This window comes from Cetorhinus maximus, chromosome 6, assembly GCF_964194155.1.
Source record: "Cetorhinus maximus chromosome 6, sCetMax3.hap1.1, whole genome shotgun sequence".
NCBI lineage: Eukaryota > Metazoa > Chordata > Chondrichthyes > Lamniformes > Cetorhinidae > Cetorhinus > Cetorhinus maximus.
In genome coordinates, this window is record NC_135884.1 from 40702929 (window position 1) to 41165769 (window position 462841).

A 462841-nucleotide genomic window follows, 5' to 3' on the forward strand; every position below is an offset into this window, starting at 1 on the left:
CGTCCCTTATTTTATGGCACTAGCTGCCGTAGTCCAGGTAAGTTTAAATGTCCAGCTGAGTTTAAAGGTCTTTGACAAGCCTGGGAGAAGGCAAGTGTATAAGTTAAGTGGGGGTTGGGCCTGAGGGATATGAGGAAGATGGGAGTCAGGAATTGGACCTGGGGGTGGAGGCTGTGAAATCGGGACTCTGGCCTATGGGGGAGTTATTGGGCGTGGTGAGGAGAGGAGTCGGGCATGGTGGGAGAGGTAGTCAGGCCTGGACGGAGTGGGGAATTGGGGAGGAGTCGAGAGTCATGCCTGGTGAGGAGGGAAGTCGGGCCTGGGTGTGGGAGAGGAGACCAGCCTAGTAGAGACTGGAGGGGAGTCAGGAGTTGGGCCTGGGGGTAATGTTGGGAGGAGTTGGGAGTCGGACCTGGGTGTTGGGGGGAGCTGGGAGTCAGGCCTTGCGAAGGATGGGGGGGAGTTGGCCTGGGAGGGGTTGGGGGCGGTGGGGGGAGGGAGGGAGGAGAGTCAGGAGTCGAGCCTGGGATGGGGGGAGGAGTCGGGAGTTGGGCCTGGGGGAGAGGAGTGAGGAATTGGGCCTGGGAGGGTTGGTGTGAGACCTATGGCAGGGCGGAGGGCGGGGGGGTGGGATGTTGGGTGTCGGGGAGGTCCTGTGCAGGGTAGTCAGGAGTCCCATGGAGGGGTCGGTGTGGGTCAGTACAATAATTACCCAGAAGCTAAAAGTGGTTTTAATTTTTCTAACTTTTTCTGGGTAACTATTTCTGTATGACAATCAGAACCATCCAAAGTTTGCAATTTAAATCGCATTTTTGGATGGTTCCCAGTGCAGGGAAATTGCCCAATAGAAGCTTGAACTTCCCAGGCAATTGCTGTACAACCCTTACCTGGGAACATTCAGGGGAGGGGGCGAATTCCCCAGCACATCTTTGGGATACCCCCACCCCCGCCAGATACACTGCTCGGAAGTTATGGCCCAAATTGTTTCACATAACAGTCATGTGTTTGGCTAGAAATTGATAATTAAACTGGTGTTGAAAGCAAGAAGCTTTACTGTCCATACTCTCATGATAAGGAATTGGATCACTCAAGTAAGACAAAACAGCTAAACACATAATTTATGCAAGTTAATCACATCCCTGACTGATGACTATCGATTATAATGATGTAGATCATGATGACTGACAGAATCTGCGTTAAAAATAATTCTATGTACAGAATGAGCACGTTAACAACTCCATCAAGGAAATGGAAAAGTTGTAGCTTTTTGTTCACACAAGCACAAACGTTCTATAAGGGGACTTCCCTTTTTGGATAATAATATTGAATAACCAGAAATTGGCAGAGAAAGTTAAGCTTCACAGATAAAAGAATTGTGAAGCATTCAAGCTAAGGGCTGGTGACAGGGAAATACATGAAAGCAAGACTCCCATTAAGATATTAAGGGAAATGGAACTGACAGAAAAATAGCAAAGATAAGTAACTGAAGTAAGTTACAACTATCAGGGATTGAAATAAATAAGCATGAAGCAATTAAGAAGTCAACTGACAGGGAGATTAAACTCAATGCTAATCAGAACTAAGAGGTCAGTTCTGGGTCATGATGAGAGTCTGTTGGGTGAGGTGACAGTCAGTGGGCTGTGAATCCTGAAATCTGACTGAGAGAGTAACAAGAGCAAAGACACTAAAGAGAAAAGAAGGAAAGACTGGAGATAGATGCTGGGAGTTTCATCAGAGTTTCTCCTATTTGCTCACTGTGAACTCAATATATAACTGGGGGTTAGGATTTTTCGGAGGCCATGGCTGAAAGCGACACCCTTCCGGATGGCCGAACCCAGGGCCACTCTTTACAGGTGGCAGTCAGTTCATTGGCTGTCAGCAGGGCTTGCCGTCCCTGTGAAGGATGACAACCTGTCCCTCAGCAGTGCTACTGGGAGCGGTGGCCGCTGCTGAGGCTGCACTTAGAGGAAGAGGACATTTCAATGGACGTGCCCTTCACAGCCAGGTAAGTAGAATCTGGGGTGTTAGGGCCCGTTAGGCAGACCCTGGCAGTGGGTGGGAGGGAGAGGGTGTCGCTGAGGGAAGGCGGCGCCGATGTCGCAGCCTGGCCATTTCCGCTAGCATTTCTGATTAGCATTTCCCCTTTTGTGGGCCAAAGAGTGCCAAAAAAGGAGGAGCACGCTGGAAGGCAGCCAGGGTTTACCTGGCACTTTCCCCACACGGTGGGGGACATCCTGTTGCTGGTAACATTCCAGCGAAGATAGGAAGAGGTCCTTAACTTGTCACTTAAGTAGCTTAACTGGACTCGGGTGGATGGACCATCTGCCACTTTTCCTGCCACTGCCAAAATCGCATGACATGAGAAGGCATTGGGTGGCTTTGGGCACACCACCCGAAGCCTTCCCATGCCATTTTGGCGATCCGCCCGCCTCCGACTCTATCCTCAAAGGGCCCAGAGGATCCCGGCTGAGGTTTCCGCTAATTTCCTGACGAAGTTATGGCAACTAATTGGGAGAATCCCCAAAGAAATGGCTAATTATGAAAAGGACAGACATTCCAATCACCAAAATTCTTACATGAATGTTGAACAAGATCATGCTTTATTCCTGTACTGCTATTTTTCAGGCAAATGCTGACCCATTTGTTCTAAGTAAATAAACATAAAATGACTGTTCATCAAAATGTCATACAAATTCAGACGCTGGGAATCCTGCGGCGAGTAATTCACCTCCTGACTCCCCAAAGCCTGTCCACTATCTACAAGGCACAAGTTAGGAGTGTGATGGAATACTTCCCACTTGCTGCCACCACTGAGGCACAGTTGCAGCAGTGTGTGTCATCTATAGGATGCACTGCAGCAACTCACCAAGGCTCCTTCAACAGCATCTCCCAAACCCACGACCTCTACCACCTCAAAGGCCAAGGGCAGTAGATGTATGGGGGAACACCACAATGTGCAAGTTCCCCTCCAAGCCACACACCATCCTGACTTGGAACTATATCACCGTTCTTTCACTGTCGCTGGGTCAAAATCCTGGAACTCCCTCTCTAACAGCACTGTGGATGTACCTACACCACATGGACTGCAGCAATTCAAGAAGGCAGCTCACCACCACCTTCTTAAGGGCAGCTGGAGATGGGCAACAAATGCTGGCCTAGCCAGCAACAGTCCACATCACGTGAAAGAAAAAATGTTAAAAATTAAGCATTCGCATATAAATTTTGGCATTTGAAATTTCTATTCTAGAGAATCCTACTGAGAGCACAGGAGCAATGGAATCCCCAGAAGCAAATCCACTCTTCACTATGCACAGCTCATTTTAAATCCTCAACAAGTTTTATCAAATACCTTTTAATGCACGGAAACTATAGCTTTAAAGTTAACAAAGTGATTCCCAGCCAAAACAATGTTAGAGATTTGCAGTCTTAGGTGACATTGTCCAGATCTCTTCCTGAAAAGGCTCAGCAGCACCACCTTGGTAGTGGCAGTAATCTGTAGGGACAATGGGGACAAATGCAAAGAAATCCTGGCGGCGGGGGTGGGAAGAGGGGTGGGCATGGCGACTGGCCATGCTCCAATTCTACTTATTTAAATATGGCAGGCATGCTTTCAGTGACCAGATCAAGGTCACACCAAGTACATGGCAAGGAAATAATAGCAGCCAAAAGAGTTTCTGTGGAGGACCTTTCCACAGTACTTTTCATGCCAGACTACTTAAAGACCACCCAAACACGCTTGCTTTTTTACCAAAAGAAAAAAAATCAGGGCTAAAGCTCTCCTTGCTGTTATCTCTTCGATGCAAAAGCTCAAGGAATTATTTTGTATTTTATTCATTGACTATGGAACTGCAAAGCAGATTCTGTCGCACAACAGCTTTGTTGAATAATACAATACATTTTGTGGCCCTGCTCACTGGGGATAATGCATTGTAATATCAAGCCCCACTGTTCCCCGAACCGCGGCAAATGTGAAAAAGTTTGATGAAACCACCAGATTGCCCCAGTTCTACCTCACCGCTCAATTTAGGTTAACATAATACGAACACCAGGTTTGTAAACTTAATACGTAAATAACTGTTTATTGAACAAACTGTTGTCAACCAGTGGCAAAAGAAAGAAATATGAACTGCTAACTTCTAACACTATAACTTAAACTCTATCCCCTTCTTAAATCCCTACACACACACACACACACACACAAGACACATAAGACACACAAATCATGGATTTTAAGGGTGGGATAAAATAGTTCAATAGCACCAATTCCGGAGTACAGGATTCGATGAGTTGATTTTGATCGATGTCTTCAATGGTCCAGGGAGAGGTAGGAGGAAGTGTCTGCGAGTTGACGCTCAGCCTCCGCGAGGTAGAGGTCAGTGCGCCAGACAGCGACAGCACCACCCTTGTCAGCGGGTTTGATGACAATGTTGGGGTTGGACCTGAGAGAACGGAGTGCAGTAAGTTCAGAGAGAGACAGATTAGAATGGGTGAGAGGAGCAGAGAAATTGAGACGGCTAATGTCATCTTCCGACTAGGCACTTTACAGCCTTCCGGGCTGAATATTGAATTCAACAACTTTAGATCTTAAACTCCCTCCCCCCATCCCCACCCCGTTTCTTCCCCCTCCCTTTTGTTTTTTTCAATAATTTATATAGATTTTTCTTTTCCCATCTATTTCCATTATTTTTTAATCTACAACTAATACCTTGTCAGTCTTTCCACCCCACCCCCACTAGAGCTGTACCTTGAGTGTCCTGCCATCCGTTCTTAATTAGCACATTTTCTTAGATAATATCACCATCTTCAACACCTCTTTGATCCTTTTGTCTGTGACATCTTTTGATTATCTGCTCCTATCACTGCTTGCTTGTCCCTACAACCACCCACCCCCCTCAACTTCTCTCTCTCTCTCTCTCTCTCTCTCTCTCTCTCTCTCCCCCCCCCCCCCCCCCCCCCCACTTTAAACCAGCTTATATTTCACCCCTCTCCTAACTATACTCAGTTCTGTTGAAGGGTCGTGAGGACTCGAAACGTCAACTCTTTTCTTCTCTGCCGATGCTGCCAGACCTGCTGAGTTTTTCCAGGTAATTTTGTTTTTGTTTCAGTAAATATTTAAAGTTGTCAAGGGACATTTTTGTATAGACGGAGGAAGTATTTCTTTCCACAGAGGGTGTCAGCAGTTTGAATGAGTTGCTAGGAATGATGGTTCAGGTGAGGACACAGAAATAACTAAATTATCATCATAGAAACATAGAAAATAGGAGCCATTCGGCCCTTTGAGCCTGTTCCGCCATTCATAATGATCATGGCTTATCATCCATCTCAATAGCCTGCTCCCGCTTTCTTCCCATATCCTTTGATCCCTTTCACCCCAAGAGCTATATCTAACTCCTTCTTGAAAACATACAATGTTTTGGCCTCAACTACTTTCTGTGGTAGCGAATCCCACCGGCTAACCACTCTCTGGGTGAAGAAATTGCTCCTCATCTCAGTCCTAAATGGTCTATCCCATATCCTCAGACTGTGATCCCTGGTTCTGGACTCCCCCACCATCGGGAACATCCTTCCTGCATCTATCCTGTTTAGTCCTGTTAGAATTTTATAGGTTTCTATGAGATCCCTTCTCATTCTTCTGAATTCTTCCAGCGAATATAATCCTAATCGACTCAATCTCTCCTCATATGTCAGTCCCGCCATCCCAGGAATCTGTCTGGTAAACCTTCGCTGCACTCCCTCTATAGCAAGAACATCCTTCCTCAGATAAGGAGACCAAAACTGCATACAGTATTCCAGGTGTGGTCTCACCAAGGCCCTGTATAATTGCAGCAAGACATTCCTGCTCCTGTAGTCGAATCTTCTCGCTATGAAGGCCGACATACCATTTGCCTTCTTTACCGCTTGCTGCACCTGCATGCTTACCTTCAGCGACTGGTGTACAAGGACACCCAGGTCTCTTTGCACATTCCCATCTCTCAATTTATAGCCATTCAGATAATAATCTGCCTTCCTGTTTTTGTTACCAAAGTGGATAACCTCACATTTATCCACATTATACTGCATCTGCCATGCATTTGCCCACTCACTCAGCTTGTCCAAATCACACTGAAGCATCTCTGCATCCTCCTCACAGCTCACCCTCCCGCCCAGCTTTGTGTCATCTGAAAATTTGGAGATATTACATTTACTTCCCTCATCTAAATCATTAATATATATTGTGAATAGCCGGGGAATCCCTGCGGTACCCCACTAGTCACTGCCTGCCATTCAGAAAAAGACCCATTTATTGCTACTTTTTGTTTCCTGTCTGCCAACCAGTTTTCTATCCATTTACCCCCAATCCCATGCGCTTTAATTTTACATGCTAATCTCTTATGTGGGTCTTTGTCAAAAGCCTTCTGAAAGTTCAAATACACCACATCCACTGGCCCCCCATCATCAACTCTACTAGTTACATTCTTGAAAAATTCCAGTAGATTTGTCAAGCATGATTTCCCTTTCATAAATCCATGCTGACCCTGTCCGATTCTGCCACTTTTTTCCAAGTGCTCAGCTATTAAATCTTTTGTAATGGACTCTAGAATTTTCCTCACTACCGACATCAGGCTGACTGGTCTATTATTCCCTGTTTTCTCTCTACCTCCCTTTTTAAATAGTTGGATCGCATTAGCGACCCTCCAATCTGTGGGAACTGTTCCAGAGTCTATAGAATCTCGGAAGATGACCACCAATGCATCCACTATTTCTACAGCCACTTCCTTAAGTACTCTGGGATGTAGATTATCAGGCCCTGGGGATTTATCGGCCTTCAATCCCATCAATTTCTCCAACACCATTTCCCTACTAATACTGATTTCTTTCAGTTCCTCCCTCTCACTAAACCCTGTGTTCCCCAACATTTCTGGTATGTTATTTGTGTCCTCCTTTGTGAAGACAGAACCAAGGTATGTATTTAGTTGGTCAGCCATTTCTTTGTTCCCCATTATAAATTCCCCTGTTTCTGACTGTAAGGGACCTACATTTGTCTTCAGCAATCTTTTTCTCTTCACATACCTATAGAAACTTTTACAGTCCGTTTTTATGTTCTCTGCAAGCTTACTCTCGTACTCTATTTTCCCCTTCTTAATCAATCCCTTGGTCCTCCTTTGCTGAATTCTAAACTGCTCCCAATCCTCAGTTCTGTTGTTTTTTCTGGCCAATTTGAATGCCTCTTCCTTGGATCTAATATTATCTCTAATTTCCCTTGTAAGCCATGACTTGGCCACGTTTCCTATTTTACTTTTGTGCCAGACAGGAATAAACAATTGTTGCAGTTCACCCATGCACTCTTTGAACGTTTGCCATTGCCTGTCCACCGTCATCCCTTTAAGTAACGTTTCCCAATCCATCATAGCCAACTCGCGCCTCATACTATCGATAGAAATCTGGTAGGTCTAGAAGAATAAAATCAATTGGTTCACTGTTTTCTTCACCTCAATCTATCTTGTGATGACCCGCTTGGCCATTTCAGTTACTGTGACATTCCGATGAAGTGATGTCACAGGACCCATATAAGAGTACTTTGAAATTTGATGCTGAAATATGTACAGTGCCTGTTGTAGGGTGGCTGAGATGTACTATTAATGATAGAGTTGATCTGCTGACACTTCTTGGGTGGAAACATTAAGTTTATTTACAATATACTCAGCAGCAACGACACGTGTACTTTCAACTCCAACTCTATCTCTACACTGACTGCTGAGGTAGCCTGAGCTACTCTCCTATTGGTTACTACAGATCATGTGATCTTGCCTAACAAGTATTATTCTAAAAGGTACATTACACAAAATAAAACCATAATTACTACATTCCTTCCCCTTTAACTCAGGTATACAGGTTATATTTACAAGTACATTTTTTCAAGACAACATAATATTTACATTGGGTAAAGAATTTACAAGTTCAGTCTTTCAGGTGGTTTCCTGGTACGTGTGGAACATTGCAGCTCCACAACTTCAGATTCTTTGTGAGGAACCTCCTTTTCTGGAGTTGTCTGAACATCAGATGTTTCAATGGGCACTTGCAGTTCTGTATCCTCAACTCTTACAGGAACATCAGACATGTCAGTCCTGGGTTGAGTATCCTCAACAGGAAACGCAGAGCCGGTCATGATCACTGGTGGAACTAAATCTTGGTGATTTGTCTCCCTCTTCCTTAAATGATCCACATGTTTACAGATGATCCAGTCTTCTACCTCCACATGGTAAGATAGAAGTCCAGCCACTGCAATTTTTTCATCCGGTAACCACTTTGGTCCTTCCCTAAAGTTTTTCACATATACCAGCTCTCCCACGGTAAATTTCCTCTCGCGACTATGCCAGTCATGTCTAGTTTTCTAGCTTCCCTGACTCCTTTCCACCTTCCCCTCTAAATTCGGCATTATTAAGCTCAATCTCATCCTGAGACGGCATTTCAACAATAACTTCACAGGTGTAACACCTGTTGTTGTGTGAGGGGTTGTCTTGTAATGAAAAAGAAAGCGTGCTAGTTTGGTTGCCAAGGAATCGCCAGTTAGCTTTTTCATGCCTGCCTTGAACATTTGAGGAAGGGTGGTACAGTACAGTTTTCACATGAGTGATACTGTTGAGGCTGATAAACCGTTGAATCTCAGCACTCGTAAATGTGTGCCATTATCGGAAATGACTACTTACGGTAGTCCGTGAATGGCAAAACTCTGACGTAGTTTCTCATTTGTGGTGGCCGACATTGGTAACTTCACCTCATATAGGTCCAACCATTTGAATGGGCATCAACAATAAGCAGAAGCATTGTTCCCAGGAAAGGTCCAATGTAGTCAATGTATAACTATGCCCAGCGTCTACCTGGCCACTCCCATGGGTGTAATGGAGCTGTTGCTGGCAATTATTGCAGTTGCTGACATTTCACACAGTGATTTACTAAACTTTCTATTTTGCCATCCATCCAAGGTCACCATGGATGCTTTGTTCTTCATTCGGGAAATACCTGGATGGGCACTGTGTAGTTCAATTAAAAGTGGCTCCCTTCTCTTTGGAGGAACTATCACTCGTATACCCCACAATGAGATGTCATCCTGGCTGGTTATTTCATGTCTTCTGTTGAAGTACAGTTTCATTTAATCAGATATGGGTTCCTGTGACCAACCATGTTGCACTTGTTCTTGTACTTGAGATAGGGCTGGGTCCTTATTTATCCAGTCTCTGATCTGTCGAGCACGTACAGGTGAAGAATCTAAGAAATTCAACAGTAAAACAAGTTCCTGTGGAACTGGGACGTGCTAATCATTTCTTGTAAAGGCAAATGACTAAGGGCATCGGCGTTGCCTTTTGATTGCCAAGCCTATGTACGAAAGTGTATTTGTATGCTGCCAAAACTAAGGCCCTATTAATATTTTGGTATCCTCTTTCTACATGCCTTCTCCTTTCTAGCACAGACTTTAATCTCGGCCGTCTTTTTGACTTCACTGTTGGCCAGACTTCGCTCAGACAGAAGCTCAACTTGTCTGAACTCAGTGGCTGAGTCTCCCAAAATTTCATTATCTGTCTACTTCTTGGAAAATTCTGTGACTTTTGCTTCCAAAGCCTCTTTGGCTTCATTTAGCTGATTCTTCAGCTCTTCTGTTTCTTTTTTGTATTTGTTTGCTGCCTCCTGGAAAATTGAGCCTTGTTGTGTCTTCTCTGCCAACTCATTCTTCAGTTTATTCAGAGAGGTGCTGAATTCTTTCTTTTTCTCTTCATACTTTTCCAGAGGTACAAACTTTGACCTGAGGAAATCTTGTAGTGCGTGAAGGTCTTTCAACAGGTTTTGTTTTTCCCTTCAAAGGTTGCTCACCTCGTCTCGAACTCTGTCATCAAGCAGGGTCTCTTCGAGTTTCTTCTGCTGTTCTTTCAGGTTTTGCCTTAAGACAGTCTGCATTTCTTCAGATTTTTGAGTCCTTATACACTCCTTATTTAAAACAGGAACACTTCCAGCTTCTTTGTAGAATCTCAGTAACCAATCAAGGTTGATTTCCCTTAGCCAATTTCACCCTAGACGGCTTGGTCCTCTGACTCTCAATACTAACACTGGTAGTTTTGCCAATTGGATTCTATAATGGACAGTTACTCTGCTTATGCCTTTTACTTGAATGTCTTCACCCATACATGTTTTTAGCATGGCAGCTGTTTCGTCTAAACTTAATTGATGTTCACCGTTATTCGAATATCTAACGGTATGATCCCCAATTTGTGTAGTGGAAGCTCCTGTGTTCACTTCCATTCTAAAAGGTTTGCCATTTGTTTTCACTGTGACAAATATTGCTTCTATCTTTCCAACTTTCAGATTAAACAACGAGTAAATGTCAGAATTTGTTGTTTCAGGCTCTTCTACATTGTAGATTTCATTGGGCTTCTTCTTTTGTTTACAAGCCTGCTTGAATCTTTCCTTGCACTGCCTCATTATATGTCAATTTCTGTGACAATAACAGCATTTGATTTTTTTAAACTACCAATTGCTAAAAGACCTGCTCACCTCGATTAAAATTATTCTTCGATTTCACTGCTAAGTTAATTTCTTTATTCTTTGGCTAGCAGGGACTGTTTCCCGCTTCTCGGCAAAGTCTTGCTTTTTCGCGCCTCTTTCGACTGAGGTTTCCCGCCCGATGTGGAAGATGGCGCCATTTTGAGCACCCTGTATTGCTTTTGAATCTCTTACTGCACTTTCCATCGCCAGTGCTATCTCTAGCACCTTCTTGAAATCCAGCCATCTTTTCTGAATAGAGTCATCTTTCACACCACACACTAAAGAATCTCTGAGCATGTTGTTCAGAGTCATACCAAACTCATAATGTTCCTGTTAGCTGCTTCAAATTTGCCACGTAGCATGCAATTGTCTCACCCGGGGCTCCATTTTGCGAATTATACTTAAACCTCTGCATCATGACTGAGGGCTTGCGTTGAAAGTGACCCTTCACAAGATCCACCAATTCATCACAGTTCTTCGAATCTGGGGCCCTGGGTGCCATCAAACTTTGAATCAGACTGTAGGTTTTGCTCCCACAAGCACTCAAGAGGATCATTCGCCTCTTCTCTTCCCCTGTAATCTCAATCGCTTGAAAAAAGAACGTGAGGCATTCTATGTATTGAGACCAATCGTCTGTGGCTGGTTCAAAAGGATCAATTCTCTCAAATTGTAGCATTTTGAGAGAGGACAACTTCTTCAATTCTAATGGAGCTTGCTACTTACAATCACTGGGCGAGGTACAGTGCCGTATTCTTTTTAACTTGATTTCTTCTGTTCAATCCTGTTTTATCCTTGTCGCCAGTTTGTTATAGGGTATTCGAGTTGTACTATTAATGATAGAGTTGATCTGCAGACACTTCTTGGGTGGAAACTTTAAATTTATTTACAAAATTCTCAGCAGCATCTACACGTGTGCTTTCAACTCCAACTCTATCTCTACGCTGACTGCTGAGGTAGCCGTGCTCCTCTCCTATTGGTTACTACAGATCACATGATCTTGCGTAACAAGTATTATTCTTAAAGGTACATTACACACTAAATAAAACCATAATTACTACAGTGCCCCTGACATACAGAAAATATTTGGAAATAGGTGATGGTTCATTACAAATTTGCAATAGGTTTCACTTTGAATCTTAAATTGCAGGAATAATTAAAATCTACTTGGAATAAAATACATTGACCATTCTATGCAGTAAAATGAAAGACTGACTCAGAAAAATTGAATCAAAACAAAGATTCTTTCGTGCCATGAAGTGAAGTGATACATTTTAGTAGGAAAAATGAGGACAGGCAATACAAAATAAAGGATACAATTTAAAAAGTGGTGCAAGAGTAGAGGGACCTGGGGGTATATGTGCACAAATTGTTGAAGGTGGCAGAGCAGCTTGAGAAAGTAATTAAAAAGGTGTTGGGATCCTGGGCTTAAGAAATAGAAGCTTAGAATTTAAAGGCAAGGAGCCTTTATAAAACACTGGTCTGGCCTCAATTAGATTGGCCAGAATTTTATGGGACACCGGTGCTTCCGCCTGCCGGACAGAAAGTCAGGGGGGCAAACGCACATTCTTCGGCCCTGGAAACCACAATTCAATTTTACGTTGAGCAGGTAATTAATTGCCTGCAGACATGGCTTCTAGCGCTCTACGGCAAGGTATCCATTCGCAAGAACTGCCAGCCTATCAGCGGGCCAACAGCTCTTCAGTCCCAGCAACACTACAGGAAGCAGTGGCTACTGCTGGGACTGCAACAGGTCCCAGAGCAGCAGCCATTGAGGAAGCCCGGAGTGAAGGTTAATGGAGTCGGAATCACTTGGACCAATCAGGTAAGCCCTGGTGAAGTGGGAAGGGAGATCACTGTTAGGGCAGGGGGAGGTCTTACAGCAGGGGTGGCACATGCTGCTGGGGTGTCCTCTGTGGGCCACAGGGTGCCCAATCAGGAGGTCACCCCTCCCACTTAAGCCTGTAAGGAGGCTGTCATATTTTACTGGGTGGTCTTCCCATGTGGTGAGGTGCTTATTCACCACTGGTACAACATTACTAATAAGAACCGTTTCAAGGACAAAAGACTTCAATTACATAGATAGATTGGAGAAACTGGGGCTATTTTCCTGTTTATGAATCTTTACAGTAAGGTTATCACAAATTAGCAGTCATTATTATTCTAACAGTCAGCTTTAAGTGCATACTGAAGAGATGATCTTAAGCCAGCTTGCCCAGCAGAAACATAGTGGGCAGGCATTTCCCATAGGATTTAACATCATGGTCCTGTGATCTTCCTGCTGGTTTTGATTTAAACCTGGTCTTCTATGTAGGCAAGTGAACCAGCAGGGTCTGATGACATAATCCAGGCCCAACCACTATGGTCTGCATGGGGAAGCTACCAGAACATCCTAATGGTGAAAGGAGCCAGAAGACGTCAAAAAAGTGGTTTTCTTTTTCTTCACTTACCTAATGGGGCCAAGAGGAGCAGGAAAGCTCCTTCAGGCATGACAAGATAAATTTAGGCCTCCCCTGCTTCACTCCTGTAACTGTGAGGACCTCCAGCCCTTACCAGCCAAAGGCTGTCCCTTCATTCCCAGTGGTTCCCTGCTACTGGCTAACATTCCACTAGACATCAGCTCGTCAGCTGCCACTTGCAGTTGGGTTCAAACAACAGACTGATGAGTCTTATGTAGATGAGGGACTTAGAGTGCTGTGGTAAGGATAGTTTGCCTTACATCTCATCCGCCATTCACATGGCTCCTACCTGAGTTAAAATTGGGCCTTCAAAGCCAGGTAGGGAAATTGCATAGATTCAGGTGTCCACTACAACTTCCAGACTTCATTTAAACCTCTCATTAGAATTGAGTTCATCAGATGAAAGATCATCGACCTGAATCTTTAACTGCTTTTCTCTCTCCACAGATGCTGCCAGACCTGCTGAGTATTTCCATCATTTTCTGTTTTTTAACTTCAGATTTCCAGCATCCACAGTATTTTGCTTTTCCATTTCAAACCTATTTGGCAGAATATAGCTACAGGCTATTTGTTTCTATATACAGGCTATTTGTTTCTAATGCACTCAGTGATAAAATATTTCCACCTTTTAATTCTTTAATGGTGACATTTGCAAAACCTTGCCATTAGTAAGTCTGAAATTGGTTAAAGTGTGATCATTCTATTTGAATCATGAAGGTAGAAGCTGTGATCACTAAATGTAACATACCTACTAGCATATTAAAGATTACTCATGAATAATTACCTTCATAGCTTCTGCGTCGCCAAGAGCTATAAAAGCTAAATGACAGAAATTTTAAAATACATTTAGAAATTGCTGGTACCAAGATAGATTTTATTCAGTTTATATAATGCCAAAAATACATTAGTGACTCAGTGAGGCATGTAAACACCTTTTGCTGTGACGTAAATGTTTGGGCCTATGCTCTTTATTTGTCACATCATTTCGAGATGTGTTGCAAAAGAGGGAGCAGATTTCTGATAAATGCTGTTTATGAAGCAAGGCCATTTTTCTTAAGGTGGCATAATGCCTGAAGAGAGGCAGTTTTGTTCTTTCAAAGTGGCACATATATTACACTCACAGCACTCTACAGCAGTATGATTTTGTCTTAAAAAAAGATAAAACGCATAGAAATGCACTGGCACACATCGGTTTTACAGATGTAAGATGGACGTCTAAACATACAATATGGCAGTTAATATGTGCATGCACACTACATGCCAGAAGTGAAGTCACCATATTAGCAAAAATCTGAAATATAGGCATCCAGAGCCCATGCCTCAAAACACGTTAGGCTCTTTATTCTAAATTGGTCAAGGAAACACTGGAGACTATCATTACAGAGGTAAATTATAAGAAAAAAACTTGATTTGGAACTGAAGACAATTAGCAACCCTCTTCTAATCATCTCCTTCCATCTCGCGATCACCACCCCATCTCCCAATCACCTTCCTTCCTCCAGATTGTCTCCCCCAATCCCAATCACCTCCCATGCACTCACCTCCTGATCCCCTCCCAGATCACCTTCATCTCATCCCAGACGTGTAACAGCAAGGGCACTGGCAGAGAGGCAGTGGTGGGAGCACAAATGTTGTTATCTTGAGAGAGGGCGTTTTACAACCTTATAAACTCAATATTGAGTTTAACAATTTCAGATCATAATCGCTGCTCCCGTTTTTTGTTTCTTTACGTTTCCCATTACCACAGAATCACACAGTGTCAAGAGGCCCTTCGGCCCATCGAGTTGCACCGACAGGTGAGAAAAACCTGACCTACCTACCTAATCCCATTTACCAGCACTTGGCCCAGAGCCTTGAATGTTATGACGTGCCAAGTGCTCATCCAGGTACTTTTTAAAGGATGTGAGGCAACCCGCCTCCACCACCCTCCCAGGCAGCGCATTCCAGAATGTCACCACCCTTTGGGTAAAAAAGTTTTTCCTTACATCTCCCCTAAACTTCCTACCCCTCAGCTTTAACCTGTGTCCCTTCGTGAATGACCCTTCAACTAAGAGGAACAGTTGCACCCTATCCACCCTGTCCATGCCCCTCATAATCTTGTACACCTCAATAAGGTTGCCCCTCAGTCTTCTCTGCTCCAACGAAAACAACCCAAGTCTATCTAACCTCTCTTCATAATTAAATGTTTCATCCCAGGCAACATCCTGGTGAATCTCCTCTGCACCCCCTCCAGTGCAATCACATCCTTCCTATAATGTAGCGACCAGAACCCCAGAACTGCACACAGTACTCCAGCTGTGCCCTCACCAAGGTTCTGTACAACTCATGACCTCCCTACTTTTGTAATCTATGCCTCGACTGATAAAGGCAAGTATCCCATATGCGTTTTTCACCACCCAACTAATATGCCCCTCCGCCTTCAGAGATCTATGGATACACATGCCAAAGTCCCTCTGTTCCTCAGAACTTCCTAGTGTCATGCCGTTCATTGAATACGTCCTTGTTAAATTACTCCTTCCAAAGTGTATCACCTCACACTTTTCAGGGTTAAACTCCATCTGCCACTTAGCTGCCCATTTGGCCATCTCGTCTATATCTTTCTGTAGCCCAAGACACTCAACCTCACTGTTAACCACCCGGCCAATCTTTGTGTCATCCGCAAACTTACTAATCCTTCCCCCCACATAGTCATCTATCTTGTTTATATAAATGACGAATAATAGGGGACCCAGCACAGATCCCTGTGCTCCACCACTGGACACTGGCTTCCAGTCACTAAAGCAGCCTTCTGTCATCACCCTCTGTTTCCTACAACTAAGCCAATTTTGAATCCATCTTATCAAATTACCCTGTATCCCATGTGCATTTGCCTTCTTTATAAGTCTCCCATGTGGGACCTTGTCAAAGGCTTTGCTGAAATCCATATAAACTACATCAACTGCAGTACCCTCATCTATACACCTGGGCACCTCCTCAAAAAATTCAATCAAATTTGTTAGGCATGACTCCCTCTGACAGCCATGCTAACTATCCCTGATCAAACCTTGCCTCTCCAAGTGGAGGTAGATTCTCTCCTTCAGAAATTTCTCCAATAGTTTCCCTACTACTGACGTGAGACTGGTCTGTAGTTCCCTGGCTTATCTCTACAACCCTTCTTAAATAGCGGAACCACATTAGCTGTTCTCCAGTCCTCTGGCACCTCCCCCGTGGCCAGAGAGGAATTAAAAATTTAGGTTAGAGCCCCTGCAATCTCCTCCCTTGCCTCCCTTAGCAGCCTGGGACACAAAACATTCAGACCTGGAGATTTGCCCACTTTTTATGCCTGCCAACACCTCCAATACCTTGTCACTCCCCATATCAATTTGCTCAAGAACCTCGCAGCCTCTCTCCCCGAGTTCCATACCTTCATCCTCATTCTCTTGGGTGAAGAAGGATGTTAAGTATTTGTTCAACACTCTACTGATGTCCTCTGGCTCCAGCCATAGATTTCCCCCTTGATCCCTAATGGGCTCTATTCTTTCCCTGGTTATCCTCTTCCCATTATTATACTTATAGAATATCTTGGGATTTTCCCTACTTTTACCAGCCAGAACTTTCTCATATCCCCTCTTTGCTCTCCGAATTGCTTTCTTAAGCTCCACCCTGCACTTTCTGTGCTCCACTAACGCCCCCGCTGATTTGTTCCCCTTGTACCTGCTAAAAGCCTCTCTTTTCCTTCTTATCGTATTCTGAATATCTCTGGTCATCCATGGCTCTCTGGGCTTGTTACTCCTTCCTATCACCCTAGAGGGAACATGTTGAGCCTGTACCCTCCCCATTTCCTTTTTGAACGCTCCCCACTGCTCTTCTGTAGATTTCCCCACAAGTAGCTGTCCCCAGTCTACCTTGGCCAGATCCTGCCTCATTTTAATAAAATCCGCTCTCCCCCAATCCAAAACATTTTTTTGCAACTTGTCTATTTCTTTGTCCATAACACGCTTAAATTGTACTATTTTGTGGTCCCTATCACTAAAATGCTCCCCCATCACCACCTCAGCCACCTGTCCGGCTTCATTCCCCAGAATTAGGTCCTTTTCTGGGATGTCCAATGGAACCATAAGACCATAAGACATAGGAGCAGAAATTAGGCCATTCGGCCTATCGAGTCTGCTCCGCCATTCAATCATGGCTGATAAGTTTCTCAACCCCATTCTCCCACCTTCTCCCCGTAACCTTTGATCCCCTTACCAATCAAGAACCTATCTATCTCGGTCTTAAATACACTCAATGACCTGGCCTCCACAACCTTCTGTGGCAATGAATTCCATAGACTCTCTAGCTAAAGAAGTTTCTCCTCAGCTCTGTTCTAAAAGGTCTTCCCTTTACTCTGAGGCTGTGCCCTCGGGTCCTGGTCTCTCCTACTAATGGAAACATCTTCCCCACATCCACTCTACCCAGGCCTTTCAGTATTCTATAAGTTTCAATCAGATCCCCCCCTCATCCTTCTAAACTCCATCGAGTATAGACCCAGAGTCCTCAAACGTTCCTCATATGTTAAGCCTTTCATTCCTGGGATCGTACTCGTGAACCTCCTCTGGACCCTCTCCAGGGCCAGAACATCCTTCCTGAGATACGGGGCCCAAAATTGCTCACAATATTCTAAGTGTGGTCTGACCAGAGCCTTATAAAGCCTCAGCAGCACATCCCTGCTTTTATATTCTAGTCCTCTCGAAATAAATGCCAACATTGTATTTGCCTTCCAACTACCGACTCAACCCAATGGTACAGATCCTTCCTGTTCCAATACTGATGCCAGTGCCCCACGAAATGGAACCTCTCTTTCCCGCACCACTCCTTTAGCCACGTGCTTACTTCCCTTATTCTCACGTCCCTATGCCAATTTGCACATGGCTCGGGTAGTAATCCGGAGATTATAACCCTTGAGGACCTGTTCTTTAATTTAGTTCCTCGTTCCTGATAATCCCCAAACATGTCCTCTTTCCTAGTCTTACCTACGTTATTTGTCCCGACGTGGACCACAACAACTGGATCCTCCCCCTCCCTCTCCAATATCCTTTCAAGCCGGTCAGAGATGTCCCTCACCCTGGCACTGGGCAGGCAACATACCATACGGGACTCTTGATCCTGCTTACAAAGGATGCTATCAATTCCCCTAATTATAGAATCCGCTACAACTACCACTTGTCTTTTTGCTCCCCCCTCTTGAATGGCCTCCTGTGCCACGGTGCCGTGGTCAGCTGGCTCATCCTCCCTACAGCCCTGTTCCTCATCCACACAGGGAGCAAGTACCTCGTACCTATTGGACAAGGCCAAGAGCTGAGGCTCCTCTGTTCCTGAACACAGGATCCCTCTAACTGCCTCACTTGCAGTCACACCCTGCTGACCCTGACCACTGACCAAACTTGAGGTACTTAATCTACCGGGTGTGACCTCCTCCTGAAACAAAGCATCCAGGTAACTCTCCGCTCCCGGATGTGCCGCAGCGTCCGGAGCTCGGACTCCAGCTCATCAATTCTGAGCCGGAGTACCTCTGGCAACCAACACTTGCTGCAGATGTGGTCACTGCAGCTCGCAATGGAATCTGCAAGCTCCCACATCATACAGCTACAGCACATCACCTGCCCAGCCATCTCGACTTAGATAATTAATTTATTAATTAGCTTTGCAGTGTTTTTTCAAATTTGGTGCAGATTTCCTACCAGCCAATCAGGTCACAGCTTTCCTGTGATGTCACTTTTTCAGTTTTGGCTTCAGTTACTCTGTGCCCCGAGGTCACCGCTCGGCACTCCTCCCTCCGAGTCTGCTCCCTGGAGACAAGGCCACGAATCCCTGAGGTAAGCTAGATTTATACTCATCGTATGTAATGTAATGTTTGGGGCTATTCCGTTCTTTGACAGTGGGTCCTCCTCAATTCCCTCCTGAGTCGCGGTGTTTGCGGTGACTTCTCCCAGAATTTATTTATTTTTTTTTTTGTAAAAATATACTTTATTCATAAAATATCTTCAATCACATTCCAAACCATTTCAAAAACAACATTACAAGGGTACAATCCAGGTTAAACTTTTACAAAATGTATCACCAGGTGCATCAGTACAAACAATATTACAATCATTTACAGCCTTTCATTTTGATCTGTACAGCCCGAGGGGCTCTAAACAGTTCCCAGTCTCTCGGTGCGCTGTGGTAGAAAGGTCTTAGACAGCGACCCTTCCCCATTGCGCCTTTGCGGCAGCTGCCCCAAGCTTTAGTGCGTCCCTCAGCACGTAGTCCTGGACTTTGGATTGTGCCAGTCCGCAACAATCGGTCGGGGACAACTCTTTGTGCTGGAAGACCAACAAGTTTCGGGCAGACCAAAGCGCGTCTTTCACCGAGTTGATGATCCTCCAGCTGCAGTCGATGTTTGTCTCGGTGTGTGTCCCTGGGAACAGCCCGTAGAGCACAGAGTCCTGTGTCACAGAACTGCTCGGGATGAACCTCGACAGCAACCACTGCATCTCTCTCCAGACTTTCTTTGCAAAGGCACAATCCACAAGGAGGTGAACAACGGTCTCTTCCCCACCACAGCCACCTCGAGGGCAACGTGCAGAGGGGGTGAGACTCCTGGCGTGTAGGAAGGATCTGACGGGGAGGGCCTTTCTCACCACCAGCCAAGCTACGTCTTGGTGCTTGTTGGAAAGTTCTGGCGATGAGGCATTCTGCCAAATGACTTTGACAGTCTGCTCGGGGAACCATCCCACAGGGTCCACCCTCTCCTTTTCCCTCAGGGCCTCTAGGACGTTACGTGCTGACCACTGCCTGATGGACTTGTGGTCAAAGGTGTTTTTCTGCATAAATTTTTCCACCAGGGACAGGTGGTACGGCACGGTCCAACTACTTGGAGCGTTCCGCGGCAGCGTGGCCAGACCCATCCTTCGCAACACCGGGGACAGGTAGAACCTCAGCACGTAGTGACACTTGGTGTTTGCGTACTGAGGGTCTACGCACCGCTTGATGCAGCCACACACAAAGGTGGCCATCAGTATGAGGGCGATGTTGGGCACGTTTTTTCCCCCTTTATCTAGAGGCTTGTACATCGCGTCCCTGCAGACACGATCCATTTTCGACCTCCAGATAAAGCGGAAGATGGCTCGAGTGATCGCCATCGCGCAGGAGTGTGGAATGGGCCAGACCTGCGCCACGTACAGCAACAGCGAGAGTACCTCACACCTGATGACCAGGTTCTTACCCGCAATGGAGAGGGAGCGTCGCTCCCACATGCCCAGTTTCCTTTTCACCATAGCCACTCGCTCCTTCCAGTTTCTAACGCATGCCCCGGTCCCTCCGAACCATATCCCCAGCACCTTCAGGCCGTCAGCCCTGACAGTGAAGGGGACAAAGGATCGGTCAGCCCAGTTCCCAAAGAACATGGCCTCGCTCTTCCCACGATTTACCTTGGCTCCCGAGGCCAGTTCGAACTGGTCGCAGACGTGCATCAGTCTGCGCACCGACAGCGGATCCGAGCAGAAAACGGCGACGTCGTCCATGTACAGGGAGGCTTTTACCTGAGTGCCTCCACTGCCTGGGATCGTCACTCCTCTTATGCCCGGATCCTTCCTGATGGACTCGGCAAAGGGTTCTATGCAGCACACGAAAAGGACAGGCGAGAGAGGACAGCCCTGCCTGACTCCAGATTTAATCGGAAAGCTATCTGTTTCCCACCCATTGATTGAGACTGCGCTACTGATGTTAGTGTAGAGCAGTTGGATCCAATTTCGAATTCCCTCCCCAAAGCCCATTTTGGAGAGCACATCCCCCATGTAGGTGTGCGATATTCTGTCAAAGGCCTTCTCCTGATCCAAGCTGATGAGGCAGGTATCCACACCCCTGTCCTGTACATAGGCAATCGTATCCCTGAGCAGCGCCAGGCTGTCAGAGATCTTCCTGCCTGGCACAGAGCAGGTCTGGTCAGGGTGAATCACCAATTCCAGAGCGGATTTGACCCGGTTGGCGATGACCTTGGACAGAATCTTATAGTCCACATTCAACAGTGAAATGGGTCGCCAATTTCTAATTTCCTCCCTTTCCCCCTTGTGCTTGTAGATGAGGGTGATGATGCCTTTCCTCATGGATTCTGACATGCTCTCGTACACTTCTAGCAGGTCTGGGCCGATCAAGTCCCACAGAGCCGAATACAACTCCGCCGGCAGGCCGTCGCTTCCGGGGGTTTTACTCTTCTCGAAGGACTCGAGGGCCTTAGTCAGTTCGTCAGGAGTTAGCGGTTTGTCTAGGCTCTCCCGCGTACTGTGGTCTAAGACCTCCGTGATAGAGGACAGGAAGGACTGGGAGGCCGTGCTGTCCGTGGGCTTCACGTCATACAGTCCGGCATAAAAGGATTTGCTGATCCTCAGAATGTCGGACCGTGATGACTTTACTGAGCCGTCTTCTTCCTTCAGGCTGCTGATCACAGAGCGCTCTCTGTGTACCTTTTGGAAGAAGAAACGTGAGCACGTCTCATCCTGCTCCACGGAGCGGACTCTGGAACGGAAGATGATCTTGGAGGCCTCCGAGGCAAAGTGCGAGGCTTGCTGGCCCTTCACCTCTTGGAGCTCCTCCTTGACATCGACCCCCATCGACTGCAGCCGTAGCAGATTCTGCATCTTTTCCTGGAGTCGGGACATTTCCCTCTGTTCCTTTCTAGCTTTCTGGGTGCCTTTGCGGATGAAAAACCTCTTGATGCTTCCCTTGATCACTTCCCACCAGTGTGTCAGGGACTCAAAGAGGGGTTTCACGGTTCTCCAACCTTTGTAATCCCTCTTGAGCTCCTCAATGTTCTCTGGGGTCAGCAGTTGCACATTTAGCTTCCATGCCCCCCTGCCCACCCTCAGGTCTTCCTCCAAGTGGCAGTCCGCCAGTAGGAGGCAGTGGTCAGAGAAGAACACCGGCTTGACCTCGGTGGATCTGACTGTGAATGCACGGGACACAAACAGGAAGTCTATCCTGGAACGAATGGACCCGTCTGGCCGCGACCAGGTGTATCTACGCTGCGCTCCGTCTGCAGGGTTGCTGAAGACGTCGTGCAGCTTGGCATCCTTAACTGTTTCCATCAGGGATCTGGACGTAGCGTCCAATCTGCTTCCGGCCCTGCCGGATCGTCCAGCCGCATCGATGATGCAGTTGAAGTCCCCGCCCAGAATGACCGGCCTGGAGGTCGCCAGCAGCAGTGGGAGCTGCTGAAAAACCTCCAGCCGCTCAGCCCCTTGTGCCGGGCCATACACGTTAATTAACCGGAGTGGAGCGTTCTTGTACATTACGTCTGCTACGAGGAGTCGCCCGCCCACCACCTCCTTGACCTCGGAGACGGTGAAGTTGCCTCCCCGCAGCAGAATACCCAGGCCGGAGGAACGAGAGTCGTTTCCGCCCGACCAGATCGATGGCCCGTGGGACCACCATCGTGACCATTGCCTGTAGGAGCTGAGGTGCGGTATCGCACACTCCTGCAGAAACAACAGGTCAGCTTTGACCTTGGCTAGGTAGTCCAAGGTCGCAACACATCGCGTAGTAGATTTAATGCTACGCACATTTATGGATACAATCTTTAAACCCATTTTAAAGCATTTATTCTCCTACCAAACCCACTGTCTCTGAGAGTCCCAGACCTTTAGTCTGCTCCTTCATACCCGTAGTGAGCTCAAATTCCTTCACTTTGGATGGGCTGAGGTAGATCTCCTTGGCCGTGTTCTGCTCCAGTGGCATCTGGAGGTTCACGTAGAGAGCGGGTTTTGAGATGACCTTTGCTGGAGAAGCTTCTCCAAAACTCACCCCCTCTGGGGTGTTGCTGTTCCCGGCTTCCTGGAGCTGGGGTGCGATGATTGCCTCACTGCTCCCAGATTCCAGGGGCTGTGGTGCACTGGCCTCCTCAGGTTGCAGGCAAAGTTGGGGTGCGCTGGTCTCCTTGTTGTCTCCAATTTTCTGGAGCTCGGGTGTCTCGTCCTCCAACGCCCTGGAGCTTTGCCGCCTCTTCTGTCGGTGCCGCTCTGGCACTTCATCATCCGAAGAGCTGCTGCCCTTGTCATCCGTGTCGGATGGGAGACGCCTCTTGCCGCTTCTCTGGGAAACGCCTTTGCTTCTTCTTCGCTCCCTCTTACTTTTCTTGTTCTTCACCGTCCGCCACTCCCCCTGCTGCTTTTCCACTGCTGCCTCCTCCTCCATTGATTCCTGAGGACTGGGAGGTTCAGGGGGTAGTGCTGTTGATTGGCTCTCTGTTGCCTCAATCTCTTTCTCCACCTTGTCTCTCTCTGTGTCCTCCTTTGTCCCGTTGAGCTCCCTGGGGGCCTTGGTGGTTGGAGTGACACGGAACCTTTCTTCTGCTTCCCCCTGGTCGGCTTTGGCTGCCTGTGCGTAAGTACGGCAGCGTTTGGGGCAGGTCCTGTAGAGGTGACTTGCCTCGCCACACAGGTTGCAGCACTTGGCCTGTTTGCAGTCTTTTGTCTGGTGCCCTTCCTGTTTGCAGATCTTGCAGAGGGAGGCGCTGCAGTTGGCCGCCACATGACCAGCCTTGCCGCATGAGCGACAATGCTTGGGTTGCCCAGCGTAGACCAGGTAGCCACGGTTTCCCCCGATAGCGAAACTGGAGGGAGGGTGGAAAATGGCTCCCTTACCATCGGTCTTTAGCGTGACCTTAAACAGGCGTTTGCCTGTCCAGATCCCCAAGTCGTCTCGAATCTCGGTGCCGCTCCCCACCTTATCGAAGTACCTGGTGAGGAAGGTGACCACGTCGGCGACAGGGACGAAGGGGTTGTACACATGCACCATCACCTCACGTTCCCGTTGCAACGGCAGTGAGAAGTGCGGCTCCGCCGTCAGGATCTTCATCTCCGGCAGGTCTCTCTTCTCCTCGAACACCCTCAGGAGCCGGACGCAGTCTGCCACTCGCTTGAACGTGACGTCAAAATAACCGCCTTTGCGGGAGTCGTGCAGGGTGAAGATCTCCGTAGCTTGGAAGCCGCACGCCTTCAACAGGATCCTCCTGGTGAAGAAGCCCCGATCCATAGGTGATCCTCCTTCGCTGTGGTTCACCGTGACTCGGACGGTGATAGGTAATCCACGGTATGGATTTGGATTGCGATTGGTTATCGCCCTTCCATCCCGACCTTGCCTTGGCAGGACCATGGTGTCGCCACTGCAACACTACACTTGATCTTAGCCAAAAGGCCGAGAAGCGATGGTGACTTCTCCCAGAATGTTTCAGTCACTTCTCACCAGCGTTCTCTGTTGGATGCTTTTCCTCCTGTTGAGTGCAAGAGTCCTTCTCCTCAATTCTCTCCTGAGTCGCAGTGGCTGCGGTGACTTCTCCCAGAATGCTTCAGTTACTTCTCACCAGTGCCCTCTGTTGGAACCTTGGACTCTGGATGGAGATAAGGAACCAGAAACAAGTAGGTCCACCCTTTTCTGCCTTGCACCATCATCCCTTTTGTAAATTAATCCCTCCTATCATCCACACAATCCTAGAGCTTCCCTTTGTTCTTTCATGTGCCCCCCCTCCCCAACCCACCATCTCTGCCTCTGTACTTGCTTAAAACCTCTAACTTTATCCAGTTCTGACAAAAGGATGTCGACCTGAAATGTTAACTCTGTTTTTCTCTCTCTACAAGTACTGTCAGGCCCGCTGAGTATTTCCAGCATTTTCTAGTTTTATTTCAGATTTTCAGCATCCACAGTATTTTGCTTCTGTATTCTGAATATAGTTTAAGAAGACACATGTGATATAAATTTAAAAGGGATGTTTGATCTGTTTCCTAATGTTTGATGTTATTTTCTTTCCTCCTTTAGTCTCCATCCTATTCCACACATTTCTAGCTGAGAGATTACTTGTGATCCTCTAATAATTAGTGATGAGAGGTGCACCAGAACACCTGAGGGTCAATTATCATCTGATTTTATTATTTTCTTGCTCCTGTGAGTGTTAACTGAAGGAAATTAAAGGGAAATATTCTTTTACATCAGCCAATTATAAACACATCAATTTAGCTGTGAGTAAAACCATTTCTAGAAACAAACTTCCTGAGTTGCCTAGTGTTCATTTTCTTTTAAAGGGACACTTTGTCATTGGGTAGTGAGAAACAATCTCTGGAGCCAGTCTTTATCCAATTAAAATTGCCTTCTAAAAGTTGCATCTATTTTCAAAACATATTGGGAGCCAGAAGGAATAAAAAATGGAAATGATAGATGGTCTTAGATTAGGTTAAAAATAAAATTACAGTTCTAAAACATAAAATAGTCAAGTGAATAGGAAAGAGGAGGACGTAGCAAAAAATAGACAATGGAGTAAGAGGAATTCAAACATTTAAAAGTTTTATTTTTAATTAATTTTAACCACATAGTTTAATAGCCTAGGGTAAACATAACAAGTATAAAGCTATTTTGATATTTAAATAGGCTTATTACTGGAATATTAGACTTTATTTTAGCATTACAAAGCATAAACTGTAAATGTACACAACCAGGTAGTCCATGGGCCCTAAACTTGTTTCGTCTTGGGTTCGGGTCCTAGGTGGGGGTTTCTCTCTGGTTTTCCTGTTACCCTAAGAATGTTACCATAGACTGTTATCCGTAAAAACCATTCTTGTTTATTTACAGATCAATGTACATCTCAGTACTCTACACGAGGTTGTACTTCTGCTTCCCACCAGATCTCAGTCTCTAAATCATGTGACATTGTATCATTGTTTAATCAGTAGTTACATCAGTATCAAGCACTTCTGATGTTAACCCTTTACTCTACATCTCCCCCCAAGTCTTTATCCCAACTATATACATCCTCCTACATCTTCCCCCAAAGGTCTCAGACTTCACAGGGTTAGTCTCTAAGGTGCCTTGACCAATCTCCTACTTGTTTCTGGTTCCTTATCTCCATCCAGAGTCCAAGGTTCCATTGGTTTCCTTCCCAATGATATCAAGGCTGTTTGGTTCCTTCTGTTATTTCCCTGGTCCATCTCAATTCTATAAGATCTCGGCAGTGGAGCTCTTTCTATTACAATGCCTTCTTTCTGTTGATCTTGTATCCACACTCTTCCCCTGGGTTGTAGCACTTTCAATTCTTGTGCTCTGTGCCTGAAGTTGAAATTAACGAGCTTGACTGTCTCCTTATTGCTCTTCATGTTTCCTAACTTTCTTGCAATCATCTGAGGTAATGTTAGGTTCTGGTGTTTGTTGTAGAGCTGGAATTGTGTTCACAGCTCTCTTCCCATCAACAGTTCTGATGGCGAGAATCTATTTTAGCGATGAGGTTCTGTAGTTAAGAAGGGCTAAGTTAATATCTTGGTTCTTTGCCATCAATTCCTTGATTGTTCAAACTCCTCTTTCTGCTTCTCCATTCAACTGAGGATGCCGGGATGAACCAGTCACATGCATGAAACCACGTTCCTGTGCAAGATTGTAGAACTACTCATTGGCAAACTGAGGCCCGTTGTCTGACACCACCATGTATGAGATGCCATGTGTCGCGAAGATCCTTCTTGGCAATGTAATGATTGCCTCCACCATGGTGCTATGCAGTCTACTCAATTTAAACTGTCTGGAGCAGTAGTCAATGATGATGATAAAAAAAATTGTCTTTAAACTCAAATAAACCCATTCCTGGGCACTGCCATAGCCTCAAAGGAACAGTGGAGGGTGCCGGTGGTTCACTCTGCTGTTGACTATTCACTGCACACATAAAGCAAATCATGATTAATTCTTCAATGGAGTGACTGATGCCTAGCCACCAGGCTGTCTGCTAGGGTCTTGCTCAGCATTTCACTTTTCTTAATTACCTTGGAAATATTTTATGGAGAATGTCAAGTTTTAAGGGTGACTAGTCTGTCATAAAAAACTGAGAAATCATTGATGATTGTGAGATGTCTTCTCTGTTTGAAGTATTGGCGAAGTGCTGGGCTGTTAGGAGTATAATCTGGTCATCTGTTCTGGTAATAGTCTTTTATTTGATACTTGTCATCCTGTTGTTGTGCTTGCTTAATTTCTGATAATCTCTTCTCAGTGGCTGGTAAGCATTTGGTAATGAGTGAAGTATATGCTTCCACTTACTCAAAAAAAAATTAATCCTTCAGTTTGACTCCTTCCACTAGTATTCTTAATAGCGCATCTGCTGTTGTCTGATGTTTCCCTTGAATGTGCTCAGTAACTGAATCGTATCTCATGTCTAAAATGTTGAATTCTCTGTGGCATTTTTGCAGTTTCCTTTGGTTAAGGAGAGTAACCAAAGGCATGTGGTTGGTTTCAATTTTGAATCTTAATCCCATGATGTAATCAGTGATCTTCTCGAAGGCCCACATGACTACTAATGCTTTTTTCTCAATGGTTGCTTAACTTCTCTCTGAATCCATGAGGGATCTTGGGGTGGAATCAACTGGTCTTCTTTGTCCATCTTTTTGAACTTGAAACAGCACTACACCCAAGCCTGTAGATGATGTGTCCGCTGCTACAATTATTGGCAATTCTGGATTGTAATGCGTTAGAATTTCTGGTGAAATTAGGAGATTTTTGATCTTGTCAAAGGAATTTTGCTGGCCCACATTCCAGCACCACTGTTGACCTTATCTCAACAGCTGTCCTAAGGGTTCATCGATTTCTGCCAAGTTTGGTAGGAATTTGCCTACTTGATTGACCATCCCAAGGAATCTTCCTAAATCCGTGATGTTTTTAGCTGTGGGAACTCTTTAATGACCTTGATTTTCTGCGGGCCAGCCGTCATTTCCAAAGATTGCACAATGTGGCCATCTACAAAGCACAAGTCAAGAGTGTGATGGAATACTCTCTGCTTGCCTGGATGAGTGCAGCTCCAACAACAGTCAAGAAGCTTGTCACCATCCAGGACAAAGCAGCCCGCTTGATTGACACCCCTTTCACAAACATTCACTCCCTCCACCACCTATGAACAGTGGTAGCAGTGTGTACCATCTACAAGATGCACTGCAGAAACTCACCAAGGCTCCTTCGGCAACACCTTCCAAATCCACGACCTCTACCATCTAGAAGGACAAGGGCAGCAGACACATAGGGACACCACCACCTGGAAGTTCCCCTCCAAGCCACTCATCATCCTGACTTGGAAATATATCACCGTTCCTTCACTGTCACCAGATCAAAATCCTGGAAGTCCCTCCTTAAACGCACTGTGAATGTACCTACACCACAGGGACTGCAGTGGTTCAAGAAGGCAGCTCACCACCAACTTCTCAAGGGCAATTAGGGATGAACAATAAATGCTGGTTTAGACAGCGACGCCCACATCCTGTAAAATTAATTTTAAAAAACAATTTTATCATTAGCTTTACAAATTCACATTTGTTGTTTAATGTCAAACCTGCTTCTTGTAGAACTTTGAGGACTGCTCTCACTTGACGGTTAAGTACTTCCCTCGATGAACGGTGTACAAGAATGTCATCCATATGGCATATTACTCCTTCCATGCCTTCCAGGGCCTGAGACGTCATTCTTTAGAATATCTCAGGTGCAGAACCAATTCCAAATTGTAACACGTTAAAATAATAATGACCAAATGGGGTGATAAATTAGTTAACAATCTGGATTCTTGGTCCAGAGGCAACTGCCAAAAGCCACTGTTAGCATCCAATTTTGTGAAAAGGGTGCTTTTTGCTAATTTGGCGAGACTTTCATCTCCTGCTGCCATCAGGTGGCTCGCGCTTAACTGGCTTGTTTAATTGAGCCAAGTCCGCACAGATTCTAACCGAACCATTTGAGTTTGGTACTGTGACCATTCCAGAACACCACTTCGTCGTTAAGTTTACTGGAGAGATGACCCCTTGTAGCATGTGTTCAACCTCACTCTTGACTTTGTCTAAGAGTCGCTGCGAAGAGACATATGGCTTAGCATCTGCCCTTAGGGTTATATGATATTCTGCCTTCAGCTTTCCTAAGATTGAAAAGAGGGATTGAAATACATTCCGGAATATCTCACTGGACTGCTCATCAGCAATTCCATCAATCTTGTAAATGAGCCTCCCCTGCAAACACGCTTTTCTGCTCAATAATGATGACTCCTGGTTCTGCATAACATACAGGAACTCAATAATTTCTTTATCCTTGTATCTTAATCTTGCCAAGCATTGACCTGTTACTTTTTAGTGTTGTCCCTCCTGGACTTTGTAACTGGATAGAGGATGGCTGTGATGTGATCTTTTTAAGCCATTTTACTTCATTATATAATAATGAAACGCCTTCCCCAGTTTCTAGCTTGAATTCTATGGGACGACCATCAACAAAATACTCCAATAATTATTTTCTGATTTGTTAACTTTTCCTGAAAAGCTTGTTTGTTTTCTCTATGGCTCTTCCACTTCTTGGCTTTTACTTGGTTTCATTGTTATTTCTTTCTTCCTATGAGTTATAGGAACTTTCGATCTGCAGACTATTTTAAAGTATCCTAACTTCTCACGGTTGTGGCACTCAGTTTCCCCTTCTGGGCATTCTTCCTGGTGCATCCCTCATTTGCAAAAGATCTGATAAGGTTTCATCTAAGACCCCAAATACTATACGATCGCATATTAATTCATCTCCCGGGATCCCGTAGTCACAATTCTCCGTGAGTCTGCACAGGTCATTTATAAATGAGCCCATGCATTCGCCATTGCCACCCAGTTTTTGCCTCCTCTTATTAAATTTTGCTTACTCAATGATCAAATTTTTTTGAACACTGAAGTACAATTTGAATGCCTGGAGGACTTCCTCATATGAGCACGAAATCTCATCGACGCTCTGTCTTGCAATAGCATCATGAGCAATGGCCTCTACTGCATAGAGTAAAGTACTGACTTGATCCTTCTGATCCTTCTTATGCAAACCTGAAGCTGTTCTATATGTGGAGAATCTCTTCCTCCAGTTGTCCCTACCAGATCTTTTGCAAACGAGGGAAGATTTAACTCTCACTAAGGCAGTACAAATAGTGCAACAGACTGAGCTTAGGAAACTAAACAGAACGGTTGTTTGTGGAGAAAGTGATGTCTCGTGGGAAAAAATAAGTGAAACCACTCAATATGTTGGACAAAAAAGAGAAAATGCAGTGAAGCAAAAGCCTGCGAAATCGGGAAAAATCGCGCCAACTACCATCTTCAGATGCTCTCCATGTGGCAGGAAAACCCTACACAATCAGGAAGAATGCCCACCAGGTGGAGCTGAGTGCCACAACTGTGGGAAGCTAGAACATTTTAAAATAGTCTGCAGATCCAAAGTTTCTTTGGCTCATAGGAAGCCTGTTAAGCGTGTTGTGAGCCATCAATGCTTCAGAACAGTTCTGGGAGTGGCTATGTAGACGCCCCGAAGCTCTGGACCTGTTGCTGCTTCAGAGATTTGGCTTGTAGATTGTGATATGTACTCACTGCTGTCTGGACTCCGGGTCTGTGTGTCTGCTTGCATCTGCAGCACCCACAATGCTCTGTTCTCAGGTGAGTCTTAAATCTTTTTTCTTCTTCTCCTTTTTCCAAGGACTTGTAGGTCTTTCAGGCCTGCAGTCTTTTATTGGAGTTTTAGTGGATCCTTATGCTCTGTCCATTGCCACCACCACTGCCACCATGTTTTGGATGGTGCACACAAACAATCGACAGAAACCACCAGCTTCCACTATGCTTCACTTTGGGTTTGAGATCTAGATGGTTTCCTTTAGGGTTTTCCTGTTACCCTAAGACTGCTACCATAGACTGTTACCCGTAAAAACCATTCTTGTTTATTTACAGATCTATGTACATCTCAGCACACTACACAAGATTGTACTTCTGCTTCCCACCAGATCTCAGTCCCTTAGTCATGTGACATTGCATCATTGTTACATCAGTCATTACATCATTATCAAGTGCTCCTGACGAAAACCCGTTAATTTACATCTCCCTCCACCTCCCATGACTTTATCCCAACTATATACATCCCCCTACAAAACTTGTCAGTCTATGGGTGTAGTGGCCTGGAGGGAGCAAGTATGTGACTGTTTCAAATTATAAAATTAACTTGCCTCTCACCATTAATTGTGTTTTAGGAATTTTGTTGCTACAATATTTTCCAGTCACATTTTGCAGCCAGAAGGTTTTACTTCCATATAATCTACAGGAAAACCATAGCAATATTTACCCACTGATGTTAACCATCAAATTCCATCTTTATTTTTGGTAATTTGGTTAGAATTCTCAGGAGAATGTTCTGAGTTCTGGTGGAAGCTAAGAGATGTGAAACTCAAAATATACCCTTTCCCCTAGCTGTTGTTTTCCACAGACATTACTTGTAGTTGTTGATTGATCTGAGTTATAAACCAGACAGTCTGATCTCCTTAAGTATAAGAAACCCTAAAATTGCTCAAAGTTAGCCTATGTATTTTCTATCAAGTCATCCATTTAATGCAATTTCTCTGAGACACCAAATATGTGCAGTTGCCTTTTTGAGGTTTGGAGGGTTAATGCATCTATATAAAAAAATACTTTGCATGAGTTTCATGGGATGTGGGTGTCACTGGCTAGGCCAGCATTTTTTGCCCATCCCTAATTGTCCTAGAAAAGGTGGTGGTGAGCTGCCTTCTTGAACTTTGCAGTCCATGTGGTATAGGTACAACCATATTTCTGTTAGGGAGGGAGTTCCAGGATTTTGACCCGACAGTGAAGGAACGGGTGATATATTTCCAAGTCAGGATGATGAGTGGCTTGGAGGGGAACTTCCAGTTGGTGGTGTTCCCATGTGTCTGCTGCCCTTGTTCTTTGTAGATGGTAGCTTGGAAGGTGCTGTCTAAGGAGGCTTGGTGAGTTTCTGCAGTACATCTTGTAGATGGTACACACTGCTGCCACTGTGAGTCAGTGGTGGAAATAGAGTCATCCAGTTGGCTGGCGACGATCTGGACTGGTCCTGTGCTGACAGTAAGGTTGGCGGTGCTCAACCAAGTGCAACATCCTATCAGACAACCATGCTATGAGTCAGTTCCCCTGTTCCGCAGTCCCCTTCCATGCACTAATTATCTTTCTTTGCTTTCGCAGGTACATCTGGGAAGCAGCCGAGGAGGTCCACGACCCAGGTCCTCAACTCAAGCACTGAAGACACCTCGAAAGAAGAATCTGATGACACCCTAACTGAAGACGCATCACAGTGCTCACCCACACCCTCCACCGGCACAGAGACACACACCTCGGTGGGACCTAATACTAGAGTAACGTTGAGGTCACAATCTGGTGAGTACATTGCACTGTCTGATCCGCAGCAGACGGCAGCAGGGACTTTCCAGGACCCTGGCACTCGGAGGACCCCCGGAGGCCAGAAATCTGCTCAGTCCAAGTCAGATGACGAGCCCCTGGACTCGGTCATACCTCAGTTGCTGGAATTGCGAAGGCAAGCTCAGGAACATCAGGAAGGGATGTCCGCTGCATTCCTCAGATTGCAAGGCACAATAGAGAAGTCTGTCCACCTTCAGTCTGAGGTGAAGCGCCGGCATGCCAAAACACCAAGGTCAATACTGGTAGGGTGGCAGCCGCCATGGAGACCTTGGTCCAGGACATCAGTCCTATACTGCTGCACAGGCTGAACTCCATTGCCAATGCCATAGTTGGCCTCCAGCAGTGTCAAACCGAAGTGGTGCAGAGCAGTGTGATCTCACTCCAGCTTCCCCTCCTCTTCAAGGAGTCAGCCGGGGTCCTCAAGCGCCCATAGGGAGGAGGATCAGCAGGTGCACACCACAGGGCCATCCACCCAGGTGACTCTGGGAGTGTCCGGCCCATCCGGATCCCCTCTTCCTGTGACCCCAGCAGCTTCAGCTCCACAGGCCAAGGATGGTGTCACTGCCTTACAGCAGAACTGCAAAATCAGGCCAGGGCTCTCCCGGTCTCGGCCTTCCAGAGGACGCCCATCAAAGTCATCACAGACAGGGCGTAGCAGTCAGCAGGCAGCCTGCGCCTCTGCTGTGGATGTCCAGGGAACACCTAGACATAGCAGCAGGGTTAGGAAGGTTAAGAATACGTAGTTGCACAGCCTGGGCATGGGTGTTAATCACTCGTACATAATGTTCACTATTGTAAATAAACTCTCAAGAATGCCTTCTTGTCTATGGCTCCTTGTTCAGATGAGCAGTGTTCGTGTCAGATATGAAACCTTGATTCCTACACAAGATAAAGGCAGGTGTCTCAGTCCAGAGCCTCTTCCCTGTGCAGTGTGTACCCTTCAGAGCAAAGTGATGGTCTGGCTTCACACTCACTGGACACATTACTGATACCTGCACCTCAATGGTGCTTGTCATTGCTGTCAGTATGTCATAGGCAGGCGTCACAGTTTCATCATTCTCTCTGTGTGCTCTCAGCACCTTTAAGGTGGGGCTGGCCCCCATCTCTTCAGCATCTGTGACCAGTGACACTGTGCTCCTGAAGGGGTCAGGTGCTGAAGGCTGACAAAGGATCGGGTGTTTTTAAAGTTTCATGGCTGCAAATCCATGATATGACCCTGATCACAAGATGCAAACAAGCTTCCTTCAGCCAGACAGGAGTCAGACATTCACAGAGGCTATGTGAAGATCTATGGAGTGTCCTCACTGCATGTCTTCATCATCCTCCCGGAATCTAGCAACTATTAAGGCCTCCGCCGTGTCTCCATGACATGAGCCTGAGCACTGAGGGTATGTGTGCTGCCATCAGACACAGAGGAGTCAAACATTCACAGATGCAAGGCGAGGATGTCAGGACTCTCCTCACTGCATCTCGTCTTCATCTCCATGAATCTTGCAGCTATGAGGGCCTCCTGAGTGCGCCTGCCTCGTCTGGACAGTGCGATGGCTTCATCGCCCCATCCTCACCTTCGAGGACCTCATCACTGTCGTCCCCTTCAATGTCCTCGTCATAGGAGGAGACATGTAGCTCTTCAATCTCCTCCTCAGTCAGGTCCTCCCCCTGTTGCAAAGCCAGGTTGTGGAGCATGCAGCAAGCAACGATGATGTGCGACATCCTCGGTGGACTGTATTGCAGTGCTCAACTGGACATATTAAGGCACCGGAACCTCATTTTCAATATACCTATCATTTGCTCACCAAAGTCCAAGTCACGGCATGAGCCTTGTTATACTGTCACTCTGCTGCAGGCTGAGGCCACTGCACAGGCGTTTTCAGCCACATCCTTGTCCCCGAGGAGCCAACCCTGCAGCCTCTTTGGACCCTGGGAGATGTCAGGGATCTGAGACCTGCTAAGGATGTAGGAGTCGTGGACTGGGAATCCTGCGCAGATCTGTAGGATGTGTTTGTGGTGGTTGCACACCAGCTGAACATTCGGTGAGTGGAAGCCCTTGCGGTTGACGTAGTTGACTGCTTGTTGCCATGGAGACCTAAGCGCTACGGTGAGTGCAGCCAATGGCACCCTGCACCTGTGGAAATTCTGAGATCTCCACAAATCCCAGTGCTCTTGCTCCCTGGCTTTCTTGATCCCGGGCAAAATACACAAAGTCTCTGCCTTCACAAAGATGGTGTCTGTGACCTCCTGGATACATTTGTGCATGGAGGCTTGCGAGATCCTGTACAGATCACCTGTGGAGCCCTGGAAGGAGCCACTGGCATAAAAATTGTGTGCTGCAGTCACATTTATGGCCACTGGCAGTGGATGGTCTCCATGCCCCTGTAGTGCCAAATCCTGCAGCAGGTGGCAGACATGACCAACCAGTTCCCTGGACATGTGCAATCTTCAGCGACACTGGTTCTGTCATCAGCAGGAATGACAAGTACCGTCTATAGACCCTTGGTCTAGCGAGATGCCTACGAGCAATGGCTCTCTGTGGATCTTTGGCCGCGTGTGTTGCAGACCCTGCCACACCTTCATCCTGTGGGAAGTGCTCCTCCCTTTGCTGAGCCAGGTGCCTGTGTCGCACTCTTTTTCTTCTTCTCTGCTCCCTGTAAGCCATGAGGCATACAACCAGTCTCCATGATCCTGAAGTTCTCCTCCCGCAGGATCAAAGGGGGAGATGTGTGAGTTAGCACAGATGTCCTAAGAACCTCTCTTGGTTAAGTTTGAAAGCCCCTTCACACATGCTGGAGAATGCTGGCCACCACTTGGATGGCTAGTGTGCTCATTGGTTGCTCAAAGCCCCACCCACCTCCACCCCACTCCACTTGACCGATTGGTGGCAGCTTTGGCCACTGGACTGCATGCTGTGCTCTCAGCTCAGGCACAGGCATTCTCCTAACCCGCACTGCAAGGCAGCACTGTTAGCTTGAACCATGAGGAATACTGGTCCAAGCCTTAATAAAGTCATTGCAAGCGGCTGTGAGCACCTCCACCACTGACTGTGCCATGGCTAACTTTCACAAGGGGATTCTATAACATGCCCAGTTGCTTTGCTGCCCCCTAAAACGCACATTAATTTGCAGTCTGTGAAAGGGGTGAAAAGTTCTGGAGCACTTAGTGGCACTTTCATGCTTTAGCATTGTTTGAATGGGCAGAAAAGCTTTAGAGGCCCGACTCCAAGCATGTCAATGAACGGTCTCAGCTGCGGACAAATGCTCACTTTTGACAAACTTTTCCAAATGCATGGCCACTTCCCTCACTGCCCCCCACCAACTCGAACCAGCATGTGCTTGTGTATTCCCTTCAGCCTGTGCTGCCTTCCCCCATGCCACCGGCCTGACCCGCACTGGAGCCCTTGCCCCAGCACTGCACTGAAAGCCAGCCTAGAAAAAGCGACTTGCCTGTGCCGCCCGTGAATGTGTGGTGCCTCTTCCTTGATGTCCTACAGGCGATGCTCGCGAGCGCTGCGCAAGGTTGTGTGCACTCACCTCTGAGTTCCCCTTGAAGTTCACATCTCCAGATGCACACCTTTTAAAGGCAGTCGTGAAACATGCCATTCTGAAGTCACGTCAACATGGGCAGTAAATTTGACATGGGGGAATGATTTGTGGAGTAGAGCTTCTAATGAGATGCTAAAGTATTGAAATTAGATTGCCAATGTTCGGCAGTGGCAAACGCAGCCCGCCATTGACGGGAGGAGCAGAGTGGACGATCGCAAACTGATTTCACGACAGCATAAAACTGATTTGTACCCCCTCCACCACCTGCCACCCACCATTACGCCTGATGCCAACGAGACTGGAAAGTTCCGGCCACTGATTTCAAATTCCAGGTTATTCAGAAAATCAAACCTGCATCCAATAATAATTTCTATGGATTAGAGGACATTAAGAGAAAATCTTCCTTCATCTAAGGCAGAAGTAAATTTGCTGATTGAGTGGTAGGTAAAAACATTTCCAGAAGTAAACTGACTTAGTTTGCATCCATATCTTTGTGCCAGGGGCATTCTGCTAGTCAGCTAGATGATCAAAGTTTTTAGGAGACTCCACATTAACCTACATGTATCATATGTTTAGCTTTTTTATCCTGTTCGAGAGACCTAGACTATGATTATGAATAATTGGACAAGAGCGTCAGAATCAGTAAAAATCTAAAGAAAGGTGTTTTGTAATTGGTTACTGAGGAATATTTGAATAGTAGAAAATATTACTCACTGATTACAAGCAACCAAATACCATCAATTCAATTATTATGTTCAGTACTTTATTGCAAACAGTTAAATATCACTGTGACTGAACAGATATAGAAAAGCTGAAGGAGTGTATATTTTCTGGCAGGTCTCCAAAAATAATAATTGCATTGCCTACATCAACAGCATGTTGTCAGTGTACCATCAATACTAAACCCCAGTCGTACAAAATTCATATTTTTTTGCACTTATTTGAGGTAGTGAATGCTGGATGGAAAAACTGGCAATATTTTCTGGATTCTGAATTAAGTTTCAAAAAATGTCTGCTTCATAAGCAACAGAATTCAAGATGAGGAAACATACAGAAGGCTGAACATCAGGATGGCTGCAATGGAAAAGATCCACATTAAATGTTTATGGTATTAGTGGACTATTTTATGCATGAACAGTAAACAACTCCCCAATTTGGCTCACTCATGTTATGTTAAAGGGGAAATTCTAAAGACAGAACAATAGAATCACTATAACAACATCATTAAAGAAGACATGGAGCAAACAAATTAGCATGGCAATCAAAAACGGGTTAGGTCAATTAAGAGAGTTGTGGAAGCTAGATCACTGAAGGTGTTTAAAAAGATTTTTTGCAATATCAGGGTGTTGAGGTCTATGAGGAGCTGGCACAAAAGAATAGTTGAGACCTGGGGCAGATCAGCCATGATCTTATTAAATGGCTGGGCAGGCTTGAGGGGCTGAATGGCCTACTCCTGTTCCTATTTCTTATATCAATAAGATCAGAGAGAGAAGAAGAACTGAACATTTTACTGTTTGCTTATTTGACCAGTCAGTCCATTCTGTGTTGACTGCAAGTGGCCACTTAGGTTATCAGTTTTTATTCCTGCAGAAAAATGATCTCTAATTGATGCAATCTAGGACCAAAGACTAGGTTCAATCCTATTGACTGTGAATTGGGGCTAAACTAGACAATAGTTACAGTTTAAAATTCATCACTTGATGCAAGTTTGATCAATTATTTTGAGAAATCCAACTTTACTGAAATCACGGCTGTACAAGCTAGATACAGGTGGGCCAAGAAGGGTTGCATTCAAATGATTCCCCAAACAGTTTTAAGCAAATGTGGAGAGAGTGTTTCCTGCTGCGGAGGCTGCCGGGAATTCGCACAGTATCGCACGACCCCGGCCTCATTAATGATGACGTATTGCATGGCGGGGCAAGCTGGATGGTGCACAACCCACTATCATAACCGGGTGCCATATTTAAAAGGTGCCCAGACAGCAACCCACACAACGCTGATTGAGGAGATGGCCCAAAGAGGACAGGGAGCTCCAGTGCCCAAATTCAGCAGTGCCTCCCTGGGCATCCTGTTCAACAAAGAGGAGGCCAGGAGGGATGGCCTTTATCCACAGGATGGGAGGAGGTGGCTGAGTAGGGAGACGAACCTGGCATGGGAGCAACTCTCCAGGGTGCCCAGAAGACGGCTGCCAAGGTCGTCCAAGACAACAGGGCCAACAGGTCAGTAGGCTGCCTCCACCCCTGCTGTGGATGTCGGGGGAGCACTTAGAAGAAGTGGTAGAGAAAGGGGAATTAAGAAGTTCTGATTCCCCAAGTGGTTGCACGTTGCACTACAATTGATACACTTCTCACACTTTTGTAAATATAGTTCACTTGCACTTTAATCATGTTTGATGTGGTTTATTTGCAATAGTCCTTAAGCCTTATGCTTCCAGCAGCTCCCCCATCCCCGGCCATCTTCCGCAGGATACACCACATCCCCCGAAATCAGACATGTGCAGGGATGCAAAGGTCTTTGCCAGCACCTTGCAAGCCACGTGCAAGAATTCTCCCACGCACGCTGAGCCTTTGCCCTTCAAACTCTCATCTGTTCCAAGACCCTAACATTGTAAATACTACACGCTGGGGTCCCCTTCAGTTGTCCAGTTGAGCTGACCTGCATCTTCGTCCACCCTCGATGACCCAATTCCCATGCAACATCTCATGATCTCCGCCATGAGGCTCTGCAGAGTAGCTTGCAGCCATGGTCATTGTCACCTTCAAAGTAAAGCCTAACGCCTATTCCCCTCCCCTGTCACTCACACCCTCCCCTCACCCTCATAATCATTGACCTCCACAGGAATCACTTTTGACCTCTCCACGGTTACCCTACAGCCCTCTCCATCACCTTCTGTCCCAAGAAGGTCAATGTAGAAGTCCCTTACCTTCCCGACCAGCCCACCCTAGTTACAATAGACATGCACCCTCTTATCCTGCTGACCCCCAGAATCCGCATCACTTTCTGCGTCCCCTCAAACAACCCTCAACGCCACTTCATTCAACATCGGCGCATGCTAACCCACCCATCCTACTGGCCACTGCCCCCTTTATCCATCACCATCCCGTCCTATCACCGGTACTCTCAGTATGCCCCCTCAGAAGTTTTCCACTGACTCCCCTGACCCCTCCCTCTGAACCTCTTTCCCCTCTTCTCCCCCATGCCTGTCCACACCTCAACACCACCCGCCCCTTGCCCCTTCAAACCTGCACAGGCCCCCGCCCGCACTCCAGCATGGCCTTTCCCACGCTTGCGCTCCATACCAGCTCACCCATTCCACCAACCCCGCAGAATCTCTCTTTCCCCTACCACCCTAACCTCCCCGGTGCCCCCTAGGCCTCCACACCTGCCCCACCTCTTCATTCCTCTTCTCCCTGATTATACCCCCCCCTCCACAGGACAGACCATCACCATCCACCAGTACCTCCTGCAGACTTCCACCTTCTGCTTGAAGATACAAACCTTGGAAGAAATTGCTGGTTGAAGATCCGAAACCTGGGAGAAGTTTTTTTTTCATTCATTCAGGGATGTCAGTTTCGCTGGCTAGGCCAGCATTTAATGCCCATCCCTAATTGCCCTTGAGAAGGTGGTGGCGAGCTGCCTTCTTGAACCGCTGCAGTTCATGTGGTGTAGGTACACCCACAGTGCTGTTAGGGTGGGAGTTCCAGGATTTTGACCCAGCGACAGTGAAGGAACAGAGATATATTTCCAAGTCAGGAAGCTGCAGGTTGAAGATCTGAACCCTGGGAGAAGCTACTGCGCTGAGAACACCCACCTCCTGGAAGCTGCAGCGAGAGGATCCATGTGGTTGATGTTTCACCCCTTCACTGTTGCATATGGTGTTCCAGGGTCCAGTCACTGAGGCCTCCATCTTATCTTCGGATCTCTGCGTGCTGCTCCAGGCCTTCTTAAGGTAAGTGCCAATATGTGCACTCCACACTGGTCTAGATGTATTCTGGATCAACATGATTTCCTGCTGGCAGTGCAGACGATCAGGCGTTGGGGTGGTGGATGATTCTGGTCAGGCCTTCACCTGCATCGCATTAACGGGCTGCAAATCGGGTTCACACGGGCCTCTGGCAGGAACAGCAACCCACCATGGAGGCCAGGAGCACAAGATCCCACTATCATTGTATGCTGGCAGGAAACTAATTTTTCAGCTCCCGCCCCATTGTCCCTAGTCCAGTAGCATTCTCACCATGCTTCCATTCCCCATTCTCACATGATGTCCATTCCAACTGATCTGACTCCAGCACTAGGATCAAATCTGGCACCTTGGTTATCGATGTACCATAGCTTCTGATTGAATAAACTTGCTGAGCTAACAAGGAAGGAAGCAAGTTCTTTGCATGGTCCAGCTGGGATCATAAAAGCAGAGAATCTAAGGTGACAAACCATGTCTTATTAGTCTGTCATATTGTACCATAAGGTTGCAAAGCCCTGTAGGCTATTGAGTCCAGAAAATATGTAATTTTTATTTGAATTACATTAATTGATTTTTAATGCATTTTTAACCATCTTTGATTTCATAAACCTGTGATCTCCAGTTTGACTTAATCTTAAAATTTATCATATACATGAATTTATTAGGGTTGTTATTGATATACATATTTCAGAAAGGCTGAATAATCAGTATCTCCGAGGAAAATAATTTTACTATCAAATTTAAATTAAAGATCAACAAGCAGCACAGCCTCAAGACTAAAGTGATTTTTGAATATTTGGATCAGGTGCATTTGAATAAAGAAATTATTTCAGCTTGATTTAGAATAAGATGAGTGCAGATTCACCATACTATAAAAAATATACTTGTATTTTATTGAATGTGTTAACAACAAGAGTGAAACAGAAAATAACAAGATAATATTGATTTTGGACTGAATTTTACAGCACCCCGCTGGCGTATTTGAAGGTGTGATGTTTATGAAGTAAAGTGCGTGGCCTGCCCCCTGCTTTCCCGCCCACCCCTGTATTGTCTCCCATATTATGGTGGGTGGGGAGAGCATCAGGCAGTTCACCCACCCTTGGACCTATTGAGGCCCTTAAGATTAAGGGCCTCATTTTGCCTCCGCCACTATACTACATGCGGCAAGGAAAGGCGGAGGTAAGGCAGGCAGCCCGGCAGCTTTCACTACATGGGCTGCTATCAGGCAAGAAGGGACTTTGGAAAGTCCCATGTGCCCATCGGAGGCATTCCCCTAAGATATACCCCCCTTTTAAGCCTCCAACTCAGCCTCTAAAACACAGCATCGGTGGCCACTACTCACTTCTGGTGCTGCAGGGACTACAGATCTGCCAGCCAGTCAGATTGGTCAGCAGCTCTTTAGGGCAGGACTTCCTCCCAGATGGGTGAAAGTCTCACTCTGACTCAATTCACGCTGCCCCCAGCGTAATGTCAGTCCAGAGCATCTGGGTTTTGGGTGGGTGGGCTGACCTTGGACTTTTCGGTAAGGGGCGAGGAATATGCACCAACCACACACCCCCACTGACCACCCCCATAAAATCTATCCCCTTGTTTTTTTTTTGTTCCAAGCCATTTAATTGTACAACTTATTGGATACTTTATGATGAATTTATTAATTAAAGCTCATGGGAATTTGAATTCTTAGGCAATGTTTGAAACTAAAGACTTAAACTTTCCATGTCTATTGACGCATGAGGCAGACAAAGCACATGCTTATGCCTGTTTCCATGGCTAGATTTTCCTGGAACAGGTCACCAGCCTATCACCAGAGGCTATAGTCTGAGAGGCACCACTCTGCATCAAGCATGGCTGGCCTCTTACCACCTGCCATAGGCGTGTCGGAAAGATTTACAGGTTTATAATCAACTTGTTTGGCCGTGTTGTGAACACAGCTTCTGTGACCGTCAAGTCATGGAGATGGACTCAAATCCGGAGCTTCTGGCTCAGGAGCAGGGACACCACCCACTGCACCACAAGACCTCCATGTGACTGCAGACCCACTTCAACATAGCTGTTTCTTAACTGCCCTCTGAAATGACCTGGCAAGCCATTCAGTTGTACCAAACTTCTACAGAAAAGTCAAAATGGAATAAAACCAGACAGACCACCAGGCATCTGTGATGGTACCTATACCACATGGACAACAGCGATTCAAGAAGGTGTTTCACCACCACCTTTAGTTAGGAATGGGCAACGCTCACCAGCGACGCTCACATCCCATGAAAGAATTTTTTTAAAAGTTCCCTTCTGCAAAAAATATTATAAAATTACAAACTTGCATGAATGTATTGCATTATGCATTATGTTTTTGGTTAACGGCAACGCTGAATAAGATAAGTGGGATACCATGTTGAGCCAGCACTATTTATAGCTACAAATGCTCATGTAAGCTTAGCTCAGCCTCAAGTGACCTTCACAAACTCTGATCTAAGCAACTGTTATTTCTGGTTCCCAGCACACATTTTCCTAACAAACCAGTTAAAAGCTTGTTAGGACAACCTCGGAACTTGATGAACAATACAGACAAGCCCTGTTAGTGGCAATAAAAAACAAATATCTCATATCTTTAGGTAGCAAAAGCGAGTGTAACATCAAACTTCTGCCAGAGGAACTTTATTGCAGAAAGTAAGCCACAAAATTGACTGCAAAAACTAATTTCCCACTTTTAAAAGCTTGTTGATGTGCACTGAGAAATCTGTTCATTGCTGAAGTTTTGCCCTTGGCCCCTCTTTACTGCCCTGGTTCTAATAACTCTGTGAATAAGAGTCTGTCATGCACAGATACAACCTACTTTCAATCCTTTATTGCTCTTTCATACTTTATTTCACTTGTTGAGGCCAATTTTCTTCACACAAATGACCCTGTGAATTAGTAACCAGAGTGTTAGGTAGAGGAAGAAGGGATGGAGATTAATAACTATGCTTAATGTGCATTTTCTGGGGAACCACTGACGCGGTGGGGAAACTCCTGTATGTTTCAGATGGAAGCACTTAAACTGAGTGTAAATGGCATGAGAATGTTATCATAGTGCCTCCCACATCATTATGTGGTGATTCTGCTTGATGATCTCCAGCAAAGAAGACTGCTGAAGGAACCTAGATGTTGAAGCATCTGTAAAGGGCTTGTGAACAACATCATGGTTCCTCTAGAAAGATCAGCTTTCCAGTTTCCAGGGACAACAATGCTGTACTATAGGGCTGGAGGCTATTTGGCAGCCTTTGTATGGCAACATCTGGTAGGCCTCAGTTTAATGCCAGATGATGCTGCCACAGGCCTTTAAATCTTTTCAGGTCCAATATTGAGAGAATGCCAATTCCAAGGCAGCAGATTCCCCCAATGCAATTTTCTGTTTTCCACTGGGTACAGTAGGTACAGACATGATGGGTGTAGACTTAATCCGCAAGTGTTTACATATGCAGAAGACCCACTTAAGGAAACAGCACTCTGTGAATACTTAGTCCATCTCAATAAGAACATCATAAGTGCATACTCTGACAAAATGACAGCCAGTCAACAGCTAATGAGCACCCTTGCAGTGCTCAATTGAACCAGGACATTCAAACAGCATTAATGCAAGCTGAAACTTCATATTTTATATATATTAAAAACAATCCATTAAAATATTATTTCTAATGGAATATTCAAAAACAATTTTTAATCCACATTCAAATGTTAGGCACTGGAATGCAAAGGCTATGGCCCCTGACAACATCCCAGCAATAGTATTGAAGACTAGCCAGAACTAGCCGCACCCTTAGCCAAGCTGTTTCACTACAGCGACAATACTGGCATCTACCCGACAATGTGAAAAGTTACCCAGGTATGTCCTGTTCGCAAAAAGCAGGACAAGTCCAATTATCAAGATCATTACAAATCTAATCCGGCCAATGAGTGACGCATCAGACTCCTCACGATCATCAGTAAAGTGATGGACAGTGTCATTGACAGTAATATCAAGTGGCACTTAGGCAGCAATACCTGCTCACTCATGCTCAGTTTGTGTTTCGCCAAGGCCACTCAGCTCTTGACCTCATTACAGCCTTGGTACAAACATGGACAAAAGAGCTGAATTCAAGAGGGGAGGTGAGAGTGACTGCCCTTAACATCAAAGCAGCATTTGACTGAGTGTGGCATCAAGGAGCTCTGGCAAAATTTAAGTCAATGGGAATCAGAGGAGAAAACTCTCCACTGGTTGGAGTCATATCTAGCACAAAGGAAGATGGTTGTGGTTCTTGAAGAGCAATCATCTCAGTCGCAGGACATCCCTGCAGGAGTTCCTCAGGGTGGTGTCCTAGGCCCAACCATCTTCAGCTGCTTCATCAATGACCATCCTTCCATCATGATGTCAGAAGTGGGGATTTTTGCTGATGATTGCACAATGTTCAGCACCACTTGCTACTCATCAGATACTGAAGCAGTCCCTGCCAATATACAGCAAGACTCGGACAACATTCAGGCTTGGGTTGATAAGTGGCAAGTAACAGGTATACTACACCAGTGCCAGTAAATAACCATTTCCAACAAGAGAGAATCCAACCTTTGACATTCAATTGCATTACCATCACCGAATCCTCCATTCCATTGACCAGAAACTGAACTGGACCATCCACATAAATACTGTGGTTACAAGAGCAGGTCAGAGACTGGGAATTCTGAGGTGAATAATTCAGTGCCTGACTCTCCAAAGCCTGTTCAACATCTACAAGGCACAAGTCAGGGTTATGATAGAATTTTTAAAAAATTTGTTCATGGGATATGGGCATCACAGCCTAGGCCAGTATTTATTGCCCATCCTTATTTGTCTATAAGAAGGTGGTGGTGAGGTGCTTTCTTGATCCACTGCAGTCCATGTGGTGTGGGTACACCCACAGTGCTGTTAGGAAGGGAGTTCCAGGACCCAGCGACAGTGAAATAACAGTGATATAGTTCCAAGTCAGGATGGTGTGTGACCTGGAGGGGAACTTGCAGATGGTGTTGTTCCCCTTGACATTCAATGGCCAAATCTACTGCCCTTGTCTTTCTGAGCAGTAGAAGTCATGGGTTTGAAAGGTGCTGTCGAAGGAGCCTTGTTGAGTTGCTGCAGTGCATCTTGTAGATGGTACACACTGCTGCCACTGTACATTGGTGGTCGAGGGAGTGAATGTTTGAGGTGGTGGATGGGATGCCAATCAAGCAAGCTGCCTTATCCTGTACAGTGTCTTGAGTATTGTTGGAGCTGCACTTATTCAGGCAAGTGGAGAGTATTCCATCACACTCCTGATGCCTTGTAGATGGTGGACAGGCTTTGGGGAATCAGGAGGTGAGTTACTCGCCACAGAATCCCCAACCTCTGACCTGCTCTTGTAGCCACCGTATTTATATGGCTGATCCAGTTCAGTTTCTGGGCAGTGGTGACCCCGATGATGCTGACAGTGGGGGATTTGGCCATTGAATGTCAAGGGGAGATAGTTGGATTCTCTGTTTGAGATGCTCATTGCCTGGAACCTGTGTGGCGTGAATGTGACTTGCTACTTATCAGCCCAAGCCTGAATGTTGCTGCATATGGACACGGACTACATGGAAGCTAAGGTTTTTAAAAAACTTTACTGTTTTCCCGTTCAGAATAAATAACTGTTTGATAATTTCAAGCTAGTTTGCTGCATTTACACCCAAAAATATATGTGTAACACATCCTCAGCTCACCTAATAATAATTAAGATTTCTGGAGCTTGATAGTGATTTTAGGATGTTTTACGACAACTTTTACATTCTGGCAGGGGCACGTGAAGTCCAAATGAAACGTTTGTGTAATCTCAGTGCAACTTCTGTGTAAATCCAACCCAGGATATTCCAGGCCATTGTCTCATACAAAATGATATGCAATCTGTCACAGCTGAGAACACGAAGGAATTGTCTGTTTAGACAAAATTCACATGGGGACCTCAGATAAGGAAAGTTTAATTATTTTAATTGTGAATAACTAATTAAAATTCTCCTGGAGTTACGTTCCTGGAAAACCTCGCAAATGGCGAATTCGCAAACAGTGAACATATTTCATAATGGGAGTCAGTTAGACAAGTTCCAACCGTTTGATACTAGAGAAGACAATAAAAACAATGTTTTTAATAAATATGCCCTAATGTTTAACAAAATAAGAAAAAGCATTTACCCTTATTCTAAGGCTTTCCAGCAGAATACTGGAGGCTTGGAGGTGAAGTTGTGAAATTGTAGATTCATTAACACTGTATTCCCTGGCTAACACGGTAGCACTAGCACCATTTTACAGCCTATCTAATACTGTCACATTTTCATCACTTTTCTAGGACATTTACTGCTTGGTTCAGATTCACTCATTCTTCAATAATGGTGACTTTAAGACTTCCCAGATATTGTACTGTAGACACAAATAAAATCGTAACAAAAATGAGCACCCACATGCCTACACTCCAGTAGGCAACATGGCAGATAACACACACGCAGTGCGCATCTTCTTGTCCAGGAAATACATCATGGACACCTTCTGTATCGTATTTTTTTAATATTCATTTAGGTGCTTTTTCTATTTTAAGATATTTTCTCCACCATTTTTTCTATTTTTTTCCCTCTGAAAACTGCATATAAGCGAACATTGGACCCACAATCGACAAAATGGTGTACATGTTTTGCATGGAAAGGTGAATTCACAAATGGCAAAGATGCCAATGGTGGGATTTTTCTGTACAGTAAAATTTATACTGATACAATGGAATAGTAAATTTGCACATCATGTCCAAACAATACTAGATATCATGGTATAGTTGATAGTACTCAGCATTACAATAGATTAAATTTTATATTCACGATAATCAAAGCAAGGATGTTGGAGCATGTGGTTGTGCTAAATTTTACTCTGGTATACAATGATTGAAATCATACCTAGGCAATATTCTCCAATGGTTCAACAAGTTTATCCTATGAGTAGCTGAGCCTAAGTTTGATCCCAGGCCTACATTAAGCTAGTAGATGTCAGGGAGAACTGCTTTCCCAGTCATGGTCCTTTTACATAAATAACGGACTGAATTTTACCAGCTGAATGGGCACAGGTTGGGATGAGGGAAGTTGTAATGTAGGAAGGCAAGCCTACACCTTCATGTCATGACTGGATATTACAAAAGGTGCCTGGGCTGATGGATGGAGGCTGCACTAGAGTGAAGCAGGAAGGTAATTAAGCCCGTTAAACAGGAAATCAACAGCGATTTTACCAGGTTCCCTAATTTTTCAATGCGTGCCAGGGAACAGAGGCGCTTCAGAACATCTCCAGCTGTGAACAAGCGGAGGCTTAGTCGGATGTCAATGTTAGCTGCAGTTGGCAGCCATTGCAAGTGGTAGCATGGCTTGCCAGGCAGGGTGAAATTGAAAGGGCAGCAGAAGTAGCAATCAGGAGCAATGTGGGGGCATTCTGCTTGAATTCTACGGAACAAGGGGAGGGGAAGCCCTGAAATCTGAGTGTGGCCTTTTGCCGTGGGTCTCATTCACTCAACATCCTCCAAATCCAGTGGAAAGAAAGGCTGCCCAACAGCAATGTCCTCTTCCAAGCTAATTTGTCCAGCATTGAGGCGCCAATCTCTCAAAACCAGCTCTACTGGGTAGGACATGTTGTTCATATGCCTGACATCAGACTCCCAAAGCAATTGCTCTACCTGTAACTTGGTTTTGGTAGGAGTCTCTCAGGAGGACAGTGGAAATGCTTCAGGGATGTCCTCAAAGCATCCCGGAAGAGGTCAAACATCCCCACTGACTCTTGAGAGACCCTGGTTTGTGACCAACCAAAATGGTGAAGGCTCATTTGGGAAGGCATGTAATACATGAAGAGACTTCATTGGGAATGTGCAGAGGCGGAGTCAAGGCATCAGAGCAGGTGCACAAACTTCCAATCAACCCACCTACCCAACCCTTCAAGCACCACTTACCCTGCATGTGGCAGAGTCTACAGATAACGCATTGGACTTATCAGCCATCACAGAACCCATCTCACTGAAGTGGAAGCAAGTCATCCTTGATCCTGCGAGATTGCCAAAGAAGAGGAGAAGGCATCCGCTCAAGCTTCAAGACCTGCAATGAGGAGAAGCATCAGAGAGGGAGAGAGCTGAAGCCACAGGCAGAGGGGCAGCAGCAACCAGAGGGTCACTGGGATCAGGAGCCTGGAAAGGGGCAGAGAGGAGGAGGAGGACCCAGAGGGTCGCAACCAGCCACTCGCACACAGAAGACAATACCGCACCCCCGGCTCGGGGAGGGTGTACCATCCAAGGCTCAACTTCTTTCAAATCTCAGTACACTGCTACCAAGGCTCTCTCGCTGCCTCCTTCAGGGCTGCTGCATTATCCTGTGTGGCTGCCTGGCTTTTAAAAATGGCGCCAGCGCTTGACGTTCTGGAACTTCCCTTCCCACCTGCCATGTCTCAATGGACTTCTCTTCCATATTCCAGCTCTTAATTGGCCATCCCTGTTTATATCATGTGAGAAACCCATCACCCCTTGCAAGCAGCTCACCACTCACCTCCGACCCCAACAGTGGGAATTGCTGCCTCCATTAAAATTGCATAATCTTGCTATGGATTACACAAATGGTTGCAGTATGGCTTACATTCCTGGTGGTGGTGCTGATAAGCTTATTCAAATTGCTGCTCTGAGTGGTACCAATAATAGGGACTTCGTACTTGAGTAGGCCTGGTTTCTCTGAATTCTGATCCCATTTGTCATGTACCTTTAACGTTCACTATAATTAAAGTTCTGCAAACATATCAAGACAACATTGTTATAGAGCTATTGATTATAGGCTTTTTTCTAGGATGAAATTGGCAAGAATATTTGAACTGTGATTAACAATTTTTTTTCACAAGTTGAACTGTTTCTGTTGGCAGTCTGGAACCTGCAGTATTGTTCTGATTTTCGCTGCTAAGTGGTAATCCAAATTTCAAATTTCAAAATATTTATTTCTTGACGTGTTGAAGGATTGAAGTTCCAACTTGACCTTGTTTTGAAGCGTTTTTGAAACACTTCTGGTTGCTTTCATTGCTCTTAAACCACTGGCCCAATATTAATGGGGAGAGCTCAGTCACAGGGGGTAAGCATAGAAATTCCAGGGACACTGAGGTCCCCTGGGGACTCTCATCTGTAGTAATTTGCATTGATATGCAGAAGTGGAGGAGGGGAGGATGCTAAAAACAGCAAACCAAGGAATTCTCTGTCAATGTCTAATTTTGCTGTCAACCTAAACCCTCCCCCCCTCTGCTCGTCAATACGGTTCTGTTAATTAGACTCACAAGAGAAACAGCCTTGAATGCATGCAGAGTGTTTCCTCCTAGGCTGCTCATCCATATTAAGTTGCTGCTTTTGGAGCTAATGTTTACTGTTCTGTTGGGCTTCCTTTGAATTGATACCAAGACATCTGGAAGTCAAATGAACACAAGTTTAAGGCTTCCCAAGGATTACCAGGTCACCTAGAAATTGTTATTTGAAGCATTTGAAATGCAGAAAATGAGATTCCATGGGAATTTTAATTATTTTCCTATTTCTAGCAATACATTCTCTGCCTAATGGAGGAATCAAAATGGCAGATTTTCAAAGCTTTTTTACAACAATTTAACTTGCTCCTCTTTTTTCTTTTATTTGTTTCCCTGGGAGGTATCATTCTCAGTAATTTTACAAATGACTGATCCCAGCATATTCTGTGAATGACCCAGTCAGTTGTAAAAATTTTCACCTGGATAGTCTTCCAATAGAAAACAGACATGTTAAGCTTGGAAAATGTTATTACTTTTAGAAATTAGAAATATGCTTAGAATAAACATGTCATCAGCCTTAAATAGGTAAAGGAGTAGGTTAGTGCTGTATTTCTGTTTTACTGGAAACTGCTGAGGTTTCATTTCCCTAGAAACAAAGCTAGCGGAATGCTTATTTTTAGGTGATGACAGGGGTACCTAGCCCAGGAAGGGGGTATGATCAGACAAGGCCTGTGTAATCATGGGAGAGCAACTGGCAGATACTTAAAACAATAAACAACCATACTACAAAACTATGTTAGATTCTTCATTTAACCTTGCCTAATTAAGATGCTTGCTGAAATACATAATTAATAGATGGAAGTAGAGTAGAAGCTATTTTGCTAAACAGCACTATAGTTCTGGAATAGAACTATAAGGAATTAGACCACTTAGGCTGGATAGCCGTTAACAGGCCTTAGTGAACAGCCTTAGACATAAGTAACTGAAAGTGGAACAGATACAAATAATATAATGTCTGCAAGTTAGCTTTGAAAGCCTGAGGTGGAATGTTCCTGAGGAGGATGCAACTGATCAGAGAGAACAGCTTGAGATGAGATAAGGAAAGGATGTTGTGAGGCCTAATGGATCAAGGACAGAAGATATGTGTGAAACCACAAGGAGTTAATGGCAGAAGGATAACATTAAAGGCTGTTTTTTTCACGCCATGGCTTAGACAAAGAACTCGACATTTTATAAGGGTATTTTCAAATGAAATAAATCTTTATAGGGTCATCAGCGCTGTCAATAATCCATCCAGGCCCACCCCTGAGAAAGTGTATAAATAAGAGAGCCTGGGAGGCCTCAGTGCAGTAGACAGCGGAGAGAAACTCCTAAAGGTGGGGTAGTTTGAGAAACCATGAAGATGTGAAGCACCAAGAAGAAAGACAAAAAGAAGAAAGAAAGAGCTGATAGCACACGACAGCCATCCTTCCCGATCTGGACTGGTACTTGCCACTTGTAACTGTTCTAAGTTTTTTCTGTATAACTAGCATGTTATATACCATCTTAAAACCTGATTAAATTCAACAAAGCCACCATGTTGGTGGTCGTCGATCATGATTGATTAAAATTATTGCATTATGTAGCCAAATTTAATTATTTTCTTAAAAGGTTTTAAAATATTTTATGTCATCATTATGTTACACTTTCTTCCCAATAATAAGTGCAGAAACAAAGTTGGCCTTGAAACCAATTTTCAACGAAATTTCAGTGATCTGATTGTTTTCTTCTTTTTACAACATAAGGTAGATTTTGCTCCCTGCTTATGTTTGATTAATTATTTTCAATCAAAAATTGACGGAAGAATATATTGATAGGGTGAGATGAAGGGTGACAGGAGGCTTGTGTGGAGCATAAACATTGACATAGACCAGTTGGACCGAATGAACTGTTCCTGCACTGTAATTTCTATGTAATTCTATATGTTCTCAGTAGTTCTTTATTAAAAGTTTATCTGCTTTATTAATATTTGATTTGCATATTTTCTACTTTTCAATTGTGATTAGTTGTCCTGGAACACGATTGTGAAGCTTGAATGTTGTGTGTTCAATTAATGCTATTGGTCAAGTATTCTGTGAGTGCTTGCTAGAATGGGAGATCTAAGAACACTCAGTGAGGATCGAGTCTGGGAGAAATCACGCAGCCATTACGAACATAGGGAGTTTACAAAGGATGACCTGGGATTTAACTGCCCTTTTCACATCCTTCTTCCACAGCATCATCTAGAATTTATAATGGGTTTCACTAACAAGAGTGTGGATTCCACTGACACTGGTTCAGCTAACCATTGTCCCTTCCCAAGATCAGTCACTTACTGAAGGTCCACATGCAGTGTTGCAATGGACTGGTGGGAGTCCTTTGTGGAATCCTTTATCAGCAGTGCCAGTGATGGATTAGCCCATATCTTGTGTAGGTAGCTCTACAGAGTCTTACCATTGTTTGGATTCAGAACTGATGAAATGTCATTGACCTGAAATGTTAACCCTGTTCCTCTCCACAGATGCTGCCAGACCTGCTGAGTATTTCCAGCATTTTTAAATTTTTATTTCAGATTTCCAGCATCTGCAGTATTTTGCTTTTGTTCACTAGACTGAATTGCTTTTGTGGAATGTCTCAGTTATTGAGACTATCATTGTTTTGCAGTAAAATCTTCAGTAGCTCACCCTTGATGTTCTGAATACATTTAATTGTCACGTGTAATAAGTTTATCCCTTTCACAGGAGACACTAGCAACATGTCAAACCCATGCCCTATTAGGTAGATGTGAAAGAGCTATAGAACTATTTAAAGGAGAGTAGGGAGTTATCTAGTGTCCTGACCAACAGTTATCCCTCAATGAACATCACTGATACAGGTTACTTGGTCATTTATCTCATTGCTGCCCTTAGGAGCTGTGTGCAAATTAGCTCCACGTTTCCTTACATTACAATTATGATCAGATTTCAATAGCACATCCTTGGCTGTGTTGTGCTTCAAGGTGTCCTGCAATTATGAAAGGTGCTATGTAAATGGAAGTTTTTTCATGGTATGATTTTTCTTCCCATAAGCTTTTTGTCTGTTTGTATCAACGTTCTCTGCCCCTACTTCATGAAATCATTAACTCATTGCGGGGTATGAGGTTGAATTTTATATAGGAGACAGGGTTCCACTGTCAGGGTCAAAAGCAGGGTGAGAACACACTGCAGCAGTAAGCGGGACCGGGGGCTGCTTTCTGTCAGCGGCAGCTAATGACATGGCCACCACTCAGCCTGCCGTCCCTATTAAGGACAGCGGTCTCCTCTCACACTCCTCTCTCCCCAAAAGCTGCTGGCCCAATCAGAGGCTAGTAGCTCAGCAGCCTCATCGGTGCCACCGCTAGCGGTGACCACTGCTGGGGCTGCACCGGCAGGATGTGGGCTCACCAATAAACAGGTGCCCTCAAAGTTGGGTAGTGGAGTAAGGGAATTGGGGAGTTGAGGGCCAGCCAGACAGGTGCCAGTGAAAAGGGCCACTGAGGGAGGTGATGCCGCAACCATGAGGGCAGCCGCCTCCTCAGGGGCCCTCCCTTTGTGGGCCAAAGAGAACGTAAACTGGAGAACCCCTCCCCCCTACCTCCTGGAGCCAGCCGGGAAGCTGCCAGGGTTTACCTAATGGCTTCCCCACATGCTGAGGGCCCTCGAACCAAGCACTGGTAAGAGGCCAGTGGAGGTAGAAAGAGCCTTTATGTGGCTCAGTTGGGCTCCGGATAATCCGGCCGTCTACCATCTTTTCTGTCACTGGCAAGATGGCAAGGTGGTGGGAAGATGACATGCATGCCACCCCCTGCCTTCCCATGCCATTTTGCCAGCCTTCCCATCTATCAGCCCTCCCGAAGGTGCTGGTAAAGTTCAGCTCATTGTTCTATAATTGCCAGATACCCTTTCATACCTTACCTAAGTGCCCTTCTTTATATTCAAGCTTAGATGGGGAGTGTCCACTGGCCATTTGTCCAGAAGAGGCACCATAGCCCTCACCTGACTCCCACATACACACACTGAATAGCAACAGGAAATGATAACGCAGCACAATTTTTCCATCCCTAATCCAGTGTTGCTGAGGTTGATTGCTCACTGCCTGTCTGACTCAGATCTGTTAACTCAGCAGAGAAAGATTCAAGCTCAGTCTTCCTTGGCCTGAATAGTCACTTTATTAACCGGCTGAAACATTTGGGAACAGCTCTATGATCTTTTTAATGCTAAAACAATACACACCCAGTATCCGCCTATGCAGCTATTCCAAGTTAAAGATGTCTTAAAACCTTAAGTCAACAATATCCAGCTGCTAATATAAAATGTATCCAATATTACTGTCTGCGAATCCTGTTATTTCTCTGGGCCCATTTCCATTTTGGTCTTTGATATTAACCAATTCTGGATTGCATGCTTATTGTTTTGTAGATTTATATCCTTTCTGGTGTTGCTAGTGTGGGCTGTGTTTCTGGCTGTAAGCATTAATTGTATTTGTTAAGCCTTCCTTTTGTCAGAGACTTATTAGGGTGAAAATTATCTTGGTTGGTTGCACATAACAGACGCTACCTCATCATTCTGTGTTATACACTCTGTCTGATGTTCGGCTCAACTGAAGTCAATAGAACTGAATATCCGGTATAGTGCAGTATAACCAGTATAATGTAATTCTACACTACCGTTTGAGATGAGATTCTATGCCACTGGGCCTGAAATTTAAAACGTGAAAGGTATGAAATTTGAACCCGTAGCATCGCTAGAGATGGCATTAAGGAAGCTAAATAACATGCTACACTGCACCCACTGTTGTTCCAGTGTGAGCTGGTGACATGTGAAATGGTGCAATCATGACACCACTCAGCACTACTGGCTGATGTAACACCCAAATCCCAAATTTGGACCACGCAGGTCCATTGGAAACATTCGTTTGTCACTCATCAAAGAACAAGTATTCAGCTGCAAGAGGGGCTGAGCACGAGCATTGCTTAAAGGGCTAGGAGCCCAACTTGCGTTAAGGTAATTTTGAACAACTTCTGTGATTGCAAATTCTCTGGAAGTACTCTGGAATGTTTTTGGGGGTGTTTTGGTGAGTTCCTGGATTTGGCATTGAGTGTTGCTGTATCCTCCCAGGGAGGGCAGGAGATTTGCTGATCTATCCACACAAAGGTTACAACAGGTATAGAGCCTGCAGTTGTATTGCCTCTGGGTCAGTAACAAGGCACAATGTAGTGCAGTAACAATGGAGCAAGGAATGTGAAGAGGGCAATATCTCTGCCAAGTAGAAGCTAGACTCCTCAATGCTCCTTATCAGGGACAGGAGGCTGTCTGGCAGTGCAGCCAATACACCTAGCATCTCAATGTGCATGCCCATCAGTGCTCTCCTGTACATCACTCCATCAAGGTACTCATCTGAGTCCTCTGCAGCAGAATTCACCCTTCAGTGAGCTGACAAATGAACCATTCTTCAATTCAATTTCAATTTCAATTTCACTTTATTGTCCATATGGAAATTCATTTTGGGTAACATTGCTTGTACATTTAAAAATTACGTATAAATGAATAATGACCATAAAAGAAAGAAAATTATCTAATCACAGAGATCTAACTTTAATTAAAATATGTAGTAAGAACTGTTCCAATGCATAAATAACCAGTCAGTGAGTCCTACCCTGAGTGCATATTCTCCATAAAAGTTCTTACTGAGAATGGCACAAACGAGTTCAGGAACCAATTTGTCCTGCATCTAAGAGGTTGTATCTCTTTCCCTGAACGCATCCAAAAGTAATACTGAGACTAGGGATGATTCTCATTGTTCATGACACTCTTTACTTGCATCAACATTCTTTGAGAGCAAATTTTGTAATCAAGTACTCTTCTTGCCTCGTTCAATTATCTCTGTATCATTAAAATGTCTGCTTTCCTAAGACAACACTACCAGGCCAGACACCCAAAAAGGGTAGCACTCTCAACTACAGTCATATAGAAGAATGTCATGATCGTAGGATCTACTCAAAAGGACTTTAATGGTATATGTTCTTTGCCCACCACATCTGTACACTGTTCCCTCCAATTCAACTTATCATCTACTTTGACACCTAGATACTTGTAGTTAGTAACTATTTCAATGTTCACATTGTGAATCTTCACAGGAATAATATAATTAACTTGCCTTTTTGCTAATGTCTATAACTAGATCTTTCTTCCTGGCATATCTGGAGCTACTCGTTCTTGGTGACTCACCAGATGCAGATCTTGACTCTGTACTAGCCTTTAAGGTACACACAGTGCCCATATCTGAGGTGGTGCCGTGACTGTCAGATCAAGTGACGGGGCCTCTTCATTAGTGCTAAATTGTTGCTTTCTTTCCCCCTCCTGGTGTTACTGTGGCTGGGCAGGCAGCTGTTCTTGGGTGTCTGAAAGCAGGAAATCAGAAGGGAAAGTTTAGAGTGCGCGAGAGGGGTGGAAAGCAAGAGGTCCATGGCCACACCATCTGTAGCTTGTTCATTACTCCACATATCAGGATGAGAGTGTGCTGAGAGTTGAGAAGAGGGATGGAACAGGAACATACCACCATCCTTAATATCCTTAGTAATGCCAAATGCTCTGTCACAGCCACCCCTATGATGTAGAGAAACACATCCACCATGGGCTCAGGAGGTGCAGGCTCCCTGGTTCTGCTCTCCAACTTTCTATTGTGCACAACCATGCCTGCAAGAGAGAGGGCAGAAAATTAGTGATTGTGTGCATTGTGTTTGGGTGATGTGTCTGCCCTAGATGAATAGCTGGAAGTATGTAGAGGCTGTGAGAAGTAGGTGTGAGGCTGGTATCAGTGGAATTTTTTGAGGTGTGAAACGGAGTATTTGAATGTTATGTGCATGTCCCAAATTCCACGTAGTATTAGTGGATGAATGATGGGGTTGTGGTGCATTCAGCAGTGAGAGAGGCTAGTGGAGCAGTGGTTAGGAGAGGTCATGCAACGCTGCATTCACTGACCTTGACCACCCCCACAGGGTCTGTAGAATTTTTGTGGCAATGCTGCCAGGTTCTCAAATCCAGATGCTGGAAGTTGACATTCCTGGCCAACTGCTCCCAATCCATTCTGAGGGTCATCCTTGAGGGAGTCCTGGGCCTCAGCACAAGCATGTCATCTGCCCTCCTGTCCACCGCCACCACTAAGTTCTCCAGTGCAGGTCTGTGGACTTGGAGCCTTCTTTCTGCCATAATGCTGCATTTCATAACCACTCACTTTGTAAAAACATTGGCCCAGAACTTTCGACCTCTGGATGGTCGTACCTCAGAAGTACCCCCCAAGGTACACTGGGGGACTCCTTGGAAGTCCTGACACACTGATTATGCAGGAATTGCCCCGGGAAGTTTGGACTTCTGGCAGGCAATTCCTCTGCGTATGGAACCCTCCGAGACTTTGGATGGTTCCAACTTACCAGGAAAAGTTCGAAGGATTAAAACCAGTTCTAACTCCTGGCTAACTATGCTAGACACCTCAACTCCCCACTAGACCCCCGACTACTCCCCCCAACCATTTGACTACCCCCCTGACCCCCAAGCATCTCCCTGATGTAACTATCCCCCGACCCCTACTACCCCACCTTGACCCAACTACCTCCGACCAACTGATTAGCCCTGACCCACCCTACCTCATCAGTCACTTACTTGCCACAATACCCCCTTGCCCAGCCAAATGCCAACCTATCCCTCGCCCACTTATCTGCTGCTCTACCCCTTCACCCACCCACCTGCCACCCTACCCCAACACTTACCTGCCACCCTACCCCCTCACCCACTCACCTGCCATCCTACCCCCTCACCCACTCACCTGCCATCCTACCCCCTCACCCACCCGCCCGCCACTCTACCCCCTCACCCACCCACCTGCCACTCTACCCCCTCGCCCACCCACCTGTCACCCACCCATCTGCCACGCTACCCCCTCACCCACTCACCTGCCACCCTACCCCCTCACCCATTCTCCTGCCACCCTACCCCATCACCCATCCACCTGCCACCCTAACCCATCATCCACCTGCCACCCTACCCCCTCACCTACCAACCACCCTACCCCCTCGCCCACCCACCTGCCACCCTATCCCCTCACCCACTTACCTTACACACTCACCTTCTGTCCGTAGCTTCTCAAAGTGGCTTTGGGACCTTAAAAATGACCAGAATACGGCAGATAGTGCCGCAAAAAGGCAGGGTGTAGTTTGGCTTCCCCTGACGATCCTGCACTATGATGAAGGACCCTGAGAAAAGATACGCTCCGCGTTTTGGAGAAGGCACAGTTCGGATGTTAGGGTGAGAAATGTGGAACTCCACTGCAAGGCATGCAAATAGGAGTGAAGTGGCAATCTGACAGTGACTGCCACTTCCCAGAGCCCATTTTTCTCATGTTGTCTTGGCTCTTTTGCCAATCACTTTAAATCTGCACGCTCTGTTCTCAACCCTCCTGCCAATGGGAACAGTTTCTCCCTATCTACTCTATCTAGACCCCTCATGATTGTGAATATCTCTATCAAGTCTTGTGACCTTCTTGATCATGCATGTGAACTTCAAACATCTACTGGCATCTCCAGGCAGCTCGTTATTTCTCTTAATTCATTCATGGGATGTGGGTGTTACTGGCTAGGCCAACATTTATTGCCCATCCCTAATTGCCCTTGAGAAGGTAGTGGTGAGCTGCCTTCTTGAACCGCTGCAGTCCATGTGATGTAGGTACACCCACAGTGCTGTTAGGAAGGGAGTTCCAGGATTTTGACCTAGCGACATACCTAAAAATGAGGTATTAACCTGGTGAACCTACAATACAGGACTATTTGCATCCCAAACAGCGGAAGCAGTAAGCAATAGACTGAGCTAAGCGTTTCCACAACCAACGGATCAGATCTAAATTCTGCAGTCCTGTCACATCCAGTTGTGAATGGCGGTGGACAATTAAACAACTCACTGGAGGAGGAGGCTTCACAAATATCCCCATCCTCAACCATATTGCTGTGGGTCTGGAGTCACATGCTTCATGCTCATGGATTTTAAATTCCAGGTACTTCATCGAATTCAGATTCCACCATCTGCCATGGTGGGATTTGAACTCAGGTCCCAGAGCATTACCCTGGGTCTCTGGATCACTAGTCCAGTGACAATACCACTACATCACTGCTTTGCCCATTGCCATCACTATTGTAGAGTCCCTGAGGTTTATCCCAGGAAGCAAACTGAAATAAGGAGGGTGAGAGGGAGAGGGAGAGGGGGAGCAGTGATTGGGAGAGGGAAAGAAGCCTGTGATTGAGAAAAGGAAAGGCCCATGATTGGGAGAGGGAGGGAAGCAGCAATTGGGAGAGGGATGGGGTTGTGGCTGAGTGAGGGAGGAGGTCACTGACTAGGAGCGGGGGGGGGGTGGCACCAACAAGTTGTTGGCACTGCAGTCCTCCTTCAGAAACTTACTCAGTTCCATGCACCAACTCAGGCATTTGACACACATGTAAGACTCCAAAGTGCAATGGTTGAAAACCCAGGAGAAGCAGGTTTTGCCTCAGAATCTGCCCACAATTGCAGCTATGTTGAGTCAATACCGGAAGACTGCTAAAATGGAGAGTAAGCTCGGGGTCACATTTTTTAATACTTGTAACTTGGTAATTTTGTTGAATAAAAGCCGAGAGAAAAGAGACGGAGTATGCCTGTACATGCTTTGTATAACAATTTATTAACCATATAATGTGTAGTTCTGAATAACTAACTAAATATACATCTTGTCAGAATGACAAACCTTAACCAACAAACTTCCTTGGGCACCTGTTGTGACTAAAAGGCATTATTTATAATCTTGCATTAAACAGTGACTAAAATGCCAGTCATTGTTCTGCATCAGGTACCACAGGGAGCTTTTGTGTTAATAACTTGTAATAATATTCTGTACTACTAGGCTGCCACAAACATTAAGATGGGAGGTTTAAAAGCTGCAGACTAAGATTTAGGGTATTTTGTTACCTTTCTTTCTGTATCTGGAAAAGAATCTCAACTATTCTGTACTGCCTTAGACTCCTAGATGACATGGGAAAGACAAGACGGCAACAGCTGCTGCACCTTGACAGAATCCAACCAAATGGAGTACAAAATTCTCACTGTGCTTTCCAGTTTCTCTCTGATAACATTAAGAAGGTTTTGTGGAAGGATGTAGCTTTTAATTTTTAAAAATCTAAGTCATCCACTGACCTGACTGAGAAGTGCTCCTTTCTCTGGGACTGACATTCTTGCCTTGATGAGCACAATAAACACATTTAGCACGAATAAAAATTCATTAAATTCTATGAAAAATCTGAAAATGTTCTGTTTTATTTTGCAGTGCAAGATAAATAACAAATAGATCGAGTTCCCTTTAGTGAAACGATTTTTGCTTATTGTTTAGTAGCTAGGATACAAGGAGTATTGGCCTGTCAATTGTATCAACATATAAAAACTCACAGATTTTGTCATTTTCAAAATGCACAATTCTAAAATGTGATCCAAAAAGATGCACAAATATATGTGCACTCCATTTAAATCTCTCTGTGCAATTAATATATTGTTATGTGGCCTTTAAGATAAAACTGGTTGCTGCTTGGAAGCTGAGTTGTAGGGTTTAGTCATTGATCAGACCTACCTATTCTGGGATGATGTCAGTGCAGTAGTTAAGGCAATATGCTAAACCTGCCATCAAATTATGAATCATTGGTTAAACTAACCAACGCTGCTACAAATTAGCTGAGTAATCTCTAAGATAGACTTGAGAGCCATTTGCAGGAAAAACAATTATTTGATCAATGTTGCTTCAAAGGTCACCCATAAGACAGCTTCAGAAAATATTATTCATACCTTCAATAAATAGTAATTTTAGATTTAGTAATACCAAGATACACAGCTCAGGAAAGGTGTTTCAGCCTAAGTAGACTTTGAAGAGTTATTGGATTGATGAAAAAACCATAATATTTGACAGGCAGTGACTGAAGAGAACCATGCCTCATTATTAAAGTTGCGTTACATTGACATCTCACACTCCTGTCAATTTAACTTTGGCCTGGGGCTCATGGGTTTTGTGCGGCTGTTATGTCTAAGTTGTTATATCATGTTTTAGAGCATTATCAAAATTGATCTTTTTTCCCCCAAAAATTGTTTCAATTTTTAGTCTATTTTTAACAAATTGTTTTATGTCAAACTTTGCTTAAGTAAAACACTTTTGGCGGAATTTTCCATTAATGAGACTAAGTGCGGTGGCGGCCTGTTTTGGCTGTCCGGAATGGCGGGAACTCGTGCGCGATTTCGCGCTTGGAAGGTCATTAATTATGGAAAGGTGCATGTCGGTCCAAATCACCTGGCGGGTCGGGAGCTGATTTGTCCGCCTGCCATCAGCTGGAGGTTTCGAAGATCCGGGGGCCATATTTAAAGGCCAGTCCAACACGCAATCTCACTCTCTCCAGCTCACCAGAGATGTCTGGCAGCCAGAAGAGGAAGGCTGAGAGCCTGAAAAAGAAGGCAGCATCCCGCCTCACACACCAGGCCCTCCAGGCGTTGATCAGAGGGGTGCAGGCGCAAAGGCACGCGCTCTATCCCAGGCATGGATGCAGGAAGCACAGCAGCCTCATCTCCCCAGCTTCAGAGGCCGTTGCAGAGCGGGTCAGTGCGGCTGGCTCCCGCGCCTGAAATGCCACCCACGCAGGAAGAGGATGAATGGTCTCACCTGCTCCACCAGGGTAAGTCATCCTTCAACTCCCTCCAATATCAAACTCTCATCATCGCATCATTCACTCAAGTGGTACTCTCTTCAGGGATCTCACGCAACTATTAGCGGGGGACACATAACACTCATTCTCTCACCGAGACATTTATATCACCACCATCTCATCTATCATGTTGCTCACACTCCATCCTCTGGCCCATCTGGGCAGGGCTCACCACACACAGGGGACATGCATCTCACCCAACCTCTGCCCCATCCCATCTCATCACATGCCTATCTTTCTTCTTCATACAGGCCAAGTTGAGGCACAACAGTCGTGAGAGATCACAGACCGGGGGGAGGGATGGCTGACATCATCGCCCTCACTGAGTTTGAGGAGGCTGCAGTCAAGTTGGCTAGGGAGAACAGGGATCGCTCCTGTAGGGAAGGGGATATAGGCCTCTCCCAGCAACTTAGTAGAGATCACAGCTCCGTCACTTCATCAAATCCTGACAATCACAGTGAGTCACATGCAGTCTTATCTAGCTCATGCTCATGAACTAAAATTCTATTTTCTATTTTCTAGGCACCAGCAGATTAAGGCCCCCAAGCCAGTCCAGCACCAGTGCGAGCCCCCAGACTACATCCAAAGAGGAAGCTCCAGAAAAACCATCGCGGCGCTCACATGCACCCTCTACCAGCTCAGAGACACACACATCAGTGGGGCACAGCTGTGGATTAGCCTCGGGCACACGTTCTGGGGAACACCTCACTGACACATCCCCACAGCAGTCGGAGGCAGGGACAGTCCATGTGTCCGGCACTTGGAGGGCTGCTGGAGACCAGCCACCCACTCAGTCCAAGTCAGATGATGAGCCTCTGGAAGTGGCCACAAAATCAATGCTGGAGATGCAACGACAGGCTGCAGAACATCAGGCAGAGATTCAACAGTCACTCAGCAGACTAGAGCGAACGATGGAGGAGTCTGCCCATGTTCTGTCTGATGCTGTGGCACCAACATGCGAGCGTCTCGAGGTCACCACGGGAAAGCTGGCGACCACCATGGAGACCTTAGTCCAGCAGGTCTTGCCGGATTTGCGCTCAGCCCTGCATTCCATGGCCACACATCCCGTTAGGCACCATCAAGATGGAGGCAACATGGGGATGAGGCACCTTGACTTCCCTCCAGGTGCACCATGTCCTGCAGGAGTCAGAGCGGGGTCCTCAGGCACACATAGGGAGGATAAGTATCAGACGGACACCCCAGGGGCTTCCTCTCAGGACACTCCAAGGGTATGCAGCTGCTGACAGCCTTCTGTGCCTGTGACCCCCATCTACTCCAGCTTCTCAGGCCGCTGAAGGCGCTTCTGCCTCTGAACACTTAACTTTGACTCTTATCAGGCTGGGGCCCTCCAGGCCTCGGGCCACCAGAGGCCGTCGGTCAAGGTCATCGCAGACATCAGAACATAGCAGTCAGCAGCTGCCTTCACCTCTGCTGTGGATGTCAGGGCTGCACCCAGGCGTAGCACTAGAGTTAGGAAAGTTAAGAAAAATTGATGTCACTTTTGGGTCACGGGTGTGCTAGACATGTAAATAAATTGCACTTTTCTTAATAACTTTGATGGTTATGTGAATGTTCCAGTCAACTGAAGGCATTGTGATTTTGTACTTTGGAATCCTCTTATTTCGAGGTCTAGCCTTGCTCCCACTCAGTGATAGTGCCGCACTGAGAGATTAACATTCCTGTGATGTCAACCTCACTTGAACTCGTCTCCACACCCTTGTGTGAGGTCAGGGAGATGTGTTTAAATCTTTATTTGAAGGCCAGGATTTTCCCCTCGGTGATTTGGGGGCAGGGCCTGCTTGCCGAGAGGAAAATGATGCGGGATGAATCCCCGACATCATCCTGGTCCATTTAAATTTTTAGGAAGGCGGGCAGACAGCGAAATCAGCTGTCCATCCGCCGACCTGTCAATGGCCAATTGAGGCCATTGACAGGCTATTTAAAGTAATTAAAGACCTGCCCATCCAACCTTAAGGCTGGCGGGCAGGCCAGGAGCCCCAGCAGGCTCCAGATTATTGATGAAACTTCAACCACTGGCGGGATGAAGTTTCATGTCCGTATTGTAAAAAACTAATAAAGTGTATGTGTTCTTTATTAACATGTCCCATCTCGTGTGACATTGTCACATGAGGGGGACATGTTAATAATTTTTTAATGTTCCTATTTTTAATGTTTTTGACACTGTCAGTATTCTCCCTGAGACAGGACTTTGCCGCAGGGAGCAGTGTGCTCTTTCATGTGCATGCACGAAAGAGCGCACTTTGACAGATGGGGAATCCCTCCCCCCACCCCCCGCACAGGAAGCGCATAGCGCTTCCCATCGGGGATGCCGCTGGGCAGGCCTTAATTGGCCCGCCCACTTAAAATGGCGGCGGGCTCCGTTTCAGTGGCGGGGGTCGGCTGCCCGCCCGCCTCCAAGCCGGTGGGACCTGCCCGCCATCCGAGGGCAAGATTTTGCCCGAAGTGTGTGATGTAAGCGTTTCTAACCCTTCTTCCTCAAGGAACACCATTGAGTGAGGGCAGCTCATCAGCATTGATATTCTAGCAGCATTTGTGTCCCCTCAGTGGTAATGGCAGAAGAAAAGACATGCATGGGAGGAGCAGATCCCTAGGCATGTCCTTATCTCAGTCACAGCCGTGTTTGCATCATTAAATGGGGGCGAAAGATTCAAGTTGTCTCTCGCATCGCTCTTGTTCCTAAGTGGATTCTCAGTTCCCAGAGTGAGCTCACTCACAGGCCCCACGGACCAAAGCAAAGATCATGGCCTGGCGATTCATGAGGTCAGAATGTGCAAGTGTGAATGTGCGACTCATTCTTGCTGCAAGTGGGTGGCATTGAGGGCTAGGAGAGATGTGGCCATATTCCCTGACTTAACGTTACTCTTCCTGGAACCTGTTAGCGATTAACGTATCATGGGCACATCTCCCCTGTCTCCCTTTCTCCATGGCGTGATTGCGCTCATGTTGACCCTCTCTAGCTTCATGAGGCTCCTGGGCCTCCAGATCTTCATACTCCAACAAGCTCCCATCCTCCTCCAATTCATCCTCTGACAGAGGTTCACCTCTTTGCATTGCCAGATTGCGAAGGGCGCAACACACTGCAATGATGCGGGGAACCCTGTCAGGAATGTATTGTATTGAGCCACCTGAGCGATCCAAGCATCTGAAGTGCATCCTCAGAAGCCCTATGGCCTACTTTATAAGGGAGCGTGTGGAGCTGTTAGCAGCATTGTACCTCTCTTTGGAATTACTCTAAGGGCAATGCACCGGTGTCATCAGCCAGCGTTTCAGTGGGTACCCCTTATTCCCAAGCGGCCGTCTCTGCAGATGTAATGGCCCCTTGAAAACCTCAGGCACCTGGGAGTAACTCAGAATGCAGGAGTTATGGCAACTCCCAGGGTACTGTGCACAAACGTGCAGTACGTGCTTCTGGTGATCACATACCAGTTGTACACTGATTGAATGATAGCCCTTGCTGTTTATAAACAATAGGGCCTGCTGCCTTGGAGTCCATATAGCCATATGGGTGCATCTATTGCACCCTGCACTCTCGGGAAGCCTGAGATGGTGGCGAAGATGATGAATCTCACAGCCTGGCTATCTTCAGGGCAAACCTGACATAATGATGGGCCTTCCTGTGAAGGGCATCTGTGACCTCCTTTATGCATCGATGTGCTGTGGGCTGAGAGATGCCACACAGGTCCCCTGTTGATTCTTGGAAAGAACCAGAAGCCAAGAGATTGAGTGCTGCGGTCGCCTTCAAAGCCACTGGCCGGGGTACCCTCCAGCTCCACGTGGCGTCAGGTCTGCATGAAGAATGTGGCATCTGTGATGTACCAGAGCTTGGGTCAAGCGCAGACATGCACTGCATTGTCTGTCACTCATTTGTAAGTAGGAGACTCTTGGACGATAAACCCTAGGTCTGGTGAGTCGCCCTGGTTGTTTGGGTCTCTCCTCCTGACCCTCCTGTTCATGCTCTGGCTCCGCTTGACCATGTCCCTCCTGCTGGAGCAGCACGACGAGTCCCCTTCCTTTGCCTCCTCCATTGCATTAGGACCCTGACAAATGCAGCATTGAGTCCTGGATCCATGTCTGCTTTTGCTTTCTCTCTGAAAGGAAACATTGAAGACATTAATGATTCAAGAAAGTGAAGCTCAGGAGATGACATGTTTGGAGACTGTAAGGGTCCATAGCTTTTCCTGACCTACTTGCATGGTGGCTGATGCTGCCTTGTCTCTGAGACACTAGCACACACATTGAGGTGACGAAGATGGCATCGCACATACGTAACAACTTGAGCCCTGCGTGGGATGTTAAAGTTTCAATGAGATGAGTGACCCAGCCTAGCTCTGTGCTTCAATCTCTGATCTGGCATATTAATGACCACCCATTTGCTCATGGTCAATGAGTGGATGCCCTTTGGACCGTTAGGAGTGTCAGATCTGGTGAACACGTGACAGGCCTTCATTAATGAAATACCATATAATATACAGCTGTGCCTCCTTGACTATTGCCTGCATTCCCAAATTCTACATTCCTATGTGTTAGTCTTGAGATGCAGGGACTATGATGTGAAGTCACTGAGTTCTGAGTAGCCCTTTAACAGTGCCAATGAAGCCATTGGCTTTCAGTGGCTTTCATCTCAGGAGGTCTTCCTCCTTTCTTTCTAAGCAGACTCCTGTTCACTCCTGCGGCAACCACAGGTTAAAGGGTGACCCCAGAAAGGCCTCCTTCCCCCACACTACCACTCCACAGCCTTCCCTCCCCATTGAACCCCTTGTATTCATCAACCCCACCCTCGCCTCACAGCCCACCCCCAGTTGAAATGCTAGTTTCTGAAAGTGGAGGCCTGCATGAGTACCACAGCACAATGATGTTCCTCGGGACAGTGTAGGCAAAATGCAGGAGCAGACCAACCCTACAGCCCCAGTAGTATGTGGCGTTCATCACAAGAAGACTGGAGCAGCACCATGGCAGGTGGACTATGTATGTTGCACTCATCTCGAAGTTACCAGCGAACTGAGGTCCAACTTGTGCATGCCAACCCTTTTCAAACAGATTTGAGGCCGACGTAATTTCCCGCAAGATCGGAAGGCCTGACAAGATTCCGGTGAGCAGCTGTTTTAATGAGCATTCATGACGTGTTAACGAATGCAAAGGCATTCATGTCACATGTCGGCGGGATAACCGACCCGTTATGAACACACCATCGGGAGAAGTGCAACCTGTTTTTACAACAGCAGATTTGTGACTTTTTGCCGGCCGCTGGATTCTCCGCTCTCCCCCGCCACGAAATTCGCCACGGGCGGGATGGGAAAATTCTGCCCTTTGTCTCTTGCCAATGCAAGTTCACTGACAATAGCCATCTGTACATGCACACAGGTCCAATGGTGTCACTGCACTGTGCCCAGCCTGCTAGTACCCCTCTGTGTATGCGTCAATATCAGTACATCCTCGTACACAATCCGTCCGAGCTTCCCCCTCCCCTTCACCCCCATCCCCCTCCTTTTTACACCCCAGTCCTCCTCCTCACACCCCTGCCCCCCCTCACCCCTTCCCCCTCCCCTTCACCCCCAGTCCTCCCTTTTCCTCATGTCCCTCTCTCAATGCCCTTTCTCTGTAAGCACCCCATCTGACTCCCGCTCAGACCAAACTCATTGCTCAAAGCCCAACACTGACTGGGGCCCCGACCCTGAAAACCAACGCCCTCTCTGTGAGTGGCACTCTGGCCAATCTGCTTCAATTAGGAATTAAAGGACGCTGCCTAAAACACATCCATGATATGAGCAGCACCCTCTTTGGTCCTGGCCGCTGCCTACTCTGTCACTGGCAATGGTGTAAATCGAGTACAAACGCAGCCTCACTGATTCCTTACTCACCTTACCTCATTTACTTGTGATACCTTCTTAAAGCTAAACTTGACAAACCAATGGACAGAAATATACCAGTACTGAAAAAAATATATAGATTACACATCTGTATCTCTATTCTTTTAATTGCTAAGTAATCTTGTATCTTGAGGACATGATATACAACTTTTACATGGTGCTGAGTAGGACTTTTTTCTTTGAAATTCCTATGGGGTATGCGCATCAGAAAAATCAGTGAACTGGGGACTGCCCTTAAATATAACTTTTCCCACGTAAGTTTAAAAAAAACCTCTTTCTGCACATTAAAGTTTTTAGATCTACATCAGCTAATGTTATCCAGTGCTTCTCTTTGGTCCTTTGAGTACTTAATGCCCCTTACAGCTTACAAATTTCTTATATAGGAAAAATATGGGTTTGTATTTATTTTTAATGATTATAAAATGCATTAACAGTAAGTACAGAACCACAAAGTATTTTTTAATTTAAAGTTTTCTAGAATAAACTTGAAAGCATGTGCTTTCATTTATAGCAGTCTTACAATCCTCCTTTAGCACCCCAAGTCATCATCTTGGCATAGCAGTATAGCCCTAATTATTTATTATTAATCTTTATATATGAATTTTAAGAATTTAAGTTGAAGATGTAAACAACTTATTTTATTTAATAAAAACTAATTGAATTAGATGTTGATTGCTTAAAGTGGTACTGTATGATCACAAAATTAGATGGTTTTCAGTGTCACTGTTAAGTGATAAATGCAGTTCATAAAGAACTCTACCTGTCTCATATTCACATTTCAACTTTTTGTTGATACATGCTAAGAAATGGTGCACACTTTTGTAAATCTCATGCTTTCTCAGAATAGACTAGGTTAATATGAAAAGATAAGTATGTACAAGTTATTTTTTATTCTTTTCTTTTCAATACGTATGTGCCGTTGGCTGTGCCAACATGTTTTGATCACCCCAGTTGCCCTGAGAAAGACTTCTTGAACTGCTTATGATGATAACATTTCCACAATATTGTTAGGGAAATCCAGCATATTGGCCCATCGATGATGAAGGAATAGCAATATACGTCCATGTCAGAACATCAGGATGGTGTGTAACTTGGAGAGTAACTTGGAGACGATGGTGTTCGTATGACATTGCTGTTCGTTTTATTCTAATGGTAGGGGATGGCAGTGCTGTTAAAGTAACCTTGGTGTGTTGGTGCACTGCATCCTGTAGATTATTATAATCTGAAGTCACAGTGCACCAGTGGTGGATGGGTTGGATATTAAATCTGTAGCCAATCAAACAAATTGAATGGTATTGAGCTTCTTGAGTGTGGCTGTAATGGTACTCAAACAGCTGAGTAATGAATATTCCATTATATCAATTACTTGACCCTTTTCGATGATAGAGAGGCTTTGAAAGGTCAGGAGGAAGACATGCATTGCAGAATACCCAGGCTCTGCCCCTGTTCTTGCACTCATTGTGGTGACTCAAGTGGTCCTGTTCAGCTTCTGACCAGTTGTGAGTCCCAGGATGTTGATGGTGGATGACTTGCCATTGGTGATACCACTGAAGATCATGGGGAGATGTTTGGGATTTTTCTTGTTGTCGTCACCTGGCCCTTATAAATGTTACCTGCCACTTGTCAGCCCCAGTCTGTATGTTATCCAACTTGTGCTGTAGGTCACCAAGGGCTGCTTATTGGAGAAGTTGTTAATGGATCTTTCTGAAACATATAAGATCCTGAGGAGAGTTGACAGGGTGGATACTAGGAGGATGTTTCCTCTTGTCTGTGAGACCAGAACTAGGGACACAGTTTAAGAATAAGAGGTCTCCTTTTTAAAACAGAGATGAGGAGAATTTTTTTCTTTCAGAGGGGCATTAGCCTCTTCACCAGAAAGCAGTGAAGGCTGGGTCATTGAATTTATTCAAAGCTGAGTTAGATTTTTTAAAGACAAGGGTGTCGAGGATTATGGGGGCAGACAGGAAAGTGGAGCTGACAACAACCAGATCAGACATTATCTGGTTGAATGGCAGGGCAGACTCAAGGAGTCAAATGGCCTACTCCATCCCCTAAGTCCTATGTTCCTATGCTCTTTGTTCCGATGGAGCTGAACCCTGTGAAATTTTGATTAAACAGCTACAGTGCTTTTTTTACGATGGAAGGAAGTTCTTTGGTGAAGCAGCTGAAGATGTCTGGGCCGAGGAGTTCTCCTCCTGCAACAATGTCCAGCAATAATTGGCCCCTGACAGCCACAATCTTCCTTTGTGCCCCAGATAAGAGTCTAGCCACTAGAGGGTTCTCTCTTTGATCTGCATTAACCTCAGTTTTGCTAGGACTGCTTGGCACCATACTTGGTCAACATATCACCTTGATGTTGAAAGCAGCTACTCCCACCTTACCCCTGACATCCAGGCCTTGTGCACAAATCTGGATCAATGCTGTGATGATAGTGCTGAGTTTTTCTGGTAAAGTGTCAGTGAGCAGGTGTTGGTGAGTAGGTGTTTTTTGATGGCAACAATGATGATTGCTTTCATTGTTGGTGATTGGATGGAGATGCTGGTACAATAATTGAATAGGTTTCATTTATTTTCTTCTTTAGTGGATGGTAGATACCTAGACAATCTTCTACACCCTTGGGTAGAAGCATTCCACTATGTTGAAATAGCTTACCTATGGGACCTGCTAGCTCTGGTGTTTAGTATTAATAGAATGTTGTCTGAATTCTGAATACAGCTTTCACTGTATCCAATGTACTTAGCCTCTTTTTAATTGCTTATGGAGTGAATCGAGTTGGGTTGAACACTGGCATCTATGATGCTGGGGATCCCAGGAGGAAGTCAAGTAGGATTGTTCATTTGGTACTTTGGTCTGAGGACACTCGTAAACACTTCAGCTTTGTCTCTTGCACTCATGTGCTGAGCTGAGTTGTGGATGGGGATGTCCATATTCCCCTTCTCTTACTATTGGCTTGTTGACCGTCACCATTCTAGACTGGACATGGTAAGGATAGAGTGTGTTCAAACACATTTTTAAAGGAAAATTTCATACAGCAACCACTATATCACAATTGCTTTTGTGAACAGGATTTTACTATAGAATGCAAACTGAAATAAAAGTACATGTTTTTAAAAACTTTTTCTGTGTACACATTTTAACTATTGTTATTCAGGCCTTAATTTCTAAATCATTTTGGCCTTCATTTATCTTAAAGCAATACAGAATAGACGGAAATACTAGGGAATAGTTTGCAAAATAATAGGGTAAATAAATTGCTGGGGCCTATAAGAGAAACATAAAGTACAACACCAGAGAAGGAAATGGTATCACTATATTATTTATAAGTTAAGCTATGTTTAGAATACTAATTCCTATTTGTTGTCTTGCTTTTAGAAAAATGTTGATACTTTAATAACAAGTGCAGGTAAAAGCACCTAAGTTTATTCCCCAAACTCACCATATGAAGATATATTGAGGAGATTTTGTTTAAAATGGACTTGAAGAAGACTTGATAAAAGTATCTAAAGGAAGAAACAAAACTGAAGCCAGCAAATTATTTATAATAGATTGGAGCATTATGATATAAATATTTGAAATGTACAAGTTGGGAAAGTGTTCTATAAATGTGACTTTCAGAAAAGATAGCCAATACATAGAATAAACTGTTAGCTGGTGCAGGAGCAGATCTTTAACATTGTTTAGAAAAATTGTTCACCATGGAAGTATGATGTAATTAACACATGGAAGTATGATGTCATTACTGTCACAGAGACATGAGTGAGAGAGGGGCAGGATGGGCAGCTCAAAATTCCAGGGTATAAGGTCTTCAGGCAAGGCAGGGAAGGAGGTAAAAGAGGAGGGGGTATAGCAACATTGATCAAGGAATCAATTACAGCAGCAAGGAGGGATGACATCTTAGAAGGCTCCTCAAATGAAGCAATATGGGTAGAACTTAAAAACAAAAAAGGAGCAATCATATTGCTGGGAGCGTACAACAGGCCCCCATACAGTCAGACAGAAATAGAAGAGCAGATATGTAGGCAAATTTTAGAGAAGTGTAAAAATAATAGGGTAGTAATAGTGGGGGGTTTCAACTTCCCCAACATTAACTGGGTTAGTCATATTGTGATAGGTTTAGAGGGAGTGGAATTCTTAAAATGCATCCGGGAGAGCTTTTTAAGCCATTACATAGAAGGTCCTATGAGAGAGGGGGCGGTCCTGAACTTAATTTTAGGGAATGAAGCTGGGCAAGTGGTAGAGGTATCAGTGGGGGAACATTTTGCAGATAGTGATCATAACTCAGTTAGATTCAAGTTTGCTATGGAAAAAGACAAGGATGGGCCAAAATTCAGAGTTCTAAATTGGGGGAAGGTCGATATTTATAAGATCAGATATGATTTGGCCAGAGTGGACTGGGAGCAGCTACTTTTAGGTAAATCTGCGTCAGAGCAGTGGGACTCATTCAAGAAGGAAATATGGAGAGTACAGGGCCAACATATTCCAGTAAAGACAAAGGGTGGGACAGACAAACCCAGGGAACCCTGGATGTCGAGGGATATACCAGATTGGATAAAGAGAAAAAGGGAGGCTTATGGCAGATACCGAGGGCTCAAAACAGCGGAAGCCCTAGAGGAATATAGAATGTGTAGGGGGGACCTTAAAATAGGAAATTAGGAGAGCAAAAAGGAAGCATGAGAAAACATTGGCAGGTAAAATAAAGGAAAATCCAAAGTTATTTTACAAGTACATTAAGGGTAAGAGGATAGCTAGGGAAAGAGTAGAGCCCATTAAGGACCATAGTGGTAATTTGTGTGTGGAGCCGCAAGACGTAGGTAGGGTTCTAAATGAATGCTTTGTGTCGGTGTTCACAAGTGAGAGGGACGATGTGGGTATGGAAATCAGGCAGAAGGACTGTGATATAATTAAAGAAATTAGCATAGAAAGGGAGGAGGTTCTAAGTAGTCTGGCAGGCTTAAAAGTAGATAAATCTCCAGGCCCAAATGAAATTGTATCCCATGCTGTTGAGTGAGGCAAGGGAGGAGATAGCAGTAATTTTCAATACCTCTCTGGCCGCAGGAGAGGTGCCAGAGGACTGGAAGACAGCCAATGTGGTACCGTTATTCAAGAAGGGATAAACCAGGGAACTACAGGTCAGTCAGTCTAACCTCAGTGGTGGGGAAACTGTTGGAAGCAATTCTGAGGGACAGAATTAATCTGCACTTGGAGAGGCAGGGATTAATCAAGGACAGTCAACATGGTTTTGTTAAGGGGAGGTCATGTCTGACCAATTTGATTGAATTTTTCAAAGAGGTGACCAGGTGTGTAGATGAGGGCAATGTATTTGATGTGGTCTACTTGGACTTCAGCGAGGCTTTTGATAAGGTCCCACATGGGAGACTGATAACGAAGGTAAGAGCCCATGGGATCCAAGGCAATTTGGCAAATTGGATCCAGAATTGGCTGAGTGGCAGGAAGCAGAGGGTGATGGTCGAGGGGTGTTTTTGTGTCCAGTGGGTTTCCACATGGATTGGTGTTGGGTCCTTTGCTGTTTGTGGTATATATAAATGATTTAGACTTGAATGTAGGAGGGTTGATCAGTAAGTTCGCGGATGACACGAAAATTGGTGGGGTGGTAAATAGTGAGGAGGCTAGCCTTAGATTATGGGAGGATAGAGACGGGCTGATCAGATGGGCTGATCAGTGGCAAATGGAATTTAATCTGGATAACTGTGAAGCGATGCACTTGGGCAGGACAAACAAGGCATGGGAATACACGATGAATGGTAGGACCCTGGGAAGTACCAAGGATCAGAGGGACCTTGGTATGATGTCCACCGGTCCCTTAAGATAGTGGGACAGGTAGATAAGGTGGTTAAGAAGGCATATGGGATACTTGCCTTTATTAGCTGAGGCGTAGAATATAAGAGCAGGGAGGTTATGCTGGAACTGTATAAAACGCTGGTTAGACCACAGCTAGATTATTGCGTGCAGTTCTGGAATCCACATTATAGGAAGGATGTGATTGCACTAGAGAGAGTGCAGAGGAGATTTACCTGGGATGGTTACCTAAGATGCTGCCTGGGCTGGAGAGTTTTAGCTATGAGAAGAGATTGGATAGACTGGGGTTTTTTTCCCTGGAGCAGAGGAGATTGAGGGGGGGACATGATTGAGGTGTATAAACTTATGAGGAGCATAGATAGGGGTAGACAGGAAGGAACTTTTCCCCTTGGTGGAGGGATCAATAACCAAGGGACATAGATTTAAGGTAAGGGGCAGGAGGTTTAGAGGGGATGTGAGGAAGAATTTTTTCACCCAGAGGGTGTGTGGGAATCTGGAACTCACTGCCTGAAAGGGTGGTAGAGGCAGAAACCCTCATAACATTTAAGAAGTATTTGGATGTGCACTTGCGATGCCATGGCATACAAGGCTATGGGCCTAGTGCTGGAAAATGGGATTAGACTAGTTAGGTACTTGTTTGACTGGCGCAGACTCGATGGGCCGAAGGGCCTTTTTCTGTTCTATAGACCTCTATTGACTCCAAGACTCTATATTTTAGCACTGGATTGAAAAGAAGGATCCAAGCCTAGGGTCGTTTAAAATTAGATACGACAAAACTTTAGTTGAGCTTGATAAGATCAAATACTGTTGTAACAGGCCTATTTGCAAACAGTGCAGACCTGCATTTATATGGAACTTTTCACATCCTCAGATCATCCCAAAGTTCTTCACATGCACTTTCAGAAGGGCAGTCACCATTGTTTTATAGCAAACGTAGTAGTCACCTTGCAAAAAACAAGGCTCAACAAGCAGCAACAAGATGAACACCACACCAAGTCTTTGGTTTCCTTTGAAATGATGCCACGAGGTCTTTTATGTTTACCAGAACTAGTAGACAGGGCCTCAGTTTAACATCTCAGTCGAAATATAGCATCTCTGGCAATGCAGCACTTTCACAGTGCTACACTTAAGTGTCATCCTGGAATATGCCTAGGTCCTGGACTTACAACCTTTCGACTCTACAGAAAGAGTGCGATGACTGGCCCAAACAGATACCATGATAGGAGAAGTGGATTACATGAAATCTAGTACATTGAAATGTAAAGTATTATACCGGAAAGCAAAAAGAGATGATATCCGCACTCCATGAATGGTGTTGACATAGCTATGAATGAAGTTGAAAGAGGTGTAGGAAGCTGGTAACCTCAACACTCGACATGCCCAATCAATGTTGGTCATCAATAAACAATACAAATAGAGTGCTCAAGTATAGAAGTGAAACAATAGAGAACAAGTCAGAGGATATCATTGTAAAACATTCAAACTCTGGAGATAGTGCAGGAAGGCCTGTGAGGCTGAGCCCAAGCATCCAAGGACTGCATTATGAGGAAAGACTAAAAATCTTAGCCTATTCACATTAAAGGAGGTGGCTGATGTGGAAGTGAGGGACCCTCATAGAATTATTACAAATGGGCTATTTCATCCACCACACTACATTATGCTGAAACTAAGCATAAAAGGGACCCAGGTTCAAATTGACAAACAGCAAATTTAAGACCAATATCAGAAAGCCTTTTACACTCAGGGTGACCAACATGTGGAATAAACTTAAGTTAGGATGGTGGAGGCAAAAACCATGAAATTCTTTAATAAATAATTAGATATTGTGACAGGCATTCTGCTGGTTTTACTGAATGTTTGAGTTCAGCTAGACTGGATGGTCTTACTTATCTGTAAGTATTTTGTGACCATCAATCCAGAAATTTGGATTACATGAAATAAATAGAATATTCTTTTCCTACGTATATTGTTTGTTTCCAATACCAAAATATCTCTCACCCAGAATGATAGTATAAACTCATTTGCATACATACATATACATGAACTGCAGAGTTACAACCAAGAAGAATGTGCAACAAATTATACACTGTGGCGATATGCCTATGCAATATGATTTTGTTCTTAACTGCCTCCCTTGTACATTCTACTTCTGAAATATTAATACTAATAGAAATACAACATGGCCTTATCTTTTCTCTAGACAAAGTAACTTTGTCATTCAGGTCTAACTCAATATTTTGGGTTTTGGAACATCTAACCAAGACCCAGTGTAAGTTTAGTAATTCCACACAGCAGTCACTTTTAGGTAAGGTGAGCTGCCCTGGTGTGGATTACTATCCTTACAAAGATTCAACTTTTCACCAAAATAAATGCTCTATCTGTTCACATACTTCTTGCATTTCCAGTTTTTAACAGAGAGCGGACACAGAATTAGCATTGTGAAATTACAAACGACTTAGAATTTGTAAAATGAGACAGAATTTTTAGAGTAGCATATCATATGTAAATATAATAAGGCTGGTATATTATGTTTTTGGTTCTTATTGATTATGCATAACCAGTTTCGTAAGTTAAAGAGGTAAGGCTGACCACCAACATTTACAATCATACATAGTGCAGAACTAAATTGAAATTGATAAAATCTTAAATCAGTTCAGATTAGAAAATAGTATACAGTTAGTGGGGCTGGTTTTGCACATTCACCCAAGCTACACATCTGCAGTGAGAGGCCTGGCCAATTTTCATAATTAAATCTAATTTTCATAGCTTCAGTGGACTGCTTCAAATGTGTGAACAGCTCACTGACTGAAGGAGAACGAAAATCCAGCGGCCCCAATATGGAGCCCAGTCAGTGCAGATAGGTGAATTAGTGGGTGTGAGGTGGGAGGGTATGGGTGGGGGGTACAGGGCAGTGGCAGATGTCATTAGCCACAGAGAGCCACACAATACAGTTCCTGATCCCTCAAAAATTACTCTTAAATTTGAAACATACCCAATTTGAAGGGCCTGTAACATTATCCTTCCACGCAGCTAGTTAGACCACTTCACACTTGGTACCATTGGGCTGAGTGTGCGAAGTGCACCCTCCATTCATTGATACAGAAAATTGCAAAAGGAGTCCTACAATGAGTGGTGAACCTTGATTTGCATAGGCAATTAGGCTTCTGCCTGTTTCAGGCAGGATCAAATGCCCCCCATTTCAAAGTTCACCTGGAAGTTACATTGGGTGTCCTTATGGGTGACCAAAGAGTTCTTGATACAATTTTCAACTACCAACTGCCTGTTCCTGCTGGAAAATGGGACAGGCAGCAAGGTTTAAACCGTGATCTTCCAAAGCACTTTTCTGGGACACAAGAGCTTTAAAACATTGTCTATGTATATTTATTCAAAAGGAAATTAGAACCATAGGACCATGGAAGTTATGTACACAAGGAGGCCATGTCATCTTTGTCCATTCTGCTAGAACAAGCCGAAAATAATACTAATGTCCTGCTTTTTCCTCTTTATCCAATTTCCTTTATAAGATATAATGGTCTTATTCTCAACCACTTCTTGTGGCAAAGCATTCCAGACTCTAACAATGCTCTGATTTATTCCATCATAATTCTTCATAATCTAAAAAGTCTTTATTACATGTCCTCTTAGGTTTCCCTGCTCTAGTGGAATTAGTTCCAGTATCTCAAATTTCTCCTCATAACTATAGTTTCCCATCCATGGCATCACCCTGGTCCATCTATGATGCGCACTCTCTATGGGGTTACTGCCACATAGGATATACAGCACAGAAACAGGCCATTTGGCCCAACCTGGTGTTTATGCTGCACTAAAGCCACCTCCCATCTTTTCCAATCTAAACCTACCATTGTAACCATCTATTCCCTTCTCCCTCATATGTTTGTCCAGCATCTCCTTAACTGCATCTATAATATTCACTTCAACCATTCTCTGCGGTAGCAAGTTCCAAATTCCTACCAGCCTTTGGGTGAAGAAGTTTCTTCTGAATTCTCTATTGGATTTCTTGGTGACTATGTATCTTTTCTATTGTGGTGTACTCAAAATTGCACATGGTATTTTACTCTAAGCAACGGCGGCTGGGTAGTGGGGGGGTGGTTATAAAATCGCAAGGGATGGCATCAGGTCAGGCCCCTGGCATCATCACACCAGGACTCAAATATTTGTGTGACATATGACATGCCACGTGGGGGCTCTGCTCCCGATTTGAAAACAAACAATTTGCAGGCAATTCCGGTCCTTAAGGAGCCAATTGAACCTGATATTACAAGCCCCTCTGAATTTTTTGATTAAAATACAAGTGACGGGGTGAGGGGGGGAGGGGGAGGAGGGGGCGATGGATCTGCACTTTGGCAGCTTTTAAAGGGCAACAACAGCTATTGGTCCTGCTGCACTTGGCAACTGTGCAGTAAGGCTTTTCACTTTCATTCCAAGGAAGGAGTAGGGCAGCCATTTATTTGGGGTCAAGCACCCTTTGAGGAGATTGTGTTCCAGGTGGGGAATCACTGCAGAGGAGCCTGAGAGGGGTGTCAGTGGGCAGTGTTGCAGCACCTACAGGAAGCATTTCTCCATTGGACCTGCAGTGCCCAGGTGGCATGGGCATCATTCATCCTGGAGGAGGTTCCTCCAGCAGGGAGGAAAACCTGAAGGGGGGAATGGTGGTGTTGTGGTAATGTGACTGGACTAGTAATCCATTGGCTAATGCTCTGGGGACACAGGTTCAAATCCCACCGTGGCAGCTGGTGGAATTTAAATTCAATTAATTAATAATTAATTAAAGGTTGTCTCAAGTAATGGTGTCCATCAGACTATTGGTTTATTGTAAAAACCTTTTGGGAAGGAAATCTGTCATTCTTACTGAGTCTGGCTCACATGTGATAGGATGTGGTTGACTCTTAAATGTCTTCTGAAATGGCCTACCAAGTAGGCCAAGTATCAGATGTACCAAACTACCACAAAAAAGTCAAAAAGGAATAAAACTGGATGGATCACCTGGCATTGATCAAGGCACCAAAAATTATAACAGAACACCATGCCCAAATGACTCTGCAAAGTCCTCCTTAGGGCCTTGTGCCAAAATCAGGAGACCTGTCCCAAAGACTAGTCAAGCAACAGCCTGATATAGTCATGCTCATCAAATCATTCCTTACAGCCAATGTCACACACACACCTCCATCACCGTCCCTAGGTATGTCCTGTCCCACTGGCAGGACAGAGCCAGCAGAACCAGTGGCACAGAAGTATACAGTTGGGGGGGAGAAGTCATGGGAATCCTCAACATTGACTTTAGACCCCATGATGTCCCATAGCATTAGGTCAAACATAGCCAAGAGACCTCCTTCTGATTACCACCTACCGCTCTCCCTCAGCTGATGAAACAGTACTCTTCCATGCTGAATATCACTTGGAAGAAGCACTGAGGGTAGCAAGGGCACCGCCAGCCCCAATTTGGCAGCATCGCTGATGATTGTGCCTATGCTGAGATGCCATGTCCAATCTGTGCATTATGATGGCGAAAGGAGTGAGCTCTGGTTTCTTTTGTGGCACCTTTCAAGGACACTGTGGCCCTCAATTCCTATGCCTCAGGTTCTTTCCAGGGGCCAACTGGAGACACGTGAGGCATCTCCCAGTCAGTCACATACCACTGCATCAAGATAGTGATACATGTCCTCTTCAGGAGGGCCAACCAGTGCATAAAGCTGTGAACCGATGCGGACAGTAAGGCTGAGAGAGCCAGTGGCTTCGGTGCGACAGCTGGATTCCCTCAGCTGTGAGGTCTCATACACTGCAGGCATGTGACCATCAAGGCTCCCACAAGCCATCAACCGGAAGGATTTCACTCCCTCAATGTCCAATTCATCTGTTAACACCGCCAGCGGATCTTGCAGGAGAGTGCTCATTATCCTGGGAGCAGGCAGGATGCATACATTTTCTGGTACTCCCAGGTGCCACATACTTTCACCCCTCTGTGCAACTGCGAGGATTGATAATCACTGACAAGGGATACCCACTGAAGAGATGGCTGCTGGCACCAGTGAGGAACCCAAGAACTGAGGCAGAGGAATGCTATAGCTCGAGCCACACGGCGACCAGGGTGATGATCAAGCAGCCCCTCAGTCTCTTCAACATGGATTGAGGTGCCTGGATTACTCTGCGAACAGAGGTCGGAGCAGGAGGCCCTTCACCACCCGCTTCTGGTTCTGCCTCTGCATCCCCGTCAGGTTACAAAAGGTTCTGGCTGTGGAATTACAGAATGGTTATAGCACAGAAGGAGGCCATTCAGCTGGTTGTATCCATGCCGGCTCTCTGCAAGAATAACTCGGCTCGTCCCACTTTCCCACCCTTGCCACTTAATAATACATGGATAATTATCCAGTTCCCTTTCAAAAGACACAATTGTATCTACTTCCGCCACACTCTCAGGCAGTACATTCCAGATCCTAACCATTTGCTGTGTAAAATGTTTTTTTTTCCTCATGTCACCTTTGGTTCTTTTTATATGATATTCCTTTGTATTAATTTAGCATTACTTCTTTATTCTTGTACCTGTACTCTATGCCCCATTTATACATCCCAAAGCTTTATTGACCTTCTTAATGACTTTATTTACCTGCGCTAGTGTCTCTAGGGAGTTATGTATTTGAAACTTTAGGTCTCTCTGTTGCTTTTAGTGACTTCCCATTAAGAGTATACTCCCATTCCTCGGGGGTAATTTTAAGCTAACCCACCTGGCAGGATCAGATCAGTTGTTTTACACCTCTTTGGATTTTAGTGCCTTCTAAAATGTATCACCTCACCCTTCTCCACATCTGCATCTTCCACCTCTGCTCATTCTATTGACCCATGTTGACCTGAAGAGCTAACAGTCCTCCACATTGTTTCCCCAATCTCCTACTTTGGTGCAATCAGCAAATCCTTGAGATAGTGTTCCCTATATCTAAATACAAATCATTTATATATACTGAATACACAGCACTAGATCCTGCACTGGCCCTTGGGATACAATCCAACCATCCTTCTCCAAATGAAGCAACATTCAGTTACCCCAACTCTATGCTTATGTCCGTCAGCCAGCTTTCTATCCGCGCTGCTACATTTCCTCTAATAACATGTGCCCAAATTTTTCTTATGATCGTATTATGAGAGTTCTTGTTAAACAGTTTTGTTGTATTTTTTCTGTTTGAATATAGCTATCCCAGTGTGTAGCTTCACACAGAGCTATGAAAGCTTGCAATAGATTAAAAAAAAGAAACAAATCAGCTTCTCAAGCAATGTACCATACATCATGGGCACAACTAGGAAATTTCAAATTTCTGTTGCTGAGATTTTGTGCTGAGCAGCAAAGGAATATTAAATATATATTAAATATTAAATTACTTTTTCTTTTTTATCTCTTGCTCTTTTAATCCCATCTTTCTTTCCCTCTATTTAATTTGCTTTCGGTACTTGTTACAATTAATTAAATGTTCTACCTTGTACTTCCTGGTTTAGACTTTGCGTTTAGCAGTAATTAAGATTTTTCATGCCATTACGAATTTACTTACACTGGAATGGATGAGCTGTAACTTTCCTGGTGTACTAAATGAGCATCTATTACTTAAGTACAGGAACTTCTCCCATCCCATGTATTTCAATGTTGAATCTCTTGGTGAGATATGTGTGTAGCACAGCTTCTGGAAGAGCAGGGCACATGGGACTTCGTGATTTCCATGTTTAACTGCACATGTGCAGTCCCCCAAAGTTGTCCTATTTACATTTTGGTGAGCACTGTTAGCTTTGTTGTGATATTGTATGCATGCCAATGCAGCCAATGACATGTAACTTTAAGAAGCTGCATAATGACATCACTGTGTGTGAGGCTGGAGTATAAAAGTACAGCCTCCATGTTAGATGTTCACTATTCCTGTGCTCTCTATCCTTGATGCTCACTACTCCCTGTGACCCTGCATCAGCAAGGCACTATGTACATCTTATGAATCAGGCATATAGTCAAGTAATCAGCCTATGTAACTGTTAGGACCAAGGCCATATCAAAGCCTGTGCAGAGCTGTATATAGTTGTTGTTAATAATAAACTTCAGATACTTGCATTCGACCAGAACCCTCGTCAGTCTCAATATTTTACTTAGTGTAAACAGCATAAAGGCGGATCCCTTGAGGTCTACATGGAAATTCTCAACACATATGATGGCAACAGACTATGACATACCACATCAAGCTTTGCCATTATTTCTACAGCAAAATTTGGCCCATTCCCCATCTTGCACAACATTCCACAGGCAAGTGACCTGCTTGAATATCTCTGGGAATGTGTTGCTCTATAATCAGCCATTAGTCGGAGTTGTATGTGTTGATTAAACCTCCAATTTCTCTATGTGGGAAGAACCTTATGTCTGTTTGATGTCTCCCACAGAGGGCTCTGATGAGATTGGAAAATCACTGTGTGCAGTCCCACAAGTGTTCAATCCTCCTTCTGTGCTTCATTTTTATACTTTCTTTGGTAGATAAATAAAAAATTATAATAGTGGAAGCTATTTTTGTAGTATCCACATTCACAGAAATGGTGCTAGGCTAATAGAACATCGCGTCAGAATAAATATTCTAAATTCTTTTGACTAACTTTGATTTATTATAAATGAGCTAACTCCCACCCAGTGGAATACTGACAGGCTTGGCTCAGTCGTCCATTTTACTTCCATTGGCTTCAAGTGTAAAACGGACTTCTGATCTGAGCCTGTCAGTTTTCCAGGTTAAGCTAAGATGACCTCTTTTTGTCTTGAAATTATGTTACTTAGTAGAATTTTAAACCATTATAACATGCAGCTTCTTTGAACTGCTTTCCTTGATCAGCCCTTTGACCTCAAAACAGAAAGTGGTGGCATTTCCACTGAAAAATTGTTATATTTAAGAATGCAATTAATCATCCATCCAAGAATTAATTGGTAGTGGATGACAAGGTAAAAATCGGATCTCGTAAAATATATAATTGGGCTAAAGGGACATCAGAAGAAAAATTATGGAGTATGGGTCATAAACCATATGATCAAAAATCCCCTTAAACGGAAGTCAAGCTGCACCTGTTTGGGGCTTCCACTGCTATCACACCGAAAGTTCATGTGACCAAGGGAAGGTCCCCTGCTTTTCACACTAAGGGCTCCTCTAGGCCGCCCACCATGCCGGAAAGTCCAGTGGAATTAAATAATTTTGGGCGAGCCTGAGTTTTCCATCTCAGGAACTACTCTTAGGTTCCCATGCAGGTGGCCCTTTGATATGAAATTGTATTTAAATATTTTTTGAAACAATTTTCAGACATTTTGAATGGGGATTCAGGCAACAATCACAGCTGGGACCTCCAGGGGAACACTGCTTTTGCTGGTGGTAAGCATGGTGTGCCTTGTCTCAGGGCCTACTTCTGATGACCTTACATTAAGACCTTCCTTAGGTGCAGAGGTACAGGAACTCCAGCCATAGGATGTCCCAGTCCCGGTACCACCGCCCCCCCGCCGCACCCACCCCAATGCCCTGCCCCCTGCTGCTTACATGGATGGTCTTGTTGGAGGAGGCAGTGGGGATAAGCCATTCCTAACTTCCAGTCCTTCGGGCAAAGTTACAGTGGGATTATAATGAGGAAGACTGCAGATCTTCATCTCTGTATGAGGATTTTACACTATTTAAAAAATAGTTCCTGTTTTCTCATGCTTAATCTGGTTAAAGAGTGATTAGTTTTGTGAAGACCAGGAGGGTCTCAGGTCCCAGACCTCAATCTATGTTGAGTAAACTGTCTTCAGTCAATCAGAGGCACTGGAATTGGCCTCAGAATCCCCAAAAGAAAGAGCTTGCAGTTGTGTACTGTATATACTTGTGCAAAACCTGATCTCAACCTTAGTTTTTCAGGGATCACAAATTTCAGAACCATAGTAAACTCTCAAAATCACATCAAACCCCTCAATTCATTATTTAATAAAAAGGTCGCACTTACCATACTTCCTCCACTTTCTACTTGTCAATGAAGACAGGAAGAATGTAAATTGATGTTGAATTTTGGGGGAGAAGTGGACAGATTGGAGAAGAGAAATAAACAGCGCACATGGAAACAGGATGCATGGGCCAACTTCCAGAGTGAACATTAAATAAATGAACACCCAGGTCTTGTGTCCTCAATCAGCCTTCCTGGGAAGGGGAGGGGAGGGGAGGTGCCTTGCCAATTGGCCCCTTGCAAGTGTCGACTCAGTGCTATCCTCTTACACCAAGGCTTTGGTTAAGGCCTGGGAATCATCAGCGTGACATTTTCTAATGGTGCAGTCCTTCCCTTTCCTTCCATTCCCCCAGCAACATTGAAACCATAGGCCTAACCAGAGCCACCACTTCCTCTCCTAGGGTAGAGGGAGGCTTCTTTATAAAAACAGAGAGAGAGAAAGAGAATAAATGGATTCCCCCCCATTACCTTGTGGATTCTTTTGAGAACCATTTTAGATGAGTCATCGAAAGTAAGCTACTTGACATTACCCATGTAAAAGTTGAAATTTTGAGACCAGTTTTCTAGGCAAGTTAAGGGGTCGACTTTTACTTGGGTATGTATGGTTACATCATTCATAACCTCATGACATCTCAAAATGCTTCAATGAGGTCATTTTAAAGCGTAGTCACAATTGTAATATAGGGAAATGTGGTGGATAATTTGTGCACATCAAAGTATCACAAAGAGCAAAGAGATAGATGATCAGGTGGCGATGTTTGTTGAGGACACTTGTGTGTGTGTGTGTGTGTGTGTGTGTGCACGCGCGCGTGCGTGTGTGTCACTCTGTCGTCCCCATTGGATTTCAGACACCCAGGAACTGTCACCTATACAGCCACAACATCCCAGGGCAGAAGAGAGAGAGAGAGATGTGACAACATTTGATTACTAAATTAGAGGTGCGAATTTCATCTTTGAGGCATAGTGCTATTTTACTGGGGCGCACTGTGCCACCAGCTGCTTCAAGAGCCACTCACATGGCCTCTCCCTCTTGAGAATGATGCCTGTGCCCATGTGAAATTTGTGTGTCATTTTGCAAACAACAAATACTAAGCTGCAAGATGGGCTTGGCACAAACATTACTTAAAGGGCCAGGGACCAAATAAGAACTTCTGCTATTGCAAAGTCTCTGTAAGTACTGTGGTGTGTTTTTGAAGGTGTATCCCTGGATTTAGCAGCATGTGCTGCTGCATCCGCATAGAGAGGACAGAGGATTCTGTGACCCAAAGACTGCAACAAGCAGGGGGGCTGCAGATGCAGAACCTCTGAGTCTGCAGCATGACAGGAAGGCAAAGCAGAGGCTGCAGAGAAGCTTTACATGGTGACCTCTGCCAAGTTGGAGCTGGACTCCTTCATGTTCCTTGACAGTAACACAAGGTTGTCTGATGCATCCAGGGTCTTGGTGTGCATGCCCATCTCTGTTGTCCTGCATGCCGCCCCATTGAGGTCTTCACATCTCAGTCCCCTGTAGCAAATTTCATCTGAAACCTGGCTGTCTGGTGAGCTGAGAAATGAAACATTCTCTCCCCCTGGCCTGGCTGCAGCCCACTCATAATCAAATTACTCACACGTGTTGATTCCAACTTTAAACTTGCCTCCAAGTTACATGCAGTATCTAAGCTGGTAGCTGTGACCATTAGATCGAGTGACATGGCTTCTTCATCAGCGCTATACTGTTGCTTTCTCTCAATCTCTGGGCTGCTGTGGCTAGGCAGGCACAGTTTTTGGGTGTCTGAAAGCAGGAAATCAGAAGGGAAGGGTTGGGCTGAGAGAAGGGGGAGCGTGGGGTGGAAAGCAAGAGGTTATTGGTTACACTATCTGCAGCTTATTGATCATATCAGTTAGCAGCATGAGGTTGAGCTGAGGCCTGAGAAAGGGCATAAAGCAGGAACACCGTCATCCTCAGTGTTGTCTGTGACAATCGATAGCACAGGCTCTGTCATTGTCAGCCCAATGATGCTGAGATCCATCTCCTTGGTAGTGTTCAGGACATAAGGTGTTCTTGCCCGTGCCGACACTGCTCTGCTCCCTTCTATTGTGTACCACCCTGTCCTGCAAGAGAAGGGACGGAATATCAGTGACTGTGTAGCACTACGTTTGGGCGATGTTCCTGTCATAGCGATGGCTGGAGGTAGTGAGAGGTGGGTGTGAGGCTGGCAGCATTGGTAGATGCTTGAGGGTGAGGTCTAGTATCTGGATGTTAGACGTAAGTCCTGGGTGCTAGGGATTGATGCTGGGTGAGTGATGGGGGTATAAAGTATTGAGCAGTGTGAGAGGTTGCTTGGCAGGAGATGTCATGTGAAGATGCGTACATTGATCTTCACCACCCGTCTGAGGTCCTTATACTTCTTGTGGCACTGCTGCCAAGTCTTGGGTCCAGACTCTGGGAATTGGCCTCCCTGAGCACCTGCTCCCACTCCCTTCTTAGGGCTGTCCTTGAGGGCCGCCTGGTCCCCCAGAACCATGGCCCTCTCCTCCTGGCCACCTCCACCATTAATACCTCCAGCACTACAAACAACACCCTGTAACCTTCTTTCTGACCTATTCCACTTTCCATGTTTTTAATTGCAACACAATTCTTCAGGACAACTTCCCTTGAAGAGGGACAGACTGCCTTTAAGAAGAGCAGGGTGGCAGCACCATGTACTGTCAGTACAACGCTAATCGGCCCCTTGCTTAGCATGGAAATAACCAGTGGAACAAAGAGGAGGCCAGAAGCAGGGGAGCTTGCATGCCCTCACACTACAATCTTAGCAACGAATGGGGAACACCAAATTTTCATGCTGCCTACTTCCAACAGAACAAGGGCGGGGAGGTTGCAAATCATAATTGTCATGCCCAAAAAAAGGGCAGTTGAAATTTTAGCTCTATATTTGCCAATTATATCTTTCAAAAAATATACTAAGTCTAGGTAGAACTGTCTTTTGCCAGAAGACATGCTCACCCCCATAGTAATAAATGTTTGCAAAAGACAGGATAATAAAGACATAAACTTTGTCCCAGAAATTTCATCATTTACACTGGTCATGTACCTGAGTTAAGCCTGTAGGAAAGAGGCATAAATTACCTGCATAAGAGAGTGGTTGAGTGCACAAACTTTGGGGGGAGTTTTAACTGCACCACCCACCCCACCCACCCACCCACCCTACCCAAGGATGGGTGGAGGAGTGTGGTTAAAGTGGGAAAAATGGGACAACTAATCCCAATCCCTATGGACTGCAGCAGTTCAAGAAGGCAGCTCACCACCACCTTCTCCTGAGCAACTAGGGATGGGCAATAAATGCTGGCCCAGCCAGCGACTCCTACATCCCATGAATGAATAAAAAAAAACTGCTATGAATCCACATTTAAGAGAGAGAAGAGGAGGAATTTCTTCTTTCAGAGGGGTGTTAATCTTTGGAATTCTCTTCCCCAGGAAGCAGTGGAGGCTGGGTAATTGAATTTATTCAAGACTGAGTTAGACAGATTTTTGATAGACAAGGGAGTCAGGAGTTATGGGGGGGCGGAGGCAAGAAAGTGGAGTTGAGACCACAATCAGATCAGCCATGATCTTATTGAATGGCGGAGCAGGCTCGAGGGGCAAATGGCCAAATCCTACTCCTTTTTTCTTATGTTACTTCTCATTTATCTGGGCAGACCGGGGTCGGGCAAGTAACCTGCTCTTGAGAGGGAAATCCTGAATTATATGACTTAAGGGAGGCTGCATGCCTCAGATTTTAAAAGCTGTATGGATTTAACAGCTTTGTGATGTGTTTTCCAGGTCTCAGGAAACCTGACACCTCAAAGTTGATGGGAACAGCCAGATCAGGAGGCAGGTAATTTGCTAGCACTGCTGGTGCATCAGGAGGAGCGTTGCAGGCTGCGTCTCTTCCTGTAGGTGACTGACCTCAGCCCAGCTCCACAATCCAATTTTTAGACCCTTTTGGTCTGATGCCAGTCTGTGATCTCCCCCCGACAATTTCACACTCTCGGTAAATTCAGCAGCACCTTCAGGTTCCCTGTACTTTCTGGTTAAAAGTCACTATCGGTCCCTGGCCACCTCTCCATAAATATCAAGGCTATTGTTTGAAACATTGACTTGGACTGTTGAGTTGTTAAGAAAATTTCTGCAAACTGCCTTGCAGAAATTGCAAGCAGGGAAAATTTTCAAGGCCTCTGCCACAGCCCTTACTAGGGGATTGACTAAATGCATTCTCACACATTATAATGTAGGCAGAGCTGAAGCAGGAGGTGGTGGAAATGACAGAAACAAGCAGGACAAGACTACACTAAAGGAGAAGGTATTTGTTGTAGGTTGTTGGATACTGTTCGGTAGGTCTTAATGAAGTCTTTATAGTCTTAAGTAGGTTAACTGTATGTATTTATTAACTATAAGGACTATGTACATATGTACAGTAAAGAGTTCAAGCTAGGAGCTGACTCCATGCTTGCTTGTGCACACAGCTCTGTCCAACACTAGACTGTTCAACCCCGAGGATGCAGGTCATGTGTTCCCTTATATCACTGTGTGGGTGGTACTGGACTCAGTCCCATGTTAACCCTATATATGCCAGACCCTTATACTACACCTCCTCCCAAGTCTTTATCCAATGTATTTCAAGTTATTCTAGTTTACCCCATGTATTTACAATGTTATTACTAGTCCATCTCCCCCCTTCAAGCCTTGAAGTTCATAAGTTCAGGTGATCTGGGCCTTATGACCCTTACATATCTTGTTCGCACTACTGTCGGAGGAGTGCTAGCTCTGACACTGCAGGTAAACTCTGTAGATTTGCAGGCTGTTCTGGCATCTGGATATCTTTTTCTCCTCTTTTTCCATTCCTTGGTATTAAACTGTTCTTGGTTGATTCAACAGTTGTGGTGATCGGCGGTTGTTGTTCAATCCCATTTCTCGCAGGGTGGATGAACGTTGGGTTCGTCGCCTTTTGTTTTTTCCTCTTCTTTCATTGTTTGGGTCATCACCATGTCCTCTGTGACGAAAGATGATCTTTCCTGTTATGAGGATGTGGTTTTTTTAGTAAGCTCAACTTTGCGTTTGAATGTGTGGTGTGCTGTTGGCAATGGATGGCTGCTACTTGGTTCCATCATCGTCTATGCCACTGCCAAGGTGGCCAGGAGTTGCAGCATTTGCTCTGTTGTCGACAGTCATTGGAACCAGAGACTGAGGTTCTTTTGGTTGTTGGTTGCTCTCTTGTCTGTTCTCCACTGGAGGCGTCATGATACCTGTCTGAGTGGTTGGCTGGTTTGGCCAATGAGGGCTCTCCACCACCTGTAACAAAAATGGACAAACCTGCCCTGCAAAGAGAGAAGACAGTTCAGTGCTGAATTCCCAGTCAGGATACTCTTTCCTCTTTGAGCTCTCAGGAACTTGCAGTTCTGTATAATTTATGACCTTGGTTGTCTTGACATCCTCTGCCGTTTTGAGGAGATTCAGAGCTACACAGGCATTTCTGCTCAAGAGAGAATAAGACTGGTTATGGATGACATACATGACCTTAAAGATTTGTTAGCCACCATACCTTAGTGGTTCCAGAATCATGCCTATGACCGGAACTCAGATTCCTCCAGGCCCATGGAGTGGTGTGCTGCTGTTTGGAGCCAGAAGTCTCTCAGCCACGGTTCTTTATCTGACAGGACCGTAATATTGGCTTCCATGTCCAATTTAAAGTTTATGAGATGGCCATTAACTGAAATGTCCGCGTTTCAATATGAAAACCCAGGTTCTGTGACCTCAACCAAGAAGCATGGCTGTGTGTCCTCTTGGTATGCTGTCTCAATCGCATGAATCATTTTTGTGTCTTCTCTGCGCTTAGAAATTTTGGCCTTGCACAGTTTGCTGAAGTGTCCTATCTGGTTACAAAAGCATCGGGCTGAAATTGCCAGACATTGATCTCACCTGTGGGGGTGCTTTGCTCAACAGTGCTGGCATGGTCGCTCTACTGGTCAGTTAGGGTTTTGCTTCCTTCGCTTGCAGCATGTCTGAGAGTGTGTTGTCCGCTACTGCTACAACTACTGTACCCCTGATAAGTTCAGATTTTAGGTCTCCATATTCGCAGCCTTCAGCCATCCTGTACAGATCATTAATGAAGGAGTCGATAGCTTCTCCTGGCTGCTGGACATGTTTATTAAATTTGGCTCCTTCAAGGATTTTGTTACTTCTTCGGTTAAAATAACATAGAACGATTTTAGTACTTCTTCAAATTTAGCAGATGATTATTTGATTCCTGAGCTAGCAATAATTTCATCTGCTATCGGGCCTACTGAGAAGCAGTGCATTAACTTGTTGAGCTTCAGTCTTTTTATCCAGACCTGAAGCGATCATATATCTAAGGAATATTTTTCTCCAAAGTCCCCAATTATGTAATCAATCTGGGCCTTGGATAAGTCCAAATTGATCTAGAAGAGTGGATTTTTGATTCATGGTTAAAAGGTTTTAAAGTGTAGATTCAGCTTTAAGAAGTTGCTGAAATTCAAGATGGCGCTGCCGTTCAAAGAGTTTACATAGGGTTTACCCACACATTCCAGTTTTGTGGGCTCCTGCTGCAATGGCACTCGCACTCAGCCTTGAAAAAATTTTAAGCAATGGCTGCTTGGATTGACTAGCTGCAGACTTCCCTGTTTCAATGCTATGCTTTAGGGTCGCGAAAGTGTCAAATTCTGGCCTTTGCTGTTCTTTAAAGTTGATTATTCAGTCGCGATTCTTCTGAATTAATTAATTAATTTCTTTTTTCGGACGGCGACTTGAGAATGTTTTTTCTGATGGAGTTTTTAAACGGCAATTCCTGACCACTGAACCATTTAAGAATTACTCAGGACTTGCTGTATCCAAAATTTAAAAGTTTTAGCTCACCCCTGCTGGGTCTGCTGACTCTGCACTCTGGGAATTGAAGCTGGACATTGAAGAGCCTTTAGGGTCTTTTGCTGCAGTGAAGGATTTTAAATTTCTGCCTTCAGCTTCCAAGCCTTTCTTTTGAGCTTCTCCCTGGTGATTTCCCTCTGTGCATCTGCTTCTCAAGCTTCTCTTCAGGTCAGAATACTTCTTCCACTTTTCCTTTAGTCTTGCTGGATTTTAGTTCTCTGTGCATTCTTTGCGAGGTTTTGGGTTTTTCCATTCGTTGCCGCCATATTGTTGGATACCGTTCAGCTGGTCTTAATACAGTCTTCAAAGTCTTAAGTAGGTTAACTGCATGTATTTATTAACTACAATAACTATATACATATATACAGTAAAATGTTCAAGCTAAGAGCTGTCTCCATGCTTGCTTGTGTACATGTTCCTGTCCAACACTAGACTGACCCTGGATGCAAGTCATGTGTTCTCTTACATCACTGCATGGGCAGTACTGGATGCAGTCCCATGTTAACCCTATGTGTGCCAAACCCTTATACCACAGTATTCTTTCACTGGGGTCTACAGATGATGCTGCTCGCTCATCAATGCCCAATTTGTGCCTGCTTTCTCCAGTGTTGGCATTGCCTCTTTAAGCAGCAGTTGATCCTAAATCCTGCTGTTATATCTGTTTCTATCAGTCCACCAAATAATTTCAATTTACACTTGCAGGTATTTTCCATCCCTCCTTCCAGGCATTTTCTGCCCCTTCCTCCAGGTATTTTCTACTCTCCTTCCAGGTATTCTTTGACTCCACCTCCTTTCACATACCGTCCCTTCCCCCAACCCCTACTCAGAACTCACTTGAGGTTCAACTCTCAACTCTCAAATCTGCAAGAATTTTCTCTCCATCTTCTCCTGGCTTTTCTAAGGCATTGCAGACTGTCTTTAAACATCCTGTACCTCTTTGTATATTGGCTGATTTCACAATTCACAAACAGGGTCAGCACCATGACCTCAAAGCGATGGAGCTCCTGTCCCAGCTCTCTTCAGTTCCAATGGTGCAACAACACTATTTGAATTCTGGGGCCATTTAGGTTCATACAAGAATAACATTGGCGGTGAGGCAAGGAAGGGTGCCTGATACCCACAAAACTGGTATTATAGCAGGAAGTCAAGAATTTCAGAAGAGGAAAGCATATTTTTTGGAAAAGGAAGATATATATGAACCTCTGTGATAAAACTGTTTTCCTCTTAATACACAAGGATCTTATTACATCTACTGCTTCAAAGTATTTCACTTCCAGTCAGTTTTCTTTGCCAGGTCTCAGTTTAAGGAGTCCAATACATCTCTCATTCTCACCGCATACTAACTTTATTCCTTTCACCTCTTTCACACACGTTCTTTATTTTGCAACTCGTGTCAAAAGTTGGCAAGTACAACATCCAGCTGAGTTGCCTAGCTGGCTCCAGCAAAGATTTTTGTTGGCACCAAGAGCCAAATGAAGCTCAGTTGAACTGTTCAGTCAGCAAAAAACATAATCCCTGAAGCCATGTTTTTCTTAATTCAGTACACAACTGAAACCACCCGGGTTGGATTCCTATTAATCTCTCTCCGAACTGCTCTCTCCTTTTTGTCAAATTTACACTTATGGGAATGATATGACTGAAATTTTGGGTGGCCAAGTACATGCAGTGTTGTTTGCACATATATGGACTGTAAATTTACAATGTACAAACATTAGTGGCCTGGAGGCTAATCTGTCATCTTTTGTGGGTGCTGCAGTTTTTGTAAATCCTGATGTACTAGTGTTTTGTGACTAATTCTTTATATACTAACCATTAAATGAGACTGTATCTATCCCTGGCTATGATCTCTTTCAGTGATATTGTACCACAGATGGTGGCTTATATTCCAAACATGAGTTGGCACCTCCTACTGCCAAGATTTAAATCAAGTGATTTTGGAGCCTTTTGGATAGAGGTTCTCCTCGAGGAGTGAAAGGCCCAATTGGTAACAGCTTAACATCTGCCATATGCTGACAATTCAATTTTATCTACCTGTCAGATCCAATCAACATGATTCAATTATCCATCTCGAGTACATCATTGCCCTAATTGGCAAATCCAATTGTAACCACAAGGATTGGCAGACACAGAAAACTGACTGCTGTCACTATCCTGCTTTTTGCATAATTGCTAATTATATCAGCTTGCTTGTTGGTTCTCAAAACAATGGCAACTTAGACCTGGCATTGACCAAGTTCATAGGTCACATAAAATAACTCAGAAAAAGCTGGCACATCTCACCAATGCTCGATCTGAGTGTAAACAGATCTTTTTTCTGGAACTTGAAAGAAATATGGAGTTTCAATTTGACTGTATGCAGTTGCAAGTTGAATGATCTTATACAGCTAGTTGCTGCTTCAGCTTTAGCATTCTTTCTACCACTCAGGCAAACTGTGCTCAAATCAAATGCTGATGTCATATTCCATTGGAGAAGCTAAATGTTGGCATTGGCTCAGAGCTCTGGTTTAATGAAAAACATGCTGCATTAGCTGGAAAAGAGAAATGATTTGTTAAATAGGAACAACTAGACAACCTGAATATTATCTGGGCAACACTGTGTGCAACTTATACTATTTCTTGTGCACACTTTAAAAGGATTAATTGTTAATGCTGTGGGCTGTTATCCCAATCACTTCATGGATAAGAAAATGTTTTAGTTGATAGGAAGTGTGAATTTCCTTATTAAAGCTTATTTAATAGGCTTTAATAAAAAAGCAAAAAACACCATACTGCCTGATAATGGGAATCAGGCTGAAACTACTAATCCATGTTTATTAATAAAATTTCAGAAGTAGCAACAATTTATTTACGTGTACTTCAATCAACTTTTACATATTCACCATTCAATCTTTTGAGTCCAACATATTGAACATTTTCAAGATGTTTAGAGCTGGCAATCTACTGCTGGTTCCTGATATTTCAAAGCACATCAAGTGCCGAAAAGGAAGGCCCCCCCCACAGGAGTGCGCCAGTTCACCTGGCAGTCTCCCCACGTGGCAGAGAGCCCCTGCCGCTGGCTAAATGCCAGCGGAGCAGGAAGAGACCTTTAATTGGCCACTTTAGTGACACAATTGGGCTCTGGGTGGGCTGGCTGTCTGCTACCTTTCCCACCACTGGCAAAATGGCTTAGCAGCAGGGAGTCAACGGGCATGTCAGCCACTGCCTTCCTGTGTCCCAAAGGGCTGGTAAAATTCAGCTCTTAAGGTCTATAAGATACCCAAAGTGCCCAACATGGCACAATGCAGAATGTGGCCTATAGACACAGATGGAACTGAGACCAATCAAACAGGATGTGTGTTAGGTACATAAGGCCTCTGATTTTCATGTAAATTAGGTGGTTATTCTATAACAGAATCACACAACTGGAATGCTGTTAAGAGAAGCAAAAAATATCCTTACGCAATTGTTGAGTGTTCTCTTGTCCATTGCATCTCCCCTCAATATTGGAAAATCATCTGGTCCAGAGCAGGCAGTTAAAGTCTGTTTGGTGACTGCTGGTGCCTCACACTGACCATAGTGCTCATGCTGCATCATGAGTGATACACTTAGCCAAAATTGTGCAAAATTCATTCACCTACTATTATCTATTAAGGTCTGTTCATTTATGTGCAGGCACAAGACACATATCATACTGCACAGTGTCAGTGCCAGAAGCACCAAAATAAGCTGTTTCATGAGTCCCTTAAGAGAATTTTGATCAGATTACTTTGAGATTATAAACAATATGAGGGTTCTAAGAGCGATGGGGTTTCAGCTGACCAATGCACTGTGATGTCGTATGGTTGGATCATATGAACGACCTAAATATCCAGAAGCTGCAGCATATGTCTCAGTGTCCCTGAGTATACAGCTGTCATTCAAAATCAAATTTCAAAGACTCAATGGACATGAGAGATAATGGCTGCCTGTCCGTGTCAGAGACCCCCCTCCACACACCCATGAGACAGCAATCGCAAACAATAAGCTCACATCTGCTCTTTTGACACTCGTTGACACCTGTCTGATAAGAATTTTCAAAATGAAATATTTATTGTTCAACAAAGTATGAATAACTTGCTTAGCAGAATTCCCCAGGCTATGGAACAATAGCCTCCCCAAGGAAATTGCTAACTGAAATCTGCTTTAAAAATGCCAGGGCACTGACCTACATGAAATTTATGTGAAAAGTATATATAATAGAAATTCTTACAGTCTGAAACTAGGACAGTCCTCAGGTCTGTCACAGTAGCAATGTTTGAAGTTAGTTTCTAACATTCTGTGGATCTGGGGTCCTACACTGCTTGCAGTTCCAGCCACCAGTCTGCTGTGTCCGCCCAAAAATCTATGGTAAGGGGCATTGTATATGGGTATGGAGGGGGGAGGCAGGAGTGTGCACCAATTGTGACATCACTGGAAGCAGAAATTTCATTGCAACAGTTTGCTGTAGATTCGCACAGCAGGCATGCTGTTAAGAGAACAAAATAAATCCTGACACTATTGGCAAGTGCCTTCTTGTCCATTGCACCCCCACTCTTCACACTGGAAAACCACCTGGCCCAGGGCAGGCAGTTAACATCTGCTCAGTGACTCACTGGGGTCAGTTCATTTGATTCATTGGGAAACAGACATTTGAAGTAGCTGTGGGCCCAACTCCCATGGGACTAGAATCTGGCATGCTATTCTATTTGTATCATGCAGGTTTACTTTGTGAGTAATGGACACACATCTTCCTCCCAGTTCTGACTGTTCTGGTGACATCTATATTTGGACAAAGAGGGTGATTTATACTTAGAGGTGCAGGGCAAGGCTAGAACACTTAATGAGTACTTTTTATTAGTGATTACTAAGGAAAAGGATGCTGACAAAATATCATTAGAAGCGGTGTTGTAGAGGTAATGGATGGGGTAAAAATTGATGGGAATTGGAAAGGCTGGCTATGCTTAGAATGAATAAGTCACCTGGTCCGGATGGCCTACATCCCAGCTTGCTAAAAGAGGTGGGAGTGGAGATAGCGGGAGGGTGTGCCATAATCTTCCAATCTTCCCTACTTTTGCAGAGGTGCCAGAGGATTGGAGAGTGACAAGTGTGACACCCTTATACAGGAAAAGTTGCAAGGGCACTCTTTCTAAGTACAGGCTGGTCAATGTGGCATCAGTGGTGGGTAAGAGTTTTAGAAACAATAATCAGGGAAAAAAGCAACAGGCATTTGGAGACGTTTGACCTAATTCAGGAAAGTAAGCATGAATTTGTAAAAGGTTGACTAATCTAATTGAATTTATTGATGAAGTAACAGAGAAGTTATGGTAAATGGTTATTTTTCAAACTGGGAGATGATAGACACTGGTGTTCCTCAAGATTTAGTACCAGGATCACTATATTTTTTGATGTATATAAATGACTTTGATATTGGAATATAGAGTAAAATTTTAAAATTTGCCGATGGTGCTGAACTTGGAGGAGTGGCAAACATTGAGGATGATACAAATCAACTGAAATTGGACATAGACAAGCTAGTAGAATGGGCAGACAAGTAGCAGATAGAATTTAATACAGAGAAACATGAGGTGATGCATTTTAGCAGAAGGGATAGGGAGAGATAATATGGACTAAATGGCATAATTCTAAAGAGTGTACAGAGGGGCCTGGGGGTGCATGTGCATAGATCTTTGCAGGTAGCAGGCCATATTGAGAGAGTAGTTAGCAAAGAATATGGATCTTGGGCCTCATAAATAGAGGTACTGAGTACAAAAGTGGGCAAGTTATGCTGAACCTGTATAAAGTTCTGGCTATGCCTCAATACAGCATTGCATCCAGTTCTGCTCACCACACTTTAGGAAGGATGTGAGCATCCTTGAAAGGGTGCAGAGGAGATTTACCAGAATGGTTCCAGGGATGAAGGACTTCAGCTGCAAGGTTAGGTTGGAGAAGCTGGGATTGTTCGCCCTGGAGCAAAGGAGATTGAGGGGAGAATTTGATAGAGGTGTACAAGGTTATGACAGATTTAAATTGACAAAGAAAAACTGTTCCCATTAGGTGATGGTACACAGATTGAAGATTTGAGGAAGAGATGCAGGGGGGATGTGAGGAAGAACTCATTTGCACAGTGAGTGACAATGATTTGGAACTTGCTGCCTATGGGGGTGGTTGAAGTGGAGACAATGAATAATTTTAAAAGAATATTGCTTAGGCAGTTAAGCGAAATAAATTGGCAGGGCTGTGGGGATAGAGCGGGTGAATGGGACTGATTGAATTGCTCTACAGAGAGCATGCACGAACTCTATGGGCCAAATGGCCTCCTTTTGTGCTGCAATGACTCTATGTCTTTATGAGATGCAAGAAGATGCAACCTCCACTTCATGTGGAATTTGGGGGAACAGTTGTGGCTGTATGTTAGTCATTGTTTGAGCGTTAGGTGAGCACATTATCATGACAACATTCAAAGAAGAACAGGGGAAATTTTACCATAAAAACAGGTTAATTAGTTACTTCATTTCATTTGCCGTTTGTTTGTGAGAGCTTGTTGCGTGGAAATTGATTGCTGTGTTTCCCTGTGAAACAGTGACTATACTTCAAAAATAATTTATTGGCTATTAAGCACTTTGGAATATCCAATGACCTATATAATGGCAAGTTTTATCTTTAACATGTGTAGGCAGATGTGGATGGATACCTGTTAGGCATTAATTGTTAGTTGTTAGGATGAATACAACATTGAAACAAACAATTACCTTGTTGGGCTGGCACAAAGCCACCAAGTTTCCCATTGTCCACTCACTTGGTGATCTCTATCACAATTATTAAGAGGGCCTGGACCTTGCTATGGCTGAGATATTGAGGGTTGGCTGGGCCTACAACCAGTGCAAGTTCTCCCCTGATGCTATACACTCCTTTGAAAAGAGAGAAAATAAACTATTTAAGTATTAGGAAGTGAAACAATTGCATGCCAATATGAAGCCTACTTTGCACTTGGTCTGAAAGAATGAGCAGAATGCATGCAAATAGTAATAGGATAGTGAGTTGGTAAGAAAATAAGCAAGGGTTGTTTCAATTAATTCTAAATTTTGAGAACAGCTTACATTGACAAGCCTCAAATTCCTATTAACATAGTTTAAGGGTGATCTATTTGAGGTGTTTAAGATCATTAAAGGATTCAATAAGTGGATAGAGAAACTATTACCTCTGGTGGAGGAGTCTAAAACAATAAGGTATAATCTTAAAGAAACAAATAAATTGCTGGAAATACTCAGCAGGGCTTCCAGCATCTGTGGGGAGAAACAGAGTTAATGTTTCAGGTCTGTGACCTTTCACCAGAACTGGGAAAAGTTAGGTATAATCTTAAAATTAGAGGAAGGCTGTTCGCGAGTGATGTCAGGAAGAATTTCAAGTGGAAATCTGGTACGCTTTCCTTTAGAAATCTGTTAGGGCAAAGTCAATTGACAATTTCAAACTGAGATTGATAAAGTTTTTGTTAGGTAAGTGAATTAATGGACATGGAACTAAAGCAGGTAAATGGAGTTGAGATACAGATCAATCACAATCTAATTGAATGGTGGAACAAGCTCAAGGGGCTGAATGGCCTCGTTCTCTTCACTTTGACAGTTATAAAGTTGAAGGTGCACCTCTAGATATTTAGGGGTTTATGAACTGAGATGTGAATTCAGTGCTTTGTTGATTGCATTGCTGTTGTGGCAGGAAACTTGGCAATGATTGTTTGATACATGCATATTGCAGCCATCCATTTGTTTTGAGTGGACACCTATTAATTTTATACATTACTGACCACTAGAATCTGAAGCTTTTGCTGCCATCAGGTAGGTTATTTTGGATCTTGATGGGGGCATTGGTCCTTTAATATGGTCTTTGCTATGAGCAGATATTTTATTCTACTGCTCCTCTAAATGCCCATATTTTTATTTGCATCTTGTCCTTTATACATTGTTTGGACCTTTGGTTCATTATAAAAAGGGGGATCTTTGGGTTTTCTGTCACTCTGTCTCTGGGGTCTTTTATTGTCCTTTTTCTGTTGGCATATTCAAGGTTGCCAGTCCAAGCTGTAGACTTGCTTCAGCTGAAATGAGTGGCCGTTGTGTCCCATCTATGATCTGGAACTTTAGATCTTCCTTCTTGCTATTGCATTGGGCTCTCGGACTAATTTGTCCTCTCAGTATGAGTATTGTGCCTTCATATAGCCTCAACCTTACTTTTAAGGACTTCATATTTGGATCACCATGTTGAGCTACTTCACACAGGTCTGTGAAGGTCATGATGTTGCATGGCGCACCCATGCCTATCTGACACTTCTTGTTCACTTGATACTCCCCTGTGGTCATCATTGTAACAGTCAAAAACCATTTATCATCTATAGACTTGATGGAACCAACTTGTTGTATGATGTATAGTGCTTCATCAGACTCTTCTGCTTATATCTCTCCAGTGGCTATCTGTATAGGCTTGTTTGGCTTCCCTCTGACCAAACACTTGTGTGCAAAATAATTCAGCTTCTTGCAGATAAAACACTATTTTCCCACACTGGGCAATCATTCTTTTCCCTTGTATGATCTCGTCCTGCCCTTTGTCTACGATTGCTCTGCTCTTTTAGCCTGTTATGTGTCTCAGCATAATGTAACTCCTGGTCAGCTCTGCCATACATGTGCTCTTACTGACATTTTACAAGCTCTGCATTTCTACACATGTCCATTGCTTTCCTTAGCGTAAGCTTCTCCTCTTTCAGTAGACTTGTTCTCACTGGGGGGGGGTCTCATAGGCCTAAGACTATTCAATCTTTAATCAAATCACCTTTTAGCTGTTCGAATTCACTTGATTCTGCAAGCTGTGTTCTGCAGGCACATATTGTTCTTTGGGTTCGTTTGCACCTTGAGCTCTAGTGTTGAATACATAGTGTTCATAAGTAACCTTCAGCCATGATTCAAAATGAGCGTTCAAGGCATTCAAAATCTCTGCCATCTGTTTCCTTTGTTCATCAGATAGATTTAGAGCAGAATACAATTTGTAGCAGTCCCTCCCCAGCAGTGTTAGAAATATGGCTACTCTTATCGGCTCCAGATTATTAAATTCAATCTGTTGCTAGCTCGTAGTTTTGCCATAGCAAGTGGAAAAATTTCCATCAGCCCACTGGCCATACTTCCTCAAAAGCTTCCCCCTGCCCTAGCCCTGAACCCACGTCTTTTTCCAGTTTCTCTCCTATTTCTCTTTTTACCCTCCCGAAGCTCATCTTGTCCATGAGATCTACCACCTGCTCCCTCGACCCTATTCCCACTAAACTACTGACCACCCCACTAACCCTCCTGTCCTCCATGTTAGCCAATATTGTTAATGGTTCTCAACAGAATCAACCCTTGACCCCAAGATCCCTGCAAACTACGTCCCATCTCCAGCCTCCCTTTCCTTTTGAAAGTCCTTAAATGTGTTGTCATTTCCCAAATCCATGCCATCTTTCCTGGAATCCCATGTTTGAATCCCTCCATTAGGTTTTCACCCATGTCACAGTACCGAAGCAGCTCTTATTGAAGTCACAAATGACATCGCAAGTGATCCTGATGAAGGTAAACTATCCCCCCACATTCATCTCGACCACTCTACAGCCTTTGACATAGTTGATCACACCATTCTCCGCCAATGCCTCCCCACAGTCATCCAGGTGGGGGTCTGCTCTCACCTGGTTCCATTCTTATCAATCTAATCATATTCAGAGTATCATTGGCAATGGTTTCTCTTCCTGCTCACATACCATTAGCTCTGGTGCATGCAAGGATCTATCCTTGCACCAATCCGCCACCCTCCCCCGATTCTTAAATACATGCCACTCCTTGGCAACATAATCCGAAAGCATTAGTTTTCACACGTACACTGACAACATCCAGCTTGACCTCACCGCCACCTCTCTCAGCTCCTCCACAGAGCTGGATGAGCAGAAATTTCCTCCAATTAAATATTTAAGAAGACTGAAGCCATGGCTTTAAGTCCCTGCTCCAACTCCATTCTCTAGCTACTGACTCCATCCACCTCCCTGGCACCTGTCAAAAACAGACTGTTCATAACCTTAGTGTCACATTTGATCATGAGATGAGCTTTCCTACCAATATTTGTGCCATCACTAAGTCCACCAATTCCCACCTCCATAACATCATCCTATTTCGTATTGACTCTGTTCATCTGCTGCTGAAACTCTCATTCATGCCTTTGTCATCTTTAGACTTGACTATTCCAATGGCTGGTCTCCCACATTCTAACCTTGGTAAACTCAGGCCTTCCAAAACTCTGCTGCCTGTGTCTAAACTCGCACCAAGTCCCATTTACGTATCATCCCTTTGCTCGCTGAACTACACTGGCTCCTTTTCAAGCAATGTCTTAATTTTAAAATTCTCATCCCTGTTTTCAAATCCCTCCATGGCCTTGTTCCTCCCTATCTCTGTAATCGCCCCCAACCCATAACCCTCTGAGATATTTGTGCTCCTCTAATTCTGGCCTCTTGTGCATGCCCAATGATAATTGGTGGCTATGCTTTCAGATGCCTTGTCCCAAGCTCTGGAATTTCTTCCCCATACCTCTCTGCCTCTCTACGTCACTTTCCTCCTTTAAGACACTTCTTAAAACTTAACACTTTGTCCAAGCTTTTGGTCATCTGACCTAATATGTGACTCGGTGATACTCCTGTGAAGCCTCTTAGGATGTTTCATTATGTTAAAGGTGCTATATAAATATAAGTTACTGTTTTCCTTGTAATCTCCTCCAGCCCCATAACCCTCCTGGATAGTTGTACTTATCTAATTCTGGTCTCTTTAATGACCCTGATTTTAATCACTCCACCACTGGTAGTTGTGTTTTCAGATGCCCAGGCCTAAGCTCTTGAATACCCTCCCTACACCACTCCTCTACCTCACTTTCCTTCTTTAAGAGACTCCTCAAAATTGACCAAGCTTTTGCTCATCTGACCTAATAACCCCTTATGTGATTCGGTTTCATACTTTGTTTTTGATACTCCTGTGAAGAGCCTTGGGTTTTATTAGATGAAAGGTGGTATATGAATATAAGTTGTTGTTTTAGATCAGCATCAGATGTAGGTCAGCCAGGGATGGTACTTAATGTGTGTTTCATATCTAAAGGCAGCAGAGCTTCTTATTCCTTTCTTATTATAGGTCTTTATTGAACCCATGTGAAATGGCAACTTACAGAGAGATTGCCTCATGATAGAGGTCACATGACTATGGCAAGCCAGGTAGGCCATGTAGTACTGTTGCAAACATCTTCCTTTTCATAATGAAGAGATCTAAACATACCACTTTTCCTAACAAAAAAGACACATTTGCATTCACAATCATGGGTAACAATGAGTTACGCAAGTTACCCACTATACACTCACTGTTCTCCTGTATTAACAACTGTTTATTCTACTATTCAGTCTCTGAACTTGCATTGCATACATAGTCCTTGAATTGTGCAGGTCTCTTAATGGAACGCATGCACATTGTCATTGGCTGTTCGTCTGGGTGATGTTCCTTGTCCAGACGGTGTCATTCCCGTGGCACTTGTTGCCGTGGTACTTGTTGTTGTTCCATGTCCGTTGTTGGGGACAATTAGAACTCTGAAAGCAATGGTTGTTCTGTATCCTGGTACAGCTGGTGAGATCCCATCTTCCTGACCAGCCGAGTGCTGTGGAGGAACAGCTTCACTCGTTGTGCACATATGCCTGCGGTTGAACTGGCAAATGTGGTCGTTCACTTTCACCACATACGATCGAGGTGACAATTTCTCTACACATGTCCCGAGTTGCCACCTGGGCTGACGCCTGTTGAGAGAGTTGAAGGTTTGTACCCTGACCTGGCTCTCCAATGCTCAGCTCTGGCAATGGTTTGGCAGTCTCGTCAAAATGAAATTTGGCTTTCTACCATTTCACTTTGATGCTTTTCCCTCACGCCTGTTACTACTTCTGGTTTTAGTAGCTTTTTTGCTACTGGAAGAGTAGTTTGTGTGCAACGTGACATTAGTCTTTGGACTGGACTACTTTCCATGCTTTCAGTCGGTGTGTTTCTCCATTTGAGGATTTCCTTGTGTATATCTGTGCTAGATTTGCTTGATTTCTTGACGAATTCTTCGGTGATTTTCACTGCCGCCTCAGCCTTTCCATTCGACTGGGGATAGTGCAGCCACGATGTGTAGTGCTGAATTTCCCAATCCTCTGTGAATCGGCTGAATTCTTCACTTGTGAACTGAAGGCCATTGTCACTCATCACAATGTCTGGAATGCCGTACCCACTGAAGTGGACTTTCAACTGGTCTAACTCCCAGTAGTCAGAACAGTCGCCTACAGTGACAAGATAATCAGTTCCTGCTATAATGAAGAGGCCTACTCCCAGCTTCATCCAAGGTCTGTCTGGGATGTCATGTGTCATCAACGGCTTTCTAACTTGTTTAGCTTGGTACTTTTTACACACACGCACTGGCCAATGTGGCCTTTAATTTAATTGCTCATGTTTGACCAGTAAAGCACATCTCTTGCCTTTCTCAGAGTCGATTCAATTCCTTGATGGCTTGCATGAATATACTTCGACATCTCTCCTCTCATCTCCTGAGGGATGATGACTCTATTTCCTTTGTATAAAATGCCATCTTGGACTGCCAATTCATCTCGGGATGCCCAGTAGGCTCTTGTGACCGCAGGTGTGTCCGTGATGCTCTCAGGCTATCCTTTCATCACTGTTCTTGTAACACTTGGAGAGTTGCCTCGTGTTGGGTAGTTGGCCTAATTTGAGCAAGGCGTCTGTCTGTCAGATTCAATGTCTCTGCTGGGCTGATGACTTCCAGATCATGTCCAGCTGATGCTTCATGTTGAAGCTGGAAGATTTCACATTTTGTTGTAGCATCCTCAACTTTCTTCATGGGGAGTGCTGCTCTCGACAGCTTGTCTACAATGTACATCTGTTTTCCTTGCTTATATTTCACATCCAGATGATATCTCTGTAAATGAAGTAACATTCTTTGCAGACACTTTGGAGCAGATAGTAGCTGTTTGAGAAAAATGCTTTGAAGTGGCTTGTGGTCAGATTCTACTGTTACTTTGTCTCTTCCAAGCAGGTATTAATGAAATGCTCACAAGCAAAAACAATATCCAGGCACTCTTTTTTGATCTGTGTGCAGCCTCGTTCGGTTTGCGTTAGTGCCCTGGATGCAAATGCGACTGGTTGCCCTTGCTGCATTAGGGTTGCCCTAAGACCTGTCTCCCTGGTGGCACACTGCAAGGTGACTTCCTCAATGACGTCATAATAACTTAGCACTGGTGTTGTAGTTACTAGTTGTTTGATTTTAGTTAGCACTGCTTCTTGTTCTGTTCCCTAATACCAGTGCACCTCCTTGGCAGTAAGCCTGAATAATGGTTCACAGTCTGACGACTAATTGGGCAAAAACTTTTGCTAAATGGTTCAGGAATCCAACAAATTGTTGCACTGCTTTCACATCTGTTGGTGGCTGCATCACTGCTACAGCTCTCATCTTCAATAACAACTCTCACTGAGAAAGCACTGTAATCTTTGAACTCGAAACATGGCGTCAGGAAGTGGAGATAAAACAGAGTTTTAGAACCCTGTAAATGCTACGGAGAAGCCACAGCTCAGAAAAGTTCAAATCAGCAAAAAGCTGCTGAAAAAGGGCAAGGAAAAGCGAACACAAACTGAAGGCTGCGAATAAAATATTGAGTGAGTTAACATGGCTGCTATAACCTTACCCCTCCCAGCTCCCGTCAAAATGAAAGGCGACATGTGGCAGAGCTGCTTCGTGACATGAGTGAAATGAAGGATTCAAACATGGGATTCTGGGAACAATAGCATGGATTCGGGAGATGACAGTATATTTAAGGACTTTCAAAAGGAAAGAGAGGTTGGAGATTGGATGTACTTTTCAGGGACCTTAGGGTCAAGGGTTGGTTCTTTGAAAGGGGTGATGACAGCAGAATTTCAAGGATAGTGGGACAACACCTGTTGAGAACCATTGACAATATTTGCTAACATGGAGGCCAGGAGGATTAGTTGGGTGGTCAGGGTTTAGTGGGAATAGGGTTGAGGGAGCAGGTGGTAGCTCTCATGGGCAAGATGAGCTTGGAGAAAGTGAGAGTGTTAAGGGCTTGGATGGAATGGATTTCTTGAAATGTGTACAGGAGAACTTTTGAGGTCAATATGTAGAGGGTCCAACAAGGGATGGTGCATTGCTGGACCTAATTCTAGGGAATGAAGCTGGACAGGTGGCTGAGGTGGTGGTGGGCGAGCATTTTAGTGATAGCGACCACAACATGGTACAGTTTAAGTTTGTTATGGACAAAGAAATCGACAAGTTGCAAAAAAATGTTTTGGATTGGGGGAGAGTGGATTTTAGTAAAATAAGGCAGGATCTGGCCAAGGTAGACTGGGAACAGTTACTTGTAGGGAAATCTACAGAGGAACAGTGAGGGGTTTTCAAAAAGGAAATGGGGAGGGTACAGGCTCAACATGTTCCCTCTAGGGTGATAGGAAGGAGTAACAAGCCCAGAGAACCATGGATGACCAGAGATATTCAGGTTACGATGAGAAGGAAAAGAGATGCTTTTAGCAGGTACAAAGGAAGGCATTAGTGGAGTACAGACAGTGCAGGGAGGAGCTTAAGAAAGCAATTAGGAGAGCAAAGAGGGGATATGAGAAAGTTCTGGCTGGTAAAAGTAGGGAAAATCCTAAGATATTCTGTAAGTATATCAATGGGAAAAGGATAACCAAGGAAAGAGTAGGGCTCATAAGGGACCAAGGGGGCAATCTATGGGTGGAGCCAGAGGACATCGCTAGAGTGTTGAATGAATACTTCATGTCCGTCTTCACCCAAGAGAATGAGGATGAAGGTGTTGAACTCGGGGAGAAAGACTGCGAGGTTCTTAAGCAAATTGATATAGGGAGTGACAAGGTATTGAAGGTGTTGGCAGGCTTAAAAGTGGACAAATCTCCAGGTCCGGGTGATTTGTGTCCCAGACTGCTGAGGGAGGCAAGGGAGAAGATCGCAGGGGCTCTGACCCAAATTTTTAATTCCTCTCTGGCCACGGGGGAGGTGCCAGAGGACTGGAAAACAGCTAATGTGGTTCCGCTATTTAAGAAGGGTTGTAGAGATAAGCCAGGGAACTACAGACCAGAGTCTCATGTCAGTGATAGGGAAACTATTGGAGAAAATTCTGAAGAAGAGTATCTATCTCCACTTGGAGAGGCAAGGTTTGATCAGGGATAGTCAGCATAGCTTTGTCAGAGGGAGGTCATGCCTAACAAATTTGATTGAATTTTTTGAGGAGGTGCCCAGGTGTATAGATGAGGGTAGTGCAGTTGATGTAGTTTTTAATGGATTCCAGCAAAGCCTTTGACAAGGTCCCACATGGGAGACTTTTAAAGAAGGCAAAGGCACATGGGATACATGGTAATTTGATAAGGTGGATTCAAAATTGGCTTAGTTGTAGGAGGCAGAGGGTGATGACAGAAGGATGCTTTAGTGACTGGAAGCCAGTGTCCAGTGGTGTACCACAGGGATCTGTGCTCGGTCCCCTATCATTTGTCATTTATATAAACGACATAGATGACTATGTGGGGGGTAGGATTAGTAAGTTTGCAGATGACACAAAGATTGGCCAGGTGGTTAACAATGAGGTTGAGTGTCTTGGGCTACAGGAAGACATAGACAGGATGGTCAAATGGGCAGATAAGTGGCAGATGGAATTTAACCCTGAAAAGTGTGAGGTGATACACTTTGGAAGGAATAATTTGACAAGGAAGTATTCAATGAACAGCTTGGCACTAGGAAGTTCTGAAGAACAAAGGGACCTTGGCGTGTGTGTCCATAGATCTCTGAAGGCGGAGGGGCATGTTAGTGGGGTGGTGAAAAAGGCATATGGGACACATGCCTTTATCAATCGAGGCATAGATTACAAAAGTAGGGAGGTCGTGTTGGAGTTGTATAGAACCTTGGTGAGGTCACAGCTGGAGTAGTGTGTGCAGTTCTGGTCGCCACATTATAGGAAGGATGTGATTGCACTGGAGGGGGTGCAGAGGAGATTCACCAGGATGTTGCCTGGGATGAAACATTTAAGTTATGAAGAGAGGTTGGATAGACTTGGGTTGTTTTCATTGGAGCAGTGAAGACTGAGGGGCGACCTGATCGAGGTGTACAAGATTATGAGGGGCATGGACAGGGTGGATAGGAAGCAGCTGTTCCCCTTAGTTGAAGGGTCAGTCACAAGGGGGCATAAGTTCAAGGTGAGGGGCAGGAGGTTTAGGGGGGATGTGAGGAAAAACTTTTTTACCCAGAGGGTGGTGACGGTCTGGAATGCACTGTCTGGGAGGGTGGTGGAGGCGGGTTGCCTTACATCCTTTAAAAAGTACCTGGATGAGCACTTGGCACGTCATAACATTCAAGGCTATGGGCCAAGTGCTGGTAAATGGGATTAGGTAGGTAGGTCAGGTGTTTCTCACATGTCGGTGCAGACTCGATGGACCGAAGGGCTTCTTCTGCACTGTGATTCTGTGAAAAAGAGAAATAGGAGCGAAACTAGAAGAAGGGCAGGGCAGGGGGAAACTTTGGAGGAGGTATGGCCCAGTGGGCTAGTGGAAGTGGCAGAGGCAGCTCATCATATGGTCTTGATCTTAGTGAGAAAGAAGTCCATATACTCCTTGGAGATGAGGGTGAAGGGGACAAGAGAGAGGGGTTTAAGAAGCTAGTTTGTGGTAGAGAAAAGAAACTGGGGTTATCTTTGCATTCCAGGATGATCCTGGCAAAACTGGCCACTGGGAGGTGTAAAAAAAGCTGTCTGGAGAATTTATGCCTTCTTTTTCCTTTTTTCTCTTTGGAAAAGTGCTTGGCCTTCAAACAGCATCTTCTTTACAAGTAAGGCAGCTGACACCAGGAGCTCAGCAGATGCAGAATTGCAGACACTAATCCATCTCAAAATACCAGCACGGACCCCAGAATTCAAATCAGAGTTGGTTGGCAGCATCCAGGACAAAGAAAGACATAAATTCCCTCTCAGCTTAATGGGAACAAGACCGACTTAGAGTTAACAGACATTTCATCCAATATTGCGTGGAATTTTACGGCCCTTCCCGCCTGGGGAATCTTCCGCTCCCACCGAAGTCAATGGAGTTTTGAATGGCTCGCCACATTTTCCAGCCCCGCCCTTGTCATGACGGGGCTGTTAAATTCCGCCCATTGTCTCTTATAAAAAGACTCAGCATAAAGGAGCTCCACAAAGTTGCGTTTTGACTGACAAAACAGAACATCTCCGCTCACAGAGGAGAAATTGTTAATTTCAGTATTTCTGGGAATACCTTAAAGCCAAGAGTAAGAAAGTAAAAATGAAAAGGAGAACAAAATGCTGTTAGACCAACTATGAAAATTTAGGGAAAGTTGAAAGTTAAGAGTAAACTCGAGAGAAAAACAAGAATGTAAACATAGAAAATGTTATCTGCTTAAAGGAGGCCAGTGACAGGCCGTAACTATTACCAACATATAACGCACATACATTAAAAAGATCAACTGACTTATTTCTGGTTATTGCGTTGCTAAATTTGCTTTATGTTTCATTAGCTGACTCAATGCACCCATACAGGTAGTAGCTAGGTTTTGTTCGTGCATATTAACTATATAAGGAGCCTTTGCACCTACACAAGGGACATTTTTGAGCTGTTTCAAGGATACAATCTTTATGCATTGAAATTACAGAAAATTATTACAAAAGTGACAGTGGACTTCATGGTTACAAATTGTTTGATATTTGTAAGCATTTTCTGTGTTGCAAGAGTTTTTTTGGCATGTTGCCCTCTTTTCAAAGCAGCAGTTACACATAGGCGCACTGGATAACACACGTCACACTCTGAAGAAGGTTTGCATTCTACAAGATGCTTCAGTTCGAGTTTCCTTTGTATTTACGACAGTGTGAAATTTATCCATAAGTCATTGTGGAATAGTTATATGTAAAAACAAAAAAAGATTTTTACTGCATTGAAACAAAAATCTGACTTTGAGTCCTACAAAGAATGTTCAGCTTCAACTCCCACATCTGATAAGCATAACTACTGACTTAGTGCCAATCATAACATCTTCGGAGTGTTTATCATGCATACAGCTGTCCACTGAAATCCATAGGGAGAGTTAAGAATGCAGCTGTTGTCTGCTTTATCTGGTATTTCCGATAAAGCACCTTCCATTTGCGAGAGCACTTGGTAGGTATGCATTCGGGTCAGAAACATCAACTCACCAGGACAGGGCTGATTAGGCTCAGCTAAAAGCACATTTTTAGGCAATTTCTTCTATAATTATACTTATATAGAAAACATAGCATTTTCAAAATGTTAGTGTATGCAGTTTTTTTGTACAAATTTATAAATAACATACATAACTTTTGGCTATTGACCTAGAATGAGTATAATCTCAGCATTGTAATTTACTTCCTTTATTTGGACATCGTGCATTCAGATAAGTAATATTAACTTTGGACTCTGGAATATTTTACAATAGCGAAATAGCTATAACACCATTATCAAGTCTGAGCTGAGCCTTATTTTCTTGTCCATTCCCTTTACTGGTCTGGGCTCTTGCATGTTGTGTACACACCCCAGTAAAGGCCAGTCTTTCAAATGTAGACGCTTCAGAGAGACAGAAGTTGAAACTTATTCTTCATGCATCAAAACTGATGTTTATGAGGTCATCCATAGAGGAAGTTTGTCTTTTACCTTTCCATTGAAGTTGCTGCTGCTGTGTGCTGGTGATGAATAGAGTAAAGTCACTTATGAACCTTTGTTGGTCTGACTAGTTTGTTGCTGTTGGAGCAGCTGCTACATTGGCCCAACTTTCTTCTGTGTTGTAATAATATATGTATATATATATATATATATATATATATATAATATGCCTTTAGGATGCTATTAACGTGCAGGGACCTTGGTTTGCATGAATGGAGGAAGTTCTTGCCTGACTCAGGTAGATAAAACTCTTGGCCAAGTCCAAATGTCACACTGCTTAGGGTTAGTTGTCAGCTCTGGTTGAAGACGGTCTTGAAGATTTGATCATATAACACCTGATCACTTGAAAAAATACTTACATTTACATAATGCTTTTCATGACTCCAGGATGTTCCAAAGTGTTTTACAGCTATGAAGTATAATTACTGTTGCAGCGTAGGAATAAATGTAATAGTTCATTGTTTCATCCCCGCAGATGTTGTGTGAGAAGTTCTAAAAACTGGGAGGCAATCCATGAACAGGCGAAGATGTGGGAGGGACTTTGATTTCACCAGTAACTAATAACAAGTTACTGAAATTGCACTGATAACATAGTAATACTGGTAACACTCATATTTTCCTCATCATCAACTGTAAGCATTAGTAAGTTAACTGCTAATACATAAGTAATTTGAAAAATACGTAATACAACACATTATTAATATTTGCCTGGAAATTACAATCAACACCCTCTTGCATTGCACAAGACATGGTCAGGCTCCCTAGTTAATGCCACTTTTTATGGGATTGATTTCACTCTCTTTCTTAGACTTCGGTTTGGATACCCCATTCCTCCCCCTCTCCCACCCCTGCTTAAGCCCCAAAGACCCCCATCCCTAGTCTCTCCCTCTATTCAATTCCCTGGATCACATTCCCATTCTCTGTTTCTCCTCCATCCCTTGCCTCCACCCCTCCCCCAACTTTTCCGTGAGCCCCCCTGACTCTCCCTCCCTTACTCCCATCTGCCTCTTCCTCCCTATTCTCACAAGTGTCCCCCTGAATATCAATAAATCATTGTCAGGAGGTTGAACTTTATAGAGAGAAACTATGGCTTCAATACTAAGTAAATTTAAAGCTGTATTTATATTAGTGCAATGGGCCTTCAGCCATTTAAGCTCCCAAGAGCCATTGTCATGTGCATCTCCAATTCTACCTCCCACAGGTTTGACCTAAGTCATGTTTTCATGGGCTTTGAGAGTGAAGGAAGGCAATTGTACATGCCAGAGTTTAGTTTGCCTAGTACTATACTGTATTAGAATCATTTAAACAGGGTTAATGGAAATAGAATTTTGATTCCCTTGTTGGTGAAACAAAAAAGTACTGAAAGAAAAAACCAAAATAAGACAGACCAGTAAGAGGTAGAAATGCAGTTCCTAGCAGGTCTGGACATTTACACAGTATAAAATTGTCCTTAAATTGGCAATCATACTCAGAGAGGCCACAGGATGGCTAACATGGAAATGGACAATGGTTCACATATACAAATTTCTTATGTGCATTTTATGGGCTCTCCTTTACATTGTAATACCTAAGCCAGTGGAGGAGCTTCAAGCATTTAACACAGCGGATAGTACATAGGATTTAGACCACAGAAATAGGCCATTTGACCGTACCAGTTTATGCAGGTATTTATGCTCCACTTGTATCGCCTCCTGTCCTTAATCTAAAACTATCAGCATAATTCTCTCTTCCCTTCTCCCTCACATGCTTATCTAGCGTCCCCTTAAATGCATTTATAATCTTTGCTTTTTCCACACCCTGGTAAAAATAAGGTTTCTTCTGTATTCCCTATTTGAATTTTCTTCTCCCCAAGTGGAAACGTTCTCTCTGTAGCCACTCTATCAAAACCTTTCATAATTTTAACACCTCTATTAGGTCATCCCTCAGCCTCCCCTTTTCAAGAGAAAAGAAACCCAGTCTGTTCATTCTCTCCTGAGAGGTATGCTCCCCCATTTTTGATATCATAATTGTAAAACCTTTTTGCACCTTCTCCAGTGCCTCTATATCTTGTTTTTATAATATGGTAACAGAATTGGATACAGTACTCCAGGTGTGGTCTGATAAGTGTTCAATATGAGTGTGGCATAACTTTACTTTTCAATTCTATCCCTCTATAAATAAACCCTAGTGGTTTTATGGCCTTTCTTTAATGACCTTACTAACCTGTGTCGCTACCTTTATTGAGTTGTGCATTTGTACTCTGTTCCCTTTGTTTCTCTACCCAATTTAGATTCTTATTTTCTAAGTAATATGTGACCCTCTTACTTTTTGTGCCAAAAATGTAATACCTAACATTTCTCTATGTGAAATTCATTTGTCAATTATATACCCATTCTGTAAGTGTGTTAATAACTTCTTGTAATTTTTTTCAGTCCTCAGTATTGACTATTCCCCACAACTGCCTCTCCCCTGCCGCCCATTGGTGTCATCGGCAAATTTAGAAATAGTGCTTTTGATTCCAAAGTCTAAATCATTAATATTCTGAAAACTACCCTTTACTCTTACTCTCTGCTTTCTGATAACAGTAGCCTGACTGCATTGTGGGGTCAGTGCAGTGTAAGAGAGCACTGTCAGCCATTGATGAGGCTGGTTCCCTCACCAATGAAGAATGAATATGAGAACCATTAATTCAGATCGCTTCACCGAATGTTTAAATTTGTTGAACACCATTTTAATATGAGACTTGTTTCTGGTTACAATTATTATCTACATTTGCAGGACTGTATGTCTGTAATATTACAAGTTACCCAGTCTCTCTGCAAGGGTACTATAACATGAGGCTACAGTGATTGATTAAAGAGTAAAGGTGAATGAGGAGGGAAGAACTCATCCAGTTCACTCACCTTTAAAGATAGTTATGGGTTCCTTCACATCACAAATTCTCATGAGAAAGACAAATTATTTTCAGCAAGCTGTATTAGCATGAAATGTATATACCTGCACTAAGTGTAAGAGTTACTTAAATTAGCATTCATGAGTAGTCTGGACTTTTTGATAGTAAACAGTGGAAAACATTCAAATGTTTTAAGTCAAAGAGAATTCAAAAAAATGTGTTAAAGGATGCAACATTTTAATAAATTTCCATTGAAAACAATACAAATAAAGTGAACATGCATGGACTACTACTTCAAAACACTTTTTACAATACAAAATATAAAAATACTTTCTTAGAAATCCTCCATTTGCATGATATGTACAGTAGATATAATTAACTTAGTGAATTTTCAATTTTAATTACAACACATTTGCATTTAAAAACACAACAGGTTAAGCAGTTCTGTAACATTGTTTGGTATAACATATTGATTGTTAAGCTTGTTATAACTTTTTGTGACAGTGGAAGGAAAAATACAGTACACAATATAAGAACACAAACAATATCTTAAGTTGTAAACATGCTCACAGCTATGTAGATGAAATTCTAGTAAAATGTATACTATTCATTCAATGACTATAACTGCAGAATGTATATTAGATGATATATTACACAAAAAAAAACGATTTAACCAAAAAAGCAAGCAAAGAAGCCTTCATTTAACTCAGGAATATTGTAACAGCTTTTAAATACTGATTAAGTTATATTGCCTTTGCCAATGTTAATTTCTTAATAATTAATTTGAGTGCAACTTTTTGTAGTTTACATTCTTGCTAGAAATAAATTGTGCAAAATGTTATGAGATAATGCAGTTCTTGCTTTTTTGTCTCTTCCTATAATGTGATTGATACCTGCCACTCAGGCTGGATGATATAGGAACAGGTGGGCTATAACCATACATGAATTCATCACTAGTAATGGGGCGAAGCTGAACAGGGCGTGGAATGGGTTGCCCTAGGAAGTATCCTTCTTCCTCAGACTCTGATGAGGAGGAACAGGTAGAACACCAATCATCATGGTCATTAAAATAAGGTCTGAGCAACTTGTCACCTACTTGGTTCTGCAATGTAAGGTCAGAAGCAGTTCGAGGATACCGACTATATGGATCTCTCAACTGACCATTTCCAAATGCATCCCTGCTTCTTCTTCGCATCATCAATTGTTCATAGTCTTCACTTGAAAACATGTGAGACCTGTCCCTCATTTGATAGCGTTTGTCTGAAGCTAGATGAAGAGCATTATCAGAACGAGATCGTCTGGATCTCCTTGGTCTGTGACGATGATGGCGAGAGTTACTCTCTCGATTATGCAAACGTCTCTGGGTTCGTTCACTCATGGGTGCAATTCTAGCATTCATACTAGTTTGCATTCTGTTACTTATGGCACCATCTGGACAGTCAAACCCTGGTGGCAGTCTTCCTTGAGTAGATAATTCTCTATACTGCAAAGGATGCCTGAGTCTATCTAAGGGTGGCTGCAGATCCTGGTATTGCTGGGCAGAGTTTAGACTTCGAATGGACTCTGTGCTTCTAAATCTAGCAGAAGAGTTAAGTGTACCCATGTTGCTAAGTTTTTCTGATCCATTCATGCCAGAGTCTTTGCTCAAGTCAGGCATTGAAAACCTGGACAAATGCTCTTGGCGTCTGGCACCACCTTCCACAGAAGCCCCTGAAAATATAATTATTTGTTGGCAAGATTAAAAAACAATGATGAACAGCTGGCCTTAAAATACAGCAAGTCTCAAATGTGTTTGAGAAAACAATAAATTCCTTTTGAAAATTAAGACAAAAATCAAATTAAGACAAATTAATTTTAAGCAAATTTTAAAATGTGAACTTCCAAGATGATTTGCCTTATTGGCTTTATATTCTTTGCTGGAATTTGTTGGGATCTTTGGGGATGACTCAGAAGTAGCGAGGCTGATAAAATGGCATGGCAAGGTATCAGGTGGCATGCCCACCCACCTTCCTGCCAGCATGCCATTTTGTCAGCATTGAGGTAGGTGGTAGATGGCACGCCAACCGGAGCTAAATAAAACGTGGCCTCCCAGAGGGCTCTGGGGAGGGGTTGCCTACTAATCCCCTTTTTGGGCATTCTTTGGCCAACAGAGGTGCCCCCAGCTACAACGGCCGTCACTGCACCATACCCTCTGCCTGCCCTCATCAATTCCCCAACCCACTTGCTGGGGCCTGCCTGACTGCCCTGGCAGCTTCAGATCCCACTTACCGGGTTGTGAGGAAGCATGTCCATCAATCCGTCCTCTTCCTCCAGGTACAACTGCAGCAGTGGCCACCACTCCTGTTGGTTGCTGAGGCTGCTGAGCTGCAACCCTCTGATTGGGTTAGCACCACCTGGAGGCAGCCCACCGTCCTTAATAGGATAGCAGCCCCAGTGGCAGCCACTTAATTGGTTGCCACCATAAAATGCGGTCCCAGGTCCCAACCGAGGTGGGGTCGTGCCTGCTTTTGGCCCCAGCAGTGGAAGCCCCGCCACCTCTGAAAAGTTCCAGCCCTAAGTAAAATAATTGGTAACTATTGGGATTTTAGGATGGAAGTAAGGATTGGTTGATCTACTTGAGAAGGGGACAGAGTAATCCTTTAAGCTTTCTGTCAGCTTGTTAAACTCTTTTGCTGGGCTATTTCAACATGAAATTAAAATATTAGTCACAGCCTTAATAAATATATGACAATCCTCAATCAAGTATTGTCTAATTGTGCAGTAGCTACCAGTCATATCCTTAGAATCATTGTAATAAATAGAGCAATGGAAAAACTGAAGGGGTAAATTCCAAAAATATGGAAAATATGCTCATTTTTTGTTAAGTTTGATGCAGTGAATGAAGTCATGGGAACTCATGTCTTGAAATGTGCAATCCCAAAAAAATGTATTTCCATTAGCAGCAATGATAAACATAGTAGCCAATCAATGCAGGGAAATTATAGCTAAAGACAACAGGGCACTGGATTGTATTAATAGAACCATTCAGTACAAATCAATGAACTTTTCAGTCATCCTAAAGCTAGTGGATTGGACTGTATTTGGAGTATTGTGCCCAGTTTTGCTCCCCTTACATGATGGGTTATTTAGTGGCCTTGGTAAAGATTCAGAGGATTGAAACAAGAATAATTCCTAGTTCAAAGAACCACTGTTATTCCGACGGGCTTAAGAAGCTTTGTTTCTTTACTCAGGAGCAAAGCAGACTTAGAGTCAACCTGATAGAAGTTTATAAAATAATGAAAGGGCTGAACAGCGTGTCTATTGATGGATTATTCTAGTTTGTTAGACTGGGGAAGATCAGTGGCCACATATTTTTAAAAATTAATTCATTCATGAGATGTGGGCATCGCTGGCTAGGCCAGCATTTATTGCCCAACCCTAACTGCCCTTGAAAAGGTGGTGGTGAGCTGCCTTCTTGAACTGCTGCAGTTCATGTGGTGTAGGTACACCCACAGTGCTGTTAGGGAGGGGTTCCAGGACTTTGACCCAGCGACAGTGAAGGAACAGTGATATATTTCCAAGGCAACTAGGGATGGGCAATAAAGGCTGGCCCAGCCAACGAAGCACACATCCCATGAATGAATAAAAAAAAGTCATGATGTGTGTGGTTTGTAGGTGGGGGTGTTCCAATGCATTTGCTGCCCATGTCCTTCTGGGTGGTAGAGGTCCAGGTTTGTAGATGCTGTTGAAGCAGCCTCGTTTAGTTGCTGCAGTGCATCTTGTAGATGATACACACTGCTGCCACTGTGCATTGGTGGCAGAGAAAGTAAATGATTAAGGTGGTGGATCAGGTGCCAATCAAGTGGACTGCATTGTCCTAGATAGTATTGAGCACCATGAGGTGCTGTGGGCCACCATTAGCAGAATTGTACTCGACTACAATCTGTGATCTCATGGCCTGGCATATCCCCCATTACCGTCAAGCCAGGGGATCAACCCTGGTTCAATGAAGAGTGCAGGAGGGCAGGCCAGTAGCAGCACCAGGCATACCAAAAACAAGGTGTCAACGTGGTGAAGCTACAGCACAGGGCTACTTGCATGCCAAACAGCATAAGCAGCAAGTGATAGACAGAGCTAAATGATTCCAAAACCAATGGATCAGATCCAAGCTCTGCAGAACTGCCACATCCAATCGTGAATGGTGGTGGGCAATTAAACAACTCACTGGAGGAGGCAGTTCCACAAATGTCCCCATCCTCAATGATGGGGGAGCCCAGCACATCAGTGCAAAAGATAAGGCTGAAGCATTTGCTACAATCTTCAGCCATAAGTGCCGAGTGGATGATCTATCTCGGCCTCCTCTGGAGGTTCCCAACATCACAGATGCCAGTCGTCAGCCAATTTGATTCACTCGATGTGATATCAAGGAACAGCTGACAGCACTGGATACCGCAAAGACTATGGGGCTTGACAATATTCCGGCAATAGTACTGAAGACCTGTGCTCTAGAACTTGCCGTACCCCTAGCCAAGCTGTTCCAGTACAGCTACAACACTGGCATCTACTCGACAATGTGGAAAATTGCCCAGGTATGTCCTGTACACAAAAAGCAGGACAAATCCAACCTGACAAATTACCACCCCATCAGTCTACTTTCCATCATCAGTAAAGTGATGGAAGGGGTCGTCAACAGTGCTATCAAACTGCACTTGCTTAGCAATAACCTGCTCACTCATGCTCAGTTTGCGTTCAGTCAGGGCCACTCAGCTCCTGACCTCATTACAGCTTTGGTTCAAACATAGACAAAAAAACTGAACTCCTGAGGTGAGGTGAGAGTAACTGCTTTTGACATCAAGGCAGCATTTGACCGAGTGTGGCATCAAGGAGCCCTGGCAAAACTGGAGTCAATGGGAATTAGGGGGAAAATTCTCTGTTTGGAATCATATCTCGTACAAAGGAAGATGGTTGTGCTTGTTGGAGGTCAATCATCTCAGTTCCAGGACATTACTGGAGGAGTTCCTCAGGCTAGTGTCCTAGGCCCAACCATCTTCAGCTGCTTCAATGATCTTCCTTTCATCATAAGGTCAGAAGTGGGGATATTCACTGATGACTGCACAATGTTCAGCACCATCCGCGACTCCTCAGATACTGAAGCAGTCCATGTCCAAATGCTGCAAGACCTGGACAATATCCAGGCTTGGGCTGACAAGTGGCAAGTAACATTTGCACCACACAATGTCAGGCAATGACCATCTCCAACAAGAGAGATTCTAACCATTGTCCCTTGACATTCAGTGACATTACCAAAGCTGACTTCCCCACAATCAACATCCGGGGGTTACCATTGACCACAGACTGAACTGGAATAGCCATATAAATACTGTGGCTACAAGAACAGGTCAGAGGCTAGGAATCCTGCAGCGAGTGACTCACTTCCTGCCTGGATGAATGCAACTCCAACAACACTCAAGAAGCTTGACAGCATCCAGGACAAAGCAGTCCGCTGGATTGTCACCCCATCCACAAACATTTACTCCCTCCAACACTGACACACAGTGGCCGCAGTGTGTACCATCTACAAGATGCACCGCAGGAACTCACCAAGCCTCCTTAGACAGCACCTTCCAAACCCACGACCACTACCATCTAGAAGGACAAGGGCAGCAGACACATGGGAACATTACCACCTGGAAGTTCCCCTCCAAACCACTCACCATTTTGACTTGGAAATATATCGCTGTTCCTTCACTATCGCCCATGACCTCCAGAGCTAGTTTTGTTTGCCCTAGTAGGTCTGTGAGCAATTTTTCCAGTTTTTATTGTTCCCTTATGGGCCTTGGGTTTTTCTCCATTTTATTTGCTTGTTCCAGAAGCTATGACTGTGGGGGTTAGGAAATTTTTAGTCATGATGCTGCAGCTATTATGAGAACAGACCAAGTGGTCTTTTCCTGCCATCTTAGTTGAGATCAGCAAACTTAGCACAGATTGGAAATCGTATTTGGAATTTCTGGTCTCTGTGGCTTCGATATGAGCTGGCCTTTTTAACCAATGCTATCTTTGGTTAACCTAGTAGGTTTATTTTCAATAATAATTAATCATAACTATACTATACCTGTTGCATTCGAAAGTGCAAGAGATTCTATTGATTCCCTTGGGGTTTGTTCAAGAAAGGTGAGTTGATCAGTAAAACTAAGTGCACTGATTGGATGTCTGGTTCGACACTGATGAGAAATCAATTCTCTTTCCATCTCATATCCTTGTACAGTTGGATTTGATCGAGATTCAGCAATACTATGGCTCGATGCACTGCTAAAACTTTCTTGAGTTCTGATTGCTGAAGGATAATAATCTTCTTTGTCTTCTTGGATAAAACTATCACTATGATCTTTCAAGGCAGCAGTTGAACTTCTCTTTGCATTAAATTCTTTCCCCCATATATCAGTCTGATTGCTTATGCACTGTGTTGGATTAAATTCATTCCTTACACTATACTGATTGAGAGGTTGAGAAGGTCTTTCTGTAAATTTAGCCCTCTCAGTAGAATCATCTTCAAACTGGTAGACATCTCTGGTTTTCCATAGTGTTTCTTTGTTCAAACTGGCTGCTTGACCAGCAAGACTTAACATGTCCATTTGCTGAGAAAGAGGATCAATATCTGTAGAATGCCTGTTCATTGCCGCTTGTGAAATAGTTGGTCTTAGGCTTTTATCTTCTACCTTACTGCTGTTTTTGCCTATTCTAGCACTGCGTCGGGATTCTCTTGATCGTGCACTTTGAAAGGCAGAGTCTGAAGAGTCAGAGCCATTGGGATCTTCCCCAACGCTACAGGATCTGGAACAAAATATCTGTCCTTGTTTTGGTAGGAAAGGTCGTCCAAGTAATGACTTCTTGCAACGTGCACAGCAGAAACACAACTCTGTAGCATGCCAGTGCTGCCCATCATATGTCATCTGCCCTTGATCAATACCTTAATAAAATAAAGTTTTGTTAAAGAATATATTCATTAGATCACCATTTGAACCATTTACAGAGCCAACACATCATTTTTGAATTTCTAACCTGCTTACAATATTTGCTTGATCATATAATTGGACTGTATAAATAATGCAAAAGTGACGACATGCACAACTAATGGTGTGTCTAGAAAAAAGTTTTCAAGTGTGAGAATGAAGAACTGTGAATAGAATACTGATTTTCTGTGATCCACTTTATAAGCTACACTACTTTAATATTCCTTTTGTGATAAAATGTAGTTTCTAGTGCATTATTCAGGTTTCAGTACACACATAATTGTATACCCAGAATCAAAAGGCAAAAGAAATCTTAGTATGCAAAATTTGCATACATCCATTCTTCAGTTTTATTTCATGTAGTAATTTCTATCTATCATTGTTCTACTTTACTGAAAGCTTCGACTCCTTCTTAGGATATGGTTCCACATGCGTTACTGCCTTTCGGTACCCTGTCCAAGTCATCAATATTCATGTGTAAGAGATAACAGTTGGCATTATGTTATCACTGTTTTTGTGAAAGTGAAACCTCGGCCAGTCCTCACTCATCAGTCACATTCACATTTCACAATTCCTGAAGGAATCACTGGATAATATTCAAGAGAGGCAGCCCCGGATAAATTTTCCCTTCCCTAACCTAAGGGCAATGTTGTCAATTGTATCATCCTTGCTGTAACCCAGCAAAAGCCAGAGATTGAGCCCGAGATCTTCTTGGCTGATATGGCTCAGTTGCGGACCATTCAAATTTCTAGGGGATTTTAAATTATATTTGCCTGTTCAAATTTCTCAGGCTGTAAATCTATACAGGCTTGTATAGAAGTCACATAGAATTGGTAGGCATCTGTACAGATCTGCAGATTTCCTATAGCACTGGCCTAAAATCTGTTCAGTAAGTCTACCGGAACTACGAAAAGCATTTGACCGATACAGATTCATGCAATATCGTTAAAGTGCTCTCAATACTATGAGCATTTTGATTTGAAGTATAATTATGTGATACGGTAAACCATTGTATGCATCATTACTGAATCAAAAGAAATGCCATGACCTTCCAATTTCTAATTTAAAGAGCACCTTGTTATAATTTTGTACAGAGATGATGCGCTAAGCAGGTATTAACCACTTCCGTTATAGCAAAAGTGACTACAATGTTCATTGCTTGGAAAGCAATTTAAGATGTAATAAGGCCATATAGAAATGCAAACTTTTTTGTTTTTGCCAGCAGAATAGTCATCTTGTATACTTAATGGGTCTTCTAGTACATCATTACATATTGCCTGGTTTCAGCTAGTTTGAAGAAAGAAGCATATTAAAAAGGAAAGAAAAACAAATATCTCACTGTCATTGTACTTTAAAGGTTTATTATCTATCAATGTTATCAACCATTAAGCTTACTTGCCTTCTTCACTAGCTCACTTTTGGACCTGCAGCAAGACAATTCAAATTGATGCACACTGAGCTAGTTGAAAGATGGGTTTCAATATCAACTTGACATTAGGATAAAGTAACAACTGAATAGTGTGGACTTTTGATAAATATAAACAGATTATGCATTTTAAGTGATGTACCAGTATTTCACTTATTCTATTGATGGCCATTTTATATATGACAGCAGTTATTTTAAACATACAATTCTACTGAATGCGAAATTCAAATGCTAAGTCTAACTTCTTTGCTTTTTCAGTTATAGCTCATGGGAAAGCTTTGCTGTCATTTGATCACAATCAGAAATGGATATTGACAATGCAATGCTTGAAACACTTAGTTCTCAAATACATACAAATCTGTCTCTGGTCTTATGAGGCAGTCTAGCTATGGAAACATGCACTATTTCAGCTTCTGTGAGCAATATTTGAAAGCTGGAAAAGATGGCGTAATACTTTTAAGTTATTAAATCATACAGAAAATAAAGAAAACTAAATAAATAAAAATCTAGTTTAAAAATGAACAACATTTTCCCAGAATCTAAAACATTTCAACACTGATAAAAACCATTTGCTCCAATGTACTGGTGCTAGCTCTATGTTGGGGCTATTTACTCTAATCCCATTTGCCTGTTTTTATCGCCGTTACTGCAAACATTTTTTTCTTCTCGGCTTTTCCGTATCTTCTATCGGCAGATAAACAAAATTACTGCAATTTTTAGAATTCAAACTTGTTTTATGCTCAGGATAAAATGTCAACTTTTCTTTTTCAAATATTGCGGTTAATAACATATTTTATTTTGTAATGGTGTTCATTCGAAACAATGAGATATCCCGTTTGGCATGTGCAGCCAGTTCGTCCACTATACGCAAAACCTTCTCACGTTAAGCACAGTAACGTGAGGAGATTCATCCAGTTGTTTGTAAACAAAAAACATTGCTATATCATTAATAATTGGGAGGTATTGGTTTTTAAGGAAGAAGAAGAATGATGAAAAACAACACAAAAAAATAGGGCCTGAGGGCTCTACTGTTATTGCAACTCAGAGTCAGAGAAAGCCCGACCCTGCGGGGCCAGGCAATAAGTCGGCGGGCAGCGTAAAGTGCAAGCCCCAAGCTGGGCCGGCGCCTGCTGGTTCAGGAAAGCTGAAGGATAAGACTGCAGCTCCAAGTCAAAACTGTCGGACCCATGAAGTCTGTGAGACAGAAAGGGACAATTGACTCTCACATGGAATGTTTGGAGGCCACGTTCTTGGAGTCAAGAGAGGAAAACAAGCAGCTGAAAGCTATGTTTTAAGCTCTATGTGCCAATAACAGTGGTAGTGCCAGTGGGAGAGCAAGTGGTTTTAATCGGCCACATCAGACAAGGAAAATTCACCACACTCAAGCAGGTCTGCACGAATACTTGGCTGATTACGAGCAATACTGGGACTCAATCTTCTATGATGAGCACACTGAACAGGAATATGAGAGCACTGGATATGAATATGATGAGTATGATTATTTCATGTCCTCAAGTGCAGCAGTGACTGGAGTAGTAGTTCCAGATCTGGATTCTGATAATTCTCCTCTGGTCAAAGATTGACCACCCGTGGAAAAGCAATCAGCTGTTGGTGACAAAACTACAAAACATTGTGAAAAACAATCGATTGGTTTCGCATCAGGATTTGCGTCCACCTCTAAGGAGGAAGACTCGCTGAGTGATGAAGGTGTGGTGAGTGAGCTTTTTATAACAAGTCCCCTTGAAGAGAAGTACAGTGGGAAACATTCCAAACGTACCTCAGGCCAGGTAACTGCAATCTGGTAGGCCCAAAGGTGAATGAATCCCTTGATTTGGGAAAACCTGAATCACTCGGTCCATAGTTTGGACATTAAACTTCAGAGGTACCAAAGGCCCCTTGTGAAGGGGGTCACAGCATTCTTGAAATCCACAAATGATGGTACTCTTGGTGAAACTCAACAGGATGCTATTGCTCTGCTAGCCAGTGCCAGCTTTAAGCTGAATTAGCTCAAGAATGACCTAACAAAGCCAGATCTCAACTGAAGATACACACATCTGTGCAAACCGAGTGCAAATACAACACATGGGAACATACAAATTAGGAGCAGCCGGCCATTTGGCTCCTCATGCCTGCTCTGCCATTCAATAAGATCGTGGCTGATCTCAATACGACTGTGAAAGAAAGGGACGAGGAACAAAAGACAACAGGTCTGATGAGAAGCCACACTCAGTTCAGAGCATATCACAACACATATCACAGTCCTTTGGCAGGCAGGCATTTCCCTTGTCAGAAATAACAGGATGCTGGATGGATGGCATCCAAGGGGATAGCACCTCAGCCTTTTTTAGGGGACAAGGATGACTTCAATCACCAAAATGTATCTGCAGAACAGGCATGGACAGGGACAAAGACTCCTATGGCACAAGTGTAGGAAACCACCTACCACCCATCAGCTGTCAGAGGCCAGCTAAGTCAAAATTAGGAAGCCTTTCAACCTCAACAGCCTGTACTGATACATCTCAAGTAGGTGAAAAAGTATTTTCATGTCGCAACTGAAATTGAGCATATCAGAGGTTGATTGAAGCGGTAACATCAGATCAAACCATTTTGAACATTAATTCATATCCAAAAATAAAATTTGAATTTAATGACCCAGTCAAACAAGTTTTCATGCCTCTACCATACAAATTGAACAGCAAAGAAATTAAAGCTGTTTATGAGGAAATTTTGAGACTTCAATACAAAGATGTGATTGAAAAGTCTGCCTGAGCATGGAGACTGTTTCAAATATTTTTACTTGACAGAAAAAAGATGGTGGCTATTGCATGATACTAGATCTATCAGATCTGAACAAACATATAAAATACCACCATTTTAAAATGGATGCTTTAGACGTTACTGTGCAATTCCTCACCAAGCGTTGTTTTATGGTCTCAATAGACCTCAAAGATGCATATTACACTGTACCAATTGCAAGACAATATGGAAAATTACATAGGACAAAGAAAAGTTATGACACAGAAAGAAGTCATTCAGCCCATTGTATCTGCACCTGCTGAAAAAACTAGCCGCCATTCTAATCCCACCATTGAGCACTCGGTCCATAGCCTTGCTTGTTATACCACTTCAGGTGTAGATCCAGGTACCTTTTAAAGGAGTTAAAGGTTTCTGCCTCAACCATCAATCTGGGCAGCAAATTCTAGATGCCTACCACCCTCCAGGTGAAAAAGTTTTTCCTAACATCCCCTCTATCCCTTTTACCAATCACCTTAAATCTGTGCACCCTGGTGATTTAACCTCTCTGCTAAGGGAAACAAGTCTTCCCTATCTCCTCTATCTAGGCCCCTCATAATTTTGTACACCTCAAGTCACCCCTCAGCCTCCTCTGTTCTAAAGAAAACAACCCTAGCCTACCTAGTCTTTCCTCATAGCTGCAATTTTTCAGCCTTGGCAACATTCTTGTAAATCTCTTCGGTACTCTCTCCAGATCAATTATGTCCTTCCTGTAATGTGGTGATCAGAACTATATGCAAAACTCCAGCTGTGGCCTAACCAGCATATTATTAGTTCCAGCATTACATTCCTGCTTTTGTATTCTATACATTGTACAATAAAGGAAAGCATTCCATATGCCTTCTTTACCACTTTATCTACCTGTCCTGCCACCTTCAGGGACCTGTGGACATGCAATCCAAGGTCTCTTACTTCCTCTACCCCTTTCAATATCCTCCCGTTTATTAAGTATTTCCTTGCCTTGTTTACCCTCCCAAAATGTATAACCTCACACTTCTCCAGATTGAATTCTATTTGCCACTTTTCTGCCCACTCAACCAAACCATTGATAACATTCTGGAGTTCAGAACTATCCTCTTCACCATCGACTACATGGCTAATTTTTGTGTCATCTGCAAATTTCCCAATCATGCCTCCCTCAAAAAAGTCCAAATCATTAATATAGACCACAAAAAGCAGGGGACCCAACACAGCCCTGTGGAACGCTACTGGAAACCACTTTCCATTCACTAAAACATCCATCGATTATTACCCTTTGTTTCCTGTCACTGACCTAATTTTGGATCCAACCTGCCCACATTCCCTTGTATCCCATGGGCTTTTACTTTTCTGGCCAGACTGCCATTTGGGACTTTGTCAAGTGCCTTACTAAAATCAATGTAGACAACATCCACTGCACTATACCCTCATCAATCCTCTTCGTTACTTCCTTAAAAAATTCAATTAATTTAGTAAGACACAATTTTTCCTTAACAAACCATGCTGACTATCTTTTATTAATCCTTGCCTAAGTGACAGTTTATCCTGGCTCTCAGAATTGATTCCAATAATGTGCCACCACCAAAGTCAGACTGACTGGTCTATAATTATTTGGCCTATTTCTCACACCCTTTTTAAATATTAGTACAATGTTCACAGGCATCCAATTCTCTGGTACCTCACCTGTATCTAGTGATGATGAAAAATGATCCTCAGGGCATCCGCTATTTCCTCTCTGGCTTCCTTTAACAACCCGGGTTTTCCTTGATTTTACCTGCTAATATGCTTTCATATCCTCTCTTTGCTTTCCTGATTTCATTTTTTACTTCACCCCTGTATTTTCTATACTCCTCTAGGCTTTCTAACGTATTACTTTTTTTTGTGACTGTCATAAGCTTTCTTTTTCTGCTTTATTTTATGCTGATGCTTCTAGATAACCAAGGGCTCTAGATTTGGCAGTACCAACCTTTTTCTTTATGGGGACATGCATACACTGTGCCTGTAGAATCTCACTTTTGAATGCCTCCCACTGGTCTGTCACTGATTTCCCTTCAAGTAGTTGCAACCAGTCCACTTTCGTCAGATCATCTCTCAGCTTTGTAAAATTTGTCTTTCCCCAATTTAGAACTTCTACTCCTGTTCTATCTTTGGACTTTTCCATAATTATGCTAAATCTAACCATATTATGGTCACCATTTCCAAAATGATCACCCAATGTTACTTCATCCACTTGTCCAACCTCACTTCCTAACACTAAATCTAGAATTGCACTCCCTCTTGTTGGGCTTGTGATGTGCTGCCTAAAAAAGTTCTCTTGAATGCAGTTAAAGAATTTTGTGCCCTCTGTGTCCTTCACACAGTTCATATCCCAGTTGCTATTAGGGTAGTTGAAGTCCCCAACTATTACTACCCTATTGTTCTTGCACTAAGTAGTATGCCTACATATTTGCTCGTCTATCTCCCTCTCACTATTTGGGGTCTATAGTAGTGTCGTTGCCCCTTTTTATTTCTGAGTCCAACCCATATGAACTCATTCGATGATTAATTTAGTATATCATCCCTCCGCACAGCTCTAATCGATTCTGTAACCAATATATCTACATCCCACTCTTTTTAGCCCCCTCTCTATCCTGTCTGAACACCATATATTCAGGGATGTTGAGCTGCCATTTTTGCCTCCCTTTAAGCCAACTTTCCATTATAGCAATATCATCATGTTGCCATGTGTCTATCTGTCTCTTCAGCTTTGTTTGCTACACTCCTTACATTTAAACATATACCTTTTAACACTGCCAAATTCCTGTGCTGTACACTTTTTAAACTTTTGCTTCTTCTGTCTTGCAGAGTCACTCACTAATTTTCTGTCTCTCACTCCCTGCTTCTGAATTTGTCCTCAGGTTCCCATCCCCCTGCCAATCTGGTTTAAATCCTCCACAACAACGCTAGCAAATCTTCCTGCAAGGATAATTTTGGTCCGGTTCAGGTGTAGACTGTCCGCTTGTACAGATCCCACCTTCCCCAGAGCGGCCCCAATGCCCCAGGAATCTGAAGCCCTCCCTCTTGCATCATCTCTCCAGCATGCATTCATCTGGTGTATTCTCCCATTTCTGTACTTACTAGCATGTGGCCTTAGGAGTAATCCGGAGATGACTAATTTTGAGCTCCTGCTCACTAGACTCTTTTTAACTCCCTAAACCTTTTTCTGCCTATATCATTGGTAACAATGTAGGCCATGACCCCTGGAGGTGTACCCTCACCCTCCAGAATGGTCAGATTTGCTATTCGGTGATATCCAAGACACTGCCACCGAGGAAGCAACATACTATCCTGGAATCACGTCTGCGACCTTAGAAGCGCCTGTCTGTTCCTCTAACTAGTCTGAAAACAGTGTGAGTGGAGAGGCAGTCGGGAGATTGAAAACAGCGCGAGTGGAGAGGCAGTCGAAAGTCTGTAAACAGTGCGAGTGGAGAGGCAGTCGGGAGATTGAAAACAGTGCATGTGGAGGCAGTCGGGAGATTGAAAACTGTGCGAGAGGAGATGCAGTTGGGAGATTGATAACAGCGGGAGTGGAGAGGCAGTCGGGAGATTGAAAACTGTGAGAGGAGATACAGTCGGGAGATAGAAAACAGCGCGAGTGGAGATGCAATCGGGAGATAGAAAACAGTGCAAGAGGAGATGCAGTCGGGAGATAGAAAACAGTGCGAGTAGAGAGGCAGTCAGGAGATAGAAAACAGCGTGAGCGGAGAGACAGTCAGGAGGTAGAAAACAGCATGAGCTGAGAGGCAGTCAGAAGTCTGAAAACAGTGTGAGCAAAGAAAAAAATCTAAATGTGATGTCAAAGGAGTCCCATAAGTTGATTGGTTGTTAAGTATAGGCTTCTCTGGACTCGGTACAGCGGAGACGATTGGTGAATAACAAGGGAGTTATTATATTATACCACACTGTAGTAAGCACATTATATAACGTTTAAGGTATGTCATTGCAGCTCGGCAATGTGGGATGTGCATCCTGTGGCATGTGGCAAGTCGTGCAGGCATAAAGTGCCCTCACAGGAAATGTCACCAGCTGCAGAAACCTGAGCTCTGGGTTGTGTACTCGAGTGGTGGCTGGGGTCACTGTGTTGCATCTGCAAGGATGAGGTTTACGTGGATAGAACATTTAGAGAGGTGATCACACCGCAGCTAAGATGTACACAGGCAGAGAGGGAATGGTTGACTCTCCCGAATATCTAAGAAAAACAGGCAGGAAATGCAGGAATCCCCTGAAGCAATCTCGCTCTAACAGCTACCCAATTTTCGATCCTGGTTAGCGAGATGGTTTCTCAGAGGACTGTAACAAGAACCAAGTTCTTGACATCAGAGATGGCTCAGCTGCACAAGAGGGGAGAAGGAAGACTGGAAGAGGTACATTGGTAGGGGATTAGATAGTTAAGGGAGCAGGCAGGCGTTTCTGCGGCCGTAGGAGTGACTCCAGGATGGTCTGTTGCCTCCTTGGTGCCAGAGTCAAGGATGTCACAGAATGGCTGCAGGACATTCTTTTGGGGGGAGGTGAACAGACAGAGGTAGTGGTCCACAGTGGGACCAATGACATAGGTAGGAAAAAGGATGAGGTCCTGAAAGCAGGTTTTAGGGAATTAAGAACAGAAAAAGCAGGACCTCGAGCAGTAATTTCAGGTTTATTCCCAGTACCATGTGCTAGTAAGCATAAGATTAGGAAGATTGATCAGTTCAACACGTAGCTGGAGAAATGGAGTAGGAGGGTCGTGGTTACACCTTAACAGGACTGGGACTAATATCCTTATGGGGAGGTTTGCTAGTGCTGTTGGGGAGGGTTTAAACTAGATTGGCAGGAGGATGGGAACCTGAGGGGAAAATCAGAGTGGACAGGAGAAAAACTGGCAGTGGAAAATGGAGAAGTATTAACTAATGAGGATATATCAGAAAGTAGGATCAAGGTAGAGTAAACTTGAACAGTTTGATGGAATTAGAGTAGGTAATAGTAAGGCATTAAATGGGGACAGAGTAAGGGGGAAAAGTAAAAAAGCCTAACTTGGGGTTAAATGTGCATGTATGTGAATGAATGGAGTGTGGTTAATAAGATTGATGAACTACAGGCATAGGTTGACAAATGGAATTATGATATTATTGCTAAAACAGAGACCTGGCTCAAAGAAGGGCAGGACTGGGCGTTAAATATTCCTGGGTACAAAGTGTTTAGGAGAGACAGGAAAGAAGAAAAGTGGTGGGAATGGCAGTATTGATTAAAGATGGCATTATTGTATTGGGGAGAGAGGATGTTCCAGAGGGGTCAAGAACAGAATCTTTCTGGCTAGAGGTAAGGAATGAAAAAGGTGCAATAACATTGATCAGTGTGGTATATAGACCACAAACTAGTGGAAGGGATGTAGAGAAACAAATTTGTAAAGAAATTACAGAGAGGTGCAAGAATTATAGAGTAATTATAATGGGAGATTTCAATTATCCAAATATAGACTGAGATAGGAATAGTGCAAAGGGACAAGAGGGGCGCAAGTTCCTGGAATGTGTTCAAGATAATTTTCTGCAGCAGTATGTGTCCGGTCCAATGAGAGGGAAGGCGCTGTTGGACCTGGTTCTGGGGAATGAATTGGCCTAAAGGAGAAATAGTGGAGGTATTAAATGAGTACTTTGCACCTGTCTTTACAAAGGAGGAAGATGCTACCCAGGCTGAGATGAGAGAGGAGGTAACTGGCACACTAGAAGAATTTATAATTAAGGAGGAGGAGGTTTTAGAAAGGCTATCTTTACTTAAAATTGATAAGGTACTAGGACTAGAAGTGATGCATCCAAGGGTACTGGGGGAAGCGAGAGTAGAAATTGCAGAGGCACTAGTGATAATCTTCCAGTCTTCCTTATATACGGGGTTGGTGCCAGAGGACTGGAGAATTGCGAATGTTACAACCTTGTTCAAAAAGAAGTGTAAGGATAAAGGCGGCAACTACAGATCAGTCAGTTTGACTTCAGGTAGGGAAACTTCTGGGAACTATAGTCTGGGACAAAATCAGAAGTCACTTACACAAGTGCAAGATAATTAAGGAGAGCCAGCATGGATTCATAAGAGAAAATCATGTTTAACTAACTTGTTGGAGTTTTTTGAGGAGGAGCAAAGAAGGTTGCTAAGGGCAACACTGTTGATGTGGTGTATATGGATTTTCAAAAGGCATTTGATACCATGCCACACAACAGACCTGTGAGCAAAATTCTACTCATGGAATAAAAGGAAAAATAGACACTTGGGTAAGAAATTGGCTGAGTGACAGAAAACATAGAGTAATGGTGAATGGATGTTTTTCAGATTGAAGGAAGGTTTGTAGTGGAGTACCCCACGGGTCAGTGTTGGGATCCTTGCTATTCCTGATACATTTCAATGACCTAAACTGTGATGTTCAGGTCGTGATTTCAAAATTTGCAGATGATACGAAGAGTGGAAACATTTTCAACTGTAATGAGGATAGTCTTGAACTTCAAAAGGACATAGACATGTTGGTGGATTGAGCAGACAGGTGGCAGATTAAGTTCAATGCAAAGAAATGCGGCTTGATTCATTTTGGCAGGATGAATATGGAAAGACAATATAAAATAAAGGGAGAGCCCCTGAAGGAGGTGCAGGAACAGAGGGACCTTGGTGTATATGTACATAAGTCACTGAAGATGGCAGGGCATGTTGAAAGAGCAGTTAATAAAGCATATAATATCTTAGGTTTTATTAATAGGGGCACTGAGTACAAGAGGAAGGAGGTCATGTTGAGCTTGTATAAGACATTAGTTTAGGCCAGAGTTTAGGCCTCTGGAGTACTATGTTCAGTTCTGGGTTCCATACTTGAGGAAGGATGTGAAATCATTGGAGAGAGTAGAGAGGAGATTCACAAGAATGATTTCAGGGATGAAGAACTGTAGCTATGAGGATAGATTGGTGAGGTTGGAACTGTTTTCCTTGAGAAAAGAAGGCTGAGTAAAGACTTGATAAAGGTATTCAAGTTCCTGAGGGGTATGGACAGGGTAAATAGTGAGAAATTGTACTCATTCAAGACAGCATCAAGGATTAAAGGGCACAGATCTAAAATAATTGGCAAAAGGAATAAAAATGATGTGAGGAAAAATCTTTTCACCCAGAGGGTGGTTGGAGCTGGAACAAACTTCCTAAGAGGGTGGTGGAGGCAGGCTCAATCGAGATATTCAAAAGGGAATTGGATTGTTATCTGAAAAGAAAGAATGTACAAGGTTATGGGGACAAGGCAGGGGAGTGGGACTAGGTAGAATGTTCTTTTAGAGAGCCAGTGCAGATTCGATGGGCTGAATTGCCTCCTTCTGCACTGCAAAGCTTCTGTGATCCTTTGAATTCCCTCTCACTACTGCTCTTCCCCTCTTCTTCCTCCCCTCCTGTATAGCTGAGCCATCCATGGTGCCATGAACTTGGCTTTGACTGCACTCCTCCGAGGAAGCAATGCCCTCACCAGCATCCAAAACGGAAAACCGATTAGCGAGTGGGACCTCATGGGACTCCTGCGCTACCACCCTGGTTCTCTTGGACTGCCTGGTGGTCACCCATTCCCTTTCTGACTCCATGCTCCTAGCCTGCGGTGTGAACATCTCTCTGAACGTGCTATCCACATAGCTCTCAGCCTGCAGATGCACCACAGTGACTCCAGCCACCGCTTGAGCTCCAAAGCCTGGAGCTCAAGTTTTTGCAGCTGGTGACATTTCCCGCACATGTGGTCGTATAGGTCCTAAAACTCAGATGAAAAGGGACACTATGACAATTTACAGCATTACCAAATGGGCTGAGCTCAGGGCCATGTGTTTTCACAAAGTTATTAAAACCACTATTTGCAACTATGAGGAGCAATGATCATACATAGAAATATAGAAAATAGGAGCAGGAGTAGGTCACTTGGCCCTTTGAGCCTGCTCCACCATTCAATATGATCATTGCCGATCCTTTATCCCCATACCCCTTGACAGCTTTATAGTCTAGGAATCTCTCTATTTCCTTCTTAAATATATTCAGTTACTTGGCTTCCACAGCCAACTGTGGTAGAGAATTCCACAGGTTCACCACCATCTGAGTGAAGAAGTTTCTCCTCATCTCGTTCTTAAATAGCCTGCCCCATATCCTGAGACTATGACCCCTTGTTTTAGACACCTAGCTTCTTAACACCCTCCTCATCGCTCACATTCCCAAGTTTCATATCATCAGCAAACTTGGAAATATTACATTTCGTTCCTCCATCCAAATCATTGATATATATTGTGAATAACTGGGGCCCTAGCACTGACGCCTGCAGTACCCCACTAGTCACTGTCTCTCACTCCGAAAAAGACCCATTTACTCACTGTTTCCTGTCTGCTAATCAGTTCTCAATCCAAGCCAAAATATTACCCCGAATCCCATGTGCTTTAATTTTACACTATAACCTCATATGTAAGACTTTATCAAAAGCTTTCTGAAAATCCAAATACACCATATCCACTGATTCTCCCTTATTTATTCTGCTAGACACATCCTTAAAAAACTCCAGTAGTATTTGTCAAACATGATTTCCCTTTCATAAATCCATGTTGAGTTTGGCTAATCCCATTGATATTATTTAAATGTCCTGTTATCACATCCTTTATAAATACTCTAGCATTTTCCCATGACTGATGTTAGGCTAACCGGTCTATAATTCCCTGTTTCCCTCCTTTTTTAAATAGTGGGGTTACCTTTGCCCCCCTCCAACCTGCTGGGACTGTTCCAGAATCTGCGGAATTTTGGAAGATAACAACTAACGCATCCATTATTTCCATGGCTACCTCCTTTAGTACCCTGGGATGTAGATTATCAGGCTCTGAGGATTTATTGGCTCTCAGTCCCATTAATTTCTTCAGCACTTTTAAAAAAAGTTATACTTCCTTTTTCAGTAATGCCTCCTTCTCACTAGACTGTTGATTTCCTAGCATTTCTGGTAAATTATTTGTGTCTTCCTCTGTGAAGGCAGAACTAAAGTAGTTGTTTAATTGCTCTGTCATTTCCTTGTTCTCTAATATAAATTCTCCTGTTTTGCACTGTAAGGGACCTACATTTAACTTCACTAATCTTTTTCTTTTTATGTACTTATAGAAGATTTTACAGTCAGCTTTTATGTTCCTTGCAACTTTACTCTCATACTCTATTTTTCTCCTCTCAATCAATCTCTTGATCTTCCTTTGCTGAATTCTAAACTGCTCCCAATCCTTATGCTTGCTACTTTTTCTAGCCGCTTTATATGACTCCTCTTTGGATCTAATATTATCCTTAATTTCTTTTGTTAGCCATGGTTGGGCTACTTTTCCTGTTGCGTTTTTGCGCCAGAAAGGAATGTATAACTGGTGCAATGCATACATTCATTCCTTAAATCTTAGCCATTGTCTATCCACCATCATGCCTTTTAATGAAGTTCCCCAATCTATCTTAGACAACTCATGCCTCATACTTTCGTAGTTTCCTTTGTTTAGATTTAGGACACTATTTTCAGGTCGAACTACTTCACTTTCCACCCTAATGAAGAATTCTATGATGTTATGGTCACTGTTCCCTAAAGGACCCCGCACAACAAGATAATTAATTAACCGCTTCTCATTGCACAATACCAAATCCAGGATAGCCTATTCCCTAGTCGGTTCCTCAACATACTGGTCTAATAAACCATCTCATACGCATCCCAGGAATTCATTTGCCATAGTATTATTGCTAATTTAGTTTGCCCAGTCTTTAAATAAATTAAAGTCACCCATGATCACTGTAGCAGCCTTGTTACATGCATCTCTAATTTCCTGTTTAATGCCATCCCCTACCTTATCACTACTGTTTGGATCCCACTAATGTTTTCCACCCCTTGTTGCTTCTTAGCTCCACCCAGACTGACTCTACATCTAGATTTTCTGAGCCAATATCCTGTCTCACTATCACACTGATTTCATCTTTAACTAACAAAGCCACACCACCTCCTTTTCCTTTTTGCCTGTTCATCCTAAATATCGAGTACCCTTGAATATTCAGTTCCCAGCCTTGGTCACCCTGCAGCCATGTCTCCATAATTGCAATCATATCGTACACCTTTACATCCATTTGCGCTGTTAAATCATCTACCTTATTGTGAATGCTCCGTGGATTCAGATACAGTGTCTTTTAGGCTTGTCTTTTTAACATTTTTACACATTTTCTTTGTACTCTGGCCCTATTTGCTGCTAGCCCTCGTTTCCTCTGCCTTCCACTTTTGCTTTCTACTTTTCTGTCTTTTATTCCTATCTTTGTTTCCCTCTCGTGTCTCCCCACTCAGGTTCCCATCCCCCTGCCAATCTAGTTTATACCATCCCCCACAGTACTAGCGAATACCTCTGCGAGTATATTGGTGCTGGTCCTGCTGGGGAGCAACCCATCCAGCTTGTACAGGTCCCATCTTCCCCAGAATCGGCCCCAATGCCCCAGGAATCTGAAGCCCTCCCTCTTGCATCATCTCTCCAGCCACGCATTCATCTGGTCTATTCTCCTATCCCTGATCTTGCGAGCACATGGCACTAGGAGTTATCCTGAGATAACTATCTTTGAGGTTCTGCTTTTTAATTTATTTCCTAGCTCCCTATATTCTGCTTGTCGGACCTCATCCCTCTTTTTACTTATGTCATTGGTACCGATATGGACCGTGGGCTCTGGGTGTTCATCCTTCAGAATGTCCTGCAGCCACTCAGTGGCATCCTTGAACCTGGTACCAGGGAGGCAACATATCGTCCTGGTGTCACACCTGCGGCCGCAGAAATGTCTGTCTATTTCCCTTACAATAGAATCCCCTATCATTATTGCTCTCCCACTTTTTTTCCCCCCACTCTGTGCAGCTGAGCCACTTGTGGTGCCATGGACTTGGCTCTTGCTGAGAGACCATCTCCCCCAGCAGTATCCAAGACTGTATCTGTTGGAGAGGGAGATGGACCAGGGGACTCCTGCACTACCTGCCTAGTGCTTTTACTCTGTCTGGTGGTCACCTATTCCCTTTCTGCCTGTACACTATCTACCTGTGTGTGACTACCTCACTGTATGTACTATCCACAAATAACTCATCCTCGTGGATGCTCCACAGTGACTCCAAGTGCAGCTCCAGCTCCGAAACACAGATTTTGAATAGCTGCAGCTGGAGACACTTCCTGCATACATGGTTGCCCTGGACACTGGAAGTGACCCTGACTTCCCACATCGCACAGGAGGAGCATACCACTTGGCCGAGCTGCCTGCCATGACTTACCCTTAAATTACTCCCTTTACATTTACTTCTTCTAGTTTAGAAAATATTAAGGATGGAAGAAATACTTACCAGGTCCTACTTGCCAGAGCCACAGTTCTTCTTACTGAGCAAAGGTTGAAAATGAAAGGCTCACCTCCATGCCTCTCTCACCAAACTCCAACTGAAGCACTCTAATGCAGCCCAAAGCAGTACTTCAGTGCAGACAAAAGCAGCACTGTAAATGGCTGTCTGAATCTAGCTTCTGAAAACCTGTTTACGCCAGTTACCTAATTTACTAGCTGCTGCTGCAAGCAGAGCCTCTATAAACCCTGTTTTAAAGTTGGACTAAGACTCAACTTCTCCCAATCCAAAGAACAACTTTTAGTTAACTGCTAAGTTAAAGACAGACTAGATTTTAGATATAAATTGAACGTTAAATTAAACTTAAAAGTCCCTCACTCACTAAACTCCAACTTAAGCACTCTAATGCAGTCCAAAGCAGCACTCCAGTGCAGACCACTGTGTTGGGATATATAAATGTACCTTACTTTTTGCCAAAACAAAGCAGGGAGCAATGGATGCAGTCAGGCAAACAGCCCAAATACTATCTGACCTTGGTTTCGTCATATCCACACAAATCAGTACTTGACCCAGTACACATTATTACCTTTCTATAATTTATACTGAACTCCTCCACGATGCAAGTCAGTCTCACTGAAGCAAAATCAGAGGAAATATGTTGTCTGTGCAAATGCCTGTTGGCCTCAAATTCACCATCAATAAGAATAGTTTCCTCTGTGACTGGAAAATTTGTGACTGCTTTCCCTTGTGTACAATGTAGGCCATTGCACTACAGGAAAAGGAAAAAAATGGGTTTTGAAAGAAAACAAAGGGCATTTTGACAAAAAAATGATTATTTCCCCTGCAGCTCGTGATGAGCTAACTTGGTGGGTTGACAATGTGTCAACTGCAGTCAGGAACATTAATAAGGGGATACCAACAATACACATCACAAGCGATGCCTCAGGCTTATGGTGAGGTGTATCTAATGGTACCACACATATTAGAGGAAGATGGAATACTGAAGAGAAAGCATGAGCAGAATGAAATTAATTACTTAGAAATGAAGGCTGATTTCTTTGCCTTACAAGCTTTTATATACATAACAGCCACGTACATGTTTTTATGCAACTAGACAACACAACTGCAGTGGCATACATAAACAATATAAAAGGAACAAAATCACAGGCACGTAATGAGTTAGTCAAGATTTTCTGGAAATGTTGCATATCTAGAGACATTTGGGTCACTGCAAAACATTTGTCTGTTGTCTTGATAGCTGCTGATAAATCAAAAAAATTCAATGGTCATCTTGAATATAAGCTAGATGGGACTACTTTCCTACAGCTGTGTAATTTGTATGGGAAGCCAGATGTTGATCTTTTTGTATCATGGCTAAATGCATAGATAGAAAACCGTGTGTCTTGGTTACCAGACCCTGGTACCATGGAAACAGATGCTTTTTTCAATCACCTGGCAAAGCTATTTCTTCTATGCATTTCCCTAGTTTTGCCTAATAAGCAGATGCTTACAGAAAATCAGAAGGGAAGAAGCTGATGGTTTTATGATAGTTCTGAGATGGCCAATACAATCATGGTTTGCAAGATTGTTGAAGTTACTAGCACAAGAACCAGTGATACTCCCAACAATGAATTTAATTTCCCAACCTATTTCATTATTTCACAGACTGGGCTACAGTGTCATGAACACAGCAAAGTCAGTTTTGTCTTTTTTTGTTGTATTGCCAGATGAGCACATTTTGGGCTCACATCCATTGATCACTCGTTTTATGAAAGGAGTGTAGAACCTCAAACCACCAGTGCCAAGATATTATACCATGTGGGATGTGAAGCCTGTACTAGACTACCTCCGAGAGCCTTCACTTGTTTCATTACTTAATCTTCAAGAATTGTCAATGAAAACATGTATATTAATTGCTTTGATGTTAGCACAACATCAACAGACCATATATCTGCTAGACACAAGCAATATGCAAAAAACTCCTCCGTCCTTAATTTTTCAAGTGAATAATCTTTTGAAGCAAAGCAAACTGGGGAAAACTGGTTGTCAACTTGTGCTGACAGCATACCCATCAGAACCATGCTTATGTGTCTATGAACAATTGTGAGAATATTTGCTTCATAATGAACACCTTCAAAGCAGTGAGAAATATCTTTTTACAGAAGAGTCACCACAGATACTATATAGCTAGATGGATACATCATGGCATGATCAAAGCTGGAATTGACGTTAATGTGTTCAAACCTCATTCTACAAAATGCAGCCACATCTGAAGCTAATTTAACCATGATCCCAGGAGTGGACATTATGCAACACTTAGGACAGAGCAGCGAAAATACTTATCAAACAATCTACAAGAAGCCCATAAAAGACAATGCAAATACATTTGCAATGGCACTTTTGCAGGGCTAGGAAATATGCTAGTGCCCGCTTTAATTAGAAACATGTTTTTAAGAATAGTGTTATTTCAGGATTAAAGACTTGAACTGTTCTTTGGGTTTTGAATTGGAAGCAACTTGATTCTCAGGACAGGGGAAAATGCCTGAGAGAGTATGTTTTTATTTTCTACATGTACGTGGATTAACAACACATAAACGGGTGAAACGCAGTTGGGCATTATTGTGTCAGTCAATGGATTTCTTTGCAAGTGTTACAAAACTGCAAATTTGACTAGATTTGTTATTCATTGAGCTGACATTGCGAGGCCATAATTTTGCTTTGAAAATCTCATTATTTCAAACGAACAACATTACAAAATAAAATCAAAAGATGAAACAGGAACTTAACCGTTTGATCCTGATTTTATGAAGTAGGCGGAGTGAGAAATAATGTGCCCTCCACCTCCACCCATGATTTTTCATATAGCTTTAAGTTGATGTGGAATTGTACTGAACTACATAACAGGTCTATATGTTTTCACATATATTTTGTTACTGATTACATGTGCCACTCCTCACTGATATGCACAAAGTGAAATTCAAAAGTTGGCACTGATAGAGTTCATAAACTCTGCCCTCACTTTTAGGACGGCACGTGAAAATTGGATCTCACGTTATTTCTCACTCCACACACTTCATAAAATCAGGATCAAACATCGAACGAGTAAATTCTCGCCTAATCTTTCGATCTTGGAACAAAAAACAATAAGCAGTCAATTGCAGATTTGGTCCTTCCAGATTTTGTTAATTCAGCACAACTGAATAACATTAGGTGATTACAAGGGTGCTGCAAGGGTGGTAGCAGTGAAAAAAAAAATTGAGGGGAAGCATTCAGACAACGCACACGGGGTAAATCTTCATTTTCGGCCTTCTAGCACTTGACTTAACACACCAAGGAGCATACAATTCATGGGTGCATGCCAATTTTTTAGGCGAACTTCTTCCCTGATGCATGTTCCTGGTGTACAAAGTTCTACATAGAGGGCTAAAAATGTGTTTGCCCAATTTCTTGAGCCTGGGCTGGGTCGCAATTTGTGACCGTCTTGCACCGTTTCTGATGGAGGTGCATATTTGGTGCTCCCATGTCATTAGCATGATTGTAGCATGAGCTAAGTGTCTTCCTCACTACTGGCTGCCTCATAGCATTGCCAGCTGCCAATGTGCTCAGTAGTGGGGGGTGGGGGGCAATCAGTATTCTGATGAAAGCACATGGTGTATCCAGCCTGCTCTTCTTGAAGGCAGTCTCTCCTTCATAAAGGGAAGCTGCAGTGAATAATATTGCTGGAATTTAAAGCACGGAAAATAGACCACTAGGTCAGTAGAGGATTACAGAATGCAATGCTGGATGCATTAGTGGTGGGGGTGGGCAGGAGGAGGGATGCCATGGTTCTGTGGGGGACCAGTAGGCCCTCAAAGACCCTCCTCAGAAGAGAGTGGGAGCAGGTGGCCAGGGATGTGAACTCCTGGACTCTGGATATGAGCACCTGACATCAGTGCCAGAAGTCTGATGACTTCACTCGGGTGGCCAATGACAGTGATCACATCTTTGTATGATATCTCCTATGCATAACACCAATCTCTCACTCTGCTGAATAAACCACATGTCCAACACACACCCATCAGCTCTCTCTGGCATTGAAGTCATGCCTAACTTCCAGATACTCCACCTCACCCTCACAGTCTCGCACCCAGCCTCCACATACCTCCAGCTCTTCAGGTACAGCGGACACATCACCCAAAAACACTGCAACACAATCACTGGTATCTCTGTCCTCTCTCTTGCAGGTCAAGGTGGTACAAAATAGAAGGCAGCATAGCAGAATCATTAGGGGACAAGGATGATTACATCTCCTAAGCCCTGCAGATCGCTCCCAGCATCGCGAGGCTGGCTGCAACAAAGCTTGTACCATCCAATGTCGCCGAGAACAATGAGGATGAAAGTATGTCCTTTCTCAAATCCCAGCGTTCTGTCTTCCTGCTATGCAGAATCAAGAACAAGCTGCTGCTGGTTGTGACTGTGGACCTCTTGCTTCCCACCACTACCATTCCCTGGCACCAACCTTCACCTTCTGATTTCCTGCCTTCAGATACCCAAGAGCTGCCACTTGCCCAACCACAGTGGCGAGAGAAGGAAGAGAGAGAGAGCAACAGCATTGAAGAAGAGACCCCATCACTTTATCCTGACAATCACAACCACCAGCTTAGATACTGGAGGCTAGTATAGATTTGGGATCAGCATGTAGTGAGTCATCTAGGCATGAGTGGACTGCAGCCAGGCAAGGGGGAAAGGGTGCTTCATTTTCCAATTCACTGGAGGGTGAGGGCGCAGACGAGTTTCGCTGCAGAGGTCTCAGATGAGACCTTCGATGGGGCAACATGTAGGAGAGTGCTGATGGACATGAATGTCAGGTGCATTGATTGACCAGAAGGGAACGAATCTCGTGAAATTCCATGGATGATTTGTCCAACCATATTATAAGACAGATTCCTGTCACCATCAAGGAGCATGGAGCAATCTGGCTCCAAGTTTGAAGATCACATTGTGCAGAAGACCTTACTCTCTCTACAGCCTCTACACCATCTCCTCACCATGCTGTAGGCTCAGAGGCACTGTCACTGCTGCCATCATACCTGTTGTGGTCTTTGTGTGGACAAGGCACCGAATCCTTTGCCATCCCTGTCAGGATGCAGCAACACTCTGTGGTAAATCCAGGAACTCACCACAACACCTCCAAAAACACACGAGTGTACTTCCAGAGAATTTACAATTGCAATTGTTATTCAAAATTACTTTACCTGCAATTTGGGTGTCTGGCTCTTTAAGGAATGCTAGTGCAGGGCCCGCCTTGCAGCTTAGTGCTTGCTGTTTGCACAGCGACGCACAAATTCATTGCCCAAGACCTGCAAGGTCCAAATGAGATATCCAGGCATCACATCAGCTGGTTGCACTGTGTGACGTCAGGATAACGCTCCTTCACAGGTTTCCAGTGCATACTGGGCTTCCCATACAGGTGCCCTTCTCAAGAGGGCGATCTGCACCAAAACAGCTGGTGGCATAGCTTGTCCCAGCAAAATGGCACTAGGCCTCTGTAATGCTGCCTCCACCCAGACAGTGCTAAAAATAAAAAAATATTTTCCAGAAGCATATGGCATTAAAATACATTGAATTAATCATGTTCAATTTTTCTTACAGTGCATTAGAACCAATATGAGAAATGAAGTGATGCAAATAACAAAACTAGGAGTTGGAGAAAAATAGAAAATAGTGGCTGAAATCATCTGCTCCTGTTGGCAGCAGGCATCATGGTTGGCATGAGCGGACAATATGGTGAGAAGGCCAAAAATCAGTTTTACGCCCACGTGAATTCACAGTGGGATCATCCGATGGTGGGATCGCGAATCTCGCTGGAGGACGTGCTGTTTTGCATCCCGCTAATTGGATGCAACGTAAGGCCCAACTGGAATCATCCATTCCCCCACGCCCGATTTACCATTACGCTGGTGGGAAAACACACCGGCCCAGAACACGTCACAACAATCATGACGTGCAGAAGTTGGGACTTACCTTTAGGGTCTTCCTCAGATCATGGATATCCGAGGAAATGATGATACTGCAACCCTACAGCCACGGACCCTGGAGGAACATGTGCATCGCATGCTGGGTGGATCCTCATTGACATGGCTCTGCTGCGAAGCAGCTCTCGAAAGGTGGAGGCCTCCATGCAGCAGCTTCAGCTTCGCTGAGGCTTTGGACCTTCACGGATTTCGCCATGGGCTCGCACCATCTTCCATGGTTCATGCTTCTGTTCACGCTTCGGGCCTGCTTTGGAAGTTCACGGGCTGGTACGGGTGATCAGCGAAGTTGGGGGTGGGGTAGGGGAGGACGGATACAGGAAGGTCTAGGTGTGAAGGTGTGAGTGGGAGAGGAAGGTGTACCGAGGTGGGGGGGGGGGAACGAATGTGTTGAGGGGGATGAAGGTGTAGTGGGTGGGTGAGGTTGGGAGGGAGAATGAGAGTGTCTGGGGGGAGGGAGTAACGGGGCAGAATGCTGCAAGTGGGGATGTAGGTGTACGGTGGGGAGGAAGGTGTAAGGCAGGGAGTTCAGAGTGGGGAATGTGTCCGGGGGGTGGGGGGACGGAGGGAGTTTAGAGGGGGCGGGGGGGGGGGGGGTGTCCGCAGGGAGGAGGGAGTAAGGGTGGAGGAAGGAGTAAGAGTGGAGGAAGGAGTAAGGGCTGTGTGGAATGTCCAGGTGAATATGCAAGGGAGGGTATTTGGAGTCAATGACTGCTTCCTGGGGAGTGAATTGAGTGTGAGAGGAGGCAGAGTGAGCCAGAAGGGTGAGGGTACGTCAGTACCGGTAGAAGGGGTGGTAAGGTGGTTGTTGGGGATACTGAAGCAAACAAAGACCCTGGGGGTGGGAAGGGGGAAGTTGAGGACGTCAATATGGATGGGGTGGGATTTTCAGAAAGGTAGGGAACGGGCACATTCGCCTGGACTTCCTGTGATGACAAGGGTTTGGGCCGCAGGGTAACAGTGGGGAGGTGGAAGGTGATGCCAGGGGAATGGACTCTGATGGAAGAAAGGACATGGGTGACTTGGGAGAGGGGAAAGGACAGGGGAGCTGATCAGAAACGTAACTACCATATTTTTCAAATCAAAAGTGAGTGGAGCCTTGTGTTGGACGGGCACAGGTGCTGCATGGGAGTGTGATCAGTGGGTGGGCGGAGATGCAGGTCGGCTCAGATGGACAACTGAACGAGAACCTCAGCAGGCAGCATTGAAAATACTTGGGACAGTGAGATGGATGTGATTGATGAAAGCTCCGCATGCGAAGGACAGTGCTTGCATGAGGCTCCGAAAGATCCTGCCACATACACACTTCTCCCTCCAGAATCACCTGTGGGCCGGCTGCATGCAGCTGAACCGCTAGTGGGGTGGGCGGTGGGGGGGAGGACGCGCAAAGCCAGTAAATGAAATTCAAAGACAACACTGCACATTATTCAGTGAGAGTGAAAATATTTTCAGCATATAAAGTGACAAAATGTGTTCATCCGTGCAACCACTTGTGATCAGTATTTCTTAACTTTTCTAGGCCTACCACTTCTAGGTGCTGCCCTGACATTTGCAGCAGGGGCGGAGACAGCCTGTGCAATGGTTGGCCTTGTTGCCTCCGATGACTTCGGTGTGTGTCTTCCGGAGGGTCGAGTCCTTGAGGGCCCTGGCTTGCTTTGGCTGTCCTCCTATGGGCCAGCTGCTCCCGCTGCGGTGACAGAGGACGAGGTGGAGGAGGTCACAGGCAAAGGAGACCCGGAGGGAGCAGTCAGCTTCTGAGATTCCTGAGTGGATGATTGAGGGATGTTCAACTGTTGCTCCTCCTCCCTTCGGGTGCTTAAGGGCCCCGGCATGACTCCTTGAGGGGAAGGAACACCTGGAGGGATGTCAAGGTGCCCAGTTTCTCTCTCGCATTGCCACTGCAGGAACTCACTCATGGCTGCCACGATGGAGTGCAGGTCTGCACGCATCTCTGTGTTCTGCTGGACCAGGGTCTCCATGGAATCCACCATCCTTCCCAGTGAGACCTCCATACATGCACCTGTGGGCACCACTTCATCAGAGGGCAGGCAGATGAACTCCTTCGACTCGCGTGCCACTCTGTTGAGGGCTTCCAACAGCTCTGTGTGATGTTCCCCCACCTTCTGCTGACTCTCCATGATGAGTTGGAAGACTGAAGCCAGAGGCTCATCATCTGACTCGGACCTCATAGATGCCTCTTCTGAGTGCAAGGGAGCTCAGCTGAACTGCTACTGCGGACACGTGTCCGAGCGGTGACCATCAGATTGTGAACCCGAGCTTGCTCGGTTTCTAGGTGCCACCGAAGTGTGTGTGTCTGTGTTGGTGGAGGGTGTGGGTAAGTGGTGTGGCGGGTCTTCCAGGCTGCTGATTTTCAGCTCTTCAATGGAGGAGGTGTCCTCTTGGCTGGAGGTGAGGACCTGGATGGAGCTGAAGGACTGGCTGGCTGAGGGTGTTGGTCACTTGTCAGACCTCCCTGTGAACCAAAGTAGAGATGATTAGTAGTGCATGGAGGCAGAATCAAAAACAGGAGAGGGAGCATTCACAGTTGCATTGAGCTGCACAGATGATCTGGTGCAGGGTCCTCATGTGGGCGCTCGTCGCCGACCTCATCATCTCTGCAGGCACGGTCTACATCCTCACCAGTCAGTGCGATGGCATGCTCCTCAAAGTGAGTGAGGGGCCTAATGTTGGCCACTCCACCCCCGGTCTGGGACCTCTCCCTCCTGCTGTGAGCCAGCTTCTCCTGAGTGAAAACAGATGGAGAGAATGTGAGCAGGACGTATGGCACTGCATGTAATGTTTGTGTGGTGAGCAGAGCCATGGACAGGATGAGGATGCGAGCTCCGGAGGATATGAGTCTCAGGGAGATGTGAGGGAATGTGAGAGTTAGTGGTGTTGTCCGTGCGGTGTGAGATCCCTGTGGAGGTGTGACGGGTTTGGGAGTGTGTGTGTTGAGAGTGATGAGGTGGTTGACTTATCCTGATGAAAGGATGAGAGCATTCATCCTCTTCCTGCACTGTATGGCTGACTGCCTCTGTGCTCTGTTGCTACTGACTGCCACTACCAATTTTATTTCCTATTCATTCATGGGACATGGGCTTCGCTGGCTGGGTCAGCATTTATTACCCAACCCTAGCCCTTGAGAAGGTGGTGGTGAGCTTCTTAAACTGCTGCAGTCCATGTGGTGTAGGTACATCCACAGTGCTGTTACGAAGGGAGTTCCAGGATTTTGACCCAGCGACAGTGAAGGAATGATGATATATTTCTATGTCAGGGTGGTAAGTGATTTGGAGTGGAACTTCCAGGTGGTGATGTTCCCTTGTGTCTGCTGCCCTTGTCCTTCTGGATGGTAGTGGTCGGCCAATGCCTCCCAGGCTGAATTGGTGACTCTGGTGGATGTCCAGCAGTCAGAGCGAGGCTAGAGGACATCACAGTGGCCTTCTGCTGCGTCTAGCAGGCGCCCCAGAGAGCTATCACTAAATTTGGGGGCTGCCATCGCCTTTGCTTTAGGGGCTATCTGTTGCCTGGAGCAGTGCTGGTCAGTAGACTTGAAGTAGACTGCACTCTGGTGTGGTGAGCTTTAAATATGACGCCTGGAGCGAGGAAGCATTGAGGTCATGGTGTGGTGGTCAAATCTGAGCCCGCCCGCCAGCAATGTGGCGCTTTTCCTGTGAATGCATTATTAATGAGGCAGAACGCGCGGGAAGGGAAAGATACGGCATGAAAATCCACCATTGAGGGCAGCAGGTGAAATGTCTTTTTTCATATCCGCTACCGTGCTTAGTGCAAATCTGGGATGATTCAGTCCCATAAATAAAATATAAATAGGTTCATCATAAGAATAGTAAAGGGCAATGAAGAGTCAAAGTTAAGGATTTGGGTGAAATGGGAACAGTTAAGTGCAAGTGCAAGTAGATGGAGCTATAAAAATAACATATTTATTGAACACCTTTAATGGAATCAAACAAAGGGGCTTCACAGCAGTAGTATGAAACAAAGTATGACACTGAGCAACATAAGGAGATATTAGGTCAGATGATCAAAATTTTGGTCAAAGAGGTAGGTTTTAAGCAGTGCCTTAAAGGAGGAATGTGAGGTAGAGAGGTGGAGAGGTTTAGGGTGGGAATTCCAGAGCTTGGGGCAGCTGAAGGAATGTCCCACTAATGATGGAGAAATTAAAAATGGGGACGCAAAAAGGACCGGAATTAGAGGTGTGCAGATATCTCTGGGGGTTGTGTGACTGGAGGAGATTACAAAGATAGGGAGGGATGAGACCTTGGAGGGATTTGAAAACATGGATAAGAATTTTAAAATCAAGATGTTGCTTGACCGGGAGCCAATATAGGTCAATGAGCATGGGGTGATAGGGGGGCTAGGGAAATGTGGCTTCCTGCAAGTTAAGACATGGCAGCAGAGTTTTGGGTGACCTCAATTTTATAGGGAATAGCATGTGGAAGACCAGCCAGGAGGTCAATAGAGGTTTGGATTTTATAAATTGGGGCATAAATGACAAAAGCTATAAGTTTGTACAAAACACTGGTTATGTGCAGATAGAATACTGTATGTGGTTTTGTAGATATTATAAAAATGACTTGGAAACCATGGGAAACAATCAGCAAAGATTCACCAAAATGATAGAGGGATTGGTCACTATAGTTATCAGACTGGGATTATTTCCACCGGGGGAGAGAAGGCCAAAAGGAGATTTAATTTAAAAAAAATATGGAGAGTTTGATGGAGTGAATAGGGAAGAACTATTTTCTCTGGTTAGAGAATTGGTGAAGAGGAACAATCAATTAAAATCATTACTAGGAGATTGACAAGAGAAGTAGGGGAAAGTTAATTACAAAGAATTGTTGGAGCATGGAATGTTTTCCCATGAAGAAGCAGAGACCAATGCTTCTTGTAAGGGAAAATTTTAAACAAAAAAAAGGAGAAAGGCTATGGGTGGGGTGGGGCTTGCAGTGGGATTTGTTTTGAATTGCTCAACCAAAAAAGTCAGCAACAACATGATGGCCAAAATTGTCGTCTTCTGTCCATAAAGTTATATGGTTTAATATACAAAACAAGTCTGTTGAAAACACAAAACATACCAGCATTTATTCTTTTGTCAAGCATATTAGACTTACCTATATGCTCACCACATGTATCACAATATTCAGCATAAAGAGACTCAAAGCAGTTACAACAATAGGGTCGACCTTCTTTCATGATGTATCTCTGGCCTCCTAGGACAGTTTCACACTCAAAGCAGCAGAAATGCTTCATATGCCAGTGCCTACTTTCAGCCTCTGTGCACTCATCTGCAAAGATGATCTATGAAAAGAAAGATATATTTTTATTTCTTTAGAGAGCGTGATGAGTGCCAGCTCCAAATCCTCCATTGGATTAACAGTTTGGGGGTCAATACAAGATTTATTAAGCTTTAACTTTTATGGAATTCTGGACTGGAAATTGGAATACACAAAAGATTAAAATAGGGTAGTTTTCTTCCCAGTAATCATTTTTCTGAACATACATATAGAATTCTCTTTTCCCAATCTAATACAAATTGCATAATGATTGAATCTTTAAATATTAATTTGCTCATATCCAAATCAGTTTCTACAGCAGCTGAGCCACTATATATGATTACATCAGCACCAACCATTCATAATTCAATTTCCTACATTTTTAAAAATGTTTTTTTTTTTGAACCTTGCATACAGATATAAATTTCATGAACATTGTGCATTTTAATTGCATGGCACTTTCATTGGGAGCTATAGGTGTTTGAACGTTGAGGAAATTCATTCCATCTCAGTCTTTAGGATGCAACTAGATATGGGAGACAGTGGATCTGGTCACTGGTCTTGCTGGTTAGGGACACACCAGGGCCTGAATTTTACACCCCGTCCCCCCTCACCCTTTGCAGGTGAGTTGGCAGGGGGGAGGGTGTAAAATTGGACGCAATGCCATAGAGCATTCCCAGTGTCTGCCTGCGCCCAAATTTTATCTGCACTGGGGAGGCTGTTGGGAGGCCACTTGAGGGCTTCCTCCTGCCGCTGCTGGGATTTAACCCATGGTAGGCTGAGGCCGGCGCCAAGTGTGAAGCCTGGCAGTTTTCACTGCTTGGACTGGTGTCGAAAGGCTACCTACTTTACGGGCCTCCCGGGCCCATAAGAAGCCTGTTTCCATGGTCTGCCCACCCCATATTTCCCCTGCCTATTTTCGATCACATTTAATCTAATTTTTCACCTCTGTTGCCATTGTCTTGATGTAAATTTCCATACATCATTATTCAGTTATGCTTTAAAATTAAACAGCTAAGAAGGAACAGTTTTTATGCCATCAGTAGTGACAATGAATTGGTACCAGCACCAGCTGATGGGATAACCCTGTTTATGTACATTTTTCTTTAAAACTAATTGAGCTAAATTTTAACCAAAACTTGGTACTCTATTTATTGGACTGTCAAATTTAATTAGAAAATATTAGCATAGATTTCTCAGTTAAGTGCAAGCCTGATCAGACGTTAGTAATAATGGGTGCATTGCATCCACTTGACCAATAGTGCACTGATTAAATGCAAATTTCCAAAGAACACTAACTTAAATATAATGGTTAGGTGCCAATTATGGATAAGATCCGTCATTGGGAGATTGATTACTGTGGGATAGAAAATTGTACATTGCTGCCAGTTTTATAGGCAAACATTTAGGTTTTTGAAAATTTAAGCGACAAGCTTGTGAGACAAAAGCAATGTGCACAAGAAGTGAACTATGTTACAGAGTGGCATGGTTTCTGATGCAGCTGCAGCGTTTTTTTCCCGAAGGTAGGCAAACAGATGAAGAAGGCATTCTTTGTCTCACAGCCTTCTTGACTTCCAAAGAAGTATGGACTGGGTTAATGGAAGCAGCTAGCTGCTGGTGTTAATATCTCCTCCATAACCTTGCACGTATAGAAGCAATTTAGGAAAAATTTCAAAGATCTTTCCAGGTCTGTTAAGGTAAGGGAACTCACAATGATTTGCCATTATAGGAGCGTAACGAAGCATGTAAATCATTTACCATTAGTTCCTTCTCACACCGTTTTATAGTACATTCACACCTTACCACAAACTTCCATGTTGCAGCAAGGTGCCCTATATATTCCCACCTTCACTCACATTGTTACATGCATTCAACTGAAAACCAGCCTCCCATCAACTGTGGCTTGAATATTCATGTACGTATAAGCATATCCACTATGTCTACATGTTGACACTTGTGTATTGCTGCAGTTCTTTTAATAATTGAAATTCTGACTTCTTTAATTCCATTTACAGGTAAAGATAACCCATAATACCTGGGAGAGGACACTTAACAGAACTAGATTCCCTGGGAGTGAAATTCAATTTTGGTGAGAACACAGAACAATAGGAGTGAATCAGCCGCCCATTTCTTTTCTGTTGACTTTTCCGCCCACCTTGCGCACATATCAAAACTAAATTTCATCTCCAACTTTAAAACTCTTATTCAGTAAATGGAAGAAACCCTATTAATGCTTGTAAAGGAGACTATTAAGGATGCAGGAAATGGGGAAATAGGTTTGATGCCCACTTTGAGTTTGAACTCCCTGTTCCTCTAACTGTGGTCTCTTGTACAACTTCTTCCTTTTGCCCCACCACTTCAGGCTCCAGACCAATGTCCTTTCTGATTTTTATTTATGTACAGTTTGTTACACTGCACAGCATGTTTCAGATTGTCCCATGGCTGTGCACCCATACAGTCAAGAGGGATCATTGCCCTAAACTCTAGAATTTCCTTCCTAACGCTCTGCCTTGCCATTTAGCACTCCTTTAATACCTATCTTAAAAGTAATCTTTTTGACCATTCTTTTGAACATCCTTCCTAATATCTCCTCCTTGACTCAGAGTCCAATTTTTGATTGCACCTCTGTGAATCACTTTGGGATATTTTTCTATATTAAAGGCAATAGATAAATGCAAGCTGTTGTTGAATGCGTCCATAACCTTGAGATGTCCATAAGACCAAATTTTAATGAATGCAGCACTGAAGTTATGAAAAACTACTTGAAACAATTTTACTTCTGGAAAACATGTGTGTAGATATAGCAAATGTCCAAAGAAGAAACCAAATATAGTCCAGTCAATCAAGCGCTAAAAATTTAATTCTATATAACTTGCAAAAATTTACAAGTTAAGGAGCAAAATCTTTTTGACATAGTGATCATTGAGTTGCCACAACTTTTGAAAAGTGGAATTCTGAGGTTGTAAGAATGGGAAAAGTCATTACATTCTCTCTTATAATTGGTAATTACAATATACGTTAAACGCATCAATTTCATAGTACTCATGCAATCATATTTAAGTTTGAAGTGGTGTTTTTTAATCTAGCATTCTCTATTTTCGCAAACTAAAACCTGGATCATTTTTTTGTAAACTCACCTCGTCACATGCTGCACATCTGGGTTTCAGGCGTTCAGCATGGTGTCTCCCACAGTATATCTTCCCATTTTGGTAAAAATAAATCAGATCTACCAATAGTTCATTGCATGTAGCACAGACAAAGCATCGAGGATGCCAGCAAACTCCATGGCCTGCTCGTGAGGCAAATACTGCGATGTCTCCTCCATTGATTTGTCCTCCACACTGATTTAAAATTAAAAATAAAATTATGGTACTTCGACATTTACGGAAGTATGTAATAAATCTCAGCAAATAAACAAAAGAAAACAAATACCGGTAACGCAGTGGCCAACGGTCAGTCTTGTGAAGTGCCACTCATTTAAGTTTAAAATATAATCTGGTTAGATGCTGTTTTAATTTAAAAAGTAACACAATTTCAATTGTTTATATGGATTTGTAATTTGAAATATTATTTATGATAATAAACCATACGTGTGTTTTTGTTTCTGACAGTCTTGGTTATGGCCATTGTCATAGACAGTGCGAGCTAAAATTAATTGTGCATCATTTTTATGCCAGTGAAATAGAGCAGACAGTACGCAGAGCTCATTATCTCCTGAATATTTTTAGACTCTCAGACAAATCCCTTTGATTTGTTTGGAACTATCTGTACTGAGCCCATCTCCAAGCATATTTTCAAGGCTCTATTCTACCCTTTTCCTTGCTACTCACTCTGCACTTGCTCTTTAAAATTTCAAGCTAAACTTGAAATAAATAAAACTTCAACTTCCAGACATATGAACAATGACTTGTAGCTGAGTCACTCCTAGCCCAGAGACATCTATGGGGAGATGAACAAATGTATTATAATTTGGTCACAGGCTTTCTGTATTGTTGGAATCAATGCCACAATGCCACTTACGTGGCTAATAGATCTCAAAGGGATCAAAAATCACAAAAAGGCAGAAATACTTTTGTTCTTTTCCTGTATATGGCAATTAAATGATATGGTACCGTCCATAGGTATGGCCTTCCCAATCATTGGCAAAAATTGAATCTCCACATATAAACTGAATTATCTATCTTCCCACAATGGTGGGAGACTAGAATGTAGGAAATTTGATCAGGCAAAGACCTAATTCTTTGCCATCATTTTAACCGATTGGAGACAGCAAAATTAAGATTACAAAAATAAAGCAAAAGCCATGAAATATTCACAGGAATTAAACCATTTTTAAGAAGAAAGGGACATCAGAAGGAGGCTGGATGGGAGCTTTGTATGGAGGGATTGATCTTCTTTCCGATGATTGAGGTGGATTGGAGAAATCTACATCTCCAGGTCAGTCTGGAACATTGCAATTTTCCTACACTTATTGTGAATTGTTTGGCTACGGTAATAATGCTTGGCCATTGGATAGTTTCATGAGGAACCCTCCAAATACTGGTCCATTCAATAAGAATTAAATATACAAAGAATACAAAAACGATTGAGAAAAAACAATTTAGCCCACCAAGCTACATGACCCTTGCACAGACAGTGTACAAGATGGTCTATCATGGATTCCAGTCAACCTATAAATTCTACAAGTTTCTTTCATAATTTAGAAGCTAGTGTTCAACATTGATTTGACTGTGGATGGTAAGATTAGGTCCGAACTTTTGAGGTCAGTTTTATTGGTAATTTAAAACCTTAAAGTTTTTTGCTGTTTTTCAGTTTTAGCATAAAAAACCTCAAGAAAACCAGGGAGAAAAACCTGGGTGAATTCCAAGAAAATCAATCTTTTATTTTTGAGCACCACTTAATATCAAAAAACAAGAAAAAGCCAAGAAAACACTCACATGCCCTAGATTGTAATACTTACAAACATTTTCTTTAAGGTACTAGCCTCTACTTAGATCCCCTCAAGTATGCATTCATTTTCCCTTGGTTACACTTCTCACAGTGACGTCAAGGCACATTTTGCTTAAGGTTTCAGCTGCTTTATTCCAGCAAAATAGGTACTATGTTAAAGCCAACATAATGTACTTTTCCAAATATATTTATTCTTTTAAAAAATGGGGTGCAGTGGTAATGTCACTGGACTAGTAATCAAGAGTCTCCGGATAGTCCTCTGGGCATAGGTTCAAATCCCACCATGGAAGCTAGTGGAATTTGAATTCAATTAATAAAAATCTGGAATTAAAAGGTAGTCTCAGTAATGGTGTGCATGAATTGATTATTGTAAAAACCCACATGGTTCACTGATGCTCTTTAGGGAAGGAAATCTGCCATCCTTAACTGGTCTGGCCTACATGTGATTCCAGACCCACAGCAATGTGGTTGACTCTTAACTGCCCTCTGAAATGGCCTAACAGGCCACTCAGTACAAGGGTAATTAGGGATGGGCAACAGATGTTGGTCTTACCACGTCCCATGAAAGAATAAATATACCATTTTCATGTATCTCATGTGATACCACATATAATATTAAAATTACAAAATTTGGTGCAGTACCGTACACTAAATTCCCAATGTTTAGTGGGATACAGCCTCGGTTCATCATGCTGCTGAGTTTCTCATCTTAGATGCTTTGCTGCAACATAGTATTGAACAGAGACAGGAGGGATGGAAATGGTTTCCAGATTGATTCTCAGGGCTAGTGGAGCTGTACCCTGGTCAACAGTCAATACTTTTGGGGTGGAGGGGAAGAAAAGGACCAAAGAGTTACAATGCTGCCAAAGTTATGGTTATAAAAGTTAAAAGTGTAATTTTTTAATGACATTTACATAAATTACACAGCACAGAAACAGGCCCTTTGGTCCAAAATGTGTATTCATCACATGTGTCTTCTCCCATCATACTATTTAAAAAATAGAAAAATGAAACTGTATCAACTACTACTTCAATTTTAAAGTTTTCTAAGCATTTAAAATATAAACGTTTACCTGCTCACAAATTGCACCAGTCATGGTTATAGGGAAAGGTCTAATACTGCCTCTTCCCAAATTTTCTCTTTTTCTTTGAGTACTGAAAAGACGCAGTTCTTTCTTTTCTTCTTCATCAAGTGAATTGCAGTACCGAACCTGGCAACGGACCATACGATAATCATAGCAAAGTTAAAAAGAAACATTGTGCCCAATCGTAAAACCCTTCTTAATTCATTCTAGCATTGCTTCTGAACAGTACCAGAAACAGTGTACTCAAATGACACATGGCAATGGAGGAAGAAAAACAGGGCTACTTTAAGTCAGTTCACTGTCTATCTTTCTCTGTGAATATACCACAAATAGACTTGATCAATGGCAACAAAGAAATTCACAGCCCAGGCCATTTAGCTGTTCTGATCGGATGGAAGGTAGTTTTTCTTATTTTTTTTCTAAATTATGTGTTGAAATGAAAACAAGATGACCAATATTCATTGCTTTTTAGGAAACCCCTCAAAACATCCCGCCAGACTTGCCTGCACTGACAAATGAATCCATTCACCACATCCTTGGACAGTAGGGATTATTAATGTATGTATACCTGTATACAGCATGTGAATTATGCTAGGCTGAAATTATAAAAAATGAGGACTGTGGAGTTACAGAGCTCTATTAACTTGGAAGTATATATGATATTCAGTGAAGAAAGTTGTATCTAAGTAAGTTGCGACTTGACCTATAAATTTAACTTGGCACAGGACTATCTAGTTTGTTCTTCAATATTACTTCTTGATTCTTAATCAGTAGAAATTTAGCAATATATTATTCCATAACCAAAGAGATTTTTACCAACTCTATATAAAGTGAGTTTCCTGACAACTCTAATGGGTCTAAACTTCCTCGGAGTGGCAATCAGCATCGGATTGCCCCTCCGTTCCCAATTTCTTACCTTAATTTTATTTTCGATCCTACCTCGCCCGACCTTCTGACTCAGGCCAGGTGAGATCCAGGCAGCGCATTCCTGGGGCCTAGCATTGAAGTTGCAGCTGAGTCGAAGGGAAGGAGGCCACACCCCCTTTTTTATGGCACTAGCTGCTGTAAACTAGTAAGTTAAAGGTCCATTGAAATTTAAAGTTCCTTGACAGGCCAGGAGAAGGTAACTGTCTAAGGTAAATGAGTAGGATTTGTGGGGTAGGGGAATTAGAGGCGGGGAGGGTTGGAGATCGGGGAGCGTTGGAGATCGGGGAGCTCGGAGATCAGTGGCGGGGGTCAGAGATCGGCGAGGAGGCTCAGAGGTCGGGGGGACTGGTCAGAGGTCAGGGGGAACTGTTCGGAAGTCGGGGGGGAGTCGGAGGTAGGTGGGGGTGGTTGAAGATTAGGGAGGGTTCGATATGGGGCAGGGGGTGCTGGTCGAAGATAGGTGGGGTGGTCAGAGATTAGGTGGGATCGGATATGGGGCAGATGTTTGGAGATCAGGAGGAGTTGGAGGTTGTGGGGGGGGTCATGTCAGGTCAGTGGAGGTGGTCAAAGGTTGGGGTGTTGGAGGTTGGGACGCCAGGGTGGCTGGAGGTAAGTGGGGTGGTTGGAGAGTTTTTTTTTATTCATTCACGGGATGTGGGCTTCGCTGGCTGGGCCAGCATTTGTTGCCCATCCCTAGTTGCCCTTGAGAAGGTGGCGGTGAGCTGCCTTCTTGAACTGCTGCAGTCCATATGGTGTAGGTATACCCACAGTGTTGTTAGGAAGGGAGTTCCAGGATTTTGACCCAACGACAGTGAAGGGACAGCGATATATTTCCAAGTCAGGATGGTGAGTGAGGAGGAGAACTTCCAGGTGGTGGTGTTCCCACTTATCTGCTGCCCTTGTCCTTCTAGATGGTAATGGTCGTGGGTTTGGAAGGTGCTGTCGAAGGAGCCTTCATGAATTCCTGCAGTGCATTTTGTAGATGGTACACACTGCTGCTATTGTGCGTCAATGGTGGAGGCAGTGAATATTTGTGGATGTGGTGCCTATCAAGCGGACTGCTTTGTCCTGGATGGTGTCCAGCTTCTTCAGTGTTGTAGGAGCTGCACTCATCCAGGCAAGTGGGGAGTATTCCATCATATTCCTGACTTGTGCCTTGTAGATTTTTCACCCAGAGGGTGGTGGGAATCTGGAACTCACTGCCTGAAAGGGTGGTAGAGGCAAAAACCCTCATTAACATTTAAGAAGTATTTGGATGTGCACGTGCGATGCCATGGCATACAAGGCTATGGGCCTAGTGCTGGAAAATGGGATTAGAATAGTTAGGTACTTGTTTGACTGGTGCGGACTTGATGGGCCGAAGGGCCTTTTTCTGCACCGTATACCTCTATGGCTCTATATGGTGGACAGGCTTTGAGGAGTCAGGAGGTGAGTTACTCATCGCACGATTCCTAGCCTCTGACCTGCTCTTGTAGCCACAGTATTTATATGGCTACTCCAGTTCCGTTTCTGGTCAATGGTGACCCCCAGGACGTTGATAGTCGGGTATTCAGTGATGGTAATGCCATTAAACATCAAGGGGCGATGGCTGGATTCTCTCTTGTTGGAGATGGTCATTGTCTGACACTTGTGTGGCGCAAATGTTACTGACCACTTGTCAGCCCAAGCCTGGACATTGTCCAGGTCTTGCTGCATTTGGACATGGACTGCTTCAGTATCTGAGGAGTCGTGAATGGTGCTGAACATTGTGCAATCATCAGCACAAATTCCCACTTCTGACCTTATGATGGAAGGAAGGTCATTGATGAAGCAGCTGAAGATGGTTGGGCCGAGGACACTACCCTGAGGGACTCCTGCAGTGATGTCCTGGAGCTGAGATGACTGACCTCCAACAACCACAAACATCTTCCTGTACGAGTTATGACTCCAACCAGCGGAGAGTTTTCCCACTGATTCCCATTGGCTCCAGTTTTGCTAGGGTTCCTTGATGCCACATTCGGTCAAATGCTGCCTTGATGTCAATGGCATTCACTCTCACCTCACCTTGGGAGTTCATCTCTTTTGTCTGAGTTTGAACCAAGGTTTTAATGAGGTCAGGAGCTGAGTGGCCCTGGCGGAGCCCAAACTGAGTGTCAGTGAGCAGGTTATTGCTAAGCAAGTGCCGCTTGATAGCACTGTTGATGACCCCTTCCATTACTTTATTGATGATCGAGTGTAGACTTATGGGGCGGTAATTGGCCGGGTTGGATTTGTCCTGTTTTTTGTGTACAGGACATACCTGGGCAATTTTCCACATAGCTGGGTAGATGCCAGTGTTGTAGCTGTACTGGAACAGCTTGGCTAGGGGCGAGGCAAGTTCCAGAGCACAAGTCTTCAGCACTATTGGCGGAATATAGTCAGGGCCCATAGCCTTTGCAATATCCAGTGCCTTCAGCTGTTTCTTGATATCACGTGGAGTGAATTGAATTGGTTGATGACTGGCATCTGTGATGCTGGGGACCTCCGGAGGAGGATGAGATGGATCATCCACTGGCTGAAGATTGTAGCAAATGCTTCAGCCTTATCTTTTGCACTGGTGTGCTGGGCTCCTCCATCGAGGATGGGGATATTTGTGGAGCATCCTCCTCTGGTGAGTTGTTTAATTGTCCACCACCATTCATGACTGGATGTGGTAGGACTGCAGAGCTTAGATCTGATCCGTGGGATTGCTTAGCTCTGCCTATCATCTGCTGCTTATGCTGTTTGGCACGCAAGCAGTCCTGTTTTATAGCTTCACCAGGTTGACACCTCATTATTAGGTATGCCTGGTGCTGCTACTGGCATGCCCTCCTGCACTCTTCATTGAACAAGGGTTGATCCCCTTGCTTGATGGTAATGGTAGAGTGGGGGATATGCAAGGCCATGAGGTTACAGATTGTGTTTGAGTACAATTCTGCTGCTGCTGATGGCCCACAGCGCCTCATGGATGCCCAGTCTTGAGTTGCTAGATCTGTTCGAAATCTATCCTATTTAGCATGGCGGTAGTGCCACACAACACGATAGAGGGTATCCTCAATGTGAAAGCGGGACTTCATCTCCACAATGACTGTGCGGTGGTCACTCCTACCGATACTGTCATGGACAGATGCATCTGCGGCAGGCAGGTTTGTGAGGGTTAGGTCAAGTATGTTTTTCCCTCTTGTTGGTTCCCTCATCCCCTGCCGCAGACCCAATCTAGCAGCTATGTCACTTAGGATTCGGCCAGTTCAGTTGGTAGTGGTGCTACCGAGTCACTCTTGGTGATGGACATTGAAATCCCCCACCTAGCATACATTCTGTGCCCTTGTCACCCTCAGTGCTTCCTCCAAGTGATGTTCAACATGGAGGAGCACTGATTCATCAGCTGAGGGAGGGCGGTAGGTGGTAATCAGCAGGAGGTTTCCTTGCCCATGTTTGACCTGATGCCATGAGACTTAATGGGTTCCGGAGTCGATGTTGGGGATTCCCAGGGCAACTCCCTCCCGACTGTACACCACTATGCTGCCACCTCTGCCGGTGGGACAGGACATACCCAGGGATTGGGGTGGTGGTGTCTAGGACATTATCTGTAAGGATAACAAACCTGCCTTCTGCAAGGATGACTATGCCAGGCTGTTGCATGACTAGTCTGTGAGACAGCTCTCCCAATTTTGGCACTAGCCCCCAGATGTTAGTCAGGAGGACTTTGCAGGGTCGAAAGGGCTGCGATTGCCTTTGTCGTTTCTGGTGCCTGGGTCGATGCCGGGTGGTCCGTCTGTATTTATTCCTTTTTTGAGGCATTTAAGAGTCAATCACATTGCTGTGGGTCTGGTGTCACATGTAGGCCAGACCAGGTAAGGGTAACAGATTTCCTTCCCTAAAAGACATTAGTGAACCAGATGGGTTTTACAACAATTGACAATGGTTTCATGGTCATCATTGGACTTTTAATTTCAGGTTTTTTATTGAATTCAAATTCCACCATCTGCTGTGGTGGGATTTGAACCCGGATCCCCAGAGCATTACCCTGGATCTCTGGATTACTAGTCCAGCGACAATACCACTACGGCATCGCCTCCCCTAAATCGGGACCGGGGGGTGGGGGGGAACATGGTTGTGGAGTTAAAGATCAGGGGAGTGGGCTGGGGGGGTTGCCTAGAAGTCGTGGGGTGTGGAAGGGGGTGGAGATTGGGGGGGGGGGTGAGGTCGGAGGTGGGGTGTGGTTGAGGGGTGGGGGGAAGGTCGGAGGAGGGATGGTTGGTGGTCAGTGGGGTGGTCAGAGATCAGTGGGGGTCAGAGACCGGAAGGGGTCAGAAATCGGTGGGGGTGGTTAGAGGTTAGAGCGAGGGGTCAGGGGGAGGTCTGGGGGCGGGGGGGTTCAGAGATTGGGGTAGGGGCATTGGAAATCTGTTGGGGTCTCGGTAGGGGGGGTTTCGGTGAATGTTGGGACTGGCAGTGGGGCGGGGGTGGTAAAAGAGTTCCCATGGGGGTGGGGGAATCCCGTGGGTTAGGGAGTTCCTATCAGGGGTTGCAATCCCTTGGGGGTCGGGGGGGGGAGTTCTCTGGCGGGGTAGTTAGGGAGGGTGGGGAGACACCCCTGCAAGGCAGGGGGGTTGGTTAGGGGAGTCCGTGCAGGGGGAGTAGTTGGGGGTGTGGGTGGAGTGCTCTGGGTCTGTACAATAGTTATCCAGTGGTTAGAAGTGGTTTTAATCCTTCTAATTTATTTGGGTAACTATTGATGTAATCCAGTCAGAACCATCTGAAGATTGTGATGTTCGGGTGGTTCCCAGTGCAGGGCAATTGCCCAGGGGAAGTTTGCATTTCTGACAATTGCCGTGCAAACCTTACCTGGGAACTTCTGAAGGGGATTCCCCAGGGCATCTTTGGGGTACCCCTCCATACGACGCTGGGGAGCTTGGAATTTACGGCCCAATACGATTTGACAGAAAAAGGAATGATATTTGCAACTATAGAAATATGCAACTATTTTATCTTTGACACTGTTTTCAAAACCAGAAGTATAGTTTCATGTACCCAAATTTCCTGCATTGATGTGTAATTTGGCTTTGTGGGGCTAGGGATTTGAGTCACGCATGATGTTTACCAAGGTTCCGCTCCAGAATTGACACATTATTGCTGAATTTCAGGGCACAATGAAGAAATGGGCACCTTTCCCTGTAATTCGCATTCACGTGCAAGTTACAGTGTTAGGGTGAGATGACGTCAAGTTCTGTAACTTCCACCTTTCCAACTACCCACAACAAAGTGTACCATTATTTCAAAGGTGCAATTTGCCAAGACTTGCTCATCAAGACGGGAGTACTTGATTGAAATAAACTGTTGAACTGAGATTGCTTGTGCAGATTTTTGACCATATCTTGGGATTCATTGCAAGCACTAGGGGGAGAAAAGAAAATTATTGTACTGTTCAGGGAGCCTCCCCCTACATTCTGTATTACCCTGGAAAACAACTGTTTTAAAGAGAATTACTGTACAAGCATTTGAAGGCTGCATAATGGGCTTCCTAATGGGAATTCCACTGTACATGATAAACATATTGGAGGGATAGGGAAAGGAGGAAACAATAAAAAAATGTTATATTAATCAGACAATTCCAGAAAAAAGCCATGACATGTTAGCACTACCCATCCAGCATGGATCCAAAGGCCAAGGCACATTTTGAAACATTTTACATGAGCTCTGTCTCAGAAGGTTAGGCTTTAGTCATGAAGCTTTGGAGGAGCTCCAATCTTACTGTTTTCTATACATTCCCTCATAAGAAAAGTCATCAATTCTCCCTTCCCCAAGGCAGCTCAGTTTATATAACGATAGTTTTTTCATCAAGATGACTGGGTGATAGGATGATGTCCCTTTTTTTTATAATTGCCAAATTCTCCAGGGTTGTGGGGAGCAATGTAACCCTGGCAGGATAATTCAATGTAAACCCTCAATTATATGAAATACAAAGGCTACCAATCCCTAAATATGCAAATCATTTGTGACTATGGGCACTGCTTCCTGCACACAAATTCACAATATGCTGGGAACTCCCCCGATTCTTTTATACTTTGTCTAGCCAGTTTTGTGGTTCTATTTTAACAGCAGGATGGCTACTGGCTGACAGCAGGATGGCTACTGGCTGACAGCAGATACTCGTTATTGATACAACTCAAGATGCCACTTTGTATGCCCATTGGTTCTGCATAAAAGTCTCATTACGAAATGCACATGAAGACAAGTATAAGTATGGAAGCCATTGAGATGCTTAAAGGAGGATTGTGGTGACTGAATAGGTTGGGGGATGGGGCTTGCAGTAGCACCCAGCAGTCTTGCAAATAGTGGTAGCATGATGTGCACTTCATAATTGACAGTAACTGTCCCTAGGAATTTGATACAATCAAACTCCTAGGATTTCAATTGACTAAGTGCAAGAAATGGAGCCCAGGATTTTTGAAATGCAGTATTTTAAAGACACATTGAATGTATTTTATTTAAAATTTTTAAATGTTATTTCCCAATGTATTGGATAGCATGCATATGCCAGATTATATATATCACTATTACCTCATTGTCATGCGGTGGTAGTTGATGTAACAGCTGCTTAATTCTATACTTCTCTCCGGGGCTGTTAACATACGGAACCTTATCTTCTGGGAGACAGTTGTAGTATTGGTGAACCTACACATGACAATGTGGTTAGTTAGGAATGAAGCTTAGCATTTCTCCTATCATACTCACAAAATAGAAATAAAGTTATATTTATATTTTCAATAATCATAAGAAGAGCTGCAAATAAATCAGATGACGATGGAAAGTCACAGCAGGTCCATTGGTGTCTCAAAAGAGATGAGGGGTTTTAAACAAAATAATAAACTTGCCTTTTCTTATTTCAGAAGCTTTAAATGCCTAAAGTGTATTCCACCATTTTCTGTTGTTATTCCCAGTTTCTAGCATTTGCAATTTTTCTCTTTATCTAAGATAATAGTTTTGCTCTACAATATATCTTTGCAAATCCTCTTTCCCTCTGTCAGTCTAGGTCTCCTGATTGTTACACTGCTATGACTAATCTTACAGTCACCCAGCTCAAAGGATAAGGTGCACACTTATACTTTAAATAAAATCTTTGTCACAATTGTCTTTTTGGAAGAGTACTGTCATTTAGAGGAGCTAATTTCTTTAGTACATGATATATTTCACTTGCCACGACAATACTTCGTTACAGTTTTCAAAATATTGAATCATTAGAACATTATCATCTTCTGCTTTATTACCCTATAACAACTTGATCTCTGTTAGAACATTTCCAGGACCTGATCATTACAGGCATCTATTTCTTGACAGGTATGCGCCATAGCATAAATTACCTCCCCAGATACTGAGATAGAAATGTACTTCCACTTAAATACTGAATGCCTAGCTGAGATTGGAAAAGGATAAGGCAAATCAAGTTACACCATGTGAGGCATTTTTAGTTCCTGGTAATAAAAGCGATAAAGAAACACTCACTTTTCCCTGTGGATATGGTTGACTGGGATTCAAGACAGAATTGGTCTTTGTTTGCAAAATAAGGTTAACCGTCCAGTAAGTAGCCTCCCCAGTTTAATTGCTGCTTTACAAATATTTCTTAACCATCTGATTATTGTATGGTTATCATAAATCCCATCCACAATTCTTTGTAGTTCTCTGGTTTGAATTTAAAAGATGCAGCTAAATAGAAATGTAAATGTGAATATAAGGCATACCCTCAACAACGTCCTCTGACTGGAAAAAAGAAAGGCAGTTTAATTTATTCTAGTCCACAGAGAGTTTAACTGAAAACTGCAGGCAAGGTTGTAATATGTAATTGTTCTTCTACTGACACTGGCTATAATTAAATCAAGCTGTGCTATTCAAGGTAGCAATGTTTCTTCAACTGACATTTGTATGATTAAAGATGACGCATATTACAAGTCTTCCATTTACCACTCTCTGCAAGTGTTTACATAACCGATGCTAAATCTGAAGTTAAACCTTACATGATTTATTGAGATTTTCACCAACAGGTGACATAATGGAATTATTATAAAAACTTATAATAATTACCATGAAAATTATCCATACTCCTGATTGTCTTAGATCCACGTAAGTCCACAGTTCACTTTCTGTATCCCTAGGGTTTTTAACGTGACATTATTGGATTATGCAACAACCATGAGCAATATCATGGCACTGTGAAGATAATGGGTTGTTAAGTGCAGAAGCAAGTTCAGTAATGCAGTAGCAATAAAAAATCCCATAGTTAGGAGAATGGGAACATGATTTTATAGCAACACTCAAAAGAATGGTATGTTGCCTCTCAATGTGATAATTGGAATCTTATACAGTAAGTGCAAGAGATTCTGGAGCGAGCACAAGAACATTGTATAATTCAGGTTGGAACCAATGACAAATGGGAAAAAACAGAATTGGGGAGTCCTGTAAAAAGGACTGATGAACTTTTTTATGGATGCTGTAGCTGGCTAAGCCAACATTTGTTGCCCATCCTTAATTGCCCTTGCAATGGCAGTGGTGAACAACCGCCTTGAACTGCTGCAGTCCATATGGTGTAGGTATACTCACAGCACTATCAGGGAGGGAGTTCCAGGATTTTGACCCAACAACAGTTAAAGGCAACATAGTCCCAATTAAGGATGGTGTGGGGCTTGGGGGGAACTTGCAGGTAGTGGTGTTCTCATTCACCTGGTGCCTTTGTCCTTCTAGGTAGCAGACGTCATGGGTTTGAAATGTGCTGTTGAAGGAGCCTTAGTGACTTATGTTTCTATGAGTTACTGCAGTGCATCTTGTATACGGTACACACTGCTGCCACTGTACGTTGGTGATGGAGAGACTGAATGTTTAAGGTGGTGAATAGGGTGCCAATCAAGTGGACTGTTTTGTCCTGGATGGTATTGAGCTTCTTGGGTGTTGTTGGAGCTGCATTAATCCAGGCAAGTGGGGAGTATTCCATCACACTCCTGACTGATGCCTTGTAGATGGTGGTCAGGCTTTGGGGAAATCAGGAGGTGAGTTACTCGCTGCAGAAACTCGAGTCTCAGAACTGCTCTTGTAGCCACAGTATTTATATAACTGCTTAAGTTCAGTTTCTGGTCAATGGTAACCCCCAGGATGTTGATAGTGGCGATTCAATGATGGTAATACCATTAAATGCCAAGGGGAGATGGTTAGATTCTCTCTTGTTGGAGATAGTCATTGCCAAGCACTTGTACGGCACAAATGTTACTTACCACTTATCAGTCCAAGTCTTGCTGCATAGGGACACAGACTGCTTCAGTATCTGAGGAGTCGCAAATAGTATTCAACATTGTGCAATCATCAGTGAACGTCATCAGTGAACATCCCCACTTCTGACCTCATGATGGAAGGAAGGTCATTGATGAAGCAGCTGAAGATGGTTGGGCCTAGGATACTACTCTGAGGAACTCCTGCAGCAATGTCACGGGACTGAGATAATTGACCTCCAATGACCACAACCATTTTCCTTTGTGCTAGGTATGACTCTAACCAGTGGTGAGTTTTGCCCTTGATTCCCATTGGCTTCAGTTTTGTTAGGGCTCCTTCATGCCACACTCAAGTCAAATGTTGTCTTGATGTTAAGGGCAGGCACTCAAACCTCACTGCTTGAGTTTAGCCCTTTTGGTTCATGTTTGGATCAGGGCTGTAATGTGGCCCGGAGCTGAATGGCCCTGGTGGAACCCAAACTGAGCATCAGGGAGCAGGCTATTGCTGTGTAAGCCACTTGATAACACTGTTGACAACACCTTCCTCACTTTGCTGATGATCAAGAGTAGACTGATGGGGTGGTAATCGGCTGGTTTGGATTTGTCTTGCTTTTTGTGTACAATACGTACTTGGGCAATTTTCCACAAAGCAGGGTAGACACCTGTTGTAGTTGTACTGGAACAGCTTGGCTAGGAGTGTAGCAATTTCTGGGAGACAAGCCTTCAGTACAGCTGCCAGAATGTTGTCAGGTCAATCCAGTGCCTTCAGCCATTTCTTGATATTATGTGGAGCGAATCAAATGGTTGAAGTCTGGCATCTGTGATGCTGGGGCCCTCAGGAGGAGACAGAGATGTATCATCAACTTGGCACTTCTGACTGAAGATGTACTGTACTTGGAAATCCAAGTACAGTACATCTACAGGCTCCCTTTTACCCACAGTGCATGTTACTCCTTCAAAGAACTTCAATAAATTGGTTAAACATGATAACCCTTTCACAAAACCATGCTGACTCTTCCCGATTATCTTGAGCTTCTCTAAGTGCCCAGCAATAACCTCCTTAATGATTGATTCTAACACACTCCCCATGACAGATGTCAAGTTAACTGGTCTATAGTTTCCTGTTTTCTGCCTCCCTCCCTTCTTGAATAGAGGGGTTATATTTGCTACTTTCCAGTCTGATGGAACCTTTCCAGAATCTAGGGAAATTTGGAAAATTAACACCAACACATCTACTACCTCATTAGCCTCCTCTTTTAAGACCCTAGGATGAAGTTCATCAGGACCCGGAGACTTGCCAGCCCGCAGCTCCATCAGTTTGTTCAGTACCACTTCCCTAGTGACTGTAATTTCACCAAGTTCCCCTCTCCCTTCCACCTCCTGATTTACAGCTATTACTGGAATGGTTTTTATATCCTCTATGGTGAAGACAGAAGCAAAGTATTTGTTCATTTCTTTCACCATTTCCTTATTATCTACTATTAACTCCCCATTGTCACTCTTTAGAGGAACAACACTCACTTTACTTACTCTTTTCCTTTTTAAATACCTGTAGAGACTCTTGCTATGTGTTTTTACATTTCGAGCTAGCTTCCTCTCATACTCTAATTTCTTTTTCCTGATTAACTTTTAGTCATTCTTTGCCATTCTTTAAATTCTGACCAATCATCTGACCTGCCACTCAGCTTTGTGCAGTTTAGCCTTTTCCTTAACTTTGATGCTTTCCTTAACTTCTTTAGTTAACCACGAATGGTTGGTTTTCCCTTTAGAATTTTTCTTTATAGTAGGAATATACTTATTATGAGTATTCTGAAATATCCTCTTAAATGTCTGCCACTGCTTTTCTATTGACCTATCCCCTAGCCTAGCATCCCAGTTCACTTCAGCTAGCTCAGCTTTCATCCCCACATAGTTGCCCTTATTTAAGTTTATATTCTAGTCTTAGACCCACTCTTCTCCCTTTCAAACTGGATGTAAAATTCAACCATAATGTGGTCGCTGCTACCCAGGGGTGCCTTTACTCTGAGGTCATTAATTAATCCTGTCATGTTACACAATACCAAGATTAATATAACCTGCTCTCTGGTTGGTTCCAGAATGTGCTGCTCTAAAAAAACTCTCTTGAAAGCATTCTATGAACTCCTCATCCAGGCTACTACTGCCAATCTGATTTTTCCAGTTTATATGTAGATTAAAATCTCCCATGATTATTACCATCCTTTTATCACAAGCACCAAATATTTCTTTTTGCATACTTTATCCTACATTGTGGTTACTGTTAGGGGGCCTGTAGACCACTCCCACTAGTGACTTCTTTCCCCTACTATTCCTCATCTCCACCCAAACCGATTCTACATCCTGATCTCCTGAACCAAGGTCATTTCTAACTATTGCACCAATGCCATCCTTGATCAACAGTGCTATCCCTCCACCTTTGCCTAGCTTCCTATTCTTCTTGAATGTTATATACCCCTCAATATTCAGGACCCAGTCCTTGTTATCCTGCAGCCATGTCTCTGTAATGGCTATCAGATCATAGTTATTTACTTCAATGTGCAGTATCAATTAATTTACTTTATGAAGAATGCTACGCATATTCATATACAGAGCCTTTAGTTTAGTCTTTGTTATCTTTGTAACATCTAGCCTTGACTATTGGCATATTCTTAGGTTTTATCTCTATGCCCCTTCCTGCTATTCTGGGACCCTAATTTTCCACATTACCATTATGGTCTCCTGCCTTGAATTACTCAATTGCCACATCCACCCAAGCTTGATCCCTCACCCACCCCCTGTTCAGTTTAAAGCCCTCTCTACTTCCCTATTCAATTCACAAGAATACTCGTCTCAGCATGGTTCAGGTGTAGACTGTCCCGATGGTACAGCCCCCACTTTCCCCAGTATTGCTGCCAGCGTCACAAAAACTGGAGCCGACTTCTCCCACACCAGTCTTTGAGCCATGCATTCATCTCTCAAATCTTATTTGTCCTATGCCAATTTGCACATGGCTCAGGTTATAATCCAGAGATTATTATCTTTGAGGTTCTGCTTAATTTGGTACATAGTTTCTCATATTGACTATGCAGAACCTCCTTCCTTGTCCTGTCTATGTCGTTGGTACCTATGTGGGCTACGATGACTGGATCCTGTCCCACCGCTGCAAGTTGCTCTCCAGCCTTGAGCAGATGTCCCAAACCCTGGCACTGGGCAGGCAACACAGCCTTCTGGACTCCTGCTCTTTGCTGCAGAGGGCAGTTTCAGTCCCCCTCACTATACTGTCCCCTACTACCACTATATTCCTGTTTGCTCCCCCTACTTGAATGGCTTCCTGTACCATAGCGCCATGGCCAGCCTGCTCATCCACATTGCAAATCTCGCTTTCATCCACACAGGTTGTGAGCACCTCAAACCTGTTTGACAATTGCAATGCCTGAGGCTCCTCTACCACTGCCTGCTCGGTTCCATTACCTGCCTCACTCACGGTCATATCCACCTGTCCCTCACTGCTGACCAAAATAGACGACCCTATTCCAAGAAACATGGCCATCTTCTGGAATAAAGTGTCCAGGTATTTCTCCCCCTTCCTTATGTTGCACAGTGTTTGCAGTTCAGCTTCTAGATCAATAATCCTGATCCAGAATTACTCTAATTGCTTACACTTTCTGCAGATGTGTTTGTCCTGGATCATCTTGGCGTCCAAAAGCTCCCACATTCCGCAGCTGCAACAAAACACCTGTTGCACCATTGTTACTTATGTTATTTAGTTAATTTAATCACTCACTTAATTAACTTCAAACAATTCCTATGTATACCACACCACTTTCTCCCGTGCACCAAATTCTCACATGAACCTATTCGCTACTCATTCAGTCTCCGTCTCTCTTCAGCGTAGTTGCATGTGTACTCACGCGCTCCTTGCTGATCTATTGGTGTGCAACATGGAGGAATACTGATTAATCAGCTGAGGGTGGGGGAGGTGGAGCGGGGTGGCGGTAGTTAGTAATCAGCAGGAGATAGAATAAAAAACTGGACAATAAGAACACTAATTTTGGGGTTGCTTATGGAAATGCACTTGTCATGCGCTTATCAGAAGAGAAATAGAGAAATAAATGGGTGGCTGGAGAGATGGTGCATGAGGAATGTGGGGCAATATGGCAGTAGAAAGAACAATTTCAAAAAATAAAAGAAAACAAGGAAAATAATAAAAGAATAAACCAGTAGAAAGAGGGATTAAAAATTAAGATTGACAAACAGACAGAGTCAGGTCTGAGCTGTATGTGAATGTATAAAGCATTCAGGATAAAATTGGTGAGCTGGAGGCACTGACATGTTCAAGATTTTCCACACAAAAGATGGGATAAGAAATTACTTCTAATGTTGGATTTTTAAAAAGCATGTGGCATCCAGACAAGTAAACTAAAAGGCTAATATGACAAAGTGCCAAGGAGCTAGCTGTGATGTTGGTGACTAAATATGCAGGTTATTAACTTGCCTTAGAAATAAAAAACCTCACATCCATTGTACTACAAAGCCCTTGATCTTTCCTTGGCTGTGAACAATAGGGTGGAAGCTGGGGCACAAGCTGGCAGGAAACTTGTTCATAGAGGAAGGCTTCAAGAGCAGTCAGAATTTTTAAGGGAAAGACTGCAGAGGCAATGAGGTTAGAAATTCTGGAGGATAGTTAAATATCATTTTATTTAGGGCTATTAAGATGGTCTGCTAATGTGGACTAGCCTGGAGTTTTATTTTGTATTATTATGCAAAGAAAAGTTGTATGGAGTGAATTATGGGAATCTGGTCATAATGGTTGTTCTTCATGTTTACTGTGAAACAAATAGCTTAATGACTTGTATCTGGCCATGTCTCAATGAGCAGTTGATTGGACCCTCTTGGGAGTTTGTTTTTATTCATGGGATGTAGGCTTCACTGGCTGGGCCAGCATTTATTGCCCATCCCTAATTGTCCTTGAAGAGGTGGTGGTGAACTGCCTTCTTGAACCACTGCAGTCCATATGGTGCAGATACACCCACAGTGCTATTAGGAAGGGAGTTCCAGGATTTTGACCCAGTGACAGTGAAGGAACGGTGATATATTTCCAAGTCAGCATGGTGAGCGACGTGGTGGGGAACTTCCAGGTGGTGGTATTCCCATCTATCTGCTGCCCTTGTCCTTCTCAATTGTACTGGTCGTGGGTTTGGAAGCTGCTGTTGAAGGAGCCTTGGTGAATTCCTGTAGCGCATCTTGTAGATGGTACTCACTTGCTGCTACTGTGCGTTGGTGGTGGAGGAAGTGAATGTTTGTGGATGTGGTGCCAATCAAGTGGGCTGCTTTGTCCTGGACGGTGTCGAGTTTCTTGAGTGTTGTGGGAGCTGCACTCATCCAGGCAAGTGGAGCATATTCCATCACACTCCTGACTTGTGCCTTGTAGATGGTGGACAGGCTTTGGGGAGTCAGGAGGTGAGTTACTCATTGCAGTATTCCTAGCCTCTGACCTGCTTTGTAGCCACAGTATTTATATGGCTAGTCCAGTTCAGTTTCTGGTCAATGGTAATCCCCAGGATGTTGATGATGGGGGGATTCAGTGACGGTAATGCCATGATTGAAAAAAATAAAGCTACAAAAGCCACAAATTTATTTCAGGTCACAAAAGGGAACTATTATTAAATTGTAGGTCCTATTATTGTACAATAACGTATATAGGAGTGTGGGTCAATTCCAACAAAGGCAAGATGTTCAGAAAGCTAAAGGGAGTGAATAATGCTATTGAGCTGAGAGGTATCAATGACAAATATAAATTTGTAATACGTACACTGCTAAGGCAGGTACAATGTCCTGCATCAACAGAGAAGGGATTTACTTGAATTAGACTAGGAGTGTAATCCAGAGGCTTGGATTAATAATCCAGTGAATAAAAGATCAAATCAAACTAAGGCAACTTGAGAATTTGAATTTCGTTAAAAAAAATCTGCACATTAAAAGCTAACAGTAGAAGTGACCATGAAGCTGCTGGATTATCAATAAAACCCAACTGGGTTCACCAGCATCCTTTAGGGAAGGGAACCCTCTGCCCTTACTGAGTCTGACCTATATGTGACTCCAGTTGCACACCAACATAGTTGATTTTAACTGCCCTTTGAAGCGACCTAACAAGGCACACAGTTGTATTAAATCAAAGCAACTGAGGGGGAACAATTAATGCCAACCTTGCTAGTGACATTTATAACGAGAGAACAAATAAAAGAGCATTCTTGGTTCCTAAAGAAGGGAGAATAGGGAAAAGGGAGGAGGGGTGGTGATATTAATCAAAATATATTAAATAGAATGTAAGGATGATTTAAGGGGTGATTGCAAAAGTTGAGTTTATTTTGTGAGAATTAAAGAATAACTGTAATTCAACTGTATTTTCCATAATAGCAGAAAGGTAATTATTGGTAATGATACAATAAACGAGATGACAAATCCAAACTAATTAATCATAAGTACAATGAAATCCACAAGTTAAATACAAAAGAATCTTTACTCAACCAGAATCAAAACTGATTATACATGATCTGATAAATACACAGTTGAATAATATGTGATTTCATATCCATATTTGTACCTTTGGTAGTTAGTGAAAAAAATAAATTGGAATATTAACATAATTCTATAATACATACATTGAGATGATGCTCAATTATTTCAAACCTTAGTTAGGGATGCATAACTAAAATCAAATGTTAGTGCTCGGTTTGCGGTTGTAACATCTTAGTCAACATTTGCCCTTCCTTGCCAGATTATTCATGGGTTTAAGGTGTCTTGGTCTGCAGCCAACGTATAACAATTCCTTAAGACTTTTTTTAGCAGCTTAGTTAGTTGGAATTGCCAAAATTTCACATCCTTGATTTATATGACACTCATCTGCCACAGGGTACTTACTTTGCAATTCTCTCCTTGTCTCACTGAAGAAAGAGCTTCTGACCATTCTGTCCTCTTTTTACTTTAAGACAAAATTTGATTCCATAATCTTATAAAATTTAATAGTCATTCCTTAGGCCCTTTGCTTTTACGTTTAAACATAGAAAATAGGAGTAGGAGTAGGTCATTTGAACCTTCGAGCCTGCTCTACCATTCAGTATGATCATGGCTGATTCTCCATCTCATTGTCATACTCCCGCACTCTCCCCATACCCCTTGATGCCTTCAGAGTCTAGAAATCTACTTTCTTCTTAAATATATTCAGTGACTTGGCCTCCACAGCTTTCTGTGGTCAAGAATTCGATAGGTTCACCACCCTCTGAGTAAAGAAGTTTTTCTTCATCTCAGTCCTAGATGGTCTTCCTGTATCCTGAGACTATGACCCCTTGTTCTAGATCCCCCAGCCAGAGGAAATATCGTCCCTTCATTCAGTCTGTCCACCTCTGTCAGAATTTTATATGTTTCAATAAAATCTCCTCTCTTTCTCCAAACTCCAGTGAATACAGGCCTAGTCGGCCCAATCTCACAGAATCTCAGAATCAGAATCACACAGTGCAGAAGAGGCCCTTCAGCCCATCGAGTCTGAACTGACACGTGAGAAACATCTGACCTACCTATCTAATTCCATTTACCAGCACTTGGCCCATAGCCTTGAATGTTATGACGTGCCAACTGCCCATCCAGGTGCTTTTTAAAAGGATGTGAGGCAACCTGCCTCCACCACCCTCGCAGGCAGTGCATTCCAGACCATCACCACCCTCTGGGTAAAAAAGCTTTTTCTCACATCCCCCCTAAACCTCCTGCCCCTCACCTTGAACTTATGTCCCCTCGTGACTGACCCTTTAACTAAGGGGAACAGCTGCTCCCTATCCACACTCTCCATGCCCCTCATAATCTTGTACACCTCGATCAGGTCGCCCCTCAGTCTTCTCTACTCCAACAAAAACAACCCAAGTCTATCCAACCTCTCTTCATAACTTAAATGTTTCATCCCAGGCAACATCCTGGTGAATCTCCTCTGCACCCCCTCCAGTGCAATCACATCCTTCCTATAATGTGGCGACCAGAACTGCACACACTACTCCAGCTGTGACCTCACCAAGGTTCTATACAACTCCAACACGACCTCCCTACTTTTGTAATCTATGCCTCGATTGATAAAGGCATGTGTCCCATATGCCTTTTTCACCACCCCACTAACATGCCCCTCTGCCGTCAGAGATCTATGGACACACACGCCAAGGTCCCTTTGTTCCTCAGAACTTCCTAGTGTCATGCCGTTCATTGAATACTTCCTTGTCAAATTATTCCTTCCAAAGTGTATCACCTCACACTTTTCAGGGTTAAATTCTATCTGCCACTTATCTGCCCATTTGACCATCCCATCTATGTCTTCTTGTAGCCCAAGACACTCAACCTCACTGTTAACCACTTGGCCAATCTTTGTGTCATTAACAAACTTAATAATCCTACCCCCCACATAGTCATCTATGTCGTTTATATAAATGACAAATAATAGGGGACCCAGCACAGATCCCTGTGGTACACCACTGGACACTGGCTTCCAGTCACTAAAGCATCCTTCTGTCATCACCCTTTGTCTCTTACAACAAAGCCAATTTTGAATCCACCTTATCAAATTACCCTGTATCTCTCATCTTATGACAATCCTGCCATCCCAGGAATCAGTCTGGTGAACCTTCGCTGCACTCTCTCAATGCAATATATCCTTTCTTAGGCATACTCATATTGTTTTGTGTGTGGGTAAAATTAAATAAATTAATTACAGTCTGGAGTTGATAGTCCTTTTATTGCTCGGAATGATATTGAACTAAAACCAAGTTAGTACTTTTTTTTATGCTTTCATGGAATGTGGGCATCACTGGCAAGGCCAACATTTGTTCCCCATTCCTAATTGCCCTTGAGAAAGTGGTGGTGAGCTGACTTCTTGAACCGCTACAGTCCATCTGGTACAGGTATACCTGTGCTGTTGGAAAAGGAGTTCCAGCATTTTGATTTTGAAGGAATGGTGATATTAATTCTCAATGTATGTACTTTTAGTCATCAAGATCAGTTGACTAGCTAGCACATGGTTGGGATTAAAGTTCATATATCCCTCATGTCTGATGTAAAAGGCTTTCTATACGCTATTGAAGTGAGTTGTACCAATGTTAATGATGACAATAGAGGCTGGTCACATTATACAAAATGGCAAGTTCACTCATTTTAATTTCATCCTAGTTACTTGGTGAAAAACAGAGCATGAATGAAAAGAGGTGGGTGGGCAGGGAAAATTAAGACATTGACTCCACATTTGTCATTAACATGAACCTTTATTTTAACAATGGCATAAACTGAATCCTGAGGATGTTTAATCTTGCAACTCTATTAAAAGATGAACCATGTACAATATGAGATGGGGCATGGAAATTAGGGAGGCATAACAGTGAAGATGGATATTGGGATTATCCAAAGCTTTACATTATTTTGCCTTTTATAGATTTATAGTAAGGAAGCATGGGGCCAGATTTTCCTGCCCTTATGTGGAGCAAACCAATGTCAGGCGCCAGGTACCACATACAGAAGTCCCATTCTCATTCCAGCCGCCGGCGTGAAGCTGAGTGGATTGCAAGTTCACATGCAGCAGTCCTGACATTGCTGGTTCCATCGTGGGAATAGGCTTTGTAGAGCACCTGCAATTTTGATGGAGTCGTGCAAGTTTCTGAAGGCAATGTGGTTCATGCCAGCTCAGAGGTGTTTTGAACCATGGAAGAATCCTAGGCTGGAGTCGTAAAACTTTTGACAGGTAAGTTTAGAAGGTATTGGCAACTTCACGTCATCGTAATGCCATATAAGTTAAACATGTTTTTAATGCAATGATTGATGATAAGGACTTGTTCATAAAAGGTAAGGGACCATTAAATTGACTAGGATTGTGAAAGTGGAAAAATCTTAAGATGCATTAGAGTACATTATCCAATGGATAAAATGCTCTTCTGCATTGAACAAGTGATTTTCAGATTTGACTGTGTCAATTGGCCCCTGTGGCTTAATCTTTTCATTGAATGATAGCCCAGATATCTGTTCCACTGCATAAAGCTTGAACAGATAGCTGAGCTCAATCAATGACTTCAAAAACATTAATATATTCAGCTCTAGAGGTTTTGTTCATACAACTGTACATTGGCTGTGTTCCAAACCTCACTAATGGATTCAGCTCAGCAAGGATTGTTGATAAAGCTGTTGCAGGGATTGTGGGTTTGTTTATTTTGACAGTTCTAGGATCACTTAAGAGGATAATGTTCTTAGAGGTGGTTTTTGAATGGCTGTTTATCTTGACAGTTTTATGAGCATCTCAAAGATGTCCCAATGTTATCATAGGGCTCAAGAGTTGGGAGGCCTCATACTCATCGCCCGAACTGGGCGAACGGAGATGGGCTTTCTAACATAGGCAGATGGATGCCAAGGTGCTTGAGTTCTGGTACGGGAGGTGGCAGCCCCAACTCTAGCCATCCCCGACCCTGCAGGGTGAAAATGTGGTGAGCAGGCATGGTCACTTAGGAGGCGAGATTGCAATGTCAGGAATTGACCTGACTTCTGATTCCCACCTCAAAGAGCAAATTCTGGCCCACGGTGTCCATATTTAAGAAGGAGTAGATTTTACCCTTATAATTAAAATTAACTACACATTCATACCAGATAATATTACAAAAACCAAACTAAGTAACAGGGTGAAGGAGCAACTAGCAATGAATAGCAATAGATTTGGGCACATTATCAAAATATCAGATGATGTATATCACTGTGATATAGTTTATTTGGAATTCCTGAATGTCTTTGAAAAAGTCCAACATATAAGACAATAGTAAAGTAAAATTCATGAAAATCCAGATAGAACATGGGGATAAGTCATTAGGTTTAAGAATATTAAACAGAGCGATTATGAGGGGTGCCAAACAGAATGCAGAATGGCTCATAGACCCCTGTTATTTCATATAAACAGGTATATGCAGAAATATCCTGGGTAGGGAAACCACCAGCTTCAAGCCTGTTAAACTTGGAGGTGACTTTAAAATAAGTAGTACAGTAGGGGCAGAGTTAAGGCTTTGTAGAGAATCTGGGTATATTATAATACTAGGTTACTACACAATATATTTTCTCAGTTTCAATACCACTGGCCACTCCTGTAAATTGACGGTGCCTTTTCATGTCCAGTATCAAGGCAAATATTAAGATCCAGGAGTCCTATCAGACAACTTCTACTCTGTATATCAGCTGCTGAATGTATAATGTACCGCTATATTGCAGACTGAATATTCACTCTTACCAGACTGGGACACAGACTTTGAACTAACAAATGGTTGTATTTACATAAAACAGATGAATGAACAGTAAACATTGTTACAGAGTGAAATGTAAACAATAAAGATGCTACTTTCTTCCTAATGGAATAGATCTATTTTATATTGAGTGATGCAAATCCATTTGCTCCCGTCACATGGTGGATGACACAATGACCTTGGGAAAGGTTTAGGGGAGAGTTATGTGAATGATTCTTTGATTACAACAAGTCCTTACTCAGATAGGCTCAAGAAGCCTTCAGAATAACATAGATAGACATAACCTGATACAAGTTTACTAAATGAAAGGCTGGATTACATGCCTATTGATAGATTATCCCAGTTTGAAAGATTGGGAAGGAATGAGAAGACAAGAGTTTAAAGTAAAAGTAAATATTAAAAGAAAAAACTGGACATTAGGTAGTTTCTTTCCCCAGAGAGTGATGAGCTTCTAGCTGGTGCAGTGGGTGCTGACACTTTGCATCTCTTCTCAAGGGAAATAGACCAGTTCTTGACTGGGCCTGAGATTGTATCATATGGAGGGAAAGTGGACTAACTGATAACAGTTAATGGTCTATTTGATCTCTTGGACTGGTTTTGATCATCTTAGAGATGATCATCTGGAAAGAAATTTTCCAAAGTATTTTTTCCCTCATTAGCCCTGGATTTTACTCTGCCTTTTGCCTCTCCAAGGAAATTGCATGGCTTGGGGCACGAGGGTGGGGAAGGCTATGAAGTGGCCACTCATGATACTTCAGCCATCATGAGTGTTGGGCAGACTCAGTGGACGAGCTTGTCTTCTCCTGCCTGTCATTTCTGTATGTTGTCACAGTCAGTGCTCTCCACATTCTAATGGAGTTGTATGTGCAGGTGGAACTGAGGAAAACATTATACCACCTAACATCAATCAACTGAACTGAAGCCCTTTCTATCAATTGTAATTTAGCCACGTTCGCCAGGGTGGTGCTGTAGTGGTGCATTTGTGGAGAACTGTGGACATCATGGTAAAAGCAAGTCTATTATATTCACTAAGGATCCACAGAAGTCCCTCCCTTGTTTTTGAAGAGTAGTGAGAGTTCCATTCCTGTGTCCTGTTCTACTTACCATCCCTTTTGGTTTAATGGCAATATTGGCACTGATACTATACTTCTGCTCCCCAGCAGTTGTTAAATAATTTTTTTGGTTGCTGCACTGGCTGGCTGCTTCACTGCCCTCACATGATTGCTCACTATGAATCAACCCCATTGGCTTTGAGCACTTGCAGCCCTTTTGCTTGCCTTCTTTGCTCCTGACAGCCATGTGGTAACCAGATGGAGTGCATCTTGTCAACTTTGCATTTAATTCTCCCTGCAGAAGCCTTGATCTTTAATTTGTTTTGTCGAATGAAACCCAGTTCTTTACTTAATTAATATTGGGGCTATCCAAGGGCATATTCAATTTATTAACCCCACAATTTTAATACATTTTGTCAACATTCTCCACAATTTGTTCAAATTATAACCCGCCCCCAACTAATTTTCAATAACTCCTCATTTTAAGTCCCCCCCCCAGCTTTAAGTTGCTTTGTTTTAACGTTGTTTTTGTTTCAGGTCTGTCTCCCCTTAGTTAATTTGCAATCTCTCCTTCAGCATCATTTTGCAATATTGCCTTCTGTGTCATCATCATGTGTGTTGCATGTCATTGCCATCCTCATGTCATCCCCATCTGTTTTCATTGTGCCTGTGTCATTGCTGCCCGTCTTCATTGGCGTGCTCGTAATTGCCGTCTGTCATCATTGCACAGCGCACATAATCACACATCAGCTCCCTTCATGTAACTTAGGGTCCCAATCGGCACCATTGTTAAGGAGACTGTTTGTACTGTATTCGAGGCAACATCAACTTTTAAAAGAAAAACCCAAAGACATCCAAAGCCAGAGTTTGTTTTTTCACGTAAAAAGCTGGATTTAAATTTGATCTAAATTTTGGAATTTCAGGAGTGCCTACTGTGGGTGAGATTTTTAAACCACTTTTAAACATGAGCTAGAAATGCCCAGAAAGTCGGGATAATGTGCATACTGCTGCAAAGAAAGCAAGAAAAGCCATCAGCCTTGCCGTGAAATTGGATGTTTTAAAAGGTCTTGAGGTTGCAGAAAGAGCAGTAAATATTGCTAGAGTGCTTGGGCTATCCCCTATGTCAGTGAGAACAATCCGTAGTAACAATTACAAAATCAAAGTGCGCAAAATGTCACACCTTTAAGTGCCAGCAGAGTGAGTCAGATTAGAATCAGCATAATAGAGAACGTGGAAAGACTCTTGGCAATCTGGATCGAAGACCAAAATCAGCGCCAGGTGTCTCTTAGTTTGATGGTCATACAAGAAAAAGCTAAAAGCCTAAAGACTTACAGAATGAGCAGGGTGAGAGTCCTCAGTCAGAAAGTTTCAATGCTAGTTATGGACGGTTCGAGCATTTCAAGTGGCGTTCCTATCTACACAACATTAAAATGTCTGGCAAAGCAGTTAGTGCTGATACAGAAGCAGCTAATGAATACCCTGCCCATTTGAAGAAAGTCATTGAAGAAGGTGGCTACTCACCAAAACAAGTCTTTAATGTTGATGAGCCAGGGCTTTTTTGGAAATGTATGCCACAGGTAACGTACATTTCAAAAGGGGAGAAGACAATGCCAGGATTGCCAAAGATTGCCTGACTGTTCTGTTTGGTAGAAATGCTGCAGGAGATTTTAAGTTTAAGCCCTTAGTGGTGTACCAGTCTGAGACATCACGGGCATTGAGGGGCTATTCCAAGAAACAACTGCGCATTATTTGATGCTTAAATAAGAAAGCCTGTTTGATGGGGCACTGAATGGTTCCCTTTGTATGCCATCCCTGCCTGGAGGGAATATTGCACCAGAGAAAATCTGGCCTTCAAGATATTGATCCTCTTAGATAATTGCTCCAAGTCATCCTGTCAGCCTTGAATTGCCTGAAAATGTGAAGATGATTTTCCTGCCACCCAACACAACTTCATTGCTACAGCCCATGTATCAGGGAGCAATTGCAGCATTCAAGGCTTACCATCTACATAGTACCATCTCCCAGCTCATCAAGGCAGCAGATGGTGAGAATACACCCTCAGTCAAGGAATTTTAGCGTGGCTACAACACCCTCAAGGCAGCGACAATATCGCTAATTCATAGGATGAAGTCAAGCCGTCGTGTCTGAATGGTGTGGGGCAGAAATTGTGGCCTGGGTGTGTCACTAACTAAGGAGAATGTCATGACGCTGTCCTTGATGTTCAGCATGAAATCATCACCTTGGTAAGGGAGGCTGGCTTTGATGAAGTGGATGGTGCTGACGTGGTGGAATTGCTTGCATCCCATGGAGCAGAATTGTCCAATGAAGACTTAATGCAGCTACAGTGTGGGGAAGACCGCATTGAAATACCAACCCCTCGAGTTTTGTGAACAAAATGACTGTCAAAAGCTTTGCCGCTCGTAGAAGAGGCAATGAAAATCATCATGGAGGATGACCCAAACAGAAAGTGCAGTTCCAAAGTGAACAGGGGCGATCAATAATTTAATTAACTGCTACAGAGAACTACTGACAGAAGCAAAAGAAAACTCCAATAATCCTTGGGTAATTTTTTCCAGTTTGTTGACAATCCTGGCCCTTCATCCCATTAACTCCACCAGGACCTGGCTGTTGCACACCGCCTTCAATTCAAAACCAAAATCACCCCAACTTCAGTCATTGAGCTTCTCAGAAGAGGACCAGGATCTCAAAGCCTTAGGTCATGGCACCATGCAGGCAGCTCAAAGCACCACAGCAGTTTCTTCAAAAGATCTTCCAAATCCAAATGGTAAGAAAAGCGGTGCAACTTGGTCTTCCCACAAGCCAACAGGCCCAGCATTGAGGCTCTAAATCACTCAAAGCCACCTCCACTGAAATGCTTTAGGAATGTCCTCAAAGCATCCCCAGCCATTGAGCCAGAGTGGAAGCAAATCATCCCTGAACCCAAGGGACTGCCTAAGAAGAGAGAGACACTGGTGAGCATTATCTAATTTGAATTTATACAGGATTTCTTTTATATTTAGTGATTTATTTTATTTTACAAGTTATTTCAGCTAGGGATGCAAAGTGCTGCACATATATGTTACAGTATTTCAACTTGTACATTGTTTTTTTTGTGCGAGAAATGTCCTCTGGAACCTAACTCCAGTTTTAACATTGATTTCTATGGGAACCCACGTTTCGCATATTTCACCATAACCCATGTTTCATTTAAGTCGTGATTTCCAGGAACACAACCACAGCTTAAAATGAGGACTTACTGTATTTAGTTTTGTTTCTCTCATTCCACATAAGGCTGTTAAATTCCTAAACAACCCATCTTCATTGCATTCATTTTTCTCACCTTAATTTGAGTTACCCATTTATTTCTCTCCCTGTCCTTGATCCTCCTTTCCTTTGACCTCACCACCTATACCCTTTTCACTCTTATTTGAACTCTTCAGATCTCCTAATTTCTCCTCTTCTCCATCCTCTTCCCATCTCTCCCATCCCCTTCTTCTTTTCCCTTGCCTATCCTTTTCCCTTATCTGCTTCCCCCTCCTAATCATCAACCCTTCTCTGCAACTTACCCCATCCTCCTCCTCCCCTTTCCCAACTTCTGAGTGTATTCGGCCCTCTCCGCATTTTGATTCATCTCCGAACATTCTCTTCCCTCCTTAAAGTACTTGTGTCACAGTATAGCTACTATTCATAAATCCAACTCTTGATGACATCCTTTGGCGACCGTCAATTCTTTTTCCCAATCTGCACCCACAGCATATCTTTAGTGCTCTTTCCCTGGCCTTGAACTATATTCTACTCCAAACTTTTCACTTTCCTTACTGTCAGCCTCTACCCTGCCCTAACTCGCTCTATATTTTCCCTCCTGCCCCTGTAGCTTCCCCCTTTGCACCATGCTTTCCTCCTATCTTTGCAGCCCAACCTCAGCCCTGGTACAACCTTTTAACCCTCCTTAACTTGAAAACTGTATGTAATCTCCATTGCAAGAGTGATTTTGACTTTTGGGTGGACTGTCAGCAGAGTACACCAATCACCCACTTGTCCTGGTGGTGAAGAGATAGTTGTGATTTAGAGGCACCAGTCTCATATACATTGAATTAGCTGATTGCTGAATGGGAGACTGATGAAGCTTATCAAATTAAGCCTGGTCATCATCATGCTGCCCTTGAATGCAACAAGTTAGGTGCAGGGTGTGGGTGAACTGGTCATCAGCAGTTCAGTTTATATTTCTGGATTCCTGCTCCTCATAGCCCCATAAGAGTAATTCTGATCTTACCTTGGCTGAGCTTCTTCACTTTTTTATGCTTTCACAGGATGTGGGCATCGCTGGCTAAGCCAGCATTTTTATTGCCCATCTCTGGTTGCTTGTGAGAAGGTGTTTTGTCTGTGGAACTGATTGGTGAATGGGCTGTGCATGTTCTTTTCTAAAAAGTCAACTGGGGTTCTATGTAGGTCATAGGACTCTGATAGGTCATAGGATTCTGATACGCATAGTAGAAAGGGGCCACTGCGTGATACAGTCAGGTGTTTCAACTGGTGAGCATTAGGCCCCTTATAAAATGGTGGCGGCTGTAACAAAGGTGCAATCAGGATGGTAAGTACCGCACTACCATTTTAAATGTATGATCACCCCATTTGCATCAGTTAGGACAAGTTAAGATCAGCCTCACAACATGCAATACCATGGGAGATCAACTAACACTTCACTTCACACAGAGTAGAGTAAACCACCAGTTGGAAAGCTTTTTTCTGATGGTTCACCTTATACTTCAGAAATGCAGGGGTTAATCAAGGATAGCCAACTTCTAATTCTTTAAGGAAAGTTGTGTTTGACAAATTTGAGAAAAGATGACAAATTGGTTAGATAAGGAAAATACACTAAATTTAGTGCATATGGATTTTCAGGAATCATTCGTTATGGGATCTCCCATGATAGAAATATTTAGCCGTATGGCTGGTATGAGGAAAAAATAGTACTATGGATAAAAAAGTTGATTGATGGGCAGGAAAGAAATGCTATAAAAGAGCTGAACTTTGAAACATGTTTAGTAAAGGTCATTTGTGAAAATCACATTGCTCAGCTTAAACTGGGGCAGGAGAGAAAGAGAAATTGTGACCCATACCTATAGGCATAGATAGGTTAGCAGACTAGGCAGTTATGTGCAAGATATCAATAATCAACTGCAAGGTGTTGAACAATATGAGTAAACTTCAGAGGTTCAAGAACTTAATTCTATGCAAGTATGTGTGCCAATAAATAAAGCCATAAAAATAGGGCAACAGTTTTGTGGATTTTACAAATAAGGATTATGTCACAGGTAAAAGTATGGTGTTTCAATTTCATTGGTCAGACCATGCTAGTATACAATTCTGATTGCCACATTTCAGAAGGGAGATATTTGCATTTGAGAGCGTGCAAAAAGAGTAACAGGTTTCAAACATAACAGAGTTCAACAGTCTGCTCTCTGGACTAGTGAAGTGAAGATCTCAAGGTGCAAAAAGTATTAAATGTCATAGTATCAGTTCAATTATTACTGAATTCCAATGGTTTCCATTGAACAAATGGATCCATTTTCAAATGATGACTTTTATGTCCAAATCTTTCCGTGACCTCTAACCTATTTCTGAAATCTACTTCAGCAGTGTGTTTATGTACCCATCATCAACCTTTCTATTACTGGACTACTTCATATTTCTACTATCTCTGCTCTATCATTAGCAGCCAATGGTCATTACGCTCCATCCTCTTTCTCAAATCCTGCCACCTCAACAGTAGCCTTAAAACCTCCCTTTGATACCATGCTCCCCTCTCCTTGGCCATGATTCATTTTGTCTCTGGCTTGGTATTTCCTTTTCCTGGAAAATATGACAAGGAATTATATATTTCGTAGGGCTGGGTAGCAGTTATAGTTTGATGTCGAGGTCAACAATCCATTCATCAGCTTCAGCTGATGCAGTGTGAATGGTTGAGATGCCATCAGGATTGAATTTCTCAGGACAGGAGTTCAGTATGTGTGCGATGGTCAGACTTGAATGGCCACAATCACAATTGTTCCTCATGTTTCACTTGTGGAGTGAAAGGCTACATCTTCCCTGACCTGTCCTCAAACAGTTGAGGGTTATCCAGATTTTCCATGAACGGATGAAACCTGGAACCTAACCACTCAGATCACTTACCAGGTTGCAGTTAGTGATGTTTGCAGTCAACCAGGAGGCACACCATTGAGAGATAGTGCTGTCAGCTATCAGTTTGTGGGATCTGGAGTATTCTTTTTTAATTATTATTCATTCACGGGATATGGGCTTCACTGGCTGGGCCAGCATTTATTGTCCATCCCTAGGTGCCCTTAAAAAGGTGGTGGTGAGCTGCCTTCTTGAACAGCTGCAGTCCATGTGGTGTAGTTGAACATACAATGCTGTTAGGAAGGGAGTTCCAGGATTTTGACCCAGTGACAGTGAAGGAACGGCGAGATATTTCCAGGTCAGGAAGGTGAGTGACTTGGAGGGGAACTTCCAGGTGGTGGTGTACCCATTTATCTGCTGCCCTTGTCCTTCTAGATGGTGGTGGTCGTGGGTTTAGAAGGTGCTGTCGAAGGTGCTGCAGTGCATCTTGTAGATGGTACACACTGCTGCTACTGTGCGTCGGTGGTGGAGGGCGTGAATGTTTGCGGATGTGGTGCCAATCAAGCAGACTGCTTTGTCCTGGATGGTGTCAAGCTTCTTGAGTGTTGTGGGAGTTGCAGGAGGAGCAGGAACTATGGAATTTCAGATGGGTGCTGAAAGGGGTTCTTAAGGTTATTAATAGGAACTTTATAACATTATGTTTTGGACTGTCTCTGTAATTTAAGGTGAAATGGAGTATTGAAAGGGATCATGTGACCTGCTTGGTATTCTGCCCGACCACAAGCCTGGGTGGCTTAATTGTTATCGGGCCTAACGGGGACGCAGGTCGACTTACTGGGAAGAAGGCACAGGACATTCACACCTGTAGATAATGGCAAGAGCAGTTGTGCGACTGTGCAAAGACTAGTTGTCTCCACATCTCACAGGGAAGCGTTAGGAATGTCAGGCTTTATAAACAGTTATACTTTAAAATTTTAGATCAAAGACAAATGGAGTTGGGGGTCCAGAAGATAGCTAATCAGCATTTCTATCTAGATACAAGGCCCATGTGATTCATGTTGTCATGGAGATGGACTTTGGGAAGGGGAAAGTCCATAGAGAGTCACTGTAATATTGGGTTATAGGATTTCTAAGATAGCACAGAGCTTCATAGACACAAGTCAGTCTGCAAGAATCTGAGAGGCAGAGAGCAAGGGATAGAGGCAGCAAATCCTGTACCTGAAACAGTGAAAATGTTGACTCTATTGTTCACCATGCAGAATTTGGGTGGGAACTTATGCTCATACTGAAGCATTTGAGTTTGTGAGGATTTAAAGGTGGTTGGAAGATTTGCCTAACTTGGGCTAGAGGAAAGGAAACTCCAGGGCAACCCTCAGAATGAGAGTCAGTTTGGGATTAGAAGTTTCCTGACTGGGAAAGGAAAAGAAATTAAGCAAGCCACCAAGAGCTAAGAATAACTTCAGACTGGTTCTGGGAGAATCAAGTGTCCACTTAAGGGATCGAAAAGTATAACTGTGGCATGGGATTTTCAGTTGCATTAAAAGTTAAATGGGGAATTCTCATCTGCAATTTAGAGTATAAGTTGCCTACTTAATAATTGCCTGCTGAACACAATGTGACTTTTAGATTGTTAGTTACAGTAAAAGTCTTAAAACTTGAAATCTTGTTGTGTGATCCTTTCAGTTGGTCATTGGAAACTCAAATCTTTTTAGAAGTTATCGGTCTCTACAGGGATCATAACAATAATGTATGTTGTTGTGAATAAAGTGAACTCAGTTATGCCAGTAAAATAAGACAACAGTAATTGAAATTAGTGAAAAGAAGATTTAAAGCAAATCTTAGAAAAAAGTGCCATACTTAAAGAATAAATGTTTGAATGATCCACCAGGTAGAATCAAAGATATTAGAGAAAGTCATGATGCAGATTGATTGAGAGGCTGATCAGTTAAAATACTAGAGAACATAAAATTTGCATATAAGGCAAAAACATCCTCTCTATACTAACTGCACTATACCCCTAGAGGTTTTAAAGCCCACTTGCTATTCTGTTGGTTGAATGAGCCAAAAGCTTTTCTTGCCCTTGATGCTTTCTCATGTTATAATTCATACTCCCAATCCTTTGCTTTCAGTGATCCATTATAGGATAATCTGGTAAGTTTTAACCCATTACTGTAAAACACCATACTTAACAGAATGGCAAATTAATTTTATAACCTCTGTGAAATAGAAGATGATGAGCATGAAATTTTGAGGGGTTGTGCCATTTTCCTGCTCTAATTTTGGTGGAAGAGCTGTGGAAATCCTGCAGTGTAAATGCTGGTAATTTACTGTTGGTCATATTCATTGCTATAAAGATTGGAGTTTTGTTAGTCATTAAAATATGGGTATTCAATGGGAATCAAAAAGCTGATATAAGGCTCTTCCTTTCTTGTCAAAATGATCTCTCATTCCTACAAAGTAGTCTTCTTCTTTCATATCTCCACTGCTAAGTGTAGACTAGCTAATTAATGCCAAAGTGAAATAACCATAATAAAATAAAAAGCAATAACTAGTATGCACAAGTGCAGTAGCTGTACTCTTTTTTTAATGAAACTACATTTCTTAGACAATTACTTAGTTGATTCCCAGATAGTGGTTGGAAGAAATGGTGACTACTGTTTCCGAAGTGTACAGAATTTGGATGTTGTGCCCCTGTTTTCCACATGCTTTCTGGTATGGAATTCAAAGCTATAATGAATCTATTCTAAATAGGGAGACTGGCACTTTATTTCTGGAAAGTGATTTTCCATTAGTATGAATTTACAAACAAATCAGACTGCCTTGTATAAACTAACCAAAGCAGTAACACTGCACACTGTACCTGGTTAAAAGAAATAGGTTACAGCCCTATAGCAATGAAGTACTGTAAAAAAGATTTAAATGGTAAATTTAGCAGCAAAATAGCAATACCTGTTCAGGCTTCAAACCAGGAGGAACCCAGGCATATTCCTCTAAAGCACAGCCAGAATCATCATCGGATGTGGAATTCCTCTGAAAATCATACATAAGTTTGTTCACAGTCTTCTCCATTTCTAAAGGCATCACTGTCACTATGTGTTCTTCACGTGGGCACTTGCAGTGAAGACAGATCTTTCTGTGAAAAGTAAAATAGCCATTTGTAAGCTCACCGCAGTAGGGAAACTACTGAAATGGTCACTGTCAAGCTGCAAGCTTGGATACTTAACTATAAACACATACTTGGCAACCAGCCTCTGGCAGTAGCTGACAGCATTCAAGCCAGTTTTATATTCTTGCATGTGTGCCTTTTGTGGTTTATAGCCCTATACATGTTGCACAACCTAGGAAGGTCAGGGACTCTAAGGCTAGTCAGGTTGTTAAAGCTGTCAGAGCTAAGTTGGTTCTGCTGTCAGGGAAACAGGCTGCCAGGAACAATCAATTCAATTAGCAAAACACTGAATAGCTAGTCTAACTACAAATGCAAAGTGACTTGCTATTGCAATGCATGAATCAAGTGAGAAAAATCACAAAGGTCTAAGATTTCTAAACTGACACCCTGCTGGAATAGACATGTTCAATGCTGTTCAATTTCAAAACTGTACTCTTCATAACTGTTTAAACTATGTAAAAAGTTAGCTAGTCCTATGGTTTACTAATGAATATTTGATCGACCAATTTTGAATAAATACAGGTACTTATGGTAGATTTGTCAAAGTTTAGGAAAGCAAATTGCGAGAAAAAGATGTTTTCCTGCTTTAATGCTGCTTTTATTCGATATCTTCATAGAAGGGAATAGTTTATCTTAGACCATGGACTTATGCCAGATTTTCCCAATTTCCTGCTATTCATTAGATCAAGAATGCATATAGACCTAAACAGACAATGGCATCTGGTTTGCATCCACTCAGCATGGGGACTCATTTTAGCACGCAGTTCCTGCCTTTTGAAAAACAGAACCCAGTTAAAAAGTTTAATTATCAAAACTAATTAAAACCCTTAAAGTACTAGTCACATCATCTGTTATTGCTAACAGTACAGGGTTCTTTTTTGGCAGGATAAGGGTTAAGATGACAGTTGCTAAAGGAAAGTTTTACAGCTGTGCAGGCATGAACACTTCAGATTGATTTCAAACTGTAGCAAGAATGTAAAAACAATTGTATGTGCTTTTTAAAACTAAGTCTTTGCAACAATCTCTTTGAAAGTATTGGAATAAGATAAATTGCTTTCAATATGTAAAGAATGTTATTTAAACTTATTTTACATAGTTATAGAAATATTTGGAAACAATGTTTAAAACCTGCATTTGAAAGCTAAAGAAAAATCAACAATGCATGCTAAAAAAACTATTTTAAAGCTCGAAAAGGCATCAAGTGCTCTGAGTTAAATTATTGACTAATTGTGGCTAGTTAAACAATTCAGAATTTAATGTATTCTATTATATACAATACCTTACCTTAAAGTATGCTATTAAATTTTATAGTAATTGGTATTGAGGTATAAGAATATAATTTTAAATATATCATAACATCAAAGTCAAATCAACCCAGTTATAAAACAGAAATTTTGGCCAACAGCTACATGCTTCTAATGTAGTAGAGGGATATTAAACAGTAGATTTTTTGCAAGCTGGGGCACCCTATTTTGCTACAAAAAGAGAAAAACCTTTCCCTCCCCTGAAAATGATTATATTATATAGCACACAGCTATCAAATACACTGTTTATAGGAATGTACAGTCAGTCCCAATGTAAATACTCAAGCACTAAGCCAGTTAATCATTATAGTTGCCATAATCTAGCTGAAGAATGTTCAATTGCTGTTGAAAATGTCAGAATGTAACAACAGGGAAGAATTCAACTGCACTATCAAGCCTCTCAAATGTGAATGTACACAGTAATTGAGCTGGCAAACACATATTGATCGGGAAGGACAGCCCCTGTGTAAGCAAAGGTGGCAGGAAGCTTGGCAATGTCTCATGCACAACAGGGTAATAATTAGCCATCATTACAACCATTTCCCAGGCGGAAAATGGAGGTCTGGATTTTATGGGGTGCCGTGGTCCCTGCCACCCCCAGCTAAAAATTCAGCAAGGCAGCCACCCACGGGAAGAACGGCTGCCCTGCTATTATTCAATGGCCAAGCTATTAATAGGCTGGAGGCGGGATTTCTGCCCCTCAGGGACAGGAAGTCCAACCTCAAGAGACCAATCGAATTGCCAGCAGCTCTGTAGTCCCAGCATTGCCAGGTAAGGGCAATGGCCACTTTTGGGACTACTGGCAGCCCCCAGTGGAGATCATTATTGAAGCTGGAGAGTAAGGTAAGTGGGTGTGGGGGGTTTGCTGGGGTCAGGCTGGCAGACCCAGGTGAGGGAGGGTAAAGGGCTGGGTTTGAGAGGCCAAGGGGTTTGACTAGGCAGGGTGGGGAGGTTGCAGGGAGTGTGATCTTGTGGTGGGGGGGGTGGGGGGCCCTCTGATAGACACAGGAAGCTCGCAAAGGAGGTCTCTCCCCCCAACTTGCTCAACACCAGCTCATGGAGCTAAAGCTGCTGAGGTGCCCACTTGGTGTGGGCCTCCCCCTGCTGTAAGTAAAATAGTGGCAGGAGTGGGATAAGGCCCTTAAGTGGCCACGTAAGGGCTGAAATAGGCCCAAAGGTGGGTGGGCTGCCAGATGACTCCACCACCTCCATAAAATTTCATACAGGTTGTGGTGGCCGAGTAGGTGGCGGGAATACCATCTGCTGGATTTTATGAGCTCCCTTGTCTTCAAACCAGCCTGAGGAGAGAAATTATGAATTGTACGGGAAAATGCTCTGCACCCTGAGAATACCTAAAAATATCCACAGCTTTATTGGCTTGAACAACATTCAGGCATTCAAGGCAGCTATCTAAAATAGTCATCTTGCACAAGCTGATTAACGACCTAATGGCTGTTTTATGATCTTTAGGAATTGGCTTGTCCTGACCAGACCAAGAGTTAGGTCTGTTTCACTCAGGATTTCCTGGTGTGGATACAGCCTAGGAACTGGCCACTACCAAAAAGGTAAGTTTTCTTTTGCTTTTTAAAATCATGTGGAGTCAGGACATGTGTGGGCTCCACTTCCACTGTCCTCTCTCACCGCCCCCCACCCCCCAAAGAATCTGTGAGCCACTATCAGTGAAGCAAGTGGCCTGAAATCCTCCTTCTAAAGGGGTGAAGTACTGTGAAAGTATGGCGGGTGCCACCAGCTTGACAGATTGATTATTGGAATGAGGCCCGAGGTCCAATTCTGTCTGGCCTAGGGTCTCCTGGTTACATTCCATGCTTTTTGCGAGCCCAACTGAATTCCTGCTTTAGTTTCTATCATTTCAAAAACTAGATGAAAGGTCTGAGAGAAAGTGCACAACTTCAAGCATCTGTTGATTAGACCAATTTCTCACAACCACCTTCTTGTATCTCCCAGGGCCAGCTGCAGAGGGGGAGGAGTTCACACACTGCCAACATTCTTCAGGAGTCAGAGGAGGCAGGCAGATGGGAGTCTGCACTGTCACATCTTTCCTGTGAACAATCCACCAGTGCAGACACATGCACCTCATTGGGCCCTTGTGTGGGTATTAGAAATTGTGGAACAGAGTAAAATGCTCATCACTTCAGAGTAGGATGAGACAGGGGAGGCAGAGTCTGTGGCCAGTCTCCTCAGAGGATGGAGGATAGGAGGACAGAGACACAGAGCCTCGGGAATCACGAAACAGGCTGCTCTACCTGGAAATCAGCATGAGAGATGTGTGCTCACATGTCAGGAGTTACCTGTGGTACTGCAGAGTCATGGGATGAGAATGGAGGAGTCCATTCATCTCATGTGCTCCATAATGACACAGTAGTTTTGAGTGTACAAACTCCTCCTTTGAGTGTGTGGCCAACCCCATGAGTCTCAGCGTTCTGAGTAGATGCAGGAATAGTGAACAAGAAGCATGGAATGGATGCCAGCTGCTCCCCAGGCGGTGTTTCCCTCCAGCGATCAGGGATGCCATGAAAGGTATGAGGCAGTGGCAGATGATGATGAGGGGGCTATACCTCACAGGGCTCCGAGATCACCACCATCCATCTCCAAGGCCCCTGTGATGGAGGAAATACCTGTACCATTACAGGTCCTGTTACAGAGGCAGCCCCTGCAGTGATGCCAGTGCAGCAGCTTTTGGAGATGACCCAGCCACATCCCCAACCTCAGCACCTCTACATCAAGGCCAACTGCCATGGGCATCTCCATCTCACACAGGCACTGGTGAGCAGTCTGCCTCTGCCTCAAACTCAGCCACAGAGGGGGGCAACTCGTAGAAGTGGCTGTGAGTAGAGGTCAGTCCATCAGTGATGTCAATTTGTGGGTCACAAATTCTGTTGTAAACAGTAACAAACTGTTCTGTGATAAAGCACTGGGCATGTTGTTGAAAGGTAGGAGAATGGAAAATAAGGGCTAGCCAAGCAAAGGAGTGTGTTAGGGAAGAGTGTGTGACATGAAGACTTGGAGTCTTGTAGTATGTGGCATTGGAAGGTTGCTGACTTTTATTCTTAATGGACAGTCAGATGAAGGAGTCTCACATCTTCAAATGTCCTGCTGATTAGGTAACTCTCAGGTGAAACGTATCTGGATCAGAGTGGCCCCAGCATCCCTGTCATCTTGATAAGTACTCTGCCTCCTGTGCCTAATACCTACAAAGAATAGAAACCATTCTCCAGTTCTTCTTCAGTTGCTTCCTCCTAGATTTCCTTCTCTGAGGACCTGTGCCATTCCAACAACTCTCTTTCTTCAAGGTCCACACTTTTCAGGAGGGCCATGTTACGGAGAACCAGCAGATCACGCCAATGAGCGAGACTCTGGAGGGAGTGTACTGGAGCGTGCCACCTGAGCCTAATTTTTGTGTGGCTGATGACCTGCTCAATGATGACTCTTGTGCTCAAGTGGCATCAGTTGTACCGTCTTTCGGCCTCCGGGGCGGGGTTACATACCAGTGTCATCAGCCATCTCTTCAAGGTATAAGCCTTACATGCTAACAGCCTTCCAATGATTTCCAAAGGCTCCTAAAGAGCTGTGGCATCTGTCATTGCCTGAGGATGAAGGTAACATGGCAGCTTCCAGGATAGTGTGCACACATCTACATAAAGTGCTTGCTATGGTCACATACGAGCTTAGTGTTTAGGGAATGGAATCCCTTCCTAGTGAGGGATCTCCCTGGCTGATCACTTGGTGTCTTCATGATCCCCTTCACCTGAGGGAATCCAGCGGAGGCAAATCCCACTGCTCTGTGAACTTGAGTACTACTATCCACCTGGAATTCAATGTAATTTTTTTCTAAAAGGTGACAAGTTCACTTTGGTCTTTGAGCAAGCTGTTTTTCCATGTGACTGACAAGAAACCTGGGGAAGATAAGTTATTTTGTTTACTTGAGTTAAAATAAAAAACCCTGCTGTTGCCAGGCTGTGGGCTCCTGCTGAGCAAACTGTGAAGGAGGATTGCTCCTCTCTCTTCCTGTATTGCCTGCAGTCTAGAGTGGGTGTTTACCATCAGCCAGAATATCCTCATCTCAGTGTAACTCATCTATATTTGAAAGCCTGCGAGGCTGCGACAAGCGAGAGTTAACAAAGACAATATTTCACCAAAGATCCTTTGCAAAGGACCTCCAGACAACAACTATGACCAGCACTATATCTTCACACACAGGAACACCAAATCGACAGCGCCAAGACCTTTTCAAACTCTATGCTTTTTCATAAAGTGTTCCCTTGCACCAACATTTGCAGAGATCATATTTGTCTTGACCTTGTTGAGTGTGTGTGTGTGTATATGTGCATGCACGCAGGTGTGACTTTACACTTCCGGATTACAAATTATGTGTTAACCAGTTTTGCAACTAGTTTTAAAAATTAAATGTTGTTTCGTAATAAATCAATTATTGAGTTTATTGAAAGAAACCTGGTTAAAGTCTCTTTTATTTTGGCTCTAGCAGTAACGAAGATAAACAATTGACCGTTTTGGTGAGTGATTTTAACATTTAGACTTGTGGTGTGACCTGTGGAGTAGTGAGGCTAGAGAAATTGTGTACTCCTCCCATCCCAGTCATAACACCATGGGAAGACCATGGTGATGGTTTCCTGAGACCCCTCGGATTACCCTCAATGATGGTACATAAGTCAGCAACCATGTGCCTGGACAGGTGCAGCCTTCTGCGGCATTGACACTCTGATGTGTCCAGGTAGCTTTTCCTTCAGCAGTAATCCCCATGCTGATGGTATCATCTCTGTTGCCTTAGTGGTATTGTCACTGGACTAGTATTCCAGAGACCCAGGTTAATGCTCTAGGGACCCAGGTTCGAATCCCACCATGGCAGATGGTGAAATTTGAATTCAATAAAAATCTGCTGTTTTTACCTGGTCTGGCCTACGTGACTCTAGACCCACAACAATGTGGTCGACTCTTAAATGCCCTCTGAACAAGGGCAATTAGGGACGGGCAATAAACGCAGGCCTAGCCAGCGATGCCCATATCCCATTAATGAATTGAAAAAACCCTGCACCCCTGTTGCCCAGCGGTCTGCCTCTGCTCCTGCAGTTGCTGCTCCTCATTGCTAATTGATCCTGTCTTGGGAGTAGCTTAATCCATTTCCAGTTAGGTCCTTCCTTCATTTCAATCGGAATGTGGTGACTTCCTGAATCCCGTCTCATGAATCTGTGAAGTTTGTATCAGCTGCCTCCCCTAAAATGCCCTTGTCCAGATGATATTGAAGAGATATTACAGATATTTCTCCTGATGCTGTACAAATGGTTGCCTGTGAATGTGGGCCTGCTTTGAGTCTTCCTTCTTTAATGGTGCCTTTCATTGTTCTCCCGCCTTTCTGATTCACATACTGCTGTGTTACCGTCTCTTCCTCCCCATCGCGGTTGAAATGCTTTGTGGGTGCTGTGTCTTAATATGAAAATTCCAAACTAGCCCTTAATGAGCTACTGGAACTAGCCATTTACACATTTTGGGCGGGTTTTCTTCCCACTCTCCTAGGAGCCATTTAAACATTCAGTGTTTAGTTTCATGTCAGGAACCTGGCACACTGACTTGAGGGGTGGATTTAAGCATCTGTCCGCCTCCGTTCCAGCACTCGCATTGAAATAAAAATCTCAGCCCGTGTATTGTCTTAACCAATCAGATTAAAGGAGTGTGAAATTAACAGTGTAAGAACCAAGAAATTAGTTAGTTAGAATGGTAAATTCAATGTCAAGGTACAAATAGAGAGGAACAAAAGATTAGATTGTGAGAGAGTAAAAACAGAGACAATGGGAAAAGTTAAAAAGAATTCTACATTTACAAAAATCTCTAACAGTTGAAATCTAAAAAAAGACTACACATTTGTAATACTTTATTTTCTTTACCGGGGGGCAGTAATTAAAATTTATGACTTTGTTAAAAGGGTGCTTAGTCTTGAAATGTGGCAAGATTACTTCATTTCTACAGTGGAAGTACAGGAACTTCAAGCCACTCAATGCATTTGAATAGGAGGCCAAACAGTGAGACACCCTTTCTCATGAAGTGAACAGCAGAGGGGCGCATCTTCAACAGTAACCTTATGATTTTCAGGTTCAATTGTGCATCTACCCTTGCCTGAAGTTGCAGTGGCATTTGCACTCAAATAATGGAGAGTGCTATTAGCTTCACCATTATTTTGAAAACAAATTTTAGCTCTTATTTTTATTACAGGTTTCCAGTATTAGCATTTTTCATCTTTCTTTGGACTGTTATTTACCTGTTGGACATCCTGGGTCAGGTAGAAAATACAACTGAGAACCAAGTGGAATACAGAAGGTTCAGAGGGGAGGTGAAGAAGCAAATCAGTGAAGCAAAGAAGGAACATGAGAAAAGACTGGCAGCCACCATGAAGGGGAATCACAAAGTCTTCTATTGGCACATAAATAGTAAGAGGGTGGTAAAAGGAGGTGTAGGGCCGATTAGGGGCCAAAAAGAAGGATTTACACATGGAGGCAGGGGGCACGGCTGAGGTGTTAAATGAATACTTTGCGTCTATCTTTACCAAGGAAGCAGATGCTACCGAAGTCACTGTGACTGATGGAAAACTCAGTCACTAGAAGTGTTCAACAAACTATCAGTACTTAAGGTTGATAAGGCACCGGGACCGGGTGAGTTGCATCTAAAGATATTGAAGGAAGGAAGAGTGGAAATTGCAGGGGCACTGGCCATAATCTTTTGGTCTTCCCTAGACTCAGGGGAGGTGCCAGAGGGCTGGAGAATTGCAAGCATTAAGGCCTTGCTCAAAAAAGATTGTAAGGATATGCCAAGCAATAACAGACCTGTCAGTTTAACTTCAGTATGCGGAAGCTTCTAGAAACAATTATTCAGGATAGAATTAGTCATAACATGGAAAAATGTGGGTTGTTTAGGAAGAGCCAGCATGGATTTCTAATGAGGAAATCATGTTTAACTAACTTGCTGGAGTTTTTTTGAAGAGGTAACAGAAAGGGTAGACAAAGTTAATGCTGTTGATGTGGTGTACATGGACTTTCAAAATGCATTCGATACAGTGCCACACAACAGACTTGTGAGAAAAGATATAGCTCATGGAATAAAAGGGACAGTCGCAACATGGCTATAAAATTGGCTGAGTAATAGGAAACAGAGGATAATGGTCAATGGATATTTTTCAGGCTGGAGGAAGGTTTGTAGTGGAGTTCCCTAGGGGCCGGTATTAGGACCTATGCTCTTCCTGATATATATTAATGATCTAGATCTCTGTGCACAGGGGAGAATTTCAAACTTTTCCGATGCTACAAAACTTGGAAGCATTGTAAACTGTGAGAAGGACAGTATAGAACTTCAAAAGGACATAGACAAGTCGGTAGAGCGGGCAGATAGGTGGCAGATGAAGTTCAATGTGGAGAAATGTGAGGTGATGCATTTTGGTAGGAAGAACATGGAGTGAAAATATAAAATAAGTGGTACAATTCTTAAGGGGGTGCAGGAACAGAATGACCTGGGTGTATATGTGTATAGATCATTGAAAGTGGCAGGGCAGGTGGAGAGAACAGTTAATAAAGCATATAGTATCCTGGGCTTTATCAATAGGGGCATAAAGTACAAGAGCAAAGAGGTTATGCTGAGCTTATATAAGACACTAGTTAGGCCTCAGCTGAGTTTAAGTTTGGTTCTGGGCATCACACTATAGGAAGGATGTGAACGCATCGGAGAGAGTGCAGAAGAGATTTATAAGAATGGTTCCAGGGATGAAAAACTTCAGTTATGAAGATAGATATAGAAGATAGAGAGTTTGTGGCTGTTCTCCTTGGAGACGAGGAAGCTAAGAGTAGATTTGATAGAGGTGTTCAAAATCATGAGGGGGCTGGGTAGAGTAGATAGGGAGAAACTGTTCCCATTCTTCAAGGGATTGAGAATGAGAGGGCACAGATTTAAAGTGGTTTGCAAAGAAGCAAGTGTGATGTGAGAAAAAACTTTTTCACTCAGCGAATGGTTTGAGTCTGGAATGTACTACCTAGAAGTGTAGTGGAGGCAGGTTCAGTTGAGGTATTCAAAAGGGCACTGAATGATTATTTGAATAGAAACAATGTGCAAGGGTACGGGGAAAACGCAGGGGAATGGCACTAAGTCATAATGCTCATTTGGAGAGTCGATGCAGACACGATGGGCCAAACAGCTTCCTTCTGTGCCATAACAATTCTGTGAAATGCTGCACCAATAGAGAAATATTAGCAAAAATGTGGCAGGTACTCAAGTAAAAAGAACTGTGTGCAAATGTTATTAATAAAGGGAGAAGAATGCAAGAGGTAGAGGGCAAAGCCAGTGATCTGTCGACTCTAAAACATGAGGGGCAAATTCTTTTTTGCTACCACACCAGGCCCCTTCCCCAATACCAAATAATGCTCATGCAGCTACAACTATTAGTTCCTGATCCCATCCACAAACCATGATGGGAGACAACCTTTCCAGCCCAAAAGCGACGACTGTATGTTAAATTGTTGACTGTAGAGTATCAATACCATCCACCAAAACCTCAAATGAACAGTCCTGTCCACATTCTCTTTCATGCATCTGAAGATCTTGGCAGGCAGTTAGGCTTTTATGACAAAACAACAGCCTCATGGTCACTTTTACTGATATTCTTTTTTTTTTAATTCCCAGGCTTTAAAAATTGAATTCAGATTCTCAAAATGTCGTGGTGGGATTTGGACTGGTTCTCTGAATTATTCATCCGGGTTTTTGCATTACTAGTCCAGTAACATAATCACTATGCTAGAATACACTTCATTACTCCTTCTCATCTTCCAAAACAGAAGGGTAACCTCAATGGGAAACCCACTGTTATTGGTCTGCAAAAAGAGGCAGAATAAATAGCAGCCCCTCAGCAAATAGCACAAAGGTAGGTGGCAAAGAAGGTAATGACAGCAAAAGGCAATAAGAAAGATAGTTTAACAATAAGGCTATAACAGCGCCAATAACTGGAATAAGGCTGTCTGCGACAACTTACTTCCACCTTCAGAGTAGTGTCTAGAAACCTTTTAAATTCGGATGATTAACATGCAGTGTAAATGTGGCAGAAATGTTGGAAAATGGAGTGCATGGTGGGGTCACCCATGAGAAATGAATACAGTATTAATCTACAACACAATGATCGCAGTTACCATTTCTTCTGGCAATCCAATTTTGTAGCAAATTCTTGCAAACTTTAGATATTGCGGAATTTTATAATGAAGAGCCAAAAACATGATTTGATGCACATTTTGTTATGTCCCTTTATAACAATTTTGTTGAAGTATCCATAATTTGCACCATATTATAATTTCTGACAGCTATTTGAATTTAATCTGAGGTACAGTTCTCATGCAAATGATTTAGCGTGCAATATTTTAGAGTACACGTGCTGCTTTATATGCCAATTTAAAAGTGCTAATTAACAACCATCTGTAGCATGATTTAAGATCATGTTCTTTAAGATGGCAAACTGCTGAGCAGCAAAACAAAATTACACTGTTTGTTGCTGCCCAAAATTTTAAGGAGTTAGCCAGTAATGCAAATCCATACTGTCAAATTATTGTTTCATTACACACCTGGAGTATTGTGCGCCGTTTTGGACTCCTTACCTAAGAAAGGATATACCTGCCATAGAAGGAGTGCAGCGAAGGTTCATTAGACCGATTCCTGGGATGGCAGGATTGTTGCATGAGGAGAGATTGGGTCGACTAGGCATGTATTCACTGGAGTTTAGAAGAATGAGAGGGGATCTCATTGAAACATATAAAATTCTGACAGGGATGGACAGACTGGATGCAGGGATGATGTTTCCCCTGGCTGGGGTATCTAAAACAAGGGGTCACGGTCTCAGGATATGTGGTAGGCCATTAGGACTGAGATGAGGAGAAACTTCTTCACTCAGAGGGTAGTGAACCTGTGGAATTTTCCACAGAGGGCCAAGTCACTGAATATATTTAAGAAGGAAGTAGATAGATTTCTAGACTCAAAAGGCATCAAGGGGTATGGGGGCAGAACGGGAGTATGGTGTTGAGATAGAGGATCGGCCATGATCATATAGAATGGCAGAGCAGGCTCGAAGGGCCGAATGACCTACTCTTACTCCTATTTTCTATGTTTCTGTGTTTACCCAAACCACTTCTATATCCTGGTTTCCTGAACTTTGGTCATCCCTCTCTATTGTGCTTATATCATCGTTAATCAACAGAGCCACACCTCCACCTTTTCCTAGCTTTGTGTCCTTCCTAAATGTCATGTACCCTTCAATACTCAGGTCCCAATCTATGTCATCCTGCAGCCATGTCTCTGTAAGGGCTATCAGGTCGTACTTATTTATTTCTATTTGCGCTATATCAGTTCATCGGTTTCGTTTTGAATGCTACGTGCAGTGAGGTACAGAGTTGTTAATTTTGTTCTTTTGTTATTTTATAACATCTAGCCCTGACTGCTGACTTACTCTTAGGTTTGTACTCTCTAAACCTTCCTGTCATGTTCTGTTTATCATTTCCCATATTAATACCTTTATCTCTTGCCTTGTTTCTGCACTTCGATATTCCTAAATTTGATCCCTTGCCACCACTAATTAGTTTAAAAACTTTTCTGCTTCCCTATTTATGGGGCTCGCTAGAACACCCACCCCAGCATGGTTCAGGTGAAGACCATCCCAATAGTATAGCCCCCATTTACCCCAGTACTGGTGCCAGTGCCCCACAAACCAGAATCTACTTCTCCCACACCAGCCTTTGAGCCATGCACTCGTTTCTCTAAACTTATTTGCCCTCTGCCAATTTGCACATGGCTCAGGTAATAAACCAGAGATGATTATCGTCGAGGTTCTGCTTCTTAATTTGGTGCTTAGCTCTTCGTACTCATTATGCAGAACCTCCCTCCTTGCCCTGCCTATATCGTTATTATGTCATGGACTATGATGACTGGATCCTGCCTCTCCAACTGAAAGTTCCTCACCAGCCTTCAGCAGATGCCCGAACCCTGGCACCGAGCAGGCAACACAGCCATTGGGTCACTCACTCTTGGCTGCAAAGAATTGTGTCAATCCCCCCTCACTATACTGTCCCCCACTGCTACTACATGCCTTTTTGCTCCGCCCGCTTGAATGGCTTCCTGTACCACAGTGCCAAGGTCAGTTAGGTCATTCACCTTGCAGCTCCCATTCTCATCCAAACAAGCTGAAAGAACCTCAAACCTATGATAAAAGCAAAATACTGTGGATGCTGGAAATCTGAAACAAGAACAGAAAATGCTGGAAAAACTCTACAGGTCCAACAACATCTATGAAGAAAAAGAGAGTTAACGTTTCAAGTCCATATGACTCTTCTTCAGAGCTAAAGAGAAGTAAAAATGTAACGAAATTTATACTGTTTAAGGGGGGGTGGAGCAGGTGAAGCTGGCTAGAAGGTGGAGGCAAAGAAGAGATTGACAAAGATGTCATGAACAAAAGGACAAAGGAATGTTAATGATAGTGCTACTGCCTAAAGGAAGTGCTGATGGTGACATTAAGGTCGGAAAGCAGAATGTGGTAATAGCAGGACAAGGATAAGTACTCTGAAAAGAACATGAACAAGTGACAGATGGACCTAGTAGGGGTGGGGTGAGGTGAGGGGAGGGGAGGGTGGTGGGAAAAAGATTGAAAATATGGTAAAAGGTGGGGATAAAACAATGAGTAACAATGAAAATAAGTGGATAAAAATAAAAATAAAAATGAATATTGAAAGAAGGGGATTATAAAAGGGGTGAGGATGGAGGAGAGAGTTCATGGTCTAAGTTGTTGAACTCAATGTTAAGTCTGGAAGGCTGTAAAGTGCCTAATCGGAAGATGAGGTGTTGTTCTTTCAGTTTGCGTTGGGCTTCACTGGAACATTTCAGCAGGCCAGGACAGACATGTGGGCATGAGAACATGATGGTGTGTTGAAACGGCTGGCGACAGGAAGGTCTGGGTCATGCTTGTGGACAGACTGAAGGTGTTACGCAAAGCAGTCACCTAGTCTGCGTTTGGTCTCTCCAATGTAGAGGAGACTGCATGTAGAGGAACCTCAAACCTATTAGACAATTGCAGAGACTGAGGCTGCTGCACTCCTGCCCTCTGGGTCCCCTTACCTGCCTCACTCTCAGACACACCACTGACCAAGTCAGAAGACCCTATCCTAAGGGGTGTGACTGCCTCCTGGTACAAAGTGTCCAGGTAACATTCCCCCTCCCTGATGTATTACAGTGTCTGCAGCTCGGCCTTCAGCTCAATGACTCCGAGCTGAAGCTCCTAGAGCAGCAAACACCTACTGCAGACTTATTTGCCCCGGATCACAGTGGAAGCCAGGAGCTCCCACATGCTGCAGTCTTGACACATCACCCATCCTTAATTGCTTTCAATTGTCTACTTAATTATCTTATTCAATTGTTTAATTTCCTTTTTACGTACTTTATTAACCTTACCACCAGCTCCTGTACTATTTTAAACCTTAGGAATAGTATAGACCTTAATCATTTACCAGGTACTCACCAAAGAGCCAGCTTCTTCCCCAACCAATCAAATTGCTTCTTTGTTGTGATGTCACTATGTTTTTTCACTCTTCTTTCAAACTCAGCATGGGCCAGTTCTGAGCAGCTGACTGGTGTGCCTCTCTGACTCACAGGTAAGTGTGGTCCCAATTTACATTCTCCTGCTCTGGGTGGTTTCTTGCAGGTCTGCTGCCTCTCTGACTCCCTGGTAAGTCCCAACTCCCAGGTAATATACTGCCCCTCAATCTTTGACCCCTCTGTTTGTCAAGGTCTGATTAATTGAGGGCAGGAACTAACCTATTTATACATGGTTTTTGATACCTCAACAAAACCCACACTTGCTGCTGGAAGGTGATACATAACCTGAGGCACTAAAACTATCATTGAACAGAGATTCAATTAATGCTCTCTGTGCCTGGACAAAAGTGGGGCTTTTGTGGGACAGTCAACAAATAGTCTCCCAGATTGTGGCCATCTGCTGCATTCTGCACAGCTTTGCTGTGCAATGGAGACAGCTGATGGGGCTTGGATAACAAGTATACTTCGTACTACCTGATGAAGAATGTCCCAATGAGAGGGAGGATGGGGCAGAAGGAGGATGGCAGCACTAGCCTGCAGACAGAGTACTTTGGAAACAACAATTCAGCTGAACCGCTCCATTGCTCCCACATTAACATTCCTTTTCTTCAGCTCTGTCAGTCCTCCACTCTACAGCAAAGTATTTCCAAACATTGACCATCCTTGGTATAGATTATATTTGCTAGTGCAGACTCAGTGACAATGATAGAATCATAATGCAGATAAAGCCATAATGCATAACTGATTGCAATTTTAATAGCTGATATATTTGCCATCAAACAATATTTTCACCCATGTTTAACTCATAATGCTTTTCCCAAGTAACATTTTGAATATTCCTGCACTTAGTCATTTGAGTATTGCTGAAAAAGGAGACATGCTGTTTTTCATCTTGCACTCATCAGGATAACTCAAGAATTTTCCAACAGTAACTGGGGAATAATAATTTATACTGCATGAGAAGTGCTGATTGGTTGGCAAGTGTACTCTGATTGATGGAGGCGTTGCCATGGAGACTGCAGCATGGAACAGTTAACTGACCAGCTTTGTTGAATTCAAACCAGGCAAGGTTGACTCTGATTGGTCAAGGCATTGCCCTGGGGAATGAACCAGGGAATGACTGTTTCCTAAGCTTCAGTTTAGTTGAAAATGCAATGTGTGGACATGTTCCTTTTATCTGCAAAGGACAGGGCCCTGTGTTTGAATATATATGGCTTCTAGTATGTGTAAGTGAGCCACACACTGCAAGCCTGACTGATTATCTTAAATTGGTTTTCTGTGTAATTCTTACACAATCAGGGTTGTTTAACAGGCGTTGTCCAATTCTTGCACTTCCACGATATGCTCACCTAGTGGCTTCAGCTTAGGTGCCAGATGGCTGATGTTCAGCCCTTTGTTGCCAATCTCAGAGCCTGGCTGCAGAATGCTGCCAAGGTAGTATGGCCCAGCTGGATTCCTGGCATCATATTAGGCACTGTTTGATGGTATAGTGAGAGAGCAGATGTGAGTCAACTATTAGGAGGTGTAAGAGAATGCATGGTGTATGGGATGATGTTGTCACATTTTACAGTTTTCCTCTCTGAGTAAGCATCTGGCTGCTCAATCCTCCAACACCTCCAACAGAAAATCTGGAACTTGTGTGAAAACCTTGTTTTTCTTTTGCAAACCTGCATTCTAATACTATTTTACCCAACCCCAAAAACCAATGTTGAAAATGAATTAATAAAGTGTACAAGGGTGGTGAACAGGTTCATCACTTGGAGTTTTCTCAGCATATTTTTTGTAAATGTTGGAGCGCAGCCAGTCTTAAGAGCATTAAATAATGCATTGAAGAAATACTTTTGAGAGAAATGTTTTTTTATTTCCTACACTGAACAGGAGCATTTAAACTTGTTCATCACAGTAAAGATAGCATTAATCTTTCTACACTCATCCATATCTACAACATGTAAAACGTCAATTGTATCTTCAAAATGATGATAACAAGGCACATTGTTTAAATCCATTTCCTCTCTGTTTCTTTTAATTCTCTTATGGGATGTAAGCATCGCTAACAAGGCTTGCATTTATTGTCCGTCCCTAATTGCCTTTGAGAAGGTGGTGGTTATCCGCCTTCTTGAACTGCTGCAGTCCAAATGTGTAGGTACAGCCACAGTGCTGCTAGGAAGGGAGTTCCAGGTTTTTGACCCAGTGACAGTGAAGGCATAGTGATGTAAATCCAAGTCTAGGAGGTGTGTGGCTTAGAGGGGAATCCTGCGTGTTTCCATGTGTCTGCTCTCCTTGTCCCGCCAAGTGGTAAAGGTCGCAAGTTTGGAACGTGCTGGTGATGGAGGCTTGGTGAATTGCTTTTCCCCAATGACTGCTGCCACTAATTAACTATGTATCTTGATTCAAATTCAAAATTTCTTAATTACTGAAAAGTGTTATGCCACTTTCTGAACAAAGTTTTGCTCACTGAACTACCAGATAAATACTATATCAAGTAACACTGTCATGATTTTCAAAAGCTCTTCAGATGAGAGTCAAAAGTGTAAACCAAAGATAAGTTACAGAAAATGCTTGCTAATTTTCAAGCATAATCAATTTAGCATAAAGATGTGCTTTTTAATATACTTTCATATTTTATTGGACACAATGTTTTGAAAAATGAAATTCATATTGATGTTATATTACAAAGCTATGTATGAAGATGGGTAGAAACTTATTCCTGGTTTGCAACAAATACAAGGCGTATATTAAGTACAGCAAAGAGAACTAAAGGTTTATGGCACTGGTACAAGATAATTCAAGAAAGGGAAACATAAAAATAAGCAAACTTTTATTTTAGATTTTCAATATTCAGTTGCTGGTATAAAGCTCTCTTTGACTCACTAAGCTTGGTCTAATACATCAATTTTAGAATGATTACAGAACAGCTGTTTTATTTTGCAGTACTGTTCTTTCCCATTCATGAAAAAGGCAGTGGATAGATGAGAAATTAATAATGATATGGAGAATTACAACATTTTTGTTATTTAAGCTGATCCAACACAATATTGAACAACATGGCGTTTTTCATCAAGGTTTAAAGCACAGGAGGCAGCCTAACTCTTCAACTGGAGCTGTCTACTCTGATTGATCTTCATTTTCCCACACATCCTTTAATGCTTTTCCTTTTCCAAATACTTATTCAGTTCGCTGTTAAATAGTAACATAGTCTCTGCCTCCATAGCATCGATACAAGGTCCACATTTGTTGTTGGTTCATAATTGCCTTTGAGAAGGTGGTGGTGATCCATCTTTTGAGCCGCTGCACACCAAGTGGTGTAAGTACAATTTTAGAAAGATAGTTTCAGATTTTTGACCCAGCAATAATGAAGGAATGATGATGGTGTATGGCTTGGAGGGAGCTTGCGTGTTTTCATGGCCTGAATTTCACACTTGATGTGCGCACAAAGTTAGTGGGTCAGGAAGTAGATGTAGAATCCACTCCTGGGCAAGATTGCACATTCTCAATGCAATTTCACACTGGGTGGCCAATTAAGGCCCACCCAGCGTGAAATGTGTCTTCTGGTTGGCCTGACAGTGCGGGCGGGGTGGAAATAAGTCGGGCATTGGGTCCAATGGTATCCCCCACAATTCTGGTAACTTCAATTAAACTTCCAGTGGAAAAACAAATAGGTCCTACAGCATGGAAATGAATTTGGTGTTAATAGTGAGGCTTTTCGGCAATGAACTGACCCTGACTAAAACCTTCACTGACTCAACATATTTGTACATAGTAGCTCTGAAATATGCCTTGAAAATCTACAGGTCATGTCCAGCACCTGCCATGGATCCAACTAAACTTTGTGGCAGCAGTGAGGCAACTGTGGGTGTGAGGAGGGGGGAAAGAGTTGGGGAGGGGGTTCCCTTTATCTACTTACATCAGTGAAGAAAGAAAAAATAATGAATAAGCATTTCTCCAGCACCTTTCATGACTTCAGGATGTCCCAGAATGCCTCACCGCTTTTTGAACTGCGGTCACTGCTATAATGTGGAGAATGTGCCAGCCAGCCAATTTGCGTAGTGCAAGCTCCCATTGACAGCAATGTTGGATCTTTTACATCCATCTGAGTGGTAAACATGGTCTCAGATTAACATCTCATCAGAACACTGGCGCCGAAGTCTCAGGACTGTGCTGGGACAGTAAGCCCATGTGCTCAACTCTCTGGAGTGGGACTTGAACCCATAACCTACTGAACTCCAAAGAGCAGAATGCTCCAACGTGGTAGACACCCATGGCCATCAAGGGTGCATTTGGGCTACCTACCATTGCAGCAGCTCTGGACTGCCAGGCTGAGGCGGTGCAGCTAGGGCTAGTGGCCGTGGTGAAGTGAGGGAGGGGTTGCTGGGGGCTGCAAAGGAAGTATGGTTGTTCCCATTTGTAGGGGAATCTTTCATTAAAAAAAACTTTTTAGTTATGTAGGGATCTAGTCATATTGTACATCTACAGCTGGGTCAGTTGGGACACCTCCGATGACAAACTTGCAGTGTCTGTACGCTGGGTCATAATGAAAGCCTGAGTCATGGGGAGCTTGACGTTCAGAGAACCCCTACCCTCAGCTCAAACCAACCCACCCACTGCCCCCCCTCACTCCCCCATATAATTACAGTGGCAAATGGCCATGGATTTTCAAGGGCAACATCTTTTGTAATCGTCAATGTTTCCCATGGTTTGTACAGACTGATCTATTTCGTCAGAACTTTGGCACAGGTTTATAGATGCACCAGCTTAAAAAGCTAGGGCAATCAAAATGAAATCCAGCAAAACTCAGGAATATGACAGCAGCAAAATCACAAATAAAACAAAAGGACTTGTTGCGCTCCGGGAGCTTTTTATCCCATCCTTGGATGATAATTGAAAAAATTGTGCTGCTTGCCTGCTCGTTCAATAGGCTTTTTAGTGGCCTTAATTGGCCCTTTAAGTGTCGGTGGGCATGGCTCTGACTCCCACACGTTCCCACCAACCTCAATATTGCATGCATGCGTGATGACATCGGGACACATGCCTGACGTCATTTTGCACAATTTTACGTGCATTCGGGTTGGGTGCATACCTGACCTCGGAATGTAAAATTCAGGTCCATGTGTCTGCTGTCCGTGATAGAAGTCGCAGGTTTGGAAACTGCTGTCTGTTATGGAAGTCAAACTTACCTTAACGTTGAGAGCAGAGGTTAGGAACTTCAACTGCCAAGGACCTTGGAGCTTTTGCACATGTGCAGACTGGCATTTTTATGTTCTTTGGGCCAAGTGCACCTGCAGATCATGGAAAAAAACGGCACAAAAACCCAGGTTAGGTGACCAAGAGTGGAGCGCCATTGAGAAGAAGGGTTCCAGGCAGGGGACAGGGAGAGATCCGAAAAGAAAAACCCCAGAGAGGGGACTGGAGCAGAGAAAAAAGGCTCCAAATAGGAAAAAGGCTGTCGGTAGCAGACTTTAAGTGAAGAGGGCGTAAAGGAAACCCAGGTAATCGAAGTGGACACAGAAGAAGCCCCAAAGATCCAAGAAGGCAGCCAATGGTTGGTGACAGTGTGCTACGGGCCACTGGGGCAAAAGTACCCCTTTGGAACAGTAGTGCTCTGCTTGATGCGGCCGAAGATCTGAAATTGTGTTTGAGAGTTGGTGCTTCAGGGCAGTCTCGGGAATCCAGAGGAACTGAATCTTGGGAGATGAGATTGAAACCCTGTGAGATGGGCCATTGTTGATGCCATCCGAGTTGGAGCGACATTTGGAGCGAATTCCCAAGTTAGATCTTAGAAGGCAAAGACTGGAATCCCTCGTGAGAGAGACAGCGTTTCAGTGGGATTGGTTGGCTCACAGTGTTACTGACGTCTGGATGGATTGTTGAGAAATCCATGGACTCTGTCTTGGTAACATCTGCCATTTATTGTGTAGTGTGGTGTGTTCGACCATAGTTGGCTTGTTAATTCACATGGACCTCATACTTACCCTGAATGTTAGAGTATAAGATAGATATTATAAATTGTTTTATCTTTCTGACCTGTATAGTAGAGAGTTTATTTTTGTTTGTTCAAAATCTGTGGAATCATGTGGTTTTATCGACTGAGCAAGTGTCTCGAATCTCAAACTTTGTCTACTTTTCAACAAACGTCATTGGTCCCTAACCGGATATTACCAACAATTTGGGGGTCTGGCCAAGATCATAACATGTTGAAGGAGGCTTGACAAATAGCCGTCCTGGGAAGACATTCCATATTCTAATAAACTTTGTGAGAAATTGCTTTTGTCGCTTTATCCTTCTGGTGATTTTCCTAACTAAGGCTTTCATTGCAAATTTGCCAAGCAGTTGAAGCAATCTTTCACTATTCACTGTTTTAAAATCTTTAATTTTGAAAGCCACCATTAGACCCTTCATTAATTTACCCTATTGAAAAAACTCAAATGTTTGAGTCTTTCCTCATATCTATAAACTCTAATTTATTATATAATTTTACTGAATCTTCATTGTAGTTTTAATATAGTTTTAATATTCTCCTGATATGGTGTCCTGAATTGCACACAGTACTCCAACTTTGGCCTAACAAACATATTACACAAATTCAAAAAAATGATCTTGCCTTTATGCACAATGCCTCATGCATTATGTGGCATTTTCTACCAGTACTTCCATTTGAAAAGATCTATGTATCTGCACTACTAGATCTTCAGTACCTTAACTCTTTCTCCTCCTTTAAATAAAGAACCAACTTTTCAGTTGATTATCCATCAAGAACATCACAAATAAACCAACCCATGTTGCTGCAGCATGATTAGCCAATAATTATTACCTGATTAAATAAATCAGCACCAAATGGCTGTAGACTCTAATTTCCACACTGATGACACAACTTCCCATCCTAATCCGCATGCTAACTAATATTGTAAATGGTTCCCATTCTTCAGTAACTGCCCCCTTTTCCTTTCAAAATACTGTTGTTACCCTTCTCCTCAAAAATTACCTTGACCCTTCTGTCATTGCAAAGCTTCTACTTCCTCTCTAAAGCCATTGAACATCTTGTTCTATTATTCTTGTTCTTTATTTTCTATTATTATATAAAGGGCTTTAACTTAATTTTGTTACACTATCTTCAATCCCGAATGCTTTTAATACATATGAGGGCATCTGTATTTTTCATTTATTCAATATTTAATTACAAGAGGGTAAAATAGCTTCAATTCTTACCAATCTAAATTCAAATTGTAAGTTATCTTAAAACCTAATGTTATTTGAGATCAATATGCTAATAACCATATTGGATACCATCGGTAATGCCATTTTTTTCATAAATTAGGAGACAAACTCTTAAAATCAAGAGATATGGTATAAAAATCCTACATTGATAATTTTTCAAACATAAGCCAATATAGATTGATAGCTAGTTATAAACCGCAATAGTAGCTATAACAGATCTTTACAAAAGCTATTGTAATGTGTCTGAAAATACTTCACAAAATCCTTTTTAAAAAAATCCTTTTATTCATTTATAATCATGCTTCCACCTTCAATACCATATTCTCTTTTGAGAGGCCAATGGGCCTTCAGCAAAAGGTATTGGATACAGAACTTTGGTCTCACAGCTGCTGGGTGCCAGGCAGGGAGATGAGAGGGTTCATCATCATATTAATGCATTCATATGTATCAGCCTGCTAGTTAAATCAATGCATTTTTTATGCTTAAATGAATTGGGCTGTAACTATTGGTTTTTAATGCTTTTGTGAACCCAAGTTAGTTATCAATGTACCTATATCTGTGTTATTTTTGATTTTTTTGTGTATCTCTGCCTTGTTTTAGAATGTATTTGCTTGTTTCGCTCTCATTTCAAATCACAACTCCACTCTCACTAGCTGAGAGTCAACAACAACTTGTACTTCTAATACTTCCATCAAGATACAGCATTTACTGGTGGCATCTTGTTCACTGGCTGCCAGCAGACTATAACACCGGAAAGGTGCCAGAAGCAGCCAAGTTGGAGTCATAATCAGAAAACAAGCATGGAGCTGAGCTGCTGTTCCCACCGGGGGACCCCACACTGACAGAACCGCTTGAACGTTCCCCACACACACCCATCTGCAGTTCAGGGAGCTGGCATGGAGAGAGGGTTGGGAGTCAGGCACAACTTGGGCCCAGGACCCTGGCAGCTCCAGGCATGCACAGAAAGACTGATATGACGTGTAAATTAAAAATCCAGAAATTCCAGAGCCCTCTTGCGAGATTGAGAGTCATCTCAATTTTACTTTGAAATCATGACTTTCATGATAAACTTATGAGAGTCGTCATGTCTGCACGTCATTTGACCCAACACACAACATTGGTAATAAAAAGCTAAAATACTGCAAATCTGGAAATCTGAAACAAAAACAGAAAATACGAGAGATACTCAACAGCATCCATTAAGAAAACATGAGACGGTTGATATTTCAACTATAAAGCCTTTCCTCAGAACTGGTATTACAGATGAACAGCATTTGAGAAGGAACAAAACGCTGTAAAGGGAAACAGAGAAATATAAAAACGAACAGTGGTTATAAAAGGAGTGCAAAAATTGGGAATTTGTGAAAGTGGGAATTCAGTGCAGTAGGGGGAAGGAGGTACTATGTTTGCCTCCAATACTTATAGTGGTTCAGGTAAGCTTGAGGCAATTTAGTAGTTAACGTTTTTGTCTGGTGACTTAGTGCTTCAAGAAATTTAGTGTGTGAAGAGAATAAAACGTATCAACTGAAAGGCAGACATAAATAATCCAGGCTGAGACATGGCAGGGGAGGTTGTGCGCCTGGACTGCAATACATAGGAGCTTGTGAACATTGAGACTGTCCGGAGTCAACACATCTGCAGTCAATGTCTCCACCTCGAATCTCTTTTGCTCAAAATAATTGAGCTGGGGTGCAAGATAGAGGTGATCACACATCAACGAGGGGAAGATGTATCTGGGCAGTTGGCTTCAGATTTTGGTCACACCTCAGAGAGCGGCAGGTTCAAAATGGGGTTGGTGTGGCCAGTAGTGTGAGACTAAGGGGAACCTAGGCAAGATGCAGAATAAGGATCTGCAGAATCTTGCTTCTTGTGAAGATAAAGACTGTCGGAAGGATAGCCAGAATGCTGACTGTGGTGCCCTGGAGTAGAAGGCTGGCCAAAGGAGGGAGGAGGAGGGGAAGTGTAATGTGGTAGCTGCAGGCAATACAATAATAAGAGGATAGATGGCAACCTTTGTAAGCACAATTGAACCCCACATTGTGTGTTGAATTTTTGATGTCATGGTGGAGAAGAGGGCTTCTTGAAACAGCTCGAAAGGATATTGGAGAGGGAGTATCCAGTTGTTGTGATCCTTGTCAAAGCCAATATGGAAGGATAGGTAAAAGGTCGTTTCTGGAGAGCACCAGAAACTAAAAAAGATAAATTAAAGAATAGAACCTCAAGGGGTATAATTGCTGGATTATGACCCAACCAATGCGTAGATTGGTGTAGGGATAAGCAGATTAGGGATGTGAAAAGCTGGCTGAAGGAATGGTGTGGAAAAGGGGTTTCATATCATGATACACTGGCACCAGTACTGGAACAGGAAGGAACTGTACTGTTGGGATGGGCTCCATCTGAACTGGGCTAGGATGTAAAGTAATTAAGGATGTAAAGTAATTAAACCAGGTCAAAGAAATATAGACAGATGAGGAAAACAGTGGGGTCGAAGGGCAAGTGTGTGGCCCAAAGAGACATCCCTTGTCCAAATGCACAGAGTATAAGGAACAAACTAAATGAATTGCAGGCACAAATTAAATCTGGAGTAAATGACATGACAGTCATTACTGAGACATAGTTGCAAGACAATCAAGACTAGGAACTAAACATGCTAGATTATAAGTCTACAGGAAAGATAGTGAAATGGTTGATGGGGAAGATTAGCTTGGTGGCTAAAAATGAAATCACTTCAATGATAGAAGAGGATATCAACGAGAGGGGACTTTTTGGGTATAATTAAGAAATAGAAAAAGATTTAAGATTGTAATGGGTGATATATTGCACTGCTCATTCACTGTGTAAATGAGGAATATAGAGCCAGTCTTTCCTTATCTGTTTATTCACAAAACCCAGAGGACACAAGCACAGGCTCCCTTTTCCTTCCCCCCAACACAGGTCTTATATATACTTAAGAATAATGCCCTCATGTTCCCAATTAGCAGCTGCTCTCACAACTAGCGCGTGCACTTCAGCTACATTAAAATTCCCTGCTTTCTTAAAGAAAAGAAATTAACAAGTACATATTGACAGACAAAATTTTTTTTAAAACTGAAGAAAGAGAAATAAACCGTACACTTTCAAGACTCACATCATGAGTCGCCCTTCATCTAAGACTGCCAATAGCTTCTCACTGGAAACGTTGCTTTTGGTAATTGATGGTTTGTATTTACCCAGTTGAGTTTGGAGATTTCCTTTTTCTGCAACATTTGTTTCAGACTTGCGATATCAATTCTTAATCTCATCTCATTCACACACTTTGTAGAATACATGTTATCGCAAAGGGCATGATTGTCTATACAACATTCTATTGGTACAGTTTCTTTGGCATCTCCCTGATATAGAATTTCCCCAATGTCTTTGATAAAAAGAATGCCATGTCAACTAGCTCGACAAGTGCAAGAGTTTACGCAGCGAGGGTACTTTTTACTATTCTCCTTATTTTCTTGGCTTCCCAAGTCAAGGGGCAACATTTCCCACAAGAAATATTATAAAACTGCTCCGCACAAAAACCCATCACAAATGTTTGTAAAAACAATCAATTTTATATTCTTGGCATCACCCAAAGATGGAAAGTTCAGCACACATTTCTCCATCTTTAAAATGTCCTTGGCCTTTGGTTGTTTCATTACAGTACTCAGTTCTAAGACATCGAAACTTGTCTGCGTGCTTAGTCAATTCAATTGTCCAATTAGACATCACAGCTGCTCCGATTCAGATTTGGAAACACCTGCATCTTTTTGTGAAAACTTGGCACGATCGATTGTGATAGGGTTAACACTTTCTAAGTGAGATTGTTGAAGTAAAATAACATCAGCCCAATTTTGCCTTATTTCCAAACCAATATATTTAAAGGCCCCAGAAGGCTGATTCCCAACCTTAAATGCTGTTCTAATTCTGTCAAAATATTGTCTTGGAACTCGCTAGTATAACCCAATAGGAAGTCATCAACATGCATTATAAAGATGCCCAAGAGTTTCCCACCATGGTACAAATAAAACATGGCAGGATCTGTCTTAAGTTGGAGACTGAACTTTAACAGAACTGAACTAAGTGAAAAGTACCATACTCTGGAAGCATTGTTCAAATCATAGACACATTTATTGAACTTCCCTCTGAAGGTGATCGTCCTGCAGAAATGCAGATTTTATATCTATTGACTTACACTGCTACAGGGGCCAAAAATTTTTTTAAAAATGAACTTTCCCATTGTGGGCAAGTCCACTCTGACCACTTTATCTCCTGAGCATTCTTCAAAACCCTGGGCCACTAACCTAGCCTTGGCCTTACAAGTTCCATCCAGTAGGACATTTTCTGTGCAGGTCCATCTTTGCAATAATGCTGACTGACGCCTAGCTGGAACCTCTGAATACATGCCAAACTCTCTAACTGTCTAACTTTTTCTGTTTAGCCTCCTGTATGGCTTTATCCCCTAATTTGTTGGCAGCTACAAAAACATCTGAGTCATGGGGACTTCTCCTTACGGAAAGGCAGTGGTGTAGCAGTATTTTCACTGGACTAGTAATCCAGAGACCCAAGGTAATGCTCTGGGGACCTGGGTTCAAATCCCACCATGGCAAATGGTAGAATTTGAATTCAATAAAAATCTGGAATTTATAAAAAAGTCTAATGATGACCACGAAACCATTGTCACTTTTCGTTAAAACTAATGCCTTTTAGGGAAGGGAATCTGCCATCCTTACCTGGTCTGGCCTACAAGGGCAATTAGGGACGAGCAATAGCCAGCGATGCCCACATCCCATGAACAAAAATATAAAAAAACTATTTTTTCTGCATTCTCCATTCTACTGTGTCATCTAGTCAGACTGTGACCTCTGTTGAAGTTTTTCCGGGGTTCAACTGTTAGATCCCCTGTATACCCCATCTGAGGCCCTTTCCACGATATGTGAATGCTTACTTAACTGGATTCATCACCTGACTCATTACTGTAACTCAAGCTACGCTTCCTTATTTTCAATTCTCATGCTCCATTCTCCCAATCCATGGCCTTCACTGCTTGTCCATCATCCTGAACATTCAACCAATTCTTATATTTTCCAGTCGATTTCCCTGCCCGTCCCACTATTGTTGCATCCCTCCAGTTATTTGATCCTTCTAGACGGAAAGACACCCGGGAACCCACTTTGGGAAGTTGGATTCTAGACAAAATAGCACTTTCCTGTTCATGATGATCAGTTTCTCTACTGGCATCTAAACCCTGATCTATCATATCTTGTCCCTCTGGCTCTACCTCGCAAAATATATGAGCATACGATGCACAAGGTGCTTCATTGTACTCTATCGCATGGTCAGTATTTGAAAATTTATAATTTATTCCAATGACTCGTGACGAATAGGCTTATTCCCATGTTGGGTAATCACTGTTTTCCCCCTCATGTCTGATAACAGACCCTGGGCCTTTCCATTCTCTATGCTTCCTCTCTTGTAATAGATCAGATCACCGGATATAAAGCCTACCTCAGATGGCCATTTGGAATGTTGCAACATTTCTGCATTCCTGCCTAAACTTCAGACTTCTGCGTGTAATGCATTCAAGCGGGCAGAGAAAAATGGAAGTAATGGTAGTTCCTTCTAGGGCAGGAGGAGCATCAGACAGTACTGAAGGCAATTTCAGATTCCTTCCGAATACCAATTGGTTTGGCCAAACCTCCAACCATTTGCAAATAACCTTTAGCACGTACTGCCCATTCTAGCGCCCTTTGCAACTTACGAGCCGATTGGTTGGCCAGTAACTTGCACAACATCCCATCAATTACTGCAGTGATTCCTCTCACATAAACCATTGCTGAATGGGCTCTCAGCCACCATATTCATGACTATAATATTCAAATTCTCACACATGTCCTGAAATTTTTCATTTGCAAATTCTTGATTATCCATCAAAAATTTTGTTGCCGTTCCTAGTCCAATATCAACTCATTTTTCCAAGACCTTATCTGCAAAGCTTTGTTTGTCCTTGCTATTTATCATTGTAGATTGGCTAAATTTAGTCGCTATATCCACAAAGTGTAACAAAAAAAAACCTCAATCCTTGTTCCATACCTTTAGGTCCATAGCCACTATGTCATTAAATTCCCTGATCAATGGAAGACTTACAAGAGGACGTGTTGGTGTCCTCCAGTATTTGACATAAATGTGACATTGAGATGTAACTTGTTCAATAAGAGTTTCATATTCCTGATCGACTACCCCAGCATCCCGCAGTAGAGCTTTTATTTTCGGTGACGAAGGATGTGTGAATTGCCTATGTAATTTCCAAATAATTCTTTTCCCATCAGCCACATCCTTAACCTCCGAAGTCAACAATACTGCCTGAACTTCTCGACAAGAAACATCTGGTTTCCTCAATGATATGCAATAATGCCCCAATCGAGTGAAATGTAAATCCATGGCTTTCCCGAATACAAGTGTCTTGTCATTTTCCATATCTAGTTTCATCTGCACTTTTTTCACTGAGGACTTGCTCAACAATAAAGGTATCTCAATGGAGACCACATCAGAACTAATGAAAAGACTTACTCAGCTTTCTTGCATGGGATGACCACTATTTTGAAAGACTTTAGTGTATTGACATCCCCAAAACCTAAAGCAGATGGAGCTTTCACACCTTTAACTTTATGCTGATCTTCCTTGTCAAGAGATTCCAAGTAGCAATTTAGCTAGTCCACCCCACAAACTGTAGAAGTGCAACCAGTATGCAACACTGCACAGTTGAACAAATCAGCGACCAAACCACTCATCGCCAGACTCAAACTTCCAGTAACCAATGCAATTCCTTCAGGCCAGTCATCCTCATCATTCTCAGCATCGGAATTGTCTGTTTCATATGTTACCTTCAAAGTCTCGACTTTTGCGTTTCACACAATTCATTGCATAATGATATTTGGAATCACAATTAAAACACCTGCTTTAATAATGCCCCATGTATTTCTAGGGTTTTAGGGCCATCCCAGACCTGCTTTTTGTCTTGAATCTCAAATTGGGTGAAAGGGCAACCCTCTTCAGGCTACCTATCAGCAGCTTCATCTTTGTACTGACACCTGCGTCTAGTATTCAGATGATTTTGAAATTCTGCAACCACGGAGTCCTCCATTCTTTGAATCACAGCACAGTTGCTTGTGTTTGATCTGAAAGTAGCTGGAAGCAACTGCGTTCCCAAATTTATTTTTTTGGGCAGCAGCCATTTGGTCCAAAAGAGAGTTTTCTCCATGAAATCAAAACCCCACCAGTACCAGTCTATCTATATGCAAAATAAGGGAGGCAATGGCGGAATGCTATTGCCACTGGACTAGTAATCCAGAGACCCAGGATAATGCTCTGGGGACCCGGGTTGGAATCCCACCTTGGCAGATGGCAGAATTTGAATTCAATAAAAATCTGGAATTAAAAGTCTAATGATAACCATGAAACCATTGTTGATTGTTGTAGAAACCCATCTGGTTCACAAAGGAAATCTGTCATCCTTACCTAGTCTGGCCTACATGTGGCTCCAGACCCACAGCAATGCCCTCTGAAATGGCCTAGCAAGCCACTCAGTTGTACAAACCGCTACAAAGTCACAAAAAAGAAATGAAACCGGACGGACCACCCGGCATCGACCGAGGCACCGGAAACGACAACATTAATCGCAGTCCTGTCGACCCTGCAAAGTTCTCCTGATGAACATCTGGGGGTTAGTGCCAAAATTGGGAGAGCTGTCTCACAGGCTAGTCAAGCGACAGCCTGACATGGTCATCCTCATAGAATCATACCTTATGGATAATGTCCCAGACTCCACCATCACCATCCCTGGGTATGTCCTGTTCCATTGGCAGGACAGACCCAGCAGAGGTGACGGCACAGTGGTATACAGTCGGGAGGGATTTGCCCTGGGAGTCCTAAATGACATAGCTGCTAGATGGGGCCTGCGGCAAGTGGTAAGGGAATCAACAAGAGGGAAAAACATACTTGACCTTATCCTCACCAACCTGCCTGCTGCAGATGCATCTGTCCATGACAGTATCGGTAGGAGTGACTACTGCACAATCGTTGTGGAGATGATGTCTAGCCTTCACATTGAGGATACCCTCCATCGTGTTGTGTGGCACTACCGCCATGCTAAATGGGATAGATTTCGAACAGATCTAGCAACTCAAGACTGGGCATCCATTAGGCGCTGTGGGCCATCAGCAGCAGCAGAGTTGTACTCGGACACAATCTGTAACCTCATGGCCCAGCATATCCCCCACTCTACCATTACCATCAAGCCAGGGGATCAACCCAGGTTCAATGAAGAGTGCAGGAGGGCATGCCAGGAGCAGCACCAAGTATACCTAAAAATGAGGTGTCAACCTGGTGGAGCTATAACACAGGACTACTTGCATGCCAGACAGCATAAGCAGTAAGTGATAGACAGAGCTAAGTGATCCCACAACCAATGGATCAGATCTAAGCTCTGCAGTTCTGCCACATCCAGTCGTGAATGGTGGTGGACAATTAAACAACTCACTGGAGGAGGTAGCTCCACAAATGTCCCCATCCTCAATGATGGAGGAGCCCAGCACAGCAGTGCAAAAGATAAGGCTGAAGAAATCGCAACAATCTTCAGCCAGCAGTACCGAATGATCCAGCTCATCCTCCTCCGGAGATCCTCAGCATCACAGATAGTCTTCAGCCAATTCAATTCACTCCACGTGATATCAAGAAATGGCTGAATGCACTGGATACTGCAAAGGCTATGGGCCCTGACTATATTCTGCAATAGTACTGAAAACTTGTGCTCCAGAACTTGCTGCGCCCCTAGCCAAACTGTTCCAGTACAGCTACAACACTGGCATCTACCCAGCTATGTGGAAAATTGTCCAGGTATGTCCTGTACACAAAAAGCAGGACAAATCCAACCCAGCCAATTTCCACCCCATCAGTCTACTCTCAATCATCAGTAAAGTAGTGCTATCAAGCGGCACTTGCTTAGCAATAACCTGCTCACTGACGCCCAGTTTGGGTTCCACCAGGGACACTCAGCTCCTGACCTCATTACAGCCTTGAGTCAAACATGGACAAAAGAGCTGAACTCCCGAGGTGAGGTGAGAGTGACTGCCCTTGACATCAAGGCAGCATTTGACCGAGTGTGGCATCAAGGAGCCCTAGCAAAACTGGAGTCAATGGGAATCAGGGGGAAAGCTCTCAGCAGCTTGGAGTCATACCTCGCACAAAGGAAGATGGTTGTGGTTGTTGGAGGTCAGCCATCTCAGCTCCAGGACATCATTATAAGAGTCCCTCAGGGTAGTGTCCTAGGCCCGACCATCTTCAGCTGCTTCATCAATGACCTTCCTTCCATCATAAGGACAGAAGTGGGGTGTTCGCTGATGATTGGACAATGTTTAGCACTATTTGCGACTTCTCAGATACTGAAGCAGTCCATGTCCAAATGCAGCAAGCTTGGGCTGACAAGTGGCAAGTGACATTCGCGCCACACAAATGCCAGGCAATGACCATCTCCAACAAGAGCAAATCTAACCATCGCCCCATGATCTTCAATGGCATTACCATCACCGAATCTCCCACTATCAACATCCTGCGGGTTACCATTGACCAGAAACTGAACTGGACTAGCCATATAAATACAGTGGCTACAAGAGCAGGTCAGAGGCTAGGAATCGTGTGACGAGTAACTCTCCTCCTGACTCCCCAAAGCCTGTCCACCATCTACAAGGCACAAGTCAGGAGTATGGTGGAATATTCCCCAATTGCCTGGATGAGTGCAGCTCCCACAACACTGAAGAAGTTGGACACTGTCCAGGACAAAGTAGCCCACTTGATTGGCACCACATCCACAATCATTCACTCCCTCCACCACCGACACACAGTAGCAGCAGTGTGTATCTACAAGATGCACTGCAGGAATTCACCAAGGCTCCTCAGACAGCACCTTCCGAACCCACAACCAGTACCACCTAGAAGGACAAAAGCAGCAGATAGATGGCAATACCACCACCTGGAAGTTCCCCTCCAAGTAACTTAGCGGAAATACATTGCCGTTCCATCACTGTTGTTGGGTCAAAATCCTGGAACTCCTTTGCTAACAGCACTGTGGGTATACCCTACACCACATGGACTTCAGCGGTTCAAGGCAGCAGCTCATCACCACCTTCTCAAGGGCAACTAAGGATGGGCAATAAATACTGGCCCAGCCAACAAAGCCCACATCCCATGAATGAATAAAAAAATCTGTGCATAATCCAGTAACTTGAATGCAAGCACAGATTCAGGGATCTCTAGGTCAAACTTGATTAATTTCTTTAACAATCTATCAAAGTCTATAATATATTCTTCCTTGGACTGATTTACTCTCACCTTAAATTTTCCATAAGTTGACCACACTTCTTAGGCTCCCAACAGATCATCTATCACATAAATCCTATGCATACATTGTAATTGAAGAGTTAATCCCTCCTCAGTATCCAAGTCACCCACATCTAGCTCTGAAAATACTTTACTTCTAATCTTATGTTTTTCTGAAAAGTCAAAGCCATACCTTGCTTCTTCTTGGAAAGCAAGGTAACCCGAGTCCACATTTTCATATTTTTCCACTGTTCATATGGTTCAGACTCCAAAAAAAAAATGGTGGGTAATCAAAGCTTATGAATTTGCATCAGGCCCCAGCCATTTTGCACCAGAGGTTGCTGGGAGCAGTACTTTTGTCAGATGATAGAGACAAAGATTCTTTAATCAGCTTCCAACCACTACAGCTCGATGTTCATTCTCTGCTACCATGTTATAACGCACTGCTCATTCACTGAGTAGAGGAGGAGCCTGGAGCCAGTCTTTTGTTACATAGATTAATTCACAAAACCCAGAGAACATGGACACAGGCTTCATTTTCCTGCTCCCTTCCACCCCACCCCCAAACAAATGGAAACTAGTTCTTATATATACTTAAGAATGATGCCCTAACCTTTCCCTAATTAGCAACAGCTGCTGTCACAGCTGGAGCATGCACTTCATTGTGATAGGATTGCAACATTAACAGTGGAAATGTATGTATAGGCCCCCTAATAGCAGTTGCGAGGTGGTAGATTATAAATACAGAGATTAGGTAAGTATGTAGCAAAGGCAAAGTGGTTTTAATGGGAATTTTAACTTTCATACAGATTAGGATAAGCAGACTAGCATGTCAAAATGGCAGTGAATTTCTTTGGCATGTCCAAGATAGTTCCAGCAGCAATCTGTCCCAGGACCAACAAGGGGACAGGCCATATTAAACTCAGTAATATACCAGATTTAGTTAGCAGTGTAATGGTGCATGAATATTCATCTAACAACTATCATAATATGATTGAGTTCAGAATTTTACGTTCTACGTGGGTGGGCCCCCGACACGTCCGGCCGCAAAATAGTGCGAGATGACGTCAGACGAACAGCTGGACGTCATCATGCGATATCTTGCTCAGCGGGCGCGTGTGGCAGCTGGAAGCGCGCCAGCCAACAATTAGCCCATTAAAGAGGCAATTGAAAGCGATTTTTCGTGGCTCTTCCACTTTTACAGTTAGCAGTCTTGTCCACCCAACAAGCGAAAAATTCAGGCCCTAGATTTAGGTAAGGTTGACTTCAACGTGATGAAACAGAGACTGTCCACATTTTCATATTTTTCCACTGCTCATATGGTTCAGACTCCAAATAAAAAGGTGGGTAATCAAAGCTTATGAATTTGCATCAGGCCCCACCCATTTTACACCAGAGGTTGCTGGGAGCAGTACTTTGGTCGGATGATAGAGACAAAGATTCTTTAATCAGCTTCCAACCACTACAGCTTGATGTTCATTCTATGCTACCATGTTATAACGCACTGCTCATTCACTGAGTAGAGGAGGAGTCTGGAGCCGGTCTTTTGTTACATAGGTTAATTCACAAAACCCAGAGAATACGAACACAGGCTTCCTTTTCCTGTTCCCTTCCACCCCATCCCCAAACAAGTGGAAACCAGCTCTTTGGGTGAATTGGGTGAATCTATGAGTAACATGACATTTTTAAAATATTCTTTCACAAGATATGGGCATCGCTGGCAAGGCCAGCCTTTGTTGCCCAACCCTAATTGTCCCTGAACTGAGTGGCTTGTTAGGCCATTTCAGAGGGCAGTTAAGAGTCAGCCACTTTGCTGTGCGTCCTGAGTCACATATAGGACAGACCAGGCAAGGAGACAGATTTCCTTCCTGAAAGAGCATAGTGAACCAAATGGGGTTTTTTTTTTTACGACAACCGATGACAGTTTCATGGTCAGCTTTTCAGTTCAAGATTTATTAATTGAAATTAAATTCCATCAGCTGCCGTTGTGGGTTTTGAATCCATGTCACCAGAGCATTAGGCTGGCCCTCTGAATTACTGGTTCAATGACTACGCCACCGTCTCTCTGAGAACAGTGGGATGTTGAAAAATGAATTTAATTACAACATAGAACCAGTTTATACCCCTATGGGGCAAGAGCACTACATGCCAAGAGATAAAATATGAATGGTTAAAAAGATAAGAGACAACGTAACATTAAAAGTGTATAAAATGCAAAAAAAAAACCCACTGCGCCTTTCACAATCACTGTGATCAAAGAACAGCAAAGGGTGACAAAACAGAAAGTAAGAGCTATAAAAAGAGAGTATGAGAAGAAATTTGCAAGGAATATCAAAACCGAAACAATTTTTCTCACAATTATCTTAGGAAAAAGGTGGTCAAGAGCAATGTGAACTCCTTGAATATTGATCACTGTGATACTGTAATTAAAAATAAGGAAATGGTAGATATGTTGAATAATTACTTTGCAACAATATTTATAGTAGCAGAAGAGGTCAAAATGCCAGATATTCCAAGGAAACTAATATTAAATTAAGGACAGGGACTCACCAAAATGAACCGAACAATACAACGGTAATGGAGAAAATAATGGTATTAAAGAGTAACAGATCCCCAGGACCAGATGATTTCCTACCGAGGGTTTTGAAGGAAGTGAATGAGAACATTGCATATTTCCTAACTATAACCTTCCAAAGCTCTCTTAATTTTGGAACCATTCCTTAACATTGAAAAATTACATGTCACTTCACCATTTGAGAATGGTAGCAGAGGGAAACCAGGGAATTATTAGACCAGTTAGCCTAACAGCTGTTGTCACGAAATTACTAGGAGCTACAATTAAGGACAGACTGATTGAATACCTTGAAAATTTTAAGCCGATCAGAGAGAACAAGCATGAATTTCCAAAGAGTAGTTATGCCTAATGAACCTAATTGAATTTTTTGAAGAGGTGGCTAAAGTGATGGTTGGGGGAATGTCTATGGATGATACTTAGATGGACTTCCAGAAGGCATTTGATAAAATACCTTATAAGAGACTGTTAGCTAAAGTTGAAGCTCACAGAACCTAAGGCAAGGAAGAAACAGGGGTAATGGTCAGGTAGTCCATTGGAGTGAGGTGTGGTGTCCTCAAGGATCTGTGTTGGGGCCTCAACTATTCACCGTTTTTATTAACAACTTAGATGATGGAATAGAATGCCACGTATCCAAATTTACAGATGATACAAAGATAGGCGGTATTGTTAGTGTAGATGGAAGCATAAAACTACAAAAAGATAAATATAGATTAAGAGCATAAGAAAAAGGAGCAGGAGTAGGCCATTCAGCTCTTCGAGCCTGCTCCGCCATTCAATCAGATCATGGGTCCAATTCAACACCATTTTCCTGCACTTTCCCCGTATCCCTTGATGTTTTTAATATGTAGAAATCTATCACTCTGTCTTGAACATATGTGACGACTGGACCTCTCCATCCCTCTGGGGCAGAGAATTCCAAAGATTCACCAACCTAAATGAAGAAATTCCTCATTTCATTCCTAAACGACCTGCTCCTTATTCCAAGACTGTATCCCCTGGTTCTAGACTCCCCAGCCAGGGGAAATGTCCTTCCTGCATCTACTCTGTTGAGTCCTGTAAGAATTTTGTACGTATGAACAAGATCATCTCTCATTCTTCTAAACTCGAGAATAAAGACCCAGTCTATTTAATCATTCCCCATAGGACAATCCCTCCATCCCAGAAATTTGTTTGGTGAACCTTTCTTGCAGTCCCTCTATGGCAAGAATATCTTTCCTTCGGTAAGGAGAACAAAACTGCACTCAATACCCTGGGTGCAGTCTCACCAAGACTCTATACAATTGCAGTAAGACATCTTTACTCCTATACTCAAATATTCTTGTAATAAAGGCCAACATACCATTTACCTTCTTAGTAACTTGCTGTATCTGCATTTTAGCTTTAAATGACTCATGAACAAGGACACCCAAGTCTTCCTTTGAAGTTCAACACTTCCCAGCCTCTCACCATTTAAGAAATACTCTGTATTTCTGTTTTTCTTACCAAAGTGCCAAATTTTTGCCCACTCGCTTAGCCTCTCCGAATCTCCTTGAAGCATCTTTGCATCCTCCTTACAACCCACATTTCCACCTAGTTTTGTGTCATCTGCAAACTTGGAAATATTAGATCTAATCCCCACATCCAAATCATTGGTATAAATAGTAAATAGTTGGGGCCCAAGAATGATCCTTGCTGTACCCCGCTCGTCACAGCCTGCCAACCTAAAAATGACCCATTTATTCCTACTCTGTTTTGTGTCCATTAACCAGTTCTCAATCCATGCCAGCATATTCCCCCCAATTCCATGTGCTGTAATTTTGATTACCAACCTCTCGTGTGAGACCTTATCAAAAGTTTTCTGAAAATTTAAATATACCACATCCACTGATTCTGTTATCTATTCTGCTAGTTACATCCTCAAAAAACTCCAACAGCTTTGTTAAACATGATTTCCCTTTCATAAATCCATCTTGACTCTGCCCAATCCTACTATTATTTTCTAAGTGCCCTGTTATCACATCCTTTATTATAGATTCTAATACTTTCCCTACTAGTGATGCAGGCTAACAGGTCTGTAGTTCCCTTGTTTCCCATCTCCCTCCTTTCTTAAATAGTGGGGTTACATTTGCCACCTTCCAATCTGCAGGAACCGTTCGAGAACCTATAAAATTTTGAAAGATGGTCACCTAACACATCCACTATCTCTACAGCCATCTCTTTCGACACTCTGGGATATAGATCATCAGGTCCAGGGGATTTCCTCCATGAAGACGGACATGAAGTATTTGTTTCATTTCTCTGCCATTTCCATATTCCCCATTATAAATTCTACCGACTCCACTTGTCATGGACTCATTTGATTTTACTAATTTTTCCCTTTTTACATACCTTTTACAGTCCATTTTTATATTTCTTGATAGTTTACTTATGTTCTATTTTCCCTTTCTTAATCCTCCTTTGCAGAATTGCAAAATTGACCCAATTCTCAGGCTTACCATTTTTTTGGCAACTTCATACGCCTCTTCCTTTGATCTAATACAATCCTTGATTTCTTTAGTTAGCCACGCTTGGAACACTTTCCTTGCTGTGTTTTTGTGCATAAGGGAATGTATTTTTATTGTAAACCATGTATTAATTCTTTAAATTTTGACATTGTCTATATATCATCATGCCTTTTAATGTAGATTCCCAATCCACCATAGCCAGCTTGCCGCTCATACCTTCATAGTTTCCTTTACTTAGATTTAAGGCTCTGGTTTCTGATAACATACGAACAAGGAGTAGTAGGCCATTCAGCGGTTGAGCCTGCTCCGCCATTCAATAAGATCATGGCAGGTCTGATAGTAACCTTAAATTTGCATCCCGCCTACTGCTGATAACCTATCACCCCCTTACTTATCAAGAATCTATCCACCTCTCCCTTAGAAATATTCAAGGACTCTGCTTCCACCGCCTTTTCATAAAAAGAGTTTCAAAGACTCATAACCCTCAGAGAAAAAACTTCGCCTCATCTCCATTTTAAATGGGCAACCCCTTATTTTTAAATAGTGACCGCTAGTTCTAGATTCTCCGAAAAGAGGAAACATCCTCTCCACATTCACCCTGTCGAGAGCCCTCAGGATCTTATATATTTCAATCAAGTTGTCTTTTACTCTTCTAAACCCCAGCAGATACAAGCCTAGCCTGTCCAACCTTTCCAATCAAGGATTGTATTAGATCAAAGGAAGAGGTGTATGAAGTTGCCAAAAAAATGGTAAGCCTGAGAATTGGGACAATTTTGCAATTCTGCAAAGGAGGATTAAGAAAGGGAAAATAGAATATGACTAAACTATCAAGGAACATAAAAACGGACTGTAAAAGGTATGTAAAAAGGGAAAAATTAGCAAAATCAAATGAGTCCATGACAAGTGGAGTCAGTAGAATTTATAATGGGGAATATGGAAATGGCAGAGGAATGAAACAAATACTTCATGTCCGTCTTCATGGAGAAAATCCCCTGGACCTGATGATCTATATCCCAGAGTGTCGAAAGAGATGGTTGTAGAGATAGTGGATGTGTTAGGTAATCATCTTTCAAAATTCTATAGACTCTCGAATGGTTCCTGCAGATTGGAAGGTGGCAAATGTAACCCCACTATTTAAGAAAGAGGGGAGAGAGGAAACAAGGGAACTACAGACCTGTTAGCCTGGCATGAGTAGTAAGGAAAGTAGGTATTAGTCTGAACTGTTTCCAATACAACGATGGAACTATATCACTTTCAAACTTAATGTAAAATTCTATCATATTATGATCACTCCTTCCTAAAGGCTCTTTTAGAATGTGATTATTAATTAGCCCTTTTTCATTGCACAATACTAGATCTAAAATAGGTCACTCCTTAGTTAATTCCTCAATGTACTGCTCTAGAAAACCATCTCGCATACATTCCAAGAATTCATCCTCCACAACAGTAATACTAATTAGGTTTACCCAGTCTATATGTAGATTGAAATCCCCCATGATTACTGTATTACCCTTGTTACATGCACCTCTAATTTCCTGACTTATACTATGATTTACATTACCACTGCTGTTTGGTGACCAGTAAACAACTCCCACCAATGTTTTATGCCCCTTGCTGTTTCTTAGGTCCACCCAGACTGATTCCATCTCTTAATCTTTAGAACTAAGGTCATCTCTCACTACAGTACTAATGCCCTCTTTAATGAAGTGAATAGACAAATGGATTTCAAAGTAGGCAAATGTGAGGTCATCCACTTTTGGACCTATAAAAGGATAGAACAGGGTACTTTCTAAATTGTGAAAAGCTAGGAACAATGGGGATCCAAAAAGACATGGAGGTCCAGGTGAATAGATCATTAAAACCAGGTATATCAAATAATCAAAAAGGCTAATAAAATGCTGGCTATTATATCTTAAGGACAAGAACACAGGGAGGTAGAAGTCATGCTTCAGCTGTATAAAGCCCTGGGTAGATCACACCTGATGTACTGTGAGCAGTTCTGGGCATACCTTTGGAAAGATATACTGGCCTTGGAGTATAACAGTTGCACTTGGAGTGCAACATACGTTTACCAGGATGATAAGAAGACTTCAATTACGAGGAGAGAATGCACTAACTAGGGCTGTATTCCCTGGAATTTAGAAGTTTAAGGGGTGATTTGATCAAAATTTTCAAGACATTAAGGGGAACTGATAGGTAGAAGAGGAGAAATTATTTCAGCTAATTGAGAAGTCTAAGATTAGGGGCATGGTCAAAAAATTAGAACTAGATCTTTCATGAGTGAAATTTGGAAATACTTCCACATACAAGGGGTGGTTTAAATTTAGAAGCTCTTCTGCAAACAGTAACTGATGCTAGATCAATCGTTAATTTTAAATCGCAGATTGATAGATTTTTGTGAACCAAAAGTGTTAAGGGATATTGAGCAAAGGTGGGTAAATGGAGTTAGGTCACAGATCAACCACAATCTCACTGAATGGCAGAACAGGCTATGTAGACTCTTCCTGTTCCTATGTCTCCCAACACACAGAATGACCTGTAAAGGTAGGGATTAGGAAATCGTTAAAGGGCAAAAGTGATTTGTGCAGGTGACAAATGGAAACATAATGAGAAAGATATAAAATTACATAGCTAAGAGCTAAAGAGAGCTAGGTTAAATAGAATGGAAAGTATGAAAAATTGGCAAAGTGAAGTAAGGTCCAGTAGTCGGAAAAAGATCAGCCACTCCACCAGTGTAGAATTGTGATGGGAGTGGGGGAGGGGGAAAATGGGGGATGCAGGGAGTGTAGGCTGTGATGGGGAGGAAGGGAGATTTGCAGTTCCTCATCCCAAGCATCAACTTGCTCCCCTCTCCCCTCCATTGAAACTAATTTCTCTCATTGTGTACCTCTTTGTGGAGCCAGTTTAAATCAGTTGTCATCTAATTTCAGTAGGAATACATCTTATAGCTCATTTAATAAAATATATCAATTATTCTCCCATAAATACTGCACAAACTTTAAATTAATTTGTACTAAATAAGGCCTTATTGTCACATTAATTGTACTATTAAATTGAAACTATAGAAGATACTAATTTCACTTTTGTAGCCAGAACAGCAATCAAATTGGCACATTTTCTATAGTTTGTTAGTTTTCACAGTTCACTCCCCCTCACCAGGTATTTTAAACAGCAAGCTGCTTTGTGATAACCATTCTGTTCACACCCATCTGTAAGACTATGAGATACATAGTGGTCGTAATTTACATAGATTAAAGAGCAATCTTTTTTTGACACGCTTTGAGACAAATAAGCTTGCACAAATTGTTTCCTGAAAGAAAATCTACCCAGCGAATAATCAGCCGGACATATATGCTTGTGTTCTGTTTAAACAGAAGAGAACATGCCAAATTGTGACAAGGTATAAAGAGTTTGTGCTTTGATTCCTACCTTGTACTCTTCTGATATCAAGTGAGACCAGGGGGTTAAACCCCTTTGCATCAATTGCATAACCCCTATTGGACATCAAATGACATTTATTTTACTTTTCATGAACTCGTAAGCATAACATTTTAAGGCAGAAATATGCCATCCTTGAGGGCTGTGAGCTGAGCAACTGAGACAAAGTGCTTAGCCTTGTACTGTATGCATATCCTGAATGCTAAAGCATAATGGTGGTGGGTTGGGGAAATATCCTTGTCACAGGAAGTGTAAGCAATATAAACTCTTCATTTTATGACTTCCATCAAATTGTTTAAACTTTTTTTCTGATCTTTAGATATTTATGTGATCATATTATTTGCAGCTTTTTCTTATTAGCCCATAATCTCACCAGAGAACTTGAATTCTGCAGTGTTTGTGGGAATAGAATTTGGGAGCACAGAAGAATTGGTATCACCCACTAAAGATAGCGTTGTCAGCAAGTCAGTGTCATTACATCATTATAATGAGCAGCGTTTCTGTTTCCTCTATCTTGGGGAGGCAATGGCGTAGTAGTACTGTCACTGGACTAGTAATCCAGAGACCCAGAGTAATGCTCTGGGGACCTGGGTTCGAATACCGCCACGGCAGACGATGCAATTTGAGTTCAATAAAAAAAATCTGTCTAATGATGACCATGAAACCATTGTCGATTGTTGTAAAACCCCATCTGGTTCACTATTGTCCTTAACTGGTCTGGCCTACATGTGACTCCGGACCAATGTGGTTGACTCATAAATGTCCTCTGAACAAGGGCAAATTGCGATGAGCAATAAATGCTGGCCTAGCCAGCGACTCCCACATCCCATGAATGAATAAAGAAAAACAAAACTACTCAAATAAATAAATGCCACTGTAGTGGCCCGAATGTTCTGAATGTAGCTTTCAAAGCAAACTGTGAACAGAACATATTGAGAGCCAAGTCAACCGCCATGCCATGTTCCTGAAAGTATTTTATATCCTATCCAAGCCAGGATTATCAGTATGATCAGTGATAACCAAATTGAAGTACAATCAATCAGTTGAAGTACAATTACTTTGAAATTCCTGTTCAATTTTTCACAAATGAGAACTATGTTGCTTATTTGGTTTCCATAATTGTAATGACTTGGCTTGACTTTAGGCTAATAAGAAAGAAACTGCAAATAATATGATCACATAAATATCTAAAGATCAGAAAAAAGGTTTAAACAATTTAGCGGAAGTAGTATAATGAAGAGTTTGTATTTACTTACACTTTCCGTGACAAAGATGTCCCCCATACCCAAAAAATCATTATAATAAGTCAACAAGACAAAAATGCAACAAGTCTTAAGAGCATGACATAAGAAATAGAAGTTGGAATAGGTCAATTGGTCCATTGAAACTGTTCTGCCATTCAATAAGATCTTGGCTGATCTTGAACCTCATTTTCCTGCACTATCCCCATATCCCTTAATACCCAAGGTCCATATACCTGCTTTGAATATACTCAACCATAGAGCATCCTCAGCATTCTCGGGTAAAGAATTCAAAAGATTACAAACTTTTGAGTAAAGAAATTTCTCCTCATCTCAGTCCTAAATGATCCGAGATATTTCTGACCCTGTGTTCTAGATCCTTCAGCCAGGGAAACATTTTCTCAGCAGTGACTCCGTCAAGCCATAGAACCATAGAAAAGTTACAGCACAGAAGGACGCCATTTGGCTCATCTTGTCCTTGCCAGCCCGAGGACACCCAGGTGCCCTTTCTAATTCCACCTTCCTGCACCCGGCCCATAGCCCTTCAGCTTACAGCACTTTAGGTGCAGATCCAGGTACTTTTTAAAAGAGTTTAAAGTTTCTGTCTCTATCACCAACTTGGGCAGCGGATTCCGGACACCCACTACCCTCTGCGTTAAAAAGTTCTTCCTCATGTCCCCCCTACACCTTCTGCCACTTATCTTAAATCTATGTCCCCTGGTTCCAGAATTCTCCATCAAGGGAAACAATTTTATCCTGTCCACTCTACCTATTACCCTCGTAATTTTGTACACCTCAATTGAGTCACCTCTCAGCCTTCTTTGTTCCAGGGAAAATAACCGCAACCTATCCAATCTCTCCTCATAGCCACACTTTTCTAACCCTGGCAGCATTCTTGTAAACCTCCTCTGCACTCTCTCCAGAGCTATTACATCCTTCCTGTAATGTGGTGACCAGAACTGCACACAATACTCCAGTTGTGGCCTCACCAGTGTTTTATACAATTCCAACATTATATCCTTACCTTTATATTCTATACCTCTGCCAATGAAGGAGAGCATTCCATATGCCTTCTTTACAACCTTGCCTACTTGAACTGCTGCCTTCATGGACCTGTGTACTTGTACGCCAAGATCTCTCACTTCATCTACCCTTCTTAATATATTCCCATTTATTTTGTAATCCCTGTAACTGTTTGACCTCCCTAAATGTATGACCTCACACTTCTCTATGAAAAATCCATCTGCCACTTTACCGCCCACTCCACCAACACAACTACATTGTTTTGGAGTTATGGCTATCCTCTACACTATCCGCTACTCGGCCAATCTTTGTGTCATCTGCAAATTTCCCAATCGTGTCCCCACGTTCACGTCCAAATCGTTAATATCTAACACAAACAGCAAGGGTCCCAACACTGAGCCCTGTGGAGCACCACTTGAGACAACTTTCCATTCGCAAGGGCATCCATCGACTATTACCCTTTGTTTCCTGTTACAAAGCCAACCTTTCATCCAGTTTGCCACATTATCCTGAATCCCATGGACTTTTACTTTCCTGACCAAGCTTCCATGTGGGACCTTGTCAAATGCCTTGTTAAAATCCATGAACACAACATCCCCTTAAAAATGTTGTGTGTTTCAATCAGATCATCGCTCATTCTTCTAAATTTCAGGGAATTATAATGGCTTGACATACCAGATGGGTTTCTATTTGAAATGGATAACTTTATTACAGAGCGCTTTTAGAAGCTACCTGCTTGAACCAGATCCATGACTAGAAAGCTCCAACCTCCCCCACCGGATTACCCGCGCTTAGGGCTCATTCGTCAAGAACAATCACGTGACCCCCTAATAGGCAGTGGGAAAGATTATATCTTCAATCACATTTCCTCCTCCTTTAGTTTTTTTACATGTCCTATTTACAAAGAACATTTTAATCCACAACATATACATATATACAGATTAGGTGATTAAAGATCAAGTCTCTGAGATGGTTTTCTAATTCAGTTAGAGCGGCGTAGCTCTACCACTTGAGGTTCTCCCACTAGATTGACATGATCAGAAACTGCAGCGTCAGGTACATCATTAGAAAGTGGCAGTTCAGGGTTAGGCAATTTTAGAGACATCAGGTATGTCTATTCTAGGTTGATCTGTCACCTCAGGGATTAAAGATTTGACATCAATTACAGGCGGAATGGCTGGTTGTTGGAATGTCTCTCTACTCCTTGATGATCCACATGTTTTTGAACGATTCGGTCTTCCAATTCCACTTGGAATGACAAGGAACCAGTTTCTCAGACAATTATGCCAGGAACCCAACAAAGTCCATTTCCAAAATTCCACATGAAAACTGTATCTCCTACAGTAAATCTTCTAACTTTGCTATGAATATTTGATTACTCTGATTCTTCTCTACCTTCCCCATTAAGTTTGGAAACACCAGACTTAACTTTATATATAGAAAGCATTTCATCAATAATTCAGGCGGCGAACCTGTAGTTGCAAGAGGAGTCGTACGATAATGGAGGAGAAAACAGGAAAGTCGAGTTTCTAGAGTACCTTCGGATAACCTCTTCATTTTTGATTTGAAAGTTTGCAATGCTTTTTCAGCTAACCTATTTGATGAGGGATGATATGGTGCTGCTTCAATATGTTTGATTCCATTTAAACTCACGAATCTTTGAAATTCTGTACTAGTGAAGACTGTACCATTATCTGAAACAATGACTTCCGGTAGGCCATGCATATTAAAACATTGGCACAGCTTTTCAATAGTTGCACACGATGTCAGTGATCTAACCTCATACACATCCATCCACTTAGAATGCGCATCGACGATCAATAAAAACATGGTACCTAAAAATGGATCTACATAATCAATATGTAGTCTATCCTAGGGTTGACCAGGCCAATCCCACGGATGCAGTGGAGCTGAAATGAGTAACTTCTGTTGTTGCAGACACTGGAGACAGTGCTTGACCATGCTTTCAATGTCACTGTCTATGGCTGGCCACCAAGCATAGCTTCGCGCAAGCATCTTCATCTTCAATATGCCTGGATGCGCACTGTGAAGCTCTGTTAAGAGTGATTCTCTTCCTTGCAATGGGAGGTTGACTCTTGATTCCATCTTGACAACTTAACTCTGTTACGCGGGCATGGAATGGTCTCATCTCTTCATTGTTGAATTCAACCACCCTTGTAATACAAGGTCTTGGACTTTTGACAAAATTGGATCTCTGTTTGTCCAATTCCTTATTTGCTTCGCATACACAGGTGAAGAGTCCAAGAAATTCAGCACAAGCACAACTTCTTGTGGAATAGGAGCATGTACAATGCTATCTGGTAATGGGAGATGACTGAGTGTCTCCGCATTTGCAATATGCATGCCAGGACAGTGCATACAAGTATACTCATACGCAGATAATATCAAAGCCCAATGTTGAATTCTTGCTGAGGCTAACGGCAGAATGGGCTTTATTTTCACTAAATAAACCCATCAATGGTTTATGGTCCGACACAATAGTGAAATGTTGTCCATGCAGATACTGGTGGAATTTCTTCACTTCAAATATCATTGATAAATCTTCCTTTTCTAGTTGCGAATAACCCTTCTCGGCTGCAGAGGGGGTTCTGGAGGCATAGCCGATTGGTCTTTCGGAACCATCTTCCATCCCTGTGTGATAATACAGCTCCCACACCATAAGGCGATGCATCACAGATTAATACTAATTCTTTTGACAGGTCATAATGTACCAGTAGATATGATGAATGTCTACTTAACTTTTACAAAGGCTTCTTCTTGTTGTGAATTCCACGACCAATGATGATTCTTTTTCAATAACAAGTGCAATGGTGCTAACACTGTTGACAAGTTTGGCAAGAAATGGCTATAATATTTTATCATGCCCAAAACAACTTGAATTCAGTGACACTGAAAGAAGGTGGCCCTAACTTTCTCCTCTACTGGACACAGCCCAATGGGATCCACTCGGTGACCCAGATAAGTGACTTCTGGTGCTTGGAATGTACATTTCTCTTTCTTTAATTGAACACCAGCTTCCAAAAATCTTCTTAAAACCTCTTCTAGCTTGGCCAAATGTTCGGCTTCAGTTCTTCAGTTGACCTTGTGATCAGGACATCGTTTAGGTACACTACTACTCAGGGAAGTCCCTGCAGTAGACTTTCCATGGTCCTTTGGAAGATTGTACATGCAAACGATACTCCAAAGGGTAAGTGTGTATATTGGTGCAGGCCCTTGTGTGTGTTGATGGTTACACAGCCTCTAGATGTGCTATCCAGCTCTAACTGTTGGTATGCATGGCTCATGTTCAGCTTGGTACAGGATTTGCCTCCAGCTAGCTTTGCGTACAAGTAGTCTACCCTCAAGATAGGATATTTATCTAGTTTAGCTACCTTGTTCATGGTCAATTTGTAGTCCCCACAAATGCAAATAGTTCGATCAGATTTCATCACAGGGACTATGGGCGCTGCCCATTTCAAAAATTGGACCGGCTGGATGATGCCTAGTTTTTCTAAGGGGCACAAATTTGCATCCACCTTCTCCTTTAGGGTATAAGGCACAGACCTGGTCTTAAAGCAAGTTGCCTCCAAATCTTCATATATTTTTGCTTGCAAGCCTTTTAGCTTTTCCGATTCAGCATGAAATACACTGTCGTATTTCCTTAACAGTTCAGAAACCTCTCCTAGTTCTCACTTGAAATATTTCTGACTAGTTGAGATTAATTTTTTGTAACAAGTCGCGGCCCAGAAGACTAAGCCCTTCACCTGTCACTATGATTACTGGAAGCTGGGCTGACTGTTGCCTATAGGACACAAGTACTGTGGCGATACCCTTTACCTGTATGGACTCTCCAGTGTATGTCTTTAATTGAGCCATGGTTTGCTCCAGATTCAGTGACTGGGTACCTTCATTTAGGTATTTCAATGTGTGCTCTCCCACCATTGTGGTTGAGGCTCCTGTATCTACCTCCATGACTATTGGCTTCCCATTCACTTGATGGTTATTGATTCAGTTTTTACTGCTTAGACATTGTACAGGGAATAGATATCGGTATTGGCAGCTTCAGGTTCTGATATGTTATGCACTTCAATCATCTTGGTCTGCTGTCTTATGGGCTGTCTCGATTTAGCCCTGCATTGTTTTATTACATGCCCTTTCTTGTGGCAGTAATGGCATTCTACCTCCTTGAATCTGCAGGTTTCTAGTATGTGGTTACCTCCACATTTGTAACAGGTCAACTTCAGAGTTGCTGCTGAAATGCTTACCCTGGGCCTTTTCGTCTTTTGAGCAGCAGATACTGTCCCTCGCTTCGCTGCTGTCTCTCTGGTTTTCGCACCACACCCGGCAGTATGTTCCTGCCCCAACTGAAGTACGGTGCCACGTTGCACACTCTGTCAAACCTGCGTGTCCCTCTCAACACTCTCCATGGCTAGCGCTACTTCCATGGCGCGCTTCAAATCAATGTTAACTCCTGCAAGTAAACGACGCTGAATGGTGTCGTCATGAACGCCACAAACTAACTGGTCCCACAACATGTCATTGAGTGCATCTCTGAAGTTGCAGTGCTCAGTCAACTGCTTCAACTTCACTATATAAGTTGCGATGGACTCACCTGGCACCCTTACTCTGGACTTAAGCTTAAACCTCTGCATTATTACCGTTGGCTTTGTCTGAAAATATGTCTTCACGAGGTCTACCAATTTGTTAAAAGATTTAGAATTGGGTGCGCTCAGGGTTGTCAGACTGTGGATGAGGTTATATGTCTTGTTATCACAGACACTCAAATGAATTGCTTTCTGCTTCTCCTCCACTGTTATTTCGTTTGCCACGAAATAAAAACCAAGGCGCTCTACATCCAGTCGATTCTGATGAAGAGTGGCTTGACTGGTGAGTATCTTTTCTTTTTTTCCTAAGAACTGATGTACTCACATCCACAAGGCGAGGTGCAGCGTTGGAGCTATTTTACCCTCATCGCCAAATGTAATGACTTGACGTACCAGACAGGTTTCTGCTTGAAACAGATAACTTTTTAAATAGAACTCTTTTAGAAGCTACATACTTGAACCAGATCCACGACTAGAAAGCTCTGCCCTCCGCCAGATTACCCGTGCTTAGGGCTCATTCGTCAAGAACATTCATGTGACCCCTAATAGGCAGTGGGAAAGGTTATACCTTCAATCACTACAGGAATATAGGCATAGCCTATTCAATCTCTCCTCATACAACAATCCCCTCTAAGACTAATGAAATAAAGGCAATATACCGTTGATGCTGGAAATATGAAATAAAAATAAAGTGCTAGAAATACTCAGCAGGTCTAGCAGCAACTGTGGAGAGAGAAACAGTTAATGTTCTGAGTTGAATATACCTCTTCTTCAGAACTAAGGAGGGTAGAAATGTGATGAGTTCTATGCCGTTGAGAGGGGGGATGGTATGAAGAACAAAAGGGAAGGTCTGTGATAAGGTAGAGGGTGGGAGAGACCATGGAACAAGAGGTAAAGGGAGTGGTATGGTTGTAGTAAAGGGACAAAGCATTTGTCTAGAGTGAGTGTAAATGCCAGAATCAACAGTGAAGTCTGAAAGCAAAAATATGAAAAACAAGATTTAAACTGGCACATGCTGAAAGAAAAGCAGAATCAAAGTGGGAGATAGAGTTCATGGTCTGAAATTGTTGAATCAATGTTGAGTCCAGAAGGCTGCAAACTGCCTTACTGGAAGATGAGGTGCTGTTCCTCGAACTTGCGTTGAGCTTCACTAGAACAGGGCAACAGGCTGAGGACAGAAATGTGAGCAGTGGAGGCAGGCTCATTGAATATTTTTAAGGAAGAGGTAGATAGATTATTGACTAACAAGGGAGTCAATGGGTATCGGGGTTAGGCAGGATAGTAGTGTTGAGGCCACAATCAGATCAGCCATGATTTTATTGAATAGCAGAGCAGGCTCGAGGAGCCGAATGGCCTACTCCTGCTCCTAATTCATATGTTCACGAGAGCAAGGTGGTGAATTAAAATGGCAAGAAACTGGAAGCTCATGGTCATCCTTGCAGGTTCAGCGGAGATGTTCTGCAAATGGTCACCTGATTTGGTTTGGTCTCCCCAATGTTGGGGAGGTCATTTTGTGATCAGCAAATACAGTACACTAAATTAAAAAAGTGCAAGGAAATTTCTGCTTCACCTGGAAGGTGTGTTTGGGACCTTGGATGATGAGGAGAGAGGAGGAAAAAGGGCAGGTGTTATACCTCCTGTGATTGCATGGGAAGGCGCAGTGGGAAAGGGACAAGATGTTGGAGCTGATCGAGGAGTGGACCAGGGTGTCAAAGTGGTAACTGGGATGCTAACAGGTGAGGGGAGGGGAAGATGTGTTTAGTTGTGGCATCATGCTGGGAATGGCAGAAGTAGCAAGGATGATCCTTTGAATGTGGAGGCTGATGGGGTAGAAAGTGAAGGCAAGGGGAACCCCATCACGGTTCTGGGAGAGGGGGAAGGGGTGACAGCAGAAGTACGGGAGAAGGGTAGGACATGGTTGAGGGCCCTGTCACAGAGAGGGAATCCTCAGCCGAGGAAAAGAAAGACATATCAGAAGCTACCATCCAGACTAATGAACCTTCACTGCACTCCCTCTAGGGCAATTATGTCCTTTCTTGGGTAAGGAGACCAAAACTGTACACAGTACTCTGGGCGTGGCCTCACCAAAGTCCTGTATAATTGTACTAAAATTTCTTTATTCTTATACTCTAATCTCTTTGTAATAAAGGTTAACATACCATTTGCCTTTCTAATTGCTTGCTACCTGTATGTTAGCTCTCTGTGATTCATGTACTAGGATACCCAGATCCCTTTGAAATGCAAATTCCTAATGGGCAAATGACTACAGCAATAAACTAAGTAATCAGTCCCCAACCTTCACCAATCAGAAATGCAACATGATGGTTTGTGTGTAAAAAGCAATGGCACAGGGGTACATTACGTGTTCTTTTGAAGTTGGAATTGAGGCAGTGTTCGGACCAAGCAGAGGGAGCTTTATTCAGTACATGGCTTTGCTATTCTTGACTGCTGAGCAATTGATGTTGACAATGGGTATCTGACTCTCACTATGAGGGGCACAAAAATAAGAGATATCTTGATACACAGTGTCACAAAACTACATTTCAAAATTCAGCAGCAGCACTAAAAATGTTAAAACATGTCATTCTGAAGCAATGTTTGTTTGTTTTGCATATCTCCACACTCTTTTCTCCTTTGGAGAGTTGTGTGGGTGCTGGAAGGATTTTGCAGGCTGATTTGACTGACATGAACGTTATTTCTCTGGCAGCAAGTCCTGGAGTGGAACTTGAACTCGTGCACTTCCAGCTCAGAGGCAGGAGTCTAACCAGCTGAGCCACTCAGGCTACATTCTGCAGTAACGTCAAAATAGTTTGGGTTCTAGCCATCTTGTTTTTTTAAATTCATTCAGAGGATGTGGGATTTACTGGCAAGGCCAGCATTTATTGCCCATCCCTAATTCCCTTGATCTTGAACTGCTGCATTCCATGTGGCATACGTACATACATAATGCTTTGAGGGAGTTCCAGGACCTTGATCAGAGAATGTGGGATTTACTGGCAAGGCCAGTATTTATTGCCCATCCCCAATTCCCTTGATCTTGAACTGCTGCATTCCATGTGGCATAGGTACATGTGTAATGCTTTGAGGGAGTTCCAGGATCTTGACCAAGTGACAATGAAGGAATGGCGATGTATTTCCAAGCCAGGATGATGTTGTGATTTAGAGGGGAATTTGTAGGCTGTGGTGCTCCAATGTACCTGATGCCCTTGTTCTCCTGGGTGGTTGAGGTCATATATTTGGGAGGTGCTGTTGAAGGGGATTTGGCGAGTTGCTGCAATGCATCTTGTAGATGGCACACCACTGCAGCTTCATTATGTCTATGGTGGAGGAAGTGAATTTTTAAGATATGGATGGGAAGTCAATCAAGTAGACCACTTTGATCTGGATTGTGTCTCATCACACCTTTGGGAATTCATCCCTTTGGTTCATGCAGAAGCTAAGCTGAGCATTGGTGAGGTTATTGGTAAATAACTGCTAGTTGATAGCACTGTTGATGACACCTTCCATTACTTTGCGAATGATTAAGAATCAGATGATGGAGAATCGGATGATGGAACAGTAATTGGCTGGATTGGATTTGTCCTTTGGATAGGACATACCTGGGCATTTTTTTTTACAATGTTGGCGAGATGCCCATGTTGTTGCTGTACTGGAATAGTTGGCTAGAGGTGCAGCTAGCTCTGGAGCACAAGTCTTCAGCACTACAGCTATGATGTTGTTGTTGGGGCCCATTGCTTTTGCTGTAACCAGTGTGCTCAGTGGTTTCTTGATATCATGTGGAGTGAATTGAATTGGCTTAAGACTTGCATCTGTGATGATGGGAACCTCAGGAGGAGGCCAAGATGAATCATCCATCATTTAATTAATCCAATTAAAAACTATCAAACCCTTCAAACAAAGCTAAAATTAACTTTATTTCAAAATTCAATTCACATCTCCATGATGTCCTTTTCTGTAACCCTTGCTCAACACCCAAGAATCTACAAATGCTAACAGACCCCAGCAAGTTCTTTCCCACCAAATGCAACATCAAGGTTTTCTCAATGTTCAAATACAAATAAAAAATTAAGACAGATATAAATGAAAGAGGAAAAGGTGAGTTGGTCCATCAGTTTACTCTTTTTTCAAACAAATTATCTATAATTTGTACTGGGATTGTAATAACATTCCAGTTTATTACATAAACTGGAAATTTACATTCCTAAATTACATAATCTGAATTTGACATTTCTAGGGTATCTAACTGGAGCATGACAAAATTTATACTTTGCTTTTACATTTAAGTCTAACATTACCAATGTTATCCATCTATTGTCATGATTTCCTTCCACTAATGGCTCCTTGGGAAATGATTTTAGCCGGTTTCCTCAAATGCAATATTCCAGTTTAACTGACAAATGCTCGTGTCTGTCAGGTATTCCTCTTACCTGGATGGATGCTATGGGTTTGGCCAATACCAACTAATTTTCCTTCAAGAGATAATCCAGGTCTGAGATGTCAATTACTTTGTATTGGATCCATGTTCCTGGAAACACCAATTGCTTTGGTTACTGGGTGCTCCTGGGTCTGAATAGTGTTTGCAATTTTTCTTGAAGGATGTTACAGGTCCTGGGTGATGTACATTAATATCCCTAACAGAAAGAAATGGCTAGTACTATACGGAATTCTCTTCCCCTTCCACTATTCCCTCAACAAAAGGGACAAAGGAACAATACTTGTGCCTAAATAATTTTTCCATCAAAATCTAACATATTTGATGGAAACCTTCAAAATATAAAGTGAGGAGTGCATAGGCTTCAGTGCTACATTGTAAAGGCACACTTATACTGTTTTTAGTGTGACCTATTTTCTTCTTTTCATTTTTAGATTATGAATGGACTTTATACAGCTCACAGCAGATTTAACAGTAAGGATATTCAATCTCTTTCATAGTGTTTGAGATGTGTGGATCTGGAGGAGGCAATACATCATCTTCTGTAGGATTGGTCTAATGCCCAGAATTTTTGGAAGAAATGATAAAGTTCCTTTCAAAATCTTAGAAAATGTATTCTCCTTTTAATCCCATTATTATTCCAAACAGGGAAACCAAATTTGTTCCACTGGGTCTTTTAATGGCATATAAATTTTTTTTATATTGCTGAAAATATGTATTTCTTGCTGCTATGAGAAGGTTATCACATTAAGTGTTTCTTACAGTAAATTCTGAGCAGATAATTCTTATTTAGGAGAGTCAATACTGTCGTGAAAATCAACACTCCAAATACATGTCATCATGGCATTGTAAAGGTTTGACACTTTAAATGACAGTTTGACTCAGTGGTAGGACTCGCTCAAATCACGTTATGGGCTCAAGCTCAACCCAAGGTTTCAGCATATAATCTGATTGGCAATTCAATACAGCATTGTCAGGAGCACAATCTTTTAGATGAGGCATTATGCCCTGGCACTGGCCACCTATTTAGGTGAATGTAAAGCAGCTCATGGCACATTTTGAAGAAGAGCAGGGGAGTTCTCCCAGAGTCCTGGGCAACCTTCATCCGTCAATCAACACGACCAAATTAGAGTATTTGTGGGACTTTTCAGTATGCAAATTTCCTATTATGTTTGCCAGCAAAACAATACGACAACAAAGTGCAAAAGCAAAATATTGTGGATAATAGAAAAATGAAATAAAAACAGAAAACGCTGGAAATATTGTACTCAGCAGGTCAGACAGCATTTGTGGAGAGCAAAACACATTTAATGTTTCAGGTCAATGACCTTTCGTTAGAACTTGGAAAAGTTAGAAATGCAATAGGTTTTAAACAAGTTAAAGTGGGGAGTTTGGGGAAAAAGAGCAAAAGGGAATGTCCGTAAAAGGGTGGAAGACAGGAGAGATTAAGTGACAAAATTGTTGGTGGCGTAAGGCCAAGGGGGATGGTAATGGGACAAGTAAAAAAACAAAAGAAGTGTCTAGAGGCGGTGTGAATGGCAGGATGTTGAACAGCTGCCATCTGAAAGCAATAACCAGAGAAAAATGAGTTAAAACTAAAACCTTCAAAGAAAAATGAAACAAAAAGGGAGAGGTTACAGTCTGAAATTGTTGAACTTAATGTTAAGTCCATAAGGCTGACAAGTGCCTAATCACAGAAATGTTATGGCACAGAAGGCAGCCATTCGGCCCATCATGTCTGCATTGGCTCCCCAAATGAGCATTATGACTTAGTGCCACTCTCCTGCCTTTTCTCTGTAACCCTGCACAATGTTTCTATTTAAATAATCATCTGTGCCCTCTTGAATGCCTCGATTGAACATGCCTCCTCCACACTTCCAGGCAGTGCATTTCAGACCCGAACCACTTGCTATGTGAAAAAGTTTTTTTCTCACATCACATTTGCTTCTTTTGTAAATCAATTTAAATTTGTGATCTGTCGTTCTCGATCCTTTTATGAGTGGGAACATTTTCTCCCTATCTACTCTTTCCAGCCCCTTTGTGATTTTGAACACCTCTATCAAATCTCCTCTTGGACTTCTCCTCTCCAAGGAGAATAGTCCCAACCTCTCCAATCTATCTTCGTAACTAGAGTTTCTCATCGCTGGAACCATTCTTGTAAACCTCTTCTGCACACTCTCCAATGCGATCACATCCTTCCTATAGTGTGGTGCCCAGAACTGTACACAATCGAAAGTTGAGCTGCTGTTCCTCGAGCTTACATTAAGCTTCACTGGAACACTGCAGGGGGCTGAGGATAGGGGGGTCAGAGTAAGAGCAAGATGAAGAATTAAAAATGGTAGTTGGTAGGGAGCTTGGGGGTCACACTTACAGACCGAAAAGGAGTGCTTTGCAAAGCCCTCATCCAATCTGCGTTTGGTCTCCCCAATGTAGAGACTGCACTGTGAGCAGCAAATACAGTATACTAAATTGAAAGAAATACACAAATTGCTGTTTCACCTGGAAAGAGTGTTTGGAATCTTGAATGGTTTCCAGTTTCCTGGCTACCGTCGCCACTTCACCATGGACGTTCAATCTCTCTACACCTCCAACCCTCACCAGGACAGTCTAAGGGCTTTCCACTTCTTCCTTGAACAGAGGCCCAACCAGTCTCCATCAACCACCATTCTCCACTGCCTGACTGAACTTGTTCTCACAATGTTTCTATTAACTCCACTCACTTCCTCCAAATAAAAAGGTGTTGCTATAGATACTTACATTGGTCCTAATTATGAATGCCTTTTTGTACGATCTGTGGAACATTCGTTGATCCAGTCCTACTCAGGCCCCCCCTCCCTCTCCTCTTTTACTGGTACATTGATGACTGTATTCTTGCAGTTTCCTGCTCTTGCTCCGAATAGAAAATTTCATGAACTTTGCTTCCAATTTTCACTCTTCTCTCAACCTCACATGATCGATCTTTAACTCTTCTCTTCCTCAACTTCTGTGTCTTCATTTCTGGGGACAGACTATCAACAAATATTCACTTTAAGCCGACTGACTCCCAAAGCTACCTCGACGATACTTCCTCATACACTGCTTCCTGTAAGGACTCCATCCCATTCTCCCAGTTTCTCTGTATCCGTCACTTCTGTTCTGATGATGCAACATTCGTACCTGTACATCACATTCAGAGTCACATAGGATGTCATTTGTGACTTTGATTAGGGCTGTTTCACTGCTGTGGAAGAGGTTCAAACTTGGAGCTACAGGAAAAATGGGCATGGATTTGGGAGGTGACAACATGTTCAAGAACTTTGGAAAGGAAAGGTTGATTGAGATGGGATGGTACTTTGCAATAACAGAGGGATAAAGGGTAGGCTTCTTGAGTTGATGTGGGGGTGGGTTGATGACAGCATATTTTAATGGGAGGTGGACAGTGCTGAGGGGAGGGAACCATTTACAATATCAGCTTCCATGGGGGCCAGGAAGACAATTAGATAGTCAGCAGTTTAGTGGCAATAGGGTCAAGGTGGGTCTTGTGGACAAGATGAGCTCGGAAAGGAATCAGAGGAGATAAGAGAGAAACTGGAGAAGGATGCAGGCTCAGAACTAAGGCAGGATGCAGCTCAAAGGCAAGTCTCAATCTTAGTGCCAAAGAAGCCCATGGCATAGATTTCCAAGTTCACCAATTCTTCTATGCCCATTAAGGTAGAGGCTAGGAAACTCTATGGTGATTAAAACGTAATATATAAATCATGATAGGGATGCAGGTTCATCCATGGTGTTGTTCAGACAGCAAGTAAATTTTTACTTAAATCACAAGTTCGCAAGAAGAGGCAGATTTTTGAAGGACTGGGAGATCCAAATAATATTTATTTGTAAAGGTGTGTTGATTGAGTCTATTGCTCAGGTGTCTAATAGTCATTCTACTTCATGTTCTTTATGGCCTGGGTCTTCAGGATTTACAGCACCAGGATCTCTGACATCATCTGCAGACATTATCTGCCATCAGTTCTATCCTGATTGCAAAGTTGGAAAGCACACAACATGCTACCATAATTCATGAGATGGTACAGGATGCATATTACAAGCACTCCTCCCTCACCCCCCTCTTACCCCCACCATTCAAATACCTTCCTTTCAGCATCCCAAAAGTTTGCTAAATTTTGATCCTCATTACATCATTACAATGATGCTCTTCAACATTGGTACTGTTAGAAAGAGGCCTCATAAGCATAGTAGATAATGGATATTCCCGGTCACCTAGCAGCCATCCTGTTATTGAAACAGAATTGAAATACTCGACTGATGAGCTACAAAAGCAGTATGACAGCTCACAGCACATTGCGAATTTGGGCACAAGGTGATACATCTTCCATAATTGAGTTGCAGATTAAAGAATAGCACCTATTTCAGTTCATATAAATATGAGGGTGTACATTTAGGCATGAAATGCCATGTGAATGCAACCAATAGTCCAAAACCCTGGGACTCCAGCAATTCTAGAAGATCTCATGGCACTTGCAGACACTTATCTGGTGTACTGTCAAATTTCATAAGCTGAAGTGCTCCGAGAAAGATAATATTGGTAACTCACCGTACAGAGGAATGCACAGCAAAATTGCAGATCTGGCAAAAATCCATGGTAGCTCACTCAACTGAGATTTGGGCACTTTCTTTGCCAAAATTTGAGTTGCTTGTGCCATAGATCTTAGCTGCAGGTCTAGCTGCAGCAATGAAAAGGGCTTCATGACTGCAGAAAGGCCTCCTGAGACAAAGTTCCTAGGAAAGGTCTCAGAATCTGTGCTCCACTCTTTATGCAGGATTCATAATATTGGGATGGTCTGGCTCCCCTCTGGTGCTGCCTAATTAACCTCTCTTCCCTTATAACCTCCAACTGGCCCTCTTCTTGCAATATATAGATGATTAGAAGTGAATTCCCTTTGGGAAGCGCATTGCCCAAGCTCCAGATCCTAACTCAATAACTCTTTTGAAATGTAATCATTTCCAAAGCTATTGCAGAATGTGAAGAAAAGCTTCCAATGTTCAACAGTGAAAGGTATTTTCTAATATTTGAAGTGAGTCCAATGTTATGGCCAATGTCTCTACAAGCAATTTCAGTTGAGCAGGAAGACAATAGCAAATAATGCCCATGCTGGAAATATGAAACAAAAACAGAAATGCTGAAAATAGTGAGCAGGGCAGGTAACATCTGTGGAGAAAGAAATGGCCTGCATTTCAGCTTCGATACTGGGGGTTGGAGGGGTTCCCTTTTGAAGTTGGAAAATCTGGAAGTTTGGGTTTCCTGAACATCCTGCAGTCTATTATTAAATAATTTTCTATACGTTTTTTGTGGTCGCTCACAACCAGCCAGATTCACAAGCTAGAGGTCTGTCATGCGGGAATTCCTACAGCACCATGCCACAGTCAAGTTTGGCTGAAAGCAGGTGGGTCTAATGAGGGTAAAAACAAAATGCTGGAAAATCTCAGCAGGTCTCACAGCATCTGTGCAGAGAGAAACAGAGTTAATGTTTCGAGTCCGTATGACCTTTCTTCAGAGCTAAAGAGAAGTAGGAATGTGATGAATTTTATAATGTTTATGAGGGAGTGGAGCAGCTGAAGCAAGATAGAAGGTCAGGGATAGGTGGGAGCTAAGGAGAGATTGACAAAGACTAAAACCATCCTATGCTTAATATATGCAAAGAAAGAAAGAAGGGATAAAGGGAGGCAGGGAGATGAGACGGTGGCATAGTGGTAGTGTCACCGGACTAGTAATCCAGAGGCCCAGGCTAATGTTCTGGGCACTAGGGTTCAAATTCTACCACAGCAGCTGATGTAATTTAAAATCAATTAATAAACTGGAATTGAAAAGCTAGTCTCAGTAATAGTGACCATGAATTGATTGTCATACAAACCCATCTGTTTCACTAATGTCCTTTAGGGAAAGAAATCTGCTGACCTTACCTGATCTGACCTAAATGTGACTCCAGACCCACAGCTATGTGGTTGACTCTTAACTTCCCTCTGAAATGGTGTGACAAGCCACTCAGTTCAAGGGCAATTAGGGACAGGCAACAAATTCTGGCCTTGCCAGTGACGCCCACATCCCATAAAAGAATAAATAAGAAGGAAGAAGGCTGCATTCACTTCCTCAGGGTATTCCAAAGCACTTCATAGCCAATTCATTACTTTTGTAATGTTAATCATTGGTATTTTGTAGTCAAATACGGCAGCCAATTTGAATATAGCAATTTCCCGCACATAGTAAATGAATGAATTGATGAATGATTAGATCATCTATTTTGACTGTGTTGGTTTGGGGATGGATGTTAACCAGGATACCAGCAAACCTTCAAGATGCATCAGTTTAATATCTCATCCAAAAGATGGCATCTCTCACTACTGCATTGAAGTGTTGGCCTGGTTTATCTACTCATGTTGTGAAGTGAGGCTTCTGAATTAAAGGCAAGCTGATAGATTTGAAATTCTGTAGCTAGGCAGCACTGTATTTGTGACTTAAAAAAATCAGTAAATCAGGCAATGTGGTTACATCAGCCAACAAGTCAAATGTGACTAAAAGTTTTGTATGTGGAGCCATTATAGGCTAAAGTCATATTCAAGGTAGCAGCATGGTTCACATCACTTGGTAAAGGATTAGGTTTTAAAAATGGTACATTTCAGTAGCAGGTAAGTTAAAGTTCGTCATTAACAGTTTTGCATTTTAACAATCAAAAGTCACTGTAACCTCTTTTCGTTCCCTGGTAACAATCATTGACAATTATATAAAGACTCATTACTGGTGTAGATAGTGTTTATGGTTATACAGTGTATTAAGGGAACTTAATTCTAATTAAAAACATAGATGAGCTTAAACACATTGGGCAGTATCTAATGAAGGCAGCAGAGGTCTCACCTAGTGGCTGGAGAGCTGATGAGAGACCCGTGTCACCTCTTTTAGGAAAGGTCTACCAAATTAAATGCCCCCGGACAGCAACAGGCCTTCCTCAGGATCAGAGGCGGGCAGCTCTATTGAATGACAGCGCATTGGGAGGCAGTGTCTGCTGCCAGTACAACACCCCACCCAAGGCTTAGTACTGTATCATCATTGGATTCCAGGACATAGGTGACTGATGGGGGAGGGTCACAGGGTGAGAGGAGCGGTGTGAGGGGGATCAGCAAGGGCAAGGGGTGGGGTGTGTGTGTGTGTGTGTGTGTGTTTGGCTCTCAGCAGGACCCCCTTCTTCCCGATGCCGAGTCCTCGATCAGACAGAGTGCTTTTTCTGCAAGCAACCCAGACAGGGTTTTCTTGTTGTGTTCCCCACATAGTGAGCCCCTCCCCACACGCCGCTGGGTTAATACCACCAGCGGCAGGATGAGGCCCTTAAGGGGCATTAATTGCCCACTTAAGGGCTTCAATTGGTGGCAGAGTGGGAAGGCTGTCCATGGGCCTTCCCACCACAGACTTAATTGAGGTGGAAGTGGGGAGGTGGCAGGGTCCCCACCCTCCCGGATCCCCACCCTCCCCCCCTGATTAAATGGCCTCCCTGCCACCAAACTCATCATAGGGGAGGGAATTAAATACTGCCCACGGTGTTAAAGTCAAACTGCGTGATGTCCAGCCAAACAGTTTTAGGGATATGACAAATGTTCGGTAGACATAAACATTTTTTGAAAGGGATCAGGGGTTGCATTCTGAATAGCACACAGCTGCTTTAAGTTGTCAAGTTACAATGAAACAGAAAAAAAATTGCAATTTAAGACATGTAAATGTTGATTACAGATTTAAAATTGGGGCTTGATTCTAAATATAATTGCACATTTTATTTGAATATACCTAGTCTCATTAACAAAATAAAGAAACCCAATACTGGCAGCAATACAAAGACAGACCATGAAAAATTCATAAAGATTGTTCTTTTACTTGATATTGAATTTTAGCCTGTGTTCCCAGTGGAAGAATAAAGTAATGTAAATTAATGGAACATCTTCCTGGAAAATTCTAAGAAGCCCAACCCTTTTTGATAGCCAACTGCCTACCACTCCATCTACCATTCCTTACATGGAATCTTTCTCAATGGTTTCCCAAAACATCTAGCATATTTCACTTCTTCATGACATCTGAGTATCTTTGAAATAATTATGTATTTAGATGACTATTGTTTTCCTGACTCAATGTTGGCAGATTACACAAAGTGTTCATTAACCACATCTCAAAATGATTTAAAGGATTTCCCAACAATTGATGTTAAACTTACTGGTCTACAGTTTCCAAGAATGTTTGTTAACCCTTTATTAAACCATATCGTTGTGCTAGCCATTTCCTATGATCAAGAATTTCTTCCAAATTTAGCAAACATCCAAAGAAAATCAAAATGACACCAATATCAGTCCCGATCTAAAAGCCTCGTAAGCCTTGATTTTCCAATCTAGGAACAGTTTACACTTAATAGTTAGAAATTATATTTTGAAGTGATTAATTTTCCATGGTCAGCTCAGGAGGACAAAAGAATTTGCAACGGCTTTTAGTTATGCATTGGTCCAGCTATAGATATGGATGAACTCAGGGTGACTGCGAGTAATGAGGATAGATAATTGCATCAAGTGAAATTTGAAAGAATCAGGATATTTAAAAAGAGACAAAATTTCTGGAAGCTTCTGGAAAATCTCAAAATAATCTTAACCCATTAGCAGCCTTTCCCAAGGCTGATGGGGGAGGGGAATCTCAGAACAGAGACAAAATTGGAGGAAATGTAAGGTTTCAACCTTTTAGTGCCTGCTGAAATGGGAGTTATGCTGCATTAGGTTGTTGTTTCAATGCCATTCATGACCCCATCTCCATAGTACTGCAGCAAAGCTGGCACAGCTCTGTAACTAATTCACTGATGCCTCACTGCAAAGGCAGCTCACCATGATCATTGCCAAGCAAGTTTCCAAAACATGAAGCTACAGTTGGTGAGACCTTGATGGGTGTAATAGATTTGGGTACACTATAATTGATCATCCTAGCATGTCTTTTTTTATGGAATCCTATTGAAAGTATACAACACTGTAACAGACATACTAAAGAAACAGAGTTATATTTTTAGCCCATGGCTTCGTCCCCTCCCTATCTCTGAAATCTCCTCCAGCCCCACAACCCTCTGTGACATCTGTACTCACCTAATTCTGGTTTCTTAAACATCCCCAATTTTAACTGCTCCACAATTGGTGGCTGTTTTTCAGCTGCTTAGGTCCAAGCTCTGGAATTTCCTTCCTAAACTCTCCATCTCTACCTTTCTTTTCTCCTTTAAGATGCTCATTAAAACCTATCTTTTTGACCAAGCTTTTTGGCCAAGCTTTTTGGCCATCTGCTCTAATATTGCCTCAAACTGCCTTATAATGCGCCTGTGAAGCACCTTACATTATTACATTAAGGGCACTATATAAATACAATTGTTCTTGGGAGGCATTGATATGTCTTGGTGCTGTGATCAGTTCTGGTGTCTCCCCCTCCCCCAACTTGTACTAATAACTGCCAAAGTGAGGAATGTTCACTCTGTCTGCAGATGTGAGTCTGCCTAGTGGACACAGAGCACTGCACATGTAGTTTAATTTGCCAAGTATCCATTCACTGGTCCAACTTCTTCCAAGCAGCTCAGTTCACAGGATTCCTACTGGTAATGATGTTGGAGGTTGAGAGAAAGTTAAAAGAAAAGGGCATTAAGGCTCATGAGAAACTAATGGCTGAATTTTTAATTACTTATACTAGGAGTTAGGAGGAGGAAGGGACCTGAAAGTCACAGTGAACATGGATGTCAGGAGACTCGCAACCTCATTATAAGTCATATGCCAACCTGCCTCCTTGGAGTGGGCTGACAGCCTGCCTACTTTCCAGTCTCAGTTGAAGTCAGATGTGGGCAGATTGGAGGTGAGTTTGGATGAGTAAACTCATTGTTTTAGGCTTTAACATCCCCTACCCAACCCAAATCTGCCAATTTGTTTAGGTTAAAATACACCCCCACTCCACCCAAGTGTCAGCAAAATACTGAAGAAAAACAGGCAAAAAATGGTTGAAATGCTTAGTTTCACATCACCGCATCCTTGAAGTAGATCTTGTATATTACAAAAAAGCACAGACACACATGGATCAAATGGATGCAACTATGATTGGATATCTTGGATAATAGGTGGCCAGGACATAGCATGCAGGATATCCACATTATTAATGCTTCAGTTTTAATATGATTATTGTTTTCCTATCTTTCATCTTTTACCATCCGATGGGTATTTAACATGCAATGATTACAATTTTTCACTGACCTCAATTCATTTATTGTATCTGGCTGCTGTATTGTCATGGAATTTATCTTCTTGCCCTCTCCAATTTTGTTGCTCTGTGTCCTCAGTGGGGTTGGTACTTTGGCCTCCAGCTCATGCCTGATTTGACCAGGTTTCTGTTATTCTAATTATTTCTTCTATGCATTGCCACAAACTTCCTGTATGTTCCAAGTTTTTACCTCTTTTTTATCTTCTGTTTTCCCCTACATTTGCTTAAAAGAGCTTTCCCTTATAGTCAATACACTGTTGTCATCAAGTTGCCTTCATGCCAAATAATGAGAGCCAATAAAGTGAAAAACTAACAAACCCTTGCAATGTCACTTAATTTTAATTTTGAAATTTAAACTTGTAACTCTTCAAAGATAAATTTGTCTAGGAGCACTGACTCATAAGATTATTACAGATAAGAAAGGCCTTTCAGCCAGTCATAGGTCACCCATCTAAAGAAATCCTAATCCTTCTCCCTCCCATGTAGCATCCATCAATTTCTGAAATTAGTCCATTGTTTTATCAGGAAACTTATTCCACACATTTATCAATCTTTTTTGAAGAATTTTCTAATTTTAGTCCTAAAATTACCTTTTACTGTCTGACTCAGTGCACCTTAGTTGCATGTCAGTAGTTTCATTTGAAGATAATTAAGGTTAACTTTTTTGATGCCTGTAACAAGCTAAATGAACAATTTCAGATACTTCAGGGGGACTTTTCCATGCCCTTGGGGGAGGGGGTGGGGTTTGCAGGTACATTCCTGCCTCTGGCTGCTTTTCCAAAGGCGGATTGGTGGAGAAGTTGGGAATTTCCACAGCTGAGGTGGGAAGCAACTGAAATAATTAAGGAGGCAGTTAAGAAGGATTTTCCCAGGGTAATCCCTCTTTCCCAATAGGGGAGAGGTCTCTGGCCATTGGAAGCTGACAGGATACCAGGCGGAACTGAATCTGTGAAACTAAAGCTGTGAAGGTATTGATCAATTGCACTGAAGAGCTGCAGATATGGCCAGGCTGCTTTGCAAAGCATTCCTTCTATCATTGCTTACAAGGTGAGTGCCAACTGCCTGGAAAGCATTTCACCTAAGCACCACTTCACCCAACCTCATTCTGCACTTTCTGCCGCCAGCCTTCAGAGTGGCACAGAAGCAGATGATGAAGCTATACGGTCCTCCTCTGCTGAGGGTCTAGGGCCGAGAGTTTTTCATTGCAACGTGCTCCAGCTGCACACCAGCATTAGCTGCCTTCTCCGTAGCCCCTCCACAGGATGGAGAGGATGGTCACAGAAACTTAGGTGCAAGGAGTTGAGGCCCCCAATAGAGGACCAGCTATCCCAACGTGTGAGCACCAAAGCCTCATGAGGCTCAGCTTGTCATGGCAGATCGTTGATGACATCTTTAACCACATGGTGCAAGACCATCTTTCCAGTGGACTAGGCATTGCCAACAAGGTGCCTGTCACTGGAGGCCCACTCCCTGCATCCCACCACCCTACATCTTCAACTCTTGCAAGTCCTGTGATTTCTTCTCCTGCAATGAGAGAAAGCAGGGCAGTGGGAATTTTAGGAATAGCTTGTGTTCAAAGGAGTGAAGAACAGCACCTGTGTTTGGTGACTGTGAGGCATGGATGTGAGAGGGCAGTAGGCTGAGGGTCACTGCGAGTATTGGAATCTCAGACAGCCATAGGAGGTTCCTGAAGAGGGAGGAATGAGTGGAGCTGCGAGGTATCTTGAACTGAATTGTGTTGTGCAGGAGAATGCTGTGCAAGAGAGTGTGTGGCTTGACATCTGATAGTGTCATGCCTTCCTGAGATCCTGAATCCTCCTGGTCCATTGACTCTGTTGACAGGCCACACAGCTCCTGCTCACTTTCTCAGCCCCTTCCATTCATGCCTGCTTATGAAGAAGGTGCCCTCTGCCTCCATTCCCTAGCTACCAACTTCATCCCTCTCCCTGGCAACAGTCTGAGATTAAGACAATCTGTCCGCAACCTTGGTGTCGTATTTGATTCCGAGCAGAGCTTCAGACCTCATATTTGTGCCATCACTATAACTGCCTAGTTCAACCTCAGTAACATTGTCCAAACCTGTCTCAGCTCATCTGCTGTTGAAAAGCTTATTTATGCTTTTGTTACCTCTGGACTCTCAATTATTCCAACACATTCCTGGCTGCTCTCCCACATTCCACCCTCCATAAACTTGAGGTCGTCCAAAACTCTGCTGCCATTGTCTTAACTCACAGCAAGTCCTGTTCCTCTAGCACTGTTGTGCTTGTTGAGATACATTGGCATCTGGTCAAGCAATGTCTTGACTTCAAAATTCTCACCCTTGTTTTCAAATCCCTCCATAGCCTTGCCCTTTCCTAGCTCTGGAGTCTCCTCCAGCCCCACAATCCTCAGTGGTATCAATGCTCCTATAATTCTGACCTCTTGTGCCTTCCCAATCTTAATTGCTCCACCATTGGTGGGCATGTCTTCAGGTGCATAGGTCCCAAAGCTCTGGAATTGCCTCCTGATACCTCACTTTCCTCCTTTAAGACACTCCTTAAAAACTTCCTCTTTGGTCAAGCATTTGGTCATCTGACCTAAAATCTCCTTATGTGTCTTGCATATGACATGTTAGCAGAACAATGGATGATCTCAACATTCCTGCCTTAATGAGACAAATATAGGCAGAGCATCAGATACAAATACATGACCCTTCCAAGTGTGCAATTCATCTCATCACAGGGCAGCCTACAGAGCTTGGGGCCTGCAGAAACATCTGCAAATATTCCTTCCCTTCACGAGAGAGCCTCTCTCCCCATCCTTCCACGAACTTTCCAGACACTGCAACCTTCCTTTGACCCTTCTGCTGCTCCTTTTCCGCTAGCACAAAGATCACGTAGAATGGAAGTTCCGTTAGAAAATTCATTATGCATCCCTCCAATCCTAGTTTAATAATTCTCTTGAAATAGAATACTTCCAAAGGCTAATGCAGGGAAAGGATTATTTTTCTGACGCTGGTGCTATCTTCTTATAATTATGAAGTAATTATAGCACAGAAACAGGCTATTCGGTCCAACATGTTTATGCCGGTTTTTATGCTCCTTACAAGCCTCCTCTTCCCGCCCTTCTTCATCTAACCCCATCAATATATCCTTCTAATCCTTTCTCCCTTGTATGTTTATGTAGCTTTCCCTAAATGCAGCGACACTGTACACTTCATGTTCTAGTAGTAGCGAGTTCTACATTCTAGCTTTTCTCTAGGTAAGCAGGGTTCTCCTGAATTCTCTATTGGAACTACTATCTTATATTTATGGCCCCTAATTCTGATCTCACCCACAAACTGAAGCATCTCCTCTAAGTCAACCTTATCAAACTCTTCCATAATCTTGAAGACCTCCATCAGGTCACACCGCAGTTCTTTCAAGAGAAAAGAGCTCCAGGTTATTCAATCTTTATTGGTAAGTATAATCTCTCAGTCCTGGAATAATTTTAGTAAATCTATTTTGCACCTTCTCCAGTGCCTCAATATCTTTTTTATGATATGGAGACCAGAACTATTCACAGTACTTCAAGGGTGGGCTACTCAAGGTTCTATACAAGTTTAACATAAGTTCTCTGCTTTTCAATTTCAATCTTCTAGAAATAAACTCCAGTGCTTTGTTTGCTTTTTTTAAAAAAAAGCTTTATTAACCTCTGTTGCTAATTCTAGTGATTTGTGTATCTGTACCGCAGATTCACCTGTTCCACTGCCCAATTTAGTCACATATTTTCCAAAAGGTATGTGGCCACCTTATTCTTCCTTCCAAAATGTACCACGTTGCACTTATCTATATTGAAGTTCATTTGCAAGTTCATTAAATGTCTTTTTTGTATGTTGTCACAGTCCTCCTCTGAAGTAACTACACAACTTTATCAATTTTTGCTAACAAGAAACTACAACGATCCTTCCAAAATGCCCCCCATTTATCAATTAATCAGACTTTCTACTAATTACAATGTATTGTCACAGATGATGATAATGACTGATTCAAAAATTCAGCTTAGCGTATCGTACAATGTGAACTTCAGTATCAACGCTAGGGAGAACTGAAAACAACACCTGGCACCTTAAAGTGAAGGTAAATGATGGTTCTAAGTAGCCACTGCTCCCAAGTGGGTTTAAAAATAAACAGCCCTTAGACAGCACTTATTGAAATGCAATTTTAAACTTTTCTTTAGAATGATATATGGAGAAACAGGATAGACAAAAATAGGACAAACTTAAATTTTCAATTTCTACCGTGACCGTACAAAGAGGTTTTTTATAGGAAGAAAAAGCACGTGCTACGAAACTTCTAAGTTTGCTTAAAATGTTACCATTCTTCAAAATCAGATGAACAGCAATACATTATAAATTAATTTGCCTTGAGTATACAATTCTTCCTTACTCATTCCCTTTGTAGTAAAAATTCATCAGTCACATCAGTAAAAAAGTAGCTTACTTTTATTGAATAAAATATAATGATGTGATATTGTCATTTACACTAAAGTAATTTAAAACTCGACTACCATATCATATCTTGGCTCTACTTTAATAACTCCAAATAGATTTTATTAGTGATGCATTTATGGCCACTTCCAGTGTTCAATTTAAATCAAACTTTTTATCTAGTGGTTTCACTACACATTTAATCACAACATGTTTAGCATTATTTAATATTGTTTTTGTTGTAATATTATATTTTTCTCCTCATAACAGCCGTATTAATTTGAAATAATTTTGAAATGTATTTGAAGTATCCTGGATAATACATAAAATTTTATGGCCAGAACTTTCCCCTCATCGGGCATGCTCAGCAGGAACAAGCAGTCGAGAAGCCGACTGCGATTGGCTCCGCTCCGTGATTTCATGTGGGTGGGCCAATTAAGGTCCACCCTGCATGGATCGCGAGCGGCAGTGCTCAGTGCTACCTGTGCGGCTGGGGGGAGGAGGGAAAGCAGGCCTGGCACGCAGTTCACGCATGCGGCGAAAGAGCGCTTCAATCTCCCTGAGGCATGGTGCTGCCTCAGGGAGATTGAAGCGCTTTTTAAAAAATAAAAGACTGTGTCACATGAGATGGGACATGTTTTTAATTTCAAAATAAAGTTTTTATTTAATTTGTATTAACTTTAGGAAACCTCATCCTGCCGTGGATGGGGTTTCCTAAAAATTGTAAAGGCCGCTTGGCCTTTTCGCTTGCCTGCAAACCGTTAGGTTGGACAGGCAGTGTAAATTTCAAGTTAATTACCTTGTTAATAGCCTTAATAGGCCTTTCAATTATTGGCGGGTGCGCAGCTGACATGGTGCACAGGACGCACGCCCAACGTCATCGCATGTCATATTATGCTCGGGCGTGTCAGGCACACACCCACACGCAGAACGTAAAATCCTGGCCTATAAAGAGCAAGAAGTTTTTAAAAAAATTTAGTCAGAATAGCATCCATTTTGCATGCAATTATATTGAGCTCTTTTAAATGGTACATTACCAAGTAATGCTCTCCCCATCTTTTCTACAAGGTTCTAAAATGCATTTGAATTATAATACCCCTCCTATATTATATTAAAGCTTCTCAATAGGGTAACCAAATTAATCCCAAATTTAGCACAGCTTTATTTTATATCAACATCTAATGAAATACGGAAGATTTCAATTTATGAGCTATACTTAAGAACTATCAACTGGAACTTTAGCAAATCTACGACAATTTCCCAAAATGAACAAGAATTCTCATTGAATGATCTCCAAACAGCCAAATAGGAAGTGAAAAGCACCACCCCGATCGGTCAAATATTGGACAGTCTCCCCACTGCCGAAAAACATGGGGGTAATGTTAAGTAATCCACCAGTTAGAAAATGGACAGGATTGGGAGCAATGCTGGTTTTACATCATGTCTGATTTTAATAATGGCCGTGGTGTAAAGTCAGTGTTCTGCCTGATCCCCCGGGTTTTCACTTGGAAATTCAGATAAAAATTACCCCTGTTGTTTCTTGGGACAGGCAACAAAAAAAAAATGGGGGAAACAAATGTTGGCTGATCTGGAAATCTCTGGGAAACTCCTTTATCTCTCTAATGCAATCATCAGGCTCTAGGAAACTGCTATTACACAAAAACAACCTCAATCTAAATTAACTAACCATCTACTTGACAATGCCCTCTTCCCTCAGGAATTTGTGAAGTTACAGTAAGTCTTCACTTAAAATTGTAGTTGCGTTCTGTAAAAGTGCAACCTTAAGTGAAACAAACTTTTAGTGAAACAACTTTTAGTGAATCAGATTTTCTCATTACAACCAATGTAAAAGCTGTAGTTAGGTTCTGTAGGACCTATCTCATCAGAAAAAAACATTAAAACATTATACCCTGTAGGTTAAAATGCTTTACATTGTTAAATTCCTATAAACAGGTAAATGAAACAGCAGCCTCCTGATCATAGATGTTCCTGCTTACTGACACTCCAGCTCTGTACTTCCCTCTTGCTACCTCTCCTGTTCCCCGAACCTCCTGGTTCCCGCCGATCCTGCTTGATGAACCTCCTGCTTGTCATGCATCTTGCTCCCTGACCCTTCCTCTCATTGAACCTCCTGCTCCCCACCTCTCGCGCTTGCTGCTTCTCTCCCCCAAATCCTCGCTGTGAGCGAGGGCTCTGGAGATGATTGGCAAAAGGCAGGAAGATCAGCTGTGACTTGCAGGAAGTAAGCTGCAAGCTGGAGGGGCAGCGAGAGGATCAGGGAGCTGGAGAGGCCACAAGGCCTCTCTGGTCGGCAGTGACCAGGAGGGTCAGGGAGCGGGAGAGGCCACAAGCCAGAGGGTCGACGAGAGGGAATGTCAGGGTTCCGGAGAGGTGGCTCTAAAATGCTGTCGATGGGTCACGCGACCCTATATTAGACCCAGCATGATATGGCTTTAAAATGAAACTCTCAAAGCTAAACACAAATACGGACCCCATTAACTGACTGACATTAAAGCAGAACGACATCAATTGGGGCAACTTAAAACATGGACTTACTTAAAGGACACCCATATGCCAAGAATGAATTTTTAAAAATATTTAGCATGCTACCAAACTTTGAATTTAGAGGGCATTTCAAACTCTTTGCCAATGGTTCTTATAAGCATGACAGCTAGACTTACATTCCTGATCCATTTCAAATAGCTTATTTAAGTGAACTCTATCCAAGCCTTTCATAATTTTAATAACTTGAATCATATCCAGTTAATAGTATGTTAATTATATTGTTAAGGTATCCTGGTGAAGGGCACTGTTTAAATACATCATTAGAGCACTTATAAAGAAAGACTGCTGGGAAACTGGGTTAGTAGGTAGGAGGCAGACATATGTAATGCTGCATTCTGTAAATAAAGGGACTGTCAAGAAAAGGACTTGCATCTAGTTTTATACTTCACCATCCGGCCACAGATCTATTTAACATAACCCTGCACTTCTCTAAAGTAAATAACCCTAACTCTTAGAGCCTCTCTTCATAAACAAGTGACCTAAGATTTGGTATCATCTCGGTTGTCCTTCTTTTCACACACTTTAGAGCCTTAACAATCAGTTAAGTGCTGGGACCAAAACTGGACACAAACCCTAATATCAAAGTTTTATGCTGCCAAGTGCAGAAACACTCTTTTGCAATCAATAGTTCTAGCAAAACAATCCAGCACACTATTCGTCTTCCCAAAACTCAAGTTTTGTGCACTAAAAAAAAATTAACAAGTAATCAACTACTGCTCCTCAAGTTCCTTTGATGAACTTCTATTAATGGGCATAACTGCATATTATAAACATTCTTGTAGTTTCTTAGTCCCATACAAACAACTGCATTTGTTGTCATTAAATTACATCTACAAAAGACTGATTCATTGATCCAAGTTAGCCAAATCCAATTCACAACATAGCGATATGCTATCTATTACAAAGTCCCACATACGTCAGCTAAGTAAAAAATCAGCCCAAAGTATTGATTTTTACTTTTTGGTGAGGATGCAGCCTAGCAAGTGGCCAGTTACATCTGGGAGTGGTAGCAGAGTGATTTGGCCAATCTTCATAAATGGACCTCATTAACAGGCTACTTACCGACCAAAATGGAAAGTGGACAGCAACTGCCTGGTCATTAAAATTGGATGGTTCGGAGAATATCACCAGGCCAGGCACTTGCAGGAACCATCTCCAGCAGAAGTGAATTAGAGGAGTTCAGCTGAAAAATCACAGTAAGTGGGGGGTGTGAGTTGGAGAGTGAGGGGTGCAGAGGAGAAGTCCAAGGGCTACTTTTGGGGCCTGGAGGGCACTCCTGCTTGCTGGCCCATAAGGAAACCCCAAATACATTATTTTAAAAATCTACCCCATAGGGTCCTCTTGCTTCCTATGCATGTTGTGTCTGTTAACTACCATTATTACATATTTATTAATTTTATCTCCCCAATCTCTCCTGTGTCCTCTTGGGCACCAAGTCCCATGCATCTTTCACCTCCATCCTTGCCAAACACCACTGGATGGTCATTTCCCAGGATATTGACTTCAATGATTTGGCTTATACTGTCCAGTCATCTGACTTGAGATCTGCTTCCCATATTCAGTATAGCCATCAGAGACCCATCCTTCAGCACCACCTCCCAAAATCATCCCGCCTTCCCATTTTTCTCCCTTGCTTTAGAAGCCTCCTCAAGACTTCTCCTTACAATGTTCCGTGAACAATGGATGACAGGTAAAGATCCTTAATCAGGCTGGTTTCTGTGCAGGGATCCTGCTGGGAAAAAGATGCATGTTATGGAGAAAAAAATGCACACCATGTGTATCCAACCATACTCCTTCCCATCACTTGGAAAGTTTGCCCCGGTCATGACTGGGACCACTGCACACATACTTGAGATGCCAAAGCCTTTCAGAGGGTGCAGAAGAGGGATTTACTAAAATGGTGCCAGGGATGAGGGACTTCAGTTATGTGGAAGGTTAGAGCAGACAATGTTAAAAGGAGATTTGATACAGGTATTCAAAATTCTGGTGCTCAAACTCATGAATGGTTTCAATAGAGCAAATACGGAGAAAGCATTTCCAACAGTAGAAGGGCTGGTAAGCAGAGGACATAGATTTAAGGTGCTTGTCAAAAGAACCAGAGGCGATATCGAGAAACACTCTTTAATGTAGCAAGTTGTTGTGATGTGGAATGCATTGCCTGAAAGGAAATTGGGTAAATACTTGAAGGGAAAAAAAATTACATGGCTATGGGAAAAGAGCAGGGAATGGGATTAATTGTATAGATGGACCAAAAAGCTGGCACAGGCACAATAGGCCTCCTTTTGTGCTGTATCACTCTTCTATCACTACCCAAGCCTTAGTTAAAAATAGCTGGCACGTGCCAATGACAGATCTTGTGGATCTCTTTGCCTCTGGCAATTAAAAACTGCTGTTGCCCAGAACAGATATAAACGAAGTGGGTATATGTCCTCTGCTCCATGTTAACTGCCCCTTGCCCAGTTTCCAACAGAGAGAGGAGAGGGCATTAAAATCTACCACAGAATATCTATTTAGTTCAGCAGCCTTTTCCTTATCTTGATATACAACCTACCCTGACAAGCTACTCAAAGGATCAATGCTTCTTTGATAGTTCGCTGCCACCTAACATGGAAGAAAAAAAAATTAAGATTTCTGTAGTGTCTTATTATTATCATGGTTTTAGGACAACCAATTCAAGAACAAAGAAGAAAAGTACAGCACAGGAACAGGCCCTTCGGCCCTCCAAGCCTGCGCCGATCATATTGTCTGTCAAACTAAAACATTTTGCACTTCTGGGGTCCGTATCCCTCTATTCCTATCCTAATCATGTATTTGTCAAGCTGCTTCTTAAACACCACTATCGTACCTGCTTCCACCACCTCCTCTGGCAGCGAATTCCAGACACTCACTACCCTCTGCGTAAAAACTTGCCCCGCACATCTCCTCTAAAGTTTTCTCCTCTCACCTTAAATCTATGTCCCCATGTAATTAACTCTTCCACCCTGGGAAAAAGCTTCTATCTACTCTGTCCATGCCACTCATAATTTTGTAAACTTCTATCAAGTTTCCCCTCAATCTCCGTCGCTCTAGTGAGAACAATCCGAGTTTCTCCAACCTCTCCTCATAGCTAATAACCTCCAGACCAGGCAGCATCCTGGTAAACCTTCTCTGCACCCTCTCCAACACCTCCATAACCTTCTGGTAATGTGGCGACCAGAATTGCACGCAATATTCCAAGTGTGGCCTAACCAAAGTTCTATACAGCTGCAGCATGACTTCCCAGCTTTTATACTCAATACCCCTGCCGATGAAGGCAAGCATGCCATATGCCTTCCTGACTACCTTATCCACCTGCGTTGCCACTTTGTGGCCTGTGGACCTGTACACCCAGCTCCCTCTGCCCATTCTGCCTTTTGTTATTGCTTTTGAAGTGTAGTCACTTGTTAGTAGGCACAGAGATTAAATATCATCTCCAGCTCTTTATTAATCACTAAATCTAATAAATTCTCATTTTTGGCATTGTTGATAAATACCGACTTATGCAGCAAATAATTACTTCTTACCTCCATCTTCATTTAGTGGTAATGTATTGGACCATATAACAGAAGTTAAAATCCCTCTGGATAATGCTAAACAATTCTGCTGCTCTAAATTTGTTCACAATGTTCCTTGTCCTGCTCTACCTACAGCTATGGTAGGAAGGGGACAAATAACTGCAGAGTTTACTTGAGCAAAACATTGTAAAATTCTTCAGGTCTCAAGGTGCTATATAAATGCAAGGTCTTTATTTCTAATGTTCAGATGAAAATAGCCACTTGCCAATTAAATGCAGATAACCCACAAACATAAATTAGCCTGTCAGAAGATAAATCTTCATGGAAAGTGATGTAGCAAGACATTAGGGGCAATCAAAAATGCTAACAGTTTTAAATGTGGTGACTCAATTCTGAGGACACACTAGCAAATTACAATGCATCAATTGCCTTTGTCTCGGGATATTAGCATTTTAGCAATGGGCCATAATTTGTTGTAGCAGGGCATGAAATGACATCTGCCAGAGTCATATTCGAGTTGTCCTTGCATTTAGGTTTTAAAATCATGGCAAGTTGCTGAAATGCTAGCAGATAACATCATGGTGAGGGCAACAGGGGACCTTGGTGAAAAGGGCAAGCAACTGTGTATCTTCTTAACCAATCAGGTTGAAAGACTGCGAAATTAACAGCACAAGGACTGAGGAGGAAGTGTAAATTAGAATGAGTGAATTCGATGCAAATACAGCAACTTCATGAGATTTGAATATAATTCAATGGTGAGGCCAACACGATGCTGTTTTTTTTTAAAGGTTACAGTGGATCGACTCAACATTTGACAGCAACTTTTGGATATTTCAATTTAACTGCAAATCTGTCCCTTGAGTTGCTGTATCATTTGCATGAGTGACATCAGCCTCATACTCTGACAGCAAATTATGGCACTAATAATAAAAGATTTCAAAAATAGTTATACACACTGAATATATTGAATACGCTGATTAATAGCAGCCATCAGCGATACTATTAGTCAATTATCCTATTAGTAGATGTCATCTATTAGCTTTGAGCATCTTAGGTGATGTCATTGTGGTTAGTCAAAGCAGGTCAGAGATATAAACTTAATGGAGATAAAAAGCTTAACTGGGATGTTATTTCCCCAGCATATAATTTACACCAATTGTAAAAGTTTTCCATTCTGCACAAATTTTCATTTGGTTATTCTGCAGAGAAGCCATTTGAGCTGTAGGGACTATGAATAAACATATAAAGTCTTTCAGTTACAGTTGGTATGAAAAACGTAACTTCAAATTGCTTGTGACAGTTAAGATTTGTTTTAATTTATTTTTCTTGCCCATTTTCTTCCTTTCTCTCCTGAAGGAACAGCCCTGCATTACAACTGAGCCTAATCCTGTCTTCATCTGATCCCCAATTCAACAGGGGTTACTGGATAGTAATCATGAGCATGAGCTTTGGCTAATTTTTACCTCATAACGCAGAGATGTCGATTGTGTAATCACTACTGCATGATGGCTAGCTTGAAGCACATCAAGGATCAAACCAGACGAGATTTCAACCTTAGATGACCTTGGTATGTATGACTCAGGAATGGTAAAAGAGATGGAAACAAAGATATGATTGCTTTTATATTTCCAGTTCCTGCAAATTGCATTTTGCAATCAGCATATTGGCCCAGAATTTCCTGAAAATTTCCACCACAGTAATGCTACATTGATGGCATGCACCATTATTATAGCACAGAAGTTGAGGAAATTTTAGCATAAGTGACAAATGCCATTACTTATGTCGCTTCATAGTTTTCTTGGACTTCTGCACTGCTCCTCCATGATAAGACCATAAGACATAGGAGCAGAAATTAGGCCATTAGGCCCATCGATTCTGCTCCACCATTCAATCATGGCTGATAAGTTTCTCAACCCCATTCTCCCGCCTTCTCCCTGTAACCTTTGATCTCCACTGAAGACTGCAAAATGAAATCACTTTGTCCACAGTAAAATCAGTGGCAACTGTCATTTGAAGTAATGCCATGTTGATCAGTTTGATCACTGCTGTCATTTAGATTTTGAAATAATGAAGTTTGTGGTTCCTGGTGACCTGGTAGTGATGTTTTCACCAGTTCCATCACTATCTGCTGTAAAGAGTCTGTTTTATATAACCCCAGGCTGCGCCTGTAAAGAACGTTCATGCAATTTCAACTTTCAGAAAGTAAATCAAGTTTCTGCTTCCCCTTTAAATATCAATTTGAGCACAATATCTATTAGAATTATTACAATTATAAAGGGATACTTCCACAATATATTGGAGCATCAATGCAGTCTGTAGTTTCCAGGCATATTCACTTTCACAGTTTTAAATTAGTTTAATCAATTAAACTAAAGCTCTGAATCTATCAGTAACTTTATGAACAAGTATCCTTTAATGGAAACAAAATGCTGTGACCAAGCAAGTTTTAAAAAGTTTTCATTGTGTAAATGTTAATAACTGCATGACCCTTAGGTCCTTTGTATCTGATTTTACTCCACATAATTACATTTTCAATACCAATGGTATCACTGGAATTAATTGTTGGCGGGAAGTTCATTATATTTTGTATTGATTTATGAAGGAGTCTTGATAAAAGGTCGGAAAAGGTGTTTTCCTAATATCCTCGTGGAAATTGTAGTGCCAAAGCAATAGTGGGCCAATAATCTGACTCCGCAAAGTGTTGATGCTCTTGCAATGAAATGATCAAATATTGTCAGTTTATTGGAGCAATCTTTGCTAAATGTGATAAATGTATTTATAATTTCAAATGAGGTATCCATTTGAGTTTAGAAAAATAAGACATGATTGCATTGAAACATATAAGATCCTGAGGGGACTTGATAGGGGGGATGCTGTGAGGATGTTTCCCTTTATGAGAGAGACTAGAACTAGGGGACACAGTTTAAAAATAAGGGGTCTCCTATTTTAAGACAAAGATGAGATTTTTTTCTCTGAGGGTCGTTAGTCTGTGGAATTCTCTTCCCTAGAGATCAATGGAGGCAGAGTCATTGAACATTTTTAAGGCTGTGTTAGATTCAAGACTCCCTTGACAAGGGAGACAAAGGGCATAGGGAGTAGACAGGAAAGTAGAGTTGAGGCCACAATCAGATCAGCCAAGTTCTTATCAAATGACGGGACAGGCACGAGGGTCCAAATGACCTTAATTTGTATGTTCGCACATACTTATCTCTTTCAGGTTTAATGTCTTCTACGACTTCAATAACTTTTTCTTCAATGACTCATTAAGAATAAAGGTTAAAAATCAATTCCTTCTCTAAAATTAGTGCCTTCTTATAGCAGGATGAGGCCAATTTTATTGCAATGAACAAAAAATAAAACAAATAGTACAGCAATGAAATCAACAAAAATCAATCTTTCACCAAAATGGCCCTAACCACCTATGAACATTATCATTCCAATTGCCAATGGCTGCACCATTCTTGATTCATCATTATTCTTGCAATGGCGTACTCTAATTAGATTTGCAGCAAATTGTGGCATGAATTTGCCACAGAAGAGACAACGATTTAACTCATGGCATTGGGCACTCATTTTGCTGTTCCAGGAAGTTGTGGGTTGTCCATCACTTACTATTCTGAAATAATTTGTATATATGCCTTCTAATTGCATTCACATTTTGATTATATGCAGTAAGTCTAACAAACTTCCATAGAAATAAATCAATTATTAGATGGGCCACTGTTTACAGATGCCGAATAAGTTAAATTCTGTTTTTATTACATGGTCTTCTAAAACTTTTGCTGTTGCTTTGGGCGTTCTATTCTGTGATCTCTTGTATTCATAATTAAGGCTACTGAATAAGTCAAAAAACGTTTTCATTATCTGGATTACAGGAAGCTTCTGGGAATTTTAGCAGTGTACTGGGGTTTGCATTCTGCACTTTCAAACATTTTTCTGCGAACACTGCAAATTAGTGGTCTTGGCCAATACTAGTGTTAGTCATTATTTATAGAAGGTCAAGTCAGTAAAAAACATCTATATGATTATCCAAAATATTGGATGCATTTTAGAAGATGAAGGGATGACATTTCCACACTCAACAAAGTCCAATGCAATTTTAGTGACTGCACCCCAATACCTTTTCCTTCAAGTTGTGTGTTTAAAATCATGGCTGAGCTGGACAGAGTAGATTGGCAGAAGGGTCAAGGACCAGGGGACACTGATTTAAGATGAATGGCAAAAGAACCAAAGATGGCACGGGGAAAATCTTTATTACCCAGTGAATGATTAGGATCTGGCATGAAGTGTCAGAGAGAGTGTTTATTTTTATCTAATCATAGGATCCGAGCATCGCTGGAAAGGCCAGTTTTTCTTTCCCATCCCTAACTGTCTTTGAGAAAGTGGTGGTGAACCACCTTTTTGAACTTCTGTTGTTCATGTGATGTAGGTACATCCAGAGTGCTGTTAGGAAGTTGGTTCCAGGTTTTTGACCCAATGACAGTGAAAGAATGGCAATATATTCCAAATCAAGATGGCATGTGGCTTTGAGGGGAACTTGCAGGTGCTGGGGTTTCCATGAGTCTGTTACCATTGTCTATCTGGGTGGTACAGGTCAAAGATGTGGAAGGTGCTGTCGAAGGAGGCTTGGTGAGTTGCTGCAGTGCATCATGGAGATGGTGGAGGGAATAAATGCTTAAGGTGAGCTGCCAATCAAGTGGGCTGCTTTGGCCTGAATGGTGTCAAGTTTATGGAATGTTGTTGGAACTGCATTCATCCAAGCAATTGGAGAGTATTCCATCACACTCCTGACTTGTGCCTTGTAGATGGCGGATGGGCTTTGGAGAAGCAGGAAATGAGTGATCTGCCACAGAATTGCCAGTCTCTAACCTGCTCTTGAAGCCACAGTAACTATATGGTTGGTCCAGTTAAGTTTCTAGTCAATGGAAATTGCCAGGATGTTGATGGTGGGAGATTCAGCAATGGCAAAGTCGCTGAAAATCAACGGGGATGATTAGATTCTCTCTTGTTACAGATGGTCATTGCCTGGCACTTGTATGGTGTGGATGTTACTTGCTACTTAACAGCTCAAGCTTGAATGTTGTCCAGATCTTGCTACATGTGGGCACAGACTACTTCAGTGTCTGAAGGAGTCGCAAATGCAGATCATTCAGTGCTAATCATCATTGAATATCCCCACTTCTGACCTAATGATTAAGGCAAGGTCATCAATGTGGTGGAGGCAGATTCAACTGTTGCTTTCAAACAGAAATGGATAATTATCTGAATAGAAAAAAAAAACGTAGGGCTACGGAGAAAGGGCGGAGAATGGGGCTAGCCGAGTTGGTCTTACAGAGACCTGGCAGGGACACAAAGGGCCCCCTTCTGTTCTGTAACCACCCAATGACTTTAAGTGTGTTCCCTTTGCGGGCTGTGTTAATCTGACAATATATTGTAGGTTTAATCATCGGTTCAGTTAAAACATGCTGAAAATATCCACATGGCCAACTTTCTGCAGCTGGCGTCATAGCTATTGCACATTAACACCCTGAAAAGTGACATTCTCCAACAACATTGCAGCAATTTTGTCCAGTTCATTAAACAGCCATGTTTCCTCCTTTAAATTATCAATATCTGGATGCTTGGAGATATTGCTTGCAGTTTATCTGTCAACATTTCAGGTCAATGATCTTTTGCCAAAACTGAACAAGGTTAGAGATGTGAACAGGTTTGTGAGTAATTATACAAACCATGGAGATTTGGGGGTTGGGGGTTGGTGGGGAAGTGAAAGAACTAAAGAGCAGGCCCTCTACAATTATCTTCAGTTTCTTGTTCCATTACTATGTTCTTCTGTCTTGCACCATCATCCCATTTGTCATTTAATCTCTCATGCCTTCCACCCAGTCTTAAAACCTACCCTTTTGCTCAACCCCACCTTTGTACTTGCTTAAAATCATTTACATCTCTAATATTTTCCAGTTCTGACGAAAGGCCATCGACCTGAAATCTTATGTTTCTCTCAACAGATGCCACATGACATGCTGAGAATTTTCTGAGTTTTTAGTTTTTATTTCAGATTTCCAGCATCTGCAGTATTTAGTTTTTGAAAACAATATTTATAGGAACATATATAGAAACAGAGAACTTAGAAGCAGGAGTGGGCCATTCAGCCCTTCAAGCCTGCTCTGCCATTCGATAAAATCATTGGCTGATCTGATTGTGGTCTCACTCTACTTTTATTTCAGCTCCTAATTATTTGCTGTACCTGCATACTAGCCATTTGTGATTTATGTACCAGGTCACCCAGATCCCTCTGTATCACCAGGTTCTGCAATCCCTCTCCATTTAAATAACATACTGCTTTTCTGTTCTTCCTGCCAAGGTGGACAAGTTCACATTTTCCCACATGACACTCTTGCTAAAATTTTGCCCACTCACTTAACCTATCTATATTCTTTTGTAGACTATTTACCTCCTCTTGACAACTTACTTTCCTACCTATGTTAATGCCATCAGCAAATTTAGCTACCGTACATTCGGTCCCTTTATCCAAAATTTGTTCTTTAATGAAGCCATTAAAAATACTGCTGCAAAAGTGGATTATACCAAATTTATAGCTGTCCTGAATTATACATCAATATAGAACCATCAGATTGCTTTCTTCGGGACCATGAAGCAACTATAAAAGTAGAAAATGAGTGGACTGCTTTAAAACATAATTCTATTACTGTTTATAACAATTCATAATTACTAATATGTTCACATTTAATTATGGCACTAACTTAATTTATACTTAACATGTTACAAAAGGTTTCTCCATAATGATTTTAATTTCTTTTTGCACTCTGTGTTAATTTGTTAAATGAAATGGAACCATTTAAGACTGTATTACTGTTCCACAGCAAATCAGAGTTTTAAGTGCTAAGGAATGGGATTAAATTTAAATTGATGCCACTACGCTTGATCACCTTAATAGTCAGATTTATCCATTGTCTAAACAACTTTATTTTGCAGGTTATAAAATTGAGTCAGAGACATGCGAGGCATTGTATATTGGCAGTTAATAAACAGTAATAGTTTGCATCATATTCACTAACAGTGAAAACAAGAATCACCATAAAGAAGTACACTTAAGTATTCCAGAAACGTAAGCCTTTTTAAATGATACCATAAACATCCTGGCACTACTCCAAGCAAAGTCCTGTCAAGGTCATTCCCTTACTTTAACACTTCCTGAATACTTGTATATTAATAAAATCCCTTTCTACATTGTGCTGTTGAAGTGATTATCTGCCACTGTAACAAGAAACTATATACTGAAAGGTGAAGTGGCACATAAAATAATATATTATACTATAAATCAAAGGGTATACAAAACTTTAAAGATGTAGCTGTTGGCGCAACTTGTCAAAATTCAGGGTTCCACATAGCTACCTTAAGAATTGATACAAAACATAAGAAACAATGCTCGTGGAAATTGTTTATGCAACTAAACTGTGCTGTGAACAACATGGCTGTCGTTGCCACAACATGGTGATGATTTCACCATACACTAATTCGAATATTTCAATGCTCTTGCATGGAATTTTCAGAGCTGTCATTTTATGGTAAATTCTGTCTTATGCTTAATTAAAATAAAACCCTCTATAATTTGCACACACTAGGGACCTACAATGGCAGAATAAGAACACGTATTATTTAGTTCTACAGCACAAATGCAAAAAATTGATAATTCCTCTGGATCCACCAAATATCTAGAGAAACTGCGTTGACAAACTAAATACTGATTTAATTGAAATATTAAAACAGCTAAAAGAAAACAAGATAACCTACAATCTGAAGTGTACTAAATGAGAAAACGTTACATCTAACATTAGTAGATAGACACCATTGCTTCATTATAAAAAGCAAAAACAATTAAACATTTGTAGCCATTATTAATCAGAATGCTAAATTGTACAATAAAAACATAGCATCAAAAAAGGGACAAACTCTAACTAAGAAAGACAGGAACAAATGCAGAACTACCAGACAGAAAACTGTGCCGGAATGATTACTGAATCACTTACAGTACTCAAAAGGTCTTTCTATTTATCTCCATTTCTGTGGGCTGAGATACAGTCATTTGGGAATGGTAATCTAGCTACATCCGTAACTGTGTAGATTCTTGCAAATTCAGCTTTATCAAAGCTTAAACATAATATGAATGCAAAAGAATAAATGCATTCCATCACATTAACAATACTCTAATTTTTCTTCTAGCTGTGCTAGCTTTAAATATTTTGGATTTGCATAACGTTTGTTTGGATCTCAGAATGTCTGCATCATCGGTGATGCAGTCCTTTGCACCAAATATATTTAAGAATGATTTGGAACATTCTGCTTTGCATCTGTGCCTTTATTTTCCTTTCAGCAGGCTCCCCACAAGGCCATTAACATACCATCATACTTGCCTTATGTGTGAAAGGCAGGCTTGCTAATTACTGTGCTGTGATTCTTACAAAACCAGAAAGCAACATTTTGTTCTTCCTGCTGTAACCACTTCAGCATGTAAAACGATGGCCTGACAAATTTAGATATTTGAAGGGAATGTGGAAGAAAAAAACTATTGCTACAGAAATTTGTATGCATTATCATAATGAATACTTATTCTGATTAAAATAATTCAAAATTTGGTACAATTAACAGTTTTATGTGCGATTTTGAAATGTATAATATAATTGAACCTTTGTTTAACACTTTGTTGAAGTGTTGCTGGGCATTTCTGTCTCCTCCAACCATGCAAACAATTTTCTCCCCTCCTTTCCATGTGATTCCATGGACAGTGCTCTCACCCTCCAATACCTCAGCCAAATGACCATCATGCATCTGCAAGGTTTGACAGTAACCACAGGCTATTTGATTACAGGGAATTGCACAACTAAACCCAATGCTGTACTAACACCCACACACACACTTCCAGCAGGGTTGTTGGATAGTAATCAAGAGCAGAAACTGTGGCTAATTTTCCCTTCCCTAATCCAACAGTGTTGTGGCCAATTTTAGCAACCCCTGCTGCCCTAGTGAGATCACCAACTCAATAATGACCAGAGATGAAGCATAGAACTGCTTGGTCTGTATGGCTCGGTTGTTTATTGGTTAAACTTGCCAAGGAAAGTCAAATTGATATTTTTTCATTATAAAAAGAACGTGAAAATTTACTTCACACAAATACTGATAATGTTACCATATAATGTAATATGGTAAATATGATCGAACAAACTACAGTTCTTTGTCACTCATCTTTCAGAATTCATAAGTACAAGCACTATGCACTATAAACAGGATCAAACATAAATAGATCTGTATATTTAACTGCACTATTTTGCATTGGGATAGAGAGCTGCTATTGTTTATAAGATTCACTTTTAAAGGGAGTTCCATCATAACTGCTAAAATGAATGAGCAATAATATTTTTAAATGAGTAGTTTTAAATGACATTTACATGGCTACGATTGCTATTTAAACAACATCTAATGAGTTCAAATTTTGCCTGAATTTGACAGACTTGAAAATTATACTGCTGGAAATATAATTTTTTTGGTTGCAGATTCCTAATGAAGCCAGCCAGCTCCATGCAATTTCCCCGACCTCCAAAACAAAATGGCCACTTTTTATTTAACCTCAGCAATTATGCAAACGTGATCAAAACAATCCTATTTCTTCAAGGTTGTCCATTTTTAAACTGATCTAAATAAAAAGTTAACAGTCAATACATACAGACATGATTTTTTATAACAATTTTATAAGTTGTTGCAAATATTTGGTTAATAGCGATTAAGATGTATTTTTAGTTATTTCTTTAAAATATAGCAAAGATTATGACATTCAAACCACCAAGCAAGAAGCTGGTTCTGCTTCATAATCCCTACAAGCATTTTTGGCAGAAATGTAGAATATAGATTGCAACAAAATGCCTCCAAGCTTGGTAAAGACTGTATTTACTTTTTTCTCACTATTTCTCCCTTTCATGCGATCTTTTCAGAGCTGTGTGGCATACTATAAATTAGGGACGCATAAAATCAATGAATTCAGTAGTTTAAATAAAAATATCTTTAAAATATTTCAACACAAAAATTACAAAAGCTTATTTCAACCAGAGATTTGACATCAGCCAAAACTGAATGCTGCAATTTCCTGAAAACAAAATCTATTCACTAAGGAGTCAACTAAAACCTTAGAAGTAACAAGCACATTAACTCATTATAAAATACAATATAACCATTTTTTAAAAACTGTAATTGACAGATATCTCCCAGAAAGTTCTAATGGCTACATTTCAAAATGGGTGGTGAAAGGTGTGTAACTCTGTGTGGTCCACTAACTGTGGAAATTAAAATCAGATTTCCACAGTTGCCACGTCATCAGCCAGCATACCAGCAATTATTTCCCCATGAGATGCACATAAGTACTCTTCTGCCATATTCCGGCACTTTCATAGCACTAGCACTATAATTATGGTTTGCTGTACAGAGTTGAAGTGGCAAGAATGGCTTCTCTTTTTGTATGACAGCTAAGCTAAATTTGAAAAGATATTAAAGCTTGTTGCTAACGTCATGAAGTTAAAAATTATTACCAGCTCCACAAACCACTCGTGAAACAAGAGGTATTAGACTTTGAGATGGCTGCTGTTATTTTATGAGTTTTTGAAAATGGTGGTCAGATGCCTGGGGGAATCAGGGAAGAGGTTGCTTAGAATTCATAATAGGGAGTATCAAAGCAGCCACCATTGTTTGTAATATGAATTAATTTCTGTTATTCTACACCTGGCACAGATCAGTAGTGTTCAAAAATCACATTCATAACTTTAATTTTATTGTGAGGACCCTTCCCAAATGCCTAGGAAAGGATGTCGAGCAGCCAAAAACAAACATCCAATTATGGTCATTTCTATTGGATAGTGATGGTGTGCTTGAAAAACCATCTTCCAAAGTGGTTCATGGCTTCACTCCTTATACCATTTCATTTGTGTGCAGTTCTACCGTGAAAGCTGGGGCTTGCATTACTGATCCATCGATGGCAGCGGTATAATAAAGGGGGAGCATCAGAAATGTGAATAAGAGCAAATGCATGTCTATCAAGAACAATTCGTGCTTTTTGTCATAGGAATATTCTATGTACTTGTGGTTTAGTGATGTGTACATACTTAATTCCCTGTGGTATCACACATACCTGCCATCTAAACCAAAGAAACCTTTACTCCGCAAGAGTGCAGCCAACTGCAGTTCTCTCTCCAGCAACTATACTCCATCGTGTAAAGAACTCACCGTTCTGGGACCCAAATCATAAAGCACAAAAGGTAGGCCTACAAGTCTGGGTCACAGTATTACAGAGTGGATTCCAGAACAGATATGATTACATCCTGGTGCCAATTATGAAAAAGAGGTGCATAGAAGGTGCACTTCATAACTAGAACAAAAGATGTCAGCAGCGTAAAATCCAGGTACACAGTTAGGTGATAGTCTTTGGATGACATGACCTCGGGCATGTTGAGAAATGGGTGGTTCATGAAAACAACAGAGAATGCATCGTCATCATCATATCACAGATACACGGGCCCAGATATTAGTCCCTTCAAAATAGGCAGGGGAGTGAGGAATTCAAAATTAAAATTCCAAGAATATGTCCCCAAACTGGGTATGTACAAACCTGCTGCCATTTTTACAGCGACATCCTGGATCTGTGTGTCCTGTCTTAGAGAAGTGGGACACCTTTCATTGTTTTTTTAATCAGGCCTCAACAGTGTAATTGGAAGCCCAATTTAATTAGGCTTCAGGAAGCCCAATATGAATATTTATAGATCTCTTCGCTGGCCATAGGAACACCCAACCCCTCAAAGAAGTCTTGGGCCTCCCTTCTGCCAAATGTAGCCTCTATTGAGTTTTTCTAGGTATTTTTGTTTTTGTTTTGAATTTCCAGCATCTGCAGTTTTTTGCTTTTATCGTAGCCTCTATTGATCCTAGCCACTCCTCAGTAACATGATCACGCCCTACCTCTCCCCACCACCCAAGCATTAATTTCTCCCTTGTGATTGCCAGGCTTAATCCACCGATTCCAACCCACCCAACCCTGATCTCTCCCTCACGAGATTCTGACTGGCTGCCGGGTGGAAACAGAAGAAGAAAATTATGAGGTTCTGCTGTTATATTTGGCAGGAGCTCTGCATCACCATAATCTCTGCGTTTCTCCCCACTATCGTGCTCCCTTGCATCCTCACTGCAAATATCACGGCCCTGATTTCAAATGAGTAAATTTAAAGTATTTTGTCAGCCAATCATCTTGTAGATAAACCAATCAGACTGGCCTTATACTGTAGTTAGTTTACCAATATTCAAATATGTATGAAATATAAAAGCAATAATTTGGTAATAGACATGGTTTGACTATATAATTTAGAAAAAACAAACTTTGAGGAATTGTCTTCTGTTTTTGGTATTTGTGCTTTTGCTGTAATCATGGGATTTAACTGAAACTTAGAAATAAGAGTAACAAATACTATTTTTACTATTACAACTAGTTGAAAAGAAGCATAAACAGAACAAAGTGTGCTTTTTGAAACAACTGCTGTATTAACAGCTAAATGGAAAACAAAACAAAAATCACAAAATTATCCAACGTATATCACCAATCAACCATTCAGCACAATTGGACAAAGGCAGCGGCTTGCAAGACATTGCTTGGTGCACTATAACAATGCTTAGCGACAATTGCTTTTCAGACACTATCACTTACACTTAGTGTGAGCATTGATAAAGACTTTAGAAATAGTGAAATCATGAATTATTCACCAACTAGGAATATACTATGCCAAATACGTATTCAATTTTTTTACAAATTGAAATACAGCTCTTTATCCACAGTGCTTCATAGAACAGAGGAAAAAGAGCTCATTTCATACAGCAAAAATTATCTTTTTAGCAGTTATGATGTTCCTTTAATTTTAATATCTATATTTGTGTGAGCCATTCCATATCAAATTATACATCAAAATAGGTGTTTTACATTGCAGATTCATTGATATTTTGCAGCTAAAAGACTACAGGAATTTACCAAAATTCTCTACCATTATGCTGTCTTTAAATGATAAAAAATGGATTTAGAGGGGTAAAATTTCATTAAATACACACAGACACACACTGTTAGGAATATAATTATAGTCATCTAAATTGAAGTCGATTCTCTCAGGGGTCCTAAAACTTACAGCAGTGCATCTTGCACATTCTGTTCTACCTTGTATGCTTCAAGGACATGTGCTTTCTGAGCCCATAATCAAAAAAACAGAACACTGGCCTTAGGCGTGTAAGCTAATTAACTGAACATTATAAAAAATGTTTTGCATTGTTGAAAGGAATACAGCGCAAATCAAAATATTTTACCACTCACTAGATGCAAAAACATCTCTGACTACTAGCCGATTATTTTTGTCATACTACCCCTTTTCAACCATGGAGAAGTATCAAACTGTTCAGATCTACAAGAGTTAAATTACAGTTGAGACCAGCAGTATTATCATATTTCTGAAGTCAAAGCACTCGGTTGAACTCAGATATTATAGCAGACAATGGCTGAAGGCAAAACAAGTCACGCTGCAGCAATATTCTGATTAATCAAACCCAGTACAAGTATGATTATTAATTTCCACTAATTAAACTACTTAATGTTGTTTTTGTTGGTTTCCTTGTAAGTTGGGTGACATAATTAAGTCTGAATGACGCTGGTTTCTTGAACAACTAAAAATGCATGACAATGCAATACTGAATGCTAGCCTTGAATAAATAAGATACGAACTATACTGAAAAGTTGTTAATTAGCATTACCTTTAGAAATGTAACATTAATAAAGATTATTAACCAAACAATAAAAACAAAATAATTCAGAAGCAACATTTCTTATAGCTCATATGAGAAATTCTCAAGCACATATTGACCAACAATCTGTTCTGTGAATGTAAACCACTGCCATTTCATAATTCCTGCTCAGGGTTTTAGAGATGTAAAGCATTTCCATGAGTAGTACATAGTAAATCTACTGCAGAAAGAACACTGGCTATATATATATGGAATACAACAGGCCAATAATATATTTCCAAACTCTACTAGACATTCGGACAGAACATCTGTTCACATCTTTTTGCAAACAAGCTATGCTGATAAATACTAACAAAAGATAAAATTAAACCCAATTAAGATAGGCCAACGTTAACATTAAAGCACTTTAATTAGTTCAGCTTACAGAGCAAATAAAAATGCTGATAATACAGTGCTAATGTTCCTGCCCTCTTGAATGTTAGCTCTCTAAAGTTTGACCCTGCTGACACCACTCCTGCAACATTTATTACAAAACAGAAAATTGCAGAGATTAAACAGTTAAAAAGATCATTAGCAACAGAATATACAGGATATTTTGTGAAACTGGCTTAAGAAAACTTTAACCTACTGCAATACCAGGTGTCAGAAGGTTCACCATTTGCATTCTGTCATTCCTCTTAAATCCTAACAACAGCTGAATTGACACACACAGCTCTGCTCAGAAGCTTAAATAAACCTAGTCTCCCACAGATTCAGCTTCCCGTTGGAGATCCGTGTTGACCCAAAAAATAAAAGGTTAGTTGTGTCTAGAATGCCACACATATGCTTATCAAATGTGCTCATTTTTTGTAACAACTTAGAGATGAATATAAAAACTAGATGCACGTACCTACTTCTAATTAGCATATAATATGTGGAGTAACTCTGAAAATTAATAAAAAGCCAATCAGCTTCCATGGTATGATCCAATTAGTTACACAGGCCCACTGCAAGTAATGTTAAAATTGCCATTATGCAACTCTGTAGCTGCAGTAATTTAATAAACCAAAAGACAAGCAGAAGCTGTAAAATTAAAAAGCAAGATAAATTACATCGTAATGGAAAGGATTTAAAAAACAACTTCCACTTTACATTCTGCAGCATCACATTGCTTAGGATCAAGTAGCTTCAGAAAAAACTCCCAAGTATCAAAGCCGCGAAATTCAACATTTGAGGCGACAATGTAAATTATTCCCTACACATGAGACCTAAAATTTTTTTAAAATGAAACACTTACCTTTAACTAGAATTATTTCTGTGTCTATCTAATAACCACTGTAGCAGAAACAGGGAAGTGTTTTCAATGTCCTTTTAATAAGAAAAGTCTGGCTTCTACATTAAATAGAAACTGCTTGTCGAGGCCCTGTGGGGTACTCAGCAAGAGGTGGAGAAGCATTCTCACACAAACTGTGGAACTGCCATTTGCAGTGGCTTTGCTATTCAAGGACTGTGTAATAAAGAATGCCAGTCAGGTCACTTGGTAGGGAGCTTTTGCAGGCTCCCTCCGGTTTGTCGAGACACCCAGCTAACCTCCAGCCTATTGGCAAAAGTCATCAGTTTAAGCCAAACCCACTGCTCCAACCAGAACTGGTTTATTAGAGAACTCGATTCCTTCAGCTTTAGAGGGGTTTATTGCTGGAAAAGGTCCTGCTCTGCATAAATCAACCAGGAATGACACAAATATCATTTATATTCTTTGTTATGTAAGTTCTCAAAATAAGGATTATTACTATTATGGTATTTCTTTCGCACGTTTCAATCCCACTAGTAATATTTTAAAATTGAAAAATAAAAGTGTATAAAATCTATACAGTGAGCACCATTAATCCTGACAGCTGCACATAGTTTACTAGCCCTAAATTCAAAGTGATCAGCTCTCCACATATGGTTTTAATTGTTGTAATACATCCTGCATGCAATATTGCTAACAGGCATATTTTTATTTCCACAGCAGATGAATGCAGTTCCTGCATTTTTGCTGATCTACTACAATACTAAATACAATACCAAGAGGAGGAGAGGAACGATCAGTAACTCTCCATATGGTTCAGTTTTAGAGGATTTTTTGTTGTTGCTCAACATAAAAAAGGTAATTCATTCTCCCTGCAAAGGGCAGAGGCATACTGTACCAAAGCTACTGTAGAAGTATATAATTATTAGATCACTGTGCAAAGAATAATTGACTATTTCCAAACGCAATGTCCCTATGCTGCTTTAAAAAAAATAGGTAATACAATCTTCATGATTTTGAAGCCATGCGAGTTATGTGAGCTTCAACATAATGTTCTAAAGAAAGAGAATAAAATAAGTCAAAAAAGTTAAGAAACATAATGCTGTTTCATTATATTTATACCCATTTCTTCAAAGGAAGGTCTTCTGTAAAGACGCTTGGGAGTAATTCTAACCTAACCTGCCAGGTTATTAGAACATCAAATCGGGCAGGGTGTAAAACAAGCTTCGAGCTGAAATCCCTCCCGTTGCGCTAGGCAGGTTGTTAAAATTTGAGCTCGACCCTCTTGCATGGAGGTTGAAACTTCCAACACTGGCTTGGCAAGAATATGTAGAGTAAGTGGGAGAGTATTTCACTTGCATGGGCTCAATGGGCACAATGGCACTTCACATCTCACGTATCCACCAAGCCACATAATTTGTAAGTTCTTATACAGTAGGTGCCCTGCTTATCCATAACATGAAGAATAATGCTGCCCCTATAGAAATCAAATCTGGTACGAGCTCACACTGCTCACATGGTTAGGTGGCTAAGTCACCTGTACAAAGCTGGAATGAATCCTTTGTTTTTAAAATTAGGATCCAGTGGAGTCCTTTTGTAATCTTAAGATAGGCCTGAGCGGCTAAGCAAATGTGGATTTCCCACCAGGCAAAAAAAAACACATTGAAGCTTTTCGTCTTGCACTCATGAGGACTCTTTGCAAGAATACTAACACAAGGGAAAACAACAATTTATACTGTATGTGAAGAGAGTGCTGATTGGTTGGCAAGTGGACTCTGATTGGTGGAGGTGTTGCTATGGAAAGTGCACCAGTGATGCTGACTGACAGTTAACTGCCAAGCATCGTTTGAAAATTAAACTAGGTAGCTTGACCCTGATTGGTCTAGGCATTGCCCTGAGGAATGAGTCAGTGAATGGCTGTCACTTATTTTGTTTAGCTGAAACAGGCGCAATGTGTGTACATGTTCCTTGTCTGCAAAGAACAGGGCCCTGTGTATTAATATATGTAGCTTCCAGTACATTCAAATGCACTGCACTGCGAGCCCGACTGCCAATCTTAAATTGGTTGTCAGTGTAATTCTTAGCACACTTACCTTACCCATTGCAGTCTGTACCATTCATGATGTTTGACACAATCCGCCAGTCTTTGGATGTACAGCCTATATACCTAGCATCACACTGGCACTGAATTGTGATTCTGTGATTGGACAACATTTGCTAAATAATCCTCAGTGCGCTGACTCATTCCTCAGGGCAATGCCTTAACCAACCAGGGTCAAACAGCCTAGTTTAAATTTCAAACAATGCTTGACAGTTAACTGTCAGTCGCCATCACTGCTGCATTCTCCATTGCAATGCCTCTGCCACTCAGAGTCTGCTTGCCAACCAATCAGCACTCTCTTCACATGCAGTATAAATTGTTGTTTTCTCCTTATATTGGTGTCCTGATGAGTGCAATTCAAAAAGCTTTGCCATGTCTCTTTTTTCAGCAATACTCAAGTTCTGTACTACCAAACGACTAATGGTAAGTTTGCTACTTTACTTTGTGCTGTCAAGATGATTAGAAATACTTCTCTGGGCTTCACACTGCCTTTCCTCCTGCAAGATCCACCTTGGACCCGTTTCACCAAGCTTATGAGCAGCCACAGCCCCCCTGATTTACCAGATGCTGGCAGTAATTTCCAACTCAGATGCGTCAATGAGCAGCATGTTAATGAGGTCCAAGAGTTAAAATAGCCTGGGCCTGCTCTCTGCAGCAGCAGAAAAGCCACTCACCTCGCCACTAACCCAATTAAAATAGAGGCCTTTCACAATTGTTTTTAACGTTCATAACTGGAGCTTGACGATTCTTCCTAAAGCTGTAACCCCTCACCCATCTGTAGGTATTTACCAATGGAAGTGCAATTGTACACAATCTACATAACACCTCTGGCTAAACCACAGGGCATCTCTCTATGTTTGGAGGTGGGCGAGCAGGATCAGTGCAGGCATGAAAGCCAAGTACCTTTCCATCTTAGGCACTCAAGGGCCCTGCCATAAATTGGCAACTATATATATATATAATTGAGGCATCCGAATTGTACACAACTGAGGAGATCTGCACACAGAGACCATAGCCTTGATTTGAAGGCGGCTTCCCTGAGGGGCAGTAGAATTGTGTGGTTGAAACCCAGAAGTCAACTGAGTGGGTCAGAATCTCTTATCTCAACTCATGCACCAGATTTTGCATCTCCAAGCTCTGATACACACTCGCATGATCCCTTTTAAGTATAGCTGAAATTGTGTGTCCATGAATGGAAATTGAAGATGTTCATGACAAACAGTGGACACAGAACAAGGAAAGGACTCAGATTTAATGATGCTTTACTGTAACTACTGCTGTGTGTAGCCAGGGAGGACCATACTATTCCCCATGACGTGAGGAAGAAACCTACTGTGCTTACCAAGAAAGCAAGGTTCGGAGGTAGCTGAGGAGGAGAGCAGCAGGAGTGATGTGCACAGGTCATGGATAAATGTAGAAAGCAGTTTAATGAGCTAACCAGGTCAGGAAAAGTAAGCAAATTTGGCAATTCAAGTACATCCTATGCTTTAAGCACCTCATGCCTTTCACTCTGTCCTGCTAGGCGTTCTGTATCGCATCACTCTCCACTCAACTCAGCCCTCAGTTTCTATGCAGTTGGAGGGGAACTTGCAGGTGGTAGTGTTCCCAAGCGCCTGTTGTACTTGTACTTCCAGGTGATAAAGGTCATGAGCTTGGAAAATGCTATTACAGGAGCCGTGGTGAGTTCCTGCAGTGCATCTTGTACACACTGCTACCACTGTGCACCAGCGGTGGAAGAGTGAATGTCTACAGATGGGCTGCTGATCAAGCGGGATGTTTTGCCCTGGATGCTGTTGAGCTTCAAGGGTTGCTGCAGCTGCACTCATTTGGGAAAATGAGGAATATTCCATCACACTCCTGACTCGTGCCTTGTTGATGGTAGACAGTAGACAGGCTTTGGGAGTTAGGAGGTGAATTACTCACTGCAGAATTTCCAGTCTCTGGCTTGTTCTTACAACCAGAGTATTTATGTGGTCGGTCCAGTTAAGTTTCTGGTCAATGGCAACCCTCAGGGTATTGATGGTGGGGGATTCAGTGGTGGCAATACCATTAAATGCCAAGGGAAGACGGTTAAACTCTCTTGGAGATGGTCATTGCCTGGCACTTCTGGGGCACAAATATTACTTGTGACTTATCAGCCCAAGCCCAAATGTTGTCCAGGTCTTGTTGCAAGTGGGCATGGACTACTCGATTATGAGGATATTACAAATGGGACTGAACATTGCAATCATAAGCAAACATCCCCATTTACTACCCTCTGATGGAAGCAAGGGTCATTGATGGGCCTACGACACTCCTCTGAGGAACTCGTGTAGTAATCTTCTGAGACTGAGATGACTGGCCTCCAACAACCCCAATCATCTTCCTTTGTACTAGGAATGACTCCAGCCAATGCAGAGCTTTCCCACTTATTCCCGTGACTTCAATTTTATTTGGGGTCCTTAATGGCACACACAGTCAAATGCTGCCTTAATGTCATGGGCAGTTAGCCTCCCCTCACCTTTGAAAATTCAGCTCTTTTGTCCATATTTGGACCAAAATTGTAACGAGGTCCGGAACTGAGTGGTACTAGCAGAACCCAAACTGAGCATTGCTGAGCAGGTTTTTGGAGACTAAATAACACTTGATAGCACTATGTCCCCACAACTTCCATCACTTTGCTGATGGTTGAGAGTAACTCTTTGGAATGACAATGTTCCAGATTGGATTTGTCTTGTTTTTTTGGGACCAGGCATACCTGGACAATCTTCCATATTGTTGGATAGACACCAATGTTACAGCTGTATTGAAATAGCTCATCTAGGGGTACAGCTAGTTCTGAAGCAAAAATCTTCAGTACCACAGCTGCTCAGGCGTTTCTTGATATCGCTGGGAGCGAATTGAATTGGCTGAAGACTGGCAGCTGTGATGCTGGGGACCTCAAGAGGCGGCTGAAAATGGTTGCAAGAGCAATCTTGCCTTTTGCACTTATGTGCTGGCTCTGCCATCATTCAGGATGAGGATATTCATTGAGCCTCCTCCTTCCATTAGTTGTTTAATTGCCCAACACCATTCATGACTAGATGTTACAGGTGTGCAGAGCATGATCTCACTCGTTGATGTGGGGTGGCTTAGCTCTATCTATAGCATGCTGATTTTGCTGACTACAGCATGCAAGCAGTCCTGCGTTGTAGTTTTTTTAAAAAAAAGTATACTACACTCCTTATTGAACTAGGGTTGGTCCCTAAGCTTGATGGTAATGGTGGAATGAAGGGTATGCCAGGCCTGGAGGTTACCACTTGTGGAAGAGCACAATCCTGCTATTGGTGTCCACAGATCTCATGGATGCCCAGTTTTGAGCTGCTAGATCTGATCTGAATCATTTCGCACATTGTTAGTGCCAAACAACACGATGGAGAGTGCCTTCAATGGGAAGGTGGAACTTCGTCTCTACAAAGATTGTGTGGTAATTATTCCTAACAATACTTTCATGGACAGGTGAATCTGACAGGCAGTTTTGTGAGGACAAAGTCAGGTAGGTTTTTCCCTCTTCTTGGCTCTCTTGCCACCTGCTGCAGTTCCAGTCTGGCAAACATGTCCTTCAGGATTCGGCTAACTTATTCAGTAGTGCTGCTACCAAGCCATTCTTGGTGAGAACACTGAAGTCCCCCCATCCAGAGTACATTTTGTGCCCTTGCTACCCTTTGTGCTTCTTCCAAGTAGTGTTCAGCAGGAATATCGATTCATCTGTCGACAGAGGGTGGTAAGTGGTCATTAGCAGGAGGTTTTCTTCCCCTTGTTTGACCTGATGCCATGAGCCTTCATGGGATGCAAGTCAATGTTGAGAACTTGCAAGGCTACTCCCTACTGACTGTATACCACTGTGCTGCCAACTCTGGTTAGTCTGTCTGCTAGTGGGACATGACATAGCCAGGGATAGGGAACTCTTCAACACAGGCTGTAGGTGTATCTCTATAACTATGCCAGACTGTCGCTCGACTAGTCTGTGGGGCAGGTCTCCCAAATTTGATACAAGTTCTCAGATGTTATTTAGGAGGTTGACTGAGCAGGGTGTGCCTTTGTCATATCTGGTACCTAGTTCAATAATGGTTGGTTCATCTGGTTTTATTCTTATTTACTTTTTTATAATGAGTTGCCATGTTTTGCCCATTATTGCAACCCTATAGCCAACTCACTCTCAACTTCAAGATATCATTTCCAAAACTGTCTCTGACTTAATCACCTCTGGTGATCTACCCTCCACAACCTCCAATCTTCTCCTCACCCAACCTCAAAAAACCCACTTCTACTTCCATCACAAGGTCCACAAAATAGGATGGTCCTGGTAGACCCATCGTTTCAGCATAGTCCTGCACCACAGAACTGATTTCTTCTATTCGTGACTCTATTTTTTCTTCCCTTGTCCAGTTTCTTCCTATCTACATCCGTGATATCCTCCTCCACTTCAGCAGTTTCCTGGATCTAACCTTCTCCATTTCACCATGGATGTCCAATCTCTGCACCTCCAAACCCCACCGAGATGGCCTGAGAGCTCTCAATTCTTCCTTCAATGGAGATCCATCACCCTCCTCCACCTGGCTGAGCTACTTCTCATTGAACTCCATTAATTTCCACCAAACAAAAGGTATTGCTAATGGAATGGGAATAAGGTATGGGTCCCAGCTATGCTTTTTCGTGGGTTATGTGGAACTTTCTTTGTTCCGATCCCACTCAGGACTCCCTCCTTCACCTTTTTTTTTCCAGTACATTGATAACTGTATCATGTATTGGTGCTGTTTCCTGCTTTCACCCCGAATTATAACATTTCATTAAGTTTGTTCACTTCTCTGTCTCCATTTCTAAGACAGGCTATCAACCAATATTCACTACAAGTCCACTGACTCCCACAACTACGCTGACAACACCTTTCGCACATCCTGCTTCCTAGAAGGACTCTATTCCAGTTTCCCAGTTTCTCCATCTGTCATTTTTGTAATGATGATGTTGCTTTCCATACTAGCATTTCTGACGTGTTCCTTTCCCCTCAACCAAGGATTCTTCCCCCCCATATGGTGACTGACAGTGCCTCAACATGACTGTTCCATTTCCTAAACTAAATCCTTCTCCACCCCCCACCAGAACGACGACAGGGCTCCCCTTGACTGCCCTTCAGCCCAATCACCTTCCACACTCAATGGACCATCCTCTGCCATTTCCACCACCTCAGGTCACCACCAAATATATCATTCCCCTCCCTTCCTATTTCAGCCTTCTGAAGGGACCATTCTCTTCATGGCACCCTTATCCATCTTCAATCTCCCTCCCCTTCTCAAGACTCCTTTCCATGCCAGTGCAGAAGATGCAACATCTGCCCTTTCACACCCTCTCTGCTCACCATCAAAGGCCCCAAATCTTCCTTCCAGGTGATCATAGGACTTAGGGACAGGGATAGACCATTTGGCCCTTCAGGGCTGCTCTGCCATTCAATAAGATCATGGCTGATCTGGTTGACTTTCCTGTCTGCCCTATAGCCCTTGAATCTTTGTCTATCAAAAATCTATCTAACTCAGCCTCAAATGAATTCATTGACCCAACCTGCACTGCTTTCTGGGGTACAGAGTTCCACGTATGAACGACCCTCAGAGAAAAAAAAATTCCTCACCTGCATCTCAAAAGACCTCTTTTTCTTAAATTGTCTCTTTAGTTCTAGTCTCTCCTATAAGGGGAAATGTCCTCTCAGCATCCACCCTGTCAAGCCCCCTCAGAATCTTATATTTCAATAAGGTCATCTCTTATTCTTCCGAACTCCAATGGATATAGGCCCAACCTTTCTTCTTAAGATAAGCCCTGCATCCAGGAATGCATTGAGTGAACCTTCCCTGAACTGCTTCTCATGCAATTATATCATTTTTCAAATAAGGAGACCAAAACTGTACACAGTACTCCAGATGTGGTCTCATCAATGCCCTGTACAGCTTTTTAAAAATTTATTTGTTCATGGTATGCAGGCGACATTGACTACGCCAGCATTCACTGCCCATCTCTTATTGCCCTTGAGAAGATGCTGGTGAGCCGCCTTCTTGAACCGCTGCAGTCCATGCATTGTAAGAACATGCACAGTGCTGTTAGGAAGGGAATTTCAGGATTTTGACCCAGCCAGAGTGAAGGAACAGTAATATAGTTCCATGTCAGGATGGTGTGTAGCTTGGAGGGAATCTTGCAGGTGGTGGTGTTCCCATGCATCTGCTGCCCTTATCCTTCTAGGTGGTAGATATCGCAATTTGGCAAGGTACTGTCGAAGGAGCCTTGATGAGTTGCTGCAGATTGCAGATGGTACACACTGCTGCCGCTGTGCATTGGTGGTGGAGGGAGTGAATGTTTAAGGTGGTAGATGGGATGCCAATCAAGCGAGCTGCTTTCTCCTGGATGGTGTTGAGTTACAGCTGCAGTAAAACTTCCCCACTTTTATATTGTATTCCCCTTGCAATAAACGTCAACATTTAATTTGCGTTCCTAATCGCTTGCTGTACCTACATATTAACTTTTTGTGATTCATTACCAGGACATCCAGATTCCTCAGTAGCACAGAGTTCTGCAATCTCTCTTCATTTAAATAGTATAATGCTTTCCTATCCTAGTTTTCCTGCCAAAGTGGACAATTTCACACTTTCTCAAGTTATACTCCACCTGCCAAATTTTTGCCCATTTACTTAACATGTCTGTGTGTCCCTTTGTAGACTCTTTATCTCCTCTTGACAACTTACTTTCTTACCTATCTTGGCATCATCAGCAAATTTATCTACCATATATTCGGTCCCTTCATCCAAGTCATTGATATAGATTATAAATAGATGAGGCACCAGCACCAATCCCTGTAGCACTCCAATTGTTACAACCCACCAACCTGAACAAGACCCATTTATCCTGACTCTTTGCTTCCTGTTAGCTAACCAATCCTTTATCCATGTAATATGTTACCCCCACACCATGTGCTCTTATTTTGTGTAACCTTTGACGTGGCACCTTATTAAATGCTTTTTGGAAATCCAAGTACACCACATCTACATGTTTCCCTTTATGCACCTTGCTTGTTACTTCCTCAAAGAACTCTAATAAATCAGTTAAACATGATTTCTCTTTCACAAAACCATGTTGACTCTGCCTGATCCCATTATGATTTTCTAAGTATCCTGCTATAACCTCCTCAATAATGGATTCTAGCAATTTCCCTACGACAGATGTTAGACTAACTAGCCAAAGGTTTTTTGCTTTCTGTCTCCCCTCCCTTCATGAATAAAGGTGTTACATTTGCTGTTTTCCAATCCACTGGGAGCCTTCCAGAATCTAAGGAATTTTGGAAGATTATAATCAATGCCTTACTATCTCTGCAGCCACTTCTTCTTAGATCCTAGGATGCAAGCCATCTGGTCCTGGGAACTTTTGTCATGTCTCTAAGATATGAAAGAGATCATAAACTGTTTAAATAAAACCTTACATTTTTGCTCATTTAAAAGGCGGACTTTACTGAACCAAAGGATGGCTCCTACAGGTCACATGATTCACAAGTTGGCTACAGTTTCTGGAAATTTCCAACAGCAGTTACAGGACAAAAGCCCAACCCCCATCCTTGTGGAATTTCACAGCTTTCATTGTGAGGACATGTTACAATCAACAAAACCAGGAACCAGCAGACAATCGGTCTCCCCAGCCTGGTCCTGTAACAACGGGAGAACCATCAAAACTCATTATATACCTGCAGAGGTGCTAATAGCCACCATTTATCTCCTAAGGTGAACAACAGATTTTGACTAGAGGCATAGAAATTGCTTGTGAGCCTGCAACTAACATATTAATGGGCAACATCAAATGAAGTAAGTTTCTGGCCGTTGGAAAGTTTTAATATTACATTTCTAGACTTGTAACTCAGGGCTGAATGTTCCCAGAATTGCACGAAGTGCGGTAGCGGGCGGGTAAAATGGAGTCCTACCTGCCGATGAAAATGGCGGGTTTTCACACGGTATCTTCTTAAGCCCATCTCATTATATATTCACTCCTGCGAAACACGCTGTTTCCATGGTAGGCGGGCTCTCATTCGCCCCCTGGGCCATCACCCCATTGTTGCATCACGCTGGCCGACATCTTTAAAAGGCAGCCACTAACAAAGTGCTCATTGCCACCAGCTCACCACCGCTGCCTGGGAGACATGGCTTGCAAAGGCAAAAAGACTGCAGTACCCCGCTTCAATGACAGGTCCCTTGAGCGATTGCTGGATGCCGTGGAAGCCCACCGGGATGCTCTACTGCTCTGGCCGCAGGATGGATAACAATGTCACCAACCCAGCTTGGAAGGCAGTAGCAGCGATGGTCAGCGCCAATGCCCTTCAGAAGAGGACAGCCACCCAGTGCCGCAAAAGGATGAATGATCTCCTCCATTCTGCTAGGGTAAGAGACTCTTTTCATCACTCCCAACTCTCTCACCCATCACACACCCATGGTGTTGGCCCTCACTCACTGCCAGTGCAAAGGACATCACCATTCACTCTCACACACACCATCATTGTCCTCATTCCATCCAAGGGACCACTCACCAGACACACAGGCCAGGCATACTTACCATCTGGCCCGGCAGCCATCCTGATAAACTCTCCCCATCTCCATCCATGCAGGACAAGCTGGCTCACAACAGGAGGGAAAGGTCACAGACAGGTGGAGGGATGCTGGAATTCAGAGTTCTAACAGAATTTGAAAACAGAGCCATCCAGCTGGCCGGCAATGGCTGGGACCAGTCCTGTGCTGACGGTGAGGTCGGCGCTGCTCTAACAAGTGAGGATCCAGCAGTGCAACATCCTTCAGACAACCATGCCGTGAATTATGTGTCCTGTTTCACAGGCCACTGCCATGCACTAATAATTATCTCCCCTTACTTTCGCAGGCACATCTGGTGATCAACAGATGGAGTCCATGACTCAGAGCCTCCAAGCAAGCTCCAAAGAAACCTCTGAAGAGGAATCTGAAGGCGCCCTCCCTGAAGTCCCATCACAGTGTGCACCCACACCCTCCACCAGAGCGAGACACATATCTCAGTAGGACATAGCTTTAGAGTAGCCTCGGGACCACAATCAGGTGAGCACATCGTACTTTCTGATCCACAGCAGGCGGAGGCAGGGACTTCCCAGGTCCCCAGCACTTGGAGGACTGCTGGAGGCCAGAATGGTGCTGAATCCAAATCAGATGATGAGCCTCTGGACTCGGTCATGGCACAGTTGCTGGAGCTGCAAAGGCAAGTTCGGGAACAACAGGAAGGGATGGCCGCTGCACTCCCCAGATTGCAACGCATGATGGAGGAGTCCATCCGTTTTCAGGCTGAGGTGATACCACCAGCATTGCTGTGCACCGAGGTCAATACTGGCAGGATGGCGGCCGCCATGGAGACCTCGGTCCAGGATGTCACTCCTGCACTGCTGCGTGGGCTTAACTCCATCGCTGATGGCATAGTTGGCCTCCAACAGTGTGTACTCGAGAGGGGTGCTGGGCAGCTTGATCTCACTCCAGCTACCCCTTCCGCTCATGGTGTCAGCCAGGGACCCTCAGGCATCCATAGGGAGAAGGATCAGCAGGTGCACACTCCGGGGCCATCCACCCAGGAGACTCTGGGAGTGATCGGCCCATCTGACACCCCTCTTCCTGTGATCTCCGCAGCTTCACAGGCCAAGGGGGGTGCCGCTGCCACAGAGCAGGACCCCGAAAGCAGGCTGGGGCCCTCCAGGTCTTGGCCCTCCAGAGGACGCCCAACAAAGTCATCACAGACAGGGCTTCACAGTGAGCAGGCTGCCTCCATCTTTGCTGTGGATGTCCGGGGAGCACCAAGACGTAGTGGCAGGGTTAGGACTGTTAAGGAGAATTAACTCTTTTGGAGATAATTTAAGCCTTGTTTCCTGGTATCTTGTGGGAAAGCTGAACTGCAGTCTCCACATAAATCTTCTATGCCCAACCAACTTCAACAATAACTTTCCCTCGATTTTAGGGTCAGAGTTGAGGCTGTTCGCTGATGATTGCGCCATTCGCAACACATCAGATACTGAAGCACTCTGTGCCCATATTGTTTAAATTCATTTTTCGTTCATGGATGTGAGCGTCACTGGCTAAGCCAGCATTTATTGCCCATCTCTAATTGCATTTAGGAGTCAACCACATTGTTGTGGGTCTAGAGTCATATGTAAGGATGGCAGATTTCCTTAGTGAATCATATAGGGTTTCACAGCAATTGACAAACCAGATTCCAAACTCCACCATCTGCTGTGGTGGGATTCGAACCTGTGTCCCCAAAGCATTCCCCTGGGTCTACTGAAATAGTAGTTTAGTGACAATGCCAGTACATCACTGCCTCCCCAGTTAAGGAGAATTAGTTGCACAGCCTGGGCACAGGTGTTAAATCACTTGTACATAATGTTCACTATTGTCCATAAACTCCCAAGAATGTCTCCCTGCATGTGGCTCCTTGTTCTGATGAGCAGTGTTCTTGTCACTCAGATGGGAAACCTTTCTGCACAAGATAAAAGGCAGGTGTCTCAGTCTAGGGCCTCTTCCCTATGCGGCCTTCAGACCACAATGATGGTCTAGCCTCACACTCCCTGGAAACATTACTGATGCCTGCACCTCGGCAGTGCTTGTCATTGCTGCCAGAATGTGGTGGGCAGGCGCCACAGAGTTTTTGCATCCTCTCGGTGTGCTCTCAGGACCTTAAGGTGGAGCTGGCCCCCATCACACCAGCATCTGTGACCAGTAATGCTGTGCACCAGCTCCTGAAGGGCTGAGGTGCTGAAGGCAGGCACAGCATCAGATGCATCTAAAGTTTCATGGCTGCGTCTCGGAGATGGCCCTGATCATTGAGCGCAAGTGAGCTGCCCTCGGCCAGATAGGAGTCAGACATTCTCAGAGGCCATGCGAAGATCTATGGAGTGTCCTCACTGCATGTTGTCATCATCCTCCTACCATCAAATGACCATTAGGGCCTCCACTGCATCTCCATGACAGGATCATTCTCAAAGGGTATGGTGCTGAGATAAGCCAGACCGGAGTAAAACATTCACAACTGCAATGTGAGGATCTACGGGGACACCGCACTGCATGTCGTCATCATCCTCCACAAATCTGGCAGCTATGAGGACCTCCCGAGTGCGCCTGTCTCATCTAGCCAGTGCGAGAGCCTCATCCCTGTCGTCATCACCACCGAGGACCCCCTCACTCTCATCCCCTTCAGCATCTTCCTCGTCGGGCGAGATATACAGCTCCTCCATCTCCTCCTCAGCCAGCTCCTCACCCCATTGCAGCATCAGGTTGTACAGGGCGCAGCAAACGACGACGATGCATGACACCTTCTGCGGACTGTATTGCAGGGCTCCCCAGAACTGCATCTTTAGCATTCCGATGGTCTGCTCCATCAAGTAGCGAGCTGCTCCATGAGCCTCATTATAGCGTTGCTCTGCTGCAGTCTGAGGCCACCGCATGGGTATCATCAGCCACGGCCTCTGCGGGTAGCCCTTGTCCCCAAGGAGCCAACCCTGTAGCCTCTGTGGACCCTGGAAGACTGCAGGGATCTGTGAGTGACTCAGGATGTAGGCATCATGCACACTCCCTGGAAACCGTCCACATAGCTGCAGGATGCGTTTCTGGTGGTCACATGTTCAGTGAGTGGAAGCCCTTGCGGTTGATGAAGTCCACTGAGTGTAGCGACGGAGATCTGAGCGCCACATGAGTGCAGTCAATCGCACTCTGCACCTGTGGGACTCCTGAGATCAGGGCGAGTCCAATGGCCCTTGCATCCTGGCTGTCCCAGTCCCGGGCGAAATGCACAAAGTTGTGTGCCATGGAGAAGATGGCATCGGTGACCTCATGGATGCGTTTTTGGGTGGTGGATTTTGAAATCCCACAGGGGTCACCTGTGGAGCCCTGAAAGGAGCCACTGGCATTGAAATTGAGCACCACGGTCACTTTCACAGCCACTGGCAGTGGATACCCTTCATGTCCCCTTGGCGCCAAGTCCTGCAGTAAGTCGCAGATGTGAGCCACCAGGTCCCTAGACATGTGCAGTCATTGGCAACACTGGTTCTCAGTCATCTGCAGGAATGGCAGGCAGAGTCTATAGACCCTGAGTATCACTAGGTGCCAACCAGCCACGGCTCACTGTCGCTCCTGGGCAGTGTGTGCGGGAGCCCCTGCTGCCCCTTCTTCATGAGGTTGCTGCTCCTGCCTTTGCACAGCCAGGAGCCCAGTCGCTCTCTCCTCTGTCTGCTATGGTCTCTGTAGGCCATCAAGCATACAGCTAGGTCACCAGAATCAATGATGTTCATGAGGTCCTCCTGCAACATGAAAGAGAGAGGGACGTGGTTGTCATGGTTGTACTTAGCACCCTTCCTGGCCCCATGTAACCACCACTTAATGCTTCCCGGGAGAGTGCTGATCACACCTCGGATGACCAGAGATGAGTGCACTGCATGGTTGCCTTGTCAGCCTACGACATGGGGGAGACTGGTCCAAACCAGGATGCTGAGATTGCAAGAGGCTGTGAGTGCCTCCAGCAGTGATTGCTACATGGCCAGCGTTGGCGAGGAGATTGTACAATGTGTGCAGTCCAACTGTTCTGCGGTCTAATAAAGTGGTGGCAGACTCAAAGTCTAAGCTGGGGGTTGATTGAGGGGGGCGGAGGTAAGGTATGGAGCGCTTGGTGGCCCTTTGGTGCCTCTGCGATGCTTGCATGGGCAGGCAGGCTAAGAGCCTGACCCCAATCATATAACTGTGGCTGTGCTTGATCTGTCTTAGTTGCAGAAGCATGATCAGTTGATACAGGTGTCCCTAATGCGTGGCCATTTCCCCTACTTACCCTGCCCCCCACCTAGATTGCCTGTGCGTGGGATGCAGCGCCAGGGCAGCAACTTGAACCCCCCCCCCCCACCCACCCACAAACAGTCGCTTCTGTGGCTGGCCAGCACTTGCCCCCAGACACTCCCCACCCCTCAGCAGTCACCTGCGGGGCCATGCATCAGTTTCCCCCACCCCCGGCGCCCCTGAGGCCTGTAAACAACAGGTGAGCTGTGGAGAACGCTGCTGCTCATTCATCTCAATTCCCTCAAAGTTAATGCCCCCAAGTGTACGTCGCCTGCGTGCTGTTGTGAAACACGTCGGCGTGCTTTCCCACCAATATGGATGGATGATACAATGGGATTCCAAGAGCCTGGCGGTATGGCCTTTTAATTATATGCTAATGTATTACAATTAGCTCCCCATTGACCGGTGGCAGGAAACGTAGCCCGCCATTGGCGGGCTGAGCGGAAGATTGCAACCTGCCTTCACGCGGTCATGAAGTGGGTTCCGCCATATTTTCTGCGCACATCACCTATCACACCCACCACCAACGGGCTCAGAAAATTCTGCCCCCAGTCTGCTGTTTAGCCTCCAGCCTGCAAACACCACAGCAGGACTCTAGGTTGAACAATAGCCTGCATCATGTCTAAGCCTTGAATCCTGTTTCTCTGGAAGGTTTCTAACCATTGCCTACTGAACAGGCCAAGTCTCTATATCAACCACATCTCGGTGTATCACCGTCAACCTTAAAGGAATTCTGCAACTCCTGCTTTAGCTAGCTGAGGCTGCCTGGACTGTAACTCCTCCGTGAATGAACATTCATTGGATTCTGACTTCCTGGACTCTGGTAAATATCTATACTGATATCCATACCTGTGGTTCTTTTTCTTTTAAGTAATTCATAGTTGTAAAAACTCTTCTTTCCTATCTTCTTATTGCGTGCTTGTCTGTGTATGAAGTTGCGACCATACCCCGGGTTTGAATGTGTGAATAAACCATACTTCTGATTTAACCCTAAAGAGAGTTTTCTGCAAGTCACTTTAAAAATTGACCCCACAGAGGGTTTGGGGAAACACGTCAAAGCCTATTTCAAAAACTAAAACAGCTCTGTTTATGGACAGGTGGCAAGAAAATAAATGAGTTCCAGTTTGCCTTTCTACCTTGTCTATAACACTTTAGGTCGAATAGTTCTCCCAGCACCTTTTCCCTGGTGATGGCGATTGCTTTAAGTTCCTCCCTCCCTTTCACCTCTTGATTTTCCACTCTTTGGGAAGTTTTCTAAGTCTTCTACAGTGAAGACAGATACAAATATACCTATTCAATGCCTTTGCCATTTCCTTGTTTTCCATGATCAGTTCCCCAGACTCTTTCTCTAGAAAACCAAGACTAGCTTTTGTTATTCTTTTTCTATTTAAATACTTGTAGAAACTCTTACTGTCTTTTTTTAAATTACTAGCTAACTTTCTCTCAAACTCTACATTCTCAATCTATTTTTTAATCATTCTTTGCTGTTTCTTAAAATATGTCCAATCTTCTGACCTGCCACTGATCTTTGCAGATCTGTACAGTATTTATTTTAATTTGATATTATCCTTAACTCCCTTACTTAGCCACAGAAAATGCATCCTTCTCAAAGAGTGTCTCTTTCTCACTGGGATAAATGTTTGCTGAAAGTCATTAAATATCTCCTTAAAAATCTGCCAGTGCATCTCTACTGCCCTACCTTTTAACCTAGTTTTCCAGTTCATTTTAGTTAGCTCTGCATTCACACCCTTATAGTTACCTTTATTTGGCTTTAAAACACTAGTCTCAGACCACACTTCTCCTCTTGAAACCAAAGATAAAATTCTATTACGCTATGATTGCTGTCGCCTAGAGGCTCCTTTACCATGAGGTTTTTGATTAATTGTGTCTCACTGCACATTACCAGGTCTAGAATAGCATGCTCCCTGGTTGGCTCCAGAACATATTGCTCTAAGAAATTGTCCTGAATACACTCAATGAACTCATTTTCCAGACTATCTTTGTTCAATCTACATGTAGATTAAAGTCACCCAGGATTATTGCGGTACCTTTCTTCCATGTCCCATTTATTTCTTCCTGTATACGCTCTCCTACAGTCTGACTATTTTAGGGAGCTTACAAACTACTCCCACAGGTGACCCCTTATGTTTCTTATTTATCGCCATCCAAGCTGACTCTATATTTTGCTCTTTTGAGCTAAGGTCATCTCTCACTACTGTATCAATGACATTCTTAATTAACAGAGTTACCCCACCAACTTTGCCTAGCTTCCTGTCTTTTTGAAATGTCACATACCCTTTAATATTCAGGCCCCATCCTTGGTCACCTTGCAACTATGTCTCTGTAATGGCTATCAGGTCATTAACATTTATTTCTATCTGTGCCAACAATTCATCCATTTGGTTATGAATGCTGCACACATTCAGATACAGAGCCGTTAAATTTTTTTTTAAGCTATCTTTGCAATCTCTGACCTTATCTGCTGATTCACTCTTAAGTTTGTATGCTCTGTCCCTTCCTGCTACACTCTGATTTTCATTACCCAGATTGCTACCCTGCTCTATTAACTTATTGCTTCCTTTTGATTTACCACATCTACTCTTGTATGATCTCTTCACCCCATTATTTGGTTTACAGCCCTCTCTACAGCCCTAGTTATACCACTCGCCAGAGCACGGGTCCCAGTATGGTTCAGGTGAAGACCACCCCAAAAGTACAGATCCCACTTTCCCCAGTACTGGTGCCAGTGCCCCAAGAATCAAAACCCATTTCTTCCACACCAGTCTTTGAGCCATGCATTCTTCCCTCTAGTTTTATTTACCCTACACAATTTGATCATGGCTCAGGTAATAATCTAGAGATAATTACCTGAGGTTCTGCTTTTTAATTTAGCCCCTAGTTACTCATACTCTCTCAGCAGAACCTTGTTCCTAGTCCTGAGACTGCAATTTACTTATACTGCTTTCAATTTTGTATGTTGTATTTGCTACTCACAATGTGGTTTCTTCCACATTAGGAAGACCAAAAGCAGATTGGGCAATTTCTTTATAAAATACGTTCCAAAAAACGGTTGAGGGCCCTGTCAACCACCGTGGGTGGAAAACCTCAACCGTGTCCGGCCCATTTCCCGCGCATCCGTCCTCACACCTTCCCCTCCCTCCCAGAACCATGATAGGGTCCCCCTTGTCCTCACTTATCACCCCACCAGCCTCCGCATTCAAAGGATCATCCTCCGCCATTTCCGCCAACTCCAGCATGATGCCACCACCAAACACATCTTCCCTTCACCCACTTGGCAGCATTCCGCAGGGATCGTTCCCTCCGGGATACCCTGGTCCACTCCTCCACTACCCCCTACACCTCAACCCCCTCCCACGGCACCTTCCCATGCAACCGCAGAAGGTGCAACACCTGCCTCTTTACTTCCCCTCTCCTCACCGTCCAAGGGCCCAAACACTCCTTTCAAGTGAAGCAGCATTTCACTTGCACTTCCTTCAATTTAGTCTACTGCATTCGCTACTCCCAATGCGGTTTCCTCTACATTGGAGAGTCCAAACGCAGACTGGGTGACCGCTTTGCGGAACACCTTTGGTTTGTCCGCAAGCATGGCCCAGACCTCCCTGTCGCTTGCCATTTCCACACTCCACCCTGCTCTCATGCCCACATGTCCGTCCTTGGCCTGCTGCAATGTTCCAGTGAAGCTCAACGCAAACTGGAGGAACAGCACCTCATCTTCCGATTAGGCACTTTACAGCCTTCCGGACTGAATATTGAGTTCAACAATTTTAGATCATGAGTTCTCTCCTCCATCCCCACCCCCTTTCCGATCCCCCTTTTTTCCAATAATTTATTTAGATTTTTCTTTTCCCACCTATTTCCATTATTTTTAAATGTATTTCCATCCATTGTTTTTTCTCTACCTTTTAGCCTATTTCGATCCCTTCCCCCCACCCAACCCTACTAGGGCTATCTGTACCTTGCTCGTCCTGCTTTCTACCTTTAATGTCACCTATTAGCACATTCCTTAGATAATATCACCACCTTCAACACCTCTTTGTCCTTTTGTCTATGACATCTTTTGGCTATCTTCACTTATCACTGGCCCTCTATCCAGCTCTACTTGTCCTACTCCCCCCCTTAAACCAGTTTATATTTCACCTCTTTTCTATTTTTCCTTAGTTCTGTTGAAGAGTCATACGGACTTGAAACGTTAACTGTGTTCCTCTCCGCAGATGCTGTTAGACCTGCTGAGTTTTTCCTGGTATTTTTATTTTTGTTTTGGATTTCCAGCATCTGCAGTTTTTTGCTTTTATCTCATCTTTAGGCACTTTTTCTTGGCACATCTTTGGATTCTTTACATCCCATTAGCATCTCTTTTTGCCCTGCATTATAATCCATTTTGTTATTTAATCTCTCCTGCCTTCCACCCTATCACAGATCTTCCCTTTTGTTCTTTCTTCCCCATCCTCTTTCCCCTGCCTTCCTCAAAAACTGTTATATCTCTTGGCTATAACTGAGAGTACTAAGGTTCATCGAACTGAAACGTTAATTCTGTTTTTCTCTTCAGAGACGGTGCTAGACTTGCTGAGTATTTCCAACATTTTGTTTTTATTTCACCCTTTCTTTTGTTTTCTGATGCATAATGGGATCCACTGGATGCATGTAAAGTTGGTGGACAGGTGGTTAAAGGATTGCTTAGTGCATAGGGCTGAGGTAGGGGATGTACTGGTGGTGGGAGGCTTTCACTTGTTATGTTTCACTATAGGTAAATCTGCAATATTAGGGCATCCCTGGCAGCAATCTAAATGGTTGGTCTAGCAAGGGATCTCTATTCTCCAAATCTGAAGATGAATGATGGTCCCCTTTGTCCTCCTCCTCCTCCTGGAAGGCTCTCTTCCGTGCACATGCTGATTCCATCACAGCACATCGTTGTTGCCGTGGATAGTGATGATCTTCTATGTGCTGTTGAACACATCCAATGCATCTCTTATCTGGGTCTTGTCAATTTGAAATCCTCAAAAGGTTGAAAAAAAAGCTGTATCCACCTAAACACAGTCTGCCAGCTATTTGCTTGAGATAACTGTGACGATAACTAACAAATGAGGTTTTATTCAGATGGGGCAATGACAAGTTTAAATACTCACCTGAAGACTGCTCAAACTTGCCTCCATTTCCCTTGTCAGTTTCTTGAGCCCCAGGAAACCAGTGTTGCTCAACTAAAACTTGCAGCCAAGTTTAAAAAAGTTTAAAAGTATCTCATTAACATCTTCTAAGGACATTAATTGCTACAATGAGTACCTGCCAGCATTCAATCAGGAAATTCCTAGTGTCAGTGAGTAAGTTTCTTTTTGGCATCCAAACACATCCCCATTAATATGAAGTAGGCACACTGGAGCTGGTTTGTGCTCCTGCTCTACAATCATCAATAATTTTCACCCTTTGCCCAGTCCCAACCCCACATTCTTGGGGGTTAAAACTTTCTCTTATGATTCCCTGGACAGGCCACAACAGGACTCTGCAGTTTTCTGCAATCAGCCTTAGAAACTGCAGTGAAGTTAGGGATGGCCTTGTTATTGGTTGCCAAGGTACTAAAGATTTGAATTTTTATGCCAACATGTGATTCCAAGACAAGACAACACATCTCTAAAGCTGCACTGGACAATTGGAGCATTCAACACTATGAAATTCCTTATTTCCAATGTGGTTGGATGTTTAGGATCTTTGACACACCCAGAGACGACCAGCATAGAGACAGAATTAGGCACATGTGACGAACCGTCATGGTCTTGGCATAGCAGAACATGAGATTGCTGAAACGCTGGTTCAAATGCAAAGGCCAATGGCATGTGTCACACAGAAAGAGAGAACCAAACTCAACAATGACTGAGGAGCACTCCAAGCAGGAGCCAAAAGAGATGTAACGTGAACCAACTAAATAAATAATGTCTCCAATGTAATGCCAGTGCAATTTTATTCAGTACCAATGCACAACTATAAAAAAATTATCATTCTATTTTATATTTCAGTGTACACAAAATCTCGTAACTGTGCTCTGCTTAAAGATTTACAAAGTTCTCCCTATCAAAGGCCGGTAAGACCTAGCACCACAAAGGATCCTCCACAGAATAACACTTCTATGAGAAGCTACATCAGTCATGAGAAAATACTGTATGGATCTAGATTACCAATTTCATAGCAGTGTGGTCTGGAGATTGGCAAAAGGCCACTGACTGTACTAGCTCTACAGTGTAATGCATTACATGACCTGCCTGTATACATCTGGCTGTTGCTAGGCTGCACGCTGGCAAAGACGTTTTTACTGGCCTAATTTTGGAGGTGTATACACTCCTCCAGCAGATTCTGTAATAGCAGTTGGGGTGTTAAAGTATGAGCGTCATCAGGATTTGTGTAGTTAAAATGAAATAAAAAACATTTACAAAAAATTTTGATCATGCACAATTCTTTGGCAATTTTGCCAAGCTTTTACTAGTAGCGTCTAAATCAAAAACATTTTATAAATTTAAAGCTATGATTGAATTTGAGTAAAGAATCACATGATCCAGGAAATATGCTGGTTTTAATAATCAATTTCATGCTTTCATTTATTTTAGTAATATGAACCACGATTGTCATGTTACGACCAGGATGGGAAGAGTGCACGAATGATCAAACCCCACAAGTGGTACTATTCATTTAAATGTTTAATTTTCTCACTGAAATGGTCAATTGTGTACCTATACCTCTAGTACCCAGAAGAAAAGAAACTCTGACCGGGCTTCTTTCAAAAACTCAATGATTAATTTATTTTCAAACAAAACTTCTTTTAACAAGTTGCAAATAATGGTTAACACACAATTGTAATCGGCAAGTATAACTATCTATCTCTTCCTAAAGAATTCCCCAGCACACACAGACAAACAAAGGACAACAGATAGACTCTCTCTGCAGAGATGGGCTTTGGAGTATGGGCGTTATAAAGGATAAACACCGCAGGGTTTCGATCTGTCAACCTGGAGTTCCCTTGTCTGGTCCCGGTGGATGTCTGGGAGTTCTCACCACTGGTCTCAGATTTGCAGGTCCAAATGCAGACAAGTTAAACTCAGATGAGGGTTCTCTGGCTACAGGTTGAGAGCCACACACAAGGGAGAGAGAGGGGGCAAATTAGGGTAGCCTTCCTTCCCCAGCTTGTTCCCCAACAAAAAACTGTCTTCAAAACAAGAAGGTTCACAACTTGAGTTTTTTTCCCTCTAACCCATGTGACTTTCAGCATGTTACCAACCCTCCTTTTCAGTTTTTTTTTCATCGATTAAAGTGATCGTCGTTCAAAACAAACAGATCTTCCTCAAGTACCATAAAGGTCAGGTGATTTCTTGGAAGAGGCCTGTTTGCTGACAATTCCAAGGTGAACTTATGACCTTTTAAACAAAACTCCCAGATTCACATCCAAATGTCTAGATCATGTCATGTCCTTCAATTTGAATCTTGATACGATTCTAACAGATGATACATAATTAAGCAAGCACAGACTAAATGAAACGTTTCCTTTTATCCTCCTCAAAGTGAGATTCGAGGGATGAACTTAGGGTTGTGAAATTCAGTGTCTGATCTCCCAGAGAGGGGCCAGCTATCAAATTAGAAGCTGGCAGATTCCAAGTGTGGTCAGTGCTTGTCTGAAACAGGCATTAAGCAAACTGCATATGCAAATGAGAGTCTAATGTTGGTTGCAGGACCTCGATTGAAATTGGTTACCAACTGGACACAACTTGTGCCACATATGCTCTGCCCAGTTATTCTGAGACTTCAGTGACCTAACCAGCTATCCTTAAGGAGGCCATCCAAGGCAAGATCTTTTTACAGTTTCATTTCTGTTGAGCCAGGAGGTTAATAAGTGCTGCCAGTGTGGGCTTACCTGCACTGCAGTTCAACCTGCTCCTCTTTATCCTGTTTCTCAATCGGCTGATAAGACAGATAAGAGAAGACAGATAAGAGAAGTCAGCGTATGTTAGAAATACTATGCAGGTGCCTGATGGGCAGAAAATGCATAGTTACTCTTTTTAGTTCTTGCCGCCGTACAAGGTGGTTATCCTGGCAGAGCAATGAGAGAGACACTCTACTAGAAACTCCATCTTATACAGCAGATTATTGGTTGTAAAATGTTTGTCTGTAATCCTGCCTTTATTGTATTGGCTAACCTGTGGCACTTAAAGTAATTCCAAGATCTGACTTCTGATTCTTTCTCCCCCTCCGAACCTGAATAATGTCTTTCTCTATCTAACATAAAGCATGGCCTAGCTGAGCCAACTCTCTCAAATAACTTCTGTACTTTCTCCATAATTTTATTTACCCTGGAATTGGAAGGCAACATATCACACTCAGATTTATGCTCACGGAAGCGACTGTCACCATCACATCTCTCATTACCATTGTACATCCACGCTCAACTCTTTCACATTCGGCCAGTTCCTGAAATACAGTGACCTTACACAAGGTTGTTCACTTTCAAGTTTGCCATTACTTCAATTCTGTTTGTTCAGCCCTCTTACAAGGCTGGAATCTACTTTTGCACGGCCAGCCTCAACAATGTAATCAACTGACATTTTTTAAACAAATGATAATACTTTAACATGAAGCATAATTTTGTTAAAACAATACTGGTATAGATACCCATACCTAAAGCTTTTTGCATAATGAAAGTGGCAACAATACTATCATAAAGGCATTGCTATGGTTTTAGCTAGTCTTCTTTTTTGTTTCCAAAGCAACAGTGTTCAGTGTTGTGTAGTTGTATTGATGAAAAGATGGGCCTGCTATACATACTGCAACCTGCTACAGTTCTGACTTATTGCACACTATTTAAAAACAATTTGAATGACTTACTTAAGAGAGTAACCAAAATCTATGAAAAGCTAAATTTGAACTGCCCTTTTCCCTGACTAAACAGGGTATCTTTAGTAATCAAAAATTCAGTATTGCTCTGGGGGCCTAATGACTTTGTTTTGGGTGGAGGGGTGAGTATTGCGAAACATGGGGAAATGGGGCTATCAAACACAAAGCCAACACAGTCTGTAGATACAACAGGAGTTACAGTCACAATTTAATCAATTGTCTGAACATCATGTCCAGGCAATACAACTGTGCTTCTGTTATTCAAGGAGTGGTGAAATATTTTTTGAAATTAAATTGAGCATGTGAAGCTTACTATATTCCACTGATTAAATATGTTGTTCCCTGCTATTTTCTTCCAATGCCCTATTGCAGAAGTATATGACAGAAACCATAAATCAGGCTGAAGCCCTGCAAGATTTATCTTTTTGAAAAACCATTCCTATAGACATTTTATATTAGTGATACCTTGAATTCGTCATAATCTCTGTACATCTAGTCCATGTCCATAGTCTCTAGTCCATCTCCAGTAAATAATGTGGCACTAACTGCATGTGTTTTTAAAAAAACCTAACGACATTACCTAACTTAATTTTGATGTGTTCTTTCTGAATAAATTCTTTAGCATGTTAAATATAAACTACTGTCTCTTTCACCAAATGCATTTCCACTGATTAACAAGCAGCAGGATGTTTGATAAATTCAGACGCCTATAAATTAGCAGAACAGATCTTACTTGAAAAACTGGGACAGTTTACACTCTTATTTTCCCCATACAGCAATACTAAAATGTTGCATTACCATAAAATTTTAAACATTATTTCTAATAACTAAGTAGCTGCTTTATAGTACAGAACTTTCGAGTATTGCTGAGAAAGAGACACGATGTTGATCAAAGCTTTTCGTCTTGCGCTCATCAGGACAGAGGCAAGAACACCAAATTTCAAAGGGAGCAGCAATTTACATTGCATGAGAAAAGGGTGCTGATTGGTTGGCAAGTGTACTCTGATTGGTTGAGGTGTTGCTTTGGAGAATGTATTAGGGAGCCGTTATGCCCCTAGCTTTTGTTTAAATTCAAAAATAGCATGTTGACTCTGATTGGTTGAGGCACTGCCATGGGGGAACTCTCAGTAGAGCTACATCATCAAATACTGTGTGCAGTTTTAGTCTCCTTATTTACGGAAGGACGTAAACGTGTTGGAGGCAGTTCAGAAGAGGTTCACTATCTAGGCTGACACCTGGAATGAGCAGGCAGTCATACGAGGATAGGTTGGACAGGCTGGGCTCGTTCCCTTTGGAGTTTAGAAGAGTGAGGGGTGACTTGATTGAAATATATAAGTTCCTGAATGGTCTTGACAAGGTGGATGTGGAAAGGATGTTTCCCCTTGTGGGTGAATCCAAAACTAAGGGGCACTGTTTTAAAATTAGGGGTTGCCCTTATAGGACAGAGATGAGGAGAATTTTTTTCTCTGAGGCTTGTGAGACTTTGGAACTCAGCCTCAGAAGGCAGTGGAGGTGGGGTCACTGAATATTTTTAAGGCACAGGTAGATAGATTGTTAGGCAAGGGAATCAAAGGTTATCAGGTGTAGATGAGAACGTGGAACATGAAACACAAAACAGATCAGCCATGATCTTATTGAATGGTGGAGCAGGCTCAGGGGGCTGAATGGTCTACTTCTGCTCCTATTTCATATGTTCATAACACTGACACCTACTCAGCGATGTGGATAATTGTCCAGGTATACCCTGCCCCCAAAAAGCAGGACGAATCCAACCCAACCAATTACCACATCAGTCTACTCTCTGTCATCAGCAGAGTGATCGAAGAGGCCACAAACAGTGCTATCAAGCAGCACTTGCTCAACAGCAACCTGTTCAACGACACTGTTTGCGGTCTGCCAGGGTCACTCAGTTCCTGATCTCATTATAGCCTGGTCCAAAAATGGACAAAAGAGCTGAACTCCAGAGGTGAGGTGAAAGTGACTGCCCTTGACATCAAGGCAGCATTTGACTGGGTGTGGCATAAAAAGGAGCCTGAGCAAAACTGGTGTCAATGGGAATCAGGGGGAAAACTCTCCACTCGTTGGAGTCATACCTAGCACAAAGGAAGATGGTTGTAGTTGTTGGAGGTCATACATCTCAGTCCCAGGACATTGCTGCTGAAGTTCCTCAGGGTGGTGCCCTAGACCCAACCATCTTCAGCTGCTTCATCAATTACCTTTGCCTCCATCATAAGGACAGAAGCGGGGATGTTCGCTGATGATTGCACAATGTTCAGCACCTTTTGTGGCTCCTCAGGTACTGAAGCAGTTCGTGTCCATATGTAGGAAGACCTAGGTTACATTCAGGCTTGGGTTGATATGTGGCATGTAGCTTTCGCGCCACACAAATGCCAGGCAATGACCATCTCCAACAAGAGAGAATCTAACCATCTCCCCATCACATTCAATAGCATTACCATTGTGGAATCCCCCACTATCAACATCCTGGTTACCACTGACCAGAAACTGAACTGGACCAGCCACATAAATTCTGTGGGTACAAAAGTAGGTCAGAGGCTAGGGACTCTGCAGCAAGTAACTCACCTCCTGACTCCCCAAAGCTTTTTGATCATCTACAAGGCACAAATCAGGAGTGTGATGGGATACTCTCCACTTGCCTGGATGAGTGCAGCTCCAAAAAACACTCCAGAAGTTTGACACCATCCAGGGCAAAGCAGCCCGCTGATTGACACCCCATCCATCACCTTAAACATTCATTACCTCCATCACCAATGCAGATTGGCAGCAGTGTGTTCCATCTACAAGATGCACTGCAGTAACTCACCAAGGCTCCTTCAACAGCACCTTGCAAATCCATGTCTACCACCTAGAAGGGCAAGGGCAGCAGATGCATGGGAACACCACCACCTGTAATATCCCCTCCAAGCCACACACCATCCTGACTTGGAACTATATTACTATCCCTTCACTGTTGCTGGATCAAAATCTTGGAACTCCCTTCCTAACAGCACTGTGGGTGTACCTACACCACATGGACTGCAGCAGTTCAAGGCAGTGGCTCACCACCACTTTCTCAAGGGCAATTAGGGATGGGAAATAAATGCTGGCCTGGCCAGTGATGCCTACATCCTGTGAATGGATAAATTAAAAAAAGCTATGTTCTGAAGTTTTGCATCCAGCCCATACAAAACTGAGAACATAGTGTCCAATATTAGGTGTGATTCTGTGATTGTTCGTTGAGTGCTGTCCAATCTCGAGTGTGCTAAGAATTACACTAACAACCAATTTAAGATTCAGTCGAGCTGGCAATGTGGCTCACTTGTTCAGTCATTGCATCTTTTTCAATTAAGCAAATGCATAGGGACAACTGTTACTTGGTACATTCCCCATGGCAATGCCTCAACCAATCAAGAGTTTACTTGCCTTTTTGGATTTAAACAAAAGTTTGGGGGAATAATTGTTCCCTGGTGCATTCTCCATAACAGTACCCCAACCAGAGCCCACTTGCCAACCAATCAGCACCTTTTTTCATGCAGTATAAATTGTTAAAAGCAAAATTCTACGGATGCTGGAAATCTGAAATAAAAACAGAAAGTGCTGGAAAAACTCAGCAGTTCTGACAACAGCTGTGAAGAGAGAAACAGAGTTAACGTTAACTCTGTTTCTCTCTCCACAGTGTAAATTGTTGTTCCCTTTGAAATTTGGTATGCCCTGATGAGTGGAAGGTGAAATGCTTTGATCAACATTGTGTCTCTTTATACAGTGATACTTATTAGGAATGCTCAATGAAATGATACACACCAATATTAACTGTCAAAGTGGTATATTCTACTTTGTATAACACTTTTAATATGCTATATTGCAAGTTATAGATATGAAATGAGGTATTTAAAACATTTCATATGTATTGCTTTTACAATGAGTTATATGTTGTATACTGTAGACAAAATAGGAATCAACACATATCGTTAAACTATGATACTTGTGCATTATAATAAGGGACACTGAAATAAACAGAAGATGGAAGGTTTCCATTGAATGACCCTATGAAATCACTCATTGAAGGCTACTGACAACATTCAAAAATGTTATATCCATTATGAAATTGGTACAGCAAGGTAAAATGGTCTTTCCTAGCTCATTATATAATATATTGCATGCTGTGGATTTCAAATATCAAAGCTCTGGAGGGGACATTTTCTGTGAACCATGCACATCCAATTGTAAGCCAGTTCTTTATTATGAGGTTCATGGTTTTATCTAACATAACATATAGAGGACACCTTGGCAAATGTGTCTAAACATCTAAACAAAACTATATAGGAGTGGATTTTGTCCTTCTGGTTCTAGAACTGCGTACAGCAGGAGAGCCTGTTAAAAAGTCAGGTGAGGAAGTTAGTGCATCCAAATTACAGCCCACATGTTTTCCAATAAAATTAATAGACTGAAAATTGTGGAGTCCATGAATTGGGCATGAAACTCAAAAACAATCGGTTAAAGCTTTTCTCACATCTCTAAAACTTGTTCCACTACTGCTTGACTTCCATTTTCATTTATGAAGCACCGTGGAATGTTTACTACACATATATGCAGCCATTCATTTCTTCCATTAACTGCTTTGGCACTTTTTTTTTTACATTATAGACTCATGTAAGTGTTGCGACTGTCAATTTTGTAATTTGTGTCTTCTGTAATTTGAATCAATCACCATATTCTACCCAAAACAACTCCCTCAACAATCTTGAAAATTGCAATGAAGTATCTCAAAACTCTTCTTTTCCCATCTTCCAATATTTCTTGATAATTCAAACTCCTGATACCTGGAATTATCTAGGTTGCTTGGTAGTCCTTGGGTTTTTTTTTATTGGGCTGTGTGTGTTGCTGGCCATTTATTACCCATACCTATTTGGCTTTGAATAGATGGTGGTGAACCTGCTTCATGAAAATCCACAGTCCATGTGGTGTAGGTACACCCACAGGGCAGAATTTTACGGCCCCGTTTCGGCAGGGACAGGGCCGTAAAATGCGGCGGGCCATTATAAACCACATTGACTTCAGCGGGAACATAAAATCCCGCTGCTGTAAAATTCTGCCCACAGTGTTGTTAGGGAAGGTGTTCCAGGATTTTGACCCAGTGACAATGAAGGGGCTAGTTTCAAGTCAGGACAGTGTACAATTTGGTGGTGGTCTTCCATGCATTCGCTGTCTTTGTTCTTCTAAGCGCTAGAAGTTACAGGTTTGGAAGAAGCTGTCTCAAGAGCCTTAGTGGTTGCTGCAGCACACCTTGCAGATGGTACATATTGCTGCCACTGTGCACTGGTGGTGGAGGGAGTCTATGTTTAAGGTGGTGGATGAGATGACAATCAAGTGGGCTGCTGTGTCTTAGATGGTGTTGAGCTTCCTAAGTGTTGTTAGAGCTGCATTCATCCAGGCAACTGGAGAGTATTCTATTATGTTTCTGTTGTGTGCTTTATAGATGATTGTCAGGCTATGGGGAGTCAGGAGGTGAGTTACTCACTGCAGAATTCCCAGCCTCTGACTTGTTCTTCTGGCCAGAGTATTTAACCTACTACAATATTTTACAAGAGTAAAGAAATGGAATTTGTTAAGTATGTCCAAACTCCTGAGTCTGATACTGTGAGCCAAAGGAATACGGGGTAGTAGAATAAAATGTAGATATGCATCGAAAGCAGAAATAGCAGGAAATGGCAGGTTAACGCAAAGCTAGAGACCTAGTGCAGGAGGGCTTCAGATTCCTGGAACCTTCAGGCCAGTTCTGAGGCAGAAAGGGCCCATTCAACATAAAGAGGTTTCACCTAAACACAGTTGGGCCAAATCATTTCGCAAATTAATTAGTGCTGTGGGAGGAGGGTTTAAACTCATTCAGCAGGGTGTCAGGCACCAAAATGTAGTATTCAAAATTAGAAAAAAAATGCACAGAGGACTGGGAGAGACAGTTAAGAATTAGAAATAGCATAGAAAGGAGAGATCATAGAAAATACTAAAAGGTTTCTATCAAGTTTGAAGCCAACTTCAAAGGCCAGTGCACAGCAGATGCAAATAGCCACATGGAAATATAATTTAGTGGCGATAACCAAGATTTTGCTCAAGAAAAGGGAAGGATTGGATGCCAAATATTCCTGGTACAAGGTATCAAGAAAGATAAGAAAGTGGGGAAAAAGAGGGGTAGCAGTTTTGATTAAGAATAATACTACAGTGCTAGAGAGAATGGCCTTCAAGGATCAAAGACAGAATCTGTTTGGTTGGAGTTAAGAATTAACAAAAGAACTGCTACACCACTTGGTATATTTTATAGGCCATCAAATAGTGGGAAGTAGTGAATTGGAAGGTAGAAAATGTAATCTCACTGTTCAGGAAAGGAGGGAGAGAGAAATCAGGGAATTATAGACCAGTGAGCCTAACATCAGTAGTGGTGACAATGCTAAAATCAATTATTAACAATGTGGTTACAAGGCACTTGGAAAATCACTATGTGATTAGGCAGAGACAACATGCTTAGCTGAAATGGAAATAGTGTTTGATAATTCTATCAGAGTTTATTGAGGTATAACCAAAAGGATAAAGGGGAACCACCAGATGTGCAGTAGTATATTTGGATTTTCAAAAGACGTCCCACGAGAGTAAGTCTCCTTGGATTGGGGTAATAGAATGGATAGAGAATTGGCTAACAAAGACACAGAAGAGAGGGGAGGGGAAAAGGTTTCTTTTCCAGGATGGCAGGGTATAAACTGCTGAAAAGATCAGTGCTAGGACCTCAGCTATCTCAATCTATAGAAATGAATTAGATGAGGGGATCTGGCATAATATATCAAATTTGCTGATGATACAAAGCGAGGTGGGAAAGTAACGTGAAGAGGCTGCAAAAGAAAACAGGCCAGTTTAGTGATTTGGCAAGAGGTGACAGATGGAGTATAATTTGGGAAGAGGGAAATTATCCACTTTCATAGAAGAAGTAGAAAAGCAGAATATTTTTTTAAAAGATCAGGCACGAGTAAATGTTGATATTCAGAAAGATTTGAGGGCCTCTATTCATGAATCACAGAAAGTCAACATGCAGGTACAGCAAGCATTTAGGAAGGCAAATGTAACATTAAACTTTATTGCTAGTGTAAGAGCAAGAAAGTCTTGCTGCAATTATATAGGCCTTTGGTGAGCCAACATCTAGAGTCGAGTACAAAATTTTGGTCTTCTTAGCTAGGGCAGGATATACTTGCTTTGGAGGGGGTGAAACAAAAGTTCACTAGATTGATTCCAGGAATGAGAGGGCTTTTCTGAGAGAAAAAATAGAGTAGAATGGGGTCTACATTCTCTCAAGTTTTTGAACTAGAAGAGGTGATTTCATTGAAATGTTTAAAATTCTGACAGGGCTTGACATGGTAGATATCAAGAGGCTGTTTCCCCTCGCTGGAAGGTCTAGAGCTAAAGGTCATTGTTTCAGGATAAGGAGCTGGCTGCTAAGAAATGAGTTTCAAAATTTCTTCACTAAGAGGGTTGTGAAGCTTTGGAATTCTCTACCAAAGAGAGCTGCGGATACTCAGTTGATGAATATATTCAAGACCGTGATTGGTAGATTTTTGGGCACTAAGGGAATCAAGGAATATGGAATATGGTGGGAAAGTGCAGTGGACGTAGAGCTCCAGATTCTTACTGAATGGCAGAACAGGTTCCATGGGCTGTCCTTAGGAGCAGATTTGCAAAGAAATTACCGAGAGGTGCAAAAACTATATAGTGATAATGGGAGACTTTAACTGGCCCAATGCTGAATGAGCCAGTGATTGTGTCAAAGGCAGAGAAGGGGATGAATTTCTGAAGTGTATTCAGAACAATTTCTTGATCTGTACAATTCCTGCCCAACGAGGAAGGAGGCAATACTAGATTCAGTCCTGGGGAATGAATTGGGCCAAATGGAGAATGTCACAGTTGGGCAGCATCTTGGGAATAGTGATTGTAGTACACTAAGGTTTAGATTCGTTATGGAGAACATCATGGAGAAACCTAGAATAAAAATATTTAACTGGAGGGCTAATTTCAGCAAATTGAGGACAGATCTAGCCCAACTAAATTGGAGGCAAAAATGTAATGGAGCAATTGGCAACCTCTAAAGAGATGGTTTTGAAGACAACCTAGGTCATTCCCACAAGGGTGAAAAGAGAAGGCAACCAAAACCAGAGCTTTCTGGATGATGCAGGAGTTGGAGAGAAGGATGAAGCAGCAAAAGGAGCTGTTTGACAGATTTATGCTTAATAATACCACGGAAAATCAGGCCGAATATACAAAGTACAGAGGAAAAATGAATAAGGAAAAAAGAGCAAAGAGATAATATGAAAATAGATTGATGATTAACATTAAAAAATTAATCCAAATGCTTTCTGTAGGCATGTTGGTGGAGCCAGAAGGCATAGCTCTTTTTAACGTGTACTTTGCAATGGTGTTTACCTAGGAAGAGGATTTGACAAAACTATGGTAAACAAAGAGGTTGCTGGGATACTGGATGAGATAAAAATAGATAAAGGAGGTACTAGAAAGGCTGACTGTACTTAAATTAGATAAATCATTTGTTCCAAATGGGATGCATCCTAGATTGCGAGAGAAGGAAGGGTAGAAATTGTGGACGTGCTGGACTTATCCTTACAATTCTTCATCAATGTAGGGTTGTGACAGGGGACTGGGGAATTGCAAATATTACACTCAATCAAAAACAGGGCAGGAGGATAAACCTGGCAATTACAGTCAGTCAGTTTAAAGTCAGTCTTGGGAAAGCTTTTAGAAACAATAATCTGGCAGAAAGTTAACAGTTACTTGACAAACATGGATTAATAAAGGAGAGTCAGCAGAGATTTGTTAAGGGGAAATTATGTTTGACTGACTTGATCGAGTTTTTTAGTGGTAGTTGATGTTCTGTATGTGGACTTTCAAAAGATATTTGATAAAGTACCACATAATAGGCTGCTGGCAAAATTGAAGCCCATGGGATACAAGATGCAGTCACAACATGGATACAAAATTGGCTAGGGGATTGAAAACAGTTTTTGTGAATGGCTGCTTTACTTAGGCTTTGGGAGGGGGGGGGGGTGGGGGAGAGACGGGGAAATATACAACAGAGATCCCTAGGGTTCAGTACTAAGGCCAGTTCTGTTTTTGATATACGGTAAAAGCTTAGACGTGGGAGTACAGAGCACAATTTCAAAATGTGAAAATGATGAGGAATTGGAACCGTTAATGATCCATTTAAAGACCAGTAAATTTTTGTTTAAAAATGGATAACGTTTGAAATTCCTATTAGCCACTAGGAGAATAAGGCCAGAAGACTTCATTGTTTTAAACAAACAAAATAAACTTTAATACACAAAGTCAGAAAAGTAAAACAATTTGTTGTAAGGTTGTATTTTGTCTCGTGGAGAGGTCCAGAGCAGGCTTGTCCAATTGGCAGCTCACAGGCCAGATTGTAGCTCCCAAAGCCATTCCATGTGGCCCCCAGGGCCAGTTTTCAAAATACCAGTCAGAAAGGTTAAGTAGAGGGGAAGATTCTACAAGAAGCTGCTCCTCCAATCACAGGCCAATCCTCTCCCGCATTTGCTGCTGATAGGCTCACTAGTGAACACCAGCGACAGTGAGTTTGCTGGGGGGAAAAGAGATTTTCTTTTGAGGGGGAAGGGAGAACAGAGTGCCAGGGGCCCAGGGCCAGGGGGTGAAAACCAGACTGCCGGGGCCTGGGGGGTAGGGGGACCAAAGTGCCAGGACTCGGGGGCGGATGAGGCTGCCGAGGGCCCTGGGAAGGAGAGGCTGGCTGTGTGGCCTGGGAGTGCGATGCAGGGGAGCGTAGGGTCAGAGGAGGGGTGTGGGGAAGAGGCGCGTGCGCCTGTGTATGTGCGTCGCATGCATGAGAGAGAGAGAGAGAGAGAGTGTGTGTGTAAGGGGGGGAGGGAGCGAGCGAGGGGGATAGTGAGAGAGGAAGTGTGTGTGTGTACGCGCGAGAGAGTGTGAGGGAGCAAGGGGAGAGCGAGCGAGTGTGCGTGTATGTACAAACGTGTGTGTATGCATACGTACGTATGTGTATACGTACGTGTGCATGCGCGTTCGTGTGTGTACGTACGTGTGTGCGCGTGAGAGTGCCAGTGCGTGTGTGTTACTTCCAGTCTCAGGTTTCTCCCTTGCTCTCACCGCCACACACACACATTCACAGCGGGTGAGGGTGCGAGTGAATGAGCACCCTGAGACTGGGAGTGAGTCTGGTGCACCCGGTCTGACCCTCTCACCCTCATTTTTATTAATTACTCTTTTTTCAAACTTAACAATTTATTGCTATGACATTGTTTTATGTTTGCTCAGCAATTATTTATTTACTTAATACCTCAACTTGTTTTTTGAAATTTAATGTTGTGCCAAGCCTTATCTTTCCGAAATTTGCTCATCGGCCCCTTGAGTGAGAAGAAAATGGAAACGTGGCCTCCCAAACAAAAACATTGGATAAGCCTGGTCTAGAGGTTTGTATGGTTGAACAATAACTGTTTATTACTAACATATAACTATATACATATATATAGGATACAGACCTGACTAGGTGCTATCTTCATGCTAACTTCTACCAGGCTCACACCTGGACTCTACTACTCCCATGCTCCCATGTAACTCTACATCATAATGTGAGTGGTACTGCCCCCCAGTACCCACATTATAACATTCAGAATTAATGAGGTAAATATGAATTAACAGGAAAACTGTGGTCAAGCACACCATACTGCACATTAAATGGCAATGTGACCAACAGAGATCCAACAGATTCTTCAGGAACCCACTCATCGTGACCACTGAGAGTCACAAAATCTCATTAAAGCTTCGTCTACAGCACAAGGGATTTCATCTCCTCACTTTTGAAGATCTAGCCTCCGAATTCTCTCAAAAGCCATTCTGATTCGGACTGCCTCAATGACTGCTCAGCTCCTGATGGTTTAATCTCTCCTCCTGAGACTGCGGTCCACAGGATTCACAAAACTGCACTCCCGCCTATAATTATCTGCACATTTCCAACTCTTTCGCAAAGGTAGGGATGGGAAGTGTTGGAGATAGACCACGCAAAGGTCAGAGAGGAGAGGAAATTGGGAGCAAAATTGATGACCTTTTCCCAGATGAGAGCATGAAGTGGCAGCAGAGTCATCGCTGTGCCAGAAAAAGAATTGTGGGAGAGAGTCCAAGTAGGACTCCAGTAAGGAATGTTCCACATACCGCACAAATTTTGACAATTCTCTTCCCTCCCTTGACTCCTTTATCTCCATTTCTGGGGATAGCTGTCTGCTAATACTCATTACAAGCTCACCGACTCCCACAGCTACCTCAACTGCACCTCCTCACACCCTGCTTCCTATAAGGACTCCATTCCATTCTCCCGGTTTCTTCATCTCCATCGCATCTGTTCTGATGATGCTAACTTCCACAATGGCGCTTCAGGCACGTCTTCCTCTTTTCTCAACCGAGGATTCCCCACATCACTGTAGTTGATAAGGTCCTCAACCATGTCTGACCTATTTCCCAAACTTCTGCCTTCACCCCTTCCCCTCCTTCCCAGAACCATGCTCAAGATCCCTTTGTCCTCACTTTCCACCTCACCAACCTCCGCATTCAAAGGGTTATCCTCTGCCATTTCCGCCAACTCCAGCAGGATGCCACCACCAAACACATCTTCCCCTCCCCTCTTGTATCAGCATTCTGAAGGGACCATTCCCTCGACGACACCCTGGTCCACTTCTCTATCACCCCCAATACCTCATTCTCTTCCCATGGCACCTTCCCATGCAATCGCAGGAGGTACCTCTTTAACTTCACCTCCCCCACCATCCAAGGCCATAAACGCTCCTTCTAGGTGAAGCAGCAATTTACTTGTACTTCTTTCAATTTGATCCACTGTATTTGCTGCTCACAACGCGGTCTCATCTACACTGGGGACATCAAACGCGGACTGGGTGACCCTTTGTGGAACACCTCCATTCAGTCCGCAAGCATGACACTGACTTCCGGTTGCTTGCCATTTCAATTCACCACCTTGCTCTCAAGCTCACATTTCTATCCTTGGCCTACCGCAACATTCCAGTGAAGCCCAACACAAGCTTGAGGAACAGCACCTCATCTTCCAATTAGGCAACTTACAGCCTTGAACTCAACATTGAGTTCAACAACTTCAGACCATGAACTCCAACCTCCATTTTATATTTTTCCCCCTATTGCCAGTCTGTATTGTGTTCTCACGTTTGGCTTTCAGACCTTTATTCTGCTATTACATATGAACATACGTACAAACGTATGGATTAGGAGCAGGAGTAAGCCACTTGGCCCTTCAAGCCTGCTCCACCATTCAGTGAGATCATGGCGATTAGATTTCAACCTCATATTTCTGCCTACTCCTGACAGCTTTCACCAATAACTTGCACCCCCTTGCTTATCAAGAATCTATCTACCTCTGCCTGAAAGATATTAAAGGACTCTGCTTCAAACACCATTTAAGGAAGAGAATTCTAAAGCCTCACAACCCTTTGAGAAATTTTTTCCCCTTATCTCTGTCCTAAATGGGCGACCCCTTGTTTTGAAACAGTGACCCCGAGTTCTAGATTCTCCCATAAGAGGAAATATCCTTTCCACATTCACCCTGTCAAGTCTCCTCTGGATCTTATATGTTTCAATTAAGTTGCCTCTTACTCATCTAATCTCCAGCAGATACAAGCCTTACCTGTCCAGCCTTTCCTCATAAAATAACCCACCCATTCCAGGTAATAATCTAGTAAACCTCTGAACTGTGTCTAATGGATTTAGATCTTTCCTTAAATAAGGAGACCAATGCTGTACACAGTACTCCAGGAGGCAGCTCCCACCACCTTCTCAAGGGCAATTGGGGATGGGCAATAAATGCTGGCCTAGCCAGCAACGTCCACATCCCATGAATGAATAAAAAGAAAAAATGTGTTCTCACCAATGCCCTGTATAACTGAAGCATAATCTCCCTACTCTTGTATTCAATTCCCCTTGCAATAAACAATAAAATTCTATTAGCTTTGCTAATTGCATGCTGTACCTGCATACTAACCTTTTGCAATTCATGCACTAAAACACCCAGATCCCTCCACACCTCAGAGCTCCGTAACATCTCACCGTTTAGATAATGTCTTTTTTTTATTTGTCCTGCCAAAATGGACAACCTCACATTTTCCTACATTATATTCCATTTGTCAGATCTTTGCCCACTCACTTAACTTATCTATATCCTTTTTTAGCCTCCTTACTTCCTCTTCACAACTTACTTTCCTACCTACCTTTGTGACAGCAGCAAATTTAGCAACTATTCCATCGGTCCCTTCATCAAAATCATTTATATAAATTGCAAAGAGTTGAGGCCCCAGCACTGATCCCAATGGCAGATCCCAATGGCACACCACTCTTCACACCCTGCCAACCAGAAAATGATCCATTATTGCCTACTCTGTTTCCTGTTAGCTAACCAATCTTCTATCCATGCCAATATGTTACCTCCTACACCATGAACTTTTATTTTCCGCAATCACCTTTGATGAGTCACCTTATCAAATGTCTTCTGAAAATCTAAGTACAGCACATCCACTTTATCTCCTTTATCCACAGCACACGTGACTCCTTCAAAGAACTCCAATAAATTGGGTAAACATGATTTCCCTTTCACAAAGCCATGTTGACTCTGCCTGATTACCCTGAATTTATCCAAGTGCCCTGTTATAATGTCTTTAATAATGGCTTCTAACCTCGTCCCTATGACAGATGTCAAGTTAACTGGCCTATAGTTTCCTGCTTTCTATCTCCCTCCCTTTTTGAATAAAGGAGTTCCATTAGCTATTTTCCAATCTAATGGGACCATCCCCGAATCTAATGAAGTTTGGAAAATTAAAACCAACACATTAATTATCTCATTAGCCACTTCTTTTAAGACCCTAGGGTGAAATCCATCAGGTCCCAGGGACTTGTCAACCCGCAGTTTCAACAATTTGTGTTAAGTGCCACTTCCTTGGTGATTGTAATTTTCTTGAGTTCCTCCCTCCCTTCCAATTCGTGATTTACAGCTATTTCCAGCAGGTTACTTGTATCCTCTATAGTGAAGGCCAATGCAAAATACCTATTCATCTGCCATCCACTTAGTTTCCATTATTAATTCCCAGACTTACTTTGTATAGGACCAACATGCACATTGTTAACTCTTTTCTGAGTATCTATAGAAACTCTTACTGTCTATCTTTACATTTCTAGCTAGTTTTCTTTCGTACTCTAATTTTTTCCTCCTTTTTAATCTTTTAGTCATTCTTATATTCTGTCCAGTCTCTTGACCTGCCACCCATCTTTACACAATTACATGCTTTTTCTTTAAGTTTGACACTATCTTTAACTCCTTTAGTTAATCACAGATGGTGGATACCCCCCTTGGGAATTTTTCTTTCTTGCTGGAATGTATCTATTCTGTGCATTCTGAAATATTTCATTAAATGTCTGCCACTGGATCTCTATTGATCTATCCCCTAGCCTAAATTGCCAGTTCACTTTCGCTAGCTCTACTAACATGATCTCGTAATTGGCTTTAAGTTTAAAATACTAGCAGTCTTCTCTCACTCAAATCAAATGTAAAATTAAATCATATTATGATCACTGCTACCTAGGGGCGCCTTCACTCTAAGGTCATTAGCTAATCCTAACTCATTGTACAATACCAGGTCCAGTGTAGCCTGCTTCCTGGTAGGCTTCAGAACCTGATCTAAGAAATCATCCCGAAAACATTCTATGAATTCATCATCTATGCTTTCTTTTCCCATTTGGTTGTTCCAGTCTATATGTAGATTAAAATTCCCCATGATAATCACCGTACCTTTCTGACAAGTTCCCACTATTTATTCTCTACCTACCGTGTGATTACTGTTAGGGGGCCTATACACCACAAGCGATTTCTTGTCTTTATCATTCCTCATCTCTACCTAAACCATTATATGCTGGTTTCCTGCACTTAGGCCATCCCTCTCTATTGTGTTAATGTCGTTTTTAATTAACAGAGCCACCCCTCCACCTTTTCCTAACCTCCTAAAAGTCACATACCCTTTATGTTCAGGTCCCAATCTATCACACCCTGTAGCCATGTCACTGTAATGGCTATTAGATCGTACTTATTTATCTCTATTTGCACTATTAGTTCATCTATTTTGTTTTGAATGCTACATGCATTCAGATACAGACCCTTAAGTTTTGTCCTTTCATTATTTTTGTAACCTCTAGCCTTATCTATTGGTTTACTCTTAGACTTGTACTCTGTCCCTCCTTGTCATAGGTTGTTTATCATTTCCCAAATTAATACCTTCCTCTCCTACCTTGTCTCTACTCTTTAATTTACCATGATTTAGCTTAAGATCCTTTCTACTTCCCTAGTTATGCGATTCGCAAGAACACTCGTCTCAGCATGATTCAGGTAAAGACCATCCCAACAGTACAGCCCCAACTTTCCGCAGTCCTGTTGCCAGTGCCCCACGAACCAGAACCCACTTCTCCCACGCCAGTCTTTGAGCTACACATTCATCTTTCTAATCTCATTTGCCCTATGCCAATTTGCACATGGCTCAGGAAATAATCCAGAGAGTATTATCTTTGAGGTTCTGTTTCTTAATTTAGTACATAGCTCCTCATACTGACTCTGCAGAACCTCTTTCCTTTTTCTACCTATGTTTTGGTACCAACATGGACCACGACAACTGGATCCTTCCCCTCCCACTGCAATTTCCTCTGCAGCCCTAAGCAGATGTCCTGAACCCTGGCCACCGGGCAGGCAACACAGCCTTCTGGACTCTTGCTCTTTATTGCAGTTAACAGTGTCAATCCCCCTCAGTATACTGTCCGCTACTACCAATACATTCCTGTTTTCTCCCCCCACTTGAACGGTTTCCTGACACTTCCTGCAGACGTGTTTGTCCTGGATTGCCTTGGCGTCCAAACAATCCTACATTGCACAGCTGCAACATAACATCTGTCCTGCCATTGTTACTTATTTCATTTAGCTAACTTTAGTAACTCATTTTAATTACTTTCTTATTAACTTAGATTAATTCCTATGTACGCTACAATTTACTGTGCTTATTAAATGCTAGTACCACTGACAACTAAAAGCGACATGTTTCATAACTATACAGGTATATGTTTTAGGTGTTTACTTTAATTATTTCAATTTTAAAGTTTTAGTTCTGTTTTATTTCTTTTATTTTTGTTCATTTACCAGATGTGGGCATCGCTGGCTAGGCCAGCATTTAGTGCCCTCCTTAACTGCCCTTGACAAGGTTTGGTGAGCTGCCATCTTGAACCGCTGCAGCCCCTGTGGTGCAGGTGCACCTACAGTGCTGATAGGGAGGGAGTTCCAGGATTTTGATCCAGCAACTGTAAAGGAATGGCGATATAGTTCCAAGTCAGGATGGTGAATGGCTTGGAGAGAACTTCCAGGTGGTGATGCTCCCATATGTCTGCTGCGCTTGCCCTTTTAAGATGGTAGTGGTCGTGGGTTTGGAAGGTGTTGCCGAAGGAGCCTTGGTGAGTTCCTGCAGTGCATCTTGTAGATGGTAGACATTGCTGCCACTGTTTGGCAATGGGGGGAGTGAACATTTTTTTGTGGAGGGGGTGCCAATTAAGGGGACTGCTTTGCCCTAGAATGGCAGGGGGATGGGAACCTGAGCAGGGAGACAGAGGAGGTAAACAAGGATAGAAACGAAAGACAGAAAAGTAAAAAGCAAAAATGGAAGGCAGAAAAAAACAAGGGCGAGAAACAAATAGTATCGTGCAAAATAAAGCTAAGATGACTAACAAGGCTAAAATGACAAGGTTAAAGGCATTGTATCTTGATGTGCGGAGCATTCGCAATAAGGTAGATGAATTAACAGCGCAAGTAGATATAAACGGTTATGATATAGTTGCAATTACTGAGACATGGCTGCAGTGTGACCAAGGATGGGAACTGAACATTCAGGCGCATTCAATATTTAGGAAAGACAGACAAAAAGGGAAAGGAGGTGGGGTAGCATTGTTAGTAAAGGAGGAAATTGATGCAATATTGAGGAAGGATGTTGGCTCGGAAAATCATGATGTGGAATTTGTTTGGGTGGAGATAAGAAACACCAAGGGGCAGAAAACATTGGTGGGGGTTGTTTATAGGCCCCCAAACAGTAATGGAGATGTAAGGGAAGGCATTAAGCAGGAAATTGGAGACGCATGCAATAAGGTTACAACTGTAATCATGGGTGACCTTAATCTACATATAGATTGGACAAACCAAACTAGCAATAATACTGTGGAGGAGGATTTCCTGGAGTGTGTACTTTTTTTAGACCAATACGTTGAGGAACCAACCAGAGAGCAGGCTATCCTAGACTGGGTAATGTGCAATGAGAAAGGATTAATTAACAATCTTGGGCTAATCTTGGGGAAGAGCGACCATAAAGTGATAGATTTGATCATTAGGATGGAGTGTGAAGAAGTTGAATCCGAAACCAGGGTCCTGAATCTAAATAAAGGGAACTACGAAGATATGAGGCGTGAGTTGGCAATGATGGATTGGGCAACCTTATTAAAAGGATTGACATTGGATAGTCAATGGCTAATATTTAAGGAACGTATGCATGAATTACAACAATTATTCATTCCTGTCTGGCGCAAAAATAAAATAGGAAAGGTGACTCAACCATGGTTTACAAAAGAAATTAGGGATAGTATTAGATCCAAAGAAGAGGCATATAAAATTGCCAGAAAAAGCAGCAAGCCTGAGGATTGGGAGCAGTTTAGAATTCAGCAAAAGTGGACAAAAAGATTGACCAAGAAGGGGAAAATGGAGTATGAGAGTAAAATTGCAAGGAACATAAAAACTGACTGTAAAAGCTTCTATAAATATGTGAAGAGAAAAAGATTAGCAAAGACAAACGTAGGTCCCTTACAGTCAGAAATGGGGGAAATTATAATGGGGAACAAAGAAATGGCAGAGAATTGAACACATATTTTGGTTCTGCCTTCACAAACGAGGACACAAATAATTTCCAAGAAATGTTAGGGGACCAAGGGTCTAGTGAGAGGGAGGAATTGAAGAAAATCAATATTAGTAAAAACAATGCTGCTAGAGAAATTAATGGGGTTAAAGGCTGAAAAATCCCCAGGGCCTGACAATCTACATACCAGTGTACTACAAGAAATGGCCCTGGAAATATTGGATGCATTGGTGGTCATCTTCCAAAATTCTATAGACTCTGGAGCAGTTCCTACAGATGTGAGGGTGGCAAATGTAACCCCACTATTTAAAAAGGAGGGAGAGAAAAAACAAGAGAATTACAGGCCAGTTAACCTAACGTCAGTAGTGGGGAAAATACTAGAGTCTATTATAAAAGACGTGGTAACAGAACACTTGGAAAGCATTGATGGGATTAGACAAAGTCAGCATGGGTTTATGAAAGGGAAATCATGCTAAACTAATCTACTGGAGTTTTTGAGGATGTAACTAGTAGAATAGATAAGGGAGTACCAATGGATGTGGTATATTTGGATTTCAAGGCGGCTTTTGATAAGGTCCCACATAAAAGGCTAGTGGGCAAAATTAAAGCACGTGGGATCGGGGATAATATACTGGCATGGACTGAGAATTGGTTGACAGACCGGAAACAGAGTATGGGAATAAATGGGTCTTTTTCCAGGTGGCAGGCGGTGACCAGTGGTGTACCACAGGGATCAGTGCTTGGGCCCCAACTATTCACGATATGACTTGGATGAGGGAACCAAATGCAATATTTCCAAATTCGCTGATGACACATAACTGGGTGGGGTTGTGCGTTGTGAGGATACAAGGAGGCTTCAGGGTAATTTAGACAAGTTGTGTGTGTGGGCAAACACATGGCAGATGCAGTATAACATGGATAAATGTGAAGTTAAATGCTTCAATGTGAAAAACAGAAAGGCAGAGTATTATTTAAATGGTGATATATTGGGAAATGTGGATGTACAAAGGGATCTGGGTGTCCTTGTACACCAGTAAATGAAAGTAAATAGGCTCGTGCAGCAAGCAATTAGGAAGGCAAATTGTATGTTGGCCTTCATTGCAAGAGGATTTGAGTTCAGAAATAGGGATGTCTTATTGCAGCTATACAGGTCCTTGGTGAGTCCACACCTGTAGTATTGCATGTAGTTTTGGTCTCCCTACCAAAGAAAGGGTATATTTGCCATAGAGGGAGTGCAGCGAAGGTTCACTAGGCTGATACCGGGGATGGCAGGACTGTCGTATGAGGAGAGATTGGTTCGAACGGACCTGTATTCACTCTAGTTTAGAAGTTAGAAGAATGGGAGGGGATCTGATTGAAACGTATAAAATTCTAGCAGAGCTAGACAGACTGGATGCAGGGAGGACGTTTACCCTGGTTGGGGAGTCGAGGACCAGGGGCCACAATCTCAGGATACGGGGCAGGTCATCTAGGACTGAGATGGGGGAAAATTTCTTCACTCAAAGGGTGGTCAACCTGTGGAATTCTCTACCACAGAAGGCTGTGGAGGCCAGGTTACTGGGTATATTCAAGAAAGAAATTGATAAATTTTTGGATATTAGGGGCATTAGGAGTATGGAGAGAAAGCAGGAATATGGCTTTGAGATAGAGGATCAGCCATGGTCATATTGAATGGTGAAGCAGGCTCAAAGGGCCGAATTGCCTACTCCTGCTCCTAGTTTCTGTGTGTCTATGTGTCAATCTTCTTGAGTGCTGTTGCAGCTACACTCATCCAGACAAGTGGAGAGTATTCCATCATACTCCTGACTTGTGCCTTGTAGATGGTGGACAGGCTTTGGCGAGTCAGGTCAGTTATTCGCCAAATGATTCCTAGTCTCTGACCTGCTCTTGTAGCTATAGTATTTATATGGCTTATCCAGTTCAGTTTCTGGTCAGTGGTAACCTTTAGGATGTTGATAGTGGGGGATTCAGCGATGGTAATGCCATTGAATGTCATGGGGCGATGGTTAGATTCTCTCTTGTTGGAGATGGTCATTGCCTGGCACCTGTGTGGTGCGAATGTTACTTGCCACTTGTCAGCCCAAGCCTGGATATTATCCAGGTCTTGCTTCATTTGGACATGGACTGCATCATATACATTTTATAGATACTTATAAATCTACCTTAACTCCTGTGCCCTAAGCTGGCTATTAAAACACTGTCCCTAACAACAAGTACTTACTGGCCAATAAACTCACTTACAAAAATACAGTGCCTATATTATTTCAAACCCTTAACAGAATAAACTGTAACCTCTTGCTAGATACTCACCAAACAGCTAGCTTCTTCTCCAAGCAATCAAATTGCTTGTTGCTGTGATTTGTTTTTTGCACTGTTCTTGATTCCCGACTGCCTCTCCATTCACGCTGTTTTCAGACTCCCAACAGCCTCTCCACTCATGCTGTTTTCAGATTCCTGACTGCCTCTCTACTCATGCTGTTTTCAGACTCCTACTCTGGACCAATGTTTTGTTCCTTTACTACTACCATTACCACTCTTTGCCTTTTGTTCCATGACATCTTTGACATTTAATCTCCCCTACCCTCTAACTTGCTCCTGACCTTCTATCTTGCTCAACATACACCTCCCCGCTTTTTCGACATCATAAAACCCATCACATTTCTACCTCTCTTTAATTTCAAAGAAGAGTCATATTGAAGGAGACATTAATTCTGTTTCTCTCTCCACAGATGCTGCCAGACCTGATGAGTTTTTCCAGCACTTTTTGTTTTTATAACTGGATATTGGTCACAGAATTCCCAGCCTGGCAAGAGTTGAGGATACACACATAATCGTAGTCTTCAAAGGGGAATTGGATAAATGCTTGAATGAGAAAGAAATTCCAAGGTTGGGGAAAAGAGCAGGGGAAACATGCAAGTATGGGATACAATGAGCAAAAAGTAAAAGACTTCAAGAGGGCATAACAGGAACGGGCAGACAGGTGGCAGACAATTTTAAAATTATTTGTTCATGGGATGTGGGCGTCACTGGCTAGGCCAGCATTCATTATCCATCCCTCATTGCCCTTGAGAAGGTAGTGGTGAGCTGCCTTCTTGAACCGCTACAGTCCATGTGGTGCAGGTACACCCACAGTGCTGTTAGGGAGGGAGTTCCAGGATTTTGATCCAGTGAGTGGAGGATGGTGAGTGGCTTGGAGGGGATCTTGCAGGTGATGGTGTTCCCATGTGTCTGTTGCCCTTATCCTTCTAGATGGTAGCAGTCGCGGGTTTGGAAGGTACTGTCTAAGGAGGCTTGGTGAGTTCCTGCAGTGCATCTTGAAGATGGTGCAAACTGCTGCCACAGTGTTGGTGGAGGAGGGTGTGAATGTTTGCTTGTGGATAGGGTGCCAATCAAGTGCATTGCTTTGCCCTGGATGGGGTCAAGCTTCTTGAATATTGTTGGAGCTGCACTCATCCAGGCAAGTGGAGTGCATTCCATCACAATCCTGACCTGTGCCTTGTAGATGACGGACAGGCTTTGGGGAGTCAGGTGGTGAGTTACTTGCTGCAAGATTCCTAGCCTCTGACCTGCTCTTGTAGCCGCAGTATTTATTTGGCTAGTCCAGTTCAGTTTCTGGTTAATGGTAACACCAGGATGTTGATGGTGGGGGATTCAGTGATGGTAATGCCATTGAATGTGAAAGGACAATGATCCGATTGTCTCTTGTTGGAGATGGTCATTGCATTGCAATTGTGTAGAGCAAATGTTACTTGCCATTTGTCAGCTCAAGCCTGGATATTGTCCAGATCTTGCTGCATTTGGACATGGACTGCTTCAGTATCTAAGGAGTCACGAATGGTGAACATTGTGCAATCATCATGAACATCCCTACTTCTGAGATAGTGATGGAAGGAAGGTTATTGATGACGTAGCTGAAGATGGTTGGGCCGAGGCACTACCCTGAGGAACTCTTGCAGTGATGTCCTGGAACTAAGACGATTGACCTCCAACAACCACAACCATCTTTGTGCTAGGTATGACTCCAACAAACGGAGCGTTTCCCCTCCTGATTCCCAATTACTCCAGTTTTGCTCGGGCTCCTTGATGCCATACTTGGTCAAATACTGCCTTGATGTCAAGGGCAGTCACTCTCACCTCAGCTCTGGAGTTCAACTCTTTTGTCCATATTAGGAGCTGAATGACCCTGGCGGAACCCGAACTGAGTGTCAGTGAGCAGGTTATTGCAAGGCAAGTGCTGCTTGATAGCACTGTTTATGACCCCTTCCATCACTTTACTGATGTGGCACTGGTATTGTCACTGGACTAGTATTCCAGAGACCCAGGATAATGCTCTGGGGACCCAGGTTCGAATCCCACCATGGCAGATGGTGAAATATGAATTCAATAAAATTTGGAATTAAAAGCCTGGTGATGACCATGAAACCATTGCCGATTGTCGTAAAAACCCATCTGGTTCACTAATGTTCTTCAGGGAAGGAAATCTGCCATCCTTGCCTCGTCTGGCCTACATCAGACTCCAGACCCACAGCAATGTGGTGGACTTTTAAATGCCCTCTGAATGAGGGCAATTAGGGATGGCCAATAATTGCTGGCCTGGCCAGCAACGCCCACATCCAACAAACAAACTTTTTAAAAACTAGACCAATGTGGCAGTAATTGGCTGGGTTGAATTTGTCCTGCTTTGTGTACAGGACATACCTGGGCAATTTTCCACATTGCCAAGTAGGTGCCAGTGGCTAGGGACGTGGCAAGCTCTGGAGCACATCTTCAGTGCTATTGCCAGAACATTGTCAGGGCCTTTGCAGTATCCAATGCCTTCAGCTGTTTCTTGATATCATGTGGAGTGAATCAAATTGGCTGAAGACTGGCATCTGTGATGCTGGGGACCTCCGGAGGAGGCAGAGATGGATCATCCACTCGGCACTTCTGGTTGAAGATTGTTATAAGTGCTGCAGCCTTATCTTTTGCACTGATGGGCTGGTCTCCCTCATCATTGAGGATGGGCATGTGTGTGGAGCCTCCTCCTCCAGTGAGTTGTTTAATTTTCCACCACCATTCACGACTGGATGTGGCAAGGTTGCAGAGCTTAGATCTGATCCGTTGGTTGTGGAATCACTTAGCTCTGTCTATCACTTGTTGATTATGCTGTTTGGCACACAAGTAGTCCTGTGTTGTAGCTTCACCAGGTTGACACCTCATTTTTTGCTATGCCTGGTGCTGTTCCTGGCATGCCCTCCTGCACTCTTCATTCAACACTGAACTGTTTTGGTCAAAAGAATAAGGAAGCATAATAAACCCTAAAGGGGATGCAAGAAGAGACACCTGCGGGCATTTTATCTGTGAAGATAGCCGAACAAGTTAACAAGCAGTTAATAAAGCATATTGGATCCTGGATTTTATAGGGAACTAAAGCCAGGAAGTTATGCCAAATCTTCATAAAACATTAGTTTGGCCCCAAATGGAGTGTTGCATCCAATGTTGGGTACCACATTAGGAAGGACGTGAAGGCTTTGAAGATACTTATTAGAATGGTCCCAGGGATGAACTATTACATTAACATGGATAGACTGGAGAAGCTGGAGTTAGCCTTCTCTGCTTTAAGGAGTACAAGTGGAGAGTCACTAGAGGTGTTTAAAATCATGATGGGCTTAGATAGAGTAAATAATCAATTCTAATGGGTGAAAGGTAGGCAACAAGAGGGCACAAACTTAAGGTGATTGGCAAAAGTGACATAAGGAAAGATTTTCACATCACAAGTGTTAGGCTTTGGAATATACTCCCTGACAGGGTTGCAGATACAGATTAAATAGCAGTCTTCAATATGGAAAAAAATGCAGGGAGTGGGACTACTTGGGTTGCTCTTTCACAAAGATATGGTGCAGAATTAATGAACTAAATGGTCTCTTTCGGTGCTGTACCGTTCTATGGTTTTTCCCAGCTAAGCAAAAATTATCCATATTCATTGATGCAAATTGAAACCTTTTAAGGCTTCTTGTTCCACCAACTGTCCCCGTATTCTGTTCCACATACTTATCACCTTTAGTAAAATCATTTCCTTCTGCATTTCCTACCTTTGCCTTAATTTGTAAATGTAGCCCCCTGTGGTTAAATTCTGTACATGGTGGAAAAGTTTACTTGGATCCTATTTGTTTAAACCTTTCATAATTTCAAATATGTATGCTTGTATGAGTGTGTGTGAGATCAACAAACACAAAAAAGGAAACATGAACACAGAGCAGGGATAGAAACTAACAAATGTGACCCAAGCTTAAAAGTACTTTCCAACCCCCACTTCTTTGCCACAAAATGTTCTTTTCTAAAGCACAATAGAATCAAATGAGTTAGCAACAGTAGCCCATGAAAATCAAAACAAAAGCACGCTGCTCTCATCAGATGCTCATTTGATTTAGCATTCACCAAGTAACAAAAGACAAACGCACAGATGATAGAAGAAGATCTCCTATTTTTCCCTCTTTTGTATGTTATGCAGGCCCAGCTGGTAATGTGTCAGCTAAATACATACAGCCCTCACATTAAGGCAATGCATTTATGGAATCTGGTGTCTTAAACTGTTCATTCATAGTGAGATTTGTACCCCTAGAGCTTATGGCCAAACAGTGCCCTGCTGGATAGGCCATCTTTTGCAATCAATCACTTTATATCATCACTACTGACAGATTACATACTAGTCTGCAACTCTTCACCTAGGTTATTCAAAGCTGATCAATAAATGCAAAAAGGATGTATTGCAACAAAGGCAAGGTCAAAGAACTAACAAGTATTTCAGATTATTACAGGAACAGACATTAAAAAGGGTTGAAATGTAAATTCCCAAAAGGAACAGCAATGATTTCAGCTGCTATTGGTCTGAATAGTAATAATGTAAACTATGCTAATAAATGTTCACGGAGTTCGGCATGAATCTTGTCAGCCCTCTGTCAGTCTTTCAAACTGTACTAGATCACAGAGGATGAACCATCAGTGAGATCCATTCCCTGAAAAAAACAGTAATGGAGCTCACTGCTCCAATGCTTGGCAATGCACAGAGTAAAACTGGGTGGCTAAATTATTTAATGCCACTAGAGCTGTAAAACACAAAGCAAATTTAATTTAGCATGAGCAGATGTCAAACAGCAAAAGCTTCACCACTGCCATTATCAAGTCAATCATTCTGGCACCAGTCTTCATTTTAAAAACACATTAATTACACAAAGAAACTATGAACAAACTACAATTGAGATGCACAACTAGTGCAAAAATTTAACTGTAAACCAATATTTTTAGGCTCTGAAACTACGCATCATTAATGTAGATTCAGATTTAATTCCAATTATTTAGAATAGCTATTTTGAATTAGGACATCAGACATGACAAATTCAACATATGCCTCAGTTATTCTTTTTTTCCTCTTTAACCCTCTTAACTCTCTCTTCTATAGTCATGCCATCTTTCACTTCTCCGCTCACAGGTACTGTGACCTCCCAGTTTCCTATCCCAACTCCTCGAACTTTCTGCTGTTTTGCTGCTGGTTCAGGCTTGGCTGCCTCTTAGAAAAGCCTACATCTTCCCTCTGTGCCTCTCTTGGCATCCTCAGAAAGCCATATTAAGGTTCTCAGCACTGGCTCATAACAAGATACCTTTGCTGCTTTCCTCCCTCAGCCTTTGGACCAAAAATAAAATTCTCACCCTTGATTTCAACCTTGATTCATCACGTTCTCTTTCTTAGAGATCACTCCCCTCTTATCCTCCCTAAATCTCCCTCCTCCACGTAAAATCCCAACCCATAGTCACAGCCCATTCCCCTCTCCCGACCCTTGACCTTGCCATCTCACATGGTCTTGATGGCTCCATCATATCAACCACAGATAAGGGCCTTTTCTGTCTTTTCCTTGTATCACCCACCACCATAGCCCCCTTACAGGCCCCAACCCAAGTCTCCTGCAATTCACTTGCAACCACACTTTCAAGATCCGAACTATCTAGCCTTTAGTCCTCTGTTCACCATAACATTTCTGCAGCTACCAATTTACTCAACCTCACCTCCACCTTTGTTGCTCTAGTCCACAATAAGACCGTTACTTTGTCTCAGCTTGGCAATTCCCTCTGATATGGCCCTCATCTCTGCTCCCTTTTGTCCAAGGGATATAGACTTGGAAGAATGTGACATAAAACTAATTGGTTTAGCTATCCACCATCAGATTTGGGTGGACACAAAGCACTATTGGGTCCTGCTTTCTTCTACTCACTACTCCAGGATCATCCTTGAATGCAAAATTTAACCCCCAACTTCTTTTCTCTACTGCAAACCATCTTAAGCCCCTCTTCCCTGTCTCCTCCATCCTCACCTCCAATAAGTGTGAGAAGCTCATGGATTTCTCCGTCACTAAGATTGAGACCATCCGATTAGCTGCCTCTGAAATGTCCCTGCCTCCCACTAGCCCACTGGGCCAAGCTTCCGCTAAAGCTTCCCTGCCCTAGCCCTGAACTTGCATCTTTTTTTTTTCTCCTATCTCTCCTCATTCCCTCTCCAAATTCATCTTGTTCATCAAACCCACATCTTGCTCCTTCGATCCTATTCCCACTATACTAGTGACCACCTAACTTCCCCTCTTGGCGCTCATGTTAGTTGATATTGTTAATCGTTCCCTCTACAGGTGTTGTCCCTCTCTGCTTTAATTCTGTCCTCACAAAATACAAACCCTTGACCCCCATTGTCCTTACAAGCTACAAAGACATCTCCAACCTCCCTTTCCTCGCCAAAATCCTTGACTGTGTTGCTACCTTCCAAATCTATGCTCATCTTTCATCGAACTCCATGTTTGAATTCTTCCAATTAGGTTTCCGCTTTGTACCAAAACAGCCTTTGTCAAAGTCAATTCCCTAGTCACCGATTCTATCACCCTCCCTGGCAACTGTCTGAGACTAAACCAGGGCTGAGAGTGGCTGAAGACAGAAAGGTCTGAAAATTAGTGATCAAACACAAAAAAGGTCTGAAATTTTTTTGTCTCAAGGAGTCATGTAATTATAACACTTTTTATGAACTGTTCTGAAATGTAAATATTTATAGGCCACTTCAAATAGGTAGAATTATTAGACTTCAAGTGAGTAGAAACATTAGTTTTCCCTTTGTTTACCTTCTATTAACATCAAGATTGTGAACCAATGTACGGTTATAATAAACTCATCAAGTGACCTTAGCCTTTCAACATTCAATGTAGTTAGTGCATGTAATTCAAGATGAGTAACATACTAACAACAGAACATGACCTTGCTGGATTACGTACATGCAAGGCGAAGCAAAGGGCTATGGCAGCATCCCTCGCAAGCTATTTTCCAATGTGACCCCATTATAACTCTCAATCTTCAGAAAAACAATTAGGGATGGGCAACAAAGGTTGGCTTTGCTAGCGATACCCACATTCCAAGAAAGAATATATATATAAAAACTCTTGAAAATTAACATGACTCCAGATGCCAACAAAAACTAAGCAGTAATAAAGCTGCATAAAGGCACTTGGTATGCTATTATTGAAGATTGGGTATTGTAGATCAACACATAACATATGTAAATATGAAAATCCGCATGTTTAGTACTTTATAAAAATGTTGTTCTCTTACATACTCATGTAGGTTTCATGCAAGGTCTCCAAATTCCATTGCAATAGAAGCCTCAGTGAAGCCCCTCTAACTCCAACTATACACACCTTATAATCAGCTCCTCCCCCTCCCCACCACAAAGACCTCTCTTTCTAACCCACCTCCCCACGCACAATCCTTCGGCCACACAGCACTCCACTTCCCAAACTCCCTCCCCCTTCACTCATACTCCCTGCTCCCCACTCAGATCCTATCGTGCCCTCCTATTCCACTCAGCCCCCCCTCATGCTCTCCCTCCTCCCCACCCAGCCCCTACTCATTCAACTCTTCCCTCCCTCCACACTGACCCACCCCTCCCTCTCAGCCCACCCCCAATCACCTCTTCCCTCCCACCCCAACAACTCCCCAGGCTCTCAACCCTTCCCTCCCTCACCACCCACCCCATCCTTCCCTTCCAATCCTCCACTCAACCCTTCTCTCCCCACCCACCCCACTCACAACCTTTCCTTCCCTCCCCCCGCTCACTCAACCCTTCCCTTCCTCCCCACCCACCCCATCCTTCCCTCACACCCACCACTCACTCAGCCATTCCCTTCCTCTCCACCCAGATCCACTCAATCATCCCCTCTTCCTTCTTCACTCTCGCCTCACCTGGGTTTCTCCATCTTGCCAGGAGCTGGCTCCTTGTTGCTGTTGCTGCCTGTCAGTAAACAGCTGCAGCTTCCCCTTGGTCATGCTAGTTGGATCCGCATTGCCGGCAAGGGGGGTGGGGGGGGGGGGGGAGGTGGGTGCCTTCCCATGGGATAGGAGCTAAGGCACCAGGGCTCAGACCCTGGTCAGCTGGTGAGTGCAGCCTCTTCCATCACTGGGTGCTTGGGTAGCGCCAGGGTCCTTGGGTAGCGCCAGGGTCCTGAGTAGGCTTAGCCTTAGCAAAGTGGCAACTCCTGCTGAGGGCGGGATGTGACTTACACCACACCCAGTTGGAATCTCCCTCCTGGGGCCAGAACCTGAAGCCTAATGGCAAGCAGTGGTTGGGTCGTGGCCAAATTGTTCCCTTAGGAACAGGGCCTCAGACTGGGCGAGAAAATCCAACCTTCCTCCGCCAACAACAGGGAGTCCCGCAACTGAGGTAGCATCAGGAAGACTGCACAGTGCAGGAAGGTGGCCCGGTGCACAAAGGCGTTCTGCAGACTGCACATGGAGCAGCAGCTACTGGGGGCATGGCCTCTACATCTCCCAATCACAGAAAGCGAGTCAAAGCCAGGTCAGAATAGGCAGTGGATTAAAGAGAGAGGGACTGAATGACAGCTCACCGGACCAGGTGGAAGTCAGAAAAAGAATTAAAAGGGCAGAATTCCGTGATCCAAAAGTTGGAATTCTGCCAAATGGCAGACAACTCTCATCCCTGCTAAACCAAACTGTTTAAACCTTGGTATCATATTTGACTGCAAAATGAGTTTCTGACCATATATTCACATCATCACTGAGGCCACCTACTTCCACTCTATAACATGACCTAACTTCGCTTCTGCCTCAGCTTACCTACTGCTGAAACCTACATCCATGCCTTGGATTTCTCTAGACTTGACTATTCCAACCTGGCTGGTGTGCTACATTCTATTTTCCGTAAACTTGAGGTCATCCAAAACTGTGCTGCCTATGTCCTCACTCGCAACAAGTTCTGTTCACCTATCACCCGTGTTCGCTGACCTTCATTGGCTCCTGGTCAAGCAATGCACTAATTTCAAAATACTCATCCTTGTACTCAAATCCCTCCATGGCCCCAGTCCTCTGTAAACTCCTTCAGCCCCATAACCCTCCAAGATATCAATGCTCATCCAGTTCTAACCATTGGAGCATCCCCAATTTAAATCGCTCCACCATTGCCTAGGCCCTAAGCTTTGGGATACCCCCACCACCTTCCCATTCCTCCTTTAAGACACTCCTTAAAATCTACTTCCTTAACCAGGCTTTTGGTTGTCTGATCTCATACCTCCTTTAAATGGCTCAATGTCATATTTAGTTTTATAATGCACCTGTGAAGCATCTTGGGATGATTTATTACCTTAATAATACCTATATAAAGTTGTTATTAGGAAGTGGAACTTAAATGTGTAATTTAGTTTTTCCAGCAACCAGAGTAGTACAATATTCCATGCTTTGTAGCTTTATTTATCCTGGGTATGGGGGCTGTTTAATCCTTTATCCTTGTGACCAACAGATAAGATACATAATCCAAGGAACAGAAAAATAGAACACACTGGAAAAACAGTCTGTGAAAACCTGCAAGGATATCATTTGGACCCTTCACCAGAGCTGAACATTTTATCCCCAAGCATCTGTGGAACGAGCCAGAGAGAGAACAGTTCCGGAGGTCCAGTTAAAAACAGTGACAGGGAGTCAGCGGGGAAAATGAACGATCCTGAGAACAGTGCTGGAGATGCACAGTTAAAAGTGGTGGCAGGAAGTTAGTGGGAGGAAGAGAGAGCAAGCCTGAGAGAGAACAGTATCAGATACAGTTAAAAGCAGTGGTGGGGAATCAGAGCGATTGCATTTCGAAAAAGAGAAAAAAATCCAAGTATGACAGAGGAAAGTGGGTAAGCGATTGGTTGGTGAATATTTCTCTTTTCTCACTCTAAACTAGAGCATTCATTTAAACTAGGAGCTGGGATATTAAAAATTTCAATCAAGGTAAATAGAGCATTGTGAATTAATAAGAGCACAGAACAGGTCTAGAAGCATTAATTAACATTTACATAAATTAAAAGTCTAAAATTTAATAGTCTAACAAAGTGCTAACTAGATTCTAAAACAGGGAATAGAGATTAGTTAGATTATGGATGGGCAACCGAGTCCCGTTGCTTGCAATTCCTGTGTCATATGGGAACTTCAGGACACTTCATGTGTCTTTGGGGGAGCTGCTCGAATTTGAGCTCAGGATTTCCAAGCTTAAGGGGCAGCCAGAGTCACTGTGGAGCATCAGGGAAGATGAGAGTTTCCTGGATCCTATGTTCCAAGAGGTGATCACCCCACAGGCAATGAGAGTTCAGGACATGTAGATGGGTGATCACCTGGAAGAACAGGAAAATGCAGGAAGGGGAGAAATCTTCAGGGTGTGTGTCAGTCTCAAACTGGTCTCAGCACTGGAGACTGTTGGGAGTGACAATACCTTGAAGTGAAGTGAAGTCTAACCCAAGGCACCAATGAGCAAGGGAATACATAAGGGAGAACAGCAAAGGTTAGAAATTGAGACATTATAGGAGATTTCATTACAAATCTTCTCAGCTTACAAAAGTAGGGAGATCATGTTGGAGTTGTATAGAACTTTGGTGAGGCCACAGCTGGAGTACTGTGTGCGGTTTTGATCGCCACATTATAGGAAGTATGTGATTGCACTGGAGGGGGTGCAGAGGAGATTCACCAGGATGTTGCCTGGGATGAAACATTTAAGTTATGAAGAGAGGTTGGATAGACTTGGGTTGTTTTCATTGGAGCAGAGAAGACTGAGGGGCGACCTGATCGAGGTGTACAAGATTATGAGGGGCATGGACAGGGTGGATAGGGAGCAGCTGTTCCCCTTAGTTGAAGGGTCAGTCACGAGGGGACATAAGTTCAAGGTGAGGGGCAGGAGGTTTAGGGGGGATGTGAGGAGAAACTTTTTTACCCAGAGGGTGGTGACGGTCTGGAATGCACTGCCTGGGAGGGTGGTGGAGGCGGGTTGCCTCACATCCTTTAAAAAAAGTACCTGGATGAGCAGTTGGCACGTCATAACATTCAAGGCTACGGGCCAAGTGCTGGCAAATGGGATTAGGTAGGTAGGTCAGATGTTTCTCACGTGTCGGTGCAGACTCGATGGGCCGAAGAGCCTCTTCTGCACTCTGTGGTTCATAGTTAAGGAGGCAGACAGGCGTTTCTGTAACTGTAATCATGAATCCCATATGGTGCACGGCCTCTCTCTTTTTTGCAAGGTTAAAGGATATCATGGACAGGATACAGAATATTCTGTATGGGGAAGGGGGACGAGCCAGATGTTGCAGTATACATTGATATCAACAACATAGAGGCAGTAGGCATTGAAGTCCTACAGTCAAATTTTCTGGAGCTAGGGAGGAAGTTAAAAAGCAGAACCTTGAAAGTAGAATTCTCTGGGTTACTCCTAGTGCCAAACACGAGTGAGAATAAAAATAGGAGGATCAATGCATGGCATGAGGCATGGTACAGGAGGGAGGACTTCAGATTCTTGGGATATTGGGATCAGTTCTGGGGCAGGAAGCACTGATTTAAAAGGAACTGGTTGCACCTCAACAGGACTAGGATCAATGTACTCACACCAAGGTTCACTAGTGTGTCTGGGGAGGGTGACTAATATTCAAGGATACGAAGGAGTTGGGGTAGCAGAACTGATTGGGGAAGACATTATAGAGTTGGAAAGAGGAGGGTGTCCTGGAGGGGACGAAGGCAGAATCCAAAAGGGGATGACCGTTTTACAGGGGGTATTCTATAGGCAGTCAGATAGTAAGAGAGAGAAAAAGTGGAACAAATCTGCAGGGAAATCGGACATGTGCATGAACTTGAGTGCTGATATTGAGGGATTTTAATGACCCTAATATTGATCGAGATAATGTTAGAGCAAAGGTTAAGGAGGGGGAGGGATTTCTGAAATATGTCAGGAGAAGTTCCTTGACTAGTATGTTCCTGATCAAACTAGGAAAGAGGCATTACTTGATCTGGTGCTGGGAAATAAGGTGGGCCATGTTTACGAAATATCTGTTGGGGAACACTTGAGTAGGAGCGAGCATTACATCATAAGGTTTAGATTATCAAGGGAGATGAGCAAGGAACAATTTAAAGTAGAACTTCTAAATTGAAAGAGGGTCAACTTCACTGGCATGAGGGGGGATTTAGCCAGAGTAAAATGGAACCAAAGATTGACAGGAAAAACTGTAATGGAACAATGGATGATCTTAAAGTAGTGATGCTTCAGGTACAGGCTAGGGGCAGCACATTCTAACAAGGGTGAAGGTAACGGAATCAAAGCCAGGGCTCCTTGGATGATGAGAGAGATAGAGAATATGATTAAACAAAAACTATGGTGGATAATGCATGTTGGGTGAATTCTTCAAGTGTGAACCAGGCCAAATAGAATAAGTTTTATTAGGGATGGGCAATAAATGCTGACCGAGCTAGCAACACCCGTGTCCCATGAAAGAATTAAAAAAAATTGAGAGAAGAAGTGAAGAGGAAAATACAAGTAGCAAAGAGAGAAAATGAGAATAGAATGGCAGATAACATTCGGGAACCCAAAAATAGAAAGTGGGTAGTAAGTGGGGCCTATTAGGGGCAAAGAGGGTGACATATGCTCAGAGGTGCAGGGCAAGGCTAGAATACTTAATGAGTACTTTTTAAACACCGTTTACTAAGAAGAGGATGCTAACAAAATATTGGTAGAAGCCAAAATAGTACAGATAATGGGTGGGATAAAAATTGACAGAATGTACTAAAAAGGTTGCTAAGAGGTATTAAGTGGCCTGGTCTAGATGACTTGCACCCCAGGTTGCTAAAAGATATAGGAATGGAGATAGCAGAAGGGCTTGCCATAATCTTCCAATCTTGCCTAGATATAGGGGAGGTGCCAGTGGATTGGAGATTGGCAAATGTGACACCCTTATTCAAGGAAGAGTGCAAGAACCTTCCAAGTATCTACAGGCAAGTCAAACTAACATTGGTGGTGTGCAAGTTTTTAGAAACAGTAATCAGAGGGAAAAAAAATCAACAGACATTTGGAGAGATTTGAATTCATTAAGGAGATTACAGATTTGTAAAAGGCAAACTGTGCTCGACTAATCTAACTGAATTTTTAAAAAATTCATTCGTGGGATGTGAGCATCGCTGGCTGGCCAGCATTTATTGCCCATCCCTAACAGCCCTTGAGAAAGAGGTGGTGAGAGCGTAAGAACATAAGAAATAGGAGCAGGAGTAGGCCATTCAGCCCCTCAAGCCTGTCCCACCATTCAATAAAATCATGGCTGATCTGCCAGCTCCTCATATCCCTCAACTCTCCGATATTTCAAAAATCTATCTACCTCCTCTTTAAATACTTTCAGTGATCTAGCCTCTACAACTCTCTGGAGTAGAGAATTCCAGGCATTCATTATGCTCAGAGAAGAAATTCCTTCGCATCTTAGTTTTAAATGAGTGTCCCCTAGTTCGAGACTCCCCCACTAGTGGAAATATCTTCTCAACATTTCCCCTGTCAAGCCCTCTCAGAATCTTGTACACTTCAACAAGATCACCCTTCATTCTTCTAAACTCTAATGACCTAACCTGTTTAGCCATTTTTGATAAGTTAACCCCTTCATCCCAGGAATCAGCCAAGTGAATCTCTTTTGAACTGCCTCCAATGCCAGTATATCCTTTCTTAAATACAGGGCCAAAGTGTACACAATACTCCACGTGTGGCCTCACCAACACCCTGTACAGTAATAACAAGACCTCCCTATTTTTAAACTCCAACCCCCTAGCAATACAGGTCAAAATTCCATTTGCCTTCTTAATTACTTACTGCACCTGCATGTTAACTTTTTGTGTTTCATGCACAAGAACACCCAGATCACTCTGTGCTGCACTTTTAGGAAACAGGGTTTTCAGGTTTAAGGTTTATGTGGCACCATTTAAATAATAATCTGCCTTTTGATTCTTCCTACCAAAGTGCATGACCTCACACTTTCATACATTAAACCTCATCTGCCAAATTTTTGCCCATTCACTCAACCTATCTATATCCTCTTGCAGATTCCTATGTCCTCATCACAAAATGCCCTCCCACCTATTTTTGTATCATCAGCAAATCTGGATACATTACACTCTCCCACCTCCTCCAAGTCATTAATATAGATAGTAAATAATTGAGGCTGTAGGACTGATCCTTTTGGGACACCACTAGTTACGTCTATCCAACCTGAAAAAGACTCATTAATCCTGACTCGCTGTCTTGTATGTGTTAACCAATCCTCAATCCATGCTAATACATCACCCCCAATACCGAGAGCTCCTATCTTGTGCAATATCCTTTTATGTGGCACCTTATCGAATGCCTTTTGGAAATCCAAATGCACTACATCTACTGGTTCTTCTTTATCAACTCTGCTTGTCATACCCTCAAAGAACACCAGCAAATTTGTCAAACATGATTTCCCTTTCGCAAAACCATGTTGACTCTGTTTGATTGCGTTAAGCTTTTCTAAATGTCCTGCTATTTCTTCCTTAATAATGGACTCTAGCATTTTCCTAATAACGGATGTTAGGCTGACTGGCCTATAGTTTCTTGTTTTTTGTCTCCCTCTCTTCTTGAACAGGGTTTTCAGGTTTAAGGATTTATGCAAGAGATGCAGGGGGATATGAGGAAGAGCTTTGGCCTGGAACTCGCTGCCTACAAGGATGGTGGAAGCAGAGATGATGAATGATTTCAAAAGAAAATTGGATGGGCATCTGAACGAAATAAAACTTCCAGGGCTACAGAGATCGAGCAGGGGAATGGACCTGATTGGATTACACTACAGTTAATTAGGATGGATTCTATGGGCCGAATAACCACACTCCGTGCCATAATGACTCTCTGCTTCCAATGGTCTCCTCACATAACTTCAACTGAACCTGCCAGAAAATAGGAGGGACCAGATCCGCCTGGTCTCCTCCAATTCGAGGATTTTGCAATATTCATTGCAAGGGGCAGGACCTCTTCCTATGCCAGACAAGTCAAGTTGCCAGGGGATCAGAACCAAAGGCAGGAACTCCCTACCCTGGAATTGCCCTTCCTCTGGCTCATTTCGGAGCTGACAAAGCCAGTACATTGTTTGAGATGAGTCAGTGAACGGGACCCATTGGGGAACTGAGGTCAGATAAGCAATAAGGGGAGATAATGGTGTAGTGGTATTGTTGCTAGATTCAGAGACCCAGGGTTCGAATCCCACCATGGCAGATGGTGGAATTTGAATTCAATATAATTCTGGAATTAAAAGTCTAATGATGACCATGCAACCATTGTTGATTGTTGTAAAAACATATCTGGTTCACTAATGTCCTCTAGGGAAGGAAATCTGCCATTCTTACCTGGTCTGGCCTACATGTGACTCCAGACCCACAACAATGTGGCTGACTCTTCAATGCCCTCTGAAATGGCCTAGCAAGCCACTCAGTTGTATCAAACTGCTAGAAAATCTCAAAAAAGGAATGAAATCGAACGGACCACCTGGCATCAAGCTAGGAACTGGAAGCAACAATGGCAAACTCAGCCCTGTCGACCCTGCGAAGTCCTCCTTAGTAACATCTGTAGGCTAGTGCCAAAATTGGGACAGCTGTCTCACAGACTTGTGCAAGCAACAGCCTGACATAGTCATCCTCACGGAATCATATCTTACAGATAATGTCCCTAACACCACCATCTGTCCTGTCCCACCAGCAGGACAGACCCAGAAGAGGCGGCGGCACAGTGGTGTATAGTTGGGAGGGAGTTGCCCTGGGAGTCCTCAACATCGACTCTGGACCCCATGAAGTCTCATCAGGTCAAAAATGGGCAAGGAAACCTCCTGCTGATTATCACGTACTGCCCTCCCTCAGCTGGTGAATCAGTGCTCCTCTATGTTGAGCACCACTAGGAGGCAACACTGAGGGTGGCAAGGGTGCAGAATGTACTCTGGGTGGGGGGGGGGGGGGGGGGGCTTCAATGTCCATCATCAAGAATGGCTCGGTAGCACCACTACTGACCGAGTTGGCTGGAGTCCTAAAGGACATAGCTGCTAAACTGGGTCGGTGGCAGGTGGCGAGAGAACCAGCAAGAAGAAAAAACATATTTGACCTCATCCTCAGATGCCACAGATGCATCTGTCCGTGACAGTATCGGTAGGAGTGACCATCACACGGTCGTTGTGGAGACGAAGTCCCACCTTCACATTGAGGATACCATCCATCGTGCTGTGTGGCACTATCACCATGCTATACGGGATAGATTTCGACCACATCTAGCAACTCACGACTGGACATCCATGAGGCGCTGTGGGCCATCGGCAGCAGCAGAATTGTACTCGAACGCAATCTGTAACCTCATGGTCTGGCATAACCCCCCACTCTACCATCACTATCAAGCCTGGTTCAAAGAAGAGTGCAGGAGGGAATGCCAGGAGCAGCACCAGGCACACGTAAAAATGAGGCGTCAACCTGGTGAAGTTATAACACAGGACTACTTGAGTGCCAAACAAAGCTAAGCGATCCCACAACCAACGGATCAGATCTAAGCTCTGCAGTCCTGCCATATCCAGTCGTGAATGGTGGTGGACAATTAAACAACTCACTGGAGGAGGGGACAGCTCCACAAATATCCCCATCCTCAATGATGAGGGAGCCCAGCACATCAGTGCAAAAGATAAGGCTGAAGCATTTGCTAAAATAGTCAGCCAGAAGTGCCGAGTGGATGATCCACCTCGGCCTCCTCTGGAGGTCCCCAGCATCACAGATGCCAGTCTTCAGCCAATTCAATTCACTCCACGTAATATCAAGAAACAGCTGAAGGCACTGGATACTGCAAAGGCTATGGGCGCTGACAATATTCTGGCAATAGTATTTGCGCTCCAGAACTTGTGTCCCTAGCCAAGCTGTTCTAGTATAGCTACAACACTGGCACCTGCCCAGCTATGTGGAAAATTGCCTAGGTATATCCTGTACACAAAAAGGACAAATCCAACCTAGCCAATTACCGCCCATCAGTCTACTCTCAGTCATCAGTAAAATAATGGAAGGGGTCATCGACAGTGCTCTCAAGTGGCACTTGCTCACCAATAACCTGCTCACTGATGCCCAATTTGGGTTCCGCCAGGGCCACTCAGCTCCTGACCTCATTACAGCCTTGGTTCAAACAAAGATAAAAGAACTGAACTCCCGAGGTGAGGTGAGAGTGACTGCCCTTGATATCAAGGCCACATTTGACTGAGTGGGCATCAAGGAGCCCCAGCAAAACTGGAGTCAATGGGAATCAGGGGGAAAATTCTCCACTGGTTGGAGTCATACCTAGCACAAAGTAAGATGATTGTGGTTGTTGGAGGTCAGTCATCTCAGCTCCAGGACATCACTGCAGGGATTCCTCAGGGTAGTGTCCTAGGTCCAACCATTTTCAGCTGCTTCATCAATGACCTTCCTTCCATCATAAGGTCAGAAGTGGGGATGTTTGCTGATGATTGCACTATATTCAGCACCATTCATGACTCGTCAAATACTGAAGCAGTCCACGCCCATATGCAGCAAGAGCTGGACAATATTTAGGCTTCAGCTGACATTTGCACCACACAAATGGCACGCAACGACCATCTCCAACAAAAGAGAATCTAACCATCGCCCTTGAGGTTCAATGGTTTTACCATCACTGAATCCCCCACTATCAACATCCTGGGGGTTATCATTGACCAAAAACTGAACAGGACTAGCCATATAAATAGCGTGGCTACAAGAGCAGGTCAGAGGCTGGGAATCCTGTGACGGCTAACTCACCAAGTCTGTCCACCATCTACAAAGCACAAGTCATGAGTGTGATGGAATACTCCCCAATTGCCTGGACGAGTGCGGCTCCCACTACATTCAAGAAGCTTGACACCGTTCAGGACAAAGCAGCCCACTCGATTGGCACCACATCCATAAATATTCACTCCCTCCACCACCGACGCACAGTAGCAACAGTGTGTACCATCTACAAGATGCAATGCAAAAATTCACCAAGGCTCCTTAGACAGCATCTTCCACACTCACGACCACTACCATCTAGAAGGACAAGGGCAGGAGATAGCTGGGAACACCACCATCTAGAATTTCCCCTCAAAGTTACTCACCATCCTGACTTGGAAAGATATCGCCATTCCTTCACTGTCACTGGGTCAAAATCCTAGAACTCCTTTCCTAACAGCACTGTGGATGTACCTACACCACATGGACAGCAGCGGTTCAAGGAGGCAGCTCACCACCACCTTCTCAAGGGCAACTAGGAATGAGCAATAAATGCTGGCCCAGCCAGCAAAGCCCACATCCTGTGAATGAATTAAAAAAAACAACTGGAACTCCTGGGATTGCCTCTATTTAAAAATAAATAAACCAGCTCCCTTAAACAGAGGGCAGGTGGAATTCTGCATGTGATCAGGGGAAATGGAGTTTGGTCAAACCCCCAGAAAGATGGCCAGATGCTGAACTCTGAATCTGCTTGGGGCAGGTAGAACTAGAGCCACACCCTGCAGATTTTTGGGGCCATTTTGTTTATTTTTATCTAATCATCATTCTGAATGTCGATAAAATAAAAATTAAATTATAGAACATCTGCACAAACTCACTCATTTTATTAATATACAGAGCCAATACCAAATGATTAGCATAACTGCAAAGCACTTTTAAACTGTTAATAGTCCTGCTGCACAATGATGCTATTCACAAGCCATATTAATTCCACAAGTTGGAAGAGCAGGGTTCTGAGCTGAAGTCAGTGTGGCACATTACATCTGTTTTAGTTTTTTCACCTGCAGTGCAGTTTAGCAAGTAGGCCCGATCTGTCATTATTGTCACAGAATAGATTTGAAAGAACAAACCAAGGATCTATTGGTCTGAAGCACTCTCTCCCATACTTCAATAGAGAACTGATAAAATGTAACTGAATTGAGTTGGAGTTGGAGTAGGGGTTTGGGGGCATATGCCTATGAAATGAAGTTGCTGTTACTTATTACTAAGATAAAAGCAAAACACTGCAGATGCTGGAAAAAAGAAACAGAAACAAAAATTGCTGGAAAAACTCAGCAGGTCTGACAGCATCTGTGGAAAGGAAGACAGAGTTAATGTTTCGAGTCTGTATGACTCTTCATCAGAACTAAAGAGGAATAAGAAGTGTGGTGAAATATAAGCTGTTTAAGGGGGGTGGGACAGGTGGAGCTGGATAGAGGGCCAGTGATAGGTGGAGGCAAAGGAGAGATTGCCAAAGATGTCATAAACAAAAGGACAAAGGGGTGTAAGCTCAACGCAAGCCAGAAGAACAGCACCTCATCTTCCGATTAGGCACTTTACAGCCTTCCGGACTCAACATTGAGTTCAACAAATTCAGATCATGAACTCTCTCCTCCAACCTCACCCCCTTTATGATCCCCTTTTTTTCTAATAATTATTATATATTTTTACATAAATATTTTTTTCTTTTCCCACCTATTTCTATTATTATTTTTAAAATTTATTTCCATCCATTGTTTTAACTCCACCTTTTAGCCTATTTCGATCCCTTCCCCCCACCCCAACTAGGGCCATCTGTCACTTGCTCATCCTGCTTTCCACCCTTAATGTCACCATTAGCACATCCTTTAGCTAATATCACTACCGTCAACACCCCTTTGTCCTTTTGTTTATGACATCTTTGGCAATTTCTCCTTTGCCTCCACCTATCATTGGCCCTCTATCCAGCTCCACCTGTCCCACCCTCCTTAAACAGCTTATATTTCACCACATTGCTTATTCCTCTTTAGTTCTGATGAAGAGTCATAAGGACTCGAAACGTTAACTCTGTCTTCCTTTCCACAGATGCTGTCAGACCTGCTGAGTTTTTCCAGCAATTTTTGTTTTTGCTGTTATTTATTCCAGTTATTCCACACCATTTGCTAGGAGCACAGTAGACTGCTTTGGGTTTCTGCCCATTGGCTCAAAGGATGCACAGTTAATGTGCATCCTATCGATCTGTTTAAAAACAATCAGAACAAGAAAGCTGGTCTATAGCTACAAAACAGTGTTTGATAAATTTATCAAGAGTATTTTGAGGATGTAATTACTATGGCGGATAAAGGGGAACCAGTAGATGCAGCATACTTGGATTTCCAAAAGACAGTCAATAAGGTACCATCTAAAAGATTAACACACAAGAGCCCATGAGTTAGGGGTAAAACATTAGCATGCAAGGAGGGATGGTTAATGGACAAGGAATAGGAATAAACGGGAAATTTTCAAGTTGGTGGCACTCCATTAATTGCAGCCTGCAAGGATCAAGCTATTTAAAATCTATATTAGTAACTTAGATGAAGAGACAGATAATAAGGTATCAAAGTTCTGATGATACAAAGCTAGGTGGGAATGTAAGCTGTGAGGAGGACAAACAGCCAGTCAGGTTAAGCGAGTGGGCAACAAGGCGATGAATTGGTATTAATAGAAAAGCAGAATATTTTTTTAAAAGCTTAAACACAAGGAACACAAAGTTAGAAAGCAGGTACAGCAAGTAATTAGGGAGGCAAATGGCACATATGGCCTTTAATGTGCTATAGGGTGAGAACAAGGAAGTCCTGCTCCAATTGATTGGGGCTTTAGTGAGACCACATCTGGAGTCTGTGCACAGTTTTAGTTTTCTTATCCAAGGAAGAATATACTTGTCTTGGAGGCAGTACAGAGAATGTTCACTAAATTGGTTCCTGGGATGAGAGCTTTGTCTTATGAAGAGACTAAATTGGGCTGATACTCTTGAGTAAAGAAGAATGGGATGTGATCTCATTGAAACATACAAGGTTTTGAAGGGAAACAAAAACAGAATTACCTGGAAAAACTCAGCAGGTCTGGCAGCATCGGCGGAGAAGAAAAGAGTTGACATTTCGAGTCCTCATGATCCTTCAGCAGAACTGAGTAAAGTTAGGAGAGGGGTGAAATATAAGCTGGTTTAAGGTGGTGGGTAGGGTGCGGGGAGAGAAGTTGGGGGGTTGGTGGTAGTAGGGACAAGCAAGCAGTGATAGGAGCAGATAATCAAAAGATGTCACAGACAAAGGAACAAAGACATGTTAAAGGTGGTGATATTATCTAAGAGAATGTGCTAATTAAGAATGGATGGCAGGACACTCAAGGTACAGCTCTAGTGGGGGTGGGGTGGAAAGACTGACAGGGCATTACAGGTATAGATTTAAAAATAATGGAAATAGGTGGGAAAAGAAAAATCTATATCAATTATTGGAAAAAACAAAAGGGAGGGGGAAGAAACGGAAAGGGGGTGGGGATGGGGGAGGGAGCTCAAGATCTAAAGTTGTTGAATTCAATATTCAGTCTGGAAGGCTGTAAAGTGCCTAGTCGGAAGATGAGGTACTGTTCCTCCAGTTTGCGTTGGGCTTCACTGGAACAATGCAGCAAGCCAAGGACAGACATGTGGGCAAGAGAGCAGGGTGGAGTGTTAAAATGGCAAGCGACACGGAGGTTTGGGTTTTTCTTGTGGACAGACCGCAGGTGTTCTGGCAAAGCAGTCGCCCAGTTTACGTTTGGTCTCTCCAATGTAGAGGAGACTGCATTGGGAGCAACGAATGCAGTAGACTAAGTTTGGGGAAATGCAAGTGAAATGCTGCTTCACTTGAAAGGAGTGTTTGGGCCCTTGGACGGTGAGGAGAGAGGAAGTGAAGGGGCAGGTGTTGCATCTTCTGCGTGGGCATGGGGAGGTGCCATAGGTGGGGGTTGAGGAGTAGGGGGTGATGGAGGAGTGGACCAGGGTGTCCCGGAGGGAACAATCCCTACGGAATGCCGCCGGGGGGGTAAAGGGAAGATGTGTTTGGTGGTGGCATCATGCTGGATTTGGCGGAAATGGCGGAGGATGATCCTTTGAATGCGGAGGCTGGTGGGGTGATAAGTGAGGACAAGGGGGACCCTATCATGTTTCTGGGAGGGAGAAGAAGGCGTGAGGGCGGATGCGCGGGAGATGGGCCGGACACAGTTGAGGGCCCTGTCAACAACCGTGAGTGGAAAACCTCGGTTAAGGAAGAAGGAGGACATGTCAGAGGAACTGTTTTTGAAGGTAGCATCATCAGAACAGATGCAATGGAGGTGAAGGAACTGAGAGAATGGGATGGAGAATGGAACGAAGAAATGAATGGAGAAATGAACGTAGGGATTGTTCCCTCCGGGATACCCTGGTCCACTCCTCCATCACCCCCTACTCCTCAACCCCCACCTATGGCACCTCCCCATGCCCACGCAGAAGATGCAACACCTGCCCCTTCACTTCCTCTCTCCTCACCGTCCAAGGTCCCAAACACTCCTTTCAAGTGAAGCAGCATTTCACTTGCATTTCCCCAAACTTAGTCTACTGCATTCGTTGCTCCCAATGCGGTCTCCTCTACATTGGAGAGACCAAACTTAAACTGGGCGACTGCTTTGCAGAACACGTGCGGTCTGTCCACAAGAAAAACCCAAACCTCCGTGTCGCTTGCCATTTTAACACTCCACCCTGCTCTCTTGCCTACATGTCTGTCCTTGGCTTGCTGCATTGTTCCAGTGAAGCCCAACGCAAACTGGAGGAACAGCACCTCATCTTCCGACTAGGCACTTTACAGCCTTCCGGACTGAATATTGAATTCAACAACTTTAGATCTTGAACTCCCTCCTCCATCCCCACCCCCTTTCCGTTTCTTCCCCCTCCCTTTTGTTTTTTCCAATAATTGATATAGATTTTTCTTTTCCCACCTATTTCCATTATTTTTAAATCTATACCTGTAATGCCCTGTCAGTCTTTCCACCCCACCCCCACTAGAGCTGTACCTTGAGTGTCCTGCCATCCATTCTTAATTAGCACATTCTCTTAGATAATATCACCTTTAACACGTCTTTGTTCCTTTGTCTGTGACATCTTATGATTATCTGCTCTTATCACTGCTTGCTTGTCTCTACTACCACCCCACCCCCTCCCCCCCAACTTCTCTCCCCCCACCCCACCCCCCACCTTAAACCAGCTTATATTTCACCCCTCTCCTAACTTTACTCAGTTCTGCTGAAGGATCATGAGGACTCGAAACGTCAACTCTTTTCTTCTCCGCCGATGCTGCCAGACCTGCTGAGTTTTTCCAGGTAATTCTGTTTTTGTTTTGGATTTCCAGCATCCGCAGTAGTTTTTTGTTTTTATCTAAGGTTTTGAAGGGGTTTGGCAGGATAGACAGAGCTTGTTTTCCCTGGCTGGGGAATCTAAAACATGGTGGGGGCACAGCCTCAGGATAAGGGGTCGATCCTTTAGGATTGATCTGAGGAGAAACCCGTTCACTCAAAGGGTTATGAATCTTTGGAATTCTCTCCCTAGAGGATTGTGAATGCTCCACCATTGAGTATATTCAAGGCCAAGATAGAGAGATTTTCGATCTCTCAGGGAATCGAGGAATATGGGAAGCAGGCAAGGAAGTGGAGTTGAAGCAGAAAATCAGCTGGGATGGCAATGAATGGCAGAGCAGACTCAAGGAGTCATATGGTCTAACCAGCTCCAATGTTTTATGTTCTTAATGCAATGACTTATCACAAACATAACACAAGCATAAAATATCAATAGATAGGCCACTCAATATGCTACACTGCTTTTTCAGATATGGGAATCTGTTTCAATGAATGCTATGGGTTTGTGTTACTGATTGTGATTACCATGACAAATCCAAAAATGATACCATAACCCATGAATTTCTGATTACAGAAACAAACATGAAAATAATTGGGGTAAAAAAAAAGGTACTTATGTTGATCCAGATTAATTTATTTAAGTGGCTGCCATTTAACCTTAATTACTATAACTAGAAATAAAATGTAGTTAAGTGACATAAACATACACTTCACTTTTCAGTTTTCCAGAATGTTTACTGCTTGGCCATTTTGGCAGTGAAATATATTCAGACCCTCAACCTTCATATGCATACCACTGAAATGCAACACAAATTTCATGTAATGTACCAACAATTTAATATGGAAATAGAATCAGTGCCCATAAAAGTATCCTTAAAAGGTAACGTTACACTTAATGCTATTGTTCCATAAACACAAATGGTGTTATTATCCATGCACAGAGTAATGCACAGCTTCAAGGAAGCAAAGCATTGCACTTTTAAGGAAAAAGACGGACAAACGACTGGTGCTTGGTGGATATGGTCTACGCGCTGTATCAATAGCAGTGATCCTTCAATGTAAGTCTATATCCCAGCTGTAAACGGTTACAAATGAATCATGTAGGTAAAGTAAGCCTTTGATAACCAAATATTTAGAGTGCTAAAATAATACTTTAGATGGTTGGGGTGGCTAGGAGTGTTACAAAATATTCTAGAAAAGGTTTGGAAAATTGCTATATAGTGCATACGACACAATATAGTTATAATCAGTTACCTCAACACTTATCTAAATTATGACTACCTGCCATGTTAGCGTGCAGCAGTTACTAGAAGTAGACCAGCTAGGGCAGAAAGACAAATGAATGCCCAGAACCCTCCTGTCTGGTTCTTCATGACTTCTGTAACTAGGCACTCAGGGTTACAAATTTGGCTTGGCTTCACAGAAATTGAGATAGTGAATCAACAGCCTGTTTTATAATCTGTCCCATTTACTTTCCATTGACATCAGGTGAAAATTGGATGAGTGCAAAATAGGCTGCCGATTGCTATATTATATTCTGTGCTACCATTCAAGCCAAATTTCTATCCCGAATAGTTTCTATTGAACCAAATCACAATTTTTGTCTTAGAGTTATATATAGTTTATTAGATTTGGACAACCTACATTGTATTTTCTGCACAATTAAAGAATGACAGGATATAAGCTATATTAAGAGTGATTAAATTTTGAGTTCCAGTGCACATTGAAAATATTTAATATATGCTGGTCCATTTTAAATATCTCCTTTTTTGACACCCCACCCCCACTGCTGACTTCTCCCCCAGCCCGGGACTCCCCCCATGGGGAATTCTCTCTCACAACTAGCCCCCCCCCCCCCCCCCCACCGCCAGGCCTGACTCTCACCACCTCTGCTTCCCTCCCACACCACCACCGCTGAGGCCCAACTCTTACCCCCAACCCCCTAGGTCTAACCCGTCCCAACATCCTCACCCCTCCCCCACCTGAGGCCCCACCTAACCCGACACAGCCCCCCACACTCGACCCAGAAATAAGCCCTCCACCCGAGGCCCCACCCGACCCGACCAACCCCCCCCCTCGGAGGCCTGAGCCGATGACACCCGAACTGATGCCCCCTCCCAAAATCCCCCATCCCAACAAATCCTACCCACTTACCTTTTCCCTGGCCTGTCAAAGACCTTTAAACTTATCTGGTCTTTGGAGCTAGTGATGTAAAAAAAAAGGGGCCTGGCCTCCTTGCATCCAACAGAGCTGCACTCAAAGCTAGGCCCCAGGGAGGCGCTGCACTGCCCAGATCTCACCCGGCCAGAATCCGAAGGTTGAGTAAGATAGGATTGAAAAGAATTTAAGGTAAAAAACTAGGAGTGGAGTGGTAATCCGACACTGACTCTGAGGAAGTTCATGCCCATTATGTTAGGTTAAGCAAATCAACTGCACCAAATAGTACAATACTGAATGAGTGATTTTTTAAAAATTCATTCACGGAATGTGGGCTTTGCTGGCTCAGCCAGCATTTATTGCCCATCCCTAATTGCCCTTGCCCTTGTCCAGAGGGCATTTGTCAACCACATTGCTGTGGATCTAGAGTCACATGTAGGCAAGATTTCTTTCCCTAAAAGACATTAGGGCATTTACAACAAATGACAATAGTTTCATGGTCATCATTAGACTTTTAATTCCTTTCAATTTTGAATTCAAATTCCACCACCTGCCATGGCGGGATTCAAACCCGGGCCCCCAGAGCATTACCTGGAGTCTCTGGATTAAGAGTCCAGTGACAATAGCACTACGCCATTGCCTCTCGGCCTTGCGCCTTGTAGATGGTAGACAGGCTTTGGGGAGTCAGGAGGTAAGTTATTTATCGCAGGATTCCTAGCCTCTGACCTGCTCTTGTAGCCACAGTATTTACATGGCTAGTCCAGTTCAATTTCTGGTCAACGATAACCCTCCGGATGTTGATAGTAGGGGATTCAGTGATGGTAATGCCATTGAACATCAGGGGGCAATGATTGGGTTCTCTCTCGTTGGTCATTGCCCGACACTTGTGTGGCGCGAATGTTACATGCCACTTGTCAGCCCAAGCCTAGATATTGTCCAGGTCTTGCTGCATTTGGACATGGACTGCTTCAGTATCTGAGGACTTGCGAATAGTGCTGAACATTGTGCAATCATCAACGAACAGCCCCACTTCTGACCTTCTGATGGAAGGAAGGTCATTGATGAAGCAGCTGAAGATGGGGGCCTAGAACACTACCCTGAGGAACTGCTACTCTTCTTCCTGAATCATCAGACAAAAGTCAGACAAAATAATGAACCGACATTTCTTTAGTAACACATTGAGATTAATTATCACTTGAATTAAAGAATGAGAGTTTAATTATCACCTGAATTAAAGAATATGAAAGCCACATACATAGATATCATTGACAATGAAACTCTTTCCACATTCAGAACATGTAGAGTGTCAATTTTGCAGCTGTTGCTGACAGGTGTATTGAGGCCTAAAGTTAACAATAGTTTGTAAAGAATGTATGGCCGTTTAGCTGCGGAAAGCGGATCATTCTCAGGATCATAACCTTTCTTGCAAAAGAAACGGAACCAGTTTCAGTCACTCAGACACACAAACTAACATAAGCTGAAGTCACTCATGCACCTCCACTCCCTCATCCATGCCTCTAAGACCTCCAATTTTGGCCAGAATGTTCTCGAACCTCCAAGATAGCTTTGTCCTTCATGAAATATTCTTGAATCTCCCAGTAGCTTGGTTGGATCATCTAGTCATTCCCAAGCACCTCTGTGCTCAAGAACTGATTCCAAACCCTGTGTAAGGCTGGTTAGAACTCCATCTAACAGATAAACTGTAATAATTAGCAATTATTTTCTAACCTTGATTTTTTTTTAGGTTAAGCATCACTGTACTTAGCAAGCAGATCAGGAGAAAAATGCAATAGTGTGTCACTTCCAATATAAAGTCATATCAGATGCACACAATGTATTTACATTCAGGTCACAGTAAATCTGAGATAGCTGAGCTAATTGCAAGATCAGCAAAAAAAAAATCATTTATCTGTTTCTTCTCCATTGGTGTTAGTACCTTCTTTGATATTCCGTTTGTCACTTCTGGAATTCTTTTATTATTGCAGGCTGCTGGAGGAATACCTAAGATGTGGTGTTACATTTATGCACTGCTTCTTGCAGAATTAAAATTTAAAGAAAGTTAACTTCATTATCTGACTTCCTTTCATACTGCCACAGGTAGGGTTACTTTTTTTTCCCCATGTGGGTTTTGTTAGCACTATACTGACAGTATTACACCTTCTCACATTCTTATATGTATTGTTTCTTGAAGAAGTCAATGAAAATTAAAATTGGGAGGTTGGTGTATAATGGGCGACTGCATTGATACTGCCAGTTCTTAACATCAAAGTCGAAATTATCCCCAATGTCTAAATAGTCAACAGATGAAAGTGAAGTTGATTGCATTAGGGCATACATACATAATTAACTCCTCATTTTAAATTCATAAATTCTCTCTATACTTTTGTAATGTAAGTATAAACTACCATGCTCACATTTACAATAGAAACTGCTACAAAAGCTTGGAATGAACACACAAGATCACGAGAGATAGAAGCAGGAGTAGAACAAATGGCTCGTCGAGCTTGTTCCACCATTTATGGCTGGTCTTGTGCTCCAACTTCATTTTCCCACCAGGTCTCCGTATCCTGCAATTCCCTGAGACACCAAAAATCTGTCTATACCAGTCTTAAAATATAGTCAACAATGGAGCATCCACACCCTTCTGGGGTAGAGAATTCAAAAGATTCACACCCTTTTGAATGAAGAAATTTCTCTTCATCTCCATCCTAAATGATCGTTCCCCTTATCCTGGGACTGCGCCCTGATGTTTTAGATTTCCCAGCCAACAGAAACAACTCTCAGTGTCTAACCTGTCAAGGCCCTTAAGAATCTTGTATGTTTCAGTGAGATCACCTCTCGTTCTTCTAAACGTCAGAGAATATAGGCCGAACTTACTCAGTCTCTCATCATTGGACACTCCTCTCATCCCAGGGACTAATTTAGTGAACCTCAACTGTGCTGCCTCCAATTCAAGTATATTATTTCTTAAACATGGAGAGCAAAACTGCATCTCAGGTGTGGTCTCACCAAAGCCTTGTACAATTGTAGAAAGGCTTCTTTATTCCTGCACTCCAATTCCTTGCAATAAAGGCCAACACGCCATTTACCTTCCTAATTACTTGATGTACCTGCATGCTCACACTGTGTTCCTTGGATCAGCACACCCAAGTCTCTTTGAACATCAACATTTACAAGTTCTACGCCTTCTAAAAAGTATTACACATGTCTATTCTTACGACCAAAGTGAATAACCTCACACTTCCCCACATCATACTCCATCTGCCATCTTGTTGCCCACTCACTTAAATTATCTATATCTCTTTGCAGCCTCTGTGTTCTCCTCACAGCTTGCATTTTCACCAAGTTTTGTATAATCAGCAAACTTCAGTACATTATTCACAGTCTCTTCATCCAAGTCATTAATAGAGATTGTAAATAGCTGAGGCTCCTATTGCTGCCAGTGGAGTGAGAATGTTAATTATAGCATGACAAGTTTACGAAACAGTTTATGTTATAAATCTAATCATAAGAATTTAACTGGAAAAGCTGACAGGGAGTATGTGCCAATGTAAGATTTTTAATACATTATTAGTCAATCTTTAATGGTTTCACATTAGGTCAGAGAATATATTCACTCATTGGTTGCATGTTGCTGTCTAACTACTTCTATTCCATATCTTACTTAATTCTTTGTTCATTTCGCTCAGACCTCTTCTGCTTCTTTGTATTTTTCTTTGTTCTTGTTACATGGGAGGTGGTGTGTGTAATGGGAGGGTGAGCTGGGGGCAGGAACCACCATCTGCCGCAGCTTGCATTGCCGCTTCGGTTTTGGGTAAAATATGGCCTTAACAATTCCTGCCACATTTTCCCCGTCAATTTCTTGAGCTCCCCTCTCATCCCATCACTCCCATTATCAGTTATGCTTTCCAAATGTTCCGTCACTCTCAAGCAGACACCCTGCTTTACTTCTCCTCCCACCTGACATTCTTGTTACTTTCCCTCCGCTTTATTGGTTTCATAGAAACATTTAAAAAAATTATGGCACAGAAGGCCATCTGGCCCATCGTCTTTGACGTGGCTGAGAAAGAGCTATCCAACCTAATCCTACTTTCCAGCTCTTAGTTGTAGGTTATGGAACTTCAAGTTCAAATGCAAGAACTTATTAAATGAAATGAGAATGTTTGCTGCCCTTTAAGATAGCAAGTTTTACATCCCTACCATGACTGGGTGAAAGGAATTCTCAATTCCCCATTAATCCTTCTGCCAATTACTTTAAATTTATGACCCCTAGTTATTGACCTCTGTGCTAAGGGAAATACATCCTTCCTATTGACTCTATCTAGGCCCCTCATAATTTCATACACTTCAATTGAGTTTCCCCTCTTTTGTTCCAGAGAAAATAACCCCAGCCTATCACAAACTTTCCTCAAAGCTAATATTCTCCATTCCTGGCAACATCCCTGTAAATCTATTATGTAGATTCTCTAGTGTGATCACATCTTTCCTATAATATGATGATCAGAACAGTATGCAATTTTCTAGCTGTGGTCTAATTAGTGTTTTACACAGTCCGCCATAAACTCCCTTTCTCAGCTAATAAGGGAAGTATTCTGTATGTCCTGTTAACCACCTTTCAAAATGCAATTTAAAAAAAAAATTAAATTACAATGAAAAAATTAACCATTGATCTGCAATAAAACACAAAAAGTTAATAAAATAGATACATAATAATATTGTGAAACATGTCCTTATTTTTTAACAGAAATTTCAGTTACTCTGAGAAAAATAGCAAAGGAATTAATTTTAGAAATCAATCTGATGTAATTGTGGGAACCCAGTAGTCAAGATTCTGCAATCAAATGATCTGATTACACAACTCGATGGCAACATTGACAGGAAATGGATATTTTTGAGGTGAAGCAGGGTTGGAGAGACAGACCGAGAATGCGAGATAGATTAGGTCCTTGACCTGAAATGTCAACTCTGTTTCTCTCTCCATAGATGCTGCCAGATCTGCTGAGTATTTCCAGCATTTTCAGATTTTATATAAGAGAGGGGGAGGTTGGTTTGTCTTCCAAATTTTGCCTCAACACTTGGTGGTTTTGCTTTATATGTTTCTGTGTGTTTCAATCAAGACTGCACTCTTCCTTGCAATTCAGTCTCTGGGCATCAGCCTTGACTCTGGTAGTGCTTCTGCCTCAGAGTTAGAAGTTTTTGGGTTAGGCAAGTGAAGGAAGAAGTGTTGTTATGGTCTTATACGAAACAAGGAGTAGTCCAAAATAGGGTCTGAAGTCCAGAGGCATTAATTGATAAGCAGGTAATTGGTTGGTAAGCTTTAAGGTTTTTTTTTTCTCCTCCAATCTAGGGCATATTTTAAACTAGGGCCAGGAAAATATAAGTATTGTGTTAAATTTATAGCTTAACTAATTAAGCTACCTGATTTGACTATCAATAAATAAAGGCTTAAATTAATTAAATAAATAAAATAAAGTTAGTTTTAAGATATAGCAGAACAGGTTGTGTATCTGGACTGCAGGAAGCTGGAGTTTGTGGATGGTGAAACTGTCCTGAGCAAACACGTCTGCAGAAAATGTCTCCATCTCAAATTTCTCTGGCTTAGTCATTAAGCTAGAGTGAGCTGGAGAGATTCTGCCACAAGGGAGGGGGAGGAATTTCTGGACAGTTTTATCCAGAATAGTGTCACACCTCAGAGGAAAACAAAGGGGGTGCTTTGAGTGATTGGGAGCTAGTCCCACAGACTGGTCCTGTCCAACAGGTACAATGTACTTGATCCCTGTGAGGACAAAGTGAAAAACCGCAGGGTGAAAAACCACAATGTAGACCAAGGCACGATGGCACAGGCAGGGGGTGGGGGGATGAACAGCAGAATAGAAAATAAGGTTCTAATATGGGACTCTATAATTAGGGGGATAGAGGCATCCGCTGCAGCCAAGAACAATAATCCCCAAGGATGTGTTGCCTACTTGGTGCCAGGATAAGGGATATCTCACAATGGAATTAATTTAGAAACAATGGGGTAAATCCAGTTGTCATGGCCCATGTTAGAACAAATAATAGGTGAGAACAGCGGGGAAGTCCTGCTGAAGGAGCATTAGAAATTAGGCTTTCAATTAAAAAGATGAATCAAGGGTAATAATCCCTGGATTATTGCCTGAGCAATGTGCAAATTAGCATAGGACCAGAAACATCAGGAGAATTAACATGTGGTTAAAGGGTTGGCATGAGAAGGAAGGGTTCCCTTTCAGGGGAGACTGGCACCAGTTCTGGGACAGGAAGGAGCTGTACCGATGAGATAAGCTTCACTTGAAACAGGATGGAACCTGTATCCTAGTGGAAAGGGTAAATAGGGAGGTGACAAAGGCTTTAAACTAGTAAGATGGGAGGAGGGATAATACACAGCCTAAATGTAAACAAAACAGAACAGGAGAGCAGGGGGAGGAACAAAGTAAGGGAGGGCATTGATAGCAAAGGAATAGTTATAGAACAGGAGTCTAAAAAGATAGTTAAAGTGAGAGGAAATCCCATTAAAATGGATTGAAATGTCTGCACAACAATACACCGTGCCTGTAGTGAAACAGAGGAGCTGGAGACAATGTGTTGTGAGGAACCAGACATAATAGTGATTATCGAGTCATAGTTAAAGAAAAATCAGGGCTGGGAAATGAACATTGCAGGGTATAACATATTTAGAAAAGATAGAGGGGGAAAGGGGAGGTGGAACAACTCTACTTATTCAAGATAACAATGGTAGTATATTAAAGAGACAGCTATCAGCAAGAAAAAAATAGGATTCATACAGATAGATATAAATGACAATAAAGGATCAATTATGCTAACTGGTGTAGTCTATAGACCCCTAATAGCGGAAGGGAGGTGGAAGAAGAAATATGCTGACAAATTAGGGAATTTAATAAAAAAAACATGGAATAGTATTCCTGGGGGCAGAGGGGTTTCCAACTACCCGGATATTAATTATCCAGAAGTCAGTAAAGGAGATATGGGAATGAAGTTCCTAAAATGTATAGAGGATGCTTTTCTAACCCTTTATGTAAAAAAACCCAGCAAGGAAAGATTCATTATCGGATATCATAATTGGGAATTAACCAGAGTAGACTAGAGAAGTAAAAGTAGGGGAACATCTAAGCAATAGTGACTATAATATAATACACTTTAAGATAATGACAGAGAAAGAAATAAGTATGATGAAAATTAGGTTAATAGATTGAGAAAAGTTGCTTTTGAGGGACTCAGAACAGAACTTGGTAAAATAAAATGGGCAACAATATTGGTAAACAATGATGTAGAACAACAATGGGAAACATTTAAACTGGAGAGTGCAGAAAAACTATGTTCCTCTAAAGCCAAAGAACAAACTAAACCTAATGAGAGTCCATGAACAAATGAAGGCATAAGAGAACAACTGTGTTAGGAAAGAGGCATACATTAAGTACATAGATACCAGAGGAGTGCATGGTAAGGAAGAATATGAAGAGATTAGGAATGAAGTAAAAAAAAATCAATTAAGAAGGCAAAGAGGAACCATCAAATTAAATTACCAAGGAACATTAAACAAGATAGTAAAATATTTTATGGGCACAGAAGCAGTACAGTAAGGAAAATTTGTAATTTCTTGAAGAACAATGTTTGAAAAGGACTTTTGTTTCATCAATTGTAAAGGGATCAATTGTAATTTTCTTGGATAAGAAGACACTGGTCCATGTGACCTGCTGATCCTTGACCAGGAAGCAATTGGAATAGGAATAAGTTGAGAAAGAGGCCATGTGGCCAGACACAAAGGAGAGCTACAAGCAGGGGAGTTGGAGGGTGAAGGTGATCAGCGCACGACACAGACACAAAGCAAAAGCAGGCAGAAACAGAAAGAGGGCACAAAGAATTCTTGTGAGGAGAAGAAGCAATCACTCTCAGGAAGAGATCAGTTTTTCTGTTCATCAGAAACAGAGGCAGGAGCTCTTGGCGATACTGTGCGAGCTGGCCAAAAAGGTTTAAAGTCTGGAAGGCTGTATGAATAGTTCAGAGATGCTAAAGAGCTGGGTGCTTTCCCAATAGTGGTCAACCATAAATCAGGATGTTAGTGGATGGTTGGTTGAAAAGTAACTCTAGAAAGTTACACTATCAGGATTGTAGTGCCTTGAAGGGGTGAGGGTTCATAAAAGTGGGCCTTGCTGATGATAATCGTATCCGTGAAACTTGAAGGTGAAAGCTGTTTTTGGACAGGACTCCTGACCCTGCCCCGCATGAACAAAGAGCATCATACTGTTTGAAGTGACGACAGCATGCTGTTCAAGTGGTGTGCCACAGGGATCAGTGCTGCTTTGATGAAGGGAACGAAAGAGTGGTGGCTAAATTTGCTGACAACACAAAGATAGAAAGGAAATTGTGAAGAGGATGTAAGGAGGCTACAAAGTGACAGATAGGTTAAGTGAGTGGGAAAAGATCTGGCAAATGGAGTACAATGTGGGCAAATGTGAAATTGTTCATTTTAGCAGGAAGAATAAAAAGGAAGCTTATTGTCTAAATGGTGAGAGGTTGCAGAGCTCTGAAATTCAGAGGGATCTGGGTGTCCTAGTACATGAATCACAAAATGTTAGTATGCAGGTAATTAGGAAAGCTACTAGAATGTTGTCATTTATTGTGAGGGGAATTGATTACAAAAGTAGGGAGGTTATGCTTCAGTTATACAGAGCACAGGTGAGACTGCATCTGGAGTACTGTGTACAGTACTGGCCTCCTTATTTAAAGGAAGATGTAAATGCATTAGAAGCAGTTTAGAGAAGGTTTACCAGACTAATACCAGGATTAGCCGGGTTGCCTTATGAGGAAAGGCTAGACAGGTTAGGCTTGTATCCACTGGAATTTAGAAGAGTAAGAGGTGACTTAAATGAAACCTTTAAGATCCTGAGGGGGCTTTGACAGGGTGGATGTGGAGAGGGTGTTTCCTCCCGTGGGAGAATCTAGAACTGGGGGGTCACTGTTTGAAAATAAGGGATGGCTCATTTAAGACGGAGATAAGGAGAATTTTTTTCTCTCAGAGTGTTGAGTGTCTTTGGAACACTCTTCCCCAAAAGGCGGTGGAAGTCTTTGAATTTATAAGGCAGAGCTAGATAAATTCTTGATTAACAAGGGGGTGAATGGCTACCAGGGGTGGGCAGGATTGTGGGGTTGAGGTTGCATTCAGATCAGCCATGATGTTATTGAATGGAGGGGCAGGCTCAAGGGACTGAGTGGTCTATTCCTGCTCCTAATTCGTATGTTCGTATGTATGTTTACTGTGGAACTGTGTAGCCACAAAGTGCCACATTTGTGGGAGGAGTAATGTGAATGCTTGTGGTTGTGTAAGACTTTTGTTTGTTGTATTGACTGTTTAAAGTGAAATTTATCTTTTCATTAGAAACATCAGTTGCTTGTTAATTCATGTTTAATTTGCATTAGTTTTAATTCATGTTAAAGTAAAAACTACAAAAAGTGGAATTGTGTTGGTAATTTCTTCAATGCGGGGTCATTTAGTAAATTTGGTTATTTTGGTTTACAGTTTCCCCACAGGGATTGTAATATTATCAATAAAAAAAAACACTATGTTGGGAATAGGACCATTAAGGGATAGACAGGTAACAATAGAGAAATGGCAGAAATATTAAATAGAACAAGGAAACAAGACATTACGATGAGTAATGAGACAAGTGCGTTTAAAATAAAAAGGGGATGTATTGAATAAACTAAAGCTCAGAGGCTAGTCCAGATGGATTGCAGCCATGTATTTGAAATGAATCTAGGGAAGAGATAGCAGGGGCTTATCACAATATTGATATTTTGGCCCCCATTACCCCCATTGTCAGTCAGAAATTTAGCCAGTGCTCCCAGACATTTTGCCATGATTTTATCTACAAACACCCTTTTGTTCTTACCATGCATTTAAATAGAAAAATGGAATCTGGTTGCCATGTCTATAAAATGTAAACTGAAAATGTTTCTGCCCTTGTCCTACACTTTTAATTCCATGGCTATCGTTTCATTAAAGTCTCGTGCCAATGGGAGTCTAATTGTATATGTTTTACGCATATTACAATTTTCACTAATCTGTTCGATGAGCCTTGTGTACTCATCTTCAACCACCCCCATGTCTTTTACTAGGATTTTTAATCTGTGACAATAAGAATGAAATGAGCATAATTTAAAGGCAATCTGCTTTTTCCTCTCTCAAATTCTTACCGCCTGATGCCATTAACACTCCTTTTACATTCTGATTAGTAATGTCAGGTTTTGTTAAAGGGATGCAGTAATGCCCCAGTTGGGTAAACTGCAGATGTACTGATTTTCCAAAACAATTATTTATCATGTTTTATGTCCAGTTTCATTTGTGCCTTTTTATCGAAAACTTGCACAGCAGCAAGGGTATCTCACTAAAGACAAGTCTGAAATTTTGAAAAAGTGGCTTACTCCAGCTGTTGTGCATGGAATCACCACTCACTTTAGTGACCTCAATGTGTTGTCGTCCCCAAACTTGAAAGTAGAGCTTTCATACTCCTTGACCTTACTTCGATCATTACTACTCAGTGAACCTAAATATCATTTGAAACGATCTGTGCCACAAGCAAGGTGCAACCATTATCTAACATGGTACAATTAAATGAATTTGCAACTAGTATACATTACAGACTGAAGCTTCTTGTGACTAGTACAATTCCCTCAGACTGATCCTTATCACCATCTTCAACTTCTGCATTCTCTGTTGTCATGCATCGTTTGAAAACCCTGCTGTTCCGCTTTGGGTAGTTCATCACAATGATGTTTTGAACCATATCTGAAGCACCTGTTAACTGTTCTCTGGGCATTCTGTGATTCATTCATTTATCCTTACTACTTCAATCCTTTTGTCTGTCAGATTTGCTAAAAATGCCTTCATTCTTCTTCCTTTGGTAATTCTGCTGTTGTATTGAAGACAGGTGAGAGTGATTGCCATTGACATCAAGACAGCATTTGATCAAGTGTGGCATCAAGGAGCCCCAGCAAAACTGGAGTCAGTCAATGGGAATCAGGGGGGAAACTCTTCTGGTTGGAGTCAGACCTAGCACAATGGGAGATGTTTGTGGTTGTTGGAGATCAATCATTTCAGTTCCAGGACATCATGACAAGAGTTCTCCAGGGTACTGTCCTAGGCCCGACCATCTTCAGCTGCTTCATCAATGACCTTCCTTTCATCATAAGGTCAGGAGTGGGGATGTTTGCTGATCCTTGCGCAATGTTCGGCACTATTCGCAACTCCTCAGATACTGAAGCAGTCCATGTCCAAATGCAGCAAGACCTGGACAATATCCAGGCTTGGGCTCACAACTTGCATGTAACATTCGTGCCACACAAGTGCCAGACAATGACCGCCTCCAGCAAGAGAGAATCTAACCACTGCCCCTCGACATTCAATGACATTACCATTGCAGAATTCCCCACTATCAAGTCCTGGGGGTTACCATGGACCAGACACTTAAATGGACTAGCCACATAAATACTGTGGCTACAAGAGGGGGATCAGAGGCTAGGAATCCAGAGGAGAATAACTCACCTCCTGGATGGTGTCAAGCTTCTTGAATGTTGTTGGAACTGCACTCATCCAGCCTGGATGAGTGAGTGCAGTTCCAACAACATTCAAGAAGCTTGACACCATCCAGGACAAAGCAGCCCACTTGATTGACACCCCATCCACAAACATTCACTCCCTCCACCACTGATGCAGTGTGTGCCATCTACAAGGTACACTGAAGGAACTCACCAAGGCTCCTTCGACAGTACCTTTCTTGACTGCTACCATCTAGAAGGATGAGGGCAGCTGACACATGGGAACATCACCACCTGGAAATTCCCCTCCAAGCCACACACCATCCTGACCTGGAAATATATCACTGTTCCTTCACTGTCGCTGGGTCAAAATCCTGGAGCTCCCTTTCTTACAGTACTGTGGGTGTACCTACAGCACACGGACTGCAGTGGTTCAAGGCAGCAGCTCACCACCACCTTCTCAAGGGCAATTAGTGATGAGCAATAAATGCTGGCCTAGCCAGCGACATCCACATCCCATGATTGAATTAAGAGAAAATATTGACATCTACGCCCAGTATCTTGAAAGGCTGCAATCATTGAGTCTTCCATCCTTTGAGAGACCATGAAATGTCCCAGTTGCGCCATCATGGCTGTTGGAAAGGGTGCTTCCGCAAGAATTTTTTTAAACGATCAGACATTTTATTCAAAGAGTCTCACTTTCTGAGAATCTAACTCCAGCTAAGACCAGGAGTCTATCCATATGTGACACCTTAGTACAATCCAGCAATTTGAATGCGAGCACTGAACCATGAATTTGCAAACTGAATTTCTACAGCCTTTTATTTCGCCTGTTAAAGTCCATGTTAAATTTGTCTGAAATAACCATGCATCATTTGAGATCTATCGCTCTGACCATGCCTCATAGGCATTTAATAGATCATCTTTCTGATCAATTCCATCCACGAACATTGATAGAATATACAATATCAGTATCTAATTGATGGGCATCCAGCTCACAAAATGCTTTGCTGCTGATTTTAATTTTGTCAGGAAACGACAATACCAAAGCCACACCTTGTTCTCTGTTTGCTAATGCTGTGAACTGTGTCCACATTTTCCATTGGTCGTAAGGTTCGGATTCAGAAAATCTCAATGGATAATCATACCTTGACAATTTATACTTGCTTTCAGTCATTCTTCACAAAAGTAATGTAAATTACAATTTTGTCTGAATTTTTTTTTCAGTTTCCAATCTTCACCTTTAGGTACCATCCTCTGTTACCATGTTAATTCATTCTGAAACCAGATTGTGAAGTAGGAAACCAGATGCCAATCTTTTTACTTCATCCTAGATTTATTTACAGAATGTAACACTACATATATCTGCCTCCTCTCTAACCAACACCCGTGTCTCAGAGGTCTCTTTATACATGCTCAAAATATTTAATCAATCAATGCTCTCCACCTGTATATACTTAACAATGACAATACAATTAACATACAATTAATTGTGTAGCCACATTGCACCAGTGGAGGAGGGAGTGAATGTTTAAGGTGGTGGATCAGGTGCCGATCTCGCAGGTTGCTTTGTCTTGGTTGGTGTCAAATTTGTGTTTTTTTAAATATTCATTCATGGGATGTGGGCGTCGCTGGCTAGGCCAGCATTTATTGCCCATCACGAATTGCCCTTGAGAAGGTGGTGACAAACTTCCTTCTTGAACAGCTGCAGCCCATGTGGTATGGGCACACCCACAGTGCTGTTAGGGAGGGAGTTCCAGGATTTTGACCCAGCAACAGTGAAGGAACGGCAATATATTTCCAAGTTAGGGTGGCATGGAGGAGAACTTGCAGGCCGTGGTGTTCCCATGTATCAGCTGCCCTTTTCCTTCTAGGTGGTAGTGGTTATGGGTTTGGAAGGTGCTGCCTAAGGAGTCTTGGTGAGTGTCTGCAGGGCATGTTGTAGACGGTACGCACAGTGGCAGCAGTGTGTTCGTGATGGGAGGAGTGAATATTGCTGGGGTGCTAATCAAGTGTGCTGCTTTGTCCTGGACGGTGTAAAGCTTCTTGAATATTGTTGGAGTTGCACTCATCCAGGCAAGTGGTGAGTATTCCATCACACTCCTGACTTGTAGATGGTGGTGGTGGTTGATTTCAGCATCAGGAGACAACTTAATCGCTGCAGGAGTCCTAGCCTCTACCTGCTCTTGTAGCCACAATATTTATATGGCTGGTCCAGTTCAGTTTCTGGACAATGGTGTCCCCCCAGGACATTGATAGTGGGGGATTCAGCGATGGTAATGCCAGTGATTGTCAAGGGACAGTGGTTAGATTCTCTCTTGTTGAAGATGGTCATTGCCGGGCACTTGTGTGGCACGAATGTTACTTGCCACTGGTCAGCTCAAGCCTGGATATTTTCCAGGTCTTGCTGCATTTGGACATGGACTGCTTCAGTGTCTGTGCAGTGCAAATGGCGCTGAACATAGTGTAATCAGCAAGCATCCCCACTTCTGACCTTATGATGGAAGGAAGGTCATTGATGAAGCAGCTGAAGATGGTTGGGCCAAGGACACCACCCTGAGGAACTCCTGCAGTGATATCCTAGAAGTGAGATGATTGACCCGAGATGATTGGAGCTGCAGCCACCCAGGCAAGTGGAGAACATTCCATCACACTCCTGACTTGTACCTTTTACATGGTGGAGGGGCTTTCAGGAATCACAGAATATCCAGCCTCTGACCTACTCTTATAGCCACAGTATTAATGTTGTTGGCCCAGTTTGGTTTTGAGTCAACTGTGCTACCCAAGACTTTGATAGTGGGACATTCAATGATGGTAATGCCTTTGAATGTCAGGAGAGGTACTTTGACACCTTGATGGAGATGGTCATTGTCTGACAGCTGTGATGTCAATGTTACTTGCCATTATCAGCTCAAGCCTGAAGGTTAAGGCAGATTTCTGTAGAACTCTTCAAAGCATTTGGGTGTCACTGATTGCACCATGGGCTTTGAGAAAGCCTGGAACCCTGTCAAATTCCTAAAACGCATGGGCTGCAGCGTTTCAAGAAGGCAGCTCACCACCACCTTCCCAAGGGCAATTAGGGATGGGCAATAAATGCTGGCCTAGCCAGTGATGCCCACATCCCATGAACAAATAAAAAGCTGACAACACTATTTCACTGCTGCTTTTCTGTGGTGCCAAAAGTGATGAGCTTCCCAGCTCTGCTGTAAATTGTACCAATCACCTGCAGAATGCATTCCTGTCCTGCACCTGGCTGATATTACAGGGATTTAGAAGCTAGATAAATACTTGAAGGGCTCAGGGGAAAAATAAAGGGACTAGAAATAATTGGATAGCTCTTTCAAAGAGCCAGTGCAGTACAATGGGTCAAATGACTTAATGAATTTATATCATTTTATATGAGCTATATTATTCTATAAACCTTTGCTACCCAAAATGAGCCTTTGTTATAAAACTTGGTCATTTGTCACATTCATAGTCAGGGAGAGAGAGCAGTGCAGGGAGATATCCTTGGCTACAGGTCCACATTAACGCAACACGTGGCAGATCTACCTTTTTGCTTTTATGGTGAAGTGTACTCTTTTACAGATCTCTTCACTAAGGTCCTTGTTATGATCTCTGTTGCTTATATATTCAATTAAAAGAGGCAATACATGGCGGGGGTGCATGAGGGCGGTGCGGTGTGATGTTAAGGTGTCCATCCTCTTTAAATGCTGCATGACTCTCCTTTGCTGTACCATTTTCTTTTTGAGAATGACAAACAAGGGCACATCAATAGGAAAAGCCATACTTCCCGAGAAGGCCATGTGCTATAAGAGACCTGCCTTGTCTGCAGACCTCAGGTGAAGCGGTCTTTTCATTCGAGAGAGACCTGTCTACAATGAGTTACCTCTTATTATAAACCAATGCTGATCAGGATCAGAATTTTCCTTATGCAGCACAGCTCCCTCTAGCCAGTTATCAGTCAATGAATGTTATTGAAGATAGTTGTTGGTAAAAAACTGATACTTTGATCATTCTGACAATACGCCAATAACTGTAGGTATCAAAGGAATTGGAAGCTTTGTGCTTGACCAAGCTTGATGATATTGAAAGAGGCTGTACTGAGCCCCAGATAATCAATGCCTTTTCCCAAGCCACAGGCACGCTGCACCTTTCCTGGAACTACCTTAACAGCAATACTCCTCTATACTAGAGTTGAAATCAGCATCTTGAAAGAATTGGAGATTGAATTCTATAATATGTATCGTTAGCTTGGCTTCATGATAATACTCTGGCCTCTAAGTCAGCAGGTCTTAGTGTCAAGCACAACTGCAGAATTCAAGCCCATAATTCAAACTGACAGTTAAGTACTGCGCAAGTGCTTTATTGTCAGGAGGTACCAGATTTTAATTTAGCATGATGTTAAACTGAGGCCCTGTATGCTGATTCATGTAGATATAAACAATTCCACAGTACTATGCAGAGATGTTCCCCCAATATCCTGTCCAAAGTTTATTCTTCAACCAACATCATTCAAAACAGATTAACTGATAATTTATTTATTGTGCTCTTTTTTGGGAACCTTACTGTGTGCAAATTGACTGGCATTATCCTACAAAAAAAAATAACTGCACTTCAAATGTATGTTGCTGACTGACTGTGCTCTGGACCACTTTGGGATGTCCTGTGGGTGTAAAAGGCATTGTATGAATCCAAATCTTTCTTTTTTGTTCTTCATATTTGCAAGTTCAAACTATGGTATCTTCAGTCTATTGAACCCACCAGTCAGTGTGATTTATGGACAAGTTGGAGGCTTGACATTTATGAATGTCATGTAGTATTAACAAACAGAACACAATTGGAGGAATGAAGCATCTGGTGGGAGGGGTGAGAAGAGAGTAAGGCTTCGCCTGCAGGTGTAGCAAGCAATTAGGAAGACAAATAGCATGTTGGCCTTTATTGCAAGTGGATTGGAGTACAGGAATAAAGGCGGCTTGCTACAATTGTACAAGGTTTTGGCTCAATCATGCCTCGAATATTGTGTGCAGCTTTGGTCTCCACATTGGAGGCAGTAGTGAAGGTTTACTAAATTGGTCCCTGGAATGAGAGGGTTGTCCCATGATGAGGTGCCGAGTAAATTGGGCCTATATTCTGGAGAGTTTAGAAGAATGAGGCGCAATCTCATTGAAACATACAAAATTCTGAAGGGGCTTGGAGATGGTTTCCACTGGTCGGGGAATCTAAAACATGGCGGCACATCTCAGGATAAGGAGCTGATCATTTAGGATTGGGATGAGGAGAAATTACTTCCCTCAAAGGGTGGTAAATATTGGGAATTCTCTACCCAAGAGGGCTGTGGATGCTCCATCTTTGAAAATATTTAAGACTGGGATAAACAGATTTTTGGTCTCTCAAGGAATCAAGGGATATGGGGAGCGGGCAGGAAATTGAAGTTGAAGACCAAGATTAGCCATGATCGTATTGAATGGCACAGCAGGCTTAATAGGCCATATGGTCTATTCCTGCTCCTATTTCTTGTGTTCTTGAAGCAGACTAGAGAAGGCATGGGGCTCAGAGAGGAGAGCAAGGATTTTGAAATTAAATGCGGATCAATGACTATATGAGCAACAGACAAGTGGCATTTTACATGTGCAGGATAGAATAAATGTGGCAGAATTCTGGACAAATTGGAGCTTTTGCAGGACAGAAGAACAGGCAGCCAGGAAGGAGAACATTAAGAGCAGTTGAGATTGGAGGTGAAAAAGGAATGCATAATTGTTTTAGCAGGAAAGGGATTGAAATAGGGCAGAGCAGGCGCTGTTGTGGAGGTGGGAAGCAAGAAACCCTGATGTTGGATCAGATATGGATGGTCAGAGTTGACCAAGGGATGATAAGGCTGCTAAAGGTTTAGTTCAACCTGAATGCGAGGCTGGCAATGGAAGGGGATGGATTCAATGGCAAGGGAAAAGAGTTTGTGATGAGGGTCTAAAGGTGATGGCACTGTCAATATTGGGAGAGCTTACAGATAAGTTAAGCTTTTCCTAATCAAGTCTGAAAACGTTTTATAACTCAACTTCAAACTATGCCCAGTCAGGAGTTTTCCCCTCTCTGTGGTATCAACTTCTTCAGTTTGCTAGAAATCCAATCATATACACTAAGATCTTCAAAAAGCACAAATGCAAATGGAATTACAATGTTAAGGACTGGATACTGGATGCTCCACAAGGCCACTAAGTATGATGGAACAGGCAAAAGAAAACACAGGTGCCTTTGATGCTGCTAGTCACACAGATGATCCCTCAGCATTACAAGGGTATCTGAAATGGTGTTACATATGCATTTTATGTCATCTTCAATTGTTTAAGACACTGGCAGACTTGAACTTGGGTAACTGGGCAAAATTATTTTATTCTTGATTTGTTTCACTACATAACAGAGGTTAAGTGATCCTTTAAGAATTAATGCTCCTCATGACTACAGTACAAATTGAAGAATCCTTTCCAACATCTGATATTGAATGGAATTTAATAAGACATATTACGAAACCATATTAAAATAATTAGATTAGATCTACACAATTGTTTCCTCATTTATTCACCATTTGATCATGGTTTTCTGTATTTAGTTGCATTGCTGACCATAAAATTCCTGATTTTTCTAAATATTTGAATGGATGTCAGTAGTGTATTCTAGCTTGATGGGAATGGAATTTCTCATTACCAGTTACGGGGGCTTAGCATCAAGCATGCTTGAGAGAAATTCAGATATCAGTTTTAGCTAAAATAATTCAGAAATGATTCCCACATTCGTACCACTGACCTCTTGGCAGCTTATTGATGCAAACAGTAGCATCATTGTGACAAATTAATGACCTTTAACCCAAGGTCAGTGTCCAACATTGCGTAAAACCTTTGTTCAATATACCAAAAAATGGTCAAAAACAATAGAGGCCAGCTTATCAAAATACACAGTATTGCTTTTTAAAGCAATTCAGGCCCTATGTTAGCTATAGAAATAATTAGATTAATTCCATTTTGCAATTGTCTTAACCTGGAAGGCACCTTAACGTCTTTTCAGTCTAATCTTAAATTCTGTTTTTTAAAAAAAATAAAACTTAGGAGAATGTGGACGTTTTCCTATCATTATCAGACTACTCACTGCACTTCTCTAACTGCTCATATTCTACCTCAATAACCCTGTTCCTCTACAAAATCCTTAATTCTTTCTACAGCCTACTATTCATTATTCTCCCCAAACTGTTTGCTGCACTGTATTATGCCTAACTTCTCCTATCAACTGAAATACTTAGACAGTACCTTCCACAGTGTCACAGTCACAAAGAACACCCACTTCCAAATACCAGAATCCCTCAATTACTATGGCCAATGTCATGCCATGTCCACTTCCTTAAAGTGTGAAGGGGAATCTGTTGATGCATATAAAAACTACACTTCATTTCCTGTCACACTTCAGTTTTCACACATTTTCTGATTCAAATTTCTATTGCTGCACTGTAATGAACCGTAATGAAAAGCCTCAGAAACAAAAAACTGCCAGAATCCACTGGAAGCCTCAAATGATAATCTATAATGTAGTTACTATATTTATAAATTACAGTTTTATCTGCATCATTCATTTCCTATAATCGCAGGAAGGTCACATAACTCAATTGCCATCTTGCTTGGGTATTAGGTTTAATACAGAATGGTTAAAATTTATGATATACATATGATGCTTAGGTTTGAGCTCCCATCTTTCCAAGTTAGATAACAGTTTGACACTTTGCTGCACAACGCAATCCCCTTCAAGCTGCTTTAATTCTCACTCTTGCAATGCTCTTGTGTCCCACATCCCAAATCTTTACCATATTGTATGCTTGCAATATGTTTAGATGTGTTTGTTAAATCTACAGGCCTATTAGCAAGCCATCTCAAAATTCATGAAAGCCTGCAGGGTGACAATAACCTTCTGGCCTGTGTTACAATGCAGCACATGAGTAGCGACATGGAGTTCTCCGGACATTGCTTTCCAACTATGATTTCCGTTGGAATATTAGCTTTCCTGCCAGGGTAAAAACACTGGTTTAAACAAGTTGGAGAATTTTCACCATGTTCTAACTTCTCCTTGGTAAACTGCAAACCGTAGTGAGGCTCCATGTAATGAGATAACTGAGTAGTTAAATCTGTTTTGCTAATGTTGGCTGAGGCATAAATGTTGGTCAGGACACCAGAAGTAGCTTCCACGCTTTCCTTCGTATAGTGCCATGGGCTCTTTTCCACAAGTCTGAACATGCTGACAGGTTATCGGCTTTTAGTCTCATTCAAAGCTGGTGGGCAGAATTTTGCCCTTGATGGGCAGGCGGGCCCCACCGGCTCGGCGGCAGGCGGGCAGCCGATCGCCGCTGCCAAAACGGGCCCTGCTGCCATTTTGAGTGTGCAGGCCACCCGACAGGAAGCACAATGTGTTTCCTGTGCGGGGGGGAGGGAGGGATTCCCCAACTGTCAAAGTGTGCTCTTTCACACGTGCACTCTTTCACGCATGCGTGCGAAAGAGCGCACAGCTCCCTGAGACTAAGCGCTGTCTCAGGGAGAACGCTGAAAGTTTTATAAACTTAAGAAATAGAAGAATTTTAAAAATTAACATGTGCCCTCATGTGACAATGTCACACGAGATGGGACATGTTAATAAATATCACAAAGTCATCCACCAGTGGATGAGGTTTCATGTTTTTTTCAGAAGCCCACTGGGGCTCCTGGCCTGCCCGCCAGCCTTAAGGTTGGACGGGCAGGGCCTTTAATTGGCTTAATTATCCTGTCAATGGCCTCAATTGACCATTGACAGGTCAGCGGGCTGACAGCTGATTTCGCTGTCCACCCGCCTTCCTGAATATTTAAATGGGGCGGGATGATGTTGGGGGCTCCCCCCGACGGCGAGCAGGCCCCGCCCCCAACTCGCCGACGGAAAAATTCTGGCCGGTATTTCTGAAGGGTGCTGCACTTCCTCAGTAATGCACTGTAGTATGACTCTAGATTGTGTGTTCTCTCTGGAGTGGGGCTACAATATTATTTCTGTGGCAGGCTCTACAATCTAATGATTCTCTACACATTAGGGAAACTGAACATCTATTTGTTTTAAAGTGCTTCAGGGAGAATAATTAATGCAAGGAATCTTAAGACAGTAATGTGATTGGCTTTTCAGATGACATAAAATCAAGAGAAAAAAAAAATCTGAACCTGCGCCCCCAAGGTTATAGGACAAATTTTTAAAAAGGATTCAGAAAAGATGCCCTTTATTCCTTAAATCATGCCTGGTTTGCTTTATTTTGGCAAAATATGCCATGCACTTCACGGAGACTTTATTCAATTCCAGAATTTGAACATCCTTTCCTGATAGTAATCCCCACTGCACCCCAATCCTACAGTCATAATGACACTGATAATGCTCAACAAATGCAGAAATTTTAAAATTGAGAAAGAGTAGTCAGGATACAAGCATTCACTCCAAAACAGACTGCAATACCTTCATCAACCCATAGCTGACCACTCAAACCCAGCCAGAATTTTCCTAAGCATGAAAGTAAACTGAAAGATTTAGACCATAAGACGTAGAAGCAGAAGTAGGCCATTCAGCCCATCGAGTCTGTGCCACCATTCAATGAGATCATGGCTGATCTGATAATCCTCAACTCCACTTTCCTGCCTTTTCCCCATAACCTTCAATTTCCTTACTGATTAAAAATCTATCTCCGCCTTGAATATACTTAACGACCCAGCTTCCACAGCCCTCCGCGGTAAAGAATTCCACAGATTAACTACCCTCTGAAAGAAGAAATTCTTCCTCATCTCTGTTTTAAATGGGCGACCCCTTACTCTGAGATTATGCCCTCTGGTCCTAGACTCTTCCACAAGGGGAAACCACCTCTCAGCATCTACCCTGTCAAGCCCCCTAAAAATCTTATGTTTCAATAAGATCGCCTCCCATTCTTCTAAATGAGTATCTGTACCAACAATGCAAGTAAATAATACCCCTTTATGAAAATAACGATAATATTGCAGTGAAAGGGAATGGATATCTTCACTCAGCTTTTCTTTTATTCAAAACATAATTCAGGCTAATTCATGAAAAGTAAGTAGCACCCTCTGCTGTACTTCTAGAAAACAGCTTCATCCTTGCAACATACAGTGGTTAATAGTAACATATTTTATTTACTTCAACTCAGCATTGGAAGAGTTTTGTTTTTCAATACAGATGTGGGAAGAAATATTTCTAACCCATTCTCCATGGAATGGAAAATCAACCAGCTTTGGCTTCAGGACAGAATAATTTGTAGTAATAAGTATCTTCCCAGAAGGCAACAAGCACTCTTTAAAAAAACATAAAGGAAAAGTTTATAAAAATAATTATGCATCACTAATATCTGTCTGAAAAATGTACCCTGAAATTCTATGAAGGCATTTTTTTGCTCCAAGTATTAGACAACACACCACTTTAAATTTTTATTGAAAAACTGGGGAATCACTGTGTCCTTGCTCAGTGATCAGAGGCTATCATGAAGCCACTAAAACTGCTTCCAGCAGAACTAGATATTCTTCCCTCCTCCCAGTCATGCACAATTCTCTTCCTTCCTCCCCATCTTAAGAGTATCTACCTCATGCCCCACTCCACTCCACCTCCCTCACCCCGTCACTGGGTCTTTCCCTCCTCCCAATAGAGTGTCACTCTTGGTCTCTTTCCACTACCGCAAATCAATCAAACAAAAATTGAAGTGGTGTGTTGCCTAACTGTTAAAAAAAAATGCCATCATAGAATTTCAGGGTACATTTTTCAGACAGATAATTGTTGGTGATGTATAATTTTTTAAAATAAACTTTTACTTTTGTGTTTTTAAGAAGTAATACTGGTTGTGGAGATGGAGGAGGTTGCAGAGATAGCGAAGTACAAAGGAAGGAATTTCCACATGTGGATGAGTTTTTAAATTGGAGGTAACAAAGAGTCAGAGCTCACTGTATGTAATGAATGACAGATGAGAGAATTTACAGAAAGAATTTTGGATGTGCTGCATTATGCTGAGGGTGAACAAAGGAAGGTTGGTCAGGAGAACATTGGATTATGCAATTCTGGAAATGACAAAGGCTGTTCAGGACTTGACTAGTAGATGGGCTAAGGTGAGGTAGAGGCAGACAGTTACAAGAGTGGTGGCCAGTGAGGGAGGACATGGGATTTAAAGCGCAGCTAAAGTTTGACTGTGACGTGGTAGGTGCAAACAGCCTGAGACAGTGGCTGGGAGGGATACACAGCATGCGAGATGGACTGAAGATAACAATTTTGGTCTTCCTAATGTATAGCTGGATGAAATTGCTGCTCAAAGACCGGATGCTAGACAAGCAGTCTGACAGTAAAGAAACATTACAAGTTGAGAGGTGATGGTGAAAAAATACTGGATGTTACAATTTACACGTGGATACTGATCCCATTCCTGTGGATTGTGTTGCCTTGGATCAGCATGTAGACGAGGAAGAGGAGTTAGCGAAGCATAGATCCACAAGGGATTCCAGAGGCAATGCTGTGCAGGTGAAGAAACTATTGCTTTGACGTTAAGAGTTGCAAATAATGTTTTCTTTTTTAAAAAGAATTCACACAGAGATATTCAATTCATAGTTATTATAAAACACCTAGTACTCAAAATCAGATAGAAACTAGCAAATACCAGCTTGTCTAATCAGGAGAATTTATATATAAGTTCACAAAATAGGTAGAATAATAAAGGCTATTCTCCCATCTGCCATCATGTATTGTGTTCCATTCTATTCTTGTCCTATCTAGAATCAATCTTCCTACAATTCCAGTTGGAAAAGGAATTGATTTCTTTTTGCAAGTCAATACATACAGTAAAGGATGCATATCACAGTGTGATATTTTTAAAAAACACTATTAAAGTCACCATACTTCAACAGTTGCTATTAAACTTTACTCACATGGGCAAAAATTAAAATGGATCAATCTAGTTAAAATTTGTTCATCGGTCATATGCAGTTTGGATGGTCAACCCAGTGATTTTGACTACTTTTTTTATGGTATACACTGTAATGAATGTTACAGATCAATCGCAAATGTACTAAATAAAACTGATTAAAAAGTAGCCAATATGTGTTATTTTCGGACATGCTTAGATTAGGTTTGCTTTGGAATATTTGTGAAGTACAAACTAAGTTCTGATAAAGAATAAGTGTGAATTACCCCAGAGCCTAAGTGAAGATATATTGAAGATATATTTGTTAAAAGTACCAAGTAAAACTTGTATGCATTGAATAATGTGAGATTCAGTCATTTTGTACAGACTATATTTCAGGATTCCAAGGCCTTGAAATTAAACTGAATATTATATTAACTATTCTGATGCAAATATGAAATTCCTTTGGCCACTATTTCAATGATCCTCAAGAGAGAGTGACAACGGAGAGTTAATTATATAAGGAAATGATGGATGAAATGAACTATTATTTTGCTTCTGTATTCACTATGGAGGATACAAAAAACATTCCAGTAATAGCTGTAAATCAGGTGGTGGAAGGGAGAGGGGAACTTGGTGAAATTACAATCACTAGGGAAGCAGTACTGAGCAAACTGATGGAACTGCGGGCTGACAAGTCTCCGGGTCCTGATGGACTTCATCCTAGGGTCTTAAAAGAGGTGGCTAATGAAGTAGTAGATGCATAGGTGTTAATTTTCCAGAATTTCCTTGATTCTGGAAAGGTTCCACCAGGCTGGAAAGTAGCAATATAGCGCCTCTATTCAAGAAGGGAAGGAGGCACAAAACAGGAAACTATAGGCCAGTTAGCTTGACGTCTGTTGTGGGAAAGGTGTTAGAATTGATCATTAAGGAGGTTATAGCTGGGCACATAGAGAAACTCAAGGTAGAAGAGTCAGCATGGTTTTGTGAAAGGGAAATCATGTTTAACCAATTTACTGGAGTTCTTTGAAGGAATAGCATGCGCAATGGATAAAGGGGAGCCTGTAGACGTGCTGTACTTGGATTTCCAGGAGGCATTTGATAAGGTGCCACATCAAAAGTCACTGTGGAAAATAAATGCTTTGTGTAAGGGATAACGTCTTGGCATGGATAGAAGATTGGCTGGGTGACAGAGAACAGTATGCCTAAATGTGTCTTTTTCTGATTGGCAGGATGTGATGAGTGGAGTCCTGCAGGAGTCTGTGCTGGGGCCTCAATTTTTTACAATTCATATCAATGACTTAGATGAGGGGAGTGAAGGCATGAAAGCTAAATTTGCAGATGACTCAAAGATAGATAGGAAAGTATGTTATGAAGTGGTCATAAGGAAGTTACAGACGGATATAGATAGGCTGAGTGAGTGGGCAAAAATAACAAGATGGACTATAATGTGGGAAAATGTGAAGTTGTTCACTTTGGCAGGAAGAATTAAAAAAACAGTATTTCTTAATAGGAGAATGGCTGCTGAAGGATTTATGAGTGGCTATGGTGAAAAGGAAACTGGGCATGTGGGAGCGACGCTCCCTCTCCATTGCGGGTAAGAACCTGGTCATCAGGTGTGAGGTACTCGCGCTGTTGCTGTACGTGGCGCAGGTCTGGCCCATTCCACACTCCTGCGCGATGGCGATCACTCGAGCCATCTTCCGCTTTATCTGGAGGTCGAAAATGGATCGTGTCTGCAGGGACGCGATGTACAAGCCTCTAGATAAAGGGGGAAAAAACGTGCCCAACATCGCCCTCATACTGATGGCCACCTTTGTGTGTGGCTGCATCAAGCGGTGCGTAGACCCTCAGTACGCAAACACCAAGTGTCACTACGTGCTGAGGTTCTACCTGTCCCCGGTGTTGCGAAGGATGGGTCTGGCCACGCTGCCGCGGAACGCTCCAAGTAGTTGGACCGTGCCGTACCACCTGTCCCTGGTGGAAAAATTTATGCAGAAAAACACCTTTGACCACAAGTCCATCAGGCAGTGGTCAGCACGTAACGTCCTAGAGGCCCTGAGGGATAAGGAGAGGGTGGACCCTGTGGGATGGTTCCCCGAGCAGACTGTCAAAGTCATTTGGCAGAATGCCTCATCGCCAGAACTTTCCAACAAGCACCAAGACGTAGCTTGGCTGGTGGTGAGAAAGGCCCTCCCCGTCAGATCCTTCCTACACGCCAGGAGTCTCACCCCCTCTGCACGATGCCCTCGAGGTGGCTGTGGTGGGGAAGAGACCGTTGTTCACCTCCTTGTGGATTGTGCCTTTGCAAAGAAAGTCTGGAGAGAGATGCAGTGGTTGCTGTCGAGGTTCATCCCGAGCAGTTCTGTGACACAGGACTCTGTGCTCTTCGGGCTGTTCCCAGGGACACACACCGAGACAAACATCAACTGCAGCTGGAGGATCATCAACTCGGTGAAAGACGCGCTTTGGTCTGCCCGAAACTTGTTGGTCTTCCAGCACAAAGAGTTGTCCCCGACCGATTGTTGCGGACTGGCACAATCCAAAGTCCAGGACTACGTGCTGAGGGACGCACTAAAGCTTGGGGCAGCTGCCGCAAAGGCGCAATGGGGAAGGGTCGCTGTCTAAGACCTTTCTACCACAGCGCACCGAGAGACTGGGAACTGTTTAGAGCCCCTCGGGCTGTACAGATCAAAATGAAAGGCTGTAAATGACTGTAATATTGTTTGTACTGATGCACCTGGTGATACATTTTGTAAAAGTTTAACCTGGATTGTACCCTTGTAATGTTGTTTTTGAAATGGTTTTGAATGTGATTGAAGATTTTTATGAATAAAGTATATTTTTACAAAAAAAAAAAAAAAAAAATTTATGTGTTCTCGTGCATGAGTCACAAAAAGTTAACATGCAGGTACAGCAAGTAATTACAAAGGCTAATGGAATGCAATCCTTTATTATGGGAGGAATTGATCATAAAAGTAAGAATGTTATGCTTTAGTTAGACAAGGCATTGGTGAGGCCGCATCTTAAATATTGTGCGCAGTTTTGGTCTCCTTATTAAAGGAAAGATGTAAATGCACTGGAGGCAGTTCAGAGGAGTTTACTAGATTGATACCTGGAACGAGCGGGCTGTCTTATGAGCAAGGGTTAGACAGACTGGGCTTGCTTCCACCGGAAGTTTAGAAAGGTGAAGGGTGACTTGGTTGAAGTATACAAGATCCTGAACGGTATCGACAAGGTGATCGTGGAAAGGATGCTTCCTTCTGTGGGAGAGTCAAAAATAGGGGGCACTGTTTTAAAATTAGGGGTTGCCCTTTTAGGACAGAGATAAGGAGAATTTTTTTTTCTCCGGAGGGTTGTGAGACTATGGAACACTGCCTCAGAAGGCAGTAGAATCAAGGTCATTGAATATTTTTAAGGCACAGGTAAATAGATTCTTGTTAGGCAAGGAAATCAAAGATTATCGGGGGTAGATGGGAATGTGGAATTCGCAACACAAACAGATCAGCCATGATCTTAATGAATGGCAGGATAGGCTCAAGGGGCCGAATAGCCTACTTCTGCTCACATGTTCATATGTCTCCATTATGGAAATTCAAATGAAGATTAAGCATGCTTATGTCAATAGTGATGCAGCATAGTGAGGAAACTATTTAGTATTTATTGCATTTCAATGTTATTGAAACTAAAGCTAAAAGCTGCATTAGCATCTTACATACATTTTATTTGGGATTTTAAAATGATCAAAAAAAAACGTATTTTGAACTTTAAAGGCAACCAAAAAATGAGGAAAATTGAGTGCGATTTCTACAGCATCTGATTACAAATAATTAGTTCCTGCAAAATTATTAAAGTGATCTTATTTTCTTTAATTAAAGAAATTATACATGGAAAAAAACTCAAGCAATGTACTTTCAGCCTGTTTAATTCCCTAGCCATATGGCTCCATATTCCCAACGAACATCAATATTTCAAGAAAATACCCTGGGCTTGGTTGAACGTCGGCATTTAACACAATGGTAAATAATGGAAATCATAAAGAAAAACTAAAAAGAAAGTGTCAGATTGTGAATACCGCATGCTCATTTACACTTTTTGATTAATTATGAACATACAATACCAAGTTTCATTACTTTTCTATTTCCTCTCCCCATTATCCAGTCAAATATCTTGATTTCTGAAACTTACAATGCAATGTCAAAAATCTAAATCTCGTCAGTCTATCAATCTGACTAATTATGTAGATTTCAAGACTGCCAAGTACTATAATGTATGAATTACGAGAAGGCCACACGGCCTCTCACGCCTGCTCCACCATTCAATACGATCAAGGCTGATCTGACTGTAACCTCAGCTCCACATTCATACCTAACACCGATAACCTTTGACCCCCTTGCTTATTGTTGTGGGATAGCTGAGTTGTATTATTAGTAATAGAGTTCATCTGCAGACACTTCTTGAGTGGAAATATTTAAGTTTATTTACAATATACTCAGCAGCAACTATACGTGTGCTTTCAACTCCAACTCTATCTACGCTGTCTGAAGTAGCCTGTGATACTCTCCTATTGGTTACTACAGATCATGTGATCTTCCCAAGTATTATTCTTAAAAAGGTACATTACACACTAAATAAAACCATAATTACTACACTTATCAAGAATCTATCTCTGCCTTAAAAATATTCAAAGACTGCTTCCACCCGCCTTTTGAGGAAGAGTTCTAAAGACTCGCGACCCTCTGAGAAAAATGTTCTCATCTGTCTTAAATGGGCGACCCCTTATTTTAAACAGGGGCCCCTAGTTCTAGATTCTCCCACAAGTGGAAACATCCCTTCCACATCCACCCTGTCAAGACCCCTCAGGATCTTATATGTTTCAATCAAGTTGCCTCTTACTCTTCCAAACTCCAGCAGATACAAGCTTAGTTTGTCCAACCTTTCCTCATAAGACAACCGCCCATTCCAGGTTATTAGTCTAGTAACCTCTGAATTGCTTCCAACACATTTACATCCTTCCTTAAATAAGGAGACCAATATTATACACTGTACTCCAGATGTGATCTCACCAATGCCCTGTATAACTGAAGCATAACCTCCCCTTGTAATAACCAATAACATTTGATTAGCTTTCCTAATTACTTGCTGTACCTGCATACCAACCTTTTGCAATTCATGCACTAGGATACCCAGATCCCCCTGCATCTCGGAGCTCTGTAGTCTCTCACCATTTAGATAATATGTTTCTTTTTTTTTTATTCTTCCTGCCAGAATGGACAATTTCACATTTTCCCCACATTATACTCCATTTGCCAGGTCTTTTCCCACTCACTTAACCTATCAATATCCCTTTGTAGCCTCTTTATGTCCTCTTCACAACTTACTTTCCTACCTATCTTTGTCATTAGCAAATTTAGCAACCATACCTTCATTCCCTTCGTCTAAGTCATTTACATATATTGTAAAAAGTTGAGACTCCAGCACAGATCCTGTGGCAACCATTCGTTATATCTAGCCAACTAGAAAATGATCCATTTATGTCTACTGTTTCCTGTTAGCTAGCCAATCTTCTATCCATGCTAGTAAGTTATCCCCTACATCAGGAGCCTTTATTTTCTGCAATAGCCTATGATGTGACACTTTATCAAATGACTTCTGAAAATCTAAGTACAGTACATCCACCGATTCCTCTTTATCCACAGCACGTTACTTCAAAGAGCTCCAATAAATTGATTAAACTTGATTTCCCTTTCACAAAACCATGTTGACTCTGCCTGATTACTTTGAATTTTTCCGAAGTGCCCTGCTATAACATCTTTAATAATAGCTTCATTTTCCCTATGACAGATGTTAAGCTAACTGTAGTTTCCTGCTTTCTGTCTCTCTCCCTTTTTGATTAAATTTACATATACCATTTTCCAATCTAATGGAACCATCCGCAAATCTAGGGAATTTTGGAAAATTAAAACCAACGCATCAACTATCTCACCAGCCACTTCTTTTAACATCCATCAGGGCCTAGGGACATGTGAGCCCACAGCTCCAACAATTTGCTCAGCACCACTTCCCTGGTGACTGTAATTTTCTTGAGTTCTTCCCTCCCATTTCTTGATCTACAGTTATTTCTGGGACGTTACTTATATGCTCTATATATTTCTTGTTGGAATGTTTCTATTCTGTGCATTCTGAAATGTCCAATTAAATATCTGCCACTGCATATCTATTAACCCATTCCTTAACTTTAGACAGCTCTGCTCTCACGCCCTCATAATTGCCCTTATTTAAGATTAAAATACTAGTCTTAGACCATTCTGCTCTCCCTCAAACTGAATGTAAAATTTAATCATATGATCGATGCTACCGAGGGGCACCTTTAGCGAGGCCATTAATTAATCCTGTCCTATCTTGTTGCACAATACCAGATCTAGTATAGCCCGCTGTCTGGTTTGCACCAGAATGTGCTGTTCTAAGAAACTATCCCGAAAACATTGTGCCTTTGCCCATCTGAGTTTTCTAGTCTATGTAGATTAAAATCTCCCATGATTATCACCGTACCTTTCTGACAAGCTTCCATTATTTCTTCCTTTATATCCCGTCCTACCATGTGGTTCCTGTTAGAGGCCTGTGCACCATTCCCGCAAGGGACTTCTTACCTTTATCATCTCTATTAAAACCGCTTCTACATCCTGATTTCCTGAACTTAGGTCATCCCGCTCTATTGTGCTAATACCAACATTAATTAACAGAGCCACCCATCCACCTTTTCTTAGCTTCCTGTCCTTCCTAAGTGTCATGTACCCTACAATATTCAGATTCCAATCTATGTCATCCTGCAGCCATGTCCTTGTAATGGCCATCAGATATTTATTTATATTTGGCCATCAGGTATTTATTTCTATTCGTGCTATAGGTTCATCTGCTTTGTTTCAAATGCTATGTGCATTCAGATACAGAAACTTTAGTTTTGTCATTTTATTTTTCCAAAACCTCTAGCCTTATCTGCTGATTTACTCTTAGATTTGTACTGTCTGTCCCTTCCTGTCACAGTCTGTTTATCCTTTCCCATATTAATATCTTTCTCTCTTGTCTTGTCTCCACTCTGATTTACCACATCTTCCCAAATATGATTTCTTGTTTAGTTTAAACCCCATTCTACTTCCCTATCTATACGGCTTGCTCGAACACTGGTCCCAGCGTAGTTCAGGTGTAGACCGCCCCAGCCTTACAACGCCCACTTTCCTCAGTACTGGTCACAGTGACCCATGAACCAGAACCCACTTCTTGCACAGCAGTCTTTGAGGCATGCATTAATCTCTCTAATTTTATTTACCTTATGCCAATTTGCATATGGCTCAGGTAATAACCCAGAGATTATTACCTTTGAGGTTCTGCTTTTTAATTTAGTGCCTAACTCATTTTCTGTGTGCAGAACCTCTTTCTTACTCTTACCTATGTCATTGGTACCTACATGGACCACAACCACTGGATCCTCCCCCTCCCACTGCAAGTTCCTCTCCAGTCCTGAGTAGATATCTTGAACCCTGGCACCAGGCAGGCAATACAGCCATCTGGACTCATGCTCTCGACTACAGAGAACAGTATCTATCCCCCCTGACTATGCAGTCTCCTTTCACTACCGCATTCCTCTTCGTTCCCTCTAATTGAATGGCATCCTTCACCATGGTCAGTCCTTCTCCCCATCAACACTCGTACCTGTTGGACAAAGTCAGAGGCTGAAGCTCCTCCATCACTATATGCTGGTTCCCCTTATCTGTCTGACTTGCCGTCACATCCTCCTGTTCCTGACTATTGATCAACTCTAAAGTTCTGCCTAACCTAGGGGGAGTAATTGCCTCCTAGAACAAAGGGTCCAGGTGACTCTACCTGCTAACCCGCCATGTCCACAACTCAGACTCTAGCTCAGCAACTCAGAGCCGAAGTTGCCTAAGCTGCAGATACTTTGTGCAGATATGGTTGTCCAGGATTGCAGTGCATTCAGCAGATTCCCACATGCTGTAGTTACGGCACACTACAAGCCCTGCCATTTCTGTCCAACCTTATTTATTTAATTAGTCAATTAGCTAATAATTTACACAGATAAGGTAGTGGCACTCTAGCTTGGAGGCAAGGGAGGAAGCTCACCAATCACTTGAAGCTGAAAAAAAGTAGAAAAAAGAGTACCTCTTTGCCCCTCGGCCCCAAATTCCCACCTGAGCCAAATTCTCAACTCCTTACTCAATCTAAGTTTCACTCAGGTGTAGTCTCATGTCCGCATGTGGATTTAAAATCTTTCTGCTTTTATAAGGCCTCTGGTGCCTCAATAGCTAGCTCAGCTTTCTGCTGCAGAAATTAACACCTATTGAGAACTACCTTCAGCTGATTGACAGATAACTGCCCCTTCAGGCAGCTCCCTGTTTAACTAGGCTATTCAACTAACAATGTTTGAAATTAAGAACCTAACTCTTAATCTAAATTTAAAGTTAAGTAAAGCTTACCAGAAATTCCCACCTGAACCAAATTCCCAATTCCTCACTCAATCGATATCTCACTCAGGCATAGTCTCACGTCCACGTGCCCCTTTCTACACACAGGAAAGGAAACAGAACAACCAGTAATGTGCTTAAGTGGAAAACAGAAGATGGTTGAATGCAGAATTGATAATAGTATGACATAATAGGAGGCATGAGAAAATTCAAAGGGGGAAAAAAAGACATATACAAGATTGAGTGAGTATCTGAATAGTTGGAGATAGTTGAAGGTCAAAAGGAAAACAAAAGGCGGCTCAAGCAGCAAGGTTGCTTTAAAAAAAAGCAAGTCGATGCCAAGCAAACAGACCCATAGAACCATAAAACAGTTATGGTGCAGAGAGAGGCCATTCAGCCCATTGTATCTGCATCGGCCAAAAAAAGGTGAAAAGGAAACTAGCCACTCATTTTATTCCCACTTTCCAGCAACTGGTCTGTAGCCTTGTAGGTTACAACACTTCAGGTGCACATCTAGGTACCTTTTAAATTACTTGACCGTTTCAGCCTCAGCCACCAATTTAGGCAGTGAATTCCAGACGCCCACCAACTTCTGGGTGAAAAAGTTTTTCCTCATGTCTCCTCTAATCCTTTTACCAATCACCTTAAATCTATGTTCCCTGGTAATGGACCCTTCAGCTAGGGGAAACAGATCTTTCCTGTCTACCCTATATAGGCACCCTAATTTTGTAGACTTCAATTTGATCACCCCTCAGCCTCCTCTGTTCTAAGGAAAACAACCCCAGCTATCCAATCTTTCTTCATAGCTCCAATTGTCAAGCCCTGGTGAGATTCTTGTAAATCTCCTCTGTACGCTCTCCAGAACAATTATATCCTTCCTGTAATGTGGTGACCAGACTGTACACAAAATTCCAGCTGTGGCCTAACCAGCATTTTATACAGTTTTATCATTACATCCCTGCTTTTGCATTCAATACCTCATCCAATAAAGGAAAGCATTGCATATCCTTTCTTTACCATCTTATCCACCTGTCCTGCCACCTTCAGGGATCTATGGGCATGCACTCTAAGATCTCTCACTTTCTCAACCCCTCTCAAAATTCTCCCATTTATTGCGTATTCCCTAGCTTTGTTTGCCCTCCCTAAATGCATCACCTCACACTTTTCTGGACTGAATTCTATTTGCCACTTTTCCACTCACTTAACCAAACCATTGATATCATTCTGGAGACAACAACTATCAACTGCATGGCTAATTTTTGTGTCATCTGCATATTTCCCAATCACGCCTCTCATATTCAAGTCCAAATCATTATGATATACATCAAACAGCAAGCACCCCAACACAGCCCTGTGGAGCGCCACCGGAAACTGCTTTCCATTCGCAAAAACATCCATCAACCATTACCCCTTTGTTTCCTGTCACTGAGTCAATTTAGGACCCAACTTTCTACCTTCCCCTGTATCCCATGGGATCTCACTTTTCTGAGCAGTCTGCCATGTGGGATCTCATCAAATTCCTTACTAAAATCTATGTAGACAACATCCACTGTGCTACTCTCATCAATCCTCGTTATTTCCTCAAAAAATTTGATTTAGTAAGATACGATCTTCCTGGATCAAAACCATGCTGACTATCCCTGATCAATCCATGCCTTTTTAACTGACAGTTTATCCTGTCTCTCAGAATTGATTCCAATAATTTGCCCACCACCTAAGTCAGACTGACCAGCCTATAATTTTCTAGCCAATCCCTCATGCACTTTTTAAATAATGGTACAACCTCCAATCCTCTGGAACCTCACCTGTATCTAGTGAGGATCGCAAAGTGATTGTCAGAGCATCCACTATATCTTCCCTGGCTTCCGTTAACAGCCTGGGATACTATCCATCTAGCACTGGTGATTTATCCACCTTCAAGGATATCAGTCCTTCCAGTACTTCCCCTCTCATTATGCTTATTGTATCTAACATTTCACACTCCTCCTCTTTAACTAGAATGTCTGCATCATCCGTCTCCTTAGTGAAGACAGAGACAAAGTACTGATCGAGAGCCCTGCCCACATCTTCAGCATCACACAAGTTACCATGTACATCTCTCATAGGCCCTACCCTTTCCTTAGTTATTCTCTTGCTCTTAATGTACTGGTAAAACATCTTTGGGTTTTCTTTGATTTTACCTGCCAATAGTTTTTCATATCCTCTCTTTGCTTTCCAAATTTCCTTTTTTACTTCACAGCTGTACTTTCTATACTCTTCTAGGCTTTCTACAGTATTAAGGCCCTTGCCAGCAGTGTTCTAATAGAAAGTTAAAAACAAAAAGCTAAAAGCTACTGCGGATGCTGGAAATCCAAAACAAAAACAGAATTACCTGGAAAAACTCAGCAGGTCTGGCAGCATCGGCGGAGAAGAAATCAGTTAACGTTTCGAGCCTTCATGGCCCTTCGGCAGAACTGAAGCATAGTTAGAAGAAGGGAGAAATATAAAGAGAAATTTATATTTCTCCCTTCTTCTAACTATGCTTCAGTTCTGCCGAAGGGCCATGAAGGCTCGAAACGTTAACTGATTTCTTCTCCGCCGATGCTGCCAGACCTGCTGAGTTTTTCCAGGTAATTCTGTTTTTGTTCTAATAGAAAGTCCCTATCCCAAGTACCAACCCAATCCATCTTCCCATCCTTGGAAATGCTGGTACACCTATTCCACATTGCTAGCACCAGTTGCCAGAGACCAAATATGAACTATAGTCGAGATCTAAAGTTGTTCAAGTCAATATTAAGGCCAGAAGGCTGTTACATGCCTGGTAGAAAGGGTGGAAGGGAAAACAAGAGGAATTTCATCATGGTGTGGGGGGGTGAGTGGGTTATGGGGAGCCAAGGGGGTCTGACTATTACATTGGAGGGAAATTTTCAGTTAAAGATGTTTGTGGAAGATGGCATCATAACAGACGCAACAGAGTCAGAGGAACTGGGAGAAGAGAATTAAATCCTTACAGAAAATGCAAGGTTGGGCACATAACAGAAAACAGCATGGGCTATTGGATATTTTTGGACAGGTTTAAACAGTAGAGGTAAGACAATTTCTACAAATTTCTGTAGATCTATATTATGACTAAATTTAATATGAAGTAACAATATTTAAATTTGCAGATAACAAAAAACTAGAGAAAACAAGCCCACACTGTTTGGTCATTTGCCCCTTTAAAGTATTACTTATTGGGCCCCTTTGTCAAAGCGAACAAAAAGATTGAGATCAAATCTGTAATTGACAGAAGACTGACAGATGAAACTTCATACAGATACACAAGTATAAAGTACTACTTATTGGGAAAAATTATGTTAAAAAAGGCATGCATTCATATAGTTCCTTTCACATCCTCAGGAAGTTACAAAACACTTTATAGCCAAAGCGCACTTTTGAAGTGTAGTCACTGTTGTAATGTACATTCAGTAATAAAGGATGTAGACCTAGCCAAAGATGAGTCATGGTTATGTATTTAACATGTCAAAGCAGAATGCTGAACTACAGCAGTGGTTTTCAACTGGGGGTCTACCAAAAATAATCTGAGAATATGAACAGGAGAAAGAATGACATGATAATAGATCAATTAAGATCAGAATTAGGACAAGCAGCAGCTGAGGGGCCTTGTCAATCAAAGGATGCTATCAAAATGAGAATGAACCAGAGCTGAGGGGTCTCTGTATTCACACAGGTTTTGGCTTATGTTTGGAGAGAGAAAAAAAGCAAGCCTGTCTGTACCCAAGGCAGTGATGACAGCTAGTCTTCAGGCACAGAGACTACAGAGGCAGGGCAAGGAGACAAGCTGAAGTCTTTACACATCAAATCCGTGCCCAAGAGAGGGAGAGGGAGACAGAGAGAGATAACATGTGGAGGGAGGGTGTCGGCTGTGGCAGTTTTCTCTTTTCCCCCCTCAGTGACATTGTGACATGATTGTGCATGCAATATCAGTTGGAAAATTCTGTGCACCCATGTTTTCTTTGTGCTTCTGATTTCCCCTTAGTTTCACCCCATGCATGTGATTTCAACCTCCCTGTGCCCTTCCCAAACCCCAATGATGAAATAACATTGGGAGTTAGAATGTATACAGTATATGAATTATTAATTAAAAATGCTCGCTTAAGATAAACAGCTGGCAAATTGGAAGGATAATTATGCAAAATGCATCTAGTCAGTCCTAGTCTAGAGAAAGGATAGAATCTTAGATAGATAGAAGAAGAGGAAAGACTGGAGGATAGCAGTCAAGTTTAGTTTTATTCATTCATGGGATGTGGGCATCACTGGCTACGCCTGCATTTATTGCCCATCTATAATTGCCCTTCGTGTTCAGAGGACATTTATGAGTCAACCACATTGCCGTGGGACTGGAGTCATCTGCAGGCCAGACCAGGTAAGGATGGCAGATTCCCCTCCCTAAAGGACATGAGTGTATCAGATGGGATTTTACGACAATCAGCAATGGTTTCATGGTCAACATTAGACTTTCAATTCCAGATTTTTATTGAATTTAAATTCCACCACCTGCCATGGTGGGATTTGAACCTGGGTCCCCAGAGCATTACTTTGGGTCTCTGGATGACCAGTTCCGTTGCAAATAAAATTTGTTTAATAGTTTAATTTTTATACAGAAAAACTTTCATGTTGTTTCACAGCAAGTATGTGAATTTTTTATTAAACTTTGAGGGGAAGGGGTGGGGAACAGGGAAAACATCTCAGAAGCAAGAAAGCTGAGAGCCATTGATCTAGGTACAAATCAATCATGCTAAAACCATGAAATGCCCTGGCTAGACCTGGATGCAGTCCAGAAGAAATCAAGAGGCTGATCCTCAGCACAGGAAACTGGGAGGAGTGGAGTCTTTACCTCAGAAGATGGTAAGCGAGGGGGCAGAATAATCTTTTAAACAGTATAAAATAACTAAACCCAAAACAATTCTTCAAGACAAGAAACACTCACGGGCAGAGAGCAAAAGATAAGAAGGTCCAAAATTCTAACAGATATGCCCACCTCACAGAATTGTACTGGAGCTGGACCCAAATCCACAGCTGGGAAGACGACAAAGATCCTCTCCCAAACAGTTGGGATGGGATGGTCTGGGGATGATATAGTGGGTGCAGAAAATTTTAAAGTTTGCCTCAAAGGCAGTGCTTAGCCACTAAAATAATGTAGTTGATTGCCTCGGAGATTGAGAATCTTTGGTTGCAAGAGCTCTGGAGCCTTAGTGGGACATACAATAACTCTCAGCTGGCAAGTGTTCTGCTGAGGTTTGCCATAAGAGAGGGAGGGACAGGATTCAGTCATTGTCCTCCATGTTGGGGCCATCAACGTTGGAAAGAGTAGGGAAGAGATCCTGTTTGGTAAGTACCGGGAGCTAAATCAAAGGACAGGTCTTCAAGAGTTATGATGTGTGTATTAACTATGGCATAGGGATAAGCATATTATGGAGGTACACAGGTGGCTGAAAGAATGGTGTGGGAAAACAAGGGGCTCTGGCACAAGTACTGGGACAGGAAGGAACTATACTGTTGGCACTGGGTCCAACTGAACTAGACTGGGACCAGTTCCAGTGGTAAGAATAAACAGGGCGGTCACAAGGACTTCAAACTAGTAAGTAGAAGGGAGCGGGCTCAGGTGGAAAAGGTAGTATGCATAATAGTTCAAAAACAAAGTGAAGGGAAGAGGATAAAGTAAGTTAGAAACTGTGCTTTAGGCACTGCAGGTGAAGAGAAAATGAAAAGGTATAAAATACTTAAACCAGGGGAGAGAAATATTAGGCCATCTTAGATTTTATAATCAGCGATGAGGCATAATTGGTTAACACAGCCTAACAGTGTGTGAATATTTATTAATAGCAATCATAATATAATTGAGTTCAACATAGTATTTGTTATGATCCAGTTAGGGACCAGTAACTTTTTATTTAAAGTAAATAAAGTTTGAAAACCCAGTTCCCCGCTAGGAGAATAAAGCCACAAGGTTTTGTGGTTTTAAACAAAAAATAAACTGTACTATACAATGTCATAAAAGTAAAACAATCTGCAATACCTCTTATGCTCCAACATTCAGAATTAACTGGAAAACTGTGGTCCAATACACCACAATGCAGGTTAAATGGAAGATGCAACCAAGACAGATCCGCAAATTTCTCAGCAACCCATCCAGAAGTCAGTGACCACAGAGTTACAAAAATCGCATTAAAACTGTCTCTTTCATGAGGAAATTCAACTTTTCACTTTTGAAGATCTAACTTCTGAATTCCCTCAAAAGCGTTCCGACTCAGACTGCCTCAACAACTGCTCAACTCCCGATGATTCAAGTCTCCTCCTGAGACTGTTCTATGGGATTCACAAAGCTGCACTCCCGCCTCTAATTACCAGCACACTTTCAACTATTTTACAGATGACTAGCTTCACTAAGCTGACACTGCCCCTGGGTTTCTCTGGACTCCAGTCTCCCAGCTACACTGAGTTACAATAGGTCTCAGAGAAGACCTGGGAGCCAATCTGTCTCCATCATAGAACCAGCAACTGTGTGTCACCTTCTCAGCTCCCCAGGACTTCTCCTGAGCCCTAACTGCACTAAGCAGCTCCTCCAACTTCTATGTGAGCTGCAAACAACACAAGGTCCAAACTGCAACTCTCAGCTGCACCAAACAACTCCCAGAGCTTTTCCCTCACTACCAGGAGCCTACTAACAGCAGCACCTTTTCAGTATGGAGTCTCTTCCCCTTGCTGCAGAACACTCAGAAAAATTAAAACCAGAAAACCTTAAGCTCCACCCATCACCATGATGATGTAGCCTGCACTAGTCTATCCTCCAACTGACCTCCAACTTAAATTATCTCTCCTTTACAGTTTCTCCAGCTAAGTAAGCCTGCTTGCTGTTTTATGGCTCCGCCTTTTCTATTCTGACTCTATTAAACAAACATGGGGTAACCTTCTGAACTGCCATTTTCCTTTTAGGTGTTATGGAAATCTCTAAAGCCCAGCATTTTGATTACCATACCCTTTACAACTTTAATCTTCCCAGAACTAAAAATTACCTCAAATATTAACTTGAACCATGAACTAGATATTTATCACATATTGAAAAGGGAAAAATGTGAAACAGCTACAAAGATTCTAGAATTAGGCAAGGTTGGCTTCAATGGGATGAGACTGACTGTCCACAGTGAACTGAAAAGTCTGTTCATGGGTAAAAAGACAGATCATCAGTGGGAGGTGTTCAAAAATGGAATCGTGATAGGAACCAGTTTATATCCCTAGAGAGCAAGACTTGCCAAAAAGGCAGCCATGGACAATTAAAGGGGTAAGAGACAACTTAAAACTCAAAGAAAAAGGACACAAAAATGCAAATAACTCCCATTCACCGGGTATGTGCTAAGATAAAAGGAGCAAAGGTTGACAGCAGATAGTAAAAGCTACAAAAAAAAAATGAAAAGAAACTTGCAAGGGATATCTATATCAACACAAAATAACTTCTACGTCAGGAAAAACAGGGTGGTCAGAAGCAAGTGAGCCACTTGAAAATGGATAACAATGATGCTATTAATGAAAATAAGGGAATGGCAAAATGCTGAATAATTATTTTGCATCAGTATTTATAGTAGTGGAAAGGTCAACACGTTAAAGATCCCAAGGAAATGAATATTGGACCAAGGACAGGAATCGAATTAATGTAAGCACGATAACAGTAATGGAGAAATGAATGGCACTAAAAAGTGATAAACTCACAGGACCAGATGGTTCCCAAAGGGTTTTAAAAGGTGATCAGAAAATTGCAGATATCTTAAATACAATCCTCCAAAATTCTCTCTATTTGGGAACCGTTTAGATTTGAAAATTGCACATACTGCACCACTATTTAAGAAAGGTAATGAGAGAAATCAGAGAATCACAGACCAGTCAACCTAATATCTATTGACAGGAAATTGCTAGTCTATAATTAGGGATAGGGTTACTGCACACCTTGAAAATTTTCAACTGATCAGAGAGAGCAAATATGGATTTGTAAAGGATGGGTCATGACTGACAAATTTGATGAATTTTTTTTGAAGAGCTGACTAAAGTAGTGGACTAAAAAATATCTATGGATGTTACTTACATGGACTTCCAGAAGGCATTTGATAAAATCCCTCAAAAGCTGAAGCACATGGAATTGAAGGCAAATTAGTGACCTGGTTAGGAAATTGGTTGAGTGGAAGGTGACAGAGAATAGGGATAATGGATAGGTACTCCAATTGGCAAAATGTATCGCGTATTTTCCTGCAACGATGTGTGTTGGGGCATCACCCACTCACTACATTTACTAACAATTTAGATAACGGAATAGAAAGCCACAAAGCCAAGTTTGTCGATGACACAAATGGATGGTATTGTGACAAATATTGATGCAAGTGTAAAATTACAAAGAGGTTAAGTGACTGGGGAAAAAATACTGTGGCAAATGGATTTCAATGTAGGCAAGTGTGAGGTCATTAATTAAAAAGGATAGAATGCAAAAAGCTAGAAACACTGGAGGTCCAGAGATTTGGGGTCCAGGTACACAGATCATTAAAACATCACGAACAGGTACAAAACAAAAATCAAAAAGATTAATGGATTACTGGCCTTTATATCTGGAGAAATAGAATATAAGGGGATAAAAGTCACCCTTCAACTATACCAAACCTTAGTTAGGCCACAGTTTCATGGAGCAGTTCTGGACACCACACCTTAGGAAGGATATATTGGCCTTGGAGGAAGTATAGCATAGATTTACTAGAATAATACATGGACTCCAAGGGTTAAGGCATAAGGAAAGATTAAACAAACTGAAGTTGCATTCCATGAAATTGGGAAGGTTAAGGGATGATTTGGTCAAAAATTTTAAGATGTTAAGGGGAACCGATAGTTTCTCCCAATCTACCCTATTTCCATTAGTTGGGGAGTTTTTGACTAAGGGGCAGAATCAAAAATTTCAAGCCAGGCATTTCAGAATGAAATTAGGGAACAATTCTTCACGCAAAGGGTTGTAGAAGTTTGGAATTCTTTCCTATAAATACCAATTGCTGCTAGAATTTTAAAACTGAGACTTATATTTTTGTTAACCAACAGTATTAAAGGATTATGGAGCAAAGATGTAACAGAGTAAGTCACAGAGCAGCCCATGACATTGAATGGTAGAACAGGCTCAAGGAGCCAAATGGCCTAATCCTGTTCTTTTTCCTCATAGGCGTATTGAGTGAAATTTCCACAGTAGCCTAGGAACATCCTGCAGATACGCCACACTGAGGCTGTGAAGCAGTGCAGCACTCGCCCCTGCACCATCATAACGGGATGTATATTGAACACTGTTAAAAATTAAAGACAAGTTCGATTTTAAAACATATTGCAGTAATATAAGGATGTGATTGCACTGGAGGGGGTGCAGAGGAGATTCACCAGGATGTTGCCTGGGATGAAACATTTAAGTTATGAAGAGAGGTTGGATAGACTTGGGTTGTTTTCATTGGAGCAGAGAAGACTGAGGGGCGACCTGATCGAGGTGTACTAGATTATGAGGGGCATGGACAGGGTGGATAGGGAGCAGCTGTTCCACTTACTTGAAGGGTCAATCATGAGGGTACTTTCAAGGTGAGGGGCAGGAGGTTTAGGGGGGTGGTGTGAGGAAAAACATTTTTACCCAGAGGGTGCTGACAGTCTGGAATGCACTGCCTGGGAGGGTGGTGGAGGCGGGTTGCCTCACATCCTTTAAAAAGTACCTGGATGAGCACTTGGCATGTCAAAACATTCAAGGCTATGGGCCAAGTGCTGGTAAATGGGATTAGGTAGGTCAGGTGTTTCTCAAGTGTCAGTGCAGACTCGATGGGCCGAAGGGCTTCTTCTGCACTGTGATTCTGTGAATGATATTGTAGTAAGTTCATTATTGTGAGCTTAACCACATAAAAATTACCATTTAATTGGTTTTACAAGTAATGAAGTCCTTGTAATTCCTAATAAATACTTCATAATGCAACATGTTTGACCACATTAATTTTCATGGAGGCAAGACTCTGTTTGAAAAGATTTCTTGTAATCTACAACAGTACACTGATTGAATGCAAAAGTTACGAGAGCCCATTCTTCCCCATTTCTCAAACTTGTGACTACACCAATCTCTTGCTTTTTTAATAAGCTCAGTTCTTTACATAAATAGGCGCTGCTAATAAAACTTCTGACATGTCATCAACATTACTAAATATAGTCTTGGCGGCAATATTGAAAAATGTACCCATTAAAAGACATAAAAGGTTACTGTTTTTAAAGTTCCCATGTCATTTAAGTACAACCTTGCTGTACCACATGCAATTTAATCGCACAGCTACCTAAAGTCCTGAACTTTATCAGCTTGTTACGGGTTGTGTTGCAAGACAAGGATTTGAAGAACACAAAGCTCCCTTGTATTTTATTCTGGCTAATGGTATATACTCAACCCACTCTTTTCAATGAAGTATAAAACATGAACTAGGCTTAATGCCAGGAGATTACTACGCTGACTTAATTCAAAATATCATACATCATTACACCTGCAAGGCCATGTAAATTTATATGGTTTTGTTACTCATTATGAAAAGTGAACTTCAATAGAATCCAGATACTAGAACAGTGATAGAATATGCAATGAAGAGAAAATGCAATTTACTTGGGGAAAATGTTGTTTACAAGGCATTAAAAGAGCTTCCCATGTTCTCTGTATTATGCTATGTCTAAGATTATTTAAGAATCAACAGTGTAAATGAAATTTGAAAAAAAACAGATTTTCAGTGGAAACATAAATGTAAATGCTGCAGCACTGAAATGAGATATCCTCAGCCTACATTTTCCTGCAATGGTAAGATTGACAATGTACACACTGCAATGTAGTTTTAGCAGGTTAACTGTAAGGGCGAAATTTTACGTCAGCAGGATTTTACAATCCCGCTGAAGCCAATGGAATTTAGAATGGCTCGCCGCATTTTACAGCCTCATCCCCGCCCCAATGGGGCCGTAAAATTCCGGCCTAAGTCCTTATTAACTACTAGAACTATTTACAAATATACAGTCAAGGGTACAAGCTAGGAGCTGTCTCCGCGCTTAGGTCTGCACCCGGCCCTGTCCAACACCACACTGACCCTGGATGTGGGTCATGTGCTCTCTTACATCACTGTGAGAGTGGTGCTGTTCTCAGTCCCACATTAACCCCAGGTCTGCCAGACCCTTATTCTACAAATCTTGTCTGGTGTGCGGATATCATCATTGCTAATGTTCTCTAAATTTTGCTGATTTTCTAATTAGAAAATGGTGCTCTGAGCTGGGGTGACACTATTTACCATCCAGATCCCTGGGGTGGGGGGTGGTGGGGAGGGTTTCAGTGAATGGAAGTGTAGCTTTTTAAATACAGAACTCTTTTAAGTTTCTGTGTTTTTGAATTTCCAGATTTTTGACAATTTTTCTGGTGTATGTGATCTATGAATTCAGGCCACTCCAAGACATTGTAAATTGACCGCTTTGCTGAACACCTTCACAAGCATGACCCAGACCTTCCTGTTGCTTGCCATTTCGGCACACCATCATGCTCTCATACCCACATGTGTGTCCTTGGCCTGTTGCAATGTTCCAGCAAAGCCCAATGCAAACTAGAGGAACGGCACCTCACTTTCTGATTAGGCACCTTACAGCCTTCTGGACTTAACATCGAGTTCGACAACTTCAGACCATGAACTCTCTCCTCCATCTTCACCCACTTTTTAAAAATCCTATATATTTTGATTTACCTATTTTTATTTTTTTAAAATCCTTTTTCTCCAACCACCACACCCCTCCCCTACTAAACAGAGCCATCTGTCATTTCGTCAATCCGTTCTTTCACAAAGGGCTGACCATTGTTCTGCTATTAACACATTCAGCTTTCTCACCTTTATGCCACTATCTGCACCTTATTTAATCTTCACCACCACTATTAACACTCCTATAATAATAAAAATACCTGGAAAAACTCAGCAGGTCTGACAGCATCTGCGGAGAGGAACATAGTTAATGTTTCAAGTCCGTATGACTCTTTAACAAAACTAAGGAAAAATAGAAGCGAGGTGAAATATAAGCTGGTTTAAGGGGGCGTGGGACAAGTGGAGCTGGACAGAGGGCCAGTGATAGGTGGAGATTGCCAAAAGATGTCATAGACAAAAGGACAAAGAGGTGTTGACGGTGGTGATATTAGCTAAGAAATGTGCTAACAGGTGACATTAAGGGTAGAAAGCAGGACGACCAAGGTACAAATAGCCCTAGTGGGGGTGAGGTGGGGGGAAGGGATCAAAATAGGCTAAAAGGGAGAGAGAAAACAATGGATGTTTTCGAGGAGATCCAGAGGTACACAGATATCCCTGCTCAGGAGAGAGAAAGGCTGGTTATGGATCATCAGTTCTAAGATTTGTTTTCTGCCATACCTTAGTGGTTCCAGGATTATGCCTATGACTGGAAGCCAGATTCGTCCAGGCCCACAGAGTTATGTGTCTGCTGTTCAAAGCCAGAGGTCTTTTAGCCATGGTTCTTTGTCTGACAAGACTGTTACGCTGGCTCCTGTCTCTAATTTAAAATTTGTTAAATGGCCATTGACTAAAATGTCCACATTCTCAATGAGAAACCATGATCTTTGACCTTGCCCAAGAAGCATGGCTGTGTGCCTTCTGGGCTGCAGTCTCGACCTCATGGTCTTCCTGTGCATTTCAGAGCTTTTGTTTTTTACAGTTTGCCGTAGTGTCCAATCCTGTTTCATTGAAAGCACTGGGCTGAAATTGCAGGATATTGATCTCGCCAGTGGGTGCGGGTTGCTCCACACTGTTGGCATGGTTGCTATGCTGGCCGGTTCGGACATTGCTTTCCGTGTCCCTGTGTCTTTGTTGCTGAACTATGGGTTGGCTACTGCACCACGATTTATTTTCTCCCTTTAAAATGCTTCTGTGCTGCTCAGAGTTCTGACTGTCTAACTATCTGGATTGCCTTTTCTAGGGTTAGATCTTTTTTTGCTTGCATGAGGTCAGAGAGTGTGTCATCTGCTACTCCTACCACTACTGTGTCTCTGATGAGTTCACATTTTAAATCTCCATATTCACATTCATCTGCCCTCCTGTACATATCATTGATGAATGAATCAACAGGTTCTCCTGCCTGCTGGACTCGCTTGTTAAATTTAGCTCTTTTGAGTATTTTATTGCTTCTTAGATTGACATAAACATCGAATGATTTTAGTACTTCAACAAATTTAAGCAGATGATTCATCGGTTTCCTGTCTTGCAATAATGTCACCTACAATGAGGCTCACCGAGTAAAGCAGTGTTAACCTGCTCTTCTTCTGACATTTTGTCTAACCCTGAAGCGATGTTGTATCTTAAGAATCTTTTCTTCCAAAGTTCCCAATTATGTGATTGATCTGGGCCTTGGATTAGTCCAAATTGATTTGGAAGCATAGAATTCTGATCCATAGTTAATTTTTTTTTAAATAAGTGTAGGTTCTGCTTTAAGAGCTTTCTGAATTTCAAGACAGCATCGCCATTCACTTCGAGACAAAGGAATTTCCTGTGCTTGCTGGTTTTGGCGGGCTCCACTGCACTGGCAGTTGTGCTCGGCTCGAAAAAAAATTTTTTTCAACAGCGGCTGCCTGGATCTACTGCCTGCAGAGTTCTCGTGCTCAGCATTTTAGCTTAAAGTTGCAAATTTGTCGAATCCTGTCTTGTTTTTCTCTCAACTGAGTTTGATTCTCCCGAATTATTTAATTTTTTTTTTCCATCTCGGAGCAAGCTTGGATGCCACATGTCTGGACCCCATCTCAGGGATCAGATTTGAGAGACGGGTTTTTCCAAACTGCACTTCTGACTCTGAATTATTTCAAGATTTCTTGGGATTTGCTATAGTATGGAGTTTTAAAAGATTTAACTCACCCCTGCTAGATCTGCTGACTCTGCAATCTGGGGTTAGAAGCTGGACTTCCAAACGAGATTCAATGGAGTATTTTGCTGCAGTAGGGAATTTTAAATTTCTGCCTCCAGCTTCCAAGCCTCTTTTTGGAGCTTTTTCCTGACAATTTTTCCTCAGCACCTCTGCTTCTGGAGCACTTGTCAGGTCAGACTTCTTTGCTGAATTTTTCCTCAGTCATCAAGTATTTTAGTTCTTCTCTGCATTTTCTGCGAGGTCTTGGGTTTTTCCACAAGCTGCCACCATGTTGTAGGGTGTTGGCTGCAGTTCAGTAGGTCTGAAAAAGTCTTTGCTGTCATACATATGTTCTTATGAAGACCTAGTTAACCTAAGAACATAAGAACTAGGAGCAGGAGTGGGCAATTCAGCCCCTCGAGCCTGCCCCGCCATTCATTACGATCATGGCTGATCTCATTTCGGCCTCAACTCCAATTTCCCGCCCTCACCCCATAACCTTTCAACCCATTATTAATTAAAAATCTGTCTATCTCCTCAAATTTATTCAGTGTCCCAGCATCCACTGCACTCTGAGGTAGTGAATTCCACAGATTCATGACCCTTTGAGAAAAGTAATTTCTCCTCATCTCTGATTTAAATCTACCACCCCTTAGCCTAAACTTATGGCCTCTTGTTCTGGAATGCCTCACAAGGGGAAACATCTGCTCCACGTCTACTTTGTCTATCTCCTTTAGCATCTTATATAGCTCAATTCGATCTCCACTCATCCTTCTAAACTCTAGCGAGTATAGGCCTAAACTGCTCAATCTCTCCTCATAAGACAAGCCCCACATCTCTGGAATCAATCTAGTGAACCTCCTCTGAACCGCCTCCAATGCAACTACATCCTTCCTCAAGTAAGGGGACCAAAACTGTGCACTGTACTCCTGGTGCGGTCTCACCAATGCCTTGTACAGTCGCAACAACACTTCCCTATTTTTATACTCTATTCCTTTAGCAATAAATGCCAAAATTCCATTTGTCTTCCTTATTACCTGCTGTACCTGCATACTAACTTTCAGCGATTCATGCACGAGGACTCAGTCCCACATTAACCCTATATGTGCCAGGCCCTTATATTACAAATTCCTCATTGATGCCTGTCAGCTCTAGACTTGACTATTCCAGCATACTCTTGGCTGGCTTCCCATGCTTGAAGTCATCTGAAACTCAGCTGCTCATATCTAACATGCATTGTTTAGCCATCATCCCTGTGCTCACTGACCTATATTAGCACCCAGTTAAGTATGCCTCACTATTAAAATTCAATTGTTTTCAAATCCCTCGCACCTCCCTAAATCTGTATTCTGCTCCTGTCCTACAACCCTCCAAGATATCTGCACTCCTTTGATTCTGGCCTTGAGCACCTCAGATTAAATTGCTCTATTCTTAACAGTTGTGCTTTCAGATGCCAAGGCACAAAAGCTCAGTAATTCCTTCCACAAATGTCCCTGCCTATCATCCTCTCTTTCTCCCTTTAAGGCACTCCCTTAAAATCTACCTCTTTGTCTAAGCTTTTGGTCACCTGCCCTAATATTTTCTGTGGCCTGGTGTCAAATTTTGTTTTGTAACACCCACAGAGCCTCTTGGATCATTTGACTGTGTTGAAGGAGCTAGGAAAATACAAGTTATTGTTGCATATCCCCAGGAAAATCTGGGCCATAGTGTAGTTTTGCTGTGTGCCAGAATCAAATTTTGAAGTCTAGTTAGCTTACTGTTGCTTCATGTAACATGACATGACACTATAATGTATACATAAAAGAGGGAACTGCTTCACAAGGCAATACTACCTCAGGAAATTTTGAATTAAAATAACTTGGATAAATTCCTAAAGAAAAACAGAAAAAGCTGGAAACTCTCAGCGGATCTGACAGCATCTGTGGAGAGAAAAACAGAGTTAACATTTCGAGCCTGTATGACCCTTCTTCAGAGCTACAGAGAAGTAGAAATTCCTACTGCCTAGGATATATTGATAACGATTCCCCTTCCCCCAAAACCAACTGACCAGCTGTTATCAGCTGAACAAATTCCTACTACATGACCTGTAAGCAAATGGCACATCAATATTCTTTCCCGACCTTGACTAATAAGTGCTTGAGGATAGAAAATGCAGCATCAGCTAATCCTAGACTAGAATTGAGAGTCTCCATGGAAGAGAAATAAATTTAATTTCTGGAAGAGGGCCTGGTTATGAATTCAGGTTTGCTGCAATTCTTTTCTCTAATTGTTCCTTGAGAGGTCTGGTTGCCTGATCTTTTTACAGAATTTGAGTCCCACTGGCCTGTTTCTGCTAGTCGGTAGCAGTCCCCAGGAGCATAATAATGATCTATATGGTCATAAACACATGCAGTCTTTTAAACCTTTCAATGGCAGACTGAGTTAATATTATGAGGTATTGTTTGGTTTGGTTTATAAGCTGCTTATTCCATGTTCAGAGCAGAGTGTGATGTTAGCACCAAACGACATCAGTTCAATCTCTGTTCTTGTTCTTTATTTTATTAATGGTACAAGTACTGGAGATTCTTACTTCATGTAATATAGGCCTATATTTTGTTCTGGTACTGACACCAAAACTGTCAGCATTTGTTACCATTACTCTACTGAAACTGACAGAAGCTTTGGGAGTTCGAACATGTGCAGAATAAGGCAGAAATTCAGAAGTCGCTGCCAGTGATTCTGCATTCCCTCAAGGGGATGTGCTGTTGAGGTCCCCCTAGAGTGCAATTTCTAAGTTGTGAATTCACAAACATTTGAACGAATTACCCTGAATCACAGCATATAAATCAACCGCATTTTGCCAGCCCCAAAAATTATTTTTTGCATATACTCGGTACATATAATCAACCACCCACCCACCCTGCTTTTTGAGCCACCACATGGTATACTCATTAATAGTCAGCCTCAATTTTTCATCCCAAAAATGTATGTTTTATTTACCAATACCTTAAAACTGGGCGCAAGTGATCAAGCAGACGACACAAACCATGTTGTGAAGATGTGCAGGAATTTAAGGCCATGCCCACTCTGCGTCAGGTGTCAATGACATTTCAAAATGGTGACCACCAAATCAATGGCTCACTTTTATACTCTGCGCATACAAGTTGACCTGTTTTTGGAGGGATTTTGAGGCTTCAAAAGGTCGATTTATACGCTGACATCTACAGTACAATTTGTTGAATGAGATGTAACTGGGTTTTTAAACTGCATATCAAGTTCATAATTACTGCAAACACCCGCACTTAAAAGCTAAAATTATATTTGTGGAATGTCAAACTTCTCAAAAATCAACATTGTTTAAAAAAAATCAACATTTTTAAGTTTGCTTATATTGGTAATTTAGTTTCTATCTAAATCCAATCAATTATTTATTTTGCTGTCTGAAAACTTAAAAGTAAAGGATAAAGTGCTTTTAGCTTCATGGTTTGCTGTCTGTGAAAATACTTCAATGAGATGGCCTGTTTACTCTACTTGTTGACATGAGTGCTGCCGGATGCCTGGAGATGCCCTTAACTTGGTCGTTGGCAAAGGAGAAATCCACACCACAGAGGTCACAGGATCTTTGAGGGAGGCTTTCTTCAAAGAAAGTGACAAGTGCTGTTGCTTCGTTTCTGTCTGCAAAATCTAGCCCATATTTTTCCCTGCTCTCTATACTCAGTGCAGAGGTTATTTTTCTGCTGCCCGATTCCTTTCACAGCCTTTCTGCTGGTTTACTGACTTTCTAGTCCCTGTGTTAATTTTTTTAAATCCTCTTTTCAAATACTAGCTAATTTGAAAGAAATGTATCTACACAAGGTGCTAGATGTCTCTAAAATAACCAATTATTGCTAAGGAATTAATTGAGAATACCAGAACAGCCCATTCCACATTCAAAATGCTTCTCCATTGCAATAGATTGACGACTTGATATCTGATTTTTTGGAACAGCTAACCATTTTTAGATGTGCTTTTGCGGAAAGCATGTTTTAAAACAATCCATATATTGGGTTCTATTCATGAAAACAATGACCACAAAACCTCAAATAATTTCCTAAATTGAGGAGTGTGCTAGTAGAATTAACTTGCATTTAAATTACTCCTTGTTGCTGAAATTATCTTATTCAGCTAAATAAATGTGGAGGATAGCACAGCATAGGGATGGACAGAGATTCAAGCCCCTCTCTGCTTGGTCCTCGGTTATGTTAAATTAAGGGCGGGTGGGGTGAAACAAAAGGAAAAATAATGTTATGACCATACCCAGCAAGTATCTGCAAACTCTTGGCAGGGACCAATAAATGCTGTCCTAAGAATCGGGGGTGAAAACATAAAAGGGGAGAAGTTTACGTCAATAGTCCATAGCAAAAAGTAATTAAAGTACGTGTGGAAACAGACAAATCTGCCCAGCACTAAGTTACATGATCTGGAGCCTCTACAGATACCAAATTCATAAATTACACTGCATTTAAAACTGATAAATTCTGTGAGCATTTTAAAGCAGCTCTACTGACTATAATGTGACCTGGAAGACTGGAAGCTGATCAAGATCCAGAAGTCTTGGTGCATGGCAAGGTTTTGGGGGTGGGGGGAATTACTGTTGGCTGGGTACCACATCATACTCACCTAGAATATATTAAAGTTCCATAGAATCAGTCACATGACCAGTTTAAATTAATTGCTGCTGCTTCAAGATGTAGCTGGGCTGTTTTCAAACACGATGGGCCGAAGGACCTCTTTCTGTGCTGTAAACTCTATGTTACTAGAACAGCTTTGGACAAAAGGACTCAAAATGGCAGATCATTGTAATGCCAAAAATAATAAGCTTAAATCAAAATTGCAATAGAAAATTGGAGGGAAAAGTTCTGGAAGTTCTTCATAAGGCAGTATCCTATCTCTTGCAGCAATCACATGACAAACCATATACAGAGTAATTAAAAGGTTACATTAAATTGGCATATTAAAAACATACCAACACAATATTAAAATTACCTTGCACTGGCTTGAATACTGCCATTTTACATGTGGGTTACACATCCACTTGGAGATCCATTTAAAAAGGAACATTCTTTAATATATTTCCTAGAAACCAAAGCACTGTCTCCCATGAATTTACCCTTTGTGAGTGACTGTATGCTTCAACAGTGCCTATGAATGCCATGACAATCCCTGCATATGTGAGCACATTCAGAAAAGTCCTTCTTTTGAAAAAGGAAACTAAGAATTCAGGTTTTATCTGTTGTTGAAAATGTAGTGCCAAATAAACTATCTGAAGTGTGCAACTGAGCTCCTTTCATCAACACAGATTACACAAGAAAATTGAAATGCGGGTCAACATAGTTGAAGAACTACAGCTGAATGGTAGGACATCATATTCACACTTATCAAACAAAAAAATGCAAACAAAACCGGAACATAAAATGCAACTTATTTGTGATCAAAATAAGGAAAATAATTGATTATTCAGAGGGATCTAGTTATAATGATAAAGCATTTGGCAAATAAACAAAAAACGTGATTAAATACACAATACACAATGTACTTTATGTTTAAATGCATTATTAAATCAAAAAGCTTGGTGTGAGGTCGAGGGTGATTGCCACAATATCATATTTCCATGCCTACACTGATAGTGAAAGAGGGTCTCTTTAATGTAAGCAATAATTTTGAAGAGTTCTGTATCACCAAATTAAATCTCAATTTATTTTCTCCATTCAAAAAAAATCCAAGGATGTTGCATAGCACACCCTTTTTAGAAATTACAGTACCAACATACTAAACTATTGTATTTGGGGAAAAAACCCAAGCAGTTGACAAAGCATTCAAAAGATTTGTACATTTGAAGCACTGAAGGCAAAAAAAAAAGAAAAAATACTAGCTGATATCTATAGGTATGTATATAAAATAGAGCTAAAATGGCTCTATTCCAAAAGCTGCAGATCACTGGAATGAATACTTTTGAGCATTTGCTTTTCTGGGTTTCTCTCTAACAAATACATGGTTCTTTGTTAAAGTAAAGTCTTCAGGCAAGATGAGGATCGAAGGTATGGCTAAAGGATCCTTGAAACTCGTTTTGCATGCTGGATGAGAGCTTACCCATATTAAAAAGAAGTTTTTCACTGGAGAAAGGCTTTATTCCATAATTAACATTCTCACTTGTCACCTTTCAGTACCGCAGATCTGCATATTCATACCAATTGTGTTGATGTTAAGAAAAAGCTGTACATTCTCTTCTGTCAGCTGAAGTTACCATTAGCTTTGTCACTTCTGTCAATAAGTAAATGATTTCTTAAAGACTATTCATATTCTTATAAAAAACACTGACTACTTTCATTTGATGTTTAGAAAGCTGTTAGATCCTGAATTTGCTCGTTTCACTACAGGAATTGCACATTTATCTTTCTTTATTTCTTTACTAACTGTTGATAAATCAATAGCTAGTAAAAATCTCTGAAGTTTCACTTCATGGTTTCTTCTTAAATGTGGAGTGGTATGGAGGAAAATATACAATTCTTGCCTTACACAAACTACCATTTAAATAAAAGGCATTGTAAAGAATTGTGGCAACTCTTATAAATTTATTTCATTTTTTTATTTATTGCTGCAGCAGTGCTGCATACATTTCTAGCATATTAAATGTTTCAATGGTTTTTGGCACGACATTACTAATACTACAGTATTATCTTAAGATAGTCAAGCTGCCAAGGCTCAGTTCAGGGTTTCCAGCCTTTTTACTTCTGAGGCCCTCCTCCTCCTGTATTATAAAAAAATCCACCCCTGTAATGCAACATGATCTTAAATGTTTAAGAATTAGTTATTCAATTAAACATATTATTATGAAGCTAAATTGGTCAAACACTTTTAGTGTTTGAAAATTCAACAGTACTGTCCACAACCAGCTTAAAAATAAATCTTCTGGATCGGAGAGCACACTGGAAAGCAGACCCCTTGCAGGCACGACTGAGTTTTCATGGCAATGTTTCTCTGCTCAAGGCATTGCTGCCTTGCCTTTGGCAAACAAGCAGGGATTGTGGGAACTTCAGTGTGGCTGATGTTTGACATATCCCAGACATCTGTGTGACTACAGCACCTGCAAGGTTGTTTCCAGTATGCCTCTGTCACATAATTAAATGGTGTGCATTTTGACCCGCCAATCCCTTTTCTATTTAGGCTCAATTTTTTTTTGCATCAGACCCATTTATATTTAAAACCTGTTTAAGTATTATTTTAATCTGTTTAATTTCACTCAAAACACATGTCAGGTGCGTTATTTTCAATCCTCTCCACTACCAGGCACAGCACGAGGAACACTGTTACTGATGTTCCACAGCGCTGCTTCCCCTCCCAACACATACAGTCAGGGAGGATGTGGGTGGCCAACAATGAGGGAAGGAGGCATAGAGCAGGCTAGTCCCCACTGTGTGGCTCAACATCAGAAGTACAGTGAATAGAAATCCAGGCTAAAGTGGTGTCGCTGTCGCAGGGAGGAGAGGCAGTCTGGATACATCAAGTGGAGCATTTGCAAACAATGCAGGGGTGGTGATGGCTCTCTCTCCCTCCTCCACTGTGAGCTCACTGAATCCTTCTCATGGATCTTTTGGTTGAGAACCACTGGAACAGTTGGTGGAACCTTTGCCTTTGAGTCAGGAGGTTGTGGGTTCAAGAACCACTCCAAAGGAGGTCAAAAATCTAAGCTGACTCCAGTGTAGTAGTGAGGGAGTGCTGCTTTGTCTTTAGGGTCATCTTTCAGATGAGCTATTAACCAATGCTCTGTCTGCTCAATTGGCGGACGTAAATGATGCCATGGCGCCATATCTATGAGAGCAGGGGAATTATCCCTGGTGTCTTCAATCAACATCACTAAAACAGATTATCTGGTCATTATCACATTGCTATTTGTAGGAGTTTGCTGCGTGCCAACTAGTCGCTGTGTTTCCTACATTACAACAGTGACTACAAATTGGCTGTAAAGTGCTTTAGGATGTCTTGGATCATAAAAGATGCTATATAAATGCAAGTCTTTTATAAACAAAATGCACTTAATGCAGAATTCTAAAATACTACCAATGGAGAAATAAAACGTTTTCTCCAAATAAATCAGTACATGCTATATCTAAAAATAAATGGCTGGGATGGAGATTAAAACTTACATTCAGTCATATAGCTATATTTAAAGATGTTAGATAAGCTATAAACCATAGAAGCAAAAATAGATTGCCAAAAGCAATTACCTGTTGATAGTCCTGTAACTCAGTGCTATTAATATGTCATCCTACATGCAATAGAACATCTAACTTGTGATACCATAACCTTCCAATCCTACATGGCTATCAGTGGAAATTGCCTAGGTTTGACTTCAACATATTACTGTTGAATTGTAATAACAGTAAGAAATCTCAACATAAAATAAAGAAGCTAGAATAAATATAAAAGCTTGCCAGTGAAGCTGCATTTTCTCACTTGAAACAACATCTGAAAGGCCATAATTTTTAGGTAATATGGACTACAGATAGATTGAAATTGCTTTGTACCGCCACCACACTCTGTATACTTTTGGCATGGTTCCTGGCTTCTAGTATACGTGACCTATCTTCCCTAGACAGACTGTAGTCTTACTCTGGTACTTGCTTTAAACAGATTTATTAACATAAGATATAAGACAGGTTAGAGTAGGTACGTCTCTCCTGATTCCAGTGTGCTCCATCCTCTCGAGAGTCCAGCACATGACTGACGTCACTGATACATCATAGTCTACGACACTCATTGACATCTCTATTCTATTAACCCATTACAGTACACCTCCCCAAGTGTTCTATCAACTTAACAATATGAAATTATGTTTTCACTATTTACATCGCATTTCTGTAACTCCCTTTTACCGCTACAGATTCTACCCCACTCTACACCTACACTTCCTCTCCACCATCCTGCCCATCCACCCACTCACCACCGCCACCCCCCCAACCCTCCCAAACTCACCCAAGTCACTGTTATGAGGGATTCAGTCTCCCAGTGTTCTCGGCCCTTAGGGAAGGCATCTTGGAGATGTGCGGGCATTCTTCTTTTCCTTGGAGGGCATCAGCATCAGTGAAATAGGACAGTAACTTTGCAGGACTGCTGGTATTCTGAGTGTAGACTTTAGGACTGCTGAACTCTAAAGGACCTTTGTGAATGAAAGACTGATCCCAGAGAGAAGATGGAGGACTTCAAATCTTGAACTCTCGAACTAGAAGAAAAAAATTAGGACTTTGAGGAATGGTCTACTCCCTCAAAGAACACATGAGAAAGAGCAGAGAAGACAAATGATCTTCAATTCCAAAGAAGACTCTTACAGCCATATCATTCACTGCTGCATCGATGACTAAAAAGACATTGAAGATCTGAGATTCTATCGAATCTAGATGATGAGAAGAAAATGGGCAAGTTCCTGTAGGAATCCCAGGAAACGAAGAAGAGATGATTTCCTGATGACATTTTGGAAAGAATGTCTATTTTTTGTAGGCAGTGGTTACATTATTATACCTTTCTATGTGCGAGGCTGTTCCACCATGGGCACTGGGAAGAACTTTTGAGAATAAGACAACACCATGCTCTACAATGTGTTGAATTTCTAAGATATAAAGGTGAATTTCCTGTAGAGGAATCTGAAGCTTTAGGAGCTCTGAAGATTTTGGCTGGCATTTGTGCTGAAGCACAGTTCTAGTGGAAGATGAATTTCAGCTGGGGCTGAAGTATGGGCATCAATTGACTTTCACCCCTGGAAATCGGTGTTACCAACTCTTTGACAGTATGATCCTCTATGGACTCAAGCCTGGAATCAAGCACGCTGTTCTCCCTGGAAGACTCTTCACAGTTAACCAGCGATGTACAAGGTATTGCACTGGTAAGTTCAGTAGAATAAAGATCTGAATACTGCTCTGCCACAAGAAACACAGCTGACTCCTTGAAAAAGACAACATAGGGACTTCAGATGGTGTGTCTGTCAATTGGAATACAGACCAACCAGTCGGATCTCATCCTCCAACAGATCACTTAGTGCTGCAACACCTCTTCCTCATACCATCTTTGGGAAAGAGCCAACTCGGGTCCAAAGGGTCATCTTGCAGATGGCCACTGTCTGCTGCAGTGCCTTCTGTATTGCCACCTCTGACCTAGCTTCGTAAAAAACAGAGAGATCGATAACCTCAATAACCACCCAGGATCTAGTGGATGGTGTCTCTGATGGAAAGTAAATCACTGATCGACTAAACCACCTCAGCTGCTGCAGACTGAAAATCCACTGGTTCTACATAAATGTCAAAGATTGTTCCATGAAAAACATGGAGTTGGTGAAAAGCTGGTCATCATTTGGTTTTCCCAGAATTCCTAGTACACCAACACCGCCACTCAATCGTGAACAACAAAGAGAATCAACAGTCTGTCGCTCCTTGTAACGAAGAGGAGCAATTATCCTGCCTTTTATTGGAAGGTTTGTGTCAACTGGACCTCACAATTTGATATCTGATGGGTGAAGAGGTATTGGCTAAAGCCAGTCTAGATCATCAGTTCATATTGTTAATGCCAGCTCCAGTATCAATTCTAAAGTTGGTATTGAGGCCTTTAACTTGCACTGTAACTGACTAGTAGTCTTGATTAAGACCATTTACTTCCCCTAGAAACTCTGTAATTTCACTCTGGCTTGACTTCCAATTTCTTGGATGGAGTGCGTCTCATAAATATTCTTTAGTCTTCCCACACTGGAAACATTCCATGCCCTCTTAGCATCTATGTTGTTTCATTGCATCACAAAGTAAGCATCTCAAAGTGGATGCCCTGGGGTTTCTCGTCCTTTCGCCCATTTTGGTGGGCTTTTGTATGTGTGGGGCCGCTGCCCTTGGGCCGACCCAGTTAACGGAGTCATCTAGAGTCTCAACAAATTATAGCCCGATTAATTTCTGAGTTTGGCCTTTCTCGGATTTTGAACCATTTGATCTAAAGTGAGGTTCTGTGGAGGACAAAAATATGCATCGAAGGCTTTGAGAATGGTGTCAAGTCTGCAGAGGATTCCTTCACCTCCTGCCTCAGGAGAATGTCATCTGCTACTGGACCCACAGCATAAAGAAACAAACTGGCTTGGTGCTTCTGTCCTTATGGTGGAGGTCCAAAGCTGCTCAATACGAAGGATGTGCCTCTTCCATAACTCCCACTTCAGGCCTCTGGGAAGCCTCGAGACATTCAAACGGGTGGGGTAGGGACAGTGACTGATCACCGGGTATGGACATCGTTACCTCTCTCCAGTTTGCTGCCTCCTTCCATAGGGTTGTAAGTACAAGCTGCTACCAAGTTTTCCTTCACTCTCTTGCTGCGGTTCCGTCGATGCTACCAATCTCTGGCTAGATTGTTATCACCACGGCTGTTACCATGCTTCGCACTGCCACAGTGTTCTGTGTACTCTTGGCATGGTTCCTGGCTTCTGGTGTGCGTGACTTATCTTCCCTAGCCAGACTGTAGTCTTACTCGGATACTTGCTATAAACTAGTTTGTTAACACTAGATACACGACAGGTTACAGAGTAGGTAATATCTCTCCTGAGTACAGTGTGTTCCATTCTCTACACAGTGACGGGGGCGGGGGACAGAGAGGGAGAGAGCAGGAGACAGGGAGTGTCTAACACATGACTGCTGATGTCACTGATACATCATTGTCTACATCACTTATTAGCATCGCTTGATGTGGAAAGGGGGCCCTTGAGAGAGGCTTCTCCCAGCCCTGAACCCCCCCTGCCATCCTCAGAATTGAGGCTGGGCAACGAACAGCCCTTAAGCAGCCAATAATTGGTAACTTAAAGGCCTCAATTGGAGCAAAAACCCTAGGCCATCCCAAAAAATTGCAAGGTCAGCGGTGGGTGGGAGGGCCACCAGAGGAATTGTTAGCAAACCCGTCAGCGGGGGAACATAAAATTCTGCCCATGGTGAACCTTTATAAAACACTGGCTTGGCCTTAACTGGAGTAGCGTGCCCAATTCTGGCTCCATACTTCAGAAAATGTAATGGCTTTAGAGAAGATGCAAAAAAGGTTTACATGATTGGTTCCAGGGCTCAGGGGCTTCAGTGACGTGGATAGATTGGAAGAGCTGGGACTGTTTTCGTTAGACACCGCTGAGAAGAGAGTGATAAGTCATGAGTGATCTAGGCAGAGTAGATGGGGAGAAACTGTTCCCACAGGCAGAAAAAGAGAACCAGAGGATACTGATTCAAGGTGAATGGCAAAAGAACCAAAGGCAACATGAGAACACACTTATTTTTAAAGCAGCAAGTGGTTAGTATCTGGAATGCACTGCCTGACAAGTGCAGTGAAAATTGATTCAATCATGACTTTCCAAAGAGCATTGGATAATTATATGAAGAGATAATATTTCCAGGGCTACAGGAAAAGGCTGAGAAGTGGGGCTAGCTGAGCTGCTCTTGCTGAGAACCGGCACCAACATTACTGGCCAAATGGTCTCGTTCAGTGCTGTAACCATTCTCTGGTTGTGTTCAGGTAGAACTACATTAACTGTAATTATGCTATCATGTTTCAACAGACAGACATTGAGAATTGTACTTTCTTTCAAGGACACTTTGCATTGCTGTCAAGAAAAAATTATCAAGATTATAAAAAAAACTTGGGTAAATCATTTCTGTAAATAAGACACCAAAATCAGCCCAAGGGATCTTCATGTCAATGGTGGTCACCTGAGACAGAGAATACAAAAACAACTAATTTCTTTAGAACACAAATGCCTGAAAGCACACAATGAAATCCAGTCAAAGACCCTGGGTTTCTGTACAATGTTGATGCTACTTTACGTAAGAAAAAGCAATATAGCTCCAAAAAGAGAACAAAAATAACAAATAATTTCAACTGAAATATACATAGATTAAAAACCTTACCTGCTTTTGCCCTATAAACTGACTAAATTCAATGGCGTAAGAGACACTCCAGAGGTAAATTTCATGGCAATGTCAATTTAGGTGCAAGGAAATAAATGGAAATACAAACCAGAAAAATATTAGCAACACAACTCTATCCATAACAGCAAATGCATCTGTTCCTCTTGGCTACTGCAACTCACCATATTTATGTTGCTATTCATTCCAATTTTGGAATTGAATTTGGCAGTGTTTCTACAAGTATATGTTGCTTACATACACTATCAAATAGATGCTTTATAATGCAAATAAAGCAAATTACTGCTGAGATAGCCAGCATTACAAACATGGTTTTTCCATTATCCCATTCTCCCTGTCGAATCTCATATCTACCTCAGTCCATCCACTAACTCTAACAGATTTCCCCAAGGTCAGCCCATTAGCCTATATTTTGGCGGCTCCTCACACAGACCTACCTGAAAATGATGGCACACCGCTAAAGGACTTAAAAAACCTATAACAGTTTAAAGAGAGGGAAGTGGCAGCATTTGAAGACAAGAGAGAGGAATTGAAAAGCCACGACAGAAGACCTACCGGAAAGTGAGCCTCCAACTTAAACAGTGACGCACAGCTACTACTGGAAGAGGACAAGGCAAGCAGAATTCTCTTGTATATAGGGAAAGAGACCATCTTATGCCACATTAGCAGCACAGTAAGTTGTTGGGCAGCTGGCTACATCAATTGATGCTACCTCTGCAACCCTTTGATAACCAATTCAGTGCTGAAAAAAATTACCAACTTGACCAGAATAGCCCATTAAAAGTCTTCCATGCACCACCTCCTTAGTTGTCCTCTTGACACAATCAATGACTCAGAGTTCACGTGCTGTCTGTAGACTTTGTCAACTCTGTTTGAGCATGGTATTTCACAATCTATTTACTGCCCTACTAAATAATGCATCACTACCAACAAGCCATATGCCTCCCACTGAAACAATCACAACCGGTCCTCTTACACGTCAATTTTTAGTTTGCAAGTAGTCACTGTGTTCCCATCCAAACTCACACAGGAGTAGAACGAGATGGACATACAATGTTGGCAGCATACGTATTGCAAAAAGTCTATAGCAGAAGGAATGGAAAAAATACACAATCTGGCCCATACAAGAAGGCAGTCAGCATCGTAGGGTTCCCAGCAGCAGCAGGATTTAGAAATGGAGAGATTGATTAGCAAGTGGCACAAAAAAGGTTAGAGCATAATGAAAAAGTTCTAGCCTCTGAGGCTTCAGTGGACAATATTCTCACTCAGCTAGGCGATGACGGTTGTACTTTATGTTGCAAGATTCAATGCATCACAGTGATGAACAGTCTAATGTTAACTTCTGATACTCTGTCTTTCATCCAGATGAAACAGTTTACTGGCATAGATGAGGGGCCCTTCCATTCTGACTGCTGCTCTGCTCATACATCATCACTAATCATCCACACTTTTATTTACTCCATCACTTTGAAATGTCAGCTCAGAGACGTGTGTTCAAGAACCTCTGACTAGTGATAGGATGCTGCATTGAGTGATACAAAATACACAGTTGCCCAGGGAAAAGTGGAAGATATGACATCACTGATTAGAGGGCATAAAGGCATCAGATAGTGTCTGAAAATAGGTTTTGTGATATTGAGCAAAGGATGCTAATGGAACATTGAATTCATGTGCAGGCATTGCAGACTGTCACAAAATGTGCTACACCTGTCTGGTCTGTTGAGGTTTGTCACAAGCATGTAAAGCACCATTCAAGAAGGGAATCTCCTTGCTACAGCAAACCCTGAAAAGGGAGGCACCTCAAAGAAAACCTTTGGAGGACATGCACAACGGAGGCCTCCATAACTTGTTCTAGATTTGTTCTGTGTTCTAGATTTCCCACAGCCGCCGTATTTTGTTCTAGTTTTCCAGCATCCGCAGTATTTTACTTTTACCTCTATAACTTTGTCTGCTTCCCAAGGAGCAGTTCACATTTCTGCCACAGAGGCCTTGGCCTTCTGCATTAGCTGATAACAATACAAAGATAGATAGAAAAGGAAGTTGTGAGGAGGACAGTCTGCAAAGGGGCATAGATAGGTTAAGTGGACAAAAATTTGGCAGATGGAGTATAATGTGGGAAAATGTGAGGTTGTCTGCTCTGGTGGGAAAAAATAGAAGAGGAGACTATTATTTAAATGGAAAGAGACTGCAGAATGCTGAGGTACAGAGGGATCTAGGCGTCCTTGTACATGAATGACAAAGATTTAGCATGCAGATACAGCAAACAATTAGGAAGGCAAATGGCCTTTATTGCAAGGAGGACAGAGTATAAAAGTAAGGACATCTTACTACAACCGTACATGGCATTGTTGAGCTCACAACTGGAATACTGCATATGGTTTTGGTCTCTATTTAAGGATATATATACTTGCATTAGAGGCAGTTCAGAGAAAGTCCACTAAGCTAATTCCTGGGATGAAGGGATTGTCTTATGAGGAAAGGTTGTGTAGGTGGGGTTATACTCATTGGAGTTTAGAAGAATGAGAGCTGATCTTATTGAAACATAAGCTCCTGAGGGGGCTTTTCAGGGAAGATGCTAAGAGGATGTTTCCCCTTGTGGAGGAATCTGGAACTAGGAGGCACAGTTTTAAATTAAGGAATCTCCCATATAAGGCAGAGATGAGGAGGAATTTCTCTCTCAGAGGATCATTAATCTTTGAAATTCTCTACCCCAGAGAGCAGAGGAGGCAGATGATTGACTACATTTAAGGCCGAGTTTGACAGATTTTTGATCTATAAAAAGGTGTCAAGGGTTAAGGCGGACAGGTAGGAAAAGTGGAATTAAGGTCACAAATCAGTCAGCTATGATCTTATTGAATGGCAGAGCAGGCTCGAGGGGCTAAATGCCTTACTCCTGGTCCTATATGTTCTTATGTTCCTCAGCATGATGATGAGGAGCGAGAGTTTAGAGAGGGTAACCCTTAATCGCTGAGAAGCTATCCAATGACTTGCCTTGAATTTGCAACACAAACTTGTGACACAATTTCCTCATTATTTATGCACGAGTGACTGTCAGGATACTTTAACAGATTCTTATGCCTCTGGTCACATACTGGTTACACATTTAGGGAATAGTGGCTATTTCTGTTTCTGTTCATGTAGGCTATGTTATCTTTCACCAGCACTCTGATAACCACATGAGTGTAGTCAACAGCCTCTTGCATCTTTGGCAAGCATGCCATCCAAGAAGCCAAGAAACGACATTTTAGAATTTTCCAAATCAATGACACTATGTGACACATTGGAGGGAAAAGAAAAAGGAACTGAAGCAGACGTGTTAAACCTTCACAATATGGATGAAGAACAAACTTGCATAATGTTACTTAAATAATATTCAAATAGCTCTATATATTTTCTTCAAATTCTAATATAAACCTTAATGTTTGAGTAATCCTTCCTTAAGTTCTACAATAGACCATGCAGTTTAAAAAGAAACTAACTCTTCAAGATATATAATCAAGTCAGTTAGATTTAGATTAGCCCCTAATTATCAAATAATGCAGATCAAATAGCAACTTTTTATGCCAGAACGAGTTGTAATGAGTCTCATTAAACATGCACTCAATCCCATACTATCATAACATACAAAGCCTGTTCAACTAAAAAAAGTATGAATATGTAATTATTTTCAAAATGAAGCCAAAACATTCAATTATATGTTTGTCTAGTAATGCAACACAAGGTGTTGCAATCAGCAATACTGTGTAATTGTAGGACATGGATATTGGACGAGGATTCCTCATGGAGAATTCCAACTCTGGACAATCTGCTGAAAGCAGACATTGAGCAATTCCCAAGCTGTATGCTAGTTTCAGCCATGCAATCGTGCAAAGACCAAAGGCTTCTCAGCATTCCAACGGCTAAAATGGGATATTAACTGAGTTTAAGCTGTATTTGTATAGCTCTTGGTGAACAATTATGCAGTAGGACAGGCATAGCTTTCTATCAGTTGGAAAATGGTGCACATTTGTTTCATCATATATAGCATTCCTCCCAGTGTTACATTTTTATGATTATCAGTGGACACAAATGTTTACAAAAGATTTTTCTAAAAAAAGAGTTCATACTTGATTTGGAGCAAATGATTGTGTCAGATTTTTATATCCCAGTAGAAGTTTCTAAGTGTCTGACACTCCAACTTGTGTTATAGTAGAATTATAGTTATTCAAATCATTCCTAATTTGCCTTAATGGTAGGAAAGGGTACTGCCATTGTAAACTTTTCAACATTTCACTAATATCTCCTAAATATATTGAACTAGAAAGTGTAAACTTAGGATATTGCTATTGTAACCATTATAGAGGTTAAGTTATTAGTACTATGGTGACATTTTATTTTGTCAAGAACACAAACCACTACATGATGTCAAAAATTCTATTCATTTTTAATCATTCATGGACCTGGCTGTTCTCCCCAAGTCTTAAAATATTTAACTGTCCTTCAACAAGGAAAATATATGTATGCATTACCTTTTCAACTACTTCCATGAGTTGTACATTTTTTATTTGTTTTTCATAATGCAACACGGTCCAACGTTTATCATGATCCAAATTTTTATGAATAACACATTTACTGCATCCTAAATTTAGGGTATGAATTATAAATAGCAACCTAACACCGCCTCAAATTCTTCCAGGGCGCCTCTGAGATTTAAAATAAAGCAGAAATGAAAAAAGTAAACAGAAGTTTATTGCAGGTAACATTTTTTAATTCCACATATAGAAATAATCACAAAACTGAACCAGAAAAACCCCCCATTATTTTGTGCATAAATTAGAACTTTATAAAGCTATAATTAGATTAAGTTTAAATTAAAGTCATTTATTAATACAGAACTTGAGTATTGCTGAAAAAAGACTTCTTGTTGAAGCTTTTCGTCTTGCAATCATCGAGACAATTGCAACAATACCAGTGTCGGGGAAGCAACAACTTTATACTGTATGAGAAGAGTGTGCTGATTGATTGGCAAGTGGACTCTGATTGGTACAGGCATTGCCATGGCGATTACACCAGTTAGTGGTGTGCAACAGTTAACTGCCAAGCATCTTTAGAAATTTAAACCAGGCAACTTGACTCCGATTGGTCAAGGCATTGCCCTGAGGAATGAACCAGCGAATGGCTATCACTTATTTTGTTTAGCTGAAACGGGCACAATGTGTGTACATGTTCTGTCTGCAAGGAACAGGGCCCTGTGTATTAATACATGAAGCTTCCAGTACACCCAAATGAACCACATTGCGAACACAATCGACAATCTAAAATTGGTTGCCAGTGTAATTTTTAGCACACAAGGATTGTTTAGCAAATGTTGTCCAATCGTGAAATCACATCTAATGTTGGATACTGTGATTTGAGTTTTGCAAGCAGGGGCTGGTTGGGTACGGTCTGTACCATGCCCATTGCGAGCAGTGGAAGGGACATATTACTTGATACGATCGGCCAGTCTTTGAGACGCAAGGCCTACATACCTAGCATCTCACAGACACTGAAATTCTTATACATTACTCACATGCGTGATAGGCAGAATGCCTTTTTGCTTCATGGCAACATCCTATTAGTGGCGAATACCATTTGTGTCGCTACTGCATTGTAGCAGCGTGAAACAGCTAGCTTCACCTGTTCAAATTTTTTTTGCCGTCAAGTTAAAAGACATTCTGCCTGTCACACAAATGAGTAATGTGGAATATGAATTTCAGTGCCAGTGTGATTATTTAAAATCATCAGTTGGGCTCGTAGTGTGCCATATGTATGAGTGCTGGAAGCTACATATATTGATACACAGGGCCCTTGTTCTTTGCAGACAGAAGGAACATGTACACACATTGTGCCTGTTTCAGCTAAACAAGTGATAGCCATTCGCTGCTTCATTCCTCAGGGGAATGCCTTGACCAGAGTCAAGTTGCCTGGTTTAAATTTCAAACAGTTCTTGGCAGTTAACTGTTAGTCATCATTAACTGGGGCATTCTCCAATGGCAACGCCTCTACCAGAGTCCACTTGCCAACCAATCAGCACACTTTTCTCATACAGTATAAAGTTGTTGCTTCCCCTGACATTGGTATTCTTGCGATTGTCCTGATGACTGCAAGATGAAAAGCTTTGTATTTGTAAAATATGTAATTGTAATTGTAAAATTGTAAAAAAATGTATTTTTTCAGCAATACTCAATTTTAGATTAATTAGAAGATTTACAGAAGAGATATCTGTGCCACAGGGAAGTGTTGGGATGAAGGATCAAATATCCCAAAAGCGATCCTCAGATGATACACAATTTCTAATGAAACACCATGCGTCATGGAGGAGAAGAAATGACGAATAAACAATTTGTTTCACCTAGACTTGAGGAAAGTCTATTGTCAATAATGCTGACTAGCGTAGCATTGCTTTGTTCTTTGCCCAATAAAAGTTATCCATTAAAATACAGTAACCATTTTCCAACCTTTAACTAGCAGAAAGCAATTAGATTCCCAAAGGTACACCAAAAAGTACAGGGTATAAACATCTTTAATGATAAAATTTTACTCAAGAGAATCTTTTACAACAAACTTTGATATGCAATGGTCCCTGACTTAAAATCTTGTTTATGGTTCTTTCACAAATGTAGAACCCATTAAAACATTCTTTTATGTTTGTATTTTTCCCCTAGTGTAAATGAGGGCCTGCTGTTCCTCTAATAGCAAGTACAGAGCTAGGCTGCATATTCACTCTTCTCTATCATCTCCATGTTTTATCTCGATCATACACATATAATCCATGCACATTTACCAAGTATCGGTTTACCATGCATTACAACTGAAGTGATACAATACAGAACACGTCTCAATACAAATATACAGTATTAGTTCTTTTTAAGATACAACTTCCTTGTATACTTAATAAGCTCAAATGCTACCTATGTGCCAAAGAATGAATAGGAGCAACCCATTCTATCATTCATAATTCACAACTTTCTGGGAAAGGGTGAAAGCCATGATAAAAATACAACCAAAATTCAAATGATTTTTTTTCATTGTTATTGTGGCAAAGTAACAATATTGTGCACAAATTGTATATTTGCAAAGTTTGCTTCTAAACAAACTTCTGCACAATTCCATATCTTGAGTCCCATGCCTTGTAATCAAAGAGCCAACCACATATATATTTAACATGTATCCAAGGTCGGGAAAAAAAAAGTAAAAGATTTGAAGTATTCACTTTTTTAGATGATTTTAGTTTCTACCATCTTCATTTGTTTTGAAAAATCGGTTTTAGAATTGCATTATAAAAGACAACTGAGATGCACAATTATGCAAATATAACAAATGGGCTGCTTATTTATAAATAGTTGTTCAAAAGGACCAAAAATGTTAATACCTCCAATTATGTAATGTTAACCCAGGACACTGGTCTCCACATACATTACAGGGTTGCCCTTTCTCTGGGTCATCCACTGCAGAGAGCTGTAAAGGAAAAATTAATATAGTTTGAGAGAAGTTTTCCAATATATTCATTTAGTAGAAGCTTAAAAACATAAAATATTAAAAGAAACTTTTAACAGCAAAGAAATCCCTATAATTGTGTGAAATGCTAAGCTGTATAGCCCCCAGGTGGTCATGACCATTTCCCTACATTACAACAGTGACTACATTCCAAAATTACTCAATTGGCTACAAGGTGCTTTCAAATATACTGAAGTTGCACAAAGTGCTACATAAGGTGCTATATGTGTAATCTATAAAGCCACACACTAGTGGAATAGAAAGGAGCAAATTACAGGGAAATTGCAGAGGCACAAATATTAATTATCCTAATATAAACTGGGGTAGTAATACTGAGAAGGGCAGTGGGGAAGAGTTCTTAAAATGTGTTCAGGAGAATTTTCTTGATCAATATGTTTCCGTGCTAGACCTGGTTCTAGTGAATGAGATGGATTAAATGGATCAAGTGTCAGTAGGGAAACATTTAGAGAACAGTAATCATTGTACCATAAGGGTTATACTAGCTATGGAAAAGGACTTGAGTAAAAATACCTAATTGGAAAATGGCCAATTTCAAATGAGAACGAACAGATTTGGCCCAGGCAAGCAAAACCATAACAAAGCAATGAACAGCCTACAAAGAGATGGTGTGGGTTAACAGAACTAACATTTTTCCTAATATTACTGTGGGATACTTTAAAGCAGGCTTATGTTGGTGTGTGTATATGGTTCTGGGTGTGTGGCTAATTTAATTAAACTAGAGATGATTAGACTGCAAGGTTTAAATTATCAAAGTAGTTAGGTGTAAAACAGGCATTTGAAATGGAGATGAGTAAAGCTAGGATGAGGTCAGTGGATACGATGTGAATGGAATTTGCATTTTTAGATAAGTGGAGAAGTGTTTGATTTTCCAAGGGATATGGAAAATGTGTACAACTGGCAAGATTAATAAGGTAAAGTAATTATGTTAATTTTTCCCCAAAAGTGCTGGCCATAATGATAGCATGAAAGATTTTTATATTCTGGGAAAAGTAACTTCTAAAGACAAGTTGAAACAATCAGATTTACAGATCAAAAGGGGATCCAATACAATTAAAGCAAGTTGGAAAGCTGTGGGAGACCTTGAAAGGTGCACCGTGTGAAACAGACTAGTGGGAAAAGTCTCTAGCCACCCTGAAGAAGTTTCCTGTTTCAGTAACCAAAGTTGTGTTAAAAGCCTTTGGAAGCCCATTGTCCAGTGGGTGCTTGTGGTTATATTGTTGGATGACTTTATAAATTTGGAATCAATTTGGATTGTTGCTTCAAAGGGGGTGTGTAGTTAGGAGTGTGGTTAAGTAGATAGTTTGGGAACTGTTATAACTGTGTAACTGTAATCTTCTGTGTGTATAGGTTTTTTCTTCTTTTGTTGATAAATGTTTTAATTTAACCTTTAAAATTTCTAAAGGTAGTAGTGGACTCATTACTTCTGACTCCAGTGCACCAGCCTCCTCAGAACAAATACAAATTGCAAAATCGTTGTGATAGCATGGCCGAGTGGGGAAGAGAAGAAGAACATTGCTGAGGCACTGGCCATAATCTTCCAATCCTCCTTAGATATAGGGATGATGCCAAAGGACTGGAGAATTGTAAGTGTTACACCTTTATTCAAAGAAAAAAGCATAAGGATAAACCTAGCAAATACAGGCCAGTCAGTTTAAACCTCAGTGGTGGGAACGCTTTTAGACAAAATAATATTTTAGGAAAGATGTGGAGGCTTTAGAAATGGTGCAGTAAAGACGTCAAGGAATGGTTCCAGGAACAAGGGAGTTCAGTTGCTTAAACAAATTGGAGAAGCTGGAGCTGTTCTCCTTACAGATGAGAAGAGATTTGATAAGAATTGTTCAAAATCATGAGGGTTCAAAACAGAGTAGGTTGACAGAAACTGTTCCATTGGCAGAAGAGACAACACCAGAAAACACCAATTTAATGATGAATGGCAAAAGAGCCAAAGGCAACATCAGAAGCAACTTTTTTAATGCAGTGAATAGTTAGAATCGGGAATACACTACCTGACAGTGTGGCAGATGCAGATTCAATAGTGGTTTTCAAAAAGGAATTGGATAATAATTAAAGAGAAAAAATTGCAGGGCTAAACAGACAGGGCGAGGGGGTGGGACTAGTTGATTTGCTCTTGCAGATGGGCCAAATGGCCTCCTTCTGTGATGTAACCATTCTATGATAGATTCAAATTCTCTCAAACCAAAAATGACTTGAGGTGAAGAAATATCCTTACCATGCTGATGGTGTTGCGAATATCTAGTTCATGGTTCATGTGTTTTAGTATAGAACCTAGAAAATGGGGTAAACGCAATTAAAGAAAGTTTGGAATTTATTACTCTTAAAAGGCTGGGGCCATGTGGTGATGGAATCTGTGCTTTCAAAGTTTTTTTTAAAGACAGACCCTAACTGCAAGGGGAAACACAAAAGGGAAACTTAGAAAGGAAACCAATCCTCCCAGGTTCTAAAGAAATAAAAACTGAATCTGAAATTTGGAAACAAAAATTCTGGGCAGATTGAAACTGGTTAAAGCTATATAAAGAGATGCAGAACCATCCAAGTAGTGGTTGCAGCTTGCACTTGGGAGATTGCAGCTCAGAGAAGATAGCCATAGTAAATTACAGCTAGTTAGGCCTACATGTAAACAGAACAAAAAAGCCGAGAAACTTCATCATTCACTGTGTGGAATGTGGGTGAGGCTTAATCAGAGATTAAATTTTGAGGGAACAGGAGCTGGAAGATTTCCTAGCTTGAAACTAGTGGTCTTCACTGTGTCTTGTGGCAAAGAAAGATTAGTTTGGAAGTATTGGAAAAGTAACCAGAACAAGGGACAGAGGCATCCACAGTCAAGAGATGGTAAGTGAAAGTACCTCGGAGAACAGTTGGAACAGAGAATTTAAAAAATAGTTTCCAGAGGACTGTGGTATACTTGTGATTGTTCCCTGTATAAAGTAAATAACTAAGATATCTTAACGCATGAGAGAATTCTTGGGGAAGTAAGAAACAAACCTAAAGGCCTGGTGTATATGGGTATAAGCTATAGTGTTAACTTAGTTGAATTTTCTTTGTTTAATTTGTTTTATATACAGTAAAGTCTGCACTTCATTTAAAAAAACCTGAAATCTGTGGCATAGTTCTACTGGTTAAAGTGAGGTGTTCAGATTTCTCTTTAAATGTTAATGGTCCCTAACTGAATGGGTAGCAATGGGATCCTGGAATATATCCTTATGAAATTACTCAGCCCTGCACATAAAAGGGACAGTATAAAAGGATGAAATTTATTTCTTTCCTGAGAAGTGGGGATAAAAATGTGGGAAATACAACAAATGCACAACTAATTTTAAATGCTAATCTGATTATAAAATGTCTTGCAATTAGTAACAGCAAAATCTACTAACCAAAAAGGTTGAATGAGTTCTGATAAATCGTAGCTGTCAAAAAAATGCCATTTATATCTCAGATTTTCACCATATAGTGTAAATTTGTCAAGTACACCTATTTAGACTTCAAAGCAAGAAAAACACTTGGCTGGGCAGATTAATTTGAAGAGAATGCAATAAAATGAAAAAAACTCATTTTAACTTCCGAAGCAAGGTGTTTAGGCAAGAATGAAACTAAATGTACCAATTCAATTTTATTTCAAAAATGTAACTTACATTGCTCTACCGTCCGTCTGCATAGGTATATATATCCTTTACAAATAGGATATTTGAAGTTAACTGCTATAACTACGTTAGTTATGATTAATTTTGGTGAAAAGAAATTATAAGTACAGGCCCCTTTCACTGTTGAGGTTCCGCTTTTTATTACCGTCTTGAATTTCAATTTCCGTTTTCCCGATAAATTTGGATTATTTAAACCGTTTTCCGCACTTTTGACACATATTGACTAATAACTCCCTTGGAAGTTTCAAAGGCTCCATCTTGAAGGCTACTTAGATTAATGAACGTAAAAGACTTGAAAAGAAAATGCATTTTACCACCCAAGGCAAGATCCGATCTGCATATCGAAACTGAATATTGAAACAAGGTTTTACTTCTAAACATCTAACATAAACTTATATTTTTCCGAAAAAAATCACCAATCTTCCAACATGCAACAGGGTCATTATGTTGAAAATTCCGACTTCAACATGTTACACCTTAAATACGTGAAGTGACAGCATGTTAAAAAAACATTTCCTTTTACAAAGCTCACAGCAAGAGTGCAAACAATTTAACAGAAATAATGTAAACACATCTCAAAAATACAATTTGCACGTACTGTGCACGCAATGGGATCTCTTTCCGCTTCCCAGACATCTTAATGGGATCGTTCCAATCCACAATTGAAGCAGTCTCCGACAGCCGTATCTGATTGACATACTGTACTACTCCCTAAGCAACTGCCAGTTCTTAGAACTGGATTCGCATTTCATGCCCATTAACCCAATACACAAAAGCAGAATAGAAAGGTGAGCACATGAAAGGCTGATACCATGGCGTTAAAAAAAACTTGCTAGCACAAGCAGAACAGAAAGGTAGAGCAGCAGGTTCGAACAGTCGCTCTCTTTGCAGCCCAATGTTGTTGCATGGTTCTCAAATCCGATCTGCGGGCCCCCACATTTTCCAAGAAAGGCGGCAATCAATTCTAGCAGCGATGACATTATACCGTAACCGGACAAATTCCTAATCTTTGAAGGGTATTTCGGTCCCGGTGATGTTCGCGATGGGGGAAGGGCGGCTCATAGTGCCCCTACAATACACCAACGCGCAAGGTGAAACCGGGCACCCGAATACAAACAACGCAGCTCTACCCAACATACTCACCCATCTGCTCGAGTTTCGCTTCTTCGAGCTACGACTGAACATGTCAAAGTAGGTCAGTGTCGCTTAGTCGGAGAGCTGTTAGGGCAGATTCTAAAAGGAGAAATAGCTGACTCCGTAACTACAGCTCCTGAGAGCGGCGCTCGAGTTCTCACCGGCTCCCGACAATATTGTGAATGGAAATTCCGTCTTCCGGTCACTCACCCCGCCCCTGCAACAAATCGTGGCAGCACTATTCATCAGCTGGAGTATTTTCATTTTAGATTTGGTGTTGCACTTTGCTTTTAAAAAACGCACAGGATTCAACTTCTCTTCCTTTTACTACTGCAAATCAATTTGAGGTAACGGGCAACTGCTTTTCCTCGATACACAACAGGAGGTAGACAGCTACCCTTTAAATGAACCACACAAGGGAGTGAGAAGATAACACTCAAATTCTTTACATTAAGAAACTAAAGTGAATAACTACGGCTTAAAGATTAAAAAGGATGAATATGGGTGCACCGAAAAGTATTTTTTCTTTTAAGATTGCAAGAGGAAAGGAACGTGAATGGGGTCCATTTTTGAGGTCCTGGGAAATAATGACCAGGAGCCTGAATACGTTTTTACAAAAAAGAATGTACAACATCGGAAAGTTTTGAGAGACCATCATGCAGTATCGATGGATGATGAAGATTTTAGAGAGGGAATCAGCTGCCAGATGACAAAAGCATCTGGTCTCCAACCAGAAATAGAGGTACAACCGTATCTGAAGAGTTAGAGCAGAAGGGGCAGCCAGCGGCAATTACGGAATTTATGGGTGGATTTGCAGGAGCAACACTATCCATAACCGAAACATTTGTGGGGGAATATAGGTGTCTCTGTCTCTCCTCCCCATTATTCCATCAAAGTGCTGAGGATGGGTGCTACTCGAGAGGTGCTTAAGAAGCTTTCCCAGATATAGCAGCAGTTTTCACGACTGACGAGACTTGAGTTTCAAAGAGTCAGCGTTGTTGAGAGGAAAGGTGCTAGGCAGTGAAAAGGAAACCAAGCTTTTTCGAGGTATCTTTAGCAATGAAATAAACGTAGGGGATTCCATTTCAAGGTAGAAAAATGAATAATATGAACATGGATTGAGGGTGAAGCCAAAAATGTCACAGTCGACAATGAATAGCAACTCTTCAAACAGACACCACCTTCAATAGAAAGAGCATTTCTGCCCAACGCGATCGTGCATTTGTTGTGTAAACGCTGCTGGTGGCGATTTGCATTCGAAATACAGTTCGCCACACATTGCCTAGTACCCCTCTTGGTTGCATATTGCAAGTTGCTCAGATCCCTGAAACTACAATTATTTGTTGAAAATTAATTTCTCCCATCAATCATTTCACTCTAAAAGTAACATCCACGTGATTTATAAAATATTTACATTAAGGCAGCAGCCGGACCAAAAGTCAATAATCACGTGTTTAGGTCGGCAGGCGTATTACACCGTGGGACATGACACTGATAAAACCTATATACATGGCAAGATTAAAGCAAGAGCAATAGCTCGAAACTTTCAGCCCCATCTTTTGAAATCATTTTCGGTTAAGTATTATAATTGTTTCAGAAATGTTCTTTGCAGGATTATTGGGGTTGAAGAAACTTAATCAAAGCAGAAGTAGCTGAGGGTAAATTTACTGAAAATTATTTTGGAAATCTATCTTTTGTTGGATAGCTGATACTATGTCACGCAAGGGTTACTTATTTGTTAACTATTGGGAATTGGGAAACCACTCTTTCCCAAATAACGTGTAGTTTCAAATGCCGACATATGCTTTAAGGAATGCAGTTTGCAGTTGTAAACCATTACAATTACTGACACCGATTCCTTTCTTACTTTCATTTTCATTGTATTAGTTGCTAGGCGACTGAAAAGATTTATAGACACCTATTGTCGGTTTTACTGGAGCCTTCTCGCCCCAGTGCCAGTGAACTCGTTTAAATACAAAAATGTTTAAACCGAAATAATTATATTTTAGCAGAGTTAAAATAAAGTTGATGAAAATTCAGATCGAATCACAGAAGATGTCTGTGATATGCACTGTGCTAAAAATGTGCGTGAAGAGTTTATTACCTGGTTATCAAACTTTTCCATCCTCCTGTTTCTGTTCGAGCTGAGCATTGCGCTATTCCATAGCACACCAGATGGCTATTTCTAAGCGATATTTTACAAAAGGTAGCTTCAAATTTCTGAAATGCATTATTCATATGTCCCTTTACCATCCTTCAATAGTTTATAGCATGACTGTTGCGATTGTTTTTCGGTGAATTGTTCTCCAAATAATTAAACGAGCAATGCTGATAAGTTATGTATGCATTATCTTGGGTAAATCATATTACTCAGCAGTAAATTACTGTGGCCGTAAAATTATTTTTTCCAACTCTACAGTTACATTACACCAAGTTGCATTTATGTAATGTCGAAAATACATTAAGCTGATTGATACTGTGACCAATCAGATTTAAACAGAGACTTGGGGGAGAACCTAACCAAACGATGTTAAAGTAGATTTTAAGGAGGCGGACTGTGAAGGAGGAACTACAACAATTGTCCCCTAAGAGATCGCTGGAGCATAGCTAATCAGACCAATGGCTTCTTGTTATTTATATAAGATATACAGCACGGAAACAGGCCATTTGGCCCAACCTAATAGTCCACCTCGCTGTTTATGCTCCACTGGAACCTCCTCCCATCTTTTCTCATTTGAATCTACAATGGGAATCATCTACACCCTTCTCCCTCATATGCTTGACTAGGTTCCCCTTAAATATATTTATAATGTTGACTTCAACCATTCCCTGTGGTACTGTGTTCCACATTCTCTCCAGTCGGTTTCTTCTGAATTCCATACTGGATTTTTTGGTGGCTATCTCATATTGACATCCTCTAGTTATGCTCTTCCCTGCAAGAGGAAATATTCTCTCCACATCCATTCTATCAAAACCGTTCAGAATTTTAAAGACCTCGCTTCGGTCATCCCTGAGCTTTTTATGTAAGATAGGAGATATTGAGCCTGTCAATCCTTTCCTGATGTGTTTCTGGTATCATCCTTGTAAATCTTCTCCGCATCTTCTTTATATGACAACCAGAGTTGTGCGCAGGACTCAAGTGTGGTCTAACCAAGGTTTGGTACAGGTTTAGCATAACTTTCCTACTTTTCAATTCTATCCCTTGTTACAAGTGGGAGGCTTTGTATGATGGTCATTTTAAACTGTCTCCTTAAATTCAAAATAAAATGCAGAAGCGAGAGGGGTATGTGATCACCTACAAGTTCTGCCTGGCGATAAGTCCATGTGACCTGGTTGCCATGGGGACAAGGGCCCAGGTCAAGCCTTATTGAAAGTAAGGTGCCGCTTTTTATTATGGGAGACAAAGAAAACAGTAGCTGGCCTTACTGCTGCCAAACATACTGATATAGAGACCCTGAACAGAGTGTGCATGCCCAGGCGAGAGTGACAGACAGAAAGACAGCTGCTGTTGTGAACAGCAGTGGGAAAAAAGCTGTCCTCTGTTAGCCACCAGGCAGGATCATGATGGGAGCTCATTTTCTAAGAGATGGGACCTTTGGAGATTTAAGGACACTGGAAGATTCACCCTGGCACAGCCAGGTAAAAGGGTCACCCGAGTGGGCCTTGCTGCTGGAAGGCGGTTCGGGGATTCTCAGAAGATTGAAGAAAACAATTTTTGACAGACACTGGACAATGCGACTCAGCAAAATAAGACAAAGTGGGCCTGTTGAAAGCTGGGGGTAACTTTGAACTGGCTCCTGTAAAGACTAAAATTCTTTGGAGAGCGCGGTGTAACATAAAAAGGCGGTGTGGGGCTTTTAAAAGGTCATGTTGGAAAGTTAGTAGGAATTTCTTTTCTGTAGTTTAATGTATTAGTTGCTTACCAAGTAATGTTTAGTTCATGCTGACTTTTGTTCGTTACAGTAAAAGTCTTAAAATGTGACATCTTATTGAGACACAAAGGATCGCACAAGAGCTCATGGTGCTTTTGGGTGGGGGTGGGGGTAACATACTAGCATGGTAAAGGATTGGTTAGCCAACAGAAGCAGAGAGTATGAATAAATGGGTCTTTTTCAGGTTGGCCAGCTGTAACTCGTACAATGCCACAAAGATCAGTGCCGGGGCCTCAACAGTTACAATTTATATCAATGACTTGGATAAAGGGACCAAATGTACAGTAGCGAATTTTCCCTATGACACCAAGACAGATAGGAAAGTAAGTTGTCGAGGAGGTAAAGAGTCTACAAAGATAAGTTAAGTGAGTGGGCAAAAAATTAGCAAATTAAGTATGATGCGGGAAAATGTGAACTTGCCCACTTTGGCAGGAAGAATAGAAAAGCAGTATACTATTTAAACAAAGAGAGATTGCAGAACTCGGTGGTATAGAGGGATTTCAGTGTTCTGGGATGCGAATCTCAAAAAGGGAGTATGCAGAAAAAGCAGGCAATTTGGAAGGAAAATGGGTGTTTGCATTTATTGCAAAGGGGATGAAATATAAACATAGGGAAGTTTTACTCCAGCTTTATAGGGCTTTGGTGAGAACACATCTGGAGTAGTGTACACAATTTTGGTCTCTTTACCCAAGGAAGGGTGATAATTGCATTAGAAGCAGTTCATAGAAAGTTCACTTAACTCTTTCCTAGGGATGAAGGGCTTTACGAGGAAAGGTTAAACATGTTGGGCCTGTATCCATTGGAGTTTAGAAGAATGAGGGGAGATCTTATTGAAACAAGATTCTGAGGGGACTTGACAAGGTGGATGTTTCCTCATGTAGGGGAGACTAAAACTAGGGGGCATGGTTTAAAAATAAGAGCAGGAGAAGGAGGAGGATTTTTTCCTTCTGAGGGCTGTTAGTCTGTGGAATTCTCCTCCCCAGAAATCAGCAGTCGTTGAATTTATTCAAGACTGAGTTAGATAGATTTTTGATAAAGGAGTCAAGTGTTATGGGTGGGGAGGTGGGCAGGCATACATGAAAGTGGAGTTGAGACCACAATCGGATCAGCCATGATCTTATCGAATGGTGGAGCAGGCTGGAAATGTTGATTGCCTACTCCTGCTCCCAAGGCCTACGTTCACTGCAAATTCAATTTTTTTTCAAGTTATCAGTCTCTATGGAGATCGCAACACCCTCTAGAGATAAAATCTTGTGCTTGGTTTGTTTTTTAAAAAAAATGCGTTATGATCCTCATAGGGAAACTGTGAACCAAAATAATCAAATTCACTGAATGGCCCCAAATGAAGAAATTATCAACAAGGTTCCATTTTTTGTAGCTTTTACTTTAACACAAATCAGAACCAACACAAATTAAACTTAAATAAAAAGGTAAATTTCACTTCAGTTGATACAACAAACATATGTCTTATGCAACCAGAAACATTTGCATCACTCCCTGCACAAATATGGCACTACATAGCTACATAGTTCCACAATATGCTGTTCTTTATTCACGCAGCCTATCCGACAACTCCTATCACCTTGGAGTTTCGCGGTACGATTATCTAGGCACACTTTTACAAAGCTTCTCTTCCCTCAGGTCATAACAGCGCGGATGGTGTGGCTTTCCAGAGTTCCTTTACAATTGACCAACTAATAGCACCCTGGTTCATGGTCTGACCACTTCTGGTAAAACACCCAGCTCTTTAGTGTCTCCAAGTTATTCACACAGCTAACCAGGTTTTAGACCTTTTCAGCCACCTCCAAGACCTCCCATCTCTTTCCTGCCATTAGAAAAACTGACCTCTTCTTGAGAGTGATTTGCTTCTTCTCCTCACAAGAAATCAGAGTTCCTCTTTCTGCCTTTCTCTTTGTGTCTGCATCTGTGCACTGATTACCCTCACCCTCCAGCTCATCTCCTTTGTGTCTGCCAGCCACATGGTTTCTTTAAGTTCCTTTCTATTGGTACTGCTTCCAGCTCAAGGGTCACCAGGTCACATGGCACAGTATTTATTATCCAAGAAAATTACAATTGATGCAAACTCTTAAAAGTCCTTTTCAAACATTCTTAAAAACAATTAGATTCCACAGACTTTTTAAAGAAATTACAAATTTTCCTCACTGTACTGCTTCTGGGAGAATGGTGGTCACATGTGGCCTTACCGAATGTGCCATAACTTTTAATGATTGATGTACTTATAGGTCCCTTTGTTCCTCTACCCCATATGCGATCTCTCTATTCTTCCTACCAAAATGTACTACCTCACATTTATCAGTGTTGAACTTCATTTGTCCTTCTGTAATTTGCTGCAATCCTTCTCAGTACTGAACATCTACCCCCCCCCCCCCCCCCCCACCATTTAGTGTCTTCAAATTTAGAAATTGTGCCTTTTATTCTGAAGTCTAAATCATTAATGCAAATTGTAATCAACAGTGGTCCCAGCTTTGATCTTTGTAGAACACTTGGCTTCACCTGCCATTCTGAATAACTAGCCTTTATTCCCACACTGTTTTGACTTGCAGCCAGCTAACAATCCATTCTACCACTTGTCCTTTGACACCACATTCTGACTTTATTCTTCTTTTGGCCTTTTAAAAATCCAGATAAATTTATTATCTTTGTCTACTCCCCATTACCCCCTCAAAAATTTCAAGATGATTTTCCCTTTTGAAATCCATGCTGACTATTCATTATTATATTTCTCATTTCTAGATGTTCTTTGGTTCCATCCTCTAGTTTCATTCTTTTTCCTACCCCTGATGTTCAACTGACTCATCTATAATTCCCTGCACATGTTCTTAAATATAGGAATTACATACCCACCAGTCCCCTGGCACTACCTAGTTTTCTAACAAATTGTTGAATATGAGTAGTAATGCCTCTGCTATCTCTTCTCCAGACTCTTAAAATATGTGGTTGCAATCCACCCGGACCAGGGGTTTTACAACCTTGGAGTTTTAGTTTATTCAATATATCCCCTTTTCTCATTACTTATCGCATCATTCAATGTCATATCGACCTGTTCTATCTCCTGGTAAAGCAACACTATTTAATATTTTGAGAGAATGGATTTAAAAATATATATATTTTGGGGTATATTTTGTTATTCTGCAAAGGCAGCTGGGTATCTGTGTATGAGAAAGATTTAATTAAGCTGGGCAAGAGTTTGATAGGAGTCAGGTTGTCTGGGGTTTTGGAAACATGAAAAGGAGAAGGGGTGTTAAGTTGAGGTACAAGTAAATAGGTCAGGTCTAACATTCACATTTTTAGATAAGTTGAGAGGTTGTTTGAATTTCAAAGGGGAGTCCAGAGGTATAAAGGAAAATGTTTGTACCTTGCAGGAGTCCATAGGTAAATAGTAGTAGGGATATTATATTTTATTGACCCAAAAGCAAAGATGGAAACATGAAAGATCTTATATTTGGAAAGCTTTGAGTTTCAAAAGGTTGTGAGAAAAATGGGACTAAGATGAAAGGGAATAAAGGTATATTAGAGTTACTGTGGATAGTTGGTTTTTAGCTATAGAGATGGCTGTACAGCTGTTAAATTGGAGATGACAGGAGATAGCTAGAGCTGTTGGCAAGTCTTGGGCTGCAGCAAGCAGTATTATCCTGAAGTGAATTCCACCATGGAGTGAAAAAGGGTAAAGGTCATGTGTGCAACTTTACTGAAGCTACAACAGTTTGCCTTGTGTAATATTACTGGATTTTATATTTAAATATCAACAAGGTAGTGTTGCCTGGAAAGGGTTTACTTGTGGGTTTGACCAAGTAGTGTTTTGGGGGAATGTTTTGTAAGACTAACCATAATTGTCCCAAAGAAGAGTCACATTGGATTCAAAACATTAACACTATTTCACTCTCTCCACAAATGCTGCCAGGCCCGAGTTTTTCCAGCACTTGTGTTATTTTAGATCTCTAGTATCTGCTAGATTTGGGGTATATTTTGTTATTCTGCAAATTTATTTTAGTGTTTAACTCACTAGTATTTAGTTTGTTCTTTCCTTTTAGTGGAACATTTTTTTCCTGCACTTTGCTGAGTGCCATTTTAAATGTTTCCCATTGTTGTTCTACCTCATTTGCTAATATAATTGCCCATTTTATTTTCCCAAGTTCTATTCTCAGCCTATCAAAATCAGATTTACTCCAATCTATTAGCTTGATTTTCGTCATACACATGTCCTTCTCTATCATCAAAGTGTATTACTCTATAGTCCCTACTGCCTAAACGGGCCCCTACTTTTACTTCTCTTACCTGCTCTGACTCCTTTCCCATTATTAGATCCAATAGTAAAACTTCCCTTGTATACATCCTAGGAACTCCATTTCCTTATCCTTTTAACTACCACTTCGGTCAAATTAATATCAGGGTAGTTAAAATCCCCCAGGATTATTATTCTGTTTGTTCACTAATTCCCTAATTTGTCTGCATATTTCTTCTTCCACCCCACTTCCACCATTAGGTGGTCAGTGCACTATACTAATAGGTATGATTTTTAAACCAATATATGTTCACAACAGTGTTTAAAATACATCGGGGTGGGGGGCGTAAACAGGCAGATTCACCCTTGAAAGTGCACAAAACCCCCTGGAAAATTAAATCACAGGGGCAAGCAATCAGAAAAAAGTCATCCCTGTAAATGGGAGACAGAATCTGTGATTGGAGCGACAGCTGTTCCCAGATTCCATCTCTCCAATGCTGCTCCTCAAATCACATGTCCCTCCTCTCTCACTCCTGACGCTGTGATTGGAGCAGCAGCAAAGGTGGGAGGGAGGGAAGCTGTGATTGGATGAGCTGGCGGAGTTAATACTGGCCAGTTCCACAGTCACTATGAGGAGACTTTAACGAGGCTGGAGCAGCTATCACTCTGCCTTGCGATGCTGTTGATCAGTGCTGGGTCTAAGTGTCAAATGGGGGCAGGGAGAGGCGATAATGGGTCCTGCGGTTGCTGAGTATGGGAAAGTGGATTGGGAAGAGGGGCATGTGTGAATATGGTGTGGGGGGGCTGTAGAGCCAAAGAAATAATGTTTATTTGATGTTTACCTGAGAAAATCCTTGGAATTCATTCCTTTTTGGTCACCAGATTTCCAATTGGAAACTCCTATCCTAGTTTATCTACTAAAGTCAAATCATTCTACATCAACTGTCTCAGTTCAGGTTTTTCCATGATCACAACATCTGACTCAATCTCCTAAAAAGGATCATTAGAACTCCTTAACAACAGTAGCATGTATATTGTTAAGAAGAAATATGAACGTGGTTCATATTTAATATGGGTACAAAGAACCACACTTATTGTTCCTTTGGTCCATCCAATCTCTGTTTCATTAAAGTGCGGGTGATCATGTGAGGAGGTATATTAGTTGGGGGGGGGGGGGGGTAGAAAATCACTGAAATGTGAAGTACATGCTAATTAAACCCTTCATTATGCAATGGTTAGCCTGGTGCTGCAGGATTAATTTATATGTATTCTCATTGTTGCACAGTTGGACCTTTGAAGCCAATATCCTGACATGATTGGCTGCAATCATTTTAAACAGAAGTACTGAGAAAGAAACTTGAAATTAGCAGAACAAAACCAAATAATTCTGGAGTGTTAATTGCTTGATTTTTTTTTAAAAAAGGAGCTACAGGTATGAGACTCACTCTCAATAAGTTACCTTGTGCCAAGTAGTTAGAATTTTCATTTATAACAAATTAACAAACATCTTTGTTTCCAAGTCAAAAGATTTAATACGTATACAATCATTGATGTTTGAACTAAAGAAGAAAATCCTAAAAAAAAATTGAACACAAATACAGAAGGTCATGTCACACTGACTGCATCATCTAGTAAAGGAGTTAGCACGAATGAAAAAGGAGCCCCTGAAAAATCAATTAAGTCTCCGAAAATCAAAAGGTAGCCCTTGAAAAAAATCTGAGTCCTCAGGAAAAAAAAATTGACCTCTGATTCACAAGACTGATACTGAAAATATTCAATGCTTTTCAGCTCACTCATTGAGAAATTTCCCACTTTCCTATCACTGCATCCAATTACCTCTTAAAATTATTCAAGGGTTGTTGCTTTACTGTCCTACCTGGCAATCCATTTCATATGTCAATCATTCTTTAATCAAAAACTTCTTTATCAGAGCTACATTTGCCTTTATTCTTTTGTTCTCATTTCACCTTTAGTTTGAAGTGGTTTTCCAGATTACCTTTACTGTATTGATTATCTTATTACCCTCTGAGTACACATTTCAGTCACCTCCCTTCAACGTTAAAAGGTCCAAGATTTTTCTAGTTATTCAGTCCTGTGACATTAAGAATCAGTCCCATGACTCTCTCCTGAATAACTTTCAGGGCTTCAGCTCTGTTGGTGAGAACAGCCAGATCCAGTATTGAAGACACGTGCTCCACAACTAGCCGTACCCTTAGCCAAGCTGTTGCAGTACAGCTTTGTTATAGGCATCCACCTGGCAATGTGGAAAATTGCCTAGGTATATCCTGACTACAAAAAGTAGGACAAATCCAATTCAGCCAATTATCACCTAACAGTCTGCTCTCAAGCATCAACAAAGTGAATGTAAGGTGTTGTCAATAGTACTGTCAAGTGGCACTTACTCAGCACCAGTGTGCTCCTGACCTCATTACAGTCTTGGTTCAAACATGGGAAAGAGCTGAATTCCAAAGGCAAGGTGACAGTAATTGTCATTGACATCAAGGCAGCAATTAACTGAGTGTGACATCAAGGAGCCCTAGCAAAATCGAAGTCAATTGGAATTGGGGAAACTCTGCATTGGTTGGAGTGACACCTAGCACACAGATGGTTGTGGTTGTTGGATGTCAATCATCTCAGTCCCAAGATATTGCTGCATGCCCAACCATCTTCAGCTGCTTCAATGACCTTCCCTCCATCACAAGATCAGAAAAAGTAATGTTCACTAATGACTGCAGTGTTCAGTATGATTTGCAACTCCTCAGATACTGAACCACTCCACGTCTGCATGCAGCAAGACCTAGGCAACACGCAGGCTTGGGCTGCTAACTGGCAAATGACATTTGCGCCACACAAGTGCCAGGCAATGACAATTCCAATGAGAGAGAATCTAACCATCTCCTTTTCACATTCAACAACATTAACATTGCTGAATTCCCCCATCTTCAACATCCTTGGGGTTACCATTGGACAGAAACTGAAGTGGACCAGCCATATAAATACTGCGGCAACAAAAAAAAAATCAGAGGCTGGGAATTAGGCTGCTAGTAACTCACCTCCCAACCCCTGAAAGCCTGTCCACCGTCTACAAGGTACAAGTCAGGAGTGTGATGAATACTCTCCACCTACCTGGATGAGTGCAGCTCTTAAAAAGCACTCAAGAAGCTTCATCAAGCCATCCAGAAGATAACATCCAAGACAAAGCAGCCCACTTGATTAGTACCCCATCCACCACCAGCACACAAAGGCAGCAGTGTGTACCATCTACAAGATGGATTGCAGCAACTCACCAAGGCTCCTTTGATCGCACCTTCCAAACCCACAGCCTCTACCACCCAGAAGGCGGAGGGGAGCAGACACAAGGGAACACCATCACCTGGAAGTTCCCCTTCAAGTCACTCACTATCCTGACTTGGAACTATATAGCTATTCCTTCACTAGCGCTGGGCCAAGATCCTGGAAGTCCCTCTCAAATAGCATCATGGGTATAACTACACCACCACCTTCTCAAGGGCAGTTAGAGATGGACAATAAATGCTGGCCTTGCCAGCAACGCCTTCATCCAGAGATCGAATTTAAAAAAAGTTTTGTTTTTCGATAGAGCACTGTGCAGTTTGAATATGACTTTCTCTAACTTCTTGCTCTGGCTGTAAAGTTTAACATGATATTTCTTTGCTGATTGCCCAACATAAATTTACTAAAACCCCTCAATCTCATTCAACTTCATCTTTAGCTTTTTCTAAACTTCATTCATTGTTATTCTTTTCATGTACTATAATATTTTCCTTAAGTTTCATCTGCAGTTGACTTATTTTATGCATTTAAAGGGGAAGACAGATAAGCATGCAAGGGTGAGGGGAAGAGAAGTCATGCTGATAGATGTGGAAAGGTGGCATTCGGCTCTAGGGGAGCATAAAACATTGTCAGGAACTGGTCGGTCCAAATGCTATCTTTCTGTGCATTATATTCTACATAATTCTATGAAATATTTTGTCTCCTCAGATTCAACTGCTGCTCCGCGTTAGGACATGATTTTGAATTTTACCAGATTTTCCTCATACTGAGCTTCAAATCCAAGTTGCTAAATTACATAACAGTAAGGATTACAACATAGAACTCTGGGCTCCACAACATAATCAGCATACCTGCAAGCAACCAGGTAATCAATTGGAAACAGTAAATTTGAGTTCTATTTGTTACAATAAAATGTGAAACAATTAAATTTAAATGAAAACTACCTTTGCACTTTGCAGCACCAGCATTTGAAAATCTATTAATGACTTTACATTCATTACAAACTCTGCTAGGTAAAATAGTGGGGTACTAAAAGACATAGATGCCACTGATTGCTATGGCGCCATTCCTGTAGGAGTTCCTCAGGGTAGTGTCCTAGGCCCAAGCATCTTCAGCTGCTTCATCAATGACCTTCCCTCCATCATAAGGTGGGGGGTAAATGGGGATGTTCATGGATGATTGCACATTGTTCAACACCATTTGAGACTCCTCGGATATTGAAGCTGTCCGTGTCCATTATGCCGTAAAACCTAGACAATATTCATGCCTGGGCTAAGTGGTAAATAACATTCACACCACACAAGTGCCAGGCAATGACCATCTCCAACAAGAGAGAATCCAACCATCTACCCATGACATTCAATGCATTACCATCACTGAATCCCCCAATATCAATATCCTGGGAGGTCGCCATTGACCAGAAACTGAACTGGGCCAGCTATATAAATACTGTGGCTAAAAAGGGAGGTCAGGGGCTAGGACTTCTGTGGAGAGCAACTCACCTCCTGACTCCCCAAAGTCTGTCCACCATCTACAAGATATAAATCTGGAAGTGATGGAATACTCTCCATTTGCCTGGATGAGTTCAGCTCCAACAACACTCAAGAAGCTCAACAACATCCAGGAGAAAGCAGCCTGCTTGATTGGCACCCCCATCACCACCTTAAACATTCACTACCTCCACCATTGATGCACAATGGCAGCAGCGTATACCATCTACAAGATGCATTACAGCAACAGAAACTCACCAAGGCTCCTTCGACAGCACCACCCAAACCTGCAAACTCTACCACCTAGATGGACAAGGGCAGCAGATGCATGGAAACACCACCACCTGGAAGTTCCCCTCCAAGCCACATATCATCCTGACTTGGTACTAAACTGCTGTTCCTTCACTGTCGTTGGGTCAAATTCCTGGAATTCCCTTCCTGACAACACTGCGGGTGTTCCTCCACACATGGACTGCAGTGATTCAAGGCAGCAGCACATCACCACCTTCTCATTGGCAATTAGGAATGGGTAATAAATACTGGCCCAGCCAGTGACGCCCACATCCATGAATGAATAAAAAAACCCCTCCTATTACCGGTCCAGGAATAAAGTGACTTCTGTGTGACCAACATTTTTGAACTTGACCCTCTAAATTTAAAATTTACACCTGTATCAAAACTGTGTGCATACAGAGTATGTTTGTTGGAACATTTTAAATCACAATTATCAGTACCTTCCCCATCCTCCAATTTCCATTCTATTTTTCCTGAAGATGTACACTAATGTTGCCCAAATACCATTTTTCATTCAGTGTTGTATTTGCATTTTATTTATTTGTTCTCATGTTATAGTTTGAAGTAGTTTTCTGGATTATTTAACCTTCTGAGTTCACATTTCAGGGATAATAGGTCCAAATTCATTGGTCAATCTTCATAAATCAGTCCCATCATATTATAACTGACTTATAATATGGTTCACCAAATCATCAATGCATTGTCCAGAGACATGTTAAATCATGGCACAATTTAAATAAGTAAATATATATTTCAATCAAGGATATGTACAGAGGCTGCAAATATCATGAAAAACTGCTTTGAATATTATCCAGGCACATGTGGGATGATTTGAAATGGCTAGAAGGCAACTGAGCTGGCAGCAACAACACTTTTTGTCTACTCATTTTTAAACCAAAAGGGGAAAACAAAACTGCCCCATGGTACAATTGTGTTAATCCAACTATCAAATGGCTGCAACTCAAATCTTCAAAGCTAATTTAAAAAAAGATATTTTGTCAAAGAAGTAAATCTAATATATAATATGCTTTTGTACAAAGCCAAGTATAGTGCAAAATGAGTGAAGTTGGCGCATCCTACAGCTGAGCCCAAAATAAACAATGAATAATTGAGATCATCAGGGTTAAACAACTCTGCCTACTTTTCAGAGCTGGAAACCAATCTGAAAATTACTTTATGAACCACTCCAAAACTTCCCAAATGTGATTCATGAAACACACAAGCTACAGCATGAAATTACTTTTATAAATTGATACTTACCTTTCCATCTTTAAAAAATTGTAGTTTATTTCAGATTTATATACTTTTTCCAATTCTGACGCACGTAATTAGCATACATGAGGTGAGTTATCTGTGTAATCACATATTATTTTAAGTGCAAATTTATTGATTTAGACAATGTGGCCCATTTTGCACCATGATCACAATTTGCAAATTTTTACATAAATCAGTCAAGTCCAAAAAAGAATGCCAGGAATTAATAAGTTAATTATAGAGTACTAGAAAAATTAAACTAGATTTTTACTGATAAAAAACCAGAAATATCATAAATTTTCTCATTTATGAAAAAATATCAGTCTGAGCCACCAAGGAACAGAAAAAAAATTAAAATAAAAACAAACCAAAAATCTACCACAAAACTCGAGGGAAGTAGAGAGGCTGCAGGAAAGTGTGCAGTGAGCAAAACCTGCTTGGCAGTTTCTGAAGCCTCTGAAATCTGAACTAGAAAACAAAGGCAACTAAATAATTTAAGGCATGAAATTCAATGATTAGTGGGCATAGTTACAACTGCATTAAAAAGTGCTGGTTACAAAAAGTGTCAATAAAGGACAGCTGATACTAAAAGGTGACAGATCTAATGATTTATATTTATTGAATTCTCTCAGTGACAACAACATCACTACTAAAGGACTGTAGATTTTCTCAATTTTTGAGAAGTATATTTTATATTTAGGAACACAAGAAATAGGAGTAGGCCATACAGCCCCTTGAGCCTGCTCCATGTTCAATACGATCAGGGCTGATCTTCAGCCTTAACTCCAATTTCCTGCCTGCACAAAACCAACAGGTCACCCACGTCTGCAATACAAGGACGTCTGCAAGCAAGACCTCAAGTTGACTGGGATTGGAGTCAATGCATGGGAAGTCCTTGCTGCTGACCAGAGTGCCTGCAGACAAGCAGTCAGGAAAGGCATGGAAAAGGCAGAGGATAAAAGAAATGACCAGACGGCAGAAAAAGCCTGCTGGAATGAAAAAAAAACATTGACCTTGGGCTAATGCTATTCATCTGTGCCAGCTGCAGAAGAGACTGAGACTCACGAATTAGCTGCTACAGCCAAAATAAACGATGCTCAGTCCAAAAGTGACATACACCCTGGGTGCAGTCCCATTGTCTCCCGAGATGGATGGGCGCCAGTCATGAAGGAGATCATGTCTCATTCTTATAAATTCCAAAGACAGTATAGGCCTAATTTCTTCAGCCTCTCACCATAAGATAACCCTTTCATCACAGAAACCAATCTAGTGACCCTTCACCAAACTGCCTCCAATGCAAGTATATCCTTCTTAAAATACAAAGACCAAAACTGCACATAGTACTCCAGATGTGGTCTCATCAACACCATGTACAAATTACAGTAACACTTTCTTATTCTTGTATTCCAATCCCCTTGCAATAAAGGCCAACATGTCATTTGTCTTCCTAATTGCTTGCTATACCTGCACGCCAACTTTGTGTTCCCAAGTACACCCAAGTCCGTCTGAACATCAACATTTACAAGTTTCATGCTTTTCTACCTGACACATCCCCACAGTATACTTCATCTCATTTGTCTATATCTCTTTGCAGCATCTGTGCTCTCCTCACAGCTTACATTCCCACCTAGCTTAGTATCATCAGTAAACATAGATACATTACTCTCAGTCTCTTTGTCCAAGTCATTAATGTAGATTGTAAGATTAAAACCCTACCAGAATTGTTTGTCTATGTAAATGACAGACTTTGTAAGGTTAAGATCTTCTGGGACTTGAAACTTTTAGTTATTAGGAAAGACTTATTGCATTGAACTTGTTTTTACTGCAGAAAAGAAAACTCAGGAGACTAATGATCTAGAACTTTAAAATATTGAGAAGCATTAGGTGATGTATTCAAATATGAGGTTTTGGTTTTTACTGGCACAGAGCTAGAAGACTTGGACTTAAAAATATGACTAAGCCTAAACTGAGATAAGAAGTTTATTTTTTGCCCAGAGTAGCAGACATTGGTTACAGACTCCAGCAAGGTGGTAAAGGCTAAATTAATTCCTTTAAAAAGGATTTTGTAAATGTTTAGTTGGGAGCAGGTTTGAAGGCAACATCCCTATTTGTTTTTTTGTTGAGTATGGTCTTTTCACAAAAGTGTGTGGTACCTTTAAATATTTTTGCACAGCCACACATGCATAGTACCTTAAAGGGGATACCTTGTGCCAGGCCTGTGCAGTAATTACTTGGTTGCTGTGCAGGTTTGCATATGTGTAACTTAGTGGAAGCATTGTTTGAAGGGTCCGGGATAGACAGATTGAAATTGTCAAATAATTTCAAAGAACCTATTGCACAGAAATAGGAGATTCAGCCCACCAGTGTTCAAGCTCAGGACAAGATTCTTCCTAGTATAGTAATTTCTTATCACTCTGTCTATTCCTCTATTTTCATTTCCCTCAAGTTTGCATCAAATTTCCCTTGAATGCGTTAATGCTTATCTGCTTCAAAAACTCCATATGCTTCACTGTGTGAAGAAAATTCTCCAAAATTCTTTATTGATTTGTTAATGGCTGTTTTATATTTATGCCCACTTGCTCTGGACTCACCCATGTAGATACAGTTTCTCCAGATCCTCATCAAACCTTTAATTAATTTGAGTTGTATCATGTCTGTTGTATCATGTCTGTTAATTGTGTATTAATGTGTTTAATTGTATGCAAGTGGTGGGCATTAACTTGATCCCCCCTTTAATAGATACAGATTAAAACTGTGGTGGTTGGGTTAGGAGGTATATGTTTGTAATGTGCAACTTTGTAAATAAGTATAAAGATTGGGTCCAGTTCTGTCTTTAACCAACTGGCTTTCTGGAATTGAACAATATCTTTGATTTTTTTTGTTGGAGAGAAAAAAGCTCCAGATTTCTTAATCTTTCCTGATAGTTGCACCATATAAATTTTGGTAGTATCCTTGTGAATATTTTCTGCACTGTCTCCGTTGCCTCAAAATCCTATTGTAGCATGAAGAATGCAGAATGGGCCTATATTCTCTGAACTTTAGAAGACTGAGAGGTGACCTCATTGAAACATACAAAATTCTTAGAAGGCTTTACAGTGTAGGTGCTGAAAGGCTATTCCCCAGGCTGGAGAGTTTGGAACTAGGGGTCATAGTCTTCGGATGAGGTCAACCATTTAGGACTGAGAGGAGGAGAAATTTCTTCACTCAGAGGGCTGTATATCTTTGGAATTCTTTCTACTCAAGAGGGCTGTGGATTGAGTCATTGAGCATATTCAAGATTGAGATCAATAGATTCTTGGACACTAGGGAAGAAAGGGATCTGGGGAAAGGACAAGAAAATGGGGTTATGTTCTCAGTCATGATCTTATTGAATGATAGAACAGGTTCAAGGGGCTGTATGACCTGCTTCTATTTCTTACGGAGACCAGAACTGGACACGACTCCAAATGTGATCTTATCAAAGTTCCATACAAATTTAAAATGACCTCATGGCATTTGCGTTCTGTTCCTCTGGAGCTCCAGTATTTTGTTAGTACTCTTTATGGCTCTATCAATCTGTCTTGATACTCTTAGTGATGCATGTATCTGTATTCAGAGATCCCTTTGTTCCTGTCTAGGGAATAAGATTAATTTTCAGTGGTTCTTGAGCTGCTGGGGTGCAGAAATATTATTTTTGATGGACAACAGGCCATGGTTAACAAAGATGTGAGGACTAATGAATGTTTCAGAATTTTGATTGATAATTTGGGTAAGCAGGCAATATTTATGCAGACTCTTCCTTTGGGAAATGAAATGAGCACGGTAGAGTCCATGACAGATTAGATTGTACATGGGTCGGCGGAAGGATGGCATTCACTCGTTCCAGTGAAGTTATGGTAACTCAATGTCACCCTTCCAAAACACAGGAAAATGATGCAATTCCTTGAATACCTGTGCAAATATTGAAACTGAAAGTAACACAACATATGTTGAATTACACAAAGGAAACGTGTATTCAAGTGACAGGGATGTGACATAGGCAGAGTTAAGTAGGATGTTAAGCCTAACTGCTCCAGCACTTTTGTACAAAATGGTACCAAATTGCAAAAATGGTGCGGAGTAAGTTCTTTTAAAAAAACAATGCTTATTAAAAAAAATTTAAAAATGGAAAAGTTGCCCAGGATAACATTGTATTATTACATCTTGCTGTGTATTATTATTTGAAATATCCAGATCAATTTTCATTCAAAAACTATTAAAAATAGAATATTAAAACACAGGGGAGTAGAATTTCTGCAGGGGCTCTAATCCTCTACTGTAACTTCAGCAAATCAATAGAAACCCAAGCGAAACAGTATACAAGGCCATTTACATTTCTTTTCAAGGATTTCTGCTAATCGTAGAAAAAGGAACACAGGACTTAGGGGCAGGAATGGGCCATTCAGCCCTTCCCACCTGTTTCGTCATTCAATAAGATCAATCCTGATCTGGTTGTGTCTCAACTCCACTTTGTGATCTGCTCCCCATAACCCTCGACTCCTTTGTCTATCAAAAATCCGTCTAACTCTGCCTTGAATAATTTCAATGACCCAGCCTCCACTGTTTTGAGGAAAGAGAATTCCACAAACAACAAACCTTTGAGAAAAAAATTCTCATCTCCGTCTTAAATGGTAAACCACTTATTCTTAAACTGTGTCCCCTGATTCTAGTCTCCCCCACAAGTGGAAACATCCTACCCTATCAAATCCCTTTAGTTTCAATAAGGTCACCTCTCATTCTTCTAAACTCTAATGGGTATAGGCCCAGTCTGTCCAACCTTTCTTCATAAGATAACCCCTCATTCCAAGAATGAGTCGAATGAACTTTCTCTGAACTGCTTCTAATGTAATTATATCTTTTTTTCAAATAAGGAGTCCAAAACTGTACACAGTATTCCAGATGTGATCTCACCAAGGCCCTGTACAGCTGCAGTAAAACTTCCCTACTTTTATATTCCATTCCCCCTTGCAGTAAATGCCAACACTTCACAGAAGGGAAGTATAAATACGACTTGTCTGAATTTCTGTTTAGCTAGTTTGGAGACCTTTAAGTATGATGGTAAGTTTCTGTGGGTGTCAGTCACCCAGCTAAACAGCAACCCCCCACTACCACATCCCCTCAAACTACACAGTATTACACTATCTTTACAGTACAGGAGGCTTACAGTACAGGAGGCAGCCATTCAGCCCATCAAGTGCTGGCTCTCTGAAAGGGCAATCCACCTCGTCCCACTACCCTGCCTTGCACACACTCTCTTTTCAGGTAGCAGTCCAATTCCCATTTGAATACCTGGATCGAACCTGCCTCCACCACTCTTTCAGTAAGTTTGTTCCAGACTCCAACCACCCTCTGGGTGAAAAGAATTTTCCTCACATCACTCTTACTCCTTTTGCCAAATATTTTGAATCTGTGCCCTCTAGTTCTTGATGTTCTCTTGAGTGGGAACAGTTTCTCACTATTTACCCTGTCCATACCCCTCAGGATCTTGAATACCTCTATCAAGTCTCCTCTCAGCTTTATTTTCTCCAAGGAAAACAGTCCCAATCTATCCTCATGTCTACAGTTCTTCAAACAGGGAATTATTCTTGTGAATCTCCTCTGTAAGCTCTCCAATACCTTCATATCCTTCCTCAAGTATAGCACCCAGAACTGGACACAGTATTCCAGATGAGGCCTAATCAGTGTCCTATATAAGTTCAACTCTTGTACTCAATGCCCCTATTAATAAAGCCTAAGATACTATATGCTTTATTAACTGCGCTCTCAACATGCCCTGCCATCTTCAATGACCTATGTACATATACACCAAGGTGGCTCTGTTCCTGCACCTCCTTCAGAGGCTCTCCCTTTATTTTATACTGTCCCAGCATATCTTTCCTGCCAACACGAATCACCTCACACTTCTCTGCATTGAACTTCATCTGCCACTTGTATGCCCAATCCACCAATATGTCTATGTCCTTTTGAAGTTCAAGACTATCCCCATCACAGTTGACAACATTTCCAACCTTTGTATCATCTGCAAATTTTGAAATTGTGCCCTGCACATCACAGCCTAGGTCATTAATACACATCAGGAAGAGCAAGGGTCCCAACACTGACCCCCTGAGGAACTCCACTACAAACCTTCCTCCAATCTGAAAAACAACCATTTATCAGTACTCCATTCCCAGACAATTTCCTATTCAAGTGCCCTTTCCCCTTTATTCCATGACCTAGAATTTTGCTCAAGTCTTGTGTGGCACTGTATCAAATGCCTTTTGAAAATCCATATACACCATATCAACAGCATTTCCTTTATCAGCCTTTTCTGTTACCTCTTCAAAAAACTCTAACAAGTTAGTTAAACATGATTTTCCCTTGACGAATCCATGCTGGCTTTCCTTAATTATCCTGCACTTGTCTAAGTGATTATTATTGATTTTATCCCATACTATAGTTTCCAGAAGTTTCCCTACCACTGAGGTCAAACTAACTGGCCTGCAGTTGCCAGCTTCATCCTTGCACAAGGGTGTAACATTCGCAGTTTCCCAGTCCTCTGGCACCTCCCTGTGTCTAAGGAAGACTGGAAGATTATCACTAGTGCCTCTGCAATTTCCACTCTCACTTCCCTCAGTACCCTTGGATATATCTCAACCAGTCCTGGTACTTCATTTATTTTAAGCAAAGATAGCCTTTCCAACACCTCTTCATCTCGATTGTAAGTTCTTCCAGTGTACCAGTTACCTCCTCTCTCACCTTGGCCTGGGTAGCAAATTCTTTGTTTGTAAAGACAGATGCAAAGTACTCGTTCAATACCTCCGCTCTTTCTCCCACTTCCACATGCAAGTCCCCTTTTTTGTCCCTAATCTGTCCTACTCTTTCATTACCATCCTTTTATTATTTACATACTTACAGAAGACCTTGGGATTCGCTTTTATGTTCACTGCCAGCCTTTTTCCATGCTCTCTCCTTGCTTTTATTAATTTCTTCACTTCCCCTCCGGTCCTTCTATATTCAGTCTGATTCTCCAATGTATTTTCTACCTGACATTTGTCGTACATGCACTTCTTCCTTTTCATCTTTACCTCTATCTCTCTTGTCATCCAGGGTGCTCTGGATTTTTTGTCCTACCTTTCCCCTTCAAGGGGATATAGCTCGACATTGCCTGCAATACTTTTTCTTTGAAGGTGGCCCATTGTTCAGTCACGGTCTTTTCTGCCAACATTTGATTCCAATTCACTCGACTTAGATGCATTTTCATCCCATCGAAATTGGCTTTCCCCCAATTAATTACCCCTGCTCTGGACTATTCTGTTCTTTTCCATGATTAACTTAAACCTTATGACACAATGGTCACTGTCCCCTAGATGCTCTCCCACCAATACTTGATCCACTTGGGTCAACTGATTACCCACAACCAGGTCCAAAAGTACACCTCTCATTGGACTGGAAACATACTGCTGGAGAAAATTATCTTGAACATTCCAGAACTCTTGCCCCTCTTGTCTCTTTGCACTATTCCTATCGCATTCTATATTTGGATAATTGAAGTCCCCCACTAAGATTACTCTATAACTCTTGCAACTCTCCGTAATTTCTTTGCAAATTTGTTTCTCCACATCCCTGCCACTAGTTGATGGTCTATATACTACACCAATCAAATATTATTGCACCTTTCCCATTCCTTACCTCTAGCTAGAGAGATTCTGTCCTTGATCCATTTGGAACATCCTCTCTCTCCAGTGCCATAATGCCATCTTTAACCAATATTGCCACTCTCCCTCCAACACCCCCCCCCACCCCCTCTTTCTTCCTTTCCTGTTTCACCTAAACACTTTGCACCCAGGAATATTTAATGCCCAGTCCTGCCCTTCCTTGAGCCAGGTCTCTGTTATAGCAATATCATAATTCAATTTGTCAACCTATGCCTGCAGTTCACCAATCTTCTGACCCCATCTAATGACTTACTGTTGCCTACTCTAATTCAACAAACTCTCCAAATATTCTATCTACCTTGATGCAATTCTCAGATATATCCTCATTGATACTTCACCACTTGCCACTGCCAGTTTTTCTCTTCTGCACTGAATTCCTCCCCAGGTTCCTATCTCCCTGCCATCCTAGTTTAAAGCCTCCCCAACAGCACTAGCCCCTCCTGGAGGGGACACTAGGAGAGGTACACAAGGGGTAAGAGTGAAAATTAGTTAATTCCAACTCCTTAGGTCTTCCTAATTCACTTCAAGTTCATACCTGGCAAGACTAAAGTATCTAACATCAAAATGAAAATTTCTAGGATGTTGGGACATTTCATTTAAAAAAATGAAATTAAATTATGGTATATTTCAAAGCATTCTACCCTTAAATCGGAGACAGGGGTTTCTGGTTTATGAAACAGGCAGTCCACCCACTCCCCGTTCCTGGTTGCAAACCCGCTGAATCCTTAAAATGATCTCCGTGGAAATAGTTTCCATTCCATTTTATGATTAACACTATTAGACGCTTATTCGAAAAAAAAAGAGAAATAAAAATCGTGTTTAACTCCATGCAAAGACATTTGATTCGGATATGCAGGTTGGGTATGTTAATGGTTTTGGGGGGGGGGGGGGGGGGAGAGTGCAGACTCAGCTTTTCACCAGCTGGGTGATGTGCAGCAGCCGGTGAACGCTGCACCGTGACCCCCGCCCGCGGCTGGTGCCAATGAGCGGGTGGCCATTATAAATAACGGGGGGCGGGGGGGGGGTGGTGGTAGTTACAGGTACACATAGATCCCCGAAGCTAAAGCAGCAGCAATATGACCGTCACTGAAACATCAACAACACAAACCTGAAAACAGCCGAGTTCAGCAACAGTCGCGTTTGGTCAACGTCCTGACAGAAAAATTAAACCTTTTTTTTTTGTTCTCAAAAGGGAACGGCCAGCTTCTCTCTGCATGGACTGGTCTCTCTCCGAGGGACCCCAAAAGGCTGTGGCACCGGCAAACGATGGCAGGAAAGGGGAGAGAGAAGAGACACAGACACACACTTATAACGCAAAATGTTGTAGAGCAAACGCCGTCAGCTGTGGGTATTCTGTTAATGCGGCGGCCGTTACCGGACCCGACCGCGACCTACCTGTGGGCGCGGCGCGAGCTGAAGGACGGCGCGCGGCAGGGAGGGCGGGAGGCATGCGCTCACACCACGTGCCAACCCCGCGCGTCACACGGCACGGCACCTGAGGCAGCGCTGCACTCCCCCAGTTACATAACCTGCAACATCTCACACTCCACACAGACACCAGCAGCTGCATTTGCCAATCAGCCCTGTTTCCCCTCCCACAAACTGCACTGTAGATCCATCATGGAATGAACCGGCCGTGCACCTCCTTCCTCCCCTCCATTTACCAGCGTACACTAGTCAGCACATTTTATATTGCACATGAATGGTATATTGACACTGCGGAACATATTGAAGAAGCGATCCTATCATTATAGCATTGCTTTTAGCGTCCTGGACCCCGGTGCTATATGGAAACCTGCTCGTTTGTTACGGCGAAGCACTCTCCCTCCCTGCACATCCGATTTGAGACTGTTTCAAAGGATCTCACCTTCCCTTGTGATTGAGCATCAAGTGAATGTGCTGCACGTTTTTCCCACGACCGTGTGCGATAAGGCAGTGGCTTTGTGGAATAGGTACCTGGCCAACAAAGTGGAAATTGACTCATTAAAAATAGAACAGATGATGTTCACCTTTTTTATTCTTTAATTGAAAATATTGGGAATCTGATGTGCATATAAAATTAACCCTAACTCGATTATTAATTACTGGTCGAATATTGGCGCCTCTGTTTAATGTTAGTGACAGCAGTCACAAAAATGTCCTTATTTAATGAGACAGTTGTCACCATTGCGTTTTTGAAGCAATATGGCAAATATAGCATAAGTTAACAGGCAAATATGTGTATTGAACAGATCACAAGACGGGTTAAGATTACTGCAGACAAGATGTAGATGCAAGCATAGTATTTGACTTCGACAGTTCCTTCCTATAAGACAGGTGTGAACCGAACCCTGTGTGGAGTGACTCTCAAAAACAGAACAAACGATGTTCACTTCAGTACTTATTTCAGCAATTGAAAATGAGAGTCCGAGTGGACACATAAAATTAACCCTACCTCGATTACTAATCACTATAAGTATGTTTGGTTACGTGGTACAAAAAGTGGATAGCTATTTTTGAAATTATATATGGAAGTGGATCTAGTAATTCATAAGAGCAGTACAACATAAGTATGTTAGTTTACTTATTAATTTAGTAATTTGTAAACTGTCAATTAATATATTTATGTACAGTACCAGAGAAAAGCCAGTTTATATGTTTTAACATTCTGTTTTCATACAATTACAGAGAAAGCTTCATATACTATAGTGAAGAAAAAATATCCCAGTTTCTACATCAGATCAGTAATGTAAATGAGATAACTTAATGATAAAACTTAAGAATGTGTTCAGATATGTCATCACTCAGTATGGGCTTATGGAGTACAAATTCAAAATGGACACTTAAAACAAAATGGAGAATGGACACTTTAAAGCAAAATGGAGTTGAGAGGTCAAGTGACCTTTTCTCTCCTGACAATATACATGGAATGACACAGGACCCCTGGCTAACCTCCATGTCTGGACAAGTCATTAAAATGCAAACAAATTTTCAGGGCTTATATTTGAGAAGTCATTAAATGTAACAGACCTTTCCTCTGGTTAATGGCCACATATCTCCAAATAATTAAACTGTTTTCACAATACTACCTACAGACTTTTCAGCTTCTGAGTTAAAATCCAGAGAAATGGGGTTTGAAAAAAACTCTATTCTATCATGATGGTATGTGAATGGGTGAAACTTGGAACCCATTGTTTGACAATGACCTAACTGTCAGCACCCATTTGCGCAGACAATGGACAGAAAGTTTGGTCACATGACGAAAACTAGGTTTTGGATAGAGATATTTAATGAGGTACATTTTTGGAGCAGCAAAAGTAGAAAGATCTAGATCAGTGAAGGAACAACACTTTGCCTATAAACCATCAGTAGACAGTGACATCGGGTTGGCCTTCACTCCTCCATTTGAGGAACTGAACCAGTAGTGTTGATACAGGGTTTTGATTGCACTTCAACAAGAGTAGAATAAGTGAATTATTTTACTACAATCAATAAACTACAGCAAATCCGTCTTCCTAAATCTCCCGACTCTATTTGTCAGTAAACCAAAGAAGAATTAATAGCCTGCAACGTTTTGTGACTTCATCTAGGAAAAAAAGCAAGTGTGACAGAAAACTTTTGAACTTTTAAGACATAAGTGCATGCTTATTTTGCGAGCAAGAGCGGTTGCCAATACATTTGGGTGTTGAATAATAAACATTTATCTCTCTCTCTCCCGGTGTCCCAGGGATATGGCATCTATCTGGGATATAGAGTCTCTCCCTCCTGCTATCCCAGGGATATGGAGTCTATCCGGGGACATGGAGTCTCTCTTCTGGTTGGTGTCATACCTAGCACAAAGGAAGGTGGTTGTGGTTGGGAGTTCAATCATCTCAGTTCCAGGACATCACTGCGGGAGTTCCTCAGGGTAGTGTCCTCAGTCCAACTATCTTCAGCTGCTTCATCAATGACTCTTCCTGCCATCATAAAGTCAGAAGTGGGGATGTTCGTTGATGACTGCACAATGTTCAGCACCATTCACAACTCCTCAGACACTGAAGCAGTCCATTTCCAAATGCAGCAAGACGAGGACAATATCCAGGTTTGGGCTGACAAGTGGCAAGTAACATTCATGCCACACAATGACTATTTCCAACAAGAGAGAATCTAACCGTCACCCCCTGACATTCAATGGCATTACCATCACTGAATCCCCCAATATTAATCTCCTGGGGGTTACCATTGACCAGAAGTTGAACTGGACTATCCTTGTAAATACTGTGGCTACAAGAGCAGGTCAGAGGCTAGGAATCCTGCAGCAGGTAACTCACCTCCTGATTCTCCAAAGATTGTCCACCATCTACAAGGCATAAGTCAGGAGTGCCTGGGTGAGTGCAGTTCCAAAACACTAAAGAAGCTTGACACCATCCAGGACATAATAGCCCACTTGATCGGCATCCCATCCACAAATATTCACTCCCTCCGCCACTGACATACAGTAGCAGCAGTGTGTACCATTTGCAAGATGCACTGCAGAAACTCACCAATCCACCTTAGGCAGCACCTTCCAAACCCATGACCGTTGCCATCTAGAAGGAAGAGGGCAGCAGATACATGGGAACACCACCACCTAGAAATTCCCCTCCAAGCCACTCACCACCCTGACTTGCAAGTATATCGCCGTTCCTTCACTGTCGCTGCATCAAAATCCTGGAATTCCCTCCCTAATAGCACTGTGGGTGTGCCTACACCACATGCACTGCAGCTGCTCATGAAGGTAGCTCACCACCATCTTCTCAAGGGCACTTAGGGATGGACAATAAATGCTGGCCTAGCCAGCAAAGTTCACATCCGATAAATACATTTTAAAAAATCTTTCTTTTTTAAAACACAAGAAAATCTATCATTTGCCTGTTCTTGACAACTATTGCATTAAGGGGGTTAAAAAACATTTTCCTTTCAAAATACATGGGTCAGAATTTTCTCGTTGGTGTGCGGGGGGTAGGGCCCGCGCGCTGACACGTAAAATGATGCTTGGTGATGTCGGGCGAGCGTCTCGACATCACTGCACGCCATTGCGATATTTAGGTGGGTGGGCGGGCGTGCAATGTAGTTAAGGCCCTTGAGGCAGCAATTGGCTGCAATTTTTTGGGGCCCGTGCGATCTTCAGGACATCGCACGGACGCAATGGGCAGACGGGTAGGAGACATTTGTATAAACCTCATCCACGAGCGGGATAAGAGGGGTGAGTGGGATCACGAATGTTATCTGTCAGATATTTAATTGTGAAAGTTACTGACACTTGCCTGTGTGAGCAGGAATACTTCAAAACTCATACTAGCTGCTAAGACAAGAGTAAAAGCCTTCAGGTCAGGACTCTACAGTAAAGATCATTTTTGGGGCCTGGAGGTTTCAGGAAGCCTTCCCGTAGCCTGGGAATGGGAGTTGTGCTCTCCAATGGAGGCACCTCCTTTAAGGAGGAAATGGTGGGGGCAGAAGGCCAGGAGTACACATTCAGCCTTCAGCCGCCTTTGGGAGGACAGGCGCAGGCACAAGGGGCGCAGGACCAACAGGAAGTCCAAGGCGGAAGGGGCCGCAGAAGACACCACTATCCTGCTGCTAGGGTATACAGGCAGTGAAGCAGCTCCCTTAATATGCCTGAGGTGCAGTGCCGAAGGAGGCTCCGTCTGTCAGATGATAGGCCCTGAGATCTGCACAAACTGTGTGGGTGGGCACCCCACGCCAGTGGTGCTAAAGGTCACAGCTACCTTCACCTTCTATGCCTCCGGCTCTTTCTAGGGGTCAGTGGGTGCTCTTTGCGGAGTCTCTCAGTCAACTGTCCACACTTGTGTCAAGCAGGTGACAGATGCTCTGTTCAGGTGTGCATTGACTTTCATCCACTGCCGCTGGGACGCGGCAAGCTAGACAGAGCGAGCCAGAGGCTTCGCAGCGATTGCTGGCTTCCCCCGCATCCAGGGTGCTATAGACTGCACACATGTGGCCATCATGGCGCTAGCAGGTGAGCCCAGTGCCTTTGTCAACAGGAAGGGCTTCCACTCCTTGAATGTGCAGATAGTGTGTGATCACAGGATGCAGATCCTGCAAGTCTGTGCAAGGTACCCAGGCAGCTCCCGCGATGCTTACATCCTCAGACACTCCCAGGTGCCAAGGCTCTTCAGTGCTCCAGCCTGGCTGGACGGGTGGCTGCCGGGTGACAAGGGCTATCCCCTCAAAATGTGGCTCATGACGCTCTCCGTCATCCAAGTACAGTAGCTGAGCAGCAGTACAATAGCAGCCACGCCTCCAAAAGGGCTGTGGTGGAGAGAACTATCGGTCCTCTCAAGATGCGCTTCCGATGCCAGGACCGTTCCGGGGGCGCACTCCAATAACCCCCAGGTCGTGTGTCACTGATAGTGGTTGCATGCTGCGCTCTCCAGAATCTGGCGTTGGAATGGGGTGACACAGTGGACAAGGAAGATGTGGACACAGTTGCTCCAGATGCAGATGATGAGTCCAGCCGTGAGTTCGAGGATGAGCAAGCACAGGAGAACACTGTGGGGGTGGGCTGACCTGGGCATACTCCAGGGAGGCAGGGACACCCAGAAGGCTTTAATCCAAAGAATCTTCAGCTAGCACACCACAGATGGACTTCCAACACATGCCAGGGCTGCAGGCTCCATACTCAATACCTGAGTGCTAAATCTGCCTGGACAGTAACATTAACTAAGGCCCCTGTCAATAAAGCTCAATGTCACACAACTCACTCATAACTTTATGGGTTCCCGTCCACTTGCAGAAATAAGGAATCACCCTGAGGCATGGCAACATTTCAAAATTTATTGAGATAACAAACGTAACTTCAGAAACCAAAAAAAAAGGTGTTGCACATCACACCAAGTCTTCAATGAACTACTATGGGCCAACATAAAAGCACCAGTGAGAAGCCCGTGGTGTTACTAAGGTGCCTTAAACTTACGCTTATGGGTGCTTCATCTAGGTGCTGTCCCATCATTGGCACTGGCATCTGAGACAGCCTGCTCATTGTGCTGTCCTGTTGGCCTCGACGTCCTCTGGCCCGTGGAGGCTTTGATGGCCCCAGGGAGGGAGCGGCCAGTTCCACAGCTAGCTTCTCCCCAGTCGCCGCAGCCTCATCGGATGCCACGGTCCCTGGCAGAGGGGCGGAGGAGCTGCTGTCCTCATCTGCAGCACCCTGAGAGGAGCCTGCAGAGACGACAGGCAGCTGCTGCACTGCCGTGAGGTCGCTTCGGACCTCCCTACTCAACGTAGATGGATGGGCACTGAGCTGGGATACTTGGTGCCCAAACCATCTCCCACATGGGCAATGGCCAGCTGAGGTCAATGCCGCTGTGAAGGCTTGCAGGTACGAGCGCAGTCCCAGGAGGCCCTGATTGTTCTCCTGGAGGAGCCTCTCAACGAGAGTCGCCACCTTCTCCATGGAGGAAGCGTGGTGCTCGGCCATGAGGCTCATTGCATCGGTGATGCTCCGCTCCAGCACAGGCACCATGCCAAGCATAGCCTCATGTATCTCCGCCAGATCCTCCCGCATACCCTGCTGCACTTCCAGCGTTTGCTGCCTCACGGATGACTCCAGAGGCACATCATCAGCCACCTATCGAGCATGTGCTTAGTCCCCAGCAGTCCTCTGACTGCCGGCGTCCTGGACACTCTCTGTCTCCGCCCGCACCTCAAGAAATTGTGAAATGCCCTCACCGCTGTGCCCCGGGACACTAGCCGAAGGTCTAATTCCCACCGAGGTGCTAGTATCTGCGCTGGTGCCTGCCTGACAGAGATGGTGTGACGCTGGTGAACTGATTTCCTCTGGGCCCTCAGGTGTGAGAGGTGGCCCCTCTGCCTCCTCCTCCTGGCCCAAATCCGGTAATGCTGAAAGGAAAAAACAAGGACATTTGATTAGCTACAGTGCAGACAATGTCAATATGCATGCCGCTCCCCCAGATCATTATGTGCTCATCCTTCCATAATCAATGGTCATCCCATGTTGCAAACTTCAATCACTGAGCATTCATAGTGCCTTGGATTTTGGGACACAAATGGTGATCTGAGTGCTTGGCAAACATACCTCCCCGTGGCAGCCCAGCCTCACCACCACCGATAGACCTGGGCGCATGGCACCTCTCCAGATCCATGGCCTGCTGCTCAAAAGGTGTCAGGACCGCCAACTGGGCCTGGCCTCCGCCAGTCCGCGTCCGCTCTGCGGAATTGTGCACAGTCTTATCCTGAAAAGGAGAGAAGAGCATTGATTAGTCCAGCCTGTACCTGGATTCCCATTGCATCCCTGCCAACCCAGCCAGAGTGGGACATTGCAGGACTCCAGTTCTTCATTATCCTGCAGCTGCTGCACACTCATGCAAAGAAGCCAGGGCTGACCACACCCACTTGCCCAAATGCTGCCTCCTTCAAATGTGGCACCACAAGGTGTAGCCTTGTTAAGCAAGGGGGCACAAGCACATGGATCGCAAAGGCCGGCAGATGGATTGGTGCCCTGCCACCTGGAAGCACCCTGACTTTGACATGCTTCCCAGTTCCAGTACTCTGCCTAGGTGCAGATCCTTGAGTTTCACCCCCATTCTATACTCTGGGTGTTAGTGTCACACATGCTGCGGGTGCTTCTCGGCCTTTTGGCTAAGATCAAGTGTTGCAGGGGCGACACCATGGTCCTGCCAAGGCAAGGTCGGGATGGAAGGGCGATAACCAATCGCAATCCGAATCCATACCGTGGGTTACCTATCACCGTCCGAGTCACGGTGAACCACAGTGACGAAGGAGGATCACCTATGGATCGGGGCTTCTTCACCAGGAGGATCCTGTTGAAGGCGTGCGGCTTCCAAGCTACGGACATCTTCACCCTGCACGACTCCCGCAAAGGTGGTTATTTTGACGTGACGTTCAAGCGAGTGGCAGACTGCGTCCGGCTCCTGAGGGTGTTCGAGGAGAAGAGAGACCTGCCGGAGATGAAGATCCTGACGGCGGAGCCGCACTTTTCTCTGCCGTTGCAACGGGAACGTGAGGTGATGGTGCATGTGTACAACCCCTTCGTCCCTGTCGCCGACGTGGTCACCTTCCTCACCAGGTACTTCGATAAGGTGGGGAGCGGCACTGAGATTCGAGACGACTTGGGGATCTGGACAGGCAAACGCCTGTTTAAGGTCACGCTAAAGACCGATGGTAAGGGAGCCATTTTCCACCCTCCTTCCAGTTTCGCTATCGGGGGAAACCGTGGCTACCTGGTCTACGCTGGGCAACCCAAGCATTGTCGCTCATGCGGCAAGGCTGGTCATGTGGCGGCCAACTGCAGCGCCTCCCTCTGCAAGATCTGCAAACAGGAAGGGCACCAGACAAAAGACTGCAAACAGGCCAAGTGCTGCAACCTGTGTGGCGAGGCAAGTCACCTCTACAGGACCTGCCCCAAACGCTGCCGTACTTACGCACAGGCAGCCAAAGCCGACCAGGGGGAAGCAGAAGAAATGTTCCGTGTCACTCCAACCACCAAGGCCCCCAGGGAGCTCAACGGGACAAAGGAGGACACAGAGAGAGACAAGGTGGAGAAAGAGATTGAGGCAACAGAGAGCCAATCAACAGCACTACCCCCTGAACCTTCCAGTCCTCAGGACAGCGAATCAATGGAGGAGGAGGCAGCAGTGGAAAAGCAGCAGGGGGAGTGGCGGACGGTGAAGAACAAGAAAAGTAAGAGGGAGCGAAGAAGAAGCAAAGGCGTTTCCCAGAGAAGCGGCAAGAGGCGTCTCCCATCCGACACGGATGACAAGGGCAGCAGCTCTTCGGATGAGGAAGTGCCAGAGCGGCACCGACAGAAGAGGCGGCAAAGCTCCAGGGCGTTGGAGGACGAGACACCCGAGCTCCAGAAAATTGGAGACAACAAGGAGCCCAGCGCACCCCAACTTTGCCTGCAACCTGAGGAGGCCAGTGCACCACAGCCCCTGGAATCTGGGAGCAGTGAGGCAATCATCGCACCCCAGCTCCAGGAAGCCGGGAACAGCAACCCCCCAGAGGGGGTGAGTTTTGGAGAAGCTTCTCCAGCAAAGGTCATCTCAAAACCCGTTCTCTACGTGAACCTCCAGATGCCACTGGAGCAGAACACGGCCAAGGAGATCTACCTCAGCCCATCCAAAGTGAAGGAATTTGAGCTCACTACGGGTATGAAGGAGCAGACTAAAGGTCTGGGACTCTCAGAGACAGTGGGTTTGGTAGGAGAATAAATGCTTTAAAATGGGTTTAAAGATTGTATCCATAAATGTGCGTAGCATTAAATCTACTACGCGATGTGTTGCGACCTTGGACTACCTAGCCAAGGTCAAAGCTGACCTGTTGTTTCTGCAGGAGTGTGCGATACCGCACCTCAGCTCCTACAGGCAATGGTCACGATGGTGGTCCCACGGGCCATCGATCTGGTCGGGCGGAAACGACTCTCGTTCCTCCGGCCTGGGTATTCTGCTGCGGGGAGGCAACTTCACCGTCTCCGAGGTCAAGGAGGTGGTGGGCGGGCGACTCCTCGTAGCAGACGTAATGTACAAGAACGCTCCACTCCGGTTAATTAACGTGTACGGCCCGGCACAAGGGGCTGAGCGGCTGGAGGTTTTTCAGCAGCTCCCACTGCTGCTGGCGACCTCCAGGCCGGTCATTCTGGGCGGGGACTTCAACTGCATCATCGATGCGGCTGGACGATCCGGCAGGGCCGGAAGCAGATTGGACGCTACGTCCAGATCCCTGATGGAAACAGTTAAGGATGCCAAGCTGCACGACGTCTTCAGCAACCCTGCAGACGGAGCGCAGCGTAGATACACCTGGTCGCGGCCAGACGGGTCCATTCGTTCCAGGATAGACTTCCTGTTTGTGTCCCGTGCATTCACAGTCAGATCCACCGAGGTCAAGCCGGTGTTCTTCTCTGACCACTGCCTCCTACTGGCGGACTGCCACTTGGAGGAAGACCTGAGGGTGGGCAGGGGGGCATGGAAGCTAAATGTGCAACTGCTGACCCCAGAGAACATTGAGGAGCTCAAGAGGGATTACAAAGGTTGGAGAACCGTGAAACCCCTCTTTGAGTCCCTGACACACTGGTGGGAAGTGATCAAGGGAAGCATCAAGAGGTTTTTCATCCGCAAAGGCACCCAGAAAGCTAGAAAGGAACAGAGGGAAATGTCCCGACTCCAGGAAAAGATGCAGAATCTGCTCCGGCTGCAGTCGATGGGGGTCAATGTCAAGGAGGAGCTCCAAGAGGTGAAGGGCCAGCAAGCCTCGCACTTTGCCTCGGAGGCCTCCAAGATCATCTTCCGTTCCAGAGTCCGCTCCGTGGAGCAGGATGAGACGTGCTCACGTTTCTTCTTCCAAAAGGTACACAGAGAGCGCTCTGTGATCAGCAGCCTGAAGGAAGAAGACGGCTCAGTAAAGTCATCACGGTCCGACATTCTGAGGATCAGCAAATCCTTTTATGCCGGTCTGTATGACGTGAAGCCCACGGACAGCACGGCCTCCCAGTCCTTCCTGTCCTCTATCACGGAGGTCTTAGACCACAGTGCGCGGGAGAGCCTAGACAAACCGCTAACTCCTGACGAACTGACTAAGGCCCTCGAGTCCTTCGAGAAGAGTAAAACCCCCGGAAGCGACGGCCTGCCGGCGGAGTTGTATTCGGCTCTGTGGTACTTGATCGGCCCAGACCTGCTAGAAGTGTACGAGAGTATGCTCCTGGCCGGCAGCATGTCAGAATCCATGAGGAAAGGCATCATCACCCTCATCTACAAGCACAAGGGGGAAAGGGAGGAAATTAGAAATTGGCGACCCATTTCACTGTTGAATGTGGACTATAAGATTCTGTCCAAGGTCATCGCCAACCGGGTCAAATCCGCTCTGGAATTGGTGATTCACCCTGACCAGACCTGCTCTGTGCCAGGCAGGAAGATCTCTGACAGCCTGGCGCTGCTCAGGGATACGATTGCCTATGTACAGGACAGGGGTGTGGATACCTGCCTCATCAGCTTGGATCAGGAGAAGGCCTTTGACAGAATATCGCACACCTACATGGGGGATGTGCTCTCCAAAATGGGCTTTGGGGAGGGAATTCGAAATTGGATCCAACTGCTCTACACTAACATCAGTAGCGCAGTCTCAATCAATGGGTGGGAAACAGATAGCTTTCCGATTAAATCTGGAGTCAGGCAGGGCTGTCCTCTCTCGCCTGTCCTTTTCGTGTGCTGCATAGAACCCTTTGCCGAGTCCATCAGGAAGGATCCGGGCATAAGAGGAGTGACGATCCCAGGCAGTGGAGGCACTCAGGTAAAAGCCTCCCTGTACATGGACGACGTCGCCGTTTTCTGCTCGGATCCGCTGTCGGTGCGCAGACTGATGCACGTCTGCGACCAGTTCGAACTGGCCTCGGGAGCCAAGGTAAATCGTGGGAAGAGCGAGGCCATGTTCTTTGGGAACTGGGCTGACCGATCCTTTGTCCCCTTCACTGTCAAGGCTGACGGCCTGAAGGTGCTGGGGATATGGTTCGGAGGGACCGGGGCATGCGTTAGAAACTGGAAGGAGCGAGTGGCTATGGTGAAAAGGAAACTGGGCATGTGGGAGCGACGCTTCCTCTCCATTGCGGGTAAGAACCTGGTCATCAGGTGTGAGGTACTCTCGCTGTTGCTGTACGTGGCGCAGGTCTGGCCCATTCCACACTCCTGCGCGATGGCGATCACTCGAGCCATCTTCCGCTTTATCTGGAGGTCGAAAATGGATCGTGTCCGCAGGGACGCGATGTACAAGCCTCTAGATAAAGGGGGAAAAAACGTGCCCAACATCGCCCTCATACTGATGGCCACCTTTGTGTGTGGCTGCATCAAGCGGTGCGTAGACCCTCAGTACGCAAACACCAAGTGTCACTACGTGCTGAGGTTCTACCTGTCCCCGGTGTTGCGAAGGATGGGTCTGGCCACGCTGCCGCGGAACGCTCCAAGTAGTTGGACCGTGCCGTACCACCTGTCCCTGGTGGAAAAATTTATGCAGAAAAACACCTTTGACCACAAGTCCATCAGGCAGTGGTCAGCACGTAACGTCCTAGAGGCCCTGAGGGAAAAGGAGAGGGTGGACCCTGTGGGATGGTTCCCCGAGCAGACTGTCAAAGTCATTTGGCAGAATGCCTCATCGCCAGAACTTTCCAACAAGCACCAAGACGTAGCTTGGCTGGTGGTGAGAAAGGCCCTCCCCGTCAGATCCTTCCTACACGCCAGGAGTCTCACCCCCTCTGCACGTTGCCCTCGAGGTGGCTGTGGTGGGGAAGAGACCGTTGTTCACCTCCTTGTGGATTGTGCCTTCGCAAAGAAAGTCTGGAGAGAGATGCAGTGGTTGCTGTCGAGGTTCATCCCGAGCAGTTCTGTGACACAGGACTCTGTGCTCTACGGGCTGTTCCCAGGGACACACACCGAGACAAACATCGACTGCAGCTGGAGGATCATCAACTCGGTGAAAGACGCGCTTTGGTCTGCCCGAAACTTGTTGGTCTTCCAGCACAAAGAGTTGTCCCCGACCGATTGTTGCGGACTGGCACAATCCAAAGTCCAGGACTACGTGCTGAGGGACGCACTAAAACTTGGGGCAGCTGCCGCAAAGGCGCAATGGGGAAGGGTCGCTGTCTAAGACCTTTCTACCACAGCGCACCGAGAGACTGGGAACTGTTTAGAGCCCCTCGGGCTGTACAGATCAAAATGAAAGGCTGTAAATGATTGTAATATTGTTTGTACTGATGCACCTGGTGATACATTTTGTAAAAGTTTAACCTGGATTGTACCCTTGTAATGTTGTTTTTGAAATGGTTTTGAATGTGATTGAAGATTTTTTATGAATAAAGTATATTTTTACAAAAAAAAACATGCTGCGGGTGCAGAACTCATCCTAGCTCAACCCTCTCAGGGTGAACTAGGCATGGGCAATATCTGCTGGTCCACCCAGCGAGGGATACATGTGTGAAGGATTAAATGCCGTTACTGCACTCAAAGTTACTGGGGGGTTGAGAGGGTGGGTTGAGGGGGAAGGGTGAAAGCTGCATTAAGTGACCTCAGCCAACATAATATTCACCCTTCCCGAACGCAGGATGTCATTGAATCTTTTACGGCACTGGACCCATGTGCGTTGCACTACATCATGGGAGCTCACATTCTCAGCCACCTCCTCCCGCGCACATTTGGTCAGGTGGGGAGGCCTCCGCCTCCCATCCCTTGGAAGCAGGACCCCCGCCGTACTGCCACCTCCTCCAGGAGGGCAACTAGGCACTCATCCAAGAAAGGAGGGGCACACTACCCCGCTGCCTACCCTCCGGCCTGCCTACCTTCCGGACATGCGTAGTGCACAGTAGCCCTCTGCTGTGCTCTTCTGCCGGCCATTGTGAGTAGCCTTGCAAAGGCTGCCAAGCCTTCATTTAAACAGGCCGCCCGGTCGCCATTAGACCCGGAGGTTTGTGCACGCCCGCTGCCGCCTGCCCACTCCCGCTACCATTGGGAGCCAAGAAATACGCTGGGCGGGCCTTAATTGGCCTGCCCACGTAAAATTGCGGCACGGACCCGATTGCGGGTGGCAATTGGGTCCACGCCCCCCCGCACCCGCTCCCACTCGGCCCACTCGACATGGGGAAAATTCTCCCTACGGTCTTCGGTCAGTCGTGAGGTGGGAAAAAAGTGAACCATCCCTATCATCTTTCCCCTGTCCGTAATAAGTAATAAAAATATCTCTCACTGCTATCATTACTGGCAAAATTCCACATGCTTTCACTCCAAAGGATTACTTACAGTAACCACCATAGATTATTTCCACTTGCCTATGACTTCCAGTAGAGCTGATCCTGGAAAGTAACACTATAGTGAAAACACATAATTGACAGACATCTTAATAAACTATAATGCCATTGGTTAACCATAACTTCCTTAGAGTGGCAATCAGCGTCGGATTGCCACACCTTGCCCAATTACCTTTGTGGATTTTCTTCCGTGCCTGCCTCGCCCAAACCTCCGTCTCAGGCCAGGCGAGATCCAGGCAGCACAGCTCATTCCTGAGACCCAGCATCGAAGTCCAGCTCTGTCGAATTGCATGCCCCATTTTACAGCACTAGCTGCTGTAAGCCAGGTAAGTTAAAGGTCCCATTGAAATTGACAGGCCAGGGAGAAGATAAGTGTCTAAGGTAAGTGGGTAGGATTTGGAGGGTGGCAGCAGAGTGAGAGGTAGGGAGGGTTGGAGGTCAGAGGACGGGGGCTTGGGAGGGGGTTTCGGTGTGTGGTTGCAAGTCAGGGCCGCGGGGTGGGGGGGTGGAGTCCCGTGAGGGTGGGGGGAATCCGATGCAGGGGGTTGGGGAATACTGTGGAGAGTGGTTGGTCGAAGGGTGTTGGGGAGTCCCTGGGGATTGCACGTGTGGTGGGAGTCCATGGGGGGGTCAGTCTGGGTCTTTACAATACTTACTCAGAAGTTAGAAGAGTTTTTAATTCTTCTAACTTTTTCTGAGTAACTATTGGCGTAACCCTGTCAGAACCATCCGAAGTTTGCGATTTAAAGTGCATTTTCTGATAGTTCCCAGTGCAGGGCAATTGCCCAGACGAGGTTTGTGCTTCTGTGCAATTGACATGCAAACCCTTACCTGTGAAGTTCCTAGAGGGTTTCCCCAGCACAACTTCGGGGTAATGCCCAATCTGATGCTGGGGAGCTCGGAAGTTACGTCCAAGAGATAAAATATCATAGATCAAATAGCTGCAGTGACTATGTCTGTGTTTATAAGTGAGTAATCTTACAGCTGTTATCACTATTACTTGATTATATTGTACTACTGTAAGTACACATTACCAGTGACTATAGTTGTTAACACATTCTATTATTATGTATAGAATTCAGTTCAAATTGAAAGATTAGACAACAAAGCATATCCTTGACCATGTTTGTTCATCATGTTATGAACTGACTAAGACAACATGCACATCGCTGCCAATTTCAATATAATAATTGAATATCCTATTATAGAATTAATTCCAATTACATTTATTGTGTTTTCAGGAGTACACTCTCAAATTGCTTCTCTATGTGAGCCCATGCATTAAGGCTTAGAAGATTTGAGGCAATCATTAATCAATGATCTGATAATATGCTTGAACTTGGTGAAATTATTAAAGCCTATTGCCATGGAAAAATCATAACTAATTTGTCTTTTTTATATAACTAAAGGCAGAAGTATAGAATTTAAACTTATCAAATAGTTCACAACACTTTTTGAGAGTTAGGAAGTAAGGTTTCACATTTGTTTAATACTGCCATATGGTAGAACTTCCTTCAGAAATAAATTCATGGTTACATAATCTGGATTTATGTATGCAACATTAAACTTTCCAACAGTCATTAACAGTTAATTAAAACATATTTCTCGAACAAGTGCAAGCAGAGATTTAGCAGATGATATCCAAAAGGCAGATTTCTCTGGCATATCCATTGCTTTTAGGAAGACAACCTCTAACACTTCAAAGATGTTCAGAAATTAAACTTTGTGACCACTAAATTTAGTGTATATACTTGTGATTATATATTTGCATATGGTAACGATATTAATTGCAGACATAGGGTCAGCTTCCATATGTATAGTAGTGACATTCAGCTCCACTTCTTAATCTAAATCTTGCACTGCCAGGTTGCTTGTCTGACATCCAGTCATGCATGCGCCACAATTTTCTCCAGCTAAATATTGGAAAATACCAAAGCCATTGTCTTCAACCCCCACCACAAACTTTGCCCATGCTACTGGTTCTATCCATCATCTTGCCCACTATTTCAGGCTGAAACACACTGTTCAAAGCCTCAGGGTCCTATTTGACCTCAAGGGAGGAAGGAAGCACATCCCCTGCAATGGCATGCTCTATCCATTGGTACTTAAGAATTGCATTGGGATCCTATTGTCATCATAGGACCCAGTTTGCTTGGGCTAATGAGACGCTTGCCTCTTTCCAGTGGATTACTAGGCTGCTAATTTCAAGGACCTTAAGAAGCAATGGCTCGGATGTAATCAGAAATGAGGTACTGAATGCTATAATTTTCAGTGCGCTAGTGCCCGATTTTACCCCAAAACAGGATTGCAAATCATCCTAGATTCTTGAGATTTGTGAATGAAACATTATTGCATGGGTCACATCATAATTTCATTCAAAGAGAATGCAAGTCATAGATCTCTGCAGTTGTTTGTGTATTTTGACCTCAGTACTGGGCTGTATGTTTTCATCACTGATATGCATTATCAAAGCCTCTACTCTTTTTGGATAAAGCTAATTAAGGCCGCATTTATAAAAACTTCAAACTTCATAACATATAGCAAAATAATTTATTTGTTATAGAGTGAACAATTTTTAAGTTATCAGTGCATATTTTAATACTTGTCATAAATACATTTAAACTATGAATAACATCTTTAATATTGTAACATTGGTCTACTATACTGTAGTGCACAGTGTAACACTACTAAATAGTGACATCAATTTCTTCTTTGTAGTAACAATGAGTACAACCGGTGGAATTTCTAAATGAATTTAAAACACCTATGATTAACATTCACTTAGCAGGTATTCTGTACTAAATGGCTGAACTGCATTCACCTTGAATATTATTATAGGTGCTATATATCCAAGACTTATTGCATACCACGGAGTTAAAATGTGCCTGTCCATTGAAGTTTAGGCACATAGTGCAAGATTTGCCCTGGATTTGATGCAAAAACTTCAGAATTTCCTTTTCATATTAAGTAATACTTGTAAGCAGAGTTTTGGTTTTAGGGAATACATTAACAAAACATTTTGCAGATATGGTGGCTAGAAAAACCAAACAAATCAGTGGCATTGCAAATTAACAATCACATGTAATTTACAATAACGTTTTCTGTACTTTAATTTTTGGTATGTAAAATAAAACTAATCTACTCAGACTGTGAAACTACTATACTCAGACTGTGAAACTACTACATTTAGATGAAGTTAGTATAGTGATTAAAAAGGGTCATTTACCCAGCTAATAAACCCAGATAAGTATTCATATATGTCTATAAATTTATTTTGATGTTCTTTAATGGTATTTTATTTGTCATTGCACAGCATTGCCTTAAAGCTGACTGATTGTTTTACACTCATGTTAGTATAATGCTTTGTTGGTGCATTTTTAACAAGACAAATCCTTAATAAAATACATAGCTGTAATTTTTCAATTGATTTGATATGCAGTATTAATGAGCCTAACATGCCTTAACAACCTGCTAAAGTATGCATTTTGCAGTAGATTTTTTGGGAGTATTTTCAGAGTTCAGCTTCACAGAATCTTAAACTATGTAATTTTTATTGCTACAACATCAAATATATTAGCACAATCATAAAGTTATCTGTATCTGGTTTACTTTATATCTTTACTTATGCAATGCTGCTTTGAATGATGTAACAGTGTACAGGTTATAATACCTAGTCATCATTTAATGCATTTACTTACATAACAGGGTAGAACACACTGGCAAACTAAGTAAAATTAGCAGCATCTTTACAGATTTAATGTATGTTAACCATACTCCCAATATATCTTAAACCTATACTTGCTTGCACCATGAATAGCACCATAAAGACTTTTATGCCCTTAAAACATCAATGTAATTTCTAACATTCCCTTTTTTCTCCAACAACTTAGTAAGATGCTGAATCTCTTATAAAACAATTCACCACCAGCTATTTAACAAAAAAAAATCTTCTTACATACTGTGTTGGATGTTTTGTAGCTCTATATTTAGCAATTTTATTTGCTATTTTAATTAATAAGCAGTTTTTTCTATTTCAGCTTTAACACCATATCCTTAATATAAGTGAATCAGCCTGTTTACCATTACATCTCACGTAAATTAAGGTGCATCAAGATGGTCAGAGCATGCAAAATATTTGGCATACAATTACCAGCAGAAGCACTTTAATGAACAAAACAGGTCAGTCACTATTACTGTGGAATAAAATGTTTTATTGTGAGCCCAATTTTTGTTCCCTTTATGTCACACTGACCTTACGGAATCTAGTTCTTCCTATTTAACACTTTGCAACCAGTGTACTCATTTTGGCTAATAAAGCTAAGTTAACCAGTGCAATAACATACAGCTGCAAATACCCATATATTTACAAAACCTTTACCAAAATTACTTATAATGTGATAACAGTACATATTCATCTGGTTCCTGATTAAAAGTGCAGAGGTAAATTCCAAGATAAAAACACTCACAATATAGTACGTAGCACCACCATTTAAAAATGGCTTTTCAGCTGGTTTTTGGTTTATCAGATGTGTAGTGATAAGTAAACAATTCAAAAACACAGTGTCAATAAAATGTGCTTATCTTACAAAGCTACATATTGTGTACTATATGTACAAACAGTGCTTTACACTGTTGGAGTCTTACACTTGAAGATAAAACATCAAAGTATTTTATCACAAAACATTTTAAGAGAAATAAATATAAACATGAAACATAAATACAATATTATACATCAAAATGTCCAGATTTATCTACAGACATAGATCACAGAGGTATGTATGAGTTCGCCCTTCATCTTGTTCCAGCTTGTCTCATGTAACGTTTCACCTCCTTAATAATCCACGCACCATGAACACCTACTAAAAAGGATAAATGATCACTCAGTCAAAGCCAAATCACTCAGTTAAAAAAAAACTTCTACAGCAACATTTGCTAAAATCCTGTAATTAAAAGAAAATTAACAGTGTACACTTTAAAAATCATTAAAAGGTAACCTCAAATGTTTGAACTGAAAATCTGTACTGTTAATACAAACACAGATTTTTCTGGGACATTAAGATTTTCAAAATTATCTACAAAACAGACCACTTAATAGAGAAACTAATTTAGAAAAAAATAATGCGTATAAAAGTGTTATAAAATAGATGGAACATATATAGTGCACACAATAGCATGTAAATGTTCACATCTGGTGAAAATTGAACAAAGTTTTTTTGAGTCACTTGAGTGGAAAATTAGTATTTCTGTATTAGGTGTTTGTTGCAGTAATTTGCATATTTACAATGAAGATGTTTTCACAAACATTAATTTTAAAGGGCAACCACTCAGGATGCCTATAATTTACAGAAATTGTGCTTAAATCTTTTATTTCCCTATCTCCATCCCTTCACAATCTTTTGTGATCTTAGTGTATTTGTACTAGTCAACCTATTGTCTCTATATCTCCTAATCAAGAGAAATACTCATTTTCATTAGAGTTTACAATCTGTTTGCAAAATTGCAAGAATCCATAATTTAGAATTATATGGTTTGTCGAACACCATTTTATTACTGTGAGTGAGAAAATAGTCCATCACACTGTAAGTGCAATAATAATTCTGTAATGCTTCTCAAGAGGGGACTGGTTAGCTCAGATGGCTAGATGAGATTAGTGCCAACAGCATGAGGTTTGATGCCTGTTTCAGCTGAGGTAGATTCAGGGCCTGTCTCCTCATCCTACTTGTATTAAAAATCATAGCACTTTGATTAATAATTGCCAAGGACCTGCCTTTGGGCAGAGAACTCATGAAGAAGGACGCTTCTCAAATAACTAACAAGCTACTTTTCATCAGTATAAATGCTATTTAACAAACCAATTGATCAACTGATTGGCATGTGTAATAAAAAGTGTCCATATACACTATTCTTACACCAATGTATTATACTACAGTAAATGACAGTGCAGTAAATAAATGGACAAGTGAACTTATTTACTCATAAGCAATACATTGCGGAACCGACTAGAATAAAGCTATCTTAGATCTAGTATTGTGTAATGAAGCAGATCTAATAGTAATGTTGTAGTGAATGATTCACTGGGAAATAGTGATCATAATACCAAAGAATTCCACGTTAAGTTTGAAAGTGACAAACTCTAATCACAAACAAGAATCTTAAACTTAAACAAAGCCAATTGCATAGATATGAGGAGAGAACTGACGAAGGTTAATTGGGTAAATAGATTAAAAGGTATGGAGGTAAATGAACAGTGGGAAACATTTAAAGAAACAATTCAAAATCTTCTACAAAAATACATTGCATTGAGAAACTAAAACTCAGTGAGAAAGATCCATCTGTGGCTCGCTCAGGAAGTTAAGGATTCAAAGAAGAGACTTACAATGTTGTGGAAAACAGTAGCACGTCTGAGGATTAAAAGCGTTTTAGAAACTAGCAAAGGGGCACTGAAATGTTGATAAAAGGGAAAACAATAGAATATGAGAGTAAACTAGCCAGAAATATAAAAACAGATTGTAAGAGATTTTATAAGGATATAAAGAGGAAGAGAATAGCTAAAGTAAACATTGGCCTCATAGAGGCAGGGACAGGAGAAATTATCACAGGGAATGAGGAAATAGCAGAGGCATTGAACTAATATTTTGTGTCTATCTTCACAGTAGAAGCCACAAGTTTCATACCAGAAATAGACATTAATCTAGGTGCTAAAAAGAGTGAGGAAATTAAGGAAATTAATATCAGCAGAGAAGAAGTAGCGGAGAAATTTAAGGGATTGAAAACTGACAAATCCCCGGGACCGGACGGCCTACATCCTAGGGTTCTAAAAGAGATAACTGCAGAGATAGTGAATATTGAGGATGTTGATTTTCCAAAAATCCTTAGATTCAGGAATGGTCCCATTATTTTGGAATTTGGCAAATGTTACACCATTTTTCAAGAAAGGAGGGAGAAAGAAAACAGTGAAATGTAATGAAGCTGAAGAGTACCACTTGGCGGAATACCAAGTCTGAATATCTGTACTCAAAAAAGACATCAGCACAAATACAGACATTGCAGGAGAATTTGACATTATTGAGGAAGAACAAGGTGAACTAAAGCATGAGTGTACCCCTGCAATTGATTCCATGCCCTCTCCTACCACTGTCTCAGGCTGAACCAAACTGAGTATAACCTTGTGGTACTATTCGACTCCAAACTGTTGTTCCAACCTCACAACTTCTCCATCTCAAAGTCTGCCTACTTCCAATGCTGTTATTCCACCTGTCTCTCTCAGCCCATCTGCTTTTGAAATTCTCATCCATGCCTTTGTCATCTCCAGACTATTCCAATGCTTTCCTGGGTAGGCTTTTATTCTCTATCGTCTGCGCACTTGTTGGAACACGGCTGAATTTCCACACCTTTCACGACAGCGGGACTATTTTCAAGTCATGAACACATTCATCACAGCAATGGGACAGCCAGTACAATCTTCCAGGAGGTATCCAATTAAGAGGGTGATTAAGGATGACTTCCTGTTCTTGAGGGGTGGAAATCCCGCCTCCAGCCTATTAACGGCAATTAACCGTCAAATGACAACGGGAAACCATTCTTCCCCTGGTTGGGCTCCCTACTGACTTTTTAGTGGTGGGGCAGAGACCATGGCATCCTGTAAAATCCAGCCCTTACCGGCTCCCACTCTTCCAATGTCTCCAATTGAAAATTGCCATCCATTTGTTTAAATCCCTTCATGGCTTTGCCTGTCCCAATTTCTGAAATCTCCTCCATCCCAACAACCCTTCCCCCAAACTCACCATTCCTCTAACTCTGACCTCTTGTGGATTTGTGTTGATTTCCACTCTGCCCTTTGTCTCACCATTGAACTTAATGCTATACTCCTTTTTTAAGTCCTTCCTTGCGCACGAAAATTAAAGATTGAAGCCATGAAACAAGCATAGCTTGTTTAAGAAAATGAAATTGGCAGAGTATTTTCAACTTCTTAATGTGAAGCATTCTGATTCCATAAATATGCATTCAAAAGTATGGAAAATACATTGCAGGTCACAGTGAGGATAAATTTTTAAAAAACTTGAAGGAATTGTATTAACACAGCAGAAAAACGACTTTCGATCCTGTTGCGTCTAAAGTTTTAGGCACAAATTTACAGCTTGTTCAAGCTGCTGTATAACCTAGAACTTTGGCTTGGATTTTAACATGAAGGCAAGCTCTGTATGGGTTAGTGGTGGTGTGGGTTTGGTGTGGTTGTTACAAGGCTGGGAAACCCGGAAGAATGGGTTTCTCAAATGTTATGTAGAATTAAACTGCAGGGTGCCTTTGAGTGGGGCTCCTACCAACAGGCTGGAGGTCTTTGACGCAGGAAGCCTACTTCGCAGGGCCGAAGTCTATGAGACCATGCATATGTTTTGCACAAGTGAGAGTGATCCTCATCGCTGGGGTTGGTGGAGGGGGTGTGATGAATACAGATCGTGGGGCTGGGTGTTGAGGGGGGTTCTGGATTGGGAAGGAAGTTCAAATGTAGGGCTTCGAGGGAGGGACCCATGGTGGTCCAATGATAGGTGAGATGAAGAGTAGTTGGTGGTTAGAGGGGTTCGGATAGTGGTCGGGGAATTGGATGATAGTCGGTATAGGGAGCAGACAGATTGTGGGTTTTTGCTGGGGGGGGGGGGGGGGCGGTGCCGGTTACTGGGTGGTGTGTTGCACTCAGAGGAATCACTTCTACTCCTCCTGGTGCTGTACAGTGGTATTGTAAAGGTACTTACCTTTTGGATTCAGCCCCTTTCGCCTGCCTTTAAGCTGCCAAATTTCCCAAGGCCTGGGAAACCTGGCTGCCTGTGGTTAAAAATGGAATGATTGTTAAATTGAAGGCTTGCAGCCTTGCTATAATATTTAAATGACCAACCCCCTTCTTGCAAATGGATTGGCTGCCTGCCCCTCATCCCACCTCTGTTAAAACTGGAAGTGGGTGGGTTGGGTTCCTGTTTCAGATTTCTTGCATCTTTATTTCTGACACGTCCTCAACTCAATCATGTTTGGGAGTAAAATTAAACCCTTGTGAGAGCTTCCTTTTTGCATGGGGTGGAGCTTTTTAACAATGGCACAGGGTTTTGGTGGAAATTTTGTAGATTTAGTGTAAAAGATTAGGGAAATTCAGGCGTCGTGCAAAACCGGTTGCAAGCCGCTTACACTATAATTTCCACAATCTTTTATGCTGAAAATTGGCATTACAGCATACTTATAATATTACTTTGATGCAAGTTTTTGAAATTCCAGGTCATACTTCTGTGCCTCTCCAGCTCCCTTTCCTAAGATCCTAAAACCAACACTTTTAACCAGACCTTTGGTCACCCTTCTGATATCTCCTTTTTTTGGCTTAGCATCCATATTTTGGTCATTCCTCTGTAGAGTACCTTGGGATGTTACTCAGTGTTAAAGGTAGTATGTAAATGCAAATGATTGTTGTGGTTGTTGCTGAAAGGTAGCAATTGAGGAGCCAGCTAGGGTAGAATGGAGGACTGATGACCGGAATCTTCCGTTCTGGAGTTTAAGTTCGATGGTAGACATGGGAGTGGGGGTGATTGCCACTGGGGGAAAGGGCAGCTAACCACGTGCAATCTTTCACTATTCAATTCATCACTAATGCATCCATGGGGAGCTTGCCGAATCTCACGATGGGGACAGGTAGGAAGTTGTGCACACCGTTACCTCATGGGGTCGAAAGTCCGGCCACCATACTTAAAGAGCACCTGGTAAGCCATTCACCTACTGCAGGTCAGGAGCTCCATATTCTGCATCCACCAGAATGTCACAGAGAAGACCGTGTATGGCTCTGTGGTTCCGCAAAGCCTTGCTGGGGATTCTCCTCCAGGCCACCCAGGAAAGGCAGGAGGTGCTGTTTCCATGGGATAACAGCAGGAAGCCCTCTTGTCTGATCACGGCACCCTGGACGGAGGTCGCAGTGGAGGTTATCACCTGTGGGGCCCACCAAAGAAATGCTCAGCAGTGCAGGAAGAAGATGAATGATCTGCTGTGCTCCACCAGGGTAAGTGGCACTGTTTACTCAGTGCAAACTGACACTCATCAGGGCATCAGGCAGTCTAAACGTGTGACTGCACAGGGATGTCATACAGGAGTTTGGGTTGCAGGACTCACCAGCAGGTGAGACATGTGCACTGAATGTGTGCCAGCCACTTCATGCTCTCCATCTTATATCAGCTGCAGGACATCCTGCTTGTTCATCACTTACAGGGGGGGGGAATGGCAGCTGCCAAAGGCATGCTTCTGAACTGTTCATGCAACCATTGGGAAGACAATTAATCTTTCTGTCTTTCTGCAAGACAAAAACACCCACAATAAAGAGGGAGCAGGCCAAGACCAGAGACGGGATTCCAGACATTAGAGTCCTCATCCCTTATGAGGGGTATGTCGCCGAGATAATCAGAGCACAGCAGGACTGTGTCTCTGGTGAAGACAAGATAGGACTCCCCCAGGAAGCCAGTGAAGATGCCACCAGTCTGCCGTTGTCACCTGCGCCCACAGAGTAATAGTTTAATTAAGGAGCCTGTTTTGGGCATTCACTAAATCTTCCTTTTCTCCATTCCAGCACCAGCAAGAAAAGAGGAAGGCCCACAACAGAGCCCAGCCACAGCTCCATCTCCAACCCCACCTCTAAGGAGGATGCCTCAGAAGATGCACCGTCACGGTGCCCACCTGCACCCTCCACCAGTGCAGATACAGTCACCTTGGTGGGTCCACATTCTAGAGTAGGCTTCGGGTCACAATCTATTGAGCATATCACTGACATGGGTCCACAGCTGGTGGAGGAAGTGAGAGCCGAGGTCTCGGAAGACTGCTGGAGACCAGGCCCCGGCTCAGCCTCATGCAAATGATGAGCCTCTGGACCTGAGCATAAGAGACCTGATAGAGATGCAGAGACAGGCAGGGGAACATCAGGCAGTGATTCCAGAGGCCATGCACAGACTGAACCAAAGGCTGGAGGAGTCCGTCCACATTCTGTCTGCTGTTGTGGCTCCGGCTTGCAGGCGCCTGGCTGCCTCCATGCAAAGGGTGGCAGCTGCCTTGAAGCCCCAGGTCCAGCAAAACACACAGTAGCTGCCAGATATGCGCTCAGACCTGCACTCCATCACTCTAGCCATGGGTGAAGTGCAGTAGTGGCTAGGCGAGAGGGGGGCACGGGGAGCCTTGACCTCTCTCCAGGTGCCCCTTCTCCTCAAGGATTCAGGGCAGTGCCATTGGGTACCCACAGGGAGGAGAAACACCATTCAGGCACCCTGGGGGTTTCACCCCAGGACATGTCAAGGGTGCCCTGTCGCTCCATGTCCCCTCTGCCAGTGACCCTATTGCCTTGAGCAGGTCAGGCCGAGGAGAGCGCACCCACACCTGAGCAGGAGACCCTTAGCAGGTTGGGGCCCTCTAGGCCTCGGGCCACCAGAGGCTGGTCGCCAAAGTCATCACAGTCAACAGGGCATAGCAGATAGCAGGCTGCCTCCACCTCAGCTGCAGATGTCATGGCTGCACCTAGATTTAGCGGTAGGCAAAGAAAGATAAAGAAGTTTTACAGGCACACACAGGTGGCATGGGTGTACAACCATTCTATATAGTTTTGGCACTTATAAATATACGTTTGCACGGTTTGGAAGTTTCCTGGATTCCACCTTGTTGCTAGTAGCTCCAATGGTCAGGAGCATTTAAGGATCTGAAATGTGGGCCCCTGTCAGAGTCCAATAATGAACTCCTAAAATTTCACCTCTCTCACATTATCAACATAGTTATCACTCAATAATCCCACAGGTGCATGATTAAGCACTGGCCATCATTTGTAAGTGTGCGGCCTGGGCACACATCATGCAAGACGTTGCTTGCAACTCACCATGTTCTGACCTCTGAAAATGAGGTCATTGCATCTCCTGCTGCTGTTGCCCTGATGTGAGATGTGGGTGGAAGCCACGAGTTCTCAAGGTAAGTTAAACCTGCTATGTGAATGGCAAGGAACACTGTCGATACAATTTCAGGGCTGAGTGAGTGAAACTATACACTGTCTTCTTAAGAGTGGAAAACCAGAGGCTTCCCTACATGTCTGGAGAAAACTATGGTGGGCACATAGAATTGTTAATGGCCTTCCTTGGTGATGTGTCATTTTGAGCTAACATGCAGGTGAAGGCTGCAAGTAAGGAGGCAACAACAAATTAGCCTTAACAGCAAGAGGGATTTGAATATAGAATTAAAGGGGTGTATTCAGTTTACTGAAGCCTTTGTCAGACCTCACATGGAGATTTGTTTGGCTGGCTCGTCTCCTTATGAAGGGTGACAATCACACCCCACAAAAAGTGTTTGCAACCAAAATGCATCGGATATCATTGAAGATACGGGGTCTTAATCCATGAGGTGAGACAGAGTAGAATGGGCCTATGTGTTGGACCATGCCAAGGAGAATAAGGTTATCCATGTGAAGCATCAGCAGCTCTGACAGGGCTCTGCAGAGTCAATGCAGGAAAGATGTTTACCTTGGCTGGGGTGTCCACAATGATGGATCACAGTCTTGCACTACAACTAAGGCCATCGAGGACTGAGACTTGTAGGCGTCTCTGCGATTGGATGGTCCGGAGTGCTTACTGCTCAGCAACCCACAGTGCAGGTGAGGCAGTGGGTGGACTCCAAAGTAACCGAGAAATTTTCCAGCATGATAAAGATGTCAAGGGATATGGGTTTACTATGAGCGAGTGGCAATCGGGGAGCAGGAACACAAACTTCTCTGATCAATCTGCATGGAGGAGTGATCGCATGGGGCCAAATAATATTCTCATGCTGCTCCTACCTGTGGACCCATCTATGTGGTTCTGCCTGAAAGAGTTCTCTGCCAGATCTGCCCCCCTTTGGGAGCAGGTGTGAGGGTGATATGAGTGCATCCCCACTGAGTTTAGATTTGATATTGGTTCCAATTTGCCATGCACACGGACTTTATGAGGGCATGGGTAATATCTCAATTCTACTTACAGGTGCCCGAGTTCATGGAAGAACAGAGTGCTGTGCCCGTTCTAATGTGTGCATTTAGCACCAGGGCTCTGTATATTTGCACAGTTTGGCGCATACAAAGGATAAAACTACTAGGAGGGCAGACGTTAAGAAGTACAATTTAATTTAGCTCTCATAAGTCAAGGTATGTTAGAGCTAAGTATAATGTCTGTAACCAAAAAGGAGCTGGGGCCTTCCAGAAAACCAAATAGTAAAGCAAATATCTTGGTAGCTTACTCTGGAACCTGTTAGCTATCAGATTGTCACATGCCTGTCTACCATGTTGTAACCCTGCTACGGCCTTTGCGTGTGGCTCGGCGACATCCTGGCTGTCGTCAGCTCCACCCCCTTCATCATCCTCATTGTCAGAGGAGGCATTGCGGTCCTCCATGTCTCCCTCAGCTAAGACATCACCCTCTTTGTAGCACAAAGTTGTGCAGGGTGCAGCACACAAGGATGATCCAGGCCACTCTATGTGGTTAGTATTGGAAAGCCCCACTTGAGTGGTCCAAACATCTGAACCTCATCTTTAGGAAGCCTATCGTCTACACAGTCGTGGACTTGGTGGATGCATGTGCGGCATTGTACCTCTCCTCAGCAGCACTCTGTGGATGGTGAACTGGCATCATCAGCCAGATCTTCTGGGGGTATCCCTTGTCCCCAAGGAGCCAGCCCTGCAATCACTGAGGTCCTTCAAAAACCTATGACACCTGGGAATGGGTCAGAATGTGGTATCATGAGAGCTCCCTGGGAACTGAGCACAAAGATGCAGGATTTGCCTTCTGTGGTCACATATCAGCTGCATGTTCAAGAGTGGAAACCTTTCTTATTGAGGGATATGACTGGAGCCAGGCAGCTCTCAAGGCCACATGTATGTAGTTGATAGACACTTGCACTTGCGGGAAACCTGAGAATACTGCAAAACGCAATGCGCTTGCAACCTGGCTTTCAGGATCCAGACAGAATTAGACAAATTGGTGCATTCTCCCCAAGAGGGTATTTGCCACCTCCCGGATGCACTTATATGTCATTGACTGGGTGATGCTGCACAGGTCCCCAGTGGAGCCCTGGAAGGAGCCACTGGCAAAGAAGTTAAAGGTGGCAGTGACCTTTAATGCCACCAGCATGGGATTGCCTCCAAGCACTTGTGGCCACAGGTCATCGTGGAGAAGCTGGCAGATGGTGCAACCATATTCCGGGGCATTCTCAGGCTCCTCAGGCATTGCCATTCGCTCATCTGATGATAGCCGCCTGTGATATACCTGTGGTTGGGCCAATGCCCGCCATTGCAATGGCCTGTTTGACCTTTTTGAGGCCCCACTCCATCTTGATACTCAGGCCATTGCTCCTTCTGGCCATGTGCAAACCTGCGACGGGCCCTCCTCCTCCTCAACTGGATGAGAGCCAGTAGAAAGGCAGGGTTGCCTGGTGCCTGCATCACCTAGGCCTCAGTGGATCTGTGAATGAGTTGAAGTAATATATCTAGTGAGCATATTCTTAACAAGTTTACCTCCATCTCAGAGCCACCAAGCCAGTGCTAAGCCCTGTTAGACCATAAGACATAGGAGCAGAAATTAGGCCATTCGGCCCATCGAGTCTACTCCGCCATTCAATCATGGCTGATAAGTTTCTCAACCCCATTCTCCCGCCTTCTCCCCATAACCTTTGATCCCCTTACCAATCAAGAACCTATCTATCTCGATCTTAAATACACTCAATGACCTGGCCTCCACAGCCTTCTGTGGCAATGAATTCCATAGATTCACCACTCTCTGGCTAAAGAAGTTTCTCCTCAGCTCTGTTCTAAAAGGTCTTTCCTTTACTCTGAGGCTGTGCCCTCGGGTCCTAGTCTCTCCTACTAATGGAAACATCTTCCCTACGTCCACTCTATCCAGACCTTTCAGTATTCTGTAAGTTTCAATCAGATCCCCCCTCATCCTTCTAAACTCCATCGAGTATAGACCCAGAGTCCTCAAACGTTCCTCATATGTTAAGCCTTTCATTCCTGGGATCATTCTCGTGAACCTCCTCTGGACCCTCTCCAGGGTCAGCACATCCTTCCTGAGATACGGGGCCCAAAATTGCTCACAATATTCTAAATGTGGTCTGACCAGAGCCTTATAAAGCCTCAGCAGCACATCC

General features: G+C 42.7%; 1 protein-coding gene and 1 long non-coding RNA gene across 5 annotated transcripts; one reads left to right on the forward strand and one right to left on the reverse strand.

Annotated features, from left to right (window-relative positions):
• Positions 1 to 111229: 111229 nt before the first annotated feature.
• prickle2b (prickle homolog 2b) lies at positions 111230 to 410829 on the reverse strand. Of its 4 annotated transcripts, XM_078543656.1 has the most exons (9): positions 410688 to 410829; positions 405740 to 405825; positions 182486 to 182669; positions 158375 to 158488; positions 150875 to 151012; positions 147989 to 148192; positions 144690 to 144876; positions 117101 to 117955; positions 111230 to 112719 (listed from the first exon to the last, which is right to left on the reverse strand). In XM_078543656.1, the coding sequence occupies exons 1-9, from the start codon at positions 410727 to 410729 to the stop codon at positions 111848 to 111850; spliced, it is 2682 nt and encodes an 893-aa protein (XP_078399782.1). In that variant the 5' UTR covers positions 410730 to 410829; the 3' UTR covers positions 111230 to 111847. The 4 variants fall into 4 exon arrangements, with proteins under 4 accessions (XP_078399782.1, XP_078399783.1, XP_078399785.1 ...); XM_078543657.1 differs by lacking the exons at positions 405740 to 405825; positions 410688 to 410829 and adding an exon at positions 269964 to 270187; XM_078543659.1 differs by lacking the exons at positions 405740 to 405825; positions 410688 to 410829 and adding an exon at positions 269316 to 269384.
• LOC144681738 (uncharacterized) lies at positions 270308 to 291358 on the forward strand. Its single transcript, XR_013576834.1, has 3 exons — positions 270308 to 270429; positions 270678 to 270815; positions 290948 to 291358. It is a non-coding gene; the product is annotated as an uncharacterized LOC144681738 (long non-coding RNA).
• Positions 410830 to 462841: the final 52012 nt, after the last annotated feature.

Coding starts and splice junctions, on each gene's coding strand:
- prickle2b (XM_078543656.1), bottom strand. CDS start 410,729: ATGTTCAGTCGTAGCTCGAAGAAGCGAAACTCGAGCAGATGG. Junction 158,489..182,485: donor CTGGTTTGAAGCCTGAACAG/GTATTGCTATTT, acceptor TGTCATGTGTAG/GTTCACCAATACTACAACTG. Junction 144,877..147,988: donor GATGTGCAGCATGTGACGAG/GTGAGTTTACAA, acceptor TTCTTTTCATAG/ATCATCTTTGCAGATGAGTG.